This window comes from Mobula hypostoma, chromosome 3 (genome assembly GCF_963921235.1).
Source record: "Mobula hypostoma chromosome 3, sMobHyp1.1, whole genome shotgun sequence".
Classification (NCBI taxonomy): Eukaryota; Metazoa; Chordata; class Chondrichthyes; order Myliobatiformes; family Myliobatidae; genus Mobula; species Mobula hypostoma.
Genome location: NC_086099.1, coordinates 187,917,511 through 188,387,694, shown reverse-complemented (window position 1 = coordinate 188,387,694; position 470,184 = coordinate 187,917,511). Strand labels below are relative to the sequence as shown.

The following is a 470,184-nucleotide window of genomic DNA, read 5'->3' as shown; positions in this document are numbered from 1 at the left end:
ATACACCTCTATCTGGTCACCTCTCATCCTCCGTCGCTCCAAAGAAAAAAATGCTAAGTTCACTCAACCTATTCTCATAAGGCATGCTCCTCAATCCAGGCAACATCCTTGTAAATCTCCTCTGCACCCTTTCTATGGTTTCCACATCCTTCCTGTAGTGAGGCGACCAGAACTGAGCACAGTACTCCAAGTGGGATCTGACCAGGGTCCTATATAGCTGTAACATTACCTCTCAGCTCTTGAAATCAATCGCACAGTTGAAGAAGGTTAATCCATTGTATGCCATCTTAACTACACAGTCAACCTGTGCAGAGATTTGAGTGTCTGTTGGACACAGACCTTATGATCCCTCTGATCCTCCACACTGCCAGGAGTCTTACCATTAATATTATGTTCTGGCATTATATTTGACCTACCAAAATGAACCATCTCACACTTATCTGGGTTGAACTCTTTCTGCCACTTCTCAGCCCAGATTTTCATTCTATCAATGTCCCACTGTAACCTCTGACAGCCCTACACATAATCTACAACACTCCCAACCTTTGTATCATCAGTAAATTTACTAACTCATGCTCCATTTCCTCATCCAGGTCATTTATAAAAATCACGAAGAGAAGGGGTCGCAGAACAGATCTCTGAGGCACACCACTGCACAAACCTCTGTGCAGAATGTGACCCATCTACAACCACTCTTTGCCTTTTGTGGGCAAACCAATTCTGGATCCACAAAGCAAGGTCCCCTTGGATCCCATGCCTACTTTCTTCCTCAATAAGCCATGCATGGGCTACTTTATCAAATGCCTTGCTGAAATCCATATACACTACATCTACTGCTCTACATTCATCAATGTGTATAGTCATATCCTCAAAAAATTCAATCAGGCTCATAAGGCACGACCTGCCTTTGACAAAGCCATGCTGACTATTCCTAATCATATTATGCCTCTCCAAATGTTGATAAATCCTGCCTCTCAGGATCTTCATCAACTTACCAACCACTGAAGTAAGGCTCACTGGTCTATAATTTCCTGTGGTATCTCTACTCTCTTTCTTGAATAAGGGAACAACATCTGCAAACCCCCAATCCTCCAGAACCTCTCCTATCCTCATTAATGATGCAAAGATCATTGCCATAGGATCAGCAATCTCCTCCCTCACCTCCCACAGTAGTCTGGGGTATAACTGGGACTGGACGAGAGACTTATCCAACTTCATCTATTCCAAAAGCTCCAGCACATCCTCGTTCTTAATGTCTATATGCTCAACCTTTTCAGTCCATGGTAAGTCATCCCTACAATCACCAAGGTCCTTTTCTGTAGTGAATACTGAAGCAAAGTATTCATTAAGTACCTCCACTATCTCCTTCAGTTCCATACACACTTTCCCACTGTCACACTTGATTGGTCCTGTTCACTCACATCTTATCCTCTTGCTCTTCATATACTTGCAGAAGGCCTTTGGGATTTCGTTAATCCTGCTCACCAAGGCCTTCTCATGGCCCCTTCTGGATCTCCTAATTTTATTCTTAAGCTCCTTCCTGATAGCCTTATAATTTTCTAGATCTCTATCATTACCTAGATCTTTGAACTTTTCATAAGCTTTTCTTTACTTCTTGACTAGATTTTCAGTAGCCTTTGTACACCATGGTTCCTTTACCCTACCATCCTTTCCCAGTCTCATTGGAAAATACCTGTGCAGAACACCATGCAAATATCCCCTGAACATTTGCCACATTTCTGCTGTACATTTCCCTGAGAACATCTGTTCCCAATTTATGCTTCCTAGTTCCTGCCTGATAACTGCATATTTCTCCTTACTCCAATTAAATGCTTTCCTAACTTATCTGTTCCTATCCCTTTCCAATGCTATGTAAAGGAGATAGAATTGTGTTCACTATCTCCAAAATACTCTTTCTGCTGAGAGACCTGACACCTGACCAGGTTCATTTCCAAATACCAGATCAAGTACAGCCTCTCCTCTTGTAGGCTTATCTACATATTGTGTCAGAAAACCTTCCTGAACAGACCTAACAAACTTCACTCCATCTAAACCCCTTGTTCTAGGGAGATGCCAATCAATATTTGGGAAATTAAAATCTCCCACCACAACAACCCTGTTATTATTACATCTTTCCAGAATCTGTCTCCCGATCTGCTCCTCGATGTGCCTCGAAGTTCTTGCCTAATAGCATCATATCTCTCCCTACCCCAATTAAAAGTTTTCCCAATTTGTCTACTCCTAACAAGGTTCATTTCCCAATATGAGATCAAGAACTGCCTCTCCTCTAGTTGGTATATCTACATATTGTGAAATGAAATCTTCCTGAACACACCAAACCAACTCCATCCTATTTAAACCTCTTTCTCTAAGGAGATGCCAGTTAATATAGGAAAGTTAAAATCACCCATCAGAACAACCTTATTATTGCACCTTTCCAGAATCTGCGTCCCTATCTGCTTCTTGCTGTCTCTGTTAATATTGTCAGGGGTGGTCTATAAAAAGCACCCAGTAGAGTTATTGCCCCCTTCCTGTTTCTGACTTCCACCCACAATGACTCAGCAGACAATCACTCCATGACTACCTCCTTTTCAGCAGCCGTGATACTATTCCTGATTGGCAATGCCACTCCCCCACCCTTTTTGTATCCTTCTCTGTCATTATTGAGACAGGTAAAGCCTGGCACACTCTGCAGCCATTTCACCCCCTCCACCCCCCCACCGAGACTTCCAAGGCTTTGTAATGGCCACAACATCATGGTCCTCTCTGTGATGGCCACAACGTCGTAGTTCAAACCTGAGAGAACACTTGTAAATCATTAAAATGAGGAGATATTTTGGTATTTGTGGGCAGCTGTAAAGGACTGAAATCATTGGGAGAACTGCTCTACCCCCCAACTCATCCTTTCCACCTCACTTAATACAACACCCTTCGCTCATGTCACTGTATACAAATGTCTTCTCAGTGCAATAAGTGTAAATGCAATTAAGATTCTCTTGTTGTCAATGGCTTCTTGCACTGTCATCTTGTTTCCCTTTCAATGAAGTATATAGATTAATTGAATTGACATTAAATTAGTCAAACAGAAAGTTAAATGTCATCATTTACATTTCCTGGATTAGCACTAAACAGCTGCTCAGGCTACAGGGAAAAATCAGGTGGAAACTTGAAAGGCTTTATACAAATGCAAATGCATTCTTCTCGACTTGGCTTATTGTAAAACAATATTGCCAAGACTATAGTATTTCCAATTGCAAGGTACTGGTTATTGGCATGTACATAATATTATATTGTTCCCATTTCAAAGAGTGAGGCCATGGAGTGGACTGGTAGAGCTGGCAGGATGTCTGTGGGGAAATGTTACAGTATAGGATCTCCAGCACAGAATTTTGGGAGAAGTGCATGACAGATCACGTGGTCACAGAGATCCAGAAAGTTAGTCTAACCTTAATGATCCTTACCCTGAAGTGCCTTGGTGTATACAACATTATTGGGTAATGTGGTTCAAATACAATTTCAGCTCTTTAACTGCCTTCTACAGAGGTAAAGATGTTTTATTGCCTCCGTACTTCTATGCATGGATGATATATGAAGCAGACCTGGTATTTACAGTGGTGCTAGAAAGTTTGTGAACACTAGAATTTTCTCTATTTTTGCATAAATATGACCTAAAATGTGATCAGATCTTCACACAAGTCCTGAAACTAGATAGAGAGAACCCAATTAAATAAATAACATAAAACATTATACTTATTCATTATTTACTGAGAAAAATGATCCAGTATTACATATATTTGTTGGGAAAGGTATGTGAATCTCTGGAGTAATGTCTTGTACAAAAGCTGTTTAGAGTCAGATGTTCCAATCAATAAGATGAGATTGGAGGTGTGGGTTGTAGCGATGCCTTGCCCTATAAGAAATACACACAAAATCAGGTTACTGACAGAACTGATTCTTCTCAGGAAAGATCTGTTTATGTGTACCATGCCTCAATCAAAGCAACTTTCAGAGGACCTTAGAAGAAGAATTGTAGGGATTCATGAAGCTGGAAAATGCTACAAAAGCGTTTCTGAAGATCTGAATGTTCATCAGTCCACAGCAAGAGAAATTGTCTACAAATGGAGGAAATTCAGTATTGTTACTACTAGTGGGTGTATGCAAGGATCACTCCAAGAGCACAACATGCAAAGCTGAAAGAGGTGAAAGAAAACCCAAGGGTAACAGTAAAATACTTGCAGAAATCTCTGGAACTTACAAAAGTCTCTGTTCATGGGTCCGCTGTAAGAAAAACACTGAACAAGAATGGATGTTCATGGAACGACACCATGGAGGAAACCACTGCTCTCCAAAAATAACACTGCTGCATGTCTCAAGTTTGCAAAAGACCACCTGACTGTTCTACAATACTTCTGGAACAATGTTCTATGGAGAGATGAGACAAAAGTTGAACTTCTTAGCAGAAATGCACATTACTGTGTTTGGAGGAAAAGGGGCACTGCACACCAACACCTAATCCTCATCTCAACTGTGAAGCATGGTGGAAGGAGCATCATGGTTTGGGGCTGCTTTGCTGTCTCAGGGCCTGGACAGCTAGCAGTCGTTGAGAGAAAAATAAATTCAAAATTGTATCAAGACATTTTACAGGAGAATGTCAGGGTGGCAGTCCATCACCTGAAGCTTAACAGAAGTTGAATAATGCAACAAGACAGTGATCCAAAAGCCAAGAGTAAATCAACAACAGGATGGTTTAAAAAGAAGAAAATTTGTCTTTTGGAACGGCTGAGTCAAAGTCCTGACCTCAATCCTATAGAAATGTTCGGGAAGGACCAGAAGCAAGCAGTTCATGCAAGGAAGCCCACCAACATTTCAGAGTTGCAGCAGTTTTGTAAGAAGGAATGGCCTAAAATTGCTCAAAGTCGATGTGCAGGACTGATCAATAGTTACCAGTGTTATGTACCCCTAGGGTTTGGACTGTCACTTTAAGGCACAAGAGAGAACTGAGACTAACTTTTGGGTTTGTACTGACAGAGAGAGGGGTGGAGTCTGCCTTTCAGCTTGTGTTTACTTTTTACAAGGACAGTTACAGACACAGAGAAACACATGCTCAGAGTCAAGATGGATTCTATCAATGAAAGACACCAGTGAGTGCGGTCCTGGTTTAAAATTTCAGTAGCCCAAAAGGGGTGAATCGAGATCGATCCTGAGTATGGGTAAATGACTCTCACAAGTTTTCTGCAACTAAAACAAGTTTAAAGGAAGAGAAGAGAGGAGAGATAGGTTTGAAACAGAAGAAACCTAGTGACAAAGAGGTCACGGTTTGGACTCACTCTCTAAGTAGTCCATAAGGGTGAGTTTGAGTTCCATTCGAATACGAAGGTGTGACTGTCACGTAGTTAATCCACAGGAGTGGGTTCTCTGGTGAGGGGAGTACCTTTGTGAATACCACTTGTGTGTTACCCTTGTTTGGCTGTGGTAGTTCACTGAAGAAAGACACCCCTGTGGCAAACCACTGTTGGAGTTATTTTGTATGTCGTGGAACTGGATAAGTGGCTATCACAGTTGTGTGTTTGGGGTAACCTTGCGGAAGCTACCTGTGTGTGATAATCCTTGCCTGGGTTGGTAGTTTTACCACTTGAAGAAGGTACCTTAGCGATAAGCTACTGTTGGTGATAATCCACACGTGGATTCTGTTTGAGTATCCTATGGCCGCCACTTTGAGATGACCCGTAGCTGAATTCGGGTGTGGTACCACTTGTGTTGAAAGGATATTCGTTGAAGATCACTGTCGGTGATATCTCGTGTGTGGAGTGGAAAAACTTCGGAGATAAAACCTACTGCTATTGTTATCTTGTATTGCTGTCGTGGAATCTGTGGAATATCGACGTAATTGCCTTCTCTCGACATTTACCCTGGATTACAAATATCTCTCTCTCATCACCTATTCTGTGGGTGAACTGAACTTTCATACTTTACCATCTCAAGACTCTAAGCCTTGTTTCCCCCAAGCCCAATAGTTTGGGAGTTGTATTTACACACATATATGCACACAACACTGTTAACCTGTTGATTTATCTGATTTTATATTACTGTATTGCGTAGTTACTAGTAAAATAGAATTACTTAACAGCAATACCAGACTCTAGCTGTGTTCCATTTCTGCTGGTTCTTTAACCCGTTATGGGGTACGTAACACCGGAAACATTTGGTTGAAGTTATTGCTGTACAAGGAGTCACAGCAGTTGCTGGAAGCAAAGGTTCACATACATTTTCCAACAAATACATATAATAATGAATAATTTTTCTCGATAAATAAATGAACAAGTATAATGCTTTAAAAAAATTTTTTTAATTGAGTTCTCTATCTAGTTTTAGGGCTCACATGAAGATCTGATCATGTTTTAGTTCATGTTTATGTAGAAATAGAGAAAATTTTACAGTGTTCACAAACTTTCTAGCACCACTGTAGTACTGATGAAGGGTCTTGGCCCAAAATGTTGACTGTTTATTCCTCTCCATAAATGCTGCTTAACCTGCTGAGTTCCTCCAGCATTTTATATGTAATTTCCAGCATCTGCATAAACTCCCATGTTCCAGCTATTCAATGGTAGGCAGATAGGATTACATGTTAGCAGGTAGAGAGATCCTGGAGTGATAACTCCTTATATCACTCTTTTCTGACGTAATGACTTAATAAGCCACATGCATTAAACTTTCCTTTCTTCACGGAGAATCCCAACGGACCTGATTCCTTGCCATTCTCCTGAATGTGGTTGTGCTGGGGAGTGGTGGGGAGAGAACTGAGTGATTATTTCAAATTGTGTCAGATATTTTATTCTCATTTTTCAGAACATTCAGATTGATGGCAAGGGCAATATTACTTGCCTATCCCTAATTGTCCTTGAGAATGTCACAGAGTCACATGGTACTGAAATGGCTTTTCAACCCATCCTGTCTGTACTGGCCATTACATATCCCATTCGCTCTTTGAGCCAATCATACTTCTGGTGAAGGTACTCCCATACCACTTTCAGAAGGGAGTTTCAGCAAAATAACGTCACAGGTAGTCAGGGTGGTGAAGGCTTTGGCACACTGGCTTACCTCAGTCAGGGCACTGAGTAACATTGCAGTTCTATAAGTCCACATTGGAAAATTGTGCATAGGTTTGCTAACTCTGCTATAAATAAGTTGCCATTAAGCTGGAAAGAGTGGAGAACAGATTTACAAAGACATTGCCGAAACTGGAGGGATTGTGTTATAGAGAGAGGTCAAGCAGGCTAATAATAATAATAAAGGCATCCGTTAGTCTTGCAATACCATGGATCTGCACCTGGAAAGTCTTCACTCTCCAGGGCGCAGGCCTGGGCAAGGTTGTATGGAAGACCAGCAGTTGCCCATTCTGCAAGTCTCCCCTCTCCACGACACCAATGTTGTCCAAGAACCCATACAGCTTGGCACCAGTGTCGTCACAAAGCAATGTGTGATTAAGTGCCTTGCTCAAGGACACAACACGTTCCCTCGGCTGCGGCTCAAACTCACGACCTTCATGTAGCTAGTCCAATGCCTTAACCACTTGGCCACGTGCCCACAAGCAGGCTCGGACTTCATTAATCAGGGCAAAGGAGAATAGAAGTCTATCACTGAACTCTATCAAATATTGAAAGGCCTGGATAGAACGGATGTGGAAAGGATGTTTCCTGCTTTTGGGGAGCCTAGGACCAGAGGGCATATACTCAGAATAGAAGAACGTCTCTTTAGAACAGAGATGAGGAGGAGTTTCTTTAGCCAGAGGGTGGTGCATCTGTGGAATTCATTCCCACTGGCGGCTGTAAAGCCCAAGTCATTGGGTATATTTAAAGTGGAAGTTGATAGTTTCTTAATTAGTAAAGGCTTTAAAGGTTACAGGAAGAAGGCAGGAGAATGGAGTTGAGAGGGATGATAAATCAGCTGTGATGGAACGGCAGAGCAGGTTCGATGGACCAAATGGCCTAATTCTGCTTCTATGCCTTATATTCTGAAATGGACAAATAAAGCACAGTGATGCCCTTAGTTTATCTGCCATATAAGTACATATCTGGCAATGTAAGCATTTTCTAAAGTATAAGTGTATATGTGAACAATTGATGTAGTATAATGCAAAGAAGACAGCTGTAGCAACCCCAAATATGTATCATTTACAATACCTCATTATTTTTAATACTTGGAGAAATAATTGATTGGTTCAGATCTTGAACTCATTTCATTTTCCTTTTACAAAATGGGCAAAAATACCATTAAAAATCTCAGATTCTCACTAACTCATTATGTTGTGGACTGTCATCTTATTTTGCATAATTTATAAAATCTTTTTTCATTATCATTTATGTAAATTGCCATTTATTTTCATACAGATGCCTAGCCATGCTAATCTAATTTTCACTTTCAGACCTCTGGCATTTCTCATGTTATATCTTTTCCATTATTTGCATATTTTATCATATGCAATAATTTTGTATAAAATATTGTATGTACATTTATGCATTGAAATCTGGATATTGTAGCACCACTCCAAAAGAAATGTATGTGATTTGTACCTTACACATAAGAACATAAGAAATAAGAGTAGGGGTAGGTCACCTGGTCCGTTGAACCTGCTCTCTCATTTAATATGTTCATGGCTGATCTGGCTGGTGCCTCAGCTCTACCTTCCTATCTTTTTCTCATAACGCTTCATTTTTTTTGCCATGCAAAAAAATCTATCTAACCTAGTCACAGATATGTTTAATGAGGTACTCTATTGCTTCCCTGGGCAGAGAACTCCAAAAATTCACTACTCTCTGCGAAAAGCAGTTTTTCCTCACCTTCAGCCTAAACCTAGTTCCCCAAATCTTGAGGCTATGTCCCCTAATTAAGCTCACTTACCAATGGAAACAGCTTTTGTGCCATTATCTTGCCTACTTCTTTCATAATTTTATACATTTTGATAAGATCTCCTCTCATTTTTCTGGATCAACTTAGTATATTCACAGGTGACTCAAACTTTCCTGAGTCTAACCTCTTCATCTCTAGAATTAACCTGGTGAACTTCCTTTACGCTACCTCCGAAGCCAGTATATATTTCCTCAAGTAAGACGACCAAAGCTACATGCAGTAATTCAGGTGCAGCCTCACCATTACCCTGTACAGTAGCAGCATAATCTCCCTATTCATAAATCCAATTCCCCTCACCATTACCCTGTACAATTGCAGCATAACCTCCCCACTCATAAATTCAATCCCTCTAGCAAAAAAAGTCAACATTTGATAAAATAACCTGTTGCACCTGCTAACCAAACTTTTGTAAATCATGTACAAACACTCCCACATCCCTCTGCACAATAACATACTGCAGTCTTTCACCATCTAAATAATAATCTGATCTACTTTTCCTTCCAAAGGGGGTGACCTTACATTTACCAACATTGTATCCCATCTGCGGACCGTTGCATGCTCATTTAACCTAATTACATCTCTCTGAGAAACTCTTGAAATCCTCTGCACAATTTGCTTTTTCACTCAATTTACTGTCATCAACAAACTTATGTAACCCTCTCACCAGGGTTCACACACCAACTTGACTCGGCAGCTAAGTCCGCTAACAGCCACGTGACTTTGCCATCTTTCATATGCAATATACGTCTAGGGTCTGTATGATTTGGGGTTCAACCAAACAGGAACATTGAGATGTTCCAATTAAAGGAACCTTGATTTAAGTGAATGCTGAATAAGTACTGCCCATACACACAGTTATCAGTAGCCCAGAAATTACAGATTGTACACCAGCATAAAATAATAAAGAAAGTTATATTGAACAATTTTCAACTTTATCAAACAATTAACAAAGAATGGAAAAAAGATAAAAGGGCCCATTACGATTAAGCCAGTCTAATATGCACGTCAACATTGGAGCTCATTTCTGGAGTAGCTGGGTGAATCACTTTTCTCACATGCTGAACTCCCATTTTGCCTGAAGGACACCAACCACAGTTTGAACTTCCTTCAAAGACTATCTCAAATGAACTGGCTCTCTCAGGAGTATTGGCACACCCTCCTTGGGGCCCTTCATCTACACAAAGCAGTTCTTACAACGGCATCTCTCCTTTGAATGACGTTCTGTGGCATCTTCCCAAGCGCTCAGCAGCTCCCGCCCAAACAACCCCAAAGCAGACTACTGTCCTTCAGAAATCTGATTCCCGCCCACCTCTCCCAAGTCTTCTACTGTGCAGGAAGTTACAATTGGCTGACACAATATTCCTAAGTTGGACAACATGGCGCCTTATCTTTAATCGAACCCAAAACATTATTACTAACAGGACACATTGCTTTTGCAGAAAGCTGCTAAAAAATACCTCACAGCATAGTACAGTACTAGAAATCTTAATCATGCCATTATACTTAGATAAGCTATACTCAATCTCCTCTTCAAGATCATTAATGTATATCATGAACAGTTGCAAGTCCAGCACCAACCCTACAGCACTCCACTCACCATGACTCCAAACCAGAGTAGGACCCATTTATCTCAACTCTCTGTCTTCTATCGGTTAACCAATCCTCTATCCATGCTAATGTAGAAACATAGAAAGCCTACCGCACAATACAGGCCCTTCATCCCACAAAGCTGTGCTGAACATATACTCACTATAGAAATTACCTCGGGTTACTCATAGCCCGAACTTTTCTAAGCTCCATGTACCTATTCAGGAGTCTCTTAAAAGACCCTATCGTATTTGCCTCCACCACCATTGCTGGCAGCCCATTCCATGCACTCACCACTCTCTGCATAAAAAAACTTACCCCTGATATCTCATCTGTACCTACTTCCAAGAATCTTAACACTGTGCCTTCTCGTGCTAGCCAGTTCAGCTCTGGGAAAAAACCTCTGACTATCCACACGATCAATGCTTCTCCTCATCTTATACACCTCTAGCAGGTCACTTCTCATCCTCCGTCGCTCCAAGGAGAGAAGGCCGAGTTCACTCAACCTATTCTCATAAGGCATGTTCCCCAATCCAGGCAACATCCTTGTAAATTTCTCTGCAGCCTTTCTATAGTTTCCATATCCTTCCTGTGGTGAGGCAATCAGAACTGAGCACAAGACTCCAAGTGGGGTCAATCGCACGATTGATAAAGGCCAATGCACAGTATGCCTTCTTAACCACAGAGTTAACCTGAGTAGCAGCTTTGAGTGTCCTATGGACTTGGACCCCAAGATCCCTCTGATCCTCCACACTGCCAAGAGTCTTACCATTAATACTATATTCTACCATCATATTTGACCTACCAAAATGAACCACCTCACACTTATCTGGGTTGAACTCCATCTGCCACTTCTCAGCCCAGTTTTGCATCCTATCGATGTCCTGCTCTAATCTCTGACAGCCCTCCACACTATCCACAACACCCCCAACCTTTGTGTCATCAGGAAAATTTCTAAACCATCCCTCCACTTCTTCATCCAGGTCATTTATAAAAATCAAGAGAAGAAGAGGGGTCCAAGAACAGATCCCTGAGACACATCACTGGTCACCGATCTCCATGCAGAATATGACCCGTCTACAACCACTCTTTGCCTCCTATGGGCAAGCCAATTCTGGATCCACAAAGCAAGGTCCCCTTGGATCCCCTGTCTACTTACTTTCTCAATAAGCCTTGCATGGGGTACCTTATCAAAATGCCTTACTGAAATCTATATACACTAACATCTACTGCTCTACCCTCATCAGTGGGTAATATATTATCCCTAACTCCATGCATTCTTATGGGTAAGTCTTTTATGCAACACATTATTGAATACCTTTTGAAATTCCATCATACTTTGTATCCATTGCACTCATTATATCCACAAAGAATTTAAATTCATCAAACAAGATCTGCCCTTCATGTATCCATGCTGTATCTCCCAATGGAACCACTTCTAGGTATTTCTTTCTTAATGATGTCGTCAAGCATTTTCCCGAGTACGGACATTAAGTTAACTGGCGTTTGGTTACCTGCCTCTTGCCTACATCTTTTATAAACAGTGTATGACATTCACTGTTCTGCAATCTGCAGAGACCTGACCTGGGTCCAGAAAATTTTGGTAAATTATTGCAAGAATGCCTACCAGAACTTCACCATTTCTTTTAGCATCTTAGGACGCATCCTATCAACCAGAGGACTTGTCTACCTTTAGGTACACTAGCTTGCTCCTCACTGTCCCTTTAGTGACAACAACTGTGTCAACGTCCTCATCTTTCATTTCATCTATAACATTTCTTTGGCATGTTAGATGTATCCTCCATTATGAAGAATGACACAAAATAGTCTTTCAGTCTCAGTTATTTCCATATTACCCAATAATAATTTCCCCTTCTCATCTTCCAATGGACCTACATTCACTTTAGCCACCTGCTTTACATTATTATAAAAATCTTTTATAAATGGTTTTTATATTTTGTGCTAGTTTACTTTCATATCTATCTCCCCTTTTCTTATTGCTTGCTTAATGTTTCTTTACTGCTTTTTGAAGTTTTCTCAGTCTTCCAGTTTCCCACTATACTTGGCGACTTTTATTTTAATACCTTGTTTTACTTCCTTAGTTATCCAAGGCTGGCTTTCTCCACCTTCACTGTCCTTGCTTTTAACTGCAAAATACTTTTGTTTAGTACCATGAAAAATCTCTTTGAAATGTTCCAGTGTTCCTTAACTGCCCAACATATAGCATATATACCTATCATATAATTGTTTATTCCTAGTTTTCCCTATTTAATTAATGTTTTTCATTGTCCAAAATATTTTCTTTTAAAGTCCCTATCTTGTCTTTCAATTTCATTTTCTCCTTACATATTGTGACTGTAAATTTACTCAAATACTGATCACTGACCCTTAACATTCAGGTCATTTGCTTGCCTTGGTTCATTACACACCGCCAAGCTAAGCACTCTATTTCCCTTCATGGATTTTATAACATGCTGACTCAGAAAATAATTTTGAAGCTTATTCTACGGATATGTCCTTGCATCTTGAGTGCATTCTTGTTTTCAATCCAGTCAATTTCTGTGTTTTACAGAGCTCTGATGTATATCCATTTCTCTCAGTCTGAACTTTAGTCTCAATTTTGTGGTCTACAATAAAATGCTGAATATTAATCTGAGACACCCATCCAAAAGCAGAAAATGCTGGAAGCACTGAATGGGTCTATGGTAAAAAAAAAGTTTCTTTTTAGTTTTTGTTTTAGATTTCCAGCATCTTCTGATCATTAGACTTTTGTAAAACTTTTATTGCTTTACAGTTCAGTCCCGAGAGTTTCTGTTTGGAAATCATCCTCTATGATATCACTTCACTTCATTCTGCAGTCTTTTACTTTAGTAGTGTCATTCACTGTTCATCGTTTTCACTATAAAATACATCTATACAAACGATGATATCTTTGGAACTGGAACTGGGATTGGCTTATTTTTGTCACATGTATTGAGGAACAGTGAAAAGCTTGTGTTGCATACTGTTCATTGTTCTTGCATTTTACCCTGATTGAGTTAATATTCCTAACTCCGTACCATTATTTTCTGTCATTACTTTCATCTCTGTATTTTCTCAACATTACCTTTGTTAAAGTAACCAGGACTTTTCAGAGTATGTTTGGCATCTCCCTTTGCATCTCACCGCAAGTTTCAAGCTTATTAGTTTAAACTCTCTCATTATCGGTTCTATACCATTTTGGTAGCACTTGGTATATTACTTTTCTGTCCCGTAGAGTACAGCTCAGACCCTAACCTCAATTAACCTCAAGATTCCTTCTTAGAGTCACAGTTGTATAGCATGGACACAAGCCCACCTGCCCAGCTTGTCCATGCTGACCAAGGTACCATCCTGATCCAGTCCCATTTGCCTGCATTTGGCTCGTATCCCTCTAAACCTTTCCTATCTACGAACTTGTGTAAACGTCTCTTAAATAATGCAATGAGTACCTACCTTTACCACTTCCTTTGGCAGTTCATATTCTTTCCCAACACACTCAGTGTGAAAAGCCTTAAACCATTCCTCTCTCATTGTAAGCCTGTGTTCTCAAGTTTTAGACTCCCCTACCCTGGGAAAGACTGTGATCATTCACATTTTCTATGCCCTCCATGATTTCATAAACCTCTAACAGGTCACCACTCAGCATCCTTTGCTCCAGGGAAACAGTTCTAACCTATCCAGTCTTTCCTCATAACTCAAGCCCCCAAGTCATGGCAAGGTCCTTGTGATTTTTTTCCGCATCTTCTCTAGCTTAATCACATCCTTCCTGTAATATGGCAACCATAACTACACATCATATTCCAGATGAGGTATCAGCAACATCCATGACATCCTAACTCTTGAACTCAAAATCCTGCCGATGAAGTCAAACATTCCCCACACGTCTATGAAAGCATTATTGTTCCATTCCATTCATAATACATGATCATTTGTCTGAACCTTCCATGAAATTGCAAGATCAGAAAGTAGATTTCATTCTTTGTAATCTGCTAAACCAACATTGTGTGTGGCTTTAACACTTACCTGGATTTCTGGCAACAAATTGTGAAAATGGCCAAATTGTCATAATGGGGGTGTTGGGAGCGGACCCAAATGCAAGACCCAGACACTGAAGTACTAGGAACAGGACTCGGTGCGACAAGAAAGCAAGGGAAATAACTATGCTGGACATTGACACAGGCCCTGGATGAGACTAGGATGCTAGGCTAGGAGACTAGGTTGAAGATGAAAAGCCTGCTGTCTATTCTATACACAATTGGGATTCCCTGTGGCTGGTCTTGACTGATGAGGTGAAGGAAGGCTGCAATATAGATGGCAAATAGGATGGGCACAGTGATGTTGCCCTGCTTGACTCCTATCTTGACAGTGAAGGGTTCTGATTCAGCGCCATTGTTGCTGAGGACTGTGCCTGGCAGTAGCGTCAGTATTCATAAGTACTTATCAGGGCAGCCATGTTCTGATAGGATACGCCAGAAAGCTTGGCAATCTACTGCACCAAACACTTTTACCAAATCTATGAAAGCTAAGTGGAAAGATTGCCTTTGTTCATGGAGTACAGTGTGACAGTGTTACTCTTCCTATTATTTAAAGGGATATTTTGCTGATATTGCACAGCTGCAGAAATGACTGCAAAGACTTTCTAAAGTCCACGACATAACTGGAAGTGTTTAATACAGCACTCAGCTGCTAACCTGCTTATTGATGGGTGCCTCAGCAGTGACATTCCCAGCAGCAATCCCTTCATGGAGACCTCTGGAAAGAAGCCAAATTTTGCCTATCCAGACTTCCCTGATGAATAAGGTACCCAGAGGTTGAGGTGTATCAAAGCTGTCACAACCGAAGTGAATGAAGTCCTGCCCGAAGACCTTAGGCTGTAGTTTTGTGCCTGGACTCCATTTCCCATGATGTCAAGATCAGAATCGGGTTAATTATCACAGACAGATCCCATGAAAATTGTTGTTTTGTGTCAGACATAAAAATTACTATATGACAAAAATAATTAAATAAGCCAAAAGAAAAATAACAAGGTTGTATTCAAAAACCTGATGGGGCAGGAGAAGAAGCATATAACCTAATATATTGACCATGCCTCCTCCCTCATGGTAGTAACAGGAAGAGGGCATGTCCCAGAAGGTGAGGGTCCTTAATATGGATGCCATCCTCTTGAGGCACTACCTCTTGAAGATGTCCTCAATAGTGCAAACGTTTGTGCCTGTTATGGAGTTAACTGAATCTTAAACCCTCTACAGCCTCTTTCTACCTTGTGCCTCCATAACAGACAGTAATACAACCAGTCAAAATGCTCCTTACTGCACATATATAGAAATCTGCATGCCATTGGTGATATATCAAATTTCCTCAAGTTCCTAGCAAAGCAGAGCTGCTGATGTACTTTCTTCATGCTTGCATCATTGTGTTGTGCCCAAGACAAATCCTCTGAGATGTTAGCACCTAGGAATTTAAAGCTGCTCACCATTTCCACTACCGGCTCTACAGTGAGGTTTGTTGTGTGTCCTCCCACCTTCCCCTTCCTGAAGAGTCTCACCTCAACTCTTGTTCCTTGCTCAAGGAATTTTCCAAGTAGCCCAGGTAGCTCTTTTCTATATCTCATCAAGTCATAGAATCAAATTTAACATCCAGCTGAAAAAGATCCCTTTGGCCCATCAGACCTATGCAGATCTTTTTACTCAGGTATATTAATCACGTTTGCCTGCATTAGGACTCTATCTTTCTACGTTCGAATAAATGCCTCTTAAACATAGTGATTGTATCAGATTCCACCACCTACTCTGGTAGCAAGATATCAACTTCTCTGTGTTAAAAAAAAACCTCTGCAATTCCCTTTAAAAGTTCTTCCTCTCACCTTCAACCAATTCCATTTGTTTTGATACCACTATCATAGAGAACTATCGTGACTATCAACATTATCAGATGCTCATAACATAATGCGCCTGTATCTAGTCACCCGTCAGCATCCTTTGCTCCAGGGAAGAGAAATCTAGCTTATCCAATATCTCCCAAAATTAAAGTCTTCTAAACTGGGCAACATCATTGTGAATCTCCTCTATACTCTCAGCAGCACAATCACATCCCTCCTATAGTGTGGTGACCGGAACAGCACATGATACTCTAAGTGCAGTCTAACCAGTATTTTAGAAATTTACAACACAACATTCCAACTCTTATATTCTATGTCCACATCTATGACGGCAAGATTGTGTTTTTTAAGCTGAGTGAAGGAGATGGGCAGGTATATTTTTCACACAGAGTGTATTGTGTGTCTTGAATGCAGTACCAAGTGTTATGGTGGAAACAGACACAGACCAATTGCCCTCACGTCTCACGTGATAAAGGTGCTGGAGACGCTGGTCCTGATTTACCTTGGATGGCAGATAAGACCATAAGACCATAAGATTTAGGAGCAGGTGTAGGCCATTCATCCCATCGAGTCTGCTCCACCATTCAGTCATGGGCTGATCCAATTCTTCCAGTCATCCCCACTCCCCTGCCTTCTCCCCTTTGATGCCCTGGCTAATCAAGAACCTATCTATCTTACCTTAATGCACCCAATGCCTTGGCCTCCACAGCCGCTCATGGCAACAAATTCCACAAATTTAACAGCCTCCAACTAAAGTAATTTCTCCACATCTCTCTTCTAAATGGACCTACTTCAATCCTGAAGTCATGTCCTCTTGTCCCAAACTCTCTTACCATGGGTTTAACTTTGCCATATCTAATCTGTTCAGGCTTTTTAACATTCAGAATGTTTCTGTGAGATCCCCCCTCATTCTCCTGAACTCCAGGGAATACAGCCCAAGGGCTGCCAAATGTTCCTCATACAGTAACCCTTTCATTCCTGGAATCATTCTCATGAATCTTCTCTGAACCCTCTCAAATATCAGTATATCCTTTCTAAAATAAGGAGCCCAAAACTGCACACAATACTTCAAGTGTGGTCTCATGAGTGCCTTATACAGCCTCAACATCACATCCCTGCTCTTATATTCTATACCTCTAGAAATAAATGCAAACATTGCATTAACCGTCTTCACCACCGACTCATCCTGGAGGTTAACCCTTAGGGTATCCTACACAAGGACTCCCAAGTCCCTTTGCATCTCTGCATTTTGAATTCTCTCCCCATCTAAATAATAGTCTGCCCGTTTATTTCTTCCTGCAAAGTGCATCACCATACACTTCCCAGCATTGTATTTCATTTGCCACTTCTTTGCCCATTCCCCTAAGCTATCTAAGACTCTCTGCAGGCTCTCTGTTTCCTCAACACTACCGTTTCTCCACCTATCTTTGTATCATTGGCAAATTTAGCCACAAATCCATTAATCCCATAGTCCAAATCATTGACATACAGCATAAAAGGCACCGGTCCCAACACCGACCCCTGTGAAACTCCACTGGTAACTGGCAGACAGCCAGAATAGGATTCCTTTACTCCCATTCTCTGTTTTCTGCTGATCAGCCAATGCTCCAGCTATGCTAGTAACTCCCCTGTAATTCCATGGGCTCTTATCTTGCTAAACAGCCTCGTGTGCAGCACCTTGTCAAAGGCCTTCTGAAAATCCAAGTACACCACGTCTACTGCATCTCATTTATCTATCCTGTTTATAATTTCCTCAAAAAATTGCAGTAGATTTGTCAGGCAGGTTTTTCCTTTCAGGAAACCATGCTGGCGTTGGTCTATCTTCTCTTTTACCTCCAGGTATGCTGTAATCTCATCCCTGACACTTCTATAGTTTCTTTTCCACTGCCTCCCACCCTTCTTCAATAGCAGAGTAACATTTACAAGTTTTCAGTCATCTGGTACAATGCCAGAATCTATCAATTCTTGAAAGATCATTGTTAATGCCTTTGCAATCTCTCCAGTTATTTCCTTCAGAACTCAAGGGTGCATTCGATCAGGTCCAGGAGATTTATCCACCCTCAGACCATTAAGCTTCCTGAGCACCTTCTCAGTCACAATTTTCCTTGCACATACTTCACTTCACTGACACTCTTGAATGTCTGGTATACTGCAGATGTCTTCCACTGTGAAGACTGATGCAAAATATGCAGTCAGTTCCTCTGCCATCTCTGCATCTCTCATTACTATAACTCCAGTGTCATTTTCTATTTATCTTATATTTACCCTCAACTCTCTTTTACCCTTCGTAAACTTGAAAAAGCTTTTAGTATCTTCTTTGATATTAGTCGCAAGTTTCCTTTCATAATTCATCACATCATTTCTTTCCTAATGACCTTCTTAGTTTCCTTCCACAAGTTTTTAAAAGCTTCCCAATCCTCTATCTTCCCACTAGCTTTGGCTTCCTTGTATGCCCTCTCTTTTGCTTTTACTTTGGTTCTGATTTCACTTGTCATCCATGGGAGTGTCCCTCTTCCATTTGAAAATTTCTTCTTATTTGAATATATCTGTCTTGCACTTCCCTCATTTTTCACAGAAACTCCAGCCATTGTTACTCTGCTGTCCTTCCTGCCAGTGTCCCTTGCCAGTCACCCTCGGCCAGCTCCCCTCTCATGCCATTGTAATTTCCCTTATTCCACTGGAATAACAACACAATGGAATTTAGTTTCTCCTTCTCAAATTTCAAAGTGAACTCGATCATATTGTGATCACTGTTCCCCAAGCGTTCCTTAATCTTAATCTCTTTTATTACTTCTGGATTATTGCACAATACCCAATCCAGCACAGCCAATCCCTTAGTGGGTTCAACAAGCTGTTCTAAAAAGCCATCCCTTAGACATTCTACAAATTCTCTCTCCTGAGGTTCAGCACTGGCCTGGTTTTCCCAATCCACTTTCATGTTAATATCCCCAACGACTATCATGACATTGCCCTTCTGACACACCTTTTCTATTTCCTGCTGTAATTTGTAATCTACATCCCAGCTGCTGTTTGGAGGCCTGTATACAACTGCCATTAGGGTCCTTTTACCCTTGTCATTTCTTAACTCAACCCATTGAGACTCTACACCTTCCTATCCTATGTCATCCCTTTCTAATGATTTAATATTATTTCTTACATACAGGGTCACACCACCCCCTCTGCCTACTAATCTATCTTTCCACCGTATATCCTTGGATGTTCAGCTCCCAATGGCAGGAATCTTTTAGCCAAGTTTCAGAGATGGCCGCAACGTCATACTTGCCAATCTGTAGCTGAATTTCAAGATCGTCCATTTTATTTCTTATGCTGTATGCATTCAAATACAACACTTTCAGTCCAGTATTTGTTGCTTTCTGTTTTACCTGCACTATGCCTCTATTGCCCTGTAACTCATCCCACTGGCTGTGATTATGCCTCATCTCCTGCCTGTCCTTCCTATCATGTCTGTTGCACACTATCTTTGATTTACTTCTGTATTCCCCTTCCTCAGCCCTATCACTCCAGTTTCCACTCCCATGCCAAATTAGTTTAAACCCTCCCTAACAACTCTATTAAACCTGTCTGCTAGGATATTGGAACCTTTTGGGTTCAGAAGTGACCCATCCTTTTTCTACAGGATGTACCTCCCCCAGAAGTTGCCCCAATGATCCAGGAACCCAAAATCCTGCCCCTTACACCAGTCTTTCAGCCACACATTAATATACCTGATCATGCTATTCTTGCGCTTGTTAGCATGTGGCACAGGCAGCAATCCTAAGATTACTACCCTGGAGGTCCTGCTTTTCAGCTTCCTACCCAACTCCCTGAATTCTCTCTTCAGGACCTCCCCCCTTTTTCTACCTATGTCATTGGTACCGACATGTACCAAGACTTCTGGTTGTTCACCCTCTCCCTTCAGAATACTCTGCACCCAATCCGAGACATCCCGTACCCTGGTATCTGGGAGGCCACACACCTGGTTATCTTTGTCAGGCTGAGAAAACCTCCTGTCTGTTGAGATCTTCATTGGACCCTCTACAGTTTGTCCACCAACCTCTTGTGGGAATGGATGATGCCATCATATCCCTGTTGCAGAGAGCTTACTCCCACCTGGATGATGCTGGTGGCAATATGAGAATCACATTTTTTTTGATTTCTCTAGAGCCTTCAGTACAATCCAGCCACTTTTTCTGAGTGAGAATCTGCAAAGAGTGGGTGTAGACAAATCCACTTTCTCCTGGATAGACCCCAGTTTGTGCGGCTGGGTAGTTCTCTGTCTGAGATGGTGGTGAGTGGCATTGGAGTGCACAAGGGATTGTCCTCTCTCTGTTTCTGTTCACACTGTACACCTCAGGCTTTCAGTAAAAATCAGAGTCTTATCACTTGCAGATCTCTGATGACTCTGTGGTGGTTGGGTGTATCGAAGATTAGATTAGATTAGATTAGATTAGATTATGAGGACACTCAGTCCTCGTTTATTGTCATTTAGAAATGCGTGCATTAAACAATGATACAACGTTCCTCCAGAATGATATTACAAAAAAACACAGGACAACCCAAGACTAAAACTGACAAATCCACATAATTATAACATATAGTTACTACAGTGTAAAGCAATACCTTAACTTTTTAAAGAGCAGACCATGGGCACAGTAAAAAAAAGTCTCAAAGTCCGAACAGACTCATCATCTCACGCAGGCGGCAGAAGGGAGAAACTCTCCCTGCCATGAGCCTCCAAGCGCCGCCAACTTGCCGATGCAGCACCATTGGAAGCACCTGACTGCAGCGGACTCTGAGTCCGTCCAAAAACTTTGAGCCTCCGACCAGCCCCTCCGACACAGCCTCTCCGAGCACCATCCTCTGCCGAGAGCTTTGACCCCGCCCCGGCCGCCGAGCAACAAGCAAAGCCGAGGACTCGGGGCCCTCTCCTCTGGAGATCCTGGACCACACAGTAGCAGCAACTGCGAAGCAGCATTTCAGAAGATTCACCAGATGTTCCTCTGTGCTCTCATGTCCGTCTCCATCAAATCAGGATTGTGCACGGTACCCTACTTGACAAACAGCAGACATCACCACTGGAGTGCCCACTGCGAGCTGCGTCGCGCCGCCATCTTCTCCTCCCCTCTGGGCTGGACGGGCTGGAATCGTAGTACAGAGGACTGGAGGACAAGTTTGTGGAGTCATGTGAGAGGAATCATCTGCTCCTGAATGTGGCCAAAACCAGGGAGATGGTGATTCATTTCAGGAGGAAGAGGACTGTAATGAGTCCTATATACATTCTGGCAGCCCTGGGTATGACTCTAAACTGCAAACGATGATGAGGCTCTGATTGGGGACTTTCAGAGCTTTGGGGAAAGTGGAGCTACCCCTTAGTCATTCATTGCTCCCAGGGCCGCTCTGACCCGGAACAGTAACACCTGCAAGGGTTCCTGCTCAGGAGAAAAGCAAAGGCCAATGGCAGAACTGGCAGGTTCAGTAATTGAACTTATGATGGAGAAGGCAGATGAGCTACAACCTCAAATGACAGTGGCTGTAGTACAGGCGGATGAACATTTGGGAAGAGAAATGGTGATTTCTTCAGCTCGCCCAATGGAAGGCTATAGCAAACCACCGTTGCTAGATACTAGGTTTCCTAGAATCTAGCTGCTGAGAAAACCATGGTCAAACTCTCAAAATGTATCGCACAACAACAGCGTCAAGAGGATCTTCAAGTAAAGTGAATTGATCCACTTGACCCGAAACAGGAGTGCGTGGGCTATGGCAGTCAAAGCTCAAACTGGGCATGGCACCTGATGATGATGATGATGATGATGCATTCTGGGAGAAGAAGTTGCAGTGGTGGAAGTATACATACACTTGGGTGTTCACCTCAACAACAGTTTTGACTGGAAAGCCAACATCAAGGCTGTTTACAAGAAGGGGATGAGCAGACTCTATTTTCTAAGGAAGCTGAGATCCTTCAATGTGTGCAGCAGGATGTTGGAGATTTTTTACCAGTCTGCTGTAGTGAGTGCAGACTTCTTTGTGGCTTTATGCTGGGGGAGCAGCATCAGTGTTGGTGATACAAAAAGACTAAATAAACTCAACAAAAAGGCTGGATCCATCATTGGCTACAACCCAGATCATTTTGAGTTAGTGATGGAGGGACTATCACTAAACAAGCTATTATCCATTATGGACAATCTGGCACATCCTCTCCATGGCCCACTGAATAAGCAGCAGAGAACCTTTTCAAACAGACTCATTCAGCTCTGCTGTCATCAGGATCATTATAAAAATTCTTTCCTACTAAATGCAATAAGCATATACAATATTTGAACTCTGTGCAACAGGAGAACCCACATCATAGTATAGTCTCTGTTTTATTATTTTGTACATTATTATTGCACATTGTTAAATTATTATTGTGTATATTATTATTCTGCACTTTATTATTAGTTAAGTCTGCACACTGCTAAGTGTGTTTTTAAATGTTTTAAATGATCCCATTTGGGTTGTTATTATTACTATTATTATTATTATTATTATTATATGATAGTGGTATATAGACAAGGAACATAGGCAGACAGGGTATTGTGGAATATATACTGTTACAGGTACAGAGAAAAGTGCAGGTAGACAAATAAAGTGGAAGGGCTATGACAATAGATAGGAAGTTCAGGAACCCAAGCATTCATCATTTTGTGTACGAGAAGTCCATTCAATGAGTCAGGGATCAAACCTACCCTTAAGTCCAGTGGCTCATGCTTGAAAGCTTTTGTATCTTCTGTCTGATGGGAGGCGAGAGAAGAGAGAATGGCCAAGGTGGGAAGGCTCTGTGATTATGTTAGCTGCATTCCTTAAGCAGCAGGATATATGGATGGAATCAGTAAAGGGGTGGATGGCTTCCATGATGAACTGGGATGTATTCACAACTCTGCAATTTCTTGCAGTCTTGGGCAAAGCAGTTGCCATACCAAGCTGTGATGCATCCAGATAGGATGCTTCCTATGGTGTATCTTTAAAACATTGGTAAGTGTCTAAGTGGCAATTCCCACACATGATGGAGGAAGATGGAGCCATCTGTCTTTTCCCATACTATTCTTAGTTAGAATCCAGCTTCTTCAAACCCTCCCCCACCCCCACTCCCATGACATCACTCCCTCCCAGTAGTTATCTCCTCAATGAAGATGTTCTGATCTCCATCCATCATTACATCTAGGGACCCTCTCCTTGTTCACTGAAGCTCCTGTCCCTCCCACAGTAGTCACAGTGCATTTTGTTGATGTCTGACTGTCACACAGAGTATGCCTTTACAAATGGAAAACTTCCCTCATAAGTATGCAGCAGGACGCTAAAAACATGACAAGTAAGTGTGACTCTGTCAGGAACTGTGCAGGTTCCGATCTTGTAGTGCATATACTGAGTGTAAAGCACTCTAGCAAAATATTTATGTCATGGTCCAGTCCGTGAAGACCGCATTCTGGTTCACGATCCGGTCCATCGATCCTTGTTCCGGGTTTTCCTGTTTTCTCCTTTGTTCTGTTGAGTGTCTCATTTGAGGCACCTGATTCTCATTTTGGGCTGGCTACATAACTAGCTCCTGGGTTCAGCTTCACTTGCTGGACTGTTCCCTTCCCTTCCTCCTCTTTCTGAAGCCTTGCCTGAAACTTCAGCCTGTTTCCTTGCCTGTAATGCTGTCAAGTTCAACCACCGGAGCAAGACCGAGGCGTTGCTGTGTCAAGATAAGGAACAGTCTGTCATTGTTTGGAATTGTCCCTTTGTGTCCTTGCCTTTGCTAGGTAGATGTGGCCATTTGCCGCTACCTTGTGTTGGGAACCATCTCTTTGTGTCCTCGCCTTTGCTAGGTAGGTCTGGGTGTTTGCTGTTACCTTGTGTTGGAAACCATCTCTTTGTGTCCTCGCCTTCGCTAGGTAGGTCTGGACGTTTGCTGCTATCTTGTGTTGGGAACCATCTCTTTGTGTCCTCGTCTTCGCTAGGTAGGTCTGGCCCTTTGCCGCTACCTTGAGTTGGGAACTGTCTCTGTGTCCTCACCTCCGCTAAGTAAGTCTGGCTGTTTGCCGCTATCCTGAGTGGAGAACTGTCTCTTCGTGTTCAGTGTACTGTGTATAGAAAGAGCCCCGGCCCTTGGTCCTGTTCCCAAGGAGGGGTCCCGGCTCTGTGTTCCATGTTCCTGTGCTCAAGACCAAGGCTCCGAGGTTCTCAAGTTCCAAGACTAAGACTCCTACGTTCCCGAGTTCCAAGTCCAAGGCTCCGAGTTTCCCAAGTTCCAAGACCAAGGCTCCGAGGTTCTCAAGTTCCAAGACTAAGACTCCTACGTTCCCGAGTTCCAAGTCCAAGACTCCGAGGTTCCCAAGTTCCAAGTCCAAGGCTCCGAGTTTCCTGTCTCCCAAGACCAAGTCAGGGCTTCGTTGTCTCATCCTGTCCATGTGCCTTGCCCAGCCCAAGATTACCTTGCCCAGCCCTGTGCTGGAGTTCCCTCGTCCTGTCCAGGAGTCTCACGTCCTGTCCTGTAGCCACATCTTGTCCTAGCCTAAACCTGGATTCTGGTTCCGAGTCAAGACCCAGGTTCCTAGTCCCAACCAAGACCCAGGTTCTTGGTCCTTGTCCAGGCTCTGGTTCTGGAGTCCCGTGCCCCTAGTCCAGGCTCCTTGTTCCTAGTTCCTTGTCAGGGTTTCATGTTTCTTGTCCGTCCTAGCCCAGACCCTGCATCCAGGTTGACGGTATCACCCTTGAAAATGTAGACTACTTTCCCTATCTTGGCAGCATTCTCTCCTCAAAATCAGATATTGACACAGAGATCAACCATCACCTGAGAAGTTCTAGTGAAGCCTGTGCAAGATTAAGGAAAAAAGTCTTTGAAGACCGTGACCTACAGGTTCCAGATGTACTAACATCAGCATCCTGAAGAAGACCAACATGAGTAGCATCTCCAGCATGATAAGCATTACCAGCTCTAATGGAAAAGTCATGTCATCTGGATAGCAAATTCACATCTCCCCAAACAGGTCCATAACACTCAGTTAAGGGAAGGCTAGTAAGCCCCTCATGGATAAAGAAAACACTTCAAAGGTAACACCAAAATCAGCCTGATGAAATTCAACATTACATCTGGAAAATGGGAAGACAGTGTACTCAGTAGATGCCCCAGAGGAAATCTGTTCAAGAGGGAGCTGTGTTACATGAGAGTCACCTCCGCTGTGCCACAGAGAACAAGTGGCAGCTGCAGAAGGAGAGACTACAGAGCAAAAGGACCCAACCACTAACCACAGCCACCACTTACTTTTGCCCAAGCTTCACCAGAATACGTGGATCCCAGACTGGCCTCTACAACAACTTGAGGACCCAGCAACTGACAACCCCTTAGGAGAACATCTTACCCAACTCCATTGGTTCAATGGTGTTTATAAAGTACATCTTATCGTGCAATTTACACAAGCAAGAATCAAAATAGGTGCTATATAATAATGCGGTGATGAGGTGGATGTATGATTTTGCGATAAAGATGTCCATTCCACTGATATGAAAAGCACATGGAAGTGCCTTGTTGAATTTCATGATGGTCAATATTTCACCTGCAAATAATCACTAATGGTTTTTGACCTTATAGTTTAGCTTTGACCTCATTGTTTGGCTTTTCAAACAACTGATATTCTCAGAGCATATTTTTAATTCAAATTAACTCTCTTGTAAGAGGTTTTGTGAAAGCAATGTCTTTGCGTTTCTTTAATGACTGCTGTTAGTTAATTCCCATGATACTCTCAGCGCGCTAAGTGCTAAGTGCCGAGAATATCACAATGACTGAAGACCCAATCTTGTGGTATTGAATGAAATCAGCCCAGTGGGGAGCAGCTGCAGTCAACATACAATTACATACTGACCACATAATCAGCTCACTCTCTCGTTTTTTTTTCCAGACATAGCCTCTGATTGAACTACAATCATCTCACTGCCATCTAAGCTGGCAAAGAAATTGACTCATTTGCTGCATAATTATACAGTAAAACAGTTTGCTATGTTTAAAATGCAAGCATAATTCTTAATGTATAAATGCACAATGTATAAAATGTGCTTCCATAAATTAAGATAAAACAACTTTTTTAAGCAATCAAAACTATTCATTAAAGCTTTGATTTTTTTCAAGTATGAAAGTCTAGTGTATATAATGGAGATGAGAGATTTACAGCCTCAGACTGATGTAAAGATTGATGGCTATAACACTGCATTACACTACATGTTTCACATAAGGGTATTGAGAAAAACAACCATTTGGTCAGATTTACAGCTTGTTGAGGATGTAATCATCCTGTTTATGGAGATCTGGAGTCTGAAAGGGGTAACACAGTGAAACGGCTAGTAAAATTGCTTCCTCACATGGCCGTATATTATACTCTATGATGGATTGGGTTTCCTCTTGGTAGTCCATTTTCCTCCCACACCCAAAGATGAGCAGGTTGACCACTATAATTTGCTCCTTCTGTGTAGACGAGATTCTGTGCATGTTGGTAAGGGGGCATGGAGGGATGAATTGGTAAGAATATGGGGAGGATAAACAATCTTGTGTTAATAAACTACAACAACAACCTGTTGCTCAAGGACAGCAAGACCAAGGAGATAATTATTGTCTTCAGGAGGAGGAAACCAGAGATCCATGAGCCAGTCCCCATTGGAGAAAACAGAGGTGGAGGGTGTCAGCAATTTCTAAGAACTTGGTGTTAGCTTCTCAGAGGTTATGCCTTGGGCCCAGTACGTAAGTGCAATTACAAGGAAAGCATGGCAATGCCTCTACTTCTTGAGTTTGAGAAGATTCAGCATGACACCTATAACTTTGACAAACTTCCATAGATGTGTGGTGGAGAGTATATTGATTGGTTGCATCATGGCCTGGTATGGAAACACCAATGCCCTTAAATGGAAAATCCTGCAAAAACAAGTGGATATGGCCCAGTCCATCACAGATAAAACCCTCCCCAGCACTGAGCACATCTACAGGGAGCATAGTCGCAGGAAAGCAGCATCCATCATCAGGGACCCGCACTGCCTAGGTCACACTCTCTCCTCACTTCTGCCATTAGGAAGAGGGCACAGGAGCTTCAGGACTCACACTCCACCATTCAGGAACAGTTACTCCATAAACTTCAGGCTCTTCAACCAACGGGATAACTTCACTCAGCTTCACTTGCCCCATCACCCAAATGTTCTCACAACCTAGTCAACCTCACTTTCAAGGACCCTACATCTCATAGTCTCAACATTTGTGGCTTATTTATTATTATTATTATTATTATTATTATTATGGTTTTGTTTCTGCACAGTATGTTGTCTTTTGCACACTGGTTGAATGCTCAGTTAGTGCAGGCTGTCATTGATTCTATTATGATTATTATTCTATTATGGATTTATTGATAATGCAGGAGAAAATGAAACTCAGCACTGTGTATATTGACATATATGTATAAGACCATAAGACCGTAAGACAAAGGAGCAGAAGTCGGCCATTCGGCCCATCGAGTCTGCTCCGCCATTTTATCATGAGCTGATCCATTCTCCCATTTAGTCCCACTCCCCCGTCTTCTCACCATAACCTTTGATGCCCTGGCTATTCAGATACCTATCAATCTCTGCCTTAGATACACTCAATGACTTGACCTCCACTGCTGCCCATGGCAACAAATTCCACAGATTCACTACCCTCTCATCGCATCTCTGTTCTGAATGTGCGCCCTTCAATCCTTAAGTCATGCCCTCTCGTACTAGACTCCCCCACCATGGGAAACAACTTTGCCACATCCACTCTGTCCATGCCTTTCAACATTCTAAATGTTTCTATGAGGTCTCCCCTCATTCTTCTAAACTCCAAGGAGTACAGTCCAAGAGTGATCAAACTTTTCTCATATGTTAACCCTCTCATTCCCAGAATCATTCTAGTGAATCTTCTCTGAACCCCCTCCAACGTCAGCACATCCTTTCTTAAATAAGGAGCCAAAAACTGCCCACAGTACTCCAAGTGAGGTCTTACCAGTGCCTTAAGGAGCCTGAACATCACAATCCCTGCTCCTATACTCTATTCCTCTAGAAATGAATGCCAACATTGCATTTGCCTTTTTCACCACCAACTCAACCTGAAGGTTAACCTTAAGGGTATCCTGCACGAAAACTCCCAAGTCCTGTTGCATCTCAGAGTTTGAGTTCTCTCCCCATTTAAACAATAGTCTGCCCATTTATTTCTTCTATGAAAGTGCATAACCACTTTCCAACATTGTATTTCATTTGCCACTCCTTTGCCCATTCTCCCAATCTATCCAAAGTATCGCTGCAGACTCTGTTTCCTCAGCACTACCGGCCCCTCCACCTATCTTTGTATCATCAGCAAACTCAGCCACAAAGCCATCTATTCCATAATCCAAATCACTGATGTACAACATAAAAAGAAGCGACCCCAACACGGACCCCTGTGGAACACCACTGGTAAGTGGCAGCCAACCAGAATGGGATCCCTTTATTCCCACTCTCTGTTTCCTGCCAATCAACCAATGCTCTATCCATGTGTGTAAGTTTCCCGTAATTCCATGGGCTCTTATCTTGTTTAGCAGCCTTATGTGCGGCACCTTGTCAAAGGTCTTCTGAAAATCCAAATACACAACATCCACTGCATCTTCCTTGTCTAGCCTACTTGTAATTTCCTCAAAAAATTGCAATAGGTTTGTCAGGCAAGATTTTCCTTCAAGGAAACCATGCTGAGTTCTGCCTATCTTGTCATATGTCTCCAGGTACTCCGTAACATCATCCTTGACAATTGACTCCAACAACTTCCCAACTACCGATGTCAAGCTAGCAGGTCTATAATTTTGTTTTTGCTTCCTTGCCCCCTCCTTAAATAGCGGAGTGACATTTGCAATCTTCCAGTCCTCCGGAACCATATCAGAATCTATCGGCTTTTGAAAGATCATTGTCAATGTCTCCACAATCTCCACAGCTACTTCCTTCAGAACACGAGGGTGCATTCCATCTGGTCCAGGAGATTTATTTACCCTTAGACTATTCAGCTTCCTGAGTACTTTCTCTGTCATAATTGTGACTGCGCACGCTTCTCTGCCCTGACACCCTTGAGTGTCCAGTATACTGCTGATGTCTTCCTCAGTGAAGACTGATGCAAAATACTCTTCAGTTCCTCTGCCATCTCCTTATCTCCCATTACAATTACTCCAGTATCATTTTCTATCGGTCCTATATCTACTCTCACCTGTCTTTTACTCTTCATATACTTGAAAAAGCTTTTAGTATCCTCTTTGATACTATTTGCTAGCTTCCTTTCATAGTTCATCTTTTCCCTCTTAATGACCATCTCATATGCTTTGATAAAAAATTTTCTTTGAACCTTGAAAGAAGTTGGATTATTAGTTGGAATGGACCATTGATCTGAAGGGCCTGTTTCTGTCTGTATATCTCAATGAGTCTATAACTTCTTAAGAGCTTTGGAATTTAGATTGGGCTGGATTGTACTCATCTTCAGTGGGTGCTTCTCTAGCGACATGCTGGGTAACTGGCTTGCACATTTGATGCACTTTCTGACTCCTGTACTTGGCAAACCAGAAGGTCAGGGGTCAGTCCATCAGACCTACCATTCCACTGCTCGTCTCAGCCATGGCAGAGCGCCAGCCTCTTGACCTGAGGCCTGAGCGGGTGGCTGCACTTCATGTTTGGACTCTCAACTTTATGCCAGGGTGTTTGGTATGTTACTTGGTAACTAAGCTTGATTGGGAAATAAACGCAGATCTTGATGAAGAGTCTCAGCCCAGAAGAATCCTGCTGAAGAGTCTTGTCCTGAAACATTGACAGTTCATTTTTCTCCATAAATGTTGCCTGTTCACCTGAGTTCCTCCAGCCTTTAATGAGTATTGATGTAGATATCTGGCTTGTTTTGTTTTGCAATATCTTACTTCATCTTGATGATTCTAATTAATTTATAATACTCTGAGGTGATTTTAAATTAATATAAGTTTATTAAAATGATTTTGATTCTTTGAATTATTTACTTAAACCTGTGTGAGCAACCAGACACTTAATTGCTATCTATATCCCGCTCAGTGGAAGCTGAGCTGAAGATGACTGACTGCAGATCCTTAAAATGTAAATATGTCCGTGGGTAAAGGCTGAGCACTGCTGTCTGAACCAATTCAACCACATTCTCATCCTTCCTTTAAAACATTTCTTCATGGTATATTGCACCAATGGAAATGAGAGCAATTACTTACCATCCCTAAAAGCTCCCCTGACATTTTCCAAGGGCAGTTTAGTAAACCACATTGATAGATTGCAGTCACTTCTGGATCAGAACACATAAGAATGTTAGGTTTCCTTTCTTGATTGTCATGAGTGAAACAAATGAGTTTTAATGGCAGTCCTAAGGCTTAATAGTGCCCCATTACTGATGCTAACATTTTGTTGCAGATTTATTCATTTGAATTTAAGTTCTTTGGCTACAATATTGTATCATTTCTTAATGCATGCATTACTAAATGACAATAAAAGAGGACTACGTGTCTTTATAATCTAAAAAATTAGGACCTTTGAAATTACGGATCTGGAGGAATAGTACACACCTTTGAGGACAAGTTCAGTAACCTAACCAAACTGCTGCCATGAAAGGTTTATAGAACATAGAACATTACAGCACAAGTCCTTCAGCCTATAATATTGTGCCACCATTTTAGCCTACTCTATAATCAATCTAAACCTTCCCTCCCATATACCTCTCTTATCCAGGTACTTCACTGAACTGGAAGAGATCTATATATTCAGTATACCTGTCTGCATGTTTGCGTGATGAAAAATATTCATTATTAAAGTCTGGAAAAAGAATAAAGATCTGTGTGTGACTAATGACTATTTATTATCTACTCTCCATTGTGTGTCTAGTATCAGATTTTCTCCAAAGTCACATGATAGAGAAAGGGTTATCAGAATAAAAGCAAGCTCAGAATATTTAGCCTTGTACAGTTCGCAAGAAGACTACTTTGGAAGAAGTTAGACAGCATGGATTGTGATTCTCCTCAGATTCCCAGAATAGAACAGAACTAATCCACTGATAGCTTGTCCAAAAACAAGACAACATCCACACTGGTCTCCCCAAAGTGTGCAATGAAATCGCAGGAATGATGTTGTCTATATGCAGTTATCTCACCCGATCTTCTGTTTGTGTAAGCTTACTACACATAAATTAGTATTTGCATTTCTTCCATTACAAGAGTGCCTTCACTGTAAAACTATGTCATTGGGTTTGATGCCCTGTGAACATGCTAATACTTGTTATCTTAGACAGAGTATGATTTTAAAATAACTTTGAATTATTGGAGGATATTAAAGCAGTTAGTTATTGTATAAAATATCCCCAGTCATGTCTGATGTTACTGTATAATAAATCAATTTTAGATTTTGTCATTCTCAGACATTTTATTGCAACTGAATGTTTAAAATGTAGAAAATTGTATTCTGTATTGTGTTTTGGGGTTTTAATGGGAAGTTAAGTCATGACTCACTCATGTCCTTAGTGTTTACTAAGTTGAAAATAACTGCCTTATGTAAATCGTAAACACAGGGAAATCTGCAGATGCTGGAAATTCAAGCAACACAATAATTGATCCCTAATATCAAAATGCATCAAACATTAATGTGTGTGTGTGTGTGTGTGTGTGTGTGTGTGTGTGTGTGTGTGTCTGTCTTAGTTAAAGAAAGACATTTAGAGATTCTTTGTTTTCTGACACATCAGACAGGATCATCTTAAGTATGGTATAGCATGGGACACATTATTAGCTAAAAAGTTATAATTTATTTCTTCTTTCCATTAATGTTTCATATGTATATCACTGTAATATGAGTCAACTGGCTTCATTTCCTATCCATTTTTGAAATATCAACATATATCAATATTTGGCTTTATATTTTAACAAAAAGCATTAATTATGATCTTCAAAAGATCCAACATACATTTTAAACACAAAATATTTTACCGCCTGTGTCTGGAATACTTTTAAGAACGCTACAAATGCAAATTACTAATACTGTTCAAGTTGAACCTATGTACAACAGTTGACTTTTAGTGGTACTAGGAATTTGTTTTAATAGTACTCAAGGCAATGGGTTCCATGATTATAAATTAGCAAGGCTCAACGAGACGATTCCTTTGGGAGGTTTTACGAAGTAGTTTTCTATAGTCATATGGATTATCTTCATCTTGAATTTCTTCTTGTAGAACGGATGTGCTGAGGATTAAAGTCAAATGTAATCATTAGCTATACTTTTATTGCTGGAAAATATACCAATATATTTAAAATGCTTTATCTTCCTGCAACTATGCATGAGTTGACCTTAATAAGCTACTTCGCAAATTGATATCCCATCACATTTCTGATTTCTTGGGAAGATTACGCATTGAACATTAATGCCGCAATAGGTAAACAGGTGTTGTTTGCAAACATCATGAAAATGAACTACAAAAGGGAATTCTGTCCAGTAAGCATTTTCATTAACATGAATTGCAATGGGAAATACAAACAGAGCCTAAGAGGCAACAGTCTGAATGTAATTGGGATAGAAGTGAACTAAATAACTTACTTTCTCTGTGCACAGTCTAATTCAATAAGCTGTTTATAAATCTATGCCCACTTGAAAAGGAAGCAGTGCTGACCAGTCGCAATATTGTGTAATTTTTGCCCATGTAATTATTGGTCATATTTCATGGCTGTCTCACTCAGTTGTACAGATAAACAGAAATGGCAACAAAAGAGCAAATTAAGGCTGATTTTTTTAGTACAGCACAATAGAAAATGAAGAATGCTTGGAATTTGCTTTTAGGTGCAATGGTATATTTGGTACTGATGTGCAGGGGTAGAAAGTAAATACAGAACACCTCAAACAACAATGCCAGCAATTTGCAAAATATGTGTTTAAAGGAAGGAAAACAGAAGAGTAATAATTTGCTATTAAACACATTATAATCAATATGATATAATTATATAGAATGTAATGTGACAACAATCAATTAACATTGTAAAATTTATAAACACTGGACAAAAAAGCATGCCAAAGCATTAGTTATTTCTGATTTGTTCGGGAATTTGAATTTAAGAAACAAAATGAAATACAATCCAGCACAGCTCTTTTGATTTCCATGATAATCTGAGGGAACTGAGATGTATTCAGAAAATCTTTGGGAGGGTATATTGAAATGCAAATAAAAGTGATGTTATTTACACATTAGCTGCTAAATAAGAATTCTGGTCAGTATTACATAGAGATGAAATAAAATTTAAAACTTAAAGCTGTCTCTTTCTTTAAGAAGTTTTATACCGAGCTCCTCTTTTTCAGCTGATAATTCGAGTTATAGTAACACAAAAATAACTACTGCAGTCACTTTTCAAATAGGTGCTCTAGCAGCGGGGTGTTAGAGCCAGGAGAGGTCCACTCTGGTTGGTCAATTGTATTTTAGACCAAATATAAACGAGAGGAGAGAGGAAAATAAAAGTTTGACTAATCTAACGTTGATGCTGAATTCAAACAAATTGTGGATAGATTATAAATTGACTCAGTTAGAACAGGAGATGGATAGTTATATTTGACACTACCTTGGAATGAAAAGTTACTCAGTTGTCCCAAGGGCTATTGTTCAAAATATATATAGTTTTTAGAAAGGCAGCATAACAGGTACAGTGTTTCCAGCCCAACAAGTCCATGCTGCCTGATTACACCCATGCAAACAATTAACCTACTAACCTGTATATTATTTGAATGTGAAAGAAACTGGAGCACCCATCGGAAATCCTTGCGGTTATGGGGGAATGTACAATCTCCTTACATCATAGCAGGATTTGAACCTGGGCCACTGGCACTGTAATAGTGTTACTTTAACCGCTACGCTGCCAAGCCACAATAAATATCTTACTGTTCCCATAAAATCTGCTCTTGACTCTGTGATAAGTGGCAGGGAGAAAAGGCCAAGATTAGAGGTGGAGGTAGGTAGAATGAAAATGTCACACAAGTCTAAAAGGCGTACAAGGGGCTCCTGGCAATGCTAGGGTGTAAATATAGTGTTTTGAAAAAGCAAGTAAGATCTTATTTAGATAGGTTGACAGAATAATAGAAGTTCTCAGGGATTATAGTGAGCTTGCCTGCAGCATTGTTTCCTTCTTGTCTGTAGTTAAGACCATACACCATAAGACCATAACATATAGGAGCAGAAGTAGGCCATTTGGCCCATTGAGTCTGCTCCGTCATTCAGTCATGGGCTGATCCAATCCTTCCAGTCATCCCCACTCCCCTACCTTCTCCCCATACCCATTGATGCCCTGGCTAATCAATAAACTATCTATCTCTGCCTTAAATGCACCCAATGACTTGGTCCCCACAGCCACTTGTGGCAACAAATTCCACAGATGTACCACCCTCTGACTAAAGTAATTTCTCCACATCTCTGTTCTAAATGGACCTCCTTCAATCCTGAAGTCATGTCCTCTTGTCCCAGAATCCCCTACCATGGGAAATAACTTTGCCATATCTAATCTGTTCAGGCTTTTGAACATTTGGAATGTTTCTATGAGATCCCCCCTCATTCTCCTGAACTCCAGGGAATACAGCCCAAGAGATGCGTGAATCTTCTCTGAACCCTCTCCAATGTCAGTATATTCTTTCTAAAATAAGGAGCCCAAAACTGCACACAATACTCCAAGTGTGGTCTCATAAGTGCCTTATAGAGCCTCAACATCACCTCCAAAAATGAATGCCAACATTGCATTGCATTTGCCTTCTTCACCACTGCCTCAACCTGGAGGTTAACCTTTAGGGTATCCTGCACAAGGACTGTCAAGTCCTTTTGATCTCTGCATTTTGAATTCTCTCCCCATCTAAATAATAGACAGCCCATTTATTTTTTCCAACGAAGTGCATGACCATACACTTTCCAACACTGTATTTCATTTGCCACTTCTTAGACCATTCCCCTAAACTATCTAAGTCTCCTTGCAGGCTCTCTGATTCCTCAACACTACACGCCCCTGCATCTATCTTTGTATCATCGGCAAATTTAGTCACAAATCCATTAATCCCATTGTCCAAATCATTGACATGCATAGTAAAAGCCGCAGTCCCAAAACCAACCCCTGTGGAACTTCTGACGAAGGGTCTCGGCCTGAAACGTCGACTCTACCTCTTCCTAGAGAAGCTGCCTGGCCTGCTGCGTTCACCAGCAACTTTGATGTGTGTTCCCTGTGGAACTCCACTGGTAACCGTTAGCCAGCCAGAATAGGATCCCGTTATTCCCACTCTCTGTTTTCTGCCAATCAGCCAATGCTCCACCCACGCTAGTAACTCCCTTGTAACTCCATGGGCTCTTATCTTGCTAGGCATCCTCATGTGTGGCACCTTGTCAAAGGCCTTCTGTAGTAGGTTGGTCAGGCAGGATTTTCCTTTCAGGAAATCATGCTGGCTTTGGTCTATCTTGTCATGTGCCTCCAGGTAATCCATAATCTCATCCCTAACAATCCATTCCAATAACTTCCCAACAACTTAAATTAGGCTAACAGGTCTATAGATTCCTTTCTGCTGCCTCCTACCCTTCTTAAATTGCAGAGTAACATTTGCAATTTTCCAGTCATCCAGCACAATGCCAGAATCTATCGATTCTTGAAAGATCATTGTTAGTGCCTCCACAATCTCCCCAGCTACTTCTTTCAGAACCCGAGGGTGCATTCCATCAGGTCCAGGAGATTAATCCACCCTCAGGCCATTAAGCTTCCTGAGCACCTTCTCAGTTGTAATTTTCACTGCACAAACTTCACTTCCCTGACACTCTTGAGTGTCCGGTTTACTGCAGATGTCTTCCGCTGTGAAAACTGTGGCAAAATATGCATTCAGTTCCTCTGCCATCTCTGTGTCTTTCATTACAATATCTCCAGCATCATTTTCTATTGGTCCTATATCTACCCTCAACTCTCTTTTACCCTTTATATACTTAAAAAAGCTTTTAGTATCTTAGATGAGTGAGTGTGTGTGTGTGTGTGTGTGTCTGTCTGTCTGTCTTAGTTAAAGAAAGACATCAGTTCTGGTCATTAAAGTCAGCACTCATATTTCGGGCCTTCTTTTGCCTTTATATTTTGGCTATGTAATTTTTTTCTGGATCATTCTTACCAATAAGTTCACATTACACTAAGAGCCTCCAATATTTTCACTGGCCTTAGCATTGAGGTAGCTGTTCAGTATTAGACCATAAGACATAGGAACAAAATTATGCCATTCAACCCATAGAGTCTGCTCCATCATTCCATCAGGGCTGATCAATTATCCCCCTTGACCCTATTCTCCTGTCTTCTCTCCATAGCTGTTGATGCCCTGGCTAATCAAGAACCTATCAACCTTTCTTTTAAATATATCAAATGACTTCACCTCCACAGTCATCTGTGGCAATGAATTCCACAGATTCACCACCCTCTGGCTAAAGAAACTCCCCCTTATCTCTGTTCTAAAGGGATTTCTGAGGCTGTGCCCTCTGGTATTTTAAATATGTTCCTGAAGAAAAAATGATCCCCTGCATTCACTTTAAAGCATGAACTTATTTCACTGGAGCATTCTACAGACCTTTATAAGAAGCAGAAATTATATCAGAACAGGGCAGAATGGATGGCCAATAAAAGCATTCCTCATATCAGATGCCCATATTCATTGTATATAGTGTACTAACATTGTATATACTGTATGTAGAGAATGGAATAGACAAAATTTGCATGTGGTGAGGTCTGAGGCTACACTAATAAAAGAAGGATAAACTAGCTGCCAGCTGGTTTGGTGAGTTGATACAAGTTCTATTTGGGAAGATCTAGATTGGCAATTTGATGGGACAGGTACAGGTGAAGCTCGTAGATGGTATGTACAACAGAATATTTGTTATATTGGCAGAACTATGACACAGTCTGTAAATAATGTCAAAGGGCACCAACTTGCATGGGAATAGAACTCGTCCTTTATAGCAATGCAGGTGGATGGCGTCTCCAAGAGCAGTTCTAGAGCTGAGGATAATTCAGCTTCCATTGACCAATATTTCAGTTCTACTGCCGAGCAAGTGAAAACCATCTAAGACCTGAGTGGAGGCTTTGGACTACAGTTGGAACATTCAGCTGCAGCAGTGGGGATATATCTGGTTTCCAAACCTTCTACGACCTGCTATCGCTAAGTAAAGTAATGCTATTATGCTAATAATTTGATGGATGGGCACAAGATAACTGAAACAAAAGGCTGTGATAATACTTCAGCAACACGTACTCAAAGGGATCATTAGGATAGCCGAGGTGACAATCTGTATGGAGGTGAAATATGTATCTGCTGTCCTTTGGGTATACCCCTTCATGATATCACCACTACTACTCTGCTAAGACTTCTGACTTAACTAAAGCTGATTATTTCAGCCAGCTAGCCCAGCCACTTGCTCTTCATGTGAACTGGAAATAGTATAGGATTAGACAAAGTTCATTACTTGAGATATGGGTAGCTTTGGTTTATAACCTTAGCTTAGATTGTTTATTTTGTGTTGACTTTATCTTTACATTGTGCTGCATGGGAGAACCAAAAATCAAAGTTTTAATCTACATCTGACTTAATTTAAAAACTCTTGAAAACAGGAATAACCTGGTCTTTACACTGATATGGCAAAGATCAAGGTCAAGATTAGATGTGAAAATTCTGATGAGGAGTGTATTTGGGTGTAGTTATTGGCATTGCAATTTTTGAGATATTTGTGAATCAGTCTCTTTGTTCTTCTTTCTAGTTGCTCACTTTAAGGCTGGAGATAAGGGGTGAACCTGTATTATTCCCAGCATTAATCTTGAGATTGGGTCTGCTTGGTATTACAGAGTGCCTCCAGATCAACCCAGATAATGGAATCTTCCTCACAGCATGCTGGTAGGCATTTCCATCAGATGTTGGGCTGCTACACATGCATTCATTAGTTGTGCACTGTAGTCATATCTCCTGTTATCATCTGAGAGGCCTTGCTATATAGGAGCCATACAACAATCAGTGAACACTTCATTACAGAAGCTCCCACATAGTTCCACTGCCTGCTCCACAAATAACTGGATGAGTGATTGCCTTTTTCTCAGAAGTGTAGGCAAGCATGGGATGAAGTATCCATGCAATAGAAATACACCAATTTGGTATGGAAATAATCTTTTCTATGTTATTAACCCATATCCTGCCAGGAGAAACAAGAAATAATCATTTACTTGTGGAGTGGAGGCATCAATGTAGGGAAGGCAAAGTTTTACCTCAGTGACATTTTACATAAACCACAGTGCAGTGCACAAGACATTCATCCAATTATGGAAGCCTTTTATACTGACCCAATAAATAGACTTAATAACCAGAAAGAGCATGTACTTCCAGTGTTGGAGGCTAGTTAGGCATCATCTTGCATGTCACTGGGCATCACTCAGGAGTAGCAGGATGCAGCTGTCCGTACTACCCAAATTAACCGAAGGAAAGTCTTGTTGCAAGGTATGGTCAGAAATCAAAACCTTGTTCTGCATTCAAGACTTCTGATTCCTTTGAAAAAACAGATAAATAACCCATTCTAGATCAGTAAGTATACAGTATGCTGTTCCATCTTGTCCAAACAATGTCTGCCATAAAGAGGAATATAATTCAGCAGAACTATTCATGATCACTCCCAAGAAGCTCCCACAATTACTGAGATAATAGTACACAAAGATTGTTGGCACCAATGAGGAATGAATAGAAAACCAAGGAATGCAATTGTTTTCTCCTTCGTCCTGAAACCAACACACAGCTTCATATTTTACAAACAGTGCCCTTCCCTTGGACAACATCGGTGGTGTGGAGAGGGGAGACTTGCCGCATGGGCAACTGCCGGTCTTCCATACAACCTTGCCCAGGCCTGCGCCCTGGAAACCTTCCAAGGCGCAAATCCATGGTCTCATGAGACTAACAGATACTTATTTTACAAACAGGTACAAATGTCCCAAATCAGTATATTCATTTGTTCAGCAGTTTCCCTCCATGAGGTTTTCATTTCTGCTTTTCCAGCTGAGTGGGCTTTACACCTAGTTAGAGTCAATCTCCTTTGCTGCATCCTGCAGTTAGATAGCAGAAGAAACTGCCTATATTCCTCTATGACACAGCTGTGACAAATTCCTGTTACCAACACAATTTCCCCTTGAACACTGGACTGCAGTTCTGTATTAGATGTTAACTCAATAGACTTCCGGTTCCCTGTCCAAGTATGCTACCAGCTCAGACTCTCCTGGGCAACATTAGTTACAATCAGTAAACTAGCCCTAAGATCTCATTGGAAATAAGCATTCTGAGGAATGGTCACTGACCCAAACAGTAACTGCTTTCTCTCTCCACAGACGTTGCTCAACTGGTTGAGTTTTTCCAGAATTTTCTGATTGTATTTCAATGCTATTCACTTCAATGGGCTGATAACTTTAAAATATAGAAATGTTGATACTCTGATCAGGTGCTCCTAGAGAAAATGTGGTGTGTACAAGAAAGACTTGCTGGTTAGGGAATTATGAGCAACTAAACCCTGATTATCTTTTAGTTTAAATAAATTTAGATGGAAAAATAACCTGCAGATCTACAATTCCTTGACTGTGGCCATTATTTTATGCCAAGCACTCTAAACAAAAATCAGCCCAAACATTTTGTATCTTATTAAACTCAAACAACGTTTGCTAATTCCTTCTTTTGAACGTTTCTTGCTCATTCCTTCTCCATCAGTTGTCATTGTTCACATTTTCCATTTTCATCCATTGCAGATGTCTGAAAAACAGACAGAAAACCTGGAGAAATTCGGGCAGTCAAGCAGCATCTATTGAAAGAAAATCAGAGTTCATCAGACGAATCTTTGACCTGAAATGTTCAGTCTTCCTGACTCCGATATCCTCCAGGAATCTTGTTTTTCCATTTGGAGCAAATAGTGAATCAAAGTTTAACTCTTCGTACATTTTGAGTTCCATCTGAATACCATTTTCCTGAAACAGCAAGATTGCCCAGAGAACAACTGAACCATTACAGGCTATTGAGTCCAATGATTTAATCCCAAGAAGGCTCATTTCAGCTGATAACATTGATACTACTGCCCTTCCTCCAGAATCAGGTGGGAGCTATTGGAAAGGGTGGGGGGGGGGGGGAATGGCATGCCTTGTGGAAATACGTCTTTTACGTCCCTTGACAGATTTTACATCTGTTGCTAGTAGAAACAATGATTATTGGTCATCCAATAAGAATCGATTTGTCTCTTGATAGATTTTACATCTTTTGCAAGTAAAATGAAAAATTAATAGTCATCCAATAAGAATAGATTTAGAAAAATAATCCCTTTTATACTAACTCAGTGGCCACTTTATTAAGTAGCAATGTATGTACACCTTCTCGTCAACGCAAATATGTAATCAGCCAAACATGTGGCAATACCTTAATGCATAAAAGCATGCAGCCATGGTGAAGAGGTTCAGTTGCTCAGACCAAACATCAGAATGGGGAAGAAATGTGATCCATGTGACTTTGATTGAGGAATGATTGTTGGTGCCAAGCAGGGCGGTTTGCACATCTCAGAAAGTGCTGTCCTCCTGGGATTATCGTGCACGACAGTGTCTACAGTTTACAGAGAATGGTGCAAAGGACAATAAAACATTTGGGGAACGGTAGTGACCTTGTTAATGACAGAGGTCAGAGGAAGATGGCCAGACTAGTTCAAGCTGACAGGAAGGTAACAATAACTCATGTAACCATGTGTTATAACAGTGATGTGCAGAAGGGCCTCTAGGAATGCACACCATGAAGTGGATAGACTACAGTGGTAGAAACCACTAACATACACACAGTGGCTACAATATTTGATACAGGAGATACCTAAAAAAGTGGTCACTGAGTTTATAACTGGTCGTTAGTGACAGAGCCAGTGGAATTATCCCATTGACTGAAGACTCCTTTACTTCACTTATATTCCAGGATGGAACAATGGCAAAGGGAAGTGAAAACTTCCTTTCCCCCACACTTCACAGCTCCTCAGTGGCAACCTGTTAACACCAAGAGATGGTGCATTAACTCCTACTCAAGCTCTTTATTTTCCAAAGGCCTCATTACCTCTGTAAATTCTCCTCTTTCCAACTGTATTCGTGCTTTCAAAAATACAAGTTGTTGGTCATCTAATTATTTCATTCTTGTTTATATCTTGTTTCGTTTAATATCTTCTTTCATCTATTTCAACTGTGACTGGACTATTGATTTGAATCATATCATTGCAGTTATAAATGGAAGTTTAAACTGCACTTTAGCAGTAAGTAGTTATAAAAGATTTCAATGTACAAACTTGATTGAATAGAAATGACATAGGTATCTGAGAATCAGGTTCTGCATACGCTGCCCAAGATAAAAGATCTATTTATCTATTTCTCCCCCAGACTCTGCCTCTCCTGGGTTTTATGATATGTGTAATGATCCTAAATCAAATGTGCTGCTGTCCCAGACTCCAGATATAATAAATGAGCTAATTATATTATGCTGAGACAAATCTGATACAATCGAAGGAAAAGGACTTTTAAATTTAGATTAAGATCATATAATAGGCACAATAGTTGCTGCAGTCATCTCAAGTGTATAAACTAGCCTACGATATATCTAACTGCAAACAACAGGGACCTGAAATTCCAGGAATCCAATCATTTGAGTTTCACCCCAAATCCCATTCAATATTTTCTTCTGGTTGGAACTATGGTCCATTCCTGTATCAGCATGTTTAAATTGGCTCCTGCAAAATTAAATCCACTCTCTGTTACTTGTTAAGTGGTCTTATGTCTTACGTTTAAGAGTGATTTTAAATATTTAGCAAGATTATTGTGGTAAGAAATTTCTTTGCTTGTGAGCCATACAACAATATTGGTAATTTTCTGGTAATAAGTGCACGAAGGCAGGATGTGGCAGCTTGGCAATGTTATATTACTAGCAGACATGAACTCAAATCTCACCATGGCATCATTAATTAAATCAGGAAATAAGTAAAAAATAGGTTCAATAATATTCCCATAAACTTGCATGGTTGATGTAAATATCAGTCTAGAGTCAGAGAAAATTTTTGACATAGGTAAGGTATATTCTGCTATACAGTCATAGAGTCATAGTCCTTTAGCAGAGACAGAGGAACACCTGCCCACCATGTCTATGCCAACCATCACCTATTCATATGGACGTCATTTAACTGCACTAGGTCAATAGCTTTAATGTCTGAGCTTCCAAGTCAAAACTATTAGACCATAAGACATAGGAAAAGCGCTGGGCCATTCAGACTGTTGGGTCCACCCCAGCATTCCATCTTAGCTGGTTTATTATCCCTTTCAACCCCTTTCTCCTGCCTTCTCTTTGTAACATTTGATGACCTGGCTAATCAAGAACCTGTCAACCTCCACTATAAATATATTCAATGACTTGGCCTTCATAGCCTCTAATTCCCCATGATTTTTTGCAACACTAAATGCCCTCTCTCTTGCTTTTATATTGTCTTTTACCTCCCTTGTCAGCAACAATTGCTTCATCCTCCCTTTAGAATACTTCATCCTTGGGATGTATCTATCCTGCACCTTTCAAACTGCACAGAAACTCCAACCAGTGCTATTCTGTGATCATCCCTTCTAATCAATATTAGCCAGCTCCTGTTTTATAAGAACATAAATAGGAGCAGGAGTAGGCCATCCGGCCCACCAAGCCTGCTACACCATTCATGGCTGATCTGACTATGGGCACATTTCCACTTACCTGCCTTTTCCCCATAACCCTTAATTCCCTTACTCTGCAATAAGCTATCCAACCATGTCTTAAATATATTTACTGAGGTAGCCTCCACTGCTTCATTGGGCAGGGAATTCCACAGATTCACAGCTCTTTGGGAAAAGCAGTTTCTCTGTACAATTTGCTTTTCCACTCTATTTAGTGTCATCAGCAAACAGATACGTTACACTCGGTCCCCGCTTCCAGATTGTTAACGTATATTGTGAACAGCTGCGGGCCCAGCACCAACCCCTGAGGCACACTGCTCACCATTGTTTGCCAACCAGAGTAACACCTGTGTATCCCAATTCTCTGCTCTCTATTAGTTAACCAATCCTCAATCTATGCTAATACATCACCTCCAACTCTATGCATCCTTATCTTATGGATAAGTCTTTTATGTGGCACCTTATAGAACGCCTTTTGGAAATCCAAATAAATAACATCCATTTGTTCCCCTCTATCCACTGTGATTGTTATATCCTCAAAGAAGTCCAGTAAGTTTGTCAGACAGGACCTGTCTTTGCTGAATCTATGCTGTGTCTGCCTGATGGATCCATAGCTTTCCAGATGCCTCGCTATTTCTTCTTTAATGATAGCTTCAAGCATTTTCCCAACCACAGATGTTAAACTAACTGGCCTATAACTATCTGCCTTTATGCCTACATCTTTTTGTAAACAGTGATGTGACATTCACCTTCTTCCAATCCATCAGGACCTGTCCAGAGTCCAGGTAATATTGGTAAGTTATCACCAAAGCCTCAACTATAACCTTTACCATATCTTTTAGTACCCTGGGATGCATTCCATCAGGACCAGGGGACTTGCCTATCTTTAGGCACACATGTTTGCTCTGCACTATCTCTTTAGTGATAGCTATTGTATCAAGGTCCACACCTCCCATCACACCTATATCATCTCCCTTCAGCACGATAAATGTGTCCTCCACTGTGAAAACTGACTCAAAATAGTCATTCAAATTCTCGTCCATTTCCTCATTACCCAATATCAATTCTCCCTTCTCATTCTCCAAGGGACCTACATTTGGCCACCCTTTTCTGCTTTATATAATTATAAAAACTTTTACTATCCATTTTTATATTTTATGCTAGTTTATTTTCATAATCTATCTTCACATTTTTTATTGCTCGTTTAGTGGTTCTTTGATGCTTTTAGGGTTTTCCCAGTCTTCCAGTTTTCCACTGCTCCTGGTGACTTTGTATGCATGCCTCTGTAATTCCATTTTCTCTACTGAAATACTGATATATCTGACTTTATCTTCTCCCTCTCTAACTACAGGGTAAATTCTATCATATTATGATCACTGGCCCCTAAAGCTTCCTTTACCTTAAGGTTCCAAAGCAAATATGGTTCATTACACAACACCCAATACAGAATTACCTATTTGTAGTGGACTCAACGACAGCTGCTCTAAAAAGCCAGCTCTTATGCATTCTACAAATTTCCTTACTTGGGATCCAGCACCAACCGGATTTTCCCAATATACCTGCACATTGAAATCCCCTATGACTATCGTATCATTGCCCTTATAACATACCCTTCCTATCTCCCATTGTAATTCATATCCCACACCGTGGCTACTGTTTGTAGGTCTGTATATAACTCCCACTCGACCCTCCCCGCTAATTTCCCTCCTGGAACTTATTCCTGCAAATGGCTTAAGTGCTACAGCTGCCCATATACTTCTTTCCTCACCTCCATTCACAGCCCTAAACAGTCCTTCTAGGTGAGGAAATACTTCACCTGCATAGCTTCTGCAGTCTTCTATTGTGTCTGGAGCTCCTGATGCGAAGTACTCTACATTGGTGAGACCTGTCGTAAATTGGGGGACCTCTTCATCAGGCACCACTGCACCATTCGCCACAAGTGGGACTTCCTGGTGGTCAAACATTCCCGTTCTAACATGTCAGTCCATGGCCCCTTCTTGTGCCAAGATGAGGCCACCCTCAGGGTGGAGGAGCAACACCTTATATTCCATCTGGGTAGCCTCCAACCTGATGGCACGAATATCGATTTCTACTTCTGGTGAACAAATTCCCCACCCCCCAAATTACTTTTATCCCCACTCTGACCTTTTACTTCTTCTCACTTGCCTATTACTTCCCCCTGGGTTCCCCTCCTTCTCTGCAACACACACAAAATTTTGGAGGAACTCAGCAAGCTAGGCAGCATCTATGGAAAAAAAGTACAGTCGACGTTTCAGGCTGAAACCCTTTGGAAGGTTCCTCTCCCCCCTTCCCTTTCTCCTATGGTCCACTCTCCTCTCCTATTAGATTCCCTCTTCTCCAGCCCTTGATCTTCCCCACCCACCTGGCTTCACCTATCACCGTCCAGCTAGCCTCCGTCCCCTCCCTTACCTTTTATTCTGGCATCTTCCCCCTTCCTTCTCAGTCCTGAAGAAGGGTCTATGCCTGAAATGTCGACTATCTATTCCTTTCCTGCCTGACCTGCAGAGTTCCTCCAGCATTTTGTGATTTTGTGTGTGTTGCTTTGGATTTCCATCATCTGCAGACTTCCTTGTGTTTATCAACTCCCATCAGGGTTTTTTTTACCCTTACAGTTTCTTAATTCTATTCAAACATATTACTTCTTCCAATCTGATGTTACCGCTTCCTAAGGATTCGATTTATTTTATTTTTACCAACAGAGCCACCCCACCCCCTCTGTCTGTCCGTTCAATACAATGTGTATCCTTGGATGATAATCTTCCAACTATGATCTTCTTTCAGCCACGTCTCAGTGATGCCCACAACATTATACCTGCCAGTCTCTAACTGCCTTATAAGATTATCTGTCTTATTCTGAATACTGCATGCATTTAAATATAACACCTTCAGTCCTGTACTCATCACTCTTTTTGATTTTATCCCCATGATACACTTCAGCTCATCCCACTGACTGCAATTATACCCTAAGATTTGCCTGTCCTGCCTTACACTCTCACTACACAATGCATCTATTTGCATACCAACTGCCTCATCCTCACCCCTTTTACTCCGGTTTCCATCCCCTTGCCAAATTAGTGTCAACCCTCCCCGACAGCACTGCCTGCAAGGATAATTCTCCTCTGGTTCAGGTGTAATCCGTCCTTTTTGTACAGGTCATACCTTCCACAGAAGAGATCCTAATGATCCAGAAATCTGACATCCTGCCCTCTGCACCACTTCCCCAGCCACTCATTCATCTATGCAATCTATTATCCTAGTTCTGCCCTGACCAGCACATGGTACTGGGAATAATCCAGAGATTTCTATCTTGCTCTTCAGTATCTTTCCTAACACCCTATTCTCACTGTGCTGGACCACATCCCCCTTCCTAACTATGTCATTGGTGCCAATGTGCACCATAACCTCTGGCTGCTCACCCTTCTCTTGAGATTCTTTGGCAGCCACTCTGGGACATCCGAGATGCTAGCATCTGGGTGGCACACACCATCCTGGATTCTTTACAATCTCCTGGCCGTCCCCCTAACTATTTTGACTCCTATCACTATCGCTCTGCCTGACTTTACCATTCCCTGCTGAGCCTTAGAACCGGTCCCAGTGCCACTGGCCTGGCTACTGCTGCTGTGCCCTGATAGGTCATCCCCCGACCAGCAGTATCCAAAAGGGTATACTTGTTGCTGAGGGGAATAGCCACGGGGAACCCTATTCGAAAGTTCAAAGTTTAAATCACATTTATTATCAATGTATGCATACATTATATAACCTTGAGATTTGTCTCCTTACAAGCAGCCACAAAACAAGAAACACCAAATGAACCCATTAAAAAACACCCAATGTGCAGAGAGAGAGAGCGAGAGAGAGAGAGAGAGAGAGAGAAGAAAAGAAATTGAGCAAACAATAAAGGTAAGTAGGTAGCATTTAGAACGAAAGTGAGTCCTCAGACACGAAGCCCTGTGCAGCCGGGGCAGGCTCACAGCCTCCCACTCAGTGCAGTGAAGAACGGAGCAAACATTGTGGCACTGACTACCTACTGCCTTTACTTCTGATGGGCACTCATCTGAAGCCTGCACTCTGTATACGACCAACTCAGCAAAAGTCTCAGCTTCATGTAAGAAATCCACACTCCTGAGGACCTGAGCTCTGCGAATACATATCCAGATAACTTTTAAATATGGCAAGGCTTTCTATCTCCATCAATTTCAGGGACCTCAGCATTCCTCTAATTCACTCTATCTAGATGTTTCGTATTTTTATACCTCTTAGTCTAGTCTCCCTACAACCTCAATTCTTCTGTTAAAAGTAAACAAAGCCTAATTAAGTCTCGGTCTCCTACATTGTTGTAAATAAGCTTAACGTAAGTTTAAGGACACTTCTTTTTCTCTTTGAAGAGTAAAATTAAATTTAACAATTTCAGATACTAACCCTCTTCTGTTTGTGCCTGAACTAGCCTCTTCTGATACAGGTTTGGCAGTCTGTGACATTTTATCCTCTTTTTTCACAGATGCTGCCTGATTCATTGAGTACTTTCAGCATTCTTTTCATTTCAGATTTCCAGCAGCTGCTCAGTTCTGCATCTCCTACAGTTCTCTTGTCTTTCTCTGTCATCCTCATTTATTTCCTGTGGTTCCACTATTCTAGACAGATCAGCAATGACTAAGAATTATTTCTTTGGTTAGGTGGTGTTGAAAGCAACTGCATTACCTGGACAATCTTGATCTCCACTCTGTCAAAGTCAAAAAGTCAAAGTAAGTTTATTATCAAAGTCCATATATCACCATATACTACTCTGAGATTAATTTTCTTGCAGGCATTCACAGTAGAACAAAGAAAGGGATGCAAGTGACCACAAATGCACAAGATAATCCAAATTATGCCTCACCAACATTTTATACAACTTCAACATAGCACTGAAACTCCTGTACTCAAAACTTTGATTTATGAAGGACTATGAGCCAAAAGCTTTCTTTACAAGCCTTTCTACCTGTGATGCCACTTTCTAGGAATTACGAATCTATATTCCCAGATCCCTCTGTCTACCACTCCCCTCGGTGCCTTGCCGCTTACTGTGTAAGCCTTACTCTGGTTATCCTCCCAAAGTGCAACACCTCACAGTTATTTGCATTAACTTCCATTTGCCTTTCTTCAGCCTATTTTTTTTTCAGCTGGTCCAGATCCCCTACTGTAACCTTTGATAGTCTTCTTCACTATCCACTCGGTGTCATCTGCTAACTTCCTGATCCCGTTTACCACATTATTATCCAGACTATTGATAACAATGGACCTAGCACCAATCCCTGTGGCACACCATTAGTCATTCAGAGAGGTACTCATTCACTTACTACCACTCTCTGACTACTCCTGCAAAGTCAATGTCTAATCCAATTTATTACTTCATCTTGAAAACCAAACAACTGAACCTTCTTGACCAACCTCCCATGCGGGACCTTGCTAAAGCCTTTGGAGACAACATCCACTACCCTGCCTTCATCAACTTTCCTGGTAACTATCTTGAAAAACTCTATAAGATTGATTAGACTCAACATACCAAGCACAAAGTCATGTTGACTGTTATGAATCAATCCCGGTCTATTAATCAGGTGCCTTAGAACACCTTCCAATAACTTACCCACACCTAACGTCAGGATTATCGGCCTATAATTTCCTGGCTTATTCTTGCTGCTCCTTTTTGCATCTTGTGGCATACTGGGTGGTATTTTTGCTGTTTCCGTAGCATTTGACTGTTATTTATGAGGTTGAGTTGCTAGCTCAACTTTCAACCCAGCACGGATGGAAAGCGTGCAAGGAGACATCTGGATTCGAACTTGGGACCATTTTCCTCGAAGTCCAGTGCTGATGTCACTATACCACCCGCTGGCTATTGGCTTATTCTTAGAGCCATTTTAAACTATGGAACAACATCAGCTATCCTCCAATCCATCACCTCACCAGATTCTAAGGATGTTTTAAATATCTCTACTAAGGCAGAGAGTAAAATCACCTACTACCACAACCTTATGTTTCTTGAACAGTCCGCAATCTATCTACAAATTTGTTCCTCTAAATCCATAACATAATTGCATTAATGTGGTCATTTCTTTCTAGTTCCTCAATTCCACCTACACAGCCTCAGTAGACAAGCTCTCCAGCCTGTCTGTCTGAGCACTGGTATGACATTTTCAGTGACTAGTAATGCTACCCCTCCCTCTTTAATCCCTCCCACTCTATCACATCTAAATCAATGGATCCCTTTGAGCTGCCAGTCCTTCTCCTCCCGCAACCTAGGCTCACTAATGGCTACAATGACACTATTCCTTGCATAGATCCATCCCCAAAGCTCATCTGCATTTCCTACAATACTTCTTGCATTGAAACATACACAACTCAGAACATTAGTCCCACCATGCTCAATCTTTCAATTCCTGTCTTTTGTATTTCCCCACAACCAATCCACTATCTGCTCTGGCGCTCTTGTTCCAATCCTGCTGCAACTCTAGTTTAAACCCCCTCACCCCATATAGCACTAGCAAACATTCCCACAAGGAGATTAGTCCCAGTCCAGTCTAGGTGAAAATCACCCCTTCTGTACAGGTCCCACCTTCCATGCAAGAGAGCCCAACGATCCAAAAATCTGAAGTCCTCTCTCCTGCGCCATCTTCTTTGCCATGTATTTAAATGTATGATCCTTTCATTTCTGGCCTTGCTAGCATGTGGCACGGGTAGCAATACTGAGGTCACAGCCCTGCAGATTCTGTCCACTAACTCCCTGAACTCACTTTTTAGGATCTTGTCACCCTTCGTATCCATATCATTGCTACTGACGTGGCCCATGACCTCTGGCTGCTTTCTCTCACACTTAAGAATTCTGTGGACTTGATGTGAGATGTCCCTGATTCTGGCACCATACCATCCGGGAATCATGTTCTCATCCACAAACCCTCCTATCTGGTCCCCTAACCAATGAATCCACTGTCACTCCAGCTCGCCTCTACTTCCCCCTTCCCTTCTGACAAACAGAGCCAGTCTCAGTGTCAGTGACCTGACCACTGTGACTTTCCTCTGATAGGTCATCCCCTCCAACAGTATCCAAAATAGTACACCTGTTGTTGAGGGGGACAGCCACAGGGGTACTCTGCACTAGCTGCCTATTCCCTTTCACCTCTTGATGAACATCCAGTTGCCTGTATCATGCACCTTAGCTGTAACTACCTTCCTGTATGTCCTGTTGATCAACCCCTCAGCCTCCTTAATGATCCATAGTTCATCCATTTCCAGCTCCAATTGCTCAACACAGTCTGAAAGAAGCTGCAGCTGGATGCGCTTCTTGCAGGTGTAGTCGTCAGGGATCACTGGAGGTCTCCCTGGTGGTCTTCCCACATCCCGCAAGAGGAGCTATCCTGCTTAACATCCCCACTGCTCTAACTGTGCAATTGGAAGAAAGAAAAAACAAGCAAAACAAATCTACCTACAGCTTCCACCTCTCTTTGCAGAGGCCTCTGTGAGCCAAAGTCTGAACTCCCCACTCTAACACTGGCTCACTTGCACAATGGCCACTCCACTTAAACGTAACTTCTTCTTATTGGACCTTGCTAAGTGCTTATGTAAGCACACTCCAACATCTTCTCAGCAACTGTGGCATGCAGAGTGCCCTGACTGCCCCACTTGCTTCTTTTGAAATCTCTCTCCCACTACATCTTCTTGGGAACTGTCCTTGACACCAAGGCAACTCTTGACCAAGAGCTCCAGTAAAATTGAATTTAAGGGGAATTAAGGAGTTAGAGTAATTTCTAGCAAAATGGAAGCCAGCCTAATCCAAAATAAAACTGTGTTTTTTCCTTTAGGGCAATTTTCTGTGTCCAGTCAACTTCTGGTATATTATCAATGACCTTCCCTACATAATGATAATCAGATATGATAAAGTTTAATATGCCACTTGTCATATACGGATATTGTCCATGCTTACATGCAACTAAACATAAAATACCCAGGCTTCAGCTGATAAGGGCGAAGTGAAATTTATGCCAGAGAAGTGCCAGGAAATTCCCATGTAGAAAGGCGTTTTCTGAACAACTTGCTACAACATTCAAATGTAGAACCACTAGCAAATCCCCCCACTGACAGATAATCAGGGGAAATACAACTGAGCAGAAAAAAAGCCATGAGAAAGCAACAAAAGTACAATAGGCACAAGGTTGAATCAGTTCCACTTCTCCACCCCACCAAATTTTACCACCTGTAACAAAAAACTAAATATGTTGGAATTACAGTACTCAGCTAGTTAGAAAAATGAAACAAAGTTAGTGTTTCAAATTGCTGGTCTTTCATCAAAAAGCAAAAGTAGGTAATAAAATGCTTTAAGTACGATTATGCTGAAGTGAGTTAAAGGAGATCCCATGGAATGATGCCTGGATTATGATTATAAGGAGACATTGGGTAAGCTTTTTTCTAGATGAAAGAGGCTGAGGACTGAGCTGATAGAGCTACATAAAATAAGGAAGAGGTAGATAGGATAGACAGTGAAGAACTTTATACCATGTCGTGAGTGCACGGTAGAAGGTTTAAAGGTGATCTTAGGTGGATATTTTCATGAAGGGAGTGGTTGCAGAGCAGTGGCAGGTGCAGGGTGGTGGCAGGTATTCTCACAATGCTTAAGAAGTAGTTAGACAAGGACTTGAATCATCTATGCATAGAAGGCTTTGGGCCTAATGTGGACAAATGGGACTAGTGTAGGTAGATATGTAAATTGGATGCCATGCTCAAGGCCTGTTTCTGTGCCTTACAACTCTACAACACCATGAAAACAAGTTTGTGGTTGTAGAGGAAATGGGAAGTGTGACGAGAATAAAAGGAAAGATAGCAGGTGCCCAGCCAGGACACACATCATCATTCCATTGTCAATGTTAAGTTAAATCTCAGTTGTCACTGGCTGATAGTGTTCTGAGTTTACCTTTACAAAGCACACTGTTGCAGATTCAGAAACTAGCTCACTAAAAGCTTATCAAAATGAGTAGGGAGGACTTCTTGGCAACCTCAGTATTCTGTACTTGAAAGAAGAATTGCAGCATAGCCACGTTCTTTTGCATTACTTGCTTATCTAGCCGATTATTTCAAACATTTATCATCCATGAGTTTAGAAATTCTTTGTGACATTTGTTTTATATTACCCCTTTTATCTCTTGGCTTACTTTGATATACTGATCTGGATTTTTATCAGTATTTAATATTTAACTCACTTTCTGACATTGCCCCGTTTTAAGCACTATTTTTTTTCGAGGATGCATATCATACTTCTCAACATATTAGTTTTCAGTGTTCAATTTTTCTGTGACCGAGGTGTCCGTCAGTGATCTGTACAAGGTGAACAAAATAAATGCAGTAGAGTCTTTCTTGTACTCGTAGACAAAGAAATTTAATGTGGAAACTAGATTTTTCTGTGTTAACATTGTGAAGTATAATTTTAACACCTTGGGAGAATTAAAACTTTCTTTTATAATTCTTAGTTCCTCACAATAAGCCTGTAAATTCTTCTCTTCAAAGATTAGAGATTATCTAGAAAGAATTAGATAATTGGAAAGGTGCAGCAGTTGGAGAATGGGCATTAGGCCAATGACTACTTTTTCAATGTTCTAATTCTACAGTGCACTAAGCTAAAGAGAGAGAGAATGACAGAGAGCTGGTGAAGATTGGAAACTTAAAGAAGTTTAGATGGATTATTGCGTGGGGGGCAGGAAGAGTATGCAAATACCAACATGGAATCTGAGTCTCTCAGTTGTTGCAGGGTATCAGGCACAAGATAAGTTGAGCGAGAGATCAATGGCAAGATTGGGTTGAAGATCGATTAGACAGTGGAGGAGAAATCTGTCTGTAGATTGAGAGGAGAATAGGCCTGGTGATCATCACATGGGTGTGGTGAGAGGTGTTGAATGGGAAATTGGTAGCATGGTTCAAACTGGAGATGAGAACAGGGAGCAGCATAGTTGGTTAGTGGTAGAGTGGTGGTGCTTGAGATCAATGACAAGGGTGGAGGTGGACATCATGGTCTACTAGAGGAAAGGGCAGGCTTAAGATTGTGATGTGGTGGGGCTGAAGATCACTGGTCAGTGGTGGGGAGCAATGTAACTGCAGGTTACAAGTAGAGGTCATTTGTTCTACAGCATCCACACTGATTCAAAAAGATCTATTTAGGGTATTCTTACTCCCTGACACTCAGTCAACCACACTGAAGGTCATGTCTCTCTAATTCTTCATTCATGAATACTGTCTACAGGCATGGACCTAAATCTCTGGAGTATGTATTGGCATGCCGAACACTCTGTTGGACATTATGTGCTATCCTGGCTGTCTCCTTGTCAAATACATAAAGGATCATGGCAAATTAATCAAGTGAAGACAGTGAATGTCTGGGTCCCCAGGGAGTGGTACTGAATATCAATACTTTGGGATACAGTAAGTAGTTTCCTGAAAGTGGAGAGACAAGTAGACAGAGTGATGAAGAAGTATAAGGTAGGTTTGTCTTCAAGGACAAGGCATTGAATATAAGAGTTGGGACATCATGTTACAGTTGTCTAAACTGTTGACTAGGCTGCTTGGAGTATTGTATGCAGTTCTAGAAATGAAAGGAGCAATGTGACAACTTACAAAGGGTGCTGAAAAAATACACAGAAATGTTGCCTAGACTAGAGGAATTGAGTTATAAGAAGAAATTGGTTAGACTGGGACCGTATTCCCTGGAGTGAAGGAGGCCAAGGGGTGATCTTATATAGGTGCATAAAATTACCTATACTTGTGTTCTTGAAGACATCCAAATGGCACCAATTTTTCCTCAATATCTTTTTTGCAAGTCTGCTAAAGATATGACCAGCAAATCAATAAACCACAAATATGAGAGAAAAGACGTACTGTACAAAGGCAAAAGTAAGCTGGTATGAGTCAGAACAAATAGGTTAAATTGGAAATTCGACTATGCCAGTAAAAGAATTAGATTACATTCATGGCTGTCCAGGTGATTAATAGATCAGCGATCATGTAAGCTGCTGGGCTGATGTCAGATGGTATGAATGAGCACCTATGAGCAGAGCCAGAAGAGCATCTGCCTTGCAATGTCACAAAACCAGTCTGAACCGTGGCCTGCCTGTGTGGAGTTTGTATATTCGCCCTGTTGCCGCGTGGGTTTCCGCTGTTAATTGACTGAGTGTGTTGGTGAGAATACTTTTAGAGAATGAGGAAACAATAAAAAAATCGGAGTAATACAGCATTAGTGTAAATGGATGATTGATGGTCTGCGTGAACTTGGTCGGTCAAAGGTCCCGCTTCTCTGTGGTATTTATCTATGACTACAACTCTCTGTGTTCACGCCACCGGCTGGCTCCCCATTCATTCATAATTTCACATGGTATTCCAAGGCAGCTCCAGATCATCCAGGAGGAAATGTAATCTCCAAGAGTTTTTATTCCTTCAAAGCACAGTTAGTGTAAGTGTGCCCTTGCAGACAGCATTGGAGCAGCATAGTAGCGTAGCCACGAGCATAGCAATATTACAATGCCAGCGACCCAGGTTAATTCTCACCCTGTCTGTAAGGAGTTCCCCAGCGTGAGTTTCCTCCGGGTGCTCCAGTTCCCTCCCACATTCCAAAGATGTACGGTTTAGTTCGGCACGGACTAGAAGGGCTGAGATGGCCTGTTTCCATGCTGTAATTGTTATGTGGTTATATGGTAGGTTAATTGGTCATGTGGGTGTAACTGTGTATGTTTTTATTTTGGCCAGAAGGGCCTGCTACCATGCTGTATCTCTAAATAAATAAAAGATAAATCTTCCTGCGATTGCAGCGGGATTCTTGGAGATCAGTGACATTTTCTGACATACTCATTCAATGGTAGTTTAACTTTGTGGACACCTTTGAATGCTTAAGGCGACTCCTGAAATGGTTCCGGGAAGACAAGAGATATAAATATACGGAAAGTTAAATTTGATTCCTCCTTGGTACATACTAAACTGTGTAACAGGATGGTGGTTTGTAAGACAAAATTGTGTTGGGTTGGAATGTGAGTAATGGCCTGTTCTTCCTCTTACAGACCAATGATGTGTCTCTATTTTGAACACACATATTTAAAATTACGTACTAGTGAAGAATGTTTTCACCCTTACGTATCTGCAGTCTTTATTTCTAAGTTTACTGTGTCTAGTTGATAATGTCACTAGAAACTCAGTGGATGGAACTCAAGAACAGAAGTCATCAGATGTGTGATTGAACAAGCTATCTGAAGGGTTGTATCAGGCACTCATCATTATGCAGCATTTAGCTTCTCCAGAACGGCTGCAACATGATGATATCTGTAACATGTTGCACAATGGCAAGGACTGAAACTCCAGGAGGAACAAGGAGCAGAGGCCATTGTCCTTGAATGATTCTGACTAAGAAGAAAAAGGACGAGGAAGGTGATAAGAACAGCCACTGCTAACATTGCTGCTCAGAATGCCAGTGTCACCCTTATTAATTTGATTCCTCCTTGGTACAACAAGGAGCAACAGATCCTGGAGCAACTCAATAGGTCAGGCAGCATCTGTGGAGGAAAATGGACAGTCGACTTTTCAGATCAGGATCCTTCACCTGGGCTTCGAAGAGGTTTATCTCCCCAATCTGTAACCTCAACTATCCATTTCCCTCTCGAGATGCTGTCTAGCATGTAGAAATCTTCCAGTATCTTGTCTGTTGCTCCAGATTCCAACGGCTGTTTTGCATTGGCAGGCCACTGGTGGATTGATGAGCAACGTCCTACTTCCCACATTACCCCCGTCTCACTGCCAAAGCCATCCTACTGATAAAGAACCACCCTGCAAATAATAATCCAGCTCATACACCTCACGCTTCTGGTTCATTTTGAATCATACTGGAAATTCATTACCATTCCAGTTAAAGTTGATTGGACTGTGGGAACATTTATGCACTCCTACTTAAGAAGATATCTTAAGAAACTTGTAAAACAAATCATTTTTACATGCCCCAATGTGCAAATGTTTGTGGACCCAATTAGATTTACTCTTCCTTTACTGTTATGAAATGCATCCAACCGTACCAGCTTCTGGAATTTCGATGCTCTAACTCTCCAGAGTGTGGATAACTGTTGTGGTCCTTTTAAGGATTCAGGACTGTCCCACTAATTGGCACCAAGATTTCAGTATTCAAGGAACACCTGAATGGAGGTTAAGTGTTCAATCGTAAGCTCAACTTGAGTTATCATCTAGCATCTTGTTCAGTGCTCAGTTCTCATTTCAGTCTCGTACAGTGTCTCAGTCCTCGCCTTAGATATTCTAGCACTCGGGCTCAAACCATCCTCGTCAGGGTCTCTCGTCACATTTTCTGTAATGCTCCTACCAGTGCAACCCCTGGGGCTTAAGCAGAAGTAGCTGTTCAGATTCCTGTTCAGATTCCTGCTCTGCTGGCTGAGTTGCTGCAACAATCACAGAAAATTCCAGGAACATACTCAACTAACATAGCGAGGTTAGCCACTGATGTAAAAATGAGAAAAGTACTTTGAATGGAGAATGTCTTCTTTCAGCACACATGAGCAAATTATATTTCTCTCCGAAGCAACACACACAAAATGCTGGAGGAACTCGGCGGATTGGGCAGCAGCTATGGAAATGAATGAACAGTCGACGTATTGGGCCAAGGTCTTTCCTCAGGACCCTGGAGCAGATCAGTGAAGCACTGGGACCTCCAGACCACCCACTTTAAGGTGGCAGACTTGAGCATTCTGTCGCACAGTATGGACTTACTTATATAGAACATAGAACATAGAATACTGCAGCACAGTACAGGTCCTTCGGCCCACAATGTCGTGCTGACCCTCAGACCCTGCCTCCCATATAAGCCCCCACCTTAAATTCTTCAATACACCTGTCTAGTAGTCTCTTAAATTTCACGAGTGTATCTGCCTCCACCACTGACTCAGGCAGTGCATTCCACACACCAACCACTCTCTGAGTAAAAAACCTTCCTCTAATATCCCCCTTGAACTTCCCACCCCTTACCTTAAAGCTATGTCCTCTTGTATTGAGCAGTGGTGCCCTGGGGAAGAGGTGCTGGCTATCCACTCTATCTATTCCTCTCATTATCTTGTACACCTCTATCATGTCTCCTCTCATCCTCCTTCTCTCCAAAGAGTAAAGCCCTAGCTCCCTTAATCTCTGATCATAATCTATACTCTCTAAACCAGGCAGCATCCCAGTAAATCTCCTCTGTACCCTTTCCAATGCTTCCACATCCTTCCTAGCTATACTGAGGTGACCAGAACTGGACACAGTACTCCAAGTGTGGCCTAACCAGAGTTTTATAGAGCTGCATCATTACATTGTGACTCTTAAACTCTATCCCTCAACTTATGAAAGCTAACACCCCATAAGCTTTCTTAACTACCTTATCCAACTGTGAGGCAACTTTCAGGGATCTGTGGACATGTACCCCCAGATCCCTCTGCTCCTCCACACTACCAAGTATCCTGCCATTTACTTTGTACTCTGCCTTGGAGTTTGTCCTTCCAAAGTGTACCACCTCACACTTCTCTGGGTTGAACTCCATCTGCCACTTCTCAGCCCACTTCTGCATCCTATCAATGTCTCTCTGCAATCTTTGACAATCCTCTACACTATCTACAACACCACCAAACTTTGTGTCGTCTGCAAACTTGCCAACCCACTCTTCTACCCCAACATCCAGGTCATTAATAAAAATCACGAAAAGTAGAGGTCCCAGAACAGATCCTTGTGGGACACCACTAGTCACAATCCTCCAATCTGAATGTACTCCCTCCACCAAGACCCTCTGCCTTCTGCAGGGAAGTCAATTCTGAATCCACCTGGCCAAACTTCCCTGGATCCCATGCTTTCTGACTTTCTGAATAAGCCTACCGTGTGGAACCTTGTCAAATGCCTTACTAAAATCCACATAGATCACATCTACTGCACTACCCTCATCTATATGCCTGGTCACCTCCTCAAAGATCTCTATCAGGCTTGTTAGACATGATCTGCCCTTCGCAAAGCCCTGCTGACTGTCCCTGATCAGACCATGATTCTCTAAATGCCCATAGATCCTATCTCTAAGAATCTTTTCCAACAGCTTTCCCACCACAGACATAAGGCTCACTGGTCTATAATTACCCAGACTATCCCTACAACCTTTTTTGAACAAGGGGACAAGATTCGCCTCCCTCCAATCCTCCAGTACCATTCCCGTAGACAATGAGGACATAAAGATCCTAGCCAGAGGCTCAGCAATCTCTTCCCTCACCTCGTGGAGCATCCTGGGGAATATTCCGTCAGGCTCCGGGGACTTATCTGTCCTAATGTATTTTAACAACTCCAACACCTCCTCTCCCTTAATATCAACATGCTCCAGAACATCAGCCTCACTCATATTGTCCTCATATTAGTCGCTACTTACCTGATGACTCATAAGGGTCAGCCACTCTACCCATGTTTGAATAGAGCATTATAAAGCCCTGTGGCATCATTCCACTTGTACTTGTGTAGATTCCCTCATTTTGTCTGTAATTGTCTTTGGTCTACTTCAGGCTTGCCAGTTCATTCCGTCTTCTGGGATGGGTCTCAGTAGTACTCCTTTTTATCAATAACACCGAGAGGCAACTTGCATCCAACTGCAGAGAACTTGAAGAGGGCTGCACCTTCTTGCATTAACATGGTGTAGAATTCCAGTAGCCAGCATTTGCTCTTGTATGAAAAGTGAATCACCTAGTCAAAGCTCAACTATCCATCTGCCAACTTCACCGATACATGACTGTCAGCACTACCTCAGTACAGCAACATCAAACTATGATCACTGTGCTGCTATAGAGCTTCTCATCATAATTTTGTTCTTTCTTATGTTCTCCTGTATAATTCATGACTAATTTATGTTTTTCTTGTGAATGTTATGGATCTAATGCCATGTGCCTGTGATGCGGTTGTAACTAAGTTTTCCATTGAACCAGTACATATGACAATAAACTTGACTTTGACTTTGGTCCACATTCAGAAGAAATTATCTCCTCTGAAGACCATGGACTGCGGCACTTATGAAGACCTGCCAGAGATAAGATACATGATTAGTACTACTGAGGCAAAACTGCTGCCTCTTATTTTGAAGATGATCATAATGACATCAAATAGTACAACTGAGTGTTGTAGGACAAGCATATACAGTACATTATATTTGATTCTGTCACCAAACAGCTGCCCATCTGTCGATCATCTATGAACAGTTCTGACAAAGCTACTAAGCTTCAGCATGTTCACATATGCCATGATAAAGAAAACTAACAGGTTCTTACCAAAAACACAAGAAAGTCTGCAGATGCTGCAAATCCAAAGCAACCCACAAAAAATTCTGGAGGAACTCAGCAGCACCATTGGAAATGAATAAACAGTCAACGCTTCAGGCTGAAACCCTTCTTCAGCACTGAGAAGGAAGGGGGAAAATGTCAGAATAAAAAGGTGGGAAGAGGGGAGGGAGGCTAGCTGGAAGGTGATAGGTAAAGCCAGGCTGGTGGGAAAGTTGAAGGGCTAGAGAAAAAGGAATCTAATAGGAGAGGAGAGCAGACTATAGGAGAAAGGGAAGGAGGAGGGGACACAGGAGGAAGTAAAAGGCAGGTGAGGAGAGGTAAAATGCAGAGTGTGGAATAAAAGAAGAGTTGGGGGATGGATTTGTTAATGGGACTAGAAATAGATATTCATAACATCAGGTTGGAAGTTACCCAGATAGAATGTAAAGTGTTGTTGTCCACCCTGAGAGTGGCCTCATCTTGGCACAAGAGGAGGCCATGGACCATTAGCCACAATGGGAATGGGATTCGAATTAAAATGTTTGGCCACTGGGAAGTTCCGCTCATGTCCGATGGAGCGGAAGTGCTCCATCCAATTTACAACAGGCGTCACTAATGTAGAGGAGGCCACATCAGGAGCACTGGACATACTAGATGACCTCAACAGATTTGTAGGTGAAGTGTTGCCTCACCTGGAAGGACTGATTAGGGCCTTGAATGGAGGTGAGGGAGGAGGTGAATGAGCAAGTGAAGCACTTAGGCTGCTTGCAGGGATAAATGCCAGGAGAGAGATTAGTGGGGAGGGACAAATGGACAAGGGAATCATGGAGGAGGGGTAAACTGGAGAGGGGTGGGGAGGTAAAGATACATTTAGTGGTGGGATCCCTTTGGAGATGGCAGAAGTTGCGGAGGATGACGTGTTGGATGCGGAGGCTGATGGGTAGTAGGTAAGGACAAGAAGAAGTCTATCACTGTTAAGATGACAGGAAGTTGGGGAGAGTGTAGATGTTTGGGAAATAGAGGAGATGTGGGTGAAGGCAGTATCAATAGCGGAGAGAGAGAAACCCCGTTCTTTGAAGAAGGAGGACTTCTCTGATATCCTGGAATGGAAAGCCTCCACCCCAGTTTCCTGAGCATCCTTGGACATTCTTTTTCTCACTTGTGGAAGCCTAAATCCAGTACTTCACTATTTCTTGTCTGAACTTCTCCACAAAGAAAAAGAACTCAGCACAGGCCCCTTATGGAAATAATCCAAAGATAGACCCTAACAGGCCATTGGATTGAGAAGTTCAGCAGAAAGGAGGTTGGAGATTTAGCCTTCCAGTGAAGACATTTCACCACTCATGACATCATTTCAGTATAACTGAGTGTTGCATGAAGTATGCGCACATTTTGCCAGCATGTAGTTGACAAAATTTCTTTGACCTGAAGCATTGAATCTATTTGTTTTTCCACAGATGCTACCCAAACTTTGAGTGTTATCACATGCACTGTTTTATATTTGGTTAAAGCCAGATGTTGTGCTCTACCTTTGAAGTTTTGCTCCACTGATGTCAATGGAACTGAATATCAGAAGTAAATCAAGCAGGCAGTTGTAACGTGAGTGAGTGGGGCAAATTCCTTCCCTTAATTATCTGATGATTCTAGTAATATGCGACTAATTATGTTGTTTCACTTCACTCCTGCACTTCGCACATTTAATGTAGTGGTCTAACGTTTGCAGGTGATAACATTTAAAGTCTAGGTAGTGTTGGAATCCTTTATTAATGCAACGGAATTGGGGAACCAAATATGAAGATCAATGCCAAACTCCTCTAAAACTCCCTACAACTGGTTTAAGTAGCTGCTTTGAGGAGGACTAAACAACCTAACCTAAAAGAGCGGTATATGTTTGCAAAGTGTTATTGAGTCCATCTTCTTCAAGTTTTGGGAACCTTTTGAACATAGTGTCTGTTGGATGGATTTCCTAAGAAAAACAAAACAATGGCAAAAGTATGATGGATTATAACTGTACTGAGTACTGTTCTAGCAACCTTTGTGGACAGAAAGAACAGGTATGTTCCTCACTGGCTTTGGAATAAATCCATAGACCATAAGAGCATATGACATAGGAGCGGAATTAGGCCATTCAGCCCATTGAATCTACAGCTCCACTATCTTCATACTGTGCTGCATCTCCAACCTAGCACAGCACCCACAATCTTTCTGCACCCTATTGGTGATACTGTCAGAAATGACCTGACTATTTCCTAACTGCCACCGTCTACCACAAATAGTCTTCTTTAAGTACCGGGATCTGCCAGCAAAGTTTTCCCAGGTAGCAGTAGGCCAATGTCTGGGAAAGAAAATTTCCTGGCCACCAGGCAGAAGATGGGGAAAAATGCTAAGGAGGTTTTAGCATCAAATTTGACAGAGGCTCTGCTTTCCAGGCTACTCAGATACAACCTCAGAGCTCTGCTCCAATTGTGTATCACCATAAATAATAAGGTTGTAGGTCTGGTCATTAACAAATTCCCGACGGCAGCTGCAGTCTACTCTTGTCATCAATTTCCCCAAACCTTCCAACCTCACTTTCTGTGTTTCCAAAAGTTTGCTGAGCTTGAGACTGTCTCAATGGCCGAGGCAGTCTTGCAGATGAGTGATCAGATCTGGAGTAAAGGCATACCCTCCTAAACCATATTTGGGTGATATGGATGTGCTAGTGAAAGTCGCCCAACTCTAAAACTACTGACAGCAGCAAAGCCCTAGCTCTCAGTATTACCATTAGCAAAAGCTACCAGGTCTTATCTAAAATGTAAATGGAACATTCTGCAAACACTCAGCAGGTCAAGTAGCATCTGTGGAAAGGGAAAATAATCAGAATTAGGATTATTGTCACTGACGAAAGCCATGAAATTTGTGTGGTGGCGGCGGTACAGTGTAGGCAAGCAATTTACTATAATGTACAAGAAAAACAAATAGTGCAAAAGAAGAATAGTGAGGTAGTATACGTTAAATAAATATTGCAAAAAGAGAGGAAAAATAGTGAGGTAGTGTTCATAGGTTAAGGGCTATTCAGAAATCTGATGGCAGAGTGGAGAAAGCTGTTCCTGAAATATTGAGTGTGGGTCTTCAGGTTCCTGTACCTCTGCATGATGCTAGTCATGAGAAGAGGGCAGGTCCTGGGCGCTGAGAGCCTTTAGTGATGGAAGCCACCTTCTTGAGGCACTATCTTTTGGAGATATCCTCAATGATAGGGAGGGTTGCATCCGTGATGGACCTGGCTGACTATGCACCACTTCGAAGCGTCTTACGATCTTGTGCATTAGTACCTTCACAGCAGACAGTGATGCAACCAGCCAGAATGCTCTCCACAGAACATCGCGTCATTGGCAACATGCCAGATCTCCTGAAACGCCTAATGAAGTATAGCCACTGCCATGCCTTCATCAATATGTTAGGCCCAGGATAGATCCCCTGAGGTGTTGACGTACTGGAACTTGAAACTGCTCACCTTCTCCACTGATGACCCCTCAACGTGGATTGATGTGTGTTCTCCCAGCTTTCCCTTCCTGAAGACCACAATTAGCTTAGCCCTGCTGACAATGAGTGCAATGCTGTTGCTGTGACATGATTTCACCAGCCAGTTGTTGACTTTGAGACTTGGCCAGTAACAGAGATGTTACGAGTGAATTTATAGGCACTTATAGCTGAAGTGTTAAACAGAGTTAAAATTTCAGGTTAGAAAGCCTTTGTTTTATGTTTGTTTCCTATTTCAGGCTTCCTGCGTCAGCAGGTTTTCTGGTTGTTGTGGCTTATCAATGTTTGTGAATGTGAAACATCAAGCCATGGCAACAATCCCCGTGCTGATCATCAACCACTCACTTAAACTAATCCTACATTAATCTTATTCTTCTATTGCCCCCAGATTCTGGCACTCACCTACACTAGGGGTAATTGACAATGGCTGATCTTTGGGATTTGGGAAAAAATTGGAGCCCCTAGAGGGAAGATGTGCAAGCTCCCACAGAGAGCATTTAAATTCAAGACTGAAGCCAGGTCTCTGGTACCACAAAATGATTTAAAAATAATTTGAAGCATTAACAATGGGAAGGTTGTAACTTACCTTCTTCTTACCTTTCTTCCCCATAGCCTTACTCTGCTTATTCAAAGAGCTGGCTTATGGACCTATTGCAAGATCGGAGAGGAAACCTCTCGGCATGGATGCTAGCGGACTCATGTAAAGGAGTGCCAGGCATCGCAGGGGAGCTCAGCCAGTAGATTGATGGAAAGAGGCCCTTCGGCACAACTTGTCCGCACTGACCTAAATACCTGTCTAAGCTAGTCCCACTTGCTGTGTTTGGCCTAATTCACTCTTAACTTTTCCTATCTATGTACCTGTCCAAGAACCTTTTAAATGTTGTTATTTTTACCTGCCTCGACACTTCCTTGAGCAGCTTATTCCCTATATTCACCACCCTCTGCATTAAAGGCCCCTTTTAAATATTTCCCAGTAAATTAGGACTTTCACATTCACATGTCAGTGTTGGAATATTATGGCCATTTACAGCAGGAAATGTTGGCTGTTATATTGAACTGTTAGGGTATGTTCTGGAGTTAGGATATAGAGCAAATATTAACTTCACCAGCAACCAGTTTTAAGACATGACCATGGATTGTTGATTGAATTGAAAATGCAGCCCTGAACAATACTTTTCCTGGAGCTGTAGGCTGGTGTTGATTTCAAACCAGAAAATGCTGATTAACATTCATTTTCAGTGTCTGGAGTGTGGGTGCAAAAAAGGAAGTTTGTGAAAAGTTTATGTACTTCAAAGCAAAGGTTGTAAATACATTGTAACTAAGAATTAAATAAAAGATTGGAGCTGAGTGATGATGGCGCTAAACGGCAACTCCTTTGCTTGCATCTTTAATATCTCTTTTTCACCTTTCCAATGTTATTTTGAAGACCCTGACCTGGAGTTACACTCTGACTTGAGTTCTTTGAGGGAATGCTCTCAAGGCCTCACGACCAGCCGCTTTTCGATATGCTAAGGACATGGCCTAGAAGACTAGCGTGGCTTCAGGGTGTCGGATTTTTGTGGCTCTGGAGATGGGTGGACTCAAGGCTGGTGCTGCCGCCACTGACTGATGCATTGTGGGAGAACAAGGAAGACTGGAAGCAGCGGGCTTGCTGCTGGCTGTGTGCCCAGCGGCACAGAGTTTGGAAAAGTGACGCAACAGACTTTTAACACCATAAGTCAGTGAGATTTTTGTTATGTCTCCCCTCTCACTGTGAAATGGGGACACTTCTTTTTCCCTTATTAGGGAGAGAGAGAGAGAGCCTGTGGTAGGTTGAATGAGTAGTCTTTGGGGTACTGCATGTCTGTGTCTTTATTGATGCTTTGCTGCACGCATGAGTACTTGGTTGGGGGCACCGATGCTTTTTTGCTTGTGGGCAGGGGAGGGATCATTGCCTTGCTGCTGCTTGTGCATGGGAGGGGGAGTTGGTGGGTTGGGGGGTCTTTGGGGCTCTAACATTTAGCTCGTTCATTCTTTGGGGTACTCCTCTGTTTTTGTGGATGTTTACAAAGAAAAATAATTTCAGGATGTATATTGTAGACATTTCTCTGACATTAAATGTACCAATTGAAACCTATTGAATTGTCCTGCTGTTACATTTGATCTTTAGCATGTAAAAATGTCATGCAATATTGGGTTGGAAGGTCTCTTCCAACAGGATTGTCTCAACATAATGCCTACTGGTTATTTTTGTTCAATAAAACACTTCTATATATCCACTAGCTTCAGTGTCTCTCTGGTGACTTTGTTCATGTTACAACATTTGGGGGCTTGTCTGGGATTATTTCATGACTCATCGTGTGGCCAGCGATCCCAGCAGTCTAAGTGGGTGAGTATTTTTGAAATTAGCATGCACACTTGTATTTGTTGAGGTCAGTGGCTACGGGATCACGACGATCGCGAATGTGACGGAGAGTTGAACTAGTAGATATAAAAGAAGTGTGGTGTGTTTGTATATACTTGTGTGTTTATGGAAGGGACTAAACTTTTGTGTGTTAATTTGGTGAGACAGGGCCACCAGTTATGAAGGATGGTTACTGACTGCTCCGAACGACAGTGGAGTGTGTGCGTACTCGTTTGGGGAACTGCATAGTGGCAGATGCATTTACGAGTGTGTGTGGTTTATTAATAAGTCTGTAACCTTGGTGTGATAGTTCTAAATGCAAAGGATTATAACAGGCATTATGAATTCAGATGCTCATAAGTGGCAGTTTGCAGAGTACATACTCTGTGGTTTTAAGCATGCACTGTTTAATTTTTATCCATCATTTATATTTTGTGCAGTGTGGGAATTAGTGTGGAAATATTTGAGAGAGAGGTTATACATAGATATATCTGTTGGGATGGCACACATTGAGGTCAGACAACATCAGGTTGAGAGCCCTGATAAACCGAGCCAGCCCTTGACTTTGATTATGACCATCCATAAGCACTTCACCCCAGGAGAGAAACAAAGTATTTTGTTAAAATTGCCCCCACTTAAGATCACCTGGGTCATGCAGAATTCTGACACAAGGTTGAAGAAATCGTTGAAATTCACCAGAGGCACTCTAAAAGTGAAGTGCCCAAGGAATAGGTGGGACAGTATGGCCCACAGGATGCAGAATGTTATAAGGGCAACTACCGGGAAATCCAGCAATGAAGAGAGATATCGCTTCATTAAAGGGGAAGAGGAATGACTGGGGGAGGCGAGAGTAACTGGGGAATGATAATGTTAGTGGTTCAGAGAGGTGATGAGCCTGCCAGGAATTATGCAGAATGTAAATATCGAGCGTTAGAGGAATATTCAGTGTTGGATGATCCAGTCTTCATGAAAATACTGAAGGAGGGCCTGAACTCAGCTCACCAGAAAGTTTTAGATTCAGGGGCAGCCGTGGGATCAACGTACACTGCGGTGGTATCACAGACCAGTGAGATAGACCAGAGGAGATGGAAGAGAAGTTGTAAAGTGGCTACAGTGAACACAGCTGCTGTGATGTCACAGAGAACTTGCTTTGTGTGCCAGCAACTGGGCCACATAGTAAGGAATTGCTGGAATAGACATGAGAGAGTGAAGGAGATAATTTGTTACAGCTGCAGCTTCCCGGGCCATGGTTGGAGGCAGTGTCCTGAAAAGAGAGCAAAGTATGAGAATCACTCAGCAAAACAGGCAGAATCCACAGCACCTTCATCTCTTTCTGATTTGGCTTCTGACCAGATTATAGAGCTGATGAGGTCAGCCGATGGTTGATAGCAGCCTCTGGAGGCCCAATCAGTGGCGGGCGCAGAGCACAGCGACGAGGTTTCTCGCAGGTCGGCGATGCTTGTTTATAAGGAGAGCTTTGTGGGCATTTGGAACATTCTGGAGGCCCAATCAGCGGCGGGAGCAGAATTAAAAAAAAACACAGAACTGACAAGTGGGGCGGCCATTGTTGGCAGTAGGCTAGTAATGGGAGGAATAATGTCAGGCTTTGGCTCAAAGGAGGCTTTGGCTTGAAAGAGGCCTTGGCTCTGGGTAGGCTTCTGTTAAGGTTCCCTTTTTCTCTCTCTTGCTGTACTTAAGAGTAGTAAATAGCTGTTGTGTGCTTTTCATGCTGGATGTTGAAGTCCTGGGAGACCCAGACTCTCCGAGGGAACTACATCTGCATGGCGCATCTGGCTGCAGCTTCTTGAAGACTGTGTTAGGGACCTGGAGCAGCAGCTTGAAACCTTTGTCTTGTGCGGGAGAGGTGAGGAGATAATCGATCAGAGTTACAGGGAAGTAGTTGCGGGGGCAAGTAGCTGGGTGACTGTCAGGAGAAATGGAAATGTGAATAGGGAGTTAGCACAGAGCACCCCTGTGGCCATTCCCCTCAAAAATAAGTATACAGGTTTGGATACTGTTGTGGGTTTGACCTCCCAGGGAAATGCCATGGAGATCATGTTACTGGCACCGAGAATGGGTCTGTGGTGCAGAAGGTAAACAGGGATTAGAGAGGAGCAGTAGTGATCGCGGGCTCAATAGTCAGGGGAACTGACAGAACATTCTCTGGATGTGAGTGGGACACCCGGATGGTATATTACCTCCCAAGTGCCAAGTTCAGGGACATCTTGGATCGTGTCCACAGCAGTTTGGAGAGGGAGGGAGGGCAACCAAATGCCTTGGTACATATTGGTACCAATGACATAGGAAGGAAAAGCAATGAGGTCCCGAAGAGAGAACTTAGAGAGCTAGGCAGAAAGCTGAGGAGCAGGACCTCCAGGATAGAAATTTCTGGATTGCTACCTGTGCCACATGCTAGTGAGGGTAGAAACAGGATGATTTGGCTGATAAATGCGTGGCTGAGAAGCTGGTGCAGGGGACAGGGATTCAGGTTCTTGGATCATTAGGATCTCTTCTTGGGGAGGTATGACCTGTACAAAAGTGATGGGTTGCACCTGAACCCAGGGGGAACCAATATTCTTGTGGGCAGGTTTGTTAGAGCTGTTGGGGAGGGTTTAAACTAATTTGGCGGTGGGGGGGGGGGAACCAGAGTGATGGGACTCAGGATGGAAAAGAGCAAGGATAGCGTGCAGTCAGAGTGTCAGGAAGGGCAGGCAGATGATAGGAGAAAATTGCAGACAGCAGGGTGAGTATCAGTGCATTCGGGAAGCAAAATCAAGAAGTGTAGCAAATACATCAATCAAAGTGTTATATCTCAATGTGCAGAGTATAAGAAATAAGGTGCATGATCTTGTTGCACTATTACAGATTGTCGGGTATGATGTTGTGGCCCTCATTGAATCATGGCTGATGGATGGTTGTAGTTGGGAACCTAATGTCCATGGTTACACACTGTATTGGAGGAAACAGAAAGGTAGGCAGAGGGGGTGGTGTGGCTCTACTGGTAAGGAATGGCATCAAATCAGTCGAAAGATGTGATATAGGATCGGAAGATGTTGAATCCTTGTGGATTGAATCAAGAAACTGAAAGGGTAAAAGGACGTTGATGGCAGTTCTATACAGGCCTCCCAACAGTGGCTGGGAGGTGGACCACAGGTTACAACAGGAAATAGAAAAGTCAAGTCAAAAGGGCAATGTTATGGTAGTCATGGGAGATTTTATCGTGCAGGTTGACTGGGAAAATTAGGTTGGTAATGGATCTCAAGAGCATGAATCTGTTGAATGCCTACGAGTAAACTTTTTTGGGTAGTTTGTTGTTGAGCCTACTAGGGGATCAGCTACGCTGGATTGGGTGTTATGTAATGAAGTGGAGGTGATTAGAAATCTTAAGGTAGAAGAGGCCTGAAAAGCCAGTGATCACAATATATTCAAACTTGAAATCTGATAAGGAGAAAGTAAAGTCTGATATTGCAGTATTTCAGTGGAGTAAAGGAAATTACAGTGGTATGAGAGAGGAGTTGGCCAAAGTAAATTGGAAGTAGCTGCTGGCAGGGATGGCAGCAGAGCAGTAATGGTGTGAATTTCTGGGAAAAATGGGGAAGGTACAGGATAGATGTATTCCAAAAATAAAGAAATACTCAAATGGCAAAATAGTACAACTGTGACAGACAAGGGAAGTCAAAGCTAATATAAAAACAAAAGAGAGGGCATACAACAAAGCAAATTCAGCGGGAAGAAAGAGGATTGGGAAGCTTTTAAAAACCTACAGAGAGCAACTAAAAGAATCATTAGAAGGGAATAGATAAAATATGAAAGCAAGCTAGCAAACAATATCAAAATGGATAGTAAAATCTTTTTCAAGTATGTAAAAAATAAGAGAGAGATGAGAGTGGATATAGGATCGCAAGAAAATGAGACCAGAGAAATAATAACTGGGTCAAGGAGATGGCAGATGAGCTAAATAAGTATTTTACATCAGTCTTCACTGTGAAAGACACGAGCAGTGTGCCAGATGTTGTAGTGTGTGAATGAAGAGAAGTGGGTGCAGTAACTACTACAAGAGAGAAGGTACTCAAAAATCTGAAAGACCTAAGGGTACATAAGTCACCTGAGCCAGATGAACTTAAATCTAGGGTTATGAAAGAGGTACCATTAGAGATTGTGAAGGCATTAGAAATGATCTTATAAAAATCATCTGACTCTGGCATGGTGCCAGAGGACCAGAAAATTGCAAATATTACTCCACTCTTTAAGAAAGGAGGAAGGCAGTAGAAAGGAAATTATAGATCAGTTAGCCTGACCTCAGTGGTTGGGAAGATATTAGAGTCAATTGTTAAGGATAAGGTTATAAGATCAGAAGATATAGGAGCAGAAGTAGGCCATTCGGCCCATCGAGTCTGCTAGGCCATTCAATCATGGGCTGATCCAATTCTTCCAGTCATCCCTATTCCCCTGCCTTCACCCCATAACCTTTGATGCCCTGGCTAATCAAGAACCAATCTATCTCTGCCTTAAATACACCCGATGACTTGGTCTCCACAGCTGCTCGTGGCAACAAATTCCACGGATTTACCACCCTCTGACTAAAGTAATTTCTCCACATCTCAGTTCTAAAAGGACGTCCTTCAATCCTGAAGTTATGCCCTCTTGTCCTAGAATCCCTACCATGGGAAATAACTTTGCTATATCTAATCTGTTCAGGCCTTTTAACATTCCGAATGTTTCTATGAGATCCCCCCTCATTCTCCTGAACTCCAGGTAATACAGCCCCAGAACTCCAGAAGTTCCTCATATGGTAACCCTTTCATTCTTGGAATCATTCTCATGAATCTTCTCTGAACCCTCTCCAATGTCAGTATATCTTTCCAGAATAAGGAGCCAAAAACTGCATGCAATACTCCCAGTGTGGTCTCACGAGTGCCTTATAGAGCCTCAACAACACGTCCCTGCTCTTATATTCTATACCTCTATAAACGAATGCCAACATTGCATTCGCCTTCTTCACCACCGACTCAACCTGGAGGTTAACCTTTAGGGTATCTTGAACAAGGACTCCCAAGTCCCTTTGCATCTCTGCATTTTGAATTCTCTCCCCATCTAAATAATAGTCTGCCCATTTATTTCTTCCAACAAACTGCACTTTCTAACATTGTATTTCATTTGCCACTTCTTTGCCCATTCTCCCAATCTATCCAAGTCTCTCTGCGGATTCCGTTTCCTCAACACTACCCACTCCTCCACCTATCTTTGTATCATTGGCAAACTTAGCCACAAATCCATTAATCCCATAGTCCAAAAAGCAATGGTCCCAGCACCGACCCCTGTGGAACTCCACTGGTAACTGGCAGCCAGCCAGAAAAGGATTCCTTTATTCTCACTTTCTGTTTCTTGCTGACCAGCCAATGCTCCACCCATGCTGGTAACTTCCCTGTAATTCCATAGGCTTTTATCTTGCTAGGCAGCCTCGTGTGCAGCACCTTGTAAAAGGCCTTCTGAAAATCCAAGTACACCACGTCTACTACATCTCCTTTGTCTATCCTGTTTATAATTTCCTCAAATAATTACAGTAGGTTTGTCAGGCAGGATTTTCCTTTCAGGAAACCATGCTGGCTTTGGCCTATCTTGTCCTGTGCCTCAGGTACTCTGTAATCTCATCCCTAACAATTGATTCCAACAACTTCTCAACCACTGATGTCAGGCTAACAGATCTATAGATTCCTTTCTGCTGCCTCCTACCCTTCTTAAATAGCGGAGTAACATTTGCAATTTTCCAGTCATCCAGTACAATGCCAGAATCTATCGATTCTTGAGAGATCATTGTTAATGCCTCCGCAATCTCTCCAGCTACTTCCTTCAGAACCCAATGGTGCATTCCACCAGGTCCAGGAGATTTATCCACCCTCAGACCATTAAGCTTCCAGAGCACCTTCTCAGTCATATTTTTCACTGCACAAACTTCACTTCCCTGACACTCTTGAATGTCCAGTATACTGCAGACGTCTTTCATGTGAAGACTGATGCAAAATATGCATTCAGTTCCCCTGTCATCTCTGCATCTCTCATTAAAATATCTCCAGTGTCATTTTGTACTGGTCCTATATCTACCCTCAACTCTCTTTTACCCTTTATATACTTGAAAAAGTTTTTAGTAGCTTCTTTGATATTAGTTGCCAGCTTCTTTTCATAATTCATCTTTTCCTTCCTAATGACCTTCTTAGTTTCCTTCTGCAAGTTTTTAAAAGCTTCCCAATCCTCTATTTTTCCACTAGCTCTGGCTTTCTTGTATGCCCTCTCTTTCGCTTTTACTTTGTCTCTGACTTCACTTGTCAGCCACAGTAGTGTCCTTCTTCCCTTTGAAAATTTCTTCTTATTGGGACTATATCTGTGGTCTACTTCCATCATTTTTCATAAAAACTCCAGCCATTGCTGCTCTGCTGTCCTTCCTGAAGATGTTCCTTTCCAGTCAACTTATGGAGGTTCTGGAGTACTCAGTGACACGGGACAAGATAGGATAATGTCAGCATGGTTTCCTTCAGGGAAAATCTTGCCTGATGAACCTGTTGGAATCCTTTGAGGGGATTACAAGTAGGCCAGATAAAGGGGATGCAGTGGATGTTGTATATTTGGGCTTTCAGAAGGCCTTTGACAAGGTACCATACATGAGGTTGCTTACCAAAATGCCCCTGAGCTAATGGTATTACAGTAAAGTTACTAACATGGTTAGAGCATTGGCTGATTGATAGGAGGCAGCGAGTGGGAATAAACGGATCATTGTCTAGTTGGCAGCCCGTGACTAGTGGTGTTCCGAAAGGGTTGGTGTTGGGACCACTTCTTTTTATACTGTATATCAATGATTTAGTTGATGGAATAACTGGCTTTCTTGCTGAGCTTACAGATGATACAGAAGATTCATAGAGGGGAAGGTAATGTTGAGGAAGCAAGTAGGCTGCAGAAGGATTTAGACAGATTAGGAGAATGGGAAAAAGTGGCAAATAAAACACAATGTTGCAAAGTGCACGGCCATGCTCTTCGGTAGAAGAAATAAATGTGCAAACTACTTTCTAAACAGGGAGAAAATCCAAAAATCTGAGATGCAAAGGGACTTGGGAGTCCCTGTGTAGAGCACCCCAAAGGTTAACTTGCAGGTTGAGTTGGTGGTGAGGAAGGCAAATGCAATGTTAACATTCATTTCAAGTGGTTTAGAATACAAGAGCAGGGGCGTGATGCTGGGGCTTTAAAAGGCACTGGTGAGGCCTCATCTTGAGTATTGTGAACAGTTTTGGACTCCTTATCTAAGAAAAGATGTGCTGGCTGGAGGGAGCTCAGAGGAGGATCACAAAGGTGATTCCTGGAATGGAAGGATCATCATACAAGGAATGTTTGATGATTCTGGGCCTGTAGTTGCTGGAATTTGGAAGGATAAGGGGATACATATCTCATTGAAACCTTTCGAATGTTTCAGAGTAGATGTGGTAAGGATGTTTCCCATGATGGGAGAGTTCAGGACAAGAGAGAAAAGCTCCAGGACAGAGGCCACCCATTTAAAACAGAGATGCGAAGAAATTTCTTTAGCCAGAGGGTAGTGAATTTGTGGAATTTGTTACCAGATGCAGCTGTGGAGTCCAGGTCATTGGGTGTATTTTATTTAAGGCAGAGATTGATAGGCTTGTGATTGGACACAACATTTAAGATTACAGGGAGAAGGCTGGGGAGTGGGGTTGAGTAGGGGAAAAAAGGATCAGCCTTGGTTGAATGGCAGAACAGACTCGATGGGCCAAATAGCCTAATTCTGCTCCTATCTCTTATGGCCAGTGGTGCTCAGCCACGGATGTGCATAAGAGGTTTATTAGTGGGCTAGCATTAGTGGACATGGGATTGTCAGTATTGATAATTGATCAATCCTTAAACACGACTGGGATTCATGTCAGGAGGTCCCAAGGTTTGGGGTCAAGCACCGTCAGGAGCTGTTAGAAATAGTGCAGCTGCCTGAGAAGATAGCAGTGATTAAAGTAAAGGCTCACCTGAAAGGGAGCAGTCAGGAATGGAAAGGGTACGAGGGGACAGTCATCAGTGCGAGCAGGACAACGGACGAACAAGAACTAACAGAGATTATAAGTGTACAGGAAGAAACCACAAATGCCAGTTCAGTAAAATTACATGGAGATATGAAGGATCACTGTAACCAGGGTAACACATTGAGGGATCGAGCAAAACAGAAGCCAACATATTGTGGGTCAGAGAGAGCCAGAGGGAGAGAAGAGTCCTCTCACAGCCTAGTGAGCGAGTGATGGTAAGGGAGCTGGCTGATAAGACAGGTTTCGCTCCCAGGTGGATAGGACCACCACTGGTGCTCTCGACGAATATCGCCTGTGCTGGTGTACAGTCCTGTTAAGGCTCAGGTGAAGTTGCATTACTCACCTTCTTGTCAGACAGAGTGAGAGATCAAGTGTGCCCCGTAACAGTGTCTTTGCAGAAAAACCTAAGCAATGACCACCAACCGGCTGAATCAAATCTGACCACACCTGATGGAAGCAGACCCATAACAAACGCAAATGCAGAAGATACTGAGAGAGAATGACAGTATGCTGAAGTATAATGGTAACCACTCTGTAATGAAGGATGGTTACTGAATGTGGATGATTAGTTGTATAGAAAAACTTTTGGGAAAAATAGACAGGAAGGGATCAGTGTTACAGCAGAGACATCAGGTTCCACAACTTTGATGGCATGGCAGATCAAGAAAGAAAAGAAAATAAAGCTGCATTTTAAAGACTGTTCATCAAATGTCTGAAACAATCTCTGCCATTGAGAATGTTAGCATAAATGTAGATGCACATGAAGATGACAGGTAATTGGGGAAAGGGTTCTGAAGTACAGAGCAGTTTTTGCTGCCCTTTTTGATAAGATCCTCCTAACAGTTTAGCCTTTATAGCAAGAAACGCTGGGTGTTGTATGGGGAACACAGTTACATTCAATGTTATTCCTACACAGATTGTCCTGATGTAGATAATGCTTATTGAGAAGGGACAGAATCCCTGGGATCTACTTGCAGAAAATTAGTGATGTAGGAGATCAAGGCATTCTTCAGAAAAAAAATAATGCTGATTTAGAACATAGACAGCCCTTTCAACAACTGTACAGTCAAATGATGTGGTAGAACAGTGCAAGCCAGAGCTGAGACACGGAACAAGATCAGGGGACAAAGCCCCTGTCTGATGTTTGAGAAGTGAATATGCTTCTGCATGAACTGTGTATAAGGTGATGCTTCCTGTTTATCACTCGTGAAGTTGTCTCCTGAGGACTCCTGTACGCCAGCTATGACCGGCGGTGCCAGTCAGACTCGACAATCCAGCTGATGCAGGGAAAGACAGCGCTTTTCTAATAAATCAGAGAAATGGTCATGTCTGCATGACATAAATAGTGTGTTCTACTGTCTCAAATACAAAAGAAAATGCTGAAAATAATAGGTCAGGTAGCATCCATGAAGAGAGAAATGAAGTTAATTTTATCAGGTTATTAACATGAAATTTTCACTGTCTCCTTCTCCACAGATACTGCCTGGCCGATGAATTCTTACAGCAATTTGGAGTTTTATTTTAGAAGCATGGAAAACCTACAGCACAATACAGGCCCTTCGGCCCACAATGCTGTGCCGAACATGTACTTACTTGAGAAATTACCTGGGGTTATCCATAGCCCTCTTTTTTTCTGAGCTCCATGTACCTATCCAGGAGTCTTTTAAAAGACCCTATTGTATCCACCTCTACCACCATTGCTGGCAGCCCATTCCACGCACTCACCACTCTCTGTGTAAAAAACTTACCCCTGACATCTCCTCTGTACCTACTTCCAAGCACCTTAAAACTGTGCCCTCTCATGTTAGCCATTTCAGCCCTGGGATAAAGCCTCTGACAATCCACACGCTCAATGCCTCTTAATATCTTATACATCTCTATCAGGTCACCTCCCATCCTCCGTTGCTCCAAGGAAAAAAGGCCAAGTTCACTCAACCTATTCTCATAAGGCATGCTCCCCGATCTAGGCAACATCCTTTCTATAATCTCCATATCCTTCCCGTAGTGAGGCAACGAGAACTGAGCACAGTACTCCAAGTGGAGTCTGACCAGGGTCCTATGTAGCTGCAACATTACCTCTCGGCTCCTAAAGTCAATTCCACGATTGATGAAGGCCAATACACCGTATGCCTTCTTAACCACAGAGTCAACCTGCCTAGCTGCTTTTGAGTGTCCTATCGACACAGACCGCAAAATCCCTCTGATCCTCCACTCTGCCAAGATTCTTACCATTAATACCATCATATTTGATCTACCAAAATGATCCACCTCACACTTATCTGGGTTGAACTCCATCTGCCACTTCTCAGCCCAGTTTTGCATCATATCAATGTCCCGCGGTAACCTCTGACAGCCCTCCACACAATCCACAACACCCCCAACCTTTATGTCAGCAGCAAATTTACTAACCCATCAACTTCACTTCCTCATCCAGGTCATTTAAAAACATCATGAAGAGAAGGGGTCCCAGAACAGATCCCTGAGGCACACCGCTGGTGACCAAACTCCATGCCGAATATGACCAGTCTACAACCACTCTTTGCCTTCTGTGGGCAAGCCAATTCTGGATCTGCAAACCAAGATCCCCTTGGATCACAAGATCACAAAACAAAGGAGCATTCGGCCCATCGAGTCTGCTCCGCCACTCCACCATGAGCTAAACTATTCTCCCATCTAGTTCCAATTTCCAGCTTTTTCCCCATATCCCTTGATACCCTGACTAATTAGATACCTGTCAATCTCCTCCTTAAACACCCCCAATGATCGGCTCTCCACAGCTGTGTGTAGCAACAAATTCCATAAACCCATGACCCTCTCGCTGAAAAAAAAATTCTCCTCATCTGTTTTAAATAGGTACCCTCTAATTCTAAGACTGTGGCCTCTTGTCCTGGACTCACTCGCCAAGGGAAACTGCCTTTCCACATCTACTCTGTTCAACTCTTTCAACATTCAGAATGTTTCTATGAGATCCCCTCTCATTCTTCTATACTCTTATGAATACAGCCCAAGAGCCAACAAATGCTCCTAATATGTTAGCCCCTGCATTTCAGGAATCATCCTCGTAAATCTTCTCTGAACTCTCTCTAACATCAGTACATCCCTTCTAAGATAGGGGGCCCAAAACTGCACACAGTATTTCAAATGAGGTCTCACCAGTGCCCTATAGAGCCTCATCGACACCTCCTTACTTTTATACACTATTCCTCTTGAAATGAATGGCAACATAGCATTCACTTTCCTTACTGCTGATCCAACCTGGTGGTGAACCTTTAAGGTATCCTGCACGAGGATCCTTTGCCTCCTTACTTTCTCAATAACCCTTGCATGGGGTACCTTATCAAATGCCTTGCTGAAATCCATTATACACTATATCTACTGCTCTGCTTTCATCAATATGTTTAGTCACATCCTCAAAAAAATCAATCAGGCTTGTAAGGCGGGACCTGCCTTTGACAAAGCTATGCTGACTATTCCTAATCATGTTATGCCTCTCCAAATGTTCATAAATCCTGCTTCCTGGATCTTCTCCATCAACTTACCAACCACTGAAGTAAGACTCACTGGTCTATAATTTCCTGGGCTATCTCTACTTCCTTTCCTGAATAAGGGAACAACATCTGCAACCCTCCAATCCTCTGGAACCTCTCCTGTCCCCACTAATGATGCAAAGATCATCACCAGAGTTCTCAGCAATCTCCACCCCTGCCTCCCACAGTAGCCTGGGGTACATTCTGTCTGGTCCCAGTGTCTTATCCCATTGATGCTTTCCAAAAGCTCCAGCACATCCTCTTTCTTAATATCTGCATGCACAAGCTTTTCAGTCCGCAGCAAGTCATCACTACAGTCGCCAAGATCCTTTTCCATAGTGAATACTGAAGCAAAGTATTCATAAGTACCTCTGCTATCTCCTCCGGTTCCATACACTCTTTTCCACTTGCACACTTGATAGGTCCTATTCTCTCACGTCTCATCCTCTTGCTCTTCACATACTTGTAGAATGCCCTGGGGTTTTCTTTAATCCTGCTTGCCAAGGCCTTCTCATGGTATCTTCTTGCTCTCCTAATTTTATTCCTAAACTCCTTCCTGCTAGCCTTATAATCTTCTAGATCTCTATCATTACCTAGTTCTTTTGAACCTTTCATAAGCTTACCTAGTTTTTTGAACCTTTTGTAAGCTTGCCTAGTTTTTTGAGCCTTTCGTAAACCCTTTAGTAAATTGACATCCACAATTTCTTACGGGTACAGTTCACTTCACTCCACACTCACACACACAGGCACTTTCCAGTAGTGCACAAGTGGATTTGTGACTGCAAATCTATTCAGTCTCTAGATCTAAGGGCTTTAGTATGAAGCAATGCAACATTACTATAGTTTTGTTGCTGACAGACTTGTTGTTTGATAGCCACTAGTAACTCCCTCAATATAGTGCAATGTAGAGCTATTTCCATGTTAGAACTCTCAGAGGAATGCCATGTCAGCACTTGCAGTGGATGAAAATACTGGCCACACCAGCCGAAGAATCAGTCACTGCGTTCATTCATTAGTGAGCAGCACGTTAGCTGATACTGCAGTGAAACTAGCTGCAGGTGTAACTGTGCAATCCGTATGTTGCAGTTTAACTGAAAGCTGTTCTTGCTACAGATGGCAAAGAGCTGCAAATAGTTCCCTGATGACTCACAGCAGGTCGAGACAAATGTCCTTGATCTTTACTGGTGTCAAAACCAGCAAATGGGGTCTGGGGTTGGCTGATGGTGGGGGTGGAATTACACAACTTCTTGGTTATATTTCATGTTGTATTGTTTTAACCATCAACCACTGCATTTAAAAATGCTGAAAACAAAATTACCTTTCAGAGCCAAACAAAAGGTACCAAAGGATATCTTTTTGTAGAAAAGAAAAGGAAGAAACTGGGGACAGAATTGCTTATGAAACAAAAGTGGATTCCATTGCAGAGCTGCAGTACCAAAGGGAATCCATGTGTTCTCATTCCCAAGGAAGGGGAGGGGAAAGGAAGAAATCAGTTCAAAATTGGGGCTAATCCCATTATTTAAATATTTTCGCACAAATTTTTGATTTAATGAGGCTCTGGCAAGAAACAAATCTGGCAAAAGTGGCATGTCAGATGCAGCAGATTGCAGAGCTCCCCCACCTGTCTATCTCTATAGACTTGTAAGCTTTCATCTTGCTGACCTGGCAGAATTTCTTGTCTAGCACCATCAGACTTGTGTGCATCTAGGAAATTGCAAAACATTTGTTAAGGTAATAATCCAGTTTCAGGTAGAGACAGCTGCAAAGAATGATCAAACTTCCTGTAGACAAGTTTAGCAATGATTAACGACAACCCTCCTAGGATCATGAAGGAATGAATGATGACAAGAGCAATTTGTTCCTCAATCTTCATCCAGAGGCTTGGACTACTGATCTTGAGGCATGGGTTCAAATCCCAGCATTACTGCTAGGGAATTTAAATTATGTAATTAAATAAAAATGATAGTAACATTTACAGTGACCATAAGACTACTGGATTGTCATTAAAACTCATCTGGTTCACTAATATCCTTCAGGAACGGAAATCTTCTACCTTTGCCTGTGTGGCCTATGTGTAACTTCAGACACACTGCAATGTTATTGATTCTTAATTACCCTCCTGAAATGGTGGCACAAGCCATTCAGAATGGGCAGTTAACGTAGATATAAGACCATAAGACAAAGGAGCAGAAGTAGGCCATTCAGCCCATCGAGTCTGCTCCACCATTTTATAATGAGCTGATCCATTTTATCCTATTTAGTCCCACTGCCCTGCCTTCTCACCATAACCTTTGATGCCCTGGCTACTCAGATACCTATCAATCTCTGCCTTAAATACACCCAACGACTTGGCCTCCACTGCTGCCCGTGGCAACAAATTCCATAGATTCACCACCCTCTGACTAAAAAAATTTCTTCACATTTCTGTTCTGAAAGGGCGCCCTTCAATCCTGAAGTCATGCCCTCTCGTACTAGACTCCCCCATCATGGGAAACAACTTTGCCACATCCACTCTGTCCATGCCTTTTAACATTCGAAATGTTTCTATGAGGTCTCCCCTCATTCTTCTAAACTCCAAGAAATACAGTCCAAGAGCGGACAAACGTTCCTCATATGTTAACCCTCTCATTCCCGGAATCATTCTAGTGAATCTTCTCTGTACCCTCTCCAATGTCAGCACATACTTTCTTAAACAAGGAGACCAAAACTGCCCACAGTACTCCAAGTGAGGTCTCACCAGCGCCTCAACATCACATCCCTGCTCCTATACTCTATTCCTCTAGAAATGAATGCCAACATTGCATTCGCCTTCTTCACTACTGACTCAACCTGGAGGTTAACTTTAAGGGAATCCTGTACGAGGACTCCCAAGTCCCGTTGCATCTCAGGACTTTGAATTCTTTCCCCATTTAAATAATAGTCTGCCCGTTTATTTTTTCTGCCAAAGTGCATAACCATACACTTTCCAACATTGTACTTCATTTGCCACTTCTGTGCCCATTCTTCCAATCTATCCAAGTCTCTCTGCAGACTCTCCATTTCCTCAGCACTACCGGCCCCTCCACCTATCTTCGTATCGTCAGCGAACTTAGCCACAAAGCCATCTATTCCATAATCCAAATCGTTGATGTACAATGTAAAAAGAAGCGGCCCCAACACTGATCCCTGGGGAACACAACTGGTAACCGGCAGCCAACCAGAATAGGATCCCTTTATTCCCACTCTGTTTCCTGCCAATCAGCCAACGCTGTATCCACATATGTAACTTTCCTGTAATTCCATGGGCTCTTATCTTGTTAAGTAGCCTCATGTGTGGCACCTTGTCAAAGGCCTTCTGAAAATCCAAATATACAACATCCACTTCATCTCCCTTGTCTAGCCTACTGGTAATTTCCTCAAAAAGTTGTAATAGGTTTGTCAGGCAGGATTTTCCTTTAAGGAATCCATGCTGAGTTCTGCCTATCTTGTCATATGCCTCCAGGTACTCTGTAACCTCATCCTTGACAATCGACTCCAACAACTTCCCAACCACCGACGTCAAGCTAACAGGTCTATAATTTCCTTTTTGTTTCCTTGCCCCCTTCTTAAATAGCGGAGTGACATTTGCAATCTTCCAGTCTTCTGGAACCATGCCAGAATCTATCGACTTTTGAAAGATCATCATTAATGCCTCCGCAATCTCCACAGCTACTTCCTCCAGAACACGAGGGTGCATTCCATCTGGTCCAGGAGATTTATCGACCTTTAGCCTATTCAGCTTCCTGAGTACTTTCTCTGTTGTAATTGTGACTGCGCACACTTCTCTTCCCTGCCACCCTTGAGTGTCCGGTATCCTGCTGTCTTCCTCAGTGAAGACTGATGCAAAACACTTGTTCAGTTCCTCTGCCATCTCCTCATCTCCCATTACAATTTCTCCAGTATCATTTTCTATCGGTCCGATATCTACTCTCACCTGTCTTTTACTCTTTATATACTTGAAAAAGCTTTTAGTATCCTCTTTGATATTATTTGCTAGTTTCCTTTCATAGTTAATCTTTTCTCTCTTAATGACCTTCTTGGTTTCCTTTTGTAAGGTTTCAAAAACTTTCCAATCCTCTGTCTTCCCACTAATTTTTGCTTCCTTGTATGCCCTCTCCTTTGCTTTAACTTTAGCTTTGACTTCTCTTGTCAACCACGGTTGCATCCTTTTTCCACTCGAAAATTTCTTCTTTTTTGGAATATACCTGTCTTGCACCTTCCTCACTCCTCGCATAAACTCCAGCCACTGCTGCTCTACCGTCTTTCCCGCCAGTGTCCCTTTCCAGTCAACTTTGGCCAGTTCCTCTCTCATGCCACTGTAATTTCCTTTACTCCACTGAAACACCGACACATCAGATTTCGGCTTCTCTTTTTCTAATTTCACAGTGAACTCAATCATGTTATGATCACTGCCTCCTAAGGGTTCCTTCACCTCAATCTCTCCAATCACCTCCGGTTCATTACACAATACCCAATCCAGTACAGCTGATCCCCTAGTGGGCTCAACAACAAGCTGTTCTAAAAAGCCATCTCGCAGACATTCTACAAATTCTCTCTCTTGAGATCCAGTGCCGACCTGATTTTTCCAATCTACTCGCATGTTAAAATCCCCCACAATTATCATAACACTGCCCTTCTGACAAGCCTTTTCTATTTCCAGTTGTAATTTGTAGTCCACATCCCCGCAGCTGTTTGGAGGCCTATAAATAACTGCCATCAGGGTCCTTTTACCCCTGCTATTCCTTAGCTCAACCCATAAAGATTCTGCACCTTCCGATCCTATATCACCTCTTTCTAATGATTTAATATCATTTCTTACCAATAAAGCCACGCCTCCCCCTCTGCCTACCTTCCTATCCTTCCGATACACCGTGTATCCGTGTATCCTTAGCCAGCAGTAGCTATGGTTGGTTGGCAACTATCTGTCTCAAAGGACAATGGGTGATGATGATCCTCATTACAAGCCTGGGCAGAAGTTATGGAAATCCTGAGATGCCCACTCGTCAAGATCCCCCTCTCGGCCTCACCAGTGTATTCAAAAGGAAAGCTTATGAAGCAATGCGTTTGGCACCAGGTTGGTTGCAGGAACTGCAGAAAGGATGTTGAATGATGTCCAACCGTCTTAGGGGCTCCACTCCGGATTTGCTATCTGGGTTTATTCCCATAGCCTTTGTCTCTCCCGAGGCTGCCCACAAGACAGTGGAGCTACTTACCATAGCTGGGGGTCTGGTTCAGGAGCATCAGGGCATGTCCACACACTAGTGGGCTTGCGTGCTGCGTGTACAGGGGCCAGACCCCTCCCCATGAAAGAAGTTCAGTTTCCGTGTGTCACCAGCGAGGAGGCACTGCATGAGGCTTGCTGTTGGAGAGGCTATGTACTGACAGGGAGACAATTACACATTCAGCTCTCCTTTTCACAAGACTGCTAGCCAGCGACGGAAGCTGAAAGCGAGAATGATAAGCACTACCCACTACATTACCAACTAGACGCATCACAACCATTTTGACACAGCAGCAGCCATATCATGTTAATAAATACATTAAAATATATCTTGAGAACAATATGATTCTGAGCACAATATACATTTAGCTATGTGTTTGACTAGGATTAAATTTGATGTTTGCAAACAGATACCATATTGTAATAGATATTGTTATGTAGAACTAAAGGGATATGGTTATATCTTTTTATAATTAGCATATATATATGTAATCTATAGAAAGCCCAAATATTCACTTGAAACAACAAGTCTGATTGACAGAATAACTTATTATTTCTGACAGCAAAATAGACTTCATTATCAATGACTCACACCTTGTCCACACGGAGGGGAGTCTAAGACAGGAAATGTGCACTTTGACAGCGCAACATTTACTGATAACTAAGGAGATTACTGCAGAGTATATTTCCTTTCTCAGAGAAATTAAATTATTTATTATTTTCATGAAACAAAATATACAATACATACACTCAGAAAACAAATAGAAAGCTACAGCTTATCTAACTACTACGATGGAGATATCAGGGCCCATGCATAACAGCTAATGGCATTTATGAGCAAACAATGACTATATTTTTAGATTCTTTGTGATCTCCCATTTCAGCTTGGGCCTTAAGCATTTAATGATAAATAAGTGGTTCTTTGACTATGATGAAGTAGCAGATCATGGAAGGGGATGCAAACTTTCATATGTCTGCCTGCTAAGATGCGTCTGCTGATTTTTTGACTAATATAACTGAATCAATACCAGTTTAAAAGAAATAAGTACAATTTTGAATGATTATAAACCTTTTCCTCAAGTGAGAGGAAAATAAAATTTTTAACTGCCTTCAATAAATTTGGTGCTTTATTAATATACAATAAGATAATAACAGAAAAGCTCTGAAGAAAGAAATGTAAGACTATTCTCACACCGTACCACAACTTTCCATAATGTAGGATACTGCAAGTTTCTGCCAATCACTCATTCTTGGAAGATGGTACTGGGTGGTGTCAGAGTGCCTCTTGACAGATTAATGAGCAGGTTTTCGTCTCTATTGCACTTTTGACATTGCAATGTTCCTTACAATAAACTAAAGTTAAATTATGCATGATCTGAGTCTGCAAGATTTTCATGAAATTGGCCTTAATATTTCTCCAACAATTAAAACTATTAGCTTAAATTACACTTCTGATAATGTTACTGCAAAAGTATTATGAATTAATCTATGAACTAATGAAATATATTAGGCAAAGTTTGATACCAAAACATGAAAGTATTCCTGCCACTGAATTGAATACACTGTATGTAAAATCAAGGTTATTAATTGTTTTGAAGTCTATTGAGTAGAAATAAAATTTCATAAAATACATCCAATTGACAAAAATTTCAACCAGTGATAATATTCTAAAGATAGCTTTTATGAATGAGTTAATATAATTCATGATCATCATTTCTCAACAAATAGAATTCTGCTCTTTGGAGGTAATTCTATTTCTCTAAATTGTGAATTAATAGGAGTGGATATCACATTAATTGGAAAATATGTAACATTAACAGAAGTAGATATCAATCTACTACTCCTACTATTCCTACTACTGTGTTTAGCTTGAGTCCCACATCTCATTGTGTTGCTGACAGCAAGCTCACACCCTTACTAGGCATCCTCTTGCCTGTATGTTGATGGCTTTGAACAGTGGCAATATCTGTTTCCTGGAACCTAATCCAGATAGCAGACAAGTTAGTGCAATAGGGTTGGTTGAAGCAACTGATTGGAGGGAAGGAAGAGCTCACAAATGGAATGGCCAATGTTAGTCATGTAATCAACAAAGAGCAAGCCTTGTTCCATAAAGATAACTATTTGCTATGGTTTTGGGATCTCTTCATTCAAAGTTATCTTCTAATCTATACTGTAGCCCAATTTATGTTGAACAAACACTTTCCTTTGCCTGCAGATAAATAAAGTTTAGCTTAATTTCCAGTGAACTATGTATAGAAGTCCTGACTAAATAAGGAAATGGCAAAAAGGATTTTAATACCTTCTTGGCCCTGTTGCGATGGGGAAATTGAAGTTACCGAGTCAAAATAAATCTTTTGATTCGGATTGCCAGTAAATTGTATAGAATAGTGAAATTGAAGGAAGTGTAGATTTGGGACTTGGATAAGAATTTTAGCGGGGACAAATCTGACATTAGAAGGTATCTCATTACTGGCCATGTTAAAGGAATGTAGATCTACCTGTTGGGGTGGGTGGGGTTTGTGGATCTGGGCTGTGATGAAGAAATTTTCCCTGTTGTTTTAGTGTTATCCTTGGTCGTGGAATCACCAGGAGTAATTTCTCCATAGTAGCGATCATCTTCGTCCAGCAACTTTACTTGGCTATAAAGAAAATAATGAGCATATTAACTGTAATTATAACACCTTATTTAATTTGCTTCATTCATCACATTGGATTTCATTGCTTCCCCATGGCAGAGCTAATGCACACACTTGAATAAGTGGAGCAAACAATTAGAAGTTGGATTGTAAAATAATCTGTTTAGAATTTTAACCAGGGTTAATCACACAATATGGAATGAGCAAATGGGGATCAAATTCAATTTGACAATGATGCAAAATGTGTGTCAGTTGTTTGTTATCTGTTCTGACAGACTGAAAACCATGGAATGGAAATAAGAGAATGGTTCATATAGCATGGCAAATGTACAGTAGTTATGCATATTTTGTTTCCTGGAGCAGAATGGAGTGGTTGAGATCCACCGCCATAATGCAAACAGCAATTTACCATCCTCACTCAAGTAAACACCAGATAATTAATGATTGGAATGGAAAACACTGCATGCTAATACCATAAATTTTCTTCTGTGTTGCATAGAGGCAAGGTGCATCATTGGGTAAAATGAGAGGAAATTTAATACAGCACCCTTGCATCATTGCCTGTTTGGAGGGTATATATGCTGATGGTGGTGAGCTAGAAAATGTTATCAACTTGAATAATCATGAAAAAATTAAAGTAAAATAAATATTTCATCCTACAAGCACTCATTTTCAATGAAATAGTGTTAAGCGGAATACATTTACATTTAAAACACTTTGTATTCAACAATTACCAGACACATATGATTCCTTTATTGATTTTGTGTTTCTATAACTGCCGAACATATTGTTGATTGTTCATTAAATGTTACAGTTCTGATGTTCTTTTGAAGAATAATGATAATTCTAAAACAGATAATTAGGAATCCATTAATTAAAAAGTAAGCTTATATTTTGCTTCTTTTGTCTCATTTTTCTCCATTTCATACCTTGAGAGTTTTGACTTGTTTTGACTGACCTCAGATGTTTCTTCTGTTTGGCTCTTCCTCCAGTGTCAGTCAGAATGACAATGGGAGATGTCATAGACCATAAGACATTGGAGCAGAATTAGGCTATTTGACCCATCAGGTTTGCTCCACCATTCCATCACGGCTGATATATTATCCCTCTTAACCGCATTCCCTTGTCTTCTTCCAGTGACCCTTACTAATCAAGAACCTATCAACCTGCACTTTAAATATACCCAGTGACTTGGAATTCACAGCCGATTATGGCAATAGCTTCCACCGATTCACCACCCTCTGGCTAAAGAAATTCCTCCTTATCTCTGTTCTAAAGGGATGTCCTTCTATTCTGCTGCTGTGCCCTCTGGTCCTAGAATCAGAAAGGAGTAAATATGGAACTGCAAACTGACATTGATGTACTTCATTTCTTTTTGATGTCTGTGACTCCTTTTCTTGGGTTATTTCCCTGAATCTACTCTAAAGGCCTCCATGTTAACTAAACGTGCAAGATTTATTCTATTGCCCATGATGCCTTGGGGCATGGTTAACACACCTCTCCTAATATGGACAATTTATTTGCCAATAGTTTCGCAGCTTCACTGCAAATAGCAAATATTACATTTCACTTTATTCACAGAGGGGCTCAAATTGAACAAACAGAATCAATCTTATTCTCTTACTTTGGCAGAGGAATTGTCACTGGACTATTTTAATATTGGAAACTATTGCAAATTTCAAAATAGTACATGAATATGTTTAATTGATGAAAACCTTATATTTATTCTGAATGGAATTTAGAATCTATATTTAGATTTTAGAAAAAAAATGTGAAGTAGTTAGGAAACATCGTGTTCCATGAGCTCACTGAACTCATTAAATAGAACCACAATTTCTAAAAATACAACTCCGATTAACTGTGTCAGCTCCCCCATGCTGATATCTGGCCTTTGCGAGCCTTTGTTAGCTGTGTGGGAGAAATGTGCTGGTGTTCATCTGCTGTGTGTTCCTGATGGAAGCTTGCTTGCTTTTATGCCTCTTTGTATGAACTCACGCATAGGGAGAATGGCAGGAATGTGACATGAACCCTGGGCCACTGAACAATTAGCAGTGCATTCCTATTATTTGTGTAAATTCGAGAGGAAATGGCACAGCATGTAGCAAAGGGAAAAAAAACTGATGATGACATTTGATAAAAGTTGCAAAATAGAAACATCTCTATTGTAAATGTAAACAACATAGAACACTCATTGGTATGGGCATTCAAGAGCGTCACTTAACTGTGAGAGTGAGAACTTTATCAGCAATTTCCATGGAAATTAACATAAACAATTCCTTTCTTCTGGAGTTCAGTTTTGAGCTTAGCTTGCAGGTAAAAAAAATGGCTTTTGAGTTAAAAAATAATTTATTATTGCATCTTGTTGTGGGTATCCAGATTCTGTGCTCCTGTCTCACGTCCTGTGCTAACCTTTGGACTTATTTCCCCCACTCCGACTGATGTACTGTTACTCCACTCTGCCCTCATGGTGCCTTGGGCCTTGTGTGCACTAGGATCTGGTCTGCCACACATTGCACATTTAACATATACCTCACAGTGAAGACCAATATAGAAACTAACGTATTTACATTGTACATTTAACATATACCGCACAGTGAGGACTAATATATAAACTAATGTATTTACAGTTTCACCGTCTATGGCTAAAGGAGTCATTGTCCCACAGATATCAGGATTTGAACTAAGGCTGCAGTTAATGTACAGTAATCTGGAGCAAAAGTAAAATTCTTATTTGTTTTTTTTTGCTTTGAGTTAATTTAGACTGGAAAAAAGTGAGCAGTTACCTGTCTCTCCGGGGTCTTCTCTTTCCATCCTGCACTGACCTCTGTTAAAAAAAGAAACATTAAAAAATCACTTGTAAACAACAGGAATTCTGCAGATGCTGGAAATTCAAGCAACATACATCAAAGTTGCTGGTGAACACAGCAGGCCAAGCAGCATCTATAGGAAGAGGCGCAGTCGACGTTTCAGGCCGAGACTTGTACAGTGTTGCATCTCTACTGATATATAGAAGGATAGAAATGGCTTTAGATCTGCTTATTACTCATTGCCTCAGTTAAGTGGAATGAGAAATAAGCTACAGGGAGTCTCATGAGCCGACGCAGAACTTTCCCAGTTGTGAAGAGGGGTTTTGTTGACTATCTCCACCATTTTCTATTTTTGTTTCACAATTCCAGATCTTGCAATAGCTGCTTCAGTTTTAGAACCCTTACCCTTCTATTTTTTCCTGCTACTAAGGGTTATCAGGTAGTGATGAGGGTGGGCCACTGGGAGTCACTGTTGGTGGGGTGGTGCCAGCACGTTCACGGAGTCGTCCTCCACAGATTTTCCTCCCTAATTTTCACCTGTTGATCAATACTTCATAATGTCTAAGCAGCAGAGATCAAAAATGTGTCTTCAATGATCTAATCATGCAAACTAATATATGACAGCAGTGCTAATCAGAGTCCAATAAAGCAAATCTTTCCAGATATCAAATTCTCATAACATAGTTTCTGCCCTACACAAGCTGTGTAATTACTAGTAAAGTATTAAAGAAAAGGTCAGAGCTATTTTTTTTCGTAATTTATTTTTTTTATTGAAGTTCATCATCAAACAAACATTTCCATAAGATGTATTTCAGATACTGTATGTATATATCATATAATCATATTTGTCACAAATCTTCACATAATATTTATCTGAGGTATAATTCTCATATTTTCTGGGAATACTTTGTCAGAGCTATTTTTAAATGCTGGTTTGTTTCTACCTTGGTTTGCATCTGAGTTAGAATGAAGGTATTTGTTACTTTTACAATTCATTGTCGGAATGTTACCAAACTTGAGTGGGATCTTTCCATGCAATGCTCTAAACTCCCATCAATTTCACAGCAGCTCAGGAGGGTGATTAAAAATTGTTCATTTCTATGATGATAGGTGGAGGAGCAGGTAGTGTTGAGAAGCAGGAAGTCTGCAGAAGAACTTAGACAGATTGGGAGAATGAACAAAGAAGTGGCAGTTGAAATATAGTGTAGGGAAGAGTATGGTCATGCACTTTGGTAGAAGGAATACAAGCGAAGACTGTTCTCTAAATGGAGAGAAAATTCAAAAACCAGAGGTGCAAAAGGACTTGAGAGTCCTTAAAGGATTCCCTGAAGGATAAATTGCAGTTTGAGTTGGTGGTAAGGAAGGCAAATGCAATGCTAGCATTCATTTCAAGAGTAGTAGAATATAGGAAACAAGGGTGTAACACAGGGGCTTTATAAAGCATTGGTCAGACTGTACTTGGAGTATTGTGAACAGTTTTGGGCCACTTTTCTGAGAAGGGATGTGCTGGCTTTGGAGAGAGGGTCCTGAGGGGAGACACAAGACTAATCTGGGGAATGAAAGGGTTAATGTATGAGGACCGTTTGATGGATCTGGGTCTATATTCACTGGAGTTTAGAAGAATGAAGTGGGATCTCATTGAAACCTGCTGAATATTGAAAGGCCTATAGAGTGGATATGGAGAGGATGTTCCCTATAGTGGGAGAATGCAGGACCAGAGCGCACAGCCTCAGAACAGAGTGACATCCCTTTAGGCCAGAGATGAGGAGGAATTTCTTTAGCCAGAGGGTGATGAATCTGTGAGATTCATTGACACAGATGGCTGTGGAGCCCAACCCACTGGGTACATTGAAAGCAAAAGTTGATAGGTTCTTGATTAGTAAGGACATGAAAGGTTACAGGGAGAAGTCATGAGAATGGGGTTGAGTGGGATAATAAATCAGTAATGACAGAATGGCAGAGTGGGCTTGATAGGCTAAATGCCTAATTCTGCTCCAATGTCTTATTTTCTTGGAGTTTTGGACTAAGTGATGTACAGTAGAACTTTTTGCTGGAGTGTTGATTATAGATTGCAGTTGTAAAGCAGACTGGTCCTTAGCAGTGTACCTACAAAAATGTTAAAGATTCACTGGACGGTACAGATAGATCAAGTTTCTCTAGTAAAGGCAAGAATTGAAAAAAGCCTGCAATAGGAAGGTAGCTGTACTGAGTGACCTTTCATTTCCCAGGGTTCATCCTGAAGTCCTTTGAGGAGAAATGTTCTGATTGGCAAATCTGATTTGGTGTGCTTACTTATGAGAAAATTCCATCTAGCATCTTAAGTATCCTAGTGAATATGAACATTAGTATTGACATCAATGGTCATATTGTTGAGTTATTTATTAATTGTTCAATGCTTGCACCCACAGTTATCAATCCAGAAAGTCAATATTGAAGTTCTGATTAAGTTCTACCTTTTGAAAGTCTGAAAACTGGAGAAAAGCTAGTTAAGCTTTTGGATAATATACATAGAGAGATTTGTGAAAGTCTTGAGCATTTTAAAAGCATTTCCTCTTATATCACCCCTATTTCTAGCATCCTATATCACTATTTCTAGTCTTGGCTTGTGGTATATCATATTATATCATATCAAGCTGAGAAGTAGTGGCGCTGGGATACAAAGTTCAATTTACCAAGAGATTAAAAAAAACTTTCAAATCTTGGCTTTAACCATGCTGACAAATGCAGCTAGTGGGACGAGGCTAGTAACGCGGTGTCCATACACCTGTTTCTTCTTATCTGATGTTCCATTATGTATCCTCATGACAGGCATGTGTTGACACAAGACAAGGATTTTGGTATTGTGAGATAATAAAGGTCATTTAATGATTACTGAATAAGATGTCAGTTGTCTAAAACTGTTGTTGCTCTATTGTTACACAAAAGACAGTTAACACTACATTTCTTTAAGGTTATGAGAGGTAACCATATAAGGGATTTTGTTCCCTTTAGCACATGGTTGCTTTTGTTAAGTTTTCTTGCAATCACTTAACCCAGGCAACCTGTTCATATTCTATACCTTCACAGTATGGTCTGGATCAATTTTGACCCAGCCCAAGAATCCCCTCATAACAAGTGTATGTACCAAATTTTGAACCACAGATCTATTTAGAATGTATAAATAGCCTATCTGACATTAACAAAAAGGTGATTAATCCTTAGTTAATGTTTCAGAGATCTATAATCCATTTCAATAGATACAGGTCAAATCTGACCTGGAACGACCTCACTGTACATAAATTTGTAGCAACTGTACAAAAGTATAAAATTTTTAATTATTTTCATTTTTGCACATTTTGGGTCACTTTAGGAAAAGTCATCAAATTTTGGCTTTAAAAAATGGCATTTAGAATGTTTTTACTGTTGTCAAATGTCAAAACAGGTCAAATTTGACCTGTCAGTATGTAAAGGTTAAATCAAAAATATCTAAATATACACTTTGCTTTAAGCCAAAGTGACTTTAAATCCTTCGAGCATATATTTTGTATTCAATGAACATTACACTGTCCTTAGGCTAATATTAAATCTTGGTTCTTGCAAATAGCTTAGATAGTCAGTATGGGGTTTGTACATACACTTAGGTGGTAAATGGATCTTTTCATCGTAAAAATGTATTATTTTGTAGCATATTCTCTGGACACTCGATTAGTTGACAATGATAAGTAGGGTAATGAAGGACTTGGGCATAAGCCTCAACCCCTTTCATTTCCCACAAATTTAGCATCATTCCCTGGTCTATACCTGAGAGGCAACTTCTGTGCATAAGATAATGGCTGTGCAAGGCTGAGACATGCAGAAGAATGTTTGTTTTCTAAATATCCTGCAGAAATTAACTTCAGGACTTTATAAATGGAGTTTCTACCCATAGTTGATCTGAATGACATGCCTAAGACCATCCAAGTAGGCAACCTGCTTTTTAAAGCCAAAGCCAAGAAGAAAAAGTAGGCAGGTTGGCTGAGAAAAGAGCAAATGAGGGCATGGTTGGGTTGTAGGATTTCAGGATTAGGTGGGAGATGGTCATCATAAAGGGGAGAACGGGTTTGCATGGGGCTGTTCGCTAAGTAGGAATGCTCGCTGGGTGGTTGATGGAATCATAAGGATTCATTCTGCCCACTGTATCCAGGCCAACGAAAACGGAGCTTTCCAACTTCCACTTCCCAACACATGATTCATTGCCCAGTAGGTCAAATTCATATCCAGGGACTATGGATTTACGTTTCAGGCCGTAAGTTTCAAGACTTTAAACACACTCTGAGCAAGAAAAAATTCTTCCTTCAAACCACCTTCATATAATTTACAAATACACTCAAATCCATGGTTTAGTTCCAGCTGAGGGGATAAGTTTATTTCGAGGGTGGTTCCAACATCGGCTGGGATACTTGTGGAGTCAACAGTAAGATTTGAGTTTGAAGATACAGGGGTGTTTAAATTACAAGGATGTTCTGCTGGATAGAGATTGTCTTCTGGGTGGTTTGATGGCCCGAAAGAAATGCTGCTTTTCCTCATAGCCCAAAGGAAGTTCAGTAAAAACATATTTTTTCATCAAGAATATAGCTTAATTTAAAATATTGCAAATATATAATACATATCATCTTTCAGAGTGGAAAACTCAGTATTCTATCACCTGATTGTATTGTGACTATGATGGCTTGCGACTTCAATGGAAACCCTAACTAGATCTGAACACATAGTTCAGCAGGTCATTGACTTACATGAATGATGTTGTAGTACGTGCTGTCTTCAGGTGTATTTACAGTCTTTGGTGGCTGAGTCCTCCGAGGTGTTCTTTGCTGTTTCTGATCGCTTACTTTATTGGGACCTAAAGAAATGGGAAAAAAAAAGTTAACTTTCTAACAAAATTTTCTTGAACAAATATATTTTTGAAGTGATGCAAACATTATTTCCCTAATAAGCTTAAAACATGTTATTGTACAAGTTCCTCACAAAGAAGCTGGCATTGAGGATCACATTTTGAATTTCATACCTCTCCAGATCAGTCGAGTACCTTGTTAGAAATTGGACCCGAACCTGAGCTATTTGGCCCTATTCCCCTTTGAGCCTCATCCTCCACCTTGCCCTTTCAGGCACTTTGTTCTATATCTAAACTTTAGCTCTGGGTTGGCTTAATGCTCTATTATTGTTTGAGTCTAGAAACATAGAAACATAGAAAATAGGTGCAGGAGTTGGCCATTCGGCCCTTCGAGCCTGCACCGCCATTCAGTACTATCATGGCTGATCATCCAACTCAGAACCCTGTACCAGCCTTCCCTCCATACCCCCTGATCCCTTTAGCCACAAGGGTCATATCTAACTCCCTCTTAAATATAGCCAATGAACTGGCCTCAACTGTTTCCTGTGGCAGAGAATTCCACAGATTCACCACTCTCTGTGTGAAGAAGTTTTTCCTAATCTCAGTCCTAAAAGGCTTCCCCTCTATCCTCAAACTGTGACCCCTCGTTCTGGACTTCCCCAACATCGGGAACAATCTTCCTGCATCTAGCCTGTCCAATCCCTTTAGGATTTTATACGTTTCAATAAGATCCCCCCTCAATCTTCTAAATTCCAACGAGTATAAGCCTAAAAATATAACAAAAGTACCGTACATACTGGAAATAAAATATTTTTTGAGTGAGCTTGATAAACAAGAATTGTTTGTGAACAAGTTATTAACTTAAAATACTCTATTTCTGGTTTTGATTTCCGTTGTTATATATTGGCCATGTTAAATATGCCCTTTGCTAATTGATGTAAAGAGAAAATTAACTTTTATGTCACACGTACTGTGCGTTGAAACAGAGTGAAATGCATCATTTGCATTAATTGTGCTGAGCAGGCCGCAGGTGCTGACAAACTTCCGGAGCCAACACAACATTCCCACAACTCACTAATCCTAACAGTATGTCTTTGCAACATAGGAGGAAACCTGTGTGGTCATGTGAGAATGAACAAATTCCTTACAGGCAGTGCAGGAATTGAACCCCAATGAGTGATTGCCTGTGCTGTAACAGCATAATGCAAACTGCTATGCCACTGTGTCACACAAAAGAAAGCTACTAAAGTTGTTATTTATAGTCATGTGTGGTGCAACTCATCAGTCTTGTGATGTGTTATGAATAAATAAAGTAATTCACTATGAAATATTCAGTAAATATTATGAATAGGTTAAGTAATTTACTATAAGATATTCACCTACTGCTGTAGGTCTTTCTCAATACCACCTTGTGACCATGTGCCAAGAGATACATGGATAATCCTGCAATATTTGGCTGTTCTATTACCATTATTTTCACTACAATGCCTATATCCAGTTCTTCTGTGCCTTCCACCTACATTAGGAGCAACTTACAGCTAGTAAATCTATGGCATAAGACCATAAGCCACAGGAGCAGCGTTACACCATATGGCCCCTCCTCATAGCCTAATACTCCTGCCTTCTCCCCATATCCCTTCATGCCCTGAGCAATCAAGAATCTATCAACCTCTGCCTTAAATACACAAAAGGATTTGGCCTTCACAGCTGTCTGTGGCAAAGAATTCCACAGATTCACCACTCTCTGGCTAAAGAAATTCTTCCTCAATGTCGTTCTGAAAGGATGCCCCTACATTCTGAGGCTGTGTCCTCTGGTCTTAGGCTCTCACACCAGTGGAAACATCCTCTCCACATCCACTCTACTTTTCACCATTTAATAGGATTTAATGAGTCCACTCCTCATTCTTCTGAATCCTAGTGAGTACAGGCCCAGAGCCATCAAACACTTTTCATGTGGCAAGCTGTTCAATCCTGGAGTCATTTTTTCTGAACATCCTATGAACCCTCTCCAGTTTCAGCAAATTCTTTTTAAGATAAGGAGCCCAGAACTGTTCACAATATTCCAAATGATGCCTCTCCAGTGCTTCATAAATTCTTAACATTACATCCTTGCTTAAATATTCTAGTTCTCTTGAAATGCATGCTAACATTGCATTTGCCTTCCTCACCACAGACTCAACCTGAAAATTAACCTTTAGGGAAACCTGCACAGGGACTCCCAAATCCCTTTCCACTTCAATTTTTGTCTTTTCTTTCCATTTAGAAAATAGTCAGCTCCTTCATTTCCTCTACCAAAGTGCATGACCATACACGTCCCAACACTGCCATTTCTTTGCCAATTCTCTTAGTCTATCTAGGTCCTTCTGTAGCCTCTCTACTTCATCAAAACTACCTGCTCCTCCACCCATCTTCATAATGTCTGCAAACTTTACAACAAAGCCATCAATTCTATTATCCAAATCATTGACATATAAGGTAAAAAGAATTGGTCCCAACACTGACCCATGTGGAATGTCACGAGTCACCACCAGCCAACCTGAAAAGGCTTCCTTTATTCCCACTCTTTGCCTCCTGCTAATCAGCCATTGCTTCATCCATACTATAATCTTCCCTGTAATACCATGAGCCTATAGATTGTTAGGCAGCCTCATATATGGCACCTTGTCAAAGGCCTTCTGAAAATCCAAGTACACAACATCAATTGATTCTTTTTCATCTATCCTGCTTGTTATTTCTTCAAAGAATTCCAGCATATTTTTCAGGCAAGATTTTCCTATGCTGACTACGGCCGATTTTCAATTTTTTCACAAAACCACATCCTTAACAATCGACTCCAACATCTTCTCAGTCACTGATGTCAGACTAACTGGCCTTTCTTCTACTTCTCTCCCTTCTTGAAGAGTGAGTGACATATGCAATTTTCCAGTCCTTCAGAACCATTCCAGAATCGAGTGATTCTTGAGAGATCATTACTAATGTCTCCATAATCTCTTCAGCCACCTCTTTCTGAACCTTGGAGTGTACACCATCTGGTCCAGGTGACTTATCTACTTTCAGACTTTTCTGTTTCCCAAGAACCTGCTCCCTAGTAATGGTAACTTCACACACGTCATGACATCTGATACCTGGCACTTCCACCATTCTACTAGTGTCTTCCAGTGAAGACTGCAGCAAAATACTTATTCAGTTCATCTGTGATTTCCTTGTCCCCCATTGCTACCTCTCCAGCATTGTTTTCCTGTGGTCTGATATCCACTCTTGCCTCTCTTTTACATTTTATGTATCTGAAGAAACTTTTGGTATCCTCTTTAACATTACTGACTAGCTTACTTTTGTATTCCATCTTTACCTTCTTGATAACTTTTTAGTTGCCTTTTTTCGCATTTAAAAGCTTCCCAATCCTCATGGAAATGAATTTAGGAATTTCCTTTTGTCAGTCCTTGAATAATTTTCTTCACAATCCCAATCAATTTTGCACTAATTTTTGCTCTATTATATGTCCTCTCTTTGACTATTTTGTTGGCTTTGACTTTTCTCGTTAGCCCTGGTTGTGTCATCTTGCCTCAAGAATACTTCTTCCACTTTGGGATGTATATAACCTGTGCCTTCCTAATTGTTTCCAGAAATTCCAGCTACTGTTGCTCTGCTATCACGCTGGCCAGTGTTCTTTTCTAATCAATTCTGTCCAACTCCTCTCTCCTGCATGAGGCATGAGGGATGAAACTGGAGCACCCATATAGACACAGGAAAATGTTGCAAATTCCACACATAAAACACATAAGGTTGGTTTTGAAAGCGGGTCTCTGTCATATGTTTCACTGAAAGAGTCAACCATAGCTTAATATTGGCTTCTGAATATAAATGTAGATTTGAATCATCTGCACATTGACAACAAAGATTGGAGTCATGTCAGTTATGGCTTTTAGTGCACAGTTTTCTGAAGAAAGTGGTTTTAAAGATTCAGATCACAAAAACATTCCATTGGAAGTTGTGATTGCTGTTCTCCAGTATCCTTTTGAGTCCTGGGTAACCTACAGCAAGTAGCACAAAGCAGTGGGCAGATACCCTCCTTAAAATTTTCCAAAACAACTGGTAAAATAAATAAACTATGATCAGAATTCTGTCCCAGGCCAAGATCCCCAATGTTGATGCTCTAAATACATCCAATCAGGCAATGTTGTCATGGAGTCAATAACGTACTTCTAAAACTGTCACTCTATTTAATGAGACCACAAGGCATAGGAGCAGAATTAGGCCAACTGGCCCATCAAATCTGTTTTGCCACTCGATCATGGCTGATTGATTCCAAAATCTCTCACAGGAAGAAGTTACCAGGAGAGCAGATCAAATGATTCAAGGATAGCAAAAAACTCAAAGTCTCCTTGAAAAGAATGGAACGTCTGCACTGACGTCTGGGAACCTGTAAACAGTCAAGATGACTGACGACCTCAATCCCGTGTATCGGGAGCACACAGAAGCACAGTGTAAAGGGTAAAAGGAGTGTACCATCTCCCAAACTACCCACCTATTTAAAGCACTTACTGCCCCACTTGTGGCAAAATTATTAGCTTTATAAGTTAATACCAAAGCTCAGCGGACTGGAAGGGAAACAAGTTATCCTCAATCCTGAGAAAGTGGATAGCTATCCTCAGAGTATACATCTCAACTACACCATTCTTGGGTTTGTCATTGATCATTCAGTAAGCATATCTCCCAGTTACTCTTCAAATGTATGGCATTTTAAAACATTTTCTTATATCATTTTATTGCCATTATTTTTCCCACTTACTGATTTTATCTCATTCCATCTAAAAATCCTCGTGTTTTATTAAAATTACTGATTTGCCTCTGCTCCCTCCCTATTTACTAACTCATTGTCTGCATTACATTTATTCGCCGTGTTTAATATCATTGCTTTCTTTAATAATTAGATTCATAACAGACACAATGATGCTTTGACAGATGATGGTAATTTAGGCTTACATTGGTGTTAAATTATTACATTCCTTTATCAAGTTCTGTGTCTGCAATTCTGGACTCAGAAGGGATGAAGGAGAATGCAATAATACACTAATCCAATTAAGCAAGTTTTCTGTTGGGGAAAACATATTGCCTTTCCATGTTATTTCTAATTGAGTGAAACAGTTAAAATACAATTAGAATGAACTCAATGATTTAATATTAATACATTATGTAGAGATTGGAAACTATACAAAAGTATTTGTTTTTATCAGACTCTACAGTTCCCACAAGGAATTGTAACTTCCAGAGCTTTCCTTTCATGAAATCCCAGTTTGTGAAAGGAAGAAAATTATTCAAGGACTGACTAAAGGAAAATCCTAAATTCAGCTTCCATTTCCATACACTACGGAAAAATGGTGGCTGTAAGGGACAATATATCACCTTGGGTGACAGTAACGAGCTAAATACAAATAGTCAAGTCTCAGGAAGCAACAAAATACATACATGAAGCATGTAGTTAAATGCAGGGTGGTGGTAAATGCTTTTTTTCAAAATGGAGGCCGATGGCTAGTGGTGTGCTGCAAGGGGTTTGTGCTGGGACCTTTGTTATTTGTTATTTATATAAATGATTTTGGATGTGAATGCACAGAGCTTGATCAGTAAGTTTGTCGATGACACAAAGTTAGAAAGATCTGTTAGCAATAAAGAATGTTATCATTGAAAACAGAGTCATGCATAGATAGTGTAGTGAACAATGTGTTTAGTGTATGCCTTCAGTCAGGCACTGAGAAGAGGAGTTGGGACATTCTGTTGCAGTGGTATAAGCGTCTGGTGAATACTTGGAGTACTATGTACAGTTTTGATCACCCTGTAATAGGAAAGGCAAGGCTAAACTGGAAAGAATACAGAAAAGAGTGACAAGGATGTTGTCGGGACTACAGGGCCTTTCAGTGAACTATGCACTTATACTCCTAGGTGCCTCTGTTCTATTATACCCCCAGTACTCCAACATTCATAGTACAAGATCTGCAACCGAGAGAGAATCAAGAATCAGGATTTTTTTTAATGTCATTCCCAGTACACAAGTGTAAAGGAGAATAAAATAATTGTTACTCTGAATCCCATGCAACACAAAAAGAAACACAATAAGATAAAAAACATAATAAAAAACACAATAAACATAAATACATAAGCTGCTCATATACATAGACTGAGTGTATGTTCATAAAATGATGCTAGGCATAGGTCTGTACCTAACATAGCTAAAAGGAAATTACAAAGTAGCAGTGGTGGGGGTTGTGGAGGGATGGGTTAGTGGGTGGAGGTGTTGATCAATCTAACTTCTTGGGGAAAGTAACTGATTTTGAGTCTGGTGGTCCTGGCTCAGATGCTACATAGCCTCCTCCCTGCTGGGCCCTATTCTGTTAGGAGTTTGAGGAGAATTGGTATGTCACCAAAAACTCGTGTAAATTTCTATAGCTGTACGATGGGGAACTTTAACGGGTTGTGTCACCATCTGGTACTGAGGGGCCACTGCACAGGATCAGAAAAAGCTGTAGAAGGCTGTAAACTCAGCCAGCTCCATCGTGGGCTCTAAGATCCCTAGCATCGAGTACACCTTTGAAAGGTGATGCCTCAAAAAGGAGCCATCTGTCATTAAGGACCCCCATCACCCAGGACATGCCCTCTTCTCATTGCCACAATCAAGGAGGAGGTACAGGAGACTAAAGACACACACTCAATGATTCAAGAACAGCTTCTTCCCCTCTGCCATCAGATTTCTGAATGCACAATGAATCCATAAACACTGCCTCACTATTCTTTCCTCTTGTTTAGCACTACTTATTTAATTTAATTTTTTTCATAAACAGCGCAGTCCAGTTAATTGGCACACATTAGACCAGCATGTTTTGGTCCAATTAAGTGGCTGTCCAATATACATGGAACATAAAAATCTACAGCGCATTACAGGCCCTTCATCCCACAATGTTGTGCTGACCGTGCAACCTACTCAAATGTAGTGGCAGTTTCATGGAAATAGTTAAAAAGGTATAAAAGAAACAAACTACCATTTAACTAACTAATTATGTTTTAAAATGAAATACCGAACAAATTAGAACACTACCAATACTACTGACGGTTGCCTGTTGTATCCAACGATGACAGGAAATCTGTGCAGGTGAGTTTTTGAAGTGGAAAAGCTGCTGTACTGAGGCAGTTCCACATCCCTCAAACTCGGAAATTCGGGTTCAGTGGTACGAGGAGATGTCACAACTGGGATCTTCCCTGGCTGCAGTGGATGACCATGTCTTCTTCCATGCATCTCCATGTAATGTTGCAGAATCACCTTTCTGGTCATTGGATCTCTCTGTAGCTGGAACTGATTTTGCATGTGAGGGCAGGCATGTCCTTATCTCACCAGGATATGAGACACAACGGCTGCTCTCACCTGGTTTAGCCCACCTGTCGAAGTGGCGTACTGAGTTGTAGCTGCTGTCGCGTGCAAACAGCTACTTGAAGCCTCAGGTAAGAGCTGAGTGTCCAGTCAGGACCAAAAACAATATTCAAGGTGATTATCGAAACCTTCAAATTCTTTGCAGTGTCTAAGTAATTGAAGTAGTGAAATCATTTCATTTTCACTCCTGGCTGTTTTTTGGCATTTCCAAATATGAATACTTGACACCACATGAAGCAAAACAGTTCTGAATTGTCTTATTGCTAATTCTCGCCAATTATCAATGACAACAATTACTGCTTTTTGGACACAAATGACTCTATTTGAAAACTGCTCGCTCTAAGCATGGTGCAGGGTCTAACGGCCACACGACGTGCATATGACTGATGCTAGTTAGAAGATGTTTGGCAACATTCTCCTGCCCTAATTAAATGGCATGGTGTCCCAAATAAACAGAGGGAATCCCAGCTATTTTCTTATTTATTGTTGTCATAGATAAGTGGCTGCCCTGATTAACTGATGGTCCAATTAACCAGAATCCACTGTATATATTTCTTATTGCATTTTCTAGTTTTTATTATTATGCATTGCAATGTTCTGCTGCTGCAAAACAACAAATTTCACAATGTATGCCAGGTTCTGATTCCGTGCTTTCCTAATTGTGTGGAATGTGTTCCAGAACCATGAGATGAGCACTCCCTGGAGTTTGAAACTGCTCACAAATTCCACTACTGTGTCTCCAATATACAGAGGGATGTGAGTGGTGTGAGTTCTCCTGAAGTCGATAACCATCTCCTTTGTCTTTTTGACATTGAAGAAGAGTTTATTTGCCTGACACCAGGCCTTGAGCTCTTCCACCTCCTCTCAGTAGGCAGTCTCATAGTTGTTGGTGATGAGTCCCACGATTGTTGTGTCAGAGGTGAACCTGACAATCTGATTACTCAGGTGTTTGGCTGGGCAGCCATGTGTGAGCAGAGTGTACAGCAATGGACTCGGGTGCACTCGAGTTTAGGTTGATGAGGAGGGAGGAGTGCTGGTGCATCCTCACCATATGAGGACTGTTGGTTAGGAAGTACAACGTGTTGTTGTTCAGCCACATTTTGGTGAACACCAGAATGCAGCATTTCTAATCTCTTTCTGTGTGTTCATTCTCAGTCAGTGCATCAATTTTATTAACTAGTGCCTGGTTGGGTAAGATCTCAGCCTAGCCAGTGCCCTGGACAGCTCGCTGCCACCGGCTCTGCTGTCTGTAGAATCCCGAGTCTATTGAGCATCGCTATTAACTCTGCTGTTGACGGATTAAATGTAACTTTGTCTAAGAGTTCAGTAGTGCTGTATTTGTGGAGCTTTGGTTGACTGAAATCCCTGACTAGAAACTTTGAAAGTCTAGGAACTTAAAACTAGCAACACTTTTGAGAGCTGAGGAAGTCATTGTGTTTCTGTGAGCTGCTACGATATGAATTATACGAAGGAGAGGAGAGGGTGGCGAGACCAGGTCTTTATTCCTTGGAATGTCGGAGAATAAGGAACAACCTTACAGAATGTTTAAAATTATGAGGGGCATAGAAAAGGCGCCTGGTAACAATATTTTCTCAGAGGTAAGGAAGTCCAAAACTAGAGTGAGAGGGGAAAGATTTAAAAGGGACCTGAGGGGCAACTTCTCCAGACACGAAGAGCATTTTGAGTGAGTTGCCAGAGGAAGTGGTTGAGGCAGGTTCAAATGTAACAATTAAGATACATTTGGATAGGTGCAGGGAGAGTTATGGCCCAGAAGGATATGAGCCAAATGCAGGAAATTGGGACAGCCTGGGTGGTCCTTGTGGTTAGAATCGACTGGATGGGCTGAAGAGCCTGCATTCATGCTGTGTTGCTTTGAGTCTCAGTAGCCTAAGGAACTTCATAGAAGGAGCATTATATAACAATGAAATCATGAAGAAATATTAGAGCAGATGCCAAAATCTTGGTGAAATAGGAATTTCTTAGAGAGCAAAAAATGTAAAAAAAATGCAGAGGGTTAAGGTTGGGAAGCTGAGGGAAGCATTGTGTATGGTGGGGTGATTAGCACCACTTCACATAAAGCCCACACCCTGTCTCCACTTCATGCATAAAGCACCATAGGAATTCAAATATCCCATTCATTCTTCATCTATGGAAATAAATAAACAGCCAAAGCCTCAGGCCGAGATCCCTGAAGAAAGGTCTCGGCCGGAAACGTCGACTGTTTATTGATTTCCAAATGCTGCCTGACCTGCTGAGTTCCTAGAACTGCTCACAAAACTCCAAATGATGTCTCACCAGTGCCTCATGAGTCCGGTATGGGACAAGCAGAGGCAATGCAGCGGGGCCCGAGAGTGAGGAAAGACGCGAGGTTTTGATTGATTTCAGTGCCGGGCGGAAATGGGAAGGTTGAGTACATGCCAATTTGAGGCAGTGGGGCCTGGGCTCGTGAGCATATTGAAATGGCAGGGCCCAGGTCGGACAATGGGGAACAACCCAAGGTTTGGGTGATTAAAGCACTGGGCCAGATTGAAAAGGTCAGGGTGCTGGCGACGGAGGTGAGGGAGAGTCCAGTTCAGCTCATTGCTCTGCAAGGTTCACTCGTCTCTGTGCTGAATAGAGGCTGTGGTCTGAAACTAATGGGGCTCCGGAAATGGCTGCAGTAATGATTGGCTTTGTAGCTGTGGACTCAATTCTGAATGTTATTTGTACACTTTGATTGTTTGCATGATTTTGGGCTTTTTTGCTGCACATTGGGTGCTTGACTGTCTTCTTTTAAATGGGTTCTATCGGGTCTCTTTGTTCCGTGCTTGCCTGCAAGAAGATGAATCTCAAGGTTGTGTATATATGTAACATACATACTTTAATAATAAATGTACTTTGAACTATGAATAAAATGGATTTATATCACAACTGTAAAGCATTTTGAAGGTATTTTTTTCTGTTTAAGAATTAATCAATGCAAGACCAAATTTGTCTCCTCTGCAGCTGTCAGGTGGAAGCATAATTTAGGCCTTTTAGTTTTCCTATCATGTTTTTTGAGAGCTTTCTCTACTGGTGCCAAGTACACGTTAATACTTAGAATCATCTCTCCCACTGATTTGACTTTCACCATCAATATCATGTCATTTTATTTTTAAATCACCTGAAATAAGCATTTCCCTTGATTATCACTGATCATTTTAAAAATTATTTAATGGATAGATGAACTGATCTCATCTTCTGGAAATATTTTCATCAACTTACTCTCAAAACAGAAGTTATTCCATGAGATTTTTGAGCCATGTCAACTGAGGGATGAGCACTTCCGTGAATATTTTAAATTATCTGGAACAGTACGAAGCCTGGTGTAAATAGTTTTACTTACCAATAATAGATGCAAACTTATTCCTTGGCTTAGTTTGAAGTGAATCAATGCTCTGCTGAGCACTGAAGAGCATATAACTATTACATTGCAAAAGTTTGCAAGAAAAGGAAATTATAATTGTTAATTTATGTAAACAGCTAGCATAAATCATTTGGCAGATTAGAAAGTCAAACTAATTTAAATTTAACGTTGAAAAATCTAGTCAAACCATTGTGACAGTGAATTCATAAAACTAAATCTTTAGAGAGAACAGCAAAATAACTTTTTTTTAAGATCTGCATCAACTGGTGCAATTTATGCCAGTAGGTAAACTGTAAACAATGAAATAATCTTTATCAAGCATTTATCAGTTTGAATAACAACACCTGAACTGTTATTAAAAAGCTTGGTAGCTGGAAGTTCACTGCCTCTTGTCAGAATAGTAGAACATTGGCTTGTGCCGTGGTAGGACGTTATTACAGCACGGGGCATCGGAGATGGAGTTCAAATCCGACGTCATCAGTCGATGACATCCTTCCTGCGACTGTGTGGGTTTTCTCCGAGTGCTTTGGTTTCTTCCCACAGTCCAAAAATGTATCGGATAATAGGTGAATTGGTCAATGTAAACAGTCCCATGATTAGGGTAGGGTTAAATCAGGGTTTGCTGGGTGGCATAGTTCAAAGGGTCTGAAAGGCCAATACCATGCTGTATCTCAATAAATAAACAAACAACAGAGGCCTCTTGAGAATGTAAAAATACAGCCATTTCAGAAGACGATCCTAGAACTGAACCTCATTCTGACTAGAGTTGCTTCAGTGCATTTTGATTTGAACTTAATTGCAAAGCAAATCATCTTAAAAATAACTGAAAAAAATGTTCTTTCACTCCATTTAAAACAATAGATGAAAGAATAAACCTTGTCAGTTTTGATATCACAGCTGCACATAAATTTTATCTATATGCCCTAAAACAGTACAATATTTCTGTGCAGCAGGGTAATATTTGACATTAATATTAATGAAGTACAAATTGACAAGATTTGTTGTGCTTTAAACTAGATTAACACCCATTAGCCAAATCATTAACTTCGATTTTATTAAACAGTCGTGAAAGGAAACACGAAGGCCTTTGGTCCTTAGCGATAATATAATTTTGAAGATCTTCAAATTACCTCATGTTTTATGAAGTAATTACCTCATAAAAAGACCTCATATTTGGTCTTTAGCCATATCATAATATTGAGGATTTACACTATGGTGAACACTCACTTTGACCATTATTCTTTCTAACCCATTGAAAAGGTTCCAATTTTAATTCTGGTATTTTCAATGTTTTTCTTGCATTTTCTTACATATACTACTTAGTGACATTATCTCCCACTGTGCACCAACTGTACTGGTTAAAAGGCTGATTTACTTAATAGGAATCCGTCCTGCTGATCTCCTTAATTTGCCATACAGATATATTAGTGCATTCTTTCAGAAGACAGAATAAATTTAAATACTTCTTGTGATTACTTACACAAAGAAAAAAAATCACAAGAACTGCAAACTCGGTATCAATGTATGACTTATGTTGTACAGAGGAACCTTATTCCCTTGGCCGTTATTTCATAATGTCCCTCCAAACTGTCATTGTTTGAAATAAATGGCTTGATTCATGTCATTGAAAGTACAAATTGGTAAAGAAAACAGATGGCTCAGAAGGAAGTTAATCTTTGATTCCCTCCCTCCAGCCTCAGGGATCTGTGATATTTTGTGTATGATGGAGGCTCTGAGCCTTTCCACAGCCAAGGGCTTGTTGATGGATTTCTCCGCATGATGCACTTGCACTAGAATCCTTTCCAACAACAGCTCTTGCATTTATTATTATAGCACCCTAAAGACTGTGAAGCACAACAACTACAAACTGCAATGGATTGTGAGGATGGCTGAGAGAATCTCTTCTCACCCCTCCCCCTGCACTTCCTCATTCCAGGACAGATACCAGAAGCACTGCATTCACAGAGTCTTCTGCATTGTGAAAAAACCCTCCCATCGCCTGATTGGACATAGTCAGAATGGTGATCTTAAGGCTTTAACTCTTTGAGGCTTCAGCAAAGAGAGGCTTCACTCAGAGAAAGAAAAACTCAAGTTATTTCCTTTTCTTTTTTATATCTACTCAGCTAGGTAGAGATGCCAGGCAGGATAGTGCAATGCTGCTCTTGCGGAATGTGGGAAGGCAGGGAGACCGCCAGTATCCTTGACAACTACAGCTGTGAGAAGTGCATCCAGCAGCAGGTTCTAACAATCTGTGTTAAGGAGTTGGAGCTGGAACTAGATGGACTCGGGAGGCTGAAGGAGATAGGACATATAGAGAGGTAGTTACACCCAAGGTGCAGGACAGAGGAAACTGGGTGACAGTCAGAAAGGGGAAAGGGGTTAAGGAGCCAATGCAGAGTACCCCTATTGCCATCCCCCTCAATCACTTTGGATACTGTCGGGAGACGACCTAACAGAGGAAAGTCACAGTGGTCGTGTCTCTGGCACTGAGTCTGCCTCTGTGACTCAGGCGGGAAGGAGGAAGAAGAAGCATACTGTGGTGATAGGAGATTTGTTAGTAGGGGGAATGGACAGGAGGTTCTATGGGCGAGCATAAGATTCCCAGATGGTATGTTGCCTCCCGGGTGCCAGGGTCCGGTATATCTTGGGTCGAGTCCTCAGCATTCTTAAGTGGAAGGGTGAACAGCTAGAAGTCATGGTCCATGTAGATACCAATGACATGGGTAGGACTAGTGACGAGGCTCTGCATAGGAAGTTCAGGGAGTCAATTGCTATGGTAAAGGGCAGGGCCTCCTGGTTTGTGATCTCAGGATTGCTATTCATGCCACGTGCTAGTGAGGCCAGACCTAGGAAGATTATACAGTTAAATACGTGGCTAGGGAGGCAGGGCAGAATAATTTTGGATCATTGGACTCTCTTCTAGAGAAGCTAAAACCTGTACAGAAGTGACATTATGTACCTGAATTAGAGGGAGACTAATATCCTAGTGGGAAGAAGTTTTAATAATGCTGCATGCTGGGGTTTAAGCTGGAGTTGCAGGAGGATGGGAACCAGAGTGCCAGAACAGTTTGTGGAGAGGTTGTGGAGGCAGATGTTAGTAAGACCTCAGAACTCAGACAAAGTTAGAAATCAAAAGATTGAGCATGGTGCAACAAAGTCGAAAAGGGTGACTACTGGACTGAAGGTGTTGTATCAGAATGTGCTCAGTATACAGAATAATGTAGATGAACTTGCAGCACAGTTGTCAATTGGCGTATATGATGTAGGCATCATGGAATCATGGCTGAAAGATTGTAGCTGGGAGCTTAACGTCCAAGGAGACACATTGTATTGAAAGGATAGGGAGGAAGGCAGTGGGTCCGGGGGGGGGGGCATTGCCCTGTTGGTAAAAAATGAAATCAAATAATTAGAAAGGGGTGACATAGGGTCGGAAACTGTTGAATCATTGTGGATAGAGCTAAGGAACTACAAGAGTAAAAAGACCCTGATTAGAGTTGTATACAGACCCCAGAAACAGTGGTGAGGATGTTGCCTACAAATTACAACATGAGATAGAAAATGCATGCCAAAAGGGCAATGTTACGATAGTCATGGGGCACTTTAAATGCAGGTTGACTGGAAAAATCAGGTTGGTGCTGGATTCCAGGGGGGGAAATTCCAAGAGGGTCTACGAAATGGCTTTTTAGAGCAGCTTGTGGTTGAGCCACTAAACGATCAACTATTCTGGACTAGGTGTTGTGCAATGAACCAGAATTGATTAGAGAGTTAAAGGTAAAAGAACCCTTGGCGGCAAGTGATCATAATGCAACCCGAACTTTCAGAAGGTGAAGCTAAGGTCAGATATTGAAGTATTACAGTGGAGTAAAGGGAATTACAGAGGCATGACAGAGGAGCTGGCCAGACTTGATTGGAAAAGAACACTGGCAGGGATGATGGCAGAGCAGCAATAGATGGAATTTCTGGAAGCAATTTGAAAGGCACAGGATATATACATCTCAAAGAGGAAGAAGTATTCTAAAGGAAATATGACACAACTATGGTTAATAAGAAAATTCAAAGCAAGCATAAAACCCAAAGAGAGAGCATATAGGAGTTCAACATTTACTGTGAAGTTAGGGGGTTTGGAAGCTTTTAAAAACCAACAGAAGGCAACTAAAAGTAAGCTAGCCAATAATATTAGCAACACACATCAAAGTTGCTGGTGAACGCAGCAGGCCAGGCAGCATCTCTAGGAAGAGGTACTGTCGACGTTTCGGGCCGAGACCCTTGGTCAGGACTAACTGAAGGAAGAGCTAGTAAGAGATTTGAAAGTTGGAGGGGGAGGGGGAGATCCAAAATGATAGGAGAAGACAGGAGGGGGAGGGATGGAGCCAAGAGCTGGACAGGTGATTGGCAAAAGGGATATGAGAAGATCATGGGACAGGAGGAGGCCCGGGGAGAAAGAAAAAGGGGAGGGGGGAAAACCCCAGAGAATGGGCAAGGGGTATAGTCAGAAGGACAGAGGGAGAAAAAGGAGAGAGAAAAAAAGAATGTGTGTATATAAATAAATAACGGATGAGGTACGAGGGGGAGGTGGGGTAGTAGTGGAAGTTTGAGAAGTCAATGTTCATGCCATCAGGTTGGAGGCTACCCAGACGGAATATAAGGTGTTGTTCCTTCAACCTGAGTGTGGCTTCATCTTTACAGTAGAGGAGGCTGTGGATAGACATGTCAGAATGGGAATGGGATGTGGAATTAAAATGTGTGGCCACTGGGAGATCCTGCTTTCTCTGGCAGACAGAGCGTAGATGTTCAGCAAAGCGGTCTCCCAGTCTGCGTCGGGTCTCGCCAATATATAGAAGGCCACATCGGGAGCACCGGACGCAGTATATCACCCCAGTCGACTCACAAATGAAGTGTTGCCTCACCTGGAAGGACTGTCTGGGGCCCTGAATGGTGGTAAGGGAGGAAGTGTAAGGGCATGTGTAGCACTTGTTCTGCTTATAAGGATAAGTACCAGGAGGGAGATCGCTGAGAAGGGATGCGGGGGACGAATGGACAAGGGAGTTGCGTAGGGAGCGATCCCTGCGGAAAGCAGAGGGGGGGAGGGAAAGATGTGCTTAGTGGTGGGATCCCGTTGGAGGTGGCGGAAGTTATGGAGAATATTATGTTGGACCCAGAAGCTGGTGGGGTGGTAGGTGAGGACAAGGGGAACTCTATTGCTAGTGGGATGGCAGCAGGATGGAGTGAGAGCAGATGTGCGTGAAATGGGGGAGATGCGTTTGAGAGCAGAGTTGATGGTGAAGGAAGGGAAGCCACTTTCTTTTAAAAAGGAGGACATCTCCCTCGTCCTGGAATGAAAAGCCTCATCCTGAGAGCAGATGCGGCAGAGACAGAGGAATTGCGAGAAGGGGATGGCATTTTTGCAAGAGACAGAGTGAGAAGAGGAATAGTCCAGATAGCTGTGAGAGTCAGTAGCCTTATAGTAGACATCAGTAGATAAGCTGTCTCCAGAGATAGAGACAGAAAGATCTAGAAAGGGGAGGGAGGTGTCAGAAATTGACCAGGTAAACTTGAGGGCAGAGTGAAAGTTGGAGGCAAAGTTAATGAAGTCAACCAGCTCAGCATGTGTGCAGGAAGCAGCACCAATGCAGTCGTTGATATAGCGAAGGAAAAGTGGGGGACAGATACCAGAATAGATTTGGAACATAGATTGTTCCACAAAGCCAACAAAAAGGCAGGCATAGCTAGGCCCCATACGGGTGCCCATAGCTACACCTTTAGTTTGGAGGAAGTGGGAGGAGCCAAAGGAGAAATTATTAAGAGTAAGGACTAATTCCGCTAGACGGAGCAGAGTGGTGGTAGAGGGGAACTGGTTAGGTCTGGAATCCAAAAAGAAGCGGAGAGCTTTGAGACCTTCCTGATGGGGGATGGAAGTATATAGGGACTGGACATCCATGCTGAAAATAAAGCAGTGGGGGCCAGGGAACTTAAAATCATCGAAAAGTTTAAGAGCGTGAGAAGTGTCATGAACATAGGTAGGAAGGGAGGGAACGGGGGGGATAAAACCATGTCGAGGTATGCAGAAATGAGTTCGGTGGGGCAGGAGCAAGCTGAGACAATAGGTCTGCCAGGACAGGCAAGTTTGTGGATCTTGGGTAGGAGGTAGAAACGGAAAGTGCGGGGTGTGTGAACTATAAGGTTGGTAGTGGTGGATGGGAGATCCCCTGAGCGGATAAAGACGGTGATGTTTTGGGAGACAATGGCCTGGTGCTCCTTAGTGGGGTCACCATCGAGGGGTAAATAAGAGGAGGTATCTGCGAGTTGTCGCTGTGCCTCGGCAAGGTAGAGGTCAGTACGCCAGACTACAGCAGCACCGCCCTTATCGGCAGGTTTTATAGTAAGGTTAGGATTAGTGCAGAGGGAATGGACAGCGGAGCGTTCGGAAGGAGTGAGGTTGGAATGGGAACAAGGGGTGGTGAAGTCGAGACGGTTGATGTCCCGTCGGCAGTTAGCAACAAAGAGATCCAGAGCAAGCGGGGTGTCCATGAAGAGGAGGAAGGTTGAAGACGGGAGAAGGGATCATCGGTGTGGGTGGAAGAGTCTTTGCTGAAGAAGAAGGCTCGGAGACAGAGTCGGCAGAAGAAGAGATCCGCGCCATGGCACACACGGAACTCGCTGAGGTGTGGGCGAAGGGGGACAAAGGTGAGGCCCTTACTGAGAACAGAGCGTTCTGCCTCAGACAGTTGAAGGTCAGAGGGGATGATAAAGACCCAGCAGGGATGACAGCTGTGATCAGAGGGGGGAGGGTTAGGGAGGCTGGGGGTGTCTGTCTTCTCCTATCATTTTGGATCTCCCCCTCCCCCTCCCACTTCCAAATCTCTTGCTAGCTCTTCTTTCAGTTAGTCCTGCCAAAGGGTCTTGGCCTGAAACATCGACTGTACCTCTTCCTAGAGATGCTGCCTGGTCTGCTGTGTTCACCAGCAACTTTGATGTATGTTGCTTGAATTTCCAGCATCTGCAGAATTCCTCGTGTTAGCCAATAATATTAAAGGGGATACCAAAAGTTTCTTCAGATACATAAAATGTAAAAGGGAGGCAAGAGTGGATATTGGACTGCTGGAAAACTACGCTGGAGAGGTTGTAATGGGGACAATAGAATAGGGGATGAACAGAATAACTATTTTGCATCAGTCTTCGCTGTGGAAGACACAAGCAGTACGATGGATGTTCCAGGTATCAGGGGGCATAAAGTGTGTGAAGTTATCATAACTAGAGAGAAAGTTCTTGGGAAACTGAAAGGTCTGAAGGTAGATAAGTCAGCTGGATCAGATGGTAAACACTCCAGAGTTCTGAAAAAGTTGACTGAAGAGATCATAGAGGTATTAGTAATGATTTTTCAAGAAGCACTAGATTTTGGAATGGTTACAGAAGACTGGAAAATTGCAAATGTCATTCCACTCTTCAAGAAGGGAGGGAGGCAGAACAAAGGGAACTGTTGGTAGTTAGTCTGACCTCAGTGGTTGGGAAGATGTTGGAGTCGATTATTAAGAATGAGGTGTCAGGGTACTTGGAGGTACATAATAAAATAGGCTGTAGTCAGTATGGTTTCCTCAAGAACAAATCTGTTGGCATTCTTTGAAGAAATAACAAGCAGAATTGACAAGGGAAGAGGGAATTGGGAGACCTTGTGCAGGATTTCCTTAAGGTTAATTTGTAGGTTGAGTCAGTGGTGAGGAAGGCAAATGGAATGTTAGCATTCATTTCAAGAGAACTAGAATATAAAAGCAAGGATGCACTGTTAGACTGGATTACAGCTTCTTCTCCTAGGCTATGAGACTTCTGAAAACCCTGCTTCCACCCAGTACACATTACGTTTGACAGTGCCAGTAGTATTATACTGTTATATATTTAACAAAATTTATACCAAACAAAATTTGACACCAAGGTACATGCGATAGTATTGGAACAGGTTACTCAAAAGTTTATAAAGAGCTATATTCAGGAGCATCTCAAGTGGGGAAAGAGGCAAGAGGATGTAAAACTTAATGGAAGAAATTTCAAAACCTGGGGTGTAAAAACTCAGGTAACAGCACCAGCGAAGAAAGCCATGTTTCCTCAGAAGGGTGGATCCATGCTCTTCAGAGATTTCAATGTCTAGGATATAAACTCATTCTGTAACACCTCTACAAATAGAAATAATCAGTAGTTTTACTTCCCAGAACTCTTCCAAAGCTATAAGCTGGTAAATTCAGATTTCTGAGTGAAAGCCCTGAGACATTTTCAGGACAGTACTATAATCACTGATCCATGCTTGATGATTTGCTCTTAGATGGTCCAGCAGTGAATTGATGTTTCAATTTGATACACTGCCCTTAAGGTACAGACTGGATTTAAAAAAAGATGCAGCAAAGGCTTTTTGTGCCAATCACTGTCCAGTCACCATAGTGACTGATTCACGTATAAGGCTGTTAGTGGGAGCTCAGAACTGGATTTGGCTATACCATCTCTGACAGTGAAATTGTGCTCCAAAATATAAAGGTTTGAAATTTTCTGTGAAGAAAGTAATCAGTTCTGGGTGAAACTGCAAACAGCTGGCAGGAGGCACTGGAATCCCACTCTACTCCTCATGAACAGAAAGACCAATCTCTTTCATCCCTCTGACTTCATTCTAATATTGGAAACATCATAAAGATCTACGATAGCTCCGAAAGCCTGCAGTAACACAATAATTGCATGGGCAAATCTACACACTAAACTTTTGCCAGTTAGACCAAGTCAGGTTCAGCAACTCTATTCACTTCAAGGGAGTGAAACAGTTCCTGGTGAAAGTGCATCTGATAATTTGCATTATTTAAATTGAGTTCATTTAAATCTACTTGCTTTCAAATGTTAAAGTGCTTAGTTTCATTTGTTTATATATTTTAATTTTTAAAACAGCGTGACTTTTAGTTTTGAATATTTCTAACATGCATGTAAGGTCAACTTCCTCTATAGCTCCTGCAGTCAGTACAGCCTGGGGGAGTGGTCTATCTCATTCTCAAGGCATTTCTATGTGAGTTACCTTGCTCAGTCAGATCATAGTCAACTTCAGGGTACAGAATTTGAATGATCAGACATGACCTGAACTGCCCATTCAAAAAGAGACTAGGATTTCTGCATGGTCAGACAAATAGAATTGAAATGAGTATCTTTCTTCACCTAGAGCATAGCGAATCTTTGGAATTCTTTGCCCATGTTGGATTTGGAAGCTGAATATATTTTAGATAGAGATCAATAGAGTTTTGGATATTAAGGGAATCTAGGGATGTGGGGTTTGTATAAGAAAGTTTCACTGAGGTAAAAGACCTCATGATGTTATTGAACAATGGAGCAAGAAAAGGCACCATTTTGCCCCATTACTGCTTCTATTTCTTGCATTTTATTCTTTAAGAGTCGTATCAGGGAACTGTTCACATGGAGAACATATACATCTATGAAATAATGAGACAACAGAGGACAGTTAAGATATACAGTTCTTTGACAAATATTATTCATTGTGCCATGTTAATTATAAACATGTCACTGTTGGGGGCATTGGGAGCAAGGGTGGACCCAAATGCAAGACACATCTTGTGAGGTTAATTACATTGAGTTTATTGTTTGATACCAGGAGAGCCAAGCAGGAGCAGGAATAGCAAACTGGACAAGGACTCAGGACTACGACTAGGCTGGGACTAGGGGTCTGGGCTTGGACTTGGAATTGGGTCCCAGAACTAGCGGCGACATGAAGAGGCTAGGGTTATGGACTCCGAGCCAGAGACTGGGCAAGGACCCAATACCTGGGTCTTGCCTCGGGCTCGGACCCCAGAACCAGGCATGGACATGACATGGGCTAGGGAGAGGAGGAACATGGAAAAACAGAGCCTCGGTCTCGGGAGAGCAGGTACATGGAACCATGGATACATACACAAAACAGGAGTCAGGACCCCTCCTTGGGTACAGGACATAGGGCCGGGACTCACACACAGAACAGAGAGCCGGGATCCCTCTTTGGGTACAGGACATAGGGCCGGGACTAATGTCCCCCCGCGGGGCAACGGCAAGACAGCCTGACTTACCCCATGGAGGCAAGGACAAGACACGGCAATGCATGACCCCCCTGCGGGGCAACGGCAAGACAGCCAGCCCTACCCCACGGAGGCGAGGACAAGACAAGACCAACACGAAAGAACACCAGACAGTACCTATCTAGCTCCGGCGATAGAACTAGACTGAGGTGCAGGCAAGGGCTGCAGACGAGGGCTAGAGGTGAGAGGGGCAGAGAAGGGATTCAGACAGAGGGGTAGGACAGGAATCACAGACCGCCAGGGCCAGGACTTGACTCGGAACTTGGATGCCGCCAGGGACGGGACTTGACTCGACTCGGTACTTGGATGCCACCAGGGCTAGGACTTGACTTGGTACTTGGATGCCGCCAGGGCCGGGACTTGACTCGGTACTTGGATGCCACCAGGGACAGGACTTGACTTGGTACTTGAATGCCCCCAGATCCAGGACTTGGCTTGGTACCTTCGGGTAGTGGCAAGGTCTGGACTCGTCTCGGGAACAGTAGACAACGGTTCTTGATTCCCTCCGGCGGGTTACCTGATGGACCCACCTCGGTGAGGAAACTTTGCAGGCTTGCTTCGGCGAGGTAACTTGACAGGGTTGCTCCAGTGAGGAACGGTGAATTACCGGCACTCACTTTGGGCGGAGACTAGGCTTGCTCCGGCCAGATGACATTGGCACGCCGTACCTTTGGTGACTTTGCAGATGCTCACGCGCCAAACAGCTGAAAGCCGGAGACTATAAACTATCGGTTCAGCCGAGAGTAAATTGCCTCTAATCACCAAGGCCAAGGGACACGGGAAAACAGGGAACCAAAGGGAAACAAGGAGTCAACGGTCCGGATCGTAACATAAACAAAGTAAATTTAAAGAGACCCCGATCCGGACCATGACAAAACATAAGGATGTGACCTATATTATTGATGTAAGATTGATAATCTTATGATTAATGCTTGTAAGAAGGAGCATTTGCCAATGGGAAAGCCCAGATGAAATTGTAATGAACAATCTTGTAGACTTTCCTGGTTATTTCAGCACTATCTTATTCATCCATCTGATCATATTGCTATCCTAAATAGGAAATTACTTAATAAACAAGCTATAACACCTTTGGCGGAGTCTACTGCACAGTGAGATTTAAGGATTTATTTGGATAACTGATTAGCCCATGCTTCTTTGCTGATCAGAACCAGTGTGTTCTCAAGTCCTCTATTTAGAGTACCTTCACTCACTTAGCGCATATGCCTTCACTTCACAAACATGCACTAAGAAATGATCACAGCTCACCTAACTGGGTTGTCTGAAAATCTGTGTGAGAGTCAGAGGGGTTGAGGCTGGATGGGAAAAGTCAAGATGATTAACGTCCCCTCAGCAGTTAGAAATGAAAAGATTGAGAGAGAGTATCTGCATATTTGTCGATCTTTATACAGTATGTACATTTTCCATCCAAAATTTCAGCTTACTCTGTTTCTTGCTGCTTAAATTAGCAACTCTATTACCACCTATTTCAGGATGTCTCGGTGCTTGCACATTATGTCGATTATACCAGAAATGCTCGATTTAACAGATCTTTAGGGAGTCACTTAACTGTAGTCAGCACCTGCCTTTTGCTATCTTTAGATTTTTGTTGTTAATAAAGATGAGAGAAAGAAACAAAAACATACTAAAGAGTTTTAAATGATATAATGAAAGATAAAACACTTGCCTCAAAATTGGAATCAAATGGAACATTTGAACCTTTTTCTCTAGTTTAGAGAAGCAAAAGGAATTGTTTTGTGTGTGTTTTGAATGTTTGGGCCCATATGCTCTGAAGACTTGCGATTAGGAAGTTGGATTAGTCAATTCAATGTGATTCACACCAAAGTGGATCTCTTTTCCCCATCACAGCTCCAGGACATGATACTGTTACCAACATGGGCAATGGGTAAATCTGACTTATTTTGGATTAAAAAATCATAATCTAATACTTTAGTTGTTAACTCACAGTTAAACAAGAGCAAATCAGACTCTGACTTTGTATCCATCTATCACTCTTATCATTTTATGAACCTATCAATTTGTCCCTCAGCATCCAATGCTCCAAAGAAAACAACCCAAGGTTGTCCAACTCTCCTTATAGCTAATACACTTCAACCTAGGCAACATTCTGGTGAACCTCATCTACAACTTCGTAAAAGTCTCCACATCTGAATTATTAATTATGAATTTCCACTTCAAATGTGCCCAATGACTTGGCCCCTACAGCTGTCTGTGACAATAAATTCCAAAGATTCACTACTCTCTGTCTGAATAAATTCCTCCTCATTTCTGTTCTAAAAGAATGTCCTTGTATTCTAAGGCTGTACCCTCTGGTCCTAGACTTCCCACTTCTAGGAAACATCCTCTCCATCCTCTTGGCCTTTCAATATTCTATAGTTTCAATATGATCCTACTTCATGCTTCTAAATCAGGGTTTCCCAACAGGGGATCCATGGACCCCTCAGTTAAACTAGGGGTCCATGGCATAAAAGAAGGTTGGGAGCCCCTGTTCTAAACTCCAGAAAGTATAGGCCCAGAGCCCTCAAATGCTCCTCATCTGTTAACCCTTTCATTCCTGGAATCATTCTCGTGAACCTCCTCTGGACGCTCTCTAATGTCAGCGCATCTTTCAGATAAGGGACCCAAAACTGCTCAAAGTATTTCCAAGTGTGGTCTCACTAATGCCTTATAACGCCTCAGCAACACATTTTTGCTCTTATATTCTAGTTCTCTTGGAATGAATGTTAACATTGCATTTGCCTTCCTTACAGCTGACTCAACCTGCAAGTTGGGAGGTCAAATATAACAAGAAAGTTTAGAGTAAATTGCGGGACCCTTAGAAGCATTGATATACAGAAAAATTCTGAGATGAAAGACTCTCGCTCCCTGAAAGTGGCAACACAAGTAGATCAGGTGGTACAGAGGGCACATGACATGGTTGCCTTCATTAGTCTGGATGTTGAATATGAAAGTTGTAGCCATATAAAACTTTTTGAGTCGAGGTATAGATTACCTTCTAAATAGGGAATGAATTCAGAAATCAGCTGTGCAAAGGGACTTGTGAATTCTAGTGCAGGATTCTCAAAAAGTTAACTTGCATGCTGAATTGGTGGTAAGGAAGGCAAGTGCAACGTTAGCACTGATTTTGAGAGGACTAGAATATAAAAGCAAGAATGTAATGCTGAGGCTTTATAGGGCATTGGTCAGATTGAATTTGGAGTATTGTGAGTAGTTTTGGGCCCCATATCAAAGCAAGGATGTGCTGGCAAGGGACCAGAGGTGGTTTAAGGGAATGATTCTGGAAATGAAATTGATGGCTCTGGCTTGTACCTGCTGGAATTTGGAAGAATGAGGGGGGATCCCATGGAAACCAACTGAATATTACCTCCCAGAGACAATTGAGACAACACATTTACTTGCACCAGCTTAAAAAGATGAGCTAATAAAAGTTAATAAAGTTAATAAATAGAGAGTGGGAGAGTGGGCATAGAGAGGACGTTTTCAATAGCGCCCCTGTCCAAATAGTACAGCCTCAGAATACAAGGGCATCTCTTTAGCCAGAGCGTGGTGAGCCTGTGAAATCCATAGCCGCTGAGAGCTGTCATTGGATATATTTGAAGGGGAGGTTGATGTGTTCTTGACTAGAAAACGTTACTGGGAGAACAGAGGAGTATAAGGTTGAGAGCAAAAAATAAATCAGCCATAATCGAATAGTGGAGCGGACTCGATGGGCTGAATTGTCTAATTCTGCTCCTAAGTCTCATGGTCTTTATGGATGTAACATGACAAACAATATCATATTGATTCTCTCAGTAATACCTCTGCCTCGGGCAAATTTATAGTGGTAATTAGCCTAAGAAGAAGAATGTTTTGGTGATATGGGAGGAAATTGGAACATACCAGTAAAATTCATACAGTAAGAGGGAGAGCATGTAAACTCCACACAGACAGTACTGTAGTGGGAAAAATAAACCATGGGTTGCTGGATCTGTAATACCCCAGCACTACCTGCTGCACCCTAAAATTTTCTTGTCAGATATTTCCACTTTGCTCAGTCTCTCACCACCTCTGAAAGCTTTTCTAATTCGATGTTCTCATCTGCTCTGCATCCTGCACTTCTGTAATGTGCCATCAGGCATTCTGATACTACAAAGGCCACACAGAAGAGTAAATGCCTGTTTCAACAGGTTCCAATTTCATTCTAAACATCTTCAAGGGAACATAGACAAACCTGGCTGTGACTGCTGTGACAAAGAGCTCCTATTTGATTGCTTATTCACAGATTGTCGATCGTGGCTCATAGACGTCAGATAGTGTGAGGCAATGACATCATTCAGCTTCTTCTGGGCAATCAAGAATTCATTGGAGCGTTTTGCTATCTGATAATAAAAACCAATAATAAACAGCTTTTAAAATGAAAATCAAAAAATAAAGATGCTGGAAATCTGAAATTTAAAAAATTATATAAAATGCTGAAAGGTCTTTGACCTGTAAGATTTAATATTTATCTTTTTACAAACATTGCCTGAGCTGCTGAGTGCTTCTAGCATTTTCTGTTCATGCTTTTAAAATGTTGATTGGACATGATCCAGAAAAGAAAATTATTTTTTTCTGACATAATACGTTCCATTAAAATATATTTCCCAACTATATAAAACTGCATCGGAATAATTTTCTGTTTGAAAATGTGAATGAAATTTAGAAAAATTATAGTGGCAATTAGGTTTATGCAAAGTTATATTTCACAACCTCCTGGGTATATGACAAGTAGCAACATATGAGTGAGTTTAGACAGATACTCCAATATTTGGTTATCTTCTTTTCTTTTAAGGGAAATCGAGAAGAAACTCAGTATAATCTATACACATGGAATTTCATCACTCTGAATGTCTCAATAGGTAAACATTAACCTTTCAGAGACAGCTGAGGCAACACATTCACTGAAACCAGCTCATAAGGATGAACTCATGTAAGTTAATAAATTCAGGATGTTAGCTTAGAGTGGATGGACAAACTAATCACATTACTTTATAAATATTTGTAGAAGCCAATCCCAAGTACATCTCATTAAATTGTATCAACCTCTGACATTGGTCCCAGCCATTGATTTAAAATCAAGCCAAATGATTGTGACATCCCAGAATTGTTTTCATTCATATTTTCAATTAATTTGACCTATAGTTATTCTGTCACCTACTTCTATAGTTAAAGCACAACTCTTTCTGACCTTTAGAGGTGACAAGAAATTTTCTTTGTACCTTAGAGAGTTATCCAGCCGTCATTTCCATTGTCTGAGATGAATTTTAAAAATTAATGTCCCATATAGGAAAAGGAGCAAAATGCTTAATATTCCTTACCTCTTTTGAAAAATTTGCAACCATTTCTCCTTCCTTTTTAGTACATTCTTGAATTTGTTTTCTTTCTTTAAAGCCTCTGTAATTACTTTGAATTTTCACTGCTGCTTGGTCTTCATCCCCTATGGCTGTGCCAGGCTGTATACTGGACCCTTTATCTGACTCTTTACTGGTAAGTATTTCTTTTCGTGGTTGAAGTGATATTCCTCTTTCCACAGTTTTACCCGGCATCTTGTTCCCTTGTATCTCATTCCCTGCTCTGTTCATAGTGTGTACTTTTTCATGATGTTCCTGTGGAGATTTTCCAATATTTTTTCTTCGTTCAGGAAGCTTTCCCTCATTCTCCAGACGTTTTCTCTCTCGGTGCCCACGGAAGTTGCTCTGAATGACTTTTGCAGCATTGTCCTCATCACCCTCTGCACTGGTTGCACTTGTGGCCTGACCTGACGGTACCTTTAACTCCCTTTTCTGGCTCCCTGTGGATTGTTGACTGCCTTCTTTCTGAGAGGATCTTTTTGCTGAATCTCCTTGCATCTCTTTGCCATTCACATCAGATCTACTGTGTTGTTTTTCATGTAGATTTTTTGCATCATGTATTCTAATCATAATAAAAAGGAAAATCTTACTCTGGGATTTTTTGAACAAGAATTATTAAAACAATTGTCATATACAAATACCTCATAAAGAATTTCTTTGAGATAGTTAGATGAGTCTTTTTGAGTTGCGTGTACAGGGAATATTAGTACTTTCTGCATTTCCTTTCAGACAACAACATTGAATTACATTGATGACATTAACACTTATTAAATTGATTGTTTTTTTTAGCATTGGTAACAATCATTAATTCCCAACATCACCAGAGTTAATTTGAGACACAAAGCGGATGGGAAGGACTATATGAATTTGTCTTTAAATTTATTTTTGACATTGGAATGTGTGGTTTCCATCAGTTGTGACACAGTGACAGTGACACAGTGCTGCCACCTCACAGCTCTAAAGATGTGGGTTCAATCCCAGCTTCCGATGTGTCTGTGTGGAGTTTGCATGTTCTCTCTAAGGTCATGTGGGTTTCGTCCCAGTGTCAGTGGTTAATTGTCTCCTGTAAAGTTCCATCTAGTGCATGCTAGAGGAAGAAGTGTTAAAGAGGAGTCAGTGGGCGTGTAGAGAGAGAAGGGGTAACAGGAGAATAAGTAGGAGATAGGTTGATGGGAGCCAGGCTGAATGGTTCTTTAATTTGATATAATAAGTAAGTTGTTGATACGCATGTTGAGAAATTAGATTTTACTCTCTATCTGTGGATGAATCATGCTACATATATCACCTATACCTAATTTTATCACTCAAAAAATGTATAGAACTGGACAAGAGTGCGTGGGCACATTCTGCATGTCAAGTCATGTGCGGAAACAGAACTTGCATTGTTTTATCATCAAGTCAGCTAGATGTTTCAACTTGATCATGGACAAGGATAGATCTGGTCCTAGGGTTGAGGTTCTTAACTGGAAGAAGGCCAAATTTGAAGAAATGAGAAAGGATCTAAAAAGCGTGGATTAGGACAGGTTGTTCTCTGGCATGGATGTGATCGGTAGGTGGGAAGCCTTCAAAGCAGAAATTTTGAGAGTGCAGAATTTGTATGTTCCTGTCAGGATTAAAGGCAAGGTGAATAGGAATAAGGAACCTTGGTTCTCAAGGGATATTGCAACTCTGATAAAGAAGAAGAGGGAGTTGTATGACGTGTATAGGAAGCAAGGAGTAAATAAGGTGCTTGAGGAGTATAAGAAGTGCAAGAAAATACTTAAGAAAGAAATCGGGAGGGCTAAAAGAAGACATGAGGTTGCCTTGGCAGTCAAAGTGAAGGATAACCCAAAGAGCTTTTACAGGTATATTAAGAGCAAAAGGATTGTAAGGGATAAAATTGGTCCTCTTGAAGATCAGAGTGGTCGGCTATGTGCGGAACCAAAGGAAATGGGGGAGATCTTAAATAGTTTTTTCTGCATCTGTATTTACTAAGGAAACTAGCATGAAGTCTATGGAATTAAGGGAAACAAGTAGTGAGATCATGGAAACTGTACAGATTGAAAAGGAGGAGGTGCTTGCTGTCTTGAGGAAAATTAAAGTGGATAAATCCCTGGGACCTCACAGGGTGTTCCCTCGGACCTTGAAGGAGACTAGTGTTGAAATTGCAGCGGCCCTGGCTGAACTATTTAAAATGTCGCTGTCTACAGTTGAGGTGCCAGAGGATTGGAGAGTGGCTCATGTTGTTCCGTTGTTTAAAAAAGGATCGAAAAGTAATCCGAGAAATTATAGGCCAGTAAGTTTAACGTCGGTAGTAGGTAAGATATTGGAGGGAGTACTAAGAGACAGAATCTACAAGCATTTGGATAGACAGGGACTTATTAGGGAGAGTCAACATGGCTTTGTGCGTGGTAGGTCATGTTTGACCAATCTATTGGAGTTTTTCGAGGAGGTTACCAGGAAAGTGGATGAAGGGAAGGCAGTGGATATTGTCTACATGGAATTCAGTAAGGCCTTTGACAAGGTCCCGCATGGGAGGTTAGTTAGGAAAATTCAGTCGCTAGGTATACATGGAGAGGTGGTAAATTGGATTAGACATTAGCTCAATGGAAGAAGCCAAAGAGTGGTAGTAGAGAATTGCTTCTCCGAGTGGAGGCCTGTGACTAGTGGTGTGCCACAGGGATCAGTACTGGGTCCATTGTTATTTGTCATCTATATCAATGATCTGGATGATAATGTGGTAAATTGGGTCAGCAAGTTTGCTGATGATACAAAGATTGGAGGTGTAGTAGACAGTGAGGACGGTTTTCAGAGCCTGCAGAGGGACTTGGACCAGCTGGAAAAATGGGCTGAGAAATGGCAGATGGAGTTTAATACTGACAAGTGTGAGGTATTGCACGTTGGAAGGACAAACCAACGTGGAACATACAGGGTTAATGGTAAGGCACTGAGGAGTGCAGTGGAACAGAGGGATCTGAGAATACAGATACAAAATTCCCTAAAAGTGGCGTCACAGGTAGATAGGGTCATAAAGAGAGCTTTTGGTACATTGGCCTTTAGTAATCAAAGTATTGAGTATAAGAGCTGGAATGTTATGATGAGGTTGTATAAGGCATTGGTGAGGCTGAATCTGGAGTATTGGGTTCAGTTTTGGTCACCAAATTACAGGAAGGATATAAATAAGGTTGAAAGAGTGCAGAGAAGGTTTACAAGAATGTCGCTGGGACTTGAGAAACTCAGTTACAGAGAAAGGTTGAATAGGTTGGGACTTTATTCCCTGGAGCGTAGAAGAATGAGGGGAGATTTGATAGAGGTATATAAAATTATGATGGGTATAGATAGAGTGAATGCAAGCAGGCTTTTTCCACTGAGGCAAGGGGAGAAAAAAACCAGAGGACATGGGTTAAGGGTGAGGGGGGAAAAGTTTAAAGGGAACATTAGTGGGGGCTTCTTCACACAGAGAGTGGTGGGAGTATGGAATGAGCTGCCAGACGAGGTGGTAAATGCGGGTTCTTTTTTAACATTTAAGAATAAATTGGACAGATACATGGATGGGAGGTGTATGGAGGGATATGGTCCGTGTGCAGGTCAGTGGGACTAGGCAGAAAATGGTTCGGCACAGCCAAGAAGGGCCAACAGGCCTGTTTCTGGGCTGTAGTTTCTATGGTTTCTATGTTAAGGCAAATAGATCTAGCTCAGCTAGGCAAATGGTTGGCATGGATGAGCTGGGCCGAAAGACCTGTTTTCCATGCTGTTTGACCCTATGACTCTAGCTATGACGAAAGAATAAGTTTAAAATAATACAAAATCAAAAGAGCTTTAAAAGATGGAATTTAAAATTAGCTGAAAGGGAAGAGCCAATCAACATAGAAGATACTGTTTTATTTGCTCTGGTTTTGGAGGATGTGTCCCTTCTTTTTGGGGATTCTATCTTCAGTTGTGGTTTGGCTGACTTGAATGTGATTGTAATGGAAGGCTTCCAGAAAGATCTATGTTCTAAAATTCATCCTTTGGTTTCCCTCCATGGTAATCTCAGGATTCTAAAGCATTCCAGGAGATCACACCAATTCTCTGCAATAAGGTTCAACAGAGACATCAGAGTGTTTTCCATTTCAACACACAATAAATTGAAATGTAGAGAAATGCAAGAAAATGCAAATTAATTGCATACTGCTGTACAAATTCAAATTTTACTCCAAAGAATTCAAGTTTCTCTTGTTTTCTTTTTAATTACACAACTCACGTTGGCTCTTTCAGAGCCTTTCTATCCATGTGCCCTCTGTAGTGGGCCTGGATTTTAACTGCCGCGTTCTTCTGTTCTTCCAGCATCTCCCTGATTACTTTTCGGCTCAGGTATCCTCTTGCAGCTGTTCAAATAAATAAATGATAAATATTCATAATGTAAAATTAATGTCCATCTTCTTGTTTTGTTTCTTTGATATCTATGTGCATTTTGAAAGATACTTGATGGGACCATGCAGGACTGCTGACGTTTACTTTCACCCAGCAGCAGAAAGCGCAGGACTCCCATGCACCCTGGTGTAGTAACAGTAAGATAGAGAGGTGTGGAAAAAAGGCTGAGTGGTCTTTTGGTGCTGATAAAAAGAGACTGCAGATGCTGGAATCTGGGGCAAAGGAAAGAAATGAGTTGCTGGAGAAACTCAGCAGGTCAGGAAGTATCTCTGAAGGGAAAATGACAGTAGAATTTAAGGGCAAAATCCTTCATCCAGGCCTGAGAGTCCAGATGAAGAGCCTGGACCTGAAACAGCAACTGTCCATTACCCTGCACAGGTGCTACACAGCTGAGTACACAGAATATAGAACACAGCACAGTACAGAACCTTCTCTAAAATCAGTCTAACTCTTTCCTCTTTTATAGCCCTCCATTTTACTTTCATCTATGTGCCTATCTTAAAGCTTCTTAAATGTCACTAACATATCTGCCTCTACCACTAGCCCTCAGAGTGAGCTCCACACACCTATCTCTTTCTGTGTAAAGAAAAATTACTCTAACATTCCCCCTATACTTTCCTCCAATCACCTTAAAATTATGCCCCCTTTTATTCACCACTTCTGCCCTGGCTAAAAGTTTTTGTCTGTCTACTCAATCTATGTCTCTTATCATTGTGTACCCCTTTATCAAATCACCCTCTCATCCATCTTTGCCCAAAAGAGAAAAGCCCTAGCTCATTCAACTTTCCTCATAAAACATGTACTCTAATCCAGACAGCATCCTGGTAAATCTTCTCTACATTCTCTCTATCTTTTCCATATGCTTCCAATAATGAGGCAACCAGAATTGAACACAATACTTCAAGTGTGGTCTAACCAGAGTTTTATAGAGCTGCAACATTACCTCATAGCTCTTGAACTCAATCCCCTGAATAACGGAGATCAACATTTCCTATGTCTTCTTAACCATCCTGAAGAAGGTACTCAGCCTGAAATGTTGACTATCTCCTCATTTCCATAGATGATTCCTGACCTGCTGAGTCTCACCAACATTTTGTGCGTGCTGCTTTGGATTCTAGCATCTGTAGACTTTCTTCTGTTTTATTCTTACCCATCCTATTAACTGGAGAAGCAACTTTGAGGGATCTATGGATGTGGACTCCAGGATCCTTCTGTTCCTTCACACTGCTAAGAATTCTATCATTAACCTTGTACTCTGTCTTCAAGTTCGACCTTCCAAAGTGTATCACTTCACAGTTTTCTGGATTAAACTCCATCTGCCACTTCTCAGACCAGATCTTTATTCTATCAAAGTCCCATTATGAGTTCGTCCAACAACTCATTTTTCTCTTACTCAAGAGCAGTTACAGCCCCAAAAATTTATTATACCTGCATCACAAATATTAAAATTTTATGTAAAATTCCTTACCGGCTTGAAGTTTTATTATTGATTCCTCTAATTTCTGTTTCTCAGCTGCAATGTCCTTCCTCACTTTGTGTCCTCTATACGCTGAGAGAAAGCAACAATTTAGTCTTCCTTCTGAAAAATTTTATTGTTAATGTGATGAATTCATCTTTAGCTGTTCACATACACATTGAAGTTCCTTGAATTTTGCTCTCAAGTATGTGATAATGCATTTGATTATTTTAAAATGTGGCTGTAAATTTAGGCTGTAAAATGATGGACCAAATATTTTGGAACTTGGCTTTTTTTTTCATCCTTGAAATGTATATACTTGAAATATTCATTTGCCTGTTACTTCCACAGGTGCTGACTGACTTGCTGTATATTTTGTTTCCTGTTTGCTTTGAGCGCTCTCATATCAGATACGGTGCTGCTAGCTTTACTGAGTAAATTTCCCCTTTCCTGGAACTGGCACAAACCCTTTGCTTCCAATCTTAAAAAAATAAATCTTGTTATTTTCTGAAACTTCATTTTACTTTTGCACCATGCTAGTCATTCCATAACTTCTGTAAGTGTGATTCCAAGTATCAAAATAGCTTCATACATTTGTCAATGTCACGTATTGTACAGAGAGGGAAACCTCAACTTATGTGGTTTCTCAGGCAGCCTAAAGCCTCTACAGCCAATGAAGTACTTCTCAAGAGCAGTCACTTTTTTAATAGAGGTCCTGCAAATGTGCGATCAGTAAATGTTGAGATAGGCAGCATCTGTGGTAAGGGAAACAGTTCACATTTTAGGTTAGAAACCACATGTTAGAACCTTGAAAAAAAGAAAATGTTAGTTTTTGTAACAAAATGAAGATTGGCAAGGGATGGGTAGAACGAAGGGAGTATCTTTGACAAGGTAAGACCAAATGCATTAATGTCAATGTCGAAGTAGCTATTAGTTCCAGGTTACGTTTCCTTCTATATGTTATGTGTTGTTAATAACAATGTTGTGGAACATGCCTAGTAGGCTCATATATCTAAGAAGAAAATGAAAAACTGATCAAAACTAATGACAGCCAAAATGGTCAGTTCTGACACAGATGGAAAGAAAGAGTAAGTTACCTAAAGTGGAGGGTTCTGTATTAGGTCTGGAATGTTATAACATGCCTAAATGGAAGATGAACTCTTGTTGCCCTAGCTTATGTTGAGCCTCATTGTAACTGTCAGAATGTCACAGATAGTAAGATGGATGGTGAATTAAAGTGGCAGGCAATCGGAGGTTTGGGATTACACGTGCAGTCTAATGGCAAGTGTCCACAAGGACCCCACTTAATTTGCATTTGGTTTCTCCAGCGGAGTGGAGGCTACAAGGTGAACACTGAATGTAGTACATTCGATTGGATGAAATGTGTGTGAACCACTGCTTCACCTGGAAAGGTGAGAAGGAAGAGGTGACAGGACAGGAGTTGTATCTCCTATGAACTGGTGAGTGATTTGTGGTGACAGAAGAGTGGACCAAGGAAAAATCCCTTCAAAATACTGAAAAGGAAGAGAAATGTGAGCCTGGTAGTGGAACATTGTCAGAGTTGATGGAAATTGCAAAGGATGATCCTTCTCTCGCCATCCTCCAATTTTCAGATTTCAAATGTCTAAATTAATTTGTTTAATTCAGGATGACCTGACAGAGGTATATAAGATCATGGGTGTCATAGACAAGGTAAAAATCCATAGGAGAAGGTGTAAAAACCAGAGGTGTGAGATTTAAAACAGGCCTTGTCACGCAAAAGGTCGAAGGTCTGTTTCCCTGCTGAATATAGAGTATGAAAATGTATGATCTGCATTGTGGTAGAAGGAAAAAAAGGCGTAGACTGTTTTCCCAATAAGAGAAAATTCAAAAATCACAGGTGCAAATGGATTGGGAACCCTCGTGCAGGTTTCCCTAAAGGTTGATTTGCAGGCTCAGTTGGTGGCAAGGAAGGCGATATTGGCTCTCAGTTTGAGAGGACGAGAATTTAAGAGCAAGGGTGTGATGCTGAGGCTTTATAAGGCATTGGTCAGACTGCGCCTGGAGTATGGTGAGCAGTTTTGGGCCCCTCAACTAGGAAAAGATGGGCTGGCATTGGAGAGGGTCCAGAGGAGGTTCACAAAAATGATTTTGGGAATGAGAGAGTGAAAGTATGAGGAGTGTTTGATGGCTCTGCATCTGTACACACTAGAGTTTAGAAGTTTGAGGGGGGATCTCATTGAAACCTATCGACTATTGCAAGTCCTAGATAGAATGGATGTGCTGAGGATGTTTCCTATAGTGGGTGAGCCTAGGACCAGATGGCACAGTCTCAGAATAGAGGAAAGTCCTCTTACAACAGAGATGAGAAGGAATTTCTTTAGCCAGAGGGTGGTTAATCTATGGAATTCATTGCCATGAATGGCTGTGGAAGCCAAGTCATTGAGTATATTTAAAGCGGAGGTTGATGGGTTCTTGGTTAGTCAGGGCATCAAATGTTATGGGGAGAGGGCAGGAGAACGAGGTTGTGAGGGATAATAAATCAGCCATGATGGAATGGCAGAGCAGACTTGATGGGCAGAGTGGCTTAATGCTGCTCCTATATCTTATAGTCTTATCATGTCAACAGGAGCCAAGTATCAGATTCTTATGGCAGTTGCATCAGAAAAGCAAAAGAACAGTTTTTGAACACTGCTCTGTTTATCTTAAATAAAATATGTTCAGAACAGAGTGCTGAAAAGGTGCAAAAACCATGCAGTGAACTGAAGAGATTGAATTAAATTTAAACGTGATATTTCAGGGGACAAAATAATGAAATTATATGTTATTAAACCTGAAGATGGAATGAAAAAGATGAAATAATATGCATCAGCAAGAACAATATGAGCTCTCTATATGTTTAATAAATAGAAACATAACTTTGATCAAATACATTTTGGTGATTATATTATATACTATAGAACATAGTAATCTGGTAAACCTTCACAGGATGTGACCATTGGTGACAAGGCTAATCCCTGAATATTGTACCTGGGAAGATATTAGTGAGCCACCTTCTTGAAGTGCCACAGTCTTTCTAGAGAAGGATCTCAAACAATGCTAATGTGCAAGGAGCTCCCCAGTTTAAGATTTTATTTTAAGATCAGCATTATTTGTCACATGTACATACAAATATTGAAACGTACAGTGAAATGTGACATTTGCTTCAATGACCCACACAGTCCAAATATGTGTCAGGACTGCAAGTGTCACCATGCTTCTGGCAGTAACAGAGCATGCCCATAACTTACTAACCTTAACCTGCACGTCTTTGGAATGTGGGAGGAAATGGGAGCAGCTAGAGGAAGCCCATGTGGTCAGAAGTTTCAGCAGCAGGAATTGAACCCCAAATCTTCTGATTGCTGGAGCTGTAAATTATTACACTAACTGATACACTGACGTGCGACACCAATTTAGATTCAGGGAAGATGAAGAAATGGCAATGAAATGTATAACGGCATCTAAATGGAGTGCAATATAAAATAACGCCTGAAGATCCATTCATACCATTACTTCTTGCCAATAACTTTCAAAATGTGGGTTGTTACATTTCAGGGGGATGGATTATATTATAAATTGACTTTACTCGTTATTTGACCCATCATAGAAGGATAATTTTAAGACATATTCAGTAGCTTCATCTTCTTTAATGAGAGTTACATGTATTCACCATCATCTGAATGAAAAAGCTCTCTTCATCTCAGCTCTACATCTTTTTTCTAATTAGTTCAACATATATCACAAAGCTATCTCTAGGTTTGTTTCTAAAGTGCATGAAATGGTAAACGTTGGCAACTAGACTAATAGATCTATTTATCTCTTATTTGGTTTTTAACAGGAATATTATAAATCCAAACTCCATTTTAGCCTTGTTTTATTTTGGTCTGGCGCAAACTGGTTCCATTCAATGTGTCAATGCTAACAAGCAGTAATTAAGACTTGTTGAATATGATTTATATCAAGATTCAGGGTTCATTTAGTATCAAACAATGTATAAATTATACAACCTTGAGATTTGCTTGCTTACAGGTAGCCACAAAGCAAGAAACCCGAAAGAACCCAATTAAAGAAAAAAAGAATAGAAATAAAAATAAAAGACCAACACTCGATGCGCAAGAGAAAGAAAAAAAATTAATATCATGCAAACAATTAAAGGGAACAGCAAACTCTCTGTAGATTCAATGCTCTTTGCAATGCTGTTCAAGAAACATGTAACGTAGGTTTGAAGATACCACAATGCAGAGCAGACCAATATCAAGAGCACCCGGAATTGTATATTTAAACAAGATATTATCTTTTTCTATATGCATGGACAGGTGGATTTAACTGTCATTCATTCCCCTTGCCCCATGCCCCATGCTCATTAAAGCTCTTTTAACACTATTACTATTCTTTGCTAAAATGTGAAGACTGCGCTTGTAGTTTTGCATTTCTGGTCACCCCATTATAGAAAGGATATGGAGACTTTGGAGAGAGTGCTGAAGAGGTTCACTATGATGCTGCCTGGATTAGAAGATACGAGCTGTAAGGAGATGTTGTTTCCCACTAGAACATTGGAGAGTCTAAATAGAATTTTTTTAATTATGGGAGGTTATATCCTGGATAGATTAGACAGTCAGAACCTTTTCTCCAGGACAGAAATGTCAAACATTATAGGATAAGCTTTTAAGGTTGGAGGGGGAATGTTTAAAGGTGACGTAAGAGATAAGTGCTTTTATATAGAGAGTTGTAGGTGCCTAGAATATGTCAACAGGGGTAGTAGTGCAAGAGGTAATTTAGTGAAGTTTAAGGTGGTAGACACATGACTATCGAGAGAATGGAGAGATATGGATGACGCACAGAAGGACGACATGTAGTAAAAGTTGGCATCAAGATTGGCATAACATCGTGGGCCAAATTGCCTGTCCAACTCTATACTGTTGTAATGTTCTTAAATCTACACCAGTCACTGAGGCATGGTAAATCTGGTTCCAAATAGCCCAACAAGGTCATACAAGAACACTAGAAACTTGCCCCTCAAGTTTGCCCCATCATTCAATATGAGACAGACACGAGGAAATCTGCAGGTGCTGGAAATTCAAGCAACACACACAAAAAATGCTGGTGGAATGCCGGAACCCTTCGTCAGGACTAACTGAAAGAAGAGATAGTAAGAGATTTGAAAGTAGGAGGGGGAGGGGGAGATCCAAAATGTCAGGAGAAGACTCTAACTTCCGTTAATGCCCCTCCTCCCCTTCACAACGCAGCCCTTATTTATTTATTTATTTATTTATTTCCCCCTTTTTTTTCTCTCTCTCTTTTTTCTCCCTCTGTCCCTCTCACTATAACTCCTTGCCTGATCTACACCCCCTGGGCTCCCCTCCCCCCTTCTCTCTCTCCTCAGGCTTCCCATCCCATGATCTTCTCCCTTCTCCAGTCTGGTATCCCTTTTGCTAATCAACTTTCCAGCTCTTAGATCCACCCCTCCTCTCCTGTCTTCTCCTATCATTTCCGATCTCCCCCTCCCCCTCCTACTTTCAAATCTCTTATTATCTTTTCTTTCAGCTAGTCCTGACGAAGGGTACCAGCCCGAAACGTCAACTGTATCTGTTCCTATAGATGTTGCCAGGCCTGCTGCGCTCACCAGCATTTTTTGTGTGTTGTTCAATATGAACACAGCTTTTATGTCTTATATTGTACTGCTGCCACAAAACAGATTTCACAACCTATGTCAACAACAATAAATCTAATTTTGATTCTGATTCTTATCTAGGCTGGGTTCAACCCCTTTTCTTTGCCAGTTTCCCAAAAAACACAATTCCTCAGACCTGAACCTTTCCTGATTTGACCCTAAAAGAAGAGAGACAGGTGCATTAACATCTTCTAAAAGATACATGGATAGGAAGGGTTAGGGACATTGGCCAAGGGTGGGCAAATGGGACTTGTTTAGATGGGAATCTTGGTTGGGCATGGATCAGCTGGGCCATAGGGTTTGTTTCTGCTCTGTATGACTCTATGACTCAGTATTTTGAATACCAGTAAAATGGGCAAAGAGAAGGTTTTACCTGACTGAATGGCAACTGCACTCTGCTGCCTCTTGTCTTGCAACCTTCTGTACCTTTTGGCTCCAAGCCAGCCTTTCACATAGGCCTGCATGAGAACTACACGATCCAGCAGCTCCTTTACCATGAGGTTTAGCTGTTCCACATGGTAGTATTTAAGAAATACCTGAGAGCAAAGAACAAGATGGTGACTAAGTTTCAAAAATTATCGGGATTGAAAAAAAGATTTTAAAATGCTACTTTAATGGAAAGGTACTTGTCAACTGCATTCTGCATTCTGTTATTGATTTTCCCTTGTACCACATCAATGTACTTACGTTTTGAAATTATCTCTGTGACTTGGTAGATGTGCCAAAATAAACTAATTATCAATTACATTGAAATACAGTAGGTGATCCAAAGAATTGCAACGAAGGTATGCTTTCAGTGTCGGAAAACTTTTAACTAATTAAACTGAGCTCTTAATTCCAGTTTTATTTAGTTCTTGCCTTTTTATGTTCTCCCACATCACAGACTAACTAGTAGCATTGGTGTTGAAATAGCACTTGAGCAATTAAAATAGACTCTGCCCAAAAAGGGTTTACCTGAATTCCCTTAAACTCCCAGCAGCAGAAGCAGTAATGCGGACAAGACTGAACATCACTATCTGCATAATAGCTCCGTGGAGCAGATTGTCAGCTCATTATAAAATCAAAGATATTTCTTTGTTAAAATTAAATTAAATTGGAATGAAAATCAAGGGGATTTTATAGAAATGGTGAATCTGTTCCACTTGGCCACTGCCTAGTGAAATTAAAAATTACTCCCAATATGTTTGTTATTTGCCGCCGCAATTAAAAAAAAATTGAAATGGTATCTCATGATCCTTTCTAATTGTGGAGGTAATCAAATATATTTTGTAAAGGCAAGACGCCTTCAAATTGATGCTGGCCAGTGAGTTACAAAAACTGGATTTGACCATAGCATGTATCTAGGAAAATGATCCAGTGCATGTTTCTGAGATACCGCTTTACTACATTTGTCCGCCCCTTTAGGGGAAATCATGGCCTAATTAAGGACAGCCAGCATGGCTTCATGCAGGGCAAGTCGTGTCTTACAAGCTTGCTTGAGTTTTTGGATGAGGTGACAGGATGACTGATGAAGGTAGGCCTGTGGATGTTGCCCACATGGATGAATTGTCCAGGTGGTTTCATAACTGGCTTGCCCCTGGAAGTCAGATGGTCGTCGTCGAAGAGACATATTCTAACTGGAAGTCTGTGATTAGTGGTGTTCCCCAGGGATCTATACCGGGACCTCTGCTGTTTATGAGGTATATAAATCACCTGGATGAAAAGATAGGTGGAGGTGGGTTAGTAAGTGTACAGATGATATGAAGATTGGTGGTGTTGTTGATAGTGTAGAAGACTGGCAAAGAATACGGTGGGATAAAGATCAGTTGTAGATATAAGCGAAGAAAAGGCAAAAGAAGTTTAACCAGGCCAAATGTGAAGTGTTTCACCTTGGTAAGTCAAATGTAAAGAGACAGGATACTGTTAAGGGCAAGACTATTAACAGTGTGGATGAGCAGAGGGATCTTGGAATCCAAGTTCATAGCTCCCTGAAAATGGCTACACAGGTTGAAAGGGTGGTTATGAAGGTGTATGGCATGCTTGTTTTTATTAGTTTAGGCACTGAGTTCAAAAACCAGGAAGTTGTGTTGCAGCTTTAAAAATTTCTAGTTAGGCCACATCTGGCATACAGTTCTGGTCGCCTCATTATAGGAAGGATGTTGATGCTTTGGAGAGGGTGCAGTAGAGGTTTACCAGGATGTTGTCTAGATGTGAAGACATGTGTTTTAATGGAAGATTGAACAAAGTTGGGTTGTTTTCCTTGGAGCAGTGGAGGCTGAGGGGAGATCTGAGGTTTTAAAGGATATGCAAGGCATAGAGAGATAAACAGCATCTCTTTCCCTGGGTTGAAATGTCTATTACCAGAGGACATGCATTTAAGGTGAGAGGGGGGTAGTTTCCAAGGAGATGTAAGGTGCAAGTTTTTTACACAGAGAATGATGGGTGCCTGGAATGCACTGCTAGTGGTGTGGCTATTGCAGAATCAGAAACGGAATCAGAACTAGGTTTAATATCACTGGCATATATCATGAAATTTGTTGTCTTTGTGCCAGCTGTACAGCGCATTTTTTAATTATAGAAAAAAATGTGAATTACAGTAAGAATATATATATACATTAAATAGTTAAATTCAATTAGTGCAAAAAATCAAAATAAAAAAGTAGTGAGGTAGTGCTCATAGATCCAATGTCCATTCAGAAATCAGATGGCAGAGGAGAAGAAGCTGTTCCTGAATCATTGAGTGTGCACCTTCAGGCTTTTGTACCTCCTTCCTGATGATAGCAAAGAGAACAAGACATGACCTGGGTGATGAGGGTATTTAATGATGGATGCCATTCTTTTGAGGCACTGCTCCTTGAAGATGTCTTGGATGCTGGTGAGGCTATTGCCCATTTTGGAGCTAACTGAGTTAAAAACTCTCTGCAGCTTATTTCAATCCTGTGCAGTAGCCCACAATCCCATACCAGCCTGTTAGATTGCTCTCCACTGTACATCTGTAGAAATTTGCATGTGTCTTCGGTGACAGACTAAATCTCCTCAAACTCCTAATGAAATATAGCCACTGCCGTACCTGCTTTGTACCTGCATTGATATGTTGGGTCCAGGAGAGATCCTCAGAGATATTGACGCCTAGGAACGTGAAATTACTCACTCTTTCCATTCCTGTTCCCTCTATGTGTGTTCCTTCATCTTACCCTTTCTGAAGTCCACAATTAGTTCTGTGGTCTTACTGACATTGAGTGAAATGCTTTGCTGCGACACCACACAACTATCTGAACTATCTTGCTCCTGTATGCCTTCTTGTCACCATCTGAAATTCTGCCAACAACAGTTGTGTTGTCAAAAATTTATAGATGTCATTTGAGCATTAGGGACTTTTAAGGGATGTTTAGATAGGCACATGAATGTGAGAACATGGAAGGATATGGACATTGTGTAGGCAGAAGAGATTAGTTTAGTTGGCTATTTGATTACTAATCTAATTGATTCAGCAAAACATTGTGGGCCAAAGGGCCTGTTCCTGTCTTGTACTGTTCTATGTTCTATCTACATTGCTTTGTGATCTTTGGGATTATTACCCAACATGAAAGCTCTTGTATTAGATTAGATTAGATTCAACTTTATTGTCATTGTGCTGAGTACAGATACAAAGCCAATGAAATTCAGTTAGCATCTAACCAGAAATGTAAAGAATAGTGTTATTTACAAAATAACTGCAAATAAAAAGTAAGTTCTACAGCACACAAATACAAAAGTACTGAGACAATCCAATATGGGTGCAATACTGCTTAGAGCTGTGATGTGAGGTTCAGCAGTGTCACAGCCTCAGGGAAGAAGCTCTTCCTGTGCCTGCTGGTGCGGGACCGGAGGCTCCTGTAGCGCCTACTGGATGGGAGGAGAGTAAAAAGTCTATAGTTAGGGTGAGATGCATCCTTGATAATGCTTTTCGCCCTGCCCAGGCAGTGTTTATGGTAGATGTTCTCAATGGTGGGCAATTGGGTACCGATAATCCGCTGGGCAGTTTTCACCATGCATTGGAGTGCTTTGCAGTCTGATACGGGACAATTGCCATACCACATTGAGATGCAGTTGGTGAGTATGCTCTCAATGGTACAGTGGTAAAAGTCCTTCAGTATCCTGGGACAGAGGTGAGTTTTCTTGATGCTCCACAGGAAATAAAGGTGCTGTTGCACCTTTTTGATCAGGATGGAGGAGTTCTCAGGGACCAGGTGAGATCATCGGAAATGTGGACACCAAGGAATTTGAAGCTTCATATACGCTCCACTACAGCTCCGTTGATGTAGATGGGGATGTGAGTGTGGCTCCTAGCATGCCTGAAGTCCACAATGACCTCCCTGGTCTTCTGGGTGTTAAGGGCCAGGTTGTTGTCGGCACACCAGGCGGCCAGGTGCTGGACCTCGTCCCTATAGGCCATCTCGATCGGCCCTCTGATCAGACCAACCACCGTGGTGTCGTCTGCGAACTTGATTATGGAGTTAGAACCACGTTCAGGAACACAGTCATAGATGAAAGGGAAGCACAGAAGAGGGCTCAGCACACAGCCTTGAGGCACGCCGGTGTTCATATTATCCTACTCTATCTACAATCACATTGTCTATATGGTACCTTGATGATCACTAAAGTCTCCTCTCAGAGATGAGGCAAACAGCAAACAGAAGGGGATGTGGTTCATCCTGATTTGGAACTGCTGTGGTTTGTCACCCCCATGAAAGATCACAATACACAGGACAGCCTGTAGTAACAAACTCTCTTTGTGGTTTCCAGTTTGTCTCTTTCTTAAACTTAAGGCTGAAGTCTAGGCTTTTAATTTGCATTGGAAGGAGATTTGCTCTGATCCTATCCCTACTTTACAATGCAATTCAAAAATAACTTTGGTAACACTTACTACTTATAGAGAACTGCAGTATATGATTTTTTTCAAGGACAATAAGCCATTTGGGACTGAGACTGATTCTGGGAAGTTGGCAATGGGGAGGAGGCGCAGAGGTGAGAGATATTTAGAAGTCTGATGAGCTCCTGGCTTTGGAGGGGGTGGGGGGAGTGTGCATATGATATCAGGTCAAGTCAGTGATGGGCGATGTTGAAATATGCAAAATCCTACAATCACACAACTCATCTGGCTTTAACTTAGTTTGGCAGGATGATGGACATCACTAAAGAAATTCAAGAAGGAACAAAGCTGGGCATGGAAATTGGACAAAAATAGAAAGGGTTATAAATGGGTAGCAGAAACAAAGGGTAGCAATAAAAAGGGTCCAAAATAGAAAAATAAATTTCAATGTCAACATTGATGGTGATATATCTAAATGTTTGGAACTCTTGCAAAAATGCAGATGAATCAATGGCATAAATAGAATTTAATGGGAATGATCAAACTGGCATTAAGAAATTATAGGAACACTGAAACTGGGAGATTAAAATTCAAGCATATTTGATCCTGAGGAAGAATAGGCACAAAGGAATAGGAAGTGTCTTCTTCTTCTTCTTCTTCTTCTTCAGTTGTCCATCGAAATCTAATGAGGATGTCCACTCCTTTAATGGTGAGATCTTTGATGACTATACAGTCCTATCCTGGACCCACAAGCTCTATTGCAGGTGGGACATGTATATGTAGTAGAGGTGGCAACCATGGCTGCATTTCCCCTGGCTCTCTTCTGTTGTCTTCTGGTTGGTTGTTCTTTCCATCTTCAGAATACGAACCCCGTCCCTACACAGCTGTCGCCAAGTGGTACGGTCAGCAGCAACATCCTCCAGGTCCTTGGGTCTGATCTTGCACTTCCTTAAAGCATTCTTCATCTGATCCTTATAGTGCTTCTTTGGCCCTCCAGCTGAGCGTCGTCCATGATGTAGCTGGCCGTATAACACTCTGCGGGGTAACCTACATGGGGGCATCCTTATCACGTGCCCCAGCCACTGCAGCTGACATTGGGTGATCATAGCCTCAATACTTCTGCAGTTGGTCTTTACAATTATTTCAGTGTGAGGCACCCACTCACGCCAGGTAATTCCCAGGATGCGCTGGAGGCAGTTTATATGGAAGAGCTCCAAGGACTTGATGTGACGGCTGTAGGTTACCCAAGCTTCACAGCTGTAAAGGAGGGTAGTGACACAGACCGCTTGGTGTACGGTGACCTTTGTGGAGGAACGAAGGCTCCTGTTCTGAAAGACTCCACGCCGAAGTCTCCCAAAGGCATCTGATGCTTATTTAATGCGGCTCTGGATGTTGTTGTCAATGCCGTTATCCTCAGACAGAATGCTCCCCAGATATTTGAAAGATGGCACTACTGACAGCTTTTCATCATCAACTGTGAAGGCAGGTAGAGTGGGTGGGACACTGGTACTCCACTGGCAAACTACTTCTGTCTTGGTGGTATTGACAGTCAGCCCCATACTGCTGTATGCTTTCACCACCACAGCAAGGACAGTCTGAATATCCTCCGGAGTGTGGGCCACAAGAGCACAGTCGTTTGCATACTGCAGCTCCAGGACCCACTCTCTACAGAGTTTGGTGGTTGCGCAGAACCTCCTGATGTCAAAGAGGTTGCCATCTAATCTGACGTCCACTGCCACACCGCTGCTGTCTTCAATCTTGTTGTGGAGAAGCTTGGTAACACACAACAGGAAGATGTTGAAGAGCACTGGCACTAGCATACACCCCTGTCTCATCCCTGTGTGTGCAAGGAAGGGCTCGGACTCTTACCCTCCTATGGTCACCTGAGCAGTCATCCCATCGTGGAAGTGGCGGAGGATGTTAACAAATTTATTGGAACAGCCAAACCTAAGGAGGACATCCCATAAGAGCTCTCTTTGCGCACTGTCAAATGCTTTGGAGAGGTCGACAAAGGCCATAAACAGGTCCTGATGTTGCTCCCGGCACTTTTCCTGAAGCTGCCGGGCTGTAAAGATCATGTCAATCGTGCTCCTGCTCTTCCTAAATCCACAATGCGATTCAGGCAGCATTGACTCGGTGATGTTGTTGATGAGTCTCTGAAGCATCACCTTAGCCAAGACCTTTCCAGCAATAGAAAGGAGTGATATGCCCCTACTATTGCCACAGATGGCCTTGTCACCCTTGTTCTTATAAATGACAACGATGTTTGCATTTCTCCATTGCCGTGGGATGTTCTCATCAGTCCAGGCCTTGGTGATGTACTGGTAGAGGGTGCGCATACACATGTACCCTCCATTCTTCAGTAACTCAGCAGGGATATTGTCAGTGCCAGGGGACTTGTTGTTCTCAAGGGAATGGACATCTGATAGAACCTCCTGGAAGGTTGGTGGTAGACTGAGGTTGTGGACAGGAGGAAGTTCAGACAGTTTGTCCAGGATGGTGGGGTCTGCGTCAGAGTCCTGATTAAGCACGGTGTTAAAGTGCTCAGCCCACCTCAGCAGAATGGTATTCTGATTCTTCAGAAGTGTTAGACCATCTGCTGTTTTCAGGGGAGTAACGCATTGATTTATTGGGCCATAGATGGTTTTGACAGCATCATAAAAATTACGCATGTCATTATTATCGGCAAAGGACTGGATTTCATGTGCCTTTTCAGTCCACCACTCATTTTGTATGGCCCATATTGCCTTTTGCACTTTCCTCTGAGCCGCCTGAAAAAATGCTGTCTGTTCCTGTTGGGTGATGGGTTGTCTAAAGTTGTCCAGTGTGCTTTGGGCATGTCCTTAAGCAAGATGTGGATGGTGTCTGAGTTATCGTCAAACGAGTCTTGGTGGTTCCTGTTCTTATGGCCAATGGATGGGCTGCTGCCTCATAGAGCGCAGAGCTGATTTAGGTCCACTGTTGTTCCATGGTATTTTCTGAGCTCAGACAAGATTCCAACTCCCTTAGTTTCTCAGCTAGGATGCGTCGAAACTCACTTCTTGCTTCTGTGTTTCTCAGGCGTTTGCAATTCAACCGCTTTTTATTGTTTTTTTGCAGTCTCAAGGGGGGGACGCACTTTCATAGCAGGCCAAGCAGCATCTATAGGAAGAGGAGCAGTCGACGTTTCAGGCCGAGACCCTTCGTCAGGACTAACTGAAGGAAGAGTGAGTAAGGGATTTGAAAGCTGGAGGGGGAGGGGGAGATGCAAAATGATAGGAGAAGACAGGAGGGGGAGGGATAGAGCCGAGAGCTGGACAGGTGATAAGCAAAAGGGGATACGAGTGGATCATGGGACAGGAGGTCTGGGAAGAAAGACAAGGAGCGGGGGGTGACCCAGAGGATGGGCAAGAGGTATATTCAGAGGGACAGAGGGAGAAAAAGGAGAGTGAGAGAAAGAATGTGTGCATAAAAATGAGTAACAGATGGGGTACGAGGGGGAGGTGGGGCCTAGCGGAAGTTAGAGAAGTCGATGTTCATGCCATCAGGTTGGAGGCTACCCAGACGGAATATAAGGTGTTGTTCCTCCAACCTGAGTGTGGCTTCATCTTTACAGTAGAGGAGGCCGTGGATAGACATGTCAGAATGGGAATGGGATGTGGAATTAAAATGTGTGGCCGCTGGGAGATCCTGCTTTCTCTGGCGGACAGAGCGTAGGTGTTCAGTAAAACAGTCTCCCAGTCTGTGTTGGGACTCGCCAATATATAGGAGGCCACATCGGGAGCATTGGATGTAGTATATCACCCCAGCCGACTCATAGGTGAAGTGTTGACTCACCTGGAAGGACTGTCTAGGGCCCTGAATGGTGGTAACGGAGGAAGTGTAAGGGCATGTGTAGTGTAGTGGTTATCACGTTTGCTTTACACGCAAAAGGTCTCCAGTACAATCCTGAACAGAAACACTCTTTAGGCTCTTGGATTTAGGAAGCATGTGATCTCAAAGATCCCATGAACTGTTACGTTCGTATTTATATTTATAGAATTCCTCCTGTTACACTTTATTCTGGGTTGTTATTGTACTACCTCAATGTAATAATTTGATCTGTATAAACAGTATGCATTACAAGCTTATCTGTATATTTGTGATAAAATAAACTAATATCAGTACCAAATGGTCTATTTCTGGTTTTGCTTCTATGTTCTTATAATTGAAGACATTTGAGTCAAAAATTATGCATGCATCAGAATAAATAGGCAGAAAATAGTATGAATGAATCACCTACTTTGGTCTTCCCTAGGACCCAGTTAGTAAGTTTAACCTTTTTCAAAATGGCAATGCATATCTCAGGATTTACTGGAGGTTCTTCAGTTGACTTGAATGCAAGAAGGTAGTATCTGTAAACAAGCAGAATGAACAGCAAACAGAAATACCGTACATCTGCAAATTTTAGATCAGAGTTAAGAACTAATTCTACCAAATCACAATTGATCTTGGAAATTTCCCATCCATAAATATAAAGGGAAGGAATGTTTCAGGAAACAAGCTGGGTCAGTGTGTTGCCCTGAAGCGATGACACTGTGCTTAAGGTTGCATATAAGATTATTAAGGGATTGGACACGCTAGAGGCAGGAGACATGTTCCCGATGTTGGGGGAGTCCAGAACCAGAGGCCACAGTTTAAGAATAAGGGGTAGACAATTTAAAACGGAGTTGAGGAAAAACTTTTTCACACAAAGGATTGTGGTTCTGTGGAATGCTCTACCTCAGAAGGCAGTGGAGGCCAATTCTCTGTATTCTTTCAAAAAAGAATTAGAGAGAGCTCTTAAAGATAGTGGAGTGAAGGGATATGGGGAGAAGGCAGGAACGGGGTACTGATTGTGGATGATCAGCCATGATCACAGTGAATGGTGGTGCTGGCTCGACGGGCTGAATGGTCTACTCCTGCACCTATTGTCTATTGTCTATTGTTGCCTGCTCATGTATTCTGTCTGCCATATACTGGGCTGGGTTATAGATGCAGCATTCCTCTTCCACTCAATCATGCCAGGTATATGACTGTATTCCACTTAATTCTCATCTACTGCTTCCATACCATTCAAAAACAAGTCAAGCTCCACAGAGGAAAAAAGTTTGAGCTCCTTGACAATATCCCGAACTTAGTGCTAAGATGCTCCCAACCGCGACAGCTTCCAGTATTTAGACTCTCTAACTCTCCGGAGTATGGAGAGCTGACATGCCCCCTTTAAAGGTTCAGGATGGTCCTGCTAATTGGTAATCATGTTTTGGGTGCCAAGAATTGAGTAGTTAAGGAACACCTGAACTGAGGTTCGGTGCTCAATTGTAAGCCTACTAGTGATTTTGTCTAGCGCTCATTTTGTGCTCAGATCTCTAAATTAAAACTTATCTGCACCAGTCCTTTAGCCCCAGCACCATCAGCCCTACCACCACCCAGGTTTATCCGGTGGGATCCGGGATCGGCCATGATGGCATGGCGGAGCAGACTCAATGGGCTGAATGACCTAATTCTGCTCCTATGTCTTACGTTCTTATCAAGGGGGAACAGGTCTTCATGGTTAGCGGACCTTTGGACTCGCATACTGTTCAGGATGTTCAGCAATACCTCATGGACTGGGAAGGATTTGGTCCTGAGGAGAGGCGTTTGGTGCCTGAAAGAGACATCTTGGATCCGTCTCTCATCCACGATTACCATCACCGCTTCCCTGAGCAGCCAGGGCCGTCAGGAGTTGGCCGTGGGGAGGGGTCCTGATACGAAATGCTCACAGCTTCTGGGATTTAGATACTGTCACTCTCCGGAGTACGGCTAGCTGGTGTGGCCCCTTTAAAGTTCAGGATGGTCCTGCTAATTGGTAATCATGTTTTGAGTGCCAAGAATTGAGTATTTAAGGAGCTGCTGAACTGAGGTTTGGTGCTCGATTGCAAGTGTACTAGTGATACAGTCTGGAGTTTGTTTTGTGCTCGGATCCAGTTTGGTACTGCGTCTCAATCCTTGCTTCGGGTACCCCAGCAGCTGGGTCCAAACCATCCTTGTGAAGGACCCTCGTCACACTTAGGAGATGACTGGGAAGCACCTCATGGCAATTTCTCAGGCCAATTAACTTCAATTGTTTCCTCAATGACCTTTGTGCTGTAGGAGGTCAGATGTGAGGATGTTTGCTGATGCTTATACAGCGTACATTTCCAATTGACAATCTTCAGCAAAGGAAGCAGTTTGCACCTTTGTGCATTAAGATCCAGACATTTAGGCATGTGCTGCTATCTGGCAAATAACAGACTTGACAAAATTCATTATTCCCAGTAAGAGATATTCTAAACACCTACCTTTGACATTCAGTGGCATAACCATCACTTAGCCCCTTACCATCACCATCTTAGTTGTTGCCATAGAATAAGAAGACAACTGAAGCAGCCAGATGAATAAATAGCATGTACAAAGGTGCACCAGAGGCTGAATACCATGACCACTTTGACCACTTCACACTAGAATGGATTATTTTTTGTTCTGATTGTGATTCATTCTTGTAAAATTCATGTGTAATGTATGCTTAGTTTATGCTTGTTTTGTGAATGTTGTGTCTTTGATCTATGTGTCTATGATGCTGCTGCAAGTAAGTTTTTACATATATTTGTGTGTATGACAATAAACTCAACTTTAACTTTGACAAAGGCTTCAGATTTCTGAATCCTTAATATCTTTTGTCTCTATTGGCACCATCTTTTTGTAATGCTCTGGTTTGCATTTTACTGTCATGCTGTAGATATTTCAATTAGCAGTTCTGTAAGAACAGTCTGTTATGCGTTCAGCCTGTCTGGGTTATTGTTGAAGATAAGGGATGATGTGGAACATGTGTCATCCGATTAGGGGGAGGTTTTTCTTGGTGAGGGACAATAAGATTGATCTTGGGATTTTGTTCGACTGGAGATGAAGAGAGAAGACGCTGGGGAGAACCGGTCGTAGCGTATGATCCGGTGGGAGACCCGTTTGTTCGAGATGGATTGTGAGCAACGTTCGGAAGGTGGTGTGAGCTTTCACGTTGACCGAGGACCCAGCGCGTGAGTGACAGAGACATTCAACATGAGCTCCAACGTGTGCACATTTGACTGTTTAATTAGAATGGGCCCTTTTCTTTTTGTTATTCCTTACTAACTCTTTGGTTAAGAATGATAAATATAATTCCTTTAATCGTATGCAGTCCACTGTCTGTTATTGAATGGCGTTAATTTGTAACAGGATGGCAAATGGCAGCATCCACACAAACTAGGGTTTGGGGAGGGAGAGCCGTCTCAATCTCACGGGTTTGCTGGGATAGGAGAGTGTTTTCCCTCGATTTATGCAGCCAAGGAAAGCAGTGTGCTTTATTTTCTTTTCTTGATGACATAGGTGGGCTCTTGCTTGGTATATGGAATTGTTCTAAAAACCTAAATAAGCTGGGTCAAGTGATGTAGAAGCCACAGGAAGAAATGCCAGCTCCATTGCCATGGGATGTTCTCAGAAAAAGATTTGATGTATCAAATTGCTTATGAAAACTAGGTTTCAAGCAATAAGTGAAGCTTTAACCAGAATAAAACACAGAAATGTGTCAGACATGTCAATCACATCCGGACTAGCTTCCTCACGCCAGTGTTTTAGCTATCGCCTGGTTCTGCTGACATTTAGGTCACAGAGTTGCATTGCTTACCTCTCAATGAAATTTGCAAAGAGAATGCGGTGTGAAAATCCTTGTCTACGGATTCGGGCGGTTTCCAGAACACCCGTGTATCGGAGCTGCACCAAGACCTTTTCTTGATCAAACTTTTTGGCCTGGCGATCGTTGTTTGGTTTGATGCAACGCACAAAATGAGGCAACCCACTCACCATCTTGGAGAGGAGATCCATGAGCGAATACTGAAATTCAAATAGGCATCAGCCACAGGACCAGTGCAACATATGTAAACTTTTTGTTTCACTATCACTTTTACTGAGAATTTTGATAACTTAATCAAAAGGCATCGCAGGGTCCCTTACCTTCAACCCAATGGGCAGGCAGAGAGACTAAATGCCATTTCAAAAAATGCTCCTCTGATAATCCAGCATTTACTAATATCAGCATCAAAGTATTAACTCTGATTGTGTGCTGGAGCCCTGGGTTAGAAGCTCACTAATGTCAGTGTAAGACTGCTACTACTGAATCCTGACTGCCAACCATCATAAAGCACACTTTCAGATTGCAGATTCTCCTCAATATACTCCAACTTTGTTTTTATCTAAAGTTAGATGAATGTATAGATTCGTTAAACGTAATAATAATACAGTAGGTATTGTTTTGTAGGTTGAAGTACTGAGAAGATTGGCTTTAGAAATCATTAACTAGAAATAGCAGTTCCATTTTTAGTGTGTGATTATTAATTAGATCATTAGGCTTGCTTAGGATGCTTGAGAGTGAAAAAAAGAAACGTGAATTGCAAACTTATGCGGTACTTTTATAAACTGGTGACACAGGGATATGTGCTGTCTAGGGAGATGACAGATTAGCTATGATGGCAATGCTTACAAGGTATCAATACAGAGGTATTTCACTGCATATTTTGATGTTTCTATGTACACATGACAAATAAGGTTAAAATTGCTCTTTACAGACACATGAACTGGGAGAGAGGGACTAAATACCATGTGTGGGCAGAGGAGCTTAGTTTAGATTGTCATCATGGTCAGTTCAGACATTATGGGCAGAAGGGCTGTTCCTGTGCTGTATTGTTCTATGTTCTAGATCAGACAAGCCATACTGGTAATCATCCAGAATGTAACAGACTATCAGAGACTTGGTTTTGTGCAATGAGAAAGTTAAAAAATAACATTTCTGCTGTGAGTAGCCCTTCAGAGAAGAGTGACCATAATATGATAGGATGGAGAATAAATGTGACCATAATGTGATAAAGAGAGAATAAAGAGATACAATAGACAATAGACAATAGGTGCAGAAGTAGACCATTTGGCCCTTCGAGCCTGCACCGCCATTCTGAGATCATGGCTGATCATCTACTATCAATACCCGGTTCCTGCCTTGTCCCCATAACCCTTGATTCCCCTATCCATAAGATACCTATCTAGTTCCTTCTTGAAAGCATCCAGAGAATTGGCCTCCACTGCCTTCTGAGGCAGCGCGTTCCACACCTCCACAACTCTCTGGGAGAAGAAGTTCCTCCTCAACTCTGTCCTAAATGACCTACCCCTTATTCTTAAACCATGCCCTCTGGTACTGGACTCTCCCAGCATCTGGAACATATTTCCGGCCTCTATCTTGTCCAATCCCTTAATAATCTTGTATGTCTCAATCAGATCCCCCCTCAATCTCCTTAATTCCAGCGTGTACAAGCCCAGTCTCTCTAACCTCTCAGCGTAAGACAGTCCGGACATCCCAGGAATTAACCTAGTGAACCTACGCTGCACAAGGGGTGTCATGATGGGTTAGGGGTTAGTGTGATGCTAATATAGCTTGGGTCATCAGAGTTCCGAGTTCAATTTCAGTGCTGCCTGTAAGGATTTTGTACGTTCTCCCTGTCAATGCATAGGCTTCCTCCAGGTAGTCCGGTTTCCTTCCACAGTACAAAGACCATAAAACCATTAGACACAGGAGAATTAGGCCGTTTTGCCCATTCAGCCTGCTCCACCATTCCATCATGACTGATTTATTATTCCTCTCAACCTCATTCTCCTCCTTTCTCCCAGTAACTTTGACGCCCTGACTAATCAAGAACTTATCAACCTCTGCTTTAAATATACTCAATGACTTGACCTCCAGACCCGTAAGTGACAATGAATTCCACAGATACACCAACCTCTTGCTAAAGAAATTCCACCTCATCTCTGTTTTAAATGGACACTCCTCTATTCTGAGGCTGTGCCCTCTAGACCTAGACTCCTCCACTAAGGAAACATTCTCTGCACATCCACTCTATCTAGGCCTTTCAATCATCAATAGGTTTCAATGAGATCCCCCTTCATTCTTCTAAACTCCAGCAAGTATAGTCCTAAGTCCATCAAACTCTCCTCATATGTTAACCATTTCACTCCCAGAATCATTCACAAGAACCTCCACTGGACCCTCTCTAACCCCAGCACACTTTTCTTAGATAAGGGACCCAAAAACTCCTCAATACTCCACGTGTAGTCTGACCAATGTCTTAAAAAACGCCACAGCATCACATCCTTGCTCTTGTATTCTAGTTCTCTCAAAATGAATGCTAACACTGAATTTGCCTTTCTTACCACCAATTTAAACTGCAAGTTAGCTTTTCGAGAATCCAGCACAAGGACTCCCAGCTACCTTTGTACCACTGATTTTTTAATTCTCTCCCCATGTAAAAAATAGTCCTTGCCTTTATTCCTTACACCAAAATGTATGACCATTGACTTCCTATACTCCATCTGCCACTTCTTTGCCCACTCCGTCTAAATCCTACTGCAGACTCCCTGCAGACACTACATGTCCCTCCGCACATTTTTGTATTGTCTGCAAACTTGACCACAAAGACATCGATTCCATTATTGAAATCATTGACCTATAACTTGAAAAGGAGCAGTTCCAGTACTGACCCATGTGGAACACCGTTAGTTATCGGTAGCAAACCAGAATACACTCCCTTTATTCACACTCCTTGTGCCCTGCCAGTTAGCTGATTTTCAAAGTTCAATGTAATTTGTTATCAAAGTGTATATATGGCACCATATACAAGTCTGAGATTCATCTTCTTGCAGGCAATCACAGTAAGTACAAGAAACATGACAGAATCAATGAAAGGCCACGCCCAACAGGACGGAGAACAGACAACAACCAAAGTGCAAAAAAAAACCTCCAATCTGTGCAAATACAAAAAAGAAGAGAGAAAAAAACCAATAATAATGATAAATAAATAAGCAATAAATACCAAGAACATGAGATGAAGAGTCCTTCAAAATGAGTCCATAGGATGTGGCAACAATTCAGTGATGTGGCAAGTGAGGTTGAGTGAAGTTATACCCTCTGATTCAAGAGCCTGATGGTTGAGGGGTAATAATTGTTCCCATATGTGGTGGTATAGATCCTAAGGCTACTATACCTTCTTCTTGATGGCAGCAGTGGAGAAGAGAGCATGGCCTGTATGGTGGGGGTCCTTGAAGATGGACGCTTGCTTTCTTGTGACAGTGCTCCATGTAGATATGCACAATGGTGGGGAATGCTTTACCTGGAATGGACTGGGCCACACTGACTAATTTTTGTAGACTTTTCCAACAAGGGCATTGATGCTTCCATACCAGGCTGTAATACAGCAGTAAATATACCCTCCATCACACACTATTAGATTAGATTAGATTAGATTATGAGGACACTCAGTCCTCGTTTATTGTCATTTAGAAATGCATGCAATGAAAAAAAGATACAATGTTCCTCTGGTATATCACAGAAACACAGGACAGACCAAGACTAAAACTGACAGAAATGACATAATTATAACATATAGTTACAACAGTGCAAAGCAATACAGTAATTTGATAAGAGCAGACCATGGGCACAGTTTAAAAAGGTCTCAAAGTCCCAATAGCCCCAACATCTCACGCAGGCTGCGGAAGGGAGAAACTCTCCCTGCCACGAGCTTCCAGCGCCACAAACTTGCCGATGCAGCATCCGGGAAGCACCCGACCACAGTCCGACTCTGAGTCCGTCCAAAAACTTCGAGCCTCCGACCAGCCCTCCGACACCGAGCACCGAGCACCATCTCTGCCGAGCGCTTCGACCCCAGCCCCGGCCGCCAAGCAACAGGCAAAGCCGAGGATCCGGGGCCTTCCCCTCTGGAGATTTTGGATCACACAGTAGCAGGGGCAGCGAAGCAGGCATTTCAGTGGTTTCACCAGATGTTCCTCTGTGCTCTCACGTCTGCCTCCATCAAATCAGAATTGTGTACGGCAACCTACTTGACAGATTACAGATATTCATCACTGGAGAGGCCGCGTGTGCTGCGCGCTGCTATAGAGGTTTGTCAAAGTTTTAGAACTTGCCAAATTTTCACAAACTTCTAAGAAAGTAGAGGTGCTGCCATGCTTTCTTTGTAATTGCACTCGGCCCAGGACAGATCCTCCGAAATGATAACACTGAAGAATATAAAGGTGCTGACCCTAACCACTTCAGATCCTCTGATAAGAATGGGCTCTTGGACCTCCAGTTTCCACCTCCTGAAGTCAATAATCAGTTCCTTGCGGCACCACTCATCTAGATTTTAAATCTCGCTCCTATATGCTGATTCATCACCACCTTTGACTTGACCAACAACAGTGGTGTTATCAGCAAATTCAAATATGGCATTGCAGCTGTATTTAGCCTCACAGTCATAAGTGTAACGTGAGTAGAATAGAGGACTAAGCACACAGCCTTGTGGTGTACCTGTGCTGATGGAGATCATGGAGGAGATGTTGCCAATCTGAACTGATGAGTTTGTAAGTGAGGAAAGTGAGGATCCAGTTGCACAAGAAAATATTGAGGTCTAAGATTTGAAGCTTGCTGATTAGTTTTGAGGGGATGATATTACTGAATGCCAAGCTGTAGTCAACAAAGAGCATCCTGATGTATGCAGCTTCACTGTCCAGATGTTCCAGAGTTGAGAGAAGAGACAATGAAATGGCATCTGCTGTTGACCTGTTATGATAGTTGGCAAATTGGAGCAGATACAGGCCACTTCTCAGGCAGGAGTTGATACGTTTCAGCAGCAACCTTATAAAGCAATTCATCGCAGTGGATGTAAGTCCTACTGGACAATAATCAATGAGGCAGGTTAACATGTGTTTCTTGGGTATCATTATAACTGAAGCAGGTAGGTGGATCTTCTATTCATGCTAGCATATTTCCTGTAATTCCATGGGCTCTTATCTTGTTAAGCAGCCTCATGTACTGCACCTTGTCAAAGGCCGTCTGAAAATCTAAGTAAAACCATCCACTGACTCTCCTTTGTGACCTTGCCTGTTATTTCCTTAAAGAACTCCCAACAGTATTGTCAAGTAATATTTCCCCTAAAGAAAACCATGCTGACTTTGGCATATTTTATTATGTGCCTCCAAGTACCCCGGAACTTCATCCTTAATAGTGGACTCCAATGTCTTCCAAACCATTGCCTCCCTCCCTTCTTGAAAAGTGGAGTGACATATGCAATTTTCCAGTCCTCTGGAACCATTCTAGAATCTACAGATCTTTGCAAGATCATTGCTAAAGCCTCCACAATCTCTTCAGCTACCTCCTTTAGAACTCAGGGGTGTAGTCCATCTGTTCCACTTGACTTAGCTATATTCAGACATTTCATCTTTCTAAGTATCTTCTTGTTATTAATAGCAGCTACACTCACTTCTGCCCCTTGACTCTCGATTTTCTGGCACACTGACATACAGTGAAGGTGGATACGAAAAACTTATTAAGTTCATCTGCCATTTCTTTGACCCCATTACTACTTCTCCAGTGTCATTTTCCAGTAGTCCAATACCAACTCTCACCATTCTTTTTTTCTTTGTATACCTGAAAAAAGCTTTTGGTATCCCTCATTATATTATGGACTAGCTTAACTTCATATTTCATCTTCTCTCCCTATAGCTTTTTAGTGCCTTAAATTTTTTAAATCTTTCAAATCCTCTGACTTCCAATGATTTTTTTTTCTCTATTATATGCCCTCTCTTTTGCTTTTATGCTGTCTTTGACTTCCCTTTTCAGCCACGGTTTCCTTATCCTCCCTTTAGAATACCTCTTCATCTTTGGGATGTATCTATCCTGTGCTTTCCAAATTGCCCACAGAAACACCAACTATTGTGATTTTGCCATCATCCCTGCTAGTGTACCCTTTCAATCAACTACGGCCAGCTCCCCCCTCATGCCTCCATAGTTCCTTTTACTCCACTGTAACATTATAATATTGATACATCTGACTTTATCTTCTTCCTCCCAAACTGCAAGGTGAACTCTATCATTTTATGTTCACTGACTGCTTAACCTTATGTTTCCTAAACAAATCCTGTTCATTACACAACACACATTCCAGAATTGCTTTTTCCCTAGTGTGTTCAACCACAAGCTGCTCTTAAAAGCCATTTTATAGGCACTCTACAGATGCCCTCTTTGGGATTCAGCACCAATCTGATCGTCCCAATCTACCTGCATATTGAAATCCCCCATGACTATCATAACATAGCCTTTTTGCATGTCTTTTCTATCTTCCATTGTAATTTATATCCCACCTCCTAGATGCTATTCAGAGGCCTGTATATAACTACCATCAGGATGTTTTTACCCTTGTAATTTCTTAACTACCCCCAAGTATTCTACATCTTCTGATCCAATGTAACCTCTTTCTAAGAATTTGATTTCATTTTTTACCAACAGACCTATCGCATCTTTCTGCTTACCTAGCTGTCCTTTCAATATAATGTGTGTCCTTGGATGTTAAGCTTCCAACTATGATCTTCCTTCGGCCATGAATCAGTAATGCCCACAATGTCCTACCTGTCAATCTCTAACTGCACTACTTCCTCAGCCACTCATTCATCTGTACTATCATCCAATTCCTGCCTTGACTAGCACATGGTACTGGGAGTAACCAAAAGATTATTTGGAGGTTCTGCTCTTCAGCCTTTTCCCTAACTCCCTATGCCCACTACACAGGACTTTTCCCCCCTTCCTACCTAAGTCATTAGTGCCAATGTGCACCATGACCTCTGGCTGCTCACTTTCACTTGTGAGAATCTTCTGCAGCCACTCTGAGACATCCTAGAGCAGTGCACCTGGGAGGCAACACACCAACCTGCTGTCTCTTCCACAGCCACAGAACCTCCAGTCCATCCCCCTAACCATCAAGTCTCCTATTACTATTGCTTTGCCTGACTTTACCTTTCCCTGCTGAGCCCCAGAGCCGGCCACAGTGCCACTCGCCTGGCTGCAGCTGCAGCTGCTGTACCCTGATATATCATTTCCCCCAGCAGCATCCAAAAGTGTACACTTAATGCTGCAGGTATTGGCTAGAGGGGAGCCCTATACTGACAGCTTACTCCCTTTACTTCTTCTGGTGGTCATCTATCTAGAATCAGAAACCTGCATTCGGGATGTGTCCACCTCAGTAAGAGTCTCACTTGTGAAGTTTCCAGCCTCCCAGATGATCTTGAGTACATGCACCTCCAGCTCCAGTTCCTTGATCTTGTCATTCAGGAGCTGAATTTGGGTACACTTCCTGCAGATATAGTCTTCAGGGAGACTGCTAGATACCCTGCAATCCCACATGTTCCAGGATGAGCATTCCATTACTTCAACTACCATCCTGCCTACATTTTTATACCTATAACTTCTCAAGCTTAAATTCTGGCCTGTGCCTTTCTCTCAGCTAAACCAGTTCATGCCCAAGCCTGTTGAGCTACCGCCTGACCACTCTAACAGTGAACCACTCCAACAATTGTTGCTCCACTTACACCTCACTTCTTTTTATTGGCACTTGCCGAGTGGCTAAGAGGTCGTTATGATTGCAGCCTGCTGAAAAGTTCTGAAAGGCCTCGAGCTTTCTTTAAATCTCGAGCTGCCTCACAGGAAATGACTGCCCGCGATGACTGCAGCCCACTGATGTAATAGTAAGTAGGTTAATTGGTCATTATAAATTCTCCTACAGTTTGGGTTAGATAGGTGGGTTACTGGGTGGCCTGGTCCATTGTGCCAGATAGATAGAAACTTGGTCTTTAATCTGATAGATAGATAACTATGTTGAGAAATAAATACATAGATAGGTAGACAGAAATTAGATCTTTAATCTGAATAAAGCACTTTATAAAGTATGATACAGAAATTGATAGTTTGGTGAAGCGTACTGTCACTAAACAGCAGACAGGTAATGCATCATATTTAAAGAATTTAAGCATACATTACACCATGGATCAATCTTATCCACATCAAAAGATGTTAGGAAAATGTGTAGAACCATTGGCTAGGAAGGGAATTAATGATATTATTGGATCCAAAAAGAAGACATATAAATTGCTGACAGAAGGCAGCATATCTGAGGATTAGAAGCAGTTTACAATTCTGCAAAGGATAAAAAAAAACAAATAAGACTGGGAAAGTGCACAAGTGAACAAATTTTAGTGAAGTGAGAAAACAAGTATGGGTCTTCTATTATCAAGGAAGAGCTTATTATTGTGAAGAAAGAAATAGCAGAATATTTAACCAGTTACTTTGGTTCCTTTTCACAAAGGACAACACAAGTAACCTCACAGATATAGCAGGGAATTTAGAGTCTAGGGAGAGGCTTAGGGTTTTTGAGGGAAATAATGTGAGAGGTTAATAGCGCTAAATGCTGAAAAAACTCCAAAGCTTGATAATTTACATCCTTGAGTACTAAAGGGAGTGGTATATAAACAGTGAATGCATTGGTGGTCAGCTTCCAAGACTTTTTAAAACTCCAGGGAAGTTCCGGGCAAATGTGATCTTACTATTTGAAAAAGAGGAGGAAGGAACTACAGACCAGTTCGCCAAAATACATTGTGAAGGATGCAATAAGAGAACATTTGGAATACAGTTACTGGATCTGACCAAGTCAGCAGAAGGCGATGAAAGGAAGATAATGCTAAACAATAACATGAGGAATTCTGCAGATGCTGGAAATTCAAGCAACACACATCAAAGTTGCTGGTGAACGCAGCAGGCCAAGCAGCATCTCTAGGAAGAGGTACAGTCGACGTTTCGGGCCGAGACCCTTCGTCAGGACTAACGGAAGGAAGAGCTAGTAAGAGATTTGAAAGTGGGAGGGGGAGGGGGAGATCCAAAATGATAGGAGAAGACAGGAGGGGGAGGGATGGAGCCAAGAGCTGGACAGGTGATTGGCAAAAGGGATATGAGAGGATCATGGGACAGGAGGCCCAGGGAGAAGTGGGGGGGGGGGAGCCCAGAGGATGGGTAAGGTCAGAGGGACAGAGGGAGAAAAAGGAGAGAGAGAGAAAGACTGTGTGTATATAAATAAATAATGGATGGGGTACGAGGGGGAGGTGGGGCATTAGCAGAAGTTAGAGAAGTCAATGTTCATGCCATCAGGTTGGAGGCTACCCAGACAGAATATAAGGTGTTGTTCCTCCAACCTGAGTGTGGCTTCATCTTTACAGTAGAGGAAGCCGTGGATAGACATATCAGAATGGGAATGGGAATGCTAAACAAATTAGTTGGACATTTATGGTCACAAAGTAATAAAGTCAAACATCACAGAAACAGGTCCTTTGGTCTAACCTGTCATGCTGACCAAGCTAGTCTCAGTTGGCCCATATCTTATTAAACTAGGCATTCCCAACCTTTTTAATACTATGGACACCTACCATTAACTGAAGGGTCTATGGACCCCAAGATTGGAACCCCTGCTCTAAACCTTTCTATCTATGTACATGTCCAAGTACCTTTGAAATATTGTTAATGTACCTGTTTCAACCACTTCCTTTGGCATCTCATTCCATATGCTGACCACTCTCTGGGGGAAAAAGTTGTCCCTCAATTTTTGATAGGACTGAAAGGACAGAAAACTATTATATTTGGATAGATTTGGACATATGGAAGGTTTTGATAAGGTGCTACATAAGAGCTGAGTGTGGAAGAGAAATCATATGGGATTCCAGGGTATAAAGTGGCATGGATAAAGAATTGATTGCTATAAACGTTTGTAGATAGGACACTGAGTTTGAATAAATGAGTCTTATTCGATGTGGTAAGCAAAGACCTCCTGAAAGCTCCACACCTCTAACACCGCATCTTTGCTGGTCTTTATCTGTCTCTAACATTTCAATTAAATATTATTCTCCACCTTTTCATACTCTCAGCCATTCCACTTCTGAAACAACCTCCAATATTTTAACTGACACATACTAGTTCTCTGACTTTCTTTTCATGTGCATCTTTGTCAGAAATGAAATGTGTAGTGCTATGTAGAAAAATGAGCTAATAGAGAAAATACTTACTGCTTTTCAGAAGAGATTGCAAAATTTGAAAGATTTAATGGCCTTCAGATAGATTGTACTTTTCTGTAGTTCTATAATCATGAGTCAGGACACCAGCAAAAACTGACAAGCAATTTCTGAAATGCCCAAAGGAGGCCCTAATCCTAATCCTTTGATAGGTGAAAACAAAAGGTTAGTTTGAGACCCCAGTGGAACATTGATCTGGCATAACCAACACTGTAATGTTTCAGCACTTTGACTACTGTACACTAAAGTGCAGTTAGCAGCAATGATGATTTACTTTAGGTGTACAACGCATGTGAATTCTTTCCCTCATAAAAACCGCGCTACAATAATTTGATCTGGCAAACCTATTGGGACTTGTGAGTCTTTCCGTAATTTTGTAAGTACATCTGTGAACTTAATTTTGATTATGGTCCCAAACCCTCACTCAATATTTTGTTTACAAATCTAGGCCATGTGACAAACTAACAACAGACATAATATGAATAGGTTTGTATTTAGCAAGGTAAGGCATCAACATGGCGCAAGCATTTCTGCTTGGAAAATAATTCAAAAGTGCAATTAAGCAACTGAAGAATTATTATAACTATACAACTTATGAAATGTAAAATGTCTGAAATACTCAGCAGAATAGGGAATTTTTATAACATTTTTGGAAGATAGAGTGACTAAATGCATCCATGCTGAGGAAAAACAAAAAATGCTGGAAATAATCAGGAGTAACGATGGCGAGAGGAGCAAAGTTAATGTTTCAAGTCAGTAGCCCTTCTACCCTTCTCCAGAACCATAAAAGTGAGAAAACAAGTATCGAATTTTGGTCTAGGCCTTACTGAGGTCCATGTTGGCTACATCAACTGCCCTATCTTCATCAAAACTTCACCGACTCTTCGAAAAGTTTAATGAATTTAGTTGGACAGGATTTCTATAGCAAAACCACGCTGACCATCCATGAGTAATTCTTGTCCTTCCAAATCCAGATTAAACCTGTACTACAGATATTTTTCCCTTTAATTGCTCTCATGTGAGATTTATCTAACACTGTTACATTATTACTTTCACAGCTTGCCGTGATTTACAAACTTATCTGCCCTGCTGTCTCTCATTGATTGTTTGAAGGTTGTAGTGCACCCTGAATAAAGTCGATGTTCCTATTTTCTTGTCTCTAATTACGTCATTTGGATGTTCCCTCTTCTTATTGGAGAAAAGGAGTTTTTGATTAATATTGCAATGTCATTTCTTCTTTTATATCTTTTTTATACCTTGGAATGTTGAATTGCTGATCCTGAACATCTTTCAGTAATGCTGAATGCCCATGTGCTAGGCACTGCTCTCAGTGAATATGTCTTACCAGCTGCAGCATCCCCTTACATTCTTCCTATATGCCTTACCAAAGCTATGCTTGCTCTGCCTACTGAACTGTTTAACTTTACCTTATACGTATATTTGGATGTTGCTCACCTCTTGCTATACTGCTCTGTGCCACATACAGTACATTCTCTGTGCAAGAGTAGTTTAAACTTTCCTCAACAGCATCAGAAATACTATATACCTGTACCACCCCCTTCCCCCACACCGTACACATAGACATATAGATAGAGACACATACACATGTTCAACTGTCCAGTCTGCACAGACTCTATGTTCCTGTACTAGTAATCTTGAAATCCAGAGCATACCCTCCTGTATCATCTCTTTAGCTACCTTTCATCTACTCACACATTGCACTGGAAGTAATTTAGAGATTAAATCCTTTTTAATCTGAATCGAATCAGGTTAAATATCACTGGCATACATCATGAAGTGTCCTGTTTTGCAGCAGCAGAACATAAACATTTAAAAAAAAACTATATGTATATATGAGTATGTGTGCGTGTGCGTGTGTGTGTGTGCGTGTGTGTGTGTGTGTGCGCGCGTGCGCATGCATGTATATACATATACAGTGGTATGCAAAAGTTTGGGCACCCCCGGTCAAAATTTTTGTGACTGTGAATAGCTAAGTGAGTAAAAGATGACGTGATTTCCAAAAGGCATGAAGTCAAAGATGATACATTTCTTTAATATTTTGAGCAAGAAAAATTTTATTTCCATCTTTTACAGTTTCAAAATAACAAAAAAGGAAAAGGGCCCAAAGCAAAAGTTTGGGCACCCTGCATGTCAGTACTTAGTAACACCCCCTTTGGCAAGTATCACAGCTTCTAAACACTTTCTGTAGCCAGCTGAGAGTCTTTCAATTCTTGTTTGGGGGCTTTTCGCCCATTCTTCCTTGCAAAAGGCTTCTAGTTCTGTGAGATTCTTGGGTCGTCTTTCATGCTCTGCTCTTTTGAGGTCTATCCACAGATTCTTGATGATGTTTAGGTCAGGGGACTGTGAGGGCCATGGCAAAACCTTCAGCTTGCGCCTCTTGAGGTAGTCATTTGCGGATATTGAGGTGTGTTTAGGATCACTATCCTGTTGTAGGAGCCATCCTCTTTTCATCTTCAGCTTTTTTACAGACAGTGTGATGTTTGCTTCCAGAATTTGCTGGAATTTAATTGAATTTATTCTTCCCTCTACCAGTAAATATTCCCTGTGCCACTGGCTGCAACACAAGCCCAAAGCATGATCGATCCACCCCTGTGCTTAACAGTTGGAGAGGGGTTCTTTTCATGAAATTCTGCACCCTTTTTTCTCCAAACATTTTGGCTCATTGTGGCCAAAAAGTTCTAGCTTAACTTTATCAGTTAAATTCTAAACAAGCCTGATGCATTTTGGAAACAAGTCCTGTGGACTGATGAAGTTAAAATAGAACTTTCTGGCCGCAATGAGCGTTGTTGGGACACCACTCAGCCAGCTGATTTATCTCACTCCTGTATGCCTCTTTATCATTCTGCCAACAATGGTTGTGTCAGAGGCAGATTGTTAAGTGGTGCTTGGGCTATGCCTAACTACACAGTCGTGGGTAGAGAGATAGTAGAGCAGTGGACCAAGCATGCATCCTTGAGGTGCACCAGCGCTGATTGTCAGTGTCAAGGCGAGGTTATCTGTTAATCAGATCCCTAAATTCAGGTTATAGGACCTCATATCTCTTTTTATCTGTGATCTGTCCCTTCAGAATGACTTACAACTATTCAAAGATATCCCTGACCTTGACATGCTTGACCATAACCATATATCAGACGTGAGAAGCACAGAGGAACATCTGGAGAAACTTCTGAAATGCCAGGTTCGCTGCCACTGTGTGATCGAGAATCTCCAGAGGGAAGGCCCGAAAATCCCCGGCTTTGCCTGCTGCTGGCGACTGAGGCTGGGGTTGAAGCGTTCGGCAGAGATGGAGCTCGGTACTCGGTGTCAGACGGCTGGTCGGAGGCTCGAAGTTTTTGAACGACTCAGAGTCAGACTGTGGTCGGGCATGGCAGGGGAGAGTTTTCTTCCTTCTCCCGTCTGCGTGAGATGTGGGACTTTCGAGAGACTTTGAACTTTTTTTACTGTGCCCACAGCCTGTTCTTCATCAAGTTATGGTATTGTTGCACTGTTGTAACTATATGTTATAATTATGTGGTTTTTGTTAGTTTTTCAGTCTTGGTCTGTCTTGTGTTTCTGTGATATCACACCAGGGGAATATTATATCATTTCTTAATGCGTGCATTACTAAATGACAATAAAAGAGGACTGTGTGTCCTCATAATCTAATCTAATCTAACATCATACTGGATTCCCATCAATGCTGAAGAAACACCTGTCTCTTGCTCTCATTATTGAAGCTCATACCACTATCGTTCTTGAACCCTTGCTCCTGTTCTCTTGTGCTGTGACCTTGGCTGTGGTTGGAACCTCCAGAGGAGTAAGGGCACAGAGAAGAAAGGGAATGTCTGTGAAAGAATGAAGACCAAGGTTGTCCAGGTAATGCTATGCTCTTGCATTCTGATTAATAAATAAATGATGACATTTAAAACTACACTGGAAATTTGAGGGCCGTAAGACAACAGGTGTGACAAATCTGAAACGAATGTGAACGCTGTAAATGTCCTGTAGAACCAGCAGCAACAGTGGAAAGTTCGCTGGACATCCTTATCTCAAAACTGTCCAGCTCTGACAATAACAGGAGAAACTTAAAGGAAGTATTTGATGGGGATGCAAGATTGGAACAAGAAGATGCGAAGGGAATGGTCCCTTTGGAATGCTGAAAGAGGAAAGTGGGGAGGCTTGGGTGGATATTTTCTGGTAGTGGAAACTTAGTAAGATGACAGAAATTACAGAGGATCCATTGAATGATGAGACTAGTGAGACAGAAGGCAGGGACAAGGAGAACTCTGTATTTGATTTTGACAGGAAAGCGGGGTGAATTGGTGGGGATGGAAGATTAGATCATGAAATGGTCACTTAAAATGTTGAAAGAAGAAGAGGTGGTGGGTGTGAATGTTTCAGGTGGTGGACACCCTTTTAATCTTGCTATCTACAAGTACAAGATGCATGAAACACCCGCTTAGAGTGATGCCTCCTGTCTTGCCACTCACAACTTTGTTATTGGAAGCTGATTTTTAATGATTAATATTCCACATCTTTAAATAACCACAGTCAAGTGGTAGAAAAAAGTGTGATTTTCTGGGTAGAGTGAAATTTTATGCTGGCAGAACAGTAAGCTCTCGACACCAGATGTCTGCCATATGAAGATAGCTTGAGAGTTCTCAGTGCATCTGCCTGATTATACCAATTAACATCAATTAGGCACGGAGATGGTGAATCAAGAATAAGTAGTTAAGAGATGATCCGAAACTCAGACCAGCAGAACCAAAGGAATCCAGGTTTTATAATGTTATACATAAACGATCAAAGACTGGTGACTTTGGTGCAACACTGTTACAGTTTGTGTGTCAGTAGTCACTGGATGAAGGCAGTATTGTCTCCCCATATTAAATCTCAGACACTAGAAACAAAATCTGATAAGTTCACTTTAAAAGGTAGGAATAACTGTACAAATGCATTTCAATTACCTAATATTTTTGAGTCATTAGTGCAAATCAATGTTTTTGCAAGGCAGAATATTTTGCTGCATATAGTCACTATTTTCAGGTAGTGGTGAGGGTCATGAGACAGAACAACATTTCACAACAGAGTTCTTAATTCCTGCCGGTCAGATGTCAGGCATGGATGAGAGACGTATGCATATAAATGTCATGTGGAACCACAGCTGCCATCATTGCTAACTGGCACTTCGTGACACTCTCATCTCTATTTTCCACCCATGGATTTTGGTTACAACGGTCCAGCCATACTTCTCTGGCATACTCAGGCACCATGTGGGATTCTTCACAACTGCTTGACCTGCAGACTAATATCTGTTTTATTTTAGATTTATGCTCTCACAATGGTTTGATTTTATAATTTCTTGAAGGTAACTCCTGTATGCATTTGCAGGAAGCCTTTGAAAGCTTATAACAAAGCCTACCTCCTGCAGCTTTAAGAGGAGATGTATTGTAATGTAATGTAATGGAGTGGGTCATCTGCCTTTTATTGTGCAGGTTATTAATTCAAAGGTTGGATCCAAGGAGTAGAAAAGATATCCAAAAAATGGGTCAAAGGAAAAGCAAACAAACACGCACGCATCCTAAATCAGGGATGCTGAATTATCTTTCATACCTGTTAAAAAAAGCAACAACTCAAACAGAAACATTAATATCAGCTTAGAGGTTGTATGAAACGGGACGATGGACAATATTTCACCTATCAAGTATACAGAATCATTGTGATACTGTTGAGATCAGTCAGTAACATAGATCTAATTCAGTGGTGATGGGAAGAACTGAGAGAGCTGGGCAAGTAAAACCACATATGGCTAATGAAATGGAAATAACTGAAGTGGAAAATGGAAAGGAGGTGTTTGAGATATTGTGTTGGGCTGCAGATTCATACCCGTGTTTCCCCATACATTGCCCACACTTCACTCACTAGAAGCAACAGTAGCAACATCTAGAGAAAGATGTGCCTGGTTCAAGAGCAGCATCAGTAAAGGTGTATACATCTACTTGCGCATTCAGTGAAAGAGTAAGGGTCTTAAATATAGGCTCAAAAGTAATGACAAATGCAAAGATTATTTTGCCTACCCTGAAATAAGAAGCAACAGTTTGTGTTTTCATGTTCGTGGCTTCTCTGGGAGCATTTCCAGACTCTTCAGTGTCAACCTGAAAAAAAGGAAAATAAAGTGTTCACTTTGCTCTTTTGCAGATAATTTGTTGGTCATCCTTTAGCTATTAGGGCTTTGGTAAATCCTTGTCAAACGTTTATTAATAACTAAAAATAGCCTTTATGGGTGTGACTCAGAGCTGAAGAAACTAATTCTGGAACTGGAACTCAGTTTGATGGTTTAAACTAGTCTTCAGCATCAGACATCCTCCATTAAATTTCATTAGGGGTTAGGTACAAAAGTCTAATTATAAGTATTTGGTTCGTCAGAATTGCAGTGACCAAAGCAAATTTGGATAAGCAGACAAAGACTGTTAGAATTGAAAATAGCACATTTTCAAGCAACTGTTTTAACTGCTGTGCAGCTGAACTGTCATAAGCTTCAACATTATTGTTTTGTTTTGTACGCTGTAGTCAATCTAAGATCCGTCAGTCTACTAATTTCTACTGTAAGGTGCATCTGAACCAGACACTTTCCAGAAGCAGAATGATGGCGGTCCCATGTAACAAACGGCTTTCAAAGAGCAAGTGATGCCATCAAGCAAACAGATATAGTTCTGTTTTCCAGTGTTTAATGACTAATTTTTTTGCTATATTTCAATTCAATCTGAACAGAACACTTGAGACAAAGTGATGTCGATGGCTGTGGAAGGTAATGGATGTTAGTTGAACCATGGACAATGGTGCACCTATAAAATGTACAAAATCTTGCGGAACATATGAACACTTCCAAAACTACAGTTCTATTACTGCTAATCAATGTCTCTCGAAAAGGCTATACAAGTTATTTATAGTAATTTGCTTACAGGATAATCCTGCTAAATGCCAAGGCTGTGAGGCTAGCAAAGTTCTATTTGATGCAAGATAATATAACTTGGGCACGAAGGAGGTGATCTTCAATCTTCAGTCCACGGAATTACATGAAATTACTAAACAAAATCAAGTAAAGAATAAAGAGCTGCAGATACCCTTCCTTCAGTTAATTTCATTGATGAGAATCAGAATCAGGTTCATTATTACTGACATATGTCTTGAAACTAAACGCAGGCCATTCTGCGTTACGAACGCTAGACTTATGAACACTCCTACATATGAACAAGCTCCTATAATATTATTATACTTACATACATATATTAGTCCCTACAAATGGCAGAACTCTCACCACTTTTGGAATTTGTTCCTTCCTTTCAATCTTATGTGCTTTTGTTGTCTTTCATTAGAGTACAATGGAGGCATATTGAGTCTTTTTTATCCATTTTACAACTTACATGCAAAAATGAGGTATGGGCATCTGAAAAATGGAATCCATTCGTTACCTCAGGAAGGCCTGTACAAACTCTTAAAATGTCATGAATAAAAGATGGAAATTGATCTCTTAAAGGCTTTTCATTTTATTAAACTATCTTTGATGATCAAAATGAAAGTGAAAATAGATTGCAAATTTTCATGTTTCTTGCTCTGTAATTTATTTTCCAGTGCTGTTCCCCTCTCTCTCTCCTCTCAGAGGCCTTGTTCTTTCTTTTCCTTGTACTTTCTTTTCTTTCTGCTTTCTTTTCCCTGTCCCTTTCATGAGAAACAACTCCTGCTGACCAGGAAGATTAGTATAAGAGGAGAATAAACAATTAGACCCAGACCTTTCAGGAAGAAAATGTTTCACTGTGAAAAAAATTATTTGAAACTCTCTTCAAGCTGATAAACAGTTGAACTATAATTAAGCAACATACATCAAAGTTGCTGGTGAAGGCAGCAGGCCAAGCAGCATCTATAGGAAGAGGTGCAGTCGACATTTCAGGCTGAGACCCTTCGTCAGGACTAACAATAATTATAACTATAATTAAGTGCTGTTTTTCAATTTGAGATTAGTGAGAGTTTTCTTAACAAAAGATATTAAAGAATATGGGCAAAGGGCAAGTTTGAGGAATAAAGTCAAAGATCAGCCATGATCTCATTGGACAACTGAACAGTCAAAGAAGGTCTCTTGTTCAGATGTCTCAATGTTTCCTACCATCAGCATCTAACCCTTTGAATATGCTCGTTCTCCTGTGTTCTGATCACCTTGTTACCCTTGCCGTCTCCAAATAAGAAACATCTCAGTGACCTTTCCCAGTGGCCCTCTTCCCTTTACTTGTCCTGCTTGGTATTGTCTTGAGGAAGGTAACACCATGCTCTATTGAATAAACAGCAAAGAAACATTGATGTTTTATCAGTAATTCCAGGAGTAGCATGACTCAAAAATACTACACAGCATTGTGTTTTGTTGTACAAGTGAACATATGATGCATATTAATATTAATGTTTTTAATAAAGTTAAGTTACTTGTTCTGTGCTAATGGAGTTCCTTGTCACATCATTTCTTAAGCCTCAGAGAATACTTAAGCCTAGTGGAGACATTGGTGCTACAGAGGTATAAGTTTTGATGGTGTGACTGGAATGGCCAGTGAGAAAGGTGAACACTTCTGGAAATAGCATGGAAATAAACTTCCCATTTGAATGGATGAAAATGATTCCGGCATACCTCAGTGCTTGGTCAGCAATTTTGTTTGTCATCCTCCTCTTCACAGCCAGCTAAGGCAGGACATGAGGTGAACTCCAAGAAAAAGGTTCCTGCTGCTCCTTTTCAATCTATTGCTCTAGCTACTTTGATTATATGAACCCCGTGGGTGGTTGTACCTGTGTTTGTGACAAGTGGAATGAGTTACGCAAGTTGTTGTGAGGTGCTGGCTTCTTGAAAGGATCTAGGGGCTGTCGCTTTTCCTGGTGGCATGTCTGGAGAAACAGAAGAGGACGAGAAAGCAATGTTAACACACTGGGCATGCAGTACTCCCCTTTATTTGGGTCTGGTGTTGCGTATGGTATTATGCTTGACTGAGACAAGTGAGAAGAGTAAGAATAACATAAGAGATACACAGAACTGGTCCTGTGGGTGCATTCCTTATTCTATGCTTAATGCATTCACTTCATTAAGGCTCAGTTGGTCCTTATTTGATGCCAGTATAATCTATCCTTTGATGAGCTGTTTCAATCCTGTAAAGGGAAAAGAATTGCAAGTTTGATTCCAGGACAGCATCCTTCTTCTCTGTATCTTAAAAGTATTTTTGTGAAAGAACTTTTGAAAAAGTAAGTGTGATATCAGCTAGAGAGGCAATTTTCAGTTTGTGCTATACATTTGAATTTCCATGCATGTCCAGCTGTTAGATTGAGTGAATGCTTTATTCAGTAAAACAGCAGAGAAATAACAGTTTGAGAAGAAACCATTTGTAACATGCACATTTATGATCTGATGAAAGGTCATCAACCTGAAGTGTAAAGTGCTTTCTCTCCACAAAAGCTGCTTGACCTATTGAGTATTTCGGCATCTTCGGTTATATTGCAGAATTCCATAATCCACAATGTCCTATACTTCCTTTCTCAAGGACCCACATTCTGCAGATACTGGTACATTATTTTATTCCTGTATCAGCTTCTTATACGAAGATTTCTCTTCACTCCGAATGAAGCAACGTTTCATTTCTTGTATGCATTGAGCAGCACCATTGTTACTGATCCACTTTCATAGTTCTGCAATTGTATCTCAGTCAATCATGTTGCTTGCCAAATTCCAATCATGCTTGTTTAAAAGTGGATAATGTTCTCCTTCCTAGCTTCACTCCATTATAAGAGGGTTCAACATTCCATTGCAAACCCAACCTAATCTTCGGCAGGCAAGGTATAACTTATAGTCAGGTCAGGAGTCAGAGCAGGGTTGAATGTGCACGATTCATTAAGTAGATGTGTTTAACATGTTCCATTTCCAGCAGAAAATTAGGATTTTCCTGTGTAGCTTTCCAACAAGTGTAGACAAATTTTGGTTATAAGTAATATGGTTCAGCAATGCCAATAACTCTTCATCTTTTCTGCCTGTGTTTCTCCCTTCCCTTCTTAAGTCTACTGTGAAAGGATTGATTTAATTAATGACACTACCAAGACTGGAACTGAAAATTAGGGATTAGAGTAGTTTAGGATGTGATACACAATGCATTGATTTGGAATTTGAGTAGCAATTTATATGTCCCAAATTGTAATTCCCTCTTTACCAACATACCCAGATAGAAGTTTTACTCCCTCGAGATTGTGGATCATTGAATCCAAAACAAGAGGAAGAAATTTAAGATATATCAATTGCATATGTCAGTTTTTAGGAACTTGCCAGCAATAAGTTGATTGACGGTTGGTCTGGAATTTTATTTATTTCTGTTTCATGTAAGCTACATTAACTTCAGCAGCCAAATCTGATGACAAACCAGTTTATCAGAAACAAAACAAAAATTCTTCTCATATCTAGTTCTTCCACTTATCATCTTAAGTGACAAACTTCAGTCTGTGGTTAACCAATGTTTCTACACTGCCAATAGCTTTCTTCCTTACTTTATTTAAAAAAAACGGCAAAACCCTATACCAGAACTGCACCCAGCCTTCCCTGCTCTATAGAGAATAGCCCAGGAATAATGCTGGAGGAAAACTGCAAGCCAGGCAGCATCTATGGAGAGGACCGAACAGTTGATATTTCAGGCTGAGACCCTTCATCAGGTTTTGGCCTGAGAAATCGACTGCTGATTCAATAACCTGCTGAATACCCCCGGCATTTTGTCTACTTTGCTCTGGATTTCCAGAATCCGCATGAACTCTTGTGTTTTTGAGAACAACTCAAATTCAGTGCTCCAAAGTAAATGAGGTGCCACATCCCTGAAGCATTCTAGGACATACCTGTTCCTTCTCAAGGGAACCTTCCTGCCAGCTTCAATGTTCTATTTATCTGCATTTTCAGGGTTCTCTGCTTTCCACATATTAAACCTGGCTCTAGATTAATCTATTTGCAAGCTTTATTTCATGGGAGAATGACTGGTAAGAGAAGATATATAAACAATGCTACAATATATCATAATGAAATTTAAAAAAATGAAATGGAAGATAAAGATTGAGAAAGGAGTTTACCTCACAAAGGCAATAATAGCTGTGAAATACAGAGTGATCCACCTACAAGAAAAGAAAATATAGAATAAAGATGGGAGTGGGAAATTTCCATGTCATTCTGATGTATTGCCATGACTTCAGTAGAAGACTGACAAAACTCCAGAAGAAGTTAAGTTAAAAACTAACATTGTAAGTCAGGTGAGTCCTGTGGAGATTCTCAGTCAGGATGTACAGTACAGCAGTACAAGACAGTGAGCTTTTCTGCTCTGAGCATATTGATTTTGTTTTACATGCATTATGGCACATTCCTTACCGCTAATCTCTGACTATAGGACATCACGTTCAAACATTCAGCTACAAGTTAATTTCAGCTGTCCACATAAATCACTGAAAGTGAAATACCCTCTGAGTAAGGATGAGTTATCTTATTAGAAAAGGATGAACAGGCTGGACTGTATTTGCTGAAGTTTAGTAGAGTGAGAAAGAACTTGATTGAAACATGTAAGTTTCTGAAGGGTCTGGACAGGGTGGATGTGAAGTGGGTGTTTACCCTTGTAGGACAATTTGGAACAGAAGATTAATTTCAGACGATGATGTAATTGCCTTTCCTCATAATGAGTCTTTGAAAAATATTTATGGAATTTGAGTCTTTTAATATTTCAAGACAGAGAGAGGAAAATGATTATCCGTTGCAGAGTTGGGGTGACAGTCAGCTTGGCCCTGAACTTCTTAAATGTGGAGCAGGTCTGAAGGCTGAATGACCTTCTGTTGCTGCTCCTAATTCATATGTTCTTAAAGGTTGGGCAAAGGTACTAAAAGCAATTTAGTTTCTTGGAAAGAGATGTTTTATCACAGAGATACTGGTATACTGAGGAGAAACGTATATCAGAAAGTTGTGCATTGACTATCTGGAGCTGTTTCAGGCAAAGGTCCCAGGCAGGTTCACCCAAACAGCCCCAGGGTTTGGGAGATTATATCATGAAGGTAGGATCTGTGAACTCAGCTCATTTCCTTTGAGACTAGGAGACTGTGCCAAGGTTTAAATAGTACAAGGGTTTGATCATATAGGATCAAGCATTCAATGGATTTTACTCCATGAGGGAACCTGAAACAAGGGAAATGATTATAAAATTGGAAGTGAAATTGCAAACTCTTATGTAGAAATGCATCGGACTATCGTGAGGAAAGCAAATCATTCCTAAGAAAGATAAATGTAAAGGAAAGTCAGGGACACAGAGCACAATTTTCAAAATGCATAATCCCCATTCCAGATTCTTCTGATGTGTTACACTCAGAAGGTCCTGGACACGCATAATTGCATCCAATGATATAGGAAACCATTTCTAGAATTTTCATTAATATTACAGTGACCCATCCTACAGGAGTCACTTCCAGTGTATCAGTGAGGCACGTTTCTGCATAACCTCAAGGGAAACTTTATGAAGTCCATCCTCAGTTTTTTGAATTTAGGTGCCCCCACCCCCATCTACTGTTAATCCAACAATTACTAACCCACCTACACTAACTGGCAATCACAGGCTTATCGAGTCTCCTCAATCACTTCTTTTTCATACCCAGCTGTAAATGCTCATGTAGGACACAGAATGGCATTTTGTCATTCTGATTCATTTCAATTAGAAGGAACATTTTATGAATATTTAAAGAAATAATTAGTCCCTAAAGGTAGTGCAGAGGAGAATCACAAGGCTGATCCCTTGAGGATAAGCCCAGATGAACTTGCAGAAGAGCAAAGGACATACAAGGAGATAGTTGAGTGAGGACTTTATACAGAGGTATTTATGACATTAAAAGAGAAAAAGTAAATCCTGATGACTGCTTCAGGGTATGCCGGGACATCAGGACAAATTATGGAACATATTAAGTCAGGTAGAGACAGTTCTTATGACCCTATAAATTTTTCTCAAACTTTGTCCTCAATATTCCTCTGTAACTAAGGTCAACATACTATTTACATTCATAATTGTTCACAATTACTCCATGTCACTTTTCAGTCATTCACGTACAAGGACACCCACATCTTTTGAAAAGCTCTGTTCAATCTCTCATCATTTAAAAATATTCTGCCTTTTTACATTTGTTTTACTGAAGTGGATCATATCAGACTTTTCCACATTATATACAATTTGCTGTGTCTCTTCTTATTCACTTAATCTTAAAGCTTCTCTGCATCCTCCTCATGGTGCACAATACCACCCAACTTTATATCATCAGCAGCTCTGGATGCATATTCATCTCCTCATACGACTCACTGATACTCATTGTGAATATGGGGGTCCACGACACCATTCCTGGCAGCACACCACTATCAACAGCCTGCCTATCCAAAAATGGATAATCTTACTCTGTGCAGACCAAGAGCCCCAACGGGAAATGTCAACTGTCCATTTCACTCCACAAAATGACCCGCTCAGTTCTTCCAGCAGTTTGTTTCTTGATCCATGTTCCAGCATCTGCTCTCTCTTGTATCTCTAATCTTACTCTGTATTTGTTATGAAATGGTGAATCCACATCACTACGTTTCCCCAATATCAGAACCTGACTTTTGCTTATGATCTCTTATGTGGCACCTTCTAGAAAGTTCATTTAAACACTTATTTACTCTATCTACAACAATAAAAAAATCAGTTATCACATATGATTTCCTTTCATAAATCCATATTGAACTACCACATCGAATTACGATGCTTCAATTGCCTTTCTATCACTTCCTAAATAAAACAGTCCAGAGTTTGCTTTTCCCAGCATGATTTCTAATACTATCATATTATCTTCTTGTAATGTCCTTTGTTCTTGTGAAACTATAACAACCTTCTCCCGTGTCTACTTATCTCATTAATCCCCAGAATAATTTTCTGAAGTCTCTCCTATTACTTCCCTAAAGCCTTTACAACTTTCCTAATGTGTGTGCCAAGAACTAACACAGCACTTCAACTGTACCCAAAGCAGTTTTTAAAGAGCTTCATCACAATTTCATTGCTCTTGCAATTTTGCTGTTTTTCAACTACTTTTTCCAACCTTCTCAAAGAACATAGAACAGTACAGCACAGTACAGGCCCTTCAGCCCACAGTGTTGTGCTGACTCTTAAACCCTGCCTCCCATATAACCCCCCACCTTAAATTCTTCCATATACCTGTCCAGTAGTCTCTTAAATTTCACTAGTGTATCGGCCTCCACCATTGAGGCAGGCAGTGCATTCCACGCACCAATCACTCTCTGAGTGAAAAACCTTCCTCTAATATCCCCCTTGAACTTCCCACCCCTTACCTTAAAGCCATGTCCTCTTGTATTGAGCAGTGGTGCCCTGGGGAAGAGGCACTGGCTGTCCACTCTATCTATTCCTCTTATTATCATGTCTCTTCTCATCCTTCTTCTTTCCAGAGAGTAAAGCCCTAGCTCCCTTAATCTCTGATCATAATGCATACTCTCTAAACCAGGCAGCATCCTGGTAAATCTCCTCTGTACCCTTTCCAATGCTTCCACATCTTTCCTATAGTGAGGCGACCAGAACTGGACACAGTAACTCCAAGTGTGGCGTAACCAGAGTTTTATAGAGCTGCATCATTACCCCGCAACTCTTAAACTCTATCTCTTGACTGATGAAAGCTAACACTCCATAGGCTTTCTTAACTACCCTATCTACCTGTGAGGAACTTTCAGGGTTCTGTGAACATGTACTCCCAGATCCCTCTGTTTCTCCACATCCTGCCATTTACATTGTACTCTGCCTTGGAGTTTGTCCTTCCAAAGTGTACCACCTCACGCTGGGTTGAACTCCATCTGCCACTTCTCAGCCCACTTCTGCATCCTATCAATGTCTCTCTGCAATCTTTGACAATCCTCTATATTATCCACAACACCACCAACCTTTGTGTCATCTGCAAACTTGCCAACCCACCCTTCTAGCCCAACATCCAGGTCGTTAATAAAAATCATGAAAAGTAGAGGTCCCAGAACTGATCCTTGTGGGACACCACTAGTCACAATCCTGCAATCCAAATGTACTCCCTCCATCACAACCCTCTGCCTTCTGCAGGCAAGCCAATTCTGAATCCACCTGGCCAAACTTCCCTGGATCTCATGCCTTCTGACTTCTGAATAAGCCTACCGTGTGGAACCTTGTCAAATGCCTTACTAAAATCCATATAGATCACATCCACTGCACTACCCTCATCTATATGCCTGGTCACCTCCTCAAAGATCTCTATTAGGCTTGTTAGACACGATCTACCCTTCACAAAGCCATCCTGACTGTTCCTGATCAGGCCATGATTCTCTAAATGCCCATAGGTCCTATCTCTAAGAATCTTTTCCAACAGCTTTCCCACCACAGACGTAAGGCTTACTGGTCTATAACTACCCGGACTAACCTTACTACCTTTTTTAAAAAAGGGGACAACATTCGTCTCCCTCCAGTCCTCTGGTACCATTCCCGTGGACAACGAGGACATAAAGATCCTAGCCAGAGGCTCAGCAATCTCTTCCCTTGCCTCGTGGAGCAGCCTGGGGAATATTCTGTCAGGCCCCGGGGACGTATCCATCCTAATATATTTTAACAACACCTCTTCTCCCTTAGCATCAAGATGCTCCAGAACATCAACCTCACTCATATTGTCCTCACTATCATCAAGTTCCCTCTCATTAGTGAATACCGAAGAGAAGTATTCATTGAGGACCTCGTTCACTTCCATACCCTCCAGGTACATCTTCCCACCTTTATCTCTGATCGGTCCTATCTTCACTCCTGTCATCCTTTTGTTCTTCACATGATTGAAGAATGCCTTGGGGTTTTCCTTTACCCTACTCGCCACGGCCTTCTTATGCCCCCTTCTTGCTCTCCTCAGCCCCTTTATAAGCTCCTTTCTTGCTACCCCATATTCTTCAATAGACCCATCTGATCCTTGCTTCCTAAACCTCATGTATGCTGCCTTCTTCCACCTAACTAGATTCTCCACCTCACTTGTCACCCATGGTTCCTTCACCCTACCATTCTTTATCTTCCTCTCCGGGACAAATTTATCCCTAACATCCTGCAAGAGATCCCTAAACATCGACCACATGTTCATAGTACATTTCCCTGCAAAAACATCATCTCAATTCACACCCACAAATTCTAGCCTTATAGTCTCATAATTTGCCCTTCCCCAATTAAAAATTTTCCTGTCTTCTCTGATTCTATCCTTTTCCATGATAACGTTAGAGGCCAGGGAGCGGTGGTCACTGTCCCACAGATGCTCACCCGCTGAGGCATCTGTGACCTGACCCGGTTCGTTACTTTCTGTTACTTTCAATGAATTCTCTGTTACTTTCAATGTTACTTTTGTTATTCTACAATGTTAATCTCTGTTACTTTCAATGAACTGTGCCCACATCTCTAATTTATCTGTTCTTCTGTTTCTCTCAGAATTGTGCCTGCTAGTTTATCTTGCCCCTTTCTCATTCTTCCTAACAAAATGTAACCCTTCTTATCTCTCTGCATAAAATTTCATCTGCCAACTTTCCAGCCATTCCAATTCACTGCATCATCCCACTTCAAGTCTTCCGCACAGTTCAATATGCATGCAAACTTTGGGAAACAAAAGCTTTTTTCAATCTCAGACTTCAGTTAACAAAGTTTTATCATTCACATCATAAACAAATCCTTGGGATTTATGATAAATTTCCAGCGAAATTAAAAATTGAAGTTCTGAGCCCAGGCAAAGAAATTATAAATGTCATATTATTTCTCATTTTGAAACCTAAAGGTCCATGGTCCATTGTGACTCTTTAACAAAATCTGACTATAATTCCCTGACATATTTTTCATAGTATTTTTCCCAAGTAAATTCTCAAGTGTAAAGAAAACAAACTGTTACAGCATTTGTTCCAGATTTCAGCATCTGCAATCTCTTGGTGTCTCCAAACTCTCAGATGCACTGCAGATATAATGATCTTTTCTGTTCTCAGTACGGTTACAAATGGAGGCAAATGTTGTTTGGTTATGAGAAAGGTAAGTCGTCCACAATGCAAACAGAAAACCTCATTTATCATTCTATTTATATCCTTTATTTTTTGCCTTCTGTTTTAATTAACAAGGTTACCCGGCAAAAGAAAAGGGCTGGGATAACATAGTTTCCACAGTAGCCTGGACTAAGTGACGACCGAGTTTTCTCAGCTATATCTTAAGGTCTGAAAGCACTAACATGCTACAACAATAGATAAAAAAAAATCATGCTGATCTCAAGTGAGTATTATGTATATTGCCAGTCCTAGGTTAATACTGACTGGCCAGTTTCTAAGCTATTTATGTACTGTGTATACAGATTACCTTAGATAATACTAGTGATTAAAGATATTATTCTTATCATTGCACGTGGATAACTTGTCCTTAAAGTATTAATTCTTCCATAGTTGCCTTTGTTTTCTACAATCATCCCATGGATGCCATGTGGGTGAAAGGAGTGATAAAAGGAATCATTATCTAGATGACAACCCTCTTAATTCACTTTGGGGAAGAACCAATGACTGAATGGTACCTTCCTTAATTATGTACCAAGATCAGAAGCTCAATCAGTGGAAGATATGAAGATAAGTATCTCGCTATTGTTTACTGTGGCATTGTTGAGTTCTAGCATGTTGTCTTTATTGCATCGCAAATTAAACCTGATGTTTACCAGTTTTTACACGAGGGCATGATGCTGTACTGGAATGCTTCATGACGTATGATAACTTCCCTGAGAGCCAAAACTATAGTTAATAAAGAGTGAACATTTAAAGATCCTCATGTACAAGACACAGTATTAAGCTTTTGGTTTTTTCCATTATGAAGCCATCTGGTGCCAAAGGACAATGCACACAACTAAATGCCTCAGTGTATTACAAGGAAATTGAACTTGAGACACTGAAAATGTGTGTGATTAATAATTTTCTTTAAATTATCATAGTTGTACATTTATATAATTTGGTTTTAGTTCATAAGGATCATAATCACATGACAGAAGTAATTTTTTTCGGTGACACTAAAAGTCAAAGGTTTCATCACATTCAATCCAAAATCATTATTGGAAAGTCCTCTACTACAGGACAAGTAACATGTAAATGTTTTTCTAAATATTTATCTTATTCTAAATACTGTAATCAGTATTCCGATCATTTGAAATTACAGAGAATCTGCACGTCTTAATATTTAAGGTCAATCTATTTTCAGGTGTTGTATTTCTGCTGATCATTAATACTACTTATAACCTCTAAAATAATATCACTTGTCATACCCTCAACCAGGGGAGATGGAGCAAATGCAAAACCAGATTATGATATAATTAAACCAACACAAAAACATCATTCAAATACCATCTTCAAGATCTTCGATGGCAGAGTAATCGAGGTACAATACAAATTAGGAAACTCCAATCTTTTTGAATAAAGGACATGAATTTTAAGTGCAAATTCCATTTGGCACCCAAGAACTTGTATAATCCAACTTCATTCACCAGACTCAGCCAGTGAGTATATTTCTGACATAGCAAATCTTTTGCCTTCTGCCAAGTTGACTTCTCTCTCACAGGTATCTCAAAATTTGGCAGGTAAATAAGTGGTCTAAGTAGCAGAGGGCAATGCTAGTCAGCATTTATAAAGGAAAATGTAATTCAACATCCTATGCTCCAGACATCTACCTTTGAATGGTTCACTGAGCGCTGAGGAGTTCGAACTCGGGGGACAGTTGCACCTTTACTCTTAGAGCGAGTCAGATGTCCTAGAATAAAACAAAAGAATCTGGTTTTAGTTAATGAAACTAAATTTAACCTGCACTGGGGCTGCCATCTCGCATCTAACTGATGAAACTGAGGTTCTTCCAAATATAGCAAAAAAAGAGATTTGATAGAGGTGTTTAAAATGATGAGAGGCTTAGATAGAATAAATAAAGGAAAGATTTCCCGTGGGTAGGTGATCAGTTGAAACAGGAGGATCAGAGATGACATGAGGAGTGAACGATTCACAAAAAGAGCATTGGGGGCATCTGCACCCTGAAACTTTGAATTGTCATGCCCGTCAAACATGTCTCTAATTTTGACAACAAAATAATCCCAGCGCTTAACAATGATTATCTGCTTTTTAGTAGGACCTTTTGAATTAAATAGATACAATTTAGCCTTGCATTTTACGCATACCTCTTATCATGTTCACATTTGCTGGATCAACTTGGTTTCCCTTCAATATTTGTCCATATTTCTCCCTTAGTGTACATCTGTTCTGTTCCCCATTTGCCTATCAAATTATTTAACAACATCAACCCCAACATCACTGATAAAATATGGGAATTATGTTTAAAAATTACGGATTCTCAACTAGCAATATTTTTCAGAGAGCAATTATGTAGATTAACTATATTTGTGTAAAAAAACTTCTATCCTCCCCTGAATATGTCATTATCATAGAGTTGTTCACCATTTTCATCACCTCACTGAGCAGTGTAAACAAACATTATTCCATAGGAAACCACCAGCAAAATCCTCCTGTTGAATCAGCTGATGGATTTAACCTTCCTCTCTGTTAAATCTCAGAGGGAGTCCGAAGGAGAATCACCAGACCAATTCCCGGGATAAGAGGGTTGTCCTAACAAGAGATGTTACAATGGTTGTGTCTCTATTCTTTACAGTTTAAGAAAACTGAGGGGTTAAACAAAGAAGGTTCTCAGAGTATATAACAGGATCATGTTGAGATGATTTTATTGGTGGGAGCATTTTAAATGAGGGAGCATAGTCTCGAGATAAGGAGATGGTCATTTTAGTTCGAGATTTGCTCTGAGAAATAGTCGCAAATTTCTATTATTTTCTGCCTCAACATGTTTGCTGAGAATATTTAAAACAGGGGAAGGAAATTTGCTGAAAGATTTGGAATTGAGGGCTGCAGGGATCTAGCAGAAAGGAGGAGTTGAGCTCTGAGGTTGATTATATGGAATGGTGGGGCAGGCTTGAGGGGCCCAGTGCCCTACTCCTTTTATGTTTTTGTGTTCCTGTACACCAGCAGTGGCCTGTGGAATGAGTATGAGTTTTCAGAGTCCAGTTAATCAGCGATGTCACCATCTTTAAAGACTTTTGCACAACATGCACCTGCTTTAAAACGTGCTATATTTTATTCGTCTGTCTTACAAAACATTATTGTTCCCTCTGAATGAATTATGTACAGTATACCATTCACTACAATCTCTACTCCTGAGATGCTTCACAATGATGGAGAGTGGACTTTGAGCTCTTTCCCAAAGTTACCAAACTCCCCGAAAATCCACATATACTTGTCATGGATTTATTATCAACATTTTATTAATTTGCAACTCCGAGGTCCAAAGTTCAAAATAAATTTATTACTTAAGTCCATGTTGGTCACTATATACTATCCTGAGATTTTCTTGTAGTCATGCATAGGAAATACACAGTCGAATCAATGAAAATCTACATACAAAGAAAGACGGACAAACAAAATGTGCAACATGCAAAAGAAAACAAGCTGTGCAGACGTAAAAAGAAAAACAAAATCATAATTATAGATAAATAAGTAATTGAGAACATGAGTTATAGAGTTCTTGAAGAGTCCATAGGATTTGGACTGTCGAGGTGAGTGAAGTTATCCATGCTTGCTCAGGAGCCTAATGGTTGAAGGAATAATAACTGTTCCTGAACTTGGTGTTGTGGGACCTAATGTTCCTGTACCTCCTCCCCGATGGCAGTAACAAGAAAAGAGCATGGCCTGGATGGTGGGGGTCCTTAATGGTGGATGCTGTTTTTCTGCAACAGAATTCCTTGTAGATATGCTCAATGGAGGGAAGAGATTTGCCTGTGATAGACTGGGCAGTATCCACTGCCTTTTGTAGATGTTTCCATTCAAAGACATTGGTGTTTCCATACATTGGTGATGCAACCAGTCACTATACTCTCCACCATGCATCTATAGGAGTTTGTCAAAGTTGTATATGACATGCTGAATCTTTGCGAACTCCTAAGAAAGTAAAGGTGCTGCTGTGCCTTCTTTGTAACGGCACTGACCAGGCAGATCCTTTGAAATAATAACACTTAGGAATTTAAAGTCATTGATCCTCTCCACCTCTGGTCCCCTGATCAGAACTGACTCATGCATCTCTGATTTTCTCCTCCTGTGATTAATAATCAGCTTTAAGGTTTTGCTGACATTGAGTAAGAGGTTATTGTTGTGACACCACTCAGCCAGATTTTCAATCTCCCTCCTATGTACTGATTCATCACCACCTTCGATTTGGCCACAACAGTTGTGTTATCAACAAACTTAAATATGGCATTAGAGCTGTGCTTAGCCAGACAGTTATAAGTGTAAAGCGAGTAGAGCGGATGGCTAAACACACAGCCTTCTGATGCACCTGTGCTGATGGAAATTGTGAGAAGATCTTGCCATTCCAATCTGACTGGGGTCTGCAAGTGAGGAAATCCACAATCCAGCTGCACAAGGAGGAATTGAGGCTTAGGTCTTGTATCTTATTGATTAGCTTTGAGGGAATGATAGTGTTGATTGCAGAGCTGTAGTCAATGAAGAACACCCTGATGCATGAATCTTCACTGTCCAGATGTTCCAGGGCTGAGTGAAGAGCCAATGAAATGAAATGTACTGTTGACCTGTTATGACAGTAGGCAAATTGGAATGGATCCAAGTCCACTCCAATTAAGTATCAACTGTTGCATTTGAACATCTTCTGTTTTTTTTTCAATGGACAATATAAGACTAATCTACCATCAGTCATCCTTTAGAAATACCTACTGGATTGATTTATTGATTTATTGATCCATGTTTCTCCAAGCACAGTGATGTAGCTGTCTCATATTTCCAGTAAAATGCATTCAATCCTAATCCGTACTTCTGAGCTTGGTGTTTGCACGCTGACTGCTATAGCCGGTGGTAGATTAAATGGACACCATAAATTGCCTCTAGGTGCAGGGGCATGGCAGAATTGAGGAAGAGTGGATAGGAATACAGGGAAACCAAAATAGGATTCGAGTGGGATGGGATGTCAGATGATCAGTGTAAAGTCAGTGGGCTAAAGCATCTGTTTCTGTGCTGTATTATTCTATAGCTTTATTTTTACTGATTTTGTCACTTGTTACAGAGGGGATCAGAGTGAAAATGGAAAGCAGTGGATTAGTCACATTGTGTCCTGACTATTGCTCAAGCAGCTAAACTAAAGTAGCTTTTCTCTTCAGCATCGCTTTGTTCAGTATCTGAATTTTTTGTACGCGTTCCCGTAATTCTCACTTGACAAATGTGGAGGAACATCTAAGGTGCTTCATGCACTGTAAAGCATTTTGTAACTTTCCTGAAACCATTTAAGGTGTTTATTCCGTACAAGTATTTGTCTTTATTTTATGCATATTGGAAGTAAAATTAAACTAAAACTGCGGAAATGCTGAAATTCTAATACAAGGCTGAACGGTGGAAATACTCAGCAAGTAAGGCAGCATCTGTGGAAAGAGACACAGAATTAATGTTTTGGTTGGAGGCCCTTCATCAGAACTGGGAAACAGAAAAATAAGTTAGTTTTAAGTTGCAGTGAAGAGATGGAGCAGTGACCAGGACCAGGCAATTACCTCTCCCATTCTGCTCACTATACTATAGGAAGATTATATTGCACTGGAGAAGGACATTTCAGTTATGAACAGAGATTGGATAGATTAGGTTTGCTTTGTTTCAAGTGGAGGAGGCTGATTTGGGAATTGTTAGAGGTGAAGGACATAAGTAAGGTAGAGGAACTTCTCTGAGAAGGGAAAGGTTTACATAACAGGTATGAGATGAAGTGGGGAATCTGAGGAAAACTTGTTTTTAAACCTAGAGGACTGTTGGCATCTAGATCACACTGCAACCGGGATGCTGGAGACAGGTAATCTCACGATATTGAAGGAATATTCTGGGCCTAGCACATAATTGCAATTACAAAGGAAGCACAGCAGCATCTCTACTTCATGAGGAGTTTGTGAAAATTCAGCATGACATCTGAAACACTGACAAATTCTATATATGTATAGTGGGGAGTATATTGACTGGCTGGATCACAGCCTGGTATGGAAACACTGGTGCCCATGAATGTAAACGCCTACACAAAGTTGTAGATATGGCCCAGTTCATCACAGGTAAAGCCCTTCCCACCATTGAGCACATCTGCATGGACAAGATGGTGCTCATCAGCTGTGTTTGGCAGTTCATCTAGAAGAAGGAAATCACTGACCTCAAACTTCTGCTGCCTTGTGGGCTATAGCCACTCATGGGGAAGACTTCTGGAGCAAACCCCGAGGGAAAAATCCGGAGCTGGAGTCCCTAAGGCAGCGGTCCTCAACCACCGAGCTGCAAAGCATGTGCCACCGGGCCGCGAGGAAACGATATGAGTCAGCTGCACCTTTTCCTCATTCCCTGTCACGCACTGTTGAACTTGAACATAGGGTTGCCAACTGTCCTGTATTTGCCGGGACATCCTGTATATTGGGCTAAATTGGTTTGTCCCATACGGGACCGCCCTTGTCCTGTATTTCCCCCGCTAAGGTAGTGTGTTCCTATGAAACCTTTCATGCCGAAATGGCGTGAAGCGAAGAAGCAATTACCATTAATTTATATGGGAAAAATTTTTGAGCGTTCCCAGACCCAAAAAAATAACCTACCAAATAATACCAAATAACACATAAAACTGAAAATAAATAACACTAACATATAGTAAAAGCAGAAATGATATGACAAATACACAGCCTATATAAAGTACAAATAATGTATGTACAGTACAGTCGGGAAGATTAAGCCAAAACCAATTTGTGGGGAAAAATCGGCACGTATGTGCATACGCACATCACATGCGCACACATGTGCCCGCGCAAGGCTTCATGGTCATTGTAGTCTTACCTGGGGTAAAGTGTCCCGGGATTTGACTGCTACTTTTGTCCTTTATTTGGGAGTGAGAAAGTTGGCGACCCTAACTGTAAAAGACATGTTGAGGTGAGTTTAACCCTACTTGAACAACCCCCAGCTTGGTCGGCCGGTCCGCAAGAATATTGTCAATATTAGACCGGTCCGCGGTGCTAAAAAGGTTGGGGACCCCTGCCCTAAGGCAGTCCTACATTGAGTTCAATGCTGACTGGCAACTCTTGCAACACTGCTGGTACCAAACTGTATCAGTCTCTGCCCTTCCTTTGGGTTCCTCCGCTGTGTGGAGAGGGGGAGCTTACGACATGGGTAACAGCTTGCTCTCCATATTGTTCTGTCCAGGCTTGTGTATTCAGACAGCTAGGATGCATCATCCATGGTGGACCCTGACTGACAGAGGCCTCACTCACCACATACGTCCCTGTGATTCATTCTCTTGTGGGCACGCCTAGTAAATCCATAATAGAATAATAACCATAAGAAAATCAAAGAAAGACCACACCACCTTACATACCAACAGTGTGCAAATGACAATAAACCGTGCAAATACAAAGAAAATAAATAACAATAATAAATAAATAAGCAATAAATATCGAGAGCATGAGATGAAGAGTCCTTGAAAGTGAGTCCATACGTTGCAGGAACATTTCAATGATGGGGCAAACGAAGTTGAGTAGTGAAGTTGCAGGAAAGCAGCATCCATCATCAGGGGCCCCCACCACCCATCAAATGCTGTCTTCTCCACCGCTGCCATTAAGAAGAAGATACAGGAGCCTCAGGACTCTCACCGCCAAGTTCAGGAACAGATTATCCCCCCTCAATCATCAAGCTCCTGATCCAAAGGGGATAACTTCACTCAACTTCACTTGCACCATCATTTAATTCCTCCCACAAAATAGTACTCAGCTTGTTTTAGAGCTAAGGGAGGCCTCAGAGATGTCCAGAGATGAGGCTATGAAGGAAGTAGTTTGTTTGGAGAATGTGTCGTATTAAATTTGCATTACTTTTGGGACAATGGTCACTGTATATTAACATGCAGAGAATGCAGGGTGATCAGGGCATGATGCCATTTAGAGCAGCAAACTGCACTTATATATTAGGACAAGTAGTTAGGCCATTTGGCCTGTCAGGTCCATGCCAGTTCCTGGCAATCCCATCGGTCTATTTCCCACTCTTGTTATTTCCTTGTCCCTAGGTACCCTATTCTTTTATTCTTTCTTATATTTATTTCAATTTCACCAGATTCTGTCTGAGTGAAAGTTTTGTACAGCACAGGAATAGGTCCTTTATCCCATCACATACAAACACTATGGGTATTGCACAGGAGCCAGTTATTCTCCCAATATATCATTGGGATTTGGAAGAAGGCTAGACCATCCAGTAGAAACCCATACAGTTGCAGTGTCAGGAAATGTAGAGGAGGCTTGATCCAAAAGGAGAGCAGTGAAGACAACTTGATGAACAGTGGTATCTTCAATAGCAGACTGAAAAAATAACAAGACAAGAAGAGCCACGAAATGAAAAAGAAACACCACAGACAACAAGGTAACTGAAGGCTAGGAGCAACCGGTTGAGGCTGGATGGTACAATGTGTGAACAAGGACTGTGAATGAGAACTGGGTTTAAATAGGCTGCAGGTGACAATTTGGAAATGAGTGGCAGGTGACTCCTGTTAGCTGTATGGAGACTGGAAGGTGCCTGCCTATGCAGGCCTGACACACAGGGGGAGTGTACAAACTGCACACAGACAGTACCGAAGGTCAGAATTGAAACTGGGTTTCTGGGGTTGAGGCAACAAAAACTAACTGCTTCAGCACTGTGGTTACCCTATCAGTTATGAAGTTGAATTTACTGGGAAATGAAGGATGCCTTAGGCAAGAAAAAATTTCTCTGAGCTGACAAAACATGGATAAATATTGTAATAACACAGTGGCTCTCACAAAGTTAGAGATGGGAGATTTGAGAAGGAATGATTTGAGATCAGTGATAAATAGAACCATGATACTGGGAGCCAAATAAAGGAACAGCAGTTATAATGGGTGACTTCAATCTACATGTAGACTGGGTGAACCAAATTGGTAAAGGTGCTGAGGAAGAGGATTTCTTGGAATGTATGCGGGATGGTTTTTTGAACCAACATGTCGAGGAACCGACTAGAGAGCAGGCTATTCTGGACTGGGTTTTGAGCAATGAGGAAGGGTTAATTAGCGATCTTGTCGTGAGAGGCCCCTTGGGTAAGAGTGACCATAATATGGTGGAATTCTTCATTAACATGGAGAGTGACGTAGTTAATTCAGAAACAAAGGTTCTGAACTTAAAGAGGGGTAACTTTGAAGGTATGAGACATGAATTAGCTAAGATAGACTGGCAAATGACACTTCAAGGATTGACGGTGGATATGCAATGGCAGGCATTTAAAGGTTGCATGGATGAACTACAACAATTGTTCATCCCAGTTTGGCAAAAGAATAAATCAAGGAAGGTAGTGCACCCGTGGCTGACAAGAGAAATTAGGGATAGTATCAATTCCAAAGAAGTAGCATACAAATTAGCCAGAGAAAGTGGCTCACCTGAGGACTGGGAGAAATTCAGAGTTCAGCAGAGGAGGACAAAGGGCTTAATTAGGAAGGGGAAAAAAGATTATGAGAGAAAACTGGCAGAGAACATAAAAACGGACTGTAAAAGCTTTTATAGATATGTAAAAAGGAAAAGACTGATAAAGACAAATGTAGGTCCCCTGCAAACAGAAACAGGTGAATTGATTATGGGGAGCAAGGACATGGCAGACCAATTGAATAATTACTTTGGTTCTGTCTTCACTAAGGAGGACATAAATAATCTTCCAGAAATAGTAAGGGACAGAGGGTCCAGTGAGATGGAGGAACTGAGCGAAATACATGTTAGTAGGGAAGTGGTGTTAGGTAAATTGAAGGGATTGAAGGCAGATAAATCCCCAGGGCCAGATGGTCTGCATCCCAGAGTGCTTAAGGAAGTGGCCCAAGAAATAGTGGATGCATTAGTGATAATTTTTCAAAACTCGTTAGATTCTGGACTAGTTCCTGAGGATTGGAGGGTGGCTAATGTAACCCCACTTTTTAAAAAAGGAGGGAGAGAGAAACCGGGGAATTATAGGCCGGTTAGCCTAACGTCGGTGGTGGGGAAACTGCTGGAGTCAGTTATCAAGGATGTGATAACAGCACATTTGGAAAGCGGTGAAATGATCGGACAAAGTCAGCATGGATTTGTGAAAGGAAAATCATGTCTGACGAATCTCATAGAATTTTTTGAGGATGTAACTAGTAGAGTGGATAGGGGAGAACCAGTGGATGTGGTATATTTGGATTTTCAAAAGGCTTTTGACAAGGTCCCACATAGGAGATTAGTGTGCAAACTTAAAGCACACGGTATTGGGGGTAAGGTATTGGTGTGGGTGGAGAATTGGTTAGCAGACAGGAAGCAAAGAGTGGGAATAAACGGGACCTTTTCAGAATGGCAGGCGGTGACTAGTGGGGTACCGCAAGGCTCAGTGCTGGGACCCCAGTTGTTTACAATATATATTAATGACTTGGATGAGGGAATTAAATGCAGCATCTCCAAGTTTGCGGATGACACGAAGCTGGGTGGCAGTGTTAGCAGTGAGGAGGATGCTAAGAGGATGCAGGGTGACTTGGATAGGTTGGGTGAGTGGGCAAACTCATGGCAGATGCAATTTAATGTGGATAAATGTGAAGTTATCCACTTTGATGGCAAAAATAGGAAAACAGATTATTATCTGAATGGTGGCCGATTAGGAAAAGGGGAGGTGCAACGAGACCTGGGTGTCATTATACACCAGTCATTGAAAGTGGGCATGCAGGTACAGCAGGCGGTGAAAAAGGCGAACGGTATGCTGGCATTTATAGCGAGAGGATTCGAGTACAGGAGCAGGGAGGTACTACTGCAGTTGTACAAGGCCTTGGTGAGACCACACCTGGAGTATTGTGTGCAGTTTTGGTCCCCTAATCTGAGGAAAGACATCTTTGCCATAGAGGGAGTACAAAGAAGGTTCACCAGATTGATTCCTGGGATGGCAGGTCTTTCATATGAAGAAAGACTGGATGAACTGGGCTTGTACTCGTTGGAATTTAGAAGATTGAGGGGGGATCTGATTGAAACGTATAAGATCCTAAAGGGATTGGACAGGCTAGATGCAGGAAGATTGTTCCCGATGTTGGGGAGGTCTAGAACGAGGGGTCACAGTTTGAGGATAGAGGGGAAGCCTTTTAGGACCGAGGTTAGGAAAAACTTCTTCACACAGAGAGTGGTGAATCTGTGGAATTCTCTGCCACAGCAAACTGTTGAGGCCAGTTCATTAGCTATGTTTAAAAGGAAGTTAGATATGGCCCTTGTGGCTACAGGGGTCAGGGGGTATGGAGGGAAGGCTGGGTTCTGAGTTGGATGATCAGCCATGATCATAATAAATGGCGGTGCAGGCTCGAAGGGCCGAATGGCCTACTCCTGCACCTATTTTCTATGTTTCTATGTTTCTATGTTTCTAAATGTCAAGGAATGGTGAAGAAAACTATTTTGGAATCATGCTCAAAAATTCTTCTTTTTATTCAGTCGCTTAGGACTGGGGATGACTTGCTTCTACTCTAATTTTATTGGTTCCAAGAAGACAAGTGAGTGTAATGTATGAACAAAATACTTTTCTATAGCTGGGCCAGGCTACCACCAATACCCAATCCCTCTAAACTAAATACCTCCTATTGGTGAGTGATTGTCTCCTCTCACCCCAACAATCATTGGCAGTCTCCATCCTGAGGCTCCGAACAAGCCCTGTCCAAGTTTTGACACTCCATCCCAGCTCAGGACTCTCTCCCTTCGAGCCACTTGGACCCAGCCCAAGCCTAGATCTTTCTGATTTCCTTTGTGTTCTTGGTCCTGCAGAACCCCTAACCCTGGAAGAAGGTATACCTTGCATGAGGCTGATTCAGGAGCATGACACTTTATGCTTATTGGCCCTCCAGATATAGATTGCTCTAATCCTGTTTGAAGGCAATGACAAAATCCAGACCATTGATATTCATGGCACAGGAGGGGCAGTTTGTCCCTTTGTGTCATTGCCAAGATCAAGTACTTGTTAAGGGTAGCATAGCACTATTACGACACCAGTGACCTGAGTTCAATTCCCATCACTGCCTTTAAGAAGTTTATGTATTCTTGCCACAATCACATGTGGTTTCCTCTAGGTGCTTTGGTTTTCTCTCACATTCCAAACACGTACAGATTAGAAGATTAACTGGTCATATGGGTGTAATTGAGTGGCAGGATCTCATTGGGCCAGAAGGGCCTGTAACTTTGCAGTAAGCTCAAAATAAAATTAATCTTATCTCATTCCCCAGCTCTTAGTTCCTAGTCCAGCGGTACATGGAGTCGTGTCATAGAGTTATAGAAAGAGGTAGTACGGAAATAGGTACTTTGGCAACTGAGTCCAAGCTGATCATTAAATGCCAATTTTTACACTAATCATACCATAATCTATTTTTTTCTCCTCTCATCTTTCCTTCAGAATTCACTCACCCACTGCTGACTTCGCTGTTGATTGCATCAGCTTCATCTTAAAGCCATCGGATGTGATCACACAAATAATTAGACCATGATTGCATTTTTTTTTTCACAAGGGAAAACTTCATTCATAGGATTTGAGATATTTTACTCATCAAACCTCCTGTAAATGCCACTAGGTGACTTCCCACCTGCAGGATGATTCTGCTTTGTAAGTAAAGAAATTATTGACTTTCATTTACTGGGATATGTCAGATACACAAGCAGTACACCATAGCAGAAGAGTAACAGAATTAAAAATGACATGAAAACATTCATGAAAGCAAAGTCTAGATTTTAGGTCTCAACATTGACCACAATTAATATGTAGAAAAAAAGAATCCACTGTTAGGTAACCAACCCATTTGAGTACATCTGGAAGTAACAGAAAGGAGAACCTTATGTAAAGAGAATAGAAGGTAAAAGTTACTTCTAAAAATATTTTTAATGCATGATATTTATTTTTACCTTACAAGCTTGAACTACCTTATAAATTTATTCCCCTTTTTAGTGGCATTATTGGAGTAATATAAATTGAAAATACCATTTGGAAAATGGCTAATCTGGGAGATAGAAATTTCCTGAGTTTAACAGACATGTAATGAATAAGTAAGTGAAAATGATTCTCATTCTTTGACTTAGCAAATAAACACTTGACCTTTGTGAAACAGTCCAGAAGGAATATAAAAATTAAAAATGTTTCATCAGAACAAGATTATAAAATGTTTTACGGGGAAAAAGAAGACAGGAGTGCACTCTAAGATAATCTTGAGACTTTTAAATATACACTCTGTGAAAAGATATTGATTATCCTCTTAGTTTCTGGAGATAAGTATTAATTTCCTCAGTGACCAAGCAGGCAATGAGGTGTGAATTTAGGATATTAAGTAGGTAATCAATAGTCAGACAGTCCACAGTTTTAAAACAGTTGTGGATAGGTCCGAAATATCTAGAGACTGAAAGGAATTTGTTTAAGCTAAGTAAACCAGATTGTGTACAATCCTGGTATAAAATCATTCATAGTCAGTGACATAATCTATGCTATAAATGTTGATGCCATCACTGTTTCCACTCATATGGACTGTTTGTTGTGAAGCCAAGAATCCCCAGGATGGTTCTTTAATATGTAGAGATGGTTTTCAGTGTGGTCCACTAGTTAGCCAAAGACAGCTGCACAGTTGTAAACATTTGCATGTGTAATGACTTGGTAATAATGAATGCAAAACCTTGCAGGTGCTGAAAATCTTAAGTTAAAAAAAGGGAGCACTGAAACCAGTCAGTAGGTCAGGTAGCATCTGTGCAGAGTTAATCAGTTAACACTCAACATTAGTGATCTTTGCTTATTGCTCTGAAATGTTAATACTTTTTTCCCCTTTACCTGAAGCATGAACCATTGTCTGTTGTTATGTTTGACAATTGTGTTCGTGACTCTGATTTCCAATTGCAGGTATCTACCAGCTCTGGGGACATTGTGTATGTCATCAAATGGAAAGTGCATTTGTTTCCACTGCCTTTCCAGGATGTTGGCCAAAGACCAGACAGTGGTACATTAGAATTAATTTATTATTGTCACATGTATGGATGTACAGTGCAAAGCAGACTAGGAAGCTATCCAATAGTCTTATAGCAGCGAGGTAGAAGCTGTCCTTCAACCTGGTGATAAGGGCTTTTAGGCTTGTGTATTCTTTTGCATGATGGGAGAGGAGAAAAGAGAGAATGACAGAGGTAGGTGGGTGTCTTTGATTATGCAGGCTACTTTACAGATGGAGACCATGAAGGGGCAGATAGTTTCTGTGATATGCTGAACTCTGTCCATAACTCCAATGTTTCCTGTGGTCACGGGCAGTGCAGTTACCATACCAAGCCATGATACATCCATAAAACATGATAAGGATTGATAGGGACCCTTCCCATTCTAATGCCATTCCTATCATTCTCTCTCAGTGGTTTCTGCTTCCCTTCTTGTCTTTGATAATACTTACTTCTACAGCCACATCTACAAGATAACCTGGTTTACAGTTTATCCCCGTGGTCAGATTAGCTTTAACTTCCCTTCCCCACGCTTCCTGCAGCTGAGCAAGCTGCTTTTCCCTCCTTACCAGATCTGATGGATGATCTTCAGCCAGAAGCATTAACTCTGTTTCTCTTCCTATAGATCTGGCCTGACCTGCTGAGTATTTACAGCAATATTTTTCTGTTTTCATTTCAGATTTCAGGCATCTGCACTTTATTTTGATTTTCCGTATATCTGATCGGTTGCTCATAACTTGTGAGGAAGCACCACTGCTTCACTGACTCTATGTGATTGTTCTAATAATGAATTTACAAACAAATTGCAAAAATATATTTTCCATTTTAATTTGTACACTTTCCATCCATGCTGCATTGAGCATCAAGCTAGCAACTTGACCATGTAAAAAACAAAGAGCAAGGTTGCTGCCTGATGCACCACAAGGCATGGAGAGGAAGACCAGCAATTTTAATTTGAAGATGGGCATTCTACCATTTTCTTGAACGAGGAACACTACTGTGCAGGAGCAGGCCTTTCAACCCACCATGACTGTGCTGGCCACTGAACAAAGGGATAAGTCGTCTACATTCCACCCCCCCCCCCATTTGCTGTCCATGTGTTGGTCTAATTTTCTCTTAAACATTATGATTGTAATGGCTTCTGGTGGTGCGTTTCAGAGGTCTACCAAACTCAGTACAAGGAGCTTTATCCCTTGATTCTCCTTTAAGCTTTCTTCCCATACACTTTAAACTTAGCCCTTCTAGTATTTGACATTTTCATCCGGGGTGGGGGGGGAATCTCTGACTATCAAGCTTAGCTCTGTCTCTCATAATTTTACATACTTCTATCAGGTCCAGTCTCCAACAGTTCAGAGAAAACAATCCGAGCTTGTCCAACCTCTCCTTATAACTAATATTCTCCAATCTAGGCAACATCCTAGTGTACCTTTTCAGCACCTTTTCCAAATCCTTCACATGCTTTCCGTAATGCAGTGACCAGAACTGAACACAATACACCAAATATGATCTCACTAAAGTTTTATACTGCTGCAACATGACTTCCCAACTTTTCTACTCAAAGTCCCAACTGCTGAAGTCAAGGACAGGCCGTTTCAGGGCCTCCAGCCTGCAATGGACTCACAGACATCGAGCATCCAACTTCTGCAGTGGACTTGCGGATCTGGGACTTTGGCTATTGGGCCTTAACCTTTGGATTTCTGATTGACCTTTGAATGGCTTTGATTGCCAGTGATGGGACTCCAAACTCCAGGCCTCAATCTCTGGATTTGCTGACAACAGGACCCTGAACTCCAGGCCTCAATCTCTGGATTTGCTGACAACAGGACCCTGAACTCCAGGCCTCAATCTCTGGACTCTATGATGATGGGACCCAAGCTAAAGTCCTCAAGCTCTGGTCTTGCCAATGTATATCTGTGGCGTTACTGATCTTTGTGTTTCCTCTGTGCACACACTGATCCCATGGAATACTTGTTCACCTGGAGTAGTGGGGCACAAGCCTTCATCTCACTGGTCTTCATTCACAGCGCTTGTCACCCTGAAATCTATCCACGTACATCCTTTGTGCACGTTGTTGCTGATCTTCAAACACGGAGTACAGAACAAAGGCCTAGACTCTAAGGACTAGGCCCCTCATCCAGTCCCTAAAAACCCCAAACTGATCCCTTACTCCCCTCTCTCTCCCCAAAACCATTCCTACAAATTAAAAAAAAACAAATAAACTGAGCCACAACCTTGATGGAAACTGTAGCTTGGCATCATCTTGACTCGAAATCCCATATTGTTCATGAATACAATACCCACTACCTACCCTTATCAATCCTCCTTATCATAGAGTCACATAGATGTGAAACAGGCCATTCAGCCCAGGTGCTTCCTATCAACCAAGAATCCCTTTTAAGTTAGTCAATTTGCCCATATTTGGCCATATTTCTCTAAGTCCTCTAAACTTTTCCTATCCAAAATTCCTATCCTTCCCTATCTCCTCAAAGCCATTCTGATTACCCATATTAAGTCTAGGCTTTTCCAAAAATGAGAAACTCTGGCCCCTAAGAACCTTCTCCAATAATTTCCCTACAACTAATTTAAGGCTTATTGGTCAATATTTTCTTGGACTGTCGCTATCACACTTTTCAAACAAAGGAACAACACTGTCTATTCTCCAGTCATCTGGGACTTGGTTTGCAGCTACAGAGGAGACAAGGGGCACAAAGTATCAAGACCCCAGCAATCTGCCCCCGTGTCTCCCTCATTATTCGGGGACAGATTCCTGGGGGCATATGCATCTTAATGTTTTTCATAAGACTCCCAACTCTTCTTCCTTCTTAATATCAACATGCCCTGGAATATCAACATACTCCTTCCTGACCTCACCATTATCTATGTCCTTTTCCTTGATGAATACTGATGCAAAGCTCTCATTTAGCACCTCACCCACTCTCTCTGATTCCAGGCATAAATTGCCTCCTTTGGCCTTGAGTGGATCTATCCTTTCCCTGCTACCTTCTTGATTTCAATATTTATTCAATGTCTGTTTTGTTATGAATGCCCTCCATTTACAGTTTATAAACTAAGTCATTTTAGCTAAGTCTTTCGCTTAAGTTATTTACCAGAGAATGATCTGTTTTAAAGCAAAGCTCAGGTGAAATTGTAATATCATATTTAAGAACCACTTCTTGCAGAGATTGTATTATTTCAGCTATAAACAAGGCAAGATAGTGGCTATATTTCATTAGGAGTTTGGTGAGATTTGGCTTGTCACCTAAAACACTCGAAAACTTCTATAGATGTACAGTGGAGAGCATTCAGATTGGCTGCATCACCATCTGGTATGGGGGACAGGAGGAGGTGTGGGGGGGGGGTTACTGCACAGGATCGAAGTAAGCTTCGGAGAGTTGCAAAATTGGTCAGCTCCATCTTGGATACCAGCCTATTTAGTACCCAAGACATCTTCAAGGAGCGGCGTCCATCATTAAGGATCCTCACCACCCAGGACATTCCCGCTTCTCATTGTTACTGTCAGGAGGGAGGTACAGAAGCCTGAAGCACACTCTCAGAAATTTAGGAGCAGCTTCCTCCCCTGTGCCATCCGATATCTAAATGGACATTGAATCCATGATCACTACCTCACTACTTTTTTTTTATTTGTTATTTTAATACTTATTTTAATTTAACTATTTAATATACACACCTAATTTTATATATATACTAACTGTAATTCAGTTTTTTTTCTATATTATCATGTATTGCATTGTTCTGCTGCTGCAAAGTTGACAAACTTTACAACATTTCTGGTGATATTAAACCTGATTCTGATTCTGATTCTGATTAAGGCACGGAAGCAAATTAGCTATTAGCACAGCAAGTAACACAACTGACCAAATTGCTCTTGGAGCACACAACCTTATAGATAAAAAATGAATGAGATCTGAAACACAAGCACAAGGATACTGCAAATGAACAACAGAACCCATGGTGAAGAAATGCAACAGCGTGGCCTAAGTCCTCCTTCACAATGCAGCAAGCAGCTGCTACAAACAGCTAAACAGAATTCAAACCAACTTCAGACAAGTTGTATGAAACAAAATACCAGTTTGCTTTGACACCTTTGATTTGGTTACATGGAACTGAAAAACATAGGAATGTGAAAAATTTAAATATTCCCTGTAATAAACTAATGACTAAGTCCTTCATGTTTAATAGAAAAACAATGTTTTTGGCAATCCTTAATCACAAAGTCTTACCTGATTTTGTAAGTGGGTGTGTTACAACCTCCCGAGTAATTTTATTATCAGATGACTTCAAAAGTAGGACAATATCTGCTGGCAAAGTGTCTCGATTCTTTGCAAGAAAGCCACTGGCATTATAAAGAACCTGTAGTATGAAGGACAAGGTAACAATTAGGTCACTATCACAAGTAAGGACTGAAGTTTGATGGGAAAGGTCCAAGGGGTATTTTAAAAAGGTGATTGAAGAAGTTGGTAGCAATGAACTACTTGGACTCTATTCCTTATATAAATGATGACATTTAAATATAAAGATATCTGACCGATTATAGTTAATAGTATCTCAGACATTGAGCCTGCTGCCTCATACTGTATCTCCAGTGACCCAAGTTTGGTAATGATTTCAAATATGGAGTTTGTACATTTTCCCCATGCAAGCATGCATTTCCGTGGTTACATCCATTTCTTACCATATCCCAAAAATATATAGAGCTTAATTTGCTACCACAAATTGTCCTGAGTCCATCTGAGAGATGATATAGGATATAACTATGCCAAGGATAGTGGTAGAAGCAGATACAAAGGTAGCATTTAAGAGGTTTTTGGAGAGGCACATGGGTGTTCAGGAAATTAAGGGATTTTGATCACATAGAGACAAAAGAGATTTAGTTCAGCTCAGACATCTTGGGCCAAAGGGCCTGTTTCTGTGCTGCACTGTTCTATGTTCTATAGATTCAATGGGATAATGATGTTCTTTCATGTTGGAAATGAAAGGAAGATTTATCACCAAATTATAGATGAAGTAGCATTGGCTGGTTTAAGGAATGGGCATAATATTTCAGAAAGTGAACGGTATATTCCTGTGATTTAGAAGCAGATAGATTATTAATCATTATCATGTTTCAGTACAGCATTGAAAGTTACTTTGCCCTTATCGAGTAAAGTAATAGATTGTTAGGGTATGTTATATTGGGGAACAGAAATGATGGGTACTCTCAGTAGGTTAGGTGGATCTATGAAAAGCATCATCAAGTCATACAGCATGAAAACAGGCCCTTTGGCCCAACTGGTTTATGCCAATAAAGATTCACATCTAAGCTAATCCCATTTCACTACGTTTAGCCAATATCCTTCTAAAAACTTTTTTTTATCCATGAACCTGCCTAAATGTCTTATACAGCATATGTTGTTAATGTACCTACCTCAGCCACTTCCTCTGGCAACTCATTCCATATGCTGCCCACTCTCTGAGTAAAAAGTTTTTTCCTCAGGTTCAGTTTAAAACTCTTCTCTCTCACCATAAGTACATGCCCTCTAGTTTTTGGTTCCTCAACCCAGGGAAAAAGACTATGTACTTTTACCCTTTCTACACCTCTCATGATTTTATACACCTCAATTAGTTCATCTCTTGTTCTGCCACACTCCAAGAGAAACAGAAATAACTGAACAACTGGAATACTCAGATTTGTTTCTTTTTCCATGGATGCAGCCTGACCTGTTGAGTCAGCATTTTCAGCATTTTCTGATTTTATTTCGGATTTCCAGCATGAGTAATATTCTGATTTTCATTTATTTTCTAATTGGACTGGATTGTTAATGGCTCGGATTTATTGTTAATAATGAACTGCCCACAATTGCCTCCATGGTTACTCAGTCGATTTCTTGAGACCCCTTTATGACATGAAGCCAGTTCTATCATCATTGATGAGATCTTACGAAATGGCAAGACCAGTTCAGCATAAATCCAGAGGAAATCTTACCCATGGAATGCAGAAGGAACATTTACAGTGAGTTAAACCACAAACTTGACATTTAGAGACAAATTGATATTATTAAATCTCTTAAACAAAAATTTGGTACATGTGTAGAGTAAAACAATTAAAATAAAGGAACGAAAACTAAAGTTTGACAAGAGTTTCTGCAGATGCTGGAAATCCAGATCAACACACACACAAAATGCTGGAGGAACTCAGCAGGTGATGAGGCGTCCATGGAAATGAATAAACAGTCAACGTTTCAGGCTGAGACTCTTCTTTAGGACCTGAAATGAAGGGGGAAGATGCCAGAATAAAAAGATGGGGGGAGGGGAAGGAGGACTAGCTAGAAGGTGATAGGTAAAGTCAGGTGGGTGGGAAAGGTAAAGGGTTGGAGAAAAAGGAATCTGATAGGAGAGGAGAGTGGGCCGTAGGAGAAAGGGAAGGCAGAAGGGCAGCAGGGGAGGTGATAGGCTGGTAGTGAAGAGGTAGTAGGCCAGAGAGAGGAGTAGTAGAAGAGGGGAGAGGGAAGGAATTGTTTTTTTATTAGAAGGAGAAATCAATATTCATGCTATCAGGTTGGAGTCTACCCAGACGGAATATGGGGTGTTGCTCCTCCACCCTGAACGTGGCTTCATCGTGGCATAAGAGGAGCCCATGGACCATCACGTTGGAACAGGAATGGGGATAGGAATTAAAATGGTAGGCTGCCAGCACATTCCACTTTTGGCAGTTTCCTGCCTGTGGCCATCAAACTTTACAACTCCGCCCTTGGAGGGTCTGACACCCTGAGCCAATAGGCTGGTCCTGGACTTATTTCCTGGCATAATTACATATTACTATTTAATTATTTATGGTTTTATATTGCTATATTTATACTCTATTCTTGGTTGTGGCAACTGTAACGAAAATCAATTTCTTTCGGGATCAATAAAGTATGACTATGACTATGACTATGAGTTGGAGCTGAGGTTCTCAATGAAGCGATCCCTCAATTTATGAAGGGTCTTTCCAATGTAGAGGAGGCTGCAGTGGAAGCACCGGATACAATAGACGACCTCAACAGGGTCACAGGTGAAGTGTTGTGTCACCTGGAAGGAATGTTGTGGCCCTGAACAGCGGTAATGGGCAGGAGTTGTAGAAATAAACGTGCAGACTATATTCTAAACGGGGAGAAAATCCAAAAATCCGGTGAGGCCTCACCTTGGTATTGTGAACAGTTTTGGGCTCCTCACCTAAGAAAGGATGTGCTGGCATTGGAGAGGGTCCAGAGGAGGTTCATTAGGATGATTCCGAGAATGAAGAGGTTATCATACGAGAAACGTTTGATAGCCCTGTGTCTGTACTTAATGGAATTCAGAAGGAGGAGGGGGGGATCTCTTTGAAACTTTTCAAATACTTAAAGGCCTAGACAGAGGAGATGTGGAAAGGATGTTTCCCATGGTGGGGAAGTCAAGGAGTAGAAGACACAGCCTCAGAATAGAGGGGTGTCCATTTAAAACAGAGATGCGGAAACATTTCTTTAGCCAGAGGGTGGTGGATTTGTGGAATTTGTTGCCACATGCAGCTGTGGAGGCCAGGTCATTGGGAAGAGCATTATAGGTTCTTGATTGGACACAGCATGAAAGGTTATGGGGAGAAGGCTAGGGAGTAGGGTTGAGGAAGGGAATAAAAGATCAGCCATGATTAAATGGCAGAGTAGACTTGATGAGCCAAATGGCCTAATTCTGATCCTATGTCTTATGGTATTATGGTCTTAATTCACAGTTTTCTTTTTCTCTCTATTATCATGTATTTCATTGTACTGTTGCCCACAAAGTTAACAAATTTCACAATACATGGTGGTGAAATTAAACCTGATTCTGATTCTGATTAAGTGAGTCGATAGGTTGTGGGAACATTTTAGGGATGGGACAAGTGAAGTTGAGTGAAGTTATCACCTCTTGTTCAGGAGCTAATGGTTGAGGGGTAGTAAATGCTCTTGTACCTTCCTGATGGCAGCAGGGAGACAAGAGCATGGCCTGGTTGGTGGGGATTCCTGAAAATGGAAGCTGCTTTCTTCCAACAACACTCCATGAAGATGTGCTCAATGGTGGGGTGTACTTTACCTGTGATGAACTGGATCATATTGATTACATTTTGCAGGATTTTCTGCTCAAAAGCATTAGTGTTTCCATACCAGGCTGTGATACAGCCAGACAATATACTCTCCACAACACATCTGTAGAAGTTAGTCACAGTTTTAGATGCCATGCTGAATCTTCGCAAACTCTTAAGGAGGTAAAGATGCTGCTGTGCTATCTTCATAATTACACTTACAGTGCCTTGAGAAAGTATACAGTCCCCAAACCTTTGTTCACAAAATTGAGAGTTATATCCAGAGATTTTCCAGCAATTTAACCGAGAATTTTTATTTGTGAATCACATGCTCCTTTTTTCACACGAGCCCAAAAAGGGAAAATTGTAAAGCAAGAAAAACTAATAATTTAAAAACTGAAGTGTCAGCAGTTCAAGAGTATTCATCCTCCATTGCTCAGTATTTACTTGAATCCCTCACAGAAGTGTTTTTGGATGAGTCTCTATTAGCTTAGCACATAGTGATGGAGAAAGATTTGCCCATTCCTCCTTGCAAAATTGCTCAACTATACAAGATTAGTTGGTGAATGACGGTGGACAGCAGTCTTGAGGTCTTGCCAGAGATGTTGATCTGGGTTAAGGTCAGGACTGGGCCACTCAAGGGCATCAATTTCTTTCATTTGATGCCCCTCAAACCACTCTGGCGGAGTGCTTTGGATCATTCTCTTGCTGAAAAACAAACTTCCTCCCCAGTTTAAACTTACTGGCAGATGCTAGCGGGTTTTTATTCAGGGTCTTTCTGTACTTAGCGACATTCATCTTCCCACCAATCCTGACCAGATTTCCAGACCCTTCTTCCGCAAAGCATCCCCATAGCTGTGATGGGAGTCGTTGATGAGGATGGTTTGGTCCCAAGTGCTGGGGTATCCCAAGCAAGGTTTGTGGCACAGTAGCAAATTGGATCAGAGCACTAAACAGATGCTAGGCGATATCACTGGTAGGCTTAGAACTGAGCACTGATCATATGTTCGGATGTTCCTTAATTACTTAATTCTTGGCACCCAAGACATGATTATATATTAACGGGTTCATCCTAAGCCCTTAAAGAGGTCACACCAGCTATCAGTACTCCGGAGGGTTAGAACATTTAAATCTCAGAAGCTGACGTGGTTGGGAGCATCTTGTAACAATCTCATGATGCTACCTTCACCATACTTACAGTAAGGATGGTGTTACCTGGCTGATGTGCAATGTTAGATTTACGCCACGTGTACCACTTAGCGTTGAAGCCAAAAAGTTTCAGTTTAGTCTGAACCGACCATAAGACCTTCTTCCACATCCTTACAGTATTTTCCAAGTGGCACTTTACAAAGTCTTTCTGGGCAACGATATGTTTTCCTTGATATAGCCAGCCTTCTTCCTGCCTCTCTTCCATAAATACCCTTTTTGTGCAAAGCCTTAAATATTGTGCAGCCATGAACTTCATCTCCAGTTGCAGCCATTGAATTTTGCAGCTCACTCAGAGTGAATGTGGTGTCACAGTAGCCTCTCTTACAAGTGCTGCTCTTCTCCAGTGACTAAGTTTAGAGGAACAGCCTGACTTAGGCAGTATGGATGTGGTTTCATATTTTTTCTACTTTTCGAGATGGACTGCACTGAGCTCTGAGGTAGGTTCAGTGCCTTTGAGATGACTTTCTACCCTTCCCCACATTTGTGCTTCTCCATTATCATTTTCCTGACTTGTCTTGAATGCTGTTTTGTCTTCATTTTGGTTTGGTCTGTTGAAAGTCTAGCAAACTGTTGGACCTTACAGAGAGAGGGTATTTATTCTTATGAATTCATTGAAAACAGGTGATCTGCCAATTTTCTACATCAGCTAATTGGGTGAGTTGAGAAAAGTTAGTGTAGCGATTACAAAGGGAAGGAATAGTTTTACAGCCTTGGTTTTTAATTTTCAGTAAATTTTTGACAGGTTTTGGAATTTTTCTTTTGAATTGTCATGACGCACAATGTTTTATCGATTAGCTCAAGAAATTTCTACTTCAATATATTTTAAATTTAGAAAATGAGACAGTAAAATGTGAAAATATTTGTTGGGGCTGAATAGTTTTTCATTGCACTGTACGTGCTGGGCCCAGGACAGGTCCTCAGAAATGATAACACCGAGCAATTTAAAGTTATTGACCTCTTCACTTTTCTGATCCCCCAGTGAGGGCTGACCTCTGGTTTCCTCCTCCTGAAGTCAATAATCAGCTCCTTGGTCTTTCTGATGTTGAGTAAGAGGTTGTTATTGTGGCACCACTCAGCCAGATTTCTATTGCTTGCAGGGACATTTGCCAGAACTTGGTTCCTCACAGCCGTTTGGCTTAATTCTCATGAAGGAGAAGCTGTTCCTATGCCGGGCAAAACCTGGCAGACTTCCCTAGTGTAAGTGATTGGAATTGGTGCCCAACACTACAACACACTCTGAGAAACAATTGCCAGTAAGTTCAGGACTTCATCATTTTCACTGGCTGACACAAGGGCCCTGAAGGTGACTGTGGACACGAGAAATTCTTGCAGTGGTTCATGGCAATATCAGCACTTTCTATCAAAATATCAACTGCTTAAACATTTGTTCAAGTGATTTCCTTGAGTTATGTGCTCCTGTGGTGTGTGCTGAAATGACGACAGCATCATTTGTATTTCCACTGTGCATGCCCAGAAATCCCAGTTTTTTTTTGTCATAGAGTGTACAACATAGGTAATAGAAGAGTAGAGCATGGAAATAGGCCCTTCAATTGAGCATGATGCCAATTAAACTTATCACTTCTGCCTGAACATCATGCATATACTTTCATTCCCTGCATGATCATGTGTCTATCTAATTGCCTTGTAAAAGGCACTGTCATAACCGCTTCCACTACTTTTCTGGCCATGCATTCCAGGCGCCTTTCCATTTCTGTGCAAGAAAAACTTGCCCTATAATTCCCCCTACATTTTGCTCATTCACTTGAAATCTGTGCTCTCTATTATTCAACATTTCTCCCCTGGGAAATTCATTCTGGCTCTCCACCTTATTTACCCTAGCTGTGTACAGTTTTTGACAGAGAAATGAAAGTGAAAGGCAGTCGTCTTATTGTCACTTTCACACATAAAAATCTGGAGCTCATTGATTAACAATACTGGTGCTTGCCCTTGAAACTACTGAAATTAAAAGAATACTTGGGTCTGTTGTCAAGTGAGTCACACAAAAGGAAATATTGGTGAACAATAGTTCAAGATGATTGACAAGTTGAAATAAATTAGCATTTGTAAGGACATGATATGGAGAAGTTATTGACACTGAAGGGCATTAAACTTCTAGGACAAGGTAGCAAACTTTTTTGAGTGCATGTGCCCAAACTAGTGGTAATCTAAAAAATTCTCTCACATGCTAAGACAATTTTGAACAGAGATTATCATTGATTAATGAATTAGTAACATAATTATGGAGTTTTTAATTGAAAAGGGTTGAGTCCGATTGCTTATTTCTGTGTATCCCTTATTTACTATTAAGAAAAATATAACAGAGAGAAATTGAAATGAATTACACATTTTAGAATGCCAGTTCAAAAATTATTAATGTTAAACTTAAAAACTATTGAAATATAACATAATGTCTTTATAGTACTGTTATCGTAACCATTTACTATCCAAATACTGATATCTGCACCAGGTCTGCAAGGATTTCAAAACATATTCTTCAAAATTACATGTTCTCGCAACTGTCAAGCTGGCATGAGTTGTTTCCTGTGAAAACGTATCACTGATCTCAGGTTCTAAAAGATCATTGGTGATTTCATTTGCCAGTAAACATATTCATTATGCATATCTTTTATTATTGGTCTATTTTAACGAATTGAGGAGTGGCATGGCATGCCACGAGGCAACTAAATTTTTGTGTATGCCATCTTGGGCACATATGCTATAGGTTCACCATCACAGCCATAGGGTCTGATGACCTACGTCGTCTGGAGATGCGGCATGCACTGCTGTCACCTTCCAAAAATTCCATCCGTTCGAGAACAGATCCCATAGACTTAAAAGGTAGAATATGCAAACCTAGTACTTACAAAAGGAGGAAAAGAGCCAAAACAGGGAATAATGTCCATTTAATCTGACTTCTATATGACAGTATCCTTAGGGAAGAGATAACAGGGTAGTTACAATAAAATAATAGGATTGGGCAGAATTATATGAAGCTAATGGAAAAGAAATCATGTTTGACAAATCTGTAAAGGATGCTTTGAGTAGATTGATCTATGAGAAAAGATTAAGCAGGCAGGTGTCAGGAAAAGTAAAGGACCATAACCTATGATCTCACATACTCAACGTTTCAGGAAAAGCTTCTTCCCTTCTGCCATCAGGTTTCCAAATGGACAATGAACCAATGAACACCACCTCAGCATTTTTTCCTCTATTTTGAACATATTACACCTGATTCTGATTCTCAAAATCGTCTTCCATAACGGGCCACCAAACAAGAGAAAACAGACGCTTAACACCACAGGTAACAAGGTAACTGAAGGCTCGGAGCAGCTGGGTGGTTCGATGACTGAACAGGAGTGTGGATGAGAGCTGGATTTAAATAGGCTGCAGGTGATGAGTTGGAAACGAATAGCAGGCAACTCCTGTTAGCTGGGTGGAGAATGGGAGGAGCGTTCATGAGCAGGTCTGACGTCAGGGTATACTTACTCATCAGTTTTAAGTGAGAGTTAATGTAATTGAAGCATTCGAAGTTCTAATGTGGCTTGACAGGTAGATGCAGGGATGATGCTTCCTTCACCTGGAGTGTCCAGCACCAAGGTTCATAGACTCAAACTAAGACACTGGTCATTCAATACCAGAATGAAAAGAAATTTGGAATTCTCCACCAAAGTTGGTTACAAGACTTAAGTCTCTCTGAGGCTTTGTCCTAGTGTTTCACCAGCTGGCTTAATGCTTGTTTGGGGGCAATGACAAAACTACTTTGTCTGGGGATATCAAAGATCTCCGGTGTCTCAGTTGGTAACAAGCAACAAAGAAACTGAGTTATTAAAGCCTCGTTAACTGTTGGGCAAGGAGGTCCAAGAGATTTTCTTCTAACCCTTGACTCAAAGGGGTGGAGTTTACAGTGAGAATAGTTGCACACAAAAGACTTAAGACTAAATATAGCTCCATATGTCAATACACCAGATGGCCAAAAATAGGGCAGCTAAATCTGTAGTCCCAAAACTCTAAACTAAGGTTCCTAGTGATAACAATTGCTGAGATGAAAGGTTAAATTACTTTGGTGAAAACAAAGCCATGAACACCCATTAATGGATATTGAACTTTTTTAGAATTTTCATTTGAATTGAATGTACAAGATTGAGCTTTATATTTTCTTCAAGTTAGGACTTGAATACTGATGAGTGCTCACCTTTCCTGCATAATGATTAATTCCAAAGCTTAAGTCAACCCTCTTTGGTCTCCAGAAGTAACTTGATTTGAGATTGTCTTCAAATTTCCCTGTTGACAAAATGCAATTTATTACTGATGCTGGCATTCTAAGGCAATTTAGGAATGAAAATATGTTTACAGTCTATAGGGTATGATTGAGATAGTATTGTCAAAACAACCCCAAACCTTGGCAAAAAGGCATAGCCTAACTTAATGGTATATTTTTTTTTAACAAAAATCATTGATCATTAAATCATTATTTCATGAACTTGCCGACAAGTGTTTGGTCAGTGGCTTGGGGAAATCGACTTTCTTCATCTAGCAATGCGAGAAGGCCCATGGGCTTCTGCAGAAACATGTCCAGTAGTGGCTGATTGTCTTCATATTCAACTAACCGAGCATCCACCCCTTCATTCAGATATTCATTCTAGGGGAGAATTGAAGAGAAAGTAATACATTAATCTGATTCCACTGTGTTCTTGGAAATACTGAGGCAGTATCTGAGGAGAGAAGAGGAGTCAGCAATTTACGTTCATTGACCTGAAACCTTTTGCTACATCTCTGGCAATCTCAGTTTTTGTCTCGGATTTCCAGCATCTGCCATACTTCAGTTCTATTGTCTTCTTCATTAACTCATATTCCATATATAATATTGCTAAGCGAATTTGTCTTGTAAATTGTAGAGGTTTTAAATTGATTAAGGATGGATTATTTAGAGATGCAAGAGATTGCAGATGTTGCAATGTGGAGCAACAAGCAATCTGTAGGAGGAAGTCAGCAGGTCAAGCAGCATAATAGGAGAAAAAGACCTGGCAATGTTTCAGGTTAAAACCCTGCATCAGGACACAGACCCAAGATGTCAACAATTAACTTCTTCCCATTGATTCTTCACAAATGATTTTGATTTTTGTTTGATTGAGAAAAGGTCACAGGAGCAAAGAACTTTGCTGGGTCAGAATTTCTCAGAGAAGAGAGAAATTCTAATTTGGGAGCTTGTCCTCCTTTGCTTTTATATACAGTATTTCCGCACCCCGCCCCCCCGACTCCCGGACAAAGACCTGAGAGATAAGCTTCAGTTTTTCATGGTGGAAAATGGGGCTAAAGAACTTGCAGTCCAGGAGAAGTTGGTGAAGTTGGTGCTGTAGTGGAGTACAGTAGCACTTTGATTCTTGGTTGTAGGGTGATTTATTGGTATGACGTAGCAGAAGGGCACTTGGAGAGAAATTAAGAGCCAGTGTGGAAGTGACATGAAGTTGGGTTGTCGAGATGTTTTCCACAGCTAATTCAGTCTTTATTCCTGGTTGTTAGAGAAAATTATGATCATCAATTAGACAAAGGAAGACACAAACCCCGATATTCGGTTTAATTACTTTATTACGTGATCACAGAGAGCCAGTTACGACTCTGCTTAAGTGAGCATAAGCATCGTCTTTTAAACATTAGAATACATGCAATTCAGCAGTTTGCAGAGGTCATGAGCTGCTGTTTAGCCCGTATTGGCAAGGTTCCAAATGCTTCCGTACCTTACACAAAATTAGACATCGGGTACCTAGACACACACACACACACACAAACACACACACACACACACACACACACACACACACACAATCAATTCCCCCATTAATCAAGAAAACAAGGCATCAGTCTTGCAGCCTTGAAGGCCAGTGGTTTCTCTTCCTCTTTAAACACAACATTTGTTCATTATCAGTTTATTATTTCTAGGAGGACCTTTTATTAATTAGACAGACCCTATCTGCTTCCTATCCTGCTATTCTCATGAGTTTGTTGATCCTTAATTCTCTGGCTTAATTTTCTTCCACACTGGTGCTGATTGTATAAGGTTTGTATATTCTTCCTGTGAATTAGCGAGTTTCTTCAGGTGACCTTGTTTTCTGCCACATTCCAAAGAGGTGCAGGTTGATGGGTTTACTGGCTAATGCAAAGTTCCTCTGGTGTACAGGTGAATAGTAGAATTGTTAGATGATTGATGCAGGCCTCTATCTATTGTGGATAGTGATAGAGCAAGGTACTGGTGGTTGTGGTAGGGGAAGACGATCATATCAAAGGGGAAGTCAGTGATTGCGGTGGATGGGATCTGATTATAGGGGGAGGATGCTCACGGGTAAAGAAGCAATTGTTGTTTAAGGAGAAGCAGTCCTTCTCATGCTCTGTTGGGCAGTCCCCTTACCTCATCCTTGCCTTTATCCCTGACTTCTTTCAGTTGCCAGGTTTTAGTTAGTTAGCCTCACCTATGGATGTAACTTAAAATCTGAGGCAAACAGCTTCATTATATAAGGAAGTCTGTTCTCAGAAGTGCATTGGGTGCTTGCCCTCTTATTCCAGCTCTTTTAACATTGTCCTGTCAGGCTTAAGGCAGGTTGCAGTTGGGTTGAAGCTTTTTAATACATAAACAATGCACCTAAACCTCTCTGCAATGTGTGACTTTATTGTAGCTAGAAAATGTGGCAACTTTGCCTATTAACAATGTTCTCTAAGTGTTTAGTGTAACTGTAGACCAATGAATACAACCAAAGCAAATGCTTTCATGGCCCTTTAATGAATCGATAGTTCATAGCATCAGGCTGATGGAGTAACTTTTGCAACATCAGTGGGCTTTTTAGCACTTCCAGAGACAGCTAGACCTTGTAACACAAATAACTTCAATCAAATGCATTAATACCACAAAAAATGGCCTTTATATCATCCGTATTCTGTCTGTAATAAAGAGACAACTGTGGCTCCTTAAACAGCCAGTTAATGTTTCTAATCCTATCTGTGAAGGTGAGCATCCGATGGAGAGCACGATTACTGCTCCACTTTCCATTAGCCCCTTTATTATTTTCTAAACTGCATCCTTCACATTTGATTTTTTTCTGGCTGAGGCAAGGCTCTGTAATGACAGTGCGTATTAAGTCAGCCTGTCTGAATCAGAGTTGAGCACCTTTCTGTGCGTTAGATGTGTAAGTCATTTAAACAGTTCACTTCATGGTCGTCTTCCCACTGATGACAATTTGAACTAGCCCTGATAGAAAATGGTTCTCATACTTGTGCTTTCATTCCCCTTTATTCACAGTGAATACCTTTGATTCAAATTACATTGTGTAAAATGTACATAATGGAGCTTTCCTTCTCAACGTCTTAATCAAAAGAAATTTTCCTGTTAGGTTGGTTGATGTTAATGAGATGTGACCAACTGGCATATTGATGTTAATGGAATTTTCCTGTTGTATGAATCGATGCTGATGTCATTTCACCCTTAGGTACATTGCTACTAATTGGATTTGCCTAAAAGCCATGTTGATTCAAATTGTATTTGCCCAACAGCTTCATCAACATTAATGGTATTTGCCCAGAAGGCACGTTGATGCTAATGAAGTTTTCTCAGTGGACACATTGATGCAAATGTGATTTACATGCTAGATACATTGCTGCTGTTGGGTTATAGCCAAAAGACACAATCCCACCAGTGGATTATCCCATTGGATATGTTGGTGCTAATGAGCTTTTCCTACTACTACCGCAGAAACTATAGAGATTTTCCACTGAGACACATTAATACAAGATTCCCTTACTGCAAGAATGTTTTCATATTCATTCAAGTAAATTAGTTACCATTGACAAAAGCAACATTGATTGACCATGAACTGCGTGGTTTGCCTTCTAGGCCAACTTAGATGACAGTGATAAACTAACTAACTTTCAGCAGGCCTGGGATCAGATTGGGGTATGCTAGCAAATTTTCCTTCTCTGTTAACAAATTTCACAACATATGCTGGTGATATTTAATCTGATTCTGATGTACAGTTCATTGACATATTGGGTGATTTTTTTTTCAACAATCCCATAACATAATGTCTATAAACAAGATTAATGTTAATTCTAATTACGGCATCTTTAAAATGATCTCAGATCCTTTGACAAGCAGAATTTATTGCAGAATAAATTGACGATACCTGTTCCCAGGCAAAGATGTGTTGATTGAAGTAGAACTGAATCTGTTCATTGGCAATATTAATGCATAATTGTTCAAAGGAATTTCTCTTAAAGTTCTCAAAGCCAAATATATCAAGAATTCCAATGTCTGTTCCTTTGTCAACATTATTATCAGCATCACTGTAATATAAATTAATTAGTGATAAATTAGTTGTCTTGAATGGGCATACAAGTCAGTAAAGTGAACAAAAGATAGGGTTTTTTTTGAGAGTTCCATGTCGGTGGTGAGAGTGGGATGGGGTTTTACACCCACAGTCCTAAATTAGCTATTCTCGTGACACCAGTTAACTGCATACCAGAAAGAAGCAGCAACAGAAGTTCTGGCAACATGAGGCTCAATGAATAAGGTAAACGGAAGGAACACATGCAAAATGCTGGAGGTGATATCTATATTATGACAGGGTTGAGGAGAAGAAAAGCAGAAAATTGGATCATATCTTGGTAAATGGAACTCAGTAACATTTTTAGATTTGCCATCTTTGATGGATTCAACTCTCACTTAAACAAGCTGCAGAATGTTTTTATCTAAGGCGATCACTTCTGTTTGCCAAGGTGCACAAAGCTGTTTTTGAATTTGATATTATATTGATGAAGTTTACTGAATGCATTGTCAAGTATCTATATATGTAGGCTTGCTTCCTCTGTGATAGTTGCGTTAGAATAGCATTCTGCTTCCAGGTGATGCAGTCGTGCAGCATTATTTATCAAAGTCACTTGGAACATTTCTGGGAATGGTCTTATCCCAAATATTTCTGTTTGCTTTTTAGTTAGGCAACTACATATAAGTTCAATTAGATTAGCATAACATTGTGGGCTGAATGACCAGTTACTATGCTATAGCGGTCTATGTTCTGTGTTATATTAGGTTGAGACAAGAGTACAGCCTCTGTGAGTGTTAATTGTAAAAGAGTATTGGTTTTCTTTGTCTTAGCTGGCCATGGTTGTGAGATAGTTGTATTGGTTTTCTTTGCCTAAACTGGCTATGGTTGTGAGATAGGTCTAATTTAATCAAGATCTGTTAATTTGGGGTACAGTCTTTGCAGAAGTTCCATACAAATGTAAGTTCTCCGAAACCATTCTAGAATCTAAGGATTCATAAAAGATCACTGATAATGCCTCCACAATCTCTTCAGCTACCAAGAGATGAAGATCATCTGGTTCAGTGACTTATCCACTTTCAGATCTTTCAGCTTGCCAAGCATTTTGTTCTTAGTTATAGCAATTACACTCACTTCTGCCATTTGACACTCAAAGTTCTGGCATACTGTTAGTGTTTTCCACAGTGAAGACTGAGGCAAAATACTTATTACGTTCATCTGCAACTTCTTTGTTCCTTCATTAATACCCCTCCAGCATTATTTTCCAGCGCTCCGATATCCGTTCTCGCTTCTCCTTCACTCTTTATATATCTGAAAAAACCTTTTGTATTATCTTTTATTTTATTGGCTTACTTACCTTCATAATTCATCTTTTCTCTCCTTATTGCATTGTTAGTTGCCTTCTACTGACTTTTAAAAGCTTCCAAATCCTCTAACTTCCCACTAATTTTTGCTCCAATATGTGTCCTTTCTTTTGCTTCTATGCTGTCCTTGACTTATGTTGTCAGCCACGGTTGCCTCATTCTCCATTTAGAATACTTCCTCTTTGAGATGTTTTTATCCTGTTACTTCCGAGTTGCTCCCAAAAATTCCAGCCATTGCATTTCTGCCATCATCTGTGCTAGTGACCCCTTCCAATCAACTTTGGCCAATTCCTCTTTCATACCTCTGTAATTCCCTTTACTCCCCTGTAATCCTAAAACATCTAATTTAGCTTCACCCTCTCAAACTGCAGCGTGAATTCTATCGTATTTTAATCATTCTCTCCTAACAGTTCCTTTACCTTGAGTTCCCTAATCTAGTAATCAACGAAAGTTGCCATTTAATTCATATAAATATAACCTAAAATATGATATTTTTCTGGATTTTCAGCCTTCAACATTCTTTGAAGTAATATTCCCAAATATGCATGTCACAGATCTCCTGATACTAAAACATAGACTCGAATTTAAATGTTTTCAGTTTCTACAATTATTTTAAATCCATAATTTAATCTGGTGTAAAATTTTGTTTGCAGCCAAAATCTATTGGATTGTGTTATCTACATTTTTGTAATAAACACACCTAAATGTTTATAGTTTTATATTGGATGTATAATTGTGTTTCTGCCTAATATGGTTTATAAAATGTGTGTGTCCCTCAGGAAAAACTTGTAAACAGCAGGCAAGACTTACTAAATATATTTTCTTTCTTTGATTGAAAGACAAATTAACCTAAACATGCAAGCATGACGATCAAGTTGCAGAAATGCACGTCTAGGTTGCTTCCTAGAAAGGGATATTATTACTCATCGATTCCCCACTTATGGCGAGTCAGTTAAATAGAGCAAAAATGATTGATGATGTTATTACCTCAGAAATGTCTCTGGCTTTAGTAAGGCATTGATGCGGTTGACTATCCAACTGAAGAGACGGCCATACAAAGCCTTGGCTGTAGCATCTCTGACATCAGTTGCCTTCTCGACTGTATTGGGACGCACAATTGTTTCTCCTCGAGTCACTACACAGTGAGAGGTGAGAGCTTCCTGTAGCTCATCTGTTTGGATACTCAGCAATGAGGCAGCTGAAAATGAAAGGAAATACACCAAATAAAACTTCTGGTAATGCAATAAAATCAAAGTTTCTTGATCTGAAATAATCTCCTCCTTCCCCTTATTTCCACTGGTGATCAATAAGTTTTGTTTCAAATTGGATAAAAAAAAACAGCAATGCAGTCAAATAGTCCATTTGTTCTGACTTTCACTTCACATCATTGCTCATGCACCTTGACAGGTAGATATTGCTGCAGTGAAATATTATATTTTCCCATGACTTCAATTACAAATGCATGTTGCTGTTGCTGTTGCATTTATTCCTGAAGTATTTCTTTTTGTAACAAATACTACAGAATCTGTGATGAATATTTTCTTCCCTTTGGCTTTCTCTAGTTAGTGGTGGATATTATGGAAGATACAGCCTATTTATTTCACATGCAAAAATTAATAGTTGTGATGGAAATATCTGCATAAGTCAATTGCTGGGAACAAACTCCACTATATGCTTATATAAGCATATATTTAATCGAGATGTTTTCTCTCAAAAGTTAGACATTCATAAGTAGCTAATGTAAAAGGAAACCAAAGGTCTTCAATAGGCACATTAAAAAACTTTATAGAGATGTCAATCAGCTGATTTCCTTTCTGGAGGTGGACCACAAGTCTGAGCTTCTAAATGTGTACTTTGTGGTGCTGTTACCAAGAAAGAGGACATTTGACACGACCATGATAAATAAGCAGATTGATGGAATAAAGGTAGTCATCGAGTCATAAGGAATGAGGAACAATGAACAAGTCCTATGAAGAATGGAAATATTTAAAGGCTGATACCACCTGGTGCAAATTTGCTGAAGTGTAAATTATGTAAAATATGCTACTCTTAGAAATTGATGCAATGTCAAGCTACAGGATGATTCCAAACACTACATCCCTTTCCAAAATGAATGGGGAAGTATAAACTCATCAGTTACCGATCATGTTTATCATCTTTTGGTGGAAAATCTTTAAGATATATGCCAAATAAAGCAGTCATTTCATTGTTAGGGGTTCAGGAGTTATAGAATCATATAAATATACCATGCTTTAATTCAAATGAGAATCAGTCTATAGTTCTTAATGTAAATTGCAAGCCACAACCATTTTGGAGTTAAAAGGACAGCCTCATAGATCCAAATGGCATGGAAACAAGCCCACTTATCCATGTCAACTGTATGGCCTTGTGTCTAGCCCCACCTGTCAATGTTTGGCCTCTATCCATCTAAACCTCTACTGTCAATGTAATTATATAGATTGCTTTTAAATTTTGTTAGAGTGCCTGCCTCAACTACTATTTCTGGCAGCTCATTCCAAATAAGCACCACTTTTTGTATAAAGAAGCTGCCCCCGATGTCCCTTTTAAATCTGTTGCCAGTGACCTGAAACCCACTCCCTCTCTGGGAAAAAGACTGCAAGTTTGATCCTGTCGATGCCCCTTATGATTTTATATACCTTCCCTACACTCCAGGAAATAAAGTCCCAGTCTATGTAACCCCTCCTTGTAAATTCGGTCCACAATTGCAGGAAACACACTGGTATATCTTTTCTGCACACTTTCTAGTTTAGTACATCTTTCCTATAACAGAGTGATCAAAACTATGCAAATACTCCAAGTGTGGCTGCACAATGTCTTATATAACTGTAACCTAACTCAGTGCCCTAACTAATGAAGGCAGTGTGTTAAGTACCTTCTTCACCACCCTATACACCTGGGACAACACTTTTAAAGAAATATGCCCTTGCCCTCTCAGGTCTCTCTACTCCATAGCACACGCAAGGCCCTAGCATTCACTGTACAAGTTCTACATATTTTCTTCTCCCAAAATGCAATACCAAGCATTTATCTGGATTGAAAGCCCTTTGCAAATCCTCAGCCCAAATACCTAGTTAATCAATAACTCCTTGTAATTTTTCAAAACATTCTACACTATCTCTATAGGATATTGAAATGTCTGTATAGACTGGACATGGAGGGAATGTTTCCAATAGTGGAGGAGTCTATGACCAGGGGCTTAACCACAGAATACAAGGATGCCCCTTTAGAAAGGAAATGGGGAGGAATTTCTTTAGCCAGAGGGTATGAATCTGTGGAATTCATTGCCTCAGATGGCTGTAGAGGCCAAGTCATTGTGTATATTTAAAGTAGAGGTTGATAGGATCTCGATTAGTAAGGGTGTCAGAGATTATGGGGAGAAAGCAGGAGAATCGGGTTGCCATGGCTGAACAGCAGAACAGACTCGATGGGCTGAATGGCCAGATCCTGCTCCTATATCTTATGGTCTACTATGTACAACACCACCTATTTTAGTATCATCTGCAAATTTACTGACCTTTCGCATTTAAATTGTTTATAGAAGTTACAGACAAGACAGGTCCCATCACCAACCCCTGTGGCCATATACAGGACGCAGAATAACAGTCTGAGAAATTATCCTTGACCATCACTCTCTGCATCCTATCACTGAGCCAATTATGAATCCAACCTCCTATCTTCTTCTGGTTCCACTGTGGTCTAAACTTCCTGACTAACCTGCCATGATGAACCTTGAAAGATACTTTTTTGAAGTCCATTCAAAGATCTTGCTAAAGTTTTGCAAGCAAACAGTACTATCCACAGAACACAGGCCTCTGACGCACAGCAGGGGCCTGCTGAAATGGCTTGCAAAGTGCAGTGACCCTGGGACATTCTTGTGTGCATCAGGCAAACATAAGAGAATAAAGGCATGTTAATTGGTCTACATCAAACCAGGCAACCATGGCACCATTTTGCAAGGAAGCTTGCAGACCAATCTGATACTGAAACATAACACATCAAATGCAGTCACAGGTTTATTTGATCTATCAGCAGCTAAGATATTTGTGTACTCAGAGTCACTCCTCACAACTTTAGTTTCAGGGACCTAGAATTTCTGTCCTCAGAAGATTTCAGATCATCCTTGTGAACTAGTTTGTCCCAGGAAAGGTATATGAACATTTGGAAGTTACTCCCATTGTAGCTTTATCAGACTCAATGTTGAAATGTAGCTATTGAAATTGTATTGAATTACCTGTGTTACTGTGCTCAAGAATATAAAAAAAAATGATGTACACTGTGTTTGGGAGACTCTACTGAGAGGGTCTCCAGGAGACTGCCTGCTTGTTGTGATGAATATAGACATGATGAATTGATATCAACTTGCTTCAGTGTCTCTCTAGTGACTCAGTTCACAGTCACAACATTCATACTTATTAACTAATTAAAGATAGCCAGCGTGATTTGATAAATTTGACATTAACATTGTAACTAAGAGGGTTGGTAGGGTCCATGCAATTTGTGTTGTGTTAATGGACTTAAATAGTATTTGATGAAGTACAACGTATTGCATTTGTTACCAGAAACGAACCCAATCAGATAAGAGAGGCAGGAGCAGTATGGATATAAAATTGGCTAAGGTTTTGAAAAGTGTTGACTAGAAAGTTATTCCCATCTGATAGTGATATATGCATACGTGAAATTTGCTTCCATTAACTTTAATAGAACTGAAATTGAGAAGCAGAACACAATATGTCACACTTCTGTAGAGGGCCAAAAATGAAAAGTTTTCTCAGGAATGCCTGATTCTGGACCAAAGAGAGGTAGCTGGTTGGATCAAAGAAATTAATATGGACAACTAATATTCATAAAAAGAGCCATGGCTTGTAAAAAGAAATATGGCATAATAAATCAAAGTAAATTCTGGATGAGCTCGAGCTGAAGTATTATATTCAGACCAGACATACTGAAACTTAGCATATTTCACTCTAGGAAATATGCAGTGTGAAGACAGAAACATAGATATTATTTCAGCATTTGCATTGCTTTACTTTTAATTAAAGTGAAACTATTTTTCTAATAGTTGAGAAACTGATAACCAGAGGGAATCATCTTATGGTGCTAGCAAAATAATCAAAGGTGATGTCAAAGAACAACTTTTTCAGAAAAAGTGATCAGGATTCACAATGTTTTAGCTGATGGGTAGGTGAATTCAATAGTAGTTTGATAATTGCCTTTAGAAAAGAAATTGCAGTAATAATAGGAAAGAAGAGTAAGAGTAAGAGGAGTACAAGGGAGTAAGAGCCTAGTGGCCGCATCCTACAGTGATTACTGTTCTGAATTTTGATGATTTGATAAATTACTGAATTTATTTTTCTGACTAGTGTTGGAACATGAGGTCAGAACAAGTATCAGGGATGTAGAAAATCCTGACAACTGTACAAACTCATCCTTTTAGTGGGTCTAGTCCATCAGAGCATCCAAAGGCAAATGTAGTGAGCAATGCTCCTGATGGGGAGTTCTGCTCAACTTGAGCACTGAAGGATCGAGTATGGAGATTCAGCTAACACTGTTAATGATTTTATGTTGGGAGAATTACAAATTAAACAATGTCAAACATGATTTAGGAAGAGATTTTTTGAGGTATGAGATAAAACATTTTGGGAACAGAATTCTTTCAGATGAAATATGCAATCCTAATTCTTAGCAGAGAGTGTTAATATTGGATACTCTGACCTCAACCTCTGATCCAGTACAAATCAATACCAAGCATTTATAAATTTATGATCCCTTTATACTGGGACAAAACTGTTTCCCTCGTGTCCCTTATCATTGAACAAGGTTATGCATTCTGATTCGGTGATCTGGAAAAATAGATGGATCTGAGAGTAAAGATTCACAGGTAATTAAATGCAGTGCTGGACTACTGGTTGGACTTATGAACACAATAAAGCAAAAATTTGAAGAATGGGGTAGCATGGATAGGACAATGATAAATAGAACCAGACAGTTTTCGGAAATTAAAGGTATAGTGAAAGGGGTCAATGATTCAAAATTAAATCTAAGAAGATGGGAGAGCCGTGAGATAAAGATGAATACAAAGATAATAAAAAAGATTAGCTTTAGTTGTCCTGTGCACATTGAAACAAACAGTGAAATGCATCGTTTGCATCAAATCAAATCAGCAAGGATTTTTCTGGGCAGCCATGCCTGCTGCACCAACATTGCATGCCCACAACTCACTAACCCTAACCCATAAGTCATTGGAAGGTGAAAGGAAACTGAAACACCTGAAGGGAAACCAGTCTGGTGGTCATGGGGAGAATGTGCAAACTCCTTTGCAGAAACCGGTAGGAATCGAATTCCAATCTAACAGCTGACGTGCTGTAAAGCATTCGCTAACTGAGAGGCTGTGGAGATCTGAACTCTCTCCATAAAGAACGCGGTGAAGGCTTTAGGGTGCACATGGTTGAGACATGATCTATACTAACTGGGCTGCAGAGAAGTTAAGTTAAACAAAACCCTCCAAGATTCAAGGCCCTTAAATCACTCTAGCAATATTCAGAATGTATTGCAGAATAGCAATATGCTTAAAATAGAATCGTAATCAGAATCAGAGTTAGAATCTGTTTATCGTCATTGACATACTGTATGGCATGAAAGCAGCAAAGAAATAACAAGTTATAATAAAAAGTAAACAAATAACAAGTACAAAAGAAGAATAGTGAAGTAACGTTCATGGATATTCTTGTTGAAGTAGATACGGTAAAAATGCAGGAAGAAGCCTATAAAGAACTCAACTTTGAATTGTCTGCTGATTTTAGTTTCCTGAAAATGGATAAGTCACAATAAAAGGCATTAACCTGCTCATACTCTGATTGCTGCCCTCATTGTGTTTGCCCCAACCCCTGCTCTCTGAGGTTGATGTTCCACTTTATGAATATAGCCTTGTAGAATTTACTCTGTCCGAACAAAATACATGAACAGATAATTGTAGAAAAGTGAGTTGTTACGAATCACTTACCATTTTCCAGAATTGCAAAGTTAACAACATTGCTTTTGTCAGTCTGGTGCTCTGTCACGACAGAGGTAAACTCGATGTTACCAATATTCAAGATAGCTGCCAAAATACTGTATATGTTCCCCAGTTCCTGAAGGGAAATCATTGTAGAATTTAAGTGTCTTCAGGTAATATCCTTCCACCAGTGAACACATTAGATTTTTGAAATATTGTTCAAACATTAATAAATAAGAAATAAGAAATTTAAAAATGAGCAAACTGAAGGATATGCTGAATCACTATTTGTTGTTTTACTTAGTTCTTAAAAAGCAAATTGGTGAACTGGTTTATTATTGTCCCTTGCACTAAGGTGCAGTGAAATTCTGATTGCATGCCATCTATACAGATCATTTCACGACAGTGGCTCATTGAGGTAGTACAAGGAAAAACACTTACAGAATGCAGAATAAGTGGTTATAGTTACAGAGACAGTCTAGTGGAGGTAGATATAAAGTGCAGGACTATAATGAGGTGGATTGTGAGGTGAAGAGACCATTTTATTATACTAGGGGAATTTTCAATAGTCTCATAGCAGCAGGATAGAAGCTGTGCTTGAGCCTGGGTGTATGTGCTTTTATATCTTCTGCTTAATGGGAGGGGGGAGAAGAGAGAATGTCTGGTGTGGAGTGGTCACCAATCATATTGGCTGCTTTACCAAGGCAGTGAGAAGTGTAGACAGAGTCCATGGAGGGGATACTGGTTTCCATGATGTGCGGTGTGTGTCCACAATTTTCAACAGTTAGTTGTGGTCATGGACAAAGCAGCTGCCATACCAAACTGTGATGCATCCAGGTCAATGGTGCATAGATAAAGGAGGCATACATGAAGTAGAGATGGTGAGTTTCTTTGGTCATGGTATCTGCATAGTTGGACAGGACTGGCTATTTGTCATGTTCACTTCTAGGATGTGGCCAAGTGGTTAAGGCATTGGACTAGCGACCTGAAGGTCGTGAGTTCGAGCCCCAGCCGAGGCAACATATTTTGTGTCCTTGAGGAAGGCACTTAATCACACATTGCTTTGCGATGACACCGGTGCCAAGCTGTATGGGTCCTAATGCCCTTCCCTTGGACAACATTGGTGTCGTGGAGAGGGGAGACTTGCAGCATGGGCAACTGCTGGTCTTCCGTACAACCTTGCCCAGGCCTGCGCCCTGGAGAGTGAAGACTTTCCAGGCGCAGATCCATGGTCTCGCAAGACTAATGGATGCCTTTGACTTCTAGGAACTTAAAGTTCTGAACCCTTTTGATCTTGGCAACATCAATCTAAAAGAGAGCACAAGAATCACTCCTCATCCTGAAATGAATGAGTGCTCTTTTGTTTAGCTGACGTTAATCATGACACCATGTCAATAGGCTCTCCTTCCTGTACTCTGTCTCAGCAACATTGGAGATTCTGTCCATTACGGTGGAGTCATCTGCAAACTTGCAGACAGTGTTAGAGTAGAATCTGGCATCACAGACGTGACTATAGGGAGCAGATTAAGGGGTTGAGGAAGAAAGTAGGGGGCTAAGGCATTTGATAAGCTGATCAAGCATTAGGAGGCAAATAACACACAGGATCAGAAGGTGGTTGCTGAAAATAGACAGAAGACGTTAAAGGCAGTTATTCAGAGAGGCAAAAAATAAAAGTGACATTATCACAGAGATTCTGTGCATGAACACCTATTGCTCAAAATTTAGACTAACAAATCAAACACTGAACCTATGTGTTCCTTAAATGCTCAAATCTTGGTACCCAAAACATGATTATCAATTAACAGGTACATCCTAAGCCCTTAAGGAGGCCGTGCCAGCTATCCATACTCCAGAGGATTATAGTGTTTAAATCTCAGGAGCTGGCATGGTTGGGACCCCCACTCCTATGGCTGACTCTTGACAGCCCTGGATGCTCGGAGAGGCAGTGTTGGTAATCATGGATGACAGTCAGATCCAGGATGTCTCTTTCCGGCAACCAGCACCGTTCCTCCGGTCTGAATCCCTCCCAGTCCATGAGGTATTGCTGAATACCTTGAAGAGTACACAAGTCCGGAAGTCTTTTCACCAAGAAGACTTCTCCCTCGATAAACCTGGCCGGTGGGGCCAATGGTGGTGGGGCTAAGGAACTGGTGTAGACAGGTTTAAATTTAGAGATGTGGAAGGTGGGGTTGATCTTTAGGGTCTTGGGGAGCTGCAAGGTGTAAGCCACCAGGTTTACTTTTCTCAGTTCTTAAAGAGACCAATGAACTTGGCACCAACTTTCTAGGTTTCACGCAGAGAAGCAAATCATGAGTGGACATCCAGACCTATTGCCCAGGCTTTAATGCGGGTCCCTGTATTGTCCTTCAGTTTGCCTTCGTCTCCACTCTTTGGGTAGAGGCCAGAAAAATCTGTCTTGCCCTCATCCATTTCTTCTTGTAGCATTGGCCAAGATCTTTAATCATAGGGACCCCAATATCAGCTCTTGTTCTGGAAAGAGAGGCGGAGGATAACCAAACTGGCACTAGAACAATGACATCCTGTGTGCTAAGTGCCGTAAGGTGTTGTGGACGATCTCTGCCCCATCAAATGGTCACACCACTCATCAAGTCTTTCAGAGGCCAGGCATCTTAGGGTATGTTCTAAATTTTGGTTCGTCCACTCCACCCGACCATTGGACTGCTGGTGAAACCCAAAAGAAGGGCTTGCTGTTGTCCCTATCAGTTTACAGAAAGCCTTCTAGAAATGTGATGAGAATTGTGGACCACGATCTGAAACAATGTCAACTGGAGATCTATGAACCCTAAAGACTTGGTCCAGACAATCTCAACCATCTCCAAAGTGGAAGGTGGGTGCTCCAAGGCAATGAACACAGGTTTTTGAAAATCGATCAACAACCACCATGATGACTGATTTCCCTTTAGGTGGCAACCTGTGACAAAGTCCATGGAGATGTGTGTCTAAGGTCTTTTCAGAACTGGCAGAGTGCCTATTCCCCAATGAAATGGTGCTACCATCCTGGCTTGGAGCAAAGTGGTGGTAGGCTGTTCCTCTGATTCCGGTTTGTCAGACTGATGGGACAGGGCATCAGGCTTATGGTCCTTAGACCCCGATCGATAGGTCAGGATTGAATTAAACTGGTTAAAAAACCTGGCCTGCCTGGAATTCAGCCTCTTGGCCTCCTGAATATAGGCCAAGTTCTTATGGTCAATCCAAATGATAAAAGGGTTTTTGGCCCCCTCCAGCTAGTGACACCATTCTTCCAAAGCCAACTTAACCACAAGAAGCTCGATGTCATAGTACCTCTCTACCTGGCAAAGGACACACCTGAGTGCAATTTACTGTCCAAAGGTGATCGCTGAGACAAAATGGCACCTACTCTGGTGTCTGAGGTATCTACTTCTCCAATAAAGAGAAGGTCCTGGTTAGAAGAAACCAACATGTGAGCTGTTGTGAATCACTGTTTAAGCTCTGCAAAAGTAGCCTCTGCTTCAATAGTCCAGACGAAAGTGCCCATGGATTTCTTAGTTAGGGCCATCAGTGGAACTGCCTTAGAGCTGAAGTTTCTGATGAATTTCCAGTAGAAATAGCACACCCCAGGAATTGTTGGACCTGTTTGATACTAGGTGGTGGTGGCCAGTCTCTGACTGCCTGATCTTGGTAGGGTCCATCTCTAGATTACCAGTACAGCTGATGATGAAATCCAAAAAATGAAACAGTCGTCATATGAAACCCAGACTTCTCCAACTTAACATAAAGTCCATAGTCTAGAAGCCTCTTTGAAATGTCCCTGACGTGAGCAACGTGCTCCTCAATGGACTTGCGATGATTAGGATATTATCCGAGTCGACGAAGGCGTACTTAGGGAGAGTGTCCTAAGGCACGTCATTTATAAATGCTTGGAAAACAGCTGGGGTGTTCACAAGGTTGAAGGCCATAATCTAGTATTCATAGTGCCCTGTCAGTGTATGGAATGCCGTCTTCCACTCATTGCCTTCCCTGATATGGACCAAATTGTAGGCACTTCAGAAGTTTAATTTTATGAGTACCCTCCCCCCTTGGGATATCTCGAAAGCCGTATTCATAAGAGGAAGGGGTAAAGATTCTTGGTCATAGTGCAGTTTAAACCCCTGTAATCAATTCATGGCCATAAGCTCCCATCTATTTTTTGCATGAGTAAGAAACCTGTGCCAGTGGGTGAGGTGGAGGGCCGAATGAAGCCTGTGGCAAGAGCCACCTTTATATCTTCCACCATGGGGCTTCTCTCTGGGCCTGACAGCGCATACAATTGACCCCGTGGGGGAGAAGTACAGGCAGCAGGTCTATAGCAGAGTCGTAGGGTTGGTCCGGTGGAAGAGTTGAGGCCTTTCCCTTGTTGAATACCTCCTCTAAAGTCCTTGTAAACAGGGGAGATTTTAATGCATTTGGGTGTTGCTATCTCCTGTGGAACTTCCTTCAAGGACGACTCCTGAGACTTCTTTAGTGACAGGGGTGATTCAATGGGATTCAGAGTACTCTCTCTGAGCTCACAAAGTTCATCCATGGAAACAGTGGCCTAATCAGAGTCCGACTCCCTGTCTGTATCCACAGGCAATGGCAGCAAGACATTACAGAGGGTTTTTGCACCCCCAGAAATAGGCTTCGAGGATCAGCGTAAAGGAGTCTTTCCCTTCCTTGTGACAAGGCGGTCTGTTCCCTTCCAATTAGCAGCAAGTCTCCTAGACTGCTCAGGCCTATCCTTGGTCTTCTCCTGACCTAGAAATTCCCTCTCTCTACCTCCTGGGGGTTCCTATTAGACTGTGTCAAGCCCATTGGCCAGAACCTGATTTTCTGCTCTTGAAGACTGGACTACGTCTCCAGAAGGTCTCAGGTTCCCTGGCACCAAAGCCTGTCCCTTTATTGGTCGTTGATCACGAGAGAGTCTGGGTGTTGGAACACCACACTGTAAACAAAGCCTCTAACAATGACTGAACCAAGCAATGATTCACCCCTCTCTCCAGTATCCTCAGGTACCCTTGGGGCAGCTCTAGGTACTCGATGATCAGGGGTATGAGTGGAAAGTCAATAATGTAGAAATGAATGTCTTCCACATGATCCTCTATCCTCATCTGCAACACCGCAGTCTGTTGCTGGATCTGCCTGGAAGCTAGAGGTTGGCTGTCCAAGACAGTAGTGGGCAAGAATGGGTCCAACTCTCGAATCGACGGGCAGTTCCTAAATCCAGAAAATTACCCTCTGTCCCCAAGTCCACAAAAGCCATCATCGGCCCTAAGTTCTTACCCAAGTGGACTTTGCCTTCAGTATGAAACCAGAATATTTGGGATTATCATAGTGGCCGTTACTGTCCCAGTCCTCCTAACACTGGATGTCTTAGCAGTTCCCCAGGTGGCTGCAGTTTGGGACATTTGGGACATTTGGCCCACAGGCAACCTGCTTCCCCGCAGTAAAAGCAGAAACCGTGACTCTGACACTGGGACCTCGCATTGGTAGAGAGTCTAGTGCAACCAACCTGCATTGGTTCGGCTGGATCTTGAGCAGGCGACAGGCGACAGGCGACAGACATGGTCCGAGGTTGGGGGGGTGGAACCATGGTGTATAGGAACAGGGCTCAGACCAGCTCTCTTTGATCTTTTGAAGTTGCCCCCCTTTTGCTCAGCTAGACGATTATCGAGACAGATCGATAAGTTCTCTGCTGGCTCTCCAAAGGTGAGGGTATTCTTCAGTTTGTCTCAGAGTCTGTGGCGGTATAGAGTGGCCAAGGCCCCCCCGTTCCAACCACTTTCCAGTGCCGAGGCCTGAAATTTGATCTCATCGTTGGCTGCTGACCGTCCCTCTGTCGAATCTTCATCAGGCGGTCTGATCCAGCGGGGTGATGAAACACCTTGGTCATGGAGGCCATGAATTCCTTTGAATCTGGGCAGAGCTCTGACCTGCATTCCCATTGCATGTGGCCCAAGCCAGGGCTCTTCCAGTTGGGGGAGAGATAATGAAGGCCATTTTCCCTCACTCCAAAGGGAACTGGGATGGCTGAAGTTCTAATACTAATGAGCATTGAATGAGGAAGCTGCGGCAAGAGCCCAGGTTACAGTCTAACCTCTCCGGGGTTAGAAGATGTATGGCTCTGGAGCAGGTTCTCCTCCTTGCAAAAGTTGATCAATGGCTACCTGGAGGTTATGAATCTCCAGGCTCTGTCTGAAAATATCTTCATTGTGGCTGGTCACAGCAGATGATAGACTCTAATAACCCACTGCGTCCATATTGGCTCAAACGTACTATGACAAGTGACCTTGACAAGGATGACTGGACCCAAATACTGGAGTCTCCGAGGCTGGGACCGAGACACAGTCTCAACCGGGATCAAGAAATTGAGCACGAAACAAACACTAGACAAAATCACTGGTAGCCTTATAATTGATCACTGAACCTATGTTCAGGAGTTCCTTAAGTACTCAATTCTTGGTGCCCAAAACATGATTACCAATTAACAGGAACATCCTAAGTTCTTAAGGAGGCCACACCAGCTATCTGTACTCCAGAGAGTTAAAGCGTTTAAATCTCAGAAGCTTCCGTGGTTGGGAGCATCTCTTAACAACTACCTATGGAAAAAGTTCTCTTTATCTCTGTCTTGAATGCCTGACCCTTGACCTTTAATCTGTTCTTGACCCTTGGTTCTATCAGTTCCACATCTGCTGTGTTAAGTTCCCTAACAGTTTTATGGGTGGCAAATGATATCATCTCCCACTCTACTTTGGAGGATGCAGTAGCAGTAGCAGAATGTGTATAAAGTGGGTTATACATTCTCACCTCGACAGTGAAGCCAATAACTTTGAAGCACTGTTCAAGAGCTTCAAACTGGCTTTTGTAGAAAAAGTTGTTTACTATTTCTTCCATCGTTATTTTCTCATCTTGCAGATATCTAAAAGATGTCAAAAAGGCATAGTGTTCAAAACAGATACAAATTTAGAAAAAGAACAAAGATAAGATTGAGTAAACATTTTGAACATATATTGGTGTAAATACACTACAAAGATAGTTCTGATATCTCAGTTTATGTTCTAAATATAGATTATTTCTTGTTTGGAGGATCATATACAGTCCAGTGGTACATTAAACAGAAACACTGGAAGATTTAGAGAGGCATAGTCCATACCTATGACCCATAGATAAGGTCACCTAACAAGCACAAATAAAGTAAGCCTCATTATCTTTGCTGCTAGAATGTTTTCACGCAGAGCATTTTCCACTTGTCAGGTAATCAAATCACAATAAATCACACCACTGTTATGAGAACATCTTTTCATTTCAAGCTTAGTGTTAGAGTCTCAATTTACAAAATTACCTTGGAGGTTGTCCCTTGGATAATTTATAATGAGCAATTTTGTCTTTCTGCGCCAGACCAGCATAGATATAGTAGAAAATATGGAAATTCTTCTCACCCCTGTAAAATAATTAAAACATGAGAGAGCATTATAAAATCCTATTTTCTCTTTTTCCACTGGCTCTCCTCACCATTCCTTTTCTTCATGCTTTACCGTTTTCTCCTATAAAATCCCATCATCTTCAATGCTTTTTTACTTCCACCAATTACCTGTCAGTTTCTGACACCATTCCCACTCTCTCTATCCCTCAATATTCTATCATCCCCTCACCTGAATCCACCTATCATCTGTCAGCTTATGTTCCATCCCTCCACCTTTTTATGTTGCTTCACTCCCCCTTTTCTCAGCTCAGGCAAAAGCACTTGACAGAAAGCAATCACTGTCCAGTTCACTCCATAGATGCTGCCCGACCCTCTGAGTTGCTCCAAACTTGTGTGTTGCTATAGAATCCTAGAATGGTAATAAGCACTGGAGGCTATTCAGCCTTTTGAGGACCCCAACTTGTCCCAATGTGTACCCTTTCCCTGTGGCCCAGAACTTGATGATGGTGAGGTCAATATGGGTGAGGTTGATGTTCTGGAGCATGTTGATATTAAGGGAGAGGAGGTGTTGGAGTTGTTAAAATAGATTAGGACGGATAAATCCCCGGGGCCTGATGGAATATTCCCCAGAATGCTCCACGAGGTGAGGGAGGAGATTGCTGAGCCTCTGGCTAGGATCTTTATGTCCTCGTTGTCCATGGGAATGGTACCGGAGGATTGAAGGGAGGGAATTGTTGTCCCCTTGTTCAAAAAAGGTAGTAGGGATAGTCCGGGTAATTATAGACCAGTGAACCTTATGTCTGTGGTGGGAAAGCTGTTGGAAAAGATTCTTAGAGATTGGATCTATGGGCCTTTAGAGAATCATGGTCTGATCAGGGACAGTCAGCATGGCTTTGTGAAGGGCAGATCGTGTCTAACAAGCCTGATAGAGTTCTTTGAGGAGGTGACCAGGCATATAGATGAGGGTTGTGCAGTGGATGTGATCTATATGGATTTTAGTAAGGCATTTGACAAGGTTCCACATGGTAGGCTTATTCAGAAAGTCAGAAGGCATGGGATCCAGGGAAGTTTGGCCAGGTGGATTCAGAATTGGCTCGCCTGCAAAAGGCAGAGGGTCATGGTGGAGGGAGTACATTAGGATTGGGGGGTTGTGACTAGTGGTGTCCCACAAGGACCATTTCTGGAAACTCTAATTTTTGTGATTTTTATTAACGACCTGGATGTGGGGGTAGAAGGGTGGGTTGGCAAGTTTGCAGATGACACAAAGGTTGGTGGTGTTGTAGATAGTGTAGAGGATTGTTGAAGATTGCAGAGAGAAATTGATAGGATGCAGAAGTGGGCTGAGAAGTGGCAGATGGAGTTGAACCTGGAAAAGTGTGAGGTGGTACACTTTGGAAGGACAAACTCCAAGGAAGAGTACAAAGTAAATGGCAGGATACTTGGTAGTGTGGAGGAGCAGAGGGATCTGGGGGTAGATGTCCACAGATCCCTGAAAGTTGCCTCACAGGTAGATAGGGTAGTTAAGAAAGCCTATGGGGTGCTGGCTTTCATAAGTCGTGGGATAAATTTTAAGAGTCACGAAGTAATGATGCAGCTCTATAAAGCTCTGGTTAGGCCACACTTGGAGTACTGTGTCCAGTTCTGGTTGCCTCACTATAGGAAGGATGTGGAAGCATTGGAAAGGGTACAGAGGTGATTTACCAGGGTGCTGCCTGGTTTAGAGAGTATGCATTATGATCAGAGATTAAGGGAGCTAGGGCTTTACTCTTTGGAGAGAAGGAGGATGAGAGGAGACATGATAGAGGTATACAAGATATTAAGAGGAATAGATAGAGTGGATAGCCAGCGCCACTTCCCCAGTGCACCACTGCTCAATACAAGAGGACATGGCTTTAAGGTAAGGGGTGGGAAATTCAAGGGGGATATTAGAGAAAGGTTTTTTACTCAGAGAGTGGTTGGTGCGTGGAATGCACTGCCTGAGTCAGTGGTGGAGGCAGATACACTAGTGAAGTTTAAGAGACCACTAGACAGGTATATGGAGGAATTTAAGGTGGGGAGTTATATGGGAGGCAGGGTTTGAGGGTCAGCACTACATTGTGGGCCGAAGGGCCTGCACTGTGCTGTACTATTCTATGTTCTAATGAGTAATGATCCAATTCTATTGAGGGCACAATTGAATGCTCCTCTACCATACTTAGTCATTGCATTCCAGGAGAAATCTGCCCACAAGGTATGAAGGTTTTACTTTTGGCTCTTTTGCTAATTGCCTGAAGACTATGTCATTTTGTTCTCCACAGCAAATCATTGCCTTCCATGTACTCTGCCTAGAGATCTTATAATTATGAACATGCTTATCACAACTCTGTTCAGCCTTCTTTGTCTTGAGGAGAACAATCACAACTTTTCCTATTAACTGTGTACAGACCTTAATCACTTGGAGAATAATTTTGTTTGAAGCACATTTAACTGAGATGCTGAAAGCTTATGAAAAACATTAGCAAAGGTTTATTTCAATACTCACGGGGCTTGGTGGATGACTCTTGATTTTTCAAGCAGGTACTCTGAGATCTGAGCTCCCATGACCTTCCCTCCACTGGTGAACCTCATTTCCAAATACTTGCCAAACCTACTGGAGTTATTGTTGATTACTGTGCAGGCATTTCCAAATGCTTCAAGCAGGTTATTCACCTGTAGAATCTTCTCCTGTAGCAACCTGTTATTGGTCTGTAAGATATTCTGTAAATTAATTACTCCAAAAATTCTTAGCAGCAGATTGAATAAAAATATTTTTCTCAGCTTATTTCTGAACCTTTTCTTAATTTTTCCCATGTGTTGATAACCCAACTTGAATTATTCCCCTTCAAATAGCAGAGTGTAGAAACGGATATCCCTACAGCTATCACTAAATTTGCTTCATCTCAGTAGCAACAAAACACTGAAGTAGCATTTGTCTCTAGAACAGGAAAAGAAATGATAAGGAGCTTCATAGAGCTGTAATAATAATGAAAGCATATCATATAAGATTTACTAATGCATAGCTGCATTTCTTAATACCCAACTGAGGCAAGGAAAGGTTTTGCCATCGAACTTATCAAGTTAAAAAATCTCAGCTAGAGTAAACGGATTATTATCTTAGAATTTTTATTTATCTTGATTTTCATTTCATGTCTCTATATGAAAAATTAGTATGAGTCAGTTTGAGTTTTGTCCCATGTGATTTTATATATTATCATCATCAGGTGCCGTGCCCAGTTTGAGCTTTGACTGCCATGGCCTACACACTCCTGTTTCAGGTCAAGTGGATCAGTTCATTGGTATTCGTTTCCAGTTCTCTGGCTGCTGTCTCCATCATCATTTGTCTTTGTCTTCCTCTTGCTTTCTTCCCTTCAATCTTTCCCATAATTACCGTGCGCTCTAACTCCTCTTTCCTAATCACATGTCCAATGAAGTTACGTTGCCTTTTCATGATCTCATACATTATTTCTCTTTTTGTGTTTGCTCTGTTCATGACATCCTCATTAGATATTCATTTCATCCATGATATTCTTTGCATCCTCCTCAAAAGCCACATCTCTGCTGCTTCAATTCATTTCCTCATGTTACTAGATATTGTCCAACATTCTGAGCCATATAACATAACTGGATAAACGTAACATTTCAGTGCTCTGAGGCGGGTTGTCATGCCTAGTTTAGTATTGGTCAGTATACTCTTCATTCTAGTAAAGGTGTCTTTTGCCATCCCTATTCTTCTTTTGATGTTCAAGTCGCACCTGCCATCTGATGTCACCCAGCTTCATAAGTAGCGAAAGTTCTGTACTTGTTTTATGTCTTCCCCGTTTATTCTCAGCCTGCAGATAGGATTCTCCTTCTTTCTGGATATCACCATACATTCTGTCTTTTTGCAATTGATAGACAGACCCATTTTTGCACTTTCTTCAACAACTATATCAATTAAGTTTTGTAGTTCTTCCTCCGTACTTGCAATTAATACAGTGTCATCTGCATATCTGAAATTACTGATGTTTTCACAAACAACTTTGATTCCCAAGATGTCTCTTATTTTTTGTAATATTGTTTCACTGTACACATTAAATAAATCAGGGGAGAAAACACACCCTTGTCTCACGCCTCTCTTGATTTTCGTAAACTGACTCACTTCTCCATCTATTCTTACAGCGGCAGTTTGTTCCCAGTACAGATTTCTGATTAGGCAGAGGTCTTTTGAATCTAGATCTAGAGTTTTCTGTAATATTTCAAATAACTTATATATTCGTGTCTTCGATCATCTACGTTTATGAAAATGTCTTGGTCACTTACGGAAATTGCTGAATATTTATAAGCACCTGTGGAAACACACTGTAAGAGGGATCAATTGGTTTCAGAAGGGAAAATATAAACAGGAAAGAGACCAAAGAGAAAGTATTTTTTCATTCATTACTTTCTTGAAAAAAATTGATTTATTTAAAAAAAATTAAATGGGACATTAAGAGATAATAGCTGTTTTATATACATTGGGTTTAAATTGTTAACATGCATGGAAAACCTTGTGGTAGGATGCAGTGAATTTTAACCTTCCACACTTAGGGTTTTCTAGTACCATAGACAATCAGCTAGCCACCTCACCTCATTGCCCAGAGATTCAGTGGTTTCCCAACCAATGGTTTAAAGATGATAAGAAAGCAACAAAGCAGTTGCAAAAACGAAGGATTATTGCAAAGTTCTACTAGAAATTGTGTCTTGTATTCAGTCATTGATACTGTACTGTTGCTAAGATTGGTGCTGTGATCATAACTTTGTTGTATCATCAGGAAACCCTGATAGAAATGTAAACAACAGGAATTCTGCAGATGCTGGAAATTCAAGCAACACACATCAAAGTTGCTGGTGAACGCAGCAGGCCAGGCAGCATCTCTAGGAAGAGGTACTGTCGACGTTTCAGGCCGAGACCCTTCGTCAGGACTAACTGAAGGAAGAGTTAGTAAGAGATTTCCCACTTTCAAATCTCTTACTAACTCTTCCTTCAGTTAGTCCTGACGAAGGGTCTCGGCCTGAAACGTCGACTGTACCTCTTCCTAGAGATGCTGCCTGGCCTGCTGCGTTCACCAGCAACTTTGATGTGTGTTGCCTGATAGAAATGTTGCAGGTTGACATTTAAGGTTAGACTTGCATCTAGAACCGCAATTAGTTCTAAGATCAATACTCTGTTTACCAGGACTGAATGTGACATATTGATTCATCAATATCCTTAGATCAGCAATTCTGCATGATTAGACTGAAAAATATATTCCAATTCTGCAAATTAGAATCCAGTGTCCTGTGTAACAGGAAAGTACATGAATGTGTTTGTTTGCAGCACAGAAGCTGCCTATTATACTCCAGTTCTGTAATCATGTGTTACTCAACATCTGAAATGGAATCAAATTTTAGATGAAATCTAATGCACAACTGGTTATTCGCTGTATGTTTACATTGCCTATGTAGAATACATTGCTCCTCCTTTATACCAGTATTAATTTATACAATATAGTGAATGGATTACAATGTAGAAGAGGGTTTGAGTCTTTGTAAACTAAATGGGCAGGAATACCACAGATAGGATGCATTGCCAGATTTGTAAATGCCCTATATTGCTCTCCACTGATGCGCTGAATCTGATAGCTTTCCCAATAGCTGGGTTAAGTTAAAATCTCACCCTCTCACCCCTCATGCAAGCTGTGATTTATCTGAAGAATACGGTACCTTTCCAAGGACAGTGAGTTGCTCTACTAAAAAGTGGGTACTTTCAGTCTTTCCCGCACCACTCTCTCCACTGATCACAATGCACTGAGACAGATAAGGAAGACAACATTAGTTGCTGCAGAGAGATACCGACATCACAAATGGCATGAAGAGAACAGAAGACATAAAATTGCACAAGGTGTATTTGTTGTAGAATTACAGATACCTGATCTGAATTGTAAGTGATCATAGCCTGGTAGGCAATGTCTGCCACAGCAAAGATGTGGGGCGCATTGGCTGTCCGCTTTGCTCCAACATACAGCCTGGAATGCTGTTAACAACAAAATAGAGAACAGTGACACTTGTCTGTACCATTTTCCTGGATGATACTGGGAATGGAATCAAGTGAACAGATGATTATTATTAGTTACTATTTAATGATTTGATGCAAATAACTGAAGGTCAAACAAACACAAATTCCTTTATTCATTAAAAATAAACAGTACAGGTGCAGGCAGGCCAGTCTACCCCATTTGTCTATCGTGACATTATCCCACTTCATTTATTCATATTGAAAGATCCTTGTTTTTCTCTTTCATGTATTTATTTGGCTTCCTCTTGAATACAAATTCCAAATGCAATTAGTGTTTGTTCTCAGTTAATGAAATTATTACAATATTTTCATTTCCACTAAAAGAAAACATACCCATATATTCCAGCACCACTACAAAATGTCTGCACTCATATCTACTGTGATGACATACTTCGACATGACCAAAGTTTAATGGGTCACATGACCAGAGTTTAATGAAAGCATGACTGCGGTATTGTGGGTCAGGACCAACATGGAAGCAAAAAAAGACACATGGCCCTAAAATAACCTTATTCTGCATGTGGTCCAAGAGGCGCACACGGTAATTGTTTTTTCAAAAATTTGTTTAATATAATGTTGTTGAGGTGCCTTTATATGATTAATGTGATAAGTTTAAGTGATTTATTTGATTTCAGCACACTTCTGATGTGCTAACTTGTTTGGGCCTGTTTATTGGTGGACACTAGCTTGAGAGACTTTAAAAGACTGAGAGATGTATGTTTCAAACTTTTATGTCCTTTATTTTCTTGTAGTTTTCACAGTGTCTACTGAAGAAAGAGAGAGAGAGACAGAAATAAAAATAAATCTTCAAGGACATCTGTATGTTGCGTGGCCATTATTTCATTGGACCAGTGCAGTTACACAAGGGCCTGGACCCACTGCAATTTGCCTGTTGCCACAGTAGGTCTACAGCTCAGGCGCCATCTATAAATTTGCCAATGACAGGACTATTGTTGGCAGAATTTCAGATGGTGATGAGGAGGCATACAGGAGTGAGGTAGATCAGCTGGCTGAGTGGTGTTGCAACAACAACACTGGTGTTGCATTCAATGTCAGTAAGACCATGGAACTGATTATGGACTCCAGGAAGGGAAAGTTGAGAGAACACATACCAGTCCTTATCTAGGGATCGGTAGTGGAAAGTGTGAGCAATTTCAAGTTCCTGGGTGTCAACCTCTCTGAGGATCTATCCTGAGTCCAACATAATGATGCAATTATAAAGAATGCACAACAGCAGCTATATTTCATTAGGAAACTTGGCATGTAGAGACCACTCTACCTGGTTGCATCACGGTCTGGTATGGAGGGGCCATTGCACAGGATCAGAAAAAGGTGCAGAATGTTACAAGCTCAGCCAGCTCCATAATGGGCAATATCCACTCCAGCAGCAAGGACATCTTCTAAAGGCGATGCCTCAAAAAGATGGCATCCTCTGCAATTCTTCTGTTCATTTTTGCATCAATAAGATGATTGTTCAAAGTCCAAAATCAGCAGGGTGCTGGTGAGTTAATGCTGCTCCATGATGACATTTTCTACCACTTAGACCATAATTGGGAGTAAAATGGATGATAATTCAGCTGGATTGTATTTGTCCTGAGTATCACACTCAGAATGCTGGAGGAACTCAGCAGACCTAAGGAGAGGAGTTAACAGTCGATGTTTCTGGCCAAGACCCTTTGCCTGGACTGGAAAGGAAGGGGGAAGAATCCAGAAGAAGGAGAGGAAGGTGAAGTGGAAGGTAGGTGGGTGGGGGACGGGTGAATGAATGGGGAAGCTTGGAGCTGATAGGTGGAAAAGGTGAAGAGCTAAAGAATAAAGAAACTGATAGGAGCGGACAGAAGACCATGGGGGAAAGAAAAGAAGGACAGGTACTGGAGGGAGGTGACAGTTAGATGAGAAGAAGAGAAGGGGTAAGAGGGGAGCCAGAATAGGGAATTAAAAAAAGGTGTGGGGGAGGAGAAAATACCAGAAGGTAGAGAAATTAATATTCATTCCTGTCCTGTTGTTTTCTAAATAGGGCAGTCCTAGGCAATTTTCTGCAACTTGAGAATATGCCAGCATTATAACAAACTGGAACAGCTTAGGAGGAGTCATGGTTATTTCCAGCCTGAAAGTATTCAGCACCAGAGATGGGATGTGTTCTAGTGCATGCTGCTTCCATTATTTAGTGTGCTTTTGCCGCAGCTTTGATGGGGCAGCCCCTCAGTTGAGATAGGTACTCCTGATGCTGCTTCAAATACACTCTACTGAGACAGGGCAGGTGCTTGGTGTGATAAAAATCAACAAGTGAGCAAAGTGGATGAAAGAGATTGATGGATTAACAAAATCCAGAATTGTTGAGGTCTCACATCAAGCTTCATGCAGAAGGGGATTCACTATTGCCCACATGTTTCATGGTTCCATTACTGCCAGGCCTAATGCAGACTATCAAGAAGCTGCTAGCAATGATTCTGATAATACAAACATTACTTTCCTCTGATGTTCTAAAGCATGTTTTTCTGAATGCAACACTATAATGAAAGAAGCATTAGAACGAAATGCCCTTCATCCTTCTTATATTATTTTCCTTTTATTTAGCGATACAGTGCAGAGTAGGTCCCTCCAGCTCTTTAAGCCATGTCTCCCCAGCAACCCCCACAACCTCCATTAACCCGAATTTAATTACAGGACAATTTATAATGACCAATTCACCTGTATATTGTTGGAATGTGGGAGGAAACCGAAATACTTGGAGAAAACCGCTGTATTCCATTGACAGGACGTAAAGTATCTTATAGAACGGTGCTAGAATTGAACCCTGAAATGCCCCAGACTGTAATAATGTTGCACTATCTGCTACGTTATTGTGGTGCTGAACCCCATATTCTCTGTGAACACAGAACTCAATCAATTGCAGTCTTGAATGTATTCAATAACAGACCTCGTCATTTGGTGTGGAGAATTTCAATGAATTCCCCATGGTTTGAATGTATACTCTATCTGAACTCTGCTTCAAATATCAAACCCCTTTTCCTCAGATTATACCTTCTTGTTCTAGCCTGTCCAACCAAAGGAAACAATCTTGCAGGATTGCTCTTATCAAGCCCCAAACATTTTGAGTAAGATCATCCGCAACTGAATTAATACCAACACATTCTATTTAATGCTATAGGATGCTTGGAGATTAATCCCTAAGATGATCAGACTTCATGAGAGCAGCAGAATGTGCCCTGGAAATTTTCCAGAAATAATCTTTGTTGTCATGTTCTATACATGTAAAACTTAGAAAGATTATTGACCAACTGGAGATTGATGGAGTTTGGGATCTTGGTCTTGAGATCTAGGGATGTTTCTGGTCATGGTTTTACAGCCCAGAAACAGGCTCTTTAGTTACCATATCTACATTGACCATCAAGCACCCATCTACATTCTACATTTTCCCCTCTCACATCACCATTAACTTCACCACCTCAATTTCAACCACATTATTCTCCAGTCATTGATCAACACAAGGAGAAAGTTATGTGGTCAGTTAACCCATCAACCAGCATGTCTTTGCCATGAGGGAGGAAACTATGTAAAGCAAACCCATCATTCACATTTGTCATGAAGTTTGTTCTTCTGATATGCCAAAAGGCCGAATTCTGTTCCTATGTCTTATGGTTTTACATTTAAAGAGGAATTTGATAGGCTCTTGATTAGTAAGGGCTCAAAGACTTTGGGATGAAGACAGGAGAATAGGGTTGAGGGGGTTAATAAATCCGCCACGATGGAGTAGCGGAGCAGACTAATCTCTTATGGTCTTATTTATAGAACATGCAAACTACACACACATACAGCACAGAAGATTGGGCTCTAACCTGTAAGAAAACAGTGCTAACCATTGAATCACTGTGACACTCTAACACCGACAGAGGCTCCCTTTCTTTCCATTATCAACAGGAAAAAATCGTATTTCGTGCAATTCAGGTTTTGGCCATCCTTCATATTAGTATTACAAACATGATGGAAGTGAGCCTAACCTTCAAGTTTGGATGCACCCTAGCTAATTCAATCCCTGTGGTGTTTCTGCATCCAGAAACTGAAGTGGATGTTTTGGGCAACAGGGTACCAATTTTTTTGAATCATGACTGTTTGTTGAAGAATTCAAGAGTTGAGAACGATTTCAAAAGTTATTTTTGTTTTTATGGAGAAATTGTACTTCTGTCTGAGCTGGAGGATGTCCCGCACTGCCAGCAAACCTGTTTCATATTTCCACCCTTGTTATTTTAATTTCAGATTTTCAGAATCTGCACAATTTTGCTTTTATAAAAGAGACGTGAGAGGTGTAAACAGAGCAGATGATGACTCATTCCTGACAAGTTTTGGCAGACAAAGGGAAAATTACTACTGTGCTGAAGCTTGACTATTGAGATAATCTAGGTCATATAAACACATAATATTCTGTAGATTCTGGAAATCTTGAGCAACACACACAAAATTCTGCAGGAAATCATCAAGTCAGGCAGGATCCATGGAGTGGAATAAACATTTGGTGTTTTGGATAATCTAGGTGCTTCCCCAAATGCTGGTTCCATGCCAGAGAAGGGTTGAGTTTGTTACAGAGATGTTAACGCTCATGTCCATTGATCTGGAAATTACTATAATCATAGGTTCTTTGCCATATCTTTTCAGGTACCAAAAGAGCATTACTGTGATATTAAACGCAAACAACATTTTTGAGAAAGAGAGGAAAAAAAAATATTTAATTAGGGATGGGGTGAGAAGGGGAGGAGGGGCATTAACAGAAGTTAGAGAAATCAATGTTCATGCCATCAGGTTGGAGGCCTCCAACCTGATGGCATGAACATTGATTTCTCTAACTTCCTAATTATATATATATTTTTCTCTCTTTCCCTCTCACAATAACTCCTTGCCTGTTCTCCATCTTCCTCTGGTGCTCCCCTCCCACTTTCTTTCTTCCTAGACCTTCCGTCCTATTATACTCCCCCTTCTCCAGCCTTGTATCCCTTTTTGCCAATCAACTTCCCAGCTCGTGGCTTCATCCCTCCCCCTCCCGTCTTCTCCTATCATTTTGGATCTCCCCCTCCCCTCCCACTTTCAAATCTCTTACTATCTCTTTTTTCTGTTAGTCCTGACGAAGGGTCTCGACCCGAAACATTGATTGTACTTCTTCCTATAGATGCTGCCTGGCCTGCAGCGTTCCACCAGCATTTTGTGTGTGTTGCTGTGCCCTAAACTGTCTTTTTGAAAAGATTCTGATTCCTCACAGATTATTTTCCATAGGAATCCTTCACAATGGACCATCCAGCTTCTCTCCACATTGCTGGTGATGCTTGCTTAGCTGGTTAAATCGTAAGAAGGTTTGAATCTTCATTGCATCAGTTTTCATGTATGAATGTAATATAATATTAAAAATTAAGATGACAGAGAGGGGGATCATGAAATACCACAGGCAGACCTGGTTAAGATTAACCTAGTGGCTTTTGATAACTATATTAAAGGCAAAAGTATAACTGGGGTATATGGAAGGACCATTATGGACAACAAGGACTATCTCAAGATTGTACATTCAAAATTAATTTAATTTATCACGTTTACTACTGAAGTCCCTGTCACCGCCCAGGTCTCATCAGGCATTTTAACTCGTGTTATAAGTGCACCTTATTGTTAGTGAACCTACTGGTGGCAACGTTACTTAGTGTTATATGTGTGAGTTATATGAATTATGCTGTGTACTTTGGTCTGGAGGAACGATGTTTCCTTTGTTGGTATACAGTTGAATAACAATAAACTGAACTTGAGCTTGAAGCATACTGTGAAATGTGTCACTTGCAGGGGCCGGCCCACTGTGTCTACACGTTCTGCAGACAATCTATGTGGGGAGCTTAAGGGTAAAAGTGACATCCTAAATTGATAATATAATACAGTTTTCACAAAGGAATTAAAGTTTGTCATTGGAGAACTCAGCTGAGTGAAAGGTGAAATTCTAGTACAAGTATTCACAAATAATGAAGAGGAACTCAAAGTCTTAGTCAGCCTAAAGGTAGATAGATCTCCAAGGCTGGATAAGATTTATGGGAGACAAGGGAAGAGATTGCTGGAGCTCCAGGTGAGATGTTTAAATCTTTGCTGATGATAAGTGAGGTACCAAATCACCGGAGGACACCAAATGCGTCCTCCTTTTCAAAAAAGACAACAAACAAAAGCTTAGCGATTATACACCTGTGTGCTGATCAGTTATAGAGAAAAAAGTTCTGAGGGACAGGAATAATGACCACTTAGAAAGGCAGAGTCAAACCTGACTGAATTTTTTGAGGAGGTAAGAAAGGGCTTTGAAGAGGGCAGTGCAGTAGTTGTGGTGCATATGGACTTCAGTGAGGTTTTGAAAAGATCCCACATAGGATAATGATCGTTGTGGATAATGAAGTAGGTTTTCAAAGCTTGCAAGAAATTTAGGCCAGTTAGAAGAGTGGGCTGAAAGATGGCAGATGGAGTTTAATGCTGAAAAATGTGAGGTGCTACATTTTGGTAGGACTAATCAAAATAGGACATACATGGTAAATGGTAGGGCATTGAAGTATGCTGTAGAACTGAGGGATCTAGGAATAATGGTGCATAGTTCCCTGAAGGTGGAATCTCATGTGGATAGGGTGGTGAAGAAAGCTTTTGGTATGCTGGCCTTTATTAATCAGAGCATTGAGTATAGGAGTTGGGATGTAACGTTGAAATTGTATAAGGCAATTGGTAAGGCCAAATTTGGAGTATTGTGTACAGTTCTGGTCACCGAATTAGAGGAAAGATGTCAATAAAATTGAGAGTACAGAGGAGGTTTACTAAAATGTTGCCTGGGTTTCATCTCCTAAGTTACAGAGAAAGGTTGAACAAGTTAGGTCTTTATTCTTTAGGTCGAAGGTTGAGAGGGGACTTGATAGAGGTGCTTAAAATTATGAAGGGGATTGAAAGAGTTGACGTGGATAGGCTTTTTCCATTGAGAGTGGGGGAGATTCAAACAAGAGGACATGAGTGGAGAGTTAAAGGGCAAAAGTTTAGGGGTAACATGAGGGGGAACTTCTTTTCTCAGAGAGTGGTGGCTGTGTGGAACGAGCTTCCAGCAGAAGTGGTTGAGGCAGGTTCGATGTTGTCGTTTAAAGTTAAATTGGATAGATATATGGACAGAAAGGGAATGGAGGGTTACGGACTGAGTGCAGGTCGGTGGGACTGGTGAGAGTAGGAGTTCGGCATGGACTAGAAGGGCCGAGATGGCCTGTTTCCGTGCTGTAATTGTTATATGGTTGTTGTATGTTATATAGGAGATTGGTTCAAAAGGTTAGGGCTCATGGGATTCAAGCCAAATTGGCAAACCAGATCCAAAATTGGCTTGGCAATAGGACACAGAAAGTGATGTTAGAGCAGGCGTTCCCAACTTTTTTTATGCCATGGACCCCTACCATTAACCGAGGGGTCAGTAGACCCCAGGTTGGGAAACCCTGTGTGGGTCTTTTTTGTGATTGGATGCCTGTGACTAGTGGTGTTCCATGGGGACTGGTGCTGTGATTCTTACAGTTTGTAACATAAGTTTCGGATGTGGATGTAGAAGGAATGATCAATAAGTTTGAAGATGACACGGAGATTGGTGGAGTTGTTGACATTGTTTGTTACAGAGTGATATTGATGAAAAGGGATGAGAAATGGCAGAGACTGAGAGGTGATGGAATTTGAAAGTAGTAGAGGTTAGAACATACATCACGAATGACAATGTGCTTGGGAATACTGAAGAACAAAGGGACCTTGGTATGCGAGTCCATGGATCTTTGAAGGTGGCAGTATGGTTGAGAAAGTCTGTAGGAAATTGGCCTTCAATAGTGAAGGCATTAAATGCAGGGAGGTTCAACTTTATAAACCTTTTGTGACACCGCATCTGGAGTACTGCATGTGTTTCTGGTCACCATGCTATGGGAAAGATGTGATAGTGCTGGAGGGGGCATAGGGAAGATTCAATTTGACATTGTCTAGGATGAACATTTAAGTTTTGAGAAGACACCAGAGAGGCTAGGTCTGTTTTCGGTGAGTGGAGGAGATTAGGAGGAGATGTGATTAAAGAATATAAAATTATGAGGATTAAAGATAAGATTGAGTGCAGGAAACATTTCACCATATCAGAAGTGAACAAAACTAGAGGACATAGAATCAGGTTAAGAGGAAGTTATTTAGAGGGATTCTGAGGGAGATATTTTTTGGTGAATATCTGGAATGCACCACTGGAAAGAGTGATGGGAGGTGGGATGATACTAGAATTTGAGAATGGTCTAGACAAGCACTTGGAACATCTCAGCATCGAAAGCTATGGGCCAAATGGTGGCATAAGGGGTTAATACAAAATGGGATTGTGAGCATGGAGGAAAGTGAAAAGTAACTTCAAAAAGATATAGACAAGCAGAATGAACTGGCAAGTGCATGTCAGATGGAATAAATGTGGAAAAATGTTGGGTCATCCATTTCAGTGTAGATGACAAAAAGAATATTAAATGGTGTGAGAGAAGACAATGTTCAAGGACACTTTGCTGTGCTTGTACTCAAGTCAATGAAGGCTAATATGCAGGTGTAGCTGTTGGAAGGAAAAATAGTATGTTAACCTTTGTTATCAGAGGATATGGTAACACGAATAAAGGAACCTTATTTGAATTATTTAGGGGCTGAAGAGGCTGCAGTTGGATTATTGTGTGTAGTTTGGTCTCCTTACATAACCAAGGTGTATTTGCTACAGAGGCAGTACATCAGATACTTACTGTATTGCTTCTAGAGACAACATTTTGCTGTATGAGAAGAGATTGAGCGGATTAAGACAGTTCGTCTAGAATTTTAAAAAGTAAGAGAAGATTTCTTTGAGTCCTACATAAAGAGCTAGACATGCTAGATGCTTCCCTCCAAAGAGGAATCTAGGAATGGGGTACAGTTTCAGAATAAAGGGCCGTTTAGGATTGAAGTGAGGAATTATCTACCTCGGCAGGCTACGGAGGATCAGTTTGTGTGTTAACTCAGCACAGAGATTGATAATATTCAGGGCATGAAAAGAAACAAGTGATATGTGAATAGTTCCTGAAAATGGCTTTGAGCAAAAAATTTGTTGAACATTGAAATACATTTCATCTGCAATTAGAAACATAGAAAACCTATGGCACGATACAGGCCCTTTGGCCCACAATGCTGTGCCGAACATGTACTCACTTTAGAAATTACCAAGGGTTACCCATAGCCCTCTATTTGTTTTCTATTTTTTTCTTTATAAATTTTTTTTGACAAAAAAATTGGACTGACTTGACATCCTTGCCTTATGTTCTTATGTATGCTCTTCAACCCGGGTGTTACTGCTTAATCTTTTACCCATTCCATGCATGCTTTAATGATCATAAGACATAAGAGTAGAATTAGGCCTTTCAGCCCATCAAGTCCTCCACCATTCCATCATGGTTGAATTTATTATCCCTCTCAGTCCCATTTTCCTGCCTTCTCCGTGTAACCTTTGACGCCCTGACTACTCAAGAACCTATCATTCTCCACAGCTGTCTGTGGCAATGATGGAACTGGGTAATAAGAGTAATCAGTTTTGTCTATGCTTCATTGTGTTCAATTTGCTCTTGTAATAGGTTAGTCATTAACTTAGCCTGTCCTTGATGGATGCAGTTTGCAGTTGCTGAAGGCAGCCAACCCTCATGCTGAGGTTGGGATCATTGGGCACACTGTTAATTACTGACTGCCATCACTTAATGATTCACAGACCTGCATGCCTGAACTAGTGTCAGAGAAGATGGACCTCTTATTGCTAGTAGAGGCAGCATGGTAGTATAGCAGTTAGCGTAACGCTCTTGCAGTGCCAGCGACCCATGTTCAATTCTACTGATGTCTGTAAGGAGTTTGTACATTCTCCCTGTACATCGTAGCATTGGTTTCCTCCAGGTGCTCCAGTTTTCTTCCACATCCTAAAGACCTAAGGTTAATTCGTCACCTGGGTGTAATTAAGTGGCACGAGCTTGCTGTGCCAGAAAGGCCTGTTACCCTGATGTATCTCTAAATAAAATAAAATAAAAGATTATTTCATGCTATAACTTCAAACTGCTCTCATAATCATTGAACAGTACATACAAGTTACAGCAGGTCCTTACACAGGTTTGCTTCTCTCCATTGAAATACATGAGTGAAATTGGCAGATACACTAGTGAAATTTAAGAGACTACTAGACAGGTATATAGAGGAATTTAAGTTGGGGGGGGTGTTATATGGGAGGCAGGGTTTAAGGGTCAGCACAACATTATGGGCCGAAGGGCCCGCACTGTGCTGTACTGTTCTATGTTCTTTGAAATTAATGACAAGTTCCAAATTTAATCTGTCATTGTTTCCATAAGCTGATTCAACAACATTACTGCTGGAGAAATGCAACAAGTTTGTGCATCGCTGTTAGAAACCATAATGGTTTCGATATCAATGAGCAGTTGTGAAAATCCAAGACAGGAACAAACAGCAAGTTCAGAAAACTCCAGTGGAATGTAACCAACAATGTCTGGATTAAGTTCAAGGGTCTCAAACCTTCTGACATACTCAATGGTAATTACCAGCAGCTCTGCACACAACTTCCCAATGGGTTGAGGTCCAGCTACTCTACTTCCAGTTTTATTTCTCCAAATATTTTCCAAGTTTTCTGCATGCCATTCAATAATTATTCTGTGGAGCTACCATTGTTAATTGATAAATAATAAATATCTTGGCACCTCCACTTTATTTTAGCTCCTACTTTCCAAAGAGTACCTACCCTTTTCATTCTTCCTACTAGAATAATCCACCCTATATTTACCTCACTAAAAATTCATTTGGTATTTCATGGGATGATTAAGGCAACTGTGAATTTGGTTCATGGGTTGTCTATCTCATTTCTTTTATCACAACATTTCTAGAAGAGCAACTAACAGGTTATTGACCAAGGTTCTAATGCTTTTCCCTTGTTAACAATAATTTGTTTATAATTTTAGTTATCCATTTTGGAGGTATCTGGGCATTGCTGTAAATGCCAGTATTTATTGCCCAACTTTTGAGAAGATTGAGGGGGGATCTTATTGAAACGTATAAAATCCTAAAGGGATTGGACAGGCTAGATGCAGGAAGATTGTTCCTGATGTTGGGGAAGTCCAGAACGAGGGGTCACAGTTTGAGGATAAAGGGGAAGCCTTTTAGGATTGAGATTAGGAAAAACTTCTTCACACAGAGAGTGGTGAATCTGTGGAATTCTCTGCCACAGGAAACAGTTGAGGCCAGTTCATTGGCTATATTTAAGAGGGAGTTAGATAAGGCCCTTGTGGCTAAAGGGATCAGTGGGTATGGAGAGAAGGCAGGTACGGGGTTCTGAGTTGGATGATCAGCCATGATCATACTGAATGACGGTGCAGGCTCGAAGGGCTGAATGGCCTACTCCTGCACCTATTTTCTATGTTTCTATGTTTCTAACTCGAATTGCTCTTGGGAAAATGGTGGTAAGCCATCTTAAACTGCCACAGTTCTTCTGGTGAAGATTCTCTTAGGGAAAGCTATTTCAGGGTTCATAACCAAAGAAAATGAAGGCATGTGGATATATTGGGATAGCATGCAACTTGCCGATATCACGTTTCTACATGTTTGAAGCCCTCAATGTGAATGCTACTTTGCCTTCAGAGGTCATCTCATTTTACATTTGGGACTCAATTCTTACTTCCATGTTTGGACCAAGGCTTTGATTATGACCTGGAGCAACTGATCCTGGCAAAACCCCGAATGGGGACTGATCGATAGATTATAGATACGGTACCTATAAAAAGTATTCAGCCCCTTGTAAGCTTTCATGTTTTATTGTTTTACATCATTGAATCACAGTGGATTTAATTTGGCTTTTTTGACACTGATCAACAGAAAAAGATTCTTTCGTGTCGAAGTGTAAACCAATCTCTAAAAAGTGATCTAAATTAACTACAAATATGAAACATAAAATAAATGATTACATAAGTATTCACCCCCTTCTAGTCAGTATTTCATAGATGCGCCTTTGGCGACAATTACAGCCTCAAGTCTGTGTGGATAGGTCTCTTTCAGCTTTGCACATCTAGACACTGCAATTTTACCTCATTCTTCTTTACAAAACTGCTCAAGCTCTGTCAGAGTGCATGGGGATCGTGAGTGAACAGCACTTTTCAAATCCAACTACAAATTCTCAACTGGAATGAGGTCTAGACTCTGACTTGGCCACTCCAGGACAATAACTTTGTTGTTTTTAAGCTATTCCTGTGTAGCTTTAGCTTTATGCCTAGGTCATTGTCTTGCTGGAAAACAATTTTTTTCCCAAGTCACAGTTCTCTTGTAGACAGCTTCAGGTTTTCTTCCAAGATTTCCCTGTATTTTGCTCCATTCATTTTACCCTCTACCTTCACAAGCCTTCTAGGGACTGCTGTAGTGAAGCATCCCCACAGCATGATGTAGCCACCACCGTGCTTCATGGTAGAGGTGGTGTGTTTTTGATGATGTGCAGTGTCTGGCTTACGTCAAATGCAGTGTTTAGGCAAATTCTAGCTGAGATTTTATGTGAATTTTTTTTTTAACAGTGGCTTTCTCTTAGCCACTTTTCCATAAATCTGCAACCGGTGAAGCACCTGGGTAACAGTTGCTGTAACAGTGCAGTCTCTCCCATCTCAGCCACTGAAGCTTGTAACTCCTCCAAAGTTGTCATGGGTCCCTTGGTGGACTCCCTCACTCATCTCCTTCTTGCACAGTCACTCAGGGTTTTGAAGATGGCCTGCTCTAGGCAGATTTACAGCTATGACATATTCTTTCCATTTCTTGATGATTGACTTAACTGTACAACAAGGGATATTCAGTGACTTGGAAACTTTCTTGTATCCATCTCCTGACTTGTGCTTTACAATAACTTTTTCGCAGAATTGCTTGGAGTGTTCTTTTGTCTTAATGTTGTATTTTTTGCCAGGATACTGACTCATAAACAGTTGGACATTCCAGATACATGTGTATTAGAAACATAGAAACATAGAAAACCTACAGCACAATACAGGGCCTTTGGCCCACAAAACTGTGCCGAACATGACCCTACCTTAGAAATTACTAGGCTTACCGATAACACTCTATTTGTCTAAGCTCCATGTACCTATCCAAAAGTCTCTTAAAAGACCCCATCGTATCCGCCTCCACCACCGTTGCCAGAAGCCCATTCCACGCACTCACCAATCTCTGAGTAAAAAACTTACCCCTGACATCTCCTCTGTACCTGCTCCCCAACACCTTAAACCTGTGTCCTCTTGTGGCAACTATTTCAGCCATGGGAAAAAGCCTCTGACTCTCCACACGATCAATGCCTCTCATCATTTTATACACCTCTCTCATCCTCCGTCGCTCCAAGGAGAAAAGGCCGAGTTCACTCAACCTATTCTCATAAGTCATGCTCCCCAATCCAGGCAACATCCTTGGAAATCTCCTCAGCACCCTTTCTATGGCTTCCACATCCTTCCTGTAGTGAGCTACAATCAATTGAAACACCTTGACTGCACACAGGTCTCCAAAACCACATCTCCATTTAACTAATTATGTGACTTCTAAACCAATTTGTCTTCTCCAGTGATGATTTGGTGTGTCAAATTAAAGGGGGTGAAGACTTATTATTTTGTGTTTTATATTTGTAATTAATTTAGATCACTTTGTAGAGATCTGTCTTCACTTTGATATGGAAGAGTTTTTTTCTGTCGATCTTTGTCAAAAAAGCCAGATTAAATCCATTGTGATTCAATGTTGCAGAACAATAAAACATGAAAACTTCCAAACATTATTTTCCAATTGCTGGAGCCTTGATCAATATTTTTGTTTCTTTTCTAGCCGTAGGCGAGGTACTGGAGGACCGATGAGTCACTAATGTTGTTCTATTATTTGTGAGGAACGAAGGATAATCCTGGAAACTATAGACCGATGAGTCTCACATCAATGGTAGGGACGTTACTGGAGAGTATATACAGTGTACAAGAATAAAGTGGGATATAGATCAGTTGCAGATATGGGTGGTGAAATGGCAGATGGAGTTTTACCCAGCCAAATGTGAAGTGTTGAATCTTGATATGTCAGAAGTAAAGACACAGTACACTGTTAAGGGCAAAAGCCTTAACAGTGTTGATGAACAGAGGGATCTTGGGGTCCAAATTTGTAGCTCTCTGAAAATGGCTACATAGGTTGATAGGGTGATTAAGAAAGCATAGAAAGTTTGAATAGACATTAATTAATAAATAAGATATGGTTGTATTTATTCGTTGAGGCATTGGGTTCAAAAGTCAAGAAGTTATGTTGCAGATTTATAAAACTTTAGTTAAACTGCATCTGGAATATTGCATATAGTTGTGGTTGTCCCTTTATATGAAGGATGTCAAAGCTTTGGATAGGATACAGAACAGGTTTTCCAGGACGTTGACTGGATTAGAGGCATATGCCTCGAGAGAGTGGGACAAACTTGGTTTGTTTTCTCTGGAGTGGAAGAGGCTGAGAGGAGATCTGATACATGTTTATTAGATTACGAGAGGCATAGATAGAGTAGGTAGACACTATGAGGGGTGATTGATAAGTTTGTGGCCTAAGGTAGAAGGAGTCAGTTTTAGAAAACCTAGCATATTTATTTTTCAACATAGTCCCCTCCTACATTTACACACTTAGTCCAGCGGTCATGGAGCATACGGATCTTGGACCTCCAGAAAGTGTCCACAGCAGGGGTGATTGATAAGTTCGTGGCCTAAGGTAGAAAGAGATGTTATACAGCTCTCGTTACATGCACATGCAGTTCAACTCTTTGAATGATTATGCGGAAAGTTTGAAGTTAATAACTCATCAGTTTATAACTCATCAGGGGTGATTGATAAGTTTGTGGCCTAAGGTAGAAGGAGATGAGCTATTAACTTCAAACTTTCTGCATAATCACTCAACGAGTTGACCTGCCTGTGCATGTAACGAGAGCTGTATAACTCATCTCCTTCTACCGTAGGCCACAAACTTACCAATCACCCCTGCTGTGGGTACTTTCTGGAGGTCCAAGATCCATATGCTCCACGTCCGCTGGACTAAGTGTGTAAATATAGGAGGGGACTATGTTGAAAAATAAATGTGCTCGATTTTATAAGATTGACTCCTTCAACCTTAGGCCATGAACTTATCAATCATCCCTCGTATCTTTTCCCAGGGTTGAAATGTCTAATACTAGAAGTCATGCTCTTAAGGTGAGGGGGCAGTAATTTCAAAGGAAATGTGAGAAGCATTTTTTTTTACACAGAAATCGGTGGCTGCCTGGAATGTTCTGTTTAGTGTGGTAGAGGCAAATACATCAGGAACTTTTAAGAGACGTTTGAACATGAAGAAAATGGAAGGATATGGGCATTGAAGAAACTAGTTTAGTTGCCCATTTGAATACTAATTTAATTGGTTCGGACAGCATTGTGGACCACAGGACTTGTTCCTGTGCTGTATTGTTCTATGTTCTAATTGATTTTTTCAAAAGAACGGTAAGTTAAAATGACTGAAAGGTTCATTAATCCTATGAAATGATGATTCTTCAGTTGCATATAATAAAAATCCATTGTTTTCTTCAAACCTGTACTTTATGTTTAATTATGATTTCACCTCAAACCTACAGTTTAATACAGACAAGTGGAGTTTAATACAGACAAGTGTGAGGTATTGCACGTTGGAAGGACAAACCAAGGTAGAACATACAGGGTTAATGGTAAGGCACTGAGGAGTGCAGTAGAACAGAGGGGTCTGGGAATACAGATACAAAATTCCCTAAAAGTGACGTCACAGGTAGATAGGGTCGTAAAGAGAGCTTTTGGTACATTGGCCTTTAGTAATCAAAGTATTGAGTATAAGAGCTGGAATGTTATGATGAGGTTGTATAAGGCATTGGTGAGGCCGAATCTGGGGTATTATGTTCAGTTTTGGTCACCAAATTACAGGAAGGATAAAAATAAGGTTGAAAGAGTGCAGAGAAGGTTTACAAGGATGTCGCTGGGACTTGAGAAACTCAGTTACAGAGAAAGGTTGAATGGGTTAGGACTTTATTCCCTGGAGCGTAGAAGTATGAGGGGGGATTTGATAGAGGTATATAAAATTATGATGGGTATAGATAGAGTGAATGCAAGCAGACTTTTTTCCACTGAGGCAAGGGGAGAAAAAAACCAGAGGACATGGGTTAAGGGTGAGGGGGGAAAAGTTTAAAGGGAAAATTAGGGGGGGGCTTCTTCACACACAGAGCGGTGGGAGTCTGAAATGAGCTGCCAGACAAGGTGGTAAATACGGGTTCTTTTTTAACATTTAAGAATAAATTGGACAGATACATGGATGGGAGGTGTATGGAGGGATATGGTCCGTGTGCAGGTCAGTGGGACTAGGCAGAAAATGGTTCGGCACAGCCAAGAAGGGCCAAAAGGCCTGTTTCTGTGCTGTAGTTTCTATGGTTTCTAAGGTTTCTACACCTATATGCTCTTGCTATTCCACTTGATTTTAGGAATTGTCTAATATTCCAGTAAGAAGGAGGAAAATTGAAGAGAATTCCAAAATATTTTCACCCTCTGAATATAAAAAAAAACACCCTATTTGGTTCTCAAATAGCCTAATCTTTAATTTGAGAATAATGGATGTTTCAATGTTGACTGGAAGATACAATCTCCCTGAATCCACCCTGTCATGCCTTCATTTTGAATCCTCCTGAAGATCTCTAGAGCATACAGGCCAAGCCGACTTGCTATCTCCTCATCTGAGAGAATTTGCATCTGTATTAGCTCCAAACAAAATACCTTTTAAATAAAAACCCAGTGTGGTCAATTTGAAAGCAATGTTAAACACATTATTTACCAGCCATTTACAATGTTAATGTGAGGAATATGTAAGTTATGAATAATGAAAATGTGAAGGAAAGTGCATATATGCTTCGTCCATCTAGGGAATGAAAATGATTTTCTATTGACGTAAGGCAAACCAATCAATTGTGCTGATGTCATATTCTGTGAATCATTACCCTCAATTGAATGTTTGAAGCCTTTGAAATGGAATGCAGATTTGATGTTCTTTTTCTGCTATACTTATCGAGGGGGAAGATACCATCTGCTTTTATCAAGAGGTTCACAGCTTCTCAACAGAACCAAAAAAAAATCTCCAAAATACATAAATAGTTCAATTTCATTTAAGAGTCTAACTAAAGCAGTTTTGCTATTAAATAGATAGCTTTCTGGAAAATATTATCACATTATATTATTGTGAAAAGTAAAATATTTGGTTCAATTCTGCATTACAGTCACTGAGAATTGCTAGGCTGAATAGTTGCTATGATTAGTAGCTAACCTCTGAGGAATAGATATCCAGTTTTTGGAATGGATTAACAGCGATAAGGATGTCTCCGACGTAAGTATATATCTGCTCCTTGAGGTACCGCTTTTGTAACTGTTCAGTGACTGTACTCTGGCAAGAGACAACAAGTAAAATATTGCATAATTACATAAAGTATGTGAATAAAGTTAAAGCATTGATATTTACAGTGGCTGAATTTATAAACTGTTGGATGGACGTAGAACATGTCTGGTTCCCGCTTCAGGAAACAAGCTAATTAACCAACTTGTCAAAGACTGTTCCAAGGGAACCTACAATCTAGGAGCCTCTGACTTTCCTGATGTTAGCTGGGGTTTGCAGGAGAGTCAGTGTGAGTGAATGGTTGGCAGCATAAGCAATATGGGACAGTTAAACAAGGGGAGTTAGAAATAGACTGGAGATAGGTAAGGTATGGGATGGAGAGCTTGTACGTGCAAGGTTTTGGCGATTGTGCAAGAGGGACCAGTTTAGTGGATTAGAAAGTGGCTCTTTTGTCCCCCAAGCAGTACTGGAAATGTTTTAAATCTCTCATTTTTTTGTGAACGCTCTTCATATGATGATATGTGCCTATGATACTGCTGCAAATAAGATTTTCATACACGTACTGTACTTGTTGTTTTTCTCCACGCTCTGTGACGATTGGGTGGCAATCTTGCCGTTTCTTTAGCATGTGTCTGGGTTTTATGAGGCCGAGTTGCTAGCTCGATGCTCAACCCAGCACGGAGCCAGCTGGAGTCGAACCCGGGACCACTCACTTTGAAGCCCGGTGTGGATGCCACTACACCACCGGCCGGTACCCAACATGTACTTAGGCCTGTGACAATAAATTCAACTTTGACCTTTGACTTTACATGTCAAGCTTCTCAAATCCTGGAAAACCTAGAATGGCCAGCTGAAAGTGATGTAAAAATCTCAAGTGCACAGTTCCATGACAATCTAAGCACATTTGCAGGTAGTGGGATGGATCTACACATGTGGATATCAGCTGGAAATGGGAGAAGAGTTGTGCTGGGACTGGGGTTCAGATGTTTTTGCAATTTAATAACATGCTTGAACAAGCACATATACATGTCTTAGGAGGTTAAATTGCCCTCTCAGAAGTCAGTTATCCACAAGCAGATATTATCAACCTCAAATGTCATTAATCTCAGCCCATTTCAATTTATCATATTACAATTTTTCCAAATAATCTTTGAATTAATAAGGCCAATTATCTTTGAGTGAAGTTCAAACACATTAGATTAAACAGAAATAAACACATTTTAATTTTCTTACTTCATCAAGTACTTCAAGTGTAGCCAGATCATCTGTGCTATCCAGATTTGACATGCCCTTCATATATTGATCCTTCTTTGTATGAATACGTTCATGCCTGTGAAAAATAGGATTCTTGTCAAATCTGTGCTTAATATCAGAGATCAGCCTCCAGTCCAAAAGGTTTTCTTTGAAACAATTTCACAGCTAAATGAACAGTACTGTCAACAATTTGCAACACAATAAAAGAGTAATTGGAGACATGATTTATGGTAGGTTACATGCTTGGAAGAAAAGAGTAACCAAGGCCCATGAATTCACATTTAACTCAGTCTGCTATTGATTAAGTGATAGAGATTGCTTTGACTGATCAGTATTACCATTGTATCATGTGACAATTTTGGAAGGTTGAAGGTGATCTAGATTAACCTTGTTTTTCTTCATACAACGGTCCAAGAATTTGAGGAAGGTGAGGAGAGGGGCATTGAGTATTGAGGAGAAATGGGGAGGATTATCATTTTGATTTATTAACTTGACATTGGCCATTGTGTCCCATAAATATGTGTGGCACTCATTACTTTCTAATAGAAATTGGATCAGTCACATTCTTCATTTTCAATCCTCAATAAAACAAGGAGGAACAATGCTGAAATAATTATAAATACCACCGCGGTTGGTTTAAAGTATTAAAGATATAATTGCTGCAGCTTTGAATGCAGATTGAAACAGCTGTGCATTGAGAGCTGCAGGATACACATGCCTCTAACTGTGACCGTCCTGTTGCTCTTGTGCTGCCCATTGTGTCTTGCTCTATGCATCAAGAATGCTTCCGTCTGAAGAGATGCCTATTTTTGCTCCTCTTCCCCAAGTCACCACTGCCATGCCTACCCCCACTGTTTGATGAACTACCCTCCACCATTGAAACAGTTTTTCCTGAGCCACTCTTCATCAAAGTTCAAAGTACGTTTCTTATCAAAGAATGTATGCATTATACAACCCAGGGATCCATCTCCTTACAAGCAGTCACAAAGCAAATAAACGTCAAAAGAACCCATTAAAAAAAGATCATTAAAACACCCAATGAACAGAGGGAGAACAAAAGCAAATTGTGCAAACAATAACAGTAAGCAAATAGCTGAAGTTTAACAGAAGACATGAAACCAGGCCTCACTAGAGCTGGAGCAGGGCACAGCCTCAGTTCATTGCAAAGCCGAGTAAACTCCACAGGACTGCAGTCTTGAAGCCAGTATTACTGCAGCTGGAGTAACTACAGCCTCAGTTCAGCGCAGAACAGAGTAAACGTTGTGGAGCAGTGAGTAGAACTGGGAAGAACTGTTCCTCGCCCTGCCTCCAGTCCTGGCACCCTTGATCTTTCCAATCTAGCCTGGCGCTTAAATTATCCAAAGCGAGGTCGATCCTTGCTCCTGGTCTGCTCTGGGGCCTGAATCCACCACCACAATTTGGCTTGTACTCGAACTTTCCAATTCAGCCCGGTACTGGAATCAATCAGACATCGGTATTTTCCTCGCTCTTGGAGTCACCATGACCCTGCCTTGACCATGCTTAGACCTGGCCTCCATCTCTTCATTTGCCTCAACCATGCCTTCCGTGCGCCTCTGTCTCTTCCACTGCTCACCTCTCCACTGTTAGCATTGATTGTTGTTAATGAAGTGTTATTAAAAAAGGTATTTAGTAGTTTTCTTTGTTCTGATTTTGCCGATGCTAAGTAATCAGCAGGCATCACCAGCACTATCTTAAACCAGAATTGCAAGTGACTTCAACCAGGCCAGATTCCACCAGATATCCTGACTCACCAGGGGCCCATATACCCTTTGTCCATTTCAACACAAACATGAAAGATGCCTACCAACCCCATCAACAATTTGGTAAATCAGATCACCAGGCTGTGCTCTTTCTCCCTTTATACAAACGAACTAGACTGAAAGGATCCAGTATAGAAACCATTACAGTGTTGTTCTGAGGAAATAAATGAGTTTCTTTTGTGTTGGTAGGCTGGTCCATATTCAAAGACTCATCTGGTGGGCTGGATAGGTGTGTCACTACCATCATGGAATTTACCAGGAAGTGTGATGCCGACTGTATACTAAAAGGGACAATCCGGGTATTTCCAAACTGACAACATAATATCCCAACTCCCATAATTATACTCATATATATAGGACCAATGTGACAAAAACTCTTTTTATGACCCTATCTACCTGTGTCGTCTCATTCAAGGAAATATGGATTTCTATTCAAAGATCCATTCCTTATACCCCTCTGTTCACTGTGTGTCCTCCCAAGGTGCAACATCTCGCACTTGTCTGTATTAAATTCCATCTGCCATCTTTTGAGCTGGTCCAAATCCCACTGTAAGCTTTAATAGACTTTCTCGCTGTTCACTGTGCCACCAATATTGGTGTCAAACTGATTCAATTTACCACATTATCATCCGAATCATTAATACAGATGCCAAACAATAACAAGCCCAGCACCATTCCTGCAGCTCACCACTAGTCACTCATTTCCAGTCGGAGATGCAACCGCCTACTACCATTCTCTGGCTTCTCCCGCGAAGCTACTGTTATTTGTTCACCTTGAATGACTGGCAACAGAATCCTCTGGACCAGCCTCCCACTGGCAACTTTGACAAAAACCTTGTTAAAGTCCATGTAAACAATGTCCACTCTCTATCCTTTATCAACTTTTCCTGGTAACCTCCTTGAAAATCTCTATAAGAATGGTTAGACATTACATATCACCATAAAGCCATGTTGACTATCGATAATCAGGCCCTATCTTTCCAAGTACTTATATATTCTGTTCCTTAGAATACCTTCCAATAATTCACCCATTAATTTTCCAGATTTTTCTTAGAGCCTTTTTTGTACAATGGGACACTAGTTGCCCTCCTGTTCTTCAGCTCCTCTCCCATGGTTAAGGATAATTTAAATACTTATGCCACGGCCCCTGTAATTCCTGCATTATCTTCCTACAAGTTTCTGGGGACATCCTCCCTAATTTTCTTCAGGACACCAAGCACTTCTGCTTTTGTAAATGGATAAGGTTCAGGACCACACTCTTGTTTTACCACAGTTCTTTAAGCATTGTGACAATCTCCTGAGTAAGTACAACTGCCAAAGTCCAGTTTAAGATCTCCCCCATCTCTTTTGGCTCCATGCATAGATGACCACTCTCATCTTCAAGTGGATCAATTTTGTCCCTTGCTTTCCTTTTGTTTTACTATATCTGCAGAAGCCCTTGCGATTCTCCTACATCTTATCTTCCAAAGCAACCTCGTGTCATTTTTTAGCATTCTGATTTCTCTCTTCATGCATTTCCTCATACTTGTCAAGTGTTTCCTTGCTGTCTATACTTTCTATGCACCTCCTCCTTCTTCTTAAGCAGAGCCTCAATACCCCTCAAAAACCAAAATTTCCTAAACCTATTAACCTTACTTCTTCTAACAGGAACATACAAACTCTGTACTCTCAAGGTTTAAATTTTGAAGGCTTCCTACTTACCAAACATCCCTTTGCCAGAAAACAACTTATCCCAATCCATACCTGTCAGATCCTTTCTGATGCCATCAAAATTGGCCTTTCTCCAAGTTAGAATGTGAATAGCTTTTTGATAAATAGATATCCATTTCAGACAGAGGCAGGAATGATATAAGAAGCCTTTCAGAGATTTGATTTGAGTGCTAACCATAGGATATTCAGTTCTTAATCATTTTTCTGTTCCATATGCGTGTAGTCCTGGGTTGTAGCTTTTTAAGGCTGGCACCAAGTTTTTAGGAAGCACGAAGCAGCTCTGAGCATGTATGTCTGGGTTATTTATTGTCCCTTGGCTCGATGGTGAAATTGAAGGGTGACAAGCAATCAGCAGGAGAAACTTTTTGTGTTGCACAGTATCTTTGTGGAGAAAGAAAATGCTGAAGTTTTAGGTTAAAACCCTGCATCAGATTATTTGTTGTTCCATATTAAAACAGCTGCAGTCTCTTGTGACTCCAAGGTGAGGGATATGTCTGCCCATAAAATTCAGATAGTGTAGGGGTAAAGTCTAATTGTTCTTTATGATCCACAGATACACATGGATAGTCCACTTCTCAGTGGATTAATTTATGGTATGCTAAATGCTGGTAGTGGCACACACATGGAAGATAGATGTTCTCAATGTGGAGATGACACTTCATCTTCACATGGATAAGATGGTTATGGTAAATAACAGCTGCAATTGCAGCAGATAATTTGGTAAGGATGAATGCAGTTGAGTTCTGGTACACAATGGTTCTGTCGGTCAGAAGGCAGAAATAACCTTTATTATAGACCAGCTGGGTCTGTGGTGGTGCTTCTCAAATTGAAATTCCTGCACCCAGAGTGCAAGCTGTACTTTCAATCCTTCTTTAGTGATTTTTGATATGAAGAAGTAATAATTTATCAGTGGGAGAGCAGTTTTCCCTTAAAAACTTGTTATACTGAGAACTTTTAGATTTGACTGCCCCTCCTTTCCCCTTACAAAAATGCACAGATGCCCAGTGGCCACTTTATTCAGTATAGGAGTGGAACCTGGTGTGGTCTGAAACATAGAAACATAGAAAATAGGTGCAGGAGTAGGCCATTCGGCCCCTTGAGCCTGCACCGGCATTCAGTATGATCATGGCTGGTCATCCAACTCAGAACCCTGTACCTGCCTTCTCTCCATACCCACTGATCCCCGTAGCCACAAGGGCCATATCTAACTCCCTCTTAAATATAGCCAATGAACTGACCTCGCAAACACGAGGAATTCTGCAGATGTTGGAAATTCAAGCAACACACAATGAACAAAACAATGAACTGGCCTCAACTGTTTCCTGCGGCAGAGATTTCCACAGATTCACTACTCTCTGTGTGAAGAAGTTTTTCCTCATCGCGGTCTAAAAGGCTTCCCCTTTATCCTTAAACTGTGACCCCTCGTTCTGGACTTCCCCAAATTGGAAACTATCTTCCTGCATCTGGCCTGTCCAATCCCTTTAGAATTTTATACGTTTCAATAAGATCCCCCCTCAATCTTCTAAATTCCAGCGAGTATAAGCCTAGTCGATCCAATCTTTCATCATATGAAAGTCCTGCCATCCCAGAAATCAATCTGGTGAACCTTCTTTGTACTCCCTCTATGCCAAGAATGTCTTTCTTCAGATTAGGGGACCAAAACTGCACACAATACTCCAGGTGTGGTCTCACCAAGGCCTTGTACAACTGCAGTAGTACCTCCCTGCTCCTGTATTCGAATCGTCTTGCTATGAATGCCAGCATACCATTCGCCTTTTTCACCGCCTGCTGTACCTGCATGCCCACTTTCAATGACTGGTGTACAATGACACCCAGATCTCGTTGCACCTCCCCTTTTCCTAATTGGTCACTATTCAGGTAATAATCTGTTTTCCTGTTTTTGCCACCAAAGTGGATAACCTCACATTTATCCACATTAAATTGCATCTGCCATGAATTTGCACACTCACCTAACCTATCCAAGTCACCCTGCATCCTCTTAGCATCCTCCTCACAGCTAACAAAGCCGCCCAGCTTCGTGTCATCCGCAAACTTGGAGATGCTGCATTTAATTCCCTCATCTAAGTCATTAATATATATTGTAAACAACTGGGGTCCCAGCACTGAGCCTTGTGGTACCCCACTAGTCACTGCATGCCATTCTGAAAAGGTCCCATTTATTGCCACTTTTTGCTTCCTGTCTGCCAACAAATTCTCTATCCACATCAATACCTTACCCCCAAAACCGTGTGCTTTAAGTTTGCTCACTAATCTCCTGTGTGGAACCTTGTCAAAAGCCTTTTGAAAATCCAAATATACCACATCCACTGGTTCTCCCCTATCCACTCTACTAGTTACATACTCAAAAAATTCTATGAGATTCGTCAGACATGATTTTCCTGTCACAAATCCATGCTGACTTCATCTGATGATTTCGCCGCTTTCCAAATGTGCTGTTATCACATCTTTGATAACTGACTCTAGCATTTTCCTCACCACTGATGTCAGGCTAACCGGTCTATAATTCCCCGGTTTCTCTCTCCCTCCTTTTTTAAAAAGCGGGGTTACATTAGCCACCCTCCAATCCTCAGGAACTAATCCAGAATCTAAAGTGTTTTGAAAAATTATCACCAATGCATCCACTATTTCTTGGGCTACTTCCTTAAGCACTCTGGGATGCAGAGCATCTGGCCCTGGTGATTTATCTGCCTTTAATCCCTTCAATTTACCTAACACCACTTCCCTACTAACATGTATTTCCCTCAGTTCCTCCATCTCACTAGATTCACTTCTGCTGCTGTAGCCCATCCACTTCAAGGTTCGATATGTTTTGCATTCAGAAATACACATCTGCACACCAAGTTGGTTATTTGAGTTACTGTCGCCTTCCTGTCAGCTTGAACCAGTCTGCCCATTCTCTTCTGACCTCTCTCATTAACAAAGCATTTTTGCCTAAAGAACTACCTCTCACTGAATGTTTTCTTTTCATTTTAACATTCTCTGTAAACTCTGGAGACTGTTCTGCATGAAAATCGGAAGAGATCAACAGTTTCTGAGAGATTCAAACTATCCTATCTGGCTCCAAGAATCATTCCATGGTCAAAGTCACTTTGATCACGTTTCTTCCCATTCTGATGTTTGGTGTGAACAACTGAACTTCTTGACCATGTCTGCATGCTTGTATGCACTCAGTTGCTGGCACGTGGAGTAAATCACCAGGTTCAGCCTGTCCTAGTTGGAGTTTGCAGCATTTGCAGGGTTTTGGAATTATTTTTCCAGGAAGATTATAGATGTAAACTGGACTTGGAGAAGTACCATTTGTGACTATAAGTATCTTCAACATTTTTGGGATTGTAGCATATCATAGTACCTTGGAATTCACCTGCAAGTTTTGATTAAAACCTAAATTTAAGGTTTGCTGCTCAACAAATGATGCGTTAATTTGTTCAAATCTGAAGGCGAGAAAATCACAGCTCCTCTAAGGGAAACATTGTTCTAGAATTGATACATCCAAAATACTGTAAATCAGAAAATGAGATCAAATTCTACTGACTTCTCATCTACTATAGAGTTCATGTATCTATAATAAGACTTAGATTTTATGATGTAAATCACAGGAGAGCTATGCTACCTTGATTACAAAATACGCTTAGTGACAATTTGCTCAAGGAACTGACAATCATGCACGTCACACTAGGCTGGCTGTGAAAAAAAATGTTTGCATCTCAGCTTGTTCAGAAAGCGTATAATTGAAGGTCAGAGAGTGGTGTTTGCCAACGTTAAGGACTATGGTCCCGAAGACCCCATTGGACACAAGAGGGGAGAGGGCAATTCTTCTGTATAATTCCTATTACTCGGATGAAGGTTCAATGACATCCATTATATAATAGGATTTCTGGGATTTTTCAACTAACAAAGCTTTTATAGAACACCTTTGCTAACCTTAAGATAAAGAACAAAGGGAGAAGAAACCCACCCCCTCCAATGTTTCCTCCTGCACGTACTGTCCACCTAGTTTCCTTCGCCGCTAGTTCATCATTCCCAACATCGCCTCCTACCTGGTGCCCCCTTTCATGTACTATCTGGTGTTGATCCTCCCCGCCTCCTACTGTTTAGCTATATACTGGCAGTTTTTCTGTTCCCTTAATCCTGATGAATGGTCACAGTCCAAAAATGGCAGCACACAACTTTTGCCTCCACAGGTACTGCTTGACCTGCTGAGTTCTTCCCGTGTTTTGTTTTTAATAGCAGCGCTTAGCTTCACCCACATATTTTAAAAGTTACCAGGGCAGGGGAGGCTGTTGAATCTACCTATATATGTATAGAATGGAGCACGAAGCGTGCTGTAATGAACTGGCATCCTGAAGAACAGCACTGAACAGGGTATCAGTGCTTAGAGTGCTTCATAGTGACATCATCCTTAAGAACAATGTCATGTTCCCCAGGTATGTCTGTAGCACACAGCCTTCAGCACCACCTCCCATATTTATTTGTTTATCTATTATCTATTTATTTATTTGTTTGTTTGTTTGTTTGTTTATTTCATCGCAGAATAGACCCTTCTGGTCATTCAAACTACATTGCCCTGATTTAATCCTAGCCTAAGCATGGGACAATTTACAATGACTACTCAAGCTGCCAACTTGTATGTCTTTAGACTGTGGAAGGAAACTGGAGCACCTGGAGGAAACCCACGCAGTCATGGGGAGAACGTACAAACTCCTTACGGGCAGCGGCAGGAATTGAAATTGGGTCGTCTGCACTGTAAAGCGTTGTGCCAACCACTATGCTACCATGCCACCCCTTTTTAAGTTGTGAAACTACTTATCCAACAGCTGGTGGTACATGAGTATGTATTTCCTCTAAGTTATTTCCCTTGGAAGGATATAGGCGGAAAGCGGAAAACTGGGACTAAAGGCTGATTTATACTTGTGCGTCAACTCGACGCCGTAGGTATGGTGTTGCTGCAAAACCTATGCAGAGCCTATGTGGATCCCTACGCCGTAGCCTAATGCGCACCTCTCCCGAAATGTAACCACGCGTTGTGGCAATGCAGACCGCAACAACTGTGATTGGTTCGCCTGGTAGCATCGCATTTACTCCTACGCTGCAATAGTTTCCCATTGGGCGACTGAAGGGCAGGGAAGGAACTCTGGCTGCAATACTTTCCATAAAGCTTTACAGACCTCCAAAATTATGGAGGACACATTTCGCTTTTATGAAAAAAGTAGCTCGCTTTAAACTTGATTACCCCGAGAAAGACTACCATGATCATGAAGCCTTGTGCGGGCAGGTGTGCGTGCGCGTGCGTGACGTAAGTGAGTTGCAGAGCGATGCAGACACACCAATGCACAAGTATAAATGCACACAACGCGCGTAGGCCACTTGCGTAGGTTACGGCGTGAGTTGACGCACAAGTATAAATCAGCCTTAACTGGATGGGCACTGTGGTCACTGTGAACTTTTTGGGCATGAGGGCCTGTTTTGATATTTATGACTCCGTGACTCAATCACCCTAAATATTGGAAGAATTAAAACTATCATATTTAAGTTCTACCACAAAGTTCACTCCCTAGAAGCCTGTCCCATCACTCACCATGGCAGCTCTTTGAACTAACTGTTCACAGCTGCAGAGTTATATTAGATCCTGATGTGAGATTCTCACTGAATATCCAGATTGTCACTAGGACAACACTTCTTCCACTATAACACTGCACAGCTGCTCCCTGTCTCAGCTTCTGTGCTGATGAAATCCTTTAGAAGCTCTTAACTTGAGTATTCAATAAACTTGTTGTGGATCGTCCATCTTCCAATTCATCCAGATCTTTTTTGTGCCTATTTCCAAACTTGCTCTGTTCACCCATATTTTGCTGTTCCATGCTGCCAACCTACTGAGTATTGGTTCAAATGAGTTCCCAACTTTATATTAGAAGCTCCCATGGTCTGGTCCCTCTGTGATATTTGTGGTCTTTCAACTCTGGAAAATCCCCAACTCCATCACCTCACTCATGGAGTCGAAGGTCCTAAAGTCCTAGAATCTAGAATCTGTTTCTTAAAGCTTTTCACATCTCTTCCTCCAAATCTTCTTCTAAGAAACTTCTTAAAACCTAACTATTTGAATCCTTGAACCAGCTGATTGTCTTCAGGGTATTTTTCTTACAAAGTTTGGTGTAAAAATTTCTCTGGTAATCCTTCTATAAATTGCCTTGAAACATTTTACTTTGTAAAATGTGCAATATAAAAACAAATAGCTAATACTTGTTCACTTTGTAATGTATTTTCATCATGTTACTACCAAGTTCTTTTGTATCATTTTCCAGGTTTCTTAAGCACTTTACTTACCATCAAGTCCATAACTTTACAGTCAATCATTGCCATTCCTTAGCTCCATCCTTTTATTTATTTTTCCTTTCCCATTTCCTTTCTTATCTTTCATCTATTAATCCTGGTAAAGGAAGCCTTTTCAAGCATGTTAAAAATCTTTTCACTTTTCAGCAGGAACATTTTCTGTATATGCCTAGCCTTGCCTGTTTTTGTTTAATGGGTTTAATTTACTTAGAGACAATGGCAATTGCATATTCAATACTCTTGGATCCATTCAATGAAGTATCTAAATTCAAATGTTAAGACGATAAACTATTTCAGAGAGAAATGAATCAGAAGATTTAAGAACTGATATTTTGTATTGTGCAATGTGCCAACAATTATTTTATTTCCTGACTTTTAATTTGAATGAAGCTAATCTGTCAGTACTGTTAATTAAAAATAAATTGAAAAATTCCAGCTGATCTTTTCAAATGTCCATTTACCTGGTAGCAGCAGATATGTTAGCCTAGGCACAATTCTAGCAGCTAACAAGACCAACACATCATCGTAACTTCAATGTCATTGGTGCCCAAGTAAAAAAAATTATCTCTCAAAACAGAAATAGAAATAGATGACATTTAAACATTGAAAGTACTTTGAATATTAACATTTTAACATAATGTTGGCTGGGGAAGGAGAAGCCGGCGGATGGGCTGGAGAAGGTTTGGAGGAGCTGATCTGGGTGCAGACCATGCTGCTGCCGGCTACTCAAAGACATCGGAGCTGGTGTGCAAAAGCAGCACGCATTGTATCTGTGAGTGACTCTTGGATGCTTCCCTTGCAAGACTCAGTTGCACATTGACAATGCAAGATGCTGCAGGCCAGTTTGGTGGTGAGACAGGCAATGAGGCAGTAGGCTGGCCTCAGTTGTAGCAAGGACAAGGCCTCAGGCTGCTGCAGTCCAGGTGAGACAACACTGGACGAGGTGTAGTGTGGGGTCTGTGCTCAGTTAGGAACTGGCTTCTACCATCAGTGCTGCCCTCCAGTGTTAGACTGGCAGAAGGACAGACTGGATTGCCAGGACTTGGACCATCAATTTGCTTGTCACTTTGGGACTTGGACTATAGATGTGTTTCCTTGTGTAACGATTGTGTGGGTTTTTCTCCCTCTCTCACTGTTTTGAATGTATTTTATGCAACTTGGCCCCAGAGGAATGCTGGCCCGTTTGACTGTGTCCATGTATGGTCTGAATGAAAATTAAACTTGATTTGATTTGATTTGATTTTTGATTTGGTGTCACAGCAGCAGCCTTGCACTCAACATCAGTAAGACCAAAGAGCAGATTGTGGACTTCAGAAAGGGCAGGACGAGGGAACACAAACAAGTACTCATAGAGGGATCAGAAGTGGAGAGAGTGAGCAATTTCAAGTTCCTGGGTGTCAATATCTGAGGATCTAACCTGGCCGCAACATATCCATGCAGCCATAAAGAAGGCAAGACAGAGGCTCTATTTCATTAGGAATTTGAGGAGTTGGTTTGTCACCTAAACCACTCAAAAACTTCTACAGACATACAGTGAAGAGCGTTCTGACTGGCTGCATCGTCATCTGGTATGGGGGGAGGGCTACTGCACAGGATCAAAGTAAGCTGCAGAATGTTGTAAAATTAGTCAGCTCCATCATGGTTGCTAGGCTATTCAGTATTCAAGACATCTTCAAGGAACAGTGCTCAGAGAAGTGGCATCCATCATCAAGGACAGCCATCACTCAGGGCATGCCCTCTTATCATTGCTACCATCAGGTGGGAGATACAGAAGCTTGAAGGCACACACTCAGCGATTCAGGAACAGCTTCTTCCCCTCTGTCATCCAATTTCTAAATGGACATTGAATCCATGAACACTACCTCACAACTTTTTTTAAAATTTCTGTTTTTGCACAACTATGTACTTACTGTATATACTTACTGTATTTCATTTTTTCTATATTTATCATGTATTGCATTGTACTGCTGCCACAAAGTTAACAAGATTCATGACATATGCTGGTGATATTAAACCTGATTCTGATAATCATAAGATCATGATTCATAGGATTGTTCGCCACAGAAAATTGACAACTGTGATGCCACATTGGGCCCGTATCCCTCTCGTCTTTTCCTCTCCAAGTACCTGCCCAACTGCCTTTTAAATGTTGTAATTGTATCTGCCTCCAGCAACTCTTTCCAGATAACTGCCATCATTTGTGTGCAAAATATACCACTCAGATCTCATTTAAATTTCTCCTTTCTTACTTTAAAACTACATCCTCTAGTTTAAGACTCCTCTACTTTGGGAAAAAGAGTCTATTCTCTCTCGTACATCATTTTGGTGACCCCTCAATCTCCTCCAATAGGAATCAATGGAGCCAATCCAACTCTCTGTAGAATTACAATGCTCTATTCCAGGCCATTTCTAGGTGAGTCTATTTTGAACTGTCTCTAGTGCTACCAAATCCTTCCTATAGCGTGGGAACCATGACTGTGGTTTAAACAATATTTTGTACAATAGCAGCATGACATCCCAACTCTTATAAAATGCTGGACGAACACAGCAGTGCAGGCAGCATCTATAGAGGGGAGCAAACAGACAATCTTTTGGGCCAAGACACTTTATCAGGACTGGAAGGGAAGGTGGTCAAACTCACGTTAGAGGAGCAACACCTCATATTTCTCAAACCTGATTGCATGAACATCAATTTCTCTGATTTCCTTTAATCACTCCCCACTTTTCTTTACCACTTCCCACACTGCTATTCCCTCTTTTCAGTTTCTCCATCTCCTCAACATCTGTTCTCAGGGTGAGTCTTTCTATTCTAGGGCATCTGAGACGTTCTTCTTCAAAGAAAGGGTTTCCCTTCCATCATCATCAATGCTGCCATCAATACTGCCCTCACATGCATTTCCTCCAGTTTCAACACATCTGTGATCACCCCATCCTTCTCATGCCAAAACAGGTTATATGCAAAAGTATGTGAATGGTATGCATCGTTACACTACCAGATCATAAGTGCACATCTCGATAAAAGTAAAAAAACTAAGAGTAAACAAATTATCCCTGGCACCATGTTTTTCTTTCAATTAATTTTGGAATTACAAAACATAACAGTAGCAATGAGTAGTTATTAAAATGAACCTGAGACAACTACCTACCTGTTGAAGCACAGCAAGACGGAGTTAAAAAAAAGACAGAAGACAGATAAAAATCATGGCGTCATTCATAAAACAAAAGAAGTAGAAATAGCTGGCTACATCAGAAAGATACACACATTTGATTGCACAAGAGATAACTGGATATTGTTTACTGAGTGAATTGAGCAATAATTTGTAGCAAATGAAACAATGAAAAGCAGGTGCTAGTTTTGCTGAGTACATTGGGTGATGGGTGAAAGGGCATATGGTATGCTTAGAAGTTTGATTGCTCCAACCAAATCAGCTGAAATGAGCTTTGCTGATATCATGAAATTAATACAGGAACCATTGTTAATGCAGGATCGAAAACCATTGTTAATTGCAGAACACTTCAGGTTACATAAGTGGAATCAAGAAAGAAGAGGTGTCCATTTCAATGTGTGTAGCTGAAATGAAGAAGTAGTCTGAGCATTATCAGTTCAGTACTGTGCTTAATGATGCAGTGAGAGATCATTCAGTTTATGGAATTTTACAAGAAAGCATTCAAAATGGAGCATAACTGAAGCATAACTTACATTTAAAAGAGCAATTGAAATCACTGTATCAATAGAAACAGTAAACAGAGACACAATTGAGTTGCAATCAGGAATGAAAATGAGCATGAACAAAATTGCAATGTTTAAACAGAAACCTGCCTGGCTGAACAAATTGTATTATCTTTATGGTAAGGTGTCACATACACAAGACCATTGCTGGTTTAAAGACAAAACTTGCAGAAAATTCAACAAAGTAGGACAGATACAAAGAGTATATCACACAGTCAAGAACAAATGGACTGCACAGGGAAGAGAAAATGATAAAAAGTAAAGTTGCAGTTTCAAAATGAGCACTAATCTGCATCCTGTTGATAAAAAGTCTGATAACAATAAGAGTGACACAGGACTGAGTAGCCTTGAGATTTAGATGTGAAGACTGACAATAGACAAACAATATAACTTACACTAGAAGTGAACGGCAAATCAATTACAAAGGAATTGGAAACTGGCTCAACTGTTTAAGTAATTTCACAAAGTAAGTTTGAATGGCGTTTAAAAGATACTGAAATGAAGCCTGCAGATATCCAAGAACTTGTACTGGAGAAATATAACTCCTGGGGGAAGGACATTCGTTGCAGTGAACTACAATAACTAACAAACTACATTGGGCTTGTATGTGATAAAAACAGGAGGGTCATCATTGTGGAGATATGATTGGCTGAGGCAACTACAACTTGATTGGAGATCAGTCTACCATTTGAATAACACAATCCCTGAATAGAGTCAACTGAAAGTGAATTAAAAAAGGTACTGGATGATGTCACAGCAGTGTTCAAGGATAGAATTGGAAAACTCAAATATACTAAGGGTAAAATAGTGTTAAATAAAAATGCCAATGTTTTAGAAAGCCTGTACGGTTCATTATACCATCTGTGATAAAGTAGCCAGTGAGCTAAGTCGCATGGCAGCTGAAGAAATTCTTTTCAAGGTTGAATGGAGCCCATGGACAATGTCAGTGGTCCCAGAATCCAAGAAGGATGGTTCTGTCAGGATCTGTGGTGATTTTAGGAACACCATCAATCCAGTACTGAAAATACAGGAGATCAAGACCCTCAACCCAGGATAGAGGATATCTTTGCAAATATTTCTGAAGAAAAACACCTGCACAGTGGACTTAGCTGTGGCTTACCTACAGATGGAGATAGAAGAAAAGTCCGAAGTGCTTCTCACCATAAACATTCACAAAGGACTTTCTTACTATAATAAGGTTATTACTTATAAACTTATGATTTTGAGACTTATAAGGCCTCCCCTCTCACTGTGACAGAAGTGATACCCCTCTCTCCCTTGTTAGTGAGGGAGAGAGCCTGTGGAAATCTGATGTGTTTTTTCTTGATGGACTCTAGATCATGGCTTCTTTAGGGTCTTTCCTATTGTTTGAATGGCAGGTGGTGGGAAACTGATGCTTTTGCTGAGGCAAGTGGGCAAGGGGAAGGGACAAGTGTTGATGTTTGTGCATGGGAGGGGAGCTTTGGGGTTCCAACATTTTTCTGCTATTCATTCACATTTCTTCTGTTTTGTGGATGTCTCTGAAGAGTAAGAATGTCAGGTTGTACACTGTATACATTCTCAGTTATTAACTGGGACTACTAATCCAATGAACATTTGAACCACTGAACTTTTTTTTAGAGTTAGCATGTGCAAGAAAGCTATAGATCAGGCACTGCAAGGCTGCCAAACACTCAGAATTGTTGCTGCTAAGGATGACAAGAAACATTTCTAAAATCTCAAGACAGTGCTGAAAAGATTAGAAGATTATGGGCTCAGAGCCCAATACAACAAGTGTGAATTCTTTAAAGCACGAATCTCTTATTGTGGTCACACCATTGACATACAGGATTACACAAGATTGCTGTTGAAATTCAAGCAGTGGTGGATGCACCAAGGCCAAAGGACGTGTCACAGCTGCAGTCCTTTTTCAAATTTGTTAATTTCTATAACAGGTTCCTGCCAAATCTGGCTACTGTGCTCTACCCTTTGAACTCATTACTACAGACCAGGAAGAAATGGCAATGGACAAAGCAGTGTGAGGTGGCTTTCAAAAAGTTAAAGGAAGTGGTGATGTTAGACACTGTGCTCACAGATAATGATCCACAACGTCCAGTGAAGTTTACCAATGATGCCTCAGCTCATGGTAAACATGCAGTCATGTCAAGTGATGAGTGATGGAAATGAACACCCTATAGCCTTTCATTCATGTTCCCTTGCCACTGCAGAGAAAAATTACACACAGATTGACAGAGAGGCCTTGAGTCTGGTTTGGGATGTAAAATGTTTCCACCAGTACTTGTATGGGAGGGAGTTTACCCTGATTACTGATATCAGCCACCAGTGTCTATTTTCAATCCACAGAAGGGTGCTCCACTAACAGCAGCGGCACAAATGCAGAGACGAGCTCTGTTTCTTGGAGGATGCAATTACAGAAACTTGGACAACTAAGCATGAAGATGCAGATGGATTGTCCCTTTTACTTTGGTAAAGGAAATAACTGAAACATTTAAAAAAGAGGACACTCCTCTTGACATATTGTCCCTAATGCAAATTGAAAGCCTTCTATTTACAGCAGAGATGATCAAAAGGGAAACCAGAGAAGTCCACACACTGTCCCAAGTCCAAATGGCCACTCAAAATGGCTGGAATGTAGAGCAGAAATCTCAGTTCAAACATTTTTATTAGTGCCGGGATGAACTTGCCCTTGATGGTCGTTGCCTTATGTGAGGATTGAAAGTTGTTGTACTATTTAAGCTGAGAGCAAAAGTGTTGCTGGAGCTACACGCTGCTCATCTAGGCATGATCAGTATGAAAGTCTTGGCTTGACACTTTGTCTGGTGGCCTGGAATAGATCAGCAGATCGAGCAGCTTGCCATACACTGGGATGCTAACACATCTGAAAGAAAGGTGTCCTGAGCTGTCAGAATCACATCCTGCAGTCCCAGAGTCAACTTTTACAACCGCCATGGAGAAGGCACCAGAACTTGAGATTATTTCACAGCCACAAGTCTCACCTACCAAACACAGTGAGTGATACCTTTGTCAGGAAAGTCGTTATCGCAGAAGAGTAAGGAAGCCTCCACAGTGATTAAATCCTTAGACCTTAATGGGACAATTTAAAATTTACTATGCAGTGCATGTCTATATAGTATACTGTATATATAGAAATATATATATGTATCTAAGTTGAGATGCATTCCATATTGAGTTGGAGTTTATTGCTGAGCAGAGGAATGTTGTGTATTGAATAATTCAGTAATATTTTTATTGTTTGATTAAGCATTCTTTGTTGTCTACGTAATTCATTACGGGTTATATGTAAAAGTATGTGAATAGAATACGTCATTACACCACCACATCATAAGTGTACGCCTCTCTAAGGGTAAAAAGAGTACATGAGTTATCCCAGGCCACGTGTTTTTCTTTTGATTAGTTTTTGAGTTACAAAACATAACAAGCCCCACTACTGTCGTGCCATCGGTGAAATTGGCAATGTGATCGCTCGGGCATTTGGCCATGCGGTCAAGTACGAGCAGAGTGTACAGCAATGGGTTCAGCACACAGCCCCGGGGCACACTTGTATCAAGGATGACGGGGAGGGAGCAGCAGTTGTGCATCCTGACCATCTCAGATCTGTTCATTATCAAGTCCAACACCCAGTCGCACCGTGGTGTATTTAGACTGAGGTAAGTCTGTGGGACAGTGGTGTTGAGTGCCAAACTGAAGTTCAGAAACAGCATTCTGACATAAGAATCCTTGTTTTCTAGGTACATCAGGGCCAGGTGCATGACAGATGCTAGGGCATCTGTTGTCGAGCAGTTCTGTCGGTAAGCATATTGGTGACTGTCCAATGTGGCAGGAATGGAGCTTTTGATATGTACCATTATCAACCATTCAGGGCTCTTCCTGATGGTTGGTGTCAGTACCACCTGACAGTAGTTATTTAGTACTGAAGATGTAGCGTTCTTTGGTAGAGGATGATGGTGGTTGATTTGAAGCATGTGGGGACAGCAGCCTGGATGAATGAAGCATTGAAGATGACAGTGAGCTTCCTGACTACTTGGCCTGGGATGTAGTCTGGCTCAGCCGCTGTAAAGGAGTTGACTCTCTGCATAGTCCTTCTTATGTCTGCTGCTGTTACAGACAGTGGCTGCTCACCTGGGAGAGGGGCAGCTTTCGTGGCCGGTGTCGCTGGGACAGTCCATGCTGTTTTTCCTTCTGTAAACAGTATGCCCTTAACGCCCAGTCACATACGCTGGGGATCATTATCGGACAGGTGGTCTTGAAAGTTTTGTGTATAGGCAGCCCTGGTCCACTTAATGCCTACTATGAGGTTTCCTGTGGCTGCTCTGAGAGCTGTTCTGTCAACAGACTAGAAGGCAGAGTCCCGGGGAACCCATCTTTGCGTTCAGCCAGAGCTTCTGGTTGGGCCATGATATGATCATTCTCGATGTATCAACTTTATCTACACACTCACTGATGTAGCCTATGATAGATGAGGCATATTCATTGAGGTCTGTGTCCTCTCCATGTATGGTGATCACCTTCAACATCTGCCAGTCAGTCCATTCAAAACAGTTCTGAAGATACAAGTTGCCTCATTAGGACATACAGTGATGGTCCTCTAGACTAGTTTCTCCAATTCATCAGCTATGCTGGGATTAACATTACAGAAAGATGGTCAAAGATGCCAATCTGAGGATGTTGGATGGCTTTATAAGTAACTCTTTTTATCTTTTTATATAAACATGGGCCTGTCCCTTTGTTTCCCTAGCGGCCATGGTGATGTGTCGGTGGAATTCTGGTAAAATATCCCGCAGGTTAACATGATTGAAGTCTCCTGTAATTATGAAGGGATCATCTAGATGTTTGTTTTATAGAGAGCTGATGGTACTGTAAAGCTCCCCCAGTGCTTCCTTGGTATTTGCACTCAGGGGAATGTAGACAGTGGTGATGAATATATCAGTAACTTCCTGAGCAGGTAATGTGGCCGGCATTTAATTGTAAGTCGCTCAATGTCCCCAAAACTGTGACTGATAATTACGGATGAGTTCATGCACCAACCTTTGTTAGTGCACACACAGACACCACTTCCTTCAGATTTTCCTGACGGAGTTCCTGTCCGCATGGCAGAGAGTCATCCCGTTGAGCTGAAACACCGAGTCAGCATGTTGTTGGTTAACCACGTTTCGGTGAAAACTAAAACTTCTGCCACAATGAGGCAACACTCAGGTTGGAGGAGCAAAACCTCATTTTCTATCTGGGCAGCCTGCAACCTGAGGGCATAAGCACTGATTTCTTGAACTTTTGGTAATTTCCTACCCCTCTCCTTTCTCTGTTTTTCCATTCTGGTACCCCTTTTACCCTTTCTCTCCTCCTCACCTGCCCATCATCCTCCTTTAGTGTCTTCCTCTTCCCTTTCTCTCATGATCTACAGTCCTCTCCTATCAGATTCCTCTTCCCATATGCCCAGCTGCTTGTCAGAGTAATTGATGATTTTAACCTCATTCTTCTACCTCTGATCCGCTGGACAAGCATTCCCTCTCTCCTCTGCATTTTCAGAAAGCTGGTCAGAGATTGACAGGAAGACACGTAACGGATCAGAGAACAGACTGGGAAGCATTCATTTGACCAGTCTGAAAATAGGCCTGAATAGAGTGTTGTATGGTCCTTGGAAATGTTTCACTTACAATTTGCATTCAGTGGCCACTTTATTAGGTACACCTACTCGTTAATGCAAATATCCTGATGAAGGGTTTCAACCCAAAATGTTCCTTGTTTGTTTATTCTCCCCCCAGATTCTGTGTGACCTGTTGAATTCTTCCAGCATTTTGGGTGTGTCCACCATCTGCAGAACGTCTTGAATCCTAATTCTTATTCTCAATGAGTCAGCATATGAAGGCAATCCTTTTTCAATGTCCTAGCCACCTGTACCACCACTTTCAGTGAGCAATGGACTTGCACCCAAGCTATGAGCATGTTAAGCTTCCTAAGGCTATAAAATTATTTGTTGTATTTACTGTATGTTATTGCATTGCTAAAGCAGAACATAGAACATTACAGCACAGCACAGAGCTTTCAGCCCACAATGTTGTGCAAACTTTTAATCTACTCTAAGATCACTCTAACTGTTCCCTCCAACATAGCCTTCCATATTTTTATCATCCTTGTTCCTAGGTAAGAGTTTCTTAAATGCCCCTAGTGTATCTGCCTCTCCCACCACCCGTAGCACAGCGTTCCATGCACGTCCCACACTCTGTGTAAAGAACTTACCTCTGTCAACCCACTCCCCTACACTTTCCTCCTATTATCTTAAAATTAAGCCCTCTGGTATTAGTCATTTCTGCCCTGGGAAAAAAGGCACTGGCTATTTATCCTATCCCATTGCCTCTTCTCCTCTTGTACACCTCTTTAAAACTACCTCTCATCCTTTTTCACTCCACAAAGAAATAAAGCTCTTAGCTATTATGTTTGCTTTTGAAAGAGACTCTTGCTCTGTGTATCATAGTTGCAGGCAATCCTCTTGTATTGATTGAAATCCTGGAGAACTGTGGTCAAGTTGGTTAGTGTGATCTCTGCATCCTACCTTTATCCTACAGCTCTTCAAAGCCACTCAACTTTACTCTGGCTTCTCCTGTTTCAACTGCTTCTTCATTGTAGCCATATATAAGACGATAAGATGCAGGAGCAGAATTAGGTCATTTGACAAACTGTATCTGCTCCGACATTTCATCACGGCTGATCCAATTTTCTTCTTAGCCCAACCTCCTGCCTTCTTCCCGTATCCCATCATGCCCTGATCAATCAAGAATTTATCAAACTCTGCCTTAAATATACATAAAGATTTGGCCTCCATAGTTGCCTGTGGCGAAGAATTCCACCGATTCACCAATGTGTGGCTAAAGAAATTCCTCCTCATCGCCATTCTAAAAGGATGCCCCTCTATTCTGAGGCTGGGTCCTCGAGTCCTAGATTCTTTCACTGTAGGAAACGTCCTTTCCACATCCACTCTATCAAGGCCTTTCACCGTTCAATAGATTTCAATGAGGCCACCTCTTATTCTTTTGAGTTCTAGTGAATACAGGCCCAAATGCTCTATATATGACAAGCCATTCAATACCAGAGTGATTTCTGTGAACTTCCTTTGAACCCTCTTTAATGCTAGTACATCCTTTCTAAGATAAGGGGTGTAAAACTATCCATAATACTCCAAGTGAAGGCTCATCAGTGCTTTATAAAGTCTTAATGTTACATCCTGGCTTTTATATTCTAGACCTCTTGAAATGAATGCTAACATTGCATTTGCCTTCCTCACCACAGACACAACCTGCAAACTAACCTTTAGGGAATTCTGCACAAGGACTCACAAATCCCTTTGCAACTCAGTTTTTTGTATTTTCTCGCTATTTAGAAAATAGTCAACACTTTCATTTCTTCTAACGAAGTGCATGACTACACATTTCCCGACACTGTATTCCATCTGCCGTTTCTTTATCTATTCTCCTAAACTGTCTGAGTCCTTCTGTAGCCTCTCTACTTCCTGAAAACTACTCGCCTCTCCACCTACCTTCAAATCATCTGCAAATTTTGTAACAAAGCCATCAATTCCATCATCCAAATCATTGACATAAAATGTAAAAAGAATTTGTCCCAACAGAAACGCCTGTGGAACACTGCTAGTCACTGGCAGCCAACCAGAAAACGCTTCGTTTATTCCCACACTTTGCCTCCTGTCAATCAGTCACTGCTTTATCCATGCTAGAATCTTTCTTATAATACCATTACATATGCTTATTACATGTATAGCAGCCTCATGTGGCACCTTGTCAAAGGACTTCTGAAAATCCAAGTACACAACATCAACTGATCCTCCTTCATTATCCTGCTTGTTATTTCTTTGAAGAATTCCAACAGATTTGTAGGCAAGATTTTCCCTTGAGGGTACCGCCAAGTACCCTGACACATGGTATTGGGGGCAGAGTACTGACATGGATTGAAAATTGGCTGGCTGACAGAAAACAAAGAGTAGCGATTAACGGGTCCCTTTCGGAATGGCAGGCGGTGACCAGTGGGGTACCACAGGGTTCAGTGCTGGGATCGCAGCTGTTTACAATATATATTAATGATTTAGATGAGGGAAGTAAAAGTAACATTAGCAAATTTGCCGATGACACAAAGCTGGGTGGCAGTGTGAAATGTGAGGAGGATGTTATGAGAATGCAGGGTGACTTGGACAGGCTGGGTGAGTGGGCAGATGCATGACAGATGCAGTTTAATGTGGATAAATGTGAGGTTATCCACTTTGGTGGTAAGAACAGGAAGGCAGATTATTATCTAAATGGAGTCAAGTTAGGAAAAGAGGAAGTATAACGAGATCTAGGTGTTCTTGTATATCAGTCACTGAAAGCAAGCATGCAAGTACAGCAGGCAGTGAAGAAAGCTAATGGCATGCTGACCTTCATAACAAGGGGAATTGAGTATAAGAGCAAAGAGGTCCTTCTGCAGCTGTACAGGGCCCTGGTGAGACCACACCTGGAGTACTGTGTGCAGTTTTGGTCTCCAAATTTGAAGAAGGACATTCTTGCTATTGAGGGAGTGCAGCGTAGGTTCACAAGGTTAATTCCCGGGATGGCGGGACTGTCATATGTGGAAAGGTTGGAGCAACTGGGCTTGTATACTCTGGAATTTAGAAGGCTGAGAGGGGATCTTATTGAAATATATAAGATCATTAAGGGATTGGACACGCTGGAGGCAGGAAGCATGTTCCCGCTGATGGGTGAGTCCAGAACCAGAGGCCACAGTTTAAGCATAAGGGGTAGGCCATTTAGAACGGAGTTGAGGAAAAACTTTTTCACCCAGAGAGTGGTGGATATATGGAATGCTCTGCCCCAGAAGGCTGTGGAGGCCAAGTCTCTGGATGCTTTCAAAAAAGAGATGGATAGAGCTCTTAAAGATAGCGGAATCAAAGGTTGTGGGGATAAGGCAGGAACTGGATACTGATTGTGGATGATCACAGTGATCACAGGGCCAAATGGCCTACTCCTGCACCTATTGTCTATTGCCTATTGTCTATTGACCAGCCTATTGGCTCAGGGTGTCTGACCCTCCAAGGGAAGAGTTGTAAAGTTATGTACTCGACAATCTCCTTGAGATGCTGAAAGCACTGGGCAAATGTAATTTGTTTATCCAGATCACATTATCACTGCAGCTGCTGTCATTTTCAAAAGAGCTGTTCCCTTGAGAGACAAGGCAGCCTTTCTCCTTTCACAATCTCATTAGAAGCCAGGCTGGTATTCTTTGGAGGGGAGGGTGTAGTGGAGAGTGGAGCATTGATTTTGTGTTGTCATCCATTGAAGAACCTAATTTGAAGTCCTGCTCCACATTTCCATTCCCACTCACCACCCCCCCACCCCGTCACTTCGAAAGGTGGTGCCTCAAGAGGGCAGTATCTATCATTAAGAAGTCTCACTATCCGGGACATGCCCTCTCAAAGTAAAAATCCAAGTTCAAAGTGAAAAGTAAATTTATTATCAAATATACATATTTGTTACCATATACAATACTGAGATTCATTATCTTGTGGGCATTGAGAGTAAGTACAAAGAAACACAACAGAACAATGAAAGAAAGCAGAGAACAAGAAGGACAAACAACTAAAGTGCAAAAGACAACAAACTGTGCAAGTCAAAAAGAAAAAGAAAACACAAAATCATAGTAAATAAATGAGGATCATAAGGAACAGAATTAGACCATTCAGCCCATTGAGTCTGCTACGCCATTCAATCATTGCTGATCCTTTTTTCCCCTCCTCAACCCCATTCTCTGACCTTCTCCACATAACCTTTGATGCCATGGCCAATCAAGTAAGCAATAACTATCGAGAACATGAGGTGAAGTGTCCTTGAAAGTGACTCCATAGGTTGTGTTTAAAAACGCAAACAACTTCAGATGCAGATGCTGGAAATTCAAGCAACACACATAAAAGTTACTGGTGAACTCAGCAGGCCAGGCAGCATCTCTAGAAAGAGGTGCAGTCGACGTTTCAGGCCAAGACCCTTCATCAGGACTAACTGAAGGAAGAGTGAGTAAGGGGTTTGAAAGTTGGAGGGGGAGGGGGAGATCCAAAATGATAGGAGAAGACAGGAGGGGGAGGGATTGAGCCAAGAGCTGGACAGGTGATAGGCAAAAGGGATTCAAGAGGATCATGGGACAGGAGGTCTGGGAAGAAAGACGGGGGGGGGGAACCCAGAGGATGGGCAAGGGGTATATTCAGTGGGACAGAGGGAGAAAAAGGAGAGTGAGAGAAAGAAAGTGTGTATAAAAATAAGTAACAGATGGGGTACGAGGGGGAGGTGGGGCATTAGCGGAAGTTAGAGAAGTCGATGTTCATGCCATCAGGTTGGAGGCTACCCAGACGGAATATAAGGTGTTGTTCAACCAACTTGAGTGTGGCTTCATCTTTACAGCAGAGGAGGCCATGGATAGACATGTCAGAATGGGAATGGGATGTGGAATTAAAATGTGTGGCCACTGGGAGATCCTGCTTTCTCTGACGGACAGAGCGAAGGTGTTCAGCAAAGCGGTCTCCCAGTCTGCGTCGGGTCTCGCCAATATATAAAAGGCCACATCGGGAGCACCGGACGCAGTATATCACCCCAGCCGTCTCACAGGTGAAGTGTTGCCTCACCTGGAAGGACTGTTTGGGGCCCTGAATGGTGGTAAGGGAGGAAGTCTAAGGGCATGTGTAGCACTTGTTCCGCTTACACGGATAACTGCCAGGAGGGAGATCAGTGGGGAGGGATGGGGGGGACGAATGGACAAGGGAGTTGTGTAGGGAGCGATCCCTGCGGAATGCAGAGAGAGGCGGGGAGGGAAAGATGTGCTTAGTGGTGGGATCCCGCTGGAGGTGGCGGAAGTTATGGAGAATAATATGTTGGACCCGGAGGCTGGTGCGGTGGTAGGTGAGGACCAGGGGAACCCTATTCCTAGTGGGGTGGCAGGAGGATGGAGTGAGAGCAGATGTACGTGAAATGGTGGAGATGCGTTTAAGAGCAGAGTTGATAGTGGAGGAAGGGAAGCCCCTTTCTTTAAAAAAGGAAGACATCTCCCTCGTCCTAGAATGAAAAGCCTCATCCTGAGAGCAGATGCGGCTGAGACGGAGGAATTGCGAGAAGGGGATGGCGTTTTTGCAAGAGACAGGGTGAGAAGAGGAATAGTCCAGATAGCTGTGAGACTCAGTAGGCTTATAGTAGACATCAGTGGATAAGCTGTCTCCAGAGACAGAGACAGAAAGATCTAGAAAGGGGAGGGAGGTGTTGGAAATGGACCAGGTAAACTTGAGGGCAGGGTGAAAGTTGGAGGCAAAGTTAATAAAGTCAACGAGCTCTGCATGCGTGCAGGAAGCAGTGCCAATGCAGTCGTCGACGTAGCGAAGGAAAAGTGGGGGACAGATACCAGAATAGGCACGGAACATAGATTGTTCCACAAAGCCAACAAAAAGGCAGGCATAGCTAGGACCCATACGGGTGCCCATAGCTACACCTTTAGTTTGGAGGAAGTGGGAGGAGCCAAAGGAGAAATTATTAAGAGTAAGGACTAATTCCGCTAGACGGAGCAGAGTGGTGGTAGACGGGAACTGATTAGGTCTGGAATCCAAAAGGAAGCGTAGAGCTTTGAGACCTTCCTGATGGGGGATGGAAGTATATAGGGACTGGACATCCATGCTGAAAATAAAGCGGTGGGGGCCAGGGAACTTAAAATCATCGAAAAGTTTAAGAGCGTGAGAAGTGTCACGAACATAGGTAGGAAGGGATTGAACAAGGGGGGATAAAACCGTCTCGAGGTATGCAGAAATGAGTTCGGTGGGGCAGGAGCAAGCTGAGACAATAGGTCTGCCAGGACAGGCAGGTTTGTGGATCTTGGGTAGCAGGTAGAAACGGGAAGTGCGAGGTGTGGGAACTATAAGGTTGGTAGCAGTGGATGGGAGATCCCCTGAGCGGATAAAGTCGGTGATGGCGTGGGAGACAATGGCCTGGTGCTCCTTAGTGGGGTCACGATCGAGGGGTAAATAAGAGGAGGTATCCGCGAGTTGTCGCTGTGCCTCGGCAAGGTAGAGGTCAGTACGCCAGACTACAACAGCACCCCCCTTATCGGCGGGTTTAATAGTAAGTTTAGGATTAGTGCGGAGGGAGTGGAGAGCAGAGCGTTCCGAAGGAGTGAGGTTGGAATCGGGACAAGGTGCGGTGAAGTCGATACGGTTGATGTCCCGTCGGCAGTTAGCAATAAAGAGATCCAGAGCAGGCAGAAGACCAAAGCGGGGTGTCCATGAAGAAGAGGAAGGTTGTGTGAACATAGGTTGTGTGAACAGTTCAGTGATGGGCTGAGTGAAGTTAAGAACCATGGCAGTGTTGTAGTTACCATGACACTAATACAGCTTGGGGCATTTTGGAGTTTGGAGTTTAATCCCGGGTTTCGGTTTCCTCCCACAGTTTAAAGATGTACTGGGTACGCTAATTGGTCATCGCAAATTGACCTGTGATTATGCCAGGGTTAATCAGGTTTGTCGGAAGTTGCTAGGGCAGTGTGGCTTGGAGGGATGAAGGGACCCAGTCTGCACTGTGTTGCTAGCTAAGTAAATAAACAAACAGACAAACAGATAGATAAATAAATAAGTAAGCCTGATGGTTGAGGGGTAATAACTGTTCTTGAACCAGGTGGTGTGGGTCCTGAGGCTCCTGTACCTCCTCTCTGTGGCAGCAGCGAGAAGACAGCATGGCCTGGATGGTGGGCAACCTTGATGATGGATATTCCTTTCCTCTGAGAGTAGATGTGCTCAGTGGTAAGGAGGGCTTTACCCATGATGGACTGTATTCACTACTTCTTGTAGTCTTTTCAAATCAAATCCAGTTTAATTATCATTCAACCTGACGGGAATACAGCCAAATGAAGCAGTGCTCCCCTGGGGCCAAGGTGCAAAACATACACACAGCACATTCAAAATAGCAAGCAACAAAAGACATAGCCACACAAAAAAAATCCTTTGGTTTCCTCCTCCTGTAGTCAATAATCACCTGTACAATCTCCTATATAATCTGTATAATAATCACATGTAGCCAATAATCTCTTTTTATTATTACCAGCAGGGAGGAGGTACAAGAGCTTGAAGACGCAGTCTCAGTGTTTTAGGAAATTCTTCTTCCCCTGCGGCATCAAATTTCATAAGATTTAAGACAAGATTCACTTTATTTGTCTTACATGCACACCGAAACATGCAGACAAATAAGACCATAAGACCATAAAACAAAGGAGCAGAAGTCGGCCATTCGGCCCATCGAGTCTGCTCCGCCATTTTATCATGAGCTGATCCATTCTCCCATTTAGTCCCACTCCCCCACCTTCTCACCATAACCTTTGATTCCCTGGCTACTCAGATACCTATCAATCTCTGCCTTAAATACACCCAATGACTTGGCCTCCACTGCTGCCCGTGGCAACAAATTCCATAGATTCACCACCCTCTGACTAAAAAAATGTCTTCGCATTTCTGTTCTGAATGGGCGCCCTTCAATCCTTAAGTCTTGCCCTCTCGTACTAGACTCCCCCATCATGGGAAAAACTTTTCCACATCCACTCTGTCCATGCCTTTCAACATTATGTCATTTGCATCCACACAACATAATCTGAGGATGTGTTGGGGGAAGCCCGCAACTGTCACCATGCATGTGGTGCCAACATTGCATGTCTGCAGCTCACTAACCCTAAACCTCATGCCATTGGAAAGTGGAAGGAAACCAAAGCACCTAAAGCAAAGCTATGCTGTACAAACTCCTTATAGACAGTGGCAGGAATTAAATCCTGATCGGTGATCGCTGCACTATAAAACTTTGTGTGAACTGCTACCCTACTATGCCACTACGAACACTGCCTCATTATTCCTCTTTTGCACTTGTTATTTATTTTTTTTCTTATTGTAACTTTTAGTAACATTTTATGTCTTGTACTGTACTGCTGACTCACAATACGTTTCATGACATACATCAGTGACAATAAGCCTACTTCTGATTCTGATCCCCATCAAATCCACCTGGAATTTAGAATTATTTAACATATTGTTTACTTACCTCACACATTTTTATTCCAATGAATTCTTGGCTAAGTCTTTTTGATTCTATCAGACTCAGCTCTAGAGGGTTTGATAATGAATTCACATATCAATAACATATAAATAGCTGGAACACTGCTAATGTTCCTCGCGAGAGTGTACCCAAATGGCCTATAAATCATCATTTCTCATCCACATCACAAGACAATATCTGGATGATAGAATAGAAGAAGCACTGAATCAGTTCAGGCATGGCACAGTGGAGGTGATTAGATATCATGCTCAGTACCAGCGGGGAAACCCTGAGGAATAAGAATGACATAACATAAAAATAACCACACTCTGTTTGATAACCACACTTTGTTCATGCACACTTGTCATGTACATTGACTTCTCTAACTTCCGCTAATGCCCCCCTCTCCTTCGTACTCCATCCCATAATTATTTATTTATTTATTTATTTATTTATTATTTCTCCTCTCCCCCCCCCCCCTTTTTCTCTCTCTCTTTTTTCTCCCTCTGTCCCTCTCACTATAACTCCTTTCCTGCTCTCCATCCTCTGGGCTCCCCTCCCCGTTTCTTTCTCCCTAGGCCTTCCGTCCCATGATCCTCTCCCTTCTCCAGCCTCGTATCCCTTTTGCCAATCAACTTTCCAGCTCTTAGCTCCAACCCTCACCCTCGTCTTCTCCTATCATTTCGGATCTACCCCTCCCCCTCCCACTTTCAAATCTCTTATTATCTCTTTCAGTTAGTCCTGATGAAGGGTCTTGGCCCGAAACGTCGACTGTACCTCTTCCTATAGATGTTGCCTGGCCTGCTGTGTTCACCAGTATTTTCTGTGTGTGTTGCTCAATTTGTTTAGTGTGTCTATGCTAGAATTTTTTGGGTTGTGATTTCAAAAGTTATGCTAAGACCTTGTCAAGTTGTTTGTAATTTTTATCAAGTAAGGTGAGAATGGATGCCAAGAATGAGTCCCTCTCTCTAGCATCCACCTGTCCCTAGGGCCAATAAAATACATCCATCTAGCACGAGTGGGAGCTTTGCTCAGACCCCAGTGTCCTTCAGAACTTGTGTAAAATAATAATTTCAGAATCCTATAGAAGTCATATCAGGTTTCTTTTGTGTGCAGGTACTACATCATTGGATGGTGCACCTCAAGTTACTTGGCAAATTTATTTCAGAATGAACAAAGAGACTGTGGGTTAATGACATTCATTTCAATGTTTCCATTTTCTTCCAGTGAGATGACTGCGGTTTCCCTTCTTACATGTTAGAACTGGCGTAAATGGAAGAGAACCAGCGCAGGAGAATGCCAACCATTTACAAATGGTTCTACCAATGTCCTGTTGGAGCCGATCTGCTCTGCAGCATTTTATATCTTTTATCTGACTTTCTGCTCAAATGTAGAGATTGATCTCATAATTGCAACAATAGAATTGTAACAATTCAAAACGTTGGTCTTGTCCAACAAGGCAATTAACAATAAAGGCTGGCATTCCTACCAAAGTTCACATCTCCAAAGTGTAAGAATAAATCTGTTAAATTGGAAAAGTTGTTATTTTTCTCATTGATGTGATCATTTTTTATTTCTCCAAAAGCAATATCAACCACTTCAAATGCACTAAATTACATGACATATAAAATTGAAACCAGCAAAACCATTTTCTCCCAGAGCATTAAACATGTTAAGTACCTTGTCCTTTCAATGGTGCCCATTTGCTGGTGAAGGTCTATCAGCTCCATCAATTGTTTCTGTAGGGCTTTCTCCTTCCCTTGAACCTGTTTAATGAATGGGTGCTCCAGAAGCTCGGATACAGTTGGACGAAGCTCGAAGTCTTTAATGAGGCATCTATAATATTACAGACAGCGAGATTAGTGTTAATGAAAAAGATCCCCTTTATCCAAATTAACCTTCCTTTGAGGAACATAGTTATTCACTGTTAGTATTCACGGAATAAGAGACAAATGCTGGCAAATGGGACTAGTCCAGGCAGGCACCTTGTCCAGCATGGATGACTTAGCCTGATGAAGGGTCTCGGCCCAAAACGTCAACTGTACCTCTTCCTAGAGATGCTGCCTGGCCTGCTGCGTTCACCAGCAACTTTTATGTGTGTTGCTTGAAATTCCAGCATCTGCAAATTTCCTCGTGTTTGCACTGTTGGTATTTATTGCTTTTGTTAATGAAGTACTAGATGTCAGCCAGTCTTAATAGTAATTCTAAATTAATATCTTTCATCATCTGGTTCATCAAATTAGGTTGATGGTATCATAGATTTATACAACATAGAAACAGGTCTTTCAGCTTAAGTCATTCATGCTGAACAAGGTGCCTGCCTGGGCTAGTCCCATTTGCCAGCATTTGGCTCTTATTCCTTTAAGCTTTTCCTATCCATCTATAACTAAAATGTTTTTTAAACAATGTAATTGTACCAGACCTGAGCACCTCTTCTACAAGATTATTCCACGTACCCTCCATTTTCTGTATAGAAGATTTGCCCTTACTATAAATCTTTCTCCTCTCACCTTAAACCTATAAGACCATAAGACAAGGGAGCAGAATCAGGCCATTCAGCCTATCAGGCCTGTTCCGTTACTCCATCATGGCTGATCCCGGATCCCACTCAAGCCTATACACCTGCCTTCTCACCATATCCTTTGATGCCCTGACTGATCAGGAAATGATCAACTTTTGCCTTAAATATATGCATGGGCTTGGCCTCCACCGCAGTCTGTGGCAGAGAATTCCACAGCTTTACTACTTCCTGGCTAAAAAAAACTCCTCCTTACCTCTGTTCTAAAGCATTGCCCCTCAAAAATGAGGCTGTGCTCTTTAGTTCTGGATATCCTCACCAAAGGAAACATCTTCTCCACATCCATCCTATCTAGTACTTTCAACATTCGGTAGGTTTCAATGAGATACCCCCGCATTCTTCTAAATTCCAGTGAGTGCAGGCCCAAAGCTGCCAAACGCTCCTCATATGTTAACCTCTTCATTCCCAGAATCATCCTTATGAACTTCCTCTGGACTCTCTGCATTGGCAACACATCCTTTCTGAGTTCTGGGGCCCAAAACTGTCGACAATACTCCAAGAGAAAATCTGCAGATGCTGGAAATCTGAGCAACACACACAAAATGCCGGAGGAACCCAGCAGGTCAGGCAGCATCTATGGAAAAAAGCACAGTCGATGTTTCAGGCTGAAACCCTTCAGCAGGACTGGAGAAAAAAAGCTGAGGAGTAGATTTGAAAGGTGGGGGGAGGGGAGAGAAAAACAACCAGGCGATAGGTGAAACTTGGAGGGGAGTGATGAAGCAAAGAGCTGGGAAGTTGATTGATGAAAGAGACAGAAGGGCATGGAAGTAAGAAGAAAGGGAGAAGGGGGAGCAGCACCAGGAGGAGGCAATGGACAGGCAAGGAGATAATATCAGAAAAGGACAAGGGGATGGGAAATAGTGAAGGGGTGCGGGGGGAGGCATTACTGGAAGTCTGAGAAATCGATGTTCATGCCATCAGATTGGAGGCTACCTAAACAGAATACAAGGTATTGTTCCTCCAACCTAAGTGTGACCTTATCCCGACAGTGCAGGAGGCCATGGATGGACATATCGGAATGGGAATGGGAATGGGAAGTGGAATTAAAATGGGTGGCCACTGGGAGATCCCGCTTGTTCTGGCAGACGGAGCATAGATGCTCGACGAAGCAGCTCCTAATGTACGTCGGGTCTCACTGATATACAAGAGGTCACACCGGAAGCACCGAACACAACATATGACCCCCCAACAGACTCTCAGGTGAAATGTAGCCTCATTTAGAGGACTGTTTGGGGCCCTGAATGGTGGTGAGGGAGGAGGTGTAAGGGCAGGTGTAGCACTTGTTCCTCTTGCAAGGATAAGTGCCAGGAGGGAAATCAGTGGGGAGGGACGAATGGAGAAGGGAGTTGCGTAGCAAGAGACCTCTGTGGAAAGCAGAAAGTGGGTGGGAGGGAAAAATGTGTTTGGTTGTGGGATCCAGGGTGGAGGTGACGGAATTTTCGGAAAATTATGTGCTGGACGCGGAGTCTGGTGGTGTGGTAGGCGGGGACAAGAGGAACCCTATCCTTGGTAGTGTGGTGGGAGGATGGGGTAAGAGCTTACGTAAGTGAAATGGAAGCGATGCGGTTGGGGGCAGTGTTGATGGTGGAGGAAGGGAAGCCCCTTTCTTTCATTCTAGAATGAAAAGCCTCATCCTGAGAGCAGATGCGGTGGAGACAGAAGAGTTGAGAGAAGGAGATGGAGTTTTTACAAGTAGCAGGGTGGGACTAAGTTTAGTCCAGGTAGCTGTGAGAGTCCATTGGTTTATAATAGATATTGGTGGATAAGCTGTCTTCTGAAATAGAGACAGTGAGATCGAGATAGGGAAGGGAAATGTCCGAAATGGACCAGGTAAGTTTGAGGGGCGGGTGGAAGTTGGAGGCAAAGTGGAAGAAATTGATGAGTTCAGCATTGGTGCAGGAAGCAGCGCCAATGCAGTCATCAATGTAGCATAGGAAAACAGCAGGATGGTCACCGGTGTAGGCTCACAACATAGATTGTTCCATATAGCCAACAGGCAGGCATAGCTGGGACCCATGTGAGTGCCCATGGCTACCCCTTTTGCTTGAAGGAAGTGGGAGGACCCGAAGGAGAAATTATTTAGAGTGAGGACAAGTTCTGCTAGTCGGAAGAAAGTGGTGGTGGAGGGGAACTGGTTGGGTCTGGTGTCCAGAAAGAAACAAAGAGCTTTAAGGCCTTCCTGCTGGGGGATGGAGGTGTATAGGGACTGGACATCCACAGTGAAAATAAGATGATGGGGGGGCCAGGGAACCTGAAATCTTTGAAAAGATCAAGAGTACGTGAGGTGTCATGGATGTAGCTGGGAAGGGACTGAATTAGGGGGGAAAAGACAGAGTCAAGGTCTTGAAGACAGGAGGGGGAGGGATGGAGCTAAGAGCTAGAAAGTTGATTGGCAAAAGGGATATGAGAGGATCATGGGACAAGAGGCCTAGGGAGAAAGAAAGGGGGAGGGGGGAAGCCCAGAGGATGGCAAGGAGTATAGTGAGAGGGACAGAGGGAGAAAAATTAGAGAGAGGAAAAAAATAAATAACAGATATTTATTATCATTATTAATTTTTTTTTCTCTGTCTCCTTGAAACCTCATCCTTAATAATCAAATCCAACACTTTCCCAACCACTGAAGTCAGGCTAACTGGCCTATAATTTCCTTTCTTTTACCTTCCTCCCTTTGCAAAGAGTGGAGTGACATTTGTAATCTTCCAGTCCTCCGGGATTACCAGAACCAAATGATTCTTGCAAGATCATGACCAATGCATCCGTTGTCTCCTCAGCAACCTCTCTCAGGTCTCTGGGATGTAGTCCACCTTGCCCAAGTGACTTATCCACTTTAAGAACTTTGAGTTTGTCTAGCATTTTTTCCTTTGTAATAGCAGTGTCACTCACTCCTGCTCCTTGACACTCACAGACCTCTGGCACACTGCTAGTGTCTTCACAGTGAAGACAGATGCAAAGTATCCATTAACTTTATCTGCCATTTCTTTGTTCCCCATTACTACCTCACCAGCATCATTTTCCAGTGGTCCAATATCAACTCTCACCTCCCTTTTATTCTTTATATATAACTGAAAAAACGTCTAATATTCTGCTTTATATTATTGGTTAGTCAGCCTTATATTTAATCTTTTCCCTTCTTATAGCTTTTTTAGTTACCTTTTGTTGGATTTTAAATGCTTCCCAATCAGCCAACTTCCCACTCACTTATGCTACCTGAAATGCCCTTTCCTTGGCTTAACTTCCCTGGTCAGCCACGGTTGCCTACCCCGACCATTTAAGAACTTCTTCCTCCTTCAAACTATGTCCTCCAGTTTGAGAGTTCCCTACTCTGAGAAAAAGGCTGTGACCAGCCACCTTATCTGGTCACAAAACCTTACATTTTTATTGAAAACTAGTACATGGATCTGTCACAGAAACATAGGATTGAAATGAAAGGTTTAAATGTTTGCTTCCATGCTTGATCAGCTGTTAAAATGGACATGCTGACTAGATTAAAAAAAGAAGTTGCTGTTTGGCATATTTCGTAATGCAGCTGTGACAATGCTATTTCTGAACACCCTTCTGATGTTAATTTATACGGTGGACTTTCTCAATCCCTGCAAACAGCTAATGAAGGAGTTTCAGTGTTTGCTGATGCATAAAAGCAGATGATGGCAAGGTGTAGCAGCTTTGAGATTTTTGGAGCCAGATGGTCTTTCCACAGGTGGAATTTACCATTAGGCAATTCTCACACATCTAATATTATATTCTGAATGAGAAAAGAGAGAGTGGATTCTTGAATCTGGGACAAGAAACAGAACCTTGGAAGAATTCAGTGGATTACGTGGTATCTCTGAAGGCAAAGTGTTTTGGATCAAGACTATTTTATCAGGACAGAGAGGGAAGAGGAAAATTACCAATATACAAAATTACATGGAATAGGTAGGAAAGGGTAGGGGAAGTAGAAGGAAGGCTGGTAGATGATAGGTGGAACAAAATGAGTGGGGGCTGGAGGGAAGGATGAAAGGCTAATGAATGTATGTTGGGGAAGAGGGATTAAAAAAAGGCTGAACAATTATGTTATGTTCTAAAGTACAAGTCAGGAATTCAGACTCAGAAATTCATCCCTCCAACCATTCTCTCTACTTATCTCCTGATCCTCTCCCCATCTCTGTTTTGGATTATTTAGCCTTTAATTTACTTTTGAACACTTGATTAGTGCTCACCTGAAATCCTGATCCACTCTCCCTGTATCATCTCTGCTACCTGGGCAAACTGACAGTATTTCATGATACCAACACTTATAACTGATAATCCATTAAACAAGGTCACCTAGCATCTAGAACCAGTATTTCAAATGTGAACTGAGATCTATTTATAACTGTTAACTGTATTACCCTCACACTTTCATGCATCATCTGTTATTTAATTCAACATATACATTAGAGTTTACTTCTTATGAATTAACCTATTTATTTCATTGAAATTATTGATCAGAAAAACACACCTACACGTCAGAAAGCTTTTGCTATACAGTGCATCCATAAAAGTCTTCACCCCCATTGGAAGTTATCATGTTTTATTGTTTTACAACATGGAATCACAGTGCATTTAATTTGGCTTCTTTTTGACACTGATTAACCAAAAAAGTGAAAACAAATCTCTACAAGTGATCTAAATTAATTACAAATATAAAACACAAAATAATTGATTGCATAAGTATTCACCCCTTTTTTAGTATGACACATGAAACCGTCACTGGTGTAGCCAATTGGTTTTAGAAGTCACATAATTAGTTAAGGTGTATCAATTGATTATAGTAAAAATACACTTGTATCTGGAAGGTCCGGTTGCTGGCATCTCTAGAAAGAAGTACAGTCGACATTTCGGGCCAAGACCCTTCGTCAAGACTAACTGAAAGAAGAGCTAGTAAGAGATTTGGAAGTGGGAGGGGGAGGGGGAGATCCAAAATGATAGGAGAAGACAGGAGGGGGAAGGATGGAGCCAAGAGCTGGACAGGTGATTGGCAAAAGGGATATGAGAGGATTATGGGACAGGAGGTCCAGGGAGAGAAAAAAGGGGGAGGGGGGGAAAACGCAGAGGATGGGCAAAGGGCATAGTCAGAGGGACAGAGGGAGAAAAAGGAAAGAGAGAGGGAAAGAATGTGTGTAAATAAATAAATAATGGATGGGGTACGAGGGGGAGCTAGGGCGTTAGTGGAAGTTTGAGAAGTCAATGTTCATGCCATCAGGTTGGAGGCATATAAGGTGTTGTTACGGAATATAAGGTGTTGTTCCTCCAAGCTGAGTGTGGCTTCATCTTTACAGTAGAGGAGGCCGTGGATAGACATATCAGAATGGGAATCGGACATGGAATTAAAATGTGTGGCCACTGGGATATCCTGCTTTCTCTGGCGGACAGAGCGTAGGTGTTCAGCGAAATGATCTCCCAGTCTGCATTGGGGAGCCTTCTATATATTGACGTTCGTCCCCCCCTTCCTTCCCCACCGATCCTCCTGGCACTTATCCTTGTAAGCGGAACAAGTGCTACACATGTCCTTACACTTTCTCCCTTACCACCATTCAGGGCCCCAGACAGTTCTTCCAGGTGAGGTGACACTTCACCTGTGAGTCGGCTGGGGTGATATACTGCGTCCGGTGCTCCCGATGCGGCCTTCTATATATTGGCGAGACCCGACGCAGACTGGGAGATCATTTCGCTGAACACCTACGCTCTGTTCGACAGAGAAAGCAGGATTTCCCAATGGCCACACAATTTAATTCCACATCCCATTCCCATTCTGATATGTCTATCCACGGCCTCCTCTACTGTAAAGATGAAGCCACACTCAGGTTGGAGGAACAACACCTTATATTCCATCTGGGTAGCCTCCAACCTGATGGCATGAACATTGACTTCTCAAACTTCCGCTAATGCCCCACCTCCCCCTTGTACCCCATCTGTTATTTATTTATATACACACATTCATTCTCTCTCTCTCCTTTTTCTCCCTCTGTCCCTCTCACTATACCCCTTGCCCATCCTCTGGGTTTCTCCCCCCTCCTCCTTTTCTTTCTCCCTGGGCCTCTTGTCCCATGATCCTCTCATATCCCTTTTGACAATCACCCATCCAGTTCTTGGCTCCATCCCTCCCCCTCCTGTCCTCTCCTATCATTTTGGATCTCCCCCTCCCCCTCCCACTTTCAAATCTCTTACTAGCTCTTCTTTCAGTTAGTCCTGATGAAGGGTCTCGGCCCGAAACGTCGACTGTATCTTTTCCTAGAGATGCTGCCTGGCCTGCTGTGTTCACCAGCAACTATGTATCCAGGACACCTGGTTGTTACCAGATTTTTTGTTTCTTTGGGGGATTATATTGTAATTAGACATGATAAGTTAGTTGCTAGAGGTGGTGGTTTTGCAAGTTTTATAAGGAAAGGGATGGGATATAGAGTTGTGGACAAGAATGAAGTTTATGAGGCACTTGTAGTTGAAGTATTTGGTTCAACATTTAGGGGTACTGAAGTGGTAAATTTTTACAATTATTGTAGAATGCTTTCAATTGATTTATCGGAAAGTATACTGTATGTAGTTCTAGTTCACTAAAGGTTGTATGTTGTGGAAATATTAACTCATATAGTTCACTGTGGGGTTGTTCATGGAATGATGGTAATGGTTTGATTGTAAAAGAATTCTTAGATCTTTCCCATCTTGTGCGTCTTAATGTTGGGAGGGGTACGAAATTTAATGTTCATAATAGTTCTGGAAACTGCTATAGATTTAACGTTAGTTTGGAACATTCTGGCTGGAGTGAGTGAGTGGGATGTTATCAGAGGTGATACGTTAGAGAGTGATCATTTGTAAGCTTGTGTTTGGATTTGTATAGGGGACAGAAGGCCACATTGGGAGGTGGAATTTTGGTAAAGCAAATTGGGAGAAGTTTAAGGTTTTGTGTGATGAACATCTGTCATAGACGAATGTTGAGGATGATGTGGACTTCTGAATGGGAGGTTATGTCATGTTATTCATCAAACTGTGGTGGAAGTGATTCATACGAAAAAGGGCATTAATAGGTGAAAAGCTGGACCATGGTGGACTGAGGAATGTGCAGAACAACTGGGGAGAGAAATAAGGCATTTAGAAAAGTTAAGAACTATCACTCTCCAAGTGACCGTTTTAAGTCTAAAAGGGCACAGACCATGGTGAGGAAGGTGGTGAAGTTTGTGAAAAAAAAGTATACTGGAGGTCATATTGTGACACCATTGGAAGGGATACTAAACTTGGAGATGTTTGGCGAATGATTGAGAAAGCAGGGTTGATTCACGGGGCGAATAACATTCCAGTATTGATTAAAGAAGGTAATTCGATTGGTACTGAAACAAAGAAGGTTGAGTTACTGGCTCGGTCATTTGCTGCAATTCATAATCAAGATAATACAAGCGAAGAGGCTAAATAATGTAGGGTTAAGGCTCTGAGTGAATACCCTGATGTGTTGGAAGCCAGCTGTAACAATGACAGTATTTGTGATGTAGAGTTTCTACATGTAAATTTTAAAAAGCTATTAATGGTACAGGTCAGAAGGCTCCAGGAAAGGATGACGTATGTTATTGTATGCATAAACATGTGGCTGGAAACTCTCGAGATAATATTAAATTTTTAAAATCATATTTGGAGTTTAGGCCAGATTTCCCCCCTCATGGAAAATGACAGTAATAATACCTGGGAAACCCCCATCAAGTCCTTCAAGTTATCAACCAATATCATTAATATCCTATTTGTATAAACTTCTGGAACATATGGTAATAGAGCAGTTGAATTGTACTTTGGAAAAAGGTGATACAGCGTTTTATCTGAGCGAATTTCAGAAGGGTAGAATGATATTGGATTCAGTTTTATGTTTGGAAGATATTAGGAAAGCACAGGTAGATAAAGAAATTGTAATAGCAGTTTTTTTGATACTGAAAAAGCATATGATATGTTATGGAGGGAAGGTCTTTTGATTAAATTATGGAAATTAGGAGTGAGAGGAAGGCTACAGTATACAATTTTTAAAGTTTTTATTTTGGATGGTTGATGCACGTAAGGTATATTCGTGCTTATATAAGATAGAGAATGGGACCACACAAGGCAGTATTTGTAGCCCTTTATTATTTAATATTATGGTTAATGATATTTTCTCTGAGATAGGTACTGGGGTGCGTAAATCACTTTTTGCAGATGATGGAACTTTAGGATCACATGTAGAAAATTCTATTTAACTGTATATAGGATGCAATTAGCAATTAATAAGGTTAAACAGTGGGCAAATAGATGGGGTTTTATACTTTCAGTAGCTAAAACACAAGTTGTGTGTTTTACGAAGGATCAATAGACTGGCACTTGATCTGAAATTGTATGGTCAAATTCTTGAGGTGTCAGTGGTAAGATTTCTCAGCCTGTGGCTGGATAATAAGCTGACATGGAAGCACCATATCAGTAAAACAATTGACAAATGTAAAGGGGCATTAAATATTTTGGATGTTAATGTGGGTATTCTTGGGGTGCTACATGAAAATCTCTGACCAGCTATATTTGTTTAATTAGATCTGTACTTAATTATAGCTGTGCGGCTTGTGGATCACCTTCATCTTCAAATTTAAAATGCTTTGATCAGAATCAGAATCAGAATCAGGTTTATTATCACAGGTATGTGACGTGAAATTTGTTAACTTAACAGCAGCAGTTCAATTTAATACATAATCCAGCAGAAAGAAAAAATAATAAATTAAATAAAAAATAATAAATCACCAAATAAATCAATTACATATATTGAATAGATGAAAAACATGTGCAAAAACAGAAATACTGTATATTTTTTAAAAAGGTGAGATAGTGTCCAGAGATTCAATGTCCATTTAGGAAACAGATGGCAGACAGGAGGAAGCTGTTCCTGAATCACTGAGTGGGGGACTTCAGGCTTCTGTATCTCCTGCTTGATGGTAACAGTAAGAAAAGGGCATGCCCTGGGTGCTGTAGGTCCTTAATAATAGATGCTGTCTTTCTGAGACACCACTCCCTAAAGATGTCCTGGGTACAAGATGGAGCTGACTAGATTTACAACCTTCTACAGCTTCTTTCAGTCCTGTGCAGTAGCCCCTCCACACCGGACAGTGATGCAGCCTGTCAGAATGCTCTCCTCGGTACATCTATAGAAGTTTTTGAGTGTATTTGTTGACATGCCAAATCTCTTCAAACTCCTAATAAGGTATAGCCACCGTATTGCTTTCTTTATAACTGAATCGATATGATGAGACTAGGTTAGATCCCCAGAGATCTTGACACCCAAGAACTTGAAACTGCTCACTCTCTCCACTTCTGATTCCTCTGAGGATTGGTATGTGTTCCTTCATCTTACCCTTCCTGAAGTCCACAATCAGCTCTTTCATCTTACTGATGTTGAGTGCCAGGTTGTTGCTGCGGCACCACTCCACTAGTTGGCATATCTCACTCCTGTACGCCCTCTCATCACCACCTGAGATTCTACCAACAATGGTTGTATCATCGGCAAATTTATAGATGGTATTTGAGCTATGGCTAGCCACACAGTCACGTATATATAGAGAGTAGAGCAGTGGGCTAAGCACACACCCCTGAGGAGGATATGTTATCACCAATCCACACCGCACAGATTGTGGTCTGTGGATTGTGGCACAGATGTGATACAAGCACAGGCTTTAACATGTGCCATGGTGCAGTAAGGTCATCTCCTGTTTCAGTTTTACTGGTTGAAATGGGACAATTATCCTTGCATTTGCGGAGGTTGAAGTTGATGTTAACATATTGGATTAATTTAAGGGGGCAGAGAAATGATCACCCTGTTAAAAGTGTGTTGGAAGACTATTGGGAACATCACAAGAAGAGTGTTTTTAGTTTTGGGTGGCTGGGCTCTAATCAGGCTAGAAATAAGGGTTTGCTGGATTATGTTGTAGCTTTTTCAGTAGACCCAATGTGTTTTTCTCCAATGACTTTAGTTGATTTTAGTTTGCATGATTTAATGAAGTCCAAGGATCCTGATATGCTTGAGAGTCTGTTGGTTCATCAATATGTTAAGGAAAATTATTGTGATGTGTTAACCATTTTTACTGATAGATCAAAAGATAATTTAACTGGGAATGTTGGAGTGATGGTTTTTGTGCCTGAATTATAGATAAAAATAAAAAACCTTCTTACTAACTATTTATCAGTATGTACTGCAGAATTGGTTGCCATCCTTTTGGGCTTGCAGTGGGAGTAGGAAACTGATCCTTGCAAAGTTGTAATTTGTTCAGATTGTTTTTCAGTTTTGACTAGTCTTAAAATGGGTCAACTGAGTAGTAAGTCAGATTTACTGCTGGAAGCTATTCAAACTTTATTTCATAATCCAAATATTGGTTTACATCTCTGCTTCTTGTGGGTCCCTACATATAGAGGTGTTGAGGGAAAAGACTGGGTTGATTGTTTGGCCAAAAAAGTTGTTAAAGGTTCATCTGTGGATATAGACCTTCCAATTAGCAAATCAGAAGCTAAGAGGTTGGTGGGGCCAAGAATAAGTGAATTGTGGCAAGACTTGTGGGGTAATGGGCATAAGGGGAGACACCTTTACAGAATACACAAAACTGCTGGATTGACGGGAGAAGGGAAGGAATTATATTGGCTCAACTGAGAATTGGGCATACTGTACTTATTTCTTGTAACTTGTTGGAAAACGTCATACTAAGGTGTGTAGGTGTTGTCATCATGATGAAACAGTTGAACAATTATTTTACAATGTAAGGTTGAAAGAAAGCAAATGCAGGCTGCACTATTATCTTTGTGGGTTGATAGCTTTTATTTAAAAACTTCAAGTTATGGAGGTGAATTTAATTTAATTCATAATATTGTCTTTCATTATTTACAATCTATAGGGCTTTCTAGAGTAATTTGGTTTTCATAAGATAAAGAACTAAAATTGGTTTTATTTCCCAACTCTCAGCACCACATTCCAGTCCAGTTGGTGGTGGTAATGCACCTTAAGTTGGTCTACCAATCGCCATTAAAAACCAGAAGAAGAAGGTCCAACTGCTGGTGCACCAGTGTTCTGGCAAAAACTACACCATGAACACAAAAGAACACTCCAAGCAACTCCACAAAAAAGTTGTTGAAAAGCACAAGTCAGGAGCTGGATACAAGAAAATTTCTAAGTGACTGAATATCCCTTGGAGTACAGTTAAGTCAATCATCAAAAAATGGAAAGAATATGGCACAACTGTAAATCTGCCTAGAGCAGGTCGTCCTCAAAAACCATGCAAGAAGGGGACTAGTGAGGGAGGCCACCAAAAGATCTGTGACAACTCTGGAGGAGTTACAAGCTTCAGTAGCTGAGATGGGAGAAACTGCAGACAGCAGCTGTTGCCCGGGTGATTCACCAGTCGCAGCTTTATAGGAGAGTGGCAAAGAGAAGCCACTGTTGGTGGGGGGGGGGGGAACTCACATGAAATCTCGGCTAGAATTTGCCTGAAGGCATGTGGGATAGTCTGAAGTCAGCAGTCAGCTGGAAGAAGGTTCTATGGTCTGATTAAACCAAAGTTGAGCTCTTTGGCCATCAGACTGAATGCTATGTTTGACGTAAACCAAACACTGCACATCATCAAAAACACACCATCCCTACCATGAAGCGTGATGGTGACTACATCATACTGTGGGGATGCTTCACTGCAGCAGGCCCTGGAAAGCTTGTGAAATTAGAGGGTAAAATGAATGCAGCAAAGCACAGGGAAATTCTGGAGGAAAACCTGATGCATTCTGCAAGAGAACTGTGACTTGGGAAAGGATTGGTTTTCTAGCAAGACAATGGCCCCAAGCAGAAAACCAAAGCTACACAGGGATGGCTTAAAGACAAAGTTAATGTCCTGGAAGGCCAAGTCAGAGTACAGACCTCAATACAACTGAGAATTTGTGGCTGGACTTGAAAAGGACTGTTTACTCAAGATCCCCATGCAATCTGACAGAGTTTGAGCAGTATTTAAAGAAGCATGGGCAAAATTTACAGTATCCGGATGTGCAAAGCTGATAGAGACCTATCCACACAGACTCAAGGCTGTAATTGCTGCCAAAGGTGCATCTGATAATTACTCACCCCCTACAAGTCAGTATTTATGTTATCAATTATTTTGTGTTTAATATTTTATCATAAATTTAGGCCAATTTGCATAAATTTGTTTTCCCTTTGAGACAAAAGGTTCTTTTCTGTTGATCAGTGTCAAAAAAGCCAAATTAAATCCACTGTGATTCAGAGCTGTAAAGCAATAAAACATGAAAACTTCCGGGGGGTTAGGGGGAGGGAATACTTGCTATAGGTACTGTATATCAGTGCATAAGACCACTGACTTGTTTTCCATATGGAAATTTTAGGTATAGTTAGTAGTTCTCTGCTGATGGCTTGGCTCTTTTCATTTTGTTGCAACATTCAGATAAACCCAAGGCCAGAGTCCCTGTTTCTTTTCAATAGAATTAATGGACACGAAAACATGGTGGTGCATGAAATGCTGTTTCCACAATACTACGTATCAGCTATCCAAACCATCACCATCCTCTCGGCTAGGGCAAAATTTAAACTCTGTTATACTTATCCCATTCCCCCTCTTGAAATTGGTCTGAGGGAATCAATTACACACTGTTCTGTGTGCCTTTCAATTTTCTTTACCTTAGTTCCTTCCTTCAAACTGCCTCTGAAAGTAGATGGTTCTATGTCTTTCAATCATGCTTTGAGTTTTTAATCAAATACTCAAAAATTGCCTGCAAGTCAGAATCAGGTTTATTATCGCTGATATGTTTTCTGAAATTTGAGCAGTTAAGCTACTCAACTATTTGGATTGCATCGTTGAGGAATTGTTGAATAGTGAGAGGGCTCCAATATTGACTGTTTTGTTTCTCCTGGCCATGCAGAGACTAACTGGAAAGTCCCTTTTGCTCCCCTGAATAAAATTAAGCAGCTCAAAGTAGAGAGTATATCAAATATTCCAAGTCTGCAAGATACAATTGAAATGATAAACCCATCAAATAGTCCATGCAAGTAATAGACAAATAAATGAGACATAAACAGCAAATAAAAAGCAAAAAAGAACTGTAAATGATGAAAGGACATTGAACTGAAACTTTAATTACATAGAAAATAGACCAGCACAGCAGAAGAAAAGGCTCTTCTGCCCACAATGTTGTGCCGAACCAATTAAATTAGTAACCAAATGGGTAACTAAACTAATCCCTTCTGCCCTCACAATTTACATATTCTTCCATTTCCCTCATAATCATCTTTTAATTGTCTCTAATGTAGCTACCTCTATCACCATGCCAAGCAGTGCATTCCAGACACCCAACCCTCTCTGTATAAGGAAACTTGCCCCTTATACCTACTTTAAAATTACCCCGCTCTCCTTAAATACAATTCCTTTGGCATGAGATATTTCAATCTATTTATCTATGTCTCTCATAATCTTAAACTTCGAACAGATCTTCCCTCAGCCTCCACCACTCCTGAGCAAACAACCCTAGTTTGTCCAACCTCTCATTATAGCACATGCCCTCTAATCCAGGCAACGTCCTAGTAAACCTCTTCTGCAACTTCTCCTCAACATCCTTTCTATAATGGGGCAACCAGGACTGTATGCAATACTCCAGATGTAGCATAACTAGAGTTTAATAAAGCTGCAACATAACTTCCTAATAAAGCTGCAACATAACTTCCTAACTTCTCAACTCAATGCCTCAACTAATAAAGGCAACCATGTCATATGCCTTCTTAACCATCCTATCATCCTGTGTAACCACTTTCAGAAAGCTATGAAACTGGACCTCAAGATCTCTCTGCTCATCAACACTGTTGTAGTTCTTAGGGTGTAGCTCCTAGCAGTGCACTGTCGCTTTATGTTTGACCTATGTGCAACACTTCACATTTGGCTGAGTTAAACTCCATCTGCCATTTCTCTGCCCATACAGTGGCATGCAAAAGTTTGGGCACCCCTGGTCAAAATGTCTGTTCCTGTGAATAGTTAAGTGATGAACTGATCTCCAAAAGTCATAAAGTTATAGATGAAACATTCTTTTCAACATTTTAAGCAGGATTAGTGTATTATTTTTGTTTTGTACAATTTTAGAGTGAAAAAAAGGAAAGGAGCACCATGCAAAAGTTTGGACGCCCCAAGAGATTTGAGCTCTCAGATAACTTTTACCAAGGTCTCAGACCTTAATTAGCTTGTTAGGGCTATGGTTTGTTCACAATCATCATTAGGAAAAGCCAGGTGATGCAAATTTCAAAGCTTTATAAATACCTTGACTCCTCAAACCTTGTCCCAACAATCAGCAGCCATGGGCTCCTCTAAGCAGTTGCCTAGCACTCTGAAAATTAAAATAAATGATGCCCACAAAGAAGGAGAAGGCTATAAGATGATAGCAAAGTGTTTTCAGGTAACCGTTTCCTCAGTTCATAATGTAATTAAGAAATGGCAATTAACAGGAATGGTGGAGGTCAAGTTGAGGTCTGGAAGACCAAGAAAACTTTCCGAGAGAACTACTCGTAGGATTGCAAGAAAGACAAATCAAAACCCCCGTTTGACTGCAAAAGACCTTCAGGAAGACTTAGCAGACTCTGGAGTGGTGGTGCACTGTTCTACTGTGCAGTGACATCTGCACAAATATGACCTTCATGGAACAGCCATCAGAAGAAAACCTTTCCTGCATTCTCACCACAAAATTCAGCATCAGAAGTTTGCAAAGGAACATCTAAACAAGTCTGATACATTTTGGAAACAAGTCCTGTGGTCTGATGAAGTTAAAATAGAACTTTTTGGCTGCAATGAGCAAAGGTATGTTTGGAGAAAAAAGGGTGCAGAATTTCATGAAAAGAACACCTCTCCAACTGCTAAGCACGGGGGTGGATCGATCAGGCTTTGGGATTGTGTTGCAGCCAGTGGCACGGGGAACATTTCACTGGTAAAGGGAAGAATGAATTCAATTAAATACCAGCAAATTCTGGAAGCAAACATCACACCATTTGTAAAAAAGCTGAAGATGAAAAGAGGATGGCTTCTACAACAGGATAATGATCCTAAACATACCTCAAAATCCACAATGGACTACCTCAAGAAGCACAAGCTGAAGGTTTTGCCATGGCCCTCACAGTCCCCTGACCTAAACATCATTATAAATCTGTGGATAGACCTCAAAAGAGCAGTGCATGCAAAACGGCCCAGGAATCTCGCAGAACTAGAAGCCTTTTGCAAGGAAGAATGGGCGAAAATCCCCCAAATAAGAATTGAAAGACTCTCAGCTAGCTACAGAAAGGTTTTACAAGCTGTGATACTTGCCAAAGGGGGTGTTACTAAGTACTGACCATGCAGGGTACCCAAACTTTTGCTTCGGGCCCTTTTCCTTTTTTGTTATTTTGAAACTGTAAAATATGGAAATAAACAAGTAATCTTGCTTAAAATATTAAAGAAATGAGTCATCTTTAACTTTATGCCTTTTGGAAATCAGGTCATCTTTTACTCGCTTAGCTATTCACAGTAACAGAAATTTTGACCAGGGGTGTCCAAACTTCTGCATGCCACTGTATCTGCAACTGATGTATATTCCATTGTATTGTTTGCCAATCTTTTACACTATTCAGAACACCACAGATTTTCTTTTTCTGCAAGCTTACCAACCCACCCATCTACATTTTCATCTAAGTAATTTATACACATCACAAACAGCAGAAATCCCAGTACAGATCCCAGTGCAACTCCACTCTGTTTTTCTCCTCTGATGCTGCCTGACCTACTGAGTATCCCCGTAATTTATTTTGTACAGATGCAAAATTGATCACTTATTCAAATTTATGTGTAGAGGTTGTTCAGCTTCTTTTTTGTACAAAGTTTTCCCTGATTCTCTTTAGTACTTTTTAGACTCATAGGGTTATGTTAGGGCAGAAGTCAGCCCAACTTGTCTATGTCAACCTAACTTACTCAGGTACCTACATTTTTTTTTATGTTCAGCACTGGTTGTAATGAAACATTAGCTTGGACCTGGGAAAATTATTGTTATCAGATTTTTTATACTTGGGTTATTATAGACAGCCCACAATATATACATATTTAATTTATGTAAATTGGCAGAATAATGTCTTGGCCAACTAAGTGAACTTTGGCCTGTTAGAGTTACTTGGTGATCCAAAGCATGTTGCTTGGTTGAATTTCCCATCCTGTCAGGTGACACTTTGCATTAGAATTGTGCAGGGGCTTGTAAAAAGTCTATAAAATGCTGCAGGAAACTTGCACTGAGAAGAATGTGCCGACCTTAATATAGTCACATGCAATTTGAAGAGAGTCACAACAGTTCAGCCTGAGCTGAGATTCACTTCCAAAAGCAAAAAAATATCCTATTAAATTTAGACCAACTAGGTTAAAGACTCATGCTGACTTACTCTTCCCTTGTCCTAATTTAATCTGAAAAATGTTCCTGGAAGGGAACAAGCACCACTACTGTTTCACAGATTTTCTTTGTAAATTAGTTATTTACTCAACTGCATCTGTTTTAGCTGCAAGATCCCAGATATGAAATGAACACAAGAGTAATACTGACTGAAGTGCATACATGGAGGAAAAGAATTGTGTTAGCATAGACTGAATGTAATGACTTAATATACTTCATTTCATCTGAAGATAAAGTAAACGTTTGCAGAAAACTTAAATTTTGATTCAAAAATGAAATGGTCAATGTGTGGTCTTAACCAATAATACCTGGAATTGTGATTCTTAACTCCTACTGAGTGGCAGTATGCCTGCCTGAGCTTGGTGCATTGATGATGCAATGATATTAACGATGTACGTCTATATTAAATAGATCACATTAAAGTTATATTCTCATTGTGATGCCTGTGCAATGACTGAAACTCTGTAAAAATGGGTATTGGATATTTCCGGCTGGAGACTCGAGACTGTTCCAGTATACTGATATCTTAGGCGTGACAGACGACAGGTAAGAATGGAAGATGTGTTGCCTTTTGGATAAGGGAGGATGTAACAGCAGTGCTTAGAGTGGATATTCTTGAGGTATCATTTAACAAGGCTGCTTGTGTAGAACATAGAAAGAAGTGGTCACCTTGGTAGAACTTGTAAATACCCCTTGTGACAATAACCAGTGGGAATTAAGGAGCAGAAGTGTTGAGAAATTGCATGTAGTTGTGAGAATAGTAGAGTGGTTCTAGTGGGAGATTTCAATTTTCCCAGCATTGATTGGGCCTCACAGAGTATAAAGGGCCTAGATGGGTTGGAATTTGTGTGGTGCATCCTTGGTGGCTGAGTGGCTGAGTAACTGAGGTGGCAGTTGGGATGTACTTTGAGTAGAGTGACCACAATTCTAAAATAGGTTTGGAAAAAGATAGAACAGGTCCTAAGCTGGAGTAGGGTCAATACTGAGGGCATTAGACAGGATCTAGCTGGTGGTCAACTGGACAACTATTTAAAGGTAAAAGAACAGGTGGCAAGTGAGAGACTTTTAAAAGGCTCTTGTATGTCCAGGGGCAATGCATTCCTGTTGGGGTAAAGGGTAAACACACCTAGCTCAGGGAACCCTGGCTAAAATTGGATATCTAGGCCCTGTTAAGGGATAAAGCAGGAAGTGTTCATTATGTTTAGGTAGCAGATGTAAATAAATACCTGAATGAATATAGAATGTTTATGACTAGGCTTAAGGGAAAAGATAAGAGGTCAAAAGAAGGTAAGAGATACATTTGGCAGGCATGGTTAAAGATAATCTCGGGAGGTTCTTAAATTATATTAACAGTAAAAGGGTGACTAAGGAGAGAATATGCTCTCTTAAGAACTAGCCATCAGGTTTGCCTATTGATGGATCTGTAGGAGGTGGGCTAGATTTTTAACATCTATTTCTACTCAGTATTTACTAAGGAAAATAGCATGGATGCTAAAGAATTGAGGGTAATAAGTAATGAGGTTTTGGATCATTTGCATATTACAAGGAAGGAGGTATTTGCAGCATGAAGTGCATTAAGGTGGGCAAATGCCCAGGGCCTGACCAAATGCACCCCAGACCTTATGGGAAGTCAGAGAAGAAAACACAAAGGCCCTTGTAGAGATATTTGGTTTGTTGTTCACCACTGGTGAAGTTCCAGAAAACTAGAAAGTGGAGAAAGTTGTTCACTTAGTCAAGAAGTGTAGAAGGACAGGCTAGGGAACTACAATCTGCTGAGCCTGACTTCAGTTCTAGAGAAGTTACTAGAGGGAAGACGGACAAGATCTACTATCGCTTGGATAGTCAAGGCCCTATATGGACTGGTTAGCACAATTTTGTGTGTGAGAGATCATGCCTGACAAATTTTTGGAGCTTTTCAAAGTGGTAACAAAGGGATAATGATGGATGTAATCTACATGGACTTCAGTGAGCCCTTTGATAGGGTCCCACATAGCAGTCTGATCTGGAAGGTTGACAAGAGATTCAAGGGGGATTAGTAATGTGGATTCAGAATTAGCTGGATGAAAGGAAGCAGAGGTTGATGGTTGATGGTCAATCCTCTGACCACAGCCCTATGATTAGTAGGGTCTTCCAGGGATCAATGATGGGACCTCTGTTATTCATTATTTACCTAAATAATATGGATATTAATCTACATGACATGATTAGCAAATTTGCTGATGATACTAAGTTAGGAAGGCTTGTTGATAGTGAAGCAGATTGCAATGAATTGGAAAGAGATCGTGATCAGTTAGGGTGAAGGGCAGAGGAATGGCAATGGACTTCAACTCATCTAAGTGCGTGGTGATGCACTATGGATAGTCAAACCAAGGTAGAACCTATACTGTGAATGTCAGGATGCTGATTAGTATTGTGGTACAGAGGGACCTGGTAATACAAGTGCACAAGTTTGTTGAACGTGACCATGCAAATAGACAGTAAAGAAGGTGTTTAACATTCTAGCCTTCACAGTCAGGGCGTCGAGCTTAGGCGTAGGGACATTATGTTGCAGTTATATATATCATTAGTGAGGCTGCACTGGGAGTATTATGTACAGTTTTGGTTACCCCTTTATAGGAATGATCATCAAGCTGAGAGGGTGACTGCTAATTTAATTAGTTTGGCACAACATAATTAGCCAAAGAGCCTGTTGTTGTGCTGTTCTAAAAGATTCGTGTGGGTTTTGCCTGCACTAGAGGGCCTGGTTACAGGGAGAGTTTGGCCATGCTCAGCCTATATTTCCTGGAACGCAGGAGAATGAGCGGTGACCTCATAGAAGTACATAAGATCATGAGGGGTACAGAGAAGGCAGGTGGCCATCATCTTTTCCGCAAAGTTGGAGATTCAAAAACTAAAGAACACACAAGCCAAGAGACCTGTGAAGTGATGACTTTGCGCAGAGGGTAGTAAATGTCTGGAATGAGCTGCCTGAGGAAGTGGTCAATGCAGGCGCAATTGCAACACTGAAGAGGCATTTGCATAGGTGTATTGAGTGGAAGGGCTTGAAGGGTTATGGGCTCAATGCAGGTAGCTATGCCTAGCAGGGAGGATGCTATGGTTGGCACGGACCAGTTCAAGTTTATTGTTATTCAACTGTATACATGTACACGGCTAAATGAAACTTCATTCCCCAGGGACCAAGGTATAAAACACTGTACATATATAACTTACAGAACATAAAATAATATTAACAGATGAAATATTCTGTAGATGAGAAGTTTATGTAAGTGCACATACAACATATAGTTAAATGTACAACAGTAAACAGCTGCCGGTGCAGTCATAAATAATATGTACTGGTTGGACCAGTTGAGCTGAAGAGCCTTCTTCTGCACTCTATTACACTCTGACTCCACGACTATGATTGTAGATGATAGAGTCTGGAGCAACAAATCATCTTAATGGGTTGAGAAGATGATGTGGGAATAAAGGAATTGTTGTTGTTTTGGGTCAAAACTTTGTAGCAGGAGATTTAAGGCTCATGGGCACTGGGTTAGATTTGGCTGTAAAATTACCCCCATCAACCTATTTAACTGAGGTAACAAGAGAAACTAGAGGAGGAGAGATAAGATGCTGCTTGACGTGCAGCGACTCTCTCAATCAATACTTAATTGATTACTGCCAATACTGAAGGATTATTACCATCTCTTGTAAAGAAGCCAATAGATACTTGAGCATAATTACCATCACACTGGCAGCTAAAAAAGCCCTGGCTCAATATTTCACAGGAGAGGTATAAGAGAAATTACAAGATTTGAGGCAAAGAAGTTGGACAAAACGAGCTTTGCATTGAAGCCACTAAGTATGTTCAGCAACCAGAATGGAATTTTCACGTAGAGATCAGCCTGCACTGAACGTGGGATTGCTAAAGAATGTCAAACTGAGTTCCCTCCACTTGTGAGCATCAGGAGACATTGCCACAGCTGCTTAATCCCAGTCAGGAGGTTGAGAAGGTTAGTGAACTTCATTAATGCTCAAACATTTTGAATCGCCTACTGATCTTTCTTTGCATTTTACTCAAGTGGACCCATTTCGTGGGAAATGAAGCAAAATATAGGAACATTAAAAATAAAGTAATTCAGAGTAGGAGCCTTTGAATCTGGTTTGCTATTTAATATGATTGTGGCTAATCATTCAGATTTTTTTACTCTTCTTTTCACCCTAAATCGCTTGATTTTTTTAACCTTCATTACTATATCTATAGTAGGTCTTTATTGAATATATATGATAATTTGACCTCAAACTTCTGTAGTCAGGAATTCCACAGGTTTATCATATTTTGGGTGAAGAAATTCCTCATCGTCTCAGTTCTAAGTGGCCTACCAGTATCTTAAGCAATGAAACTGTAACCCCTTATTTTAGCCTTCCCCACTACCAAAATTATCTTTCTTCCATGAGTCCTGCTGAAGGATTTCGGCTCGAAATGTCAACTGTATTTTTATCCATAGATGCTGCCTGGCCTGCTGAGTTCCTCCAGCACTTTGTGTGTGTTGCTCGAATTTCCGACATCTGCAGATTTTCTCTTATTTGTTTTTTCTTCCATGTAATCTCTTTAAGACTGAATTTTATAGGATTCATTAGGTCCCTTTCAACTTCTAAACGCTAGTAAATATCCCTTTTTATACATCACTGCATACGCAGGGCCTTTAGTATTATTAAGGATCCCAGCATCCTCTTTGACTTTCTACCATCAGGCAGAAGACAACGTTGCATAAAAACAGGAAGGATCAGGATGAGGAACAGTTTCTTACCCCAGGCCATTAGGCTTCTGAACTCCCTGCGGCATTGTATTTGAAGTGTCACTGTTAATCTGCTTCATACCGTACAACATTTAACATGAAAGCACTTTAGTTCGTTATTTATGTGTGATTCATCTGTGGATTTTATCCTTGCCTTCATAAGTTCTCGTGTTTTATGTGTACTACTGTGTTTTACACCCTGGTTCAGAGAAACGTCTCATTTCTATATACATTACATGGTTATAAACATTATATACACATATATAGTTAAATGAAAATAAACGTGACTTGATCACTCCTGTCATCCTAGGAATCAATCTGCTACTGATGATACTAATCGCCCAAGCTCATCCTGAAGCTTCTTCCAGAAGGAAAGAAGAGTAAGAACTGGCTTTGGACATTAACACCAGTTTACAATGAGTGACATATAAACACACAAATATAATATGCAATTATCCTAAATTCATAGACACAAAAGAAATTTCTTAATATTGTGGAGTAACCAGTTGCTGGATAATTACAAAGAAAAATAGTAAAACAAAAACTAAGAATTGTATCTGATTTAAAACACAATATTTCACAAGTAACAGGAAGGATCCAGTTTCATTAGTCACTCAGATTTTCACTTACCACACAACTTCACAGCTTTCAAAGCAGGGCTGGCATAAAGACAGGTCAACGTTATTCTCAGATTCATAGTATTAACTAGTGATATGGATTGAAAGTTGGGCAGATAGAAGAACAAATTGACTTGCATTTATGTAGATCTTTAACAGCCCCGATGTTCAGAATGCTTGACTGTCAATTAAAGAATCTTGAATGTTGTCACTATTTAAAAACTATAAATAGTTTACAACTGGAGGGGTTTCAAAGAAGGTTCACAAAAATGATTCCTTCCAGGTGTAAGGGGTTTCTTCTTTGTTATGTTAAAATTAAAATGGCTTCTTTGTTATGTTAATCTTTTATGTTACTGTGTCTGTGGATTAAAATGGTTTCTATGTTATGTTAAATGCTGAGAAAGTCTCCAGCCAGCACTTTGCTTGGGTTATAACAGATAGCAGAGTACTATCAGCCAATGGGTGTCCACGTTATTCTTTCTTGGGGTGATGTGCTGTCTCATATGGCTGGGAACCAGGGGCTTTTGGGGGGGGGGTGGGGAGTTGGAGGAGAGACCATGAGGACGACGGACGTGCAGGGAAAGCTCAGGTTGATCGCTCCAGGTGGTTCCGAGCTGCGAGTCGAAGAGGTCGGAGTGGTCCCGAAGAGGTCCCCGAGCTCCAACGTGTGCACAAAGAAATTGAACTTTGATAAGTCTGGCGCCTTTTCCATTCCTTTTTTGTATTGAACTATTAATCTCATAGACTTAGTAATATCTATAAAGTGTAATTGGTAAAACGTACATTGTGTGCTGGCTGATGATTGATGTTTGAAGCTGAATCAGGTGGCAGTTGTACAGCAACCGACATCACCAGGAGCAACACTCACAACACGCTGGAGGAATTCAGCAGGTCGGGCAGCATCCGTGGAAAAGATCGGTCGATGTTTTGGGCCGGAACCCTTCGTCAGGACTGAAGAGGGAAGGGGCAGAAGGGCGAAGGGTTCCGGCCCAAAATGTCGTCTGATCTTTTCCATGGATGCTGCCCGATCTGCTGAATTCCTCCAGCGTGTTGTGAGTGTTGCTTTGACCTCAGCATCTGCAGATTATTTTGTGTTTACGACATAACCAGGAGACAAGGTGGGCAGTGGACGGGGTTTCCCCTAGATAAATACGAGCCAATACAGCTGAGCATTACACAGGTTTGAACGGCTTGTCATATGAAGAGTGTTTGATGGCTCTGGGTCTGTATTCACTAGAATTCAGAAGAATGAGGGGTGACCTGATTGAAACCTATTGAATGGTGAAAGACCTTGGAGAGGATGTGGAGAGGATGTTTCTTATGGTGGGAGAGTCTAAGACCGGAAGACACAGCCTCAGAATAGGGGGGCATCCTTTTAGAATGGAGATGAGGAGGAATTTCTTTCACCAGCAAGTGGTGAATCTCTGGAATTTATTGGTATAGACAGCTCTGGAAGCCAAGTCTTTATGTATGTTTAAGGCAGAAGCTGAGAAGAAAAATGTATCAGTCATGATGAAATGGTGGAGCAGACTCAATGGGCCAAATGGCCTAATTCTGCTCCTATATCTTATGGTCTTGTTTGATCTTAATGTTTAAACATTTGTGATAGGGATAAAAATGATGAAAATAATCTTCTTAATTTTATCCTATTTCAACAGATGAACAAAAATAGATAATATTACATTTTTAAAAATGTCAGAGCAAAACACTCAGAACTATGGAGCATTGATCATTCACTCCTTCAGTTAGGCATTCTGTCAGTGCTATTAAACTGCAATGTTCGTCTATAATTATGTCTTACTCATCACAACAGTTTTCAGTTATTGATTGCTTGCTGTGAACATTAGGAGCTGACGTATCTATGGAAATCTTCGTAAAAGAGTATTGTGCAAATATAGATTGATGATAGATTGCAGATGCATACACTTAAAGTTTCCCTGCCTGAAGACATTGTATAACTGTGTTGTTCTTAACATGAAAAAAGCATTAAAAATAAATGAACTTTGAAGCAGTGAGACCAGACTAACTCCAGGCTGTCATAATTTTTGACACAGTTGAAGCAGAAGTGGTATTTACTATTTTGTGTAATAAGTTAGATTAATTATTCAGCCGCAAGTGAGCAAATACCATAAGTAAAGGAGTACAATTTGTGGCATAAATCATGATGAAAGAAGTTCCAGTATCTTACAGATAAAACAAAATTTTAATCTTAGTATTCAGCAATCTTCCTAAGGTGGTGATGAGACCTACAAAAAGTGTACAAATATTTTCTGAACACTGATTTGCACGTTTAGGTCTTACTTGGAGCAAAGGATGTTTTGTCACTAACTTGAGAGCACATCACCCTCTTATGTCACAGGGCATCATGTTGTCCAGCATCCTGCATGGATTATAACAATGTATTACTCACAACACGCTGGAGGAACTCAGCAGGTCGGGCAGCATCAGTGGAAATGATCAGTCAACGTTTTGGGCTGGAACCCTTCATCAGGACTGAAGAGGGAAGGGGCAGAGGCCCTATAAAGAAGGTCGGGGGAGGGTGGGAAGGAGAAGGCTGGTAGGTTCCAGGTGAAAAACCAGTAAGGGGAAAGATAAAGGGGTGGGGGAGGGGAAGCAGGGAGGGGATAGGCAGGAAAGGTGAAGAAAGAATAGGGGAAAGCATAATGGGTAGCAGAAGGAGGTGGAACCATGAGGGAGGTAGTAGGCAGCTGGGGGAGGGGCCAGTGTGAAACTGGGATAGGGGAAGGGAGGGGGAGGGAATTACTGGAAGTTGGAGAATTCAATGTTCATACCAAGGGGCTGGAGACTACCTAGACGGTATATGAAGTGTTGCTCCTCCAACCTGAGTTTAGCCTCATCATGGCAGTAGAGGAGGCCATGTATGGGCGTATCTGAATGGGAATGTGAAGCAGAGTTGAAGTGGGTGGCAACCAGGAGATCTTGTCTGTTGCGGTGGACGCAGCAAAGGTAATCGACGAAGTGGTTCCTCCTCTACTGGCCTTCTCTACTGCCATGATGAGGCTAAACTCAGGTTGGAGGAGCAACTCCTCATATACCATCCAGGTAGTGTTCAGCCCCTTGGTATGAACATTGAATTCTCCAACTTCCGGTCATTCCTTCCCCCTCCCTTCCCCTTCCCTATTTCACTCTGACCCCTCCCCCAGCTGCCTATCACCTCCCTCATGGTTCCACCTACTTCTACTACCCATTGTGCTTTCCCCTATTCCTTCTTCACCTTTCCTGCTTATCCCCTCCCTGCTTCCCCTCCCCCACCCCTTTATCTTTCCCTTTACTGGTTTTTCACCTGGAACCTACCAGCCTTCTCCTTCCCACCCTCCTCCCAACCTTCTTTATAGGGCCTCTGCCCCTTCCCCCTACAGTCCTGACGAAGGGTTCCGGCCTGAAACATCGACTGATCTTTTCCACGGATGCTGCCCGACCTGCTGAGTTCCTCCAGCATGTTGTGAGTGTTGCTTTGACCCCAGCATCTGCAGATTATTTTGTGTATAACAATGTACTTCTTTTCCTATAATACATCCTTTTACATCTATACAGACTATTCAGAACTAATGACTGTACTCACTTAGCAATGAAATCATTAAAGGTTTCTGTCCATAGTTCTGGTTGGTGCAGTTTTGGAGGTGGACTTCTGAGGAAAGAAGCATAAATAATTTTTATAGTGCTTTGAAAGTAGATAAGTCAAGAATAATGCAATTATAAATAACATCTCTCAAATGATCATTGAAAAGTAATCAACCACAAAGCATGAACAACTTTGTTGCTAGTGAAATTACACTTCACTTTCTGTCATCTTCTACGTGCCACTCATATAGACATATAAGCCTTGGGATATACATTTACATAGAGTCAAAGATACCATTGCTCATGTGTGTCCTTAGAATGTGACTGCAGGTGATGGTCTGTGAACCTCCAATCAGATTTATCTGCAGATTAAATAGTTTGCTGCCAGTACCACTGAATTGTAAGGGGTTTCTTCTTTTATGTTACTGCTAAGGCTAATAAAATGGCTTCTTTGTTATGTTATAATAAAATGGCTTCTCTGTAATGCTAATTGCTGAGTTAACGGTAGCAGCTTGTTTGGATTATAATTACTGGTAATGAGAATTGTATTCATTTTCTAACCAATTGGGATAGATGTTATTCTTTCTTGTGTGTCTGTAAACTATTGTTTTCGCGAGCTTTGGAGGGAAGGCGCAATGGGGACAGAGAGAGGAGACACAATGCTGTAAGCTGGATGACAGAACGGACCCTAAGTGGGAGTCCAAGGCCCAGGGTCTTCGGCGAGGAGAGGAGACGAGGATAGACTTGTGTGGAGCGTTTGGTCGACTACCGAGGGTGGTCCCATTCAAGGGTCAATGGAGTTCGAAGGACATCGACTGGAGGAAAGGGAGACCTGGTTCTGTAAGAGCTCCAATGAATTATTTGTGCACAGAACTGATAGAGTTACTGACTTGGTGCCTTTATTGTATTTGTTTCTACTAACCCATCACCAAGAAATACTTATAAAGTGTAATGATTTAATTGCATATGGTGTAATGTCTGTTATTTGGCGTGGTGGGGTACATCACACAGCATCGAGGAAAACTTGATCACCCAGTTTTGCAGGGCCGAAGGCTGCTCCCCCTAGACGAAAGCCAGCTGAGCGATCCTGAGGCTTACAAGGAGGCTACAGAATCTTATCCTAGAATTGCTTAATTGTAAACAGCTCTGATAAGATTTTAACTATACATTAGGGGCTCCCAAAGTTTTTCTGCCATAGACCTCTACCATTAACCAAAGGGTCCATGGACTCCAGGTTGAGAACCCCTGCTATACATAGACTTTTGACATTGCAACATTAACTGTTCCATTTAGCACATATTTTAGATGGTGAATAAGTGTTAATCTTTGATTTATTACTACTGTCTGAAATACTTCAAATGGCCTGTTTGCTATTGCCTATTGAGGAAAAATCAGGTTCAATGTTGCCTGCATACCTCCACGGTTAAGTTTAGTTGTAGCCTGGAACATGCCTTTCATATAATTTTCACAATACCTTAACTGGCATTAAAAAAACAGTGTTTGTGGCCTTTATTTTGAGGAGAGGAAGAAGACAGAAGAGTATTGTCAATCATGAAGTCATTGTCTGCAAGTAGCTATAGAGTCAGAGTCATAGAAAAATACAGCACAGAAACCTGCTTTTCAACCAGTCTTGTCCATGCTAAACCTTATCAGCTGCCTACTCCCACTGACCTGCACCCGGACCATAGCCCTCCATAACCCTCTCAAACTTCTCTTAAATGTTGAACTCGAGCATGCGTGCTCCGGTTGAGCTGGCAGCTCATTCCACACTCTCACTACCCTCTGAGTGAAGAAGATACCCCTCATGTTCGCCTTAAACATTTCAGCTTTCGCCCTTAACCCATGATCTCAAGTTGTAGTCCCACTCAACCTCAGTGGAAAAAGCCTGCTTGCATTTACCCTTTCTATACCCCTCATAATTTTGAATACCTCTATCAAATCTCTCCTCAGTCTTCTACGTTCCAAGGAACAAAGTCATAACCTATTCAATCTTTCTTTATAACTCAGGTCCTGTACTCCCAAATGCCTTTGCTCTGCCACACTCCTCATTGTGCAAACACTGTGTAAGACTTACCATGGTTGGTCCTACTGAAGTGCAACCCTTAACACTTTCTGCATTAAATTGCATCTGCCACTTATGAGCCCATTTTTTTTAGCTGGTCCAGTTCCTGCTACGAGCTCTGATAGTCTTCCTCACTATCCACTAACCCCACAATGGAAAGGGCATCCACAAATTTTCTGATCCAGTACACCACATTATCATTCAGGTTGTTGATATAGATGAGAAACAACAATGAATCCAGCAGCAATCCCTGCGGCACTCCACTAATCATGGGAGTCTTGTCAGAGAGGCAACCATCTACTACTACTCTCTGTTTCCCCCAGAAAACCAATGTCTAATCCAATCTACTTCATCTTGAATGCTGAGCAATTGAATCTTCCTGACCAACCACCCATGAGGGACATTGTCAAATGCCTTGCTAAAGTCCATGTAGACAACACCCACTGCTTTGCCTTTATCAACTTTCCTGGTAACTTCCTTGAACAACTTTACAAGATTGGTTAGACATGACCTACCACATACAAAACCATGCTGAATATTGCTAATTCCTGTCTATCCTCATACTCCAAAATCTGGTCCCTTTGAATACTTTCCAATAACCTTCCCACTACTGATGTCAGGGTGACCAAAATATAATTTCCTGGTGTATTTTTAGAGCCTTTCTTAAACAGCAAAAACGACATTAGCTATCCTCCAATTCTCTGCTACCTCACCTGTTGTTAACGATTAATTATCTTTGCTAGGGTTCCTGCACTTTCTATGTACACTTGCCTCCCACAGGATCTGAGGAGACACCTTGTCAGGACCTGGGGAATTACCCACTCTAATTTGCCTCAGGACAGCAGCACCTCCTCCTCTGTAATCTATATAGGGTCGATGACCTTGCTGCTGCTTTGCCATGCTTCTGTAGACTCTGTATCCATCTCCCCAGTAAATACAGATGCAAAAAATCCTTTTAAGATCTCCCCCATTGCTTTTGGCTCCATGCATAGATTACGAGTCTGATCTTCCAAGGAACCAATTTTGTCCCCTGCTATCCTTTTGCTATTCACATACCTGTAGAATCCCTTAGAATTCTCCTTCACCTTGTCCGCTAGGGAAACCTCATGCCTGTTTCTGAGCCCTCCTGATTTCCTTCTTAAGTGTTATCCTTATATTTCATAAGCTCCTCATTTGTTCCCACCTGCGTACACCTGCTATGCACCTTCTTTCTTTCCTCACCCAGGCCCTCAATATTTTTTGAAAACCAAGCTTCCCTAAACCTGTTATCTTTACCTTTTATTCTGACAGGCACATACAAGCTCTGTTTGGCCATCGTTCAAGTGGCAATCTGCTGCAAATCAATGCCTTATGTACTCAATCGATGAATCTGAATGAGCTACGTCTTCTCACACTCCTGATCACGGATTGGCTGATGCTCCTATAATTCCCAAGCAGTCTAATCGTGTCAAGATTTCCATTGAACTGGGGTATTGAAATATTGTACTGATTATGAAATATAGAATAACAACCATTTGAAGTGGAGAGAAGTTCTGAAGATTAAGACTTTATGAACAGTAATAATTGCCTTAATGGATCAATAATTTTATAGAAGCCCTGAGCTGCATTAATGTTTTTACCTATGAGTGTTCATAGTTGGGGGGCGGGGAACGTTACTGGGGATATTCTCCCTCTATCTATTAAATGCTCCCAATTTTGTGCATCTCAAATAGCCTCTGACAGCCAAGTCCAGCTCCTTCCCTTCACGTGTGGCATAGCTACTGAGCCCGCGAGAACTGTTTCTACTGAAAAGAGACGGGGAAAAGGTGGATTACTGGTGCCTTAAACCAAGTTGATTTGGGCAGATGGGGGTCGTCAGCTGTGGCTGGCATCTCATCTAAGAAAATGAGAGTGGAGGCAAATTAGAATGAATAAATCCACAGGGCCTAACGACGTGTTCCTTGGACCCTGTGGGAGGCATGTGCAGAATTTGCAGGGCCCTAGCAGAGACATTTAATCGTCCTGAGCAACAGGTGAGGTACCAAAGGATTGGAGGATAGCTAATGTTGTTGTGCAGTTTAAGAAAACTCTAATCTCAATCCTGCACTGCTTTGCAGCTATACCCGCCCATGGGGAAGACCTCTGGAGCAAACCCCAAGGAAAAGTACAGAGCCAGAGCCCCTAAGGTTGTCCTACGTCGAGTTCAATGCTGATTGGCAACTCCTGCGACACCGCTGCTTCTAAACTATATTGGTCTTTGCCGTTTCTTTGGATTCATCAGCTGCATGGGAGGGGGAGCATGCTGCATGGACAACAGCTTGCCCTCCATATTGTACTGCCCTGGGATGTATTGACTTCCACTGCTAGTACACAACATCCATGGTCGGCCTTGACCAACGGAGGCCACAAATCACTTCTGAGAATTCTAAGTAGACGTCCTGGTACATTCTTACAGGGGTTTAAGATTAGATTAGTTTTATTAGTCATATATCCATTAAAACATAGAGTAAAATGCATTGTTTTGTGTCAAATCAAATCAGTGAGAATTATGCGGGGCAAGTGTCACTCCGGACCCCAGTTCAGTGGCGACAGTTGCGGGCTGCTAATCTTAAAATCTTACAAGGATTGGAATGAGGATGAAGTTAAGCAAGAAATTGAGGGCATTGTAGATGAAAGGAAGGCACAAAGCAGATCAGCAAGGTATTTGGCTTCAGAAGCACTGTGCTGTGAAAAGATCATGATTATGGAAGAGGCAGGCCTTCAGACTAAAGAGTAAGTCATTGATCATAAAAGGAGGACGGCTATTCAGGTGTAAAGACAGATTTCAGTCATTCAGTCGGGGGGGGGAAGGCCATTCAGATTAGAGTGGGAAGTCAATTTATCTAAAGAGGGAGACACTTCAGTTTAGCAATGGCAGTCATTTGCACTACAGTGAAAGGATAGTCAGGCAAAAAGAGCGAGACTATTCAGACTAAAAGAGAAAGCTAAGAAGAACAAAATAAAATGGAAATACAGGAGATATTCAGCAGTTCAGACAACATCAATGGAAAGAAAAGCAGAGTTATAATGTTTAATTGAATTGACTTTATTTCTTACATCCTTCACATAGATGAGGAGTAAAAATCTTTATGTTACGTCTCCATCTAAACGAATGGAGATCAAAGAGAGAAAAACAGGTCAGTTAAAGGCTGCAAGGAGGTATGTGGTGGGGGGGTCAGATGGTGGACAGGACAAAGGTTATCTTATCTGTGATAGGGAGAGGTTAGAGTTATCCAAGTGATGACACATACTTTTGGAGAGAAAACAGCTGGAGAACAGAGATAGAGGGAAAAAAAACAAAAGAAGAGACATTTTATAGCTCTGAGATAGAAGTCAGAACTGTTGCTAAAACTTAAAACAAAAAGGAGTCCGGTGGAAATGTCCAGCACAGCAAGTGGTGTCTGAAAAGAGACACAAACTGAATTAATGTTTCATGGATTATCACATGGAAGAACTGATCAGTTCTGGTACAAACACAAAAAAGTGAGATATCAATAAATTGTATGATTTGATATTCGGTCTAGATGGCAGCAAATTGCCCACATGGAAAATGAAGTCCTATTCCTCAAGTTAGCATTGAGATTATCGGAAAAATCATAGGCCAAAGGTCAGAGTGGGTGTGGGATGCAGAATTAAAATAGTGGCAAACAAGAAACTCACAGTTAGCCTTATGTACTGAAAGCAGGTGCTCTGAAAAGTGGTCTCATAGTCTGTGTGTGGTTTCTCGAGTGTAGAGGAGACTACATTGTGAACACAAGATTGGAAGAAGTGCAAGTCAATTACTGCCTCACCTGGAAGGACCCTTTGGGTCCACTGATGGTTGGAAAGGAAGAGGCAAAGGAATGGGTTTTACATTGTGTTCTTAGAATTAAGATTCTGGTATCTGCATAATGCTAATTTTTAATTCCAGCCAGGATGGTATTTTCAGACATAGGAGAAAATATCAGATTAAAATGGGAGGATGTGCTGTCTATTTTGTTTGCCAATCCAGAAGAACTTTTCAGCATTCAAATTTTTTTCTCAGTGAACCTAGACTTCTTAGAATTATCATTCTAATTAAAGTCCACCAGTCATCTTTTATCCAAAGGAAAGTTTCCTGATGTCTGCACTAACTTTGTAGTCAATTGTTTTAAACCCATAGTCTATTGTCATTAAACAACAGGAATTCTGCAGATGCTGGAAATTCAAGCAACACACATAAAAGTTGCTGGTGAACGCAGCAGGCCAGGCAACATCTCTAGGAAGAGGTGCAGTCGACGTTTCAGGCCGAGACCCTTCGTCAGGACTAACTGAAGGAAGAGGGAGTAAGGGATTTGAAAGTTGGAGGGGGAGGGGGAGATCCAAAATGATAGGAGAAGACAGGAGGGGGAGGGATGGAGCCAAGAGCTGGACAGGTGATTGGCAAAAGGGATACGAGAGGATCATGGGACAGGAGGTCCGGGAAGAAAGACAAGGAGGCGGGGGGGAGCCCAGAGGATGGGCAAGGGGTATATTCAGAGGGACAGAGGGAAAAAAAAGAGAGTGAGAGAAAGAATGTGTGTATAAAAATAAGTAACAGATGGGGTACGAGGGGGAGGTGGGGCATCAGCGGAAGTTAGAGAAGTCAATGTTCATGCCATCAGGTTAGAGGCAACCCAGACGGAATATCAGGTGTTGTTCCTCCAATCTGAGTGTGGCTTCATCTTTACAGTAGAGGAGGCCGTGGATAGACATGTCAGAATGGGAATGGGATGTGGAATTAAAATGTGTGAATTAAAATGCAGATACGACTCTCACAGCTATCTGGACTATTCCTCTTCTCACCCTGTCTCTTGCAAAAACGCCATCCCCTTCTCACAATTCCTCCGTCTCCACCGCATCTGCTCTCAGGATGAGGCTTTTCATTCTAGGACGAGGGAGATGTCTTCCTTTTTTAAAGAAAGGGGCTTCCCTTCCTCCACTATCAACTCTGCTCTTAAACGCATCTCCCCCATTTCACGTACATCTACTCTCACTCCATCCTCCCGCCACCGCACTAGGAATAGGGCTCCCCTGGTCCTCATCTACCACCCCACCAGCCTCCGGGTCCAACATATTATTCTCCGTAACTTCCGCCACCTCCAACGGGATCCCACCACTAAGCACATCTTTCCCTCCCCGCCTCTCTCTGCATTCCGCAGGGATCGCTCCCTACGCAACTCCCTTGTCCATTCGTCCCCCCCATCCCTCCCCACTGATCTCCCTCCTGGCACTTATCCGTGTAAGCAGAACAAGTGCTACACATGCCCTTACACTTCCTCCCTTACCACCATTCAGGGCCCCAAACAGTCCTTCCAGGTGAGGCAACACTTCACCTGTGAGTCGACTGGGGTGATATACTGCGTCTGGTGCTCCCGAGGTGGCCTTTTATATATTGGCGAGACCTGACGCAGACTGGGAGACCGCTTTGCTGAACATCTATGCTCTGTCCGCCAGAGAAAGCAGGATCTCCCAGTGGCCACACATTTTAATTCCACATCCCATTCCCATTCTGACATGTCTATCCATGGCCTCCTCTACTGTAAAGATGAATCCACACTCAGGTTGGAGGAACAACACCTTATATTCCGTCTGGGTAGCCTCCAACCGGATGGCATGAACATCGACTTCTCTAACTTCCGCTGATGCCCCACCTCCCCCTCCTACTCCATCTGTTACTTATTTTTATACACACATTCTTTCTCTCACTCTCCTTTTTCTCCCTCTGTACCTCTGAATATACCCCTTGCCCATCCTCTGGGTTCCCCCCCCACCTCCTTGTCTTTCTTCCTGGACCTCCTGTCCCATGATCCTCTCGTATCCCTTTTGCCAATCACCTGTCCAGCTCTTGGCTCCATCCCTCCCCCTCCTGTCTTCTCCTATCATTTTGGATCTCCCCCTCCCCCTCCAACTTTCAAATCCCTTACTAGCTCTTCCTTCAGTTAGTCCTGACGAAGGGTCTCGGCCTGAAACGTCGACTGCACCTCTTCCTAGAGATGCTGCCTGGTCTATTGTCATTATATATTTTTTCAGATTTATTTTTCAATACTTTTTATAATCCTTTATTTTGATAATCTCTTTCATATCACTTATCAATATTTTTCTATTTTTACTGGTAACTCATTCCTTTCAGCTAGAAGACCTTTACTGTCACTGTTTTTGAGCACGATGCAGTACACAAGCTGTGTTTTGACCATTGAAACAGAGGAACAGGGACACAGAATTAAGTTCTCCAGCCTTTTCTACAATTTAACTAACTCTGATCTACCAGCCTTAAGCCATAGTTCTTAAGTCTTTACCTAATGTGACAAGAATACACATAGATTAAGATGTAGCTGTCCTGTGCTGGCACCAGTGGGATCAGCAGTTGGTCTGCCACTTGTCTTCAGGAGAGAGAGAGAGATAAGGAAAACAATGGAGCAGCATTTGGAGATGTGTAATGAAGGGGAAGGAGAGCTGTCAAGATCGACTCCCTCTTTGAACCCTGAACTGTTTGAAGTGATGGACAGGCAATACCCCAGCAGGGGGATAAAAAGGGACAGGTTCGCTAAAGCAGGACACACACAGGACACCTGAGGTGACGAGACCCTGGAAGCGGTGCGTCTCTCACAAGTCGGTGGGAAGTTCTTGGACGGCTGATCGCGGGATCAAGCCATAGACGCTTAGGGTGGAAAGGCACGATCGGCGGGAACCTGGTGTGTGTCCACCCTTGCCTGGGTGTTGGGTTCACCGCAGAGAAACGATTGTATCTGGAAACGGAGGGGTCACGGTCGGTGACCTCAGGTGACATCACAAAGGATTCGCCCGAAAGCTGACTGCGAAAGTCTGTGTGGAAGCCTTGAATATTCATTCGTTTTGCTCTCTCTCTCCTTCCCCCAACTGTCCATCGCCACGGCAGCGATTACTGCGAACTGAACTGAACTTTGCGTCAGTTTGAAACTGGTCATTTACCCCTAGACAGCAATAGAGCTTGATTGATCCTGTTATCTTAATTCTGTGTACATGTATGTTTATCATTGCTGAACTGTTGCATTCATTATCCTTTTGATTAGAGTACTGTGTTGCTTGTTTCTTTAATAAAACTTTCTTAGTTCTAGTAATCCAGACTCCAACTGAGTGATCCATTTCTGCTGGTTTGGCAACCCAGTTACGGGGTACGTAACATAAGTGGGGTTCTCGTCCGCGATTTTGAACACTAAATTTGGGATGGAGTAAATTGATTGGGTCAAAATTCCCGAAAGAAAGAAAAGACAAACAGCAGAAATGGAGGCTGAGGAAATTATAAAGGCGCTGACCTGGGAGGCATTAGAGGATGCCAGGAAATCGGAATTGGTAGCTGTGGCCAAACGGTTGAATCTTGCTAAGGGGAAGTCGACAATGAGGAGAGAGGAGATACACAGAGCTATCGTGGAGCAGTATGTATCTAAAGGTGTGTTTCCCCAAGGCGAGCTGGAGGTGGTTTCTATTGAAAAACCTGCCGGAGACGCGGTACAGGTGCAGCTTGAAAAACTGAGACTCGAGCACGAGTTCCGGGTACAGCAGTTAGAACACGAAGAGAAGCAGTTAGAAAGGCAGGAGAACGAGAAAGAATTAGAAAGGCAGGAGAAAGAGAGAGAGTTAGAAAGGCGGGAGAAAGAGAGAGAGTTCGAAAGGCAGGAGAAAGAGAGAGAGTTAGAAAAGCGGGAGAAAGAGAAACAGTTAGAAAGGCAGGAGCGAGAGAGAGAGAGACAGCTGGAGCGAGAGGAGAAACAGAGGGAAAGGGAATTCGAGCTGGAGAAGTTAAAGATAAGGGCAGGAGCAGGGGCCCGTGCCGAACCAAGGTGGAGGGTTCCGGGCGACCTAGGAGGTTAGGCTGGTTCCCCCATTTGACGATACCGACGTGGATCGGTACTTTCTCCATTTCGAAAAATTTGTTACAAGTCAGGACTGGCCGAGGGATAAGTGGGCTGTTTTGCTTCAGAGTGTGCTGAAAGGGAAAGCCCAAGAAGCTTACTCAGCTTTGTCCGCGGAAGATGCCCGGAGGTATGAGGTGGTGAAAGAGGCCATCCTCAGGATTTATGAGTTGGTCCCGGAGGCATACCGGCAGAGGTTCCGGAATGCGAGGAAGCAGTGGGACCGCACGTATTTAAGAGTTTGCCCATGAGATGCAGACATATTGTGAGCGTTGGTGCGCCTCGAAGGGGGTAGAGGGGGATTATGACAGACTGCTACAGCTGATCCTGATTGAACAGTTTAAAGGTTGTGTCCCTGAGGGTATGAGACCCTACTTAGATGAGAAAAAGGCAGCCACGTTAGCCGCAACCGCTAAGTTAGCGGATGAGTATGCGTTGACGCATAAAATTAAGTTTGCCCCGAGTGAAGGCTACCAGAAGGGTAGTCAGGATGGCGCGGAGAGTCCACCAGAAAAGTCAGAAAGTAAGCCGGGGACGAGTGAAAAGGATAAGGTAGACCGGGAGCAGTCTGGTAGGAAGTCTCCTGGGATCGTCTGTTATAATTGCGGGAAAGTCGGACACTTTGCGTCCAGGTGCTTTGCCCCAAAGAAGGAGACAGGAAAAGGAAAAACGGCGATTTTGACTGGCTGTATCGAGCTGGTAATCGAACCGCTAGGACAGGACAGGTCTGCCAAAGTTCAGGAAGGGCGCGAGAGGTTTATCTCGGCCGGATTGGTATCAGTGAAGGAGGGGTTAAAACCAGTTCCAGTGCGGATCTGGAGAGACACGGGAGCGTGTCAGTCACTAATACCGAAGAGTGTATTAGAGTTTAGCTCAGAGACCCAGACTGGGGAGGTAAAGATCAAAGGTGTTGGGGAAGGGACAGAGTCAGTCCCTTTGCACCAGATACACTTACAAAGCAACCTGGTCTCTGGACTAGTCACGATCGGGGTGAGGTCCGAATTACCGATGAAAGGCGTGGAAGTCTTGCTCGGTAATGACCTCGCTGGGGGAATCATGTTCCCAGTCGTGAGATTGACAGGTCAGCCTGCCAGCATTGGGGCCCCGCCCATGGACTCACAGGTTCATCACGGGACTGCGGTAGTAAATTTAGCTGAGACGTTTCTGCCAGCCTTGTACGAGAAGGGGGTAGAAAGTGAAAAGAAGGAGTGTAGCGAAACAAGAGGTAGTGAGGGAGCTGAGACAGACTTAGCATTAGCCAGGAAAGAAGTTGTGCAGGTGCAGGAGCGAGACGAGGGGCTGATGGTTTTGGCAGAGACAGCTCTCTCTGACACAGAATTAACAAGGGAACTAGTAGGCTATTGTGTGGAGGAGGAAGTGCTAAGGAAGAGAGGGATACCAAGTACCGTATCTGCAGATGAGGAATGGGGGGTGGTGCAAAGGAGTTATGGGGATGAGATTTTTAACCTGGCCCCCAAGGTACCCCCCCGGTGGACATTTTGCGGTGCTGGAGGAAACAGTTGGTGGAATCATGAAAGAGGTTTACTGGCTGCCCAGGAGGAAGGATGTTATTGATTATGACCGACGCGAACTGAGACGGTCACAGGCTTTTGATATGCTAACAAACCTAGTCGGTGTTAGCGCGGAAATCAATGAAGCTAGGGTCCCCCGATAAGAGAAAAAAACCATTTTGAAAAGATGAGTATGGTATCGACCAGATGGGAGAAGGCTATTGTTTTGGCCAGCTCTGCTGATAAGGTCTCTCCCTTAATCCCCAAACAAAGCGACTCTTTAGGAGAAGTAATTAAACGACTCGCACACATGTGTTTGTTTGTCCCGAGGCGATGCAAAGAACTGGGACGTTGGGTGGTGCTTGTTACACTAGGTCAGCCTAGCAAGCAACAGCCTTATAGAATGAGTAATTCAGTGACTAAAGGGCTGACGAACACAGAGGTGTGTATTGGCAATGTAATACGGCTGTCTGAAGCCAGCTTGATAGTGAACCTTGGAAAAAATGAGTTCGGCCACACGAAGGTCACTTACCTGGGAATTGTGGTGACACAGGGGCAGCTGGCAGCGATGCAAGCTACAGTGCAGGCTATCGCTGACATCCCAACCCCGAGAGACAAGAGGGCCCTCAGAAGGCTCTTGGAGATGGTGGGGTACTGTAGGAAGTTTTGCAATAACTCTACGGTTACTACCCCTCCCCCTCCTACTAAGCCCTTGCGAGAGAAAACTAAGTCGGAATGGGACGACCCTTGTTATTGTGGTCCGGGACGAAACCCAATGAGAGTTTACATTGATCGCAATTCATCAGTGTTTTTGGCCATTATGAAGTTTGCTAAGTTGGAGCCTGGTCTAAGGGATTATTAATAACACATATAAAAGGAACAGAAAATGTGATGGCTGACTGTCTGTCAGGTGTTAACAACTTCAAACTCGCTGTATTAGCCAAATAGCTGATAAAGATGTGTATTTATGTGTATCAAATAATGTATTCATGTTTGTAATTTTTACCCCCGGTAAAAATCCTTAAAGGGGGGAAGTGTGACAAGAATACACATAGATTAAGATGTAGCTGTCCTGTGCTGGCACCAGTGGGATCAGCAGTTGGTCTGCCACTTGTCTTCAGGAGAGAGAGAGAGATAAGGAAAACAATGGAGCAGCATTTGGAGATGTGTAATGAAGGGGAAGGAGAGCTGTCAAGATCTGCTCCCCCTTTGAACCCTGAACTGTTTGAAGTGATGGACAGGCGATACCCCAGCAGGGGGATAAAAAGGGACAGGTTCGCTAAGGCAGGACACACACACAACACCCGAGGTAACGAGACCCTGGAAGCGGTGCGTCTCTCACAAGTCGGTGGGAAGTTCTTGGACGGCTGATCACGGGATCAAGCCATAGACGCTTAGGGTGGAAAGGCACGATCGGCGGGAACCTGGTGTGTGTCCACCCTTGCCTGGGTGCTGGGTTCACCACAGAGAAACGATTGTATATGGAAATGGTGGGGTCACGGTCGGTGACCTCAGATGACATCACAAAGGACTCGCCCGAAAGCTGACTACGAAGGTCTGTGTGGAAGCCTTGAATATTCATTCGTTTTGCTCTCTCTCTCCTTCCCCCCACTGTCCATCGCCACGGCAGCGATAACTGCGAACTGAACTGAACTAAATTGAACTGAACTTTGCGTCACTTTGAAACTGGTCATTTATCCCTAGACAACGATAAAGCTTGATTGATCCTGTTATCTTAATTCTGTGTACATATATGTTTATCATTGCTGAACTGTTGCATTCATTATCCTTTTGATTAGAGTACTGTGTTGTTTGTTTCTTTAATAAAACTTCCTTAGTTCTAGTAATCTAGACTCCAACTGAGTGATCCATTTCTGCTGGTTTGGCAACCCAGTTACGGGGTACGTAACACTAAACAAAAATCTATCTCAGTTTTGGAATCTTCAATGGTGCTAGCAATTCAGACTTGCAGCATCCTTTCTGACATTGCCCTTGAATGAATTAATACTGAACTCTCGTGAGCTGTCCCAATTGTGATTTTTGTTCAAAGTTCAAAGTAAAATATATTACCAGAGAGTAAACATGTCACCACATACAACCCTAAGATTCTTTTCCTGCTGCCATGCTTAGCAAAACTATAGAACAGTAGATTTGTTCCGTTACTTTGTCTATGCAGGGCAACATCCATTTAGCTTAGCTGATTATTGTTTTATTGAGTCTGTTCAGTACAGTGGTTACTAAAGACTTCTCTGTCTTGATTACATAACTGAGGGCCACATGACTCATGCTCTGTTACTCGGGATCAGAACCAGGTTTAATATCACCGGCAGAGTATGTCATGAACTTTGTTGTTTTGCAGCAGCGACACATTGTAATACATAATAATGAAAAACTATAAGTTACAATAAGTAAATATAAAAAAGAAAATTGAATAAATAGTGCAAAAAGAGTGGACAAAGTACTGAGATAGTGTTCATTGATTCATTGGCCATTCCGAAATCTGATGGCAGAGACGAAGTAGCTTTTCCTGACACATTGAGTGTGTGTCTTCAGGCTCCTGTATTTCCTCCCCGGTGGTAGTAATGAGAAGAGGGCATGTCCTGGACGATGGGGGTCCTGAGTGAATGATGCAGCATTTCTGAGGCATTGCCTGTTGAAGATGTCCTGGATGCTAGAGCTCATGATGGAGCTGTCAGAGTTTACAACTTTCTGCTGCTTTCTCTGATTCATTCCATACCAGATGGTGACGCAACCAGTCAGAATGCTCTCCACAGTACATCAATAGAAATTTTCAAGAGTCTTTGGTGACATACCAATTCTCCTCAAATTCCGAATGAAATACAGCCACTGTCTTGCCTTCATTGTAATTGCATCAATATGATAGGCCCAGGATAGATCCACATCTGGGAACTTGAAACTGCCCACCCTTTCATCTTCTGATCCCTTGATGAGGACTGGTGTGTGGTTACCTTGATTTCCCCTTCCTGAAGTCCATAATCAATTCCTTGGTCTTTCTGACTTTGAAAGCAAGATTATCGTTGCAAAACCACTTAACCAGCTGATCTATTTTGCTCCTGTGTGCCGCCTCATCACCAAATTCTGTTAACAATAATTGTGTCATCAGTAAGCCTATAAATGGCATTTCAGCTGCACCTAACTGCACAATCATGGGTGTAGAGAGAGTAGAGCAGTGGGCTAAGCACACATCCGTGAGCTGCACCAGTTTTGTTTATCAGTGAAGGTGAGATGTTACTTCCAACCCGCACAGATTGTAGTCACCCGGTGAGGAAGTCAAGAATCCAGTTGCGCAGGAAAGTATAGTGGCCCAGGTTTTGGAGATTCTTGATTAGAACTGCTATAATTGTGTTGAACGCTGAGCTTGGTTAAAGTGTATTAATTCATAATTCCACTGCAGAGTTTCTTCATAACCATCAGTTTAACAAATTATTCCCCCATCCTTGAGTTTGAAGTAGAAACTAAATTATATATGTGGATGCAACATTATAAGAAAAATAAGATCTGCTTTGTTTCAGTAAAGCAGTTCTCCTTGTACTTGTAGAATCATATGGTGATAATGTTAAAATTTAATATTTAGTCATCTGGAAAATTACAAATATTGTCAGCAGCAGTAGTAAAGATGTTAAAGTCCATCATTTATAACAATTTTATTGTAAAATTATTCGGATTGTGCTATCATGAAGGCAAAATCTGAAGAGAAGTTTGCCAATGTAATTAGTAGCACTTTTAATTTATTTTATTTGAAACTAGTTTATTCAATGCATTTTATGTATTTTAATAAAAATATCCTTTCCAAAGCTTTCTTCCACTTCTATGTCATGGAAAGTATATGTTGTGTCATATCGTCATGTCAAGTACGTTCAGCTGCACAAGTGACATTTCTGAATTTGTCACGGTGCTGGAGATACCCTAGGAAGCTGAACATAGTGGAAGATTAATGAATTTCGGCAGGAATAGCAGAAGTCATTACATACAGTTACATTAAAATGAACAAGACTGCTACAGCCTCACTGAAAAGAAAAAAAATCAAATCTTGACTACAGTTTAGGATACTAGTAGGAATTTTGTTCTGTTACAGTTTCAAATCTCCCAGATACTTTATTATGTGTTAGGCTGCAGAATAGAATTTAAACAAAGCAACAAGAGACAGACCGTATTCTGTTTCTGCAGAACTCCGCACCACAGTATATCTCAAGAAAAGCTACATGTAATGTTAAACACTACTGATTTTAAGGTTGGCACTTAAGAAAAGGGAAGAAACTTTCAATAAAAGTGAAGGGAAATCAGAGAGAAAAACAATCCTTCTGTACTGTTGTCAGGATTTTCGGGCTACTGCAATGTTAGGAAATGAAACAGCAATTTTTCTCAGGTTTGGCAAACACCATTACATACCTTGGAATTTTGAACAAAGCCCTCATTGGATGTAGATCTGTCAGTGGTGGATTACCATCACCCAGCTCAATGGCCGTGATACCCAAGGACCAGACATCACATCGTACGTCATAACTGGAATCCAGCTGCTGTTCACAAGCTATGACCTGATCATTAGGAAATCAAACATGTATTCTGTGTTACTAGTAAATACTGACAGTACTGGTCAAGTGTTACCATGAAGTAAGAAAGAGTTATTTATAAAATCACAATTCACGTTCTGAAAATCTTAGCTTTACAACACATACAATAGGCATTAACAGGTTAGCTGTTGATTAGTCAATGGCTTAGAAATTCTTCTATAGCAACACACGCAAAATGCTGCAGGAACTCAGCAGGTCAGACAGCATCTATGTAGAGGAATAAACAGTTAAACTTTCAGCCAAGACCCTTCATCAGTACTCTATATAGGATTCTTCTATACTTCTGTAAACATTAAAACATTATTATAACTAATCTTGGTGCTGTTTGTGACAGCTGTATTGTAAGAATGTTAAGTTTGAGCTACATTAAAGAGGTTTGTCAGATTTCCTAGTGTAAGCTGCTATGAAACTGACATTGTCAATTTCTGTCCAGTGTTCTCCTGTGATGTGTTGTGAGGCTTCGCTATTGTTCAATGTTGTGCAGCCTCTGCAGAGAGCTCTTAAACACCATACCAGCAACACTATTCTAGCTGCAGGGTAGAGTTGCCAAAGAATAAATAGGAAAAGAATATATTGTAATTCTTGGGGATAAAAGGAACCAGGTCAGACTAAAAACAGTGGCTTTAGGAAGCATGTGCAGAGGGGCCACCTATCCTCTCTGGACGGCACATCCAGAGGTTCTTTAAAAGAGTTTGCCAAGGATATCTCTGTAAGGAAATAAGTGCAGCCTCTGAATGCCAAAACTTTGACAGAACCTGACATATTAGCAAGTATCAATGCAAGCATTGGCTGTTCCTGTGGACTGAGGGTAAAGTACCTGCGGCGGTGGTGAGAACTCAGAGTGGGCATAATAGAGAGCTTGTCCATTGAGTCAATACGGGTAGAACTTAATAATAGGAAGGGTGCACTCACTCTGATGGGATTGTACTATGGGCTACACCCCTCCCCCCAAATAGCCACCAGGACACTGAGGAACAGATATGCTGACAGAGTAAGGGTAAGTATAAAAACAATAGGGTTGTTGTCAGAGGACTTCAAATTCCCTAATATAAACTGGGAGCTTCTCAGTGCAAGAGGCTTAGATGGGGCAGAATTTGTTAGATGCATCTGGGAGGGTTTCTTAAATCAATAGTCCAACAGGAGGAGGGATTCTACTGGACATGATATTGGATAATGAGTCTGGCCAGGTGACTGACCATTCAGTGGATGAGCAGTTAGGGAACAGTGGCCACAACTCTCTCAGTTTTAAGATAGCTAGAGATAAGTATGGACATTGCAGGAGAGTATTAAGTTGGAGTAGAGCAAATTACAAGAGCATTAGATAGGAACTAGGGAGAGTTAACTGGGAACAGCTTTTTTTGGGCAATTCTACATCTGACATATGAAGAGCATTTTAAGGCCAACTGGAATGCGTACAGAACAGGTATGTTCTAGTAAGAAGGAAGTACAAGGACGGCAAGGTAAGAGAACCTTGGATGCCCAGAGAGGTGATGATCTTAGTCAAGAAGAAAAAGGAAAAGCTATGTCTCCTATGTAAACCTTGAGAAGCTAGAATCAAATAGAGGCCCTTGAGGATTATAAAGAAGCCAGAAAATAACTCAAAAAAGGGAATTAGGAAAGTCAGGAGGGTGATGAAAAGTGCTTGGCCAGTAAGATTAAAGGGAATCCCAGGGAATTCTATACATAATCCAGCAACAGGATAACAAGGGAGAGGGAAGGAACATTCAAGGATAAAGGGGGGAATATTTGCTTGGATGTGGAGGATGCGGGTGATGTCCTTAATGAGTACTTTACATGTGTATTTACCAAGGAGTAGGACGTGGACTATAGGGAGATCAGTACCAAGCATGTTAATATGCTAGAGCAGTTTGAGTAAAAGAGGAGGTAGTTTTGGATTTCTTAAAGAGCATTAAGGTGGTTAAATCCCCAAAGCCTAATGTGATATAAAGAGAGTCAGAAGATGAATTTTCTAGGCTTTGACCGATATTTTGGTGTTCTCTCCAGCCACAAGCAAGATCCTGGAGGACAGGCAAGTAGCTAGAGTTGTTCCATTATTCAAGGAGAAAACCAGGAGTAACCCTGGAAACTATAGCCTGGTGAGTTTCACGTAAGTAGTAGGGAAGTTTACGGAAGATAATTCTTAGTGATAGGATTTATGAGCATTTGGAAAACCATGGCCTAATTAGGGAGAGCCACCATGGCTTTGTATGGGGCAAATTGTGACTCACTAATTTGATTGAGTTTTTTGATGATGTGATGAGAGTGGTTGATGAAGGTAGAGCAGTGGATGCTGTCTACATGGGTTATTGTAAGGTGAGTAACAAGGCCCCTCAGGGGAGGATGATACAGAAGATTAAGGTGCATGGGATCAATGGTGAATTGGCCATTTGGATTCATAAGTGTCTTGCCCATTGAAGACACAGGGTTGTGGTCGAAGGGTCTTATTCTAGCTGGAGTCTGTGATTAGTGGTGTTCCACAGGGATCTGTACTGGGAACTCTGCTCTTAGTGACATATATAAGTGACCTGGATAAAACTGTAGAGGTGTGGGTTAGTAAGTGTGCAGATGATACAAAGATTGGTAGTGAGGTAGACAGCATAGAAGACTGGCAAAGAATACATTAGGATATAGATCAGTTCCAGATATGGGTGGAGAAATGGCAAATGGAGTTTAACCTGGACAAATGTGAAGTGTTGTACCTTGGAAAGTCAAATGTAAAGAGAAAGTGTTGGGCAAGATCCTTCATAGTGTTGATGAGCAGAGGGATCCTGAGGACTAAGCCCATAGCTCCCAGAAAGTGGTTACACAGGTTGAGAAGGCATATGGCATTGTTGCCTTTACTGGTCAAAGCATTGAATTCAAAAGTGAAGAAATTATGTTGCAGTTTTATAAAACTATACTTCGGCTGCATCTGGAGTACTGCATAAAGTTCTGGTCACCCCATTATAGGAAGGATATCCATAAGACCATAAGACTGGGGAACTGAAGTAGGCCATTTTGCCCATTAAGTCTGCTCCGCAATTTCATCATGGTTGATCCATTTCCCTCTCAGACCCAACCTCCCACCTTCTGCCCATATCCTTCCATGCCCTAAATAATCAAGGATCTATCAACCTCTGCCATCATCACAGTGGCTGTCATCAGAGTGGACAGAATCAGTGTGGTGATCATGAGGCTTCAGCGAAGTGAGTCTTCATTCAGAGAAAGCAAAGAAAAGAAAAACTCAGGGTTATTTTTTTTTCTCCTTCCCTTCTTCATGTTTGCTCAGCTGGGACAACAGAGATGAGAAGCGGCTGAGTGGAATGCTCTCTTGTGGGATGTGGGAAGGCAGGGAGACCTCCAGTGTCCCTGACCACTACATCTGTGAGAAGTGCATCCAGCTGCAGGTTCCAACAATTAGTGTTAAGGTGTTGGAGCAGGAAATGGATGAACCCCAGATCATTCTGGATTACGAAGGGGTGATAGAGAGGACATATAGAGAGGTAGTTACACCCAAGGTGCAGGACACAGGAAACTGGCTGAGAGATAGGAAGGGGAATGGGGTTAAGGAGCTAGTGCAGCGTACCTCTGTGGCCAACCCCCTCAACAAGAGGTATATCACTTTGGATACTGCTGGGGCAGGTGGGTGGTGATTTATCTAAAAGAGGAAAGTCACAGTGGTCAGGTCTCTGGCCCAGAGTCTGCCACTGTGACTCAGAAGGGAAGGGGGAAGAGGCATGCTGTGATAATAGGGGATTAGTTAGTTAGTTAGAGGAATGGTCAGGAGGTTCTGTGGGCAAGAACTAGATTCTGGGCTAGTTTGTTGCCTTCTGGGTGCCAGGGTCCAATACATCACAGATCGAGTTCTCAGCATTCTTAAATGGGAGGTGAACAGCCAGAAGTCGCGGTCCTTGTAGCTAGCAATGACATGAATAGGATGAGTGACAAGGTTCTACCTAGCTAGTTCATGGAGTTAGGTGCTAAGTTAAAGGGCAGGAACTCCAGTGTTATGATCTCAGGATTGCTACCTGTGCCACATGCTAGTGAGGCCAAAACTAGGAAGATTATAGAGTTTATACATGGCTAAGAAGTTGGTGTAGGAGAGAGGACATAAGATTTTTGGATCACAGACAAGTTAGTACCTGTACAGAAGAAATGGTTTGCACCTGAACTGGAAGGCAACCAATATCCGAGCGGGAAGGTTTGTTGATGCTCCACAGTGAGATTTAAACTAGAGCTGCAGAGGGATGGGAACCAGAATGCCAGAACAGTTAGTGAAGAAACTGTGGAGGCAAATGTTGGTAAGACCTCAGACAAAGTTAGGAATCGAAAGGTTGAGCATGGCGTGACTAATGTCCCAAGCTGTGTATATTTCAATGCAAGGAGTATCATAGGAAAGGCGATAATAGTGCTGAAGATGAGGTAGCTGGTGTACAACAGAGAAAATGTGTAGTGAGGAGAGGCTGTTGATAAAGCAAAATTACACTGAACAGGATGAGTTGCAACATAAAAAGTGGGCAAAATCAAAAAGTTAAATACAGGACTGAAGGTGTATCCAAGGATCCACATTATATCAAAAGGACAGGAAGGAAGGCAAAGGGGGCGGCATTGCTCTGTTGGTATAAGTGAAATCAAATTAGAAAGAGGTGACATAGGGTTGGAAGGTGTTGAATCATTGCAGATAGAGGTAAGGAACTGCAAGGGTAAAAAGACCCTGATGGGAGATGTGTGCAGACTCCCAAACAGTAACAAGGTTGTGACACACACAAACTGTTGGAGGAACTCGGCAGGCCAGGCACAATCTAGAAAAGAGTACAGTCATCGGCCATAACCCTTCGGCAGGACATCCTAGATGCTGTCTAGATACTGCCTGGCCTGCTGAGTTCCTCCAGAATTTTGTATGTGTTGCTTGGATTTCCAGCATCTGCAGATTTTCTCTTGTTAGTAATAAGGATGTGGTCTACAAATTACAACCGGAGATAGAAAATGCATGCCAAAAGGGTGATGTTACACTAATCATGGGGGATTTCAATATGCAGGTAAATTGGGAAAATCAGATTGATGCTTATTCCAGGAGGGGGTATTTTCTAGAGTGCCTATGAGATGGCTTTTTTGAGCAGCTCGTGGCTGAGCCCACTAGGGGATCAGCTGTTCTGGACTGGGTGTTATGCAATGAACCAGAATTGATTGGAGAGTTTAAGATGAAAGAATCCTTAGGTGCAAGCGATCATACTAATTCACCGAAATTTGAGAAGGGGTAGCTAAAGTCAGGTGTATCAACATTACAGTAGAGTAAAGGGAATTACAGAGGCATGAGAGAGGAGATCACCAGAATTGATTGGAAAAGAACGTTGGCAGGATGACATTATGCGCGTTTGAATATAATACCTCCAGCCCTGTATTCACCTTTTTCAATTTTGTCAACCTTTTGCGTTGAAACTCATCTTGTTGACTGCAGTTTTACCCTATCATCAGCCTTTCCATGCTAGGTGTCTCACAACACATTTTCTTTGTTTGTAAACCAACTACCTCATCTTCAGCACTATCACTCCAGTTCCCATCCGCTGCTGAATTAGTTTAAACACATCCGAACACCTCTAGCCAAACTACCCACACGAATATTGGACCCCTTGGGTTCAGGTGTAATCCGTCGCTTTTGCACAGATCATACCTTCCCCAGAAGAAATTCCAATGATCCATAAATCTGATACCCCACCCCTCCACCAGTTCCTCAGCCACGCATCCTGCTATCAAATTATTCTATTCTTACCTTCACTGGCACGTGGCACATGCAGCAATCCAGAGACTACTATTCTGGAGGTCTTGTCACAAGACAAGACAAAGGAGCAGAAGTAGGCCATTCGGCCCATCGAGTCTGCTCTGCAGCTCCCCCATGAGCTAAACTATTCACCCATCTAGTTCCAATTTCCGGCTTTTTCCCCATATCCCTTGATACCCTGACTAGTTAGATACCTGTCAATCTCGTCCTTAAACACCCTCAATGATCGGGCCTCCTCAGCTGTATGTGGCAACGAATTCCACAAGTCCACGACCCTCTGGCTAAAAAAAATTGTCCTCATCTCCATTTTAACTGGGTACCCTCTAATTCCAAGACTATGGCCTCTTGTCCTGGACTCATCCACCAAGGGAAACAACCTTTCCACATCTACTCTGTCCAACCCTTTCAACATTCGAAATGTTTCTATGAGATCCCCTCTCATTCTTCTCTACTCCAATGAATATAGTCCAAGAGCTGACAAACGCTCCTCATATGTTAGCCCCTGCATTCCAGGAATCATCCTCATAAATCTTCTCTGAACTCTCTCCAACATCAGTACATCCTTTCTAAGATAGGGGGGCCAAAACTGCACACAGTATTCCAAATGAGGTCTCACTAATGCCGCATAGGGCCTCATTAACACCTCCTTACTCTTATACACTATTCCTCTTGAAATGAATGCCAACATAGCATTCACTTTAGTCCCTTTGTACTTCTGATTTTTGAATTTTCTCCCCATCTAAATAATAATCTGCCTGATTATTTCTTCTTCCAAAATGTACAACCGTACATTTGTCAACGTTGTATCTCATCTGCCATTTCTTTGCCCACTCTCCTAAACTGACTAAGTCTCTCTGCAACCTTTCCGTTTCTTCAACATTTCCTGCTCCTCCACCTATCTTGGTGTCATCCGCAAACTTAGCCACAAAACCATTTAATCCATAATCCAAATCATCGATATACATCGTTAAAAGAAGCGGCCCCAACACCAACCCCTGTGGAACACCACTAGTAACCAGCAACCAATCAGAATAGGATCCCTTTATTCCCACCCTTTGCTTTCTGCCTATCAGCCAATGCTCCACCCATTTCAATATCTTTCCTATAATTCCATGGGCTTTCATCTTATTAAGCAGCCTCATATGCGGCACCTTCTCAAAGGCCTTTTGAAAATCCAAATATACAACTTCCACAGCCTCTCCCTTGTCAATCTTATTTGAGATTACCTCAAAAAATTCCAATAGGTTGGTGAGGCAGGATCTTCCCTTCATGAAACCATGCTGGCTTCGGCTTATCTTGTCATGCACTTCGAGGTATTTCATAGCCTCGTACTTGAGGATTGACTCCAATATCTTTCCAACTACTGATGTCAGACTAGTAGGTCTGTAATTTTCTTTTTGCTGCCTCCTTCCTTTCTTAAATAGTGGAACTACATTTGCGACCTTCCAGTCCTCCGGAACCATGCCAAGGTCTATTGATTCCTGGAAGATCATTTCCAATGCTTCCACAATCTCCAAAGCCACCTCCTTCAGAACCCTTGGGTGCACCTCATCCGGACCAGGCGACTTATCTATTCTTAGTCCATTTAGCTTCCCAAGCACTTTCTCTCTAGTAATCTTCACTGTACCTAATTCTATTCCCTGATACCTCTGGCTATCAGGTATATTGCTCATGTCTTCCACTGTGAAGACTGATGCAAAATACTCATTCAGTTCCTCCGCCATCTCTTTGTTATCCATTATAATTTTTCCAGCATCATCTTCAATCGGTCCCGTATCTACCCTTGTCACTCTTTTACTCTTCATATATTTAAAAAAACTTTTAGTATCCTTTTTTATGTTAATCGCCAACTTCCTTTCATAATCCATCTTTTCTTTCCTAATGACTTTCTTAGTTTCCTTCAGTAAGTTTTTAAAAGTCTTCCAGTCCTAATTTTTCCCACTAATTTTTGCTTCCTTGTACGCCATTTCTTTTGCTTTTATTTTTGCCTTAACCCCTCTTGTTAGCCACATTTGTGCCATTTTTCCATTCATGATTTTATTTTTTCTTGGAATATATTTTTCCTGCATTTTCCTTATTTCTTGTAGGAATTTCATCCAATTCTGCTCTGCCGTCCCTCCATTTAGCTTACTTTTCCAATCGACTTGGGCCAGTGCCTCTCTCATACCACTGTAATTTCCCCTGTTCCTCTGAAATATCAATACACCTGATACCAGCTTCTCCTTTTCAGATTTGAAACTGAATTCAATCATATTATGATCACTACTTCCAAGGGGTTCCTTTACCTCCAGCTCCCTAATTGCCTCAGGTTCGTTACACAGCACCCAATCGAAAACAGCCGGTCCCCTGGTGGGCTTCTGGACAAGCTGCTCCAAAAAGCCATCCTGTAGGCATTCTACAAACTCCCTCTCCTGAGATCCATTACCTTCCTGACTTTCCCAATCCACTTTCTTATTAAAATCCCCCATAATTATCTTGACATTTTCCTTCTCACACGCTTTTTCTATTTCCAGCTGCAACTTGTAGTCCACATCCCGGCTGCTGTTTGAAGGCCTGTATATAACTGCTATTAGTGTCTTTTTACCTTTGCCATTTCTTAATTCTCAGCTTTCTATCTAGCTCCCTCAAAACTCTCTCAGGATCTCCTCACCTTGTCTACCTATGTCATTGGTGCCAATCTGACCAAGACTACTAGCTGTGCATCCTTACCCGTGAGAATGCCATGGACACAATCCGAGACATCCCTGATCCTGGCACCGGGGAGACAACATATCATCTGGATGTTTCTGTTGTACCCACAGAACCTTGTCTCTGTTCTTCTGACTATGGAATCTACCATCACCACTGCAGTCCTCTTCACCTCTCTGCTCTTCTGAGCCACAGCACTAGACTCAGTGCCAGAGACCCAGTCACTATGATTCCCCCAACAGGGCTCCCCCTTCAACAGTATCTAAAGTAGTGTACTTATTATTGAGGGGAATGGCCACAGATGTACTCTGTACTGGCTGTGCATCTCCCCTCCTTCTCCTGACAGTCACCCAGTTACTTCCCTCCTGCAACTTTGGGATGTCTACATCCCTGTAGCTCCTGTCTATCACCAAATAGAGGGGTGTCCTATTAGAATGGAGATGAGGACAAATTTCTTTAGGCAAACAGTGGCGAATCTGTGAAATTCTTTGCCACAGGCACCTGTGGAGGCAAAGTCTGCTTGGCACATTGGCCTTCATAAATCAATGTATTGGGTACAGGAGTCAGAATGTTATGTTGAAGTTGTATAAGACATTGTTGAGGTGTAATTTGGAGTATTGTGTGCAGTTTTGGCCACCTATCTACAGCAAAGATGTAAAGAAGATTGAAAGAGTACAAAGTAAATTTACAGGCATGTCTGGAGTAATAGAGTTATACGGAAAGATTGAATAAGTTAGGACTTTATTCCTTTGAACATAGAAGATTGAGAGGAGAGTTGATAGAGGCATACAAAATTGTGAGGGGTATTGATAAGGTAAATGCAAGGAGGCCTTTTCCACTGAGTTTCAGTGGGACTACAAACAGAGATCATAGCTTAAGGTAAAAGAGTGGTAGTAGATGGTTGCCTGTCTGACTGGAGGCTTGTGACTAGTGGAGTGCTGCAGGGATCAGAGCTGGATCTTTTGTTGTTTGTCATCTACATCAATGATTTGGATGATACTGTAGTTAACCGAATCAGCAAATTTGCGGATGACACCAAGATTGGGAGTGTAGCGGACAGTGAGGAAGACTATCATGGCTTGCTGAGGGATCTGCATCAGCTGGAAAAATGGGCTGAAAAAATGGCAGATGGAATTTAATGCAGACAAGTGCAAGGTTTGGCACTTTGGTAGGACCAACCACGGTAGATCTTACACAGTGAATATTGGGGCACTGAGGAATGTGGTGGAACAAAGGGAATTGGGAATACAAATTCACAATTCATTGAAAGTGGTGTCACAGGTAAACAGGGTCATAAAGAAAGCTCTTGACCCATTGGCTTTAATAAATCAATACACTGAGTACAGAAGATGGGATGTTATATTGAAGTTGTACAAGAAATTGGTGAGGCCTAATTTGGAGTATTGTGTGCAGTTATAGTCACCTACCTACAGGAAAGATGTAAACAAGAAGAATGCAGAGAAAATTTATAAGGATGTTGCCAGGTCTGGAAGACCTGAGTTATCAGGAAAGATTGAATAGGTTAGGACTGTACTCTTTAGAGGGTTGAGAGTAGATTTAATAGATGTATACAAAATTTAACAGGGTATAGACAGAATAAATGCAAGCAGGCCTTTTCCTCTGAGGTTGGGTGGGACTACAATCAGAGGTCATGGGTGAAGGATAAAAAGTGAGAAGTTTAAGGGGAACATGAGGGAAAACTTCTTCACTCAGAGGGTTATGAGAGTGTGGATTGAGCTGCCAGAACAAGTGGTGCATGCAAGCTCGATTTCAATATTTAAGAGAAGTTTGGATAAGTACATGGGTAGTAGGGATATGGAGGGCTATGGTCCCAGTGCAAGTCAATGAGAGTAGGCAGTCTAAATGGTTTTGGTATGGCACAGACTAGATGGACCAAAGAGCCTATTCATCATTGTACTTCTCTCTGACTCTATGACTCTAAGATTGTTAGGAACATGATTTACTCACTTTGGAATAAAAACATGGTTTCATACGATGGTGGCAGTGTCTCACATCTTTGAGTTATTTGGAGAAGTGATGGTGATGATTGATGAGGGTAGTGGATGTTGTCTACATGGACTTCAGTAAAGCATTTGACATATTTTCTTTATGGTAAACTAGTGCATAAGATTAAGCTACATTAGATCCATGGTAAGTTGGTTATAGAAGATAGAGGGTAGTGGTGGAGGAGTGCTTTTCCAGCTGGAGGTCTGTGTCCAATGGTATTCAATAAAGATCAGAGCTGGAACCTTTATTGTATTCAGTAAATAGAAGTGCTTGTTGGAAGCTTGATATATAGAAGGACCCTGGGTGCTTCATAGATCCCTGAAGTGACAACACAAATGGATAGGATAATATGGCATAGGCTTACAGTAATCAGTGGGCCATTAAAAATAAAAATTGGGATGTTGTATCGCAGCTGAATAAAACCTTGGCTTCGCCACATTTGGAGGACGTTCTGATTGCCACTGTTTGTGAAGGATTTAGAAAGCTTTGAAAAGAGTGCAGAAACAGTTCAGCACAGCGATGTCCCTGGATTGGAGAGAATTACTTATAAGGAGAGTCTGGGCAAAGATAGACTGTTTTCTGAGGGGTGACCTGACAAAAGTTTATAAAATTATGAGAGTCATAGACAGGAAATAGTCAGAAATGCCGGAATACTAAAGGGCATGCCGTTAACATGAGAGGCGTGTAAGATTTTTACACAAAGAGTAGTGGATGCCTGGAACTCACTACTGAGAAAGGTGGTAGAAAAAGATACAAAGGCAACATTTAGGAGGCATTTAGAATGACACATGAACAGGCAGGGAAGAGTGAGATACAGACTTTGTACAAGCAGGTGGAAGTAATTTAAATTAACATCATGCTGACACAGAAAACATGTTTTAATATGTTCTGTGCTCTATGATCTTGATGTGCTATTTGAAACAAAATAGCAAAATTAATGATTGGAGGTGTGTCAGGAAGTCAAAGTGATGCAAACAGGAGGTGCGGGGAATTGGCAACACTTTCTGAAAATACATTCTTTTAAAACAATGCAATCACATTTGCTATCTGTGATGTAATGTTACAGATCATAATTACAAGGTAAATCCCATAGAAGTGAATAAGATTTAATCACCCTCCACTTTTTCATGAAAAATGGGATCTGTTGAGAGAAGCAACACACATAAAAGTTGCTGGTGAACTCAGCAGGCCAGGCAACATCCCTAGGAAGGGGTACCTCTTCCTAGAGGTGCTGCCTGGCCTGCTGCGTTCACCAGCAACTTCTATGTGTGTTGCTTGAAATTCCAGCATCTGCAGATTTCCTCATGTTTCTGTTGAGAAAAGTCTGACAAATGGTATTGCTGGATCCTAGCTTCTATTGTAATCACAAATAATCTAATCTTTTTATTCCGTATTTGGTTGTTTGTTACACAATTCCTTAAAACTCCACCAATATTACAAAACCCGAATGTATTATGATTAACACAGAGTTTGACTGTGTAATCCAAACTCTAGCCCTGAGGGCTCAATTGGATGGTACTTATAGTCACTAAACTGAGTGATGCCTATGAGGGAATGTCTCTTTTTCCATTTTGTATTGTTACTGCAGTTTTACCATCATATAGATACATAAAATTAACATAGTCAAGAAGCAAATCACAACAGTGGAGAAATAAGGAAAGAATATAATTGTGGGGAAGCTACCATTCAAAGTTTGATAACAATGCTGGTGGGGGGCTGTCCTCTGAATTTTCTTACTTACCTCTGGGGCCATCCAGAAAGGGGTTCCAACAGATGTGTTGCGACGAAGGCATGTGCTAGTTAATTGAGCTGAGACACCTAATGCAGGAATTAGATGAATAACATCATGAAAAGAAGCTGACATGTTGCCCAACAGCATTACACACACTCCCCTGACTATCTGCACTAATAGTAAAGACATGGTGTGCCGTGAACACTCAGAAGGTCTGCTTCTCCCTTCTTGGATGCTGCCTGACATACTGAGTATTCACACCACTTTATATTGGCTTAGCTTTCTTTCAGATTTCCAGCATCTGCAGTGTTTTAGCTTTATGTTACTCTGTATTCTCTGTTTTAAAGAACATTTAAGCAAATACCAAAAGGAAAACTGAAGTACTAAAAAAAAGAGGAGGCTTTGCACTTAACCTGAAGGGCTGTTTATTGACTTCAGGAAATGGAGTGGAACACACGTATCTGTATCTATTAATAGTGCTGAACTGAAGATGGTTGAGAGTATCAAGTTTCTAGGTGTAAACACCACCAATAGCCGGTTCTGGTCCAACCACATGTTCACATTGACTCTCACAAATGTTTACAGGTGCTTCATTGAAAGAATCATATCTAGTTGTATCACAGCATAGTATAATATCTGCTCTATTCAAGACAGCAAGAAATTGCAGAGAGTTGTGGACACAGCACAGTCAATCACAGAAACTAGCCGCCCCTCCATGGATTCTGCGTACATTTCTTGCTGACTCAGAAAAGTAGGCAGCACAATCAAAGACTCCCCTCACAGCCCGTTCTCACTTCTCCTACTTGCACTGGAAAGAAAATATAAAACCTTGAAAACTTGCACTCCGCCCCCCCACCCACCCAGACTACAGACAACTTCTATCCCACTGTTATAAGTCTATTAAATGGACCTCTTCTGCATTTAAAGTGATATTTTGATTTCACATTGTTACTGGTCATGTTCCTTTCACCTTATTGTCTACCTAAACCTCAATTTCTGGGTAACTCTAGCTTGCTTTTCTCTTGTACAGCCTCAAATACTTGTGCTTGAAATGATCTATATGGATGGCTTGCAAAACTAAAATGTTCACTGTATCTCAGTTCTTTTGACAATAATAAACCAATACCAAACCAATTATTTAGTAAATTTTCAAGTAAGAGTTAGCAATTTTGAATTCACACATCTACAGTATACTCCCCAGCAATATAGACCTCCTGTGCCATATTGTTTGCAGCACAAGGGTACCTAATTATCATGAAATAGAGCTTATTTTCCTCAAGACAGCAAATGGTTCGTATCAAATGCATTGTTGTATTTTACGCACTTTCACCACATTTATTCATATCAAACACATCAATGGAAGACAGAGTTTCCATTGCTGGGTAATGCTTTATTTACTGAAGGCCAAAATACAGAAATAGAACTGTGCTCAGCATACATCAGTGTACTCAGAAATAAGACGTACAGCCAGGAGCCTGAAAATACCAATCATATTCTGACAAACAAAAATATCTACGGTGTCAGGGATGCAGCTAAAAGCTGAAATATAATGCTTACACCCTGATGTTTATCAGAATGAATCCAGCTCCCACAAGAAATTTAACATACTTAGATGGAAATCTATAAAGCTGAAATCTGTGAATCTAAACTGTTTGTCCTACAGCATCAGTTGAAATACAAAGGAATTAGATTTGAAATGCAATGCATTCCAGAGATTGAAGCATGTTTTGAAAAGATCTGTGATAAAGCACATTTCATATCCACAGTGTCTGTGCAAATAGAAAATTAAGGCTTTTACATGGCTCGTGTTGGCTTTGCGGAGTGCAAGCTGTTTCTTTTGGTGAGAACAAAATGCAAAATATTATGTTACACATTATAACAGAAGAACACTGGAACAGTTTATGAATATGTCAAATGATAATGTCTCACACAAGTATGGTAGCTGCATGAATGAAATTGTAAAGAGTAAGTTCAGATTTCAAATTCAATATTTAAAATATGTATTAATTTATGAATAGCCTTTATGAATAAAATTCATGATGAACCTATTGGCAGATCGTAAAATCCAAAGTGGCTCACTGTGTCCTTTAAAGAAGGTAACCTGCCATTAGTACTCAGTATAGCCTCCACATCAATGTGTTTGATTCATGAATGTAAGCCCTTCATTTAACTCTGGCCAAGTAGCGATAAGCAGATGCTGCAGCCATGCCAGTAATGACCTCATCCCATACATGAATTAGAAAAATACTCTTAAAAAAGAAAAAAAAAAGCTTTTCTCATTAAACCGGGAATTTGTACTTGCTCAGAAACGTCATAACAGTTATCATTGTATGTTTATTTAAGGATTTGTTTATCAGTAATTTTCCATTTGGGCATCATCTATTAGTTTTGACTAAAACAGAAGAATGCCATTCCCCAGTTGTTTTACGCCTAACAGCAATTACATTGCTGGATAAGATGTTGGGAGCTGAGGTGGAGTGGGATAGAGAGGCCTTAATTACTGGGTAAACTTCCTTTGTGATTAGGATTTGAGAGGTTAAATTCATATTGTCCATGGTCTTATTTAACTGCATATTCATGCGTCTATCCAACAATCCCTTAAACACCACTATTGTATCCATCTTCACTACTAACACTAAAGCCCATTCCAGACGCCTAGACCTCTCTGTGTAAAAACACATCTCCTTTAAGCTTTCCCCTCCCAGTCTGCACCCACCAAAGTATTTGACAACAAGTGGGAAAAGAGTTCCAAACACACAATGAAATTAGATATATCTTATAACAACTGACTATCACATCAACGTTCCATTGAATTTTCTTTACAGATGCGTGGACCAACCGTTGCTCTGAGCAGGATTTTGTTTTTACACAGCCTGAAAACTGCAAGGCTCTTTAAATAACAAACATGAGACAATCTGCAGATGCTGGAAGTGCAAAACAACACACACACAATGCTGGGGGAACTCAGCAGGGAAGGCAACATCTATGGAAAGAGTAAATAGTCGACGTGTCAAGCCGAGACCCTTCATCATGACACAAGCAGCCATGAACCCGCGTAGCTTAGAGGGAACATCTGTCAGTAAGTTTTAAACCAGACAAGGCTTTCATGCCTCTCCTATTCCTCCAATTCCACATCAAAAGACAGATTTCTACAAAAGTTATATGAAAGGATTCAAATGAGGAAAACCTTTTGAATCTACTGAAACTGGTGAAATACTGTTGGACATCATTGTTCTTTTCCTCGTCTATGATTTCTGCAGCACAGAAATGCAAACACTTGGCTCCAAATTATAAAATGGAGTTCTTTAGAATTATGAAATAACAAACAAGAGATCCATTCCACAGTCTATATTATTTTTCCACAGGGAATGCTGCCCTTTTTGATTTTTCCATCCTACCTGCAAATAGTTCTTCACTGGCCATCCGTTTCATACTTCTGATTTCAATAACAGCATACAACATTGATTGGTTTCAACAGTTTCCATTTTCTTCCGTAACATCCAAAGCTACATAACACAAAATGGCTTCCAGCTCCAGATTAGATGCGTGCCATGATGTGCTGAGCTTGTGCACACATTGGAACCAGCAGCAGTGAGTGTCTTTAATAAACAATGACTTAGATTACGCCACAATTTGTTTCTTATACTAGATGATCAGCTGACTGCTGTAAAGGTACAGCTATAATGATTTTCCAAAACAGGGAGCAGGAAGGAGATGGTAGTTCCCCTGGGGAACCAGGTGGAGGATTCATTCCTGGAAGAGCTGTCTTCATTATGTAATGTGTGGAAGCAGATTAAAATTAAAGACAAACTTTGCAAAATCTATTTCCGATTCTAATAGACAAAATATCCAGAAAAAAAATCAGCAACCTTTTCATTAAATTTCGCAGAATTTATGGTTCATGTACTGGCTTTCTAGAAGTATTCCTAAAAAGTGAATAAATGGAGCCTTTCTTGAAGAAGACATTGATCATTGGTGTTACCAATAATGTTGGTGGCTTACCAGCAAGATTCCCATTTTTTTAAATATAATTTTTATTAAATTTTCAAAAAGAATACATGAAAAGATAAAATCTACCCTCCCCCCCCCCCATATATAGTCCTACCTAAAAGAAAGAAAGAAAGAAAAAAAAAGAGCCACCTGGGTATTGGAAGGTTTCCACATGCCCCATGGGATTCAAAATAAATTTGGTATAATTATTTGTTACTTTCCCCAAGTAACCAAATTCTTTGTCGGAGCACTTAAATATGACATCCTATCTTTTGTAAATAAGGGCGCCAAATATTCAAGAATGTTACATAATTATCTCTTAAATTATAAGTAATTTTTTCAAGTGGAATAGAACTAGCCATTTCATTATTCCAATGATCCATACTTAAATACGAATCAGATTTCCAAGTAACTGCTATAGTCTTCTTAGCTACTGCCAATGCAATTTTTATAAATTCTTTCTGATATTTATTCAATTTAAGTTTCGGTTTTATCCCTTCAATATCACCTAATAGAAATAATACAGGGTTATGTGGAAGTTGAATTCCAGTAATTTGTTCCAATAAGATTCTTAAATTTATCCAAAAGGGTTGAATTTTAAAACAAGACCAAGTAGAATGTAAAAAAGTACCAATTTCTTGATTACACCGAAAACATTTATCAGATAGATTTGAATTTAATCTATTTATTTTTTGTGGTGTAATATATAATTGGTGTAAAAAATTATATTGTACTAATCTAAGTCGAACATTTATTATATTTGTCATACTGTCCAGACAAAGTCTTGACCAATTTATTTCATCAATATTAATATTCAGATCTGTTTCCCATTTTTGCTTTGACTTATGGGTTCCTTGTTTAATTGTCTGTTCTTGAATCAAATTATACATACAAGAAACAAATTTTTTAATTTTTCCTTTTTGAATTAAAATTTCAATTTCATTAGCTTTTGGCAAAAACATTGTTTGACCCAGCTTACCTATTAAGTAAGCCCTTAACTGAAAGTAACAAAAGAAAGTATTATTAGATATTTTATATTTATCCTTTAATTGTTCAAATGACATCAATATACCTCGTTCAAAACAATCTCCTATAAATTTAATCCCTTTTTGGTACCAATTATATAAAAGTTGATTGTCCATTGTAAAAGGAATAAGTCTGTTTTGAAACAAAGGTCTCCTTGCTAATAGAGATTTCTGTGTTTCCTTATCAACATTTATCTTATTCCATAGATCGATCAAGTGTGTTAATATAGGAGAATCTTTCTTTTCCCGTATCCATTTAGATTCCCATTTATATATAAAATCTTCAGGTTTATTTTCTCCTATCTTGTCTAGTTCTATTTTAATCCATGCTGGTTTTTGATCATCGAAAAAAGATGCAATAAATCTAAGTTGATTTGCTTTATAGTAATTTTTAAAGTTTGGAAGTTGTAACCCTCCTAACCTAAATTTACATGTCAGCTTTTCCAATGATATTCTTGACATTTTACCTTTCCAAAGAAATTTTCTTACAGATTTATTTAACTCTTGAAAAAATTTCTGTGGCAATTGTATTGGTAATGTTTGAAACAAATACTGTAATCTCGGAAATATATTCATTTTTACAACATTGACTCTACCTACTAATGTTATTGGTAGTATCATCCATTTGTCAAGATTTTCTTGAATTTTTTTCAATAGTGGTAAAAAGATTCCCATTTTAACTATGTTCAGTCTAAACCAGCTGGTCTATTAGTTCCTCCAAGGCAGAAGAGCTCATCAGGTCCCAGGCAGTATCCCAGGCCAGTCCAATCTTAACTGCTCCATCAATCACCTTTCTTCAGACTGCTGACATTGAGAGGTGACAATAGGACAAGATGGCAGTGAACGGGATGATTTACAATACAAAACTGGGACAAAATTGAAAAGGGTAATGAATGTAGGACTGAAGGTGTTATATTTAAATGCATGCATTATACAGAACAAGGTAGATGAACTTAACTTCTGGCACAGTTACAGACTGGTATGTCTGAAGTTGTGGGCATCACTGAATCATGGATGAAAGAAGATAATTGTTGGGAACACCCAAAGATACACATTGTATCTAAAGGACAGGCAGGTAGGCAGTGGGGCAACTCTGTTGGTAAAAAATGAAATCAAATCATTAGAAAGAGGTGACATAGGATTGGAAGGTGCAGAATCATTGTGGGTAGAGCTAAGAAACTGCAAGGGTAAAAAGACCCTGGTGTATCCTTCAGCAAATGAAACAGCCAGTGGCTGTACATAACAAGACCCAGTTAATATTCAGGTAGGGGTGCATAAAGGGGAAACAACCATTAGGATCTTAGAAGTGCCAGAAAATGGACAACCCCGGAAAGGGAGTGGCTAAACACCTACCCATGAAACCTAAAGGGATTACCAAGGCCAGGTGCCCACCATCAACCTGCCAAGGGTCAACATTGACTGGGATCTCAACTACAGTATGTGAGCCATGTTACTCTGGCAGCTACAAGAACAGGTTAGAATAGAGTACTTGGCTATTTCTGAGTTGTTTTATACCCTTCTGCCGTAAACAAGGTACAAAACAGGAGTTTTCTGTCCAATTGCCTGGAAGAAAGTAGCTCCAGCAAATCTCAAAATCTCATTAGTATTGAGTACAAAGTAGCCCACCTTAAACATTCATTCCCTACAACAGCAGCATTTAGTGGTTGCAGTGAGTGCCACCTATACAATTACTTATCCAGACCAGTTCCAAACCAATGATTTCTACCACTAAGAAGGATAAGACAACACAAACACTTGATATTCCTTCATCATCTCCTGGAACTTTTGTGCGAGTACCTTCACCAAAAGGGTTGTTGTGATTCAGGAAGGTAGTTGCTTCTCATGATCAATTAGCAATGGACAATATACAGTATATTGTTCTTATGAGCAACCACTGTTCTCTCGAAGAGAACAGCACAGTAGCTGAAATGCTCCCACGCACATAGCCTTTGTTGCTGCGTAGTTGGAATTTTATTTTATGTAACTTTAATATAATTCTTAAATTAAGCTAATATAATTTTAAAACCCATGTTAATATAATTGTGAAATACCCTGTAATTAATTACAAAATCAAGTACCATTAACTATCCTTAATGATGTTTTAGAAGATCTGGCATTTCTTCATAAGTTCCTTCAGAAAAGCTATTGGAATACGATTGAAGTACTGGAGTATGCAAAAGCAAAAATTAACAAGTTACAGTCACAGTACTTTGTTGATACCATTTTTTGGAGTGACAAAGTGAAAGATCTTGTTGCATCTATAAGTTCTGGCATCAATACCACACCACACCATTATTTAATTCATTCAATGTGTGTGCGTGCGTAATCACTTGGATAATGCATGTCCTGATGATGAGTTAAGAGAATGGCAAGCTTTTGACCCTGTTGCTATTGCAAACACAACCAATTCTGAATTTGGAAAAGGGAATGTTGTGCACCTGACAAAAGAAAATACTCAGCTACTATGATAAATAAAGACCAAAGTATTGTCTGGAAAATATCACAGTAATACAGTAATTTCAAATTTGTCATTTCTGAGAAAGTTAAGACTGTTTCAATTAAGATGTTGAACTATATGCTTAGAAAATAATAATTTGAAGAACAGTCAATTTTTGTTGATGTTGGAACATTTCAAGCTTCTAGTGCTGACTGGGATTCAGTTTTATGAATTCAATTAAATGTATATCCAAAAAAAAACAGATGAGAAGTGGAACATTTGGATGAGCTAATGAGGATTAAGACATATCTTTCATCTGGATGTGAAATTAATCTGGACAGTGTTCATAGACAATGGAATTGTAATAAAGACTGACAAGAAAAAATTACGAAGCATGGAAGATTTTCTTTATTGTACTGTATTTCATTTAACTCATCAATTAATAAATAAAATCAAATTATTCAGTTTTCATTCTAAATATTCACAGTATGTGTATTACCAAAGAATACATTTAAACTGCTGCGCATCTTTTAAGGTCATGTAAAAATTTTCTGTTCAGAGCAATGGTTGGTCTGCAGTAAAAAAAAATTAGAGGGAACATTGTGCGCAACATCTTGATCCAGAAAGATGAATGAAGGAAAAAGTGGTTAAAGGAATGAGTTTCTCATGTGACAAATTCTTACTGCTTAAATGGAACTATTTACTGTAGAGTAATCAACAAAACAAAGCACAATATTGGGAGGCTCCCTAAATCCTGATGAAGGGTTTTGGCCTGAAACATCGACTGTTTACTCTTTACCATAGATGCTGCTTGGCCTGATGAGTTCCTCCTTTAAATTCATTCATAGTTTTGCTAAAAGGAAGGCTTCCATGAATCTATTTCAAGATGTAATTGAAGCCAAAATGAACTCCAGGAACCACATTTCCCTTTTTTTAATGCATCATTAATTTAAGCTTGATTTGTAGGAACCCATTTATGGATGTTGAAATCTTATTTAGTCTGGTAAAATAGATAATATTTCTCTTTGATTGGAGATCACATTGTTTACACATGCAGATCCTTTTCTTAAGTATGAAGGAAAATTTACCTTCGTATTGCTAACTATTAGGGATAATTATTGTAACTGATGACATTAACTAACTCTTAGATGGGAAGTGCAGGAATATTACATCAAATTAATTATTAGACAAGAAGAAAGCCAAGTCCTTCTTGTTCATCTTCTATTATACTGTTAGTTGCATGGTACAATAATGATAGAGTTGCTGACTAATTACCGCTATCAATCTCTAACAGACTTGAAATACAGGAACAAAGTTTGTAGCATCAAATTTTGGAACTATTGGTCCAATCACTATTACTCTGACTTTTTTCAGGTAAATAATTGCATTAGAAAGCAATATCCTGCTCTACAGAACAATGCTGCAAATTTCTTCAGAGCTGGGAAAAGGAGACATAGCTATCTCAGCATTCGCCAAAATTTTCTTTGATTGTTAGATCTGATAAATAAAGATTTTACATAACCTTATCTTACTTGAATGTAAATATCAATTAACTTAGACCTCCATATTTTTCCTCAGAAGACCTGGAAGCATCGAAAACTTCCAAATAAATTTCACAACAATTTAGTTGGAAAATGTTTGTTCAAAGACTTCTGTAATCCATTTACATTAAATCAACAAATCCACCATTCTTTGTAATCAAAGAAAGTATTTTGGATCAGATATGGAACATAAATCCAAACACTAGATGAAAATAAATAACAATACTTTTTGTCTTATTGATGTTTTAGAATTCTATTGAATGAATAAATCAACAGGAAAAGGGTGAAGATGGGTACAAAATTACAGTGGGTATTCTGCAATTGCGGATATTCAAAAGATTCTGTCATTAGAGTCGCAAGATCTTACATTGGTTCTGTTCATGTGAAAAATAACATCCTAAAGACATAAAGGGCAGGTTGAACACTGAGCACGAAGGAAAATATTGGAGGTCAGATGGTACAAAATTGAAACAAGAAAAGAAGAAGGGTTGAGATGGAAGGATTTGCAAAGGAATTAAATAGTTAAAACATTAGGTATAATTAGTAGAGGAGCAGATAGTAATGGTAATGTGAGGTCATCCACAAAGTCAAGATCTTCGAATGTAGAGAATGGAGTCCACCTAATACCTCTCTGCTTCTCTTTCATTGTTTGCCTCATAATCCAGTTAATCACCTGGTTAAATAATATCACCAACATTACACATTCTTGCCTGACTCCTGACTTGACTTCAAAGCTCATATTGCAGTCCCCAACAGTGCAGCTGAAGTTAGCCTAGAAACTGTGGATAAACTGGACAATTTTATCCAGGGAGGGTGAGGAGGTGATAGAGAGGAGCTATAGGCAGGTAGTCACCTCGCAACCACAGGAGACAGAGAAGTGGGTAACATTCAGGAGAGGGAAGGGCAGGAAGCAGGTACTAGAGAGTACCCCTGTGGCTGTCCCCCTTAACAATAAGTATTCCTGCTTGAGTACTGTTGGGGGGGGGACCTACCTGGGGGAAGCAACTGTGGTCGCACCTCAGGCACAGAGTCAGGCCCTGTGGCTCAGATGGGTAGGGAAAGGAAGAGGATGGCAGCAGTGATAGGGGACTCTATAGTTAGGGGGTCAGATAGGCGATTCTGTGGATGCAGAGAAGAAACATGCATGGTAGTTTGCCTCCCAGGTGCCAGGGCCCAGGATGTTTCTGATCATGACCATGATATCTTGAATTGGGAGGGAGAACAGCCAGAGGTCGTGGTACATATTGGTACCAATGACATAGGTAGGAAAATGGAGGTGATCCTGAAAGCAGACTACAGGGAGTTAGGAAAGAAGTTGAGAAGCAGGACCTCAAATGTAGTAATCTCAGGATTACTGCCTGTGCCATGTGACAGTGAGTACAGGAATAGAATGAAGTGGAGGACAAATGCCTGGCTAAGGGATTGGAGCGGGGGCAGGGATACAGATTTCTGGATCATTGGGACCTCTTTTGGGGCAGGTGTTACCTGTACAAAAAGGACAGGTTGCACTTGAATCTGAGGGGAACAAATATCCTGGCAGGAAGGTTTGCTAAGGCTATTGGGGAGAGTTTAAACTAGAAATGCTGGGGGGTGGGAACCAAACTGAAGTGACGGAGGAAAGGGAGGTTGGCTCACAAATAGAGGAAGCTTGGAGATAGTGCAAAATGGAGGATAGGCAGGTGATAGAGAAGGGATGCGCTCTGACCAATTGTTTGAGATATGGCTATTTTAATGCGAAGGAGTATTATGAATAAAGTGGATGAGCTTAGAGCGTGGATCAGCACTTGGAGCTATGATGTTGTGGCCATTACAGAGACTTGGATGGTGCAGGGGCAGGAATGGCTACTTCAAGTGCCAGGCTCTAGATGTTTCAGAAAGGACAGGGAGGGAGGCAAAAGAGGTGGGGGCATGGCACTGTTGATCAGAGATAGTGTCATGGCTGCAGAAAAGGAGGAAGTCATGGAGGGGTTGTCTCTGTGGGGTGGAAGTTAGGAATAGGAAGGGGTCAATAACTCTGCTGGGTTTTTTTTTATATAGACCACCTAATAGTTACAGGGACATCGAGGAGTAGATACAGAGACAGGTTCTGGAAAGGAGTAATAATAACAGGGTTGATGTGGTGGGAGATTTTAGTTTCCCAAATATTGATTGACATCTCCCTAGAGTGAGGGGTTTAGATAGGGTAGAGATTGTTAGGTGTGTTCAGGAAGGTTTCTTGGCACAATATGTAGATAAGCCTACAAGAGGAGAGGCAGGTCTCTCAGTTGGACAGCATTTTGGAGATAGTGATCACAAATCTATCTCCTTTACCATAGCATTGGAGAGGGATAGGAACAGACAAGTTAGGGAAATGTTTAATTGGAGTAAAGGGAAATATGAGGCTATCAGGCAGGAACTTGGAAGCATAAATTGGAAACAGATGTTCTCAGGGAAACATCCGGAAGAAATGTGGCAAATGTTCAGGGGATATTTGCGTGGGGTTCTGAGTAGGTACGCTCTAATGAGACATGGAAGGGATGGTAACGTACAGGAACCGTGGTGTACAAAGGCTGTTGTAAATCTAGTCAAGAAGAAAAGAGGAGCTTAAGAAAGGTTCAAAAAACTAGGTAATGATAGGAATCTAGAAGATTATAAGGCTAGCAGTAAGGAGCTTAAGAATGAAATTGGGAGAGCCAGAAGGGGCCATAAGAAGGATATGGCAGACAGGATTAAGGAAAACCCCAAGGAGTTCTACATACAAGAGGGTAAGTCGTGAGAGAATAGGACCAATCAAGTGTGACAGTGGAAAAGTGTGTATGGAATCGAAGGAAATAGCGGAGGTACCTAATGAAAACCTCGCTTCAGTATTCACTACGGAAAAGGATCTTGGCCATTGTAGGGATGACTTGCAGTGGACTGAAAAGCTTGAGCATGTAGATATTAAAGAAGAGGATGTGCTGGAGCTTTTGGGAAGCATCAAGTTAGATAAGTCACCGGGACCGGACAGGATGTACCCCAGGCTACTGTGAGAAGTGAGGGAGGAGATTACTGATCCTCTGGCAATGATCTTTGCATCATCAATGAGGACAGGAGAGGTTCCAGAGGATTGGAGGGTTGCGGATGTTGTTCACTTATTCAAGAAAGGGAGTAGGGATAGCCCAGGAAAATATAGGCCAGTGAGTCTTACTTCAGTGGTTGGTAAGTTAATGAAGAAGATCCTGAGAGACAGGATTTATGGACATTTGAAGAGGCATAATATGGTTAGGAATAGTCAGCATGACTTTGTCAAAGGCACGCCGTGCCTTATGAGCCTGATTGAATTTTTTGAAGATGTGAAAAACGCATTGATAAAGGTAGAGTTGTAGATGTAGTGTATATGCATTTTAGCAAGGGATTTGATAAGGTAACCCATGCAAGGCTTATTGAGAAAGTAAGGAGGCATGGGATCCAAGGGGACATTGCTTTATGGATCCAGAACTTGCTTGCCCACAGAAGGCAAAGAGTGGTTGTAGATGGGTCATATTCTGCGTGGAGGCTGGTGACCACTGGTGTGCCTCAGGGATCTGTTCTGGGACCCCTACCCTTTGTGATTTTTATAAATGATCTGGTGATGCCACACCAGTTGTTGCAACAACTTAATACTCCTTTCCTGTGGGGCCTAACAATAACTCCCTTCGCCTAGTTCTTGGGTACTCGTCCCTATTCCCATGTTATAGTAAACAGCAGTTGCTGGATAGCTGCTGCAACTTGTAGTTCAGTTTTTTGGCACTGTACCATCGAGGCAGAAATAAGGACTCTGAACCTCACCTGGGGCACAGTAGAGAAGATGGCCAAGGACAAGCAGAGATGGAGGACCTTTATTGATGCCCTAAGTGCCCGTGGCATAACGGATAGAAAGTAAGTAAAGCTGAGTAGATAATTTGGGTACCAAAGACCCTCAAGAAAAAAGTTAGCATTTGCTAATTTATTGTTTTAGTATTCCCTTTAATGTTTTATTTTTAAAGAGAACACTTCAACCTTAGTTGCAAAAAATACTAAAATCGCAGCATTAACAGCTAGAAGGCGGCTTGCCTCGGCCTTGCTAGGTGTTAAAACAATCAGGGTTTTCTTGCTGTGCCATCTGATCGCTGAGGGCTTGCAGGTAAGACAAGACGACAAATGAGATGGGCATGTTATAGATGAACAGTGTGTGTATTTGTGAACATAGGAGAATCACAGTTAGCAATTCCAGAAGAGAGAGGCCAGGCCAGTGAGATCTGATCCATTAGAACATGAATCCAAACATTTGGCCAAAGAGGTGGGAGCAAGGGAAGTTGTTTAAAGGAGTGAGTGTGGATAGAGAGTCTGGATAAGTTTGAAAGCTTCAGTGTAGCAGCTAAATATAGAATGAGTAAAAATTGCACTGTGACACTGACCTCATGGAGGTTGGTGAGACAGGAGCAGGTAGGAGATTAGAGATAGGAAGGAGTGCTGTAATGAAATGGTTTGCAAAGGAAGAGTTAGAATTTAAAATGAAGGATTTTGATCAGTACAGCTGAAGTTAGTTTAAATGGTTCAGAATTTGGATGGGTTAAAGTTTATGATGGCAAGTCTGAAGGCAGATCAAGAGTTTAGATGTGACAAAGATACGAAACTGGAGTAGCTGTGTACACAAGTACAGGTCAGAGGCGACGATTCTTATAGTCAGTAACTTATATCCTAACTCCCCAAAGCCTGCCAAGTGAAGAGTGTAATGAAATACCCTCCACTTTTTAAGAAAGGACCGAGGGAGAAAACAGAGAACTATCACCCTGTTAGCCTAACATCAGTAGTGGGAAAGATGCTAGAGTCCATTATTAAAGATGAAATAGCGGCATATCTTGATAGCAGTGATAGGATTGGGCCGAGCCAGCATGGATTTACCATGGGCAAATCATGCTTGACTAATCTATTGGAGTTTTTGGAGGATGTAACCAGGAAGATAGATGCGGGAGATCCAGTGGATATGGTGTACCTTGACTTTCAGAAGGCATTTGATAAGGTACCACATAGGAGATTGGTGGGTAAAATCAGAGCTCATGGCATTGGGGGAAGCATATTGACATGGATAGAAAACTGGTTGGCAGATAGAAAGCAAAGGGTAGCAGTGAATGGGTGTTTCTCGGAATGGCAGGTGGTGACTAGTGGGGTGCCACAGGGCTCAGTATTGGGACCACAGCTGTTTACGATTTACGTCAATGATTTAGAGGAAGGCATTGTGAATAACATCAGCAAGTTTGCTGATGATACTAAGCTGGGTGGCAGTGTGACATGTGAAGAGGATGTTAGGAGAATTCAAGGTGACTTGGATACGCTGGGTGAGCAGAAACTTGGCAGATGGCGTTTAATGTGAATAAGTGTGAGGTTATTCACTTTGGGAGCAAGAACAGGAAGGCAGATTATTATCTGAATGGTGTGGAGTTAGGTAAGGGAGAAATACAAAGAGATCTAGGAGTACTTGTTCATCAGTCTCCGAAGGTGAATGAGCAAGTGCAGCAGGCAGTGAAGAAGGCTAATGGAATGTTGGCCTTTATTACAAAGGGAATTGAGTACAAGAGCAAGGAAATCCTTTTGCATTTGTACAGGGCCCTGGTGAGACCACACCTGGAGTATTGTGTGCAGTTTTGGTCTCCAGGGTTAAGGAAGGACATCCTGGCTGTGGAGGAGGTGCAGTGTAGGTTCACTAGGTTAATTCCTGGGATGTCCGGACTGTCTTACGCAGAGAGGTTGGAGAGACTGGGCTTGTACACGCTGGAATGAAGGAGATTGAGGGGGGATCTGATTGAGACATATAAGATTATTAAGGGTTTGGACAAGATCGAGGCAGGAAATATGTTCCAGATGCTGAGAGAGTCCAGTACCAGAGGGCATGGTTTAAGAATAAGGGGTAGGTCATTTCGGACAGAGTTGAGGAGGAACTTCTTCTCCCAGACAGTTGTGGAGGTGTGGAACTCGCTGCCTCAGAAGGTAGTGGAGGCCAATTCTCTGGATGCTTTCAAGAAGGAGCTAGATAGGTATCTTATGGATAGGGGAATCAAGGGTTATGGGGACAAGGCAGGAACCGGGTATTGATAGTAGATGATCAGCCATGATCTCAGAATGGTGGTGCAGGCTCGAAGGGCGGAATGGTCTACTCCTGCACCTATTGTCTATTTGCCTGGATAAGAGTAACCTCAACAACACTCAAGATGACACCATAGTGGACAGAGCAGCTATTCAACAGGCACCCCATTCACAGCCATTCACTCAACTCCTCTATTGAGGTGCAGTTTATACCAACTGCAGGATGCATTGCAGTATTTCATCAAAACTTCTTACACAACACCTTTCTGACCCTAAACCGTAGTAGGACAAAGGCAGCAAAAGCAGGGGTACCGCACCAATTGGAAGTTGCCTTCCAAGCCACATATTATGCCCAAGCTGGAAATATTTTGTCTTTCTTTCATTGTCACTAAGTTAAAATCCTGGAACTTCCTCTCTTACCAGTATTGTGGTTATACCCACACCTCAAGGACTGCAGGGGTTCAAGAGGCCAGCTTATACTTGCCCACTATAATTAGTTCTAGACCAGTGAGTTAAACAGCGCAGAAACACCCACTTTACCCATCAAGTTTATGCTTACCTTAGTTTATTTTTGTTTATTTTAGAGATACAGCATGGTAACAGGCCATTCGACCCCAACAAGCCTGGGCCACCCAGATACACCCATGTGACCAACTAACTTATAAATCCATATGCTTTTGGAATGTGGGAGGAAGCTGGAACATTGGACTGAATCTATTTGTATCCCTTTGTAGATGCTTTTCCTTCTGTTCCCAGGTTAGCTTTCCATTTCCCGCCTTAATATTATGAATTAAGTTGATGTAATACACGTCTGCCTCAAAATCCCACAGAAAATATCGCATCCTTTAAAAATGGTATTACTTTGGATAAGCAGGGCACACTGTGAGGATCATGTTTTTTGATTTCTCAAGTGTGCCTTTAATACCATACAGCTCTCATTGCTGGGGAGAAGCTCCATTCAGTGCAGGTTGCCACTTCCATTGTACCCTGGATAATGGACAACCTGACTAGCAGACCACAGATTGTGCGGCTTCAGATCTGTCCGTCAGACATGGCTATAAGCAGCAACGGGGCCCCACAGGAGCCTGTACTGGCTCCTTTCCTGTTTACCCTGTATACCTCAGACACAACACTGAGTCATGTTATCTGCAGAAGTTCTCTGATGACTCCACAATAGTTGGGTGTATAAATGAAGGGCAAGAGAATGAAGACAGGGCCCTGGTGGAGGACTTTGTCAAATGGTGTTAGCTGAATCATCTGCAATCAACATTAGTAAGACAAAGGAGATGGTGATGGACTTTAGGAAGACTACTCCCTGTTACCTTTCCCTTCCCCTCTCTCTGCATTCCGCAGGGATCGCTCCCTACACAACTCCCTTGTCCATTCGTCCCCCCCATCCCTCCCCACTGATCTCCCTCCTGGCACTTATCCGTGTAAGCGGAACAAGTGCTACACATGCCCTTACACTTCCTCCCTTACCACCATTCAGGGCCCCAAACAGTCCTTCCAGGTGAGGCAACACTTCACCTGTGAGTCGACTGGGGTGACAGACTGCATCCGGTGCTCCCGATGTGGGCTTTTATATATTGGCGAGACCCGACGCAGACTGGGAGACCGCTTTGCTGAACATCTACGCTCTGTCCGCCAGAGAAAGCAGGATCTCCCAGTGGCCACACATTTTAATTCCACATCCCATTCCCATTCTGACATGTCCATCCACGGCCTCCTCTACTGTAAAGATGAAGCCACACTCAGGTTGGAGGAACAACACCTTATATTCCGTCTGGGTAGCCTCCAACCTGATGGCATGAACATCGACTTCTCTAACTTCCGCTAAGGCCCCACCTCCCCCTCGTACCCCATCTGTTACTCATTTTTATGCACACATTCTTTCTCTCACTCTCCTTTTTCTCCCTCTGTCCCTCTGAATATACCTCTTGCCCATCCTCTGGGTCCCCTCCCCCGTCTTTCTTCCCGGACCTCCTGTCCCATGATCCTCTCGTATCCCCTTTTGCCTATCACCTGTCCAGCTCTTGGCTCCATCCCTCCCCCTCCTGTCTTCTCCTATCATTTTGCATCTCCCCCTCCCCCTCCAGCTTTCAAATCCCTTTCTCACTCTTCCTTCAGTTAGTCCTGACGAAGGGTCTCGACCTGAAATGTCGACTGCACCTCTTCCTACAGATGCTGCTTGGCCTGCTGCGTTCACCAGCAACTTTGATGTGTGTTCCCTGTTACTATTAATGTTCAGGACATGGATGTGGTGAGGACCTACAAGTATTGGTGGTGCACCTGGATGACAGACTTCAGTGGCACACCAACACAGAGGCTGTGTAAAAGAAGGGTCAGAGTCACCTCCACTTCCTGAAGAGACTGATGTCCTTTGGAGTACGCAGGCCTCTCCTTCACATGTTCTACCAGTCTGTTGTCACCAGTACAATCTTCCATGTGATGGTGACCTGGGGCAATGGCATCAACACGGCTGATGCCAACAGGCTCAATAAACTGATTAGAAATGCTGGCTCTGTTATAGGAGTCAAACTGGCATCACTGGAGACAGTGGTAGAACAAGTGACTCTATAATCTGAACAATGCTTATCACCCTCTGCTTGCCACCTTGGCTGAACAGAGAAGCACTTTTAGTAATGGATGAAGACAACTGTGCTGCTCTAAAGAGAGCTATATGAGGTCCATTTTTACCCTTGGCAATTAGGCTCTATAGGGAGTCAACCTATAGCTGGAGAAGTGATGACCCCCTCCTGTTAGACTGTTTGAGGTAACTTATTTTTTATTCTATCTTACTTCTAATATTTGTATATCTGTGCTAATATTGTATATTTCTACTTCTAATATTTGTGTACTGTGGCACTGTAATTTGCTTCAGAATCAATAAAGTATATACCTATCTATCTTCAACCCCCTTTGTTGTTGATAATATCTTAGTTGTTTTTAAGTTCATGGCATTAATGGAAGTGTGATTTCTAACAGAAGAGTTATTGTGTGTGGACTTTCTTGCAGATATGCATGCAGGATTAATATTAGAGTATATTCCATACAACAATTATTCACCAGGTGTCCTGGGGCGAGTATCGAGCAGTGAACGCTCCACAGCTCCGCAAAACATCTATTTAATCACCCTCGCTCCCATTTTGTGTCAGAAAAGTATGAGAATAAATAAAAACGACTCTAATATTTAAACTAAAATGCAGAAGGATCCAGGAATCTTGACACCTGATATATTTCGAGTCATTTTGAATACACGGCTTGAGTTCGTGTAATACGATTACGTTGTAATTCCATATTTGGCAAAGTATAATTGTATAGTTTAGAAATGTAATGCTGATGCACAACTGTTCGTCTTCCGTGCGTCATCAGGGGCAAGTAGCTGAGATAAGCTCACATGACAGAGCCAGGAAAGTCAAGCGGCGGAATCTGAAGACAGCTATTCAAATATGAAAAGCACGTTAAGATGTGATTGCTGCCATTTCACGGCTTTAACAACGAATAAACATCACGTACTTTCCCCGTTAAAAATACTCTGTGCAGGAGTGTGTCTGTAAGCACTGTTTAAATCCACTCTGTGATTATATACTGTAAATTCTGAATATTAACTGACATTTCCGTGGGCTCTGACTGAATTCTTAATGTACAGCAAAATAATGTCACTGAACGCACAACGCGGAACCAGAGCCTCAGGGCTTGTAATGCGTTTGATCAGTCAAGCACGAACAAGTTTATCAAGTTCGGAGATTTTTTTTTACGTTGATTAGCTTTTCAGGACTTGTTACGATGCTGTTGCCCCTTGGTAATATGGGAAGAATGGCGTCTCGAAGCGAACAGTTAGGTGCATCTTATCTCTGGGTGACAGTACATAGGAATAAGAAATCGTACGTTGCTTTTTAAATGTAGATTTTAAGACTTTGGCAGGATTTTATGTTCTATATCTTCTTCAGAGTAATCTTAGGCAGCGAGGATTAATTGTAACAATACAAGCCTGCACACACACCATCAAAGGGCAAGTCACTCCGTGTGGATTGACAGGTCTATTCTGAGCACACGACATATAAAAAGCAACAATCTGGTTTTTAATCCCAGCCTTGACGCAGAATTATTAAACTTTTGTTTGGAGATTTAAGGCTGGAGGAAAAGGTTTGCAATGATTCATGAGCAAAACCGATATTTACATAACTCCATTGGCGGTATCTCGGGGAGCTTTCCAGGCAATGGTGTGTATGGTGACAGACTACCAACTTCCATTTCTCCAACGTTTGTAGCAACGTGCTGCCTACCAACAATTGTCCTTGGATACCACAGGAGGAGCTCAGCCTAGAGTCAATGGGGCAGAGCAAGGGATTCAATCGGTTGCAGAATCACTTCAGATTTGAAACGTTGGTGTCTTTACAGAATTTCCTTTATGTAGATGATACCGAATGTCCTTACTTACAGACAGAAAACAATGCCACGCTGGCATAAAACTCCCAATGACCGATGCGAAGCCCAGAATTTACTATCGGTGATATTAATGGACCAAGAAATGAATAAGCACCATTTTATTGGCAGACGTCACTGACAATGATTTCTAACCTGGACTCTTAAAAAGGCAACCGCACTGAACTGCAGCTTTACGCATCCACATCCAGTGTATTTGAACACTGGAAATGAAAAGTAAACATTTAGACAATCTTTTGTACCTCAAAGAATGGACCTTTAAAGACAAAGGTTACTATTGGTATAAAACGGTCTGCTTCACCTTGCTTTCCTTATTGCTGACTAAGCCCTGGTGCTCATTTGTTGCAGCATTTTCCTCAGGGCATGTTCAATAACCCTTAACGACACATTACAGTTTTAATTAAATGGAATATTGTCCCAGAAATTGGCAGCCTCTGATAGAAATGTGTTTTTAGTGATGACTCAGTGCACGGGCTTTGTTATCTCTCTTGTACAGTGCAGGGAAATCACTAGGTGTTGGCGTCTTCGTGATTCAGATGATGGTGCTCTGAAAGGCTGTCATTTAGTGCTTTCATCAACAGGCATGACGTGCTATTTATAATCTACTGCTCTAATTCACCAGTCTGTAGCTTCTTAAGAAGTTTGCTTAAAAGGCTGCCAAAAATAGCATTTTGGGGTCCGGGGTCAAGGTGAAAATGTTTGATGTACACACATCCCGGGAAGAAATAGCGCAGATTATTTTCTGTTGCTATTTCACTCCTCAATATTCCGTAAAGTCGTCGTGACAATTTAAGTTAGAGTGGTAAATAAATTACTGGGTTCAATAAATCACTTACAGAATATTTTTCAAACTGATTTGGAAATCAAATGAACTCTAAGTATTATTTAGCTATTAAACAGCTATTAACATTGGCTATAATTCATGCCATCTTAAGGGTTTGCTCTCCCAGGTATCTGATCAACCACTGTAGTTAGCCCCTCGCTGAACCTATTATCCCTCATCACTGCACTGTAAACACTTTAAACCACTTTTTATAATGCTGTTTATTGTCACATGGGGGGGCTGGTAGCGGACCCAAATACCAGACACAGACACTGAAGTACAAGGACACAGGACTTGACTAGAGTAAGGAAGTGACAGGATTCAGGCAAGGAGCAGGGACAAGAGCGCAGACTTAGGCTAGGGAAAGCGGGACCAGGACTAGGACCCATGGGCTAGGAGACAAGGCTTGGACTCCGAGCTCGTGACTGGACAAGGACCCAGAACCTGGGTCTTGCCTCGGGCTCGGACCCCGGAACCGGGCAAGGTCATGACATGGCTTCAGGACAGGACGTGGCTGAGGTCTAGAGGCCTGAGCTTGGAGACAAGACAAGGCTCAGACTCCGAGCCCGAGACTGGACAAGGACCCAGAACCTGGGTCTTGCCTCGGGCTCGGACCCTGGAACCAGGCAAGGTCATGACATGGCTTCAGGACAGGACGTGGCTGAGATCTAGAGGCCTGAGCTTGGAGACAAGACAAGGCTCAGACTCTGAGCCCGAGACTGGACAAGGACCCAGAACCAGGGTCTTGCCTCGGGCTCGGGCCCCAGAACCAGGCAAGGACATGACATGGCTTGAGGCTAGGGTCTTGAGTCTTGAGCTTGGCTTGGGATCGGGATCCTCGAGGCTTGGTATCTTGGGTCTTGAGCTTGGCTTGGGATCCTCGAGGCTTTGGCTGCCAGCTGGGGTCTTGGATCTTGAGCTTGGCTGCCGGCTCGTCGAGGCTTGGGTTCTTGGAGTTTGGCTGCGGGATCATCGAAGCTTGGGTTCTTGGAGCTCAGAGACAGACTAGGAACTAAACATCAACATAGAGCCGGGACTTATCCTTTGACAAGCCAGGACTCATCTTTAACACGACACTAACATGAGACAGAACAGTATATAAACATAGAGCCGGGACTCAACTTCATCTCCACACCAAGGTGGGACAGGTCTCTCCGTCAGGTAATGGCTGAACAGCTGGACTTACCCAACAGAGCAAGGACAAGACATGTCCCCCCACAGGGCAACAGCAAGACAGCCTGACTTACCCCACAGAGGCGAGGACAAGACAAGACAAGACAAGACATGACCCCCCACAGAGCAATGGCAAGTTGGCCTGACTTACCCCACAGAGGCGAGGACAAGACAAGACCCCCATGGGGCAACAGCAAGATGGCCTGCCTTACCCCACAGAGGCAAGGACAAGAAAAGACAAACACCAAAGAACAACAGACAGTTCCATCTCTGCTCCAGGGTAGCTCCAAGTCGCAGTTACAGCCAGCAACCTCAGCTGGCTACGGAAACAGCCAGATCCCTACTTAGCTCAGGGTGGCTGACGGCCACTCAGCTGGCCCAGGAAACAGCCGAATCCATACCGCAAAGACTACTCCAACGAGTGCAACAAGGCTCCATGAAGCAGTGGTCCTCCAACCAGGCCTAGAGATCACAAATGGTTTCACTAGCCTTCCATCAGCAGGTTGCTCCAAGGGGAACTGACAAGACAAACCAGCAGCCTACACTCAATCCCAAGGCTACTTTCAAACGTATATTGCAAGCCCAAAGATGGGAATCAGGTGCCTTTGATTTAGTCAAACAAGGGACAGCTGGAAGACCCGGAGTCCTGAGTCCATGGACCGGACCGTGAACTGGAATGCAGACTTCACGGACCGGACCATGACAGTTTATATTGTAATGGCATGCTAGTATTTCTGTAATTATGCACATTTTATTCCAAATCGGTACTTTAACATTGAATTTTATTTTTATAGAATTCTTTATAATTGTGGAATGTTGTTTTCATTTTGTTTCGTGTCATGCCCTAACCAACAAACCACAGCAAATCCCTAATACATGTAGATGTACATGGGTGCCATGATAGTGTAGCTATTACAGCTAAGGGTGGGTTGTATGTTTGTGTGACCACGTGAGTTTCCACTGGGTGCTCTGCTTTCCTACTATCATCCAAAGATGTACCATTTAGTAGGTTAATTTGGTCATTGTAAATTGTCCCATGATTAGGCTATTGTTAAAAAGGTGGGTTGATGGGCAGCATAGCCCGATGGGCCGGTGTTTCTGTCGATGGCTGGAACTTCATAGAAGCGTGAATGCCAGAATATATTGCAGAGATCTATGGGACTCTCTAGATTTAGCAAGAGCAAAAACCTTTTGTATAAAAGTATAAATGGATGATATATAATAATCTAATGGAAATAGAAAAAGAACTTTGGGTGCTGTAAATCTGACAGAAAACAGGAAGTACCAGTCGGTCAGGCAGAATCTGTGGAAGGAGAAACTGTTAACCCCGAAGGTCCTGGTCCCAAGTGTCTGGAAGCCAAACCATGAAGAGTTTTTCCTTCTACAGATGGTGCCCGACCTGCTGGGTGTTCCCAGTAATTTCTCATTTTGTTATGAATAATTAGTCATCCATTTTACACATCTGGTATTTTTTTAAACAATTGCAATTGATGAAAATAAAACAAAATAAAAGAGGTTACAAGCTGCTGTCATCGTTTTTAAATTTTTTGGTAGCGGTATTGAATACAAGGGTGAGTGCCTTGGGCCAACATAGTCACCCCTCTGCTTTCAATCAGTGAACTATTCCTGAAATGTAACATCAAGGTATAAAGGAGAGACAGACAAACTGTCTGCATGTGGCCAGGTGTCTGAAGCAGCAGTGGGAAAATGGGCTATACATTGGTCTCCACTGTCCCATCATACAAGTGTAAAGTCAGCAAAAGGAGAGCACTTTAGAGTTATAGTAAGTCATAGAATTACACAGTGGAGCATCAGGCCCTTCGGCCCTACTTGTCTAGGCTGACCAAGTCTGCTAGAGCTATTTCTATTTCCCACTGTTGACACATAACCCTCGAAACCTTTCCATTCATGTACCTTCTTAAAGACCATAAGACGTAGGAGCAAACTTAGACTATGAGGCCCCTTGTGTCTGCTCTGCATTTCATTGTGGTTGATCCAATTTTCCTCTCAGCCCCAATCTTCTGTCTTCTCCCCGTATCCCTTCATGCCCTGACCAAACAAAAAGCTATTAACATCTGCCTTAAAGTTACATACAGATTTGGCCTCCACAGCTGCCTGTTGCAAAGAATTCCACATATTCACCACTCCCTGGCTAAAGAAATACCTCCTCATCTCCATTATAAAAGGACACCTCTGTATTCTGAAGCCATGTCCTCTGGTCTTAGATTCTCCCACCATAGGAAACATCCTCTCCACATCCACTCTGTCAAGGGCTTTCACCATTTAATAGGTTTCAATGAGGCCACCCCTCATTCTTCTGAATTCCGGTGAATACAGACCCAGAGTCATTAAATACTCTTCATTGGCAAGACGTTCGAACCTGAAATCATTTTCGTGAACCTCCTTTGAACCCTTTGCAGTTTCAGCACACCCTTTCTATTATAAGGGGCCCAAAACTGCTCACAATACTCCAAGTGAGGCAACATCCTTCATTACACCAACATTACATCCTTGCTTTTATATTCTAGTTTTCTTGAAATGAATGCTAACATTGTATTTGCCTTCCTCACCACAGACTCAATCTGCAAATTAACCTTTAAGGAATCCTGCACGAGGACTCCCAAGTCCCCTTGCACATCAATTTTTTGTATTTTCTCTCCACTTAGAAAATAGTCAACCCTTTTATTTATTCTAACAAAGTGCATGATCACATACTTCCTTACACTGTATTCCATCTGCCATTTCTTTGCCCATTCTCCTAATCTGTCTAAGTCCTTCTGTAGTCTGTCAACTTTCTCAGAACTACCTGCCCCTCCAGCTATCTTCATATCTTCTGCAATCATTGCAACAAAGCCATCAATTCCATCATCTAAATCATTGGCCTATAACGTAAATCAGTCCCCACGCCTGTGGAGCACCACTATTCACCGGCAGCCAACCAAAAATGGCTCCCTTTATCCCTACTCTTTTCCTCCTGCCAGTCAGCCAATGCTTTATCTATGCTAGAATCTTCGTTGCAATGCCATCGGCTCGCAGCTTGTTAAGCAGATCATGTGTGATACCTTGCCAAAGACTTCTGAAAATCCAAATACACAACATCAACTGATTTTCCTTTGTCTATCCTACTTGTTTTTTCTTCAAAGAATTCAAACAGATTTGTCAGGCAAGATTTTCCCTTGAGGAAACCATGCTGACTGTAGCCTATTTTATCATGGGCCTCCAAGTACCCTGAAACTACATCCTTAACAATTGACTCCAACATCTTCCCAACAACTGAGGTCAGTCTAACTGGCCTATAATTTCCTTTCTTCTGCCTCTCTCCCTTCTTGAGGAGTGGAGTGACATTTACAATTTTCCAGTCTTCCAGATCTATTCCAGGATTGAGTGATTCTTGAAAGGTTATTACTAATGCCTCCGCAATCTCTTCAGCCATCTCTTTCAGAACTCTGAAGTGAACATCAGCTGGTCCAGATGTCTTATCTACCTTCAGGCCTTTCAGTTTCCCAAGCACCTCCTCACTGGTAATGGTAACTTCACACACGCCATTACCCCTGACACCTGAAACTTCCACCATACTGCTATTGTCTTCCACATTAAAGACTGATGGAAAATACTTATTCAGTTCTTCCACCATTTCCTTGTCCCCTATTACTACTTTTCTGGCATCATTTTCCAGTGGTCTGATATCCATTCTCGCCTCTCTTTTACACTTTATGTATCCGAAGGAACTTTTGGTATCTTTAATATTATTGGCTAGCTTACTTTCATACTCCATCCTTAACTTCTTAATGATTTTTTTTAGTTGCCTTCTATTGGTATTTGAAAGCTTTCCAGTCCTCTAACTTCCTACTAATTTTTGCTCTATTATTTGCCCTCTCTTTTGTCTTTTATGTCAGCTTTGACTTCTCTTTGTAACCATACCTTCCTCCAGCAGCTTATTCCATACACCCATCATTCTCTGTGTGGAAAAAGTTGCATTCCAGATCCTCTTTAATTTTTCCCCTCTCATCATAAATCTGTACTGTATAGTTTTAGACCTCCTCTATCGTGGAGATCTGGAACGTCTTACACCCCATGGTTGCCAGAGTCGGTGTCAACTATTTCATATGAAAAATCAAACAAAGCGAAAACGTGCAGATGCTGGGCATCTGAAATAAAGACAGAAAACGCTGTAAACAGAAAGCAGGTTAGCAGCACCTGGTGAAAGAGAAACAGAGATAATATTCTAAGTCAAAGACCCTTCCTTAAATGAAAGCTTAATTGCAAATTTGTCACATGCTGTTAGGGGATAAGTTTATGATTAAGGTCCATATCAATATTTGGGTGGCTGTAGTTTGGTCAGATGTTCCCATTAAATAAAATGTTGTGATTGTTTTTGTTAAAACGTTCCAGAAGCATGAAAGAGCATTTTCCATTCCCACAGCATATTCCCCATTGTGTTCTCCATCACTGAGACCTGTGGAAGCCCTAAATATTTAACTGAAGGTTGGGCTCACTCCCTTCCCTTCCCTTCCTCTGTCATCCACCCTCAGAATCAGGAATCCCTGCACTTATCTTTAAGAATATCCCAAAGTACTATCTACACAAATTTGTTTTACAATGCTACTTGAGACATGGATATCAGACAGTGAGCGACACCTCCTGCTCTTCTTCAAAGATACCATTTCATTCTTTATGCTTATTTGCAGGGTTTCAATTGAGAGTCATCACTGCCACCAGCTCAGCAGTTCCTTAATCCTGTTTAGAAGCATCAGTCAGGATAATCTCTGAAGACCTGAACTCAAGCCTCAGAAGCAAGGGTGTTTAGATTGAGCTATTGGAATTGGAAGGTTTTCATTCGAACATAGAACACAGAAAACCTAAGGCACAATACAGGCCCTTCGGCCCACAAAGCTGTGCCAAACATGTCATTACCTTAGAAATGACCTAGGGTTACCCATAGCCCTCTACTTTTCTAAGTTCCATGTTGCTATTCAGGAGTCCCTTGAGAGATTCTATCGTATCCGGCTCCACCACCACCACCACCACCAGCAGCCCATTCCATGCACTCACCAGTCTCTGCGTAAAAAACTTACCCCTGACATCTCCTCTGTACCTACTTCCAAGCACCTAAAAACTATGCCCTCTCATGTTAGCCATTTCAGCCCTGGGAAAAAGCCTCGGATTATCCACACGATTAATGACTCTTATCATCTTGTACACCTCTACCAGGTCACCTCTCATTTTCTGTCGCTCCAAGGAGAAAAGGGCGCGTTCACTCAACCTATTCTCCATAAGGCATGCTCCCCAATCCAGGCAATTTCGTTGTAAATCTCCTCTGTACCCTTTCTATGGTTTTGACATCCACCTGTAGCGAGGCGAACAGAACTGAGCACAGTATTCCATGTGGGGTTTGACCAGGGTCCTATATAGCTGTAACATTACCTCTCAGCTATTGATCTCAATCCCATGGTTGATGAAGGCCGATACACCGCACGCCTTCTTAACTACACAGTCAACCTGAGCAGCAGCTTTGATTGCCCTATGGACCCTAAGATCCCTCTGATCCTCCACACTGCCAAGAGTCTTACCATTAATATTATATTTTGCCTTCATATTTGACCTACCAAAATAAACCACCTCACAGTTATCTGGATTGATCTCCATCTGCCACTTCTTAGCCCAGTTTTGCATCCTGTCAATGTCCCGTTGTAACCTCTGACAGCCTTCCACGCTATCCACAACACACCCAACCTTTGTGTCATCAGCAAATTTACTAACTCATCCCTCCACTTCCTCATCCAGGTCATTTATAAAAATCATGAAGAGAAGTGGTCCCAGAACAGATCCCTGAGCCACACCACTGGTCACCAACGCCCATGCAGAATATGACCCATCTACAACCATTCTTTGCCTTCTGTTGGCAAGCTAGTAATGGATCCACAAAGCAATGTCTCCTTGGATCCCATGCCTCCGTTCTTCCACAATAAGCCTTATCAAATGCCTTGCTGAAATCCATATACACTACTGCTCTACCTTTATCAATGTGTTTAGTCATATCCTCAAAAAATTCAATCAGACTCGTATGGCACGACCTGCCTTTCACAAAGCCATGCTGACTATTCTTAATCATACTATGCCTCTCCAAATGTTCATAAATCCTGCCTCTCAGGATCTTCTCCATCAACTTACCAACCATTGAAGTAAGACTCACTGGTCTATAATTTCCTGGGCTATCTCTACTCCTTTTCTTGAATAAAGGAACAACATCCGCAACCCTCTAATCCTCCGGAACCTGTCCGGTCCCCATTGATGATGCAAAGATCACCACATTAAACTGAACTGAGCTGCTCTGAATATGCCTGGACTCATTATTGCCACATGTACCACAATACAGTGAAAGGCTTGTATTGTATACTTTTCATACAGGCAGATTATTACACAGTGCACTGAGGTAGCACAAAGTAAAACTAAACAGATGCAGAATAAAATGTAACAGCTTCTTTGGCATTCTTCGCCATGGTATCTACCTGGCTGGATCAGGACAGACCACTGGTGATGTTCATTCTAAGGAACTTGAAGCTCTTAACCTCAGCACCACTGATGTAGACAGGAGCAAGGGCACCATTCCCTTTCCTGAAGTCAATGACCAGATCTTTTGCTTTACTGACATTGAGGAAAGGTTGCTACTTTTTTTGTTGCTATTTTGGCTGATTTTAATTGGGGCAGCCTGTAGACAAAAAAAAAAGGAAACAACACCACATTGAACTGAACTGAGCTGTACTAAATATGCCTGGACTCATTTGATTTTGTGTTTCATATTCTGCGGTTTTCATTCGTTATTTTTTCTTTTTTGTGCATGGGTGGGTGGGGTTGACTGTTTTCATTGAAAGGGTTGAGGGTTTTCTTTGTTTTGTGGCTGTCTGTGGGGAGGACTAACCTCAAGGTTGTATACTCCATACATACTTTGATAATAAATGTACTTTGAATCTTGAATCTTTGAAGGTCATTGTTGTGACACCATACTACAAAGATCCCCATCTTCTTCCTGTACTCCAACTCATTACTTATTTGAGCTATGGCTCACCGCGGTGGTATTCAAATCAAGTTCTTACTTGATTTGAAGTCAATATTTTAGTAAATGTCTATTCATTTGTATTTCTGGGAAGGTGGTGGCTTCAGTCTGATAAGAACTGCACTGCAGCTAAACAGCACTTGGGTGGCAAGTACCCAGCTGTGGACATACCCTTTCCATACCCAGCTGTGGGCATACCCTTGCCATACCCAGCCGTGGGCATACCCTTGCCAAGTACCCAGCCCTGGGCGTACCCTTGCCAAATACCCAGCCCTGGGCATACCCTTGCCAAATACCCAGCCCTGGGCATACCCTTGCCAACTACACAGAAAATATTCAGGAGGAGCCATTGCCTTATATGCCTATTACAATATGCCACATTTTAGTTACAGCATCACTTTCTGAAGTTGTTGTCTGTGTTACGTACCCCGTAACTGGGTTGCCAAACCAGCAGAAATGGATCACTCAGTTGGAGTCTGGATTACTAGAACTAAGAAAGTTTTATTAAGGAAACAAGCAACACAGTACTCTAATCAAAAGGATAATAAATGCAACAGTTCAGCAATGATAAACACACATGTACACAGAATTAAGATAACAGGATCAATCAAGCTCTCTAGGGGTAAATGACCAGTTTCAAAGTGACGCAAAGTTCAGTTCAATTTAGTTCAGTTCAGTTCGCAGACAAGTGGGGGGAAGGAGAGAGAGAGCAAAACGAATGAATATTCAAACGGCTTCCACACACAAACCTTCGCAGTCAGCTTTCGTGCGAGCCCTTTGTGATGTCATCTGAGGTCACCGACCTTGACCCCTCCATTTCCAGATACGATCGTTTCTCTGTGGTGAACCCGGCACCCAGGCAAGGGTGAATACACACCAGGTTCCTGCCGATCGTGCCTTTCCACCCTGTGCGTCTATGGCTTGTCCCGCGACCAGCCGTCCAAAACTTCCCACTGACGTGAGAGACGCACTGCTTCCAGGGTCTCGTTACCTCGGGGTGTCGTGTGTGTTGCCTTAGCGAACCTGTCCCTTTTTATCCCCCTGCTGGGGTATCGCCTGTCCATCACTTCAAACAGTTCAGGGTTCAAAGGGGGAGCCGATCTTGACAGCTCTCCTTCCTTTACTCTCTCCCGTCCCTTCATTAACATCTCCAAATGCTGCTCCATTGTTTTCCTTATCTCTCTCTCTCTCTCTCCTGAAGATAGGTGGCAGATCAACTGCTGATCCCACTGGTGCCAGCACAAGACAGCTAACATCTTAATCTATGTGTATTCTCGTCACATCTGGTTCACAATTCCACTCCAGTTCTACATTAATATTGCCAGTTGGTAGATATGGCAGCTGGTTTGACTCCAAAACAAAAGCTGATCGATTTTTCTGCATTATTGCCTTATCCTAAGCCCCAGAACCTCAGAAATTTGCTTTGCTGCTCTGAACAGGTGATCGCTGCACAATAACAGACGGTACTGGAGCTTGTGTTTAAATCACTGATCTTGATACACTTAAACAACAGGAATTCTGCAGATGCTGGAAAGTCAAGCAACATACATCAAAGTTGCTGGTGAACGCAGCAGGCCAAGCAGCATCTATAGGAAGAGGTGCAGTCGACGTTTCAGGCCGAGACCCTTCGTCAGGACTAACTGAAGGAAGAGTGAGTAAGGGATTTGCTCCCTTACTCACTCTTCCTTCAGTTAGTCCTGACGAAGGGTCTCGGCCTGAAACGTCGACTGCACCTCTTCCTATAGATGCTGCTTGGCCTGCTGCGTTCACCAGCAACTTTGATGTATGTATCTTGATACACTCTCTGTTTGCTGCTCATATTCCCAGTTTAATGCTGCATGAGAGATGAAAAACTGTAAACATTATATCTGAAGAAAACTAATTTTGCCTATATGCAAACAGAAAATGACATCTATTATTTTTTCTTCAAATTGAATGCACATCATTAAGAAGTAAGTACTAGAATCAATGTAACATCTCATATGCTAGGATTGTTCACGATATATTAGAACTGACCTGGAAAGAGTTATATGCTGAAAGAAAAAGACTGACTTAATACATCGCCACAGTGTTTGATGATTTTCTTCCTGGGCAGAAGGTGTGACTATTGAGTCCTGTATGATGTAATTTTGTAACATTAAATTGGATAGATATATGGTCAGGAAAGGAATGGAGGGTTATAGGCTGAGTGCAGGTCGGTGGGACTAGCTGAGAGTAAGAGTTCGGCACGGACCAGAAGGGCCGAGATGGCCTGTTTCCATGCTGCAGTTGTTAAATGGTTATATGGTTATTAAGGAAACACAGCTTTAATGGGAAATGAACTTTAAAATGTGGGTTATCGTTTTAAATGTAGAAGAGCTAACTTTTATTGCTAAGTTTTTCAGGACTGTTCTTGTTGAATTGTGTTGTCGCAGGCAGGATGTATCAACAATCCTAGCTGTGACACAACTGCCTGCTGACCCCAGCAGTAACGTATTCAGGCAGCTAGGGTGGGAGCAAACAAACTTGGAACATGCCACACACATCTCAGTCAAGCTAAACTCATAGTGGTCGTACAAAACCTAGCAGAAGCTCATCAGCAATTTCTCTTCCATTTGCTCGCTGCTCATTAGTCATTCAAAGAGAACATTCGACTGACAAGTGGAAGGCTGGGTGGTGTTCGGCTGAAGATGTGCCAATGGCAATAGAAGTGCAGTAGTGGTAGAGAAGTAACAAAACCTGGGCCTCTGTACTCCCTCTGCAATTGCATCCTCGACTTCCTAACTGGAAGACCACAATCTGGGTGGATTGGTGATAATATCTCCTCCTCGCTGATGATAACATGATGCACCTCAGGGGTGTATGCTTAGCCCACTGCGCTACTCTCTCTAAACCCATGACTGTGTGGCTAGGTGTAGCTCAAATACCATCTATAAATTTGCTAATGATATAATCATTGCTGGTAGAATCTCAGAAGGAGATGAGATGATGTACAGGAGCAAGATATGCCAGCTAGTGGAGTGGTGTCGCAGCAACAACCTGGCACTCAACGTCAGTAAGACGAAAGAGCTAATTGTGGACTTCAGCAAGGGTAAGATGACGGAACACATACCAATCCTCATAGAGGGATCAGAAGTAGAGCAAGTGAGCAGCTTCAAGTTCCTGGGTGTCAAAATCTCTGAGGTTCTAAACTGGTCCCAACACTTTGATGCAGTTATAAAGGAGGTAAGACGGTGACTATACTTTGTTAGGAGTTTGAAGAGATTTGGCATGTCAACAAATACGCTCAAAAACTTCTATAGATGTACCATGGAGAGCATTCTGACAAGCTGCATCACTGTCTGGTATGGAGCGGCTACTGCACAGGACCAAAAGAAGCTGCAGGGGATTGTAAATTTAGTCAGCTCCATCAAGAAGGAGGTACAGAACCCTGAAGGCACACACTCACCGATTCAGGAACAGCTTCTTCCCATCTGTCATCCGATTCCTAAAATGGACATTGAACTCTTGGACACTACCTCACTTTTTAAATATATATTATTTCTGTCTTTTGCACGATTTTTAATCTATTCAATATATGTTATACTGTAATTTATTTAATTATTATTATTTTTTTCTTCTATATTATGTATTGCATTGAACTGCTGCTGCGAAGTTTACAAATTTTGCGATACATGCCGGTGATAATCAAGCTGATTCTCAGTGAAACAGGGTCCAGCTGCAGGTCTCAAGCTAAAATGTTGATGATTTCTACACCCCCCCTTCCCCCCCCACAAGTCAATTCCCTGAGTTTCTCCGGCAGATTACTTGTTGCATTGATAAGACCCTAGCTGGATTTCAGTAAGCAGTTCTGATCACCATAAAGTGAAGGAAATGGAAGTGTTTGAATGATGATGTTCACTTACAGCATGTGGAGATATTGAGAAGCTGCAGTTGTTATCCTTAAAGAAGGAAAGCAGAAATTTCCTTCTCTGGAAGCAAACTTCAGGCAGGTGGTGTTTCATTGGAAAACATAGAACAAAACGACTTCCTTATAAATATTGGTGGGGAATTAAGAGTTCTTAGATGTAAAATAATTTGTATAAGAACTTGGGAGCTGAAAATTCACATAATGATTCATAGAACAGTTACAACCCTGCAGGAGATAAGATAGCAGTCAAATAAAAGGAATTTTCATTACTCAGAGCTTTGCAAATCTCTATCTAAACAGGCTGTGGAGATCCAACCATAGATTACATTCTAAAGAGAGATCAATGTACTACTAGATATAATAGCTATTTGTATAAGCTAGGAAAATGGTACTTAAAGCAAAAGATTAGCCATGAAGTTGACGAGAGGCTAAACTGCCTACTGCCGCATTTTTATTTTCTAATAACATGACCATTGTTTCTGTCTCCACCACGGCTGCTGGCAGCCCATTCCACGCACTCACCACTCTCTGTGTAAAAAACTTACCCCTGACACCTTCTCCGTACCTACTTCCAAGCACCCTAAAACTATGCCCTCTTGTGCTAGCCATTTCAGCCCTGGGGAAAGCCTCTGACTATCCACATGATCAATGACTCTGATTATCTTGTAGCAGGTCATTCTCATCCTCCGTCACTCCAAGGAGAAAAGGGCGAGTTCACTCAACATATTTTCACAAGGCATGCTCCCCAATCCAGGCAATATCCTTGTAAGTATCCTCTGCACTCTTTCTATGGTTTCCACGTCCTTCCTGTACTGAGGCGACCAGAATTAAGCACAGTACTCCATGTGGGGTCTGACCAGGGTCCTATGTAGCTGCAACATTCTTGGCTCATAAACTCAATCCCATGGTTGATGAAGGCCAATGCACCATATGCCTTTTTAACCACAGAGTCAACCTGCGCAGCAGCTTTGAGTGTCATATGGACTCGGACTCCAAGATTCCTCTGATCCTCCACACTGTCAAGAGTCTTGCCATTAATGCTATATTCTGCCATTTTATTTGACTACCAAAATGAACCACCTCACACTTATCTGGGTTAAACTCCATCTGCCACTTCTCAGCCCAGTTTTGCATCCTATCAATGTCCCATTGTAACCTCCGACAGCACTCCACACTATCCACAACACCCCTAACCTTTGTGTCATCGGCAAATTTACTAACCCATCCTTCCACTTACTCATCCAGGTAATCTATAAAAATCATGAAGATTAGGGATCCCAGAACAGATCCCTGAGGCACGCCACTAGTCACTGAGATCCATGCAGAATATGACCCGTCTACAACCACTCTTTGCCTTCTGTGGGCAAGCCAATTCTGAATCCACAAAGCAATGACTTCTTGGATACCATGCCTCCTTACTTTCTCAATAAGCCTTGCATGGGGTACCTTGTCAAATGCCTTGCTGAAATCCATACACACTACATCCACTGCTCTACCATCACTAATGTGTTTAGTCACATCCTCAAAAAGTTCAATCAGGCTCGTAAGGCATGAGCTACCTTTCATAAAGCCATGCTGACTATTCCTAATCATATTATGCCTCTCCAAATGTTGATAAATCCTGCCTCTCAAGATCTCCTCCATCAACTTACCAAACACTGAAGTAAGACTCACTGGTTTATCATATCCTGGGCTATTTCTACTCCCTTTCTTGAATAATGGAACAACATCCGCAACCCTTCAATCCTCTGGAACTGCTCCCGTCCCCATTGATGATGCAAAGATCATCACCAGAGGCTCAGCAATCTCCTCCCTCACCTCCCACAGTAGCCTGGGGTACATCTTGTCCAGCCCCGGAGACTTATCCAGTTTGATACTTTCCAAAAGCTCCAGCACATCCTCTTTCTTAATATCTGCATGCTCAAGCTTTTCAGTCTGCTCTAAGTTATCTGTATAATCACCAAGATCATTTTCCGCAGTGAATACTGAAGCAAAGTACTCATTAAGTACCTCTACTAGATCCTCTGGTTCCATTGGTACTTTTCCACTGTCACACTTGATTGGTCCTATTCTCTCATGTCTTATCCTCTTGCTCTTCACATACTTGTAGAATGCCTTGGGGTTTTCCTTAATCCTATCCACCAAGGCCTTCTCATGGCCCCTTCTGGCTCTCCTAATTTCTTCCTGCTAGCCTTATAATCTGCCAGATCTCTATCATTACCTAGTTATTTGAAACTTTTGTAAGCTTTTCTTTTCTTCTTGACTAGATTTACAACAGTCTTTGTACACCACGGTTCCTATTCCCTACCAATCCTTTCCCTGTCTCATTGGAATGAAGCTATGCAGAACTTCATGCAAATATCCCCTGAACATTTGCCACATTTCTGCTGTGCATTTCCCTGAGAACATCTGTTCCCAATTTATGCTATCAAATTCCTGCCTGATAGCCTCATATTTCCCCTTACTCCAATTGAACACTTCCTTAACTTGTCTGTTCCTGTCCCTCTCCAATGCTATGGTAAAGGAGATAGAATTGTGATCACAATCTCCAAAATGTTCTTCCGCTGAGAGATCTGACACCTCACCAGGCTCATTTCTCAATACCAGGTCAAGTACAGCCTCTCCTTTTGTAGGTTTATCTACATATTGTGCCAAGAAACCTTCCTGAACACACCTAACAAACTCTATCCCAACTAAACCCCTCACTCTCGGGAGATGTCAATCAATATTTTGGAAATTAAAATCTCCCCCCACAACAACCCTGTTATTATTACTCCTTTCCAGAATCGGTCTCCCGATCTGCTCCTTGATGTCCCTGTTACTATTGTGTGGTCTATAAAAAACACCCAGTAGAGTTATTGACCCCGTCCTGTTCCTCACTTCCACCTACAGAGACTCCGTAGACAATCACACCATGTCTTTCTCCTTTTCTGCAGCCGTGACACTATCTCTGATCAACAGTGCCACACCCCCAGCTCTTTTGACTCCCTCGCTGTCCTTTCTGAAACATCTAAAGCCTGGCACTCGAAGTAACCATCCCTGCCCCTGAGCCATCCAAGTCTCTGTAATGGCCACAACATCATAGCTCGAAGTCCTGATCCATGCTCTAAGCTCATCCGCTTTGTTCATAATACTTCTTCTTCTTCATGTGCCTTACGCATTACATGTTTAGGGAATCATGACTTTCCACATCGAATGATCCCATGCAGCGTCAATGATATCTCACACACTTAGATGGGTTAGTTCTTTCACAGTGTCCATATATTTTCTTCTTTGCCTTCCTCTTCCATGTTTCCCAGGCATACGGCCTTGTAATGTAAGGCATTCTATTTCTCCCTTTCTGATGACATGGGCCAGGAATTTAAGTTTCCTCTCATTTAATGTTCTCATTAAAGATCTTTCTGTATGGGCACGTTGGAGTACTGTCTCATTAGTTACCCTATCTCTATGTGATATTTTCAGTACTCTTCTAAGAAACCACATTTCTGTTGCTTCTAAGTTTCTTTGGAGTTCTGGTGTCATTGTCCATGTTTCAGAAGCACACAGCAAGATTGACCAGATGTAACATTTTAGTAGCCTAAGCCTTGTTGTCATAGAAATATGTCTGTTGGTAAAAATGGGTTTCATTTTTTGGAAGTTAGTTTTGGCAATGGCAATTCTTCTTTTTATTTCTACTTTACTTCTAGCATCTTGTGATATAAAGGCAATTAAAGCTGGTCTTTTGTTCAGTCTCTTGGTTACCGATGTACAATTGGCAGTTGGGAGTATCCTGCTGTTTCGATATTACCACACATTTGGTTTTTTTGAAGTTGACGGTTAGACCAAAATCTGCACTTGTTTGTACTTTGTCTAGGAAGATTTGTAGGTCTTCTGCAGCACTTGCTATTAGGGTGGTATTGTCTGCATAGCTTATATTGTTAATGTTAACACCTCCAATTTTTATCCCATCTAGGTCTTCTGTTTCTCTGAGAATCATTTCACTATAGATATTAAACAATTCTGGTGAGGCAACGTATGCATGTCTAACTCCTCTTTGAATTTTAGTCCAACTACTTATATTATCATCAATTTTTACTGCTGCTGTTTGGTTCCAATATAAATTTTGAAGCAGTTGTTGGTCCTTTCCGTCAATGTTTAGTTTAGCGAGAATTTAAAATAATTTTTCATGTTGCACTTTGTCGAAAGCTTTAGTGAAATCAATAAAACATAAAAAGACATCATTTTGAGATTCAATTGCCCTTTCTGAAAGCATTCACAGTATGAAAATTGCGTTCCTAGTTCCTCTATCCTCAATAAACTCATATTGCAGTTTAGAAGTTTCTGGCCTTAACTTGTTTTTAATTCGACTCAGAGCAATTCTCAACAAAATCTTTATTATGTGGGTCACAAGACTGATTGTTCTATAATTTTCGCAGTCAATAGTTCCAGGAATTTTTGGCAAAGTATAAATACTGTTTTCAAGAGATCTTCAGGCAATACACCAGATTCATATATGCCATTAAACAGTTCAGAAAGAATATCTATGCCCAGATCTTCTAGGGCTTGTATCATTTCCACTAAAATTTCATCAGGTCCAGTGGCTTTATCATGTTTCATGCTTTTCATTTCTCAAGTTATTTCTTCTTTGGTAATAGGTGGGCCAGAATTAGGGTGTTTAATATCTAGGGGTCCCCCTCTATTATCCTCAAACAGCTGCTCTATATACAGAATCCATCTCTCACATACTTTATCTGGATCTGTTAGTATGGATCTGTCTGCTGATCTTATGCATCCTGTAGAAAAGGTTTTCTTAATTCCAGTAATTTCCTTAATTTTCTTGTGCATTTCTTTGCTGTTGTTAATATGGCCTTCTACTTCATTGCATTTTTGATTCAGCCATTCTTCCTTTTGCAGTATTGCACAAATGTCTCGTCTGTCTGTCTAGCTCTCTGTATTGCACTTCATTAAACATAATACACCTTGCATTAAAATAGACACATCTCAAACCATCGGTCTGAGAGCACCCTTCCCTATCACCTGCCTATCCTCCCTCTCGCACTGTCTCCAAGCTTTCTCTATTTGTGAGCCAACTGCCTCTTCCTCCGTCTCTTCAATTTAGTTCCCACCCCCCAGCAATCCTAGTTTAAACTCTCCCCAATAGCCTTAGCAAACCTCCCCACCAGGATATTGGTCTCTTTGGGATTCAAGTGCAACCCGTCCTTTTTGTATGGGTCACTTCTGCCCCAAAAGAGATCCCAATGATTCAGAAATCTGAATCCCTGTCCCCTGCTCCAATCCCTCAGCCACGCATTCATCTCCCACCTTACTCTATTCCTATACTCACTGTCACGTGACACAGGCAGCAATCCCAAGATTACTACTTTTGTGGTCCTGCTTCTCAATTTCCTTCCTAACTTCCTGTAGTCTGCTTTCAGGACCTCCTCCCTTTTCCTATCTATGTTGTTGGTACAATACGTACTACGACCTCTGGCTGTTCTCCTTCCCACTGCAGGATATTGTGGATGTGATCAGAAACATCCCGGACCCTGGCACCTGGGAGGCCAACTACCATCCGTGCTTCTTTCCTATATCCACAGAATTGCCTGCCTGACCCCCTAACTATAGAGTCCCCTATCACTGCTGCCATCCTCTTCCTTTCCCTACCCTTCTGAGCCAAGGGCCAGACTCTGTGCCAGAGGTGTGGCCACTGTTGATCCGCCAGGTAGCCATCCTGCCAACAGTACTCAAACAGGAGTACTTATTGTCAAGGGGTACAGCCACAGGGGTACACTCTAGCATCTGACTCCTGCCCTTCCCTCTCCTGACTGTCACCCAATTATCTGTCTCCCTAGGCCCCGGTGTGACTACCTGCCTATAGTTCCTCTCTGTCACCTCCTCACTCTCCCTGACCAGATGAAGGTCGTCGAGCTGCATCTCCAGTTCCCTAACACGGTCCCTAAGGAGCGACAGCTCGACGCACCTGGTGCAGATGTGGCTGTCCTCCAGGAGACTGAGAGTCTCCATAGTCATCAATCACTCCTTAAGCAATAAGACTTTCATTTCCAGAATCCTTCTTGTGAACCTCCTCTGAACACTCTCCAATGTCAGCACATCCTTTCTTAAATAAGGGGCCCAAGTTTGTAAGTTCAAAATGGCACGTACGTACAATGCTCCTTTGGCCGACATCTTCTGGATAGGTTATGAAACCATATATTTGACTTCTTTTATGTCTTTTATGTTTGTTTTTCATCTTGGAAGTGATTCTGGAACTGTTGGAGCCTGTGATTTGCTGTTTGGAGGTAGTTGGGGTGTTACAGTACTCTGCAGTTTCCAAGCAGATTCCGGAAGGCAGAGTCAGCGTGAGTTAACATCGTGGTGAGAAGGCCGTGGGACAGGGCATGATCTGATGTTCAACTCCATTTTTCTGATTAAAGCTTCTACTGTTTGCCAATTAAAGCAATGAGGGAGGTTGAAGCAGAAGGTGAGCACCAGATGCCTGCCTTTTGATAGTTTTGCTATCAGAGAAGGGAAAGCTTGCCGCTGTGCCCAGAGAATGTTACCCACATTATCTGTGTTTTGGATATGGACTTGGACTATAGACTTATAGTCAGTCTTATACTTTTTTATATTGTGTTTTTCACTCGATCTTTCTCACTTACTTTGTGCAGGGAGGGGGATTTGGGGTTGAGATGCCTGTTCCATTCTGTTCATTTTTTTGTGTGGGGAGGGGGGATTTGGAGGTTGATGTGTCTGTTCTGTTTTTGTTAATATTTAGTGTGGGATGTGGGGATTTGGAGTTGAAATGCCTGTTCCCTTCTGTTCATTTTTTTGTGTGGAGAGGGGGTTTGGGGGTTGATGTGTCTGTTCCGTTTTTGTTCTTTTGTTTTGTGCGGGGAGAGGGATTTGATAGTTGGATGATTGTGCTGCCTTTCTTTTTTTTCTTGGTTTCATGGCTACCCAAAGAAGAATTTCAGAGTTGTATACTTTGATAATAAATGAACCTTTGCAAACTGCTCACAATACTCCAAGTGAGTCCTCACCAGTGCCAAATAAACACTCAACATTACATCTTTGCTTTTATATTCCAGTCCTCTCGAAACGAATGCTAACATTGCAATTTGCCCATCTCAACCTGCAGATTAACTTTTAGGGAATCCTGTACAAGGACTCACAAGTCCTTTTGCACCTCAGATTTTTAAATTTTCTCCCCATTTAGAAAACTGTCTACTTTATTATTTCTATCAAAGTGCATGACAGTCTATTTCCCTACACTATACTCCATCTGCCACTTCTTTCCTCATTCTCCTTATTTGTCTTAGTCCTTCTGCAGACTCCCTGCTTCCTCAGCACTACCTGGCCGTCCACCTTTCTTTGCACTGTCTGCAGACCTGGGCACAAGCCATCAATTCTGTCATTCAAATCATTGACATAAAACATAAAAGCATTCGGGCCCACACAGACTCCTGTGGAAAACTACTAGTCACCGGCAACCAATCAGAAAAGGCTACCTTTATTTCATTCCTTGCTTCCTGCCAATCAGCTAATCCTCTAACCATGCTAGTAACTTTCCAGTAATAACATAGGCTCTTATCTTGTTAAACAGCCTCATGTGTGGCACCTTGTCAAAGGCCTTCTGAAAATCCAAGTGCACAACATCCATTGATTTTCTTTCGTCTCTCTTGCTTGTTATTTCTTCAAAGAACTCAGACTTCATAGGAAAGATTTTTCCTTAAGGAATTCATGCTGACTTCAGCTATTTTATCATGTGCCTCCAAGTATCCCAAAATCATATCCTAACAATCGACTCCAACACATTTCCAACCACTGAGTTCATGCTGACTGGCCTATAATTTCCTTTCTTCTGCCTCTCTCGCTTCTTTAAGAGTGGAGTAATATTTGCTATTTTTCAGTCCTCTGGAACCATTCCAGAATCTAGTGATTTTTGAAAGATCGTCACTAATACCTCCACAATCTCTTCAACTAGCTCTTTCAGAACCCTGGGATGTTGTCCGTCTTGTCCTGGTGAGCTATATACCTTCAAATCTTTCAGTTTCTCAAGCACCTTTTCCCTAGTAATAGCAATTGCACTCACTTCTGCCCCATGACACTCTCAAACCTCTGGTATACTGCTAGTGTCTTCCACAGTGAGGACAGATGCAAAATACTTACTCAGTTTGTCTGCCATTTCCTTGTCCCCCATTACTACCTCTCCAGTGCAATTTTCTAATGTTCCAATATCTACTCTCAACTCTCTTTTATTCTTTTTATATCTGAAAAAAAAATTTTTGGTATCGTCTCTGATATTATTGACCAGATTGCCTTCCTTAACAAGGCAAAGAAATTTAATCTTTTCTCTCATCGCCTGTTGGGGGTAGTGATAGAGGCTGATACATTAGGGACATTTGGTAGACACTGCTAGAGTCCCTTTCCAAACAACTTTGACCAGCTCCACTCTCATGCCTCTGTGATTCCTTTTACTCCACAATAATACCGATACATATGACTTTAACTTCTCCCTTCAAATTCCAGGGGGAGCTCTATCGGATTATGACCACTGTATCCTACGGGGTCCTTTATACTTATTAGCTCCCTAATAAAGTCCAGTTCATGACACAGCACCCAATCCAGAAAGCTGATCCCATAGTGGCCTCTACCACAATCTGCTCTAAATCTACATCTGCTCTGTAGGTATTCTACAAATTCTTTCTCCAGGATTCAGTACCAATCTGGTTTTCACAATCTACCTGCATATTGAAATCTACAATTAATATCATAACATTGCCCTTTTGACACGCATTTTATATCTCCCATTGTAATTTGTAGCCCACATCCTGGCTACTGTTCAGACGTCTGTATATAGCTCCCATCAGAGTCTTTTTTATCCTTGCAGTTTTTAAACTCTATCCACAAGGATTCTACATCTTCTGATCCTATGTCACTTCTTACTAAGGATTTGATTTCACTTTTTACCAATAGAGCCACGCCAAACCCTATAACGGTTGGTAGTGGTGCATAAATTTATGAGCTGCATGGATAGAATGGCCTTTTCCCAATGGCCAATACTAGATGACATCTACTTAAGGTGAGTGAAGAAAAGTTTAGGGGAGTTTTCTGTGGTAGCTTTTTTTTACACACACACAAAGAGTGTTAAGAGCATGGAACGTATTGTTGGGGGTAGTGATAGAGGCTGATACATTAGGGACATTTGGTAGACACTGAGAGACACATTGATATAAAACAAAATGGAGGAGAGAAGGGATAGATTGATTGTAGAGTACATTTATGTTGGCTGGAACACCATAGTGGGGTAAGTGGCCCCCAATCGTGCTGTACCATTCTGTGTTCTATATTCTGCATTCTGAGCTTGTGGCAGCTCCCTGGAGAGCTAATGGAAGAGATTTGAAGATTGGATCTGAGATCCATGTAAGAGATCTGGATCTAGTAAGGTCAGCATTTTTTACCTCGATCTAATTGCCTTTGAGCAGATGGCTACAAATCACTTCCCTGAGCAGCTACAATCCTTTTGATGAAGAGATTCCCATAGTGTTGTTGCATAGTGCATTGCAGCATCTAGAGCCAAAGACCGTGAAGGACCATGGAAGCAGATTCCATAGGAACTTTCAAAAGATGATGAAAACTAAGATACAGTTTTATATTGGTGTATCGAGAGGAGACGATTAATTAGATTGCTCTCTCAATGAATGTTGGTATATGTTGGTCATCTTTTCTTCATGGGTTCTATTGGTTTCTATGTTTTGTGGTTGCCTATAAACAGATGAATCTCAAGGTTGTATATAGTATACACACTTTGAACTTTGAACTCTGAACTTTGAATTGGCACAGATAAAACAGGTTGAAAAACTTCTATCTAGGTTGTGAACTTATGATATTCTCATCATAACTGGCATAGATACAAGAGAGATTCTATGTTGTTTTGCATCATATTAAGCTACTTGATAAAAATACAGTGGAGTGCAGAGGCTCAATTATTTCTTGTGTTCGAAACAGAGAACAATATATTTCTGGAGAATGAAGGATTCCATAAGACATTGCAGAGTTAGGCTACTTGGCCCAGAGTCTGTCCACCATTCCATCACGGCTGATTTATTATCCCTCTCAATCCCATTCATCTGCTTTTTTCCCTTAACCTTTTATGCCCTAACTAATCAAGAACTTATCAACATTTGCTTTAAAGATATTCAATGACTTGGCCTCCATAGCTGTCTCTCTGGCTAAAGACATTCCTCCTCAGCTCTATTCTAAAAGGGCATCATTCTGTTCTGTGGCTGTGCCCTCTGGACCTAAACTCCCCCACTATAGGAAACATCCAGTCCACATCCACTCTACCCTGGCCTTTCAATATTTGGCAGGTTTCAAAGAGATTCCCTCCTCATTCTTCTAAACTCCAGTGAGTACAGGCACAGAGCCAATAAATGAGGACTCCTGAGTCCCTTTGCAGCTCTGATTTTTGAACTTTCTTCCCATTTAGAAAATAGTTTTTGCCTTTATTCCTTCTACAAAATACATGATATTACACTTCCCTACACTATAGTCCATCTACCCCTTGTTTGAATATTCTCCATCTCTGTCCAAGTCCTTCTGCAGACTCCCTGCTTCCTCAACACCACCTGCCCCTCCACCTATCCTTGTATCATCTGCAAACTTGGCCACAAAGCCATCAATTCAATCATCCAAATCAGTGATATATAATGTGGAACAAAGTGGTCCCAGCGCCAACCACTGCAGAACACCACTAGTCATTGGCAGCTAACCAGAAAAGGTTCCCTTTTTTCCTACTCTTTGCTTCCTGCTGCTCAGCCAATCTTCTATCCTTTTTATCTTCTTTCGAGGGATGTGTGAGTAGGCCAGGCCAATGATGTGAAGATCAGCTAGGATCTTCTTGAATGGCAGACCCATTCCAAGGAGTTGCTTCCAGTATCATTGTTTTGTTTAGTATCTGAAAGTAAGCAGGAAACAAGGGGATGGGACACAACTTTGAGGCTTGTAGATGACACAAAATTTGGCCCTGTAGTGAATTGTAAGGAGGGTAACAACAGTCTTCAAGAAGATGTAGGCAGACTAGGTGAATGGGCAGATTGCTGGCATATTAAATTTAAATGTTGAGAAATGTGAACTGTTTTAGTTGGAAAAATGAGAACAGGCAATTTAAGCTACACACACACACACACATACACAAAATGCTGGAGGAGCTCATCAGGCCAGGCAGCATCTATGGAAAAGATGACGTTTCGGGCCAAAACCCTGAATCATGACTGGAGAAAAGAAGATGAGGAGTCAGAGTTAGAAGGTGGGAGGAGGGGAGGAAGAAACACAAAGTGAAACCGTGAGCGGGGGACAATTTAAATTGGAGGCAAGATTTCTGAAATAAATACAAATACCGCAAAATTTGGGGATTATGTGTATTGCTGGTTGAAAGTAGCAAGACAGGTTAAGAATGTAATTAATAAAATACATGGAATAACAGACCTTATAAATGGAAATGTAGGGTGGAAAATCAAGGTGGCCATGATGAGCTTTAATAATCTGTGTTCAGTCATAAGGGAGGCATCGCATCCTGTTTTGGCTGCAACATTTCATGAAAGATGTAAAATCTTTAGAGAGGACAAATGGGACAGAGCAAGGACATAAAGTTGGCTTGATTGCATACGATGGGATCAGTACAGAATGCACCAGATGGTCTCCTTGGATATCATAGAGTGCGCTTCCTGGGTGAATTTCCATTATCATATGTAAGTAGTGGTAATTTCCCTTACTTGTGCAATGCCATCAAAGAACCAACAACTAGAGCAGTTCCTTCAGCTGACCGGTGATGAGAAATAAAATGCACTGTTTCTGGATGATGTCAAAGGGAAACTTCCTTCCATTCAGAATTTTTAACGAGAGCATAAACATAGGCTTTACCGTCACAATTCTGTCTTTCAATTCCCTTTCCCTAAGCTGCTGAATGCTTAAAGAAATGATTACATTATTTCAGGAAAAATAATTCATGCAGAAGTTCATTAAAAATGGATTTTATCCACTAGATGAATCAGCACAGAAATAATAGGGTAAATGTTGGATCAAATAATTGCTTACTTACGGTAAACAAATTCTATCTCTCAGAAGTAAGCATAACTTATATTCAAATTATGTACAGTATATTCCATTACAATTGTGTTTAAGCAGGTTATCAGAGATATACATGTGTTATTTACATACTGTAAATTGTATAGTGGCTTTTTAACATCTCACTAATTAGTACAGGGAAGAAGTCACTGATCAATTTTATGCTAATTATAAAACTCATTAGGGTTACATCAAGCAGAGGCCTTTGAATCCATCAAGGGACGTGACTGGATGGGGGCGAGGAATGCAAAAGTGTATGTAAGAGGTCAACTCTTTTAAAGTCAATGAGAAGAAATATTTGGATTTTTCTAAACAATAGGCCAGGTATTTATTATATTGATTCAGAATCCTAAGCAGGAAGTATCAGCTAAATTAAGCTACAAGTCAAAAAACAAGAAGTCCAAAAACAACCACAGGAAGCTCCGCTCTGCTGAACATGCTGTCTTTGCCTTAGAGAAGTTACACAAGCACTGTCAGCTCTCCTGATACTGCACCCTGACTCCTTTCCTCAGAGAACCCATGTTTAAAGTAATTGCCAGTTCCAAAGCCCGGCTGACAACTCACCTCACTGGAGGGCAAAGATCTGCTACTACAAATCATTTAGTTATTAAGCTTCACTACTCGCCTAGGGTAGAATTTTTGAACATTGACTGCACAGTCGTGCAGCCAGTAGAGCTCTTTCTCACTGCTTTAGAGACCCTGATTTAAGTCTGAGCTCTGGTGCTGACTGTGTGGAGATTGCATGTTCTCCCTGTGACTGTGGTGCTCCAGTTTCTTCCCACATCCCAACGATGTGTCGGCTAACATCCCCCCAAGTGTGCAATGGTGAAAAAGTGGATTTACTGTAGGACTCATGTAAATGTGTGTGCAATGCTGAGCATGAGTTGGAGAGTTGAGAATCCTTGTCCAATGTTATATGATTCAATATCTCCATGAATCTACACCCCAACATGAATTAAGCAAGATATCAACATTATATAAATACAATATCAAGAAATGGCAAAGACCACTGGATGCAAGGGGGACCATACCATTATATGACTGATGATCTGTACTCTCCTGGTCCTGAATCCAGCTATGTAGATGCTATTGTCAATAATGCACACCCGTGTCTCTAGTTCCTCAGAAGACAAAGAAAATTAGGCATGTGCCCAACTCTGCCATTCTGCCCAAGACTGCATGAAGTTACAGAGAGTTGGGAATGTAGCCCAGCCCATCATGAAACCAGACTCCCCTTCATTTACCCTGTTTATACTTCCCACTCCCACTGCTTTGGGAAAACAGTGAACAACTAAGGATCACTTTCACCCTGGTCATTGTCTCTTGTTTCCCCTTCAATTGGGCAGAAAACATAAAGTACTACCAGGCTCAAGGGTGGCTTCTATTGCACTGTGGTAAGACTCCTGAACATATCTCATACAGTAAAGATGAACTCTTTATCTCTAAATCTACCTCACTGTGGCCCTTGCACTTTATTTTTCTGTCTGCACTCCACTTTCTCAGCAGCTGCAACACTACTCAGTCCCGAAGAAGGGTCTCAGCCTGAAATGTCGACTGTTTGCTCATTTCCATGGATGCTGCCTGACCTGCTGAGTTCCTCCAGCCTTTTGTGTGTGTTACTATATTCTGCAATCTAATTTTCTTTTGTACTAGTCTTCTAATTGAATAGCATCCAAGTGAAAGTTTTTCCACTGAATCTTAGTCCATATGACAATAATAAATCAATTACTAATTACTATTCCGGAACTGACTGTGCCTACTGTCAAGATGTTCTACAACGTTACAATGGTGACAATAATGTGGGCTGTTGTCACAAAGAGCAAGAAAAATCCAATCTGACTAATTACTCTCCAGTCAGTCTATTCTCAAGCATTAGCATGGCTAAGGTGAGTTTCTGGTATGTTTCTCTTTCTTCCTTTCTTATTCTTTAAGAGTTTTACTTTCAGGAATCGGGAATTGGAGTGAGAATGGGAGAACTGAAAAGGGGTGAATCTTGCTGCTTGCTTGGGAGTTTCATTTGCAAGAATTTAAGAAGAGGTAAGTGATCTAATTGTTTGTTAATGGCTAGTTAATGATATATTGTGTTATTATGTGTGTACATAATAAAGAAGTGCAGTTCCCAGTAGGAAATATGGGTGATTCACCCAGCACCGGAATTGACGTTGGTGAGCTGTTCGCACACGCTCAGGTCGAGCTGAAGCCATTTACTGAAACTAAATATATCCTAGCATTTTTACCCACGTTGTATGTCTTTAAAAGAACAAACATACCATATATCATTGAAGGTCGAGAGGAAGGGAGAAATGTTGTAACTGAAAGAGACCCCAAGAGACCTGGAGATACGAATTGACAATAAACTGGACTGATCAAAGAACACTGAGGCTGTCTACAAGAAGGGTCAGAGCCGTCTCTATTTCCTGAGGAGACTGAGATCCTTTAACATCTGCTGGACGATGCTGAGGATGTTCTACGAGTTTGTGGTGGCCAGTGCATTCATGTTTGCTGTTGTGTACTGGGGCAGCAGGCTGAGGGTAGCAGACACCAACAGAATCAACAAACTCATCCGTAAGGCCAGTGATGTTGTGGGGATGGAACTGGACTCTCTCACGGTGGTGTCTGAAAAGAGGATGCTGTCCAAGTTGCATGCCATCTTGGTCAATGTCTCCCATCCACTGCATAATGCACTGGGTGGGCACAGGAGTACATTCAGCCAGAGACTCATTCCACCGAGATGCAGCACGGAGCGTCACAGGAAGTCATTCCTGCCTGTGGCCATCAAACTTTACAACTCCTCCCTTGGAGGGTCAGACATCCTTACTGGCATAATTTACATACTACTATTTAGCTATTTATGGTTCTATTACTATTTATTATTTATGGTGCAAGTGTAACAAAAACCAATTTCCCCCGGGATCAATAAAGTATGACTATACTATGACTGTGACTATCAGCTGGTTTGAAACGGGCATCAAGGAGGGAGTGAGGCGTTGTTTAAAATGAGCGGCAGGGAAGGAGTGAATGACATTGGCTTTTGGCTACAGCTGGCTTCCAACACATCAGGGTATTCTGTATTCTCTTGGATCCTTATCCCTACATTGTTTAATTGGATTATCTTGATTATGAATTGCAGCAAATGACCAAATGACCTAGCCAGTAACTCGGTCTTCCCTATTTCACTGACGGTCATTTTGCTCCTATCAATTAATGATGGAATAGTGTTGCCCCTCTGAATCCGCAACTCCCCCCCCCCCCACCATTTTCTTAATCACAGAAAGGATTTGGAGTCCAGGTGCTAGCTTTAGGGAGCAACGCTTGAGTGTGCACTGTGATCCTGGAAGTAATTGCAGGCTGCACATGGGAACGCCATCCGGGAGTTCTATCGGCTGGAGAGGAGGAGAGAGCACTCTGGTTAGTGCTGATGTTCTCAGGCTGGCAAGTAGTTACAGGACATCCTTTTAGTTCAGTGCTACTTTGAAGTGCGACAATTTCTTGGAGCATTTAATGGCACTGCATTCAGTTTTATGTTTGAAAGATGATATTAGGAGAGCACAGTCCAGTTGGTGGTGGTAATGCACCTTCGATTTGGACTGCCAACTGCTATTAAAAGACAGAAGATGAAGAAGCAGATTGGCCATTTTGGGTGGGGCTGCAGCTAGTCTAAATGTGGGCTTTGGTGAAGGTAGGAGTTTTTTTTGGTCTCTTTTTCCCTCAAAGCTTTTCAGTCACGGCAGGTGAGTTTAGTCACATGTCATGCTCTTCCTTTGCAATGTGGGAACTCAGGGAGGCTGCCTGAGTCGTGGATACCTGTGTGCAGGAAGTGTGTCGAGCTGCATCTCCTGATGGATGAGAGCTCTGGAGCCGTACATGCATTCACTTTGGAGCAATGGTGATGTTGATCTGTGATAGAGAGTTGATCACACTGCAGTTTAAAGGCCTAGGGAAAGATAGGGAATGGATGAACAATGGGCAGAGCAGTAGCAGGAGGAGAGTGCAGGTGATCCCTGTGGTCATCTCCACCAGAACAGAGATACTGTTTTGGATTCTACTGGGGGAGATGGCTCATCTGGGGAAGGCAGCAGTAGCCAGGACTATGGTATCATGGGTGGGTCTGCAGTGCAGGAGGGCAGGAAAAAGTGTGGCACTGCTAGCAAGCTGGGGTAAGAAGAACAGACAGGAGCTTCTGTGTTTGTAAATGGAACTCTTGGTTGGTGCCTTGCCTCCCAGGTGCAAGGGTCAGGGATGTCTTAGAGTGGTTGCAGGGCATTTTGGAAGAGTGGGGTGAATAGCCAGTTATTGTGATACAATATATTGAAAAAGGTAGCAGAAGGTCCTACAAGCTGAACTTAGAGAGCTAGGAGATAAATTAAAATGTAGGACCTCAAAGGTAATAATCTCAGGATTGCAACCTGTGCAACATGCTTGTCAGAGTAGGAATAGCAACATAGTTAAGTTGAATATGTGGCTTGAATGGTGGTACAGGAGGAAGATTTACAGATTCTTGGGGAACTGGAACCAGTTCTTGCAGGTTTGATTAGTTCAAACCAGATAGTCTACACTTGGGTAGGACTGGGATCGATGTCCTAGGGGGATTGTTTTCCAGTGCTGTTGGGGAGTGTTTAACCCAGGGGTTCCTAACCTTTTTAATGCCATAGACCAATACCATTAAAGAAGGAGTCCATGGACCACAAGTTGGGAAAACCTGGTTTAAACTAATATGGCAGGGCGTTGGGAATCTTGGCTGAAAAATAAAGAGAGGGCAATGAAAAGACCGAAGCAAAAGTTAGAAAAGAGGAAAGTCAAATGCAAAGGACACAAAGGCTAGTAGTTTGTAAACAGACAATGAAATTAAAGGCACTCTGAATGCCTGTAGTGTTTGAAAGCAGGTCAGTGCAGATGTGGCACAAATCAGTACAGAGGGGTATAATTTATTGGCCATTGCAGAAACGTGGCTGAAGGGTGGAAATGAATGGGAACTAAATACTCAAGGGTGTCAGGTAATACGGATGGATAGATAGATAGTGGGGTCTCACTCTGACTTAAAGATGAGGTTAGTGCAACCATGAGGGTGATATAAGATCTAAAGAGCAGAACCTTGAGTCCATCTGGATAGTAATTAGGAATAGTAAACTGAAAAAAAAAACTGGCTGTTGTTTACACACCAGTTAATAATAACATTGAGCATGAAACATCTGATCCATGTAAGAATGGACTGGTAGCTGTCGTAGGGGACTGTCACTTGCACATTGGGCAAATCAAGATGGTTGAGACAGTCTTGAAGAAGACTTCATACGTAGAATGCATCTGTGAATTGCATGTTAGTGAACCTACAGGGGAAAAATGCTAACTTAAATCTGGTCCTGTGCAATGAGACAGGTGAAATTAACAATCTTGTTGTTAGGTATCCTCCTGGACAGACTCATCTCAGTATGATTGAATTTCTCATATAAACAGAGGGTGCAGCAGCTTGATTTAAAACAAGTGTTTTATGTCTAAACAAGTAAAACTACAACAGGATGGGGGAGAAGTTGGCTAAAGGAGACTGAGAACATGGGGTATATGGTGGGATAGTTGAGGAAGAATAGAAAACTACTGGCACAATCATTACTCCCACCATCATGCTTGTTTGAAGAAGAGCATTCCATAAGCTTACAAACTTTTATGAAAGGGAAAATATGCCATAAATGGGCAATTCCTTCATTTTAAACAGGGACACATAGTTTCACATTCTCCCATAAGTGGAAACGTCCTCTCCGTATCCACCCTTCTGAAAACCTCTCAGAATCAAGTCACCTCTCATTCTTCTCAAGTCCAAGGGAAACAAACCTAGCCAGTCTAATCATTCTTCATTAAAGATTTTGCTTATTCCTTAGAAGAGTTTTGTAAACCTCTGAACAACTTTCAACACATTCTACCTTAATAATGGAGACCAATACTGTAATCTAAATGTGCTTCCACCATTGCACAATAAAATTAATGCACATATCTCCCTGTTTTATTATTCAATTCCCCTTGTTATATCCAATAATGTTCTATTGGTTTTCCTAACAACTTTCTGTGCCTGAATACCCTGAATTAACTAATCCTTGTATGGACTTGAGACTTGATGGTATATTGATTTTATGAACAAAATTCATGTTGACTTGTCTATTAATCCATCAGAGGGGCTAGTGAAAATACTTAGCAAGACTGAAAGTCTCGCTAAATATTCTCACCAGCCTCTCTGATGGGGCAGGCAGGAAACTCTAAATCTCAGTGAATTTTAAGGCCATGCCTCTTGGTGTGTTTGCTGCCTGAATTCAGTGGAAAGAGAGAGACAGCTGACAAGTAAGGAGGAGTCCAACATTCAGGTAGCTCATGGGGGGAGAATTCCAAAAAGCAATGTTTCTAGCAGACAGGGATAAGTTGAATAGAAAGCAGCAATTTATCTCAACAGAAGATTCAGACTTAAAATACTGTAATTGGTAGAAAAAGATTAAAGAGAAGATGAGGAGAAAATATTTTCACCTTGGATGAGGGATGCTGAAGTTCAGTATTTGAATGTGTGGTAGAGGAAAAAAAAGCCCTCATATATACGTTTAAAATTATTTAGATGTGTACTTGAAGAGCCACAACTTGCTATTTAAGTGCACACCCAAACAATTGCTGGAATGTAAGGTTAGATTCGGTAGCCTTTTTTGCCAAACAGCTACAACAACTACCCTTCTATGTTCAAAGTATTCTATGAATGGGTTCAATGACTTTTATGCATATAGTGATAGGGAGAACTGTGCACACTCACATGAGCCCCACATCTCTGGATGATCCTGTAATTTCAGTCTACGAGGCTGATGTCCGGGCATTGTTCAAAAGGGTGAATCCTCGAAAGATGTCTGGCCCAAATTACTGATTTGGCCAAGCACTAAAAATCTGTGTGGACCAGCTGGCTGGAATATTTACAAATATGTACAGCGTCTCACTTCTGCAGTCTGAGGTTCTGACCTGCTTCACAAAAGCAACAGCTGTCCAAGAAGAGTGTAGTGACCTGTCTCAATGACTACCACGCAGTTACGCTTACATTACCTGCATAGAAGTGCTTTGAGAGGTAGGCATGAATCGTCTCCTGCCTCAAAGATGACATGGATCTGCTCCAATGTGTCTACCACCACAACAGGTCGGTAACAGATGCAACTTATCTAGCTCTTCACTCATATAGCACATATAAGATATTAAAGTACAATCACATGAAAAAATATTATTCCAAAACCCTGAGTCCATAAGTTTATGACAGTCTGCATTTGAACACACTACAGCTTGTCTTCCACTGAGTGAACAGTGGGGGAGGGGGGTGGGGCAGTACTGACCCCAGCTTGGACACCACAGCACACCAGCTCCAGTGGAGCACACTAACTCTGGTGCCTGTCTGCTGGGCAGCTGTAAATAGACAACACTCTGGCTTGAAGCCTAGTTCTCACTACTACTGAGGCCACACGCTCGCCCGTCATCCACCAACAAATCAGTGAATCGGACGCAGCATTCCACGGTTTACAATGTCAAACAGGGTCTTGCGATCACAAGAAAAGTGACTAATATGATCGCTTGCTGTTAGACTGCACACCACCTTTGTGCACCAACTCCTCTGATGCCTCTCAGACGCGGGCAGCAACATGATCCATACCAAGTCCAGCTCCCTCACTTTCTCCACCAACAAACAACTCACTAATGAGGTATACCTGTAGTATTTTATGTTCTTAATGTCCAGCAAGGTCTCGTGTTCATAAAGAATATGTTTAAATAGAACAATAACACCTTTGCTTGACCGCATAGAAGCCATTGTGATCCAATGCGCCACAATCTTAAAAGAATGAGTTTTCATTTGTTTTGTTCTAATTATGATTTGTTTTTTACAATAATGTTTTTCTTGTGAATGCTATCTATAGAATGCTATGTGCTGGTGATGGTTCTGCATGGAATTTTTCATTACATATGTGCATATATGTATTTGTACATATGATAATAATGACTTTGACGATTTTAACTTTAATGATTTCTATTATCCTATGGAAATATTTTAACTGATTTCTGCTCCCAAGTCTTCTCACTGTGCTGAACTGGTAGGAAAGCCTAAACTAATAAAAAAAAGCTATTGCAGAAGAAATTAAAAATGAAAATAACTATAAATGCTGGAAATCTGAAGTAAGAACAGAAAGTGCTGGAAATACTTTAGAACAGGCAGCATTTGTACAGAGAAAAATGGAATAAATGATTCAGGTTGATGTGCTTTTATCTGAACTTCTCCACAAAAAGAATTCTGTTCTTCAGACCTCCATTCCGGGCACTTCCTTTGTGATCTTTCAGGCTGGGACACACAGGGTTTTCATCCAGGGGTAATTCTGCTTTCACCCTTTTAGGCTTCCAAACGCTGACCATTCTTTCATTGAAAAGAAAATATTCTCTTGACTACTGACAACAGCCTTAAATATATGTCTTCAGGTATTCATCACTTGACTAAAGGAAATGGATGCTTCCTAATTGCAGCATTTTGCCCCATCATAATTTTTTCACACTAGAGTGGGAGAGATGCAAGAAGAGGACGGTTGGCACAGATGTGAGGAAGGCCATCACCTTCATCAAAGACGGAGCCAGGCCTTTCGTAACCATACAACCAAAGCCCAATCTGCTGCTAACGGCCAGGTCCTGGGAGATGAGGGTCGATGTGGGAAGGAGGTTGCAGTTCCCGGATGTGGTGCACACAACCCTACGCCTGGACATTGTACTGTGGTCAACCGAAGACAAGGAAATAATTCTGGTTGAGCTGACTGTGCCATGGGAGGAGGGATGAGTAGAAGCCCACAAGAGAAAGGCCATGAAGTACCAGCCCTTAGTGCAGGAGTGTAAAGACAAGGGATGGCAGGCATGGTTGTTCCCTGTGGAGATCGGCTGCAGAGGTTTCCCAGCCAAATCAGCATGGCGGTTGTTGTCAGATTTGGGCCTGGACAAAAGGAGCAAAATACAAGCAGCTTGTAGGATGGGGGAAGAGGCAGAACGAGCTTCTTGTTGGATTTGGAGTAGGTGAGAGGAGGGGAGCTGGAAGCCAGGAGCAGATGGGCAGTGATTTGGCCACCACTGCCGGCCCACCAGCTGGAGAGTGTCATGGTTAAGGGTCGAAACGCTCTGTGAAGGTTGGGAACCACCTGATGACATCTGCTCCTGGTTGAAGGCTATGGTTACCTTATAAGGTAACTGGAGAATGCACCCCAACAGGTGTTCATAGCAAGTTTCTATACCTCAGTAAAACCCGCTTCAACCTCTTCTTTTTCAATCAACCCAAGTCTATTCTTTCCTTATGATGAAATCTCTCTAACCTGGAAAAAAAATCCTCACAAATCCCTGCTTCTTTGGATATCACATCTGTTCTATAACATTGGCTCTCTGATTAGTTGCCAGTAGATGTCCTCAACTGCTTGGTTATTAAAATGGTCGAGAGGGGGCGATCTATGCAGCCTGTAGTTATTGCTTGTTGCCCAGATTCTAAGTGACCCCTTTTATACCAATGACCAATACTCCATTCAGTATTCCCTATTAAAATTTGAAGATGGTACTGGATCCCAAATTCCTCTATCCTACTCCTTCATCCTCAGTGCAAACAATTACAGACCTACTGGGTTAAAATAACTTCTGACCAATACTTTTGACCTTTGGACATAAACCTCTGAATTTCTGACTGCACTTTTGCCCATAACTCCCAATCAGCCTGCATGTCACACTTCTACAAAAGGGGAATAACTGCATCCTTTGTTTGCATATGCATCGCTACCTACCGAAATCCACAAGCTTGATGCCTCCTTCTGTTGTTAATAGGATGTTATTGCCCTTGATGTCACGATGAATCGTCCTGTTGTTGTGTAAGTGTTTCAGGCCCTGGAGAAAGATAAAAGGTGACAGTTATATTATGCCTGCAGCAACTAAAGCCTTCTTGGCGAATCAGCATGATGAGTGAGCCATTTTAATTCTAGCACATCACCTTGTGGCATTTGCATGTTTTCTGCAAAAAGGAGCTTCTAACCTATGTATTGCTTCATTATGAGCTAAAAGGGAATGCAGCTTGTTAAAAGGTTGGAAGAAATCTTACCATAAGAGCTTCATGCAGAATGTAGGCAATGATCGGTTCACTCATTCTTTCTCCTCGCTTTAATAAGCCTTTGGCGAGATCAGTCACAGAACCTCCATTGCACAGCTGAAATAACAGAAAGTGATTGGTGACAACAACCATCTAATCAACTTGCATTTATACAGTCCCTTGAACAGAGTCAGACTTTCCAGGGTCCTTTGTCGGAATATAAAGAATACAGGAGTCTGAGCTAAAGGAACTGTTAGCAATATCAGTCTCAGAAAAGAGATAAATGCAACAAAACTTGCATTTAATACAGTAAAGCATCCCAAGGCATGGCCCAGGAATAATAATCAGATAAAATTTTGCACCATGCCTTAAAATATGCTGGCATTTGATATGGTCAATGAACAAAGCTTGGTCAGGAAGATTTGTTAAAGGGAGGATTGTGGAATTTCAGATCTAATTCCTAAATGGACATTGAACCCTTGGACACCACCTCACTTTTTTTTTAAATATACAGTATTTCTGATTTTTTGCATGTTTTTTAATTTATTCAATATACGTATACTGTGATTGATTTACTTACTTATTATTTTTTTTTCTCTTCTATATTATGTATTGCATTGAACTGCTGCTGCTAAGCTAACAAATTTCACGTCACATGCCAGTGATTATAAACCTGATTCTGATTTTGAGGTTTGGGAAGCCAGTTCCTATGTTCAAGCAGCTGTTGACATACACTCAATGGCCACTTTATTAAGTACATCTTTCGTTAAAACACATATCTTATCAGCCAATTCTATGGTAGCAACTCAATGCATAAAAGCATGCAGATATGGCCAAGAGGTTTCTTTGTTCAGGCTGAACATCAGAATGGCGAAAAAATGTGATACGAATTACTTTGACTGTGGAATGATTGTTGGTGCCTGATGGGGTGGTTAGAGTATCTCAGAAACTGCTGATCTCCTGAGGTTTTTACACAGAGCAGACTCTAGATTTTGCAGAGACTGGTGCGAGCAACAAAATTTATCCAGCGAGCGGCAGTGAAAATGCCTTGTTAATGAGAGATCAGAGAAGAATGACCAGACTGGTTGAAGCTGACAGGAAGGTGACAAATAAATAGACATTATAACAGTGGTGTGCAGAAGAACGTTTCGGAATGCACAACACTCAAACCTTGAAGTGGATGGGTTACACCAGCAGAAGATCACGAACACACACTCAGTGGCCAGTTTATTAGGTACAGGAGGGATCGAGTTAGGTGGCCACTGAGTGTAGTTGCAATAGTGGAGCAATATAAATTGGGGCCATTGAGAGGCAGGATGGACAAAAGGACGGGGCGTGAGGGAGGGGGTTGGCAGGGGAGAGGGAGACTTTCCGGTGCTATCTGTGTGTAGCTTGTACATCTTCTCCAGAATGCCATGTGGATTCTCTTCAGGTATTGGTAGATTGCTTGGTTACTGTAAATGATGCATTAATATGGGTGTCCAAGAGGGTATGGAATCAAAGGGGATTTTCTCTGCATGCCTACAGAGAAGTAAGAAAGGAAGGAATGAAGCTGACAAAGTTGTTTTGTTGGGAACCAGCATAACCAAATTGACCAAATATCCTCTTTTTATGTCAAATTAAGTGAGAAGTATGGATGGTTATGTTTGAGGAGATTCATTAGTAATGATGAACAAGAGACAATCTGTAGACACTGGAAATCAAAATAACAGACACAAAATGCTGGAGGAACTCAGCAAATCAGACAGCATCTATGGAAAAGAGTAAACAGCCACCATTTCAGGCCAAGGCTCTTCATCAGGACCTGCATTTTGTGTGTCTCATTGGCAATGATGTTTAAGGGTAACTTAAATGCAGGAAAAGCGATTGAAGAGTCATAGAGAGAAGCAACACAGAAAAAACTCTTTGCCCACCAAATCTATCCAATCACCCACTCACTTTTACCCTTATCCTAACTCTGTAAATACTCATTCAGCTTTTGAATCCTAAGCTCTAACTTAGTAAAATGACACCCATTCATCTTTATAGGAAATTAACCTCCTTTGTGAAGATTGAACTGAGGCACATAAAGAGATGCAGAACACATAAACAAACATACTTATATTTACAGGAACAATCACATATATAAAGTGTGTCCTCACGTGGTAAAACTAGCGCAATGTCATGAAGCACTTCAATTACCAAAGATAATAAGGACAAGGAAACAAAACAAAAATTGATGGAAATTCAAAGCTAGCTGGTTAGTATCTTCATGGGAAATACAAGTACTTAGGATGGATCTGTCATTTGGGATCAGTCCCCAAAAGTTTCATGGAGAGCATTAGTTTGATGTCATTAATGTTTCTAACCATCTACAGGAAGATGCTGTCAGCATACATTATAAAATAAAAAAAACAAAATCATGTCCAGTGTATCAAGATTATTAGGAGCAGGCAAATAAAGAAGCGTAGAGAGCTGTGTGCAGGAGTACTTTATTTATTTCTCCGTGCTTTCTAAAAACAGTGCACCACAAGGCTACGCTCTCAGCCACCTACTCTGCACCCTTTCCACTCGCGAATCCCTGTCCAGATTCTACTCTAACTCCATCTGCAGGTTTACAGAAGATACCACCATAGTGGGCCGTACTTCAAATAATGATGAGTCAGAGTAGAGGCAGGAGTCAGAGATTCCAGTGACATGGTGTCACAACAACAACCTTTCCCTCAAAGTCAGCAAAACTAAAGAACTGTTATCCACTTTAGAAACGGACAGTGCACATGCTCCTGTGTACACTAGCAGTGCTGAGGTCAAGAGGGTCCAGTGTTCAATTTACTAGGAGTGAACATACAGTAGATTGTAGATGGGTGACAACCAGGAGAAGTAGAGGGAGTAAGCTGTCAGTCAGTGCAGGGCTCCATTTTGACTATTCCCCTCAGCAACAAGTATACCCCTTAGGATACTGCTGTGGGGGACGATGGCCTAACAGGGAACAGCAGCAGCAGCAGCATCCAGGCCAGTGGCACTGTGCCTGGTTCTGAGGCTTAGCAGGGAAGGGTAAAGTCAGGCAGAGCGATAGTGATAGGAGACTCGGTACTTAGGGGCGGACAGCTGAGAAAGAGAAGCTGGAATGGTGAGTGCAGAATGTCTCAGAGCAGCTGCAGAGGATTTTCAAGAGGGACGGTGAGCTGCCAGAAGTTGCAGTGCACTTTGGAGCCAACAACATAGGTAGAAAAGGAAAAGGGGTTCTGCGCAGTGAGTATAGGGAGTTAGGGAAGAGGCTGAAGAGCGGGGCGTCCAAAGTAGTCATCTCTGGATTGCTTCCAGAACCATGTGCTAGTCAGGGCAGGAATAGGGTGATAGTACAGGTGAATGAGAGGCCGAGGGAGTGGTGTAGAGGGCAGGATTTCAAATTTCTGGATCATTGGGTTATCTTCTGAGGAAGCAATGACCTGCCAGAAGTTGTGGTCCATGTAACTACCAATGGCATGGATAGAACCAGTGACAAGGTTCTGCATAAAGAGTTCAGGGAGTTAAATGCTAAGTTAAAATGCAGGACCACCAGGGTTGTGATCTCAGAAGATGTAGTGAGGCCAAAACTAGGAAAATTATACAGTTTAATATGTGGCTAAGGAGTTGGTGTAGGAGGGAGAGCATAAAATTTTTGGATCACTGGGTCTCTTTCACGGAAGGTGGGACCTGTACGGAAGGGATACTTTGTACCTGGTTTGGAGGGGGACTATTATCCTAGCAGGAAGGTTTGTTAATGCTGCACAGTGGGGTTTAAACGAGAGTTGCAGGGGAATGGAAACCAAAGTGCCAGAACAGTTAGTGGAGAGGTTGTGAAGGCAGATGTCGGTAAGACCTAGACAAAGTTAGGAATCAAATTGTTGAGCATGGTGCAACTAGTATATTTCAATGCACGAAGTATCGTAGGAAAGGCAGATTATAGTGCTGAAGATGAGGTAGCTGGTTTACAAACAGAGGCAACTTGGAGAGAGGAGAGGCTGTTGATAGGGCAAAATTGCAGTCAGGGATGAGATGTATCGTAAAAGGTGGACAAAATCAGAAAGGGTGAATACAGGACTGAAGGTCTTGTATCTGAATGTGCGTTGTATACGGAATAAGGTAGATGAACTTGCAGCATAATTGCAGACTGGGAAGTATAATGTTGCAGACATCACTGAATCATGGTTGAACGATTACAGCTGGGAGCTTAATATCCAAGAATACACATTGTATTGAAAAGACAGGTAAAAAGGAAGGCAGATAGGGCAGTATTTCTCTGTTGGTAAAAAAAATAAAGATGAGGGTAGTGTAGTAGATGTGATCTACATGGATTTTAGTAAGGCATTTGACAAGGTTCCACACGGTAGGCTTATTCAGAAAGATAGAAGGCATGGGATCCAGGGAAGTTTGGCCAGGTGGATTCAGATTGGCTTGCCTGCAGAAAGCAGAGGGTTGTGGTGGAGGGAATACATTCAGCTTGGAGGGTTGTAACTAGTGGTGTCCCACAAAGATCGGTTCTGGGACCTCCACTTTTCATGATTTTTATTAACGACCTGGATGTGGGGGTGGACGGGTGGGTTGGGAAGTTGGCAGATGTTGTGGTGGTGGTGTTGTGGATAGTGTAGAGCAGGGGTCCCCAACCCTTTTTTGCAGTGCAGACCGGTTTCGTGTTGACAATATTCTTGCGGACCGGCCGACCGGTGGGGGGGGAGTGGGGTAGTGGGGGGGGGGCGGGATGGTTGCCAACGGACAAGAGTAGCAGTCAAATACGTTGCGTTTACCCAGAGAAAGACTACAATGACCATGAAGCCTTGCGCGGGCACCAGTGCACATGCGTGATTTGCGCATGCGTGCACCTGCCGATTTTTTTTTCCACTAATCGTTTTTGGCGATTCTGTTCGGGGGGGGGGTGTTAATCACGACCGGAATATCGGTGATAAGTGGCTAATACACTCAATTTCATTTCTAAAAGGCTTTATCTAACGAATTTAATATTAAACACACAGCGCATTTCCCTCGCATGAATATAGCGATAAGTCAATGATCAGGGGAGGACTGGGGAGCTTGAAGTAAGTGTTGAATGAACTTCCAGTAGAAGTGTCAGAAGCAGGTTCGATATTATTATTTAATTGAATAGGTATATGGACAGGAAGGTAATGGAAGGTTATGGGCTGAGTGCAGGTTGGTGGGAAGTGGTGAGAGTAGCGTTCGGCACGGACTAGATGGGCAGAGATGGCCTGTTTCCGTGCTGTAATTGTTATATGGTTATATAAGTCAATAGCATCATAACATTTTAAGTAACGTTTGGATATTAAACACAGCGCATATTTTCCCCATATGAACTTATAAAATCATTGCAACGCACCAATATCGTTGAATCAGTGGGAGCCCTGGGCTTACTTTCCTGCAACAAGATGGTCCTATCGAGGGGTGATGGGGGACAGCGATACTCGAATGGGGTTCCTTATGTCCAGTCTAATCCGCAATTTAGTTTTTGTTACGTTCATCGCAGAGATATGTTGGAAATGGAAGCAACGTTTTCGGTGTTTCCGTGGCTATCTCAGGATATTGAGCCTTGACTTTGATCCAGAATGCCGGCAGAGATGTTATGTCAAACAGACTTTTCAGCCCGCCGTCATTTGCAAGCTCGAGGAGTTGATCTTCTTCCCACGCTGACATGGACGACGCGCGCGTAATAGCTCAACAGTGGGTGTGACAGGGAATGAGGAAAGGTGCAGCTGACTCGTATCGCCAAATCATATCGTTTCCTCGCGGCCCGGTAGCACATGCTCTGCGGCCCAGTGGTTGGGGACCGCTGGTGTAGAGGATTGTCGAAGATTGCAGAGAGTCATTGATAGGATGCAGAAGTGGGCTGAGAAGTGGCAGATGGACCAGAGAAGTGTGAGGTGGTGCACTTTGGAAGGACAAACTACAAAGCAGAAGACAAAGTAAATGGCAGGATACTTGGAAGTGTGGAGGAACAGAGGGATCTGGGGGTACATGTCCACAGATCCCTGAAAGTTGCCTCACAGGTGGATAGGATAGTTAAGAAAGCTTATGGAGTGTTAGCTTTCATAAGTCGAGGGATAGAGTTTAAGAGTTGCGGGGTAATGATGCAGCTCTATAAAACTCTGGTTAGACCACACTTGGAGTACTGTGTCCAGTTCTGATTGCTTCACTATAGGAAGGATGTGGAAGCACTGGAAAGGGTACAGAGGTGACTTACCAGAATGCTGCCTGGTTTAGAGAGTACGCATTATGATCAGAGATTAAGGGAGCTAGGGCTTTACTCTCTGGAGAGAAGGAGGGTTAGAGGAGACATGACAGAGGCATACAAGATATTCAGAGGAATATAGAGTGGACAGCCAACGCCTCTTCCCCAGGGCACCACTGCTCAATACAAGAGGACTTGGCTTTAAGGTAAGGGGTCAGAAGTTCAAGGGAGATATTAGAGGAAGGTTTTTTACTCAGAGAGTGGTTGGTGCATGGAATGCACTGCCTGATTCAGTGGTGGAGGCAGATACACTAGTGAAATTTAAGAGACTACTAGACAAGTATATGGAGGAATTTAAGGTGGGGGGGTTATATGGGAGGCAGGGTTTAAGGGTTGGCACAACATTGTGGGCCAAAGGTCCTGTACTGTGCTGTACTGTTCTATGTTCTATGTAATCCAGTTAGTTCTACTCAACTGCTCTTCACTCATATCCCTGCATTACTTTTGCTTTCAAATATATATCTAGTTCCTGAATGAAGGGTATTCTTAAAGCTGTAAGAGGCACTCTTTGTAGCACTGCTTTCTGAATCATAAACAGCTATGCATAACAACGTGGGGCAGGACTAAAGATGAAATTTGTATGGGAAGGAACTTGGCTAATGTGAAGGGTGGGGAGGATGTTTGATGGTGTCTGGATGATCAGACAGAGTTTGACTGATTGGGAAGTTGCACTTCAGGATTAAAGACCCATTCTCCTCTTGCTCTTCACACCGTGATATAATGCATTGATCCCCTACCATTTTTACCCCATAGACCGCTACCATTAACCAAGGGATCCATAGACCTCAGGCTGTGAACCCTTGCTATACTGGAATAGCGCCACAGAGACTTACAGCTTAGCAAGAGGCCCATTGGTCCACCAAACCCACACCAGTCAGCAACCTTTAAAGTACAGCAAAACATACAAGGCCCTGCAAAGTAGAGTCTGGGGGATTGAATAATATGGGATCCAGGGTGACTTAGCCAATTGGATACACAGTTAACTTTGTAGAAGCAATCAGAGGGAGGCAGTCAAGGGTTGTTTTCAGTTTGGAGGTCGCTGACCAGTGGTGTTTTGCTGCAATTGGTGCTTGTTCCACTGTTTGTCATCTATGTCAGTGATTTCCATAAGAATGTTGTTGGCATTGTTAGTAAGCTTATGGATGACACCTAAATTGATAGTATTGTGCACAATGAAGTGGGCCATCATAAGTTACTGTTGGGGAAATGGACCAAAAAATGGAAGATGGAATTTAAGTGTGGGATTTTCATTTTGGTAAGCTAAACCAGGCCAGGACTTACAAAGTAAATGATAGGGCTACGAAGAATGTTGCTGAGTAGAGAGATTTTGGGATACAGGTACATAGTTCCCTGAAAGTGGAGATGGGTCAGTGAAAATTGTTTTCATCAGTAAGGGCATTGAGCACAGGACTTGGAGCACCATGTTGTAATCATACAAGTTGTTGCTGAGACCACACTTGGAGTATTCTTTGCAGTTCTGGCCCTACCCCCAGCTGTAGAAAACATGTCATTAGGCTGGGAAAAAATGCTGGAAAGAAAAAAATGCGGGAAAGATTCATGAAGAGTTACTGAGTCTGGAGGGTATGGTAGATAGGATGAAATGTTTTCGTCCAGGGAAAAATGAGGCTGAGGGGTGACCTTACAGGGTTATATAAAATCATGCAGGCCATAGAGAAGATGACCGGTCACCGCCCTTTCCCAGGATGAGAGTCTAGAACATTCAATGTGTTCATGGCTGATCTCAACTCCTGTGCCAGTTCCTCAAATCCTCAGTCTTTCAAATATCTTCAACATCTGCAATGATCTGGCTTCCATTACCCCCCATGGCAGAGAATTCCAGAGATTCACCACCCTCTGAGGAAGAAATTTCCATACGCCATGGTTTTTAATGACTGTCCCCTTATTTTGCCGCTATGCTCCCTTGTTTGTGACTGTCCCATTGGCAAAAACTTTTAAACATCTGCCCTATCAAGCCCCCTTACATAAGCTTACATTTGATTAAGGTCACACTTTATTCTCCTAAACTCCAAGGAAGACAGAATATAATTAATCCTCCATTAACCTCATTTTTATTCTATCCAGATTCTCGTCACTTTCCTCCAGAATCCACCATTCCCCTACTCATTAGGGCCCGTTAACTCAGAGGCTATGCTTTAATGGCGATTAACCTCACAGAAACATGGAGTGAGGTGGAGTTTACAAAAGGGTTCAGTTGCGGTTATTACAGAGTTGAAGGTTAACATTGTTATAGGATGCTCTAAGCTTGCCAACTTCTAATTTTGTCAGAGGTGGGATCAGATCCAAGCAGCCAATCAGACTGCAGGGTACAGTTTAGTCATCTTCTATTGCAGTGAAGCTAGTTTTCATTTTAATAGTCTGCTTTTAACCACAGCTGTCTGGTTTCCCAGGTGTCAGGAAAACTAGCAGATAAAACGGAGTTAGAAGGGATGAACAACGAGGGCACTGTAGCATTCAACTGGTAGAACTGCGGCCACAAAGCCCCAGCACCCCGTGATCCACCCTGATCTTCCGCCCTTTGGGTTTTGGAAGGAAACTGAGGCAACCAGGAGAAACCCACATTGTAGTGTAAGAACATGCAAACTCCACATGGCACCAGCTCTACCAGTTGTGTGTTGTGCTACACTCACTGGTTCACCCTTCTTCCTCAGTTTTGGCTGCTTGAATCTTATCCCACCTCTGACAAAATTGGAAGTTGGCAAGTTTGGAGCAAGTTAACCTTCAACTCTGCAATAACCCAAAATGATCCCTTTTATAAATATTCAGTCCATTCAGTACTTGTAAACGCTCAGAATATTTCTGAATATCGAATAATACGATTGTAGCTTCCGAATTGTCACAACATTCATTTATGCAAAATTGAGTGATTACACATAAAGATATTGCTTGATGGATTCATTAGGGTCTGTTTGTGATAATTATCTTAATTATCATAAAGTGCTGAAAATGTACTTCATTATGAAACAGCACCATGCAATAGCAACCATCACTGCAAAAACAATCTAAAAATAGATGGATGTTTAATAGGTCCATTTCGTTGTATGATGCACTTTGTTTTTGGCAATTTTTTCCACTTGAAGGCCAGGACTGACGTATGCAACAAAAACAAGTTTTACTCTTCTCCAAGCACTTTTTTTTTAATAAAACCTTTTAAAGCTGCATAACAGCCAATAAAGAAAAAATACATTTTTCCTGCATTCCTGAGCAGCTGCTCTCTGTTCAAGCCAAGGGCCAAGTGATGAATTTCAATTTTGACTTTTTAGGTGTGAAAATGCAGGCAAATATCTTTCCCTTTGGTAAAGTTCTGCTTCCTATGATGCTCCATTTGTCAGAATCAAACCTTTCAAAATTTCCTATTATACCTAAAGAATTATTGATCATCAGCAGCTTATCAACAGTTCATTAGATCTGTCAGAATTGTTTAAAACATTAAAGAAATCCTAATCCATTGTAATTTGCATTAACTACATGTTGGAGGAAATGCTGGGGGAGGGTGATTGCTTACAAGCACACAATAACTGCTTGAGATAATTTGGGAAAACTGCTAATTTGATCTAGCAGCGGAGGAAGGGGAATTATGACAGAGTATCAGGGGAAAGACACAGTTAGTGGACGTGACATTTATCAGTACAGCTGGCACGCAAATACTGCCAGAATTCATCAATGATAAAATTCGTGCTGGTGAAAGATTGCCATGTGCACTCCATTGAAGTAATTTAAAACAGTTGTCTGTCTCCAACAACATCATTGTAGAAATTTGGAACATAGTAAAGTGCCTGCTGGTGTGTTACATCGCGAGCTAGTTACCTCAAGCTGCCTGTGTCTGACACAGGGCATTTTCCTTATAGTTTTGATAAACATTGCCATTCATAGGAAGTCAGCAAAATAAAAGATGCCAAATGGGAAACAAGGCAATTTTAATTCTGTTTAAGTATCAATCTACCCCAAACCAAATACAAGTCAAACCGACACAGCCATAATGCCACAGATATTGTCCCAAAAACATGATTTAAAATATCCTGTTATCCTATTCTGATAAGTATTTCATTTCCCACTTATGCCAAGGGCCAGATAAAGAGTTTGGAACAAATGTATTAAATTGTATCTAGCTTTATGTTGTAATCTCATAACCAGTAAATATTATCCTTGAACTGCATCTAGGCAGCAATGTATTTCTTCAGCCATTACACATTACTCATATTGATTGTATATTGTCTCACCTTAAGACAGATACACTATAGGTAAGGGAATGTGCAAATTATATATATATATATATATATATATATAAACATCTCTTAGAAGTCTCTTATGTATTTGTCTCTAACACCACCCAATGCAGTGCATTCTAGGAACTCATCACTTGTCTCTCACATTGCCTTTAAACTTATCCCCCACACCCCCACACATCACTTTAAATGCTTGGCCTCTGGTATTAGACATTTAAACTGTGGGAAAACGATACTGTCTGTCAATTCTATCAATGCCTCACATAATCTCATAAGCCTCTATCAGACCTCCCCTCAGCCTCTGCCGTACAACCTTTTGTTTTAGCACATGCCCACTAATCCAGGCAGCATCTTAGTAAACCTCATCTGCACACTCTCCCAAGACTCAATATCTTTCCTAATGAGGCAACCAGAACAACATGCACTACTTCAGACGTGACCTAACTAGAGTTTTATAAAGCTGCAACATAACTTCCTGGGTTTTGAACGCAATGCCTCAACTAATAAAGGCAGTCATGCTTTCTTAACCATCCTATCAAACAGGGTAGCCACTTGCAGGGAACTATGAACTTGGACTCCAAAATCCCTGCGCTCATCAACACTTAAGAATGAAATTAGGAGAACCAGAAGGGGTCATGAGAAGGCCTTGGCGAGCAGGATTAAGGAAAACCCCAAGATATTCTATAAGTATGTGAAGAGCAAGAGGATAAGATGTGAGAGAATAGGACCAATGAAGTGTGAATGGAAAATTGTGGATAGAACTGGAGAAGATAGCAGATAAACTTAATGAATACTTTGCTTCAGTATTCACTATGGAAAAGGATCTTGGCATTTGTAGGGATGACTTACAGTGGATTGAAAAGCTTGAGCATATAGACATTAAGAAAGAGGATGCGCTGGAGCTTTCGGAAAACATCAAATTGGATAAGTCTCCAGGACTCAACGAGATATACCCCAGGCTACTGTGGGAGGCGAGGGAGGAGAGTGATGAGCTTCTGGCAATCATCAATGGGGACAGGAAAGGTTCTGGAGGATTGGGGGGGTTGCAGATGTCGTTCCCTTATTCAAGGAAGGGAGTAGAAATAGCCCAGGAAATTATAGACCAATGAGTCTTATTTCAGTGGTTGGTAAGTTGATGGAGAAGATCCTGAGAGGCAGGATTTATGAACATTTGGAGAGGCATAATATGATTAGGAATAGTCAGCATGGCTTTGTCAAAGGCAGATCATGCCTTATCAGCCTGATTGAATTTTTTGAGGATGTGACTAAACACATTGATGAAGGTTGAGCAGCAGATGTAGTGTACAGTATAAGGATTTCAGCAAGGGATTTGATAACATACCCTCTGCAAGGCTTATTGAGAAAGTAAGGAGGCATGGGATCCAAGACCTTTCTTTGGGGATCCAGAACTGGCTTGCCCACAGAAGGCAAAGAGTGTTTGTAGATGGGTCATATTCTGCATGGAGGTCGGTGACCAGTGGTGTGCCTCAGGGATCTGTTCTGGGACCCTTACTGTTCATGATTTTTATAAATGACTTGGATGAGGAAGTGGAGGGATGGGTTAGAAAATTTGCTGATGATGCTAAGGTTGGGGGTGTTGTGGGTAGTGTGGAGGGCTGTCAGGGGTTACAACAGGACATCAATAGGATGCAAAGCTGGGCTGAGAAGTAGCAGATGGAGTTCAACCGAGATAAGTGTGAGGTGGTTCATTTTGGTAGGTCAAATATGATGGCAGAATATAGTATTAATGGTAAGAGTCTTGGCAGTGTAGAGGATCAGTGGGATCTTGGGGTCCGAGTCCATAGGACACTTAAAGCTGCTGCTCAGGTTGACTCCGCGGTTAAGAAGGCATAAGGTTCATTGGCTTTCATCAATCGTGGGATTGAGTTTAAGAGCCAAGAATGTTGCAGCTATATAGGACCCTGGTCAGACCCCACATGGAGTACTGTGCTCAGTTCTGGTCGCCTCACTACAGGAAGGATGTGGAAACTATAGAAATTGGAGATTTACAAGGATGTTGCCTGGATTGGGGGGCATGCCTCATGAGAATAGTTTGAGTGAATTCGGCCTTTTCTCCTTGGAGCGGCACAGGATGAGAGGTGACCTGATAGAGGTATATAAGATGATGAGAGGGATTGATCATGTGGATAGTCAGAGGCTTTCTCGCAAGGCTGAAATGGCTAACATGAGGGGGCACAGTTTTAAGCTGTTTGGAAGTAGGTACAGATGAGACGTCAGGGGTAATTTTTTTTTTACACAGAGAGTGGTGAGTGCATGGAATGGACTGCCGGCGACAATGGTGGAGGTGGATACAATAGGATCTTTTAAGAGACTCCTGGATAGCAACATGAAGCTTAGAAAAATAGAGGGCTATGGGTAACCCTAGGTAATTTCTAAGTAAGTACATGTTTGGCATAGCACTGTGGGCCGAAGGGCCTGTATTGTGCTGTAGGTTTCTATGTTTCTGTGTTAAGAGTCTTGCACTTCAGGTACATTTGACCTACCAAGCTGCAACACTTCACATATGGCCAGGTTAAACTCCATCCACCATTTCTCTGCCCATATCTGTAACCGATCTTTATCCCACTCTATGATTTGCCACCCTTTTACGCTATCCACAATGCCATCAATCTTCGTATCCTCTGTAAACTTACTAAACTACTCATCTACAGTTTAATCTAAGACATTTATATACATCACAAGCAACTCAGGGAGTTCCTGGTACAGATCCCTTGAGGACACCACAAATCATAGACGTCCAGCTAGGTTAAGTCCCTTCGACCACCACCTTCTGTCTTCTCTGGGTAAGCCAGTTCTGAATCCAAACTGCCAATTCACCATCGACCCCTTGCATCTTAATCTGTTGAATAAACTTTCCATAAAGGACCTTGTCAAACTCCTTACTAAAATCCACATAGACAACATCCACAGCTCTACCTTCACCAATCACCCTAGTCACCTCATCAAAAACTCAGTTAAGTTAGTAAGACATGACTTGCCCTGCACAAAGGCATGGAGGGTCTCCTTAATTAGGCCATGTGTTTCCAAATGCTCATAAACATTATTCCTAAGAATTCTCTACAGGAACTTCACCATCACTGGTGTGAGACTCGCTGGTCTATAGCTTCCAGAATTATCCCTAGTTCCTTTCTTGAATAATGGAACAACATTAGTATTGGCCATTCCTCCTGGACTTTGCCTGTAGCTAGTCAGGACACAAAGATATTTGTCAAGGCCCACCAGCCTTTTCACTTGCCTATCTCAGTAACCCTTGTGTATCGCCCATGAGACCCTGGGGACATCCACCTTAATGCTCTTTAAGAGACCCAACACTACCTCCTCCTTTCTTTGGAAATGTCCTAACATATTAATAATCTGATCTCCCTAACCACTTTTTTCTCCCTGGTATTAATACTGGGGTAATGTACTCATTAAGGATCTCATTGAGATCCTTTGCATCCAAACAAATATTCCCTCATTTATCCTTGAATGGTCCTACCCTCTCCCTAGTCATCCTCTTGCTCTTGATGTATGTATAGAATGTTTTGGGATTCTCTTTAATCCTATGGGCATTTCATGCCCCATCCTGGCTTTCCTCATTCCCTTCTTGAGTTCTTTTCTAGATTCTTTATTATCCTCAAGGTTTTTTTTTATTCTAGCTTCCTAAACTTTACATATTTCCTTTTTCCTTCTTGACCAAATTCATCAGCTCCCTGGACATCCAAAATTCTCTTATTTTGCCATCCTTGTCTTTCCTTCTTACTGGAACATACCTGCCCTGTACTTAGTGCAGTTGGTCTTTAAACACCCTTCGCATGTTAGATGTAGACTTGCCCAAAAACAGCCGTTCCCAACTAACTCTCACTAGTTCCAGTCTAATGCTCTTGACATTTGCCCTGCTCCAGATTAATACTTGACACAATATCCATACTTATCCTTATGCATAGCTTTCTTAAGACTTAAGGAGTTGTGGTTACTGTTCCCTAACTGTTCACTCATTGAATAGTTGGTCATCTGTCCAGGCTCGTTATCCAATACTAGATTCAGTACAGCTCCTCCTCTTGTTGGATTATCTACAAATTATTTTAAGGAGCCCTCCTGGATGCACCTCACAAATTCTGCCTGATACAATCCAACTGCACCGTAAAGTTTTCTGTTTATATCACAGAAGTTGAAGTAGCTCATGACAACAACCCTATTTTTTTTTACACCTTTCCTTAATCTGCCTGCATATCTATTCCTCGATAACCTGGTGGCTATTGGAGATCTGTAGTGCAATCCCATCTGAATGATTGCACCCTTTCTATTCTTGAGTTCTACCCATATGGACTCTGTAGCTGAGCCCTTCATTATGTCCCCTCTGAGTAAAGCTGTGATATTGTCCCTGATTAGTAGTGCAACTCATCCCTCTCTTTGTCTTCTAAAACATTGAAACTCTGGTGGAACATTAAGCACCCATTCCTGTCCCTCGCTCAACAAAGTCTCTGTAATGGCTACGATGACTTAGTTCCATGTACTGATCCATGCTTTAAGTTCATCACCCTTATCCATATTACTCCTAGCATTAAAATAAACATACTTCAAACTATCCATCTTATCATATCTATGACTTTGCTCCTGCCTGTTTTTACTGGACCTGATTTCTACCTTCCTCTGTGTCCCTTCACTTTCTGACCTATTGCTCTGGTTCTTATTCCCCTATCAAACCAGTTTAAGCCCTCCCACCCAGCCACCCATCTAATATCTGAAGTCTATATTCTTGGTGTGAACACATCAGTAAAAGTTTCATCTATGAGGTTTAAACCACCCAGATGATCCTGAGAACTTCCAGCACCAGATCTAGTTTCTTGACTTTTTCCAGTCAGGAGCTGAAGTTGGGTGCACTTCCTACAGATGTAGTAATCTGCAAGATTTTCAGTTACCTGGGAATCCCACATCTCACAGGAGGAGCACTCCACTGTCTTAACCACTCAAGAACTGAGCATCTAACAGACAATAAAGAAAAGTTTTCCTGTCCTTACCTGTGCCTTCTCTCTAAAACCTTTTGAGTTTTGCACTCACCTAGATCACTTACTCAGCCGGCTATCTCCAAGCTTGTTATACTGTTAGCTCCAACACTCAAGCCCAAGTTCCACAATCAAAAACGAAGGTCAACAAATGACTCAGAACCTTTAGCCTCCACATGCTCTCGCTGAAGCCTGTTGAGCCAAAGCCCTTCCACTCTAACACCGGCCCACTCCGACAATGGCCATCTCAACAATGACTGCTCCACTTACACGTCCCTTCCTTTTTATGAGTTCAAGTAATAAAACTCACTCCTAATGAGACTTGCTCTTTCCAAATGGCTCCCGCACTGCAATGATGTTGTGCTCTCACTTGTTACTGCAAAGAATGTTTATGTTCAATATTCAAAGAATGTTCAAAGAACATAAATAATAGTTAAAAAAAGACAAGGAAGTTTAATCAAGAGGATGGCACAGATAAAGGATTTAACTATGGAGACAGGAAAATATCAGGAAAACTGAGTATCTTTATTTGAGAATGAGGACATCTGACTGAGATATTTAAGATTCAAGAATTATTTTGTTAAATAAGTCAAATTGCATATTTTACACAGTCAGTGAGTTGATATCTGGTCAAAAAGGTATTCACCAAAAGCACAAGGAAGGTCATTGAAGGTTCAATTCAATGTAGGTGGCTACAGAATAGATCCTTATGATACAAAAGCTTTTCTAGAAACATTGATGAAATACAATCCAAAAGAGTACTTGAAAATAAATGGATACATCTTTGAAACAATTAAAACAAACTGAAACACAAAGGAGCTCAGTATAGTAATTCCAGGTATAATAGATCTAACAGTGAAATTAAAATGATCTAATTACAGCCATTAGATGAGGTTAAGAGTTCAAGAAAGCAATGAGCCATAATGATAAACTGAATGGACAATTAAACTAGAAAGTGCTGAGTGCACTCTGCAGGTCAGGCAGCACCTATGAAGGAAGAAACAGAGTGAGAGTTTCAAGTCAAAAACAAAAGTAATGAATGGTCATTGACCTAAACTAATAATTCAGTTTCTCTTTCCACAGATGCTCCAGACCTGCCAAGTATTTCCAGTACTTTGTATTCTAAGTTTCAGATTTCCAACATCTGCACTTCTGCTTTTGAATGAGTGTCGATTTAATGTGTTCATAACTGTATTGCTTGCAAGAAGATTGTTGAACAGACAAGAGAAGAATTGTCATTCTCCCTTGAACAGAGGCAGAGGGAATGAGGGAATGAGGGAAGAAATGACAGGATAGCCACTGAATCTTCAAGGGAAATGTGTTTTTGCAAAGGCTCGGTTGATGCACTAACATATAATCTTGCAAAGGTGAACTGCGTGAGCCAAGACCTTTCAAAGACTATTTATTTGCTTCATACTTCATTTGTCTCGCTCCTTTCTGTAGTGACTGCATTTTAGGAACCTCACTTCAGCACAACACCCTTTACTAATAGTATTTTTTGCAAAATGTCACCCAAGTGGTCAAAACGAGGTATTAATCAGGACGAGAAGAAATTAAAAACCTGTTATTCTCACACATGTTGTAAAAACAGTCCAAAATTTATCATTAAGGAGAGAATGATTGGGCACTTTGAAAATGCAAAAAAATTGAAGAGGTTTTACATAATTGGATAAAGGTTAACCTTTGGAGATACAAAAGTCTGCAGAGGCGGCTGTTTGGATTACCTGGAGTGACTTGAAAGATGTGCGCCTTTGGAGTGAGGTCTTTTGGCTGACCTGATTTCTCGCTAATGTTGCTGACTGAAGCGTGACGGGAGATCAAGACAGTGGGTGCAGCTGTCATATCTCCTTCCTTCCCTCCCTCCTACCTCCAGATTGTGACATCGAAACAGTGAGCTGTTAGCCTCCCTTCTCACTGTGGCAGGACTGATATATATCTCCATCTCTCTATCTCTCTCTCTCTCCCCCTCCCTCCCTCCTTTGATAGACTCTAGATCACGCTGTCTGGGGGCTTGCTATTGCTTGCATCGTCTGTGGTGGTGGGGCTGATGCTTTTTACTGGATCAAGTGAGGGAGGGGAGGAGGAGGGGGTATGGGGGTTCTAACGTTTTTATGTTATTCATTTTTTGTTCTCTCTGTTTTGTGGATATTTGCAAAGAGTAAGGATTTCAGGTTGTATACTCTATACATTCTCTAATATTAAATTGAACCATTGAACTAAACAAATCTTTTTAGAGGAAAACAATGGGTTCAGCAGCGTCTGTGGAGGGGGCAGATTTGTTGATGTTCTGCATCAAGACCTTACACCAGGATTAAAAGTGGAGAGGAGAGATAGCCAGTTAAAAAGGTAAGCAGAGGAGTGAGACAGGGCCTGGAGTGATTGGCAGACTGTAAGGGGATTAAGGATGACAAGCAGATTGAGTCAGATAGGGAAAATGGAGGGGTAAATTTGGGACCATTGGATAACCATTGTTTAACTAACTTATATGATTTTTGATATGGCTACTAATTTATTTACTTTTTGAGATATAGCACAAAATAGGCCCTTCCAGCCACACCATCCAGCAATCTCCCAATTTAACCCTAGACTAGTTACAAGATAATTTACAGTGATCAATTAACAAACCAAGTGGTATGTTTTTGTACTGTGGGAGGTATCCAGAGCACCTGGAGGAAACCCACACAGTCACGGGGAGAACGTACAATCTCCTTCCAGGCAGCATGGGGAATTGAACCTGGATCGTCTGCACTGTGAAGCACTGTGCTAACCACTTCACTTCTGTGCAGTAAGTAAGCAAAGTTGTTTACATGGACTTCCAGAAGGCATTCAAGGAGCTAGTGCCAAACTACTGTCATGGATAGGGAGCAGCACACACACAATGCTGGAGGAACTCAGCAGGTCAGGCAGCTGCTAGGAAAGGAGGACACCTGCCGAAGGGTCTCAGCCCGAAATGCTGACCGTACTCTTTTTCATAGATGCTGCCTTGGCCTGCTGAGTTCCTCCAGCATTTTGTGTGTGTTGCTTGGATTTCCAGCTTCTGCAGATTTTCTCTTATTTGTCGTGGATATGGAATTGGTTAAGACAATGGCGAGATACTGTAGGATAATAGAATTCTGTTTCAGATGCAACTATGTGACAAGATGTGCTCTCCCAGAAATCTGCACTACATTATTGGTTTCCTTCAATGTTTATAAATCCCTTGGATAATCTTTTTCTGCATGTTTTGAGAATAAACAATTCAAGATTGTTTAATGTTATTTCCAGTACACAAGTGTAAAGAATAACAAAATGATGGTTATTCCAATCTGAGGCAGCACAAAAAAACACAATAAGATAAAAAAAATAGAACAATAAAAAAACACAATAAATATAAATACATAAGATAGCTTATACATAGATTGTATGTACTTAAAGTGACTGTATGTAAGGCGAGTGTGAGAGGAAATGATAGTAGCAGTGGTAGTGGATATGTTGGGTTAGTGAGGGGAGGTATTGATCAGCTTTACTGCTTGGGGAAAGTAACTGTTTTTGAGCCTGGAGGTCAATACATGAATTCTACGTAGCCTCCTTCTGGATGGGAATGGGAGAAGCAGTCCATGGGTGTGATCCTTCATTATGTTCCACACCTGGAATATTGTGTACAGTTTTGGCCTCTAGACTTGAGGAAGGACATTCTAGCTATTGAGGGAGTGCAGCGTAGGGTTCACGAGGTTAATTCCCGGGATGGCGGGACTGTCCTATGTTGAAAGATTGGAGCAACTGGGGTCGTATACACTGGAACTTAGAAGGATGAGAGGGGATCTGATTGAAACATAAAAGATTATTAGGGGATTGGACAAGCTAGAGGCAGGAAACCTGTTCCCGATGTTGGGGGAGTCCAGAGCCAGAGGCCACAGTTTAAGAATAAGGGGTAGACAATTTAGAACGGAGTTAAGGAAAAACTTTATCACACAGAGAGTTGTGGTTCTGTGGAATGCTCTGCCTCAGAAGGCAGTGGAGGCCAATTCTCTGGATTCTTTCAAAAAAGAGTTAGATAGAGTTCTTAAAGGTAGCGGAGTGAAGGGATATGGGGAGAAGGCAGGAAAAAGGTACTGATTGTGGATGATCAGCCATGATCACAGTGAATGGTGGTGCTGGCTCGAAGGGCTGAATGGCCTACTCCTGTACCTATTGTCTATTGATCACACCTACCTTCCATATATCTTCTCTTGAGATGGTTGTCCATGGACCACTCAACCCACCTGAGCCTGAACCCTCGAAATTGATGGTGGAAGGTGGTCCAGTGTACATGGTTCACTGGTTGATGGATTCACATTACCATGGATGGGGTGGACGGGCTGTGCAGTACCTGATCAACTGAGAAGGCTACAGCCAGGAGGAGAGGTCTTGGATGCTGTCCTGTTACATCCTGGATCCATCACTCATTGAAAAGTTCTACTGCACCCAAACAGATTATCCACAGCCATAGGAGGGTGGGTCCTGTCATGCCTGCACAGGCAGGTACCTCCCAGCCTTCACCCAGCTATTAAGAGTCACCTGTCACTGTTTTCTAATTTGTTACCTGCAGCCTATTTAAACCTGGAACTCATCCACAGACCTTTGTTCACTCATCAGATTAGCTATCCCCAACCAGCTGCTCCTAGCCTTGTAGCTTGTTGTGTTTAGCATCTGTTCTCTCTTATTTTGTGGCCCTTTGTGGCTTGTTATTTAGCAGTCTATTTTATTGCTGACCTTTATCTGGTAGCCTACTGTATATACAGTAGGTCCTTGATGACAGGTAGGCTGCTGCCAGTGATGCCTTGGGCAGATTTGACTACCCGTTGTAGAGCCTTCCTGTCCGTCACAGTGCACTTTCCATACCATGCAGTGAAGCAGCTTGTTAGGATGTTCTCCTCAGCGCATCTGCAAAAGGTTGTGAGTACAGGTGTACATTGGCCAGCTGTTTGAAGACCAAATAACAAAGCAAGATACGATGCAGCGGGAGATTTTTAGATGAAATTAGATAAGAAAAATGGTGCTAATTACAGAAAAGTAAGGCCTTGGGGAAAAACAAAGATCAGGAGCAGAGGAATGTTTGGGAGGAGAAAAGAGATATGATCAATAGGATAAGGTGTCCAGAAGAGAGAGTATAGAAAATGCTCCACTAGATATGCTAGAATATTGACAATATATTAGAGCATTAAATAAAAAAGGACAAATATACTGTATAAAAAGCTTTAATAATTTCCTTGTGAGTACTTACAAAGGTTAAAATAGATTCATGAATGCAAACTATGTTTTCCCTGATGTAGCTTTTTTAATGTAGGGTGTGAAAGGCAGCGTCCATTATTAAGGACCTCTAGAACCAGGGCATGCCCTTTTCTCACTGTTACCATCAGGTAGGAGGTACAGAAGCCTGAAGGCACACACTCAGCGATTCGGGAACAACTTGTTCCCCTCTGCCATCCGATTCCTAAATGGACATTGAAGCTTTGGACACTACCTCACTTTTTTTCATATACGGTACTTCTGTTTTTGCGTGTTTTTTAAAATCTATTCTAAAAGATATTTTAATATTTTCAAAGAAGCAAACGGGGAATTCATTTCAATTAGCTGTGGCACAAGGGACAGTTTGTAGAACTGTTGCCCCACAGTTCCGGTGATCAGGTCTCAATCCTAACCTCTGGAGTGGATTTGCATAATGTCATAGAAACAAGCTCTTCAGTCTATCTAGTCTGTGCCAAACCAGTAACCTGCCTAGTCCCATCGACCCGCACCCAGATCACAGCCCTCCTTACGCCTCCCACCCACGTACCTATCCAAATTTCTATTAAATGTAGAAACAAAAACCCGCATCCATCATTTGCTCTGGCAGCTCATTCCACAGTCTCATCACCCTGTGAGTGAAGGAATTTCACCTCATGTTCCCCTTAAACATTTCTCCTCTCACACTTAACTAATGAACTCTAGTTGTAGTCACACCCAACTGCAGTGGAAAAGCCTGCTTGCATTTACCCTATCTATACCCCTCATAATTTTGTATAGCTCTATCAATCTCCCCTCAACCTTCTACGTTCTATGGAATAAAGTACTAACAATTCCACCTTTCCCTGTAGGTAGGTGACCAAAACTGCACATAATACTCCATATTAGGCCTCACCAACATCTGATACAATTTGAACATAACATCCTAACTCCTGTACTCAATGCATTAATCTATGAAGGCCAATGTGCCACTTTCAAGGAATTCTGACCTGTATTCCCAGATTCACCCGTTTTTGCACACTCCTGAGTGCCCTATTATTTACCGTCTAAGACCCACCCTAGTTGGTTCTCCTAAAGTGCAACACCTCACACTTGTCTGCATAAAGTTCCATCCGCCACTTTTCAGCCCTATTTTCCAGCTGGTCCAGATCCCACTGCAACTTTTGATAGTCTTACTCAATGTCCAATAAACACTCAATCTTAGTATCATCCACAAATTTGATGATCCAGTTAACCACATTATCATCCAGATCGTTGATATAGGAGACAACCATCAATGAAGGCAGCACCGATCCCTGTGGCATACCACAAGTCACAGGTCTCCAGTCAGAGAGACAACCATCTACAACCACTCTCTGTCTTCTCCCACAAAGCCAATGTCTAATCCAATTCATTAGAGCAACCACATGTCTTCTTTTAGTCCTCCTGATTTCCTTCTGAAGCCTTCTCTTGTTTTTCTTATACTCCTCAAGTATCTCATTTGTTCCTGCCTGCCTTTGGCTGCGTATACCTGCTAAACACCTCCTTCTTTTTCTTAACCAGGGCCTTAATATAGTGTGAAAAACAAGGTTCCCTAAACCTGTTATCCTTGCTCATTATTCTGACTAGAATGTATAAGTTCTATACTTTCAAAATTTCACCTTTGAAGGCCTCCCACTTTCCATGTACACCTTTGTCCAGAAAACAACCTGTCCCAATCCGTACTTGTTAGATGCTTTCTGATACCATCAAAATTGGCCTTTCTCCAATTTAGAATCTCATCCAAGGACCAAACCTATTCTTTGCCATATTTGCTTTGAAACTAATAGCATTATGATCACTAAATGCAAGGTGTTCTCCTGCACAAACTTCTGTCATCTGCCTGTTTCATTCCCTAATAGGAGATCTATTATCACACTCTCTCCAGTTCACGCTTCTACGTACTGATTTAGGAAACTTTACTGAATACATTTGACAAACTCTTTCCCATCCAGCCCTTTTGCAGTATAGGAATCCCAGTCTTTTTTTTTGAAAGGTCAGGAAAGGAATGGAGGATTATGGGCTGAGTGCAGGTCGGTGGGACTAGGAGAGGGAAAGAGTTCGGCAAGGACTAGAAGGGCCAAGATGGCCAGTTTCTGTGCTGTAATTGTTATGTAGTTATATGGTTAAAATCATCTACTATGACAATCTTATGTTTCTTGGAACAGTTTGTGATCTCTTTACAAATTTGCTCCTCTAGGTTCTGTCAACTGTTGGGTGGCCTATAAAAAAAATTCTAATTAAAGTGGTCATACATTTCTTATTCTTCATTTCTACCCATAACATCTCACTACATGAGCTCTCCAATCTGTCCCGACTGAGCACTGCAGTGACATTTTCCCTGATTAGTAACGCCACCCTTCCTTCTTTAATCCCTCCTGCTCTGTCACATCTAAAACAACAGAACCCCGGGACACTGAGCTGCCAGTCCTGCACCTCCTGCGACCAAATCCCACCAATGACTATAATGTCATAATTTCATGTGCAGATCCATGCTCTATGCTCATCTGCCTTTCCTACAATACTCTTTACACTGAAATATAAGCAGCCAGAATATGCGCTTGGCCTTTTGATTCCTGACACTGTATGGAGGATTAGCAACATCTTTCTGTACAACCACTCCACTATCTGTTCTGACACTCTGCTTCCCACCCCACTGAAGCTTTAGTTTAAGACTCTGCTCACCTGTGTAGCATTAACTCGGACTTAGTCTACCTCCAGTTCAGACGTAAACCACCCTTTCATACAGGTGTTAGATTCCCTGGAAGGGAGCCCAATGATTCAAAAATCTGAAACCCTCCTTCCTGCACTAATTCCTTAATACACCTAGGTGTAAAACTGTATTATTTCTGACCTCACTATGATCTTATGGCTTTCATCCGGGTGCTTGAGTCTCTTTCCATATCACAAAATTGTGTAGGTCCGTAGGCCACTGTAAATCACCCATACTTTGTAGATATGTGGTGGAATCTGGTGGCAACTGTTGGGAATGAGGTGAAAATTTAAATAAAATTGCATTGTGTCAGATTATTATCAATGGGTACTTGATGATTGGCATGGTCTTGGTGTGTTGAAGGATATGTTTCCAAACTAAGGCTCAAAAGAGCAGCTAAAGTTATAAAAATCATTTTTGCTAATGCAACTTTTAAGCATGGGGGGGGGGAACAAGTCAACTATGGAAAGATAGAATGATCCTGTTTTAGCAGTGCTTCATTTAAACGTATACATGGTTTTATGGCTGTAATAGTACAAAAATGAGGTAAACAATTGCACACTTCATTCCACATTATTAATGCTTCCATGAAGCCAAAAATGCAGAAAAAAAATCAGATGGATTGAAATCATATGTGAATATAGCAGACTAAAAACAATTGCATTTACAAAACTCAACTGAGTAGAATCATTCTGTATATTCTTAATATATTTTAAAGAAATTAAATTTCTGTTGCCATTATTCCTTAGTCTTCATGAGACATTAACAAATTGTGATATTTTAAGATGTGCTGGGGTTAGCACTGGCCATGAAATTCTGATTGACCTATCCATTTTTGTCAGATCTAATTATTGACCTCCCATGGGCAAAGAATTAAAATAACAATATCCATCTAGTATACTATTCAATGTATCAAACAGGCCTTTCTTGAAGTAAAGAACTTCTGCTTCATCTACCATCATTTGGCATTAGCTGATAGTAAAAAGTGAAAAGCAGAATGAACAATAAAAAGCAACACACAAAGTGCTGGAGGAACACAATGTGTCAGGCATGTTCCATGAAGGGAAGTGGACCCTTTGTTGACTCAAAACATTCTGCTCCACAGACAGTCCACGGAGCTCCCCCAACACCTGTGCAGTGCTTCCGATCCAGCATCTGCAATCTCCAGTGTCACCTTTGATAAGCATATCATTTCAAAACCAGAAAACAAAAGAAAAGCAGCTGTTGGTGGAAATGCCTATAGAGAAAGGAGCAAGGCTAACATTTTAGATCAATGGCTTTTCATCAGTGCAGAGAACTGTTAGAATTAAAACATAAACAACAGGAATTCTGCAGATGCTGGAAATTCAAGCAACACACATCAAAGTTGCTGGTGAACGCAGCAGGCCAGGCAGCATCTCTAGGAAGAGGTACAGTCGACGTTTCAGGCCGAGACCCTTCATCAGGACATGATTTAAAACATGATTTAATTTGCATAGAGGGGAAGGGATGGAGGGAATAATCAGAATATGCTGGTGGTTCAGTTGGAGTGGGGATGGAGAAGTTTGTTAACTGGAGATCATCTGACTGGAAGAAATGCTACAAAAGAAGATGAGTGGAGACTGAAGAGAAAAGAGAACCAAAAACGAAACAACTCAGATGCTGGGAATCGGAAATAAGGAAGTGAATAATGGAAATACACAGCAAATCAGGTCATATACATGGAGGGAGGAACATAATCAACATTGAAGATTGATGACCTCTTGATCGCCCAATCAATCTCGTCACCGCCCTCACACCTATTTTTATTTGCACCTGCAATGCACTTTCTCTGGAACTGCAACACTATATTCTACAAACAGGAGAAAATCTACTGATGCTGAAAATCAAAGTAATACACACAAAGTGCTGGAGGAACTCAGCAGGCCAGACAGCATCTATGGAAAAGAGTAAACAGTCAACGTTGCAAGCCAAGATCCTTCATCAGGACTTGGAAGAAAGAGATTAGAAGTCAGAGCAAGAAGGTGGAGGGAGTAGAGGAAGAGGTACATGGTAGTAGGAGATAGGTGAAACCGAATGAGTGGGAGGAGTGAAGTAAAGAGCTGGGAAGTAGATTGGTGAACGAGATAAAAGCCTGGAGCAGAGGAAATCTGATAGGAGAGGACAGAAGGCCATGGAAGAAAGGGAAGGGGGAGGAACATCAGAGGATGGTGATGGGCAAGTAAGGAGATAAGGTGAGAAAGGGAATGGGGGAACAGTGAAGGAGAAGGTGGGGGTCAATTACTGGATCAGGTTATAAAGAATACCAACTAGAAAAGTACCGTCAGTGATAATATTCATAATTATTGATATAAAAAATTTACTTGTCTTCATCCATACCTAGGCAGATCGTGGCTAACAAGCCTGATAGAGTTCTTTGAGGAGGTGACCAGGCATATAGATGAGGGTAGTGCAGTGGATGTGATTTACATGGATTTTAGTAAGGCATTTGACAAGGTTCCACACAGTAGGCTTATTCAGAAAGTCAGAAGGCATGGGATCCAGGGAAGTTTGGCCAGGTGGATTCAGAATTGGCTTGCCTGCAGAAGGCAGAGGGTGGTGGTGGAGGGAGTACATTCAGATTGGAGGATTGTGACTAGTGATGTCCCACAAGGATCTGTTCTGGGACCTCTACTTTTCATGATTTTTATTAACGACATGGATGTGGGGGTAGAAGGGTGGGTTGGCAAGTTTGCAGATGACACAAAGGTCGGTGGTGTTGTAGATAGTGTAGAGGATTGTCAAAGATTGCAGAGAGACATTGATAGGATGCAGAAGTGGGCTGAGAAGTGGCAGATGGAGTTCAACCCGGAGAAGTGTGAGGTGGTACACTTTGGAAGGACAAACTCCAAGGCAGAGTACAAAGTAAATGGCAGGATACTTGGTAGTGTGGAGGAGCAGAGGGATCTTGGGGTGCAGGTCCACAGATCCCTGAAAGTTGCCTCACAGGTGGATAGAGTAGTTAAGAAAGCTTATGGGGTGTTAGCTTTCATAAGTCGAGGGATAGAGATTAAGAGTCGCGATGTAATGATGCAGCTCTATAAAACTCTGGTTAGGCCACACTTGGAGTATTTTGTCCAGTTCTGGTCACCTCACTATAGGAAGGATGTGGAAGCATTGGAAAGGGTACAGAGGAGATTTACCAGGATGCTGCCTGGTTTAGAAAGTATGCATTATGATCAGAGATTAAGGGAGCTAGGGCTTTACTCTTTGGAGAGAAGGAGGATGAGAGGAGACATGATAGATGTGTACAAGATAATAATAGGAATAGATAGAGTGGATAGCCAGTGCCTCTTCCCCAGGGCCCCACTGCTTAATACAAGAGGACATGGCTTTAAGGTAAGGGGTGGAAAGTTCAAGGGGGATATTAGAGGAAGGTTTTTTACTCAGAGAGTGGTTGGTGCGTGGAATGCACTGCCTGAGTCAGTGGTGGAGGCAGATACACTAGTGAAGCTTAAGAGACTACTAGACAGGTATATGGAGGAATCTAAGGTGGGGGCTTATATGGGAGGCAGGGTTTGAGGGTCGGCACAACATTGTGGGCCGAAGGGCCTGTACTGTGCTGTACTATTCTATGTTCTATTGATACATAGCAACAATTTTCTTAAAAATCCTGAAAAAGTGCCTGAATTTTTGACATAAGGTAAAACTTCTCTTGGCTAAAGAGGAACTCACAATATTGTCTTTTTACTGTTATAAAATTGTAACATCTTGCAACTAATCACCACTCATTTAGATAACCACAATGTACTTACAGAAGAGAAGAAAGGATATCGTAAGGGTATGAAAGGCTGTAAAGAACAACTGATAATAGATTCTGTAATTCTAAATCAAGCTCGGATGAAAAGCAGAAGTTTTTCATGTTGTTATATTGACTACCAAAAAGCATTTGATTCTGTTCCACACTCATGGTTAATAGATGTTCTTTATATATATATAAACTACACCCAATATTTGTGAAATTCTCTCAACATCTGATGAAGCATTGGTGTACTCTAATCATGCTATCTATTAGCAACCAAAGAAGAACAACCATCATTATGAAAATAAACTGAGGCATTTTCCAGCGCGACTCTCTAAGCCTACTATAATTTGTTTAGCTTTAAACCCACCCATTCTTTGATTTACTAAATTGGATGAAAACAGAGTATCATATCAGAAAAAAAACAAACAATTTATAACTTAATACACCTTCTTTACAAGGATGATTTGACATTATATGCACCTTCATGAGCAAAGTAATTCATTCAGATAGTCGAACTGTTTGCGAAAGATATAAAAATGAACTTTGGACTACAGAAATGCAGAATGTTAAGCATAAAGAAAGGTGCAATAGAGCTAGCAGAATATAAAACAGAGCAGCAAGATACAATACAACTGATGGATGAATATGAAACATATATACGTGACTTGGCTATGTGAGTTTTGTTACTCAACAAGTAGAGAAAATTGATCATATTGCGATAAAGGGAAAACTTTAGACAGAACTTACTTCAAGGCTTAAGGAAATCTGCCAAACAGAGCTCAATTGTAAAAATATAATTAAGGCAATAAACACATTGCTATACCCATATTATCATATTCTTTTGGCAAAATATCTTGTTCCAAAACTGATCTGGAAAATTTAAAAAGAAAATTAAGATCTGAAAAGAGAAATTTTAGAAAACGTTATGTACAATCAAACACATTTAGATTAACATTACCTAGGACAGAAGAAGGAAGTGGAATAACAGACATAAAAAAAATACACAACAATTAGATATAACTTCTCAGGATATAAAGTACCTGTGAAAATTATTCACCCTCCTTGGAAGTTTGCATGTTTTATTGCTTTAAACATTGAATCAGAGTGGATTAAATTTGGCTTTTTTATACTGATCGACAGAAAAGACTCTTTTGTGTCTAAGTGAAAACAAATTTCTAAAAATTGGTCTAAATTTATTACAATTATTAAAAACAAAATAATTGATTGCTAATTACGCAACCTCTTCAAGTCAGTATTTAGTAGATACATCCTTGGCAGCAATTGCAGCCTTGGGTCTGTGTGGATCTATCTCTATCAGCTTTGCACATCTGGACATTGCAATTTTCCCCCATTTTCTTTACAAAACTGCTCAAACTTGGTCAGATTGCAAGGGGATCATGAGTGAACAGGCCTTTTCAAGTCCAGCCTCAAATTCACATTTGAATTTGAGGCTGGACTCTGGCTAGGCCACTCCAGGACATTAACTTTGTTGTTTTTAAGCCATTCCTGTGTAGTTTTGGCTTTATGCTCGGGGTTATCATCCTCCTGGAAAACAGATCCTCTCCCAAGTCACAGTTCTCTTGCAGACTGCATCAGATTTTCCTCCAGGATTTCCTTGTATTTTGTTGCATTTATTTTACCCTCTACCTTTGCAAGCCTTCCAGGGCCTATGGCAGTGAAGCATCCCCACAGCATGACGCTGCCACAACCATGCTTCATGGAAGGGATGGTGTGCTTTTGATAATGTGTAGTCTTTGATTTACACCAAACAGCATTTAGCCTGATGGCGAAAAAGCTCAATTTTTGTTTCATCTGACCATAGAACCTTCTCCCAGCTGTCCTCAGAGTCTCCCATATACCTTCTGGCAAACTCTAGCTGAGATACCATGTGAGTTTTTCTCAACAGTGGCTTTCTCTTTGTCACTCTCCCATAAAGATGCAATTGGTGAAGCACCTGGAAAACAGCTGCTGTATGTGCAACCTCTCCCGTCTTAGCCACTGAAGCTTGTAACTCTTCCAGAGTTGTCATAGGTCTCTTAGTGACCTCCCTCACTCGTCCCCTTCTTGCACAGTCACTCAGTTTTTGAGGACGGTCTACTCCAGGTAGATTTGCAGCTGTGCCATATTCTTTCCATTTCTTGATGATCGACTTAACTGTATTCCAGGGGATATTCAGTGACTTGAAATTTTTCTTGACTCCATTGCCTGACTGTGCTTTTCAATAACCTCTTCCTGCTGCTTCTTTGGGTGTTCTTTTATCTTTATAGAGTAGTTTTTACCAGGATGCTGACTCACTATTAGTTGTGCCTTCTAGATACAGGTGTACTTTTACTACAATTAATTGAAACACCTTGACTGTACACGGTGATCTCCATTTAACTAATTATATGACTTATAAAAGTAAGTGGCTGCACCAGTGGTGTGTCATATTAAAGCTGAGTACTCATGCAATCAATAATTTTTGTGCATTATACTTGTAATGAATTTAGATCACTTTGTAGGGATCTGTTTTCATTTTGACATGAAAGAGTCTTTTTCTGTTGTCAGTCAGTCAGTCAGTGGGTGCCATCCCGAATCCGGGGTTGGTGGCTATGCACCTCCGTCTTCTTCGATCTTGTGACAGCACGGAGTACAGCCTCTCCTCCAGTTTGTTCTCGCTGGCCGCCTTGGCACCGCCCGCCACCGCCCCGCCGAACTCGAGCCCAAGGCCGTGTTGGCCACCAGCCATGGCCACTTCTTTGAGCTCGGCCCTTCCTTAGGCGGAGACCTTGGGCAGGTCAAGGTACACGGTGCAGAGCCCAAATTCATCATGTCTCTTCTAGCTAGGTGCATAGCATATGATTTGTAGATACGTGGTGAGGCTTTAATCTCTTCCACGGAAGATGGCCGTTGGCTCACAAGGAGCTCATCCACCCCTTGTCAGGTCTTGTTTTTTTCAGTCCTGCTGGGTGTCCTCTCACCCTCCTCACCAGACTAAGTCCGGTGCGGGCCTTGATCAATGTCAAAAAAAACCAAATTAAATCCACTGTGATTCAATGTTGTAAAACAATAAAATATGAAAACTTCCAAGGGTGGAGCGAAATCACTTTTTTTCTCTTTTCTCTTCTGTTTCCACTCATCTTCTTTTGTAGCATTTCTTCCAGACAGAGGATCTCCAGTTAACAAACTTCACCATCACCTCTCCATTTTAACCACCACCATATTCTGATTATTCTCTCCATCTTTTCACCTCTAAGGAAGTTAAAACATGTTTTATTTCTAACTGCACTGATGAAAAGTTATTGACCTAAAATAGGCACTGTATTTTCATCAATGAAAACAGGACTCAGCACTTCATATGAGCATATGTAATTCTGATAAGAAGTACACACCACTTAACTTAAATGAAAGCATAACCCAGAAAAATAAAGAAATTATCACTATAGAAGAAAAAGTTAACCAGTAGAAGAGCATGAGCCTCCATGGAAGACATCCACATGATCTGAGCAGACTAGATAGCGACAAGGAAGTGTCAAATGCCTGGCTCAGAGTTGGAGAGCTCTTTCCAGAAAAAGAAGGGTTCTTTGCGGCAGTACAAGACTTGGCGGTTAACACAAAAGTTATCAGACATGAAATAAAAGACCAACAGATTCAAGATGATAAATACAGAAAATGGCAAGAGAACCAGAAACAATCCTGCCCATTACAGGATCCTGCAACAGTTTAACTCAATCTGATTACTTACACAGGCACAATCAAGTGGTAAACATAATTCACCAAAATCTTGCATTAAGTGACAAACTCATAAAAGACACCACACTTTACTACAAATACAAGCCTGATGCAGCTTTAGAGTCAGAGTCCTACAAACTATATTACGACTGATCCACTATTATAGATAGGACAATCCATAATAAGCATCTGGATATGATGTGACAGGATAAACAAACAAGAACAATTTACTTAATAGGTACAGCCATTCCAAACGCACACAACATACAGAAATTGATAAGTGAAAAACACCAGAAATATACTGAATTAAAAGAGGAAATTGAAAGACTAGGGAACATGAACGGGGTATACATTGTCCAAATAGTAGTATCTATGACCAGTTCATCCCAAAGTCACTACACAATAGCATTAAGCAATCAGGCCTACATAGCAATATTTATGTAAATCTTCAGGAAGCCTCAATAATAAACGCCATTAGAATAGTCCAGAAATTCCTAACAATTGAGGAATGATTGTACTTGGTTATGCCCATATCTTATATTTTTTTCGGAGGAGGAGGAGGAGGGAGAAGAGACATTATATAAAACAAAATTTAATTAATATACCAAATTATATAAATATAGTCCACATCAACAGACATTAAGTAATCCTATGAGTAGGCCAAATTGAGGCCTTTAACGTGCCTGAGACAGTGCTGGAGTTGAATATCTATCCATAACATCTGACAGGTTCTTGAGTGATTGCTATTCAATCACATTATATGAATGACATACCCATTGGTCAGAGGCTTTTTACTCTCCTTTTCTTTTCTAGTTACTTGTCATGTTTTCTAAGCCCCCTGCTCTCAGTCATGTGAGACATCCAGGAGAATCTCTACCAAGGCCCCCTGCACCAAGGGACACACACCAAATGCTGGTGGAATGCAGCAGGCCAGACAGCATCCACACAGATTTCCTCGTGTATGCACCAAGGGAAATGGTTTCATGGATATTCCTGTACATACCCTTCTCTCCTTGCACTCTGTACAAAAAGAAGAGTTTGTCTCCTTGCTCTTGATACATGAAGCTTCCAATGGCCACAAACAAGTGCATTGGCTGAATTGCTGTGCCCCAACTTGGAAAGGCTGGTGTCAGCTCTGTGCTGTGTATGGATAGACACTTGCTATGACTACTTCCACCTCCACATCTGCACATGTACAATGCTACAGCTCGACATAGATTAATAAGTCATCTGTGTCATGAGAAATCTGTGTTCTTGATTCATATGGAAGGCTAAAGAAAAATTGAGGCCCAGAGACTGAAGGGAATGAAGCTGTCTAAACTACTTTTATTGCCAGTAATTCAAAAAATAAAGACAAACTTTTGATACGAACAAGGTGGCATTTAGTCTCAGAATGTGTGATGTTTGCATAATGTGAGCTATTTTGCTTCACAAAGATAGTAAGTGCTAAAGGGACCAAGGATTTCAAACACCAGAATGGTGACTGCTATTGGGACAGGCTGATTCAATAAAGTTAAATCCTCAGGGATAAGTCAATAATACATAGACTCTGTTTGCTACTGTCAAGCATAAGAAGGCTTATATTTGGAATATATTAGACAGTGGTCCCCAATCTTCGGGCCACAGACCGATGCCGGGCCGTGAAGCATGCAGGGGTGCAGTGGTAGCCAAAGCGCACCCAGCACATCTTTAAGAAAAAGGACAAAATAAACAAGCTAACAACAGGAATTCTGCAGATGCTGGAAATTCAAGCAACATACATCAAAGTTGCTGGTGAACGCAGCAGGCCAAGCAGCATCTATAGGAAGAGGCGCAGTCGACGTTTCAGGCCGAGACCCTTCGTCAGGACTAACTGAAGGAAGAGTGAGTAAGGGATTTGAAAGCTGGAGGGGGAGGGGGAGATGCAAAATGATAGGAGAAGACAGGAGAGGGAGGGATAGAGCCAAGAGCTGGACAGGAGATAGGCAAAAGGGGATACGAGAGGATCATGGGACAGGAGGTCCGGGAAGAAAGACAAGGGGGGGGGTGACCTAGAGGATGGGCAAGAGGTATATTCAGAGGGACAGAGGGAGAAAAAGGAGAGTGAGAGAAAGAATGTGTGCATAAAAATGAGTAACAGATGGGGTACGAGGGGGAGGTGGGGCCTTAGCGGAAGTTAGAGAAGTCAATGTTCATGCCATCAGGTTGGAGGCTACCCAGACGGAATATAAGGTGTTGTTCCTCCAACCTGAGTGTGGCTTCATCTTTACAGTAGAGGAGGCCGTGGATAGACATGTCAGAATGGGAATGGTATGTGGAATTAAAATGTGTGGCCACTGGGAGATCCTGCTTTCTCTGGCGGACAGAGCGTAGATATTCAGCAAAGCGGTCTCCCAGTCTGCGTCGGGTCTCACCAATATATAAAAGGCCACATCGGGAGCACCGGACGCAGTATATCACCCCAGCCGACTCACAGGTGAGGTGTTGCCTCACCTGGAAGGACTGTTTGGGGCCCTGAATGGTGGTAAGGGAGGAAGTGTAAGGGCATGTGTAGCACTTGTTCCGCTTACACGGATAAGTGCCAGGAGGGAGATCAGTGGGGAGGGATGGGGGGGACAAATGGACAAGGGAGTTGTGTAGGGAGCGATCCCTGCGGAATGCAGGGGGGGGGGAGGGAAAGATGTGCTTAGTGGTGGGATCCCGTTGGAGGTGGCGGAAGTTACGGAGAATAATATGTTGGACCCGGAGGCTGGTGGGGTGGTAGGTGAGGACCAGGGGAACCCTATTCCTAGTGGGGTGGTGGGAGGATGGAGTGAGAGCAGATGTACGTGAAATGGGGGAGATGCGTTTAAGAGCAGAGTTGATAGTGGAGGAAGGGAAGCCCCTTTCTTTAAAAAATGAAGACATCTAAATAAACAAGCTAATTAATTAGGTGCTGCCCAGCACATAAATGTCGGCCCAGGTCAGAGGCGATTGCTGATTTCACTTGCCCTACGCAATGTTCACTCCTCTTTCCAGGGTGCTGGAGCCTTTAGCTGTTCCATTGTTTGGTCAATTTAAACGCCAGCCCAGACAGTCTGAAAAGACAGGGCTGTCAGGATCGAGGTGACATGTTGAATCTACACAAACTTCTAATAAAGTATAGGCGCTGCCGTGCTTTCTTTGTAATGACAGTTACGTGCTGGTCCCAGGACAGATCCTCTGACACTTTTCAGAGAGAGAAACGTCGATCCTTAATGCCGAAGAATTTAAAGTTATTGACACTCTCCACCTCAGTTCCTCTAATGAAGACTGGCTTCTGGGTGGCACCTAATTAATTAGCTTGTTTATTTCGACTTTTTTCTTAAAGATGTGCTGGATGCGCTCTGGCTACCGCTGCACCCCTGCTTGCTTCGTGGCCCGGTATCAGTCTGCGGCCCGGAGGTTGGAGACCACTGTATTAGTATGTTAAAGTGATTCACTCTGACACAAATAGAGTATGCAAACATCTCAGAGGATGCTTACTTTCTTTCATTTGGACGTTTATTGGGGTTGAGAGCCATATTCAATTAAGGTAACCACTGCTGCGCTTGATTTAACTATTTTAGATTTTTTTATTTTAAGATTGTTCCTGAAAAATATCAGTCTCAAAATAAACTATTCCTCAGGTTCTGATGAAACTGCTGGTAAAAATAAAAAATGAGACTGGTGATTTGATCTCCAATTAAATATTTTACCCAAATTACCCAGAGAAGAAAACCAAGGAAAATATATTTACTACAAAGTACTCATTTTTTAACAAATGCATTTAATTCTAATAATTCCTTTCTACAAATGGTGAAAAATAATTATTCAACATATTCTTCACAGTTACCTGTTATCTGAATGAATATTAAACAGATTTTAAAGTTTTCTGTGATAAATCTAATCTCACCTATTGTAAAACATCCATGAGTCTGTTGCATCGTGATAAGCACAGATGAACAATTTTAGGTAAGGATTTCAAACACGGCCAAGCAGCTGGGGGTGCTCAAGGACTTTCCTTTCTATTCAAGGGCAGCTTGGACACACATGGCTGTAATGACATTCTACTTGATAGCCTCCTCTGTAATGACGTAGATCCAATCCAACTGTGAGGCATGTTGCACAGAACATCAGCCGTGGGTCATTAATGACGTGAAATGTTCCTCTGCCATTCTCTTGCTTCAGTGAGCACTGTCCTAGTTTATATTCTATGAACACTAAGCCTTACACGATCTGAAGAGTTGAAATTTTACAGTACAATGCTGAAAAAACTGAACTTCAATACAGGCATTATAAGACGACAGCTTATTGATATAAATCAGGCAACCAATCTGCTGCAGATTTCCACGTGCATATTGCTTTGTGCTCCTGGGTGGAGGAGGGGCAGTGGGGAGGGGTGGTTGGCAACTTTATCCTCTGTCCCAGTTGGAAGTGGAAGGTGTATTTGTGTGATAATTTGCAAACTAACATTGTAAATTCGATCGGTACTTTGGCAACTGCTGGTGTGTCATTACAATCAAGGCCTGTGGGATCACTGGATAATCAAAATCTATGGAATCATGTTTTTGCAATGAACAATTCCATTTACCAGCTCTCTAGGTCATACAAGCACCCTTCAGATTTTCAGACACGGAGTTCCTTGTGACACATTGAGAGAAATAATTTCTTCTCAACTCCCCGCTAATCCTTCTGCCAATTAACTTCAATCTATGCCTCCAGGTTGCTGGCATCTCTATGAAAGGAAATAGATTTTTTCAGTTAACCCTGTCAAAGCCTTTCCTAATTATGTGTGCCTCAATTACATCTTCCCTCAATCTCCTTAGTTCTAAAGAAAACCTTTGCCTACACCGTCTCCGCAGAGCTGTAATTCCTCAGCCAAGACCCTTTCTTGTAAATGTCTTACACCATTTTGGTGCTAATAATGTCTTTAAGGCCTGAAGTGCTCCAGAAATAGGACTGCTTCAGTTATAAGGAAGATCTTGATAGACATGGACTTCATTGCCTGAAGGTGTAGGTAAACTTATAGAGGAATATTAAATATGAGGGGCACAGATAAAGTAAATAGTCACATTTTTAAACCAGAATCAGAATTAATATCACTGGCATATGTCATAAAACTTGTTGTTACGTAGCAGTAGTATATTGTAATACTTAATAATAACTTGAAATTCCAGTAAGAAGTGTATATAGAAGATGCGCAAAAAGAAACTAAAATTAGTGAGGTCGTGTTCATGGGTTCAATGTCCATTCAGAAATCTGATGCAGAGGGGAAGAAGCTGTTCCTGAACCACTGAGTGTGTGCCTTCAGGCTCCTGTACCTCCTTCCTGATGGCAGCAATGAGAAGAGGACATGTCCTGGGTGATCCTTAATGATGGATGCCACCTTTTAGAGGCAGCTTTCCTTGAAGAAGTATTGGATACTAGTGAGGCTGGTGCCCATGATGGAGCTGATGCAATCTGTTAGAATGCTCTACACAGCACATCTATAGAAATTTGCGAGTGTCTTTGGCGACTTACCCCAAATCTCCTCAAACCCCTTATGAAATATAACCACTTTCGTGTCTTCTTTGTAACTGCATCGATATGTTGGGCTCAAGCGAGATCCTCAGAAATGTTGCCACCCAGAAACTCGAAATTGCTCACCCTTTCCACTTCTAATTGCTTGATAAGGATTGATGTGTGTTCCTTCGTCTTACACTTTTTGAAGTACACAATCAATTCTTCGGTCTTACTAACGTTGGGCACAAAGTTGTTGCTGCGATACCACTCAACCAGCTGATCTATCTCGCTGTTGTATGCGTTCTCGTCACCAACTGAAATTCCGTCAACAATAGTTATGACTTCAGCAAATTTACAGATGGCATTTCGGCTATGCCTAGCCACACAGCCATGAGTGCAGGGAGAGTAGAGAAGTGGACAAAGCACACATTATTGAGGTGCGCCATTGTTGATTATCAGCAAAGTGGTGATGTAATTTCCAATCTGCGCAGACTGTGGCCTTCCGGTGAGGGAGTCGAGGATCCATTTGTTGCGAGAGGTACAGAGGTCCAGGTTCTGGAGCTTTTTGATCAGAACTGTAGGAATAATTGTGTTAAACATTGAGCTGTAGTCAATAAACAGCAGCTTGATGCAAGTATTAGTATTTTTCAAGTGATCCAAGGTCATGTGAAGAGCCAATGAGATCGCATCCGCTGGTGACCTACTGTGGCGATAGGCAAATTGCAGTAGGTCCAGGTCCTTGCTTAGCCAGGAGTTGATTCTAGCCATAACCCACTTCTCATAGTACCTCATCACCACAGATGTGAGTGCGACAGGACAACAGTCAGGAAGGCAGTTCACTCTGCTCTTCTGGGCACTGGCATGATTGTTAACTTTTTGAAGCAGGTGTAACTTCCAACTGTAGAAATGAGAGATTGAAAAAGTCTATGAACATACCCGCCAATTGATTGGCACATGTTGTCAGAGTCCTACCAGGTACACCATCAGGCCCTGTTGCCTAGCGAGAGTTCACCCTCATGAAAGATGTTCTAACGTCAGAGAGAGAGAACACAGGGTCACCAGGTGCTGAGGTGTCCACTTATGATAGTGAATATCAGCTTCTAGTAAAATGAATGCTCTTAAAAAAATAAATAGAACACTTCTACAATGCCTTTTGTGGAAGATTTCCTCATTGTGATAGGTGTGATTAAATCTCCACTGTCTTCCTAAAGCCTTAAGGTACTTGAAAATGAAGAGTATGCAAGGCGTCACACCTGTCAGATCGCCGGCAGGTGGTAAGAGTGGGCTCCCTCACCTCTGCCCTTCTGACCCTCAATACAGGTGCCCCTCAAGGCTGTGTACTAAGCCCCCTCTTTTACTCTCTGTATACCCATGAGTGTGTCGTCAGCCACAGCTGCAATCTGCTAATTAAATTTGCTGATGACACTACACTGATTGGCCTAATCTCAAATAATAATGAGGCAGCCTACATCACACAGTGGTGTCAAGAAAACAACCTCTCCCTCAATGTTGCAAAAATAAAGAAGCTGGTTATAGACTACAGGAGGAATGGAGACAGGCTAACCCCTGTGGACATTAATGGATCTGGGGTTGAGAGGGTGAACAGCTTTAAGTTCCTCGGCATAAGCATCACCGAGGATCTCATGTGGTCTGTACATACCAGCTGTGTGGTGAAAAAGGCACAACGGCATCTCTTTCACCTCAGACAGTTGAAGCAGTTTGGTGTGGGGCCCCAAAACCTAAGAACTTTCTATAGAGGCACAATTGAGAGCATCCTGACTGGCTGCATCACTGCCTGGTATGGGAACTGTGAAGAGAATGGTGAGGACAGCCCAGTGTATCTGTAGGTGTGAACTTCCCACTATAAAGAACATTTACAAAGACAGGTGTGTAAAAAGGGCCCGAAAGATCATCCCAACCACAATCTATTCCAGCTGCTATCATCTGGGAAACGGTACCGCAGCATAAAAGCCAGGACCCACGGGCTCCAGGACAGCTTCTTCCACCAGCCCATCAGACTGATTAGTTCATGCTGATGCTACTGTATTTCTATGTTATATTGACTATCCTGTTGTACATAATATTTATTACCAATTACTATAATTGCACATTGCACATTTGAATGGAGACGTAATGTGAAGATTTTTACTCATGTATTTGAAGGATGTAAGTAATAAAGTCAATTCAATTCGATTCAATTCAAAATGCTGCAGGAACTCAGCAGGTGAGGCAGCGTCTATGGAGGGGTATAAACAGTTATTATTTCATGCTCCCTGAACCATTGACTGTTTATCTCCTTCCATAGATGCAGCCCGATCTGCTGAGTTCCTCCAGCGTTTGATGTGTGCTGCTCTCATTTCTAGAATATTTTGTGTTAATAGATGCAAGGCAGTTGGCAAGGAACAGGCCAGCTGGCTCTTGATAGGGAAAGATTTCAATAGTGCTGAAGTTTTAATAGGTAAGTGGTCTTTACAGTCTGTGACTGACATTCCTATCTGAGATAAAAAGTAAATGGTACAAATCATGCCACAGCTAATCTTAAAGAATGAAGACCAGAAAGTATGGTTGAGCAAAGGGAAGGCTGAAGAATCATACGCATCTTCAGCTGTTGTAGTATCAGTTAAACACTCAATTCCACATAACAATTACACCTTGCTGAGTTGTGTCCTGTTCAGGCAAAGTAAAACAAATCCAGTCTATGGTCTTAATCATTAGGAAGTGAAGGAAGGTATCATTGTTCGTGTTATCCAATGTCACTCAGTTCCAGATCACATCACAGCCATGGTCCCTATATAGACCAAAGACCTGAATTCTAGAGGTAAGGTAGGAGTGGAGTGACTTCCCTTCTCATCAAGGCATCATTTGACTAAACATTTTGTGAAGGAGTTCTGGAGGAACTGGAGTTCATGAGCATCAGGTGAAAAGCACATTGATGATAAATTTGCTTTGAACTTTGAACATCATTTTCTGTAGAAAGGAAGATAATTGGAGTTGTTGGAGAATAAGCAGACCAGGGCCAGAAAACCACATTTTTCGGGACAATTTCATAGGGTCTATTATCTTCAGCTGATTTACAATGACTTTCCTTACATCGTAATGTCAGAAGTGAGAATGTTGACTGATGTTTGCACTATTTTTAATTCTGTTCTTTCTTTAGTAAATGAATTGGTCCATGCCTGCTAGCAGCAAGGCAGACATCCATCTTCCATGGAAAGTCATACTGGTGCTGCACAAGTGCCAGATAGCGACCATCTCCCACAAGTATCCAATCACCTACACATGACATTCAATGGCATTATCACCATCAGTCGAGTAGCGATATCCTGGTGTTACCAATGACCAGAACATAGGAATTGTTTAGTAAGAGGCTCACTTCCAGATATTCCATTGTGTTTCACTAAACACAAGGCATAAGCATGATAGAATATTGTTCATGATAGAATATTGCATGATAGAGTATTGTACTGGAGCATTTTAAAGGTGGGAAAATATGATATAAAAACAGTGAAGTTTAAACATAGAAACATAGAAAACCTACAGCACAATGCAGGCCCTTCGGCCCACAAAGCTGTGCTGAACATGTCCTTACCTTAGAACTACCTAGGCTTACCCATAGGCCTCTATTTTTCTAAGCTCCAAGCATCCATCCAGGAGTCTCTTAAAAGGCCCTATCCTTTCCGCCTCTATCACCACCACCAGCAGCTCATTCCACGCACTCACCACTTTCTGTGTAAAAAACTTACTCCTGACATCTCCTCAGGGAGGGAATCCCAGAGTTTATGGCTTTGGAAACTGAAGGCATGTTAATCACTGCTGGAACAATTAATTTGAGCAGTGTTGATACCTTTAAGCTAGGGGAGTTTTCAGATATGCTGTTGGAAGTTGGCAAGATCGTGCAACCTTTGAAAAGAAGGGTTAATACATCAAAACCGAGGCTTTGCTTAATTGACGCCCTGTGTTAGTCAGCAAACAATAGGTATTTGTGGTGAGATGTGATGAATATCTTTCATTCTTCCAGCCGTTCATCTGTTTCTGTATTATTTTTCAGGTAGATCGTATGCAATTCGTATCTTTACACTGGCATTGTCATCATCTTTCTTTGTTAAGATCTCTTAGTCTCCATCTTATCACAAACATTCTCTTTGTTCCATTCATCCCTTCTCCTCCTAGGCAACTTCAAAAAAACGCTTATTTCTTAACTGTGCTTGTTCTGATAAAGGTAATTGACATTAAGTGTTAACTTCGATTCTTTCTTCATAGTTGCTACCTGACCTGCTGGTTATTTCCAGAACAATTGTAATAGGAAGTAGAAATTCTAATTTCTGGCAATTATAGTTCTGTGGTTTTCAGTTCACTACTTTTAGCCATTGCTTCTATCAAAAAAATATTATATCCATTGCTTTGTTTTCTACTGCAGTATCACTCAATGGACTATAACTGCAGAAGTCACTCCCATCAATTCACAATCAGCTTGAAGATGCAAAATTATAAAGCAGGCATAGCTCTTGAATTTAGGCCATATGAGAATGGCATTCAACCTGTTACCATATTTGGGTGGAAGCTTTTTGTTTCCTTTCTTACAAATGAAAGAGATTAAACATTTAGAAGTTGCGATTTTTTTTAGCAAGGAGTACAAAGCAGTCTTTTGCTGATACAGTTCAGCTAACAGTGAAGCTGTTAAACATCTACAAAGCAAAGGTTTACTGCTACCATTTGCTCGCACATTTTTAATAGCATCACATTTAGATAATAAGGTTGTGAGGTTATTAAAAAGATTTCATAAAGTAAGTATCAGAAAGAAAGAAAGAAACACTTTAATTTTTAATATGGGTGAAGGCACACAAGAGTTACATTGAAGATTTGAAATAACTGAGAAGTGTATATCAATAAATAATTAAAGATTGAATGTCAGAGATAGATTCAATTTAGAGCAATAATTAATAAGAATTTTTAAAAATTTTAAATAATTTGCCTAATTATCCCATGAATGGCATGTGCACATTCTGCTAAATGACATGCCACCTCTAATACAGAGGTATTTTTAAAAATGTCTTCCTTTTTGAATATTTCTTTGTATCTTTTTATGTTAATTATGACAAAGTTTGTTGATGATGCTAGGTACTCTGATGTACATTTTAATAAAGAAATATTATGATTGATAATCATGAAATTCAATTGCTGTGTTCTGGTTCTTTGGAACAATAATGATATCATTGATATCTTTTATTGGAACATTGAAACATTGAAACATTGTGAGACAGAAACTGCAAACTTCAATAACTCAGAGAAAATTGCACGAATGTAGTTTTGTCAACAAGACTGGGTGGGGGATATTCTAAAACTCATCCCATTTAAAATATAGCTCATATTAAAAATTCAGAACAACAAAATACTGCATCATTTTCATTGTAATCTAATAGAGTTATCTGGTAAACAACATTTAATCTATAGGAAAAACTCTATTCATGGATGTCAAATTCAAATGTATTGTGAAGTGTTTTTTTTACTGTAAACAACGGTGTTCCTCATTTCCTTCAATAACTTTTATGCCAGTACCCATTAAGGGAAAAAATATCTAATCACATGAAATTAAGATTTGTCACTCCAGTCAGAAAAGAGTATCAGGTAATTTCTGTAAAGCTAGGAATTCCTACCTCTAGTACAAGCCAAAGCTGATGTTTATTCCTTTCATCCCTCTTATAGTACATTCCATAGAACTTGACAACATTTTCATGATCTGAGAGCGCTTGAAGAATATTATACTCAACCTCGATTTCTTCATCAATGTCCTAAAGTAAATAAGAATGATTAACACATTTGAAATATCTATAGAAAGTCTGCCAATTATACTATCTTCTCGGGCCTAAATTTTCAAAACCTGCTTCTTAATACAATATGAAATTATGTTAACGACCTTCGAAAACTGCATTCCAAATATGAATAAAAGATCCAATGCAATTAAAAGATTAAGAAGATTCTTAACAATTTGAAGCTCTTTTCTCACTACTTTAGTCTATGGAAAGAGCTGTTTGGGGGATGATTTTGTCGGTAATTACAAGTCCCTTGTACCTCATTCAGATGAGATTTTCTTCATGTGTTAGTCCACTTAATAAGTTTCTTGTCCATTATGGACCTCCTCAATTGCAAAAACATAGAGGCCATGTACCAGAAAATGCAATTCAAATAGATGGGAAATCAATGGTCAGCACGTTCATGATGGGCCAAAGGATCATGCTATTAGACAATGCAATTATAGATCATAGAACAGTACAGCACAGGGAGATGTGTTTTGGCCCCAGTGCCTTGTTAAACATGATGCTGAATTAAACTGACATATTATGTCTACGACTGAGCTCAACAGTAAAGGTGCTTCCCTCCTAAATGTTGACCTAGCTCCTTCCTCTGCCTCCTGCTCTTCTCTCACCTCCCTCCTTTATCTGACACCTTTTCCAAACAATGTTATCACCCTCCTCATAAACTCTGTCTCTCCAAATGTCTTTGAATTCTGCTTCAATAACAGCTCAGTGGTTTTGATATTTTCAATCCCTAAATATTAAAAACTTGGGCCCCACTTTTGAAGTTTGAGAACAAGAAAGATGTTTTTTTTCCCCAGTTTTCTCTCACTTTACACAAGTATTCCGTTGACTCATAACTCATTTTATTATTCTCAGTCTAAGGCCCTGCAAGCTAACTTTGCCCACTCACAACTTGCCCCAGTAAGGATGCATTTTAGTAGAATAAGGTGGTGAACTATTTTCTAAATGGGGAGAAAATTCAGAAATCAGAGGTATAAATGGACGTTAAGAGTCCTCATGCACGATTCCCTAAAGGTTAGCTTGCAGGTAAGGAAGGCAAATGCAATGTTAGTATTCTTCTTGAGAGGACTAGAAGATAAAAACAAGGATGTAATGCTGAAGCTTTTAGGTCTTTGGTCAAACCACACTTGGAGTACTGTGACCAGTTTTGCTCCCCTTTTCTAGGAAGAGATGTACTGGCATTGGAGAGAGTACAGATGAGGGTCACAAGAATGATCCCAGGAATGAAAGGGTTAACATTTGAGGAGCGTTTGATGGCTCTAGGCCTGTACTTGCTGGAGTTTAGAAGAATGGGGTGGGGGGAGGGGGATCTCACTGAAACCTATTGAATATTGAAAGGCCTAGTTAGAGTGGATATGGAGAGAATGTTTCCTATAGTGGGGAGTCTAGGTCCAGAAGGTACAGCCTCAGAATACAAGGATGTCCCTTTAGAATAGAAAAGAGGAGGAATTCCTTAAGCTAGAGTGTGGTGAAATCTGTGAAATTCATTGCCAAATACAGCTGTGGAGGCCAAGTCATTAAGTGTATTTAAAGTGGAAGTTGATAGTAAGGTAATCAAACATTACAGGTAGAAGGTAGGAGAATTTGACTAAGAGAGATAATGAATCAGTGATGTTGGAATGATAGAGCAAACTCAATGGGCCAAATAGCACAGTTCTGTCCCTATTGTCTTATGGTCTTAAGTTATGTCATGTGTACAGCAATAATGGATATTTGTCCTTCATCCTCTTCCTGGACCATTTCGCTAATTTTCACCTTATTTCCATTTTCCTTCTTCTCAGACATGTCTTTTAGACAGTTCACTGCTGTAGTTCTGCTCATTGAATTTCCTTTCATACCTGATCTTTATTTTTATTATACCTCTGCCCAGATACAATTCAAAACTGCACCAATGACCTATTTATATGATTGATGTGTTATTTTTCAAATATTGCCTAGATCCAGAGAAATTGCTTCCACCAATATCATCTGCCTTTACTTTCATTAATCTTCAGATATTGATGCACCCTCTATTTTTAATAGATATTGTGTACAGAGAAACCTAATTAACTCTAACTTGTGGATTTGGCACAATATTTGATGTCTTTTCGTTTCTAAGGTTGCATTGCATCCCAGACATTGTTAATGCACTAGTGCAGAAGTGCAGAAGTGTCCTATCTCAAACTTTGGTTTAATTCCTAAGTGAAAATAAACTTAACTAAACATCAATAAATCCCGGCACCCTCAATTTCAGTACATATGGTAATATATACTTGTAATGTTAAATAAACCTTATTTTCTGTATTTGGTGTACTTCACATTAGATATATTCTTTTCCAGTTTTCTTTACGTAATCTACATATTTTTCACAGACAGAAATGCCATCAGATCTTGCAAACAATTTCCGAAGTCAAAAACAAACCAATCACCAAGACAGAATTTAGAATATCCACAAGAAACCAAGCTAGAAGTAATTAGTTAGGTTCAGTGGTTTGCGAATTAGACTGATTACTTGTTTCCTGGTTTACACATTTGATTTTAAGAAAACCCTCATCCTCCTGATACAAAATAATAGTAAAATATAACCATAGTTCAAATGAGTTTTTAATAGAGCCATGGTCAATTACCCCTCAGCAGTGGTAAATTGACACAGACAGTGCAAAGTGTACCCTTTCAAGGCATTTGGTTTGCAGGGTTATTGTACTGATGAAAAAGTTAATAGCATTGATGTTGTTTAAAATAGATATACAATAAAATGTTTAAGTCTATTAACTTAATTACTTCCCAGAACTAAATTTCATTCATTGACACTTTCAAATAATCAAGTTATATCTTCCTTTGTAAACTCACATGTGTGAACTGGTGATTCTGCATAACAGAATGTGCTCGTGGTATTACACTACATCCCAGGGAGTATCTGGAGAAAGGTGGAAGGTAGCTGTCATCCTTGGCAAGGTACAGAGCTGTTCGTTGGAAAGTAGAATGGGGGAGTTTAGCGCAGGAAAATGGTGTTCACATAAAGGTTATCTATCATCTTTATTGGACAACGGAGCAGTCTTGAGCAGGGAATGATCTATGTCTGCTTCTGTTTATTTGTTGTTATGTTTTTATGTAAAATATTTTACTCTTAGGGACCTTGTGTAGAAATTTTCCCTCAGCCGTGGATACTATTCATATAAGTGAGTCGATAGTTTGCAGACTCCAGTGCATCATTTACACAGCACCAATGCAGAAAAAGAGCACTAGTGGTCCTTTTGGTTGTGCACCAGTTGAACCCAAGGCCTGGAGCATTTCACTTGAGGAAAGAAGTTGATTGGGACAGCAGCATATGATGGTGGGAACAGTTTAGAGTGAGGACTGAGGTCAGAGTGTGTTAGGCAATTGTATCAGTGTAGAGGATAGATGTTAAATACTTTGCCTATGTTGGAGAACACTGTGATGTAAAGAGCATGAAATGTCCTTTGACAGTCATCCTGGGCGGGGTGGTCCAAGGTCACTCACAAAGAATAAAAAAAAAACTAATGTGTGCCTGATGTGGGAATTGTACAAGGGTGTCTAATGACATGAAACATCCGCTTGGATTTCCCAAATAATACGAAGTATTGGAATATTATTTTTATGTACCAAGATACAGTGAAAAGTTTGTACTGCATACCGTTCATACAGATCACATCATTATATAGTGCATTGAGGTAAAACAGTGCAGAGGAGAGTGTACATGCTACTGAGAAAGTGTAGTGCAGGTGAATAATAAAGTGCAAAATCATAATGCATTAGATTGTGAGTTCAAGTCCATCTTACAATAAAAAAGGTCCATTTAATAGTCTGATAACAGCAGGATTGAAGCTGCCTTTGTGCTTGGTGGTATGTGCTTTTAGGCTTTTAGGTGGTATGTGCCTGAAGGGAGAGGGGAAAAGAGAGAATGTCCAGTGGGGGTGGGGGTCTTTGATTGTGTTTTTAACTGAGGCACTGGGAAGTATGGACAGACACCATAGAGGAGAGGCTGGTTTCTGTGATGTGCTGTGATTGTAATCTGATAGAAACATGAAGCTATTTGATATATAAACATATTAAAAATCTGCTTCTAGACTTTGTTTCTATCGAAGTCACTAAATATTGGAAGAGTACATCACACATACACATGACTAAGACAAATACCTATGTATTTTGCTCTTTAAGTGATGCTGGGCACCAGAGGTTTTAGCAGCCATACAGTACTTATTTAAAAATAATGGACAGGACATAGGAAAGTCAATGGTTAAAGGGAGGGGAGAAATCCTGGACATAAGATGCAAGTGCTTTCTGAAACAAAAGAATTGCTCTCACTTAAGTCAAACAGAGAAATATGTATTTATGGCCATTCACCATCAAGGGCCCAATCCCCCACATTCACCCAAGGTAATAGATCTTAATTAAATACTTCTCTGTTTGATTGAAGGACAGTTTTAACATTCTTTTACTTCCCACAATAGCACCTCTTAGGGATCAGAAAGTGAAACTTCAGTTCAAGCCTATTGTGCAGAAGATACAAAAGCTTCAAAGCACGTATCACCGTGCTAAAGGACAGCTTCTATCCCATTGTTATCATACTCTATAATGCATCTCTTGTATGGTAGGTAGGTAAAACCATAAGACATAGGAGCAGAATTTGTCTGTTTCATCATTCTATCATGGCTGATTTATTATCCCTCTCAACCCAATTCTCCTGCCCGCTTTGACGCCCTTACTAATCAAGAACCTTTCAACCTCTGTTTTAAATATACTCATTGATTTGGCTTCCATAGTCATCTGTGGCAAAGAATTCCACAGATTCACCACCTAGCTAAATAATTCTTCCTCATCTCTATTCTAAAGGCACATCCTTGTATTCTGAGGCTGTGTCCTCTGATCCAAGAAAAGATGATAATGAGGTAGATTGTGAGGTCAAGTGTCTATCTAGGACTCTTGGCCTCACAATCTACCTCTTAATGACCTTACACTTTATTGCTGACCTGCACTGCACTTCTCTTGCAGCTTTTACACTTTATTCTGCATTGTTATTGATTTATCTTGTTCTATTTCAATGCACTGTGTAATGATGTCATCTGCATGAACAATATGCAAGTCAAGCTCCTCACTCTATCTTGGTATATGGGATAGTAATAAACCAATAGCAGTTCCAAAGCTAACATTTCAGTTCGATGACCCTCGCCAGAACTGTCAAGTAAATAATTATATTTCTTCTCTCACTTCGTCTATCATTCTCAGTCATTTCCTGTTTTACTAATTGATTCCGCTCACTATGACTTTTGATTTTCAAACCTTATTTTAAAATTTTGGGGGAGTTTTAATGGCTGATAATCTGGTGGTGTGGATCCTCTGCCTTACACCACCCAGCCACACTGTTTTAGCACCCGCTTTGCAGCTCTTCAGGCGTTTTAGATGTTTAAAAATGTAATAAGGTCATTGTATAATATCTGGTTTGGTATTCCATTCCCCGATTTTCTGCAAAGTATTAAAGTAAGTTCTTGTTACATTGTGTCATTAATTCTAAGAACACTTTTTTTCTCCTTCAGTCCCTTCATTCACTAGACAGGGACAGCATTGTAAGGGGCTGTACTCAATGTCCATCCCCAATTCCACTGGTACTTGCCAGGCCATTTCAGCAGACCATTCAGAGTTAATTACACTGCTGTGACACAGATACTATAAAACAAGTAAGCATGGCAGATTTCCTTCTCGGCAGGACATTAATGAATCAAAGGATTTCCACTAATCAGTTTCACAGTCACTGTTACTAAGAGAAACGTGTTACTACAGATTAAATTATTTACCTTTAAATTTCCCTTCAGCTGTAGTGAAATTTGAACTCCGGTCTTTGAATTAAGGGTCCAGATCTCTGAATGCTAGTCCAGTAACTTAGATGTTTTTTATATATGTTTAAGCTTAGCGTGACATTCATTATACTCATGATTTTGTTCTTCCACTTTGTCACAATCCTGTCAGATGGTGCTCAACACTACTGGCACAGGTGTTCTGCAAAGACTTCCAAAGTAAAAACTTTCACCAATTTCAACCTGAATTACCTTTGCATCGAACACTTGTTTTATTGCTGTCTTTCAGGCAGTTCTATGAATCACTGCCAAGTTAATGTGTCAGAGAATGACTGAAACAAACGAAAATAAATGCTGAAATGGCTTCTGAAAGGTGGAATCAATAGTAATAATGGGATATCTAGCTCTGGACAGCTTTTGCTCAGATCTAGGCTGAAAATTCAGAAGACCATCAGCAATCCATTGTAGAATAGCATGTTTGATCAGTGATTACACATAGAGAGAGAATAGTATGGATAATGTGGATAATGCTCTATCGGATTTTATTTATTTATTTATTTAGCTATACAGCTCTTCGACCCACACAATGCCAGCAACCCCACAACCCAGATTAACCCTGTTCTAACCACAGGACAATTTACAATGACCAATTAACCAACCCAGTACATGTTTGGACTGTGAGAGAAAACCGGAACAGCTGAACGAAATCCAAACATTCCACTGGGATGATATAAAGACACCTTACGGAATAATGCTGGAATTGAACTCTGAACTCCAGAATTCATTGGGCTGTAATAGCATCGGGCTAACCAATACACTACCATAGAAAGGGTTGGATATGGAAAGGGTTGATTTAAGTTGCAAAAGGAAGTAGCACACAGCAAACATCAGTGCATTTACTCACATAGATTGGGTCCAGAATCTTAACTGCAGCTTTGCTATCATTTTTCTTGTTTAATACTTTGAAGACTTTGCCATATGTTCCTTTGCCAATGGTTTCAATAATCTCCCAGGTATCAGAGGGATCAGGGAAGGTGTCAAAGACGATCGTTTTTCCAGTTAGCGGGAACATTCCTAACTGCCACCTCCTGAACAGCAATGGAAAAGAAACAATTAAGTCCATTGGTGTTAACTAACAGCCAATGAGTAAAATCGTATTTTGACTAAAAATCAATGACCCATGACAGAAAATCAAAGCGTGATCTGGCTTTAATGAACATATGAAACTCCGCGGCTGTTTTGCACATTAGAGTTAAAAAAACATGTGGACTAAGATGTGAACTGTCTTGTGCTATCACCAGTGGGATCATCAGTTGATGTGCCACCTGTCTTCAGGAGTTTCAGCCCGCTTATGATCAAGACTCCCTCGAGGTGGCGGGCCAGCAGTGCTAAAGCACTACCTCCCACTGGTGAGCTTAAAAACTTGGCATCTGCCTCTATCAGAGTTGTTGGTCAGTTCCATCCAAACAGATAGTCTGCTCTTCAATATAGAATTGTTTATTGCAGGCTAACCTTCTCCCATTACTACCATCAGGGAGGAGGTACAGGATCCTGAAGGCACACATATGCATACGCTTCTTACAATCATTTATGTATTGTAATGTACTGCGGTTGCATAACAACGAATTTCACACCGTTCCAGAGATATTGAATCAGATTCTGATTCTGAACTGTTTTGTACTCATTAGAAAAAGGTACATTCAACAAGCTAGATTCGGTAGTGATAGCTATGTTAAATAAAGTTGGATAGTATGAAATATTATCAGTCATGACCTCTTGGCTCTGCTGTACAGTTACAAGAAAAAGTTTGTGAATCCTTTGCTATTACCTGGTTTTCTGCATTAATTACTCATAAAATGTGGACTGATCTTCATCTCAATAATAAAGACAAACAAATTCTGTCTCAACTAATAATGCACACAATTGTACTTCTTCTCTTCATTATTGAGTACACCATTTAAACAATCACAGTCTAGGTTCAAAAAGGTTTGTAAACCTCTGGGGTAAAGCCTTCTACAAAAGCTGTTTGGAATGAGTTGAGATTGGAGATGTGGGTTGTAGAGGTGCCCTGCCCTTTAGAAAAGACACACAAAGTCAGGTTACTGACAGCTTGCACTTCTCAAGAAAGATCTCTTTATGTGCATCATGCTTTGATCAAAACAACTTTCAGAAGACCTTAGAAGAAGAATTGCAGAGATACATGAAGCTGGAAAAGGCTACATAACTATTTCTTTTTTTTTATATATAATTTTTATTAAATTTTCAAAAAGAATACATGAAAAGATAAAATCTACCCCCCTCCCCTTAACCCTCCCCCCCCCCCATATATAGTCCTACCTAAAAGAAAAAAAGAAAAAAAAAGAAGAGCTGCCTGGGTATTGGGAGGTTTCCACACGCTCCATGGGATTCAAAATAAATTTGGTATAATTATTCGTTACTTTCCCCAAGTAACCAAATTCTTTGTCGGAGCACTTAAATATGACATCCTATCTTTTGTAAATAAGGGCGCCAAATATTCAAGAATGTTACATAATTATCTCTTAAATTATAAGTAATTTTTTCAAGTGGAATAGAACTAGCCATTTCATTATTCTAACGATCCATACTTAAATACGAATCAGATTTCCAAGTAACTGCTATAGTCTTCTTAGCTACTGCCAATGCAATTTTTATAAATTCTTTCTGATATTTATTCAATTTAAGTTTCGGTTTTATCCCTTCAATATCACCTAATAGAAATAATACAGGGTTATGTGGAAGTTGAATTCCAGTAATTTGTTCCAATAAGATTCTTAAATTTATCCAAAAGGGTTGAATTTTAAAACAAGACCAAGTAGAATGTAGAAAAGTACCAATTTCTTGATTACACCGAAAACATTTATCAGATATATTTGAATTTAATCTATTTATTTTTTGTGGTGTAATATATAATTGGTGTAAAAAATTATATTGTACTAATCTAAGTCAAACATTTATTGTATTTGTCATACTGTCCAGACAAAGTCTTGACCAATTTATTTCATCAATATTAATATTCAGATCTGTTTCCCATTTTTGCTTTGACTTATGGGTTCCTTGTTTAATTGTCTGTTCTTGAATCAAATTATACATACAAGAAATAAATTTTTTAATTTTTCCTTTTTGAATTAAAATTTCAATTTCATTAGCTTTTGGCAAAAACATTGTTTGACCCAGCTTATACATAACTATTTCTAAAGACCTGAGTGTTTATCAGTCCCCAGTAACAGAAATTGTTGCTACTCCCCTAGGAGTGGGTGTCCTGCAAACACCAAGACCACAACATACAGTGCTGAAGGAGGAGAAAATGAACCCAAGAGTAACAACAAAAGACCTTCAGAGATCTCTAGAACTTGCAAAAGTCTCTGTTTATGTGCCTACTATGAGAAAAACACTGAACAAGAATGGTGTTTATGGAAGGGCACAACAGAAGAAATCACTTCTCTCCCAAAAAAACATTGCTTCATGTCTCACATTTCAAAGACCACCTGGATGTTCCACAATGATTCTAGGACAATACACTGTGAACAGATGAGACAAAAGTTGAACTTTTTGGCAGGAATGCACATTGTTGTGTTTGGAGGAAAAGGGACACTGCACATCAAACAGTTTCTTCCCCCAAGCCATTAGACTCCTCAATTCCCAGAGTCTAGTCTGACACCAACCTACACACACACACACACACACACACTCAGCTGAAAACCACTCCACTCCCTTTGCAATTTTTGCTCATTTCTTTCTCAATTCCTGCTAAAACATTGTTTACATTTACATCATTTATTATCGTATTGTAATTTGTCCTTTACTGTGCCTATTGTCTTGTTTATTAATTATTGTACTGTCTTGCACTGTCTTGTGCAATTTTTATAGTTCCATGTAGACCTGATGTCTAATGTAGTTTTGGGTTGCTTCATGTAGTCTAGTGTAGTTTTGTGTTGTTTCAGGTAGCACCATGGTCCTGGAGGATCATTGTTTCATTTTTTACTGTGTACTGTACCATCAGTTATGGTTGAAATGACAATAAAAGTGACTTGACTTGACTTGAAAGGAGGACCATGGTTTGGGTTGTTTTGCTGCCTTGGGGCCTGGACAGTTTGCAATCATTCAGGGAATAATGAGTTCCAAAATTGTATCCTAATATTTTACAGGAGAATGTCGGGGTAGTGGTCCATCACCTGAAGTTTAATAGAAGTTGGATGATGCAACAAGACAATGATCCAAAACACAAGAGTAAATCTACAACAGAATGGTTTAAAAAGAAGAAAATTTGTGTTTTAGAATGGCCAAGTCAGAGTCCAGACTTTAAACCAATTGAGAAGCTGTGACATGACCTGAAGAGGGCAGTTCATGCAAGGTATCCCAGAAACATTGATGAACTGAAACAGGTTTGTATGGAGAATGGTTTAAGCTTCCTCCAAGCCGATGTGCTGGACTGACCAACAGTTACCCAAAATGTTTAGTTGAAGTTAATGCTGTACAAGGGGATCACTGCAGTTGCTGAAAGCAAAGGGTCACATACTATTTCCAGCAATTACATGTAATATTGGATCTTTTTCTCAATAAATAAACAAACAAGTATAATGTTTCTGTCAACGCACATCAAAGTTGCTGGCGAACGCAGTAGGCCAGGCAGCATCTATAGGAAGAGGTACAGTCGACGTTTCAGGCCGAGACCCTTCGTCAGGACTAACTGAAGGAAGAGCTAGTAAGAGATTTGAAAGTGGGAGGGGGAGGGGGAGATCCAAAATGATAGGAGAAGACAGGAAGGGGAGGGATGGAGCCAAGAGCTGGACAGGTGATTGGCAAAGGGGATATGAGAGGATCATGGGACAGGAGGTCCAGGGAGAAAGAAAAGGGGGAGGGGGGAAAAGCCCAGAGGATGGGCAAGGGGTATAGTCAGAGGGACAGAGGGAGAAAAAGGAGTGTGAGAGAAAGAATGTGTATAAAAATAAATAACGGATGGGGTACGAGGGGGAGGTGGGGCGTTAGCGGAAGTTAGAGAAGTCAATGTTCATGCCATCAGGTCGGAGGCTACCCAGACGGAATATAAGGTGTTGTTCCTCCAACCTGAGTGTTTCTTTCATCTTTACAGTAGAGGAGGCCGTGGATAGATATGTCAGAATGGGAATGGGATGTGGAATTAAAATGTGTGGCCACAGTGGCCACTGTGTTGCTTGAATTTCCAGCATCCGCAGAATTCCTCTTGTTAATGTTTCTGTCAATACACATAAAAGTTGCTGGTGAGCGCAGCAGGCCTGGCAGCATCTCTAGGAAGAGGTACAGTCGATAGCTATCCGCTATCACAGCTTCTCCTATCGTTTTGGATCTCCCCCTCCCCCTCCCACTTTCAAATCTCTTACCAGCTCTTCCTTCAGTTAGTCCTGACGAAGGGTCTCGGCCCAAAACGTTGACTGTACCTCTTCCTAGAGATGCTGCCTGGCCTGCTGCGTTCGCCAGCAACTTTTATGTGTGTTGCTTGAATTTCCAGCATCTGCAGATTTCCTCATGATAATGTTCCTGTGTTATTTATTTAAATGAGTTCTCTTTTATCTAGTTTTGGACTTGCATGAAGATCTGATCACATTTTAGGTCATATTTATGCAGAAGTAGAGAAAATTCACGAACACTCTAGCACCACTGTACATACTTGGCTCTGGACACCACATAGGACATCCATTAGTTTCTAGCGTGTCATCTGAAAGCTGAAACAATGGTGTAATTTACATTTAGCCTTTTGAAGAATTGTGCAAAGCTAAAACTATGATCAGGTTGATGGAATAGTACACAGATACAACAAGCTTCAGTCAGAAATATTGGTAAACATATTTGATAGGATAGTTGCAACAGCACTCACAATGAGCTGGAAAAATCCTGAAGCTGCAGCCTAAAACTTGGCACCCAATACATGAGTAGAGTTAAATTTAAAGTATCTGGAACACAGAACAGTACAGCACAGGAACAAAGCCCACAATATTCTGCTAAACTAAGTGAAATTAGTAATCAAATGGTCAATTACACCAGTGATTCCCAACAGGGGTGGTACCACTTGCCACCTTCGAAATCCGACTCCTCATCTTTTTTTCCCTCCAGTCCTGCTGAAGGGTCTTGGCCCAGAACATTGATTATATGCTTTTCCATAGATACAATAAGCTGAGTTCCTCTGGCACTTTGTGTGTGTTCCTCTAGGTAATAACTCTGTAGCTGGCTGTATTGATGAAATGAGTGAAGACATTGAGTACGACCTATTTACAGAGCTACAAAAAACAGAATTTGGGATACATCTGGATGAGTCAACTGTGCAAGACGAAGAGGCACTGCTAATGGCACATGTACAGTTTATCAAAAATGGAACAGTTTATGAAGAGATTCCTTTTCGTAAAAAGTTAAAAACAAGTATCAACAGAGAATCAGTCTACAACAAGGTCGAAATGTATATTGAGGATAAAAGTATTCCGATTAGGAACATAATTTCTTGTGCAACAGGTGAAGCACCATGTACAGTATGACAGGTCGCCATGGTGGTTTAGTGGCATTTACGAAAAAATAAATTCCAAGTCTGTTTGCAATCCATTGTGTAATTCATTGTCAACATCTTGCAGCCAAAAATTTCAGCCAGTGACTTTTTTCAAATGTGACTCTTGCTGTCACAGCTTGAACCAGATATTTCAACTTTTCCTAAAGCTCTTGCTCAAGGATCACATTCCCCAGTGCACAGGTACTGTGTAAGCTAGGTATAAAGACAAATGAAAATTTAAAGCAGAATAATTTTTCGCATGTTAGCATATGAGGGTGCCGGAAAGTATATTGTGCGTAAGAGTGGTGATGGCAAGTATGAAGGTATTTTAGGGGGGCACTGATCTGAAAAAGGTTGGGAAGCACAGAACAAAACTAATCCCATCTACAAAAGTCCATATCCTTCCATTTGCTGAACACTGATACCAACTGTTGACTCCATCTATGCTACTTATGGTCTCATAAGCCTCCACCAGGTCTCTCCTAAGCCTCCACTGCAACCTCTCCTCATAGCACCTGCTCACTATTCCAGGCCACATCTTCTGCACCCTCTCCAAAGCCTCCAGTATCTTTCCTACAATGGAGTGACCAGAGCTGAATGCAATACTCTAGATATGGTCTAACCTGAGTTTTTAAAAGCTGCAATGTTATTTCCCAACTCTTGAACTCAGTTCCTTGACCAATAAAGGCACTATCTGCATTTGATCTATATCCGTTTTATCATTTCCCAGCCTTCTCTGCTATCCACAATACCACCAATATCTGTATTGTCTATAAATAAACTAGCCCACCCATCTACATTTTCATCCATGTAATTTATATACATCACAAACGGAGAGGACCCAGTATTGATTCTCCCAGAACACTATTAGTCTCTCACTTTGAACCAGAATAAGTCTCAATAACCATAAGCCTCTGCCTTTTATTTGAAAACTAAATCTGAATCCAAGCATCCAATTTCCATGTATATTAATCTTTCGGATGAACCTCCGATGAGTGGCCTTATCAAACACTACTATGTGGACAACATCCACAGGTGTACCTTCACCAATCGCCTTCATCACCTCCTCAAAAAATTCATTCTAATTATTAAGACTTCTCTTCTAATATTTGTATATCTGTGCTCTTGTAATGCCACTGTAACACTGTAACTTTCTTTGGGATCAATAAAGTATCTATTTATAATCTGTCCTGCACAAAACCAATGGTTTTCCAGTTGTTCATAAATCATAATATTAAGAACCCTCCCCAATAATCTTTCTATCACTGACATGAGGCTCTACAGTTTCCAGGACTATCCCCAATTCCCTTGAATAAAGCTATTCACCAGTCCTCCATGTTCCTTTCTGCATGGATATTTGAAAAGCTTTGGGAAAGGGCTAAAATTTGGGATTAACTGGACACCATTTCAGAAGTGCCATCATGGTCTTGATGAGATGAACCCTTAAGCACTGAATTATTCAGCAATTCTGCAAGCTCAGATATTCACAAATCACAGAGAAGAATGAAGATCTGTACACAAAAGGTTAAAATATTCCCTTTGAATCATATTTCTTTGGTTGGTAATCTCTCAGAAGAAATATTCTATCTAGCAGCTTCACAAGACAACCTTTTACAGAAGTTGACATGATACCTAGTTGCTCAAATTTCTTCCTGGAAATGAAGATAAAGCTATCTACCCAGTGATTTATGGCATGGGTGTTTCTTTTCATGATACAGTGGAGAGAAGAAAGACAAAATGAATGAAAGAGCTGGAATACACTTACCTTAATAATACAAAATCTATTTTGTGAGATTATGAATCTACAGCTGCCTAGCAACCCTGAACTTTCTTTCATGTTTTAGATTTAATATTCTGCATGTCAGAATGATGGGAAATTGTGAAGGAAGAATGTGTCTCCAAATTATATTTAAATAGAGTATCTGTCTATCTGTTAGCAGTGGGCAGGCATTAGGAAATTCAAATCACTCACTGTCCAGTTCCTGTGTGAAGTATTAGCACCGTACTAAACATAATTCGAACTTTATCTCATTTTCATAGGTGAACACTGCACCTGCATTAATCATAGTAATTTCTCAATATTTCAGCAATTTCTCTAAATTTTAAAACTCAGCAATTTCTGCTTAACTTACCAAACCATTGTTCAAAAAGAACACATACGAGTTGTTACTTTTCAGATAAGTTGCTGTGGAATATGAAGTACTGCTGCTTGCATTGAAGCTCCAGCTTGTATAGAATTAAATAAGTGAATGGATTTACCCTCACATCATACATAAAGTTATCAAGAATGAAATAGTGGAAAATTCAGTGGTAGAATTTGCTGTTAGTACCACAGCTAAATTTTGGATTCTTTCGCAGATTGTCACCAAGCATTTATTCTTCTTTTCAAAATCAGTCTACTGTAGATGCTGGCAATCTGAAATAAAATCTATTATACAGGCGATATTCAGTGAATCAGGCAGCAACAAAAGAGAGAGAGATAAAAAAGGAGTTTCATCTTTAATTTCATTTCTCTCTCCATAGATGCTGCTAGACAAGTTGAGTAGCTCTTTTTATTTATATGCTTTTATTCTTGGAATTTAGAAATGGAATATGATAGGTCTTGTTGAAAAAATGTTTCTCAACCTGTCACTTTACCATTCAAATATTTAGTATCTCCAGAGCTTCTTTAAATAATTCCACCTTTAGCTAAGTACATTATAAACAGTATTTAGCGGAACACTGCAACCTAATAAAGTGGCCACTGGTGTAGGTTCCTGTTCTTCTGCTATTGTAGCCCATCCTCTTCAAGGCTCGATGTTTTGTCCATTCAGAGATGCTCTTCTGCACATCACTGTTACAATGCATGATTACTTGATTTACTGTCACCTTCCTATCAGATTGAATCAGTCTGTCCATTCTCCTCTGACCTCTCTCATTAATGAGGCATTTTTACCCACAGAACTGCCACTTACTGGATGCCTTTCGTTTTTCAAAGTTCAAAATAAATTTTATTATCAAAGTGCACATACAACCCTGAGATTCATATTCTTGTGCACATTCTCAATAAATCTACAGAATAATAACCATATCAGAATCAATGAAAGACTGCCCAATCAGGGCAGTCAACCAGAGTGCAGAAGCCAACAAAAGAAAAAAATAATTATAATAAATAAATAGGCAATAAATATCAAGAAGATGAGATGAAGAGTCCTTGAAAGTGAGTCCATTGGTTGTGGGAATATTTCAATGCTGGGGTAAGTGAAGTTGAGTGAAGTTATCCCCTCTGGTTCAAGAGCCTGATGATTGAGAGGTAATGACTGTTCCTGAACCTGGTGGTGCGAGTCCTGAGGTTTGTTTCTTCTTCCTGGTGAGAGTAGCAAGAAGAGAACATGTCCTGGGTGGTGGGGCCCCTGATGATGGATGCTGTTTTCCTGCGACAGTGTTTCATGTGGATGTGCTCAATGGTTATGAGGCCAGAGTTAACACATGCCATGACCAGCTTCTTACAGCAGAGACAAAGGTAGACACAGTTAACCCAACACAAATGCCCAACCCAGTCTTTCCAGCTTGGTGCGTGTTGAAAGATCAAATGACTGGTGGAGAAAACACCTGGACCAAAATGATCTTAACAGAACCCCAATGAGGAGCAATGAATCTATGAAGACAATTGAAAATGACTTTTTTCCCCATCCTGAATAGGAACAAACTGGTTAGAAAAAATGAACTTTGTTACACACATCCTGAGGCGGAAGGTTTATATATAACTGGTTACATCATATTGTTTTGCAGATACCACTGGGGAAGAAAACTATTTGCGTTCAACACAGCACCACAATGGTTTCAACAAAGAACACATACAGTACTTGAAGGTCCCATGGGGTAATGACCAGTGTTATCTTTAGAGAAGGGATATTGTGACAGAGGCAGAATTAGACCATGGCCTCAGGATGAGAGACCTGATGGGCAAATGCAGGGAGACGCAACGGAAATCTGAACAAGGTAGTCAGCATACAACATGTAACAGAGCTGCTATTGACAGTATCAGAGACCTGGGTTTAATCCTGAGCTCAGGTGCTGTCTCCGTGGAATTCGCACATTCTTCCTGTGACCATGTAGGTTTCTTCCAGGGGCTCTGATTTCCTCTTGTATCTCAAGGATGTGGAGTTCAGGATGTTAATTAGTCACAACATATTTCCCCTAGTATGTACGTAAGTCGTAGAATCTTGGGGATTTGATAGAATGTTGGGACATTCGGACTAATATAAATTGAGTGTAAAATGGGTGGTTGATGTTCACTGCTGACTCAGTAAGCCAAAGGGCTATTTTTCATGCCATACTTATGCCCCACGTCACCAAGTAAAGACTTCTTTGTGGGATTGAAATCAAATCTAGTAATAAGTGACAGAGTAAAGGAGATACTGCAGAAAGTAAAACAGAGGTTGAAGGTGTGCATTGTTTTCTGGGATATAAAGTATCAACAATGTGAACATGTTCCTGCTCATTTGAGTAAGATGTGTAGCCAGACAGACAGCTGGACAAGAGAGATAAGGAATGGTGATAGCTGGACACTCAGGAAAGCAGATACACTGAGAAGTCGGTAACAGCAGAGCTTGTGCTGTGATATTTAAATGATAAGTAGCTGACACCACAGGAAGAGAGTTCAGAAAAGGATGTTGGACCAATAATCTTGCAAGAAGGTCAACCAACAATGTGCACAAGCAGAGCTCTGATACAAATGGTGACTTATCAATCACAAATTGAGGAGGAGTTCGGAACTGTGATCATTGGTCTGGAACGCTTTATATACACTCAGTGACTTGATTATCTCCAGGATCCAATAAAGTGGCTGTGTTCAGAGATGCTCTTCTGCACGCCACTGTTGTGATGTGTGTTTAGTTGAGTTACTGTTGCTTTCCTGTCAGCTTGAATGAGTCTGACTATCCTCCTCTGACCACTCTTATTAAATGGCAGATTTGCCCACAGACCTGCAGCTCACTTGATGTATTTTTTTCCAGCATTTTTTTTAATATAAATGCTAGAGACTGTTCGCTTGGACATCCCAGGAGATCGGCAGTTTCTGAGATACTCAAACCAACCTGTCAGGCACCAACAATCATTCCACAATCAAGGCCATATAGGTCTCATTTCTTCCCCCATTCTGATGTTTGGTTTGAACATCCACTGAACCGTTTGACCACGTCTGCTAAGTTTTATACATTGAGTTACTGCCCCATGATTGACTAATTAGTTATTTGCATAAACGAGCTGGTGTATTAATAAAGTGGCCACTACGAGTATGTGCAATTCACATGATGTTATTGCTATGTTCCTTCATAGAACACCAAAGAAGTTGCAGATTGCTTTTAAGGCTGCAGACATGCATCAAAAATATTCAGTACACCTCAGGCGATGACATGCTGATGCACTTGAACAGGCTTCTCTCAAGGACTAACAAAGGCCAAGGACACTGACCCTGAGGCAATCAACATGGCAAGACTTATTCTAGTCTCTCAGCTACTGATGCAGAAGAATCAGAATCAGGTTTATTATCACCGGCATGTGACATGAAATTTGTTAATTTAGCAGCAGCAGTTCAATGCAATGCATAATCTAGCAGAGAAAAAATAATAACAATAAATAAAATAAAAATAATAGTAATAAATAAACAAGCAAATCAAACATGCAAAAAAACAGGAATTCTGTATATTAAAAAGGTAAGGTAGTGTCCAAGGATTCAATGTCCATTTAGGAATCGGATGGCAGAGGGGAAGAAGCTGTTCCTGAATCGCTGAGTGTGTGCCTTCAGGCTTCTGTAGCTCCTATCTGATGGTAACAGTGAGAAAAGGGCATGCCCTGGGTGTTGGAGGTCTTTAATAATGGACGCTGCCTTTCTGAGACACCACTCCCTGAAGATGTCCTGGGCACTTTGTAGGCTAGTACCCAAGATGGTGATGACTACATTTACAACCCTCTTCAGCTTCTTTCAGTCCTGTGCAGTAGCAACACCCCCCACCCCCATACCAGACAGTGATGCAGCCTGTCAGAATGCTCTCCATGATACAACTATAGAAGTTCTTGAGTGTATTTATTGAGATGTCAGATCTCTTCAAACTCCTAATAAAGTATAGCTGCTGTCTTGCCCTCTTTATAACTACATCGATATGTTGGGACCAGGTTAGATCCTCAGAGATCTTGACACCCAGGAACTTGAAACTGCTCACTCTGAGGGGTGGGGGAGCCACAGTGATACAATGCAGTGCCTGAAGTGAGTGAGTTAAACAGGATGCAAGGAGACATAGTTTTGGTGTTGATCCTATTCTCAGGCCATATCAGCATTCAAGATGAACCAGTCCTCTGAGGAAATTTTGTTTCCAAGTTATGAATGAATAACATGATCAAATATCACTCCTCACACCTGGAGTGAAGGGTTGCTTCTGCCCTGCCAGTAAGACTACCCAATGGGCAGGTGTGAGGTAAAAATCAGGGAGGTGTGTAGAACCTGCAAGTGTCTAGAAAGCAACCAAAAGACATGATTCAGTCTCATGTTGCTAGATGGACTATGGACAAAAACCAGGTTTGACCTTTTTCACCTTGATGGGAAAATGTGTTTTTTTAAAATTTATTCATCTTGATATAACCATCAAGGCCAGCACAAATGTATTGCCCGGCCCTAATTAATAAGGAACCAAACAGCAGATCTGTTCAGAACCGACCACATTGGACTGGATTTGTATATGTGCCAGACAGGTAAGGGACAGTGCATTTCCTCCCCTGATGTTATTAGTGAGCCAAGTGTTTTGTTGTAACTACTGATTGGTTCTACTTTTTAAAAATTCCAGGTTATTCACTGGATTGAAATTTCACAGCTACCATAAGCCGAACTCTGGACCATCAGCCCTGATCTTTAGATTACTAGGCCTGCAATTTAACCACAGCACTACCGGTAACAGTTAGTTATTTTTAAAACTTCCAGGAGATAGAAAGTATTTATTCACTGATAGCCATTTACAAGCATAAAGGACAATGAGGCCAACATGGCATCACTAGAGGCAACTTTGTGAACATCTCCCAGGAGTGAAAGCTTAATTGTCAAACATAGTGATGGGAAAGACAGAGAATGCGGTGAAGCTGACCAGTGAACTGCTAAAGAAGGGCAATTCTTTTCTGTCAGATCTCTACTGAATGTCCTAGCCTCCTGGATATCCCAAACCAATGCAGTTTGAACTGTCTTCTACAGACATTATGAACCAAGGAATTAGCCCTCTACTCACAATTTTAAAGTCATAGGCACACTCCACAGAAACGCGCCCCTTGGCCCACCCTGTCTATGCCAATTACCAAATATCCAAATTCAAATCCAGTTTAGTTTCGTATGAAAAATTACAGGTATGCACAGGTGCAATTTAAAAAAACTTGCAGCAGGAGCACAGGCATACAGCAAAACATTCACGAGGCAAACAGAAATTATATAGAATTACTCACGAATATAATTTGACCAAAATATTAAAAAGCCCATTGTAGTGCGAAGTGGTAAAAGTGATTATGGTGTTGCTATACTGAGGTAGTGATTTTTACTAGTCCCATTAACCGGCACATCATCTCCAGACATCCATGCCTCAGTGATTGAAGGGCTCATCTGAATATTTAAATGTGACCATTCATGCTTGAACTTCCTTCTCAGTGCACTCAAAAAGTCTTCGTTATATCCCCTTGAACCTCTTAACTCCTTCTAACCTATCCCTCTGGTTACAGACACGTTTGTTAGAAGGAAAAGTTTACTATTGACAACCTTTTCTGTGCCCTTCATGATTTTGTACACCACTGTCATGTCCCTCCTCAGCATTCTATGCTCCAAAGAAAACAAAATGGCCTGGCCAGTCTCTCCTCATAACTAACACATATCATCACTAGTAAAATTCTGGTGAGTCTCTTCCAGACTCTTTCAAGAGCTATCACAATCTTTCTATACTGAAGCAACAAAAAGTGCACACAATATTCCAGATGTGGCCTGAACAATATTTTATAAAGTTGTACATTAACTTCCCTGGGTATACATTCTATGCCCAGGTAAAATGAAGGACAGTACTCAGTAAGCTTCCCTTGCCTCCAAAGGCCACTAGAGTCAGATGAACATAGAACAAAGAAGAGTACAGCACAGGAATAGGACCTTCAGCCCACAATGTCTGCACTGATCGTGACACTGCAACAAACTAACTCTCTTCTGCCTGTACAAGATCCAATTCCCTCCATTCCCATATGCACAAGTCTATCTAACCACCACTCAAAAACCGTTATTGTATCTGCTTTCACCACTCCCTGTGGCACAACTACTCCATGTGCCCCAGAATCAGAATCAGAATCACCGGCATGTGACGTGAAATTTGTTAACTTAGCAGCACCAGTTCAGTACAATACATAATCTAGCAGAGAGGAAAAAAAATAAACAAGTAAATCAATTACATATATTGAATAGATTTTAAAAATGTGCAAAAACAGAAATACTATATATTAAAAAAAAGTGAGTTAGTGTCCAAAGATTCAATATCTATTTAGGAATCAGATGATAGAGGGGAAGAAGCTTTTCCTGAATCGCTGAGTGTGTGCCTTCAGGCTTCTACACCTTCTACCTGATGGTAACAGTGAGAAAAGGGCATGTCCTGGGTGCTGGAGGTCCTCAATAATGGACGCTGCTTCTGAGACACCACACCCTAAAGATGTCCTGGGTACTTTGTCGGCTAGTACCCAAGATGGAGCTGACTAGATTTACAATCTTCTGCAGCTTCTTTTGGTCCTGTGCAGTAGCCCCTCCATACCAGACAGTGAATCAGCCTGTCAAAATGCTCTCCACTGTACATTTATAGAAGTTTTTGAGTGTATTTGTTGATGTGCTAAATCTCTTCAAGCTCCTAATGAAGTACAGCCGCTGTCTTGCCTTCTTTATAACTGCATCGATATGTTGGGACCAGTTTAGATCCTTAGACATCTTGACACCCAGGAACTTGAAGCTGCTCACTCTCTCCACTTCTGATCCCTCTGTGGGGATTGCTATGTGTTCCTTCGTCTTACCCTTCCTGGTCTACAATCAGCTCTTTCGTTTTACTGACATTGAGCGCCAGGTTGTTGCTGCTGCAGACTGGACCATTGCTACACCACCATCAAAAATGCCTACCGTGCTATTCCACACCCTCACTTTGGGAAGTCTGATCACCTAGCTGTACTTCTACTCCCTGAAGTACAGCTAGGTGATCAGCAGAGACTGAAGACTGCAGCACCAGCAGGGAGGACCAAGAAGGTATGGACAAGGGAAGCACAAGAGCATCTACAGGACTGCTTTGAATCGGTGGGCTGGACTGTATTCAGGGATTCATCTTCGAACCTGGATGAGTATGCTGAGTTGTTACTGACTTCATTAAAACCTGTGTGGATGAGTGTGTGCCATCAAGGTGTGTACATTCCCAAACCGAAAGCCATGGATGAACCAACAGGTACATCATCTGCTGAAGGCTAGATCTGTGACATTCAAGTCTGGCAACCCAGGCCTGCACCAGAAAACCAGGTATGATTTTCAGGGGGCTATTTCAAGAGTGAAGAGACAATTTCAAACGAGGTTGGAGGCCACATCAGATGCACAACAACTCTGGCAGGGTGTGTAAGACATTACTTCCTACAAAGCGAAACCCAATAGCATGAATGGCAGCGATGCTTCAACACCAGATGAACTCAACACATTCTATACACGCTTTGAAAGGGAGAACACAACTAAGCTGTGAAGATCCCTGCTGCACCTGATGACCCTGTGATCTCCGTCTCAGAGGCCAATTTTAGAATTTTAAAGAGAGTGAACCCTCACAAGGCGGAAGATCCCAAGGGAGTACCTGGTAAGGCTCTGGAAACCTGTGCCAACCAACTAGTGGGAGTACTCAAGGGCATTTTCAACCTCTCACTGCTACGGGCAGAAGTTCCCACTTGCTTCAAAAAGACAACAATTATACCGGTGCCTCAGAAGAATAATGTGGACTGCCTTAATGACTATCGCCCGGTAGCACTCACATCGACAGTAAAGAAATGCTTTGAGTGATTCGTCATGACTAGACTGAACTCCTGCCTCAAGGACCTGGACCCATTGCAATTTGCCTATCGCCACAATAGGTCAACGGCAGACACAATCTCAATGGATCTCCACACGGCTTTAGACCACCTGGACAACACAAACACCTACGTCAGGATGCTGTTCATTGACTATAGCTCAGCATTTAATACCATCATCCCATAATCCTGACTGAGAAGTTGCAGAACCTGGACATATGTACGTCTCTCTGCAACTGGATCCTCGACTTCCTAACCGGAAGACCACGATCTGTGCGGATTGGTGATAACATATCCTCCTCGCTGACGATCAACACTGGCGCACCTCAGAGATGTGTGCTTAGCCCACTGCTCTACTCTTTCTATATCCATGACTGTGTTGCTAGGCATAGCTCAAATACCATCTATAAATATGGTGACGATACAACTATTGTTGGTAGAATCTCAGGTGGTGACGAGAGGGTGTACAGGATTGAGATATGCCAACTAGTGGAGTGGTGCCACATCTCAATTACAATTTCCCTCCTCACCTTAAATGTATGCCCTCTATTGTTTGACATTTCTATCCTGTGAAAAAGATTCTGTCTGTTTACCCATCTGTCTATATCTCTCTTGATGATAGGCATCCGTTAGTCTCATGAGACTATGGATTTGTGCCTTGGAAGGTTTCCAGGGTGCAGGCCTGGGCAAGGTTGTATGGAAGAACGGCAGTTGCCCATGCTGCAAGTTTCCCCTTTCCACGCCACCGTTGTGTCCAAGGGAAGGGCATTAGGACCCATACAGCTTGGCACCGGTGTCATCGCAGAGCAATGTGTGGTTAAGTGCCTTGCTCAAGGACACACGCTGCCTCAGCCAAGGCTCGAACTAGCGACCTTCAAATCACTAGACGAACGCCTTAACCACTTGGCCACACGTCAACATATATTTATAATGTTACAAACTCCTCTCTGCCTCTGGCACTCCAGAGGAAGCAATCCAAGTTTTTCCCAACCTCAGCTTATGGCTTATGCCCACTAACGCAGGCGGTCTCCGTGTAAACCAATTCTGCACCTTCTCTGAAGCCTCCACATTCTTCTTGTAATGTGGTGACCACAACTGCACAAAATAAATCACAAAAATAAAGGTATACAAGGACAATGGGGACAAGCTAAAAAAATGAGGGCCAGACCACAACCGTAGCGGTTCCAAAGACCTATTGCCACTCAGCTGGAGCTACTTAGATGCTGAATGCTAAATTAGCCCCAGATGTGGTAGAAGGCAATGACAAGTTGCACTGCAGGTGCCACTCAGTCTAATGGAAAAGAATATGTGCACATAAGAGAAATATGCACACATCAGGAAAACCAGACAAGTCTTGCCTGACATAAGCAGATACTAGGATTCCAGCTGGTGTATCACTTATCCTGCAGAGTGGGAGTACCATTGCCCAGTAGCAGTCCACAACCGGTAATGGCTAGATGCAGAAGGACAGTCCTTCAGTTGAGGTATCGAGAAGACTTTGCCAGGATTTCAATCAGAATTATTAACACTGTCCCTTAGTCCACAGATGCCTTCTGACATACTGAGTGTTTCTGGCATGTTTATTTTTCTTTCAGTTATTCTCAATGTTTGGCTTTCCCATTTTGTCTTCCAGTAATAATGAATATAGTTACCCATGTGACCTATGCAGAATGGGGTTGAAAGGGGTAATAAATCAGCCACAATGCAATGGTGGGGCAGGCTCATTGGACTGAATACCCTAATTCTGCCCTGATGTCTAATGGTCTTATGGTCAATGCACTCATTAAAAAAATTGTGACCAACTGCTCTTCGCACATTTGCTGCAAATAATTCAGTGCTGAGATTTGCAACAGGTCCAAAAATGTGGCTTTGCGTAATTTAAATTTTTTTTTAAATCAAGCAATTGTGTTAGTTTAAGTTGCTGGTTATCCTCTAGTAACTATGAAAATAAGTATGAAAAGATAACAGAATAACTTGTTGCCCAGTAATTTAACTTTGACTCATCCATTGATTTTCTTTTGCCTTCCATTTATTTTTATTCTTGTACCATTCCCCCTTTATAAAAGGTCAGGTTGTATGTACTCCTTTCAGAATTTTACTGAATTTTCTCCCTATTCCAAATGGGTTTTGTATTTATAATCACATAACAATTACAGCACGGAAACAGGCCATCTCGGCCCTTCTAGTCCGTGCTGAACTCTTACTCTCACCTAGTCCCACCGACCTGCACTCAGCCCAAAATATTGAGCCTGAACATCCACAATTCTTCCTTTTTTCCTGACCGTGCAAATTTCCCAATATTAAATTCTCCTGTCAGCTCGCAAGTGAGAATGGCCATTTTCATACTTCTGAAAATGTAGAAACACATTTCTGGACACTTGTGTCCGGAATTTAAATTTCAAATACTCACTCCGTGAGGCAGAGCATGAGGGTGGAGGGTGGAGGGTGGTGGTGGTGGGGGGAACAAACAGTACGGGGTAAATCAGAGCCAGCAGTGTTGCCTCTTTAAGTCCAGGCACCAAGGACTGATCCTGATTCCCGGCACTATCTCTGTGGAGGATGCAGCACATTATCCTCCATCTCATATGGTAGGATAATTATTTCTCTAATTCAGCCATTGTATGTGTGATTGACATGAAACAGGTTTGTATGCCTTATGACAGATTTGATGAAGGCCATGTTCTACTTCTGGATCTGCTGATATTTCTAGAACAACACATTGTAGTTTGTGGGAAAATTGTATTCCCAAATTGACTGTTGTATTTGTTACATTATAAATGTATTTCAATAAAAACTCAGTCATCAAATGCAACTCAGATCACATGATAATGGAAATCCCATTCATTGTTTACATACCATAACGTGATAGATAAATGTAATCTAATGTTTACACAGTGCACAAAATGTAATTTAAAATCACAAGCATTAATAATTCAAAATGATGTGAAAGTTTTCTGTCATCCAGTTAGCTCACTTTTGCCCAAAATTACAATATCTTCACTTTTAAAAAAACATTTGTCCATGTAATATATTTTAGCATTTCCTAAAACTGCAAAGGACACGTTATAATATGTTTCTCCATCTGTCAATCTGTATTCACTTTTTGTGTGAATATGAAACAGCAACTAACAAATCAAGTAAAGAGGATTTTTGTAATAGTGTACTAGAGACAGTTAAGAAATTAAGCCAGTTGAAGCAAATCAGCATTGGCAAATTTAAAGTGGCAGGAAGAGGGGCTTAACACTTTAATGAGGAGAGCAAAATAGTGGAAGGTATGACAGATCCTCTTCTACTGTAATCAGAGTAGGGGGAGGGTTTTGTGGAATAGAAGCACCAGCAAAGATCAGCTGAACTAAAGGCTTGTTTTTGTCCTGTAGATTCACAGGCCTTGAATAGTGATGCCATTCAACAATCCCAAGGCCATCAATAATTTAACCATGAATTCCACTTAATTCAAAACATTTCAAAACAAAGCTTCACCAAATGAACTCATGGCCAAAGAAATCAATATATTTTTATTTATTAGAATAAGATCAGAGAACATACTAAAATGCATCTAAATTAAGTTTGCTATTAACATTCTTCCATTAAATAATTTACCTACATATCAATGTAAATCTAATATGTGTAATACATAGCTGGCAAACCATTGACAAAGAGCAGAAGATTATGTATTTTTGTAAGACTTTTAGAAATTAAAGTGATACTTACATAGTTGGATACTAAACCCAATTCGCCAATAATTACAAAAAGACCAAAGAAGTTGTCCAGTTATATCTGGTCCATTGGTCAGCTGCTGTATCAGAATCATAATGAGCTCTTGAAGGGAGGAGCTATTGACTAATCCTCAAAATCTCAAACAGGCAGATTACAGCACGAGATTTGAACACTATGAAGCTGTGTCGAGGATTAGTGGGTATTAATGAAAACTTCAAAAAGAATCTTTCCCTATATGGTTTGATCTCTGAAGACACAAACCGTTTAAATCAACTACAAATGATGCATGAAATTCATTGTTACACATTAGACTTAGACACACACGTCAGCAGGTTTGTATAGAATAGTTTAAATGGTAATATTGATGGTAAACCTGTTAAACTGAATGGGTGATAAATCATGTTAGAATAGGAAAGCAGAGTCTGCAGCTGGCATGTATTTCTCCGTCCGACAGAAAAGAAATTTGATCTGGTGTATATAACAGATGCATATTGAATGAAAGGGAGAAGCTGTTCAATAAAAAAGGATGAGGTGCTCACAAGTCCTCTCATCTCAATTTCTCATTAATTTAACAACTCCACGCTACCCTTGTCAAACAAGCTGATGTTTGGCCTTGAAACAAACAAGGCAGTGAAACAAACTCAACACCAACACTAGATCGTAAATTCTCTTTTCCTTTCCAGCCTCACTACTAACCTCCGATATCATTCCAACCCCTGTAGGGGCCAGAATCTAGCCCACAGCAACACTAATTATTACAACTCCCCCCTCACTGAAATGGCCTTTGAAAGAAAGTCAAAAATTCATGTGCACCTCTGTCAGCATCATCTATTGCATCTGGTGTCTACAATATGGCCTTCTGGACATCAGTAAGGCTAAGCATACATTAGGTTGAATTGGACTGAATTTATTTAAATTTTACATCCATCACACAAAGTGAGGGAGTAAAATTCTTTGCATTAGGACTCCGTCGCAATGTACAGACATGTGAATATATAAGTCTGATGGCTCGTAGAAAGGAACTGTCCCGTCCCTGTTGGTCCTGGCTTTAATGCTGCTGCACCATTTGCCAGATGGAAGCAGCTGAAACAGTTTATGTTTGGGGTGACGGGTGTCCCCAATGATCTTCCAGGCCTTCTTTCTGCACCTGCTGCGGTAAATGTCCTCAATGGAGGGAAGTTCACATCCGCAGATGTGCTGGGCTGTCCGTACCACTCTCTGCAGTGCCCGGCAATCAAGATTGGTGCATTTCCCATACCAGGCGGTGATACAGCCAGTCAGGATCTCTCAGTGGTGCTCTTGCAAAAGGTATTGAGGATTTGGAGGCTCGTGCTGAACTTCTTCAGTCGCCTGAGGTGGAAGAGGTACTGTTATCCTTTCATTGTCTACCTGCTTCCGCTTATAATCATAGTGTCTTTTTTTTAGATTATGAGAACACTCAGTCCTCTTTTATTGTCATTTAGAAAGTTGAAGATAGACTCCAAGAAACAGGAAAAAATGGAGGAGGTCAAATATGCTGATCGGCAAGTGGGACTGTTGATTTGAAGAACTGGAGGCCAATGATCGTAGTTAAAGGAGGTCTAAGGGCTTGTTGAAGAGCTGCTATCTCCATTTCATTTGAGTCACAGAAGAATGGAGATGCTGGAATCGGAAGCAACAGGCAGTCTGCTGGAGGAGGTCAGTGGGTTGAGTAGCATCAATTGAGAGGAAAGGGATTGTATGACATGATTGGTCCAGATTACATGCAAACAATCACTTTTCACTGTATCTCAGTCCATGTGATAACAATGAAACAACACCAGTAACAAATTGTCAACATTTTGGGCAGAGACCTTGCATCAGGACTGAAATGCTGGATTTCACTGCTGGATTTCCTACCAGAGGAAATTTGTGCAGCTTAAAGGACTTTGAACAGTATTTCCACTCACTCTGTAGGAGATCTCTTTAAAAAGTAAATTTCCTGTAACTCCACCACCTAAATTCCGATATGCAAGTGAAATATTAGGAGGCTGCGTGCTGCATATCACACTGCTTCATCTTCCTATCCCTCGACCCATCACAGAGCAATTTCTGGGGAAGCAATGGCTTTAGAAATGCACTTGTTTCCTGTGTCTATGTAGTTCAGCTGTTTTTGCTCATTAACTGGCAGGTAACACAATAGCACAATTACTAGAGCTGCTCCCTCACAGCTCCAGTCATCTAGGTCATATCTTGACCTTCGACCTTGTCTGTGTGGAGTTTGCACATTCTTCCTATGATGCGTGTGTTTCCCTCTACATCCCAAACAATGTGCAGGCTGGTAGATTAAAAGGTAAAGTAAAATTTATTATCAAAGTACATATATATTATGATACCTTATTTGAGATTTATTTTCTTGCAGACATTTACAGGATAATAAACAAATACAGTGGAATTTATGAAAAGCTATACATAAACAAAACATTATCAACAACCAATGTGCAAAAGATGACAAACTGTGCAAATAAAAAAAGATAAAACTGAGAACATGAGTTATAAAGACTCCTTGAAAGGGAGTCTGTAGGTTGTAGAACCAGTTCAGAGTTGTGGTGATAGAGGTTATCTGTGCCAGTTCAGGAGACTGACGGTTGTAGGCTAATAACTTTTCCTGAACTTGCTGGTGTGGGACCCAATGTTCCTGTATCTTCTGCCTAATGGTAGTAGTGAGAAGAGAGCATGGCCTAGATGCTGCTTTCTTGTGGCAGCACTCCATGTAAATATGCTCACTGGTGGGAAGGGCTTTGCCTGTAATGAACTGGGCTGTATCCACCAGTTTCTGTAGTTCTTTTTTCCATTCCTGGGCACTGGTGTTTCCATACCTCGCTGTGATACAACCTGTCAGGATACTCTTCACCGTTCATCTACAGAAGTTTGTCAGAGTTTTAGGTTCCATGCAGCAGGTTGCAGAGTTCTTAGAAACATAGAAAATCTACAGCACTTTACAGGCCCTTTGGCCCATAATGTTGTGTCGACCATGTAACCTACTCTAGAAGATCCCTGGAAATTCCCAACTGCATAGCCCTCTATTTTTCTAAGCTCCATGTAACCATCTAAGAGTCTCTTAAAAGACCCTATTGTTTTTGCCTCTACCACCTACACTGGCAGTGTATTCCACGCACCCACCACTCTGTGTGAAAAAATTACCTCTGAAATCACCTTTGTACCTGCTTCCAAGCACCTTAAAACTATGCCCCCCTCGTATTAGCCATTTCAGCTCTGGGAATAAGCCTCTGGCTATCCACACGAACAATGCCTCTCATCATCTTATACACCTCTATCAGGTCACCTCTCACCGTCTGTCGCTCCAGGGAGAAAAGGACAAGTGCACTCAGCCTATTGACACAAGACATCTTCTCCAATCCAGGTAACATCCTTGTAAACCTTCCGTGCACTCTCTCTATAGTATCCACATCCTTCCTGAAATGAGGTGACCAGAAATGAACACAGTACTCCAAGTGGGACCTAAGATCTTATATAACTGTAACATTACCTCACGGCTCTTGAACTCATTCCCATGGTTGATAAAGCCCATCATACCATACATCTTCTTAACAACACTGTCAACCTGCGCAGCAGCTTTGAGTGTCCTATGGACATGGACCTCAAGATCTCGCTGATCAACCACATTGTTAAGAGACTTACCATTAATATTATATTCTGTCTTCAAATTTGACCTACCGAAGTGAATCGCTTCACATTTATCTGGGTTGAACTCTTCTTGGATGAATGAAGCCTGCTTGAAGCAGGATGGTACCTCAGACCATCGAAGCGAGGGGATGAAGATGTCTGTGAACACATCAGCTAGCTGATTACCACAAGTCTTCAGTACTTGGCTAGGTACACAGTCTTTACCAGGTGCTTCCATGGATTCTCCCTTCTGAAAGATGCTCTCACATTGGGCTCAGAGATTGAGATCACAGGGTTGTCGGGGGCTGTGAGAGTTCGTTAAGGTGCCTCCATGTTCTGTCAGTCAAAGTAAGCATAACATGCATTGACCCCATCTAGGGGCAAAACCTTGTTGTTATTTATATTCATCAATGACAATGACATAAATGAACCTGCAGTCAGGCCATCAAACAGTCCTTGCAGGTGAGGTCACACTTCACCTGCAAATCTGCTTGGGTTGTTTATTGTGCCCGGTACTCCTGATGCAGCATCCTCTGCCTTAATGAGAATCATCGTAAATTGGGAGACTGCTTCATTGAGTACCTCCACTCCATCCGCCAAAAGCAGTGGCCAAACATTTTATTTCTGATTCCCATTCCAAGATGTCAGTCTATGGCCTCCTCTTGTGACACTATGATGCCACCCTCAGGTTGGGGGAGCAACACTTTATATTCCAACTGGGTAGCCTCCAATCTGATGGCATGAATACCGATATCTCCGAGTAAAAAAAAAATCCCTTCCTTCTCCTCTTCTATTCCCCACTCTGGCCTTTTATCTCTTCTCACCTGCCTATCACCTCCACAGTGCCCCCCGCCTCCTCCTCCTCTTTCTCCTATGGTCTACTCTCCTCTCCTATCAGATTTCTTCCTCTTTAGCCCTTTACCTTTCCTACCAACCTGGCTTCACCTATCCCCTTCTAGCTATCCTCCTTCCTCTCTCTTGACCTCTTTATTATGGTGTCTTCCTCCTTCCTTTCCAGTCCTGAAGAAGGGCCTTGGTCTGAAATATTGACTATTTGTTCATTTGCATGAATGCTATCTGACCTGTTGAGTTTCACCAGCATCTTGAGTGTGTCATTTATGTTATTTGGCTTTGCTTTGTAGGAGGTATTGGGACTTAAACCCTGGGACAACCGCTGAGCATCATTCTGTGATTCAAGTTTGGTCTGGTATTGCATTTGTCTGAGATGTCCTTCTAGAGGACATACCTGGACCTTTTGTACTGCCCTGTCTTGCCAATCCTGAATGCCACTGATCTAGCCCTCAGCAGACATAGGCAGAGGTGGAGCCATGATAATGCTAAATTGCGACTCCTTCGTGTTCATCTGTGAAAACAGCTTAATTTCTACCTCTGATATCTCTCCTTTTCCTTTTCGTGGTGGATGGGATTCTGTTGAAGACCCTGACCTGGAATTACACTCAGTCTTCGGTACTTTGCAGTCATGTGACCTGCTCCCAAGGACTTGCGGCTGGCCGCTTTTTGATACCCCAAGGACGTGGCCTAGAAGACAAGTGCATCTTCGGGATTCCAAAGTTTTGTGGCCCCGTGGACGGGTTCATTTTAAGTCGACGTCGCAGGGGAGAACAGAACATCAAGAACAGCTGATCAGCTGTTGGAGACTGTATATTCAGTGAGTTGTGCTCTCTGTTGTCAGTGGGTGAGAGATGGTTGCCGATTTTCAAATCCCAGAACTCGGGAAGAAAAAAGCAGCACGACAAACTTGTAACACCATAAATCAGCAAGCTGTTTTGTTATGTCTCCCTTCTTGCTGTGAAAGGGGACACCTCTTTTTCCCTTTATTAGGAGGAGAGAGTGAGCCCTGTGGCATGTCAAATGGTCAGGTGAACAATTAGTTTTTGTTGTACTACAGATCATGGTCTTTCTTGGGGGCTTTCTATTGTATGCTTGGTGGGTGGAGGGTACTGAAGGTTTTTTTTGTGGAAGTGGGTGGGGCTAGGGGTGGGTTGCGCTTTGCTGCTGCTTGTGCGTGGGAGGGGAAGCAGTGGGGGAGCTTTGGGGTTCTGACATTTTACTTGTGACTCAATCTTTGGGGGCACCTTCTATTTTTGTGGATTTCAGGAATTTCAGGATATATATTGTATATATTTCTCTGATAGTAAATCGAACTATTGAACGATCGAACTATTAAATCTCTTGGCTCATCCAGGAATTCTGACCTTAAGATTGTAAAACCAGAAAACGCTGGAGCAGAATTAGGCCATTCAGCCCATCGAGTCTGCTCTGCTATTCCATCATGGCTGGTTTGTTATCCTGCTCAATCCCATTCTCCCGCCTTTTCCACATAATCTTTGATGCCCTGGCTAATCAAGAATCTATCAACCTCCGTTTTTAATACACCCAATGATTTGCTGTCCACAGCCATCTACGGCAATGAATACCACAGATTATCTGGCTAAAGAAATTCCTTATTTATTTTCTAAATGGAAATCACTCTATTTTGGGGCTACGGCCTCTTGTGCTAGAATCCCCCACTACAGGGAACATGCTCTCCACGTACACTCTATCTAGGCCTTTCAACATTCAATAGGTTGCAGTGCAATCCTGCTCATTCTTCTAAACTCCAGCTACTGCAAGAACAAGCCATCAAACAATTCTCATATGGTAATCCCTTCATTCTTGGAATCAGTCTCATGAATTTACTCTGGAATCTCTCCAATGCCAGCATCTTTTTTCTTAGATAAGGGTTCAACACTGCTGACAATACTACAAGTGTAGTCTGACCAATGCTGTATTAAGCCATAGCATTACATCCTTGCTTTTATATTGTAGTCCTCTTGAAATGAATGCTAACATTTTATTTGTATCCATTGCCAATGAGCCATCGACTCAACCTGCATATTAATCTTTAGGGAATCCTGCACGAGGTCTCCCAAGACTTATTGCACCACTAATTTTTGAATTTTCTCTCCATTTAGAAAATAGTCTGTATGTTTATTCCTTCTACCAAAGTGCATGACCATACATTCCCTATGCTGTATTCCATCTGCTACCTTTGCCATTCTCCTTTTCCAAGTCCTTCCACAGACTGCCTGTTTTCTTAACCCTACCTGCCCTTCCTCCTATCTTAGTATCATCTGCATACATGCCCAGAAAGCCAACAATTCTGTCATCCAAATCGTTGACATATAATGTGGAAAGCAGCAGTCCCAGCACCGATCCCTGTGGAACACCATGAGTCACAGTCAACCAACCAGAAAGGACCCCTTTTATACCCACTCTTTGTCTCCTGCCAGTCAGCCAATCCTTTATATATGCTGCTATCTTTCCTTTAATACTACCTTGTAAACAGCCTCATGTGTGGCACTTTGCCAAAGGCTTTCTGAAAATCCAAGTATACAGCATCCAATGACTCTCCTTTGTCTATCTTGCGTGTTACTTCCTTAACGAACTCCAACAGATTTGTCTGGAAAATTTTCCCTTTAAGGAAATTATGCTGACTTTGGCCTATTTTATCATGTGCCTCCACATGCCCTGAAACCTCATCTTGAATAATGAACTCCAACATCTTACCAACCAGAGAAGTCAGGCTAACTGACATACAATTTCCTTTCTTCTGCTTCCAGTCCTTCAGAACCATTCCAGAATCTCTTCAGCTACCTCATTCAGACTGTTAGGATGTAGTCCATCTAGTGCAAGTGACCTACCTTCAGACCTTTCAGTTTCCGAAGTACCTTCTGCTTAGAAATAGCAACTACACTCACTTCTGTGCCCTGCCACTCCTGAATTTCTGACTTATTTGCTAGTGTTTTCCATTAGCAAAGACTGATGCAAAATGCTTAAGTTCACCTGCCATTTCTTTGTCCCCCACTACTCTCTCTCTAGCATCATTTTCTAGCTGTCCTATATCCACTTTTGCCTCTCTTTTACTCTTTATACAAACGTTGTATATCTGAGGAAACACTTGGTATCCTCTTTTATATTATTGGTTAGTTTGCCTTCATATTTCATCTTTTCTCTCCTTATGGCTATTTTAGTTTCCTTCTGATGGTGTTTAAAAGCTTCACAATCTTCTAACTTCCCGCTAATTTTTGCTCATTTACTTTTATGCTGTCTTTAACTTCCCTTGGCAGTCACAACTGCCTCATTCTCCCTTTAAAATATTACTTCATCTTTGGGATGAATGTATCGTGCGCTTTTTGAATTGCTCCCAGAAACTCCAATGCTGCTGTTCTACTGTCATCCCTGCCAGTGTTCCCCTCCAATCAACTTTGTCCAGTACCTCTCTCATGCCTCTGTAATTCCCTTTACTCCACTATAATACTGATGCATGTAACTTTAGCCACTCCCTCTCAAACTGCAGGGTGAATTCTAACATACAACGATCACTGTCTCCTAGGAGTTTCTTTACTTTGAACTCCCTAATCAAATCTGGGTCATTACACACACCCAATCCAGAACTGCTTTTCCTTTAGTGGGCTCAACCACAAGCTGCTCTAAAAGGCCTACTTGTAGACATTCTACAAATTCCTTCTTTTGCAACCTAACTTTCTCAATCTACCTGCATATTGAATTTTGAATCTACCTAAATTTCCCAGATTACTAACAAAACATTGCCTTTTTTTTTACATATCTTTTCTATCTCCTGTTGTAATAAGTACCCCACATCCTGGCTGCTGTTTGGATGTCTGTATATAACTCTCGTCTCAATCTTATTACTCTTGTTCTTTCTTAAGCCTACACTACTGCACAGAGTCTTGTCATCTTCAGAAGTTTTCGGATGACTCTGCCATAGTTGGATGCATCAGTAAGGGAGATGAGGCTGAGTACAGGGCTACGATAGGAAACTTTGTCACATGGTGTGAGCAGAATTATCTGCAGCTTAATGTGAAAAAGACTAAGGAACTGGTGGTAGACCTGAGGAGAGCTAAGGTACCGGTGACCCCTGTTTCCATCCAGGGGGTCAGTGTGGACATGGTGGAGGATTACAAATACCTGGGGATACGAATTGACAATAAATTGGACTGGTCAAAGAACACTGAGGTTGTCTACAAGAAGGGACAGAGCCGTCTCTATTTCCTGAGGAGACTGAGGTCCTTTAATATCCTCCGGACGATGTTGAGGATGTTCTACGAGTCTGTGGTGGCCAATGCTATCAAGTTTGCTGTTACGTGCTGGGGCAGCAGGCTGAGGGTAGCAGACACCAACAGAATCAACAAACTCATTCGTAAGGCTAGTGATGTTGTGGGGATGGAACTGGACTCTCTGACGGTTGTGTCTGAAAAGAGGATGCTGTCTAAGTTGCATGCCATCTTGGTCAATGTCTCCCATCCACTACATAATGTACTGGGTGGGCACAGGAGTACATTCAGCCAGAGACTCATTCCACCGAGATGCAACACAGAGCATCATAGGAAGTCATTCCTGCCTGTGGCCATCAAACGTTACAACTCCTCCCTTGGAGGGTCAGACACCCTGAGCCAATAGGCTGGTCCTGGACTTATTTCATAATTTACTGGCATAATTTACATATTACTATTTAACTATTTATGGTTCTATTACTATTTATTATTTATGGTGCTACTGTAACGAAAACCAAATTCCCTCGGGATCAATAAAGTATGACTATGACTAAGGATTCTACATCATCTAATCCTATGTCACATCTTTCTAAGGATTTGATTTCTTTTCTTTTAAGCAACAGAGCAGCCACTCCACCCCCTCTGCCTACCTGCCTGTCCTGTTGATAAAAAATGTGTAGCCTTGGATGTTAAGCTCCAAACTATAACTGTAGGGCCCTCTAGTTGGAAAAGTCTCCAGATTACTTTTTGGGGACACACTTGCCCACAAAAATCTTTATAAAGTCAACCATGGAGTAGGTTAATTAGCTATTGTAAGTTACCCCCATTTTGTGTGTGATTGATAAAATCTAGAGTGCGTAAATGGGAATGCAGGGAGAAAAATATACAACAGGATTTGTGCTTGTCTGGTTTGCTTGAACACTGGCAGAGGGGCAAGTTTCTGTGTTGTATGACTATGATATGCCAGCTGTTAGAAAGAATCACAATTTGCAAGTAATTCAATCATTTTGTGCTGTTCTAGAAGTCTTCGGCTACACCTGTTAGGAATCTTAATGCTGTCACAGGTTTAAAATCACTGAGGAGGATGAAAGGAAACTTGTTCAGACTGTTTTATGTTTAATTGCCTAAAATGCTGCCCTGACAAGTTCTAGTAAATGGAAACTAACAGTGGAACAGAAAATATGCTGCATGAAAACAAATTGTCATCATAGAATTGGCACCAATGGAATCCTTCTGGTATTGATTTCAGAAGCAATGCAGCCATATAAATCTGCTTCACAGAGCATTGAGCTGTGCTAAGAAGCTTACTGTGCAGAATTATGTTGCAGTATTTCTCCTCCTTGTCTGTTAGCAATGCTTCAGATCCTTTCATGCCAAGGATTTTTAGCAAAGTTTAGGAACATGGCAATGATTGGCACACTTAAGAAGTGAGAAGCTATGACAGGAACATTCACAAAGTCTGATCATAGATAGAGGGGTAGTAGTGGGGAAGGAGGACTGTTATGGGCAAAAGCATTAAAGGTAGGAAGGGATAAACAGCCAGAGTGTGGAGTGGAAGGTTTTTGCTGATACAAGAACTTGCATGTCTATAACGTATTTAAGGCAGTGAAATACTTCTACAAAAAAAAGTACGAGGCCCTTTATCATTGCAGTTGTTAGCCACACTCTCAGACTGAGCATTTTTAATGTATATTCTCAAGATCTGGATATCACCAATAGGGACAGTATTTATTGTCCACATATAATAACCTTGACAAAGTTGGGGTGAGCTTCTGCTGTTCAGTTGGATAGGGAGTTCCAAGACTTAAATACAGCACCTATATTGGACCAATGATGTATTTCATCATGGGTGTGACTTGGAGGGAAATCTGCAAGTGGTAGCATTCTCAAGTGTCTGATTCCCCTTGTCCATTTTGGTGGTAGAGGGTGCAAGTAACTGCCATACACTTTGTGGATGGTACAGAGCACAGTCACAGTGCTCTGGCAGTAGAGGTAATAAATGGGATGTCAGTCAGTGAGGCTGCTTTGTCCTGGATGGCTTCGGGTATCTTGAGGATTGTTGGACAGGCACTGAATGGCACTTATTGAAGGGCAAGTGTTAACTGCAACTTATCATCCCATGCCACAATGTAGTCTAGGTATGTAGACATGGATTACTTCTTTAATGAATTAAAATGAACATTGTGCAATCATCAACAAATACCTCCAACTTCTGAGTTTATGATGGAAAGAAGGGCATAGTGAAACAGATGACAGTTAGGACACAGGAACTGTCCTAAAAATCTTTTACAGGACTGTCCTGAGGCTGAGATGACCGACTTCCAACAAATGCTACCATCTGCCTTTGTGAGAGTTATGATTCCAGCCATCAGGGGTGTTCCCCTTTGATGCCATTGACTCCACTCCATTTTTACCAAGACACCTCCATGCAGCATTCAAACAAATAGTGCCTTCATGTCAAGGTCAGTTATTCTCATCTCAACTCTGAAATTCACCTCTTTAGTCCATGTTGGCACCAAGGCTGTGGTACGGTCCAGAGCCAATTGGTCCTAGCAAAACCAAATATAGGCATTGTTGAATAGGTTTTCAGTGTTTTTTTGCCACTTGAGAGAAATTTTGATAATTGTTTCCATCACTTTGCTAATGATTGAGAGTAGACAGATGGGATAATAATTATCCTGATTGGACAGTGGGACATAACTGAGCAATTTTCCATATTGTTGGGTAGATGCCAGTGTTATGACTATTCTGAGACAACTTGGCTAGAGGTGCAGTTTGTTCTGGAGCAGAGGTTTTTTATACTAAAGCTGTGATATTTTCTGATCCTGTAAGCTTTTGTTATATCCAGTTTTCTCAGAGATTCTTTGATACCACACAGAGTGCATCGTATTAGCTGGAGACCAACTTCTCTGAGGGTGGAGATCTCAAGTCGAAGTCAAGGAGCATCATCCAATCACCGCCTCTCGCTGAACATTGTTCTGAGGGCTATTACGATCAAAGGTCTGAGAGTAGATACAATTCAGCTGTCGATGGAAAAATAAAATCAGGCAGAAGCAGCTGATATTTTTACTTATGACTCGGCACTTTCACCATTTTATTCCATGGTTAAGGCATACATTATAATTGAGTAAGGTGTTAATGTTCCTATTAACATTCACATTCCCATGTTCATTTTCAGGATCTGAACATAGATTAATGTGGATGTCTGGAGAACAATAGGAACCTACAGTATATATAATAGAAAATAAAAAGGGGGTCACTTGTGCATTGTATCTGTACTAATTGATAAAGAGCTACCTAGTATAAGACTTCATTTCAGTCTTTGATCTATACTCTTTTGGATTGCTTCAGGTGTATATTAAGTACATATGGAGCAGAACAGTGGCATGGCGAGCAGAGCTGCCACTTCAAGTTCAATCCTGATTTTTGGTGCTGTCGAAATGGAGTTCCCACGTTCTTTCCCAGTGAACACATTGCATTGATTTCCCTCGAGTGCTCCAGTTTCTTCTGCGAGGAGATCCTGGAGTACCCCTATTAACTGTTTGGAGAGAGACATTTATCATTGATGGTTTGGAGAGTGGAGAGTGGAGAGTGGAGAGTGGAGAGTGGAGAGTGGAGAGTGGAGAGTGGAGAGTGGAGAGTGGAGAGTGGAGAGTGGAGAGTGGAGAGTGGAGAGTGGAGAGTGGAGAGTGGAGAGTGGAGAGTGGAGAGTGGAGAGTGGAGAGTGGAGAGTGGAGAGTGGAGAGTGGAGAGTGGAGAGTGGAGAGTGGAGAGTGGAGAGTGGAGAGTGGAGAGTGGAGAGTGGAGAGTGGAGAGTGGAGAGTGGAGAGGGGAGAGGGGAGAGGGGAGAGGGGAGAGGGGAGAGGGGAGAGGGGAGAGGGGAGAGGGGAGAGGGGAGAGGGGAGAGGGGAGAGGGGAGAGTGGAGAGGGGAGAGGGGAGAGGGGAGAGGGGAGAGGGGAGAGGGGAGAGAGGGAGAGGGGAGAGGGGAGAGGGGAGAGGTTAACAGTTGGACTGTCACTTTAAGGCATTGGAAGTAACTTTGTATTTTTACTGAGTTTGGAGTTGGAAACAGCACTGAGCAGCTCGAAGGTTGCTATGGTGACCGAAGGCGGTGGACACTCGATGTTATGATTTTCAGCAGATTGTTGATGTTACTTCCAAGGACTTGTTGCCTGCTTGTGTACTCCTTTACAGACAAAGGCGGGAGGGTCTCTTTGAATGACAGGTGATGCTCAGCACAGAGAAATAAATAGGAGGTCAGATGATACAGACCTCAGGACACATGATCTGGACACTGAATGAGCATTGTTGTGCCCGCAGAGAAAGTGGGTTTTGGAGGATCAATCAGACGGATTGATTCCAAATTGCTATTCCATCGGTGAAGAAGGGATTGACTGGTGGGGAGTTGTCTATGTGTCCACCCTCGCCTGGTTGATAGCTCCACCACAGAAGACCGGGCCCTCTGGTTAAAGTCACAGTCGGTGAGTTGTAAAGGATTTCGGAAGACAACGGTATCAGTTCACCTGAAGACACAACTCACTCTCTCTCTCTCTCTCTCTCTCTCTATCACTTCTCAACTAAATACCATGAACTGAACTGAACTTTACTCAACATCGCAACACTATCTTTTTACCCCTAGACTTAACGAAGCTTGGTTTTTTCGTACATATATATTCCACACTTACTTTTATATATAATCATTGCTAACCTGTTTGATTTGTTTACATTTATATTACTGTATTGTGTAGTTACTAATAAATATTATTAGTTTATAGCAATACGAGACTCCAAAGTGTTTTCCATCTCTGCTGGTTCTTTATCCCCATCACGGGGTCCGTGACACTTCCCACTCCCTAAAGACACGTGGGTTGGCAGCTTAATCGATCACTGTTAATTGCATCTAGTATGTAGGTGAGTGGTGTAGGGATAATGCAAACAGCTGCTTGATGGGTGGCAGAGGGATCAGTTTCCACACTGTATGACAATATAACTCTGTCCACCTACTGAAAGGTGTCTCCATTCTACACCTGCCATTTCATCGAGTGTCAAGGATCAACTTTATTCCCATCTACATCTGTGGTGTCCTGGCATGACCAGCACCAAATTCAACAACATTCAACAATTATAAATAATAAAGATTTAAATAAAAAATAAAGTTAGACTTTAAAACGTACATAAAATGTACATAAACACTAGCATGTTTTACAAACATTCCAAAGAATGATTTAAAGCACTTACAGTGCAGTGACTGAAGTAATTGATAGGAGGGAATGGGGAGGGGGGCTAACTCGAATGGATGATCACATTAACTGCTTGAGGGAGAAAAACTTCTAAGATGATGTGAAGTCCATCTTAAAATTAAATTGGATACCAACCAATGGCCCATCACATACCCAATCCCATTTCAGACTGGCATCAAGCAGTTCTGTCTCATTGCAACTGATCTTTCTTCTCAATTTTCCTCACTCTGATCCTGCATCTCATCTCCAATAAGCTTCCTCCCAGAGAGGAGCTGAATTGCATGATGAACAGGAAACTGCTTAACCTCGATCATCAGCACAGCAGCCTCAGACATCAGTTTACAATATGAAGATAGTGTCTGCGTGTGTGCACGTTGGGAGGTCAAGTTCCGAATCATCTTTGACACCTCAATGAAAGCATTGAGAAAAGGGCTTGGACTAAAATCTGGAAGGCAAAGAACCACTTACAAACTTCCTCCGAAATTTATAAGATCACGTAAAACGTGGGCCATGGTCTGTGTCTTGAGAGCCACCACTCAGTAAAAACTGGCATTGGTGAATTTTATTAACATCGCTCACAGTGCAGCAGTGCAAGCTCTGATAGCTTGAACGAATGAAATTTCAAAGGCCAGCACTTCAAAGCTGACTCCAGTTTCAGGATCCACGAGGCAGCAGTGATTCCAACCATCCTCTATGCTGTACGTAGAACAAACAGCAGCATACTAGAGGAACAGGCTCTTCAGCTGATGATGTCTGTTCTAGGCCTAATGCCAGATTAAACTAATCCCTTCTGCATGCACAGGATCTATTCCTAGCATATTCACAGGCTATCTAATATGCCCATCTCATGTTTTTGTAGGTATATCACCAGTGCCATTTTTGTTACATCCTCCAAATCTATTGGCAGGATGAAAGAATCAAATATTAGTGTCCTCTCTCTGAACAACATTTCCAACGTCAAGGCTTTGATAATGGTCACCTAGCTCCAGTTGTCTCTATTGCTAACAATTTGTTCATGAAACATGAGTTTAAAGAATTCACTTTCAAAGGAGGACAGAAATTGCTTGCAAATTTTCCTCAGAAGTTCCTTCATGCATTCATGGGAAACCCTAGCTCATGAGTACCTGAACACCTTGAAAATCTGACAATAACGAACAGAAGCCACACTTGGAAGATGGAAAGAGTGAACAACATCCTAAACATTTCATTCACCAAGCACCATCTGTCCCATCTCTAGCAGAGCTTGCATTCTCCACAGAAGTGATAGCAATCATCTCAGAGTTGTCAAAACTGGAGTGAAAGCAACTCATCTCAACCTCAAGGGGCGGCCTCAGAAGGCAGCAAGATTCAGAATCAGAATCAGGTTTATTATCACCAGCATGTGACGTGAAATTTGTTAACTTAGCAGCAGCAGTTCAATGCAATACATAATCTAGCAGAGAGGGAAAAAAAATAAATAAACAAGTAAATCAGTTATGTATATTGAATAGATTTTAGGAAGTGCAAAAACAAAAATACTGTAAAAACAAAAAAAGAGGTAGTGTCCAAAGAATCAATGTCCATTTTGGAATTGGATGGCAGAGGGAAAGACCATAAGACAAAGGAGCAGAAGTCAGCCATTCAGCCCATCGAGTCTACTCCACCATTTTATCATGAGGTGGTCCATTCTCCCATTTAGTTCCACTCCCCCACCTTCTCACCATAACCTTTGAGGCCCTGGCTACTCAGATACCTATCAATCTCTGCCTTAAATATACCGAATGACTTGGCCTCCACTGCCGCCTATGGCAACAAATTCCATAGATTCACCACTCTCTGGCTAAAAAAATTTCTTTGCATTTCTGTTCTGAATGGACGCATTTCTGTTCTGAAAGAAGCTGTTCCTGAATCACTGAGAGTGTGCTTTAGGTTTCTATACCTCTTACCAGATGTTAACAGTGAGAAAAGTGCATGTCCCGGGTACTGAAGGTCCTTAGTAATGGATACTGCCTTTCTGAGACACTGCTCTCTAAAGATGTCCTGGGTACTTTGTAGGTTAGTACCCAAGATGGAACTGACTAGATTTGCAACCCTCTGCAGCTTCTTTCGGTCCTGTGCAGTAGCCCCTCCATACAGTGATGCAACCTGTCAGAATGCTCCACAGTACAACTATAGAAATTTTTGAGTATTTGTTGACATGCCAAATCTCTTCAAACTCCTAATGAAGTACAGCTGCTGTCTTACCTTCTTTATAACTACATCGATTTGTTGGGACCAGGTTAGATCCTCAGAGATCTTGACACTCAGGAACTTGAAGCTGCTCACTTCTGATCCCTCTATGATCATTCATTTAGTTTTTATGTTGGAATTCAAGTATTGAAGGAAATAAAGTAAATTTATTTTCGATTACTTCCAGATCACCATCAAGTTTCTTATATACAATGTCATGAAGACCATAAGACCATAAGACAAAGGAGCAGAAGTCGGCCATTTGGCCCATCGAGTCTGCTCCACCATTTTATCATGAGCTCATCCATTCTCCCATTTAGTCCCACCCCCCCCCCCCCGCCTTCTCACCATAACCTTTGATGCCCTGGCTACTCAGATACCTATCAATCTCTGCCTTAAATACACCCAATGACTTGGCCTCCACTGCTACCTGTGGCAACAAATTCCATAGATTCACCACCCTCTGACTAAAAAAAATTCTTCGCATTTCCATTCTGAATGGGTGCCCTTCAATCCTTAAATTATGCCCTCTCGTACTAGACTCCCCCATCATGGGAAACAACTTTGCCACATCCACTCTGTCCATGCCTTTCAACATTCGAAATGTTTCTATGAGGTCTCTCCTCATTCTTCTAAACTCCAAGGAATACAGTCCAAGAGCGGACTAATGTTCCTCATATGTTAACCCTCTCATTCCTGGAATCATTCTAGTGAATCTTCTCCATACGCTCTCCAACGTCAGCACATCCCTTCTTAAATAAGGAGCCTAAAACTGCCCACAGTACTCCAAGTGAGGTCTCACCAGCACCTTATAGAGCCTCAACATCACATCCCTACTCCTATACTCTATTCCTCTAGAAATGAATGCCAACATTGCATTCGCCTTCTTCACTACCGACTCAACCTGGAGGTTAACCTTAAGGGTATCCTGTAAGAGGACTCCCAAGTCCCGTTGCATCTCAGAACTTTGAATTCTTTCTCCATTTAATTAATAGTCTGCCCGTTTATTTCTTCTGCCAAAGTGCATAACCATACAATTTCCAACATTGTATTTCATTTGCCACTTCTTTATCCATTCTTCCAATCTATCCAAGTCTCTCCGCAGACTCTCCGTTTCCTCAGCACTACCGGCCCTTCCACCTATCTTCGTATCATCAGCAAACTTAGCCACAAAGCCATCTATTCCATAATCCAAATCGTTGATGTACAATGTAAAAAGAAGTGGCCCCAACACGGACCCCTGTGGAATACCACTGGTAACCGGCAGTCAACCAGAATAGGATCCTTTTATTCCCACTCTCTGTTTCCTGCCAATCAGCCAACGCTCTATCCACGTATGTAACTTTCCCATAATTCCATGGGCTCTTATCTTGTTAAGTAGCCTCATGTATGGCACCTTGTCAAAGTCCTTCTGAAAATCCAAATATACAATATCCACTGCATCTCCCTTGTCTAGTCTATTGGTAATTTCCTCAAAAAATTGTAATAGGTTTGTCAGGCAGGATTTTCCTTTAAGGAATCTATGCTGAGTTCTGCCTATCTTGTCATATGCCTCCAGGTACTCTGTAACCTCATCCTTGACCATCGACTCCAACAACTTCCCAACCACCGATGTCAAGCTAACAGGTCTATGATTTCCTTTTTGCTTCCTTGCCCCCTTCTTAAATAGCAGAGTGACATTTGCAATCTTCCAGTCCTCCGGAACCATGCCAGAATCCATCGACTTTTGAAAGATCATCACTAATGCCTCCGCAATCTCCACAGCTACTTCCTTCAGAACACGAGTGTGCATTCCATCTGGTCCAGGAGATTTATCTACCTTTAGACTATTCAGCTTCCTAAGTACTTTCTCTGTCGTAATTGTGACTGCGCACACTTCTCTTCCCTGCCACCCTTGAGTGTCAGGTATACTGCTGATGTCTTCCTCAGTGAAGACTGATGCAAAATACTCATTCAGTTCCTCCACCATCTCCTTATCCCCCATTACAATTACTCCAGTATCATTTTCTATCAGTCCTATATCTACTCACCTTTTACTCTTTATAAACTTGAAAAAGCTTTTAATATCCTCTTTGTTATTATTTGCTAGCTTCCTTTCATAGTTAAACTTTTCCCTCTTAATGGCCTTCTTAGTTTCCTTTTGTAAGGTTTTAAAAACTTCCCAAAACTCTGTCTTCCCACTAATGTTTGCTTTCTTGTATGCCCTCTCCTTTGCTTTAACTTTGGCTTTGACTTCTCTTGTCAACCACGGTCGCATCCTTTTTCCATTTGAAAATTTCTTCTTTTTTGGAATATACCTGTCTTGCACCTTCCTCACTTCTCACATAAACTCCAGCCACTGCTGCTCTGCCGTCTTTCCTGCCAGTGTCCCTTTCCAGTCAACTTTGGCCAATTTTGGCCATGAAATGTATTGTTTTATGGCAGGAGTACAGTGCAAGACAAAAGTTACTGTAAGTTGCAATTTTTATTTACCAATTTCAGCTGTAAGAATGAAACAAAGAAAAATTTGCATTTATTAGTTCTTTTTGCGGGCCAATCAGGACATCCCAAAAACAATTTGCAGTCAATGAAGTATTTTTATCGTAATGCAAGAAAGATGATGTCAACCTGCATGCAGATTTCTCTTATTGATAATAAATTGATTTGATTTACTAATATGAATTTTAGTGAGGGATAAATCTAAGTCTGTGTGATAAAAAGCGCAACAACCCTGTCAGTGTAATATTCCCCCAGTACCTCACAGCAGTGTCATTCTAGGTATCTGCCATGAAGTTTGTAGACATGGATTTGAAAAAGAGGCTTAAGATTTAGATAAGAGTGCCATCAAATGGGACCCAACTGACACTGAAGTGGGTTAAGTATAAAACAGGTAAGAAAATACAAACATTTGTAGATGACTAGACCAAAGCTATACAAAAGACATTTAGATAGGTACATGGATAGGGAAGGTTGGATGTGGGCCAATTGCAGTCATATGCGTCCAGCTTAGATGGGCATTCTGATGGAGGTAGACCAATTGGGTTTGTTACCCTAAAGTACTCTACGACTCTAAAGCCACCCTTTGGAAAAGAAAGGGAAAGACCAATTCCAATAATTGTTTTGGTTCTGGATAATTTCCCAACATTCTCCCCTCTCTCAATTCCCTTTCCCCAAACCACACAATATGCTTTCACACCTCGATGCAATAGTTTTTCGAACAGGAAATAAATTGCCCACTGTTCAACCTTACAGACTGTCACATCCATATCACTTTCTGACCGGTGGTGATGGCAAACCAATTCCTGGAATATAGGCTCAGTTGGGAGCATTCTGATTCCTTAGCAACTTGTCTTTGATTTTGGGACAGTGTTCTCTAAATAATGGCACTTAGTACTGTTTCCAATTGCCTTTCCTGATGGTCTCCACAGGCACCCAACTGTTGTTCTCAAGGAGATCTCTGTGGGCTTCGGTCTCGGGACGCAAGTATAGAGAATCAATTTAAAAATTGCCTCTGATGAGCGAGTAGAACATTAAAGCTTATTGTGCAATCAATGCAGAATCTTATGCTCATACTTGTGAGCTGACAATAGGATATTCTTTGCAAGTTATAATACACCTTTTTGGATTATTGAAACCAAATTAAAACTGACCAGATTCAAACAGAGAGCAGCAGAGACAATAAGTATAACAAAGAATTTACAAAATGATGTACATCAGCCAAACAACAGCATTTGGAATGTGACACTGGTAAACAGACTGCTTCAAGCAGTGTTCAAAAATAGATGCGTCACAAGCATAGAATTAATGAACCTGAATTATCAAGAGAGATTTAGAAAGGAACCTGGGAGCAACTGTACTCTCTTCACTCTCATAATAAAGCTGTGCAGCAAAGCAATTTAAAAAGGGCTAATTCTGACAAACATTACCTGGTAATGTCAGCTTCAGTCCGGGGCTCTCCTTCACCACTCTGTTAGAACTGAAAATCTGAAGCTGTCTATCTCCACCTCGCTGTGTTCCCCATTCCTTTGTCCAAGGGGGTTAACATCTGCCTCTCTTTCTGAGCATCTTGCATGTAAATAGCTGGAGAGAAGGTGGCAAGGTTGAGTTTGGGTCTCCAGAGATTTTCCATTCTATATTCCCATATGAGACTTTCGAGAACTGGTATGAGAAATTCAGAAGTCAGTTCATCATGAGGCCAAGCACTGGTGGTGACTTCCCATGAGTCCATTTAACCTTCTAAAAGATCTTGGTGAAAGCCTTCAATTCTTCTTTCAATAGAACTCATTTGCTCTAAACCAGAGTGTCCGTGCATTGACAAATAAGAATTAGTTGAACTACGAGGAGCCCCATCAGCAACCCTCAGTGAATAACAAGAGATTCTTTCTAAAGGAACACTATATGGCTGAGATAGATTCAGAAAGGAGAAATAAATGACTGCCTTGCATTTTTCATCCATTGAATTATAAAGTCAAAGTCAAGTTTATTGTCATCTGCACAAGTACCTGCATGCACAGGTGCAATGAAAAACATACTTGCAGCAGCATCATATAAGCACCGTTCACAAGAAAAACATTTACGATTTTTACAAGAAAGAACATAATTTGAATAGGGGAGAGTGGGGAGAAAAAAAAGGTGGTAAGTGGATACAGCAAGGG

General features: G+C 41.4%; 1 protein-coding gene across 1 annotated transcript; it reads right to left on the bottom strand.

The window, feature by feature from the left end:
- Positions 1 to 32,236: 32,236 nt before the first annotated feature.
- Positions 32,237 to 469,525, bottom strand: myo3a (myosin IIIA). The gene is made up of 37 exons (XM_063042509.1): positions 469,456 to 469,525; positions 429,966 to 430,149; positions 423,108 to 423,242; positions 381,027 to 381,131; positions 380,716 to 380,815; positions 326,385 to 326,461; positions 314,009 to 314,154; positions 298,120 to 298,185; positions 271,810 to 271,965; positions 242,444 to 242,540; positions 241,145 to 241,261; positions 223,625 to 223,729; positions 223,420 to 223,503; positions 220,202 to 220,404; positions 217,600 to 217,698; positions 217,065 to 217,176; positions 210,270 to 210,396; positions 204,236 to 204,446; positions 201,747 to 201,906; positions 198,064 to 198,217; positions 197,771 to 197,859; positions 188,537 to 188,666; positions 186,002 to 186,055; positions 171,929 to 172,008; positions 164,279 to 164,320; positions 159,229 to 159,306; positions 142,860 to 143,065; positions 139,446 to 139,557; positions 130,727 to 130,889; positions 124,677 to 124,757; positions 123,039 to 123,162; positions 118,784 to 119,378; positions 117,658 to 117,805; positions 92,442 to 92,548; positions 87,667 to 87,707; positions 84,746 to 84,886; positions 32,237 to 32,655 (listed from the first exon to the last, which is right to left on the bottom strand). Exons 2-37 carry the CDS (start codon positions 430,131 to 430,133, stop codon positions 32,550 to 32,552), a joined length of 4,719 nt encoding a protein of 1,572 aa, XP_062898579.1. The 5' UTR covers positions 430,134 to 430,149; positions 469,456 to 469,525; the 3' UTR covers positions 32,237 to 32,549.
- Between the last annotated feature and the right edge of the window lie 659 nt (positions 469,526 to 470,184).

Bases quoted from the DNA above. Each gene is read 5' to 3' on its own strand.
- myo3a (XM_063042509.1), bottom strand. From the start codon at position 430,133: ATGTTCCCGCTAACTGGAAAAACGATCGTCTTTGACACCTTCCCTGAT. The intron at 423,243-429,965 runs GTGAGTAAATGC...TATTTACTTTAG, and splicing joins AGATTCTGGACCCAATCTAT to GACATTGATGAAGAAATCGA. The intron at 271,966-298,119 runs GTGAGTACAGTC...GTAATATTATAG, and splicing joins TTTAATGATTTCATTGCTAA to ATGCCTCATTAAAGACTTCG.